The sequence below is a fragment of the Bufo bufo genome, chromosome 2 (genome assembly GCF_905171765.1).
Source record: "Bufo bufo chromosome 2, aBufBuf1.1, whole genome shotgun sequence".
NCBI classification, from domain to species: Eukaryota; Metazoa; Chordata; class Amphibia; order Anura; family Bufonidae; genus Bufo; species Bufo bufo.
This window is the reverse complement of record NC_053390.1, coordinates 99053143-99629858: the sequence shown is the minus strand read 5'-3', so window position 1 is coordinate 99629858 and position 576716 is coordinate 99053143. Positions and strand designations below refer to the sequence as shown.

The 576716-nt window shown below is 45.0% G+C and overlaps 3 protein-coding genes and 1 long non-coding RNA gene across 7 annotated transcripts; 2 read left to right on the top strand and 2 right to left on the bottom strand.

Moving 5' to 3' along the window:
• The first annotated feature begins 124425 nt into the window (after positions 1–124425).
• LOC120990718 (interleukin-6 receptor subunit beta-like) lies at positions 124426–217604 on the top strand. Its single transcript, XM_040419626.1, has 16 exons — positions 124426–124520; positions 133418–133470; positions 135473–135520; positions 135766–135904; positions 139183–139343; positions 157960–158078; positions 160827–160962; positions 162880–162959; positions 163387–163594; positions 165651–165812; positions 167540–167659; positions 176718–176870; positions 208623–208769; positions 211405–211501; positions 214482–214563; positions 217338–217604. Exons 2-16 carry the CDS (start codon positions 133425–133427, stop codon positions 217602–217604), a joined length of 1965 nt encoding a protein of 654 aa, XP_040275560.1. The 5' UTR covers positions 124426–124520; positions 133418–133424.
• A 12695-nt stretch (positions 217605–230299) lies between these two features.
• Positions 230300–316915, bottom strand: SREK1 (splicing regulatory glutamic acid and lysine rich protein 1). Of its 2 annotated transcripts, none has more exons than XM_040421356.1 (13): positions 316719–316915; positions 304566–304699; positions 273444–273571; positions 271633–271665; positions 269438–269644; positions 267265–267443; positions 265181–265311; positions 254569–254665; positions 252690–252809; positions 243082–243225; positions 237740–237832; positions 235480–235609; positions 230300–231115 (listed from the first exon to the last, which is right to left on the bottom strand). In XM_040421356.1, exons 1-13 carry the CDS (start codon positions 316841–316843, stop codon positions 231005–231007), a joined length of 1632 nt encoding a protein of 543 aa, XP_040277290.1. In that variant the 5' UTR covers positions 316844–316915; the 3' UTR covers positions 230300–231004. The 2 variants fall into 2 exon arrangements, with proteins under 2 accessions (XP_040277290.1, XP_040277291.1); XM_040421357.1 differs by having other exon boundaries at positions 252690–252806.
• A 16759-nt stretch (positions 316916–333674) lies between these two features.
• LOC120992392 lies at positions 333675–353544 on the top strand. Its single transcript, XR_005776966.1, has 3 exons — positions 333675–333685; positions 351520–351526; positions 353395–353544. It is a non-coding gene; the product is annotated as an uncharacterized LOC120992392 (long non-coding RNA).
• ERBIN (erbb2 interacting protein) lies at positions 339448–573388 on the bottom strand. Of its 3 annotated transcripts, XM_040421353.1 has the most exons (28): positions 572829–573388; positions 534488–534597; positions 498966–499019; positions 442703–442900; positions 425859–425976; positions 418687–418765; positions 414527–414616; positions 406490–406546; positions 401388–401451; positions 397282–397356; positions 396808–396952; positions 393758–393830; positions 390896–391025; positions 386577–386692; positions 383791–383860; positions 380176–380275; positions 371855–371976; positions 369499–369672; positions 363970–364137; positions 361384–361498; positions 359830–360013; positions 356833–358354; positions 351993–352136; positions 345714–345827; positions 345218–345307; positions 344585–344677; positions 343762–343836; positions 339448–341345 (listed from the first exon to the last, which is right to left on the bottom strand). In XM_040421353.1, the coding sequence occupies exons 4-28, from the start codon at positions 442889–442891 to the stop codon at positions 341238–341240; spliced, it is 4215 nt and encodes a 1404-aa protein (XP_040277287.1). In that variant the 5' UTR covers positions 442892–442900; positions 498966–499019; positions 534488–534597; positions 572829–573388; the 3' UTR covers positions 339448–341237. The 3 variants fall into 3 exon arrangements, with proteins under 3 accessions (XP_040277287.1, XP_040277288.1, XP_040277289.1); XM_040421354.1 differs by lacking the exon at positions 351993–352136; XM_040421355.1 differs by lacking the exon at positions 363970–364137.
• Between the last annotated feature and the right edge of the window lie 3328 nt (positions 573389–576716).

Below are 576716 nucleotides of genomic sequence, written 5' to 3'. Positions count from 1 at the left end.
ATTGGGCAGTAACGAAGGGATGACCCAGATAAAGAAAGTCCAGCTAGGTGAACAGCTGGAGCCGCAAGAGCGGGATCAAGCTGTCCGCTTACTAGAAACAAAACAGGCCACATTCTCTCAGGAGCCTGGATACACACTCCTAGCCATACACAAGGTAGAGACTCCAGGACAGGCACCCCTGAGACAGCCTCCCTACCGTATCCCCGAAGCAGTCCGGGAAGGGATGCGGAAGGAGATAGATGAGATGCTTCGGCTAGGCGTAATCGAACCCTCAGAAAGTCCTTGGGCCTCGCCGGTAGTCTTAGTGCCAAAGAAGGATGGGACAACCCGCTTCTGTGTAGATTACCGGCGCCTCAATGACAAGACAGTTACAGACGCCTATCCGATGCCACGGATGGACGAGCTGCTTGACCGTATCTCTGCAGGGAAGTATCTGACCACAATAGACCTATGCAAGGGATATTGGCAGATTCCCCTAGCAGAAGATGCCATACCCAAGTCGGCCTTCATCACCCCGTTCGGCCTATACCAATTCCGGGTTATGCCGTTCGGGGTGAAGAACGCCCCGGCCACCTTCCAACGGATGGTGGATCAGTTACTTAGGGGTCTCCAGAGCTTTGCATGCGCTTACCTGGATGACATCGCCATCCACAGCGATACCTGGGAAGCGCACCTAGAGCACATAGGGGTAGTATTAGATAGGATCAGGGGGGCCGGGCTGACCCTGAAACCCGACAAATGTCACTTGGGTATGGCGGAGGTACAATATTTGGGCCACCGAGTAGGATGTGGTAAGCAACGGCCGGAGCCGGCTAAGATCGAGGCCGTTGCCAATTGGCCCACTCCCCACACCAAGACACAAGTCATGGCTTTCTTAGGCACAGCCGGCTATTACAGACGCTTTGTACCCGACTATAGTGCCCTGGCCAAACCCCTGACCGACTTGACCAAAAAGAAGCTACCCAGACAAGTCCTGTGGTCCCCGGAATGCGAGGTGGCTTTCCAAGCACTAAAGACTGCTCTGGTTAATGCTCCGGTGTTGGTTACCCCAGATCCTAACAAAAGATTTATTGTCCATACAGACGCTTCAATGTTTGGACTGGGGGCAGTACTAAGCCAGATCGGGGAGGATGGAGGAGAGCACCCGGTGGCATACCTGAGTCGGAAGCTGTTGCCAAGGGAGGTCAGTTATGCCACCATTGAAAAAGAGTGTTTGGCCTTGGTATGGGCACTCAAAAAGCTCACACCTTACCTTTATGGCCGGGCGTTCACTCTCATCACCGATCACAACCCCTTGGTGTGGCTTAACCGGGTTTCAGGGGATAACGCCCGTTTGCTACGCTGGAGCTTGGCCTTACAGCCCTATGACTTTACGATTCATTATCGCCCAGGCAAGCAAAACGGGAATGCCGATGGATTGTCACGCCAAACGGATTTAACCTCGGACTAAAAGCTCTGAACCCGTCAACCCTACTGGACCAGGAAAGGTCCAACCGAGTTGCCGGAGCAGGGAGAAAAAGGGGGGCCATTGTGAAGGACTTTTATGCAATTGCCTATATGCTTCAGTTTGATTCTCTCCCTGCTATTTTGAGGACTATATTGTTCGGTTCCAAGTGTCAAGAATGAATGTATTCGTGTACTGGACAATGATGTTGAGATTATGTTTGTATGTGGGATAGAAAGTACTTGTGTGAAATTGTTAAGAATTGTAAATGTTCTGGCCAGCAGATAATTGAGCTGTGTGTATTGGTAAAACTCAATTGTCTAGCCTGGCCCAGAGGAGGAGTTTTAGGATAATTGAGCTGTGTGTATTCTTAAAACTCAATTATCTAGCCTGGCCCAGAGGAGGAGTTTTTGCTGCATAAATTGTGAGTTCTGTGTACCAGTAAATCAGTCTTGTTCCAGCATTAAGTTGACTCATGTGTGGATTATTCGGCGATTCCAGGGATATTCCTACTCGTGGAATATTGGGTGATTTTCTTTTATGGGAAGAAGGGAATGCTTGACGAGGATATTTTCTACTACCGTCACATGGACCTAATCTTTTGCTTGAATGTATAAGAGGGCTGAGGATTATATGAGCACTATGTGCATTTTGAGTCCCAAAGTGGTGATTTACACTGCTTGTGCTGACAGTTATAGAGACTCTGGGCAGAAAAAAAATCTGTAAAACACTATTTGTAGCTGGTGCCCCCCTTGTACTTTAACCCCTTTCAGCAGTCCCGCCTTCACAGTAGTTATTAACCCTTTCAGCAGTCCCCCTTCAGTGAATGGGGGACTGCTGAAAGGGGTTAATAACTACTGTGGAGGGCATAACCATCTGGGCAACCCCACAGATCATCCCCTCAGTAATCCGCATCCTGCAGTAACTGAACTTTAAATCAGAGCTCATCTTATTACTATCTTACACTCTCAGCTCCAGTAACAGGCAGTGCGGGCGGCGCTCACTCACTGACGTCACGCGCCTGCGCCGCCTAGTGGGAGGAGCTGAGTGTGTAAGATAGTAATGAGATGAGCGCTGATTTAAAGTTCAGTTACTGCAGGATACGGATTAGGATTACAGTTTATAAATGTAAACTCCTGTGAGGGGCGGGGCCAGTGTAGAGTAGCGCAGGAGAGTCAGAGCGGCCGGCCCTGCCAGCATAACATTCGGGGCACTGGTCAAAACATCCGGGGCTCAAGCCCTGAATGTTTTGACCTAACGACGCCACTGGTATAATGGCAATTTGGATCCCCAGTCAGTGCAGCAAGGTGTAATAGGATTGTTCCTATTACCCAGTCAACCTCCCCTACTGAACTCTGTTCTACACAAATGCTGTGGAATGATTCCTCCCTATCCTTTCCCTGCACTTATAAATCGTTTTTCAGCACAATGACGTTTTTTCTAACACTGTCCCTAGCTCCTGCAGACGTCTCCCCCTGCACTAAGTACACTGGTAAATGGCAGAATCTAAGATGGCTGCCGCTATTTATAGGGCTGTGACATCACATATGGCAATACGGGTGATCCTGCCTTCCCCGAGTTCCTTTCTCCATCTCCTCACACGTGCAGCAGCCATTTTAGGAAAAAATACGATTCGTTACCACAAAGCGCGAGGAAATTCGCCTTTGGTACAAATCAAATTTTTCCTGAAATTCGGAAAGAATTCCACTTCGTCAGCTTCCATTCGCTCATCTCTAGAACAAACCAACCTGAATTTTTGTGAAAATCCCATTTGTCTCATAAAGCAGAGTTCTGCACCTGCTATGGGGTGTCCCTGCAGCTGAGGATGCTCTCCTTTCCACTTGAAACACATGAAAGAATATCGCGCCATTCTGTAGTAATGCTGAAACGTTATTGAATCATGAATCCAAAATATATGTCCAGAAGTGGTAGACATAGTAGTGGCTGTCTGGGGCAGCACAGAAAAGAGGGGTGGGCACAGGGGCAGTCTGGGAATTTTAAGCAACCTCATGTTGTAGGCTGGCCCAAATTGACAAGAGGTGGGGTCAACTCAAGTAGGTGGGGCTTACACACGTAGATAGGGCCAGCAATACCATAGAGGGGCAGTATATTGTGCTACACTTTTGCATTTGGTTCTGAAGTTAAACCAAATATCAAAGCGCAGCACATTATACTGCCATAGTGTAGCACCTTATACTGCCCCAGGAGAGCCAAATACCACAGGGCAACGCAATGTACTATCCCAGCATAACCAAATACTATAGTGCAACACAATACACTGCCCCAGGAGAGCCAAATACCACAGTGCAGCACAATACACTGCCCCAGGAGAGCCAAATACCACAGGGCAGCACAATGTACTGCCCTAGCAGACCTTCTTGTTGCACTGTGGTATTTGGTTCTGCTGAGGCAGCGCCTTGTTTTGCACTGTGGTATTTGGCTCTGCTGGGGCAGTGTACTTTGATGCACAGTGGTATTTGGTTCTGCTGCAGAACCGAATACCACAGTGTAGGACAAAATATTTCCCCATATTGGCCCAGACTGCCATGACACATTTTTTCAGCCACATCTTCTCTCCACAGAGTTTGCCACACAGACATCTTAGATTCCTCACTTTTCCTTCATCCTCCCCACCTTCTCCCCACTGCCCCGTAGTAATGTCCCCCCCAGTGCCACCCCCATTATTAGAGATAAAGTAGAAGTGGAATTCGATCCGAATTTCAGGAATTATTTGATTCGCCTAGAAGCTGAATCTCCTCGTGCTTCGTGTCAGCGGATCGATTAATCCTGAAATTCAAACTTACCTCGTCCATTTGCGCGCAAAGGGCCACCAGCCTCCATCTTGCTTGAAGATCTCGGCTGAAATCCCGTGCGACGCGAGATTACATCATCACGCCGGCCTGCAGGATGACGTCATACGTCACCACGCCGGCCGGCGTGATGACGTAATCTCGCACCGCACGTGATTTTGGCCGAGATCTTCAAGCATGATGGCGGCAGCCGGCCCGTCGCACGCAAATGGACGAGGTAAGTTTGATGCAATGTTTCTTTTAATGTTAATTTCACACTGTTTTTACACTCAGATGCTGCGATCATGTATTAACACGGCATCTGAGGGGAACAATGACGGGGGCGGCACTATCGCAGCTCCCTGTCATTGCACCCGCCACTTACAAAAAAATGTGCTTCGTGGCAAAGTAATTCGTCACGAAGCGATTTTTTGGGTGAAATTCTGCGAATTAGCCGAATCACATTTTCAAGAAATTCGCTCATCTCTACCCAATATCAATGCCCCCACAGGGCGCCACTCTCCTCCTACATGCTGACGGTGGCCCACTCAGGCGCTTCAAATCCGTTTTTCGCCGTTGCCTCGTTGCATTAGACATCCCAGTCGCAGACTTTGGTACCCACTCTTTCCGTATTGGAGCCGCCACAGAAGTGGCCAGGGCAGGCTCGCCTGAATCAGATGTGCAACGGATTGGCAGATGGAGGTCTGCGTGTGCTGCCTATGTCCGTCCCCACTTATTGATTTGATTTCTATTTTCAGATTCTATCCAGCCCACCATCTGCTTCATCGGACATTCCTACATTTTCTGGGCAGGCCAGCGAGCAGAATACTGTCCGGGGAGCTGCAGTCTCGGCTTTCGGAATGTTCAGGTCACGTGGCGAGGTGTGGCCCCAGGTCCTTACAGAAGCCATTGACCTCAGCAGATCAGTTCGCTCGCCGGTTATTTTAATCATTCATGCAGGGGGTAATGACCTCTGCATGTTAAAAATCGCAGAGCTGATTACCCTGATTAGAGCGGACTTGGAACGGCTTCCTTCCTTCTTTCACGAAGTTGTGATAGTAGGGCCATAAATCATTCCCAGGGTCACGTGGCAAGGTGCCAGGGATTCCCACGCGATAGAGTGGGCCAGGAGAACGGTCAATGCCTGGATCGCCCGATTCGTCCGTTCACGGGTGGGAGTGGTAGTGCGCCACCGCCAGCTGGAGGGTGATAATATGCGGCCTTTGCAGCCAGATGGGGTTCATCTTAACGACATTGGGTTAGACATCTTCTTGTCAGGATTACAGCAGGCATTGTTTTTGTTGGGTGGGGGTCTGAGTGCCATGTAGGGGTACACGGGTTCCTCAGTGGAGAGATTCTGTGGGGCATACTGCTTCTTGATACTCCGAGTTTTTCCATGTTTTGATATTGCAAAGTTGGTGGTTTGAGTAAATCATTAATAAAGCTGTGACTGACTCTCACCCAACAAAGAAGGTGTCTTGGTGTGGTTTATCATTAGCTGCAAGCGTTTAAAGGCGGGGTTAAGGGTTATAATTCTCGGCAGTCCTACTTGTATACTTCACCATGTAAAGCAGTGAGAATTTGTAAGTATGATAATTGCTGTCATCCAGACATGTAGTAACACAGATTGCAATGCTGTTAATAGCGTCTGATGAATGCTATCACAGGGAGGAGCTGTGACAGATGTAATCCTACATCCTATTACTGCAAGACATTTCATTAATAATATTAGTCAAGTGGAGAAAGTAGGGCGACACTTTCCAAAGTCATTTAGAAATGAAATGAGCTTTATTAATCCACAGTGTAAATCTGATGAAAGCGCGTGACATACGCCTGATATACTGCGTGACAGGATAGTTCTATGCATGAGACAATGCAAAGTGTTGATATCTAAAGAAAACTAGACAATGGGGGTTGGACTGGGCCCCAAAGTTACTGTGGGCCAAGGTTCTGACACAATAATGGGACCTAATGGCACATTAGAAAACACCCACTTGAAGATTATTTTGGCCCCTTCACTTGCTGTTTCAGTTTCTCTAGAGAAGGCATGCTCAACCTGCGGCCCTCCAGCTGTTGCAAAACTACAACTCCCAGCATGCCTGAACAGCCTACAGCTATCAGTCTACAGCAGGGCATGGTGGGAGTTGTAGTTTTACAACAGCTGCAGGGCCGCAGGTTGAGCATCCCTGCTCTAGAGGGTCAATGACATGCCAATCTAACATTAGGTATATGGGTATTGTGTAGTGATCGTTTGCAGTGCTCTGATAAGGAACTTCTGAGCATGTAAATACTCTTGTCCTGCAAATTATTAATATTTAATTGTATTTTTACATGTGCTGTACCTTTAAGATGTTTTGTACTCTATTGTAGCTTAAGACACTCAGGTTGGTTGTGGTCAGAGGTCACATATACAGTACAGACCAAAAGTTTGGACACACCTTCTCATTCAAAGAGTTTTCTTTATTTTCATGACTATGAAAATTGTAGATTCACACTGAAGGCATCAAAACTATGAATTAACACATGTGGAATTATATACATAACAAACAAGTGTCAAACAACTGAAAATATGTCATATTCTAGGTTCTTCAAAGTAGCCACCTTTTGCTTTGATTACTGCTTTGCACACTCTTGGCATTCTCTTGATGAGCTTCAAGAGGTAGTCCCCTGAAATGGTCTTCCAACAGTCTTGAAGTAGTTCCCAGAGATGCTTAGCACTTGTTGGCCCTTTTGCCTTCACTCTGCGGTCCAGCTCACCCCAAACCATCTCGATTGGGTTCAGGTCCGGTGACTGTGGAGGCCAGGTCATCTGGCGCAGCACCCCATCACTCTCCTTCATGGTCAAATAGCCCTTACTTTCAAAGTTTTCCCAATTTTTCGGCTGACTGACTGACCTTCATTTCTTAAAGTAATGATGGCCACTCATTTTTCTTTACTTAGCTGCTTTTTTCTTGCCATAATACAAATTCTAACAGTCTATTCAGTAGGACTATCAGCTGTGTATCCACCTGACTTCTCCTCAACGCCACTGATGGTTCCAACCCCATTTATAAGGCAAGAAATCCCACTTATTAAACCTGACAGGGCACACCTGTGAAGTGAAAACCATTTCAGGGGACTACCTCTTGAAGCTCATCAAGAGAATGCCAAGAGTGTGCAAAGCAGTAATCAAAGCAAAAGGTGGCTACTTTGAAGAACCTAGAATATGACATATTTTCAGTTGTTTCACACTTGTTTGTTATGTATATAATTCCACATGTGTTAATTCATAGTTTTGATGCCTTCATAGTCATGAAAATAAAGAAAACTCTTTGAATGAGAAGGTGTGTCCAAACTTTTGGTCTGTACTGTACGTATGCTGTAGCCTTGCTCTGGCCCCAAGGGTTGCATCCATGGTGGGGCAAGGTCATAAATAAGGATCCTATTACACTTCATAAGAGCGCTTGTTAGAGATAATCTGAAAGACTATCTTCAGGTGTAATGGGGATTTAAGAGTTTGCTGAGAGTACCTGGTGATCAGACAGTTGGAGAGTGCTGCTGAGCTAAGGCACACCTGTTGTGAATTAATGTAATGGAGGGCACACACTTATCCGGTGTTGTATAGAAGTACAAAAGATTTTGGTAAAAGATAATGATTTATTTACAAAAATTAAATATAACATATACCCAGGTTCACCAATATTAATTGACTCAATACACAGTTTTATGGTGTGTGTGACCCCTTGCAGTTCACCCAAACCACTGTGAATTATCATTAAGCATATATTAAACATATATTAAATAAAAATTCACACACATTAAAAATAAACAATGTATAGGATAAAAAATACAGTAAAAACTGTAGATAGGTTGGAATCGGTCCGATGAACCATATAGGGCACTCAATTGTAATGATAATCTAGTTGATGCAGTATCAGCCTTTGCCCCTATATTGCATCAGAGAGCTACTGACCTGTATACAAATCTGTATATAAGGAGTGGACACACTTAAAGGATAACTGTCACACTTAGACCCTAATTTCAATTTTCATATATGTAGTTACTAATAACATGATATTCCAGAATCAGTTACTATTAGACTGACTTACCCCATATTTAATAAGATTCAGCCCTTAGCAACCAGTCTGCATAAAACTGCAATCTCACTATTCAGTTAAGATGGCCGCCACTGCCCTCACCCTGAGGCTAATCCCGCCTGCCCTCACTAGCCAGTAACAATAGCCCCCCAAAAGTGTCAGTAACCAGAGCCCTCCCCCCTAAAGGGTTAATCTCCTGCAGCACAAAGGGGTCCTCTTACCACATGTTGCTTTCATTTATACACTGAGCAGACGGCAGATCTCCCTTCCCTGGTCTGCACTGCTTCGACTCTGCATTCTCCAGCTCTGCTGAGTGAGGGAGCGTCTGCCAAGCGCAGGGACAGGGAGAAGTGCACACAGCCCAGGCACTGTTATCAGCTGCTGGGGAGGACCTGGCTTTAATCATTTATTTACAGTCCCTGGCTGTCAGTAATGTGACCTTGCACGCAGCCTGCTTCTGCGTCCTTCGTCCTTCAACAGATAGACGGACCATGCCTAGCAACCCTATTTTAACCACTTAAGGACCACAGGTTTATACCCCCCTAAAGACCAGGCCCTTTTTTACAAATCGGCACTACACTACTTTCACCGTTTATTGCTCGGTCATGCAACTTACCACCCAAATGAATTTTACCTCCTTTTCTTCTCACTAATAGAGCTTTCATTTGGTGGTATTTCATTGCTGCTGACATTTTTACTTTTTTTGTTATTAATCGAAATTTAACGATTTTTTTGCAAAAAAATGACATTTTTCACTTTCAGTTGTAAAATTTTGCAAAAAAAACGAGATCCATATAGAAATTTTGCTCTAAATTTATAGTTCTACATGTCTTTGATAAAAAAAAAATGTTTGGGTAAAAAAAAAATGGTTTGGGTAAAAGTTATAGCGTTTACAAACTATGGTACAAAAATGTGAATTTCCGCTTTTTGAAGCAGCTCTGACTTTCTGAGCACCTGTCATGTTTCCTGAGGTTCTACAATGGCCAGACAGTACAAACACCCCACAAATGACCCCATTTCGGAAAGTACACACCCTAAGGTATTCGCTGATGGGCATAGTGAGTTCATAGAACTTTTTATTTTTTGTCACAAGTTAGCGGAAAATGATGATTTTTTTTTTTTTTCTTACAAAGTCTCATATTCCACTAACTTGTGACAAAAAATAAAAACTTCTATGAACTCACTATGCCCATCACGAAATACCTTGGGGTCTCTTCTTTCCAAAATGGGGTCACTTGTGGGGTAGTTATACTGCCCTGGCATTCTAGGGGCCCAAATGTGTGGTAAGGAGTTCAAATCAAATTCTGTAAAAAATGACCTGTGAAATCCAAAAGGTGCTCTTTGGAATATGGGCCCCTTTGCCCACCTAGGCTGCAAAAAAGTGTCACACATCTGGTATCTCTGTATTCAGGAGAAGTTGAGGAATGTGTTTTGGGGTGTCTTTTTACATATACCCATGCTGGGTGAGATAAATATCTTGGTCAAATGCCAACTTTGTATAAAAAAAATGGGAAAAGTTGTCTTTTGCCAAGATATTTCTCTCACCCAGCATGGGTATATGTAAAATGACACCCCAAAACACATTCCCCACCTTCTCCTGAGTACGGCAATACCAGATGTGTGACACTTTTTTGCAGCCTAGGTGGGCAAAGGGGCCCATATTCCAAAGAGCACCTTTCAGATTTCACAGGTCATTTTTTACAGAATTTGATTTCAAACTCCTTACCACACATTTGGGCCCCTAGAATTCCAGGGCAGTATAACTACCCCACAAGTGACCCCATTTTGGAAAGAAGACACCCCAAGGTATTCCGTGAGGGGCATGGCAAGTTCCTAGAATTTTTTATTTTTTGTCACAAGTTAGTGGAAAATGATGATTTTTATTTTTTATTTTTTTTTCATACAAAGTCTCATATTCCACTAACTTGTGACAAAAAATAAAAACTTCCATGAACTCACTATGCCCATCAGCGAATACCTTGGGGTCTCTTCTTTCCAAAATGGGGTCACTTGTGGGGTAGTTATACTGCCCTGGCATTCTAGGGGCCCGAATGTGTGGTAAGGAGTTTGAAATCAAATTCTGTAAAAAATGACCTGTGAAATCCGAAAGGTGCTCTTTGGAATATGGGCCCCTTTGCCCACCTAGGCTGCAAAAAAGTGTCACACATCTGGTATCTCTGTATTCAGGAGAAGTTGAGGAATGTGTTTTGGGGTGTCTTTTTACATATACCCATGCTGGGTGAGATAAATATCTTGGTCAAATGCCAACTTTGTATAGAAAAATGGGAAAAGTTGTCTTTTGCCAAGATATTTCTCTCACCCAGCAGGGGTATATGTAAAATGACACCCCAAAACACATTCCCCACCTTCTCCTGAGTACGGGGATACCAGATGTGTGACACTTTTTTGCAGCCTAGGTGGGCAAAGGGGCCCATATTCCAAAGAGCACCTTTCGGATTTCACAGGTCATTTTTTACAGAATTTGATTTCTAACTCCTTACCACACATTTGGGCCCCTAGAATGCCAGGCAGTATAACTACCCCACAAGTGACCCCATTTTGGAAAGAAGAGACCCCAAGGTATTCGCTGATGGGCATAGTGAGTTCATGGAAGTTTTTATTTTTTGTCACAAGTTAGTGGAATATGAGACTTTGTATGAAAAAAAAAAAAAAAAATCAGCATTTTCCACTAACTTGTGACAAAAAATAAAAAATTCTAGGAACTCGCCATGCCCCTCACGGAATACCTTGGGGTGTCTTCTTTCCAAAATGGGGTCACTTGTGGGGTAGTTATACTGCCCTGGCATTTTCCAGGGGCCCTAATGTGTGGTAAGTAGGTAAATGACCTGTGAAATCCTAAAGGTGCTCTTTGGAATATGGGCCCCTTTGCCCACCTAGGCTGCAAAAAAGTGTCACACATGTGGTATCGCCGTATTCAGGAGAAGTTGGGGAATGTGTTTTGGGGTGTCATTTTACATATACCCTTGCTGGGTGAGAGAAATATCTTGGCAAAAGACAACTTTTCCCATTTTTTTATACAAAGTTGGCATTTGACCAAGATATTTCTCTCACCCAGCATGGGTATATGTAAAATGACACCCCAAAACACATTCCCCAACTTCTCCTGAGTACGGCGATACCAGATGTGTGACACTTTTTTGCAGCCTAGATGCGCAAAGGTGCCCAAATTCCTTTTAGGAGGGCATTTTTAGACATTTGGATACCAGACTTCTTCTCACGCTTTGGGGCCCCTAGAATGCCAGGGCAGTATAAATACCCCACATGTGATCCCATTGTGGAAAGAAGACACCCCAAGGTATTCAATGAGGGGCATGGCGAGTTCATAGAAATTTATTTTTTTTGGCACAAGTTAGCGGAAATTGATATTTTTAATTTTTTTCTCACAAAGTCTCCCGTTCCGCTAACTTGGGACAAAAATCTCAATCTTTCATGGACTCAATATGCCCCTCACAGAATACCTGAGGGGGTCTTCTTTCCGAAATGGGGTCACATGTGGGGTATTTATACTGCCCTGGCATTCTAGGGGCCCTAAAGCGTGAGAAGAAGTCTGGAATATAAATGTCTAAAAAATTTTACGCATTTGGTTTCCGTGAGGGGTATGGTGAGTTCATGTGAGATTTTATTTTTTGACACAAGTTAGTGGAATATGAGACTTTGTAAGAAAAAAATAATAATAATTCCGCTAACTTGGGCCAAAAAAATGTCTGAATGGAGCCTTACAGAGGGGTGATCAATGACAGGGGGGTGATCAATGACAGGGGGGTGATCAATGACAGGGGGGTGATCAATGACAGGGGGGTGATCAATGACAGGGGGGGTGATCAATGACAGGGGGGGTGATCAATGACAGGGGGGTGATCAGGGAGTCTATATGGGGTGATAACCACAGTCATTGATCACGCCCGTGTAAGGCTTCATTCAGACGTCCGTATGCGTTTTGCGGATCCGATCCATCTATCAGTGCATCCGTAAAAATCATGCGGACATCTGAATGGAGCTTTACAGGGGGGTAATCAATGACAGGGGGGTGATCAGGGAGTCTATATGGGGTGATCACCACAGTCATTGATCACGCCCCTGTAAGGCTTCATTCAGACGTCCGGATGCGTTTTGCGGATCCGATCCATCTATCAGTGGATCCGTAAAAATCATGCGGACGTCTGACTGGAGCTTTACAGGGGGGTAATCAATGACAGGGGGGTGATCAGGGAGTCTATATGGGGTGATCACCACAGTCATTGATCACGCCCCTGTAAGGCTTCATTCAGACGTCCGGAAGCGTTTTGCGGATCCGATCCATCTATCAGTGGATCCGTAAAAATCATGCGGACGTCTGAATGGAGCTTTACAGGGGGGTAATCAATGACAGGGGGGTGATCAGGGAGTCTATATGGGGTGATCACCACAGTCATTGATCACGCCCCTGTAAGGCTTCATTCAGACGTCCGGATGCGTTTTGCGGATCCGATCCATCTATCAGTGCATCCGTAAAAATCATGCGGACATCTGAATGGAGCTTTACAGGGGGGTAATCAATGACAGGGGGGTGATCACCGCAGTCATTGATCATGCCCCTGTAAGGCTTCATTCAGACGTCCGGATGCGTTTTGCGGATCCGATCCATCTATCAGTGCATCCGTAAAAATCATGCGGACATCTGAATGGAGCTTTACAGGGGGGTGATCAGGGAGTCTATATGGGGTGATCACCACAGTCATTGATCACGCCCCTGTAAGGCTCCATTCAGACATCCGTATGCGTTTTGCGGATCCGATCCATCTATCAGTGCATCCGTAAAAATCATGCGGACATCTGAATGGAGCTTTACAGGGGGGTGATCAGGGAGTCTATATGGGGTGATCACCACAGTCATTGATCATGCCCCTGTAAGGCTTCATTCAGACGTCCGGATGCGTTTTGCGGATCCGATCCATCTATCAGTGCATCCGTAAAAATCATGCGGACATCTGAATGGAGCTTTACAGGGGGGTGATCAGGGAGTCTATATGGGGTGATCACCACAGTCATTGATCATGCCCCTGTAAGGCTTCATTCAGACGTCCGGATGCGTTTTGCGGATCCGATCCATCTATCAGTGGATCCGTAAAAATCATGCGGACGTCTGAATGGAGCTTTACAGGGGGGTAATCAATGACAGGGGGGTAATCAATGACAGGGGGGTGATCAGGGAGTCTATATGGGGTGATCAGGGGTGATCAGGGGTGATCAGGGGCTAATAAGGGGTTAATAAGTGACGGGGGGGGGTGTAGTGTAGTGTAGTGGTGCTTGGTGCTACTTTACTGAGCTACCTGTGTCCTCTGGTGGTCGATCCAAACAAAGGGGACCACCAGAGGACCAGGTAGCAGGTATATTAGACGCTGTTATCAAAACAGCGTCTAATATACCTGTTAGGGGTTAAAAAAAACACATCTCCAGCCTGCCAGCGAACGATCGCCGCTGGCAGGCTGGAGATCAACTCTCTTACCTTCCGTTCCTGTGAGAGCGCGTGCCTGTGTGCGCGCGTTCACAGGAAATCTCGGCTCACGCGAGATGACGCCTATTGGCGTTAGCGTAGCCTGGGGGAGCCGCCGCAATGACGCCTTTCGGCGTTAGCGTGGCGGCAAGCGGTTAAGCACAGGTAAAAGTAGTCAGTACAGGGGACCAAACTGTGGAATTAAGGGGTAATTGAATTCACAGTGAAAAGTTGAAATAGGGCCACCAAGGAGATATTAATCCCCACAATCCAATACTCCAAAAAATATATATATATGACAGTTATACTTTAAATGAGTTTTGCTTTCTCCATAAATCCTAGTGATGGGCTAATTTAATTATAACCCCATATGTGGTTGTACGTAGCCACGGCTTGTATGTCCAATGTTCACAAGTATTCGAAAAATACTATTCATATAATATTCAGTCTTCCTTAGAATAACATTTGTCTGATTGTTCAATATTAGTTATATCCCCTTAGTATAAACGAATTGGGGTATATTAATTATAATCAGCTCCTGCTGTATCGTATGTACGGTTCCGTTTTACTGCCGGTATAATGTTCCCGTTGTATTGCCGGCATTCATGAAGCACATACAGGGTGTTCATAACTAATAATAAAAAGTGTTGGTTACTTTACCACCCTTGAATCAGCGGCGATCTCTCTGTTTCGTATTGTGGCGGAGTAGATAAAATAGCACTTATCCAAGGACAGCTACACATACAGCTGATCTACAAACAGAGCAGGAATGCTGAGAACCGTGAAACACAGCAATATCTCTAATTACTTCCACTTGACTAAATCTTTACATTTTTATTGCCTACATATTTATCTAGGATAAGGTTTATAGGAAAACTCCTTTAAGAAATTAATACAAGATCCTCATCTATTAGCCATAGCGGAGATCAGCTACAAAAAGCATCTCTCATTCAGCAAGTCCATACATTACATGGGCTGCCCATTGATTTCTGCATCAATATCTGCTGCGTGTGAAGGTACCATAAGGGCAATAAAATAATAAAATATGTCATACTTCTTTCTCCCCTACTACTTACAGCATTATGCACCGGTCCTCCTCAACAGTGTTTGTTTTCCTGGCTGCAGCGGGGATGTCCTGTGCACACCCTCTATACTGCTGAGATCAGTGACTGGCTGCATGGTGACCTCTGTGTACAGAACATCACCGCTGCAGATGACATAGGTGCTTGCAAGACCTGAACACAACACTGGAAGTGGTAGGCATACCGCCCTGGATCCAGCCGGACAGTCCCGGATTACAGTGGCTGTCCCGCAATCCCGGAATAGCTGAGCTATGTCCTACTCTCAGCTGATTGTAATGGTGAAACAGCCTGCTTGGTGCAAAAAGTGGAGCAGATTGTTTCACTCCATTGGCACCTACATAGGGCACTAATGGTTAAATGCAGGCTTTGCTGTGGGCTGTGGGTCCTCTAACGCTTTAGGCTTCCAGGACAATTTGAATGTCTGGCAGTCACCCTTAATGGATGAGCATCAGGTGTGTACACAGGACGATGTGGAGGCTTGTATCAGAGCAAATCTGCAAGTACTTGCTGCAGCACTTGGTGTGAAACAAAGGCCTGTGGGCCCCTAACCTTTGGGGCCTGACACACACTTGTTCTCAGAAGACTTTCTTGCTGTGTGTGACCCTGCTGTGTGTCAGCTAGTCAGCAATGATCCCTCCACAGTGCTACCTCTGCACCAGGGTAATATGATCGCTCATGCAGAGGCTGACAGCTACCCGTATTTTTCGCCCTATAAGACGCACCGGCCCATAAGACGCACCTAGGTTTTAGAGTAAGACAATAAGAAAAAAATATTTTTCATTACACCTCAGGTCAGACCACCAATCAGACCCCCAATGTTAATCAGACCTCAGCTGACAGCCCCAATTAGATCCCCAATGTTAATAAGATCTCAGATCAGACCCCCATGCCTCATATCAGTTCTCCATGCCTCATATCAGCTCCCAGCCATATGTATAATCAGCCCCCAGCCATATGTATAATCAGCCCCATGCCATATGTATAATCAGCCCCCAGCCATATATAGCATCAGCCCCCAGCCATTATATATCAGCCCCCAGCCTCAGATCACAAAATAAATAAACCACTTACATCTCCTGCTCTTGGACGCCGCCACTCCTCTCCTCCAGAGCGATCCTCTTCCTCCGGCTGTCGGCTGTGCTGTGAACGGGCAAGCACAGCGTGAGGTCACAGAGCGCCCTCACGCTGTGTGCAGCCACTGCACAGCCGACAGCCGAGGACCAGGAAGCGGTGTGTACAGAGCCTTCACCACTTCCTGGTCTTTCGGTACTAATGAGCGCTTCCATAATGGAAGAGCTCATTACTATTTGCCCCATAAGACGCAGGGGCATTTTCCCCCCAGTTTGGGGGGGGGTGCGTCTTATTGGGCGAAAAATACGGTACCTACCTTGTGTGTAGAAGGGATTATCTATGGAGAAGAGGGACCAGCACTGAAAACAAGATGCTGGGGCGGGGCTTTGAGGGATTCTCACTTCTTAGCTCAGGGGCCCACCAGTGCTCACAGTGTAATTCCCTTCCTTTCACCACTTCCTTACTATTCTCCCTTGCTCCACTTATTCTTCATCCAAGTCCTGCCCTGAGAGGCCTTGCTCGGGAGAGTCCAAGCACAGTACAGAGGGAGTAGTAGGGAGCCAGAAGGCAGGGCCCAAGCCCCAGCATTACCTGTATTAAAGGGGTTGTCCCACGATAAATATTCTACAGTTTTCAAACCAGCACCTGCATCTGAATACTTTTGTAATTGCATGTAATAAAAAAAAATTGTATAGCCATTGAAATATTCAATAAAATGTATCTGTATAGTGCCACCTGCTAAGTGTTTTTTCTTATTTCTTTGACCTGCTCACTAAGAAGGCCACACATGCTCAGTTTCATCCTTCAAATGCCTCCTGAGCAGGCTCGGACTGGCCACAGGGGTACAGGTAAATTCCCCGGAGGTCCACTGAGCAAGGGGGGCCCCTAGTCTCCCACCCCCTGCACAAGTGGCACATAACCCAGTAAACTTACTGTCACGGTCATATTGCTGTTTGACCGTGACGCGGTTGCCGTGCAGACTGGTTGCCAGGGGCAACGTGTAGTTTGTGGTTTGCACGTGCACTTCCCCTTTAAGGTGTGCCTCCCTGCTGTTTGGTGAGCAAGTGGTTAATATTCTGGCTAGTGGGGATTAAGGTGTTTCCTGGGTGTGGCCGCAAGCTTGATATAAACCTGTGGCTTGCTGGCTGGGTGCAGTTGTACTACAGCCTTGCTTGGTGTTGGAGCTTTGCTCCTTGCCTGGGTGTTTCAGCCCAGTCGTTGAAGGCCACCTTATGGAACATAAATTGTCCTCCCTTATGTACCTTTACCCTCACTTGCTTTATGTGTGGTGTGGGTTTATGTTCTGGGTGTGTTTAGCGTTTTGTTGGTTGTTACATGTCTGGGCTTTTGTTGGTGTTGGTCCCTGCATGTATGCTATACGTCACCTGGTATGTTGTTACCTCCGCGAGGGGGCTGGTTTCCCGGAGGGGGAACCATAAGCCTGTATGCAGCACTGCCTGGAGCTTCCGTGCATCTGGTGTTCACATGGAGGTCCGGTTAGATGTTTGGTGCCGTCTTTCCATCTCTGCTGCGGCAGGTAAGTGTTGGTTGTTGCTAGTGTTCTTTTGTTATACTGGATACTTACCTGCCGTTCAGTTGCTGCATATGGTCTTTTCCCTCCACCTGTTACTAGGCAGCTGGAGACTCCGGTTCGTCTGATTCCCTGAGGAACCGGTTGTCTCCTATTCCTGACCCCTATGCCAGGGACCGTCAGGGTCAGCAGGATCCAGGTTCCAGTGCATGAGCCCTCCCACCTTCAGGGTTTGCTCATGCGGTCAGGAGATCAGGGTCAGGATTAGGGCGGCTGTAGGTTGTGGCCTGCTCCCTTTACTGTAGTCTGGCCTAGTAACAGTTCCCATTATATGGTGGAGGGTTTCCCCCACTCCCCACTGTGACACTTACTGCACTACATACATATATTCAATGTACAGCACCTCAACCAGCCTATGTTCATATAAAAAAAACTTGATAGATTATTAAAGAAACTCCCCGGTTTATTATTATGGACACGATCAGAGCCGAGATGACTTCTAGGTATAGAGGAAAGCTACCAGTGTCCTCCTCTCCCCAGGACCTACCTTCTCAAAGTCGCTGCAGGGACCCCCATATTCAATCATCTGGTAGCATCTTGCTGCTGTGTGAACAGGTAATATTTGAATGTATCCGTGCGGCGGGCCCCCAAAACAAATTTTACTGGTGAGCCCTAGGCACCCCAGTCCGACACTGGGTCCTGAGCTGTGATAGGGAGAGCTGAGACACGCCCCTCATCTGCAGCAGAAAAGACCCTCCCCTTGAGCTGTCAGCTTGATATAAATCTAGCAGAGCAATGAGTGGGGAGATCTCTGGATCCATGTGAGGTACAGGGCTGGTTCTAGCTTTGTTAGAAAGAGATTGTCATGTACTATATGATTGAAAAGTCATGGGATAACCTCTTTAAGTGTAATTAGGGAACGGGGCCTTTTGTCAGCCAAGCCCTTTTCCACCACAGGCTCCATAGTAGCTGTGTGGTCTGCCTCTATTGGAGGTACATCATTGCCGTTTGGTCTGAAACATATAAGCGTTCCTCTGCACCAACCTGCTGGATGTTTTATCTGATTGAGTAAAGAATGCTTCCAGCATATTATTATGCAAGATACAACATCATAGAAATATCTGTAGGTTGAATACAATCCATTACGATACACATGTTAATTATAAATAATGGATATAGTCCAGCTCACCACTCCTTAGACAGGTATTCCTCGAGTGCTTATGAAAAGGCAGGAAGAAATGTGGAAAACAATATCCAACACTGCAATGGGAATCCTGAATAGTCTTCTTTACTCAGTCAGATAAACCGTCCAGCATGGTTTCAGACCAAACGCTCCTTGGTCAAAGCAGATCCGTTCAGTGCTGGATATTATTTCCCACAATTGCACATGTTCATACATCGGAACTTGTGTGTATATACAATATACACTATATATATATATCCAACATAAATATTATATATATATATATATATATATATATATATATTTATTTATTTTAACAGTACAGAAGTCAAAAACTGAAAGCTATTGATCTGTCTCCTGAATGCGCCAGCCTTGGACGCTGAGCCCGAGTCTCTGAATAACAGGGCTGCACTTTTAATTGTAGAGAAATATCAAGAGTGATAAAATACCAGTGTTCTCCAATCGATACACCATCCAAACTGAATAAAGCTTCCCCTCTGGGAGACGCAACACATCTGAATTGTCAAATACTCTGTATAAAACAAGTAACGTTACCTCACCCATTTCATTTGGGCTGGTGGCAGATAGTTGATCTATATTACATGTCGACCAAATACCATTTGTCATGATTAAAAGAATCTCACATTGTTTCAGTGGCCTCGCTGTCACACGGGACTTTTTCTTAGATTGCCTACTAAGTGAACACTTGCTGAGAATGAACTAGATGAGTAAATAATATAATGAGCCATCGTATGCAGAATTCACAGGGTGCTGGTAATTGTAACTATAGTTAAGCATTGCTTGTCCGAACAGTAAATCTTCATAGAGCTGCATGTCTGCAGTGTAATACCCCAGGCCCGGTGGGAGCAGGTTTCAGGTGGTTGATTAAAAGCACACGCTACCAGCACTATTTCCCTGGCCAGGTCTCTTTATCACTTTTGGCATGTGCAGTTTTTGAGAAATGAGTAAACAAGATGTGCACATTTTTCTGGTAAATACAATGTGAAAGTGTGTTGACAAACCAATCATGCCCCAAAGCCATAATGTAAATGTATTAAATGACATCACCGCTACAATGGATTACCATTTTGACCCTCGGTGCATTTAATCCAGGTACTGTATCACTTATGTGCATTGGTCACTCAAGACTCTTGGCCTCGTAACCTTGCAAAGATTTCCTGAAAACCAAGTGCAAGTGTAACTTTCGATTTGTAACCTCATTTAGGCATAGGTAGAAAGCCCTGTAGAGTATGTAGTATATACACATGAAATGCTGCCAAACACGTCAAATGTTTAACAATTGTAAAAATTCCTTGACTGTAATGTAGTATGCAATAAAACTTATATATAAAAGGCAAGCCTTGTTGCCAGGGTCTAAATTAACAGGGTGCGGGGCAACAAAAGTAGGGGTGTCTGCAATACCATAGTGCAAAATACCACATACCACAGAGCCGCACAATATATTGCCCCAAAAGCTGTCCCTCTGAGTTGGCCATCAATACAGGCCATTTTCTCTCCTCCTCTTCCAGTTGTCTCTGATTAAGATATGGACCAGGGGGCTTAGGAGGTGAGACACGGGTCATAGTTGAATTCAGGAGGATATGTCGCTGGCCGGGTACATGAGTACCTGATTGTAACAAAGTTAATTACCTCTGAAAGCTATTTATGTACCCAGCCAGCAGCAGAGACGGGGGCATGGGCAATCCGCCCCTGGATACTTAGTTCTATGGCCAATCCGCCCCTGGATACTTAGTAGTGGACACTCCTGGCATTGGTGTACAGTGGGTTGCCTTGTGCCTCCTTGAAAATGTAACTGTCATTTCAGTTTATTCTTAATAGGGCATAGGGACAGGGAAAGTAAACATTTTTGTAATATACTTTATTAGGGGAAAAAGTTTCTTTGTAAAAACAGGGTGTAAATGGTCTTTTCAGTAAAGCTCTAACTGAACATTGCTAAGGCTGGCTCCACACCTGCATTAAAGCCATCCAACAGGTTGTTCTGGTAGAGCAACAGACTGCCGGAGTTCATTGTGTCCTGCCTAGCCGGATACTGCCGTTCAATGCCAGATCCTATTGACTATAATGGGATCCAGCGGAGATTCGGATGATTTCCAGCATCAGTGCCAGGTTTCAGCCAGACAAAATACGATTTGTGCAAAGAAGCATCTTTTCCTAATAAACTATATTATAATAAAGTATATTACAACATTTTAAATATCCCCAATTCCCCATCCCTACACTATATAAAAAATAAATTGAAATGACAGTTACGACAGTCAGCACATACAGTTATGCATTATGCACAATTTTCGCCATCAAAAGGGATAAAGGAGGATAGATGATGTTACAGACAGTGGTTGTGGACTCACTTTCCAACTAATCACTTTGACTTTGGGCTATTTCTAAGGAGATTGACCTGGCAGTCCTCTGGATTTCACCCTTTAATCCCAATACAGGGATCTGGTCTTTGCTGAAGGGAGCCACTAGGCCGCTATTTCTTAGAATAGTGTTGGCAGTTGACCCATAGAAGTCAAAACCCTGGTGCAGAGCACCAAGGGATAAGGTAATACTCTTAGTCAGAAACAGGCCAAGGTCAGGGCAGGCCGAGTTTGTGCAAAACCATAATACACGTCTGAGGTCAGGGCTGGCAGAAGAGGGTCACAACAATAAACAAGCACGGGTCAGTACACGGGCAGACAGCAGGAACAAACACCTTAGAAGGAACCTAGCAAGCTAAGAACCTAATTGATCAGGCAAGGAGAGTGAGGTTAGGCCAGCAATTAGAGTAGGAGCTGATTAACAGCAGCACACAGAGCAAGTAGAGGAGGGGAGTGTTGGTAATGGCAAAAATGCTAGTAGTAGTAGTTAAATTAGTAGTTAAATGATTAATGTTCTTAACAGAAATTCATGCAGTACTTTTAGTCCGGCTGCCTCTTGCCATGCGCTGCCGTGCCGCCGCCGGAACTCCACCCCCGCCCCCGTTACAGTCAATAGGGACGGAGCGGCAGTCCGGGGGCACACGTGAACTAGCGGCAGGACGGATCCGACAGGCTGTTCACCCGCCGGAACAGCCTGCCGGAGTCCCCTGCCACTAGTGTGAAAGTGGGCTAATAACAGCTGATATGTATTTTAAACAACCAGAGACATTAGTGCATGCACAACTTATTTCCAAAAAGAAAATTTCCATCACTGATTTATGGGAAGCATAGAGGGTATACGAGATCAAGCTTTCTTGGGGCTGGATTGGTGATCTTCTGGTTGCATACTGTCATTATATTCTGTAGCCCTCATAGCTTTTATCATTTTCTTCATTTCCCTCGTGCTGAGTGTTCTTGTATAACCAAGGTTCCCTGATAAACCTATGTTTATGGGGAAACCTGTTGAGACTGGTCCTATTCTGATTGTCAGATCTAATGGAAGTGTGCTGCAGTTCTGGGAGCTGTGCATGGGAGAAACTGTGAAGGGGCCACTAGCACTAGATTTCCTTAATTCTGAAGATAGGTAAGGGTCCTGGATGTTGACCCCTCCCTTGATCAGAAAGTGTGCACTACTAGTGATAGACAAACATCAACCGGGATGGTTCGCGAACGTGATCGCGCAAACGTGATCAAATGTTCGCGAAACGCAAGTTCGCGGCGGGCCCCGTTCACTTTAATGGCAGGCAAACCTGAAAAAACTTCAGCTCATATTTACTTAGTAGAAGTACACAAATAGTCCCACAACATGGACAGTGACATACTAGAGGGGAATCAATGACAAAAATTCCCACAAAAAAAGATGTATCTTAATCAGGGGACATTTTTATGCATCTTAAAGGGAAATTCTCTGAAATGTGCCCTGTTGGAGCCTAGAAATTTTTTATTTTAGGCCACGGGAGTACGGGCCTTATAAATTAGGCATTCACCTGACATAAAAGAAATTCTGATTATGTAGCTCGATCAATGGATAAAAATTTTACTGTAGGCCACTGGACTACAAGCCCCAATCATTCGGCATTCACCGGACAGAAAAGATAAAGTGATTATGTGGCCGGAGGTATATTACACGGTCAATGGATATCAATTTTGCTGCAGGCCAGTACAAATACAGGTCAAATACATATGTTTAAAAGAACTAAAAATATAAAATTGGATTAAAACCATGGCTAACGAAATCCCCCCTCTTGAAAAAAACCCTAATGGTCATCACAGGTGTTAAATTCCTCAGAGGCCCAAAACATTAGGCATTCAACGGACAGAAAAGGCCTTTTATGCCTCATTATTTACATAAAACGTAGGAGTTGTAGGATATGTGTGGGCTGGCATGAGGAAATTCAATTAAATGTGGTCGTCACAGGTGTTGAATTCCTCCGAGATGCATGCCTCATTCAATTTTAGAAATGTGAGGTAGTCCACACTGTCGTGAGCTAGGCGAGTGCGCTTATCGGTCACAATCCCCCCTGCTGCGCTGAACGTCCTTTCGGACAGGACACTCGATGAGGGGCAAGCCAAGAGTTCCATGGCAAATTGTGCCAGCTCTGGCCACAGGTCAAGCCTGCACAACAAGTAGTCAAGGGGTTCCTCGCTTCTCAGAGCATCCATATCGACTGTTAATCCGATGTAGTCGGACACCTGTCAGTCTAGGTGTTCCCTGAGGCTGGATCTGGAGGGCAGCTGTCGATGGGTTGGCTGCAAGAATGATCTCATATCCAAAGTGACCAACACATCTTCAAACCGCCCTCTTCTAGCATGCGCTGTAGGATTGCTACCCGCAACTGTTTCTCTGTGGGTGGAAATTTGTCTGCCAGAGCCCGCAACAGCAGAATGCAGCATCTCTCGAAGCAAGGCCTGGAAATGCCTCATTCTGGCAGCCCTCTGTGATGCTGGTAACATGTCCGCCATTTTGTGTTTGTACTGGGGGTCTAAGTACGTTGCCCCCCAGTACTTGTCCTTGTCCTTTATGCTTTTTATACGGGGGTCCCTCTTCAAACACTGGAGCATGAAGGCCCCCATTTGCACTAAATTGGAAGCGGTGCAGCGTCCTGGCTCCTGCTCATCACCCAGGAGAATGTCGTCCTCGGTCTCCTCCCCCCAGCCACGGACAACACCAGGGATCCCAGAAAAGTTTAAAGCCTGTTCTTCTTGCTCCTCCTCCACCTCCCCCCAGGACCCATCCTCCTCTGACTCCTCTTCAGACTCCTGCTGACTTGTCTCAGATGGAGTAGCCCACCTGGGAATTCATCCAGCATTGCGACTTCCTCATTTTCCTGCTCCTGATGCTCGACGGCTTGATCAATGACACGAGGCAATGCACGCTCCAGAAAGAAGGCGTAAGGTACAATGTCACTGATGGCACCCTGGCTGCGACTGACCAGTTTGTTGATCTCATCAAATTTTCACAGAAGTCTGCATGTGTTGCGCATGAGCATCCACTGGCGCTGTGGAAAAAACCCAAGCTCCCCAGAACCTGTCCTGCCGAAGAGTTTGTACAGGTAGTCATTAATGGCACGTTGCTGCTGGAGCAGCCTATCAAACATATACAAGGTGGAGTTCCAGCATGTCGGGCAGTCACAAATCAGATGCCTGACAGGCAGGTGGTGTCGCTGCTGAACGTCAGCCAGGCCAGCCATGGCCATGTAAGATTTTCTAAAATGGCCAGAGATATTCCTGGCCCGCCGCAAGATGTCCTGGACCCCGGGATATTTGGCAACGAATCGCTGCACGATTAAGTTCAGGACGTGTGCCATGCACGGCACATGTGTCATCTTGCCCTGTTTCAGCGCGCTCAGCAGATTGGCACCGTTATCGCACACCACTTTACCAACTGTCAAGTTGAGCGGCCTGTGACTGCAAAGCTGAAAGGAGTGCAGGACCGGTGATGCTCTTGGCTTCCAGGCACAACAGCCGCAGCACAGCATGGCAACGTCTCACCTGGCACATCGAATAGGTTCTGGGGAGCTTGGGGGGCACAGCGGAAGAGGCGGTAGCAGTGGAAAAGGAGGAGTCAGCCTAAGATGAGACGGAGGATGGAGTAGGAGGAGGAGAAGAGGCCGGCCTGCATACAATCCGTGGCGGTAACACCAAATCCACATGGGTGCCACAGGTTACATGCTTGACGGCTGTCAAAATGTTCACCCAGTGGGCAGTAAAAGTTATGAACTTCCCTGCCCGTGTTTGCTAGACCACGTGTCTGTGGTCAGATGTATCTTGGCACAGACACTGTGTGCCAGAGATACATTCACTTTCCGCTGAAAATGGCCATATAGCTCCGGGATGCTCTTCTGGGAGAAATATTTCCTTCCAGGGATCTTCCATTGAGGTGTGCCAATGGCCACAAATTTTCTAAAGGCCTCTGAGTCCACCAGTTTAGATGGCAGTAGTTGGCGGGCTAGTAGTTCGGACAAGCCGGCAGTCAGCCATTGGGCAAGAGGGTTATCCGGCGTCATAATCTTTTTACGCTCAAATATTTGGGCCACGGAAGCCTGCCTTTTGCCAGATGAATGCGACGACTGCACCGGGCTCGGTGATGGGAGGCCAGGTACCTTCTTAAGGCGGTCATCCCTAGGTGAGTGTTGGGCTTACCGCGACTTATGCATTGACAGCACAGGCTGCAGATGGCAACACTATTGTCAGCAGCTGACACGTTAAGAAAAGCCCACACTGCGGAGCCATGTGCCTGGTAGCGCCAGATTTGACCATGCATGGTGGATGGCTCGTTCCATATACATTAGCAGTCTACTTTTGCCTCCTGTGCACTGTAAGTTCTGCCTGCTTCTCCTCCTTATCCTCCCTATCTGCTGCTTTGTCTCAGCCCCTGAACTCCCCTCCTCTTCCTCTCTTGTGGGCACCCACATGACGTCCATCTAAACGTCATCATTGTCACCTTCACCACCACTGACATTAGAGATCTCGGAGTAGGCAGCAACAGCGGGGACCACCCTCCTTGGGCTGATCTGGGTACTGTCGTCAGACTGCTGGGTGGCGACCGTTGATACCTCCTCTTCCTGATCCGATGCCAAGAATGGCTGCGCATCAGTAAGGTCTTGGAATGGATAGGAAAATAATTCTCGAGCGGAGGGGATATGGTGGTGGTGGTGTCTTTGGGTGTGCACACAGGAGAGAGTAAAGAGGGTGCAGATAGAGAGGATGAGGAAGGTGCAGAAGAGGAAGACTGAGTGAGCCACTCAACCAACTCTGGTGCGTCCTTTGACGTAATCGCACGCACCATCTGCAACTTCCCACTTAGGCTCCGGCCTGGTGCACCTGCCACCCCTGCGGAATGGCATGCCTCTTCCTCTGCCTGTCATTTTCAAAATGACCCTGTGACAAGTATTTGTGGAAGAAGGTATATCACACCCCTGTCTCAATCAAACAAATGCTGCACTACCCAAATGCACTTTATAGAAAGTATATTATTGGTATATCACACCCCTGCCTCAATCACTTTTTTGGGGGGACAACTGGCATATCACACCAGTTGAAATTATTTGTTCCAAGAGCGTTTGCCCCTCTGTATAGCTGCAGTATCGCAGCAGAAACGCACACCACTGCTGCACAATGCAAATGCACTATAATATACTTACTATGTAGGAAAGTATATTATAAGTATATCACACCCCTCTGTGTATCACACCTATCGATAGCACACCTATACCAGTCCTCAAAAGGACTTTTGTGGCCCTATTAGCAAATGTTTGGTGTCCCTAACAGCCTGTCCCTGCTCCACACAGCAACCTCTCCCTACACTGGCAAAAGACTGAATGTAAAATGGTGGCCAGATCGGGTTTATTTATAAGGTAGGGGGCATGTCCATGTACTGAAACATCTCAATTGGCTATCCTGTACCACCTGATGGATGTGTCATGGGTCAAAGTTCTTAACAATGTAAAAGAATATGGCGCCGGCGGACATCGCCATATGTTCGCCATTCGGCTAACTGCGAACGAGCAAAGTTCGCCACGAAACGACCACCGGGCGAACCGCAAGGCCATTTCTATTCACTACTTGGGGAAGATTCTAGAGCAAACATTCGCCTTATAGGGCTTATAAATGACCAGTCTGCTCTGTTTACCCTCTTAGGCTAAGGCTCAAGTCTCAGACAAGTCGCACAACTAAAAAATGTTTTGTATGCAATTTGTCTGCAACTTGCTGTCACGTTAGGTTTGACCGACTATTTATTTAAAGAGTTACTGTACTTTCATACAATTTAATTTCATTTAAAAGAGAATGGTGTAAATAGCACATTTATAAATCACTTCATTTAAAAAATCTGCCTGCATCCACCTGAAAAAGCAGTAAAGTCATGGCCACTAGCGGTCTCACTTCCACCTAATTTGCAGTCCACTGCCTATTGTCAGGCAAGATACGTCCCTAATAACAGACACAGAAGACGGCACAGAGGAAGTGGGGTTATGATGTCAAAAACCCACAAGACTTGCAACCATCAGGTTGCAGTGCTGTGTCACCTGTTACCTGACATCATTACCGGTCATTATATTCAAAGCTGTAGTGCAACATTGTAATCTTCAGGTCGCATGACCCAAATCTACATGTAGTTCCAACCTTACAGCTAACAGACTAAAGATATGTGCAAAAATCACTTTACATCACCATCATAAAAGATTTCATTATAATAGATCTCAAAAGGGCTATTGAACTCATAGTCCAGGACATCCTCCTCCTTTCATGTTATAAACAGAGCTGTTTATAATGCAAAGGAAAAACATTTGATGATTTTTTATCATATTTCTCCATAGGAAAATATTCAAAATAGCAGCAATTATCTAGACATTTTTTCTTTATTTTTTTCATTCTGAACAAACTATTTCTGGATAGGAGATCAAATAGTCGAAAACATAGCCATTAAAATGAATGACTTAAACACCAACCCTCATCTGAGGCAGCTGCTCTAAGTGCTGAAAACTTTGTAATCTATAACCTCCCATGTTAAGATGTGATATTTTGCAGTAAAAATCCGCAAAAGAGTAGAATGTAATGCAAGTAATGAGGTTTTGCAAAATTTCAATCACCCAACGCAAAAAAAAAAAAAAAAAAATCATCATAGGGCATATTTTCCCAATCATGGCTCACTTCTGCTGCAGGTGTCGCTGCTCCAGCCTCTATCTAGGTCCTAACGGCAGTACACCAGTTTGGGGGCGTAACTCAGTCCCCCTTGCTAGCTAACTACCATGCTTTGTGGCTGGTTTTCTCAATCCCAGCAGCATTCTCTGCCAACTCTGTGTCTATATTCTGCCAGGAATTCTGTGGACAACTCTGTTTATACACTGCTCAAAAAAATAAAGGGAACACTTAAACAACACAATGTAACTCCAAGTCCATCACACTTCTGTGAAATCAAACTGTCCACTTAGGAAGCAACACTAAGTGACAATCAATTTCACATGCTGTTGTGCAAATGGGATAGACAACAGGTGGAAATTATAGGCAATTAGCAAGACACCCCCAATAAAGGAGTGGTTCTGCAGGTGGTGACCACAGACCACTTCTCAGTTCCTATGCTTCCTGGCTGATGTTTTGGTCACTTTTGAATGCTGGCGGTGCTTTCACTATAGTGGTAGCATGAGACGGAGTCTACAACCCACACAAGTGGCTCAGGTAGTGCAGCTTATCCAGAATGGCACATCAATGCGAGCTGTGGCAAGAAGGTTTGCTGTGTTTGTCAGCGTAGTGTCCAGAGCATGGAGGCGCTACCAGGAGACAGGCCAGTACATCAGGAGACGTGGAGGAGGCCGTAGGAGGGCAACAACCCAGCAGCAGGACCGCTACCTCCGCCTTTGTGCAAGGAGGAACAGGAGGAGCACTGCCAGAGCCCTGCAAAATGACCTCCAGCAGGCCACAAATGTGCATGTGTCTGCTCAAACGGTCAGAAACAGACTCCATGAGGGTGATATGAGGGCCCGACGTCCACAGGTGGGGGTTGTGCTTACAGCCCAACACCGTGCAGGACATTTGGCATTTGCCAGAGAACACTAAGATTGGCAAATTCGCCACTGGCGCCCTGTGCTCTTCACAGATGAAAGCAGGTTCACACTGAGCACATGTGACAGACGTGACAGAGTCTGGAGACGCCGTGGAGAACGTTCTGCTGCCTGCAACATCCTCCAGCATGACCGGTTTGGCATTGGGTCAGTAATAGTGTGGGGTGGCATTTCTTTGGAGGGCCGCACAGCCCTCCATGTGCTCGCCAGAGGTAGCCTGACTGCCATTAGGTACCGAGATGAGATCCTCAGATCCCTTGTGAGATAATATGCTGGTGCGGTTGGCCCTGGGTTCCTCCTAATGCAAGACAATGCTAGACCTCATGTGGCTGGAGTGTGTCAGCAGTTCCTGCAAGACGAAGGCATTGATGCTATGGACTGGCCCGCCCGTTCCCCAGACCTGAATCCAATTGAGCACATCTGGGACATCATGTCTCGCTCTATCCACCAACGTCATGTTGCACCACAGGCTGTCCAGGAGTTGGCAGATGCTTTAGTCCAGGTCTGGGAGGAGATCCCTCAGGAGACCGTCCGCCACCTCATCAGGAGCATGTACAGGCGTTGTAGGGAGGTCATACAGGCACGTGGAGGCCACACACACTACTGAGCCTCATTTTGACTTGTTTTAAGGACATTACATCAAAGTTGGATCAGCCTGTAGTGTGTTTTTCCACTTTAATTTTGAGTGTGACTCCAAATCCAGACCTCCATGGGTTGAAAAATTTGATTTCCATTTTTTAATTTTTGTGTGATTTTGTTGTCAGCATATTCAACTATGTAAAGAACAAAGTATTTCAAAAGAATATTTAATTAACTCAGATCTAGGATGTGTTATTTTTGTGTTCCCTTTATTTTTTTGAGCAGTGTACATTGCAGGAACATGCTACACAGTGTGGGAAGGGGGGGGGGGGGGGCGTACAAGGCATGACCCCTCCACTGATCTCTGACTAGGGTGTTTTATATATCACTTCTAATTATGTTGTAATTTGACACTGTACTGTAGATTTTTACGATTTTTTTCTCTATTTGCTGGTTACTGTGTACAGGGCCGTCTTTAATATTGATTTGACCCTGGGCAAGAATTTACTTGGGCCCCCTGAATCCCGCCTTCCCACACCCTAGCATGTGGCCAATAGAGGTGTTCCTTGGCAGTAATGTGAATACTGCCTTTTTTTTCTGAAAAGGCAGTGTTTACATTAAAAAGCTTGCAGAGACATGCTATAGACACCAGAGCTACTACATTTAGCTGTTGTGGTTCTGGTGACTATAGTGTCCCTTAATATAGAGAGGGGGAAAAATAATCTGCACAAAAGTTTTAAATAAAATGGCTGTATCATTATTCTAAAAATTAAAAAAGCACAACTTCTGACACAAATACATAGTATTTTGCAGATTACTTTTTTATTTTTTTACAATGTGCAGATAGTATTGTACTACTAACCCCTCCATCCACCCCTCCCTCCCCCTTCTCCATTCAGGGCTGGAAGTGAGCACCGCTCTGCAGTTCAGGAAGGAGACCGGGGCTCGGCTCACCCTAGCGTTGCAGTGAAAATATATTTTTCATTATACCTCAGGTCAGACCACAATCCGACCCCCAATGTTAATCAGACCTCAGCTAACAGCCCCAATAAGATCCCCAATGTTAATAAGACCCCAATAAGACCTGAGATCAGACTCCCAATCAGGCCTCAGCCCAGACCCCAATATGAATGACCCCAATGAGACCTCAGATAAGAGCCCCATGCCTCTCATCAACCCCCAGTAGCCTCATATCAGCTCCCAGTAGCCTCATATCAGCCCCCATTAGCCTCATAGCAGCCCCCAGTAGCCTTATAGCAGCCCCCAGTAGCCTTATAGCAGCCCCCAGTAGCCTCATAGCAGTCCCCATTAGCTTCATAGCAGCCCCCAGTAGCCTTATAGCGGCCCCCAGTAGCCTCTCATTAGCCCCCAGTAGCTTCTCATCAGCCCCCAGCAGCCTCTCCATCAGCCCCCAGTGCCTCTCACCAGCCCCCAGAAGTGTCCATCAGCCTCATAAATATAAAATAGAAAAAAACACTTACCTCTCCTGCTCCTGGACGCCGCCGCTCCTCTCCTCCAGCACGATCTGCATCCTCCTGCTGTTGGCTGTGCTGTTAAGGCTGCACACAGAGTGACGTCACAGAAAGCCGCACGCTGTGCGCAGCCCTGCACAGCCGACAGCCGAGGACCAGGAACCGGTGAGTACAAAGTCTTCACCGCCTCCTAGTCCCCTGGACGATGTCATTGAATTTGTGGGCAGTGGCCAGCGGGCTCAAAAGACAGCTGCCTTGGGCCCCCCAGGAGCAACTGGGCCCGGGGCAGCTGCCCCTTCTGCCCTGCATTAAAGACGGCCCTGGGTCCTTACCCTCACATGTTTCACCCTTGGAGGTACCAGTACCATCTTTTGTGTTTAAAAATTTATGTTTCATATTGATGTACTTAATAAACATTCTATTTTTCATATTATGTGCCTTTATATTCAAATACATTGTAGCTATATAATATTTGCTTGGAGTAGCACATATCATATTGATATACCAGTTCTTATGGATTTTGTATATGCAATGAGCAGGAACGGGGTATGCTGACGCCAAATTATGCAGTGGGTCAGGATATCGATATAATAGTCTATAGTTTTGTTAGTGACACCAATTGCAGCGTGCACAGGGTATTGTCACAGGGCCCTCCAAGATGTTATAACTCACGCCCCAGTTTAGGAATGCCAGAGTGGTGAAATGTCTCTGTATGGTGGTGATAATGGTGTCAACGGTGTCTCCTACCTGGGAACGGCTGGACTCCTGGCTCACTAGCAATAAATTGAGTGTAGTGCTAGTAGGAGTAATAGAGGGATTTTGCAGCAGAAATTGTTCAAACTTGTCTTTACTGATTAAATTTCATACAAGCAAGATACAGCTTTAATCTTTGGTCCCAGCAGGTATTGGCAATGTTTGGCAGGAATTTATCTTCAGCTCTATCAACCTGGAGCTTGCAGAAAAGGACGTCTGCTTTGTAGTTCTATACTCTGGCAGGAATTTGGCTTCTGCAGTCTCTATCTTCTGCTGTATGGGGACTGACTAGCTGAAAGGGAATATGGCTTCTCCTGGGTCTCTGGACTTTACTCACAGTTATCTTCATAGGGTATGCTTTCTTCCTGGAACTGGAGTTTTTTGGCTTGCTTCATCCAGCTGAGGCTGCAGGGCTCAGGCTGGGGATGATGATCAATGTCTCAGCCAAGACAAGATCCTGGCTTCCCTCTCTATCTCAGGGAGCTCCTAACATGCACACCCTACCCCTAGCAGGGGGTAGGCTACACTCACTCTAACTTGCTTCTCTCCCCATGCTGCAGGATGTTGGCACAGCCCACTCTGCTGACAGAGGGGGAGCTAAGCTGGAACAAACTATTCCAGCTTAGATGTACTAAACTGAACCTAAGTCCTTACTGCTGCCACCTGCTGGTGAACATGGAAATTACAGCAATTATTAGAATTAACAAGGTTTTATGCACATCTGTGAAGATATAATGTAAAATTACATCAGATGACAAAGTGAAAGCTCTAAACAGATTGTAGCGGGGTAGAAGAGTTTCGTAACACAACTCTGGGGTGTTACATTTATGTGATAATACTTATTTTGCGGTATATTGTCTGTGCTTTCTACATTTGTTAGCTCTGTGTATTATACCTAGCATATTAAAGTACATCACATATTACATGAGGTAATGTAACATAAGCACATTGCTGTCATTTTCTATAGCAAATATGGCAGTCCAACAGTTCAACATAGCTGGTATTGGCTAGTAAAAAATCCTCCTGTGATGAAGACCGAGATCACTTGAACTGCACAGTCTTCCAGAGAGCAAAAGATCACAAACTAGCCCCTCTATTGAAAATGAGGCTTTCTTGAAGAACATGGATTTTTCAAGGATGAAACAAATAGCTGGATTGCACCATTTCCATTCAAAACTCAGACACGTCATTCTCCCAAAAACAGGGAGCAGGCATTAAAACGCTTTTCTTCACTCAGACGCAACTTCATAAAAAGACCAGGTATGAAGAAACTCCCCCAACTCCCCCCCCCCCAAAAAAAAAAAAAAAAGGAAGAACATTGGTACCTACCAATTTTCTGTGTCTATCATCCAAAGAAGCTAAGACCAGGTAGTGTTCCACTACAGCTCAAAGTACGAATGTTTTTTTCTTAGGCCTCATTCAGACAGCCGTATGTAATCCGCAAAAATACTGAATGCTATCCGTTTTTTTGCGGATCCGCCAAAAAACGGATCCGCAAAAAAAAGGATAGCAGTCAGTATTTTTGCGGACCCATAGACTTCAATGGGGCCATGTCCTGATTTTCACGGACAAGTATAGGACATGTTTCATTTGTTTTGCGGAACCGTGGAATAGAAAAGGGCCCCATAGAAGAGAATGGGTCAGCATCTAATCCGCAAAAAAACAGATCCGCATTTTTGCGGATAGCATACGGCCGTCTGAATGAGCCCTTAATGACGTTCTTTTAACAGGACCAGACCTCAACACACTTTTTGGTGTCCTCATTAGATTTCAGAAAGAATCCATTGCCACTGTTGCTGATATATTGAATGTCAAAGCATAGAAACTTCCTGAGGTTCTTCTGGTTCAAAGACAATGACCCTGCAAAGGACACCATAGAATATCACATGAAGGTAGACGTTCTTGGCAACAGCCCATCTCCTGTAGTCACTACTTATGGACTTTTATGTAGATGATGGCCTAAAGTCACTTCCTTCACCAGAGGCTGCAATCAGCATACTCAAAAGGACTCAGAGCATGAACCTTAGACTGCATAAAATTGCTTCAAACTGCAACGTTGTTATGGACATTGGCGGATCCAGGGGGGGCAATGAGGCAATTGCCCCCCTTCCTTCCGGAGAATGTAGTGAGAGCCAGGCGCGGACAGTGGACTGAACACTCCGGGCCCGGCGGTGGTGGCAGCGGCAGGGAGAGATGAGCGCTTCCATTGTGGAAGCGCTCATCTCCATATTCATCTGTATCGCCGTCCTCAGGTCAGCGATACAGATGAATGGTGCGGAGGAGAAGGGGAGAGGTGCCTCCCTTGGCCGTTCCTCTGATAGGCTAAAGGCACTAGGCCTGCAGCCTATCAGAGGCCAGTGCAGGTGGAGCGATGATGTCATCACGCCGCCTGAGCCGTACAGAGCAGGACACAGGCCGGAAGAGGCCTGCATCGCATCGCAGTGTCATTGAGGTAAGTATAAGTGTTTATTGTTTTAATTATTTTTAGTACAGTATGGCAAGAAGGGGGGTGGGGCCCTATATACTGGCACATTATGGGGGGGAGCACTATGGAGAAGGGGGGAAGGAGAACTATGGGGGCCCTATATACTGGCACATTATGGGGGGGCACTATGGAGAAGGGGGAAAAGAGCACTATGGGGGCATTATATAGGGGCATTTAATACTGGCACCCATTTTGGAGCCACTATGGGGAAGGGGGGAGAGAAGCATCTATGTGCGCCAGTCTATAGGGGCTTTTTCTACTGCCACATTATGAAGGCCACTATGGGGACGGGGGAGGAGCACTATGGAGGCATCTTCTGGGGGCACTATATAGGACGGGGAGGAGAACTATGGGGGCATCTTCTGGGAGCACTATATAGGAGTATTTTACACTGGCGCAAATTATAGGGGCACTAAGTGTTTTTTGTAGTGGCACACAGTACAGGTCATTGGATCACATGAGGGCATTCTGGGGACATTGACTCTACTGGGGGCACTAAGAGGAGGTATTTATTTATTTTTTTACTGCCACACAACGGAGCATTTTTTTGTACTGGTGCACATTATAAGGGGGCTTTATTACAAATGGGGGACTATGGGAGCATTATTACTTTTGGGACACAATTACTGTTGGGGGCACTGTAGGGGCACTATTACTACTAAGTGCACTCTGGCACAGAATTATTACTATTGTTGGGATTTTGGGGAGCACTATTACTGTGGGGGCACCCTGGCACATGTTTCCGCTTAGCACAGTTATTTTTGGGGGACATTATGGTTACACTATTAGTGTCAAGGGCACTATTTGCTAGGTGCAGTTATTTTTTAAGGCATTGTGTCCGAATGGGATGTTGAGAAGATGGGAGGGAAAGTATGAAACAAAGATGTCTGTCTGTCAAACTCTGCAGAGATGGGAGATGGCTGAAAGAAATCATCATGGTTGTCTGGTCTGAATGGAGAGGATGAAGAAAGAGAACATCTACATCAAAGGAAACGTCACTGGATGTAAGAGGTATGGGCGCGATATATGGGTGGGGCTGTGTGTGGGTGTGGCTTGAGGGTGGGTGGGGACACAGGGGCCCCATAATCTCCTATTGCCCGGGGAAGTGCCCCTCCCGAGACCAGGCTCTGGTTCCGCCTTTTGGAGGCCTTTCCCAGTCAAGATCATGCCAGTTATGGGAAAAATCTCAACTTGGCAACACTCAATACCCATGCAGTGCAGCTTAGGTCTCACCTGGGACCTCATGAAGGAAACCTTTACCTTTATGTCTATAACAGGATCCAAAGAATTAGATGGCCTACCCAGTGGCACTATGTTCCAGCTGACCACAACCCAGTGGATTATGCTACGAGAACTGTACCAGCATCCCACCTTAAAGAACCCCTTAGTGACCACGCACATTTTTTTAAAATCGCATTCCATGAGCTATAACTTTTTAGTTTTTTCATCAATGTACTTCTATGAGGTCTTTTTTTTCATCAATGTACTTGTATGAGGTCTTATTTTTTTGCAGGATAAGTTATAGTTTTTAATGCACCATTTTGGGAACATGTAATGATTGATTAAAGTTAGCTGTTTAGCTAAAACCCCCGTTGTTTACGTCAGTAAAAAGGCGTATTAGTGGTCACTAAGGGGTTAAAAACAATACAGCTCGCAGGGTTAACTTTTCTAAACAAGTGCTGTATCCTTGGGACTACAAGGCGGGTAGTGTAATGCCTTCGGCAGCTTCTATTATTTGTGTAATGTATTCATGCTGTTTCAGCGTGGTCATTTGTGAAAACAGTTTCTATCTAGCCAGCATTTAATCCTTGGTATGTCCTATGCAAAACACTGTATTTATTACTTATGACCCTGGTGACATCATCAACTCATAGCAGTCTTTTGTGTCTCTATATAATCTGGTGCCATCATTGGATTTTGTCTTTTTCACCTTTTTTTATTTTTTGTTATGTTTCTGCTTAACACGATTTTTTTTTACTTAAACTTTTCATTTTTGCATTTTTATTTTTTCCTACCTGCCTTCCAAGATCCATAACCTTTTGTACTTTTCTTTTTACACAGCGTTATGAGGGCTTATTTTTTGCGGGACAAGTTGTATTTTTGGCACATTGTAAATTTTTTTGTCTGTTTCTATGTTGACGGCACAAGAAAAATGATTCTAATATTTTTGTAGACAGCGATAACCATTTAAAATGTTTACATTTTTATAGTTTTTTTCTTATATGTAAAATTGGGAAAGGGATGTTTTGAAATTTTTATAATTATGCTTTTTTTATTTTTGTTAATGGCAATTTTTAGTCCCCTTAGGGAACCTGTACATGCGATCTTCTGATCTCTTTTATGATAGATTTCCTTAGAATATTATTGCAGTCTACAGGATTCTGTCAGGCTTCTTGTGAAGTGGTGTCTCAAGGTTAAACTCTGCAGGTAGTACACTATGACAAGCCTGGGAGGTCCTCCATACATCAACTCCATTGTAGCTGACTCGCTACTGAATGGAGTTGCTGCAGTAAGGTTCATCATTTCTAGGCAAACGGTAGTTGCTAGACTGAGGTCATCCATACAGCAACTCCATTCTAGCTGGCTTACTACCCATAGCAGCCATCTTTTTCAAGATCAACCGAAAGACATACAGTATGTCTCATCATTATCATCCTCTATATCCAGACTCAATGTGGCATTGCTGGTACGTTTAGATTGTATATTCATGTACATGTACAGGGTGGGCCATTTATATGGATACACCTTAATAAAAAGGGAATGATGATATTAACTTCCTGTTTGTGGCACATTAGTATATGTGAGGGGGGAAACTTTTCAAGATGGGTGGTGACCATGGCGGCCATTTTGAAGTCGGACATTTTGAATCCAACTTTTGTTTTTTCAATAGGAAGAGGGTCATGTAACACATCAAACTTATTGGGAATTTCACAAGAAAAACAATGGTGTGCTTGGTTTTAACGTAACTTTATTCTTTCATGAGTTATTTACAAGTTTCTGACCACTTATAAAATGTGTTCAATGTGCTGCCCATTGTGTTGGATTGTCAATGCAACCCTTTTCTCCCACTCTTCACACACTGATAGCAACACCGCAGGAGAAATGCTAGCACAGGCTTCCAGTATTCGTAGTTTCAGGTGCTGCACATCTCGTATCTTCACAGCATAGACGATTGCCTTCAGATGATACGAGATGTGCAGCACCTGAAACTACGGATACTGGAAGCCTGTGCTAGCATTTCTCCTGCGGTGTTGCTATCAGTGTGTGAAGAGTGGGAGAAAAGGGTTGCATTGACAATCCAACACAATGGGCAGCACATTGAACACATTTTGTAAGTGGTCAGAAACTTGTAAATAACTCATGAAAGAATAAAGTTACGTTAAAACCAAGCACACCATTGTTTTTCTTGTGAAATTCCCAATAAGTTTGATGTGTCAAATGACCCTCTTCCTATAGAAAAAACAAAAGTTGGATTCAAAATGTCCGACTTCAAAATGGCCGCCATGGTCACCACCCATCTTGAAAAGTTTCCCCCCTCACATATACTAATGTGCCACAAACAGGAAGTTAATATCACCAACCATTCCCATTTTATTAAGGTGTATCCATATAAATGGCGCACCCTGTATATGCTATGCTGTATGTAATCTGTATATCATGCACCTGTCTGTTTTTTTGCATAGCATTGTACTGTACTGTGTAATAGCATATAGCCAGATGCTCAGATGCTCATTCACTATAATAAGCATGGTTTCTTTCTGTTCTCAGTTTCACCCTAACTTTGCAATGAAAGTTGTATTGGATGTTACTCCTGGGTCAATGAGTTGCTAGCAGTGTAGCAGCCTGTCAATGTATGCCCCACTCACTTATAAGGAGGACAGAACATCACTCACATGGACTAGGCATGTATAGTGGCATAGCTATCATACTGGCAGACCCAACTGCTGCTATCAGGCCTGATAAGCTTTTCCTACTTCAACACACATAGTCATAAAGGGAATCAAGCCCCCTATTCCAAAATAGTGTCACTACAAAGTCGCTAATATTTGAAGAAGCCCTTTTGTTTGTACAAAATGTTTTGATGTTTTTCACTGGGCTCACTATTTTTCTAAAAAGTGGGCAGGGAATGGACAAGAGGGGGTATGGCCTACATGGCCCGATAATTTAAATTTTACTTATACCAGAAAGCTGTTGTACTATAAATTATAAAAATATATCTATCACAGCTACTAGGTGGCATAGATCTCTGTTTCTGGCACACATACCTTGTGATATGCACCAAAACTACTAAGAGGCCAAAATGATGCCAAGGTATTTTTCTTTTAATTTAATAAATTCCCATTAGTTGTTTTCCTGCAGCTTCCACTAGAGGCATTCACAACACAGAGATTTTTACATCTCCTGTTGAGTTCAATAAGCATATTTAAAAATCTGTATGCACTGAGCTCCCCCTAGTGGTGGGTTCGGGCAGCAGAGTTTTGTTGCTTGGGGTTTGGAGCTGTAGAGGGTAGAGTGTTCAATGTATTGTGCCAGTTTCTACATATGTGATCTGTGTCACGGCGGACAGGATCTCAGATACACAGATAAACCAAGCAACAAGTTTCTAGGCGAGAAGCTGGGGTAAGGTCACCTCCTAGCAAATCCCTAACTGCTCTCCCTATCCTGCTCAGCCCACATTCAGACCCTTAAGGTTGGAATAATGTGTCCTCGTGCCTGGGCTGCAAATACCCTACAATCCCTGAGATGGTGAAATGGGAATAGGGCAGCCTGCTCCCTCAGAACCTGGAGGGGACAGACGTAACACAAACAGCCTAGACAGCAAACCACAAAAACAGAAACCAAACTTATCTTATCTAAGCCGGAACAGACAATCCTTCCTTCCTTGCTTCCAAGGCCAGACTGATTTCTATGACCCGCACGGAACACTGGGATTGAGTGTGATTTAAACCAATGACCCCACCAGTGCACCTGAAGGGAGGCGGCTCTAACACGACTCCAAAACAAAACAAAAAACTAAAAACGTGCTGCTAATCTGGCCGACCTCCGCACATAGTCAGAGCAGGGTATGACAATCTGTTGATAAATCTGTACTATGGTGCATAAAGGAGAACACTGGTGAGACGTTTGCTCTGTGCTACAGTTTTAAAATACCGCAAAAAAGTTGTAACTTTGTTAGATCTTGCATTGGGGGTAGGACCCATTCTAAATTCTACTATGGCACTCTATGATTTCTGTGTATGTCCTATACTGTGTCATCATTTTCAGCAAAAATACAATACATAGAGGAAGCTTTAGCTTTGCCAATGGTAAACTGCACACAGAGGTGTATTGGTGACATCTAGTGACAAGCAGTGGTATCACATTGGTTTAAAACTAATCATTATGAAGAGTCCATGACACATAGATAAGTTTACAATGCAATGACATTTCCATGAGCTCTGTTCTCCTTTGCAGCAGCTTAGATTTCTGCAGTTACCAGATAGCTATATAACTGTATATAGGAATATGTACAAACTTGTAAGTTGACATAGATACCCTCAGGGGCGAACTGGCCATAGAACCTACAGGGAAACTTCCTAGTGAGCCGATGCTCAGGAGACCCCTTAGCCCTCCTCATGGCTGCCAGCTAAATAAGTTTTGGTGTGATGCTCCTATAGATAATTAATGTACTTGGCTGTGGCTGCAGGTTCCCTCCTGACTCCTGAATTGAACTGTATTGGAGTTGGGGGATGAAACATGGCATCTGGCGCTGACCACCACAGAGGGGCAGATTATTGGGAGGCATTTTGTGCTGATAGAGCATTATGTTGCAATTCACTGTGATATTTCATTATGCTGGGGCAGTATTTTGTGCCACCATATTTTGCTGTGTTCATTTTTCGGCATAAATAAAATCATAACTTTACTCTCTGGGTCATTACGATCAGGGGTGGGATTCAAATTTTTAACAACAGGTTTCCTACTCAACGGCGGACACACGGCGTCACGACACATGTTTACATATACATACACCATATACAGTGAGGAACAGAAGTATTTGAACACCCTGCGATTTTGCAAGTTCTCCCACTTAGAAATCATGGAGGGGTCTGAAATTCACATTGTTGGTGCATTCCCACTCTGAGAGACAGAATAAAATAAAAAAAATCAGGAAATCACATTGTATAATTTTTAAAGAATTTATTTGTCTTGACTGCTGAACATAAGTATTTGAACACCTGAGAAACAGCAAGAATTCTGGCTCTCAAAGACCTGTTACTGTGCCTTTAAAAAGTCCACCTCTACTCCACTCATTAATCTAACTTAGTAGCACCTGTCTGAGCTCTTTAAAGACACCTGTCCACCCCACAGTCAGTCAGACGCCAACATGGGCAAGGCCAAAGAGCTGTCAAAAGACACCAGGGACAAAATTGTGGACCTCCACAAGGCTGGAAAGGGCTACAGGACAATTTCCAAGCAGCTTGGTGAAAATAGATCAACTGTTGGAGCAATTGTTAGAAAATGGAAGAGGAAAAAGACGACTATCAGTCTCCCTCGGTCTGGGGCTCCATGCAAGATCTCACCTCGTGGGGTATCACTGATGATAAGAAAGGTGAGGAATCAGCCCAGAACTACAAGGGTGGAGCTGGTCAATGACATGAAAAGAGCTGGGAACACAGTTTCAAAGGTCACTGTCGGTAGAACACTACGCGGACATGGTTTCAAAGCATGTGTAACATCCCAGAGTTATGTTACTAAACTCTTTCTCCCCGCTACAACATGTTAGGTGTATGTGTATTGTCATCTGGTGTAATCTAACATTGCATTCTTAATTATATGTATTTTCTAGGCCTGTTTCATATATTATGCTGTAATTTCCATGTACACCAGCAGGTGGCAGCAGTATGTAGCAGGATCTTAGCCAGTTTAGTATATCTGGACTGGAATAGTTCATTCCAGTCTAGCTCCCCCCTCTTTGAGCAGAAGTGGGCTGGCCCATGTCCTGTCTCATGGGGAGGAAAAAAAGTTCTAGTTAGTGTGTACCAGCCCCCCTGTTAGGGGAAGGCTGTGTTGGTAGGAGCTCCCAGTTACAGGGATCCCAGCCCTGGAGCCAGCCTCGGCTGAGGCCAAAGATCTCCATTCCCAGACTGAGCCATCAGCCTCAGTGCTGGTAGAAAGCAAGCAGCACCTCCAGTCCTCCAGGAAGAGCATTCCCTGTGAGCATAGCTGTGAGTACAGATCCAGAGACCAGGAGAAGCCAAATTCCTCCTCAGCAAGTCAGGCCCATATCAAGCAGAAGACAGACAGAGCAGAAGACAGATACCTGCCAGATTCTCCAGGCATATGATAAGAAGCAGAAGAGATATTGATTCCTGCCACATATTGCCAATACCTGCTGGGACCTAAAGACTAATGCTGTACCTCGTATGGATTTAAAGCTGCAACCAGTAAAGACCAGTTGAACTTTTTTACAAGTCTGGATCTCATTCATTACCACCAAATTCCTCCATTACTCCTACTAACAACACTCAATTTATTGCAAGTGAGCCAGGATCCAGGAGTCCAGCCGTACCAAGGTAGGAGACACCGTTGACATTACATAGAGACATTATCCCCACTCTGGCATTCCTTACCTGGTACGTGAGTTATTACATCTTAAAGGGTCCTGCAACAGTACCTTGCGCAAACTGCAATTGGCGTCACGAACAAACCATAGACTTTTATACACATATCCTGACCCACTGCATAATTGGCCATCATACCACGGTCCTGCTCATTGCACATGCATTGCACGGAAGGTTCCCCTGCTCAAGTCATCACATGTCCAGGCCCGTCTAAAGTTTGCCAATGACCATCTGGATGATCCAGAGGAGGCATGGGAGAAAGTCATGTGGTCAGATAAGACCAAAGTAGAACCTTTTGGTCTAAATTTCACTCGTCATGTTTGGATGGAAGGATGAGTTGCATCTAGAGTTGAGCGAACACCTGGATGTTCGGGTTCGAGAAGTTCGGCCGAACTTCCCGGAAATGTTCGGGTTCGGGATCCGAACCCGACCCGAACTTCGTCCCGAACCCGAACCCCATTGAAGTCAATGGGGACCCGAACTTTTCGGCACTAAAAAGGCTGTAAAACAGCCCAGGAAAGAGCTAGAGGGCTGCAAAAGGCAGCAACATGTAGGTAAATCCCCTGCAAACAAATGTGGATAGGGAAATGAATTAAAATAAAAATAAAATATATAAAAATAAACCAATATCAATTGGAGAGAGGTCCCATAGCAGAGAATCTGGCTTCACGTCAGCAGAGAATCAGTCTTCATGCCATAGCAGAGAATCTGGCTTCACGTCACCCACCACTGTAACAGTCCATTGTCATATATTTAGGCCCCGGCACCCAGGCAGAGGAGAGAGGTCCCGTAACAGAGAATCTGGCTTCATGTCAGCAGAGAATCAGTCTGCATGTCATAGCAGAGAATCAGGCTTTACGTCACCCAACACTGGAACAGTCCATTGTCAGATATTTAGGCCCAGGCACCCAGGCAGAGGAGAGAGGTCCCGTAACAGAGAATCTGGCTTCATGTCAGCAGAGAATCAGTCTGCATGTCATAGCAGAGAATCAGGCTTCACGTCACCCACCACTGGAACAGGCCACTGTCACATATTTAGGCCCAGGCACCCAGGCAGAGGAGAGAGGTCCCATAACAGAGATTCAGGCTTCATGTCAGCAGAGAATCAGTCTTCATGTCATAGCAGAGAATCAGGCTTCACGTCACCCACCACTGGAACAGGCCACTGTCACATATTTAGGCCCCGGCACCCAGACAGAGGAGAGAGGTCCCGTAACAGAGAATCTGGCTTCATGTCAGCACAGAATCAGTCTTCATGTCATAGCAGAGAATCAGGCTTCACATCACCCACCACTGGAACAGGCCACTGTCACATATTTAACTCCACTATGGCCTGCTGCTGCTCGCACAGTCTGTCCAGCATGTGCAAGGTGGAGTTCCACCTGGTGGGCACATCGCATATGAGGCGGTGAGCGGGAAGGCCGAAGTTAAGCTGTAGCGCAGACAGGCGTGCAGCAGCAGGGTGTGAACGCCGGAAGCGCGAACAGACGGCCCGCACTTTATGCAGCAGCTCTGACATGTCAGGGTAGTTGCGAATGAACTTCTGCACCACCAAATTCAGCACATGCGCCAGGCAAGGGATGTGCGTCAAACCGGCTAGTCCCAGAGCTGCAACGATATTTCGCCCATTATCGCACACCACCATGCCGGGCTTGAGGCTCACCGGCAGCAACCACTCGTCGGTCTGTTGTTCTATACCCCGCCACAACTCCTGTGCGGTGTGGGGCCTGTCCCCCAAACATATGAGTTTCAGAACGGCCTGCTGACGTTTACCCCGGGCTGTGCTGAAGTTGGTGGTGAAGGTGTGTGGCTGACTGGATGAGCAGGTGAAAGAAGAGGAGGAGGAAGCTGAGTAGGAGGAGGAGAAGACAGGAGGCAAAGAATGTTGCCCTGCGATCCTTGGCGGCGGAAGGACGTGCGCCAAACAGCTCTCCGCCTGGGGCCCAGCCGCCACTACATTTACCCAGTGTGCAGTTAGGGAGATATAGCGTCCCTGGCCGTGCTTACTGGTCCACGTATCTGTGGTTAGGTGGACCTTGCAACAGATGGCGTTGCGCAGTGCACACTTGATTTTCTCGGACACTTGGTTGTGCAGGGAAGGCACGGCTCTCTTGGAGAAGTAGTGGCGGCTGGGAACAACATACTGTGGGACAGCAAGCGACATGAGCTGTTTGAAGCTGTCTGTGTCCACCAGCCTAAATAACAGCATTTCATAGGCCAGTAGTTTAGAAATGCTGGCATTCAGGGCCAGGGATCGAGGGTGGCTAGGTGGGAATTTACGCTTTCTCTCAAATGTTTGTGAGATGGAGAGCTGAACGCTGCCGTGTGACATGGTTGAGATGCTTGGTGACGCAGGTGGTGGTGTTGGTGGTACATCCCATGTTTGCTGGGCGGCAGGTGCCAACGTTCCTCCAGAGGCGGAGGAAGAGGCTGAGGCGGCGGCAGCAGCAGAAGAGGCCGAGGCGGCAGCAGCAGAAGAGGTAGCAGGGGGAGCCTGAGTGACTTCTTTGTTTTTAAGGTGTTTACTCCACTGCAGTTCATGCTTTGCATGCAGGTGCCTGGTCATGCAGGTTGTGCTAAGGTTCAGAACGTTAATGCCTCGCTTCAGGCTCTGATGGCACAGCGTGCAAACCACTCGGGTCTTGTCGTCAGCACATTGTTTAAAGAAGTGCCATGCCAGGGAACTCCTTGAAGCTGCCTTTGGGGTGCTCGGTCCCAGATGGCGGCGGTCAGTAGCAGGTGGAGTCTCTTGGCGGCGGGTGTTCTGATTTTGCCCACTGCTCCCTCTTTGTCTTTTGCTACGCTGTTGGCTCGGTCTCACCACTGCCTCTTCCTCCGAACTGTGACAGTCAGTGGCACGACCTTCATTCCATGTGGGGTCTAGGACCTCATCGTCCCCTGCATCGTCTTCCACCCAGTCTTGATCCCTGACCTCCTGTTCAGTCTGCACACTGCAGAAAGACGCAGCAGTTGGCACCTGTGTTTCGTCATCATCAGAGACGTGCTGAGGTGGTATTCCCATGTCCTCATCTTCAGGAAACATAAGTGGTTGTGCGTTAGTGCATTCTATCTCTTCCACCCCTGGGGAAGGGCTAGGTGGATGCCCTTGGGAAACCCTGGCAGCAGAGTCTTCAAACAGCATAAGAGACTGTTGCATAACTTGAGGCTCAGACAGTTTCCCTGATATGCATGGGGGTGATGGGACAGACTGATGGGCTTGGTTTTCATGCGCCATCTGTGCGCTTTCTGCAGAAGACTGGGTGGGAGATAATGTGAACGTGCTGGATGCACTGTCGGCCACCCAATTGACTAATGCCTGTACCTGCTCAGGCCTTACCATCCTTAGAACGGCATTGGGCCCCACCAAATATCCCTGTAAATTCTGGCGGCTACTGGGACCTGAGGTAGTTGGTACACTAGGACGTGTGGCTGTGGCAGAACGGCCACGTCCTCTCCCAGCACCAGAGGGTCCACTAACACCACCACGACCATGTCCACGTCTGCGTCCCTTACTAGTTGTTTTCCTCATTGTTACCGTTCACTACAATAAGAAAAATATTATTCGGGCCAATGTATTGAATTAAAATTCAGGCCTTTTTTTACAGACACCTAACACTGTCTGGCTATCTATTTAGGTACCGTATTACACTAATACAGGCACACAAGTAATGACAGATTTGGTTGAATATAAATGTGAGGCCTATTTTTTACGCGCTGTGTGACAGATACCTTTAATCACAGAATTAGACTTGTATCTGCACTGTAGCGTGTGTGTTAAGTTTTTCAGAATGACACTATCAGCACCTTGAATCTAAGATATCCTTTTTGGGATAGATTTAAAGTAGGCCTGATATAGCAGAAACTACTAATTTTGAGAATGGCAAATTTGGGAATAGTTTTTCAACCCAGAACAAAAACTGTGCTTTTACGGTCACTAAATATAACTTGACCAGCTAAAACTGTACAGATTTGGAGGAATAGAAATGTCAGGCCTATTTTTTACGCGCTGTGTGACAGATACCTTTAATCACAGAATTAGACTTGTATCTGCACTGTAGCGTGTGTGTTAAGTTTTTCAGAATGACACTATCAGCACCTTCAATCTAAGATATGCTTTTTGGGATAGATTTAAAGTAGGCCTGATATAGCAGAAACTACTAATTTTGAGAATGGCAAATTTGGGAATAGTTTTTCAACCCAGAACAAAAACTGTGCTTTTACGGTCACTACAAATAACTTGACCAGCTAAAACAGTACTGATTTGGAGGAATATAAATGTCAGGGCTATTTTTTAGGCGCTGTGTGACAGGCTCAACTTGCCCCTGATGTAGTATATGGCCAAAAAATAACCACACTATTGATGGTTAAATGCACTTGGGTGACACAGCCTCAGCCTGCACCTGATGTAGTATATGGCCAAAAAATAACCACACTGTTGATGGTTAAATGCACTTGGGTGACACAGGCTCAGCCTGCACCTGATGTAGTATATGGCCAAAAAATAACCACACTGTTGATGGTTAAATGCACTTGGGTGACACAGGCTCAGCCTGCACCTGGTGTAGTATATGGCCAAAAAATAACCACACTGTTGATGGTTAAATGCACTTGGGTGACACAGGCTCAGCCTGCACCTGATGTAGGATATAGCAAAAAATAACCACACTATTGATGGTTAAATGCACTTGGTGGTAGCTTGTGCTGGCGCACCACAAGCCACAAAATGGCCACCGATCACCCCAGAAAAAAGTGATATAAAAACGCTCTGGGCAGCTTAAAAAAAGTGAGCAATTCAATATCAGCACTTCAATGATCCACAGCTGGAGATCGATCACTGAATTAAGTCTTTTGGAGGAGTTAATCTGCCTAATCTCGCCCTAACGTCGCAGCAGCAACCTCTCCCTATGCTTGAATCAGCAGAGTGACGTGCAGCACTACGTGACCCAAGCTTATATAGAGGCTGGGTCACATGCTGCACTGGCCAATCACAGCCATGCCAATAGTAGGCAAGGCTGTGATGGCCTCTTGGGGCAAGTAGTATGACGCTTGTTGATTGGCTGCTTTGCAGCCTTTCAAAAAGCGCCAAGAAAGCGCCGAACACCGAACCCGAACCCGGACTTTTACGAAAATGTTCGGGTTCGGGTCCGTGTCACGGACACCCCAAAATTCGGTACGAACCCGAACTATACAGTTCGGGTTCGCTCCTCCTAGTTGCATCCCAAGAACACCATCCCTACTGTGAAGCATGGGGGTGGTAACATCATGCTTTGGGGGTGCTTTTCTGCGAAGGGGACAGGACGACTGCACTGTATTAAGGAGAGGATGAATGGGGCCATTTATTGTGAGAGTTTGAGCAACAACCTCCTTCCCTTAGTCAGAGCATTGAAGATGGGTCATGGCTGTGTCTTCAAGCATGACAACGACCCCAAGCACACAGCCAGGATAATCAAGGAGTGGCTCCGTAAGAAGCATATCAAGGTTCTGGAGTGGCCCAGTCTCCGGACCTAAATCCAATAGAACATCTTTAGAGGGAGCTGAAACTCTGTGTTGCTCAGCGACAGCCCCGAAACCTGACAGATCTAGAGGAGATCTGTGTGGAGGAGTGGGCCAAAATCCCTGTTGCAGTGTGTGCAAACCTGGTCAAGAACTACAGGAAACGTTTGACCTCTATAACTGCAAACAAAGGCTTCTGTACCAAATATTAAAACTGATTTTCTCAGGTGTTCAAATACATATGTTCAGCAGTGCAAGACAAATAAATTCTTTAAAAATCATACAATGTGACTTCCTGATTTTTTTATTTTATTCTGTCTTTGAGTGGGAATGCACCTACAATGTTAATTTCAGACCCCTCCATGATTTCTAAGTGGGAGAACTTGCAAAATCGCAGGGTGTTCAAATACTTCTGTTCCTCACTGTATATGTAACACACATACACATAAATACACCTACAGTCAGGTCCATAAATATTGGGACATCGACACAATTCTAATTTTTTTTGGCTCTATATACCACCACAATGGATTTGAAATTAAACGAACAAGATGTGCTTTAACTGCAGACTGTCAGCTTTAATTTGAGGGTATTTTCTTCCAAATCAGGAGAACGGTGTAGGAATTACAACAGTTTGCATATGTGCCTCCCACTTGTTAAGGGACCAAAAGTAATGGGACAATTGGCTTCTCAGCTGTTCCATGGCCAGGTGTGTGTTATTCCCTCATTATCCCAATTACAATGAGCAGATAAAAGGTCCAGAGTTCATTTCAAGTGTGCTATTTGCTTTTGGAATCTGTTGCTGTCAACTCTCAAGATGAGATCCAAAGAGCTGTCACTATCAGTGAAGCAAGCCATCATTAGACTGAAAAAACAAAACAAACCCATCAGAGAGATAGCAAAAACATTAGGCGTGGCCAAAACAACAGTTTGGAACATTCTTAAAAAGAAGGAACGCACCGGTGAACTCAGCAACACCAAAAGACCGATAAGACCACGGAAAACAACTGTGGTGGATGACCAAAGAATTCTTTCCCTGGTGAAGAAAACACCCTTCACAACAGTTGGCCAGATCAAGAACACTCTCCAGGAGGTAGGTGTTTGTGAAACAAAGTCAACAATCAAGAGAAGACTTCACCAGAGTTAATTGGTGAGCCTCAAAAACAGGAAGGCCAGATTAGAGTTTCCCAACGACATCTAAAAAAGCCTTCACAGTTCTGGAACAACATCCTATGGACAGATGAGACCAAGATCAACTTGTACCAGAGTGATGAAAAGAGAAGAGTATGGAGAAGGGAAGAAACTGCTCATGATCCTAAGCATACCACCTCATCAGTGAAGCATGGTGGTGGTAGTGTCATGGCGTAGGCATGTATGGCTGCCAATGGAACTGGTTCTCTTGTATTTATTGATGATGTGACTGCTGACAAAAGCAGCAGGATGAATTCTGAAGTGTTTCGGGCAATATTATCTGCTCATATTCAGCCAAATGCTTCAGAACTCATTGGACGGCACTTCACAGTACAGATGGACAATGACCCAAAGCATACTGCAAAAACAACCAAAGAGTTTTTTAAGGGAAAGAAGTGGAATGTTATGCAATGGCCAAGTCAATCACCTGACCTGAATCCGATTGAGCATGCATTTCACTTGCTGAAGACAAAACTGAAGGGAAAATGCCCCAAGCAGGAACTGAGATAGTTGCAGTAGAGGCCTGGCAGAGCATCACCAGGGATGAAACCCAGCGTCTGGTGATGTCTATGCGTTCCAGACTTCAGGCTGTAATTGACTGCAAAGGATTTGCAACCAAGTATTAAGAAGTGAAAGTTTGATTTATGATTATTATTATATCCCATTACTTTTGGCCCCTTAACAAGTGGGAGGCACATATGTAAACTGTTGTAATTCCTACACGTTCACATCTTGTTAATTTCATTTCAAATCCATTGTGGGGGTGTACAGAGCCAGAAATTTTAGAATTGTGTCGATGTCCCAATATTTATGGACCTGACTGTATATATACTACACACACATACCACCCAACTTTAAAGGGGTTCTCAGGCCTAAAACTTTTTTTTGCTAAAAAAAAACTAATATACTTACCTTCCACAGTGCAGCTGTTCTTGCGATCTGGATCTTGGTCACGTGGTCCCACTGGCCATCTTTTTTCTACTTCCGGACGAAGTCCGTCTCCCTGTCTTTCGGTCCTCTTTTCCTTTCTCTAGCAGGAGACAGTTCGTCACTAATGACGTCACTGCCTCCTGCTGGAGAAAGCTCCGCCCGGCTGTCTATACAGCACAATAGGCTGAATGCTAGTGCGCATGCGCAGTACCGCCGTCTGTATCGTACAGGCTTCTATGTGAAGCCTGTATTGACTCTTGCACAGCGCGATTTAAGCGCTGTGCAGGAGTGACAGCATAGCGATCAGCCACAGAGGCTGATTGCTATGCTGTGCATGTCACAGGGATCACTGGATGGCACACAGGGGGCACTGGATGGCACAAGGGGTTACAGGATTCAACAAGAGGGGCGCAGGATGGCACAAGGGGGGCGCTGGATGGCACAAGGGGGCACAAGAGGGGTGCAGGATGCCACAAGTGGGCACAGGATGGCACAAGAGGAGAACAAGGGGGCACAGGATGGCACAAGAGGGGCACAGGATGGCACAAGGGGCGCTAGATGGCACAAGAGGGCCCTGAATGGCACAAGGGGGCACAGGATGGCACAAGAGGGGCACAGGATGCCACAAGTGGGGCACTGGATGGCACAAGGGGGCACAGGATGGCACAAGAGGGGTGCAGGATGGCACAAGGGGGCACAGGATGGCACAAGAGGGGTGCAGGATGGCACAAGAGGGGAACAAGGGGGTGCTGGATGGCACAAGGGGGCGCTGGATGGCACAAGGGGGCACTGGATGGCACAAGGGGGCACAGGATGGCACAAGGGGGCACAGGATGGCACAAGGGGCGCTTGATGGCACAAGAGGGGCACTGTGGATGTCACTGTTATTGGGCGATGTGGATGTCACTGGTATTGGGGCACTGTGGAGGTCGCTGTTATGTGGCACTGTGGATGGCACTGTTATGGGGGCACTGTGGATGTCACTGTTATGGGGGCACTGTGGAGGTCACTGTTCTGGGGGTGCTGTGGATGTCATTGTTCTAGGGGCGCTGTGGATGACACACTGTTATGGGGATCTGCGGATGGCACACTGTTATGGGGGATCTGTGGATGTCACTGTTATGGGGGATCTGTGTATGACACACTGTTATGGGGGCACTGTGGATGTCACTGTTATGGGGGCACTGTGGAGGTCACTGTTCTGGAGGTGCTGTGGATGTCATTGATCTAGGGGCGCTGTGGATGACACACTGTTATGGGGATCTGCGGATGTCACTGTTAAGGGGGATCTGTGTATGACACACTGTTATGGGGGATCTGTGTATGACGCACTGTTATGGGGGATCTGCGGATGACGCACTGTTATGGGGGATCTGTGGATGACACTGTTATGGATGCACTGTGGACGTCACTGTTATGGATGCACTGTGATTGGATATGATGTGTTTATCACACTCTGGAGATGGTGAGGGCAGAGCCTGTGAATGGTCAGTGATGGGATTAGATACACAGCTCAGCATGCTGTATCACACAGTATAGGATTAGATACACATGTGAGGGCAGAGCCTGTGGACGTGAGTGTAGCAGCTTCATGCTAGTGATGTCCGGATCATGAACGAATCGTTCATTTGAATTGATTCAGTTCACTGAACCGGAAGAGTCGGTTCCTCTGACTGAGCCGATCCGTGTGAAACAGCTCAGTCAGATTAGCATAGAGGCAGCAGCAGGCAGTGTAATAGGAGCCTACAGTGGAAGCTAGCCCCGCCCCTCCCCGCCCTCCAACCAATCAGAGGCAACCAGCACTGACTCACAGCACAGCGGGAGTCGTGCAGGAGAGTTTATTAGTTAAAAGAATCGAATGAGTCACAGACTGTGTCACCGAGTCCCTGCCAGGCCTCCTGCTCTGCGGCTCCCTGTCTCCGGACAAGTCCGTCCGGGGGGGGGGCATTAGTATAGCATGTAGCGGAGCTGTGTGTGTACAGGGTGCATGCAGCAGTGTAGCATGTAACAGAGCAGGAAGCCTGGCAGGGACTCGGTGACACAGTCTCTGACTCATTCGATTCTCTGAGTCCCTGCAATAACTATACATTGTAATTACATCACAGTCTGCTCCACTGCATTCACTGCAGCAGAGCTGTGTTTGCCAGGAGCGAGTCCCTCCTGAACTTCGGTTCACTTGAGAGCCGACTCAGCAAGTGAACCGAAGATTCGATTCATGAATCAGTTCTTTTGAATGAACTGATTCGAATGAACCGATTCATGAAAAAGATCCGAACTTCCCATCTCTACTTCATGCAGAGCAGTGTGGGGGGCGTGTCCAGCCTGTGACTCATCACTGTGCAGTGCAGCCAGGCTTGTGTATCAATAAAGTTATGTATTAAACAAAACAAGAAGGGAAGAAGGTAAACAGATCTGCCAGGATAATGTGATGTCTTCTAGGGGGGAAGGAAAGCTCAGACTTGAAAAACAGGTATTTGGGGTGATGAAGACGCCCTAAATCAGAGCATTTGAGATGCACTCTGGTGCTCCAAATCAATGTACACCCCCCCAGGGGTTAATATCCACGCGTGGCTCAGAGACTAGACGCTGACACATAGATGGTCAATGCAATCTCTAACTTTTTTTACATGGGGTAAGCGTATATACATCTTCAGAAGAGGGCAGTCCTCACTGAGGCTTAAACATTGTTTCATTGGTCAAAAAGGAAGAAGAGATAAGAGAGAGGAGATAACACCCTGGCATCTGTGCACTGGGCCCTACTTTGGAATGTGAACTAATGTAAACATCTGGTTACCATCGCCATTTTGTAATGGCTTCTATTCTAACAATAATACTGCATACGTCATATGTGACACTTCAAAGAGGTGCTTCTCTATAGGCAGTGAATAATATATACATATCATTGAGCCATATAATTGGCTAATGCACTCCTTCACACTCTATATACCTCCCTTGTTGGGACACCTGTACAAGGATGAGAAATCAGACACTTCTCACAGCACAGCTCTTTGCCCCCCCCCCCCCCCCCCTTCTCCAGTCTTGAAACAAAGAGGGGGTGGGTGGGCACTTGGAGAAGAAAAAGTTAACTCATTACAATCCTAGATATACAAAAATATAGAATAAAATTCACACATCTTTAACAGGGGCATATGTATGCATGGTGAGGAGTGTTAGGAGCATATAAAAAGAATTTTGATTTTGGGACCGAACAACCTCTTTAAACTATCAGCGGCGTGCGAAGCAATGGAAGCGAACATCTCCAGCTGCCCTGCCACCTCCAGAGCACCGGATCGAGACTCAGCCAGTAACACGGTTCTCCAGTCCTGATAACTGAGATGGCTTGCTGGTTTAAAAAGAAAAAACGGCTGTAGTCAATTCACAGTTAGGTGTGACAGCCAAGCTAACTTTAATAGCCACTGTCAACCATACATGTTAGTAGGCTAGGAGTCTGGTTACCTATACAAAGGCATCTAACGGTGCATATATGGCAATCGGTCTCATATAAACAATCATACTACGGATACTTTCTTCTGAGGTGGATGGAGATTCTGCCAGATTAGTATCTAATTAATACAAAGCATGCCAATATTGTGCATAAGGGAGTGTAGATATAATACTCCTTTATATACAGTGCTCTTTGCAACATTTGCACTAATATAACATTTTGATTGCCCTATTATTTGACTGAGAGGGCTTGATGATTTTACTTATATGAGGGCAAGTTTTTAAATGATTTAATAAAAGTTAGATTTTAAAAGCTAGGCCAGAAACAGGATCCATATAGCCCCTGGCTATTAATCCTTATTTCCTTGATACACCCTGGGCCATTTTGGGACTTTTGTTTATAGCGAATAAGCAAAAACCAGCAATTCTGGGATTTTTGATTTGTTTTTTTATATTCTACAGCATCCACCGTACAGGATAAATTGCAAGATAATTGTGTAATGTGGGTCATTATGGATGCGACGATACCAAATATATGGAGGAGATTTTATTTTTGCATTTTTTTTCTTTTAAAGAATTTTAAAGATTTTTTTTTTTGAAAAGGTGTATTTTAAGTTAATGGTCGCACAAAGGGACAAATAATAGGCCCTCTTTTGATCACTTCTAAAATACATTGCACATTTGCACTATTTATGTAGTGCAATGTATTTTAATGTCAGTACTATACTGAAATTCACCAGCAGGCTGTGCCAGAGAGGTGCAGGCCTGGGGCCTTCACTAGGCCCCAGCCTGCATGCATACACATCAGCACCCTGTGATCTTATTTGGGGGGTGCCGATGGGAGACAGAGGGAGCTGTTGTCTGCGGCATGTAAGGGGTTAAACGGCCTGGATCTTCTTCCAGTCCAGACTGTTAGAGTGGTAGTGTGGCTGTCGTCAGAGCCAAGCTCTCTGCTGCAATAAGGTGGTGGCCCAGCCTAAGGCCCTTTAGTTATTCAAGTAGTATGGGCTTGTCGCTGTACCATTCACAAAGTGTAGGGCAGTTCTGTATTGACTAGACACACCTGCCCACACTGTACCACCACCACCACCACCAAAGGCTCGTCTGGTGACAACAGTGGCTGACCCATAGCGCTCTCCTTGCCATAATTTCTGCTCAGTGTGAATAAACTTTCATCAGTGAACAGGACTGAGGCCCACTGATCCTTGGTCCAGCGTAGATGCTCCCTGGCCCATGCAAAACGATGATGCCTGTGGTCAGATAACCTTGCAGGTTGTCTAGCACGCACACCACGCTGATGAAAATGGTTTCCAATGGCCTGGCATTACACTTGAGTGCCTTTAACCTCACTTAAATGTGCCTGGAGTTGTGTGGCATTTATCATCCGGTTCCACAGGGCATTGTTCACAATTAAGCGGTCATCAGTGTGGGATATGGCCAAAGGACGTCCACTTCTATAACTTTTTGTGACTCTTCCAGTCTCTCTGTATCTCTGTTGCAACCTGTTGATGACACTTTGTGACGCTCTAAGCTCAGTGGCCACTTTTGTCTGAGAACATCCTGCTGGAAGCCTCGCAATGGCGAGGTATTGTTCATAAATTGTTAGGTGTTGTCTTGGTCTCCTGATCTCAAAATGTGAATAGCATGATGAGGAGGACTATTTAAATACCAATTCTAACTGAACCAGGAAATTAATTGAGCGATTCATGCATTAAACACCTGTTGTTAGAGAACAGGGAGTTGTGCAAAAAGTACTGAAACATTGAATAGTTAGACGTGTGCATTAAATAGTTTAGAGATGGTCACATTCAGTTCACCTGTAAAGGTTAGAGTGCATTTTAGGTTTCTCAATAAATAAATAAATGACCTTGCCTAATCTTTTTGCCTCATTTGTTGGATTTGGTTATCTTTATCTACTTTTATAACTTGTGTGAAAATCTGATGTACTGTAGTTTTAGGTCAAATTTATGTCAGAAAAATAGAAAATTCTGAAGGGATTACAAACTTTCAAGAAGCACTGTACATCTTTACCTGTACAACCCCTTGCCTCAAACTAATTTGAAGCCCTCCTCCACCTATACTGGAAGACATTTTGTAAGACTCATACACTGCCTTGGAGGAATTTTCAGTGTACTGAACACCATACTGTACTGTATCTGCCAGCATGAAAAAGTTGGCTCCCAGGAGGTAATCCAGTACCAGAACTAACCTCAGTATATGAATACAGCACAAAAAACAAGCACAGTACATATATAGCATCACTTCATCAGATTGGCATGTAAGGTTGTACAGTGTATTGCTTGATCAGTTGTAAGCTTCACAAAATAGAACCCATCATCTTCTCTAGACCATATAAGCTGACCACAGCACTGATCAGTTGAAGAGAAATGGAGAACCGCACTCTGAAAGTTCCGGTGCCAACCAAAGGCTAAGATAGCCACATTCATGTAGTAGAGATTGAGGCACTCAGGTTTTTGTTGCGTTTAAGAATTTTTTATTTATGCATTATTTTCATACTCCAGTTGCCCAAATATTGCCAAAATCAGAAAATAAAGAAAGCTGACCGGACGTTTCGGTCCCAAACGGACCTTCCTCAGCGGTCATAAGTGTTAAGCAAAGAAGTTTGCTGAATTTGTGGGAGGGGAGGGTCATTACAAGGCTACTTTCATGCACCTGTGAGCCCAGGCTGGCTGGTTACTAGGCTATTTATAGGCACCTGTAGGCCCAGGCTGACGCCGATTCAGCTGATTTCACTACCTCTGGGTCAGCTCTAGGATACAGCAGCATGGTGTGGAGGCTCCTTACGGCTGGGCGACGGCAGGAGGGCGCTGGTATCCATGGTAGGATCGGAATTGGTTGTACGGGACCCATGCTGCGGCCCGCGATATGTTAGCGCTCTGGGATACAGCAGAGTATGGGCGCTAATGGTCAAACCATGGTTGTTTGTATTGTTTGTCTGGCTATTCAGAGGCCTGATGGGGCCATTGCATACAGCTATTGGGGTAGCATGTGCTTAGAGTGGGCATGGTTGTATGTTTTCTGATACCTGGTTTACATGCGGGGCGCTTGTCTGCAGTTGGTTCAAGCTACGCGTGCTGGGTTTAAGTGATGGTAAATATGGATCAATGGTCGCTGATTTAAAAAAAAAAAAAAAAAAAACACCTGCAGCATCATGTGGAGGTTCGTTTGCGCCTGGGCAATGGCAGAAGGTGCCAGGCAAGTGCTGGCATTCACGGTAGGATTGGACTTGGTTACACGGTCCGTGACTTGTAGCGCTCTGGGGCAAAGGGGGTTGGGCTTCAATGGTCAAATGATCGTGGTTAGGATTGTTACCTTCAAAGCTACGTCCGTGTGTCTGCATTTACATTTTGTCCTATACACCGTTCACTACTAGAGCTGCGTTCATACGTCCGCTGTTGCATTACAATAATACTCTGCTCACTTTCAGATTGCATTCATATGGCTGCTCTATACCATGCTCCTCATATACATACACAGAGCTGTGCCCATACCATGTTTTTAGGCACCACTCACATCCAGAGCTGCATTCACCCACTTGCTCTTACATCATGTGTTATACTCTGCTTCCACTTAAAGCTGCATTTCTTTTCATTGCTACATAATGGTTACTCAGTATTCTTACTAGGGCTATCAGCACACCGCTCTGATACTGCTCTTCCGATAAAGATAGCCGCTTTCTTTTCAGGCTTACGTTTTGATATCTGCTTAAAAAAAAAAAAAAAAGTGGGGGGTTTCTGTTACCTGTTTTACATGTGGGGGCACATCCGCAGTTAACGCCAGACATGCTAGGTGTGGGGGTTTGTATATCAGTGGTCTGTATATGGGTACTCAAGCAGATCGGTCTAGGTGCCTGTATTTGAGTTCTGATGCTCTTGTATGGAAGTGTGTTTAATCTATAAACCGTATGTTATGGGCACGCATGTGTCAGCGGTTTTGTGCTAGGTCATAGGTGCACTATATGTTGATTAATTGGCGTTGCATCAGGGTTTACGTTCAAAACGCATTTATGTTTTCTTGGGTGGTGGTGATGTCCATTTAAAAAAAAAAAAAAAAAAACCTACAGCATTATGTGGAGGTTTCATTCGCACCTGGGTAATGGCAGAAGGTGCCAGGCGAGTACTAGCATTCACGGTAGGATTGGACTTGGATACACCATGGGGGACTTGTAGCGCTCTGGGGTGAGGGGGGTGGGGCGCTAATGGTCGAATGATCATGGTTAGGTTCGTTAGCTTCAAAAGCCACGTCCATGTGTCTGCATTAACAATGTTATACTCCATTTACTACTAGAGCTGCGTTTATGAGTTGCTGTTGCATCACATCAATACCCTGTCACTTCAGGTTGCATTCATACAGCTGCGTTATACCTTGCTCTTCATGCTCAGAGCTGGGCCCATACCATGTTTTTAGGCACTACTCACATCCAGAGCTGCATTCACCCACCTGTTCTTACATCAGTTGCTGCATATTCGGCTTCCACTTAAAGCTGCATTTTCCTTTTCGTTGCTACATCAGGGTTACTGAGTATTTTCTCTAGGGCAGTCAGTGCACCGCTCTGATACCGTTCTCCCGATAAACATAGCTGCTTTCTTTCAGGTTTACGTTTCTTTCCTCACTGGTGGTTATGTTATAGGCCTACTTTTTCTGTTTCACTTCAGCGGGAAAAAAAAGTGTCCTGTTCTTTAGTCCTGGTTCGCATTCACTCAGACTGGTCTCCTTTACTTCTGGTTCGCATTCACTCGGATTGGCCTCCTGCCCCAGTTCACCATGCAGTCCTCAGCGGTTAGTGGGCTAATAGGAGTAAGATTCCTACTATGTTTCACAAGTAGTTCATTTGTTTTCACGATAAGGGTCTTCTCTTAGCGAACTGTAATGCCTCTGGCGCTTTTCTCCCATCTGTTTATTCACAGTTGGTTTAATGTTTTATTTAGGCACGTGGTTCGGTTCACTAACGTCGATGCATATCCCATCAGGTCTAGCTCACATTTTAATTACTTATCGTCACTGCAATGTCATCGAGTGCAGTCTTGGCTTCGGGAGCCTGATGATCTCTTCAGCCTCATGGCTCTGTGGGGCCTATGACCGATCTTCATGTTGTTAGGGGTACGATATGGTTATAAGCTTGTTAGTGTCCTAGGTTTATTGTCGAAGGGGGTCATGGTTATGCAAGTCCCCAAGTCATACTGGTGCTGCATAAGTGGATATAAAAAAAAAAAAATATTAAAAATAAATAATAATAATAATAAATCACCATTTGTTTCGCATTCATGGCTACGCCATTAGAGTCTCTGACGCATTGCTTCTCCGTTTAAGTTTGACACGCATGGCCCCGCCATTAGTGTCTCTTGCGCATGGCCCCGCCATTAGTGTCTCTTGCGCATGGCCCCGCCATTAGTGTCTCTTGCGCATGGCCCCGCCATTAGTGTCTCTTGCGCATGGCCCCGCCATTAGTGTCTCTTGCGCATGGCCCCTTTCGCGCTTGGTTCCACCATTAGTGTCTTTAGTCCCTTTCGCGCTTGGTTCCACCATTAGTGTCTTTAGTCCCTCTAGCGCTTGGTTCCACCATTAGTGTCTTTAGTCCCTCTAGCGCTTGGTTCCACCATTAGTGTCTTTAGTCCCTCTAGCGCTTTAGTCCCTTTCGCGCTTGGTTCCGCCATTAGTCTCTCACGCATGTCTTCAGTTTACATTTTACTCACACAACTCCGCCATTCGAGGTTGGCTGCGTGGTCCCGCCACAGTAGGTTCATGCCTTTTCTGCATTCAGGCCGCTCGCATGCCTCGGTCAGCTGTGGCTCGCGTTACAATTCTTCTCGTGGTGGCTCGTAGGCGCGGCTTTGCCATTAGAACCTCACTCACATTATTGTTGTAGGTCGTTGGGTCTTCATTGTTTCTTTTCAAGCAGTCATCCCAAGCCTTCCTTTCGGACATCACCTTCTCCCGGGTTCGCATTTTCTCACATTTAATCTCTCTAGGTTCTTGAATTATAGACCTATTCTCCCAGGGAGATGACCCTGGGGTCTCACAATTCCGCTTCTCAAGGGGTTGTTAAAAAAAAAAAAAAAAAAGGGAAACAACTATACTGTGGCATCAGGTTCGTCCACAGGGAGTCCGGTCACCACTTCAGGTGATTACGAAGTCTGTCACGACTACAGACTAAGTCCTGTCTCACCACTACAGGCGATTTACGAAGTCTGTCACGACTACAGAATAATAAGTCCTGTCACGACTACAGGCGATTTACGAAGTCTGTCACGACTACAGACTAATAAGTCCTGTCACGACTACAAGCGATTTACGAAGTCTGTCACGTTTACTGACACGATAAGTCCTAGCACGACTACAGGCGCAGCATAGGTAGTCTATCATGACCTTAAGCTCGTCCTGTCATAGCAGTAGGCATTGTGTGTACATTATGTCTTCATTATAGGCACGCTTACTTCATCTTCAAACTCGGGCTGAGGGTGTTGGTGTTGCACCTTGTACCGGTCCATCTTCAAGTGGGAGGTACAACAATAAGGCGCAATATATATAGTCCGTCACGTCTACGGACACAAGTCCTATCACTATCACAGGCGCAGCATACATAGTTATCATGACTTTAAGCTTATTTCCTGTCACAACTGCTAGTATAGTGGGTATGTTTTTCCCCTGTGCAGGCGACATTAGCTTGTTAATTTCAACCAGCCATGTATTCGTGCTTATGGTTCCCCAGGCCTGGTGAGTCTACACATTTCACTTGATCCATTACTAGAGTTAAACGGCATACGCCATCTTCTAACTTTTGGGTCCTTTATAAAATAATAATAATTAAAGCGGTCGCCTGGGGAATAAGTATAGGTGAAGTATTTGCCACCAGTAACAGTTGGTGTCCAAGCAGGACCCTTAGCGAATGGTTGGACTTAATTTAAGCCCTTCCATCAGATTCACCATTGTTTCAGTCTGCAGCTCTCGGGATTCAGACCTCCTCGTAATATGTTCATATGTTTGTCAACATAGGAGTAAATCGTTCCTGATTACCGACCACTCTTTCAAAAGCATCAACTTTAGCTACCTTCAAGAGCAATGTGCCGTCGCACGTGACAAAGAGGTAACATATATAGAAGTCTCTGATATGTACGGTATATTCCGCACCTTCATCATGTAGTGTCTTTTGAGGGCAAAGCGGGTGTCGTAATGGTATGTATATGTTTTACTCTAAACTAAGGTCTACGCTTTTTGGCCACTTTAGGCTGCCCTACCGCAGCAGTTATGGCACAATTCTACTGCTTGTTGTAGATGGGTGTACCCATCCTATCTAACCCTTTCTGATAGCCGATCCGACCACAAGTGTTAAGCAAAGAAGTTTGCTGAATTTGTGGGAGGGGAGGGTCATTACAAGGCTACTTTCATGCACCTGTGAGCCCAGGCTGGCTGGTTACTAGGCTATTTATAGGCACCTGTGGGTCCAGACTGACGCCGATTCAGCTGATTTCACCCACCCACCCACTCCATCTTACAGTCACTTCATACTAGGGTGGCCCACTTTAGGCTGCCCTACCGCAGCAGTTATGGCACAATTCTACTGCTTGTTGTAGATGGGTGTACCCATCCTATCTAACCCTTTCTGATAGCCGATCCGACCACAAATTGTTTTATCAGTAAACAACAGGTACATAGGATATATCGTCATTGACAACCGGTATAAAAAGGAGAAAACGATACATGATTTAAACATTACAAAGAAAAAGAAAAAGGAGAACAGCTATATACAGTGCATAGAAGAACAAATTGATACGTATCAGGTGGTATATCATATATACATGATTGCAGGTGAATATAAACGTGAATAACCATAATTGAAATATAATCCACATGATTAGGGATGATAAAAATTATGGCAATCAAAGTTGTACATGATTAAGGATAATGGCAGGTTTTAATATGAAATAGATTATGTTTCCCATGATTACAGACTTCTCCTCTAATACGAAATACATAGGCAATAACCTTTAAACAACTCAAGCTGTCAGCAGTATATCACTCTCGGTAAAGGAGGGATGTTCCTGACATAGAAGGCAGAAGATTAGGTACCTGTGAGGCATAAGTGGTAATCGGCAGGGCGCTGGATGTGCGGCGTGCTCGCCGTGTTTTTAGAGTGTGCCGGCCGGAAATCATTCCGGTCATGTGATCGGGCCTCACGTGACATCCGGGACGCCAGGATGCGTTCCACGAGGACGTCACGTGTGCGGAAGTAGCCTGGATTTGCATTCCAACAGCGGACCCTGTTTCCCAGGGATAATATTAAAATGTGGACATTATGAATACATATATCGGCTGCATCAGATTAGTCATATTAATAGTCATAGTCAAATATGAGATTGGGTATGGAAAATAGATTGCCTTAGGATAACCTATATATATATATATATATATATATATATATATATATATATATATAAATACAGAATTATAAAGATATAGATATGCTACTGGGGGGGGGGAGGGAAAAGGGGGAGGGGGGGAAAGGGTGGGGGTGGGATGGGCAGGTTATGGGAAAGTAAGGGAGGGGGTCTCTTATCTCACCCTCAATAGTTGTGTCTAGAAAATCAGCGGGTCTGTGGAAGAACAACAATAAGGTAGTGTTAGAACATGTACATATCATGTATAACCATGCAAGATAATTTAAGCATTAATGAAAAAATCACATTCGTGAAAGAGTTCCCAATTTGTGGATCCAGAAAGCCTCTCTCTGTTTTAAAAGGAGTATACGATTTCCTCCTCTTCTGGGTAAATCCACTTGTTCCAGAATCTGATACCGTAATTGGGAGACCTGGTGTTTCATTGAAGAAAAATTATATGGAATGGGCAGTAACGTTTGGCCCAGTCTGATGGTGGACTTGTGCTTGCTTATTCGGTCTCTAATATGTTGCGTTGTTTCGCCAACATATGCGAGGCCGCATAGACACTTTACAAAAAATTTGAGACTTCAAACCATGACAGAGAAATTCCTAGATAGGGGTTACCCACAATCCACCTTACATAATGCTTTACAAGACCTAAATGCAATCCCCTTACCACACCGTACTAAACAGAACAACTGCAACAGAATAGCTTGTGTAACCACATATCATCCCTTGATGCCCAAAATACAAGCCCTAAGGAAACACTGGTCACTATTGGCCAAAGCATATCCTGAGGTAAAATAATTCCACCAGCCACCATTAACCTGCTACAAGAGATCATCCAACATTAGGGATAAATTGGTTAAGGCTGACATTGGTAGCTTCACTAAGGTGTCTAAACAGTCATTCCTACGCAGTCGTCGACAGGGTACATACCCCTGCCTACACTGCGCTCAATGTTCAAGTATAATCAAGGGAGAATATGCTACACACCCACGTACTGGACAGACCCTTCCAATTAAGGGATTTTTTACTTGTGATTCCAGCTTTGTAGTCTACCTATTAAAGTGTCCATGCGCCCTCGCATATGTTAGCTAAACAACGCAACATATTAGAGACCGAATAAGCAAGCTCAAGTCCACTATCAGACTGGGCCAAACGTTACTGCCTATTCCATATCATTTTTTTTCAATGAAACACCAGGTTTCCCAATTACGGTATCAGATTCTGGAACAAGTGGATTTACCCAGAAGAGGAGGAAATCGTATACTCCTTTTAAAACAGAGAGAGGCTTTCTGGATCCACAAATTGGGAACTCTTTCACGAATGTGATTTTTTCATTAATGCTTAAATTATCTTGCATGGTTATACATGATATGTACATGTACACTACCTTATTGTTGTTCTTCCACAGACCTGCTGATTTTCTAGCCACAACTATTGAGTGTGAGATAAGCGCCCCCCCCCTTACTTTCCCATAACCTGCCCTTCCCACCCCCACCCTTTCCTTCCCTTTCCCCCCCTTCCCCCCCTTTTCCCCCCCCCCCCCCCTTTCCCCCCCAATAGCATATCTATATCTTTATAATCCTATATATATATATATATATATATATGTGTGTGTGTTATCCTAAGGCAGCGGTTCTCAACCTAGGGGTCGCGACCCCTTTGGGGGTCGATCGTCCCTTTCCGGGGGGTCAACTGAGGCTTCCTATTGTGGGTAGCCCGCACAACGGCAGCGGCCCCTTATCCTCGTGCACAGGAAGTGATGTCCTATCACTGCCTGTGCTTGAAGGAGCCTGACGTCTGGACGGGTAAGTCGGGCCCGCCTGTCTGCTGAGGTCCGAGTTTTTTCGTTAAAGACACCGCCGCTGAGCACCACTGCCACCAATGATTTAATTGAGCCTGGCTGAGCCTGGCTAATTTTATTTTAATTATTTGGCTGAGCAAGGCTTAATTTATTTGGGGGGACATGAAGCACCGCTGATTTATTTATTTGGGGGACCCTGAGCACTTCTGATTTATTTATTTGGGGGACCCTGAGCACCATTGATTTATTCATTTGGGGGAAACCTGATGCACCACTGATTTATTTATTTGGGGGTACCCTGAGCACCGCTGATTTATTTATTTGGGGGAGACCTGAAGCCCCGCTGATTTATTTATTTGGGGGACCCTGAGCACTTCTGATTTATTTATTTGGGGGGGACTTGAAGCACCACTGATTTATTTATTTGAGGGGTACCCTGAGCACCACTGATTTATTTTATTTTTTTGGGGGGAAGGGGGTACTGTGAGCACCACTGATTTATTTTTTAGGGGGTATTTGTTGTTTATTATTTATTTTAAAGTTATTTATTTGGTTTACAAATATTTTGTATTTATGCTAAAGTTCTGTGGTTATGAATGAATACTTGTGTATTTGAATTAACATTTGGTGTATTGGTGTCTGTGTGTGTTTTTGGTGGGTCATCATAACAGTAGCAAAATTAGTTATGACGTAGCAAGGAAAAAAATTTAATGGTTGGGGGTCACCACAACATGAGGAACTGTATTGAGGGGTCATGGCTTTAGAAAGGTTGAGAACCACTGTCCTAAGGCAATCTATTTTCCATACCCAATCTCATATTTGACAAGTGGACAGCCGATATTATACTAAGACTGACAGTTTTCCTTAATATGACTAATCTGATGCAGCCGATATATGTATTCATAATGTCCACATTTGAATATTATCCCTGGGAAACAGGGTCCGCTGTTGGAACGCAAATCCGGGCTACTTCCGCACACGTGACGTCCCTGTGGAACGCATCCTGGCATCCCGGATGTCACGTGAGGCCCGATCACATGACCGGAATGATTTCCGTCCGGCACACTCTAAAAACACGGCGTGCACGCCGCACATCCAGCGCCCTGCCGATTACCGCTTATGTCTCACAGGTACCTAATCTTTTGCCTTCTTTTTCAGAGACATCCCTCCTTTACCGAGAGTGATATACTGCTGACAGCTTGAGTTGTTTAAAGGTTATTGCCTATGTATTTCGTATTAGAGGAGAAGTCTGTAATCATGTGAAACATAATCTATTTGATATTTGAACCTGCCATTATCCTTAATCATGTACAACTTTGATTGCCATCATGTTTATCATCCCTAATCATGTGGATTATATTTCAATTATGGTTATTCACGTTTATATTCACCTGCAATCATGTATATATGATATACCACCTGATACGTATCAATTTGTTCTTCTATGCACTGTATATAGCTATTCTCCTTTTTCTTTTTATTTGTAATGTTTAAATCATGTATCAATTTTCTCCTTTTCATACCGGTTGTCAATGACGATATATCCTATGTACCTGTTGTTTACTGATAAAACAATTTATGACTAGAGTTGAGCGAACACCTGGATGTTCGGGTTCGAGAAGTTCGGCCGAACTTCCCGGAAATGTTCGGGTGCGGGATCCGAACCCGAACCGAACTTCGTCCTGAACCCCATTGAAGTCAATGGGGACCCGAACTTTTGGGCACTAAAAAGGCTGTAAAACAGCCCAGGAAAGAGATAGAGGGCTGCAAAAGGCAGCAACATGTAGGTAAATCCCCTGCAAACAAATGTGGATAGGGAAATGAATTAAAATAAAAATAAAAAAAATAAAAATGACCCAATATCAATTGGACAGAGGTCCCATAGCAGAGAATCTGGCTTCACGTCAGCAGAGAATCAGTCTCTTCATGCCATAGCAGAGAATCTGGCTTCATGTCACCCACCACTGGAACAGGCCACTGTCACACATTTAGGCCCAGGCACCCAGGCAGAGGAGAGAGGTCCCGTAACAGAGAATCTGGCCTTATGTCAGCACAGAATCTGTCTTCATGTCATAGCAGAGAATCAGGCTTCACGTCACCCACCACTGGAACAGGCCACTGGCACACATTTAGGCCCAGGCAGAGGAGAGAGGTCCCGTAACAGAGAATCTGGCCTTATGTCAGCACAGAATCTGTCTTCATGTCATAGCAGAGAATCAGGCTTCACGTCACCCACCACTGGAACAGGCCACTGGCACACATTTAGGCCCAGGCACCCAGGCAGAGGAGAGAGGTCCCGTAACAGAGAATCTGGCCTTATGTCAGCACAGAATCTGTCTTCATGTCATAGCAGAGAATCAGGCTTCACGTCACCCACCACTGGAACAGGCCACTGTCACATATTTAGACCCAGGCAGAGGAGAGAGGTCCCGTAACAGAGAATCTGGCCTTATGTCAGCACAGAATCTGTCTTCATGTCATAGCAGAGAATCAGGCTTCACGTCACCCACCACTGGAACAGGCCACTGTCACATATTTAGGCCCAGGCACCCAGGCAGAGGAGAGAGGTCGCGTAACAGAGAATCTGGCTTATGTCAGCACAGAATAAGTCTTCATGTCATAGCAGAGAATCAGGCTTCACGTCACCCACCACTGGAACAGGCCACTGTCACACATTTAGGCCCCGGCACCCAGACAGAGGAGAGGTTCATTCAACTTTGGGTTGCCCCGCAATATAATGGTAAAATGAAATTAAAAATAGTATTGAATGAGGAAGTGCCCTGGAGTAGAATAATATATTGTTAAGGGGAGGTAGTTAATATCTAATCTGCACAAGGGATGGACAGGTCCTGTGGGATCCATGCCTGGTTCATTTTTATGAACGTCAGCTTGTCCACATTGGCTGTAGACAGGCGGCTGCGTTTGTCTGTAATGACGCCCCCTGCCGTGCTGAATACACGTTCAGACAAAACGCTGGCCGCCGGGCAGGCCAGCACCTCCAAGGCATAAAAGGCTAGCTCTGGCCACGTGGACAATTTGGAGACCCAGAAGTTGAATGGGGCCGAACCATCAGTCAGTACGTGGAGGGGTGTGCACAGGTACTGTTCCACCATGTTAGTGAAATGTTGCCTCCTGCTAACCCGTTCCGTATCAGGTGGTGGTGCAGTTAGCTGTGGCGTGTTGACAAAACTTTTCCACATCTCTGCCATGCTAACCCTGCCCTCAGAGGAGCTGGCCGTGACACAGCTGCGTTGGCGACCTCTTGCTCCTCCTCTGCCTTCGCCTTGGGCTTCCACTGGTTCCCCTGTGACATTTGGGAATGCTCTCAGTAGCGCGTCTACCAACGTGCGCTTGTACTCGCGCATCTTCCTATCACGCTCTAGTGTAGGAAGTAAGGTGGGCACATTGTCTTTGTACCGGGGATCCAGCAGGGTGGCAACCCAGTAGTCCGCACACGTTAAAATGTGGGCAACTCTGCTGTCGTTGCGCAGGCACTGCAGCATGTAGTCGCTCATGTGTGCCAGGCTGCCCAGAGGTAAGGACAAGCTGTCCTCTGTGGGAGGCGTATCGTCATCGTCCTGTGTTTCCCCCCAGCCACGCACCAGTGATGGGCCCGAGCTGCTTTGGGTGCCACCCCGCTGTGAACATGCTTCATCCTCATCCTCCTCCACCTCCTCCTCATCCTCGTCCTCCTCGTCCTCCAGTAGTGGGCCCTGTCTGGCCACATTTGTACCTGGCCTCTGGTGTTGCAAAAAACCTCCCTCTGAGTCACTTCTAAGAGACTGGCCTGAAAGTGCTAAAAATGACCCCTCTTCCTCCTGGGCCACCTCCTCTTCCATCATCGCCCTAAGTGTTTTCTCAAGGAGACATAGAAGTGGTATTGTAACGCTGATAACGGCGTCATCGCCACTGGCCAATATGTTGGTGGAGTACTTGAAACAACGCAACAGGGCACACAGGTCTCGCATGGAGGCCCAGTCATTGGTGGTGAAGTGTGTCTGATCCGCAGTGCGACTGACCCGTGCGTGCTGCAGCTGAAACTCCACTATGGCCTGCTGCTGCTCGCACAGTCTGTCCAGCATATGCAAGGTGGAGTTCCACCTGGTGGGTACGTCGCATATGAGGCGGTGAGTGGGAAGGCCGAAGTTACGCTGTAGCGCAGACAGGCGAGCAGCGGCAGGGTGTGAACGCCGGAAGCGCGAACAGACGGCCCGCACTTTATGCAGCAGCTCTGACATGTCGGGGTAGTTGCGAATGAACTTCTGCACCACCAAATTCAGCACATGCGCCAGGCAAGGGATGTACGTCAAACCGGCTAGTCCCAGAGCTGCAACGAGATTTCGCCCATTATCGCACACCACCAGGCCGGGCTTGAGGCTCACCGGCAGCAACCACTCGTCGGTCTGTTGTTCTATACCCTGACACAACTCCTGTGCGGTGTGGGGCCTGTCCCCCAAACATATGAGTTTCAGAATGGCCTGCTGACGTTTACCCCGGGCTGTGCTGAAGTTGGTGGTGAAGGTGTGTGGCTGACTGGATGAGCAGGTGAAAGAAGAGGAGGAGGAGGAGACAGGAGGCAAAGAATGTTGCCCTGCGATCCTTGGCGGCGGAAGGACGTGCGCCAAACAGCTCTCCGCCTGGGGCCCAGCCGTCACTACATTTACCCAGTGTGCAGTTAGGGAGATATAGCGTCCCTGGCCGTGCTTAGGGGTCCACGTATCTGTGGTTAGGTGGACCTTGCCACAGATGGTGTTGCGCAGTGCACACTTGATTTTATCGGACACTTGTTTGTGCAGGGAAGGCACGGCTCTCTTGGAGAAGTAGTGGCGGCTGGGAACAACATACTGTGGGACAGCAAGTGACATGAGCTGTTTGAAGCTGTGTGTGTCCACCAGCCTAAATGACAGCATTTCATAGGCCAGTAGTTTAGAAATGCTGGCATTCAGGGCCAGGGATCGAGGGTGGCTAGGTGGGAATTTACGCTTTCTCTCAAATGTTTGTGAGATGGAGAGCTGAACGCTGCCGTGTGACATGGTTGAGATGCTTGGTGACGCAGGTGGTGGTGTTGGTGGTACATCCCATGTTTGCTGGGCGGCAGGTGCCAACGTTCCTCCAAAGGCAGAGGAAGAGGCCGAGGCGGCGGCAGCAGCAGCAGAAGAGGCCGCAGCAGCAGAAGAGGCAGCAGGGGGAGCCTGAGTGACTTCCTTGTTTTTAAGGTGTTTACTCCACTGCAGTTCATGCTTTGCATGCAGGTGCCTGGTCATGCAGGTTGTGCTAAGGTTCAGAACGTTAATGCCTCGCTTCAGGCTCTGATGGCACAGCGTGCAAACCACTCGGGTCTTGTCGTCAGCACATTGTTTGAAGAAGTGCCATGCCAGGGAACTCCTTGAAGCTGCCTTTGGGGTGCTCGGTCCCAGATGGCGGCGGTCAGTAGCAGGTGGAGTCTCTTGGCGGCGGGTGTTCTGATTTTGCCCACTGCTCCCTCTTTTGCTACGCTGTTGGCTCGGTCTCACGCAGCAGTTGGCACCTGTCTTTCGTCATCATCAGAGACGTGCTGAGGTGGTATTCCCATGTCCTCATCATCAGGAAAAATAAGTGGTTGTGCGTTAGTGCATTCTATCTCTTCCACCCCTGGGGAAGGGCTAGGTGGATGCCCTTGGGAAACCCTGGCAGCAGAGTCTTCAAACAGCATAAGAGACTGTTGCATAACTTGAGGCTCAGACAGTTTCCCGGATATGCATGGGGGTGATGTGACAGACCGATGGGCTTGGTTTTCATGCGCCATCTGTGCGCTTTCTGCAGAAGACTGGGTGGGAGATAATGTGAACGTGCTGGATCCACTGTCGGCCACCCAATTGACTAATCCCTGTACCTGCTCAGGCCTTACCATCCTTAGAACGGCATTGGGCCCCACAAAATATCGCTGTAAATTCTGCTGGCTACTGGGACCTGAGGTAGTTGGTTCACTAGGACGTGTGGCTGTGGCAGAACGGCCACGTCCTCTCCCAGCACCAGAGGGTCCACTAACACAACCACGACCATGTCCACGTCCGCGTCCCTTATTAGATGTTTTCCTCATTGTTCCCGTTCACCACAATTTTGAGAATGGCAAATTTGGGAATAGTTTTTCAACCCAGAACAAAAAGTGTGCTTTTACGGTCACTACAAATAACTTGACCAGCTAAAACAGTACAGATTTGGTTGAATAGAAATGTCAGGTCTATTTTTTAGGCGCTGGGTGACAGGCTCAACTTGCCCCTGATGTAGTATATGGCCAAAAAATAACCACACTATTGATGGTTAAATGCACTTGGGTGACACAGGCTCAGCCTGCACCAGATGTAGTATATGGCCAAAAAATAACCAGACTGTTGATGGTTAAATGCACTTCGGTGACACAGGCTCAGCCTGCAGCTGATGTAGTATATGGCCAAAAAATAACCAGACTGTTGATTGTTAAATGCACTTCGGTGACACAGGCTCAGCCTGCAGCTGATGTAGGATATAGCACAAAATAACCACACTATTGATGTTTAAATACACTTGGTGATAGCTTGTGCTGGCGCACCACAAGTCACAAAATGGCCGCCGATCACCCCAGAAAAAAGTGAGCTAAAACGCTCTGGGCAGCCTCAAAAAAGTGAGCAAGTCGATATTAGCACTTCAATGATCCACAGCTGCAGATCGATCACAGAATGAAGTCTTTTGGAGGAGTTAATCTGCCTAATCTCGCCCTAACGTCGCAGCTGCAACCTCTTCCTATGCTTGAATCAGCAGAGTGACGTGCAGCGCTACGTGACCCAAGCTTATATAGAGGCTGGGTCACATGCTGCACTGGCCAATCACAGCCATGCCAATAGTAGGCAAGGCTGTGATGGCCTCTTGGGGCAAGTAGTATGACGCTTGTTGATTGGCTGCTTTGCAGCCTTTCAAAAAGCGCCAAGAAAGCGCCGAACACCGAACCCGAACCCGGACTTTTACGAAAATGTTCGGGTTCGGGTCCGTGTGACGGACACCCCAAAATTCGGTACGAACCCGAACTATACAGTTCGGGTTCGCTCATCCCTATTTATGACCACTGAGGAAGGTCCATTTGGGACCGAAACGTCTGGTCAGCTTTCTTTATTTTCTGATTTTGGCAATATTTGGGCAATGAAAATAATACATAAATAAAAAATTCTTAAACGCAACAAAAATCTGAGTGCCTCAATCTCTACTACAGCACTGATCAGACAGTCAGTGGTAGGATAAACATTTATATTTAGTACAGGTATCCAAGAAAGGGGTTTCTTTCAGGATTGATAGAAGTCCAATATTGTATTATCACACCATTAAAAATATAAAATTTTTAGCCAAAAGAGACACATTTCAAACAGTAAAGTGTATGTTCTTACTCAAACCTTGCCTTGATTTACATCTAGTGATTTACAGGTGCCATCCCCTTTGTGGCTATTCTCAGAGCCACACCGGACCAGCACTCCTGTCCGCCCTGAACGTACGGGTGGATCAGTGGCTGGCCCCGCACCAACTGGAGATCGGCAAAGTGGTGTGTGACAATGGAAGCAATTTGTTGGCGGCATTGAATTTGGGCAAGTTGTCACATGTGCTGTGCATGGCACACGTGTTGAATCTCATCATACAACGCTTTGTGTCTAAGTACCCAGGCTTACAGGACGTCCTCAAGCAGGCCAGGAAGGTGTGTGGCCATTTCAGGCGTTCCTACACGGCCATGGCGCACTTTTCAGACATTCAGCGCCGAAACAACATGCCAGTGAGGCGCTTGATTTGCGACAGCCCGACACGTTGGAATTCAACACTCCTAATGTTCGACCGCCTGCTCCAACAAGAAAAAGCCGTCAACGAGTATTTGTATGACTGGGGTGCTAGGACAGCCTCTGCGGAGCTGGGAATTTTTTTGCCACGTTACTGGACGCTCATGCGCAATGCCTGTAGGCTCATGCGTCCTTTTGAGGAGGTGACAAACCTAGTCAGTCGCACCGAAGGCACCATCAGCGACCTCATCCCATTTGTTTTCTTCCTGGAGCGTGCCCTGCGAAGAGTGCTGGATCAGGCTGTAGATGAGCGTGAAGAGGAAGAGTTGTGGTCACCATCACCACCAGAAACAGCCTTGTCATCATCGCTTGCTGGACCTGCGGCAACGCTGGAAGAGGAGTGTGAGGAAGAGGAGTCAGAGGAGGAATGTGGCTTTAAGGAGGAGGAAGACCAAGCACAGCAGGCATCCCAGGGTGCTCGTTGTTGTCACCTATCTGGGACCCGTGGTGTTGTACGTGGCTGGGGTGAAGAACAGACCGACATCAGTGAGGACGAGGAACGGGAAATGAGTAGCTCGGCATCCAACCTTGTGCAAATGGGGGCTTTCATGCTGTCATGTCTGTTGAGGGACCCTCGTATAAAAAGGATGAAGGAGAACGACCTGTACTGGGTGGCCATGCTACTAGACCCCCGGTATAAGCAGACAGTGGCGGAAATGTTACCAACTTACCGAAAGTCAAAAAGGATGCAGCAGTTCAAAACCAAACTAAAAAATATGCTTTACACAGCTTATAAGGGGGATGTCACAGCACAACGGGAATCTAACAGGGGAAGAGGTGAAAGTAATCCTCCTCCTACCACGACCACGGCGGCAAGGACAGGACGCTTTACAGATGTGTTGTTGATGGAGGACATGCAGAGCTTTTTCAGTCCTACACATCGCCACAGCCCTTCGGGATCCAGCCTTAGAGAACGACTCGACCGACAGGTAGCAGACTACCTTGCCTTAACTCCAGATATCGACACTCTGAGGAGCGATGAACCCCTTGACTACTGCGTGTGCAGGCTTGACCTGTGGCCTCAGCTATCCCAGTTTGCGATAGAACTTCTGGCCTGCCCTGCTTCAAGTGTCCTGTCAGAAAGGACCTTCAGTGCAGCAGGAGGCATTGTCACTGACAAAAGAAGTCGCCTCGATCAAAAAAGTGTTGATTACCTCACCTTCATTAAGATGAATGAGGCATGGATCCCGAAGGGACTGACAGTGGGGGATACGTTTGACTAACAAAGGGCCTGATGACATGCCTTGGCCTCAAAATGGTCCCCACGCTGCTGTATTTAATGTCTGCATACCGGATGACTTTCATGAATTCTCCGCCACCAACTAGGGTTCAAGCCGCAATGTTTTAGTCACCTTTCTGCCTTGAAAACATCAATTTTTCCGGCCGCTGCTACAACAGCGGCTGCAACAATAACATTGTTTTTCAGGCATGTGTACATGCCTAATTTTTCTGGCCTCTGGTGCTGCACTGTGGCTGCAAAAACAAAACAAAGCAAAAAAAAGGCACATACAAGTGTCAATTCCCCTATGTGATCGTTACCTTGTTGTGGTAAAGGGGCTTGCACCTCTATGAGTGTGTTGGCAATGTTGCCACACCCCAGATTATAAGGCCGTTGCTTCATTATGATCAGACCAAAAGCGATCAGCTGGATAATTTTTCATAAAAAAAAACATACATTTTTTTATATTATTTTTTTAAGTTGTATGGGTGGGTTTTTAATACATAAAATAAAAAAATCATAATAAAGTCTCTTAATAGTTTATTAGAAATAATGCAGACAATTTAAAAAATCCCCATCAATTCCAATACAAAGCTCAGAACTAAATTATTCCAGGATGTCGTAATGGTTTGTTAATTCGACAATGGTTAATCAATTCGACACACATCCCCGGATAGGGGACGTAACAGGGATTAAACTGATAGGAATAGTACTAGTTAAGACACCACTCATATAGGGTGTCACAGCACATTGCTCCGTGCATGCGCAGTGCCCCAACTTGGGACTGAGTAAGAGGACCGACCAAGCTGCTTTTTCCATCTCCCGGTTCCTAAAATCAATTCATTTTGGTGTATGAGAGTTTGGTCTGTCACTGTGAAGGCAGTTGAAGGTACCCGGCCTAAAATTTTTTTCACAAAAGGCAATCCCACCCTGATATGGGACGTAACAGGGATTAAACTGATGAGAATAGTACTACAGAAAATACCACTCATATCCGGTGGGGCAGTAAATTGCACGGTGCAGACGCAGTGACCGTGGATTCAAACAAAGGGGAGGGAGCCAACATTTTTTTAACCCTCTCCCCGTTCGAAAAATCTATTTAATAAATTGACCCCAGATTGGGGACGTAACAGGGATTAAACTGATGAGAAGAGAGAACTACTGAAAATACCACTCATATCGGGTGGGGCAGTAAATTGCACAGCGCAGTGACCGTGGATTCAAACAAAGGGGAGGGAGCCAGCGTTTTTTTAACCATCTCCCCGTTCGAAAAATCAATTCAATTCACCTTTCCGGGACCTTTGGTGTTGTACGTGGCTGGGTGGAGGAAGAAACCTTCAATAACATCAACGGGACATGGCTAGCTTGGTATGCAACCTTGAACAAATGGGGAGTTTGCGGTTGGGCAAATGGACTGTTTGCGGTGCATTAAAAGGGGAGTTTGGTCTGTCAATGTCTGTGAAGCGGGCGTAACCCTTACACTACCTGATCGATACAACATCATACCTGATCGTATACACACACTGGATGTTTTAAACCACGTTGTTCAAAAAAAAAATTGGATTGTTAGGTGATTTATGCCCTTTATGGATTAAAATCCAACTCTGCGTCAACTACATAATCTTCCATGGGAGTTTTGCCATGGATCCCCCTCCGGCATACCACAGTCCAGGTGTTAGTCCCCTTGAATCAACTTTTCCATCACTACTGTGGCTAGAAAGAGTCCCTGTGGGTTTTAAAATTCTCCTGCCTATTGAAGTCTATGGCGGTTTGCCCGGTTCGCCCGTTCGCGAACATTTGCAGAAATTCGCCCGTTCGCGAACAGAAAATTTTATGTTCACGACATCACTATTCGTTTGTCACAAACATGAATTTATTCCAGAGCAGATAAGACCTACGGGATTTTCTTGCCCATCTGATGAGCAGGTAGTCTCTTTCACGAGCGAGGATGATGCTCTTTCGCACCTGTGGTCTCTCTCTTTTCTTTTTTCTGCTTCTCTCCACATTTGGCATTCATCTCTGGAACTTCTCTCAGAAGATATTTTTATACGACCGGCAGGCTCTCTTTTCAGATTTTCTGGCTTCTGCACATGCTCCTCATGTTATTTCTTGGACTGCTGCATCTCTTGACCGAACTGTTCCCAGCGGGGCTTCTTCAGCAGAGCAGGCTTATCCCCGCTCGCTTATTTTACATGCCTACGATTCACTTCTTCCTTCTTTCCAGCAGTGGTTTCCCCTGCTTTGGCGGCAATTTCAGAGACCTCTGCTTCTTTAGTAGTTTTTTCCACTTTGGTAGCCGCTCCTTCTGTCCCTGCAGTACCTGAGGACTTCACGTCCTCCAACACCTTAGCCTTAACTTCTTTATCCTTGGTTTTTTTGGACCCGGCATCATATAATTGCCCTCTTAAGTCCTTTTCCTCTTTCTCATCGAGGTAGAAGGTACCGGGAACAGCGGGGTCTTCACCAGACTCGTCAACTTCTGTCATTTTCTCCAGAGGCTCACTTAGGACACTGTTCTCCTTTCGGGAATAATTCAGGAGAGCCAGCTCCTCGTATTCCTTCCCCAGCAGGCTGCTGGCTACTTGGACAGCCTTGCAGGTGGAGGGGACATCTTTTGGGACCAGGTCCTGGCTACCCACTGCCGTGAGTCTCTTGGCCTCTGTAAAGGGGGAATATTAATCACCAATATTTATGCAAATATCGATAATTAATATTCATAAATAGGAGGAACCATCTAGTGATAACTCCGCCTATTTATGCCTTTATATAATAATAATACCTTTGCTATGCTTTACACTAATCACTTATGCTAACTGCATGCGCCTTACTAACTCGCTACCGCTAACAAGTACACGCTACACAAAAGGGTACAAATATAACAGTATTTATTACACCAAGCAATACACTAACAATACACTACGCACGCAGTACACTACAATACACTACGCACGCAGTACACTACAATACAGCACTAAATATACAGTCCTAAACTACACTACACGTTCCCAATTCCACCCATCAACTAACTAGACAATTCACACATACAAGTATATTAACAATCCACCCCACCTGACTATACACTGTCCCTACGGGGTATGACGAAGGGTTATAAGGATTTGTTTGCAGAGCAGAAGCATGCTCTACAGAGGAACCAAGGCAGGGCCACCAGGGTTCAGGGGTCTATGGGGGGTGTACCAGGGGAGAGCAGGCACACAGGGAACCAGGGGTTAATCCGGGCTAACCAGGGGTGTGGGGTTCCAGGGGTCAATAGGGGATCAGGGGATAGATACCAGGGGTATTATCAAGGGAAGTATCAGAGGGTTAACCAGGATGCAGGGGTTGCAGGCATGGGGTTAACCAGGGGTACAACCAGGGGACAGGGTATCGGAGTGGGGGTTATCAGGGGTACAAATAGGGGGACTTAAGGGTTAGTAGTGTCCACAGGATCAGGGGTACAACAGGGGAACAGACTGCCAGGGTTATAGGGTTACCAGGGCAGGGGAGTAACAGGGGGGTATATAGCAGGGACCAAGAGCAGGGGGATATATATCAGGGGGGTTCACTTAGGGTAACAGGGGGGGTATATAGAGGACTTAGGGTAATGCTACTTAGGGTAGCAGGGGGTGGGGTATATAGAGGATCAAGGGTTTGGGGGATCAGGGTGTCCAGTAATAGATACAGTGGGGGTAACCACAAATACAATCAGGGGAACCAGTGGCACAGGATCAGGGGTACAAACAAGGATACAAATATAGGGGTTACAGGACCAGGGGTGATACTTAGGCCTTATCCAGATGGTCATCATGGAGCTCCTCTCTCCTATGCGTCTCTGAATCTAGTCTGGTTGCAAGAGAGGGCACCTCTGTCCGGTTCGGGGTTTTATAGCCCAAAAGCAACCCCCTCCTCCTTCCTCAGGCATGTGACATCATAGTGTGCCTTAGTCCCCCCTCCTAGTCCCAAAAATGCTGGGAGTAATGGGCATGGCCATGGGGCAGAGGTGTGGAAAAACAGGTCTTTGATGTCTCTGATTAGAAGGTCCCCTCACAACGGTGCCACAGAGTCTGATTGCTTTGGGCCTGAACAAAAGGGGACTAGATGCTAATCAGCTGTTATCCTACAGGCTATCAGCACAAGTTTTTCTCTAAACAACTCTGTTGACAACAGTTGGAATTGCATATATGCATATATATATCCACAGATGCTTGGGGCCACATCTATAAACACATACAAAACCGGGGGTATGAATGGGCAGCAATAAGCCCACATACATACTGTCATGCTGACATAAGTGTATATACATAGACACGTGTGCAAATACATACACACATATCTATATATACACACACCCTCGCATATATCTGGGGCCAGGAAATATATGCTAACTATAAGGGGACACATATATATATACTAATATAAGGGGGATTATAAGGGGGCACAGCTTCCAGGGACCACATATTTCCCACAGGGGCCACCATGAGCCCCTGGGGATCACCATGGGCATCACCCCATGATGAGGTGGTCAATGTATGCATATATATACTATACATGCCCGCACGTGTTTGCAGGCATGCATGTATATATATGCACACGTCTCAACCGTTCCTCAACAGCCTCTGTATCCACATCAGCCCCATCAACGGGTTCAGCAGAAAGATCTTCCATCTTCTCTGCCTTGGTCGGCACCTCAGCGCCACCATCTCCATCTCCCTTCTTAACAGGCTCTGGCTTAGGCTTCTTGGCCTCTTGTAGAGGATTCTTCTCTTTGGTTTTCTCATTTTCCTTTGATTGAGCCAACCTGTCATCTCGAGAAGCTCTTGCCTCTAACTCTTCAGGCTTAGTCTTCTCCAACTCATAGACATTCTTCCTTTGAGCTCACGAAATCCTCCATATCTCCTCTGAGTTGCTTGTTCAGCCACTCAACTCATCTCGCTCCTCTTGCGCTTTTTCAAGGGCTCTAGCCAAGGAGAGGGCCTTGGTCTCTTTTTCCCGAGCATCCGCCTTAGCTCGGTCATGTTCTTCGGCATATCGGGCCAAGATGTATTTCTCTTTAGCCCGGGGCCAATCAAACTTCTTCTGTCTCTTCTTGGTTTTTCGCACCAGTTTGTTGGAAGCTACTCACTTTAACCACCTCAGCCCCCAGTGCTTAAACACCCTGAAAGACCAGGCCACTTTTTACACTTCTGACCTACACTACTTTCACCGTTTATTGCTCGGTCATGCAACTTACCACCCAAATGAATTTTACCTCCTTTTCTTCTCACTAATAGAGCTTTCATTTGGTGGTATTTCATTGCTGCTGACATTTTTACTTTTTTTGTTATTAATCGAAATTTAACGATTTTTTTGCAAAAAAAATGACATTTTTCACTTTCAGTTGTAAAATTTTGCAAAAAAAAACGAGATCCATATAGAAATTTTGCTCTAAATTTATAGTTCTACATGTCTTTGATAAAAAAAAAATGTTTGGGTAAAAAAAAAATGGTTTGGGTAAAAGTTATAGCGTTTACAAACTATGGTACAAAAATGTGAATTTCCACTTTTTGAAGCAGCTCTGACTTTCTGAGCACCTGTCATGTTTCCTGAGGTTCTACAATGGCCAGACAGTACAAACACCCCACAAATGACCCCATTTCGGAAAGTACACACCCTAAGGTATTCGCTGATGGGCATAGTGAGTTCATAGAACTTTTTATTTTTTTGTCACAAGTTAGCGGAAAATGATGATTATTTTTTATTTATTTTTTTTTCTTACAAAGTCTCATATTCCACTAACTTGTGACAAAAAATAAAAACTTCTATGAACTCACTATGCCCATCACGAAATACCTTGGGGTATCTTCTTTCCAAAATGGGGTCACTTGTGGGGTAGTTATACTGCCCTGGCATTTTAGGGGCCCAAATGTGTGGTAAGGAGTTTGAAATCAAATTCTGTAAAAAATGACCTGTGAAATCCGAAAGGTGCTCTTTGGAATATGGGCCCCTTTGCCCACCTAGGCTGCAAAAAAGTGTCACACATCTGGTATCTCCGTACTCAGGAGAAGGTGGGGACAGGGCCGTCTTTTCGAATGGGCACGCTGGGCAGTTGCCCGGGGGCCCCACTTGCCTGGGGGCCCGCCTGCCCAGTGAACCCACCAGCCAACTTCCCAACCGTCATTTAGCAGCGTTGCCGCCAGGGCCGTCTTTACCAAGGGGCAAAAGGGGCAGCTGCCCTGGGCCCAGTTGCTCCTGGGGGGGCCCAAGGCAGCTGCCTCTTGAGCCCTGCTAGCTACTGCCCCGGGTGTCAGGCTGTCGGCTACACAGGCATCATGATCGTACTGTGTTAATGATCTTAATTCTAGGACCTTAATGAGTTTTGATCTAGGACCTTAATGACATCATTACCATGTGACCAGTAACCTAGCAATTACTGGTCACATGGCTATGAAGTCATCACAGGTCCTATCAGGAGTGTTGCAGAAGTTAACTGTGGAGCTTTTCTGTGTAAAGATTACATCAGAAAAAGGTGACATGGGGTTGTTATTTTAATATACTGTAAACTACTGTATAGTGGGGTGCTGTGTACTGTGTGGGGGGCTGTATACTGTGTGGGGGCCTGTATACTGTGTGGTGGGCTGTATATTGTGTGGTGGGCTATATATTGTGTAATGGGCTGTATATTGTGTGGTGGGCTGTATACTGTGTGTGGGGGGGGGGGGGGGGGCCTGTATACTGTGTGGTGGGCTGTATAGTGTGGGGGGCCTGTATAGTGTGGGGGGCCTGTATAGTGTGGGGGGGGGGGCTGTATAGTGGGGGGAGTGCTATACTGCTGTACTGTATAGTGTGGGGGGCTGTATACTGTGGGTGCGGTATAGTGTAGAGTGCTGTACTGTATAGTGTGGGGGGCTGTATCGTGTATAGTTTGGGGTGCTGTATACAGTGAGGTGCTGTATAGTGTGGGGGTCTATACTGCTCTACTATATACTGTGGGGTACTGTATAGTGTGGGGTGCTAAACTGCATACTGTGTGGTGCTGTATACTATAGGGTGCTATACTGCATACTGTGTGGTGCTGTATACTATAGGGTGCTATACTGCATACTGTGTGGTGCTGTATACTATAGGGTGCTATACTGCATACTGTGTGGTGCTGTATACTATAGGGTGCTATACTGCATACTGTGTGGTACTGTATAGTGTGGGGTGCTATACTGCATACTGTGTGGTGCTGTATACTATAGGATGCTATACTGCATACTGTGTGGTGCTGTATACTATAGGGTGCTATACTGCATACTGTGTGGTACTGTATAGTGTGGGGTGCTATACTGCATACTGTGTGGTGCTGTATACTATAGGGTGCTATACTGCATACTGTGGGGTGCTGTATACTATAGGGTGCTATACTGCATACTGTGGGGTGCTGTATACTATAGGGTGCTAAACTGCATACTGTGTGGTGCTGTATACTATAGGGTGCTATACTGCATACTGTGTGGTGCTGTATACTATAGGGTGCTATACTGCATACTGTGTGGTGCTGTATACTATAGGGTGCTATACTGCATACTGTGTGGTGCTGTATACTATAGGGTGCTATACTGCATACTGTGTGGTGCTGTATACTATAGGGTGCTATACTGCATACTGTGTGGTGCTGTATACTATAGGGTGCTATACTGCATACTGTGTGGTGCTGTATACTATAGGGTGCTATACTGCATACTGTGTGGTGCTGTATACTATAGGGTGCTATACTGCATACTGTGTGGTGCTGTATACTATAGGGTGCTATACTGCATACTGTGTGGTGCTGTATACTATAGGGTGCTATACTGCATACTGTGTGGTGCTGTATACTATAGGGTGCTATACTGCATACTGTGTGGTGCTGTATACTATAGGGTGCTATACTGCATACTGTGTGGTGCTGTATACTATAGGGTGCTATACTGCATACTGTGTGGTGCTGTATACTATAGGGTGCTATACTGCATACTGTGTGGTGCTGTATACTATAGGGTGCTATACTGCATACTGTGTGGTGCTGTATACTATAGGGTGCTATACTGCATACTGTGTGGTGCTGTATACTATAGGGTGCTATACTGCATACTGTGTGGTGCTGTATACTATAGGGTGCTATACTGCATACTGTGTGGTGCTGTATACTATAGGGTGCTATACTGCATACTGTGTGGTGCTGTATACTATAGGGTGCTATACTGCATACTGTGTGGTGCTGTATACTATAGGGTGCTATACTGCATACTGTGTGGTGCTGTATACTATAGGGTGCTATACTGCATACTGTGTGGTGCTGTATACTATAGGGTGCTATACTGCATACTTGAAGGTTTACATCCACTTTAATCATACAACTAAAAAAACGAAATAAATATAGATATATATATATATATAAATGTACACACACTCTGGTGCTGGTGGGTAATGCTGGTGTGGGTACTGCTGGTGCTGGTGGGTATTAATGTTGGAGTGGCGTGTGTACTGCCTGGGTACTCTACATTGTGACATCACAAAAAAAAAAAATGTTTGGGTTTACATCCACTTTAAGTTATTAGTGCCCCTCAAGTTTTGACTGTAATATCTTATGTGTCCCCCTTATATAGCAATCTTAGAGTTGCCACTCGTTCGAGGAAGTGTAAAAAAGGTGAGGAAAAATAAAGTTTATTACGTGTTGGTGAAAATAACCTTTAGTGCAGAAATGAAACGTAATGTTTTGAGTGGAGCACAGAAGAGGAAAAAGGCTGCAGAGGAGAAAGAGAAAATGTGCAAACTTCCAAAACTAACATCTTGGCTCAATCCAGGTGCAACGTCAGCCAGTAGTTCTGCTCCTCCAGATGTAGCATCCACATCTACATGCACTCCAATTCCAGCAGAAATACCAATGGTATCATTACCTGATCCTACTGCTGGGGAAAATCCACAAGAGGAAATGCCCAATAAATATCGCCTTATTGATAATTTGCATTTTTATTCTAGTGCGTGATTGTGTAGACAGGGCCCCAGTGCACTGTATTGCCCGGGGGCCTATAATGCTCTTAAGATGGCACTGGGTGGGGAATGTGTTTTGGGGTGTCTTTTTACATATACCCATGCTGGGTGAGATAAATATCTTGGTCAAATGCCAACTTTGTATAAAAAAATGGGAAAAGTTGTCTTTTGCCAAGATATTTCTCTCACCCAGCATGGGTATATGTAAAATGACACCCCAAAACACATTCCCCACCTTCTCCTGAGTACGGAGATACCAGATGTGTGACACTTTTTTGCAGCCTAGGTGGGCAAAGGGGCCCATATTCCAAAGAGCACCTTTCGGATTTCACAGGTCATTTTTTACAGAATTTGATTTCAAACTCCTTACCACACATTTGGGCCCCTAGAATGCCAGGGCAGTATAACTACCCCACAAGTGACCCCATTTTGGAAAGAAGAGACCCCAAGGTATTCGCTGATGGGCATAGTGAGTTCATGGAAGTTTTTATTTTTTGTCACAAGTTAGTGGAATATGAGACTTTGTATGAAAAAAAAAAAAAAAAAAATAAGCATTTTCCACTAACCTGTGACATAAAATAAAAAATTCTAGGAACTCGCCATGCCCCTCACGGAATACCTTGGGGTGTCTTCTTTCCAAAATGGGGTCACTTGTGGGGTAGTTATACTGCCCTGGCATTTTCCAGGGGCCCTAATGTGTGGTAAGTAGGTAAATGACCTGTGAAATCCTAAAGGTGCTCTTTGGAATGTGGGCCCCTTTGCCCACCTAGGCTGCAAAAAAGTGTCACACATGTGGTATCGCCGTATTCAGGAGAAGTTGGGGAATGTGTTTTGGGGTGTCATTTTACATATACCCTTGCTGGGTGAGAGAAATATCTTGGCAAAAGACAACTTTTCCCATTTTTTTATACAAAGTTGGCATTTGACCAAGATATTTCTCTCACCCAGCATGGGTATATGTAAAATGACACCCCAAAACACATTCCCCACCTTCTCCTGAGTACGGCGATACCAGATGTGTGACACTTTTTTGCAGCCTAGATGCGCAAAGGGGCCCAAATTCCTTTTAGGAGGGCATTTTTAGACATTTGGATACCAGACTTCTTCTCACGCTTTGGGGCCCCTAGAATGCCAGGGCAGTATAAATACCCCACATGTGACCCCATTTTGGAAAGAAGAGACCCCAAGGTATTCAATGAGGGGCATGGCGAGTTCATAGAAATTTTTTTTTTTTGGCACAAGTTAGCGGAAATTGATATTTTTAATTTTTTTTCTCACAGTCTCCCGTTCCGCTAACTTGGGACAAAAATTTCAATCTTTCATGGACTCAATATGCCCCTCACGGAATACCTGGGGGTGTCTTCTTTCCGAAATGGGGTCACATGTGGGGTATTTATACTGCCCTGGCATTCTAGGGGCCCTAAAGCGTGAGAAGAAGTCTGGAATATAAATGTCTAAAAAATTTTACGCATTTGGTTTCCGTGAGGGGTATGGTGAGTTCATGTGAGATTTTATTTTTTGACACAAGTTAGTGGAATATGAGACTTTGTAAGAAAAAAAAAAAAATTCCGCTAACTTGGGCCAAAAAAATGTCTGAATGGAGCCTGACAGGGGGGTGATCAATGACAGGGGGGTGATCAATGACAGGGGGGTGATCAGGGAGTCTATATGGGGTGATCACCACAGTCATTGATCACGCCCGTGTAAGGCTTCATTCAGACGTCCGTATGCGTTTTGCGGATCCGATCCATCTATCAGTGGATCGGTAAAAATCATGCGGACGTCTGAATGGAGCTTTACAGGGGGGTAATCAATGACAGGGGGGTAATCAATGACAGGGGGGTGATCAGGGAGTCTATATGGGGTGATCACCAGTCATTGATCACGCCCCTGTAAGGCTTCATTCAGACGTCCGGATGCGTTTTGCGGATCCGATCCATCTATCAGTGGATCCGTAAAAATCATGCGGACGTCTGAATGGAGCTTTACAGGGGGGTTATCAATGACAGGGGGGTAATCAATGACAGGGGGGTGATCAGGGAGTCTATATGGGGTGATCACCACAGTCATTGATCACGCCCCTGTAAGGCTTCATTCAGACGTCCGTATGCGTTTTGCGGATCCGATCCATCTATCAGTGCATCCGTAAAAATCATGCGGACATCTGAATGGAGCTTTACAGGGGGGTAATCAATGACAGGGGGGGTGATCACCACAGTCATTGATCATGCCCCTGTAAGGCTTCATTCAGACGTCCGGATGCGTTTTGCGGATCGGATCCATCTATCAGTGCATCCGTAAAAATCATGCGGACATCTGAATGGAGCTTTACAGGGGGGTGATCAGGGAGTCTATATGGGGTGATCACCACAGTCATTGATCATGCCCCTGTAAGGCTTCATTCAGACGTCCGGATGCGTTTTGCGGATCGGATCCATCTATCAGTGCATCCGTAAAAATCATGCGGACATCTGAATGGAGCTTTACAGGGGGGTAATCAATGACAGGGGGGTGATCACCACAGTCATTGATCATGCCCCTGTAAGGCTTTATTCAGACGTCCGGATGCGTTTTGCGGATCGGATCCATCTATCAGTGCATCCGTAAAAATCATGCGGACATCTGAATGGAGCTTTACAGGGGGGTGATCAGGGAGTCTATATGGGGTGATCACCACAGTCATTGATCATGCCCCTGTAAGGCTTCATTCAGACGTCCGGATGCGTTTTGCGGATCCGATCCATCTATCAGTGGATCCGTAAAAATCATGCGGACATCTGAATGGAGCTTTACAGGGGGGTGATCAATGACAGGGGGGTAATCAATGACAGGGGGGTGATCAGGGAGTCTATATGGGGTGATCAGGGGTGATCAGGGGCTAATAAGGGGTTAATAAGTGACGGGGGGGGGGGGTGTAGTGTAGTGTAGTGGTGCTTGGTGCTACTTTACTGAGCTACCTGTGTCCTCTGGTGGTCGATCCAAACAAAGGGGACCACCAGAGGACCAGGTAGCAGGTATATTAGACGCTGTTATCAAAACAGCGTCTAATATACCTGTTAGGGGTTAAAAAAAACACATCTCCAGCCTGCCAGCGAACGATCGCCGCTGGCAGGCTGGAGATCAACTCTCTTACCGTCCGTTCCTGTGAGCGCGCGCGCCTGTGTGCGCGCGTTCACAGGAAATCTCGGCCATCGCGAGATGACGCGTATATGCGTGACTGTGCGCAGCGCTGCCACCTCCGGAACGCGATCCTGCGTTAGGCGGTCCGGAGGTGGTTAAGCACTTTATCGTTGTCTACTGCAGTTTTCAGTATTTCTTTGGAGCCTTTGCTCTTCACCTGGATATCAGGCCGTAGACCCTTTAGCCCACTCATTTCTTTCAGGGGCTCCTCCCTTGACTGCAGCCTTCTTTGGTGACTCTGTGGAGACAGCTAGTCTTTTCTTTATCATATCTAGGGACCGTGTAGGGAGTGAGAAATCGTCTTTCTGATTGCAGCTGTACCGACATGTCAGGTCATCTACCATGGCCTGGGTATGTGTCTCAGACACTAGGCTGAAGTCTCCCTACTTAACTCTCGTCATGTCAGGTATAACCCTTGTCTGGTCGCTACCAGTAACCACCTCAATTTTGCAAGACCTCGACATGGTAGCTTCCCTCTCGGAGTTGCTTTTTTATAACTTTTACTCTAGGGGGCGCTATTCCCCCGACCACATCCTGCACCGGAAAAGGCATGTCATTATCATCACCTATGTCACAAGATGTCACATTTTCATTTTGCACTTTATCTGCACCATTGTTTCTAATGGTCACTTCATTTAAAGGGCTAGAAACTACTTCTGCAAGAGTTTTGTCCCTGACTGCAGAAGTGTTTCCACCTCTCCACAAATCACAGACCAACATTCCCTCATGTATTTATATTACCAGCAAATCCATCAGTCCCAGTTGTCACCATAGTCTCAGATGTAGTATCCCTTTACCAGTCTCCGATTTCAATATCGTGCTACCTCTTACCCGGGCCAGCATAGGATCTCTAATTTTCGCCACCCCAAGCCTAGCCTTGGTCACGGGCATTTTGTGCAACGCAATAGCCTTCATCCCTGCAGATTCCTGCGAGGGAGCAACTGCAACAGGCTTACCCGCCTGTTCAGACACTGCGTTTTCCACATAGTCACATCCCCTTGCAACAGTTCCTGGCCTCTGCGAATTATCACCTACCAGCCCAGCAGGTAGCAACTGTTGCCGGCTCGCTGTCACAGGGTCTGCCAGACGAATAAACACAGGAACATTCTTACCGCCTGACGTCGTGGATTCGATAGTCTCGGGAGACGAAGATATTCCCAGGAAATCTCTACCGAAATCACCAGCCTTCTCTTGGTTCCTGGTATCCCGAACACCGGCAGGCTCCTTACTGCAACCGTTGCCACCGGAATCAGCATGGCCTGGATTCCCAACTTTTCCTGGACGGTCACTCCAGTCGCACCCTTTAGGACTCTGTGTACAGTAGCAGGTAATATAGGAACTCCGGAAAACCGCACTGTTCTCCATCTTCTTGTCTTCCCGACGGTTGCCCTTGGCAACGGCATACATCCGCTTTTCCACCGACCGCAGAATGTGAAGTACTCTCACTGTACCATATCTGCCAAAGGGGAAATACTTGCCAAAGGGAAAATACTTGCCCAGCACGAATTCTGGCCTCAGGGTCTCACACTTTAACAGCTCCCACTGTACGGAGCCATAGTCCGTTACAATTCCCGCACAGTTTGCACCACAGAAAAAAAATAAAGTCTAGATTATCAGCAGCAGCACATGATCCAACGAACAAACAGGCTCCTGAGTTGTTGTTGCCTCTAGCAACCACATTGCCTTTTACTTTTCAGCACGGACGCCTGCCCGCATCCTCCACCAATTGTGAGGGATTAGCTCGCTTTCGGGGGTCACACTCACAGAAATCTTCACCAGACACCAAGTTTAAGGTCCAAACACTGTGCTTTATTGCGGCACATCCACGTAAACATAAACAATTATACAAAATAAACACCTCACCCGTCTGGGCTCTACCTAAACAGAATAATATCCCTGACTGACAGTCTGGGCTGTGCTCATATCCCAGACTGATTGTGGCACCTGGTGCTGCCTCAGACCTGATGACTGACGGGGAAGACATGGAAACTCCTGCCATAAATCTCCCCTGCAGCTATGAGGCCTGTCACTGCCTCACAACCCCTATTGCTACAGCACTGATTAGAAAGCTTCAACCCATCATCCTGATAGCTGATAGTGGGTAATATTTTAGGAATGTGAAGGTCAGGACCCCTTTAGAATAGGAAACCATCAGCTATTTTTTTGACAAAATGTCAGATTGTGAGATTATCATAGTATCTCTGTAAAATGAATCTAGTCATAATTTCCAGACGTTGCATTTTTATTATCTTTAATCTCTGTGTTCATGGCTCAGTACGATGTAGTTAGCAGATATGTGGTTAGCTGAATGTGTATGATTACATGTAGATCTACGTATTCATAGGCTCAGTTCTGCCATGTTCGGTCACTTGTAAGAATTGTAAAGAGTCTAACAACCCATCTCCCATTAACCCTCTTTTCCACATGCCTGCTAAATGATAAATTATTCATAATGATTATCTCATACTGCATACTTTGACTAGAGATAAGCGAACTTTGGGAAAATTTGATTTGGCTGCTTTGCCAAATTTTACAAAAAAATTAGCTTTGTGACGAATTACTTCATCATGAAGCGCATTTTTTTGTAAGTAGCGGGTGCAATGACAGGGAGCTGCGATATCACCGATCCCCATCATTATACCCCTTAGATGCCACGTTTATACATAATCGCGGCATCTGAGAGTAATAATACAGTTTAAAATTAACAGAATTTTTTTTAAAATCATACCACCTCCTCTGGAGAGGTCATCAGTATCTGATTGGTGGGAGTCCAACACCCAGGACCGATGCTGATCAGCTGTTTGTGGAAGCCACTGTGCTCACTGGAGCTCATGTGATCACTGTGGCCTCCCCACTGCATAGCACAGCGCCGTACATTGTATAGTGGCTGTGCTTGGTATTGCAGCTTGGCCCCATTCACTTGAATAGGCCTGAGCTGCACGTAGGCCACGTGATTGATAAACATGACATCAACATTCCCATAACTCTCTTTCTGGGAATATTTTAGGAATGCAGGACGGTGAACCATCCTGCTTGATCATCACATGGTCGGCACCCATACCATCCTGGAAAGTTTGTTTAGGCAAGAAGTTTCCCAACTGCACAAAAAGAAGAGCCTGACTGAGGGCTATAGCCTAGGGCAGTGGTGGGCAAACTTTTTTGTCAACTGAGCCAAATATCGCCAAAACCACGATTGAATTTTTTTTTGAGAGCCACATTTTTAAAACCTAAAATATATAGGAAGGAAGCACATGCTGAAGTGAATGGGTCCATGATGCGGGCTGCACACGGCCGTGTGCAGCCCGCATCATGGACCCATTCACTTGAATTGGTCCAGGATCCGGGATATGAGTGCTACAGAGTGCTTCCGTGGTGCTTCTGGCTGTGCCTCCGCACCGCAAAAAAGTAGTGCATGCACCACAATTGTAATAGACATGTCTGATTTACCTCTACATATCCACAAGTATTTTAGCTTCTGTACCTTTCATACTGCAACCATGGACGCAGTCATACACGCACTCTCCACATACATGGACGCAGTCATACACGCACTCTCCACATACATGGACGCAGTCATACACTCACACTCTTCACATACATGGACGCAGTCATACACTCACACTCTTCACATACATGGACGCAGTCAGACACGCACTCTCCACATACATGGACGCAGTCAGACACGCACTCTCCACATACATGGACGCAGTCATACACGCACCCTCCACATACATGGACGCAGTCATACACGCACCCTCCACATACATGGACGCAGTCATACACGCACTCTCCACATACATGGACGCAGTCATACACGCACTCTCCACATACATGGACGCAGTCATACACGCACTCTCCACATACATGGACGCAGTCATACACGCACTCTCCACATACATGGACGCAGTCATACACGCACTCTCCACATACATGGACGCATTGATACACGCACTCTCCACATACATGGACGCAGTGATACATACACTCTCCACATACATGGATGCACTCTCCACATACATGGACGCAGTCATACACACACTCTCCACATACATGGACACACTCATACTCACACTCAACATATACATGGACACACTCATACACGCACTCAACATATACATGGACACACTCATACACGCACTCAACATATACATAGATGCATTCATACATGCGCTCACCATATACATAAATGCACTCATACACACACTCTCCACATACATGGACGCACACATACACATACTCTTCACATACAGGGGCGCACTCATACACACAGTCACCACATACATGGACGCACACATATACAATACACATATATAGACACCCAGCTTTCCTGCTGTGCCTCTCCCCCATACTCTAATGCCTCTGCACTTGTGCCATGCAGGATAGCAGGGAAGCTGGATGACATTTCATGATATAATTCACCCAGCTTTCCTACTGTACTGCATGTAAGGGAGAGTTCTGGAAAAGGGGGAGACGCCGGTTCGGCTGGGAAAGATGGAGCCGTATCTCGATAGGTATCCCGACAGGAAGGCAGCGGAGATGCTAGGGGAGGGATTTGCGTTGGGTTTTCGGATCCCGTTTATCCCGTCTGGCGCTAGGTTTGTTACAAAAAATTAGCGTTCGGCAATTGAACACCCGGGGGTGGTTTCGGAAAAGTTGGAAAAATAGGTTAGACTAGGGAGGATGGCTGGTCCTTTTGAGGGGCCCCCCTTCTTGGATTTGCGTGTGTCCCCGTTGGGGGTGGTGTAAATTCACAAGTGCTGGGTAGCTTATTTTATTTTATTTAAAACTTAACATTTAATTTATGTCAATGAGTAAAAGATAGGCCCTTATTACTAAACACTCAAAAGAATATATATAAAATTGTTATAACCACTGGTTACACTAATCTCCTGAAAAGATGGACGGAGATGGGAAGGAACCATTAATAGGGATAGCAAATAGTTATAACAGATAGGGTGAGGTAGGTACCAAGGTAGAGAGAGACACAATGCTGGGTCCAAACCCTAGGTGTCCCTGTCTCTATCTATCCTCCCCACTGTCTGGTGCAAAATCCCTAGTTTCACCCTCCCCAAAGGTGGACTGCCCAGCTTTGCCCGATAGACAGAAAATGGTCCTGTAAATGACCTAAATCTCTACCGGGTGTGCAATGGGCACTAGAGTTGGCAAAGAAATCGTGGTGGATAAAGACCAGGTAAGGTCACAGTGCTACTGTAAGAAGCCTGTGACTCTTGGTCCAATCCATGCACGTATAGATGTAAATATCAGAGAGATACAGTGTCCCGACGCGTTTCCTCAGATGTCTGATTCATCAGGGGACAAAATAAAATCTAGGAGGCTCCCTAGTGTAGGGGTACCTCTTTCAGCCAATACACGTGACCCCGAGTGATTCCTAGTTATTAATCTTGAGTCATGTATAGACTCTGATTATATATGAATCACCGTAAATAATAGGAGGTAAATAAGTTACGGCTGATTCACCACTTGTCCTTCCCTAAGGGAACGTCGGTTAACGACGGCATTGACCCGGCCTTATGCTCGGTGGTCTATACGTCGCTTGACGCGGCAGTGGCATGGGTGAGGCGGTTCGGTCAGGGAGCGCTAATGGTGAAGACCGACATTGAGGCGGCGTTTAGGCTTTTGTCGGTACATCCCGATAGTCTGCACCTTTTGGGTTGTTTTTGAAATGCAGGTTTTTTTGTAGATAGGTGTCTACCGATGGGCTGTTCATTGTCATGCGCATATTTTGAGATGTTTAGTTCCTTTTTGGAGTGGGCGGTTAGGGATTCGGCTGGGTGTGATTCGGTTATCCACTACCTGGACGATTTTCTTTGCGTCGGCCCTAAAGAGTCGAGGGTTTGTTCGGTTTTGTTGCATACGTTGGAGGGGTTGTTCGGGTTGTTTGGGGTTCCTTTGGCTAGGGAGAAGACTGTGGGCCCCACGACTAAATTGAGCTTTCTCAGGATAGAGATTGATTCTGAACACATGGAATGTAGGCTTCCTCTTGATAAGTTAGTGGACTTGAAACAGGAAGTGGCACGGGCAGGGTGGTTGCGAAAAATTCGGTTGCGGGAGCTTCAGTCGCTTCTGGGAAAGCTTAATTTCGCATGTCGCATTATGTCCATGGGCAGGATTTTCAGCAGACGATTGGCGGGGCAACGGCAGGGGTTCAGGCGCCCCATCATTTCATTAGGTTGGGGCGGGAGCTAAAGGGGGACCTGTTGGTTTGGGGGGCATTTCTGGAAAAATATAATGGCCGTTCCTTGTTCATGGACGAGATGGTGGATTTGTTCGATTTTGACCTGTTTTCAGATGCGGCGGGGGGTTGTGGTTTTGGGGTTTATTGTGCGGGGGAATGGTGTGCGGGGAAGTGGCCGGACAGTTAGGTTCTGAGGGGTTGGGTTAAAAATTTGGCGTTGTTAGAACTGTTCCCGATAGTAGTGGCGGTGATGTTGTGGGGGCAGGTGTTTGAGAATAAGAAAATTCGGTTCCACTGCGACAACCTGGGGGTAGTGCAAGCGATTAATGGTTTTTCGGCCTCGTTATCATTGGTAGTTCGGTTGTTGCAGAAATCAGTGTTGGAGTGTTTTTCAATTAACGCATGGGTAGTGGCGGTGCATGTGCCTGGGGTTGACAACTGTATTGCTGATGCTCTCGTTCGCAGTGGGACCGTTTCCATCAGCTGGCTCCGGGGGCAGCGGAAGTAGGGCTGGAGTGTCCGACCTGTCTTTGGGAAGTGCTGGAGTGACAGTATCCGGTCTTCATTGGCGCCTGGTACGTGGGAGCTGTATTCGAAAGCTTGGCAGTGGTGGGTGGAGTGGACGGTTAGCTTAGGGGCTGCTGAGAGGGATGGGGAGATGGCTCTGCTGTTTATAGGCCACTGTAAGGATGAGGGTTGGTCTGTCGCAAAAATGAATGGCTGTATTGCGGGGTTAGCTTTTGGTTTTCGGGTCAGAAAGTTAGTGGATTTAACAAAGTCATTCTTGGTGGAAAGGGCTTTGAAGGGTTGGCGCCGGGAGAAAGGGCGAGGTGATGATCGGCGGCCGGTATCTTTCACATTACTGTTGCAGTTAGGTGAGCAGTTGGACGGGGTCTGTGGTTCAATGTGGGAGGCGAGGTTATTTCGCTTGGCTTTCTCGTTGGCGTTTTTTGGGGCGTTGCGGTTGGGGGAGTTAGTTTGTCCATCGGGTCATAGGGTGGGAGGGTTATTGAGAGATGATGTTGACATTTTTTTGGACAGGGTTGAATTTGTGATTAGACGATCAAAAACGCACGTGGAAGGGAGAGGTCGTAGGGTAGTGTTGTTTGAATTGCCGGATTGTTTAATGTGTCCGGTGCGTTGCATGAGGGCGTATTGTCCGGAGGTGGGAATGGGGTGGGCTCCGTTGTTGGTTCATCAGGATGGGTCGTTCCTCTCGCGTTATCAGTTTACAGCTGTGTTTAGACGGTGTTTGGGTCAAATAGGAATCGGGGGAAGGGGTACTCGGGTCATTCGTTTAGAATAGGGGCGGCAACCGAGGCTGCCAGATGGGGTTTGGGCGATGACGTTATTAGGAGGATCGGGCGGTGGGAATCTGTACGGTTCCGGTCATACGTCAGGCCAGAGAGGCTGTGAGGTGGAGGGGGGGGGGGAATAATCTTAAGGTTGGTTAGAGATGTTATTTATCTATGAGGGTGGCGTGTGGGTTTACTCCTAGTGTTTTTTCAGTGTTTTCTCGTTCCAGGTTCAGAGCCGGCCTTGATTTGGGTGCTAGGTCACTTATATGTTTTTTGGGGTGCTCTCAGGGCAGCTGTCAGGCCGGATGGTCAGCAGCTTGGTTTCGCTCGGGAGGTGGCGGTGGTGAGATGGATAGGTCGGCGGGGCATGATATGGAGTGGGGTCTTACCGGAATTTCACAGGTATGGCAAGCAGGATAGGGCCCCGGACGTATTAGTCTTGCATGTAGGAGGGAATGATTTGGCTGCCCGGCCGTTTAGGGAGCTCATACGGGACGTGAAATTTGACTTGCTGCAATTATGGGCGATGTTTCCAAAGATGGTAATGGTCTGGTTGGATATCGTTCCAAGGACGGTGTGGCGAGGGGCGCGTTCAGTGGACGGTATTAACAAGGCCAGGGTGAAAGTTAATAGGGCTATTTTTCGTTTTATGTCTAGGAATGAGGCCTTGTCGATTCGACACAGGGAGCTTGAGAAAGGAGTTGGGGGGTTTTGGCGTAGTGACGGGGTGCATCTTAATGCTCTGGGTTTGGACATGTGGTACTTAGCGTTGCAGGAGGGAATGGAGATTGCTGTGCGTGTGTGGAGGGACGCACAGGCTTAAGGAGTCAAGCCAAGCGTCTGTGGCGGTGGGAGGTCCTTGGAGTTGGTGAGTTTATCAGGTGATGAGGATGGGAGGGCCCCACGGTGGGGGCTGGACTACCATTGGTTGGTGGGCGGCTGTGGCTGAATTGTTGGGGTGAGCCGGCAGGGGTGCCTCCGAGCCAGCGGTCAACGGCTGGAGGTAAGTTGGCTCACCCCAATATGGTTATTCAGTGGTTTTGGGGCTTCAAGGACCTCCCCCTCGGGGACTGAACATTTGTAATGTTGTTATCTGGAAAAAGGTTAATTTTTGTATGTTTGTTAATAAAAGGTTGCTGTGGCCAAATTAATCCAAAATATGGTGTCTGTGTCATTATTGGGTTAAGGTGGGGGATGCTGAGGATATAGTGGGGTGGGTGAGTTAAGATAAAAGGGGGTGAAGGGTCGAGTGAAAATAACCAGTACCCCCGTCAAGAAATGTTGGGGGGTTTAGATTCATTTAGGGCTTTGATGTGGCAGAAAATGCAGCTGTACCAAATGCACACAGTGATAACAGCCCACGTGATCAGCAATATCTGCTTTTATAAAACGAAGCGTAATAGAAAATACTTGTAATAATCAGGTTTCAGATCTATCAACATTTGTTATTTCATTGCTGATAAACCAGTCTATGGGTTAAATTTCTCTTTCTACCCACAGTCGAAACTGAACTTAAAGGATAACTGAGTTTCCAGAAAAAGTTTGATATGTCTTAGAGGCATATAAAAAATTGTGATTGAGGGGGGGATGTATCCGAGTGCCGAGACCCCCACCAATCCCTAGAACAAGGAGAGAGAAGCGTTTGCATATTGCACTCTCTCTTCGCTGCTGAGGAGAGAATCAAGACAGGGCCATAGACTTCTTTTGAGCCTGTCTACTGAAGAGAGGAGACATATGTCTCTATGACAAATCAAAAGTTTTCTGCAAACTCAATGACCCTTTAAAAAAAAAATTCTAGTTCCACAGAATCCACTGAAAGTTTACAGTAAAGTTTCCTTTATAATGACAGCAAGCAGAGATCTTATACACTATCAAAACGACAAAATATCTACAGGAAAATTGTATATTTTTACTAAAACAAATAATTACTTTTATTTGCCAAACTGTAATACCCCTATCATATACTGTAGAGAACATCTAGGCTCCTCAGCTTGAGATGAAGAGCCGCGTTCTCCATTTGTCCAGACACGCTCATTTAGGTGTGAGTGGTTGTGCAGACAGGTATTGATTTTGCTGATGACCAGAATGGATGCTCTTTTAATCTTGTAAGGTTTGAAATTCAATCCTTGGATCTGAAGTCACGATGGTTTATCTTTTTACATACGTAAAGCGCTCCACTGGATCAATTTCTGGAATTCATAGTCATGATCACAGAACCATGACTTCGAGAATGCAGGATGCACTCACAATATGATTCTTTGCTAAATCTTAAGATTTTTCATTTAGCGTGTGCTCATAATGGAGTTCCAAAAATGACCAGTAGTAAATCCCATATAGAGGTGGATTTGAGCCTTTAATCCTTGAAACCATTGGCCGGGCTTTCTATATCATCACAAAATATTACTTCTACAAGTGAACAGGTTTATAGTTTATAGTTTGGCGATTCTACATTGTTGTACAAGGAATGATGGCAGAAAAAGACGACATGGTCCATTTAGTCTGCCCTTTATATTTCCCTTCATTTTTCTCCTAGGGTAGAATTACCATGTTTACATTCAGTCACTGTACATTTTCCAACTATCTGCTGGAAGTTTGTTCCAAGTGCAGTGACCCAGTAGATCACTATTAAGAGTTAATTCATTGCTAAAAGGGTTAATGTAATTTAAGGCAAGCAAGCAGTTAACTCTGGCAGTTCTAGCTAGGTAGGCTGGTCATGCCCCTGTCTGGTTAGGCTAGTTTTACATTTACACTAGCGTTATTAGTTCCGGCAGAGAACAGCCTGCTGGACGTCTCTGGATCCGGCATTGCCAAATGTTACTGCAATGAAGGGTTTATTCCACCAAAAGTATTACTATGCAGTGAATAGGGCATATCCCAGCTATTCAACTAGATGCCACACTCCATGCCGACCATGGTGTCTAATTGGGTAGACAGAGGTAGAGGGTTCTCTCTGTCACCACATGATTACTTGGTTATGGATAGGGAGGAGCAGACTGCTGGATATTCGGGTTCGACTGAACTGAGTTTCAAAGTTCAGTTCAGGTCCCTAACTTGACCCCAAACACCGAACCCCATTGAAGTCAATAAGTATCCGAACTTTGGGACACTAAAATGGCTGTGAAAAGGTCATAGAAAGGGCTAGAGGGCTGCAAAAGGATCCAAAATAGGGGTAAGAGCAGTACAATTGCTCTGCAAATGCAACGGGCCCACTATCAGGGCGTGTGGGGTATCCCTTGCCTCTTAGGAGGTTTCTTCGAAATACGTCCTCCTTATAGAGCAAGTAAATGTGACGACAGTTGCCGTTAAGCAACAAGGACTTGGAGTTCCCTTTGTAGATGGTGTAGGAAAGTGCAAGGGGCCATAATTGACGGAAGATACGTGTCACCGAGGTTCCTGGCCTCGGTGAGGTAAGAGTCAGTAATTTTAAGTGTCAGCAGCAGCTAGTAACTATTAGTTATTTAGTTTGGCTATAAAGCCGATCCGGGTCGGCTCTTACTGGGAGCAGCCAAAGTGCAGGGTGGGTGGCTGTTCCCCACATTCCATACCGGGTTTTGGTTAGGGATATAAAACCCAGCCAGCAGTCTCAGCTGGGTGTGGCTATCCTCCATCTGACAGTGGAGCTTTGCCAGTCTCTGTGTTGGGGCCTGAAAGTTTGGGCCGGGATTAGGGCCTGCTATCTTGTTTGAATGAAAGCACGTGGACTTCTGTTTTACCCAAGGACTTATGTGTTGCTGCCTGGTGTGAACAAACACTAGACTCAAGGTGACTGTTTTTCCTTAAAACTGACTTTTTGTTGTCACTTTCCTTATATGTGAATAAAACACTGAACTGTTTAACTTAAAGACGTTGCCTCTATACTGCGTCCGCAAGCCTGTCTACCAGAGAAAATCCCCACAATGATAATGTTGGTACCCAGGGTAGGATTGCCAGAGTGGTGTAGAGTGGCCTACAATGTCTCTGTAGATGTTGTATACACGTGTCTCGGTGTTATCCTTTGATCCCAGACGTAAAGTGGTCCGAAGCAGTGAAAAAAAGGTAGCTGAACTTGGATGATGAATAAGTAGAATAGACTTGTAGTAACATTGAACACAGCTTTACTTGGCATAAATGCTAATCCAAACAGCTTCCAAACTTTATCTTGGTCATCAGCAGGTATTGGCTTAACTTTTGCAGGCATACACTTCTGCAAAAATCTCAGCTCTGCTATATCTGTAGCTTCCTCATCACTGCTATGCTAGCTGGAATAAATAGGAACTTTTTGGTCTTCTGCTGGAACTTAGTTTAGCTGTAGCCTGTCACTTACTTTAATCCTAGGAACTTCTTCCTGGCATCAAGCTCTCTTAGCTTGGAGTTTAAGGCAATGCGAGCCCAGGAGGGGACAAGCAACCATGTAGACTTCACAGGCAAGGCCTGTCAAGCAGGGACAAGGCCTGCTGCTTCCCCATACAGGGGCTACTCTGAACTGATTCACTCTCTAACTAAACTTCTCCCTCTCTAAAGAGGGCTGGAATGGAACAAACAGGTTCCTTTCCAGGGAAACTAAGTCTGCCAGTACTGCCGCCATCTGGTGGTAGACCAGGCACATTACATGTTAACATAACATTTGCAAGGAAATATATACACATATTGCAGGAAAAGGCAATAAATATAAGAGATGACACACTATGCACCAACCAAGATAGTGGGGGTGCAAAGGAGGTGGTAATGCCCACTCTGGGTCATTACACAAACAAATGTGGATAGGAAAATGACTTCATAATAATAATCTTAAATCAGGAGGCGGAGGTCCAATTGGAGTAGGAAGTTGAGGAGGCTGTGGATGTGGCAGTGTAGGTGGAAGAGGTGGAAGAGGTGGAGGAGGTCGAGGAAGAAGCCAACACTTTTTCTGTTTTTGTTTTTTTGTTTTTTTAATGTGTCTGTTAATTCTGTGTGTGACCTTTAGCCATTTTTGCGGCAGGTATATTTCTCTACTCTGCGAATATAAGACATTATAATCTTGAGCCAGTAGGCGGAGGTCCGAGTGGAGAAGGAGGTGGACGTGGCGGTTCAGGCAGAGGAGGCGGATGTGGCGGTTCAGGTGGAAGAGGCGGAGGAGGTCACCTGCAGCATCCCACATATGTGTGTAAATGGGACACTTCAAACATCTGTATATACATGTGTTTATTTGCATTTTATGTTATTCTCTATTATCTGGCTGGCAATTTCATTTACACCCATTCGCCTCTAGGTGGTGCTGGCACCACATAATATATATAGTGGGGTGTGTCTAGCTTAGAGCAGAGTAGAGGAGAATGTAGAGAAGGAAGTAGTTGGCGAGAAGAGAGAAGTAAGTTCATGAAGGAGAGAGACAGGCTAAAGTCACCATGTAGCTGTGTTCCTTTCCTCTGGGCCCGAATCAAGCCTGGAGAAGATAACTACAGAAACCAAGCACCAGACAGTAAGTCTATACACCAAGATGCAGAGAGACTAGTGAGGGTAACAGCTAACTATAGCTTATGGACCTCATCAGCACAAGTGACCAGGAGTAGCTTTCCAAGTACCTGGACACAAATGGATAATTGATGCGCAGAATTGTCTTTATCACTAACTAAACCTTCCGGGTAGTAGTGAAAACCAAAAACCTTTCTAGAAGAGTTTCCTGCCAAAGAATAAAGCAGATGTGTTTGCCTGCCGTGAGGGGAATGCCCTTAAAGGATAAATCCTAAATAAATAGTTAAAGGGGTTGTCCGGGATCAAACATTTTTTTTTTTAAACTGCTTACTCACTGTTAGTAGCCAAATCTATCTTCCTAAGATGTTTTTAGGTAGCTTTTGCACTGCTGCATGGCTCCTACAGTCCCCAGCAGACTGTTTACATAGCTGTTTATGTGCCATCACTTCCTGCTGCAGTGCATTGTGGCTCCCAGTGCAGCTCCTGGTTTCTACAGTGTAAGATCCCCTCCCTGCATCCGCCCCCTCATACATATTCAGCCTCCTCCACATCAGCCACGCCTCCATAGATCCGCCCCCCTCATACATATTCAGCCTCCTCCATAGATCCACCCCCTCTTACATATTCAGCCTCCTCCCTGCATCCGCCCCCTCATACATATTCAGCCTCCTCCACATCAGCCACGCCTCCATAGATCCGCCCCCCTCATACATATTCAGCCTCCTCCATAGATCCACCCCCTCATACATATTCAGCCTCCTCCATAGATCCACCCCCTCTTACATATTCAGCCTCCTCCATAGATCCACCCCCTCTTACATATTCAGCCTCCTCCATAGATCCGCCCCCTAATACATATTCAGCCTCCTCCACATCAGCCACGCCTCCATAGATCCGCCCCCTCTTACATATTCCTCCCCCATAAACTCCTCCCCCCTCTGTCTCTTGCACATGTCATGTGCTCAGTGTTTGCAGACAGTGAACTAACACACGGGGAGCAGCTCCATCTTTCCACAATGGTATCTCATTTTTAGTTTTATGTGTGCATTCATCATTACAATAACCAATTATTAGTAATATATCTTAGCATTGCTAATGTTTTACAATTTCCCTAGTTTTGCTCTGCTACACAGTAAGGCTATTTTCACACTCACGTTTGGTGTGGATCCATCATGGATGGATCCACACTGATAATACAAATTGCTGCATCCGCTCAGAATGGATCAGTTTGTATTATCTTTACCTTAGCCAATATGGATCCATCTTGAACACCATTAAAAGTCATTGGGAGATGGATCCATTTTCTATTGTGCCAGATTGTGTCATAAAAAACAGATCTGTCCCCATTGACTTGAGCACTTGGCAGCTGTAGACATCTCTGTTGGTCCCATGTTCATATGTGCCCGCATTGCTGAGAAAAGTGATGTGAGGAAGGCCTAACATTGTGTGTCAGGACGGATCCGTCTGGCTCAGTTTGGTTATGCGGACACCAAAACACTGCCAGCAGCGTTTTGTTGTCTGCCTCTAATGTGAAATGGAGGCAGAACGGAGCCAAACTGATGCATTCTGAGCAGATCAATTCAGAATGCATTAGGGCAAAACTGATCTGTTTTGGAGACCTCTTGTGAGATCTAAATCTCCTGTCTGAAAGAAGTCTTAGGCTACTTTCACACTAGCGTTCGGAGCGGGTCCGTCTGATGTCTGCTCAGACGGATCCGCTCCTATAATGCAGACGTTTGCATCCGTTCAGAACGGATCCGTCTGCATTATAACTTAGAAAAATTTCTAAGTGTGAAAGTAGCCTGAGCGGATCCGTCCAGACTTTACATTGAAAGTCAATGGGGGACGGATCCGCTTAAAGATTGAGCCATATTGTGTCATCTTCAAACGGATCCGTCCCCATTGACTTCCATTGTAAGTCTGGACGGATCCGCTCGCCTCCGCACGGAGCGTTCAGGTGTCCACTTGCGGAGCGGAGGCTGAACGCTGGCAGACTGATGCATTCTGAGCGGATCCGCGTCCACTGAGAATGCATTAGGGCAGTACGGATCCGTTCGGGGCCGATTGTGAGACTCTTCAAACGGAGCGCACGAGCGGACACCTGAACGCAGGTGTGAAAGTAGCCTTATTGAGGATCGCATTGGTGGATCCGCAATATATGTGCACTGTTCCATTTGCATTATGATTCACCGATGCAGACCCAATCCGCAAATCATGAGATTTGGAATGGGGCACTACGGAGTGTTTCCTGGGGTTCCATTCGATTCCTCTGCACAGAAAAAGGATAGAACTTGCTCTATCTTTTTGCTGAACGGATGAATCTTGGACCCATTCAAGTGAATGGGTCCATGATCTGTATGTGGCTGGTCCACAGTCGGTGCACGTGAATAAGCCCTTATGCGGCAGTTAAAAAACACGAATGCTGCCTGTGTGCTGTCATAAATTTGTCTAAAAAAACAGTCCATCAGGGCTCATGTACATATAATAAACATTGGTGGCTCAGTGCGCCCCCCCTCAATATAATAAACATTGGTGGCTCAGTGCACCCCCCCTCAATATAATAAACATTGGTGGCGCAGTGCGCCCCCCCTCAATATAATAAACATTGGTGGCGCAGTGCGCCCCCCCCCAACAACCCAGTATGATAAACATTGGTGGCTCAGTGCACCCCCCTCAATATAATAAACATTGGTGGCTCAGTGCGCCCCCCCCTCAATATAATAAACATTGGTGGCTCAGTGCGCCCCCCCCCTCAATAGAATAAACATTGGTGGCTCAGTGCGCCCCCCCCTCAATAGAATAAACATTGGTGGCGCAGTGCACCCCCCCCCTCAATAGAATAAACATTGGTGGCGCAGTGCACCCCCCCTCAATATAATAAACATTGGTGGCGCAGTGCACCCCCCCCTCAATATAATAAACATTGGTGGCGCAGTGCGCCCCCCCTCAATATAATAAACATTGGTGGCGCAGTGCGCCCCCCCTCAATAGAATAAACATTGGTGGCGCAGTGCGCCCCCCCTCAATATAATAAACATTGGTGGCGCAGTGCGCCCCCCCCTCAATATAATAAACATTGGTGGCGCAGTGCACCCCCCCTCAATATAATAAACATTGGTGGCTCAGTGCGTCCCCCCTCAATAGAATAAACATTGGTGGCTCAGTGCGCCCCCCCCTCAATAGAATAAACATTGGTGGCGCAGTGCGCCCCCCCCTCAATAGAATAAACATTGGTGGCGCAGTGCACCCCCCCTCAATATAATAAACATTGGTGGCGCAGTGCGCCCCCCCTCAATAGAATAAACATTGGTGGCGCAGTGGGCAGTGCCAATGAGGGTTAAAAAATAAAAAAATAATTCACTCACCTCCTCCAATTGATCGTCTCCTGGTCTTTCTCTAGAACCTGTCAAAGGACCTGTGGTGACATCACTGTGCTCATCACATGATCCATCACCATGGTAATGGACCATGTGATGAGGTCAATGACGTCACCACAGGTCCTGAAGAAAAAAACAGGAGATCGGCAGCTACGCGATCAACTGGAGGAGGCGAGTTAATTTTTTTTAACCCTCATTGGCACTTCCCACTGTGCCACCAACGTTTATTATACGGGGGGGGCGCACTGTGCCACCAACGTATATTATACGGGGGGGGGGCGCACTGTGCCACCAACGTTTATTATACTGGGGGGGGCGCACTGTGCCACCAACGTTTATTACACTGGGGGGGGGGGCGCACTGTGCCACCAACGTTTATTATACTGGGGGGGGGCGCACTGTGCCACCAACGTTTAATACACTGGGGGGGGGGGGCGCACTGTGCCACCAACGTTTCTTATACTGGGGAAGGGGGGGGGGGCGCACTGTGCCACCAATGTTTCTTATACAAATACAGGAGGCGGGTGCCGGAATCAAATAGCCGGCACCCGACCTTTGTGACAGGGAGCTGCGATCAGCTACAATTAACCCCTCAGGTACCACACCTGAAGGGTTAACTCAACTGCAGCTGATCGCAGCTCCCTGTCACAGAGGTCGGGTGCCGGCTATTTGATTCCGGCACCCGCCTCCTGTATTTGTATTACAGGTCATTTTTCTTCATTGGTGGCGCAATGGTCACAGCCCCCCCCCCTCCCGTCTCTTCTTATTGGCAGCGGCGAGGGCATCAGCACAGGGGGAGAGAGAGAGAGAGACTTAGGTCCATAGCAACCAGGACGCCTTTGTTAGGCGTCCGGTTGCCATGGCAACGATCGCGCCGTTGCAATAGCAGCAGCAGGGGCGCGATGGTAGAGAGAGGGAGCTCCCTCCTTCTCAACCACATAGATCTGGATGCCGCGGGTGTTAGCTGTTACAGTTACAGCTAACGCTCTCTGCTGATGGCAGCGGCTCCGTTCCTGAGCCGCTGCCATCAATATCGGCACCGGACTGGAGGGGTGGAGCTTAGCCAGGAGAGTTACTGCCCCTCCTAGACTTTTGAATAATTAATGAGGCTGTCAGTGACGTCACCGGGCTCCCGGAGCAGCGGAAGAGGAAGCTTTCCTCCTCTGCAAGGGACCCGGTACGTCACTGACTGAAAGAAATCTGTTACTTCCTGCCATAAAGGTTTTTGGTAAAAAGGGTACTTTAGAAACATGCTGAAAAGGTAGGACATGGGTGTATGTAAAGTGTGTGCATGTGCAATTTTATTAAACAATGGTCCCTAATCCCGGACAACCCCTTTAATAGCATCTTTAGTGCCAGAGTGCTGTAAAGAGTGAATTTAGGATTACTACTGGGATCCTTGCCTATAAAGTGTCAGCATTCGAAGAATCCCTCCATTGACATCTGCCACTGTCTGATAATAGGATTACAAGTCAACTTATTATTACTTATGCTATGCAAAACGCTTTCCATTGATGAATTGTACCAACTGTCCAGAGACTATTGATTCTTCAGTAAATGTTCAAAGGGTTTACAACAACCGACTCCTCATTCTTACTACTACTCTCAACCTTTGCACCTAACGGTGCTGGAGTCATGAACCAGGGGCCCAGCTGCAAAAGCAGCACCAATTACCATCAAGGGCACCTCAACTTCCATCTGGCTAGTGTTCCCTGCAACCGAGAGTGTCCCGAAGGATTTTGTGCTGTCTTCCCATCCACTGTACGCCAGTCCAGGGAGGCATCTGCTAACTGTGAGTACATGAACTGTTGCACCCATCGGCCCACCATGAGTCTCACGTATTTTCCCCTGTGGTTTGGTATGCTACAAGCCAACCTTTTTTTAAATTAATTTTTTAATTTATTATTTTTTAGTTTTTTCATTATTTTGTTTGTGGAAGCCCCAAAACATTGGGAAATGGCAAAGAGAATGCATAAAATGCGCTGGTAATAACAATGGATGGGTGGGGTCAGTATACCTCTCTACTCTGCCCTAGGTACGGACAAGTCCTGTGGGATCCATGCCTGGTTCAGTTTAATGAACGTGAGCTTGTCCACGTTCGCTGTGGAAAGGCGGATGCGCCTGTCCGTGATCACACCCCCTGCCGTGCTAAACACACGTTCAGACAACACACTTGCCACAAGGCAGACCAGCACCTCCAAGGTGTAAAAGCAAAGCTCAGGCCCAGAAGTTAAGTGGAGCAGACCCATCAGTCAGCATGTGCAGACGTGTGGACACGTACTGTTCCACCATGTTGCTGAAATGCTGCCTCCTACCAAGACGGTCCATATCAGATGGTGGTGCTGTATATTGTGGTGTGCAGACAAAGCTTTTCCACATTTCAGCCATGCTAACCCTCCCTTTTGAGGTGCTGACAGTGCCCCAGCTGCGTTGGAGACTTCCTCCTCCTCCGCCTTGTGCCTCCACTGAGTCATCAGTAGCAAATATACCAGCGTGCGCTTGTACTCGCGCATCTTCCTATCACGCTCCAGTGATAGTAGTAAGGAAGGCAAGTTGCCCTCGTAGCGGGGATCCAGCAGGGTGGCCACCCAGTAATCAGCACTGGTAAGAATGAGGGCAACTCAGCAGTCGCTGTGCAGGCACTGCAGCATGTAACCGCTCATGTATGCTAGGCTGCCCAGAGGCAATGACAAGCTGTCCTCAGTGGGAGGTGTATCATCTGTGTCCTCTGTATCTCCCTAGTCACGCTCCAGTGATGCCCGTGAGCTGATTTTGGTGCCACCCTTCTGTAAACGTGGATCCTCGTCCTTCTCATCATCCTCCTCCTCAGCCTCCAAAACTGTGCCCTGGCTAGACAGTTGTGTACCTGGCCGCTGTTCATGCAGGAACCCACCCTCTGAGCCACCCACAACAGTGTCAGCCACAGACCCTCATAACAGTGTCAGCCACAGACCCCCATAACAGTGCCATCCACAGACCCCCATAACAGTGCCATCCACAGACCCCCATAACAGTGCCATCCACAGACCCCCATAACAGTGCCATCCACAGACCCCCATAACAGTGCCATCCACAGACCCCCATAACAGTGCCATCCACAGACCCCCATAACAGTGCCATCCACAGACCCCCATAACAGTGCCATCCACAGACCCCCATAACAGTGCCATCCACAGACCCCCATAACAGTGCCATCCACAGACCCCCATAACAGTGCCATCCACAGGCTACCATTAGTTCAAAGCCCACCAAAAGCACACCTTTTGGTTCAAATTCTTTTTCTTATTTTCCTCCTCATGGGCCGGTAGGGACCTGAATAAAAACCGTGCCATAGTTTCAGAAATAATTTTGCCTTTAGGATCAGTACAGGTTGAATCAGTGCGCTACCGGCATAGGCCCAGGCAAATCACATACCATGTACTTACATAACTTCACGGCACCCACGTCGCTTTGTAAGTCCGCTTGTAGGCTACAGTATTACAGTATTGCACAGATGAAAACATCCAACGTCAGGGGGGCAGTCAATTGCAGTACAGAACGAAAGCCTGCCTGCCTAGCATCACCTGCAAGGCTAGGAAGGCTCGTCTCCGTCAACGCGTGCTATTGGCTGCCCCACTCTTCCTTGCAATGTTGGATATTTTCATCCGCATGGTGGGGACATGCAGCGGCGGCTGTTCAGGCATAAGAAGCTACTCAGGAACGGGGGAGCCAAGTAAGTAAAGCCTGTGTGAGGGGCCTGGGCATTTCGGGGATTGGATAACCACTTTTTAACTATGGAGATCCTGTCACAACACATCAAATCATTTTTGCTGTATATTTGCTGCCTTGTGACAAGATATACATCTGACCCCATGAAAGTTAGTTACAGAATGTTTGCATACACTTCTCCACCCTGGCAAGGTACAGTAATTAAACATTATTGATTATTATACAAGAAATGCATATTTAAAATTGGCATCCAATGTACCGAACCAGACATCGTATACCTGTATTAAAATGCATTTCAAGTGGATTAATCTATTGATCATAAAAATTTACATCATGGTGTATCCCTTTCCTTTGAATACTGTATGGAGACGGCTCTTCATACAGTATTCAGATCTAGGATCGTAAAATAGCTTCGCTCCACAGTACTCAACAAATAAAACTGCGTATAAGGCGACTTTTTAAGACATGAAAATCTTCTCAAAAGTCAGGGGTCGTCCTATACGCCGGGTGTCGTCTTATATGCCGGTATACGGCGTGCTGAAACATACTTCCTAGCCGGACTGGAGAAGCTGTCCTTCTCCAGCTTCAGGGACAGTCTCCTTCTAGCTGATCCACCGTGCGCTGCATCCCCGCCAGCCGCTCCTGAAGCAGCCCCCTCTCCCTGCTCTCAGTGGATTTCTCATGCCGGCAGTATCACATTGCGTACTACCACTCGTCTTGAAGACAGGGAGGGCTGGGCAGGCAGGGAGAGCTGACCCACCCAATCCAAGCAGGCTTTGTATGCAGTGTGCACAGAAAATACCGGTACATCGCTTGCCGTGATTGGCTGGTTGTTGTATACTGGGTTGGATTGGCGATTCTGAGGTAAGGCAGGGGGAAGCAGGAGCATCTGCACTTCAGCCAATTCTAATGTTGGAACGGCGGATCTCTAATGAAGTTTGGTGTGTCTGTCTGGGGAGCAGATACATGTGGTGGTGAATACAGTACAGCACCAGCATCTGTACATACAGTACAGAACCAGTATCTGTACCGGTTCATACAGTACAGCACCAGTACATACAATACAGCACCAGTATCTGTACCGGTTCATACAGTACAGCACCAGTACATACAGTACAGCACCAGTATCTGTACCGGTTCATACAGTACAGCACCAGTACATGCAGTACAGCACCAGTATCTGTACCGGTTCATACTGTACAGTATACAAATGGCTAACAGTCAAGACCCCATCATGGCTCTACCAGCAAGAAGAAAGAAATATGAATCCAATTTCAAACTTAAAGTTGCAAACTTTTCCATGGAACATAATAACTGCGCTACTGAAAGACAATATGGAGTAACAGAAAAGATAGTTCGGGACTGGAAAGCAAATAAAAAAGAATTAAAGAGTACGCCAAGGGGTAAGTGTGCATTAAGAAGAGGCACCCCACATTGGCCAGAACTCAAAAAACATGTAGCAGACATGGTGAATGAACATCGCCAAAACGGTTATGTAGTAAGACGAAATAAAATACTTTTGTTTGCACTTCAGTGGGCCAAATCCAACCCAGATCACAGCAACAGATTTAAGGCCACTGTATCCTGGTGTACTAGATTCTTGGAAAGGCATAATATGGTACTGAGGCAAATGAAAATTGTACAACAATTACCTGCAGATCTTGATGCCAAAGTAAATAGCGTTGGAGGGGTAGTCTTATACTGCGAGTATAGCCCAAACCCTATATTTTAACAGGAAAAGTTGGGGGTCGTCTTATACGCCCAGTCATCTTATTCGCCGGAAAATACGGTACTAATAATTATTTAGCAAAATATTACTTACGGTCTCATTTCCATAATCGGTTTTAAAAACTGTAGTTGAGCTGTATAGAGATTTTATTTAGAAATTTTTTTTTTACATACATTTTTTTAATAATTTTTCATGAAATATAATTTTGCTTGTATATGAGGTTAGCTAACTATGCAACAAGTAGTTAGGTACATATACAGTATTTGCTAAAATGGGTTTATTACATATGTGGGTCCTTACCTGTGCGCGAGCCGGTCTGAAATGAAATGCGGTCACCAGGAGCAGGCAGTTCCGAGAACAGCCACCCGGGGCCTTCATCGGGCTGTTCTCGAAACTGCCTGCACCCGGAGACCGCATTTCATTTCAGACCGGATCGCGCACAGGCACAGGTAAGGACTTACCTGTGCATCGCCGGACTTGTCAGTTAAGATGGCAGCTCACATGTGTTCGCGGGCGAAGACGGCGAACTGGCCATCACTGTTCACTTATACCAGAAAGGTGGCCATACATATACACAAAAGAGAATGCGTTTACTCACTGATGGTTTGCCTAGTTTTTGAGTCTGCCTTCTCCCATTCTAAAGCTGCAAGCTCCTTACTGATCTCCTCCCATGACCTGTCCTTGCGTAAACAGTCATGGTAGGACTCAGACCTGGTATCCCATAGGTTCGGACGTTCTTGAATCAGGACGATGAGCTATTCAACATCAAACAATGTCATCTTGATTGGCTGCACTTAACTTCACACAGAAGATTCACAATCCAGCTCTGCCAGGGCCTAGCACATGGATCTCTGAGGGCAGGATTTAATTTCCAGGAACGGAATCCGCAATTGCGGATGACATACCGAATGTCTTCCGCATTTTGCAGATCCATTGACTTTCATTGTACCACGGACCTCAATTTGCGGATAACAATAGGACAAGCTGTATATTTTTTTCGGAGCTGTGGAACAGAAAAAACAAATGCGGACAGCACACTGTGTGCTATCTGCAATTTTTCCGGATCCATTAAAATGAATAGAGCAGCATCCTATCTGCATAATTTACGGATCGGATGCGGAAAAAAAAAACTGACATGTGAATGGACCCTAAAAGGACATACAGAAACGGAATGCACACGGAGTAACTTCAGTTTTTTTTTGCGGACCCATTGAAATAAATGGTTCCGTATACAGTCTGCAAAAAAAAAAAAAACGGAACTGACACAGAAAGAAAATATGTTCGTCTACATAAGGGCCTAACACTGTCCCTCAGTGCAGCAGCGTCCTGTCCCTACATTAGTCAGAGCAGAATGGCGGCGCACTACGTGATCTGGCATTTATGCATGCAAGGTCAAATGGTGCGCTGGCCAATCACAGCCATGCCAATACTAGGCATGACTGTGATGGCTTCCAAGTGCCGACAGCTTAAACCCTGTTGATTGGCTGCTCTGCAGCCTTTCAACAAGCTTTATTTTAACTCCGAACACGAACACAGACTTTGGCGCCAATGTCAGTGTTCAGGTCCGGGTACCGGGACACTGTAATGTTCGGTACGGCTCCAGGTTTGCTCATCCCTATTTATGAAGGGTATGTATTTCCTGTGTATTAGATGATACATTGTATGTATTTATAGATCCTTACCAGTAATGCTAAAGGAAAGAAACTCAGCGGAATGTGCCAGCCAGTAGATGGAGAAGATAAAAACTGACACGGCTCAGTCTTTGATACCTTTTGATGTCTAGTAGAACAAAAGATAACAAATAGCAAGCTTTCAGTCGAATAACACAATATATGAAGACTAAGAGCACACTACTACAAAGACAAGTAATGTCAAACAGAACCTCCCAACTAGAAATGAGCTAATTTCTCAAAAATTCAATTCGGTCGGTTCGCCGAATTTTCCAAAAAGATCCGCATTTATTCGTGGCGAATTGCGTTAAAAAACAGCTATTTCCTGGCTGCAGAGAGCCTGTGCCTTGCAGTAACATGCATAGGGAGTATGCTGTGGTAGTGAAACAATACTGTGAGTCAGTGTGACATGTAGATGACAGGTGTCGCTCTTAGAATCACTGCACACTTCACTTATTTGGGCAGTTACGGGGCCAAAAGTGACCAAGTAACTCAAGTGTGAACTCAGCCTTACAGGTGGATGTTAGCGTCAAGAACAAGCGCACTCCTTTTACACCGTCGTCAGCTGATTCCACATAGATGTCTACATCTACATTTATTAAACGCTTATACAAGTAGAGCGTCCCTGACAGAGTGTAGAGGGTGTCAGCAGTAAGTTTGTGTTGACGTCACTGATTATTTTGCCCTTCCTCTGATCCATCAGTACAATAACCCCCCAAAAAACGGATCCTGTCTGTTCAGCATTCACCTTCACTCAGTCAGCATTTGGTCAGTAATCCATCAGTATTGCTAAAGCCAAAAAATACCAGGAGTGGATCCAAAACAGAGATGACACGTGAATGGAATATTTCCATGTCTTCTGTGTTTTGTACCCATTCCTGCTTTTTTGCTACCAAATCATAAGCCAATTCTGATGGGACCATGTCATACAGGCCTTACAGATGCTACATAGACAGGATCCATTGTGCATCTCATTTTTACTTCCTTCTGACAGATCAGAAGAAGGGTCAAATAAATGATGATGTCAACCATGCAAAAAAGGCAAAATAGTGGCCCAGTCATGAAGTGGGGAGGTTGGGAACAGCATGAGAAGTCCACAGAGTAGCCCAATGACATAGTGGTGAGGTGGCAGCAGCATGAGGATACCACAGAGAGGTTGAGTTGGCAGCAGCATGAGGAGACCACAAAGTAGCCCAGTGACATAGTGGTGAGGTGACAGAAGCATGAGGAGACCACAGAGTGTCCGACTGACATAGTGGTGAGGTGGCAGCAGCATAAGGAGACCACAGAGTGGCCCAGTGACATACTGGTGAGGTGACAGCAGCATGAGGAGACCACATAGTGTCCCACTGACATAGTGGTGAGGTGGCAGCAGCATAAGGAGACCACAGAGTGGCCCAGTGACATAGTGTTAAAGTGGCAGAAGCATGAGGAGACCATAGAGTAGTAATGTGGCAGCAGCAGTAGGAGACCACAGAGTAGTGATGTGGCAGCAGCATGAGGAGTGCACAGAGTGGCCCAGTGACAGTATTGAGGTGGCAGAGGCATGAGGAGACCACAGAATGGTGATGTGGCAGCAGCATGAGGAAACCACAGAGTGGAGGAATGGCAGCAGCATGAGGAGACCATAAAGTGGTGATGTGGCAGCATCATGAGGTGACCACAGAGTAGTGATGTGGCAGCAGCATGCGGACCATAGAGTGGCCCAGTGACATAGTGTTGAGGTGGCAGCAGCATGAGGACACCACAGAGTAGTGATGTAGCACCAGCATGAGGAGACCACAGAGTTGCCCAGTGACATAGTGTTGAGGTGGCAGCAGCATGAGGAGTCCACAGAGTAGTAATGTGGCAGCAGCATGAGGAGACCACAGAGTGGCCCATTGACATAGTGTTGAGGTAGCAGCAGCATGAGGAGGCCACAGAATAGTGATGTGGCAGCAGCATGAGGAGACCACTGAGTGGCCCATTGACATAGTGTTAAGGTAGCAGCAGCATGAGGAGACCACAAAGTGAAGAGGTGGCAGCAGCATAAAGAGAGCACAGAGTGGGGAGGTGGCAGCAGCATGAGGAGACCACAGAAGTTATGTGGAAGCAGCATGAGGAGACCACAGAGTGGTCAATTGACATAGTGTTCAGGTAGCAACAGCATGAGGAGACCACAGAGAAGTGATGTGTCAGCAGCACGAAGAGACCACAGAGTGGCCCAGTGACAGAGTGGGGAGGTGGCAGCAGCATGAGGAGACCACAGAATAGTGATGTGGCAGCAGCATGAGGAGACCACTGAGTGGCCCATTGACATAGTGTTAAGGTAGCAGCAGCATGAGGAGACCACAAAGTGAAGAGGTGGCAGCAGCATAAAGAGAGCACAGAGTGGGGAGGTGGCAGCAGCAGCATAAAGAGAGCACAGAGAAGTTATGTGGAAGCAGCATGAGGAGACCACAGAGTGGTCCATTGACATAGTGTTCAGGTAGCAACAGCATGAGGAGACCACAGAGAAGTGATGTGTCAGCAGCACGAAGAGACCACAGAGTGGCCCAGTGACAGAGTGGGGAGGTGGCAGCAGCATGAGGAGACCACAGAGTAGTGATTTGGCAGCAGCATGAGGAGACCACAGAGTGGCCAAGTGACATAGTGTTGAGGTGGCAGCAGCATGAGGAGACCACAGAGTAGTGATGTGACATGAGTATGAGGAGACCACAGAGTGGCCCATTGACATAGTGTTGAGGTACCAGCAGCATGAGGAGACCACAGAGTAGTGATGTGGAAGCAGCATGAGGAGACCACAGAGTGGCCCAGTGACATAGTGTTGAGGTAGCAGCAGCATGAGGAGACCACAGTGTGGTGAGGTGGCAGCAGCATGAGTAGATCCCAGAGTGGCCCATAGACATAGTGTTGATGAAGCAGCAGCATGAGGAGACCACAGAGTTGCACAGTGACATAGTGTTGAGGAAGCATCTGCATGAGGAGACGACAGAGTTGCCCAGTGACATAGTGTTGAGGTGGCAGCAGCATGAGGAGGCCACATGGTAGTGATGTGGCAACAGCATGAGGAGACCACATAGTGGCCCATTGACATGGTGTTGATGTAGCAGCAGCACGAGGAGACCACAGAGTGACAGAGCGGGTAGGTGGGGGCAATACTAGTACCAGCTGAAGATGGTGGCTGGCAGTAGGAGTACCTGGCATCAGGTGTGGCATCAGGCAGATGGCAGCATCAGAATAGTAGCTGAAGATGTTAGAAGAAACAGGCCTGTTTTGTCAAAGTGTAGTTGTGGCGCTATGAATGACCTAGTCTGATGCAGGGCTCCAGGTGGCGACCAAAATGGTCGCCAATGCGACTTAGAATTGCAAAATGGCGACAAGACTTTGTAGTCTTGTCGCCATTTGCGCCTAGACCCTCTGCTGCTCTGCCGCTTTAAGAAGAAAGGTCTTGCATCCAGCAGACACACAGCAATCCAATAACAGAGCTCCATACAGTACAGAGCTGCTCCTCTCACATCCCCTTCTCCCACGCAGCTTGCTTTTCAGTTATGGAAACAGGGAGTGTGCTCACTGCCGACTGCTCCATAGACAAGAAGCAGCTAAAGTAGACAAGTTTTTCAGTCATGCGACGCACGGAGGTGAGCGTTCTGCGTACACTGCGCCATGTGCTGAGGGTGCCCTGTGCTCCCCATGTAAGGGATAAGTGGTGGAGAAGAGAGGGCAATGATGGTGGACAGCTGCAGTGCGCTCAGCCACACACAGAATGCTGAGTAACGCTGGGCTTTATGTCTCCTCACACTAGCAGATGAAACTGATTCCATAGCTGGTTTATGCAATTCTGTCACAGGGCCTGGTGCACTTTATGTCTATGTGCTAAATAAAAAGAAAGAATACACTGTTGCCAGCACGACCAATCATCGTAATGTAGTGCAGGGTTTCAAATCGTGACAGTGAATGGGGTCGCATTGCAACCCTACAGTTGTGAGAATTATTGGGGCAGGTCCCAAAATGACCCTTCTCACTAGTGGCAATGCTGCATTGCTACACTGTGATCTCTGGCCATGTGATGTTTGTAACAGCAAAAGGCCCCTTGCAGACTAGCGTTCCTCCCGCAGCGAGTCCGCAACGTAGCTCCCGGCCTTACCTCCCAGCGCTGCCAGGGGTCACATAGCATTATATTGATTTATGATGCTATGTAACCCTTAGGCCCCTTTCACACGAGCGAGTATTCCGCGCGGATGCGATGCGGGAGGTGAACGCATTGCACCCGCACTGAATACCGACCCATTCATTTTTATGGGGCTGTGCACACGAGCGGTGATTTTCACGCATCAATTTTGCGTGAAAATCGCAGCATGCTCCTCTTTGTGCGTTTTTCACGTAACGCAGGCCCCATAGAAATGAATGGGGTTGCGTGAAAATCGCAAGCATCCGCCAGCAAGTGCGGATGCGGTGCGATTTTCACGCACGGTTGCTAGGAGACGATCGGGATGGAGACCCGATCATTATTATTTTCCCTTATAACATGGTTATAAGGGAAAATAATAGCATTCTGAATACAGAATGCAAAGTAAAATAGGGCTGGAGGGGTTAAAAAAATAATAATAATAATTTAACTCACCTTAATCCACTTGCTCGCGTAGCCCGGCATCTCCTTCTGTCTCCTTTGTTGAAGGACCTATGGTGAGCATTAAATACAGTTACAGGACCTTTGATGACGTCACTCCGGTCATCACATGGTACATCACATGATCTTTTACCATGGTGATTCACCATGGTAAAAGATCATGTGACGTACCATGTGATGACCGGAGTGACGTCATCAAAGGTCCTTTACCCAGGTCCTAAAGAAAGAATACAGAAGCAGATGCCGGCTGCGCTATCAAGTGGACTAAGGTGAGTTAAACATTTTTTTATTTTTTTTTAACCCCTCCAGCGCTATTTTACTTTGCATTCTGTATTCAGAATGCTATTATTTTCCCTTATAACCATGTTATAAGGGAAAATAATACAATCTACAGAACATTGATCCTAAGCCCGAACTTCTGTGAAGAAGTTTGGGTTTGGGTACCAAACATGCGCGATTTTTCTCACGCGCGTGCAAAACGCATTACAATGTTTTGCACTTGCGCAGAAAAATCGCGGGTGTTCCCACAACGCACCCGCACATTTTCCCGCAACGCCCGTGTGAAAGAGGCCTTACAGTTCTGGAATGTATTGGATAACACTGACATAATGCTGTCCGTGTTATCCAATACATTCCAGAACTGTAAGGGTTACATAGCATCATAAATCAATATAATGCTATGTGATTCCCGTCAGTGCTGGGAGGTCAGGCCGGGTGCTGTGTTGCGGACTCGCTGCGGGAGCAAAGCTCGTCTGCAAGGGGCCAAAGTCACCATGTAGCCCCAGGCTTATTTAACCTGTGGTTATGTAATAAATGGCCATTTGGGACAACCACTAATTTATTATTATTTTTTTTGCACTTAGTCCATCTTTTTTGTATGCACAGTACGGCTGAGGTGCAGGAGAGGTCCAACAGCGCTCCTCATTAAAATATGGCTGTTACCTGCCAGGCTTCAGGTGGAGTTTCGACAGAACAGCAGGGTTAGGGCATGCAGCATCGCAGACATGGTGAGTGGGAGAGGTCGCAATTAGCGGACAAAGTTTTATGCAAATCGACTTCGGATGCTTCATCCGAAGTCGATTCACTCATCCCTAGTCGCAATAACGACTGTACAAGCGTCCTGGACGCCTGTACAGACAGTTTTTCTCCCTAAAAAATGTCTAATGCGTATGAATACGCACGATAATTTAACTGCCATTCATGGAACAGGGGAGCACGCGCCACTGCAGACTGCTCATGAAGTGCCAGGGACAGCATGGCGGGAACGGAGCCTCTGCTGAGTAAAGACCATGTGCCCAGGTGATGTCACACGAGAAGTGCCAGTGTGCCCTGCAGGCTTCTATCTGCTGCTGGTAGCTCAATGTGGAGGTTTATGAATAGAAAAAACTAATAGCCAAGAGGCTAAAGAAAACCCTGTTTCTGACCCTTATGTTACAACAAACATTTAGCGACTAAAAAATTTCATTTGGCTCCTAAATTTTTCAGATTAGGAGCCAATGTCTCCTTGATGTTTTTTTTTTGTCTGGAGCACTGTGATGCATCAGACACTGGTGTTTGAAAATCCTGGCTGATCCATCATCACAAAGGTCAGTTTCTCCACATTTTGGGCGGACAGGAGAGTTCTCCTTGGGGTAACTATGACCCCACCGCACTAAACACCCACTCTGATGCCACACTGCTGGTCAGGCAGGAAAGCTTGTCCAGGACAAACTCGGCCAGTTGCAGCCACAAATCAAGTTTGGCTGCCCATTAGTCCAAGGGATCTTCGATGTGGGGTGGCAGGGTGCACTCCAAGTATGCCACAGACTGCTGGTTCAGGTTCTGCTCTATGTCTACCTGCTGCTGGTGAGTAGTTTCTTCAGTAGGTGGGTGAAGAAGACTCCTTCTGCCACCCCCCCTTATTCTGCTGCCTTCGACAGAAACATTTTGGCCACTGCCTGTTCCCTTTGAAGGGCCTGTCACTTGTCTGTCTGACATACTGCTAGATAAAATAATTAAATTAGAAGGAAATTAATACACTCCAAAAAAGCTGTAGAACAATGTAACTTGACCGCAGAGCGGCAAATAAAAAGTACTTGTTTTTTCCACTAATACACCCCAAAAAAGGCTGTAGTACAATGTAACTTCACAGCAGAACGGCAAATAAGATATACTTTTTTTTACTATTAAAAAACACCCAAAAAAATGTGTAGTACAATGTAACTGCACCGCAGAACGGCAAATAAGATGTGCTTTTTTTTTTTACACTTATACACCCCAAAAAAGGCTGTAGTACAATGTAACTGCAAAGCAGAACAGCAAATAAGACGTACTTTTTGTTACACTTATACACCCCAAAAAAGGCTGTAGAACAATGTAACTGCACCGCAGAATGGCAAATACGATGTCCTTTTTTACAATTATAAACCCCAAAAGAGGCTGTAGCACAAATTAACTGCACGCAGAATAGCAAATAAGATGTACTTTTTTTTTACACCTATATACCCCAAAAAAGTCTGTAGTACAATGTAACTGAACAGCAGAACGGCAAATAAGATGTACTTTTTATAGCGTAGATGATGCCTCCCTATCCTTTCCCTAGAACTTGACTAATCTTTCCCTTGTAAATAGTTTTTTTCAGCACAATGAAGTCTTTCCTAGCACTGTCCCTAGCGCCTGCTGACGTCTCCCCCTGCATTAAGCACACTGGAAAATGGCAGAATCCAAAATGGCTGAGGGTATTTATAGGGCTGTGACATCACAGGGGCTGGCTGGCTGCTGATTGGCTGCATGCATGGCATTATGGGTGATCCCTCGTTCCCAGAGTTCTTTGCTCCATGTCCTAACATGTGCAGCCGCCATTTTAGGAAAAAATGCTATTCGTTACCACGAAGCGTGAGGAAATTCAGATTCGGTGAAATTTCCTGAAATTCGGTTAGAATTCCACTTCGTCAACTTCAATTCGCTCATCTCTGCCAACTTTTGAAAAGCACAAGGAAAGCAAATTTTTTGTATACTAAGCCACACCTCTAAATCTGCCCAATCTTTACATGCCCTATTCCACCCATCCCCTTTGTGCCCTCATACAGTAGTTATTCCCTCTTACTTCCCCCACACAGTAGAACAATCTGTTACTGCCCCTTTAGAGTATAATAACAAACGCCAGCTTCTGCTCGGACCTCCAGGGCACGGATGGTGCAGGACTGCACTCCCACAGCGATAAATATAAGCGATTTCCAGCCACCGGTATTGGTAAAATCCATTCAATTTTATTTTTTCTCCATTAAAAGCAGTTACAAAGGAAAATACAAATCAGGCCTCACATCTCTCGGACGCGTCTCGGGTACACGCTTGTAGCACCCTTAGTCATAGAGTCACTAGATGACTACACCAGTCAGGTTTTATGGTGGAAAGGAGGGAGAGGACACACCCAGTGGGTGTGATTGGCATAGAGGAATACTAGCCACTTCCAAATTAACTCCTTGACCGCCATAGAAAACTATGACTGTGTGTGAACAGGACCTTAAAACGACATTGCCAAATGAACACAAAATACAACAAAGCATTTCCTTACATAAAATTTAAAACTTTGTGCGCTGTCACAACAATACACATGACAATCTTCAAACATAGTTTAGTAATGTAAGATTAGATCTTGTCTTCTATTCAATCCATGGGGGGCACATGATTTAAGCTTGAATATCCAAAAAGCCTCACGATTAAAACGTTTTCTCTGTAAATCTCCACCCCTCTCATATAATCTTACTTTTTCAATACCCTGTACCATAATGTGACTCACATCCCCTCCATGATGGTGTAAGACATGATGGGAGACTGCTGAGATATGGCGGAATGTGTTTCTGTTTTTGTTGTCATCTCTCATTGCATCCGACAAATGCCGCCTAATCCTAATTTTTAAGGGGCCAGATGTACACCCTACATATTGGAGTCGGCAAGTTTTGCAGGTAATCAGGTAAACTACAGTTGATGTATTGTTTGTTCATGTATGTTTGGTTCTCTGTGCAAGAAGTAAAGTCTTTTGATCCGTGAATAACAGAGCAGCAGGTGCAGACATTGTGGCCACGTTTATAGGCACCTTTATGTTGTAACCACGTTTTATTTTTGCCAGTGCTGTTATCTCCAAATAGACTGGGGGATAAAGTATTACCCAGTGTCTTTGCTCGTCTCGCTACACACTGAATTCCCATACTGACTACTTCAGCAAGACCTGGGTCCATTTGAAGAACTGACAGATGTTTTTTCATAATTTGCCAAATTTTGTTATATTGTGGACTATATGGGGTTGAAAACACCACTCTGTTTCTATCCTGTGATTTCCCTTTGGGTGTGTCCACTTCTCTGAGTAGTTCAGTTCTGTCTCTCTGACTAACCAGTGTTAAGGCTCTGTTCACACTCCGTCAGGATAACTGCGTCTCATTAGTCTCTGAACTATGTCAGTGGATTCTTTTTTTTTTGTTTTGTTTTTTGATTTTACCAATACCGGTGGCTGGAAATCACTTCTATTTATGGCTGTGGGAGTGCAGTCCGAGCAGAAGCTGGCGTTTGTTATTATACTTTGCACATTGGATTTGCTGTGCTCCTGGGACCAGGTAATCCAGTATAACAATTAATTCTCCTCAAAATATATTGACTGTCAGTTACATTATGGATTTACCGTGTCTGACTGCCAAAATTATAATACCTGAATGTGAAGGCAGAGCAGCAAAAGCCGCACTTATTTTCAATGATATGGCTTCAGACACTCAGGCCGAAGTAGACCTTAAAGGGAGTCTGTCATCAGCATTTCACTTTTTTAACCCTTCCCATAGCTCCCTAGCATGCTTACATTTAATAAAAACGTTACCTCTGGCATCAATCCTGGACTTATAGAACCATCATAAACGATCTTTATAACTTATGCAAATGAGGGCTCGCAAGTGCCAAGGGGCGGCGTTACACTCGTAGGTGCCCTTCCTGCTCAGCCTTTTCATTGCGTCCCCCCGCCCCTTCCTACCCTCCGCCCGCCCATCCTTTCCCTCTGACCGCCCATCCTTTCCCTCTGACCGCCTTTCTACTAACTTGTTATTCCGCCGAGATCCTGCGCACTCAGTCCGTCGGCCGGCGCATGCGCACTGCGATGCCCATTCCTGGTACGGCATCACAGTAACTATTGCGCATGCGCCGGCTAACGGCGCAAAGCCGGTTCATGCGCATTAATTACTGTGATGCCATACAAGGAATGGGCATCGCAGTGCGCATGCGCCGGCCGACGGACTGAGTGCGCAGGCGCGGGATCTCGGCGGAATAACAAGTTAGTAGATAGGCGGTCAGAGGGAAAGAATGGGCGGGGGACGCAATGAAAAGGCTGAGCAGGCAGGGCACCTACGAGTGTAACGCCGCCCCTGGGCACTTGCGAGCCCTCATTTGCATATGTTATAAAGATCGTTTTTGATGGTTTTTCTAAGTCCAGGATTGATGCCAGAGGTAACGTTTTTATTAACTGTAAGCATGCTAGGGAGCTGTGGGAAGGGTTAAAAAAGTGAAATGCTGATGACAGACTCCCTTTAAAGTGCATATGTCACAGCTTGAAGCTGTTACAATCCATGAACTCAAAACATGGTGGGACTACACAACATTACAGAGTTATGCCATAAAATATTCCACGTGGCTTACGAATAAAAAAGTTTCCAACTACTATATACTCAGACCAATTTGTGAGAGATTGGGAAAATATTTTGTCTGAGTGTTCATTGAAACTAATGAACCTTATAATGGCAGAGGAAGAAAAAAAGCTCTCAGAGCTGAGCCTGAAAATTAAAGAGACGTGAAGTCCTTCACAATATGGTGCATAAAACCTCAGTGGAAATATGTGATGCTAAATTAAAGGCGACCATTGAAAAATTGGAAACTGAGATCAAAAACATAATACGTTTTTGCGGGACTTACAAGATTATAGGACAAACAGTGTCTACAATTGGTGGAAGCTATCCAACACCCAGTCTACTCCTAAATCTATTCTTAAAAAAATCTAACCGCAGGAAGCAAAAGAAAAAATGCTGCGAGACTTTAAGGGTTCATTTTAGCTCCACTGATATGGACTTTTCAGACACTGCCTCCGAGAGCAGTGAAATAATTAGAAAAATGGATCAAGCACCTGCTCTGCGAACACCTCAACATATTCCAAAAGCAAAAAACGACGCAGGGGGAGAAAGCACAAAAGAGGGTTATCGCTATCCACGGAGACACAGAAGGAATTAATTAAAATATTCAAAAAAGAATTGGAAAGACTGGTAGCGGAAGGGCTACAATGTGGTGTTATTACTCTTAAACAATCTGAATATTAGATTCCTGCATATCCAGTCCTTCCAATGATTTCCTGCATATCCAGTCCTTCCAATGATTTCCTGCATATCCAGTCCTTCCAATGATTTCCCTCCACCACTGAGACCTACAGTTTCCGGCATTGACTCATTGAATGAAAGGCTGTCTGAGTGGGCTGACTGCCTACTCCAGCCACTCATTGGATCCATGCCTGGTTTTATACGTGACACAAAGCATGTACTACAAGCAATGCATAACCTCTAGTGGGGAAAAGAGTTTTTATGGGTCACTGCTGATGTTACAGCATTATACACTTCCATACCCCCGGATCAGGCTATATTTGCGTCACATTGGTTTTTAACATACAGCGATTACACTCCCACTTTGCGGGATTACTTATGTACAAGCCATACATTATTTGTTGACGCATAATCATTTCATGTTTTGCAATTCGCACTATTTACAAATATCTGGTGCGTCTATGGGGGCGAAGGTATCGCCATCAATTGCAAAGATTTTGTGGGAACATCAATATTTGTTCTCTGACAACAATCCATTTATTGACCACCTGCAGTGGTACGGTCGCTATATGGGTTTATATGACCTGTTTATATGGGTCGGAGATGTGGCGACCGTACCGGATTTCATAAAATAAATAAACAATAACACAAATAATTTGTGCTTTACATATCACTGTGATCCTTTGGAAATTTTATTTTCTTGATTTGAATCTGACAGCCTTACCAGACACAGGGAGGATTATTACATCCACTTATAGAAAAAGTACGGCAGGTAACACTATACTCCATGGTAAATCATGTCATCCTGCACATACAATTAAAAGTATACCTGTAGGTGAACTAGTCAGAGCAAAGCGGAATTGCACATGTGAACAAGACTACCAAAAAGAATCCACTGACATAGTTCAGAGACTAATGAGACGCAGTTATCCTGACGGAGTGTGAATAGAGCCTTAACACTGGTTAGTCAGAGAGACAGAACTGAACTACTCAGAGAAGTGGACACAACCAAAGGGAAATCACAGGATAGAAACAGAGTGGTGTTTTCAACCCCATATAGTCCACAATATAACAAAATTTGACAAATTATGAAAAAACATCTGTCAGTTCTTCAAATGGACCCAGGTCTTGATGAAGTAGTCAGTATGGGAATTCAGTGTGTAGCGAGACGAGCAAAGACATTGGGTAATACTTTATCCCCCAGTCTATTTGGAGATAACAGCACTGGCAAAAATAAAACGTGGTTACAACATAAAGGTGCCTATAAACGTGGCCACAATGTCTGCACCTGCTGCTCTGTTATTCACGGATCAAAAGACTTTACTTCTTGCACAGAGAACCAAACATACATGAACAAACAATACATCAACTGTAGTTTACCTGATTACCTGCAAAACTTGCCGACTCCAATATGTAGGGTGTACATCTGGCCCCTTAAAAATTTGGATTAGACGGCATTTGTCGGATGCAATGAGAGATGACAACAAAAACAGAAACACATTCCGCCATATCTCAGCAGTCTCCCATCATGTCTTACACCATCATGGAGGGGATGTGAGTCACATTATGGTACAGGGTATTGAAAAAGTAAGATTATATGAGAGGGGTGGAGATTTACAGAGAAAACATTTTAATCGTGAGGCTTTTTGGATATTCAAGCTTAAATCATGTGCCCCCCATGGATTGAATAGAAGACAAGATCTAATCTTACATTACTAATCTATGTTTGAAGATTGTCATGTGTTTTGTTGTGACAGCGTACAAAGTTTGAAATTTTATGTAAGGAAATGCTTTGTTGTATTTTGTGTTCATTTGGCAATGTCGTTTTAGGGTCCTGTTCACACACAGTCATAGTTTTCTATAGCGGTCAAGGAGTTAATTTGGAAGTGGCTAGTATTCCTCTATGCCAATCACACCCACTGGGTGTGTCCTCTCCCTCCTTTCCACCATAAAACCTGACTGGTGTAGTCATCTAGTGACTCTATGACTAAGGGTGCTACAAGCGTGTACCTGAAACGCGTCAGAGAGATGTGAGGCCTGATTTGTATTTTCCTTTGTAACTGCTTTTAATGGAGAAAAAATGTAATTGAATGGATTTTACCAATACCGGTGGCTGGAAATCGCTTATATTTGCCCCTTTAGAGTAGTTATGCTCCCTTAGTATCGCTACACAGTAGTTTTGCCTCCTTAGTGCCCTCACACTGTAGATCCTAGATACCTTCACCTACCAAATGTTGTCTACTTAAATGGCATTTGTCAGCAGATTTGTACCTATGACACTGTCTGACCTGTTACATGTGCACTTGGCAGCTGAAGGCATCAGTGTTGGTCCCATGTTCATATGTGCCCAGATTGCTGAGAAAAAGTAAGTCTTAATATATGCAAATGAGCCTCTAGGAGCAATGGGGGCGTTGTCATTACACCTAGAGGATCTGCTCTCTCTGCAACTGCTGCGCCCTCTGCACTCTGATTGACAGGCAATGAAAACTTGATCAGACTTGGCCCTGTCAATCAAAGTGGAGATCAGCCAGCTTAATAGCAACAAATCTGCTGACAGATGCCCTTTTATAGTATATATAATAACAATTACCTACTAAGGGTCATTATGCAGGTGAAACAGGACAAAGGCCTATGAAAATTATTCCTATGCAATGACTAGGGCATATCAAATGAAGTATAATAGTAATATATATGCAATAAAAAATATTGTACCTTTTTATATGCATTTTCCTCTCTCGTAGCACCCCCTGCTGTTTATTGTCCTGCTCCAGACACCATTCACCCATTCACCCATTCATTCATTTATTCATCTCTGCTTGTAAATTCCTAGAAATATACAGCTATATCTCTCTATAGACAAGGAAGAAAAAAATTGCGCGGGCATTACCTGCTATATGTATCTCTGGGGCTATATGTGAGGGACTACCGTATTTTCCGCCCCATAAGACGCACTTTTAAATGGGGGGGGGGGGAACGCTAGTGTGTCTTATGGGGTGAATACAGGAAAAAAAATGATAAAATGTGCGGCGCATTGCTTGTGCACAGTACATCGCAGGCTGCGCTGCATAGAAATAGGAGCCTGCGATGTACCAGGCATCTGTGTTACCTGAAGAGGGAGCGACCAGCGGCGGCAGCACATGTTTGTTGATAGGGACAGCTGCATCGTGTGCTGGGTGGTAGGGAAAGGTCTGCTGCGGCGGGCGCTGGGTGGTACAGTCAGATGGTGTGGCTGGTGCAGGGTGATAGAGAATGGCCGGCCCCGTCTGGTGCCGGTTGATAGGGACCGTCCGGCTGGCAGATTTGCAGGGAGATGTTGATGGGAGTGTGGGAGCAGGCAGATGAGGGGCGGAGCAGGCTTTCCTGCCACACATGCCTGCTCCGCCTCTAAGTCTTCAAACATGACTGCTCCTGTGTACGTGCCCTAGAAGCTGATGAGTGGCATGGGGGCTGATGAGAGGTATGAGGGTTTTGGGGTCTTATAGGAGGCATGACGTCTGATCGGAGGCATGACGTCTGATCGGAGGCATGGGGGCTGATAGGAAGCATGGGGGCTGATCTGAGGTCTGAATGGGGGTCTTTCACATTGGGGTCTGAGCTTAGGTCTTATTGGGGTCTTATTAACATTAGGTCTGATTGGGGCTGTCAGCTGAGTTCTAATTAACGTTGGTGGTCTGATTGCTGGTCTGACCTGAGGTCTAATAAAAATATTTTTTTCTTATTGTCCTCCTCTAAAACCTATGTGCGTCTTATGGGCTGGTGCGTCTTATAGGGCAAAAAATACGTTATTTTGTATTCAGGGGAGGAAAAGGTTAACAAGAGCTCTATCCATTCTAAGGGATACAGGTGCTGTGGATGAGCTGCTGCACACCCACAAAAAAGAAGGAAAGTCCTGCAGATAAGCAAGCAAAAAATTAGTTTTAAAGAAGTTTTATGGGATTTTCATATTGATTGCCCATATGGCCTATAATATGATAAGCCTTCAATATGACATCAGAAGGGGTCCGACTACCAACACCCCCGCCGAACAGCAGTTTGAGGTAACCACTAGTGTTGAGTGAATCGAGCTTCGGATCCTAGATCCGAAGTTGATTCACTCAAAGCTTCTTTTTAATGCTGTATGAAGACCTGTCTCCGTACAGCATTAAAATGTATGGGCTCCGGCAAGGTGAAATGAGTTATCACCGACGTCTCGCGAGACTTCGGTTGATTAACTTTGGCCATCGATTTTTAAACTTTAAAATCTGTTGAAAACATGGATCCAAAGTCGGCTTCAGTACCAACTGGTACCTTGGTAATGAAGCCGACTTAAGATCCATGCTTTCAAATACTTTTAAGGCTTAAAAATCGATGGCTAAAGTTATTCAACCAAAGTCAAAAGATACCCCACATATAAAAGAAGTATGGCAAGCTGTAAACACCACCTGTTCATTTGAACAGACAATTGCAAGGATACAGGACAAAACTCCCACATTTCATTATAGGTGGGACAGATGGTTAAACAGTAATTATTATCCCTCTCAAACTTGAGAGATATTCCTGCATAGTTTTGATGTGTTAGTTAGGTTATTTGTTTGTTTTTCTGTTTTCATATCCTTAGGTTATATACTATTTTTATAGGAAGAATGTTTACTGATAATCAATACTTCTTGGTTACAATCGTTTCTTCACAATACAAGCTGTTATACAAATCGCCTATAATATGTTTCTCTTTTGACATTGTGAAAAATTCTATGTTTATTTCTTCATATCTTCCACGCGACTTAGAAAGCAATTTCTGCTCTATTTGTTTGTTTATAAAAATTTTAATAAAAAGAATTTCACAAAGTCTCGCAAGTGATAACTCACTTCACCTCGCCGGAGCCTATAGATTTTAATGCTGTACGGAGACTAATCTCCTAACAGCATTCAAACAAAGTTTTGACTGAAGCGACTTCGGATCTATGATCCGTAGCTCGCTTTACTCAGTAGTAGTAACCAAGGTGCTCACCAGAGCACCGTTAGTAAAAAATTGATACAAAAACGCAGCACACCACACTCTTGTATCCTGCACAGTTCAGTAAAAAAAAAAGTATACTTTTTTTTACAATGGAACTCTATTGGGAACGGATGCTACTGTATGTCATCAATCTGAGGCATCCGTTTAACATTACGTTTTTTGGATACGTTAATCGGACAGGAAAAACGTGATGTGAACCCACCCTTACTAAGTAGAGAGCCATTTATTTGATATAGGCTGTGCTTGGTATCACTGCTCAGCCCACTTACTTAAATGAGACTGAGCTACATCTAGACCACATGACCGATGAATGTGAACCTAGGAAGAAGCCTAAGGGCGCACGGAGCGCGGCAGCCTCTTCGAACAGCTGATCACCAAGGGTGAAGGGAATCAACTCATGTTGATCACTTCTTCTGAGGATAGGTATTCAATAGGAAAACCCCTTTAAATTCCGTTTAAGGAATGCGTTCCTCAGACTTGGTGGGAGTATCAGTTCTGTTTCAGATCTCATTTACCACTTTATTCCTATGTCCTTTTGTCTATAAATATGTGACTCTTCAGATATTGGCCCTAATTCTTCATGCCTTCACTACAGAATTTTGGCTTCAAAAAGTCACAAAATGGGGCTCATGCGAGTTTATGTGACTTGAGCAAAAATTTTGAAACTTTTTACATTTTTACTCTACTCACTCCAGTTTTGGAATTTGTATGGGAAGGTGGACGTGGTTATCTATTTATCATTGAGACTTTTTTTAAAAGTCGCAGTATCGCTCCAGGATGAGGGTGGAGTAGGAAAACTGGAGGAGCTTCTCTAGACAAGTGTTAGGTTTAAGGATAAGACAAACTTATCAAACATGTGACATTTGATAAGTGTGGCTGAGAACTCTCAATTTTCATTTTTAGTAATGCTAGAAGTTTTAAAGAAAAAAAAACCTTTGCCTTTAAACCACATTTGTCACTGGAAATGTGATGCAGTGTGTGGGATGTACTCAGTCGCTGTCATATCTGCTCTGGAGAGGTAGATAGAGGAACTTTTTGCTAGATACAGATGAGCATCACAACACATCACAGACCTCTACAAAGCGCTTCAAAACCTGCACAAAAAATAGAGAATCGAACATCCTAATAATTACGCAAAGGTGTGGCCAGTGTGTTGCAAAAGGTAAGAGGGGTGCTGTATAGATTATTGTCTATGTATCTATACAGACATATACTATATTCTACTTATCGTTGTATTACCATTCTAAATAAGAAAGTTAAAACCAAGCTTAAAAAATAAGTAAAACAAAAAGTAATACAACAGAGATGCCAGATTAGAGCCAATGGTAAAACCGATTTTCATACACAATATTGGGGAATTCATAGTCAATAGGGTGATCCTAATCTCTTGGCCAGAACGGGGAGCAGCATCTCTCGCTCAGGGGGTCTTGTCCTGCAATACAAAGACACCCATTGATTTCAATATGGCACTGTGTAATGCTTTATTTTCCCTGTAAAATTCCCAGTGAATTTTTAATTATAAAAACGGTTTTATCGTCATGTGAAAGTGTCCAAAGCCTTTATATGGACACTGTATCAATCATTCATCGCCAGTATCCACTATTTATTTGACTTGTCTATCTATATTTAGTTGACCTCTGTATGCATGATTTATATACATTGGTAGACGTGGAGCTGGTTAGTAGAATCTACAGTCATGGCCAAACATTTTGAGACTGACACAAATTTTGGTTTTCACATATTTTGCTCTCTGTGTTTTTGGATCTTTTTGTCAGCTCTTTCTATGGTATACTGAAGTACAACTATAAGCATTTCTTAAGTTGTTTAACTTTTATTGACAAATCAATCAAGTCTATGCAAAGGCTCAATATATTGACCCTTTGTTTAAGACTTCTTAAATTAGCCCTCGATATCAGCTTCTGGGCCAAATCCTAAATTATGGCAGCCCATTCTTGTGTAATCAGTGCTTAGAGTTTATCGCAATTTCTGTGTTTTTGAGGATAGACAACAGGTTTTCAATAAGATTTCCTTGTCATGAACCCAAAATGTCATTGTTTTGTTCACTGAGCCAATTAGTTATTACTTTTGCCTTGCGACATGGCGCTCCACGATACTGGAAAAAGCATTGTTCATCAGCAAATTGCTCCTGGATGGTTGGGAGAAGTTGCTCTTGAAGAATATTTTATCAGTGCAGCTTCCCACTACTACAATAGTGGTAACACCACAAAAGGGTTAAACATGCTTTTATGCAATGTATGCATTTCAAATATTATTGGTGCACAAGGTGTTAATAGGCTTTCTATGACTAGGTAGGGCTGTGCATCTATCCCCATAGGGGGGAGTTAGATGAGTGAGACAGAATGTGATGCAGGGGATGAGAGCAGATAAAGATGCAGCTGAATGTGGCCCTAGATTAGACCATCCTAAAGAAGCGAAGTAGAGATGAGCGAATTTTAAAAAAATTATATTCGGACTGTTCGCCGAATCTCCCAAAAACATTCAATCTGAATTTATTTGTGGCGAATCGTGTTAAAAAACTATTTCCTGGCTGCAGAGAGCCTTTATAGTGGTGTAGAACACTGTGCCTTGCAGTAACACGCATAGGGAGTCTGCTGTGGTAGTGAAACAATACTGTGAGTCAGTATGACATGCAGATGACAGGCCTCACTCTTAGAATCACTGCCCACTTCACTTATTTGGGCAGTCACGGGGCCAAAACTGACTAAATAACTCAAGTATGAACTCAGCCTTACAGGTCGATGTTAGCACCAGGTATAAAGAACCATGTAGAGGCCCAAGATCCTACTATAGCGTGAAAGGGCGCACTCCTTTTACAGCTGATTCCACTTAGATTTCTACAGTATCGGTTCTGTTACACGCTGAGACAAGTAGTGCCCCCATGACCGAGTGGTGAGGTGGCAACATCATGAGGAGTCAACACAGTGGCCCAGTGACAGAGTTGTGAGGGTAGGAATCGCATGAAGAATCACATGAGGAGTCAACACAGTGGCTGATGCAAGTAGTGCCCCCATGACCGAGCGGAGAGGGTGGTAACAGCATGAGGAGTCAACACAGTGGCCCAGCGTACTTATATATACAGTCAGGTCCGTAAATATTGGGACATTCGACACAATTCTAACATTTTTGGCTCTATACACCACTACAATTGATTTGAAATGAAACTAACAAGATGTGCTTTACCTGCAGACTGTCAGCTTTAATTTGAGGGTATTTACATCCAAATCAGGTGAACGGTATAGGAATTACAACAGTTTGCATATGTGCCTCCCACTTGTTAAGGGACCAAAAGTAATGGAACAATTGGCTTCTCCGCTGTTCCATGGCCAGGTGTGTGTTATTCCCTCATTATCCCAATTACAATAAGCAGATGAAAAGGTCCAAAGTTCATTTCAAGTGTCCTATTTGCATTTGGAATCTGTTTGTCACGGCCATGGCTATGACCGTGACTCCTGAACCGCATGCGGTTGTCAGCGGTTTTCATTGGTGTTCAATCACAGGTGAGGGCTGTGGTATTGGCCTCACCTGTGGTTGCTGCTGGCAACAGTATGTATGTGGCAGCGTAGCAGGCTGAGCTGTGCCATGCAGCTCGCTACGCTGCGCATGCGGTTTTGTGTGTGATGTGTGGATGTGTGCACTGTGTTTTATGTTATTGTGTGCACGTTCCCTTTAAGTGGTGTTTTCCCTTCCCTGGTGTTGGAAGGGTTAATCCCCTTCCTAGTGTGTGTGATCACTGGGTGTGTCCGACTGTGGGGTGTGGCTTCTTGGCCTATAAAGCCTCACTGCTTTTGCAGGCCTTCAGGTTGCTTCAGCCATGCTTAGCTGAGAGCAGCCTCATGTATTTATTACCTGCCAGTAAGAGCCACCCCTGTGGTCATAAACCTTAATGTCATAACCATAATGTCGCTTTAAGTTATTTCTAGTTATGTGTGATGTCCGTGTGATGTTTTATATGTGATTTTGTGCAGCTATGGATCTGGGTCCCTGTGTGGGGATGCGTTTGTGATCTGCACCCTGCTAACACAGGGATCCAGTCAGCAAGGCTGTGGCAGGTAGGTGGAACTCTTTGTTCACCTGCCATATCCATAGAGCTGTTTATGTCTCCCCTTTTCCTGCAGCTTGGCCGTTGAGACTCCTGCTCCTCCGTGTCTAGGAGGAGTGGGCTTGTCTTACTCAGCTCCTAGGTGAGGGTCATCTTGAGGGCTAGCAGGGACTTTTAGGTTCCGGAGCATGGGCCCTCCTACCATCAAGGTTGGCTCATGTAGCTAGGAGCCAGGGTCAGGTTAGGGATGCGTTTAGGAGGTGACCTGCTTCCTAATCCTGTCTTCATGGCCAAGCAGCCGTAACATCACCGGGCTCCACACGGCTGAGGATTTCCCCCATCTTCAGCCGTGACACTGTTGCTGTCAACTCTCAAGATGAGATCCAAAAAGCTGTCACTATCAGTGAAGCAAGGCATCATTAGGCTGACAAAAACAAAACAAACCCATCAGAGAGATAGCAAAAACATTAGGCCTGGCCAAAACAACTGTTTGGAACATTCTTAAAAAGAAGGAACGCACCGGTGAACTCAGCAACACCAAAAGACCCGAAAGACCACTGAAAACAACTGCGGTGGATGACCAAAGAGTTCTTTCCCTGGTGAAGAAAACACACTTCACAACAGTTGGCCAGATCAAGAACACTCTCCAGGAGGTAGGTGTATGTATGTCAAAGACAACAATCAAGAGAAGTCTTCACCAGAGTGAATACAGAGGGTTCACCACAAGATGTAAACCATTGGTGAGCCTCAAAAACAGGAAGGCCAGATTAGAGTTTGCCAAACGACATCTAAAAAAGCCTTCACAGTTCTGGAACAACATCCTATGGACAGATGAGACCAAGATCAACTTGTACCAGAGTGATGGGAAGAGAAGAGTATGGAGAAGGAAAGGAACTGCTCATAATCCTAAGCATACCACCTCATCAGTGAAGCATGGTGGTGGTAGTGTCATGGCGTGGGCATGTATGGCTGCCAATGGAACTGGTTCTCTTGTATTTATTGATGATGTGACTGCTGATAAAAGCAGCAGGATGAATTCTGAAGTGTTTCGGGCAATATTATCTGCTCATATTCAGCCAAATGCTTCAGAACTCATTAGATGGCGCTTCACAGTGCAGATGGACAATGACCCAAAGCATACTGCAAAAGCAACTAAAGAGTTTTTTTAAGGGAAAGAAGTGGATTGTTCTGCAATGGCCAAGTCAATCACCTGAACTGAATCCGATTGAGCATGCATTTCACTTGCTGAAGACAAAACTGAAGGAAAAATGCCCCAAGAACAAGCAGGAACTGAAGACAGTTGCAGTAGAGGCCTGGCAAAGCATCACCAGGAAGGAAACCCAGCGTCTGGTGATGTCTATGCGTTCCAGACTTCAGGCTGTAATTGACTGCAAAGGATTTGCAACCAAGCATTAAAAAGTGAAAGTTTTTTTTATGATTATTATTCTGTCCCATCACTTTTGGTCCCTTAACAAGTGGGAGGCACATATGCAAACTGTTGTAATTCCTACACCGTTCACCTGATTTGGATGTAAATACCCTCAAATTAAAGCTGACAGTCTGCAGTTAAGGCACATCTTGTTTGTTTCATTTCAAATCCATTGTGGTGGTGTATAGAGCCAAAAATGTTAGAATTGTGTCTGTCCCAATATTTATGGACCTGACTGTATACTTATAGGTTACATTTAGGTCACAGACATATCAAGGGGGAGCAACCAGGCGCGAGACGATTCTAAATAGCTCATGCCACAACTTTCCAGCTGCCCCCTTTATTTGCTTCCCCACTTCTTTGCCCAATGCCGCAACACTGCCCCACACCACTCTATGGAGACTTGTGGTCAGAGGCCTAGCTATAGGGGGTGCAGAGGTAGCAGTTACTACCGGGCCCAGGAGCCTGATGGGGCCCAAAGACTCTTGTGCCACATAAGAAGATACCGGTATTATAGAAAGTGCATGCTGGTCAGGTTACACTTCTGGCTGGAGGGAAGGGGTTAAGTCAAGAATATGGCATGGGGAGGGGTGCCATTTAAATTGTTGCCTAAGGCAGCATGAAGGCTATGTGCATCCCTGCCCCTGACCACAAAGCACTGAGGGAAGGGGGCCCAGGCTGAATTCTTGCACCAGGCCGATGAGTCTTTAGCTACGCCCCTGCTTGTGGTTCATTGTGTGAAAGATCCATTTGTCCTGCATATCTATACACTTTAATAGAGCAAAAATTATCTGAATATAGAAATTTCCAAAATTCAAGTTGCATCAAATAATGAAATAGTATACAAGGAGGGCTCTAATATGCACATGGGAATCGGCCAAACACTTTCTGGATCAATATTGAAAATGCAATAATGAAAATCTATACCACAGATTTATTTATTTTTTTATTATTTTACATATTTATATATCGCTACTATATCGCTACTATATTCCAAAGCACTTTACAGACATTAGCATCAAGCTGTCCCCAATGGGGCTCACAATCAGAGGAAAACCCCACGCCAATGGGGAGAACATACAAACTCCATGCAGATGTTTTCTTTGGTCGGAATCAAGCCTAGGACCCCCACCAGTGCTAACCACTGAGCCACCGAGATCATAAAGAGGAACATTAATGGAGAAAAGAGGGACAGGGGTACTTGGGTCAAAAAGGGGGGACTGTCTGTCCAAAAGAGGGACATTTGAGAGGTCTGCCTCTGTGATGAGCGCTTTGGACAATAAAAATTCTGGTGGTCAGATCTGACTCAGAGGTGTGTTATATTTGTCACGCTTCGGTGTGGGAGGGAAACACCACCGAGCATAGAGGGAAGGGGGAAACAGGGAATCGGGGCTGAGAACTAGGGAAGGGAGATGGACACTTCCTAGTAAAACCCTAACCACAATCCTGACTGACTACCAGTATGAACAGACCCCAGAGGTAGGTGTGTTCATACGCAGGAATACCTAGAGTCCTATCTAGCCCTATAGGACCCTGGTACTAATGGCAGGGACGAGACTACCTGTTCCTCCAAAGGGAAGGATGAACAGGAGTTTCCTTCAGGCCTAATACAACAATAGGAAAATGCAACACACAAAACCCGAACAAAATACAAAAAGGGAAAGAAAAGACAACTTCAATGGGACTATGGAAGCACCAGTAACTACACTGAGATCCACACACCAGCTATCCACAACTAAAAACTGAAGCTATAAACCGCACAGCATTGTGGGAGAAGCAACAATAAATAAGGAAGGTTAAATGACCACATTAGCAACACCAGAAACAACACCGACACCTATTGCGGTATGCCAGACCGACAGGGGGATTACATGTGAGGTCACGGTGTGAACAATAGGTAGGCCGAGGTAAATACAGTTCTGGTTACTCACGATTTGTCGTCCCTGGGCAGGCTCGCATAAGTGAAAAGGAGAATGGCACAAGGATTCTCTGGGGCACACTCTGGTGTAAGGGACACTGGCCAGATGGTGGTTCGAGGTGCCCTTGATGGTCTGTATTAATGTGCCTATGGCAAGGTCCCTTGTAGTCGTGACGCCAGTAGCTTTTGTGGTGGTACAACCATTTACTGTAGTGTTAATTGAGGAACTGAAGACTGAGACGAGGATGGTGTAATTCAGCTTATAACTTTTACTGAACGTTGCTCCTGGTAACATTACATCCAAGTATAGTACAGTCTCTTTAAGATGGACAGAGGTAAAGCTGCAACAGGTCCACTGCTGACCGGTGTGATGTCTGTCTCTCTAGCTTTTAAATAATATAGATTTTTATGCTTACTGGTAGAGGACTTCTAAGCTGGTCCTGGTTATCCAAGTACAAGCTAGGGAGGTTGCCTTTGCCGGTGAATCCTTCACTTGCAACTCCAAAGGTCCTAATGCGCTTATAGCGATGGCCGTAACCCTTTGGGTGTCTGCTTCTTCAGTATTTTCAGAGTTAATATACTTCTGAGTATGTGGCCCACTTCAGCTCTGGGCTGAAGACTTGCTGAGAGCTAAAGACTGCTAGACTACACACTCACTCTAGACTCAACTGGACTTCCCTAGCTAGGCCTGAGCTGAGCTATATATATATATGGGAGGTGTTATCTCCCCCTAGTGGTAGGCTCAGTGTAATGCAATCTAATACACCTGTAGGCAGGGATTATGCATAAAGATGCATTGCAGCACAAAACAGGTTATATAAGGCATACAAAGCAATACACCACAACTTTGCAGTACCCACGAGGGTAGTGGGACACTGCACTATTGATCCACAAGGAAAACCTGTCAGATCAAACCACGTGTTATAGTCTCACCGATCTCCTGCCACCTGTCGCGGGAACGTCCGTGACAAGATTGCTCTTCCCACCCTCAGGCCTCATGCACATGACCGTGCAGTTTCTTTGCAGACCGCAAACAGTTTTGCCGAACGGAACGGGCGGCCCATTGTAGACATGCCTATTCTTGTCCGCAAAACGGACAAGAATAGGACATGCTATTTTTTTTTTTTTTAAGGGCCTCGGAACGGAGCAACGGATGCGGACGACACACGGAGGGCTGTCCGCATCTTTTGCGGCCCCGATGAAGTGAATAGGTCCGCACCCGAGCCGCAAAAACTGCGGCTCGGATGCGGACCTGAAAAACGGTCGTGTGCATGAGGCCTTAAGGAAGCAGATGAGACTTCAGTTTTTAAGTGTTTTGGCCTTTTTTGTTATTTCTCCATTTTTATTTTGTAACTGTCTTGCTTGTTTTATGACACCTGATTTATACTAAAACTTAATTTTACAAAGGTTTATCGTTGTATTTTCTAAAGAATCCATAGCCTCTTTGATTGTTTTAACGCTTGAACTGCTGGAGAGCTGTATGTACCTATGTTGGCTACCTAAAAGCCCACAACTTAGGTGTAGGTGGTGTCAGCAAGTTGTGTATCTGGAGTGTTTGGACTGTGTTGAGGTTTGATTTATACTTAAAGGGGTTGTCTGGCCATGTATATTGATGACCTATCGTCAGCGGTGGCATGACAAAGAAAATAGCCGAGCCAAATATCCATCCACAGAAAGCTGTTCTTTTTGGTGTTTGTCCCTTATCAGTACGGAGTTGGATTCTCTCCAGAGGAGTAAGATGCCTTGGATATACTGTACTGTAACTTAGGTGAGGTACTGGCTCTCCTTTAGGGCTCATGCACACGACCGTGTGCTGGCCGGGCCCGTGCTGCGGACCGTAATTTGTGGTCCACAATGCACAGGCACCGACTGTGGGGCAGCCACATGTGGATCGCGGACCCATCCACTTGAGTCCACAATCGGCATCCGACGCACTACTTTTTTGCGGTGCGGAGGCACAGCCAGAAACACCACTGAAGCACTCCGTAGTGCTTCTGTGGGGTTCCGATCCGTGCTTCCGCACCGCATCTCCGGGTTTGCGGACCCATTCAAGTGAATGGGTCCGCATCCGTGATGCGGGGTGCACACGGCCGGTGCTCCGTGTTTTGCGGCCGTGTGCATGAGCCCTAAAGGAGAAGAATGAGCTTGAATAGATAGGACTTGATTAGGAAGGAGCCATCCTATTGAATTGAATGGGAAGGCTTGTAATTACACCTGTTCACTGCTCACCGATGAAGGGAAGGCTGCTCTGGCACGGAGCGCAGCCTTCTCTTCAACCAGTTGATCGGCGGGGTGCCAGGTGTCGGACCCCCCGCCAATCTCATATTGATCACCTATCCTGAGGATTAAAAATCCCAGAAGACCCCTTTAAATACTTCATTAGGCATGCTAGTAGTGCCAATAGGTGTTATCAGGCTTTGTTCCCAACTGCATTGTGGCTTCCCCTCCTACAACACATCCACCCGTTCACTTATAACGTGGTATCCCACGGTTCTGTCTCGGTTTCAGTCATTGTGTTGCATGCTACACTATTCTTGCCATCAAAAGTGATGGAGGCTCCGAACTGAAACCTGGATTGCTATGTGAATAAAGCCACAGCTGCTGAGGCACAATCCAAATAACATTACTTCTAAGTCCTTTTTCTACTTTTAGGAAAATCATGAGATGCATTTTGGGTCTACTATTCACTGTCTGCCTTGGGACAGGTAAGATGATATGTTTTCCGCCTCATGCTAAATAAAAGAAAACCCATCACCACCCAATCTGTTTCATTGTAAAACAAAAAAACTGTTAGGTTATAGGATCAGAGGCTATTTTCTATATATGTTATTTTAAAAAATGTTAGGGCATCTGTCAGCAGATTTGTACCTATGAACCTGGTGCTTGTGCTCTCGGCAGCTGAAGGCATCTGTGTGGGTCCCATGTTCATATGTGTCCACATTGCAGAGAAAACTGATGTTTTAATATATGCAAATGAGCCTCTAGGTGCAACAAGGGTGTTGCCGTTACACCTAAAGGCTCTGCTCTCTCTGCAACTGTGGCGCCCTCTGCATTTTTATTGACTTAATGAGAAGTCAGGGCCAGGCGTGACCACATTTTCACTGCCTGTCCCTGTCATTTAAAGTGCAGAGGATGCAGCAGTTGCAAAGAGACAGTAGGAAGGATACGTTTTGGAACAAGCTTTGTTGGTGCCCAAGATGCTGATTTCAGAATGCAGAACCTTCAGTCCTTATTTGCTGGATAGACACTACATTGTTCCCACCCATTCAAGTCAATGGGTCTGCATCCGTGATACGGAGTGCACAGAGCCGGTGCCCGTATATTGCTGACCCACTGTATGTAGGCAGGGGGCACACGTGGTCCTGTACATCAGCCCTGTGGGGGAGATTTATCAAACTGGTGTAAAGTAAAACTGACTTAGTTGCCCATAGCAACCAATCAGATTCCCCCTTTCATTTATCACAGCTCCTTTGGAAAATGAACGGGGGAATCTGATTGGTTGCTATGGGCAACTAAGCCAGTTCTACTTTACACCAGTTGGATAAATCTCCCCCTTAGTCTTTAAAGTGTGGGAGGAAACCCACCCAAACACAGGAAGAAAATACAAACTCTATACAGCTAGTCTGCTACTTAAGGGAATAACAATTATCTCTGTAGTATGGCATCACTTTAGTCATTAGCTGAGACATCGCTATGATTACTTGTCTTGTTATTATTATCCCTGTTCTGTGACATCACTACGCACACTACTGCCATACTGTGACATCACTGTGCATACTACTGCCATACTGTGACATCACTACGCACACTACTGCCATACTGTGACATCACTGTGTGCACTAGTCCCATACTGTGACATCACTGTGCATACTACTGCCATACTGTGACATCACTGTGCACACTACTGCCATACTGTGACATCACTGTGCATACTACTGCCATACTGTGACATCACTGTGCACACTACTGCCATACTGTGACATCACTGTGCATACTACTGCCATACTGTGACATCACTGTGTGCATTACTGCCATACTGTGACATCACTGTGTGCACTATTCCCACACTGTGACATCACTGTGTGCACTATTCCCACACTGTGACATCACTGTGCACGCTAACACTTTAATAGTATTCTTATATATTACACACAATACTAAACTACAATATGCACTATTAAATATAGCACCGCCGAATACATCTTGCACCTGCCAATTTGGTACTGTTCCTGTGCTGTTACTTCACTTTAGTACCCTTGTGCTGTGATATTATACTATCTTTAAAGGGGTTGGTCCATCTCATACATTGGCGGCAAATCGCTAGAATATTGATGTAACAGTACAGTGATGAAGTGAAATGCCCACAGTGATGTCACAGTACACGGATATTGCACACAGGATGTCACTACAGGATTAATAGACAGTGATATCACAGTAAAGGGATCATGCACACAGTGATGTTGCGGTATAGTGATAATGCACAGAGTGATGTCAGAGTACAGGAGGAGTCAGCTCAGTAATGTTAGGGTACATGAATTATGCAAACAGTGCTGTCATAGTACAGGGATAATGCACACTATATGACACGGGGTCCTCCTGCATTTTCTATATCCCCTTCCATCAACCATAGTCATCACTAACCGCTACTTAATTTTTCAGTGGGGGTGGGCTTCCTCCTGACTAATGAGGGTCCTGTTCTTCTCATAGGACTCACAGACAGCTGTGATGGTATGTTGGACTGTCTCAAGTCTTCAGGTAAGTTATGCTGTAATTATTAAGCCTATATATTCTTCTTGATCACATATCCATTATGCAATAGAGCAGAATGGCTCCTGAACGGGGGGCCCTCGTTTAGAACGTCTTTGTAACCAAACAATATGGACACTTTTTGTCCTGATGAGTCAACCTCTATGTGAAAAAGCACAATTTTACACAAGACATGCATGAAAAATATAACATAACGCTAAGAAATGCTGCTCGTCTCATTTGTCTTCTCTTAGATACCGACTGGAGCAATGGGATCTTTTGTCACTCAGTTTTCAACACCAGGGGGCGTTTGCTATATGTGAATTGTTCATGGCTGCCATATAAATCTTCTCTACCATCGAAAGCCAATGGATACAAGTTACATCTGGTGTGGTAAGTGCCAACGCTCTAGAAGACAAAGAGTGGCCAAACATTTTCAGAATGAGTGCTTTGGGTTTGCTAAGGAACCAGAGACAGTCATATGTGGGGCACTGAGAATTAGGTGGCACATCTCTCTTCTCCAGATGCCCCAGTCCTCCATAACAGTGATAGCAGCCACAGTTACTTACATATTGCACTTGCTCCACAGCCATGCCATCTCCATCGATAACCTCTGATATGAGTGTATGAGGCCCATATCACCTAACAGGGGCGGACTGGGAACTTAAAGTAGCCCTGGAAAAAATACTAAAAGTGGCCCCCTTTTGTAGTTGGATCCAAACTGAAGGAAGGCGGCACATTATACCACCCCAACAGAGCCAAATACCACAGTCCATCATAAAATACTGCCGCCAGCAGCACAAAATACATCCCCAAAAACTTCCACTGGCCGGTTGTGAGGAGGGTTCAGCCGGCTCCCTGAGCATCGGCCCACTGGGAGATTTCCCTGTAAGGTCTATGGCAAATCCGCCCCTGTCACCTAATAATCGTGGTGAGAAATCACCAGCCCTTCTGTGATTCCTCCATTTTTGTCTCATTAGAAAGGGAGGTGACAGGCACGCTGAAACAAACTATGAGAATCCATTTTTCCCTATAATGGAGATCTACTGGTCTCCGCTGTGACGCACATTGCAGTCCACCGTTTGGCCACCTCTGGCCACCACAATTTACACAAACATAGCGAACTTTTATACAGGCTAAATGGGCAACCACAGGAACGCTTGTTCCCACTCATCGCGACATCTAAACGCTCATTAGTCGGCTGATCAGATCTTTAATGTTCGCATAAAAACAACTGTTTGTCGGCAGCACCTGTCCCCATATGCAGTCGCAAGTCCCCCATCCAGTTTGCACTAACCTGTGTAAGGCTACTTTCACACTCGCGTTAGGTGCGGATCCGTCTTGTATCTGCACAGACGGATCCGCACCAATAACGCAAACGCTTGTACCCGTTCATAACGGATCCATTTGCATAATTCATTAAAAAAAAAGTCTAAGTCAAAGTGGATCCGTCTTGACTTACATTGAAAGTCAATAGGGGACGGATCCGTTTTCAATTGCACCATATTGTGTCAGTGAAAAACGGATCCGTCCCCATTTACTTACATTGGTCCTTATCCATTCAGAATGCATTGGGGCTAAACTGATCCGTTTTGGGCCGCTTGTGAGAGCCTTGAAACGGATCTCACAAGCGGATCCAGAAACGCCAGTGTGAAAGTAGCCTAATAAGTGTTAGTGTTATTGTCTGCCATGTACAAGGATGGTTTCATATTTGTGTTGGTTTTTTTTTTTGGGGGGGGGGGGGGGTTTGTAGTCACAGTTTTTGTAAAGTTTTTCATTTAGGCTTATTTCACACGCACGATACGGAATGACTCCGGGTCTGTTCAGGAAAAACTGATGGTTTTGAACTTAAGTTTAATCAGTTTTGTCTGTGATTGTGCCCAGTGTCTCCGTTTTTCCGTGTGGATGCAATCAGTTTTTGATGCGATTTTCACAAGCGTGAAGAAAAACTGAAGAATAACAATCTACATCTCCAGCGACTATCAGTGAAAATCGCATTGCATCCGGATGCCTTCTTATTCATGCAGCCTCATTCATTTCTTTGCAGCCGGTGCTGCATGAAAAACCCACAATATAGAACATGCTGGGATTTTTCCTAAACGCAGACATGAAAAACACACACATGGAATCCAGACGGAAAGAGGCCTTAGACATGCACACGAATGTATTTTTTCCATATCCGTTCCGTTTTTTTTTTTAGGCCCGTAAAACAGCAAAAAACGGAAATGACCCCGTGTGTATTCCGTGTACATATGTCCGCATGGCTGTTCAGCAGAAAAAATAGAACATGTCTTATTATTGTCCGCATACCTCCCAGCTTTTTGGACGGTCAAAGAGGGACACTTATGGTTCATTGTGTGAAAGATCCATTTTTCCTGCATATCTGTACACTACAATAGAGTACAATAGCGCAAAAATAATCTGACTATAGAAACTTCTAAAATCCCAACTGCATTAAATAATGAAATAATATAAAAGACGGGCTCTAATATACAGAGAGGAACCGGCCAAACGCTTTCTGGGACAATATTGTGAATGTAATAATGCAAATCTATCCCTCAGATCAAAAAGAGGGACAGAGGGACTTGGGTCAAAAAGAGGGACACTTGGGAGGCCTGTTGTCCGCATTACGGACAAGGACAGGACTGTTCTATTAGGGGCTAGCCATTCCATTCTGAAAAATGCGCAATGCACGCGGCCAGTATCTGTGTTTTGCGGATCACAGTAGTGTGCATGAGCCCTAATCCAGGAGTGGGTTCTAAAGGACGGACTTATTTTTCCTGCTGGATCCCCTCCTGACTTTGGCTCAAAATACTGCATCAAAAACTCCACTGGATTAAAAAAAAATCTCCCTTAAGACATACAGTAGATTTCTGTTGACAGATTCCGTTTACCAAAGTAAATAGTTATTTCATATTAACGGGACTTTTTTTTTTAATGTAAATAAATCTTTATAATTTCTAACGTATTCACGATAGCTCAGACTGGGAATACTTGTATCTACTTCTCAGCTATGAGTACTGCTAGGTCTGTACTAGTCCTCTGGATGTAAATAAGAAGGTATTCATTACGCCACAGCAAGCAGAGGTGTTGAAGATGATGAGGATTTGAAACACAATGGCGGGCATATATTATTTGATTTATGCCACTTTGTGGCGTAATCAGGTTGCAGATTTTGTTGCAAAGGTGTTTTGGTGGGAAAAGGGCTATAGTGTGGGTGAGGAAGAGAGCGAGCCAGCCGGCCCGTCTCATTCATCATTTTCCACGCCAGATTATGGTGTGAATGGCGTAGTTTAAATCATGTCGCACGGCCAGCAGCCACTAGAGCCAAAGTTATGTAGAGGCCGGCACCTCTACTTTGGTACATCCGCAAGCAGCGCAAAGAGATTAAGACTGGCTTATAAATCGCCGGTCTTAATAAATGTCCCCCAATGTATATAACAAATTTGCACAACTTGTTATTATAGAAAAATGTATTATTTACCTAAAACTAGACCCCTCTTTAATGAGTTTTTCCTAGGATAGATAAATGCTTTTAGGGGGTGTTGGGAGCAGGACAGCGAGTCCCATATATAAGGGGGTAGGTAAGCACAAAACTGATCTGATCTAGATAATATAGGGAGAGAGATCATATATTCATACCATATATATATATATTTTTATCATTTAAGGCCCGAGTATCTTGAATGTGAAGTGATTGACACACATGACACCTCGATGATCCTCGGGAAGGAACATCTTCCAGTTCATCTGGTGACGACTATTTGGGTGTCATATGGGATTTCGGATCAGCTGTGTGTGAAAACAAAGAATTTCTCCATCAAACCTGAAGGTTGGTCTATCAGACTGGGGAGGATTATGATTTCTGAATACATGTACAAATGTACATTTTTACAAGAATGACGGTATTGTTATAGCTGACAGTGACTGTAACAAATCTCAGGTGCATGAGTAAAGGGGTGCAGAGGATGCAATGGCACCTGGGCCCTAGAACCTGATGGTCTCTTATGGCCTATTTGCTCCATAATGGAATACTATTTGCCATTACAGTGTACCTCTGTACTATGACAGCCATTACCTGTGACATCACTAGGTTTACTATACCTGCTTCTTTACCTTGTTCTCTGAAACCACTGCCCACATTATACCAACTTTTATCTGTCACATCTCTGTGTGCATTATTTGTATACTGTAACATCCCTATGTGCATCATCCCTGTACTGTGACATCACCGTGTGTATTATCCTTGTATTGTGACATCACCGTGTGTATTATCCTTGTATTGTGACGTGACTGTGTGCATCAACCCTGTACAGTGACATCTCCACGGACATCATTCCTATACTGTGATATCACTGGGTGTATTATCCTTGTGTTGTGATATCCATATCCTTGTGTGCATTATATCTGTACCGAGACATCACTGTGTGCATTGCTCATAATCCCTGTCGGAGACATCACTGTTTGTATTATCCTGTGTATTATCCTTGTATTGTGACATGACTGTGGACATTATCCGTATTTTTTGCGGGTTCGCATTTTGCAGACCACAAAATACATACGGTTGTGTGCATGAGCCTTTATTCCAGTTTTCTTCATCAATATCACTGCAACACCCCGCACCCTCACTAATCAGCTTTAATAATTGTATTTTTTATTTGGAGGGGGGGGGTCCAATTCTGAGTTTTGCTATGGGGCCCCATGATTTCTACCGTACGGCCCTGCTTCTCACTATGTTTGTTTACAGCTCTAGAGGTCACAGAACAGATGAGGAGGGGGTGATCACACTTACAGACACAGGAGGCTCCTATAATCTTCAGATACAATGTAGAAGCAGTTCTTTTATCAGGCTCAGGATCTCAGCTAGCTCGGACATGCCCCCATTTCCTCTCTGCCATCTTTTGTGTCTCTGTTACTAGGGATGGATCTTGTAGGCACTGGACAACAGGCAATAGACATCCTTTCATCCCTAAATGTACCTGAGGACTGACCCGCTCACTCAACTTTCTTACCTATCTTCAACAACCTCAGTAAAACCCATAACAATCGATCTCACTGATACAAAGTATTACAGGCTAACCCTGCCCAACACTATTTTATATTTGTCATCCGATGCCAGTATGACCTAGGCGCTGTGTTTTCTAGCCACCAATGGGAATGTGTTTTTAACTGGAGCCATAAATTATACAGGTGTGCAGACCAAATTGAGACCACAAGGAAAATCTTGAATGGGTGGTACCTTACCCCACATCAACCCAAACTCCTCCAATGTATGCTGGAGATGTTGTACAAAAGTTGGAATTATTTCCACATTTGGTGGGAATGCAGCATTATTTGACATTCTGTAAAATAAACATTTGGGGTATGAGTTAGAATGGACTCTTCTCTAGCCCAGTCCCTAGGAATCGATCATTTATCGGTTCCAGATGGGCAATTGACATCCCAAGTTCTTATGTTAAGTGGTAGGCAATTAAGAGTGCCGTATTTGTGTGAGGGGAGGCGGGGCGTTCACTATTTAAACCTGGCCCTCCTCCCCCCACTTGTCGGTTCGAACGATTTCGAATCGGCTTGTGGGTTGGTGCCAGAGAAGGGCGTGCGTCACTGGAGGATCGGGGGATCGGCTGCGTCGGGCTCGTCGCTACGGTGATTAGGTAGGCAGGGTGGCTTGCACACCCGTCTCGCTATGTATAACATGTGGGGCTGCCGAGCGTGCCGCCGGTCCCCAGCTGCGCTGGAGACTGCCCGCACTCCCGATCGCTTCCGGCACCCCGAGACAGGCACCCCGATCCGCTCCAGGCCTTGCGCTAAGCACCCCCGCTCCCACATGCAGCGTCCCCCAGGCGGGCACCCCTCACCTGTGGCTCAGCAGCTACGGGTCCCGACGTCCGCTCGCATACCCTGAGCATCGGTCACGCCGGCCGTCGGCTCCACGACGCAGCGTTATATATCACTCACTCCCGTATCAGAACATAAACATTCGTTCCACCGTAGAGGAAAACGCCGTCCGCTCACACAGGGATCTATTCATTAGCTGCAATCAGTAAGTGGAGGTCCAGCTGCAGGATCAGGGGGCGGAAGCCGAAACCTATAGGCGATTAATACGCCGCGGCTTTCCCTGTACAAATAGTCGATAGCGGTGGGCACGGGATGCAATGTTCCACATGGCGGAGCGCAAATCCCTCACAGCCGATCCTGATGTACGTTCTCCTGGTAATTACAATTAGCGAGGCTGTGAAGGTGGACATGCTTATGTGACTTTCAGTCATGTCTAGGAATCCGCTGCAGAATAAACTCGTCTTCTTTACTGCGCCAAACTCAGGCAAGACAAGATAAGCAGATACTCAGACATGTGCACTGTATAACAAGTTAGGATTTCAATGGTTAATTCTAACCTAGAAGGGAATCACTGGCTTGCTGCGCTCCAGCAGGTCCTGGCTGATAGAGGGCGACACCTACAGGCCCATACTGGTACTGCAGTCCTGGTGCAGGGCTCCTCTGCTCAGGCACAGTGGCTAGGTACTAAGGCAGGAGTATAAAAAAAAAAAAAAAAAAAAAAAAATTAAATAAATTTGGAATATGTTCAAGGATCAAATATAAAGAGGGCTTCAAGGAGGGGGGCTGGCCACGTCACTTTGCGCACGCAGCCGGGCCGCCCGTAAGCCCATACGGTCAGTCAGGGGGTTGGTTCGGGCGCAGTCACAATAATCCGGTGGCTAGCTAGGGAGCGGTGGCATGAGTGAAGGGTCGCCCAGCCGGCGTGCGCTCACTCTTACGTCTGTCCTTGGTTACTCAGGTCCACAGGTGGTGGGCTAACTTACGATACTGTGGGGTTCGTGGCTGTCATGGCCGCCAGGTGAGTCAGGGGTGGTGCATGCGGGGGCCAACCCCCTCTTTTCTCCTGCATAGGCTTGGGGGACGGGGGATGGTGGACTATTATGTCCAGGCCTCTGGCGCATCTCTTACAGGGTGGCGCCTACAGTCGTGGCCTTTGGTGGGGGGAAAAAAAAAAAATATATATATATATAATGGTATAGATAGGAATGTTGCTTTGCCAGGTCTGTCACGACTACAGACTCCTTATAAAGCCCTGCCACGACTGCAGGCATCAGTCTGTCACGACTACAGACCCGCTCTAAAGCCCTGCCACGACTGCAGGCAACAGTCTGTCACGACTACAGACCCGTTATAAAGCCCTGCCACGACTGCAGGCATCAGTCTGTCACGACTACAGACTCGTTATAAAGTCCTGCCACGACTGCAGGCATCAGTCTGTCACGACTACAGACCCGTTATAAAGCCCTGCCACGACTGCAGGCATCAGTCTGTCACGACTACAGACTCGTTATAAAGTCCTGCCACGACTGCAGGCATCAGTCTGTCACGACTACAGACCCGCTCTAAAGCCCTGCCACGACTGCAGGCACAAATCCGTTACGACTACAGACTCATTATTAAGACCAGCCACGACTGCAGGCATTAGTCTCATGTCAACAGACTCATGAGGTAATACTACCACGTCTACAGGCGATGGTCCGTTACCGCTACTCTCGATGTAGGGTCCCCTCACAACTACAGGGGCTAGTCGGTCACATCCACAGACTCGGTCGCACTCCCGTTAACTACAGGCACTGGGTGGGCATCTACGGGTAGTTGCGTCACAACTACGCACGTGGGTCAGCCACGGCCTGGGAGGTCAGCCTTAACGGTCACCGGTAGGTCCAGTTAGGCTTCAGTCTCCCAGCGGGTTCCAGTCACAATAACCAGCCCCTAGGTGAGGCACTCCCGCACCGGCACACAATGCCAGGGAGCTGTGAGGCTCCTCACGCGGCACACTGTTCAACCCAGCGGGGGCCGGGGCCCACGGTAAAGGAAGGGCTCCCTCTGATCCGGTGCACATTGCCAGGGAGTGGCGCTGCTCCCCACGTGGTACGAGTGTCCAGCCGGCGGTGGGTCGGCCCTAGCTGAGGAGGGGGGCTCCCCCGCACTGGTGCATTCTGCCAGGGAGCAGCGTGAGCTCCCCACGCGGCTGGGGGGTAAGGCTCCTCATCTTCAATAAAGTCTGGCATGGGCCGCCGTGCCGTTAGGTAGGCAGGGATCAGGGGAAGGAGTACTAGGCTCGGTCAGAGGGAGCAGATCATAGGCGGTGGCTGTCTTCCTGCTGCCGGCCGTAGATAAGGTTCCAAGGGGGTTATTTAGGCACAGGATGTTAGTTAGTCCGTGCAGGTGACCTGCGTTATACCATGCTCTTCATGCTCGTACTCAGAGCGTTGCCCATACGGGAGCTGCTTAAGTGGTTGATAGTGAAAAAAAAAAAATATATATATATACATTTTTGAGTCTCTCACGCATGGCTTCTCCGTTTTAGGTTTACACATATGACTCCGCCATCTGAGTCTCTCACGTATGGCTTCTCCGTGTTAGTTTTACACATACGGATGCGCCATTAGAGTCTCTCACGCATGGCTTCTCCGTTTTAGGTTACACATATGACTCCGCCATTAGTCTCTCACGCATGGCTTCCCCGTTTAGGTTCACACATATGTCTCCGCCATTAGTCTCTCACGCATGGCTTCTCCGTTTAGGTTCACACATCTGTCTCCGCCATTAGAGTCTCATGCATGGCTTCCCCGTTTTAGGTTACACATATGACTCCGCCATCTGAGTCTCTCACGCATGGCTTCTCCGTTTTAGGTTTACACATATGACTCCGCCATTAGAGTCTCTCACGCATGGCTTCCCCGTTTTAGGTTACACATATGACTCCGCCATTAGAGTCTCTCACGCATGGCTTCTCCGTGTGAGTTTTACACATACAACTCCGCCATTAGTCTCTCACGCCTGGCTTCTCCGTTTTAGGTTGGCACATATGACTCCGCCATTAGAATCTCTCACGCATGGCTACTCCGTTTTAGGTTTACACATATGACTCCGCCATTAGAGTCTCTCACGCATGGCTTCTCCGTTTTAGGTTACACATATGACTCCGCCATTAGAGTCTCGCACGCATGGCTTCCCCGTTTTAGGTTACACATATGACTCCGCCATTAGAGTCTCGCACGCATGGCTTCTCCGTTTTAGTTTTACACATATGACTCCGCCATTAGAGTCCCTCACGCAGAGCTTCTCCGTTTTAGTTTTACACATATGACTCCGCCATTAGAGTCCCTCACGCAGAGCTTCTCCGTTTTAGTTTTACACATATGACTCCGCCATTAGTCTCTCACGCATGGCTCCGCCATTAGTCTCTCGCGCATGGCTTCTCCGCTTTAGGTTTACACACAGGACTCCGCCATTAGAGTCTCTCACGCATGGCTTCTCCGCTTTAGGTTTACACACAGGACTCCGCCATTAGAGTCTCTCACGCATGGCTTCCCCGTTTTAGGTTACACATATGACTCCGCCATTAGAGTCTCTCACGCATGGAGGTAAAAAATAAATAAATAAATAAATAAAAATTCCTCACCAGGCCCAGCTGCGCTGGGACTAGTCTCTCATCTCACCATAGCTAAGAGACTGATGGCCAATTCCTTGGCCAGTAATACTCTGAGGGCTTACAAGACAGCTTGGCGCCTGTTTCAGAGATATGACAACACCTACCCGGCCGCTGGCCGGGGGCCTATCACTCACCTATTGGGCTTTGTCGGGGTTTTTGCCACTCTCAATTAAACCTGTCCTATAGCATTGTTAACTATACATGGCAGGTATTCAGCACCATTGGTACAGGCTACATCCGGACCTACCGTCACTCTTCTCCGCCCACCCGATCAAAGCGGCATTGAAGGGTTTGCGCAAGATGTCTGTTGTGAAATGACATGGGCGTCAGCCATTTACCGGTAGCTTGTTCAGGCCGTGACAGGCAAACTGCAGGGGCAAACCGTTCGGGCCGCAGGTTAGCGCTCTGGCAGAAACAGCCTTGTACCTGGCTTTCCATGGATTCCTCAGGTCAGGCGAGCTCATGGGCACAAATACGCTGGCTGGGTGCTTGCGGAAAGGTCAGCTCATCCGGCGCGGGTCCATCTATGTCCTCACCTTGGCCTCGTCCAAGACGTCACGGCCGGGGCAATCAGTGGCGGTCAGATACTTTCCCACGGACAGCAGATGGTGTCCGGTGCAGGCCTTGGAGGCTTGGCTGCGTAGTATTTAGTCCAAGCGGCATGTTCTCCTGTACTCGAACTAGGCAATGCCCGGCTAACCACTGCGGCCTTTCTTAGGTACATTCAGGTTAGTTGACAGGTTCAGGGGTCGGTCCTCGCTGGATCACAGGACATTCCTTCCGCATGGGCACGGCAGCGGCGGCGTCCATGCATAAGGTGTCAGTACATGTCATCAAACGTTTGGGTCGCAGTTCCACGTGTTCCATGCGTAATATCCCGGATCCTTATACGAAATATCATTGGCTTTCGAGTTTTGGTCTGTAGTTTCTGTTATCTAGTTTTCAAACTCCTATGCATGGTTCTTTTGGCCCTTTAGGCTACCCTTCGATAAGCAGTTCCGGCATAACTCTGCTGCTTCTAGGTTGGGGGGGTGGAGTATAGGCTTGGGTAGGGTACCCTCTCAGCATAAGCCGATCCGAGCACAAGTGGTAGGCAATTAAGAGTGCCGTATTTGTGTGAGGGGAGGCGGGGCTTTCACTTTTTAAACCTGGCCCTCCTCCCCCCACTTGTCGGTTCGAACGATTTCAACCCACCCAGGAGCCCTCCCTTCTTTCAGGTCTCATCATTGGGGTAGCCCCCTTTAGGCTACCCTTCGATAAGCAGTTCCGGCATAACTCTGCTGCTTCTAGGTTGGGGGGGGGTGGAGTATAGGCTTGGGTAGGGTACCCTCTCAGCATGAGCCGATCCGAGCACAAGTTATGATTAGATCACACAGAGCTATAAAATGTAGGACTTCAAAGCTTCCCCCCCCCCCCCCCCCTTCTGATATTATTAACTCCAAATGAATCTTTCCATGGAACAAATGGTGGCTGGTAGACAAGGCAAAACAGGTGTGCACACAAATATAGGCCAAAGGGGATGACTTTCAAAACCCCATTATGTGAATGTCTTTTCTTTTTAACCTACCAGTTATGTGTGCGTGTGTGTATATATATAGATATATATATAGTAGGAAAGCGCAGAGATATGTGTCACCGAGGTTCCTGGCCTCAGTGAGGTAAGAGACGGTAATTTTAAGTGTCAGCGGCAGTTAGTGCTGACTGACACTATTGGCTATTTAGTGTGGCTGTAAAGCATCCGGGCCGCTCTCTTACTGGGAGCAGCCAAAGTGCAGGGAGGGTGGTTGTTCCCCACGTTCCAGGCCAGGTTTTGGTTAGGGATATAAAACCCAGCCAGCAGTCTCAGCTGGGTGTGGATTGTCCTCCATCTGACAGGGAAGCTGTGGAGTCTCTGGTTTTTGAGATCTGCATGATGTGTGCCGTACTAAAGGGCTGAGAGCCGCATTGCTGGGAAGCAGGCCCTAAAGCTACTGCCAAAGCCACTGACAAGGTGAATGTTTTTTGTTCTGTGGACCCACCATGGTGTGAATGAACACCAAGACGGCAAACTGTTATTTTTGTTTGTGTGAATAAACACTGCACTGTTTAAGTTAAAGACTTTGTTTTTGCCTCTGTACTGCGTCCGCTAATCTGCCTACCAGAGCGAATCCCCACAATTGATGTCGGATGTGGGCAAATGCAGTAAGGCATCCTGACAAAATGGAGGTGGTCCTGAAAGCCCTCGTGGAGGCCAACTTGCAGCAGCGGGAGGCTAACAAGCAGCAACAAGAAACTAACCAGCTGCTATTACGACATGTAATGGCATTGCAAGCGGCAGGAGCGTCCCAGAACGTCCGCGATGCCCGGAAAGCTGACCCCCTCGGATGACGTCGAGACCTATCTGGCGGTCTTCGAAAAGGTGGCCGTGAGGGAAAAGTTACCCTGAGACCAGTGGGCTGAGGTCGTCGCTCCGTTCCTGGCGTCTGGTCCCCAGCAAGAATTTTTTGACCTCCCCGATGATCAAGCGGCCGACTACCCGACAGTAAAAGGTGAGATCCTGGCGAGACTTGGAGTAAATGTATTGGTCCGGGCCCAGCGGGTGCATCAGTGGGAATTTAACCCGGCTGAACCCGCCAGACCACAATATTATGATCTGCTGCACAGATTGCAAAAATGACTGCAGCCTGACATATTGACTTCCACTGCTATGTTGGATCGGTTGTTGGAGGGCTTTGCCGTACCCTCTCCAGCACTGGATCAGCCAGGTGTCTCCGGATAATGCCTTGAAGATGGTCGACCTGGTGGAGCGCTACAAGGCCACCAGAAATCTGCAGGGGGGTTCTTTTGGGAGGGGGCCAGTCAATCCCTGGAAATCTCCACCCCAGACCCGCCGGCCGGTGCCAGCCAAACCCGCCCGGGATGTATCCCCTGCAGACCCAGCCCCAGTGGTCTGCTGGCGGTGTCACAAGCCTGGACACATAAGAGCCGACTGTCCACGTCGGGGTGAAACCATGAAAACCAACTATGGCTACCACCACTCATTGTATGCCGGGAAGCTGTGTGCAACCGGTACCTCCGAGACTGTAGACAATAGTCACCTGTGCCAGGTGGAAGTGGGGGACACTCTGGCGGTGGCACTGCTGGATTCAGGGAGCCTCGTGTCCCTGGAAAGAGCTGCCCTGGTGCGGCCCGCCGAGTATACTGGCCGAAAAGTCGGCGTTGTCTGCATTCATGGGGACTTAAAGGACTATCCCACCACCCTAGTCTCTCTGTCAACTGTGGTCGGCAGGTGGACACATGAGGTGGCTGTCACCACAAAATTACCGTATGAGTTAATTATTGGGAGAGACTTCCCCAGTTTCCCGGCACTATGGCCGGATACAAAAGTTACCGATACCCGGGAGACAGACGTAACCCTAGCAGAGTGGCCCAACTCAGGGGGGAGACCAGAACCCTGGGAACCTGAGTCAGAAGGGCCAGCAGTAGGGGTGACCGCCACTCTGGTGGGAGAGGGGAAGACAACCCCGCTAAGTGTGATGGTGGGAGACATGGAGGACTTGCCGCCGGGTCCTGAGCTGGCAGACCTCAATGTCTCTAGGGATAATTTTGGTACAGCACAGAACCAGGACCCGACTCTGTTTCGAGCATGGGGAAATGTGGTAATAATTGAGGGTGAGCCGCAACAACCGGGAGCCGAGTCTATATTCCCCCGTTTTGTGGTTCAACAGGAGATGCTGTACTGGATAAATCAATTACGGGATGAACATATTGAACAGCTAGTGGTGCCCAAGGCGTATCGCAAGCTCGTGATGGAGTTAGCCCACCAACATGTTCTTGGGGGACACCTGGGCCAGCAGAAAACGCAGGACCGGATTCTACAGCGGTTCTACTGGCCCAGTGTGTTCAGAGAGGTGGAAGAGTATTGCAAGTTGTGCAGACATTTAAGAAGCACTTACTGTCCACTCTGGACCAGGTTGGACTGTCAGAAGAGAAGCTGCTGGAATTCTTGATCATGTACCGTAACACGAAACACGCTACAACTGGGCTGTCACCGGCTTTTCTTATGTTTGGCAGGCATCTCCGCACCAAACTTGATTTAGTTCGTCCGCAGGAACAGTCACCAACGCCTCCTCCGCCGGGCCGTCTGGGATTCCGTGCCGGTGATCTTGTATGGTCTCGGAATTACAGAGCTTTGCCTCCTTGGCTTCCTGGCGTTATTAATGGAACTCTTGGCAGAAGAATGTACCTTGTCCGCCTGGAGGAAGGCATTTGTGTTCGGCGACACCTTTCACAATTGAGGAAACGCATTTGCCGGCCACTAGTGACAAAACCGACCCCTCTTTCTAACCACCCACCAGAGTCTACTCTGAACTCTGCTGGTGACATATGGCATGGTGTCTGGCATGATCCCACAAGTTTACAACCAAACCCTGAACCGGTTGGCGGCCATATTCCTGAGGAGCCCGGACATGTGCCTGGAGTTACAGAGACTGATTTGTCTGTGGGACGCCCACTGACATCTCCAGAACCTTTGACTGACTCTATCCCTCCCGGTGCTGTGCCTCTGCGTAAGTCTACCCGTCAAAGACGTCAAACGCCGCGCTGGCAAAGTGCTGAAATCTTACGGGACACATTGGAGGTCAGGGAACAGAGACAAAGGGCTCATGAAGTGCTGCGGAAATCACAGAACTGAGTTGGAGATACTACTTGCTGAACTGATCTCGCTTGCCTTGTTATGTTATGTGTTCAACATTTGTTCTCTTGTTATGTTTTAGTTTTTTTTTTGGGAAGGAAAGGAGGTGTGATGTTTGTGATAGATCACTGTGACCTTTACCCTCTTTCTCCTGATGCATGATGGGGGAGGAGGAGCTGTACCAGGAAGTCAGACAGTGTGTGAGGGGAACCGGAAGCAGACACATGAGGCTGAGAAGGGATTGCATCTGATAAGGACAGAAGCTGTTTGGAATAAGACTCCTCCATGTAAGAATGCCATAATGTTCCGAGTAATAAACCTTGCTCTGGTTAAGTAGTACATCGGCCTGTGTGTGTAACTTGCTGAGCAGATACTGGCAGCATTGCCAGCGGCACCTGAGAGACACAGAGTGTCCAGGGGACATAACACAAGTCTTGCCCAACCTGCCAGATAACCAGCCCACAGCCACATTTCCAGAGCCCCCTGGTCCCTCTCCCAAATATTGAGGTTCCATTCTAGCAGATTGCTATGGATCTCATAGTCCCAGTACCGAAGTCCGCTAGAGGGCACCAACACATCTTGGTCATCCTCGACTACGCCACTTGGTACCCAGAAGTGGTGCCACTGTGTCATACATCAGCCAAACTCATAGCTAAGGAGTTAATGGAGATGTTTTCCCGAGTGGGTCTGCCTAAAGAGGTTCTGACTGACCAAGGGATCCCTTTTATGTCCAAGTTCATGAGAGAACTCTGTAAGTTGCTCCACATAAAACAGTTGCGGACGTCCGTCTATCAACCGCAAACGGACGGCCTGGTGGAGAGGTTTAATCAAACATTAAAAATATGTTAAAAAGAGTGGTGTCTAAGGATCGGAGGGACTGGGATCTTCTTCTGCTCTATCTCATGTTCGCAGTGCGATAGGTACCCCAGGCCTCTACTGGGTTCTCGCCATTAAAACTGCTATACGGCAGACACCCTCGCGGTCTGTTGGACGTGGCCAAAGAGGCGTGGGAACAACCCACACTGCACAAAAGTGTTGTTGAATATGTAACCCAGATGCGAGGATGGATGGAAACAGTATTACCTCTGGTTATGGAGGCAGCGCAGCGAGCCCAGAGTAGGGTCTATAATTGGCAGGCTTGGGTCTGGAACTTTAACCCGGGTGATCGGGTATTAGTGCTGGTACCAACCATAGACAGTAAGTTCCTAGCTAGGTGGCAGGGGCCCTACGAGGTACTTGAAAAAATTGGAGAGGTAGATTACAAGGTACATCAGCCCGGGAGGCGAAAGCCAGAGCAGGTGTACCATGTGAATCTGCTCAAACCCTGGAAAGATAGGGAAACCTGTACGGAAGACAGCCCACGTCCAGGGTTTCTAGGGGAAGCGGATTCAGTCCCTCTGAAGCAAGGGAAGCGTCTGCCACAGTGAAAATTGCTGACAGCCTCTCCTCTAAACAGGCTCAGGAAGCCAGGGAGTTCGTTAGTCGGAACACGGATGTGTTCTTGGACATTCCTGGACGCACTTCCATAATCCAACATGACATTATCACTGAACCTCAGGCAAAAGTCTGGTTAAAACCATACCGGGTACCCGTGGTTTGGCGACAAGCCATCACGGAGGAAGTGCAGCTAATGCTACAGCTAGGTGTCATCGAGGAGTCAAAAAGTGAATGGGCCAGTCCAATAGTCTTAATACCCAAGCCGGATGGGACATTGCGCTTCTATTATGACTTTCGTAAACTGAATGAGGTGTCTAAGTTTGATGCATATCCCATGCCCCGAGTGGATGCGCTTATTGAAAAATTAGGCCAAGCCTAGTATTTTTCTGTGTTGGACCTCACCAAAGGGAGGCTGCCAAGGAAAAAACGTCTTTCATCATGCCAGAGGTGCTGTATCAGTACAAGGTATTACCCTTTGGTCTACATGGTGCTCCCGCCACGTTTCAAAAGCTAATGGACATTGTACTCCGTCCACATTGTCGGTACACATCAACGTACCTGGACGATATCGTTATCCACAGGACCAACTGGGAAAGTCAACTACCTAAAGTACAGGCTGTAGTGGACTCCCTTAGGAAGGCTGGCTTAACCGCTAATCCAAAAAAGTGTGCGATAGGGTTAGAAGAGACCAAGTACCTGGGGTATGTAATTGGGCGCTGAATTATTAAACCTCAGGTAAACAAAATTGAGGCAATTCGGAATTGGCCACGACCGGTCACTACTCGGCAAGTAAAGTCGTTCCTGGGAATGGTGGGATACTATATGAGGTTTGTCCCCCACTTTACTACAGTCACTGCACCATTGACAGGCCTTTTGAAGGGACGCAAGTCAGTGACCGTTCAATGGAATGAGCAGGTGGAAAAGGCTTTCTCCGCTCTGAAGTCGGCCCTATGTGGGTCCCCGGTGTTGGTTACGCCCGACTTCAAGAGGGAGTTTGTGGTACAGACCGATGATTCTGAAGTAGACCTCGGCGCTGTACTCTCTCAGGACATCAATGGGGAGGAACATCCCGTTGTGTTCCTGAGCCGCAAACTTACCCCAGCCGAGACTAGGTACAGTGTATAGTGGAGAGAGAGTGCCTGGCCATCAAGTGGGCACTCGAGTCTCTCCACTATTATCTGTTGGGGAGAAAGTTCCATCTGGTAACCGACCACTCTCCTCTCAAGTGGATGAGCCAAGCCAAAGAGAGGAATGCTCGGGTCACCAGGTGGTTTTTGTCTCTACAGAAATTCAAGTTCTCCGTGGAACATAGGGCAGGCAGGTTACAGGGAGATGCAGATGCCCTGTCCCGGGTACACTGTCTGGCGGGTGCTCACCCCCTCAGGGTTGAACAAAGGGGGGAGGTATGTAGGAAAGCGCAAGGGTCTGTCACTGACGAAGATATGTGTCACCGAGGTTCCTGGCCTCAGTGAGGTAAGAGACAGTAATTTTAAGTGTCAGCGGCAGCTAGTGTTGACTGACACTATTGGCTATTTTGTGTGGCTGTAAAGCCGATTCAGGCCGGCTCTTACTGGGAGCAGCCAAAGTGCAGGGTGGGTGGCTGTTCCCCACGTTCCAGGCTGGGTTTTGGTTAGGGATATAAAACCCAGCCAGCAGTCTCAGCTGGGTGTGGATTGTCCTCCATCTGACAGGGAAGCTGTGGAGTCTCTGTTTTTTTTAGATCTGCATGATGTGTGCGGTACTAAAGGGCTGACAGCCGCATTGCTGGGAAGCAGGCACTAAAGCCTGTTGGGGACTGCTACTGCCAAAGCCACTGACAAGGTGAATGTTTTTTGTTCTGTGGACTTACCATGGTGTGAATGAACACCAAGACGACGAACTGTTATTTTTGTTTGTGTTAATAAACACTGCACTGTTTAAGTCAAAGACTTTGTTTTTGCCTCTGTACTGCGTCCGAGTTTTATTTTACAGAATTAGGCAGCTACTACTGTGTATTCTTTATTCTTTTTATACTTTTCGCTAGGATATGCCATTAATGTCAGATAGGTGCGGGTCCAACCTCCGGGACCCTCTCTTATCTCCAGAACAGGGCCCCTTAACCCCTTAGGGACCGGGCTAATTTTCACCTTAAGGACCAGGCCAGTTTTTGCAAATCTGACCAGTGTCACTTTATATGTGAATAACTTTAAAACGCTTTTACTTATCCAGGCCATTCTGAGATAGTTTTTTTCGTCACATATTGTACTTCATGACACTGGTAAAATGGAGTAAAATTATTATTTTTTATTTATAAAAAATACCAAATTTGGAAAAATTTGCAAATTTTATAATAGACAGTAATACCTCCAAAAATAGTTAGTATTTTACATTCCCCATATGTCTACTTCATGTTTGGATCATTTTGGGAATGACATTTTATTTTTTGGGAACCTTACAAGGCTTAGAAGTTTAGAAGCAAATCTTGAAATGTTTCAGAAATTTTCAAAAACCCACTTTTTAAGGACCAGTTCAGGTCTGAAGTCACTTTGTGAGGCTTACATAATAGAAACCACCCACCCCATTCAAGAAACTACACCCCTCAAGGTATTCAAAACTGATTTTTACAAGCGTCGTTAACCCTTTAGGTGTTCCACAGGAGTTAATGGCAAATGGAGATAACATTTCAGAATTAAAATTTTTGGGCAAATTTTCAAATTTGATCCATTTTTTCCAGTACTAAAGCAAGGGTTAACAGCCAAACAAAACTCAATATTTATTGCCCTGATTCTGTAGTTTGAAGAAACACCCCATATGTGGCCGTAAACTACTGTACGGGCACACGGTAGGGCGTAGAGGGAAAGGTGCGCCGTGTGGTTTTTGGAAGGCAGATTTTGCTGGACTGGTTTATTTACACTATGTCCCATTTGAAGCCCCCTAGAGTAGAAACTCCATAAAAGTGACCCCCTCTAAGAAACTACACCCCTCAAGGTATTCTAAACTGATTTTACAAACGTTGTTAACCCTTTAGGTGTTCCACAAGAGTTATTGGCAAATGGAGATGAAATTTAAGAATTTAAATTTTTGGGCAAATTTTCCATTTTTATCCATTTTTTACAGTAACAAAGCAACAGTTGACAGCCAAACAAAAACTCTATATTTATTGCCCCGATTCTGTAGTTTGCAGAAACACCCCATATGTGGCCGTAAACTACTGTACGGGCACACAGTAGGGCGTAGAGGGAAAGGTGCGCCGTGTGGTTTTTGGAAGGCAGATTTTGTTGGACTGGTTTATTTACACCATGTCCCATTTGAAGCCCCCCTGATGCACCCCAAGAGTAGAAACTCCATAAAAGTGACCCCATTTTGGAAACTACGGGATAAGGTGGCAGTTTTGTTGGGACTATTTTTAGGGTACATATGATTTTTGGTTGCTCTATATTACATTTTTGTGAGGCAAGGTTACCAAAAATAGAAATTCAGAAATTTCATCTCCATTTGCCATAAACTGTTGAGGAACACCTAAAGGGTGATTAAAGTTTGTAAAATCAGTTTTGAATACCTTGAGGGGTGTAGTTTCTTAGATGGGGTCACTTTTATGGAGTTTCTACTCTAGGGGTGCATCAGGGGTTCTTCAAATGGGACATGGTGCCAAAAAAAAAGGCCATCAAAATCTGCCTTTCAGAAACCATACGGCGTTCCTTTCCTTCTGCGCCCTGACGTTTGGTCATACAACAGTTTACGACCACATATGGGGTGTTTCTGTAAACTGAAGAATCAGGGTAATAAATATTAAGTTTTGTTTGGCTGTTAACCCTTGCTTTGTTACTGGAAAAAACGGTTTAAAATGGAAAATTTGCCAAAAAATAGCTGTTTTGGCACCGTTTTTATTTTATTTTTTACATTTTTTTTCATCTGAGGGGTTAGGTCATGGGGTATTTTTATAGAGAAGATTCTTACGGATGCAGCGATACATAATATGTCTACTTTTTATTTATTTATTTATTTAGGTTTTATATTTTATATGCTTTTATAAACAAAAAAAAAAAACATTTTAGTATCTCCATAGTCTAAGAGTCCGTTTTTTTAAAGTTTTTAGCCGATTATCTCAGCTAGGGGCTCATTTTTTGCGGGATGAGAGGACTGTTTTATTGGCACTATTTTGGGGGGCATATGACTTTTTGATCGCTTGCTATTACACTATTTGTGATGTAAGGTGACAAAAAAAAATACCTTTTTTTGCACCTTTTTTTTTTTTGACCGTGTTCATCTGAGGGGTTAGGTCATGGGGTATTTTTATAGAGCAGATTCTTACGGACGCGGCGATACCTAATATTTCTACTTTTTTTAATTTATTTTAGTTTTACAAAATAATATAAAAAATATATATATTTCTTTTGTTTTAGTGTCTCAAGTCTGAGAACCATAGTTTTTTTTCTGATTGACTGTGGCTAAATGGAATTTAAATTGGGGAAGGGGATTATAAATTTTGTACTCCATGGAAGTGTGGTACTCCCTGAAGCAACCAATAATGCAGAGGCCCGGATGATCGGGGCACGTGTCACACTGAGTGGTGGTGTCCTTCCGTATCCCCCTCCTGTGACACACTCTGCACATTTTTTGGGTCCGTCCCTTCTTTCCAGTATGGGGGACCACACCTGGAAAATGTTGGCCAGGGACGATCTCCAGTTCCCGAGGTACTCCGGCCTGCTCTTTCCCGGTCAGAAAAGATCAGGGCCTTGAGGAGTGCCTCATAAAACTGGAGGAATTTCCCTGTGTGGCCAGCGCTCCAGGACAGCACAAAAGAGTTGTACAAGGCAACTTGTACCAAGTAGACCGCAACTTTTTTGTACCATGCCCGGGTTTTGCGCATGGCATTACATGGCTTGAGGACTTGATCAGAGAGATCAACGCCTCCCATATACCGATTGTAGTCGACGATACAATCGGGCTTGAGGACCGTTGCCGCGGTACCTCGCACAGGGACAGGGGTGATGCCGTTACCGTGAATTGTGGACAGTACAAGGACATCCCTCTTGTCCTTATATCTGACCAGCAACCAGGCCAAAAGATGTGAAAAAATATATAAAAAATTCAAACTCGCTGATCAGCCGCCCGAAGCATGCGCTAACAGTGTGCAATGCACTAACAGTGGCCAGATGCTAAGAGTGCCGGCCACAGTCAGCGTACGCAGGAAAAAAAAAAACTGCTTGCGCCCAAAAAAAATTGTGTGTGTGGGGGGGGGCAAGCTGCAGCACCCCTGGGGGGTCTAGGGTCACACTGTGGACCCCAGACACCCGATTAGGGTGATGCAACAGTAAAAACTTTTTTTTTTCCCACTAAACTTTCCCTGAATATCCCTGCCTAACCTAACCTGTCCCTAACCTTTCCCTAAATACCTTTTAGTGCCTGTGGAGGGTCAGAAGGGGGTGCTGGGCACAGATGGGGTGCTGGCTCTGGAGATCTGAATGCAGGCTCCTCTCTCCTCGCTCCCAGACACAGAAAGGAGGAGGAGAGGAGCGCTGCAATAATTTTAACCTCCTGTCTGCCCTGCAGTCAATCAGAAGCGATCCTGAGAGGTGATGTCACCATCACCTCTCAGGATCGCAGGATAGTGATTGGTGGTGTATTATCACACCACCGATCACCATCCTGTTCCGGGTTATCGGGTCCCCAGAGACCAGAATAACCCGGAAACGCAGCAAACCGCAGGTCTGAATTGACCTGCGGTTTGCCGCAATCGCCGATACGGGGGGGGTCACGCATTGTCCCAGGGTGCCTGCTGATTGATTTCAGCAGGCACCCAGTTCCGATCACCACCCGCCGCGCGGCGGTGATCGGAACTACACATGACGTACCGGTACATCATGTGTCCTTAAGTACCGGGACATCATGACTTACCGGTACGTCATGTGTCCCCAAGAGGTTAAGTGAAGGAGGGAGTACCACATATGTGTGGCGTGCTCTCTATTCACTTCTATCGGAGTTGTAAAAATCGCCTAGTGGGCATGCTAGGCTGTTTTCCCAAGTCTAATAGAAGTCAAGGGAGAGCACACCATGCATGCACAGCCACCTCTCCATTCACTGCTATGGAACTGCTGGAAATTGCCAAGCCAACTTTCTGCTATTTTTGGAACTCGCATAAAAGTGAATGGAGGGTGGACGCGCTTGCGCTGTGCTATTTTGTTCACTTCAGGGACCCTGTTCTGCAACATATTAACATTTTATGTTGCCATCTGAGATGCAGCCACAGATAGCGCTCATTAGTATCTGCATCCTGAAGATGATTGAAATTCATCCAGTCGCAGATTACGGAAAATATGATCCAAGGAGTTATTACCTGCATTTAGACTGTCAAACTCTGTTGGACTACCACATATAGTCTGTGGGACAGATTTATCATTATTATACATCCAGGAAACTGTACTTTGCGACTTTTTAAAAGAAACTTGTGCAAACTTTTTTGCCCCGGTGGGTTTCTACGCTGGCATTGATGCTTTCCCAAAAAGGAGGTGTGACAGGGGCAGGGCCAGTAACCCCGTCACATTTGTCATATTTTACACCAGTTTTTTGGAGTAAAAGAACACTGAAATTTATGGCGGCCCCAGGATATCAGTATAGGCACATAGACTACCAGATGCGGCCTAATTTATGACGCCTCGTCCTAAATAAGGCACATCATTCGGCAGCGTGCCTGTTTATCATAGACTGACATACACTGGGATATTATAAAATATATATATATACTGTATACGTGTTTAATCACAGGTTATGCAATCATGGGGGTCATGTTTTTCTTGTCCATAATATGTGCGTTACTAGCACAGTCTATAATGACTAGTGATATAATGAATACTTTTTCTTTTCTAGTGAATTGTCAGTCTCCAAAGATCCAACATGCAGTTCACTCAGGAAACACCTTAAGATTTCTGCTGGATAAGATTGGACAAGTGAGATATCGAGAAATCATGTCATCCCAGTGGCACACTGTAAGTCGCAAGAGCAGTGATTTGAGGGAACTTATCAAGCCCTGGCTTCAAAAAGTTGAAAAAGGGCTTTGCCATCTTTTGGAGTTTATTAGTAGGGATGAGCGAACTTCAAGTTTTGAAGTTCAAGTTCGGGTATATGCTGAATTGCGTTATGGATTCCGTTACCACAGACCATAATGCATGTGGTAACGGAATATTCATTCCGTCATAATAGAAGTCTATGGCCTCTATAACGGATCCGTCCGGTTTCCATTATGCAGGAGAGGACTCTATAGACTTCTATTATGACGCAATGCATAATGGAATGTCTCTAAAGGCATTCCGTTTTGCATTCCATCATGGAATTGAGTTATGGTCTATGGTAACGGAATCCATAACGCAATTCAGCATATACCCGAACCTGAACTCAAACTGTAAAACTTGAAGTTTGCTCATCCCTATTTATTAGTAAAAAACCTTGAAAGACTGTTGCTATGGCTTGTCTGTCTTCTTTTTAGTATGAACAGAAGACAGAGGGGCGGTCCTTCAGACTGCATGCCTGCTTTAGGCTTCAGAGTGAGGAGGCGTGTCTCTTAGCAATCAAATCTGATAGGCTGGCAGGAAGCTGCTGGCTACAGCAAGTGTATATGTGAAGTGAGGGAAGGCAGTTTTGGCCTCAGAGAACTGGCAGAGGAGCCATCTTGAGAAGATCCTCATATTGTAGAGGTTAAAGGGAACCTGTCATCTGGATTTTGGGTATAGAGCTGAGGACATGGGCTGCTAGATTGCCGCTAGCACATCCACAATATCCAGTCCCCATAGCTCACTGTGCTTTTATTGTGTCAAAAAAACGATTTTAGATATATGTAAATTAACCTTAGATGAGTCCTGTCTCCTCCATGCTTCAGAGATGAGTCCAGCGTTCTCTGACTCTGAGCCCAGCCACGCCAACTGTGAAGGAGCCCAGCACTGCCCCGCATCCTCTGAATCTCCTCCTTGCTCCCCGACGTCATAAAGCTAGAGCGCCGTAATCTCGCAGTGCGTCAGCTAGTGCATTCGCAGTTCATTGCCTGAGGCTGATGCCAGCACAGGGAAGGAACACTATGCAGACACTGCGCATGCGCTAGCTCGCATATTACGAAATTACAGCGCTCTAGCTTTTTGACGTCGGGGAGCAAGGAGGAGATTCGGAGTATGCGGGGCGGTCCTGGGCTCCTTCACAGTGGGCGTGGCTGGGCTCCGGAAACATTAGTAACAGCTTCTTGGGCTTCCTACTTGCCTCATTTACATATACACTCACCTAAAGAATTATTAGGAACACCTGTTCTATTTCTCTTTAATGCAATTATCTAGTCAACCAATCACATGGCAGTTGCTTCAATGCATTTAGGGGTGTGGTCCTGGTCAAGACAATCTCCTGAACTCCAAACTGAATGTCAGAATGGGAAAGAAAGGTGATTTAAGCAATTTTGAGCGTGGCATGGTTGTTGGTGCCAGACGGGCCGGTCTGAGTATTTCACAATCTGCTCAGTTACTGGGATTTTCACGCACAACCATTTCTAGGGTTTACAAAGAATGGTGTGAAAAGGGAAAAACATCCAGTATGCGGCAGTCCTGTGGGCGAAAATGCCTTGTGGATGAGAGAGGTCAGAGGAGAATGGGCCGACTGATTCAAGCTGATAGAAGAGCAGCGTTGACTGAAATAACCACTCGTTACAACCGAGGTATGCAGCAAAGCATTTGTGAAGCCACAACACGCACAACCTTGAGGCGGATGGGCTACAACAGCAGAAGACCCCACCAGGTACCACTCATCTCCACTACAAATAGGAAAAAGAGGCTACAATTTGCACGAGCTCACCAAAATTGGACTGTTGAAGACTGGAAAAATGTTGCCTGGTCTGATGAGTCTCGATTTCTGTTGAGACATTCAAATGGTAGAGTCCGAATTTGGCGTAAACAGAATGAGAACATGTATCCATCCTCTGATGGCTACTTCCAGCAGGATAATGCACCATGTCACAAAGCTCGAATCATTTCAAATTGGTTTCTTGAACATGACAATGAGTTCACTGTACTAAAATGGCCCCCACAGTCACCAGATCTCAACCCAATAGAGCATCTTTGGGATGTGGTGGAACGGGAGCTTCGTGCCCTGGATGTGCATCCCTCAAATCTCCATCAACTGCAAGATGCTATCCTATCAATATGGGCCAACATTTCTAAAGAATGCTATCAGCACCTTGTTGAATCAATGCCACGTAGAATTAAGGCAGTTCTGAAGGCAAAAGGGGGTCCAACACCGTATTAGTATGGTGTTCCTAATAATTCTTTAGGTGAGTGTATATATAAAAAAATGTAGCTATAGGGAATGGATACTGCGGATGTGCTAGCGGCGATCTAGCAGCCCATGTCCTCAGCTCTATACCCAAAATCCAGGTGATAGGTTCCCTACAGCCGTAACTAAGGGAAAAACTCAAGGAAAACAGTGGTATGTTAAGAAACTAAAGATTGCTCTATGCATAATGCTGCTGCAGCAGTCACATATGCTAAAACAGATTTTTTGATGACATGACCGTTACACTTTAAGTTGTGTAGTTGTTGATCATTTGCACTCATGTGTAGGTAGGGGTACATGAAATGGACAAAACTAATAACTAAATCAAGACATTCTCCGGTGACAGTTTCCAGGACAATAAACATTTACTCATAACTGATATATAATGACCCCGATGAAGAATGATACATGGTTCCTTTTTTCTGTAACAGATGAATGTAACACACATGGTGTTCAATGTGTCACTGCCGGGAGCGCAAGTTCCAGAGTCGTATGTCATGCAGCAAAGATGTTACAATGAATCCTGCTTTCATTGCAAATGGGAAACTGAGACAATAGTTCCACATGGTGAGTACTTTGTTCTTGTTTTACTTCCAAGATTTCTTCAACATCATTAGTATCAGAAGTTCATGTATATTTACTAATGAGCATAGAAAAAAGGGTCAGTTTTTTTCCAGAAACGGTGGCGCCCTTGATCATGGGTTGAAGAGGTTGTGCCACCATTATATGTTATTTTATTGCGTAATTTATTTTCCATTACAAAAATGCTCTAGTTGAGGGATATTCTCTTTACTTCATTATAATGGTGCCCCCCGGTGTTTCATCATATAGTAATGTGTACATCCACCTACTGAGGTAGTCGCATATGCGAGGTTACATCATTGAACTGCAACCACAATATAAACTGTTAGAAGCTGTGCATGTTACAGTGAGATAGCTTCAGAAAAAAGGCCACCCCCCTGAACTGTGATAGGGGGAGAGCAGCAACAGAAAGGGCACACCCCTGCAATGCCTCGGTAAGTTAGTGGAACTGTCCCAGAAAAAGAAGCATACCATCAGTTCAGTAGTCATGTCAGTATCAATATATTTTGCCTTGTAGGAAATATGGAGGAGGCTAGACATGGAGGACTTCCTCTTGCACCACCATAGTGCTAGTTATGACAATACCTTAGTGAGGGTTGCAGAATTCACCATTCAAAGTATTGAGGAAGTTCCTAAAAATTGTTCATTTTCGTATTTCAGTGTGTCCCCTTTACAGGAAGGGGCATTGGGCATGCATTCAGCTACTGTATTTAGTCTGTACATGACAGTTCCCAATTAGATGGTCCAGAGAGCCCTTTTACATAGGCTGATGCCCAGGCATTTATCAGGAATAAACTGTTTCTTCTCAATAATTGCCTGATTGTTGATCCAAAGTTGAGCTGACTTTACATGCAGCAATCATCCCCTTTCTGTAGCAACGAAAGACGCTGCTGCAATCGGGTGATCGGCGGCATATTTCCATGGGGCATATCTAGTTCCAATAATTACCCCAATCCTTGGCTGGATAAAAGCGCCTTAAAGGTTGCCATAAACCCCCGTACACACTCAGATTGGCCAAAGTGCATATGTTCTCAGTGGTCAGAGGAAAATAAGCCACTTCCAGAGACTGATGGCAGCTAAGGCTAACTTCACACTAAGGTCACAAGCTAATCCGAAAGGCTGTTCCGGTAGAGAATGGCCGACTGGAGTTCTCTGGATCTGGCATAGCTGGAAAGTGAGGCGCACCGCCACACGCCATTAACTATAATGGGATCCAATGGGATCCAGTGGGGATACCACCACTCCCCAGCATTCAAATGGTTGTGCAAGTTTGAATCGGGTTTTTGCAACCCTCCCCCTATCTTGGCCAGACCTGTGAAGGGAAGATTACTTACCTGCTCCTTCTCTACCAGGCCTGGCCTTCTCCCGTTGGATTCCCTCGCTGTAAACATCCGGTTTGACATGGCTGCAGCCAATCACTGGCCTTGGCAGTGACCTGCTCCCCTTGAGTCATGAGAAATGGTCAAGCGACGCAAGTGGAGCAAGTCACCACCGCACAATTCCTTTAAATGGCAGGATTTGGCCGAACAAAAACTGTTGCGGCGGGATCTTAATATAAGTAAAGGAGTCCAAGGGGCACATGGGAATATCCAGCTATGCCATATCTAGAGAACCATGGCAGTCTGTTCTCTGCTGGAACTGCCTGCCAGATTAGCTTTGCCGTGAGTGTGAAAGTAGCCTTATCTCCCATGTGAATAAAGGATCAGTCATATTGAAATCCACCATGCTTTTTCCTTCAACATCTGCCGTCGGGGAGAAATGTAACACCCATGTACGCATTACATGGTTGACTGATGTTCATCTGATGCGTATGGGCACCTTAAGAGTTATGTAAAAGTAAAGTCCACTTTACAATTAATGTTATTATTAACCTGTTGTTTTTTTTTTGTTATTTCATTTTAGAATTACTAGGAGCCCCAGATATTATCGTCACCACAGAGAAGCTATTACCGGGCAAACAGAGACTGACTGTTGAGTGGACGGTACTAAGAGCTCATTGGTTTTTATGTTTGCGCACATTAGTATATAGTTACAAGAATATTTGAAGAACCAGAGATGTGGACGTCAGCCACTCAGAAAATATAAATTAAAGAGGTTATCCCACTAAAAGGTTGTCCTCAAGTCTCCTCTGAACAGAGTCTTAGTGCGTTGTTCAGTCCACCACTCCATTCATTTCTAGGGGGCTGACTGTATATAGCAGTATACCAGCATTGACATCTTTTTATAGACAAGTCATTAGCCTATATACAGTAAGTTGAAGGCTGTGGATGTTGGGTTTGGCATGTGCCAAGTGGATCCTTGTATAAGATGACATAGAAGGTGTCTAATTAACCAGGGCGGTGGGGTTACTTATTAGACCTATTCTCCATATCTGTACAGTGGTCACGCTCTTTGTCTTCCCTTCGGCAGTATACCAGTCATGACTATGTGGATGGATACCATGTCATTATACACAGGCTTCCAAACAGCTGTGGTTGCAATATCGCCTTAAACACAGCAAATACTGAGGTCCATATGAACCTTTCTGTGGCTTTCTTCAATGTCTCAGTAACGGCTTACAATAAGGCAGGGAGGTCCAGGTCAGCAAGCGCTGTGGTCCCTACTTTGGCGACACCAGGTAATATTTCACCAGCAGTTTTATTATGTGTATAACGTGCGACCTTATTAAATATCTATGTAGAAATCGAATTTATATATAACAGGAACGGCTACAACAGAGTGTTCTGCTAATTAACGAGAATTCCTGTAGTATAGGAAAGACCTCATTCTTGATTACATACTAATCTCTTATTCTTTACTTAAAGCCTGTATTACACCTCGGCAGATGATCGCTTATGAGCATTCATAGTAACGCTTGTTAGCGATCATCTGCCAGTGTAATACTGCTGCCAACGAGCATTTGCTCGTTCATCGGGCAATCCAAGTCTTTTAAAATTTTTCGTTTGCAGGTGGCAGGTCGTGGTGACTAATAATGATCTGCTATCGGCAAACAATGATTCGGTATAGGGAAGAGCGATGGCATAATGATCGCTCCTCCCTATACTGAGGAGGAGATTACTTCATGTTATAGCAGCGGACTCGTCCAATAGCGAGCAGACGATTTCCGTGAAGGAACGCTTCCTTCCCGGCAATCTCCTGTTAAATCGGGCTGTCTAATACAGCCTTAGGTTGGCCATACACATTAGATAAACGTCAGCCTAACCAGATGATTATGAAGTGACCAGCCACCCATCTGAGGCATGGGAGCCTCCTTACTCTACCCAATAACAGAAGGTCTGGAGGAAAGGGGATAAGCTAAAGATCAGAGCAGTTGAATTTCTACTGCTTATCCTTTTGTCCTCTGGATATGCAAAGAGGTCTCTCCCAAGAAAGATAACCATCTTGCCGGTGCTTCTATTAGAAGTGGCTCCCTATGAGTCAAGATCCATTGACAACTGTTTCAGGGTGCTTCCCCTCATCAGTAGAGATTAAAATTCTGGCTGGCTCAGGGCAATGCCTTGGAAGATGCTTAGGCAGAGTACTGAATGTCTTTAAAGGGGCCAGTCCTATATGGAGACTTATTGGCAAAGCTCCATAGGAAATGAATATGCAAAGAAGTATCTCCCAAGATGAGTCAAATCATTGACTCATAGGGAGCCACTTCCAATAGGTGGCGCGGTGAGATGGTTCTCTTTCTTGGGAGATACCTCTTGGCATATTGTTTTCCCATGGAGCATTGCCAATAAGTCTCCATACCATGGAGCACTTCCAGTAAGTCTCTGGATATAAGGGCCTTTTCTCCTCTCCCTGTTGAGGACACAGGCATGCTTAGATGAGCTGAGTGGCCATGTATATGGGTAGGTTGGGAGAGAGAGCTTGTTCAGCTGACAGCTATCTAATGTGTATGGCTGGCCTTAGGTAACCTGTAGCTTTACAGATGCTGGGGAAGAACATGGCAGAAGCACTGAAACTTACAGGCAGAGGCATAGCTGGAGGCATGATGAAGCATTTGTGCCAGATACATGGGGTAGTAAAGACGGCCATACACATTCAATAGCTGTCAGCTGAAAGATCGTTCAGCCAACAGCTATGTCTCCCGGCTCCGTCCTGGCTCCCCTGTTGGCTGAACTTTTATGTGTAGTCAATGGGGAGAATGGAGGCTTCCAAGCACCTCTGGAGACCTCTTTTCTCCTGGGAGAACAAAAGCATGGGGTAAAAATATTCACTTCACCCTATCCTTCTGATGATTTCAGGGGAGAGTCAGGAGCTCCTTTAAAATTAATTTGTTCCCAGAATTATGATATCTTATCTGAGTGACTCTGATTTAAACACAGGGGCTCCTATTTTTTTTGGTCAGTCATTTTCTTAAAATCCCTGTTGAGCAGCTCCAGAGGGACTGAAGTATTGGAGTCTGCTAAATGCAATGCACATGCACAAAAGTCCTTGTATTTATGAACTCCCAAAACACCAACACCCCCATCCCCCAACCCACACCACACCCTTTTCTGGAGGGAACTGGGATACGGAGGTGCAAAGTGGTGGAGGCCAGTGGGGAATTGCCCCTTTCTGTCCTTCCAGGAATCTGCTCCTGTCCGGGTGAAATGGTCTTGGCTCTTAACATATTATTCATGACAGACAATATAGGATGGTGAAATGACATTACATTAATTTAGATGCATATTTCTCCTTTGCAGAATTACCAGGGGAAATAACTGCGACCTATAAAAACAACACCATATTCCTCACTTGGAGACCATTTTTTAAATGGGATTTTGTTGTAATCAATTGGGGCACAAACTACTCACAAATGGAATCAAAAATCATCATGCACAAGATAGACAATTATTCCATTCCAGGTAATGTTTTTTTATTAAAATTTTCCTGCATAACAGAAACGAATAGACTTCTATTATGACGGAATGCAAAACGGAATGCCTCATTATATTCCGTGATAACGGAATCCAAAAAAGAATTCCCACAGAACCCGAACGCCAACACCGAACCCGAACTTGACTTGAAAACAGCGAGTTTGCTCATCCCTAGGATAAGTCGTCAGTATCTGATCAGTGGGGGTCCGACTCCCGGCACAATTGCTGATCAGATGCTTGAAGAGGTCGCAAATCTTCAGTAAGCCGCGGATTCCTCGCAGCTTACCCTGAACCAGTCACATGGCCAAGGCGCAACTCCATTCCATTCAAGTGAATGGGGCTGAGCTGCAATACCAAGCACAGCCACTATACAATGTACGACGCTGTGTTTTGTGCCAGAAAAGTGACGTGAAGAAGGTTGCAAATTTTTGTGCAAACATCATTTGTGCAAAAACGTTTTGACTTTTTGAGGATTTTTGAACAGTTTGAGCTTTTACACCACTCGTCTCACATTTTTAAGAGTTTAGCAAGAGAGGCGTGGTTCCTTGTAGACTGTCAGATTTACTATAATTTACACCCGAAACAAGTTTTTCTTTATTGGCATGTGGACTGAGTGCTCGGCTATCTTCAGATCTTTCATAGAGGTGAATAGAGGATGGCCACGTATGCATGTTCTGCTCTCCTTCACTTTGGGGACCATGTTCTGGAGATAGGAGCAGGTCCCATAGGTAGGACCTGCACCTTTCTGATATTGATGGCATATCCTAGCAATATGTCAACAACTACCTTTTGTGTCACCCCACTTCCTCATAGATTGTAAGCTCTTGCAAGCAGAACCCTCACTCCTAGTATTTCAGTTGTACATTAGTCAGTAACTTTGTGATGTCTTTTGTTTTGTACATGAACCGTATGAATTTGTAAAGAGCTGCGGAATATGTTGGTGCTATATAAATAAAGATTATTATTATTATTATTATTATTATTATTATTATGCCGACCAAGCAAATTTTGCACTGAATATTGAGAATCATTAACAAAAAGAAAATGTTCTTTGAGTTTACCAAAAAGTAGAAAAAGAAATCTGAAAATGTTGCTTGGTAAAAGATTAAGAAAGCCATAAATACAATGAGGGTAATTTACAAAATTCACTACACCAAAAATTGGCGTAAAAACCCCTGGGTTTAAGACTTTTTAAACACAATTGTGATAAATTATTCGAAATTGCCATTTTTATGGCCCCCTCGACGGTTTCAAATAAGGGACTTGATGAGGACATGGGCAGGCCATCAGCCCCGGCAGATTTATTTTCATTTACGCCAGTTTTCTGGTATAGATTTTATTGTGTTTATTGTAGGTGCATATATGTAGCATGTGCATATATTAACTTAGCATATCCTCCGTCAGCACAGAGGCTTAGTAAATTCCAGTTTTTGATAAATAAGCCTAAATGTCGGTAACTGGCAGGTGTGGAGTAAGTGTGCTGTGGCTCCCTGGGCAAAAATTGAGCAGGATTAATACATTGCATCAGCAGCACTTATCTACTCATGATGCCCAAATGGTCCATTCACCCCTGTACTTAACTTTCTGTACATGAAAAGCACAAGGGTCCTTAATAACAAACCTGCTGACAGCTCCACATTCCCCCTTCCCATAAGTAACTAATAGCCAACCTGTGCACATTATATACCCATCTATTCTGGTGTATTTATTTCCAGGGCCATTTGAAGCAATGAAACGTTACACGATCGGGATTTACTTGTATAGCTTCTGTCAGTGTAGAGACTCTACTGAAGAAACAACCTATGGACTGACCTATATATACACAGAAGAAGGAGGTATGTACGACATACTGTAAGAGGAACGAGCCATACACTGTTCTATATCTATCTATGAATCTATCTCATATCTATGTACAGAGGTGTAGCTAGGATTTCCAGCACCCAGGGCAAAGATTCAGCATCAAGATCCTTGTGGCCCGTTCACAGTAGTTATGTTTTCCCTGTAGCCCCCTCACAGTAGTTATGTCCTCCTTGTGCCCCCTCACAGTAGTTATGTCCTCCTTGTGCCCCCTCAAAGTAGTTATGTCCTCCTTGTAGCCCCTTCACAGTAGTTATATCCCCCCTGTGGCCTCTTCACAGTAGTTATGCCCTCCCTGTGGCCCCTTCACTGTAGTTATGCCCTCCCTGTGGCCCCTTCACTGTAGTTATGCCCTCCCTGTGGCCCTTTCACAGTAGTTATGACCTCCCTGTGGCCCCTTCACAGTAGTTATGTCCTCCCTATGGCCCCTTCACAGCAGTTATGTCCTCCTTGTGGCCCCTTCACAGTAGTTATGTCTTCCCTGTGGTCCCTTCACAGCAGTTATGTACAGAAGTACACCCGATCCTAATATAGGGGAGACTCCAAAAAGAACAGAGATGCCGCATAAAGCAGGCAATATTCGAACAACCCCCAATAAGATGTGAAAAACACTACTCCGGTATACAGAGACTACACTAATATGAGCAAATGTGAGGGCCAGATACAGAGCACCTCAGAAAAAAAGCCCATAAACAGTGTTAGAGACAACAGTAATAGTAATGACTAGAATAGTAAAAACTAAAACATATTACCTGTTGCGATTTACTCTTTAACCCGGCCTCTACAGGTCATGTGACGGCTGACGTCATCTTCGCGTTATCTTGCGAGATGAAGCGACCGTCGCTGATTTGCCCAGGCTCCGCCATGTCCCACCCGGTGTACAACTATTGGTCCCTGCACAGGTGAAGTGCATTTAATTTCCATTACCTCCTAGGGTATATGTAAGATGGTCAGTGGGTACAGCTATATACGCCCCTTGAAAAAGCGGAGCGAAACGCGCGTCGGGGTGCGCTCTTTGCCGGTCCAGTGTCCGATCCTTTTTGTGGTCCTACTAAACTTTAGGTAATATGTTTTAGTTTTTACTATTCTAGTCATTACTATTTCTGTTGTCTCTAACACTGTTTATGGGCTTTTTTTCGGAGGTGCTCTGTATCTGGCCCTCACATTTGCTCATATTAGTGTAGTCTCTGTATACCTGAGTAGGGTTTTTCACATCTTATTGGGGGTTGTTCGAATATTGCCTGCTTTATGCCCCATCTATGTTCTTTTTGGAGTCTCCCCTATATTAGGATCGGGTGTACTTCTTGCCCGGCAAACGAGCTGCTTGTCGCAGCCCTAGCCTGCATTGCTGCTGCTAATACTATTTCTTTATGTTTTTTGTAATGTCTATTACTTAATAAAATTTGCGATTATTTTATATGTGTGTCCCTTTGTTCATTTGGTGTAGTTATAACTTTTTGTCACACATTTGATTCATCTTGTTGATGATTAAGTAGGTTGTATCCACAAAACATGGACACAGTCTGCATTTTATTTGTAGAGATATTGTTTTCGATGGGTCTGTGGTCCGCATCTTGCGAACGTAGTCTGTCTCTTTTGCGGAACGGACATACGGATGTAGAAAGCACAAAGATGATCCATGTGCTGCCCACATCCATATGTCCTTTGCGCAAAAAGATAGAACATGTACTATACTTGTCTGCAAAATGCAGCCCGCGGAACCACTGAAAACAATGGGTCCGCAGAAAAAAAGCAAATGCGCCACCGACCACATCTGTATTTTGCAGACCTTAGGTCCCATGCACATGACCATATTTTTAGTCGTCATCCGATCTGTATTTTTTGCAGATTGAATGCGCACCCATTCATTTTAATGGGGTTCACAAAAAAATGCATAGCACCCATGTGCTGTCTGAATCTGTATGTCCGTTCCACTGCCCCGCAAGAAAGTGGGGCGAGCGGAACGGAAACATTCGAACCAAGCATAGTTAGTGTCCATGTTTTGCGAATCCATGATTGGCGAACCACAAAAGGGAGACAGTCGTGTGCATGGGGCCTTAAATAAATGGCCCGGGGTAGGAAAGAGGCCCTATTATAGGTTTTTGCATATAGGTTTTAAGGGGACTATGACTAAATCGTAGCTTGCAGGAAGATTGTTTCACCACTATTTACCATTCCGGTGATCCTGTCATCTGGGCTGTGCTCACGTGACCGCCTGACTCTGGCTGCAGGAGAACTTTTTTAAGTTATAACAGGTTTTATTTTCATGCAGTATATACACATATACTAGTGATTTATAGAAAAGCTTCTGCCATGATTTAGAACACACAATACAATACCGTGAACAAATAGGCTATTTCTACATTACTAGTAGCTTAAGGCTGACATGTCAGCCTGCATTTGTGGGAGGGGCGTAGGTGCACTTAAAAGGAGGCACGCCCTCTCCCCATTTGCGTGCGTTTTTCGGTGCCTTCCCGCCTTTAACGTCACGCCCTGTACTGCCGTGCTGCTCATCAGGTAAGTTGCCGAGGGTTCCCCACCGATGCTCGCCGCTCGTTCCGGCTGCCAGGGTAAGTTAATTACTGTCTTCCCGAACCCCCTCCCCGGCGTGCTTCTCCTCCTCTGCCCGGTACAATCATTACCCACCTTCTACTCCAGGTGGTGCGGCCGGCGCGATCCACGCTTCAGGCGCCGGCATGTGCAGGTCACGTGGGACGCCGGGCAGCATCTCCGTTGCCTGGCAACGGAGCCTGCGTCCCGGCCGGCGTCTCGTGTCGGGCTCCCTCTCTCGGCTCCGGGCGCCGCAGCAGCCTGCCCTCTTTGCTGGTCCGGCCCTGTCATCCGGGGGTTGGGTTCGTCCGGAACCAGGGCCGCATCAGTGGGGCCGCTTCCATTCCGCCGCAGCTGCTGGCCGGCGGCCGGCGGTTGTTAGTTTTCAATAAAGTTAATAGAAAAAAGCGTGTTCTCACATATAAATGCTCGATGCACATGTGAACAGCATAATTAAAACTCAATTAATAGCAAAATACAAAACATGAGTGATATAGTTGATTACAGAGATGATCACTCCACAAGTTAACCCTTCACACCGCACGGTAGCAATTCACGCTACCCTCCACTTCAGGTCCTACAAACACAGGTCATCCACAGCCCACCAGAGTATTCCGCCAGATCACAGGGACATATAAGGATCCCTGGGTCATGGGTCGGTAAATGGCGCAGTCTATGGACTGCTACGGGCCCCCCCCTCATGATACTGATTATTGTTGCAGAACCTGGGTACTCTGCCGTGCTAGCCACATATCGTCAGCCAAGGGTTCTCAAACAGTTCCGCCCGTGTCGACCGCCGCCTATTCCACTCTGCTACATCTGCGGACGTTTTCGGTAAATACTTATTTTTCAGTCACCGTATCTGTCACCAGTCACACTGCAGGTTCGCTTCAATGTCATCCCACCATGTTCGTTGCCGTTTTTTTTTTTTTTTTTTTCTTTATGTTTCACGTATGTCATATCATGCTCTACCATGTCTATGGCCTGTTCCGTGTCAGGCTTACGTATTATTTATTACCATCTGTTGCCCATGACGCCACGGGCTTACGTTTTTTCCATACCATATCTGTTGCCGGTCACGCTTCAGGCTTACGTATTATTTGCCGTCGGTGCCTGTTACGTTGCAGGGTTACGTTTCTAATATATCATGTCTGTTGCCTGTTACCTTCAGGCTTACGTTTCTAATATATCATGACTGTTGCCTGTTACGTTTCGGGCTTACGTTTTTCTTTTTATGTTGCCAGTTACGTTTCTGGCTTACGTTTCTAATATATCATGTCTGTTGCCTGTTACGTTTCAGGTTTACGTTTCTAATATATCATGTCTGTTGCCTGTTACGTTTCAGGTTTACGTTTCTAATATATCATGACTGTTGCCTGTTACGTTTCGGGCTTACGTTTTTCCTTTTCTGTTGCCAGTTACGTTTCCGGCTTACGTTTCTAATATTTCATGTTGCCTGTTACGTTTCAGGCTTACGTTTTTCTTTATTTTGTCTCCTGTTACGTTTCAGGCTTACGTATCCACTGTACCACGTCTGTTGCCTGTCACCTTGTCAGGCTTACGTTTCTCTTGTGCATTTATTTCCCGTTACGCTTCAGGTTTACGTTTTTCATCCATTACCGGTTACAGGCCAGGTTCACGCTGTTAATTACTATTCTCTGTCGCTGTCACTTTTTATTTCCAGATTCGATCTATATTATTTTTCTACAGTACGACTACAGGTTTGGTGTTTTTTTCCATGTTTAAACCCCCTGTCGGTAGCCACGTCCTCGTAGCTCTTACGCCTTTTTCACGCCTTAGTCTGGTAAGGTCCTCCACAGTAGTACTCCTTTTCACAGCTCTAGGCACTCGCCCGCACTAGTTTTTCTTTTACCACCATTCACGGCTCGGGTGTCGTCCTCCTATCATACGGGGCCTCCAGCTCAGCTATTAATTTTTGTTTATCACCTCGCAGCCACAGTATGTCGCATATTTCCAACATTGAGGAAGCCCTATCCATCCCTGAGACACCCGCATCCGAGCGGCCCAGCTCCTCATCACTAAGGAGTTGGACAATCGCGAAGCTGATCGCGGAGCTTAACAGGAGAGGGATCCAACACCCCGCTTCCGCCCGGAAAGCAGAATTATTTAGACTACTCATGGCTGAACCAGCAGCCCCAGACTTGGAGCAAGTCTCCATGTCCACTTTGCAAGTGTCCCTGACACAATTACATGCCATGATGAACACCATTGCCTCCTCAGTCTCGGACGTGCAGTCCAGACTCCTGGCCGTTGAGTCCCACCAGGGGCTGGCATCCGAGCGTGCCGCCTCACCTTTGCCTGTAGCCTCCACGGCAGGGCTCGTTCCCCCAGGTAGGGTCCTTTGCGCACCCGAGGTAGCTCCAGCCCACTTTATCCCCAGCCATATCAAGAAGGATATTTTAGAGGGCAAGGACGTCAATCTGGCATCCATCCTGATAGCTACCCATGACACGGTAGAGAGCAAGACCATTGCTTGCGGCGACATGTCCATTGTCCTCAAAGCTAGGGATCCCCGCCTCAACAGGAAGCTAACCATCACAGAGTTTGTCCTCGCGTTTAGCTTATTCAGGGACGTCATCTGCTCCGTCCACCCTGAAAGGCGGGAGGAGTTGGACACATACCTTTACAGGGTCACGGACTTGGGCCACAAGTACGGTGGGCAGGCTTTCTATGATTACCATCGCTCCTTTTCAGCAAAAGCCGCCGCCTCACTGGTCCAATTCCAGCACCTCACGAACTGGGCGGCCATGGACATGGAGCTTTTCTGCCGACATTTCGCGGGCCTCAGGGCCCGGCATGTGCGTCATGCCAGTCCATCACTCACTCCGCTGATTGGTGCCCCAACTCAGGTCCCTCCACATCCCAGGGCAGATCCCTTCGTAGTAGCTCCGGGTCCCTCCAACGGCCTGGCTCAACCACGGACAAACTAGGTCGGCCAATAGTTTTCCTGGGCAACAGCCAGGTATGTAATAATTTTAATCAGGAGGCTTGTTACTACAACAAGTGCAGGGCCCTTCACGTCTGCGCAGGCTGTTTCAGGGCTCATCTGCAGACGGCGTGTCCGCAAAGAGCAAGGCCATCCTGACTAGGCGGGATCAACGTGGTTCTGCTAGAATCCCTGTTGCGCGAGCATCACAGCCCTCATTGGGTGCAGTTCCTGATTTCCGGGTTCACCATCGGGTTCCACACGGGTCTGATAGCTCTCCCACAAACTTCTTGGGAAGGGCCCAATCTGCTGTCCGCAATCAGGGATCCCGAGCCGGTGGGGACTCTGATCAGGTCAGAATTGGAGAAGGGGTTTCTCATCGGCCCCTTTCCCTTCATACCATTCGACCTCTGGAGGATTAACCCCATTGGTATTGTGTCCAAGCAGTTCACAAATAAAAAACGTCTAATCTATGACTTGTCGGCACCTCATGGCTCCAGCTCACCCAGTCTCAACTCCTTAGTGCCATCCGAGGAGTTCTCCATGAGTTACGCTACCATAGACGAGGCCATCCAACTGATCCTCCAAGTAGGTCGGGGGGCATGGTTGGCCAAGGCGGATATCGCCGACGCCTTTAAATTGCTGCCCATTCATCCACAGCTTTGGAGGTTCTATGGCATCAAGTGGCAAGACCAGTATTTCTTTGCCAATCGCCTGACGTTCGGGTCCAAGAGCAGTCCCTGGCTGTTCGACCAGTTCGCTCAGGCATTGCATTGGATCCTGGTCAACCACTGCGATTGCCCTATGGTCATCCATTACTTGGATGACTTTCTTATCATCGAAAGCCCAGACCGCCAGCCTGGTAAACTCCAGGCTCTGCTGCAGCTGTTCGGCCGGCTCAACGTTCCGGTGGCAGCTTCAAAAACCGAAGGCCCCGCGACGGTAATTACCTTCCTGGGCATAATCTTAGATACAGGGAAGATGGAGGCCAGGTTGCCAGCCGAAAAGTTTTCAAAAATCAAGGAGGCCATCGCAACAGCAGCAGGCAGCAAGACGTGCACCAAGGTCGAGTTGCAGTCCCTTCTAGGCATGCTCAACTTTGCCACCAAAGTCATGCCCCAGGGCAGGGCCTTCATGTCCAGGCTCCTCCGGTTACTCCCCTCAGCCCCAGAGCAAGACAGCCTCATCACTTTAGACGCCCAGGCTATGGCCGATCTGGCCATGTGGGAGGACTTCCTGGCTTCTTGGAACGGAGTCTCTTTGTTTGTTCCTCAGCTGGGGCCAGCTTCCACCTTGATTTTTTCGGACGCCGCCGTCTCCGGGGGTTTCGCGGCGATCTGTGGGAATCAATGGTTCGCCGGCCCCTGGCCACCCGAGGTTTCAACAGCCAGAGGCGCTTTACAATCATCCCCGTTGCTGGAATTCTATCCAGTCGTAGCGGCAGCCCAGGTGTGGGGCAGCCAGTGGGCTAACTCTTCCGTGGCGTTCGTCACGGACAACCAGACAGTGGTGAACATTATCACCAAGGGCAGGTCTCAGTCACCCCAGATAATGTCATTTGTCCGCAGGCTGGTCTGGCTCTCGCTGGAGTACAACTTCCATGTGGCATGCAGGCACATTCAGGGAGTTCATAATGTGGCCGCAGACGCCTTGTCCCGCTTTAATTTCAAAACTTTCTTTCAGGTCATGCCAGAGGCAGACCGCGTGGGGCTACCTCCTCCGATGTACCAATTTCTATTGATGGATTAAACCTTTTCATTGATTCAGCAAAATCCTTGATGCAGAAGTCTTTATCTCATAACACTGCCAGGAACTACAGGTCCGCCTGGAACACTTTCAACAGGTTCAGGGGCCTGCATCCAAGACAAGACACTGACAAGACCACGTACATCACAGCTTTCATAGCCTATTGTCATATTGATCTCAAGCTATCCTTCAATACCATTAAATTGTATTTGGCCGGAGTCCAACATTTTTCCATGTTGGAAGACCCCGAAAGTAGGTCGGTTTTCCTATCCCAAGCAGTCAGGGCAACCCTTAGGGGTGTTCAGAAAAGTAGTCACGCAGCCATCCCGAGCAGGCAGCCCGTGTCTGGGGAATTATTTAGAAAGCTCACAACCTCCCTAGATGGTCTTCCTTTTGGGCTCCTTCCCAGCACAGTCATTAAGGCCGCCATGTACCTTAGTTTCTATGGGTTCTTAAGACCCGGCGAATTCTCCCGCACTTCAGCTAGGTCCAAGGGGCTCACCAGGGGTCAGCTAGTCTGGCACCACGACGATTTCTCCCTACACCTCTTCACTTCCAAAACCTCGCAGGTGGGTCCACAAGTGGAGGTGAACTTCTTCCCATCTGCTAACGCATGGTGCCCGGTCCAGGTACTCAAGAGTCTGCTGTCGGCTCTGGGGGACTCCGCCCCTGATCACCCATTGCTCCCGTTTCAGGCCTCAGCCCTCACGGCCTCGCAATTCATCTCGCACGTCCGCACTCTGGCAACGGGCTTGGGTTTCGACCCCAAGATCATTTCAGGGCACTCTTTCCGCATTGGAGCTGCATCCGCAGCTTCAAAGCACAACGTCCCCGGTCACATCATCCGGAAAATGGGTTGCTGGCGCTCCTCATGCTTCACGCGCTACATACCTAACCCCCAGGCCGAGATATCCCAGGCATTCCACAGTTTGGTTTTGTAACTTGGTACACTGCCAATAAAGGTTTTTTCTCTCCCTACTTGTGTGTCTTTTTGCCCCCTTTTAAGCTTACCCGCGGCATGGCTAAGGGCACCTCTCCAGCCATATTAGTTAGGCAGGTTGGTTTCCTCTGTCAGGTTCGGCACGTTTCGGGGCACGAGCTCTCTGCCGTAGCCATGACCACAAGTAGCTTAAGGCTGATATGTCAGCCTGCATTTGTGGGAGGGGCGTAGGCGCACTTAAAAGGAGGCACGCCCTCTCCCCATTTGCGTGCGTTTTTCGGTGCCCCTCCCACCCTCCCCTTTTCTTTTCATACTCCTCAGGGTATGCCCCCTTTTAGGCTTACCCGCGGCATGGCTAAGGGCACCTCTCCAGCCATATTAGTTAGTCAGGTTGGTTTCCTCTGTCAGGTTCGGCACGTTTCGGGGCACGAGCTCTCTGCAGTAGCCATGACCACAAGCCCATTTATACACATACATATGGCAGAACTGTAGTCAGTCATCTCTCCCAATCTTCCCATACACGTGCATGCTCAGCTCGGCAGTTGTGAATGGGAGAGGGGAGAAAGCTGCTTTCAGACACCTCTGGAGTAAGGCTGATCTCCAAGAAATGGGAACCAAGGACGTGACCTCTAGACACAGATTTCTTGTGCAGAAGAAGTCAGAAAGTTGATGATGGCTCATCTATATTTTTTGTGGTGCAAACAGGAACTCCACCTAGGACATTCAGCTATTCTTACGGTAATTGCCATATAAATAGAAATCCCTACTTCCTGCTATTCTCAGGTCATGACCATTTTCCACGTTAATTATTTATCCATATGTGACATTGACGGTGACTTTTTTTTTTTTTAAGTTCCAAGAACAGGTCCACGTAATGTCACCGTGAAAAATGTCACCAAGACTTCCGCCGTCATTGAGTGGGAAGAGATTCCGGAAGACGACTGCATGGGATTTTTATTGGGCTACAGAATTTCCTACATTGATACTTCAGGAAACCCCAGAAAAGGTATGTGATGTAAAACCACTTTCTACCCTGCTCATCTTTTCTGTCAAGGTCCTGGACCTTATTGGAAGGCTTATCTTCAGTACAGGTCATCAATATCAGATCATTGGGAGTCCGTTAGCTGGCACACCAGCTAGTTTCGCTACTGTACAAAGCAGACCAGATGGAGTTGGAAGCAGAAGGCTCCATCCACTGTGTAGTGACCATGCCGGCTTACTGTAGCTTCCGGAACACTTGCCGGAATGCCGGATCCGGCATTAATTTCCATTAAAATGTATTAATGCCGGATCCGGTACCAAGTGTTCCGGAAAAATGAATCCGGTTTCCCGGTCTGCGCATGCTCAGACCTTTAAAAATGCGAAAAAAATAAATACCGGATCCGTTTTTCCAGATGACACCGGAGAGACGGATCCGGTATTTCAATGAATTTGTCAGACGCATCCGCATCCGGAAACAAATGCTATCCGTTTGCATACGGATTTCCGGATCCGGCAGGCAGTTCCGGCAATGGAACTGCATGCCAGAATCCTCTAACGCAAGTGTGAAAGTACCCTAAGTAAATTCTGTGTTACGTTTTTCTTGTATTTTTACTCTTTAATTTCTAATTACTCTTATTTTTGCTCCTGTTGTGCACTGAGGGACAATAAAAGGATTTTCTTCTTCATCTTCTTCTTCTTCTTCTTCACACTTTTCCCCCCAAATACAGTCTGCTATGTTTCCCCCACCCACCCACACTGCAGCCTTCCTGTGTGTTTTTGCAGTAGCCTCTCCACTGTGCAGTGTATTATATCAGAGATTGTATTGTCTAGTCCCCTAGTGAAAAATTAGATAAAAAATCTTTAAAAACGTAAAAAAAATTCCATTAGAAAGAGGTTTATTATGTTAAAAAACAACTAATAAAGTACACATAGTTGGTATTGTCGTGTCTGTAATGCAACAATGTAAAAATAAAGCAGAATGAAAGACAGTTTCTTTGGTTCGTCACCTCACCTCCAAAAAAATAAAATGAATAAAAAGTGATCAGAAAGTCATATGTACCCCAATAAAAAACTACAGCCTGCCCTGCTAAAAACAAAACAAAACACCCTTACACATATAAAAGTTATGGTTACACAAAGAATAATTTTTTTATTACGCGATAACAGTATAACACGAAAAACGAAATACCGTACATTTGGTATGAATCCTGACCCACAAAATAAAGGCAACGCTCATGAATAGAATTATACTACATGATTTTATATTTCTCTCTGACTACCTGAGAGATAAGCAGCAGGCCTGTTTGACAACCACTTTTCCACTGCTAAGTTTGGGGAATGATAATATAAGGTTCTGGGGTCTGATCACTTAAAGGGGTTGTCTCACTTCAGCAAATGTCAATTAACATGTAGATAAAATTAATACAAGGCACTTACTAATGTATTGTGATTCTCCATATTGCCTCCTTTGCTGGCTGGATTCATTTTTCCATCACATTATACACTGCTCATTTCCAGGGGTTACGACCACCTCTTCATTGCAGATATGAGATGGCCGGGGGCGGGAGCTGCTGTGCATGTGTGTCTACGCATGCTCCCATGGTCCTCACCACCAGAGAGGCTGCCACTTTTTTCTATAATGTGCAAAAACGACCACCATTCCTGGATTACAGAGTGGTCATAACCATGGAAACGAGGAGTGTATAATGTGGTGGAAAAATGCATCAAGCCAGAAAAGGAGACAATATGGACAATCACAATACTTGCCTTGTATTAACTTTCACTACACTATATATGCTATTTACTGAAGTGGAACAACCCCTTTAAGATTCTGGGGTCTGAATTAATTTAGGACTCTGATATGGGGTAACATAACACATCAATGCTTAACTTTTTGTTCTGCAATTCCTAAACCTGGAGGGGTAAGAGCACACTTCGCAACATATTTTCATTTAAGTTTTTAATGTAACTCAGCAGGAAAGTTTGTCCATTCCTTAAAGGATTTGTTTTTCCTGATTGCGGTGATGAAATGGCCGTATACCCCATTGGACTGCTGCGTCCAATCACCCGACTCAACAGTCATGTCCTGTATGCTGCTGAAACCAGTGACTGGCAGCAGAGGTCTTGTGCTGTACTACAGGCATGTCATCACTGCAGCCAACTTTTGCATCACTGCAGCCAACAATTTTGCAGAATAGGTGCGGACCCATTAATTTTCAATGGGGCTGGAATGTGCTGTCCGCATCTGCATTTGTGGATCCGCACTTCCGTTCCGCAAAAAAAAATGGAACATGTCCTATTCTTGTCCGCAATTGCGGACAAGAAAAGGCATTTTCTATTATAGTACCGGCGATGTGTGGTCCACAAAATGGGGAACGCACATTGCCGGTGTCCGTGTTTTGCGGATCCGCAAAACACATACGGACGTGTGAATGGACACTTAGGTATTTTAATAACATCTCTGCCTTTAAAAGAAAAATAATTTTAGACAACCCCTTTAACTATCACATGTTGAGTTAGTAAATGATAATGTTCAGAGAGAGGGGGACAGTCAATATGCAGCGAGCCCAGGAGAGGGGAGAGAAGGGTATGAGGAGTGATAGTAGCAAGAATGGTGGTTGTAGTACTCACTCTGTCATTCCCTTGGTCTATGCAGTGATGGGAAGGGTGCAACTGTTCTTCCTTTTGGGGTACTCTCTGGTTTTGGGGTACTGTCTGGTGTCAGTTGAGGTACCCTCGATCTTGAAGGTTGCTGTGAGGAGCAAGGCTGGGTCCTTTGGTGCAGCTGTAGATGTCGGTGAAGTCTAGCGGTGCAGGGAATAATCACGCTGCATTAACAGTAGAATGGTTCTTTACTGAAGAATTAAAGGGGTTATCCAGGAAATTATATCCTTAGGATAGGTCATCATTATCACATAGGTGGGGGTCCAAGGAACCCCCGCTGATCAGCTGTTTCAGGGAGCTCTGGTGAGTGCGGTGGCCTCCCAGCAGCTTACCAAGCACAGCGCCGCATATTGTGTCACAGCTGTGCTTGGTATTGCAGCTCAGCCCCATTCATTTCAATGAGGTTGAGCTGCAATTGGGCCATGTGACTGATTAATGGTGATGTCAAATGGCCTAAGAAGAGGCCACGGCGCTCATGTAACGCCCGGCCTCTTCTAACAGCCGATCGGTGAGCACTTCCTGTCAGTCCGGCCGGGTACAGGAAACAAATGCTCCTGTACCGCGGACCGAAGAGAGCTCGGCCACGCTACATTAGAGGTGTGTGTGTGGGGGGACTAATGAGATTGACAAGGGAGGGGGGGGGACGACTAATGAGAGTGACAAGGGAGGGGGGGGACGACTAATGAGAGTGACAAGGGAGGGGGGGGAATAATGACATTGACAAGGGAGGGGGGGGGGAATAATGACATTGACAAGGGAGGGGGGGAATAATGGCATTGACAAGGGAGGGGGGGAATAATGACATTGACAAGGGAGGGGGGGGAATAATGACATTGACAAGGGAGGGGGGGAATAATGGCAATGACAAGGGAGGGGGGGAATAATGACATTGACAAGGGAGGGGGGGGAATAATGACATTGACAAGGGAGGGGGGGGATAATGACATTGACAAGGGAGGGGGGGGGGAAATAATGATATTGACAAGGGAGGGGGGAATAATGACATTGACAAGGGAGGGGGGAATAATGACATTGACAAGGGGGGGGGGAATAATGACATTGACAAGGGAGGGGGGGGGAATAATGAGAGTGACAAGGGAGGGGGGAGGGGGGAATAATGAGAGTGACAAGGGAGGGGGGAGGGTTGGAATAATGAGAGTGACAAGGGAGGGGGGAGGGGGGGAATAATGAGAGTGACAAGGGAGAGGGGGGGGTGGAATAATGAGAGTGACAAGGGAGGGGGGTGGCGGGGTGGAATAATGAGAGTGACAAGGGAGGGGGGTGGCGGGGTGGAATAATGAGAGTGACAAGGGAGGGGGGGTGGCGGGGTGGAATAATGAGAGTGACAAGGGAGGGGGGTGTCGGGGTGGAATAATGACAGTGACAAGGGAGGGGGGTGACTGGGTGGAATAATGAGAGTGACAAGGGAGGGGGGTGTCGGGGTGGAATAATGACAGTGACAAGGGAGGGGGGTGACGGGGTGGAATAATGAGAGTGACAAGGGAGGGGGGTGCCGGGGTGGAATAATGAGAGTGACAAGGGAGGGGGGTGCCGGGATGGAATAATGAGAGTGACAAGGGAGGGGGGTGGAATAATGAGAGTGACAAGGGAGGGGGGGTATAAATGAGAGTGACAAGGGAGGGGAGGGGTATAATGAGATTGACAAGGGAGGGGGGGGAATAATGAGATTGACAAGGGAGGGGGGGGGGGAATAATGAGAGTAAGGGGGGAGGGGGGGAATAATGAAAGTGACAAGGGGGGGGGGGGGGGAATAATGAGAGTGACAAGGGAGGGTGGTGCCGGGGTGGAATAATGAGAGTGACAAGGGAGGGAGTGGGGGAGAAGAGAGTGACAAGGGAGTCCCCAGAGCCAGACCAAGAGCCAGACTGCAGCCAGAGACCAGATCATCTTAGGCTACTTTCACACCTGCGTTTAGGTCGGATCCGTCTGGTATGTGCCCAGACGGATCCGCACCTATAATGCAAACGCTTCGATCCATTCAGAACGGATCCGTTTGCATTACCATGAACAAAAAAAAGAAATTTATTTTTTATTTTTTTTGTTCATGATAATGCAAACGGATCCGTTTTGACTTTACATTGAAAGTCAATGGGAGACGGATCCGTTTGAAAATTGAGCCATACTGTGTCAAATTCAAACGGATCCGTCCCCATTGACTTACATTGTAAGTCTGGAGGGATCCGTTTGCCTCCGCACGGCCAGGCGGACACCCGAACGCTGCAAGCTGCATTCAGGTGTCCGCCTGCTGAGCGGAGCGGAGGACAAACGGAGCCAGACTGATGCATTCTGAGCGGATCCGCATCCATTCAGAATGCATTAGGGCTGGACGGATCCGTTCGGGGCTGCTTGTGAGCCCCTTCAAACGGAACTCACAAGCAGAGCCCCGAACGCTAGTGTGAAAGTAGCCTTATTGTCCTGGTGGTAAGTAGACAATGCAATATCTTTATTATGTAATTGTTTAGTTATTAATACTACATTGGAAACTAATTTACCTCACATTTAGGGTCCATTCACACATCCATGTGTGTTTTGCGGATCCACGGATCCGCAAAACACGGACAGCAGCAATGTGCGTTCCGCATTTTGCGGACCGCACATTGCGGACCGCACATTGCCGGCACTAACAGAATATGCCTATTCTTGTCCGCTATTGCAGACAAGAATAGGACATGTTCTATTTTTTTCCGGATCGGAATTGCGGATCCGCAATTCCGGATCGGGGCCGCACGTCATGCGGCCCCATAGAAATGTATGGGTCCGCAATTCCGTTCCGCAAAAAAAGACAGCTACAAGAAGCTGGATTAACCCTAAGGGAAACCTAGCAGTTCTTTTTATTTAAAAGCTGAGAAAGGGCTGGAACATATGTGATGTCATGATATGGGCAGATTATCTGATAAGGGGGGGCGGCAATTTTTATCTTGCCTAGGGCGGCAAAAATCCTTGCACCGGCCCTGCACGGGATACACACGCTCACCTGCATGATCCCAGGGTTTCTCAACTCCGGCCCTCAGGACCCACCTACAGTTCAGGATTTGAGAATATCCCACAGAATGAATACCTGTGGTGAGTCCTGATGCATGGACACTAGTTATATCACCTGCTCAATACTAACGAAATCCTGAAAACATGACTGGTAGGTGGGTCCCGGGGACCGGAGTTGAGAAACCCTGCCTTATACCCTTTTCTATAATGCTTGTTGTCAGAGGATACAGACACCACTGTATTCTAGCAGTGGTGGCCGCACTTGTGCAGAGCCCATAAGACTTCCTGTATGTGTGGTGGCCAGGATCATGGGCCCTCTCGCATCAGTCAGTGCTGTCTGTGTAGAATAGCCCTAGGGCATGTGCAGTAGCCTTGGCGCTGTTCTACACAGCTTCATCACTGACTGCTCACACCAGCATCCCTTGCCGAAGCTGCTAATAAAATGCTTCGCTAGAAGCCTCAAGAATGCTCAAGCATAGGCAAATGGAATGATGACATCATCAGAGCGCCACTTCTCTGCACTATCAATCAAGATACAAGAGAGATGGGACAACCCCTTTTTTCAGTGTTTTTCAGTTGCAGTTTTACTCAACATTTTACTATTTACTACATAATTGTTCATTCTGTTTCCTTAACCAAAGTGCAACACCAATCCGTTCAGGATGCATCAGGATGTCTTCAGTTGAGTCATTTTGACTGATCAGGCAAAAGATAAAACCGTAGCATGCTACGGTTTTATCTCCGGCGAAAATAAACTGAAGACTTGCCGGAATGCCGGATCCGGCGTTTTTACCCATAGGAATGTATTAGTGCCAGATCCGGCATTTAAAATACCGGAATGCCGGATCCGTCCTACCGGTCTGCGCATGCGCAGACTGGTAAAAATGTGAAAAAATATACAAGACGGATCTGTCTGTCCGCATGAAAAAATATACAAGACGGATCCGTCTGTCCGCATGACAAGCGGAGAGACGGATCCGTTCTTGCAATGCATTTGTGAGACGGATCCGCATCCGGATGCGTCTCACAAATGCTTTCAGTCACATGCAGATCGGCGGATCCGGCGGGCAGTGCAGACGACGGAACTGCCCGCCGGATCACACTGCCGCAAGTGTGAAAGTAGCCTTAGCCACACTGAAATATCATTTCTCCAGCCAAGACTTCAGCTTCCCCAAATCTTTCTATAATTTTACATTAGCCTCCATTAGCCTCCCCCTAGTATCAACTGCAGATATGGAAATTTTATGTAGTAAGCCCTCTACAAGATCTTTTATTAATATATTAACAGTACAGGGCCCAATACTGACCCCTGTGACACCCTCTGCTGACTATAACCTAATCTGAGATTGTGCCATGAAAAGGGTTATCTTGTCTTAGACACTGATGGAATATCACCAAAATATGGGGCGGGTCAGATGGGGCGGGTTCCACCTCTGAGACCCGCTCCTGTCTCCAGAATGGGTCCCTGAAGTGAAGGAGAGCGCACTATGCTATGGGAGTTCCAAAAATAACTGAGCAACAGCAACTACTGAATGCTCAGCTATTTTCAGAAGTCCCATAGTGGTGAATGGAGAATGCACCATGCAAGCACAGCCACTTTTCCATTCACCGCTACCAGGCTGGCTGTTAGAAATAGCAGGGAACAGAGGGTTGCTGTTAGGTCCATAGGACCCTGCTATTCCTAGGGTCTGATCTTGATCAGAAATAGAGAAGTGCCCATGTATCTTTGGTTATTCTCCATCAAAATTAATTTAGATTAATAGAAATTCCATAATTTTGCTAGCATTGCTAGCTACAAAGGGATTAGTGGGGGTCCCTACAGACAGAATCCTTATCAAGAATCAAGTTGAATACTGTAGTTGTTTTTTTTTTCAACCTTTATTGTTAAAATTTTAAACTACATAGTGTCACGACCATGGTTGTGGTCGTGACTCCTTGGTTCGCATGCAGTTGTCAGCGGTTTGTTTTATCTTCTCAACCACAGGTGTGGGCTCTGTATCTTGCCTCACGTGTGGTTGCCGTTGGCAACATAAGGTTGTTGGCAGTGGAGCGGCCTGAGCGGTTGCTAGGCACTCGCTGTCACGGCATGCGGTTGCCTCTGGCAACGTGTGGTTTTAGTGTTCACTTTCTATGTTTGGTATGAGGGAGTTTTGTGGTGTGTACACTTTAAGTGACACTTTCCTTGTTTGGTGATGGAAGGGTTAACCCCTTTCCTAGTGTGTGTGTGTGTGTGTGTGTGTGTGTGGGTGTGGCCGCTTGGGCTATTTGGCTTCCTGCTGGAAGGCAGTTGCTGAGGGGTACTCCAGCCATGGTGTTTGCTGGAGTCAACCTCCTGGTATTATACCATCTTCCAGTGAGGGCCACCCTTGTGGTCATAAAAAGGATGTTTGATGTTTAGTTGATGTTTTTATGCTCTTGATATTTATTGCAGCTATGGATGTCCTGGTTACCTGTGTGTTTTGATGTGTGTGCTGTCTCCCTTGTGTTTGTGTGGACAGCGTATTTGAGCACGGGTTCCAGTCAGCAAGTCTGTGGCAGGTTAGTGTGGAACTGCTTGGTTCACCTGTCATATCCATATGTCTGTTTATGTTCCCCTTCTCTTTGCAGCTTGGCCAGTAAGACTCCTGTTCGTCCGTGCCTAGGAGGAACAGGTCGTCTTACCCTGCTCCTAGTTCAGGGCCACCCTGAGGGCTAGTAGGGACCCCAAGGTTCCGTAGTATGAGCCCTCCTACCATCAGGGTCGGCTCATGCAGCTAGGAGTTAGGGTCAGAATTAGGGACGTGATAGGAGGTGACCTTCTCCCTAAGTTCTGTCGTCCTGGCCAAGCAGCGACTACATCTTCTGGCATCGCACAGCTGAGGGTTTTCCCCATCCCCAGCCGTGACACATAGGACATGTACAGTGAATTCAGTATAAAAACATATACAATAAGCAGTGACTTACCTATAAAAGGGCCAAGGAAGATGAGAGGCCCAGTGCTGAAATGCTTCTCCTGTTTCCAGTATAGATCGACTGCATTTTCCAGCAATCACCACTAGGGGGAGTTCAGTACAATGAAATTTTTTACAGCTTCCATTGATATCAATGGTAACAGAAAAAAATTCCTACGCACTGAGCTCCACTAGTGGTCGCTGCAGATGGCTAGTTTTATAATATACTGTGTGAAGGGAATCAGGAGGTTTATTAATGTATTTATTCCAGTTATCTGATCTAAATACTTTGAGAAATATGGTGTTCGAAATGATTGCCATATTTATGATGCACATGATGGACTTTCCCCAACTTAGAAGTCAGATAAAGTGACTGATCTGTAGTACAATTTTGCTCCTTATCAAGATTATGCTCAGTTTTATTTTTCATAAGAATACAGGAAACCAATTACTGCAGCCTTTAAAGAAATGATAAAAAATATTTCTGCGGTTCCACATTTCTTTACCTGGTTTCTTATCAGCAACCATCTAAAACACTTGCAGTTGCAGATAGTGTTAAGGTTGAAAAAAAAAGTGGAAAGGCAGCAGAATTTGTGATGACTCCATAATCCTAAGTGTAAGATTGTTATTTTACTAATCTCACATATACCGATCAGCCATAACAATAAAATCTGCTTAAGCAGTACCCATCATGCCACCAAAACAGCTCTGGTCTGTTGAGGCATGCACTTCACAAGAACCCTGAAGCTGAAGGTAACCTGTGGTATCTGGCAGACTGGCACCAAGACATTAGCAGCAGATCCCTTAAGTCCTATAAATTGCGAGGTGGAGCTACCATGGTTCAGACTCAGGGGAGCACCTAGCCTTTCTGCTGCCTAAGGTGAAAATTTAAACAGGGCCCCGCCATCCCAAATTCTCAACCGAACCTCTTCCCTCGCTCTACTGTTAAAGAAATACTCGCAAAACATTACAGGGTAATACAGTACTACATACCTCTTACATTCAGTGCTGTCTCCTCTGATTCAGACGTTCTCTTTCTCCTCTGACACGCAGACATTTTAGTTTCTTACGTTTCGATCATCTTCTCACCTTCTGAACAGCTTATCCTGCCACCCCCAATACTGTGCTCCCCAGTACTATACTGAAGAAACAGTCACCCTAAAAATATTAGTAACAAATAGTTAGTGCCCCTTCAATAATTATTTCCACACAGTCCCTTCAAAAATAACTGCGCCCAGCAAATAGTGCCCATGAAACTAATATTGTCGTAAACATAAAGTCCCCCAAAAATAATTGTGTTAAGCTCATAATATGCAAGGGTGCCCCCCACAGTAATAGCGCTCCCAAAAGTCCTACTAATAGAAATGATTCGGAGGGGTGTGGCCTAGCAGCGCATGGAGCAGGATGTGTGAGCGACGAGCCCTGCCCCCAAGCCTCACCATTAGGGGCTTTGAGTCCTCAGCACAGACCCCCACATGAGAAAGAAGCTGCCCAAGAAGCCCCCACAAGGGGTCTGTGGCAGGCGCAGCACTATAAAATGCCTTTTGCGCTGTGGCATTAGAAGAATTTTGGTATCTCTGACTTTTAGTCCAACCAGAGTGTCTATTACTCTGTAATTCCTCAAGCACCGTTCTATGGAAACAGTATGTTTAAAGAGCACACCAAATGCGTGAAATAACTTCTTTATTAACTTCAACTTTTCTTCATATAACACTGCCTCCTCCGCAGCAGATAGTACATGTACAAAACACGTGTTGAAAAGATATCACAAAATGGCGGTATGCATACGATGGTGGTTCAACTGTTCAATAAAAGGGTGGATTTATTTTTTGAGTATCTGTAGTCTCACTTTAAGTTATTTAAGCACTTTATGATCTCTCTGAGAGGTATATCTGAGGTCTAACTAATAGTTCACTTGCAGTATGCAGTTAGCAGTGACTATTTGCAGATTGGTTCAGTATGATCTGGTATGGTTGTATGCAATTTGGATTGCAATATGGAATCTGAATGCTTGCAATTGTAGCTTGCAATTTGAAACTTGCAATTAAATTTGTATGGGTGCAATTATAGTTTGATGGAACTATAAGTAAACACACATATATCTACTTCAGTATACAGTTCTAAACACAATACTAACAATACGAACATTATATAACTGTTTTAAATACCTATTTTGGCCTCTTGTTCCCATTAAACTCAGCTCTCAGTGGAGTGAATGTCTCTTCAGCTCCTGTTTCTGGTGAATAATGATTCTAGCAGCAGGAGCTGGGGGAATTCCCAGACAGGCTGTCTGTGAGGCTGGCTGTGATTGGTGAAAACTCTTGCTGTGTGAGAAGCTGGCTGTGATTGGTCTAGACTTCTGCCCAGCAACAACAGATTAACACTATGCTTTCTGTTGTTTTTGCTGTGTCACCGAGCTTACTTTACACTATAAAATGAATCTTAAAAGCATATTATCTTTTTCTGCTTCTGTGAACACAAAATATACCAGTTATATGACATCCAAAACATGATGTCACAGTAAATAACTCTGCTTTTGTCTTTAACACATAAATATAGGAACTGTATGAAGGCTATTGGCAGGTCTAGCTGTATACACATATAAGCTATACTAGCAACCTAGGACAGGTCTTAGCTGGCCAGCTACAGGGTCATACCTCCTCTGGACCCCTGCACCGAGGCACGCTTAGAGCGCGCCGCCATTTTTTATGCCCGACCTGGCTGCCCCTGCTGAAGCGCATCCTCAGCGCTGCAGGGAAGGACGAGACAGTGAGACACCAGGCACTCCGGCTGCACAGGAACCCCCAGCACCGGCTAAAGTGGCCACAGAGACCTGCCAGCCTCCAGCCTCTCCACCGCCGCCCTGGACGTGGACCCAGCAGGAAGCCCTTGATCCCAAGATGGCGCCTGCATGTGCCGAACTACAGACAGCGAGGGAGCCCTCTCTCAGGTCAGTGCCCGGTGGCGATCCTCTGACCCCCCTCAGCCATCCTCCCCCCCGGCTCTCTCTCCCTGCAGAAGGGAACCCCCAGATGTGCCCAATGTTGTGGCAGTGTCCTCTGCCCCATCTCCTTTCTGGAACCTGAGGATGACATAGGGGCTACCCCCTCCATGCCGCGGTACGCTGCCCCCACCCCTGCACACTCCCCATACTCTGACCACGGCTCCTATACTGGTCCCCCCCCCCCATGGACTGGGCTTCTATGCTCTCCCAGCTGCCTACTAAAGGCGACTTCCAGCCTCTGGTTACAGAGGTCACCGTAACATGCCGCTCTGAAATCTCAGCGGTTCGGCGCGACCTACACTCTATTGCCACCCAAGTGGAGACCCTAGAGAAAGATCACGAAGTTACACGGTCCTGTGTCTCTCAACTCCATACCTCAGTGTCCTCACAAGTCGCAGGGCTCCGCGAGTTGCAGCGTCATATAGAGGTCTTAGACAATCATGGGAGGAGGAATAATATCAGAATCCGTGGTCTCCCAGAGCCCCCAGGGGAGGAGGACATACAGGGAATTCTGGACGTGCTCTTCAACAAAATTATGGGGGACATCCCCGTCTCATACCACTAAGCTGGATAGGGCCCACAGAGCCCTCCGACCCAAAAGATCCAACCCAGGGACATTATTTTCTGCGTTCACGACTTCGCCTTGAAAGAGGCGATCATGATGAAAGCCAGAGACTCCGGTTTTGTGGACTTTCGGGGGGCCAAGGTCCAGCTTTTCCAGGACTTGTCGTGGATCACGCTGCAGAAACGTTGCCATCTTCGCTCTCTGCTAGACACCCTGAGGGACCATCGGATCCCATACCGCTGGGGGTTCCCCTTCTCCTTGAACGCCTGGATAAATGGCTGCACTGTGGCCTTACGCTCCTACGCTGACCTCGGCCCATTCTGTGCCACGCTGGACTTGCCAGTACCTGAACTCTCTGATTGGGAGATTGCCACAACGTCCCTGCCCACCACTCTTTCTTGGCAGACAATAGGGGATCACAAGTGACGTCGACTGCCCTCGCCCAAAGTGAGGTCTGCTGATCCTGGGGGGGAGCATCCCCTTCACCGAGATTGGCGCTCCCTGAACCCAGAGGAACATCTCCCCATCGCTGAAGGGCTCATCGGCGTGCCTGGACGTTCTCTTTTTTTTGTCTCCCTTTAGGGACTCCATTGTTATTTGCCCACTCAAGGCCTCGGAAGCTATGATGGTGGCGTAGTCGCCGCCTGTTGGTCACAATTGTTTTCCTGTTTATGACCTATTGGTTTTGCTCAGGTTCTCTCCCTCCCTCTCGGGACGTGACTGATTCGGTCCCCAGACAGTGGGGCTCAGTAAGTCCTCCTTGCTGGCTATTGGTCTGGCGGGGTCGGTCCCCTCTCAGACTTTTCTGTCTTCTCCCACTCCCTTTCGTCCCGCATCCTTCCCCACCCATACCTCCTCCTCCTTGACTATCCCTTTCTCACGCTCTTCCTACCCCACAGAGAGCAGCCTGGAGGAGGCCTCCTCTCCCTGAAATGGACACCTCCTGCACTTCTGCTACTACCTTCATAGCTGGTAAGACTCTTTGCTACTCACTCCTTCTCAATGGTTAGGTGTGTCACCTTGAACATCAAGGGTCTGGACTCCAGTGCCAAGAGGCGTCTGGTGCTCCGGGAGCTCCGCAACCTACGGGCAGATGTGGCCTTCCTTTAGGAGACCCACTTCGACCAGACAGGATCCTTTGGCTTTGCCAAGCACTACTACCCACACGCCTAATCAGCCCATCATAGTCGTCGAAAGGCAGGTGTTGCCATATTGTTGTCAACCTTCTGTCCCATTTCAGTATCCTCCTCCCATATAGACCCCGCGGGTCGCTATGTCATTCTGGAAGGGATTTACCAGGGTCTCCCCATCGTACTCTGTAATGTGTATGCCCCCAACACCTCCCAACTTCCGTTTGTGCATTGGGTCCTACGCAAACTCCAAGGTCTGCCTCCAGCTGTGTGGATCGTGGGTGGGGATTTTAATATGCTTTTCTCAGAGAATGCGGACCGGTTGTCCCTTCTCTCCACCCCCCACCCCCCGCCCTTGTCCCAGTGCCGCCTGGCAAGGAACTTTCGTAGCCTGATCAGGCGTTTTGCCCTCTACGACCTATGGAGGGTGGATAACCCTTAGGGTAGAATGTTTACCTTCTATCCCCCCCCCCCATAAATTGCACACTCGGATAGATTACTTTTTTGGCAATGCTCTGACTCTGAAGATGATGCGCGATGTTACCATTGGACTTATCTCATGGTCAGGCCACGCCCCGTCACTCTCTCTTCTCAACCTGTACTACAATGCACTTGTCATTGGCGCTTAAACGATTCCCTACTGAAATCACCGCTCACCCGCGCGGACGTTGGGGGATATATCCGCACGTTCTTTAGCGAAAACACTGGCTCGGTTTCGTCCCGGGCTGTGCTCTGGGAAGCCCAAAAGGTAGTAGTTCGGGGCCAATGTATTGCACTGGCCTCACGACTTAAAAAAAAACAGAACACTCCAGGTCCGGGAACTTACGGTACAAATTACTTCACTACAAACCCAACTAAGCTATAGGCGGAGTCTTTCCCTTCTCCGGGAGTTTGTGGAGGCCCGCGCTAAACTAAAAGATGCCTCCATGCATACTGTGGAACGCATGCTGCTTTACTCCAAGCAGCGATATTACGAAAAAGGAAATAAAGCCAACACTATCTTGGCCCGTCAATTAAGGGATGCTGCCTCCAAATGTGCTCCCTAGGCGGTGAAAGACACAGCTGGCTGTCCCCAATACAACCCTGACGCGATTGCTCAATGCTTTCGTGATTATTACTCTAAATTGTATATTGTATAATCTTGCCGACAAACACTCGCACCCACCCCCCCTACCCCGCATACAGAATTACTTAGCCTCTTGTAAATTGCCCAAGCTCTCTCCGAAGGCAGTCGCCTCTCTGAACAGCCCCATATCAGCCGAGGAACTCAGGGATTTGATTAAAACTCTCCCCCTAGGCAAATCTCCGGGAACTGACGGGTTCACAGACCTGTACTACAAAACATTTTTAATCAGAACTCTCCCCCCATCTCCTGGCCTTACTCAACTCATTTCTACTGGGTTCTCCAATCCCGCTGTCATCCCATATTGTAGTCATCCACAAGACAGGTAAAGACCCTCAGGACTGCGCTAACTATAGACCGATCACCCTTCTTAACGCAGACCTGAAAATTTGTACCTGTATTCTCGCCTCTCGTCTGAATGTGTGGCTCCCCAGCCTGGTCCACAAGGACGAGGTGGGGTTAATCCCATATCAACAAGGCGGAGATAACACTCGCCAGGTTGTTGACCTGATTGATGTGGCGACGCGTACCTCGACCCCCACAGTTATTTTGAGCCTTGATGCAGGAAAAGCCTTCGACCGACTGGTCCGTCTTATTGGAAACCCTCCGAACCTTCGGTATCGCAGGACCCTTTTCTGCAAGCCATCCTCAGCCTCTACTCAATGGTTCGGTGTGTCACCTTGAACGTCAAGGGTCTGGGCTCCAGTGCCAAGAGGCGTCTTGTGCTCCGGGAGCTCCGCAAGCTCCTTTAGGAGACCCACTTCGACCAGACAGGATCCTTTGGCTTTGCCAAGCACTACTACCCACACGCCTTCTCAGCCCATCATAGTCGTCGAAAGGCAGGTGTTGCCATATTGTTGTCAGCCTTCTGTCCCATTTCAGTATCCTCCTCCCATATAGACCCCGCGGGTCACTATGTCATTCTGGAAGGGATTTACCTCTCGCCTGAATGTGTGGATCCCCAGCCTGGTCCACAAGGGCGAGGTGGGGTTTATCCCCTATCGACAAGGCGGAGATAACACTCGCCGGGTTGTTGACCTGATTGATGTGGCGATGCGTACCTCGACCCCCACAGTTATTTTGAGCCTTGATGCAGGAAAAGCCTTCGACCGACTCGATTGGTCCTTCTTATTCGAAACCCTCCGAACCTTCGGTATCGCAGGACCCTTTCTGCAAGCCATCATCAGCCTCTACTCTGCCCCTTTTGGTGCTTGTTCAGTTCAATTTTTGAATTGTGTATAGAACCCCTTGCAGCACACATACGACTGAACCCCGACATTCAGGGACTTAATGAATTTGGGGACAGGGAATTTAAGATCTCCATTTATGCAGACGACGTCCTCCTCACCCTGACCAATCCCCATATTACACTACCAAACCTACAAAAAGCCTCAACTCACTACGGCAACCTTTCGGGATACAAGGTTAATGCTTCTGAGTCAGAAGCCCTACCTATCCTTATACCCGCCCGTGATCTAACATTGCTCCAGAGCAATTTCTCTTATCGATGGTCGGACACCACGCTGAAGTACTTAGGGGTTTATATTACTCCTACGTATGCCTCATTGTACTCCATAAACTTCCCTCCACTTAAGCCCCTCCTCACAAAATGGAAACCCCTATACATATCATTGCTAGGCCACATAGCAGAGGTGAAGATGTCGCTCCTCCCAAAATTGCTTTATTACTTTGAGACGCTCCTAGTACAAATCCCTATGTCAGAACTATGCTTCCTCCAACAGGCTATTCTCAACTTTATATGGCAAGGTAAACGTCACCGCATCCCCCGTAAGGTTATGTTCGTGGCCACAGATAGAGGCGGCCTATCGGTCCCTAATATCATACACTATTACTGGGCTTCTCATTTGCATGTCGTTCCTTTTTGGGCGTCCCAACAGGCATACACCAAATGGGTAGAAATCGAAAAACTCTGGATTGCCCAGTTAATCCAAACACCCTGCTATGGCAGCGGGCCCCCGTAGCTCCCTACACTCCCCTCCTGGGGCATATGGCCTTTACCAAACACATATGGGACGCCTGCCACTGACGGTTTGCCTTAGCTTCTCAGCAATCCTCTATGATCTCCTTTCAGTGGCGTCTCTAGCTTTCAAATTTTGGGGGGGCACACTGGGGGCCAGGACAAAAGTAGGGGAGGCAGCTATAACAACGATACATTACACAAGTATGCTTATAAATGCTGCGATACCCAATACCTAAAACCGCAACAGGAAAGAAAAGTCCTGCTGTCTGTGGTTTAAAAAAAAAAAAAACAATCACTCAGATTTCAACATGTCCTAGTTGCCTGTGGATGACACTTTTATAAGGAGGGGGATCTGTGGATGACACTGCTATGGGGGGGATCTGTGGATGACACATACCGTATATAGCATCTTATGCTATATGTGTCATCCACAGATCCGCCCCATGACAGTGTCATCCCCATTTCCCCCTCCATAACAGTGTCATCCACAGATCCCCCTCCCTATAACAGTGTCATCCACAGATCCCCCTCCCTATAACAGTGTCATCCACAGATCCCCCTCCCTATAACAGTGTCATCCACAGATCCCCCTCCCTATAACAGTGTCATCCACAGATCCCCCTCCCTATAACAGTGTCATCCACAGATCCCCCTCCCTATAACAGTGTCATCCACAGATCCCCCTCCCTATAACAGTGTCATCCACAGATCTCCCTCCCCGCCTCTCACAGGAGTGTACACTTGACATTTCTAAACTGTAATCCATATCCTGCAGTAACTTTGACTTTTAATCAGGATTCAGCGGCCGCTCATCTCTGCTAGTACCTTAACCTTACACCACTTGGCTAGCTTCGGTAACAGGGCCAGGCTACAGCCTACAGGCACTGCCTGTTAGTTGTTACCGAGCGAGTGCTGATTTCTGCAGGTCAGAGGATACGGATTACAGTTTAGAAGAAATGTACACTCCTGTGAGCGGTCCAGTGGCGGATCCAGAGCCTGGTCTCGGGAGGGGCAATTCCAGATTATTTTCTGTCTGCCGCCACAGAACAATGGTACTTATAGAACAGACTACACAGTGTAGCGGTATACTGTATATTGTGTGGCACAGTGTATGCTATATGTGTATAACAAACATATTTCACATGAAAACTTACAATTACTTGGCTTGGCCCTTGGGGATCTCGGACACCACTTCAACACTTGGCTGGGGGGCTCGGCTGAGCTGATGTTGTGTTTTATCCTAATGAGAGATTTCATAATAAGGATTTGGAGAAGGAGCAGAGGGATAGCAGAGCAGGGAGAGGCTGGTGCTGCTACTAGGGAGTCATACCATGGGGGAGTAATAAAGCCCACAATAATGCCCCCCCCCCCCCAGTAGAAATAATTCTCCTTATAATGTTACAATGCAAAAAATACCCCCTTGTAATGCCTCCAGTTGAGCTAATGTCCCCATAATGTGCCAGTATAAAATACCCCTTTATAGTGCCCCCAGTAAATGCCCCCATAGTGCTCCTCTCCCCCCTTCCTGCTAGTGCTCCCCATAATGTACCAGTATAAAATGCCCCATATATCGTGCCCCAGTAGATGCCCTCAGTGTCCCCCATAATTTGCAAGTATAAAATTCCCCTTCTTAGTGCCCCCCGTAGATGACTAGTACTCCTCTCCCCCCTTCCCCATAGTACCCACCATAATGTGTCCCAGTATAAAATGCTACTGTACAGAGCCCCCCATATAAAATACCCCTTCTTTGTGGCCTCAATAGATGCCCCTTTAGTGCCCACCAATAATGTGCCAGTAATAAGTGCCCCAATAATGTGCCAGTTGGAAGTGCCCCCAATAATGTGCCAGTAATAAGTGCCCCCAATCACGTGCCAGTAACAAGAGCCCCCCCCAATGTGCCAGTAATAAGAGCCCAGCCCCCCATCACGTGCCAGTAATAAGAACCCCCAATCACGTGCCAGTAACAAGGGCCCCCCAATGTGCCAGTAATAAGAGCCCAGCCCCCCATCACGTGCCAGTAATAAGAGCCCCCCCAATGTTCCAGTAACAAGAGCCCCCCATCATGTGCCAGTAACAAGAGCCCCCCATCATGTACCAGTAATAAGCCCCCCCCCATCATGTGCCAGTAATAAGCCCCCCCCATCATGTGCCAGTAATAAGCCCCCCCATCATGTGCCAGTAATAAGCCCCCCATCATGTGCCAGTAATAAGCCCCCTATCATGTGCCAGTAATAAGCCCCCTATCATGTGCCAGTAATAAGCCCCCCATCATGTGCCAGTAATAAGCCCCCATCATGTGCCAGTAATAAGCCCCCCATCATGTGCCACTAATAAGCCCCCCCATCATGTGCCACTAATAAGCCCCCCCATCATGTGCCACTAATAAGCCCCCCCATCATGTGCCACTAATAAGCCCCCTCATCATGTGCCAGTAATAAGCCCCCCCATCATGTGCCAGTAATAAGCCCCCCATCATGTGCCAGTAATAAGCCCCCCATCATGTGCCAGTAATAAGCCCCCCCAATGTGGCAGTAACAAGAGCCCCCCTAATGTAAAACTATTGTAAAAAAAAACAAAACAAAAAAAACACTTATACTTACCTCCATGTCAGCGATGCGATGCAGGTCTCTTCCGGCCTGTGTCCCGCGCTATATTGCTCAGGCGGCGCGATGACGTCATTGCGCCGCCTGCGCCGGCCTCTGATAGGCTGCAGGCACTAGGCCAGCAGCCTATCAGAGGAAGGGGAAGGGACACGCCTCTACCTCCCCTGCCGCAGCACAGGCAGATGACTATGGAGATGAGCGCAATGGAAGCGCTCCTCTCCCTGTTGTGCCCGGCTGCAGCCGCTCAGTTGGGGGGGGGCATTTTAGTTGGGGGGGCACAGCGTGATGTAGGGGGGGCCGTGGCCCCCTCTGGCCCCCCCTGGCGACGCCACTGTCTCCTTTCTCTACAACCCAGCTATTCCCTCTAGCTTGACCGCACCCATGGTCCGGGTCTGGTCGTTGTTGGGTCTCTTCCATCTGGAGGACATTGTAGACGCCTCTACTCTGACATTGAGGTCCTTTGCGCAACTTCAGGAGCAATCGAAATTACCGGCAACGGAGGAACCCCACTACCTCCAGGCTCGTTACTATGTGATCACCACTTTCGGTTCGCTTAAGGTGTCACTTCCTACCCCATCCCTGTGCAGACTGGGCACAGGGACGAGAGGTCTGATCTCTCTTATCTACCGCCTTCTGGCCACAATTGCAGAGGGCGAGACCCCACATCATGCATACATGGAAAAATTGGCTACCACCCTCGGATCGCCTCTTTCTCGCAGTGCCTGGCAGACTGTATGGAATAGGGAAGCCCAGTGATCTATTTGCACCATGTATAAGGAGAAGCAGTACAAGCTGCTAATGCACTGGTACCATACACCTGCACTCTTACATTCCATAAACTCCACTGTTCCATCTGTCTGCTGGCGGTGCCTGAACGATGTGGGTTCTTTGTATCATATTTTCTGGACGTGCCCCAGTATCATCCCATTTTGGTGGGAGGTAAGGGAAGTGGCTCATTCCCTTTTTGGATCCCCTGTACCGCTAGACCCAAAGGTCTACTTACTTAACCTGCCACCTCCGGGGTTGGACATGTACTCCTACAGGCTGTTTCTCTCTCTAAATCCTGGAAGTAGACTACCCCTCCCACTAAGTCCATGCTTAAATCCAGGGTCCGTGACTTCTGGTCCACGGAATGTCTCACTATGTCCCTTAACAACACCGTGGAACAACTCCAAACAATATGGCTACTCTGGGATACATACCTGGCATCCCCCTAATGGTGTCCCCCCCCCCCTCTACCATCCCCACTCTTACTCCCCCTTACCTGTTCCTTTCCTTTTATGTCTTGTCAGTTGTCTTATCCCTAGTCCTGAGTTTTACGTGGTACATCTTTGGATATACAGTCAGGTCCATAAATATTGGGACATTGACACAATTCTAACATTTTTGGCTCTATACACCACCACAATGGATTTGAAATGAAACAAACAAGATGTGCTTTAACTGCATACTGTCCGCTTTAATTTGAGGTTATTTACATCCAAATCAGGTGAATGGTGTAGTTATTACAACAGTTTGCATATGTGCCTCCCACTTGTTAAGGGACCAAAAGTAATGGGACAATTGGCTTCTCAGCTGTTCCATGGCCAGGTGTGTGATATTCCCTCATTATCCCAATTACAATGAGCAGATAAAAGGTCCAGAGTTCATTTCAAGTGTGCTATTTGCATTTGGAATCTGTTGCTGTCAACTCTCAAGATGAGATCCAAAGAGCTGTCCCTATCAGTGAAGCAAGCCATCATTAGGCTGAAAAAACAAAACAAACCCATCAGAGAGATAGCAAAAACATTAGGCCTGGCCAAAACAACTGTGTGGAACATTCTTAAAAAGAAGGAACGCACCGGTGAGCTCAGCAACACCAAAAGACCCAGAAGACCACGGAAAACAACTGTGGTGGATGACCGAAGAATTCTTTCCCTGGTGAAGAAAACACCCTTTACAACAGTTGGCCAGATCAAGAACACTCTCTAGGAGGTAGGTGTATGTCTGTCAAAGTCAACAATCAAGAGAAGACTTCACCACAGTGAATACAGATGGTTCACCACAAGATGGAAACCATTGGTGAGCCTCAAAAACAGGAAGGCCAGATTAGAGTTTGCCAAACGACATCTAAAAAAGCCTTCACAGTTCTGGAACAACATCCTATGGACAGATGAGACCAAGATCAACTTGTACCAGAGTGATGGGAAGAGAAGAGTATGGAGAAGGAAAGGTACTGCTCATGATCCTAAGCATACCACCTCATCAGTGAAGCATGGTGGTGGTAGTGTCATGGCGTGGGCATGTATGGCTGCCAATGGAACTGGTTCTCTTGTATTTATTGATGATGTGACTGCTGACAAAAGCGGGCAATATTATCTGCTGATATTCAGCAAAATGCTTCAGAACTCATTAGACGGCACTTCACAATGCAGATGGACAATGACCCAAAGCATACTGCAAAAGCAACCAAAGGGAATGAAGTGGAATGTTATGCAATGGCCAAGTCAATCACGTGACCTGAATCCGATTGAGCATGCATTTCACTCACTGAAGACAAAACTGAAGGGAAAATGCCCCAAGAACAAGCAGGAACTGAAGACAGTTGCAGTAGAGGCCTGGCAGAGCATCACCAGGGATGAAACCCAGCGTCTGGTGATGTCTATGCGTTCCAGACTTCAGGCTGTAATTGACTGCAAAGGATTTGCAACCAGGTATTAAAAAGTGAAAGTTTGATGTATAATTATTATTATGTCCCATTACTTTTGGTCCCTTAACAAGTGGGAGGCACATATGCAAACTGTTGTAATTCCTACACCGTTCACCTGATTTGGATGTAAATACCCTCAAATTAAAGCTGACAGTTTGCATTTAAAGCACATCTTGCTCGTTTCATTTCAAATCCATTGTGGTGGTGTATAGAGCCAAACATTTTAGAATTGTGTCAATGTCCCAATATTTATGGACCTGACTGTAATTATGGGACCTGTACTACTACACGCGATGTTCATTGTGTATGTTCCCATTTTGATGGTCTGCCAAATGACTCTGTATGAGATATGTCGTACCATTTCATGTTTTTCCCTTTTCTTCCTTTCTTTATTATTGAAAATTTGCACGCTATGTGCTAATAAAAATCTACAGTATAAAAAAATAAAAATAAATGATTCACTGCACTTAACAGTGCCCCCAATAGTACTAATGTCCCTCATTGCGTCTCAGAAGTAATAATGTCCCCATAGTGCCTATATTAGTAATCTTGTTCCCCAAAGTCTCTCAGTAGTAAAAAAAGCCCAGCATAATACACCCAGCGGTAATAATTCCCCTTATAATGTGCTCTAGTACACAAAATACGCCCTTATAATGTGTGCCAGTGGAAAAAAATGTCTCTTATAATAGGTGCCAATAGAATAAATGATCCTTAGGCCTCCTGTACATGACCGTATTAGTTTTATGGTCTGCAAATTGTGGATCCATGTATCCTTAATTTCCGCAGGACCCACTGTAAAAATACCTATTCTTGTCTGCAAAATGGACAAGAATAGTACAGGTTCTATCATTTGCTGCCCGGCTACATGAATGCAGAATGCAGATGATTTCCGTGTGCTGTCTTTTTTTTTCTGCAGACCCATAGAAATGAATAGGCCCGTGTATGATCCCCAAAAAAAAAACATGGATCAGGCACAGACCAAAAATATGATTGCATGCGTGAGGCCTTATGTGTGTGAGTACTAAATAAATACAGTTTTACTGCCCCCAGTAGAACCAATGTCCCCAAAGTGCCCTCCCTAAAATGTGTGACACTGCAAAAAAGGTTCCCTGTTAGTGCCCCAGCAGAAACAATGTCCCCATAGTGTTCCCCCAGTTATACAGTCAGGTCCATAAATATTGGGACATTGACACAATTCTAAAATGTTTGGCTCTATACACCACCATAATGGATTTGAAATGAAACGAGCAAGATGTGCTTTAACTGCAGACTGTCAGCTTTAATTTGAGGGTATTTACATCCAAATCAGGTGAACGGTGTAGGAATTACAACAGTTTGCATATGTGCCTCCCACTTGTTAAGGGACCAAAAGTAATGGGACATAATAATAATTATACATCAAACTTTCACTTTTTAATACTTGGTTGCAAATCCTTTGCAGTCAATTACAGCCTGAAGTCTGGAACGCATAGACATCACCAGACGCTGGGTTTCATCCCTGGTGATGCTCTGCCAGGCCTCTACTGCAACTGTCTTCAGTTCCTGCTTGTTCTTGGGGCATTTTCCCTTCAGTTTTGTCTTCAGTGAGTGAAATGCATGCTCAATCGGATTCAGGTCACATGATTGACTTGGCCATTGCATAACATTCCACTTCATTCCCTTTGGTTGCTTTTGCAGTATGCTTTGGGTCATTGTCCATCTGCATTGTGAAGCGGCGTCCAATGAGTTCTGAAGCATTTTGCTGAATATCAGCAGATAATATTGCCCGCTTTTGTCAGCAGTCACATCATCAATAAATACAAGAGAACCAGTTCCATTGGCAGCCATACATGCCCACGCCATGACACTACCACCACCATGCTTCACTGATGAGGTGGTATGCTTAGGATCATGAGCAGTTCCTTTCCTTCTCCATACTCTTCTCTTCCCACCACTCTGGTACAAGTTGATCTTGGTCTCATCTGTCCATAGGATGTTGTTCCAGAACTGTGAAGGCTTTTTTAGATGTCGTTTGGCAAACTCTAATCTGGCCTTCCTGTTTTTGAGGCTCACCAATGGTTTCCATCTTGTGGTGAACCATCTGTATTCACTCTGGTGAAGTCTTCTCTTGATTGTTGACTTTGACACACATACACCTACCTCCTGGAGAGTGTTCTTGATCTGGCCAACTGTTGTAAAGTGTGTTTTCTTCACCAGGGAAAGAATTCTTCGGTCATCCACCACAGTTGTTTTCCGTGGTCTTCTGGGTCTTTTGGTGTTGCTGAGCTCACCGGTGCGTTCCTTCTTTTTAAGAATGTTCCACACAGTTGTTTTGGCCAGGCCTAATGTTTTTGCTATCTCTCTGATGGGTTTGTTTTGTTTTTTCAGCCTAATGATGGCTTGCTTCACTGATAGGGACAGCTCTTTGGATCTCATCTTGAGAGTTGACAGCAACAGATTCCAAATGCAAATAGCACACTTGAAATGAACTCTGGACCTTTTATCTGCTCATTGTAATTGGGATAATGAGGGAATATCACACACCTTGCCATGGACCAGCTGAGAAGCCAATTGTCCCATTACTTTTGGTCCTTTAACAAGTGGGAGGCACATATGCAAACTGTTGTAATAACTACACCGTTCACCTGATTTGGATGTAAATAACCTCAAATTAAAGCGGACAGTATGCAGTTAAAGCACATCTTGTTTGTTTCATTTCAAATCCATTGTGGTGGTGTATAGAGCCAAAAATGTGTGACACTGCAAAAAAGGTTCCCTGTTAGTGCCCCAGCAGAAACAATGTCCCCATAGTGTTCCCCCAGTTATACAGTCAGGTCCATAAATATTGGGACATTGACACAATTCTAAAATGTTTGGCTCTATACACCACCATAATGGATTTGAAATGAAACGAGCAAGATGTGCTTTAACTGCAGACTGTCAGCTTTAATTTGAGGGTATTTACATCCCAATCAGGTGAACGGTGTAGGAATTACAACAGTTTGCATATGTGCCTCCCACTTGTTAAGGGACCAAAAGTAATGGGACATAATAATAATTATACATCAAACTTTCACTTTTTAATACTTGGTTGCAAATCCTTTGCAGTCAATTACAGCCTGAAGTCTGGAACGCATAGACATCACCAGACGCTGGGTTTCATCCCTGGTGATGCTCTGCCAGGCCTCTACTGCAACTGTCTTCAGTTCCTGCTTGTTCTTGGGGCATTTTCCCTTCAGTTTTGTCTTCAGTGAGTGAAATGCATGCTCAATCGGATTCAGGTCACATGATTGACTTGGCCATTGCATAACATTCCACTTCATTCCCTTTGGTTGCTTTTGCAGTATGCTTTGGGTCATTGTCCATCTGCATTGTGAAGCGGCGTCCAATGAGTTCTGAAGCATTTTGCTGAATATCAGCAGATAATATTGCCCGCTTTTGTCAGCAGTCACATCATCAATAAATACAAGAGAACCAGTTCCATTGGCAGCCATACATGCCCACGCCATGACACTACCACCACCAGGTTCACTGATGAGGTGGTATGCTTAGGATCATGAGCAGTTCCTTTCCTTCTCCATACTCTTCTCTTCCCACCACTCTGGTACAAGTTGATCTTGGTCTCATCTGTCCATAGGATGTTGTTCCAGAACTGTGAAGGCTTTTTTAGATGTCGTTTGGCAAACTCTAATCTGGCCTTCCTGTTTTTGAGGCTCACCAATGGTTTCCATCTTGTGGTGAACCATCTGTATTCACTCTGGTGAAGTCTTCTCTTGATTGTTGACTTTGACACACATACACCTACCTCCTGGAGAGTGTTCTTGATCTGGCCAACTGTTGTAAAGTGTGTTTTCTTCACCAGGGAAAGAATTCTTCGGTCATCCACCACAGTTGTTTTCCGTGGTCTTCTGGGTCTTTTGGTGTTGCTGAGCTCACCGGTGCGTTCCTTCTTTTTAAGAATGTTCCACACAGTTGTTTTGGCCAGGCCTAATGTTTTTGCTATCTCTCTGATGGGTTTGTTTTGTTTTTTCAGCCTAATGATGGCTTGCTTCACTGATAGGGACAGCTCTTTGGATCTCATCTTGAGAGTTGACAGCAACAGATTCCAAATGCAAATAGCACACTTGAAATGAACTCTGGACCTTTTATCTGCTCATTGTAATTGGGATAATGAGGGAATATCACACACCTTGCCATGGACCAGCTGAGAAGCCAATTGTCCCATTACTTTTGGTCCTTTAACAAGTGGGAGGCACATATGCAAACTGTTGTAATAACTACACCGTTCACCTGATTTGGATGTAAATAACCTCAAATTAAAGCGGACAGTATGCAGTTAAAGCACATCTTGTTTGTTTCATTTCAAATCCATTGTGGTGGTGTATAGAGCCAAAAATGTTAGAATTGTGTCAATGTCCCAATATTTATGGACCTGACTGTAATAATGATGGCCCCCCCATAAAGGCCCAACAGCATGGTGCTAAAGAAAAATAACAAACTCGAATACTTACCCTCATGTGGCTGTCAAGATGCAGCGCAGGACACAGACCTCTTCCAGTCTGTGTTGTGAGCTATATGCTGCCCGACTAAGGCCACGCTGTGATGATGTAATCGCAAGGCTTGTGCCTGCCTCCGATAGACTGCAGGCACAAGGCTAGAAGCCTATCACAATGGAAGCGCTCACTGCCCAGCTGCCGACCCCCACTTTTTATTAGGTATCACCGCCTGAGGCAATTGCCTCATCCCGCCTCATTGGTGGTGTGCCTCTGTCAGATTAGTTTTTCCAGTACATCAGATTGAGATCTGGGGAATTTGGGGGCCAAGCAAACACCCTGAACTCTTTTTCATGTTCCTCAAACTATTCAGAAATAATTTTTGCTGTGTGTCAGGGAGCATCATTCTGGTGGAAGAGACCCCTGTCATTAGGGAGCATCGTTGCTATGCAGGGATGTACTTGTGTCTGTACAACATTTAGGTAGGTGGTACATGTCAAAGTATCAACCACATGAATGTGAAAATACAGGGATTCCCAGGACAACAGTCTCCAGAGCATCACACTGCCTCCACTTGCTTGTTTTCATCCCATAGTGCCACCTCTTCCCCGGGTAGGCAGTGCAAAAGCACTTGGCCATCCACATGATGTAAAATGTAATTCATTAGATGGGACCAACTTCTTCCATTTCTCTGTGGTCCAGTCCTGATGCTCCCATGCATTCAGCAGTGGACAGGATGTGCCCTGTGACCGGTCTGCAGCTATGTAGCCACATATGCTCTGATGCACTGTGTGTGTGCCAACTCCTTCTGCCAGCATATCCTTTTTTCAGCTATCTGTGCTACAGCAGCTGTTCTTATGGAGAGACAAGCTAGCTTTCACGCTTCCATGCTCATCAACGGACCTTTGGTGTTCATTACTCTAATGCTAGTTCACTGGTTGTCTTTCCTTGGACCACTTTTGGGAGGTACTAACCACTACATACCAGAAATACCCCACAATACTAGCCATTTTAGATGCTCTGACCCAGTTATCTAGCTACTGTATCACATCTGTCAAAGTCACTCAGATCCATAGGCTTGACCATTTTTCCTGTTTTTAATAATCAACTTCAAGAACTGACTGTTCACTTGCTGCCTAATATATCCCACCCCTTGACACATGCTATGATGTTATCACCTATATCCGTGGTTTTAGTGTATATTTGTCACTTTATTGTTGTTGTGTGAACATTTAACCTCTAGTTGCACAATGACACCAGATGAAAGTTATTTTGGTTTCAGAATTCAGATGAGTTTGATAAAAACCACATACAGCATCAAGCAGTCACACAATGAACCTCACCATCGGTAATGCCTGAAGCTCTACATTCTACAGTCACTCAGTTGCGCCCTGTCACAGCCTTACCCACAAACGACTAGCATTTATGTATCTTTTCTGTACGTGCCTATTGCAAAACCACTTTCACCAACAACAACTTGACCACAATTTATGGTTGACCAACATTTTCAGCAGCCATCTGTGGTCCACATTTGGTCCTCACCTGCAGACTATAGTGATCACTTCCTTGCCTCTGTACATATCCCAAGGGGCATGGTCTGTTAAACAAATATGAAAAATAAAAAATTGTGAAAAAATAACACATTAGTGGTCAGCACTGCAATCCTCTACTGCTTTCTTGCTAGGAACGTCGACACTGACTGTGGCGGTACTGAACAGAGAAAAATAGTCCATGTATTCAGGAATTAATTTCTGAAAAATTAAAAAGTCTGACAGATGTTAAAAAAAAAGGATACATTATATGTATATTGTTTTTATTTATTTTTTTACTGGATAGTGTAATATTGTATTGAATTAGTATCATGACAAATTGCATAACAAATCAATTAAAGTGGTTTTCCTGCAAAATATATTGATGACCTATCGCGAGTATAGGTCATCAATATCTGATCGGTGGGGATCCAACACCCGGCACCCCCGCCAATCAGCTGTTTGAAGAGAAGGTGGCACTCCATGCAAGCGCTGGGCATAGTGAGTTTATGGAAGTTTTTATTTTTTGTCACAAGTTAGTGGAATATGAGACATTGTAAGAAAAAAATAAAAATAAAAAAATCATCATTTTCCGCTAACTTGTGACAAAATTTTTTAAAAAAAGGAACTCGCCATGCTCCTCACGGAATACCTTGGGGTGTCTTCTTTCCAAAATGGGGTCACTTGTGGGGTAGTAATTTGAAATCAAAATGTGTAAAAAATGCCCTGTGAAATCCTAAAGGTGCTCTTTGGAATGTGGGCCCCTTTGCCCACCTAGGCTGCAAAAAAGTGTCACACATGTGGTATCGCCGTACTCAGGAGAAGTTGGGCAATGTGTTTTGGGGTGTCTTTCTACATATACCCATGCTGGGTGAAAGAAATATCTCTCTAAAAGACAACTTTTCCCATTTTTTTATACAAAGTTGGCATTTGACCGATATATTTATCTCACCCAGCATGGGTATATGTAAAATGACACCCCAAAACACATTGCCCAACTTCTCCTGAGTACGGCGATACCACATGTGTGACACTTTTTTGCAGCCTAGGTGCGCAAAGGGGCCCAAATTCCTTTTATGAGGGCATTTTTAGACATTTGGATTCCAGACTTCTTCTCACGCTTTAGGGCCCCTAAAATGCCAGGGCAGTATAAATACCCCACATGTGACCTCATTTTGGAAAGAAGACACCCCAATGTATTCCGTGAGGGGCATGGCGAGATCATAGAATTTTTTTTTTTTTGCCACAAGTTAGCGGAAATTGATTTTTTTTTTGTTTTTTCTCACAAAGTCTCCCTTTCCGCTAACTTGTGACAAAAAGTTAAATCTTTCATGGACTCAATATGCCCCTCAGCGAATACCTTGGGGTGTCTTCTTTCCTAAATGGAGTCACTTGTGGGGTATTTATACTGCCCTGGCATTTTAGGGGCCCTAAAGCGTGAGAAGAAGTCTGGAATATAAATGTCTAAAAAATTTTACGCATTTGGATTCCGTGAGGGGTATGGTGAGTTCATGTGATATTTTATTTTTTGTCACAAGTTAGTAGAATATGAGACTTTGTAAGAAAAAACAAAAACAAAAAAACTATGAACTCGCCATGCGCCTCAAAAGTGATCTTTTTATAGCGCCGCAGCGATTTTACGGTGTTTTTGCAGTGATCAGAAAAAAAATATTCTGTCACTGCGGTGGGGCGGACTGAACGCAAGTGTGCGCACAAGATCAGGCCTGATCGGGCGAACACTGCGTTTTTTGTAGAGCGTATAGAACATGTCCTATTCTTGTCCGCAATTGCGGACAAGAAAAGGCATTTTCTATATAGTTCTGGCAATGTGCGGATCCGCACATTGCCGGTGTCCGTGTTTTGCAGATCCGCGGTGTCCGTGTTTTGCGGATCCGTGGATCCGCAAAACACATACGGACGTCTGAATGGAGCCTTACAGGGGGGTGATCAATGACAGGGGGGTGATCAGGGAGTCTATATGGGGTGATCACCCCCCTTGTAAGGCTCCATTCAGACGTCCGTACGTGTTTTGCGGATCCGTGGATCCGCGTATCCGTGGGCCCGCAGATCCGCAAAACACATACGGACGTCTCTGAATTGAGCCTGACGGGGGTGATCAGGGAGTCTATATGGGGTGATCACCCCCCTGTAAGGCTCCATTCAGACGTCCGTATGTGTTTTGCGGATCCGCGGATCCACAAAACACATACGGACGTCTGAATGGAGCCTTACAGGGGGGTGATCAATGACAGGGGGGTGATCAGGGAGTCTAATATGGGGTGATCACCCCCCTGTCATTGATCACCCCCCTGTCAGGCTCCATTCTGACGTCCGTATGTGTTTTGTGGATCCGCGGATCCGCAAAACACATACGGACGTCTGAATGGAGCCTTACAGGGGGGTGATCAGTGACAGGGGGGTGATCAGGGAGTCTATATGGGGTGATCAGGGGTTAATAAGGGGTTAATAAGTGGCAGGGGGTGTGTAGTGTAGTGTGGTGCTTTGTGCTACTTATTACAGAGCTGCCTGTGTCCTCTGGTGGTCGATCCAAGCAAAAGGGACCACCAGAGGACCAGGTAGCAGGTATATTAGACGCTGTTATCAAAACAGCGTCTAATATACCTTTAAGGGGTTAAAAAAATCGGATCTACAGCCTGCCAGCGAATGATCGCCGCTGGCAGGCTGCAGATCCACTCGATTACCTGCAGTCTCGCGAGATGATGCGCCGGCGCGTCCACTCTGAATAACAGGGCCGCCGCAAAGACGCAATCCTGCGTACGGCGGTCCTGTAGTGGTTAAGTGCAGGCACATCTGTAACTTACCACTTTACATATACCTTATCCATCTTAGCTCACCCAGAACCAGCGATTTCATAATATACAAAAAAAAAAGGTTTGGTACCGTGTTAGCCAGTAGTGAAAAGTCTTGATGCTTTCCAAAAGAGAAACAATATAAAATATTGTCATTTGATACCTTTCTGTTCTTTCCTGTGTATATCTGTTTCTTTAGAGATTTTTTCATTCCTGGCCTGAGGAAGGGACCTCAGAGTCTCGAAAGCTTGCCTTATAACATCATGTATTTTAGTTAGGCTACTTTCACATTAGTGTTTTTTGCGGGTCCGTTATGGATTTGCAAAAATGCTTCCGTTACAATAATACAACCGCATGCATCCGTCATGAACGGATCCGGTTGCACTATGTCTTCTATAGCCAAAACGGATCCGTCTTGAACACCATTGAAAGTCAATGGGGGGCGGATCCATTTTCTATTGTGTCAGAGAAAACAGATCCGTCCCCATTGACTTACATTGTGTGCCAGGACAGATCCGTCTTGCTCCGCACCACATGGCGGACAGAAAAACACTGCAGGCAGCGTTTTGGTGTCCGCCTCCAGAGCGGAATGGAGACGGAACGGAGGCAAACTGATGCATTCTGAGTGGATCCTTTTCCATTCAGAATGCATTAGGCTGGGTTCAGACCTGAGCGTCTTTGATATGCGCGTTTAACGCGCGTTTTTGACGCGCGTTTTTGACGAGCGTTTTTTGCAATAGTAAACGCGCGTTTGACGCGCGTTTGTGTGATTGACTGCAATGTCCTATGGCCACAAACGCGCGTCAAAACGCCCCAAAGAAGCTCAAGTACTTGTTTGAGCGTAGGGCGTTTTACAGCGCGTTTTTCAGCGCTGTAAAACGCTCAAGTGAGAACCAGGGCCATAGGGAAGCATTGGTTTTCATGTGTTGAGCGTTTTACAGCGCGTTTGAACGCGCTGTAAAACGCTCAAGTGTGAACCCAGCCTTAGGGCAAAACTGATCCGTTTTGGACCGCTTGTGAGAGCCCTGAACGGATCTCACAAACGGAAAGCCAAAACACTAGTGTGAAAGTAGCCTTAGCCATTAAAGGGTATGAAATTACAATAGTTTATATTATTTGCCTCTTTTGGAGAGCATCAAGATAATATACTATATTTTTTATGGTTAAAAGGTTGAGTTTTCACTGGAGTTCTTTTCTCTTGTACTTTTTTGCACTGTTCAACCATATTTTAGTTACCAGTAAATCACGATTATATTTGGATGTTTACTTTTTAGATATTTTTCTAAATGTCTCGAGTCAAAGACGCTACCAGATTAAGGGGCTCACAGGCAGTCACACCTATGAAGTAACGGTGTCAGGAGTGACCGTGACGGGTGCAGGAGCGCCCAGTATTCCTCAGGAGATCCATACTCTCAGCTACGGTACGAGCAGCCTTCATTCACTTCGGATCACAGAAGTTTGTCATTTGTATTTATATTAATTTAATCTTAACATTCAATAAAATTTGTCCTTTTGGGCTGTGAGGTTTATGGGATTCTACTGAGCAGCAAGTTAAGGCCTATTGCACACGACCGTATGGATTTTTCAGTGTTTTTTCACGGATCCATTGTTCCGCTTTTGTTTCTGTTTTTGTTCCGTTTTTCCGTTCCGTTTTTCCGTATGGCATATACAGTATACAGTAATTACATAGATAAAATTGGGCTGGGCATAAAATTTTCAATAGATGGTTCAGCAAAAAACGGAACGGAAACGGAAGACATACGGATGCATTTCCCTATGTGTTCAATTTTTTTTGCGGACCCATTGACTTGAATGGAGCTACGGAACGTGATTTGCGTGCAATAATAGGACATGTTCTATGTTAAAACGGAACAGAAAAACGGAAATACGGAAACGGAATGCATACGGAGTACATTCCGGTTTTTTTGCGGAACCATTGAAATGAATGGTTCCGTATACGGACCGTATCCGGAACGCAAAAAACGGCCAGTAAACGGGGAAAAAAAACGGCCGTGTGCAGGAGGCCTAAGTTACGGTACGACCACGCTGTGCAGTCATGTCGCGGTTGTGATGCGGCGGGCTCTAATTAAACTAATGAAAACCACACTGTTCAGTGGGTCTGTATTGTTAATGGCCACGTGGCACCTTCAATGCCATTAATACAGACCCACTGAACAGTGCAGTCTATATTATTTTAATTAGAGCCAAAGTCGAATGCAGCAAAGTAGTGTCACGACTTCACCGTGTGGTCATACCCTTACACGATGGATACACACATATGAATGCATTGAGCTGCACTTTCACAGGAGTTCAACATTTCAATGCAATATTAGCATGATATATGTATAATTAATTATAGGGCAGAGCAAGACTGTCAGCGGTTGCGTGACTAAAGTCGCACAAATGTCGCATCATGTCATTTTACTTCTCTATACAATATTTCAGCATTTCACTTAGGCCTCCTGCACACGACCGTATGGCTTTTTCAGTGTTTTGTGGTCCGTTTTTCACGGATCCGTTGTTCTGTTTTTTGTTTCTGTTGTGTTTCCGTTTCTGCTCCGTTTTTCCGTTCCGTTTTTCCGTATGGCATATACAGCATACAGTAATTGCATAGAAAAAATTGGGTTGGGCAAAACATTTTCAATAGATGGTTCCGCAAAAAACGGAACGGAAACGGATGCATTTCCGTATGTGTTCCGTTTTTTTGCGGACCCATTGACTTGAATGGAGCCACAGAATGTGATTTGCGGGCAATAATAGGACATGTTCTATCTCAAAACGGAACGGAAAAACGGAAATACGGAAACGGAATGCATACGAAGTACATTCTGGGTTTTTTGCGGAACCATTGAAATGAATGGTTCTGTATACAAAATGCAAAAAACGGCCAGTAAACGGGGGGAAAAAACGGTCGTGGGCAGGAGGCCTTAACCATACCTCCAGTGAGAAATGAAAATGAATGTTCCTTCTGTCTTTGTCATATAAGGCTAGGGGGAATTCACGTTAGTGTTTCACTTTCCGGAGTAGTAATCCGCTCAAATATGATTAAAATGTAAAATAATGGAATTGCTAAAATGGAAAGCAAAATGGAACACTTTAAGGGCATTCCGTTTTAATCCGTCCTCCTAGAGTTAAAAAAAAAAAAAAAAAAAAAGCGTCATTCCGTCAGGTTTCTGTTATTTTGGACATAAAAAAGTCCTGTCTTTTTCCATGCCAAATAACGGAAACCTGACTGAATGCTGCCTTCCTTCCTTTTTTCCCATTAAACTCAATGAGGACGGATCAAAATGAAATGGCTTTAAAGTGTTCCATTTTGCTTTCCGTTTTGGCAATTCTTTTATTTTTTATTTTAATAACATTTGAACGGATTGCTAAAATGGAAAGCCGTATAACAAGTCCTGCATGCACAACTTTTTGTCCATCTGAAACCCGGCATTGTGCCGGAAAGTGGTTGGATCCCAATGTACTCAATAGGAATTTGGTGTTTCCCGGCATTATCTGGCTATGCCGGATATGGAGAACTCCAGCAGGCTGTTCTTCTGCCAGAACAGCCTGTAGGATTTTAGAAACGCTGGTGTGAATGTAGCCTGAGCTCAGCCATTGGACGTCTTGAGTCTAGCCCAGGAAGAAGTCTGTGACCTGCCTCTGTCAGCCATATTAGGGCTCATGGGGCTCTTTTAATTGTCCACAACACTAAAATCACTCTTATACTAATAGAACACATTAAAAACACAATGCTGGGAGATGTAACTCAATACTGACACCAGTGTGCAAGGAGTGGAAGGAAGTAGCTAGCTTCTCTCCTTACATGGGTTTCAATAGACATTAGGTCAATTTATAGGCTAGATATGACTGAATGTAAAGTAGCTTATGTATTAGTATGCTCTGGACAGTTTCCTTTGCAATCTTTTGATTTTTAGAATCAAAATGACTTTAAATCTATCAATATTAACTGAGTAAAAGTGGCCAAAATTGTACCCATTCATACCAATAAATTGGACCACTAGAAAGACCAAGTGGTTTCTATTCACTTCTATTTTCTCCTTCCTTGAACAGATGAAGCTGAATTCCGAATCATTATAATAGTAACATGTGTTGGACTAATCATCAGTGCTGTCATACTAGTCAGAGGCTGTGCCTATACCGTTCACAGGTAAGTATGTCATGGATTCAATATCACCTAAAGCTTAGGACTTAAGCAGCCTTAGCCCCTTTCACACGGGTGAGTATTCCGCGCGGATGCGATGCGTGAGTTGAACGCATTGCACCCGCACTGAATCCTGACCCATTCATTTCTATGGGGCTGTGCACACGAGCGGTGATTTTCACGCATCACTTGTGCGTTGCGTGAAAATCGCAGCATGCTCCTCTTTGTGCGTTTTTCAAGTAATGCAGGCCCCATAGAAATGAATGGGGTTGCGTGAAAATCGCAAGCATCCGCAAGCAAGTGCGGATGCGGTGCGATTTTCACGCACGGTTGCTAGGTGACGATCGGGATGGGGACCCGATCATTATTATTTTCCCTTATAACATGGTTATAAGGGAAAATAATACATTCTTAATACAGAATGCATAGTACAATAGGGCTGGAGGGGTTAAAAAAAATATATATATATTTTAACTCACCTTAATCCACTTGCTCGCGCAGCCCGGCTTCTCTGCTGTCTTCTTTTTTGCTGTGTGCAGGAAAAGGACCTGTGGTGATGTCACTCCGGTCATCACATGATCCGTCACATGATCTTTTACCATGGTGATGGATCATGTGATGGACCATCTGATGACCGGAGTGACTTTCACACTTGCGGCAGAGTGATCCAGCAAGCAGTTCTGTCACCGGAACTGCCTGCCGGATCAGGTAATCTCCATGCAAACGGACAGCATTTGTAGATGGATCCGGATGCGGACCCGTCTCCCAAATGCATTGCAAGAACGGATCCGTCTCTCCGTTTGTCAAACGGACAAACTGATCCGTTTCTATTTTTTTTCACGTTTTTACCGGAAGGACGGATCCGGCATTCCGGTATTTTTAATGCCGGATCCGGCACTAATACATTTCAATGTAAACTAATGCCGGAGTTGGCATTCCGGCAACTGATCCGGAGTTTTGGACGGAGAGAATACCGTAGCATGCTGCGGTATTTCCTCCGTCCAAACCGCCATTCAGTGACTGAACTGAAGACATCCTGATGCATCCTGAACGGATTTCTCTCCATTCAGAATGCATGGGGATGAAACTGATCAGCCCCTAGGACGGAACTCAGTGCCGGAAAAGAAAAACGGTAGTGTGAATGTACCCTTATTATGGTTTCATTGTAGAGGCCTCTACTGTATCTCTACATGCCTCTGATTTCTAATGGAAATTGTTACAGAATCCAATCTATGGGAGCAGCGATCAGACAACCGTATGTTTGTCCCTTAGGCCTCATGCACACGACTGCTGTTTTATTCCGTGTCCGCTGTTCCGTTTTTCGTGATTTTCTGCGGACCCATTGACTTTCAATGGGTCCGTTGAAAACTCGGCTAATGCACCGTTTGTCATCCGCGTCCGTGATCCATGGTTCCAGTCCGTCAAAAAAATATAACCTGTCCTATTTTTTTCACGAAAAATGGTTTGCGGACCCATTCAAGTCAATGGGACCGTGATAAAACACGGAGGCACACAAGATTGTCATCCGCGTCCGTTTTTTTCCTATCATTTGCATGGCAAACTTGACTTAGACTTTTTTTTTACTTTCCTTTATGTCTGGTGGTCCTCCAAAAATCAAGGAAGACACACGGAAACGGAAACGGATCACAGAACAACGGAACCCCATTTTGCGGAACAGAACACAACAGTCGTGTGCATGAGGCCTTAGGGATAATAATAATTTAAAAAAAACTAAAATTCTAATCACCCCTCACCATCCCCACATTAAAAGTCATATTTTTATGTTAAACATTTTTTATTTATTTTTTTACATTTTTTTCATGTCAGCTATCTATATTTTAAAACAATGTATATAACCCTGCAATTTTCACACTGGCCACTAGCTCTAATAATAGGCCATACTTCCTGTTCTAAACAGGTAACTTTTCAGCATCACAGGCAGACTACAATGCATTTAGACGACCCGAGAATGGAGCAGATTTTCGTGACCAACCGACCGTTCCTGCGAACGGGTGTTCCAGACAATCTGCCCATGTAAATGTGATGCCAATCAGATCCTGTCGTTCATGCAGGCACCACCGATCATAGTTTCTGGGCAGCAGATCGTGTGGTCTAAACAGCAATCTGCTGCTCAGAAACCATGAATCTATTTAAGGATAAGGGATGGCAATAGCGATCCTTCATCCTCATACAGTGAAGGAGATCGCTGCATATAAATACAGCGGTCTGTCGGGAAGGAACGCTTCCTTTCTGACAATTGGCTGCAGAATCGTTCCATCTAAATCCACCTTAACACCTCTGTATAGATAGGATAGGACCCACCAGTTACAATAGGTCAGGGATGGCCAACCTGAGGCTCTCCAGATGTTGCAAAACTACAACTCCCAGCATGCCAAGACTGCCAACAGCTATCAGCCTACAGCAGGGGATGGTGGGAATTGTAGCTTTACAACAGCTGGAGAGCCGCAGGTTGGCCATGCCTGCAATAGGTGATATCACAGCTTATCTACTCCCTCCTGATCTCTGCACTGGTCACAGAGCACGCCTAGCAAATTCTCACATAGAAGTAAATGGAATCCCCTCCTTTCAATTGTGTCTATGGCACATAAAGCTGCTCTCAAAAGACAGGAAGTCTTAACATATTTTAGGACTAGTGGCCAGTATGAAAACTGGTTCAATAGTAGATTTCCTGGTGACACACTCCCATCAAGTGGATGAGCAAAACCCAAAGAGTAACTACACAGTGTCATAGTTTGGACACATACAGTACATGCACTCCTACATGTCTACTATGTGTCATACAGGCACTACTATGTGTCCCTGTGGTTCAGGAAGAAACAGTCAGTGTAGCATACAAATACAATGTAGTAACAAAGTCATGTTAAGTTGATAAAAACACTAGAATTGCTGTAAAAAAAAAAAATATATAATCTGCATTTTCCTTCCTAATGATATATTGTCATAATTATGGTTTATCTTTACACAGAGCAAAGAGCTGGTATTTTCCAGAAATTCCTAATCCAAAACATAGCCACATTGTCAAGATCAGGGAGGCGGCTGGCACAAAGGTAATATATATATATATATATATATATATATATATATATATATATATATATATATATATATAATATATATTTCACTTCTCACTTCTATATCATTGAGATACATCTGACACAACAGTGTCACTCTATATAAGAGAGAAGGGGCACATTTATGGCACATGCCATGGTTGTATTACAGCTCCATATAACCTATCTGTAATACAGAGCAGTTAATAGGGCATCCCTAGGCCGCTATGAGACCATAATGTACCTACGTCTGCCGCTGATTTCCTCAGGATAGGTCATCAATATCAGATAGGTGGGGTCCGACACCACCACTGATCAGCTTTGCCATCAGCGGTGGACAGGAAGAGAGAAAAGAGATGGTACTGCGCACGCCGTGTACTCAAACAGCTGATTGGCAGGGGTGCCGGGTGTGGGGCCGGCGCCGATCTTATATTGATGACCTAGCCTGGACAAACCCTTTAATAAATAGTTCTATTCACATGGGCATATATTTCCATAAGCATTTGAAATACACAGCATGTACACTGCTCAAAAAAATAAAGTGAACACTTAAACAACACAATGTAACTCCAAGTCAATCACACTTCTGTGAAATCAAACTGTCCACTTAGGAAGCAACACTGAGTGACAATCAATTTCACATGCTGTTGTGCAAATGGGATAGACAACAGGTGGAAATTATAGGCAATTAGCAAGACACCCCCAATAAAGGAGTGGTTCTGCAGGTGGTAACCACAGACCACTTCTCAGTTCCTATGCTTCCTGGCTGATGTTTTGGTCACTTTTGAATGCTGGCGGTGCTTTCACTCTAGTGGTAGCATGAGACGGAGTCTACAACCCACACAAGTGGCTCAGGTAGTGCAGCTTATCCAGGATGGCACATCAATGCGAGCTGTGGCAAGAAGGTTTGCTGTGTCTGTCAGCGTAGTGTCCAGAGCATGGAGGCGCTACCAGGAGACAGGCCAGTACATCAGGAGACGTGGCGGAGGCCGTAGGAGGGCAACAACCCAGCAGCAGGACCGCTACATCCGCCTTTGTGCAAGGAGGAACAGGAGGAGCACTGCCAGAGCCCTGCAAAATGACCTCCAGCAGGCCACAAATGTGCATGTGTCTGCTCAAACGGTCAGAAACAGACTCCATGAGGGTGATATGAGGGCCCGACGTCCACAGGTGGGGGTTGTGCTTACAGCCCAACACCGTGCAGGACGTTTGGCATTTGCCAGAGAACACCAAGATTGGCAAATTCGCCACTGGCGCCCTGTGCTCTTCACAGATGAAAGCAGGTTCACACTAAGCACATGTGACAGACATGACAGAGTCTGGAGACACCGTGGAGAACGTTCTGCTGCCTGCAACATCCTCCAGCATGACCGGTTTGGCATTGGGTCAGTAATGGTGTGGGGTGGAATTTCTTTGGAGGGCCGCACAGCCCTCCATGTGCTCGCCAGAGGTAGCCTGACTGCCATTAGGTACCAAGATGAGATCCTCAGACCCCTGGTGAGACCATATGCTGGTGCGGTTGGCCCTGGGTTCCTCCTAATGCAAGACAATGCTAGACCTCATGTGGCTGGAGAGTGTCAGCAGTTCCTGCAAGACGAAGGCATTGATGCTATGGACTGGCCCGCCCGTTCCCCAGACCTGAATCCAATTGAGCACATCTGGGACATCATGTCTCGCTCTATCCACCAACGTCACGTTGCACCACAGACTGTCCAGGAGTTGGCAGATGCTTTAGTCCAGGTCTGGGAGGAGATCCCTCAGGAGACCGTCCGCCACCTCATCAGGAGCATGCACAGGCGTTGTAGGGAGGTCATACAGGCACGTGGAGGCCACACACACTACTGAGCCTCATTTTGACTTGTTTTAAGGACATTACATCAAAGTTGGATCAGCCTGTAGTGTGTTTTTCCACTTTAATTTTGAGTGTGACTCCAAATCCAGACCTCCATGGGTTGAAAAATTTGATTCCCATTTTTTTATTTTTGTGTGATTTTGTTGTCAGCACATTCAACTATGTAAAGAACAAAGTATTTCAGAAGAATATTTAATTAACTCAGATCTAGGATGTGTTATTTTTGTGTTCCCTTTATTTTTTTGAGCAGTGTAGTTTTGTGTGTATTTGATTCCAAATATGCCCATTATTGTCCATGGGAGTGCATTAAAAATGCAGAAAAAAAGGATTACGCATGTAAATCCGGATGAATTACTGAAGCAATACTGATCACAATCTTGATAGTGTATTATCCAAAATCAGAGCGTATTTCGGAGCCGGAATACTCACTTGTGTGAAAGTAGCCATAGGCGGGTCTTTGAAAACTTCTGCGCTGCTGGAGGCTGCGACTAATTGATGAGAACACTATTTAAGATTCAGGCCTTGTCATAAATTAGGCGCATCCTTCAGCTGTCCATGTGCCAGAATAAAATGTACAGCAATGTGGAGCTGCCATAGATTTATCTTCATTTGCACCTGAAAACTGGAGCAAATGAAGATAAAAGTGGCAGACCTGCCGGCCCCGTCCTTACCACACTCCTTTTTCAGAAAGTGGCAAGAGAGGTGCAGAAACACCACTTGTTACAAGGTTTATCTCAAGGGGTGTTTAAAAAGTCTCAAAAACTAGGTTTGCAACCTTTTTAGTAAAAAACAAAACAAAACAAAAAAAATAAAGTGCAGGGAGATGATAAATCTTCCCTATAGTACTTGAGTACTAGTACGATCAAGTGATCTGAACTGGTAGAAACTCTTTCGCTTGTCCTTTGCACTTACTTTCCAGAATTTGCTCATCCAGTCATCACCATCTGATGAAGAAGAATCTTGTATTGACCAGCCTGGTGTGGAGGTGACTCCACAGACAGAATCTATTCTGACAGAGGGAACGGACAACGGTATCTCACAGAAGAACTCTAACCTTCAGAGATCTCAAGCCCATGCAGGAGGCGTACAACAGTACACCAACATCATGCCAGTCCTCAAAGTATTCCAAAGGATGCCCGAAACTGCTAACTACGTACGCCAACAGCCTCCCGCAGTACAGAAGTAGCACATCTTGGATCTCGTACCTGGATACAGGGTATTCTGATGGATAAAAATTATGTCCTTCACTGCTTTACAGTCAAAGTGGACTTGTCATTTAAAAAAAAAAAAAGTTGACATGCCCGAAATTTTGATTGGTAGGAGTTTGCAGAGATCCCCACGACTGAAAAAACAAAGGGGCTGAGCACTGTCCTCCCTAGTTTCTGATTAGCTCTGTTCAGCTTCCTGAGGAGAGTTGAGCAAGCAGTGGACAGTTTTATAGACTATGAGCCCAAGCTCACTCTGTTCTGTGAGGAGATTAGTGAGGTTTCACCAACCACCACTGATCAAAATTTTAGTCAAGTTTTATAAAATGATAATTACACTTTAAATGAAAGACAAACTATTTTTCCATAGCAGAACCACATCATTTACTAATCTTAATTGCAGTTCTCAATCTTTCTACTGTGAGGAAACTCATATCTTTCCCCCATCTCGTGGAACCCTTTCTCCTAAATACACTGTTGTAGGCAGGTACAGCATCCTCACAATATGTTCTGGCCGCAGTTCATTGTGTGCCTTGTAAACTTGCCTCAAGTGACCTCAGGGGGAACGTTTCTTCATGTCATCTCTCCCCAAACCCCCTTATCAAAGGGTGGTTTAGCATTTTTCATGGTGCTTTTTTAATCCGCTTTTTTTTTTGTGTAAGTGTGTGTGTCCAGATGTTACTTTAAAGTTTTTTCATGGTATATTTTTTTTGCATTACCACAAAAAAGCCATAAAGACTTCAGCTCATATTTACTATTGTGGTTGCAGCAAATATTGGTGGATATTCTTTTAGACACATTTATAAAACAAGCCAAAAAAAATTACTGGTATAAACTGTGCCTCATAGATTGTGGAGGTGCAGTTTCATGGGGGAATTTGTGCTAGAATAAAAATATAAGCCAACTAATATGTGGTATAAAGTTAAAGGGGTTTTCCGGGTTCAGATCTGAACCCAGACATATCCCCATCTTCAATCCCTCCGCCCCCCCCCCTAACACGATGCCCTGAATTGCGCAGGGCAAAGGCATTTTTTGGAGATCTGGTGACGTACCAGGCTCTCCATGGGGAAAGCTAGGCGGAGGCTTACGCTTGGCAGTGAGCCTGGTGATGTCACTAATGGGCGGGCTTTAGCACTGCCCAGCTTGTAAAACGGGCATATATATATTTTTATAAAGACACCAGTAATATGTGTTAGCTTATAAGCATAGAAAAAATATGCATCTGTTAAAAGAATTTCCTTCACCAAGGAAGGATCATGATGTCATCTGAATTTAAGGTTAAAGGAGGTAATTTCTCTTTGTTCCTATATAAGAAGAGACAACACACTAGCTGGAGGTGCAGCAGATTGTCTGCAGTATATTGTGAAAGTTGAGTTTATATAGACAATCTTAAGGCATAGTGAAACTGGTTTGAACTAGTTTTAACAACATATTCACAGTTTGAAAGACGTATGGAAAAAGTTACAGACATTGGGACAATTTATCAAAAAGTGCCTGAGAACAAGATCTGTTCCAGCTGTCTACTGTTATGCTCGTCTCTAGTTTCAGGGTGGCAAATGATCTTTGTGTCCAGGGCCTCTGACCTCTTTATTGCATAGACCAGGCCCCTGCACATACATCAAGTAATTACAATAAAGTATATTCTAGAAAACAATGAGTAAATTTTAAATTTTCCCAACATTCCCTCCTTTTATAAATTTATCATTCGAGTTTTCTGTAAGACCTCAAGGAGAGGTTCTCTCTTTGAGTTTTCACCAGCCCTTTCATATTTGAGAATCTCAATCATCATCATCATCATGGGATATCTCCAAGTCATCGTATATATCTTCAACTTTAATTTCTTGATACATAGTTTTAGTAATAGAAGTGTCAATTAGTCTTTGAATCAGTCCTCTTAGGGTACTTTCACACTAGCGTTATTCCTTTCCGGTATTGAGTTCCATCACAGGGGCTCAATACCGGAAAAAACTGATCAGTTTTATCCTAATGCATTCTGAATGGAGAGCAATCCGTTCAATATGCATCAGTTCAGTCCCTCTTACTTTTTTGGCCTGCTGCAGTTTTCTCTCCGGCCAAAAATCCTGAACACTTGCCGGAATGCTGGATCTGGCATTAATTTCCATTGAAATGTATTAATGCCGGATCCAGTACTAAGTGTTCCGGAAAACCGGATCCGGTTTCTCGATCTGCGCATACGCAGACCTTTAAAAATGAGAAAAAAATAAATACCGGATCCGTTTTTCCGGATGAAAATATTCTGCCGCAAGTGTGAAAGTACCCTTATACAGGTAATACAACAAAGTCCACAAGTCATCAACACGGCTGCCACTGTTGTCAGAGAGATCAATAAACTGGATATAAGGGTGCTCCACTTCCCGAACCATCCTTCAAGTCAATTCGAAAAAACATCTATCCCTGAGTCTGCCAATTCCTCAGACTGGTAATGCTGCCATCAGGAGCTGTATTATTGGGAATGAAAGTACCAAGCATTTGACAGACACCTCCTCTCTCAGCTAGTAGCATATCTAGGGCCATCCTGTTCTGCCATGCCATCAGAGAAGTAGGACCCAGTTTGTCTACTATGCCCTTTATCGCATCTTTTGTATAATTAACAAACCTTTGTTGATAATAGATATAATTAATCCAGTCGACATTCTTATTTACTGCTACCCACCAAAAAAATACAGATTCAAACCCTGCTACAATCAGATTTCGGGCCTTAAACTTATTTGGCACCCCTTGAGGTACCCATATTTCATCAATATATATCTTAGAGCAGGCATCCTCAAACTGCGGCCCTCCAGCTGTTGTAGTTTTGCCACAGCTGGAGGGCCGCAGTTTGAGGATGCCTGCCTTAGAGTCAAAGTATCCTCTAGGAAGTGATCACTTATAGTGATATATATGCCTTTCAGAACTTTCCCTCACCTTCTTAAACTCTGTGGCTGAAAATAAATGGAAGGGCATAAGGAGCTGAGCCAAAGCACAGCTTCCCTGCCATTCAGCGGGGAGCCTAGGCCTCAGCTTCCTATCTCCACACAGCCACCAAAGATCAGTCCTGGCGCTTGTCTGGTTAATAAACCAGCTGGAGGAATAATTCTTATTGTCGTAATCAATCCTTATGGTTCTTTCACAGTATTCTTTAGTAAGGTTCCCTAATTCCCTACCTGGTCTGTTTCTCATGAAGCAGGTGTAGTTACCTGGGTAGGCAACCACTAAAGGAGGAACTTGGTCTCTCCCCACAGGTGGATACAGTAAAGAGAGTGTCTGACATAAACTATCATCTGGATTATGTAAGGCATTAGGGTACTTTCACACTTGCGGCAGAGGATTCCGGCAGGCAGTTCCGTCGCCGGAACTGCCTGCCGGATCCGTCAAAACGTATGCAAACTGATGCCATTTGTTAGACGTCTGAGCCGTCTGACAAATGCATTGAAATGCCGGATCCGTCTCTCTGGTATCATCCAGAAAAACGGATCCGGTATTTACTTTTTCACATTTTTTATAGTCTGAGCATGCGCAGACCGCAAAAACGGATCCGTTTTGCCGGAACACTCATGGCCGGATCCGGCATTAATGTATTTCAATGGGAAAAAATGCATGTGTTCCGGAATTTTGGACGGAGATAAAACCACAGCATGCTGCGGTATTATCTCCATCCTGAAAAGGCAAAAAGACTGAACTGAAGACATCCTGAACTGAATGCTCTTCATTCAGAATGCATTAGGATAAAACTGATCAGTTCTTTTCCGGTATTGAGCCCCTAGGACGGAACTCTATGCCGAAAAAGAAAAACACTAGTGTGAAAGTACCCTTATATAAAGACAATATACATTGCAGACCTTCTGGGCTTTCCTTATCCGATAGTCTGAATGGTATAGTACCCAGATGTGGTCTAGCCTTAGCACAAGCTATACAGTCAGTTCTATTATTCTGTATTGCAGTGTATCTCATCCACGTTAACCATTCATTTTTAGCACTATATCCTGTTTATAATGTAAGTTTATCCTCATAGGTTGCATTGGACAGGTATCGTATTCCTCGGCTAGGTTCTTTATCGGGATTGCTAATCTCCTTATTTTCAGAGGAGGTGTCGTCATTTTTTAAGGCTTTTAATAGCAATTTTCCCAAGGGATCTATGCTCCCATCACATATGTTCCTATATCTATCTCTCCAGGGTCCTTTATAGTTATTATTATAGGATTACCTTCATCTTTCTTACACCCTGGGGGAACTGAACCTTTTACCATGGTCATTCTATGTAACAAGTAGCGACCAAACCTTATTTTCTTTTGGGCTATATACGGTGCATACCCCCAGCTTAGGGATCCTGTGTTCCATCCTACAAATCCCCATTTCTCACAATTTGATCCAAATCTTGTTGTTGCTTCAGTGACACAGATATATTTATCAGCCTGCTGTAGCTGTTCCTGCCTATCGTCAGGGCAAATGGCAACCCTACAAAAGTCTATTTCTATGACAAGCAGGTTTCTAGTTATGTCTACCCAAATTGTGGTTATTTTTGTGTTTTCTATGATCCCCAGATATAGCGCTACAATTATTAGAACTTGCTTCATCCTGCCCTATCTCCCTCCCAGGCTCTGGATGATTTCTTCACTGAAATTTGAGACCAGTCACTTCTAACAAATGACCACCCTTTGTAATCAGACTTTTGTAGCCTAGGAGGATATTGGGAGTTCCCTAAGGCCTCTTTCACACGGGCGTTGCGGGAAAATGTGCGGGTGCGTTGCGGGAACACCCGCGATTTTTCCGCGCGAGTGCAAAACATTGTAATGCGTTTTGCACTCGCGTGAGAAAAATCACGCATGTTTGGTACCCAAACCCGAACTTCTTCACAGAAGTTCAGGTTTGGGTTCGGTGTTGTGTAGATGTTATTATTTTCCCTTATATCATGGTTATAAGGGAAAATAATAGCATTCTGAATACAGAATGCTTAGTAGGTGATCAATTGAGGGTTAAAAAAAATAAATAAAATTAACTCACCTTCTCCTCTTGTTCGCGTAGTTCCCGGTCTCTTCTTTAATGATGAGCTGTGGGCTAAAGGACCTTTGGTGACGTCAGATCACATGCTCCAATCACATGGTACATCACCGTGGTGATGGACCATGTGATTGGAGCATGTGATCTGACGTCACCACAGGTCCTATCTGATAGTTCCATCTTTTAAGAAGTAAAGAAGAGACCGGGAACTACGAGAACAAGAGGAGAAGGTGAGTTAATTTTTATTTAGTTTTTTAACCCTCAATTGATCACCTACTAAGCATTCTGTATTCAGAATGCTATTATTTTCCCTTATAACCATGTTATAAGGGAAAATAATACAGTGAATAGACTGTCACCTAGCAACCATGTGTGAAAATCGCACCGCATCCGCTTGCAGATGCTTGCGATTTTCACGCAACCCCATTCACTTCTATGGGGCCTGCGTTGCGTGAAAAACGCAGAATATAGAGCATGCTGCGTTTTTCACGCAACGCATAAGTGATGCGTGAAAATCACCGCTCATCTGAACAGCCCCATAGAAATGAATGGGTCGGTATTCAGTGCGGGTGCAATGCGTTCACCTCACGCATCGCATCCGCGCGGAATACTCGCCCGTGTGAAAGGGGCCTAACTATCTTGCAGTGTAAAAAGTGTATCCAAGAGGTACGCTCAGTAGGTGTGGTGAGTAAAACCTGGTATGGTCCCTCCCAACGAGGATGATGCCAGTGTTTCCTCTTTATTAAGCCTCATTCACACATTAGTGTATGATCATGGATTTCCATCAGTGATTGTGAGCCAAAACCAGGATTGGAGCCTCCTCAGACGTAAGGTATAAGGCTGCGTCTACACGAATGGATTTTCTGCGACTGTTGCGTCGCAGTCGCAGCATGTTGCAGTGCGACACCATAGACTGCCATTATAAAAATTATCGTGCGACATTAGTGCAACAAAATGTCGCGCGACAAATGTCGTGTAGGTGTAGCCTTAGGGAAAGATCTTCACCTGTCATGTGTTTACAGCCGCACCTGGTTTTGGCTCTAAATCACTGAGAAAAACACTGATGTGTAAATGAGGCCTTACTCTGATCAGCACCCAACTTCCTGGCTTCACAGTCTTGCTCTCATGTGTAGGGTTATCTGGAATACAATTAGAAGCAGAAACTTCCTTGTTGGTTAATAACATTTTTGCCATATATTTAGCAAGTGTAAAATCAAATTCATCTATTCTAGAAAATGGTTTTAACTGTGGTATTACAAAAGGTCTACTATACATAATTTCAAAGGGTGTCAATCCTGAGGCTATAGGAGTCACATGCATGTTCAGTACTACTAATGGTAAGCAATATAACCAATTCTTACCAGTCTCTTTGTTTGTTTTTCAATATTCCGTTATGTCTTTCTACTAGCCCTGCTGATTGTGGATGATATGAGCAGTGATTTTTTTAACTCTATTTGTAAACATTGTGCTAATAAAGATATAACATTGTTTACAAAATGTGATCCGTTATTACTATATATTCTTTCAGGTATCCCAAACCTAGGTATTATTTCCTTTAGTAGTGCCTTAGCCACTGTGATTGCATCTGGACTTGCTGTAGGAAACACCTCTATCCATTTAGTAAAGGCATCAATGATTACCAAACAATATTTCTTTCCTTCACATTTGTTTAGTTCAATAAAATCCATACAAATGTTTTGGAATTTGATATTTTGGTTGTGGGAACTGTCCTCTTCTTGGTCTAACATTCCATTGTGGATTATGTTTAGCACATGTTAAGCAGGCCAAGCAAATATTCATCGCTACCATCCCCTCTGTTGAGACATGGCTCGTCCCATGGCGCAATGTGGCTTCATACCTAAATAAGTTACTAGGCAGAATATATTTGTTTTCTGTTGATACATATAGGCCATTTTGGATAGTAGCTCCTTTAGTTTTCCATTTTAGTTGTTCCTGCTTAGGTGATGAAGGTGATGACTGTTGCATGTCCTGTAGTATTTGAAGATCTATAATTTGTGGTGTTTGTTGTAACAATAAATTTTGATTTTGACCTGTAGCTGCGTGTTTTGCTGCTAGGTCAGCTTTTTTATTTCCCTTTGAAATAGGGTCATCTTTTTTTGTGTGTGCTGCACATTTACATATAGCTATACTTTCTGGCAATTGAATAGCTTCTAGAAGTTGTAATATAAGTTGTTTGTGATTCATTTCTTTACCAGCCAAGGTAATCATTCCTCTGTTTTTCCATTGCTGTGCAAACACATGTGTAGTTGAAAATGCATACTGACTATCTGTATATACTGTATAGCCACCTTCTTACCTTTTGCCAGTTTACATGCTTCTGTTAAGGCTATTAATTTAGCTGCTCGTGCTGATAAATGGTTTGGTAGAGCTTTTGCTATCAATACCTTTTCCTAGGTGACTACTGCATAGTCAGTGGCATTAGTTCCATCTGGGTTCTTTATAAATGAACCATCTACAAACAGTATTAAGTCACCGTTAGGTATTGGTACATCTTTGAGATCTGGTCTGGGTAGTACCCTTTCTGCAATGGAAGGTAAACAATCATGAGGTTCTCCGTCCTGTGCTGTAGGTATGAGTGTGGCCGGGTTTAATGTAGTACATCTTTCTATAGTCAGATGAGTAATAGTGTCATGCAAGATAAATGCCGAGATGGTGATAGATAGGATATTTTGTTCTGAAGCTAAATAATAGCTACTGCATGAGAAACTTTTAGCGTTAATGAATGAAACAACACTAATGAGGCAATTCGATGTGCGGCCCCATAGAAATGTATGTGTGAATGGACCCTAAGGCATGCATCATATCCCTGCCTAAAAGATTAAATGGACAGATTCTAGGTAAGACAATCTGACAATTGGCCTTTCTTCCTGTCTCTAAGTCTATTATGTCAAAAGGGGCAGAAAGAGGCCGTCATTGTTAATGATAGTACATCATCAGGATGAATCAATATACGGGTTTTACCAGAGTCAACCAAAAAAGTAACCTTATGAGGGCCTACCTGCAAAGTTATTTCAGGTAAATGAACCTTTTGGAGAAAAACATGAAGGTCAGCTAAGTTTATCAGATCAGGAATTTCCTCAAGAGACTGTAGGGTTTGATCTTTACTCATAGGATTGACTGTCTTCTGATATTTTGCATGGTCAAAGAGCTGGGTGTCTAGTCATTGTTGTGGGTCTTTTTCGGTACATTCTCTAGCAAAATGTCCTTCCTTACCACAATTCCAACAACCTTTCTGATAAGTATCTCGGTCACCACTTCTTCCTCTACCTCTGCCCCGGCCTCTTACTCTACCTCTTTGGCCATAACCTTGCCCTGGATAGGAAATATACACTTCACATCCTTCCTCAACCACAAATGTACTGTTATCTGTTTCTTTTTATCTTTAAAATGTTTTTCTGCATGTTGGGAATAATCTAATACTTCAACAATTCTGCCTGTCCTATGAGTCACCATATATTTGGTTACAAATCTACTGATTTGGGACAGACGAATTCTCATCTTCTTTATCACACAAGGGCAACATTTCTTTTCTCCTCTGTCTGCCTTGTTCTCTTTTTTGATACTTTCAACCATTTTCTTGCACAATCAATCCCATACTTCCTTCTCCTTTTCTCATCACACATGTCAATTTCCTTCACTGATTTGTCACATCCAACCACACTCTGCTTCCCTTTCAACTCAAACTTTTTACGCCACTTATCCACATACTTTACATTCTCTGGATCTAATTTGCATATACTTATCACCTTCGAAAGAAACCTTCTTCTGACAAGAATGAATTCCACATCCTAAAGCTTTCCCCATGGTAATTTAAAGATAACTTCCCTGACTTATAACTTGTGATTTAACCATTCTAGTTTTTAAGATATCCTTGATTCTGTTAGTATCTATCTACACTATTTTCAAATAAATAGAATTTGCCTTAAATGATGAAAGTCCCTACAATTGTTGGTACTGTTAGAAACACGTATATTCGATATAGGTATTTAGGTAGTCAAAGGACTGTATCAGGTATATATTTAATAGATTTACAAAATCCTCCATCCTTCTAATGAAATGCCTAGCATTGACACAAATTTACACTCTAGGCAGGATATTTAAATCAATGCAGTGGGTGAGATTTTTCTTTATATTGAATATTGGAAGTCTTATGGTTATTAGAACGGCTCATTCAGTACAGTGGGCATTGACCCACTTAAACAGAGAGAGAGAGACAGGGCTCAGTTATAGTCATTAATAATTGGGATCAAATTTGTCATCAGAAATAATACTACTCTGTCTTTTTATTTCCACCCATCTATTTCCTAATGAAAAGGGAATTACATCGTGACAACACAAGGTAACTAGGGCTACAACGAGTACTCGATTAAATCGAGTAATTCGACACACACAAAAAAAATTGTTTGTGTCACGTGACCACGGAGGAGTGAAGCGCTTGCTATTACTCCTGCTCCGTGGTCTCCCGCTGGCCCGCAATGCACTTGGAATACTCACCTTTTCAGCAGGGGGCCTCCGGACACTCCATAGCACATCCATAGTCCCATGCTGCACTGACCTCCTGATGTACGCAGTGACCTGACGCGCTGTGACATCAGGCCCAGAGCAGAGTGGACCGATGAAGAGTCGGTGGCGCCCCTGTTGGAAACGTAAGTTGGTAACACTGAGGGGGTGGGGGTGCAACTATGGCCGGGGCCCAGAGTGCACAGTGTCATAGCAACCAACAATGGTGTGCACTCCGGGTGTCAGGAGGATGGCACAATGGGGGAGAGGCGATGGCACTGGGGGAACTGATCGCACAGAGGGGAACGAAGGGTGTTGGGGACTGATGGAAGGGGGTCTGATGAGTTTTTATTTAAAAAAAACTGTCTATTAATTCATTTTTTTTCCCTTTTAGAGTACTAGATTAATCGTAAAAATAATCAGTAGAATACTCGATTTCTCTAATAATAGTTTACTGCAGCCCTAAAGGGAACTATAACCTGAAGGTTTCTCAATCAAAGTTATAGAACAAATACTTTTCACAACATTCATTACACGATGGTAGACACTTTGACATGGGATGGGTGTTATTATTTGGGAAATGTGCCTGTATGTGTTTTTACCGTTTTGTCTTCAGTCCAAACAATGACCTCAGACCACACCTAATTGAACTCCTTTATCCATTCAGGGTTTTATTTATTTAACCCTCATACATTCACACAAATCAGTCAAGGAGTTTCATATGTATACACAAAACATATTTTTTATGGACAAGTGGGATGACTCAAACAGTTGTGCGTAACAGTGCTCGCTGCACTATGATTCAGGCAAGAATTAAAGCCACTTTTCAAAACATTACCCTTCCGGGACTGTAATGTTCACCACACTCTGGCCACCCAGAGCCGCTAGTCTCAATACAGTCCTCAGACAGTAATGTCGCTCACCCGAGGTGCCCACAACTGCTATTTGTAAGAGACTGTCTTAACTCTTACTTTTGCAAAACTTAAACATACAAAATAAACAATTTACATAAAGATACTTAGACAATAGTTGGCTACATAAACACAGTTACTTGTTGCATATTCCTAAAGTCCCTACCAGGTACCTATCATATTTTACATGCGCATGGAGTTATTTATTCCTGTAGCCTTCTCACAGGCTATGGCCATTACCCCTAGGTCTTTCCGAGTCAGGGGACTCCCGGCTGTCGACGGTGTTCAGCCACGAATGAACCGAGGTTTAAGGAGATATTGGATTCTGAGTCGAAGGGCCAACTTTGTTAAAAGAATTTCCTTCACCAAGGAAGGATCATGATGTCATCTGAATTTAAGGTTAAAAGGAGGTAATTTCTCTTTGTTCCTATATAAGAAGAGACAACACACTAGCTGGAGGTGCAGCAGATTGTCTGCAGTATATTGTGAAAGTTGAGTTTATATAGACAATCTTAAGGCATAGTGAAACTGGTTTGAACTAGTTTTAACAACATATTCACATTCTGAAAGACATATGGAAAAAGTTACAGACATTGGGACAATTTATCAAAAAGTGCCTAAGAACAAGATCCGTCCCAGCTGTCTACTGTTATGCTCGTCTCTAGTTTCAGGGTGGCAAATGATCTATGTGTCCAGGGCCTCTGACCTCTTTATTGCATAGACCAGGCCCCTGCATATACATCAAGTAATTACATTAAAGTATATTCTAGAAAACACTGTAAATCTATGTGGTGATGCTATAGTGGTTTACCATGCATGTAGAGATCCTAGGTTCAAATCCCAGAAGAGATGCACATTTTCTTTCTGTTATTTTTTTTTTTCTCTCTTATTCAAAACCATATTAAAAGGCTATACTATAATAAATTATATATAAATCAGTCTCTTCCAAGATTCAAACCTGCGATCTCTACATGCAAAACAAATTACTTAACCACCAGGCTATAACATTATCATACTGAGATGCATGTTTTTTCTATGCTCATCAGCCAACACATATTACTGGTGTTTTCATAATCATATATTGTGCTTGTGAATAAAGCCGTAATATGTAGATTACCTTTCTGAGCAGATCTCAGTGTGAAGCTATAGTACATAATGTATATGATAGGTAGATGCTAGGACACAGCTCTACCCCCAGCATATCTAGCCAGGTCAATCAAGAGTGTTCAGAGCACAGGGGGGCATTACATCGCAGTGCTCACACGATTCAGCCCCGCCTCTGAGTGCGCCAATTGCTCATTTGCATATGAATAAAAACAAAAATCTCTCTGCAGCTGTTTAGCATACAGACAAAAGAAAAGGCATTGTTTTAAATCGGCATGATAAGCCCTACCAGGTAGTATGCCTGGTTTAATAGGGTTGATCCTGGTGCCAGAGCCTGCTTAACACTGTTGCTGAAGCGCATGGGACCCAGGTTTGAAACTGTACACGGGGTAACGTCTGCATGGCGTTTGTATCTACTTTGTGTGCTTGCGTGGATTTCCCCTGGAAACTCCGGTTTCTCCCACACTCCAAAATTTTATTTGGAATTTATTGCGAGCCCCAATGTGGACTGGAAGTCATAAGATGACAATTCTTATACAGCAATGCGGAATAAACTGCCGTTTTATCAATAAATGAAATATTTGCTAAAAATTGAAATCCTGAAGGAACACCATAAATATATATTTATATAGAAATCATTTTAATGAAGGACATTTACTAACAATAGGTCATGAGTGTGCAAAGTCCCTTGTAAGAAGCAGTCATGTAAGACAACATGCCGCACCGTTACAAGGAACCCAGGTTTTACTTGTGCTCTAATGTAATGATGAAAAACAGCACCACATTTTTCTCAGTTCTGCAGCCTGGTGCTCGAGACGTGAACTGGACCCTAGAATCTATGGAGGTCCGCTGGAAGGAGAAAAGTAACAGCAGGGTCCATTGTTGCTGCTGTACATAAAACCATCCTGGCTCCAATACAATAAAAACATGGGATCTTCTACTAAAAGAGTGAATGGCATGTATACAAAATATACACGTGACAAGAAAATGGCAATCTTGATTAGTGTCTTATACAAACTTTGCTGTGTGACTGAGAAAAATCTAGAGTAAAAGTACATTATACTTAACCATTCTTTCCGCGGTTTTACTACTAAAAATGTAATTAGTCGTCTGTTAGGGGATAGTTCACACAAAGTTTTTTGGAGCTCAAACCAGCTCCAAAAAAACACATCAAAACAGCCTCCCATTCATTTCAATGAGGAGCACTTGCTTTTTTTTTTTTTTTTCTTGTGAAAAAAAGAAGCAGCATGCCCTATGGTGAGGAAGAATCCGGGCAGCATCAAAAAACGTTCTGTACGTGTCCGCGCGTTTGAGGATCCAAAAGCCAAAAACCACAACCTGAAATTCAGTGTATTGAAGTACATATCCATTGGTTAAAATTTTAAACCTCACAAAAAACTGATTCCGCTCTTTATTTTGTAGACGGATTTTCAAAATCCATTGTGTGAACATACCCTTACAGTTTCCGAGTTTTGAGGGGATATTTGACAAGTTAAAAAAACTTTCACACAGTTTTGAGCGCCGTTCCCTGTAGTGTTAAAAATAAAATATCCATTTGTTTTACTGCCAGTGATTACTGTCAGCTTTTGTAACTTTCTACAGAGGTGACCATTGACATACATAAAAAATAAAAAATAAAAAAGAATTATACAAATGTCAATACTTGGAAATGATTCGGCATTAAAATTACCCTTAGGTAACACTGTAGTTTACCCTCGAAATGAAAAATCCAATAGAGTTCTACTACGGACGCGACATAATGCCCACGTCATGTTCATTGTGGAACCAAATGAACAACTAGTATTTTGGCTGTGTGTTCTCCGCTGATTCAGGAGTCATGGATGGGATTAAGCCACTTCTGTTTTCCTTGACTTACTGTACTCATTCATTGTACAGTTCCCATTGTGCCGAGAGTCCCCTTCATTGATTTCATTCACAGTATCCAAATCATCCTTCTCCTGTAAGAGAAGCAAGGGAATGCTTTAGATTTTAAAATGGACAGGTTATCTAAAAGAGGCTGACCCATGACAAAAACTTATCTCCTATCCACAGGAAAGGGATAGAGTCTGATCAATAAGAGCCCCAGCTGATCATGAGCACAGGGCCTGTGTTCTCCCCACCTCAAGAACACGACCCTTCAGCCCAAGCTCGTCTTTTTTGGAAGTCCCCAGCAGTGAATGGAGAAAGCAGAGCATGTGCGGTGTCCTCTTTATTCACTCTGCGAACAGTTCTGGAGATAGGAATGGGTCACAGAAAAGCAACCGGCACCTAGCAGAGATTTATGGCAGTTCCTATCAATAGGCCATAAATGTCCAGATGGGACAACCCCTTTAACTCATTCATTGCAGCAGCCATAAAGCACAAACATTGTTCTGTACCGTCTATAAAGATAATAGAGGAAGTGTATGTCTCCAATATGGCAGTCTTCTGTTTTAACAAATAATTTTTATTTTCTCATCTACATACATTTAAAGAAACACTTTATTTTTTATTTAATTTTTACATATAATGCTAAATGACCACCAATATTCTAGCAGTGCAATTTTTCCTCACCGTAGCTCAGTTGTATCTATACATTTTGAACCTTTTTGTTATGTGAACCTGGGCATGTGACCTCTAGTCTGACCAGCAGCCCAGAGCTTGCTCTAATGTGTAGACAGGAGGTCAGTCTACCAAAAGTCTTTCTATGTGAACTACAGGATGACATCACCAATCAAATCCCTCCTGGCAGCTTTCGGGCCCCTCCCCCTCCACGTTCCTCTGTATATCCCTGTATTGAGATGAAGATATAATGTCTCCCTATCTAAAGGACTAGGAGTACAGATATATGGTAGGTATATACAGTGATTAGCTGCAGTTATATACACCTCCTGACTGTAATATCTGTGAGTGGTGACTCTCCAGTGTAGTTCTATGAGATGGAGCTTCGCACTGTTCTCTCTGCCTCCTGCAGGTAAAAGGTGACAGGGAAGAGACAGATGACCGGGAATAGAGGGTAGAAAGCTCAAGCTGCATCACACAGGAGGACTCTGCAGCAAGGGCGGATTGGCTATAGACCCTACAGGTAATTTTGCCGGTGGGCCAATGCCCAAAGGGCCACCTGAGACCTCTTCACTGCCGCTGCCAGGGTACATACTATTGGAGGAACTATAGGGGCCATTATTAGAGGAAGTCCAGGCAGCATGCTGAAGCTAGGGCTGGCTTGGTGCTGTGGCCCACATCTCACTTTCTACGGCCCCTGCTCCATATCATGTCACAGAATGTGACAGCTATTGATGGCCAACACAGGACAGCTTCTGATGAGGTATTTTGTGCTGCACTGTGATATTTGGTTCTGCGAGATGGTGTTTTGTGTTGCACTATGGTATTACTGACCCTGCCAACTTATATTGGCCCCATCTAGTTGCGAGACCCACCTACAATATTGGGGCCACTTTTTTTTTTTTTCCAGGGCCACTTTAAGTTCCCAGTGCACCCCTGCTCTGCAGTGTGAGGTGATAGCTGCTGTTGTACTAAATCGGTCATGGCTGCCCTCAGAGGACACAGGGCAAAACAGTGTGGTGAGACTTCTCTGAATCTGTCTCTGCACAGCCAGGCATGATGAGAAATCTAGAATTCATTAGGAAAACCATATCTTAAGGGGAGAAGGTATCAAGATGGCTGATGACCCACAAATTGCACATCAAAGAAAACAGGTATACACAAGGCACACACCACAGCTTCTATCTTATTCTTTAATAATGGCCTACACTGCACTATAAAGGCAAAAAATCCTAGAGTGCTTCTTTATTACTGTTTGTTCCGGTTTATAAGACACACCTGATAAGATGCACCCCGGGTTTTAGAGGAGGAAAATAAGATAAATGTTTTTCTTTTTTTCGATCAAACTCCCCCCATATCAGGAACTCAGATCAAACTCCCCCCATATCAGGAACTCAGATCAGACTCCCTCCATATCAGGAACTCAGATCAGACTCCCTCCATATCAGGAACTCAGATCAGACTCCCCCCATATAAGGAACTCAGATCAGACTCCCTCCTTATCAGGAACTCAGATCAGACTCCCCCCATATAAGGAACTCAGATCAGACTCCCCCCATATAAGGAACTCAGATCAGACTCCCCCCATATAAGGAACTCAGATCAGACTCCCCCCATATAAGGAACTCAGATCAGACTCCCCCCATATAAGGAACTCAGATCAGACTCCCCCCATATAAGGAACTCAGATCAGACTCCCCCCATATCAGGAACTCAGATCAGACTCCTCCCATATCAGGAACTCAGATCAGACTCTCCCCCCCCCCACCAAATCAGGAACTCAGATCAGACTCTTCGCCCCCACCATATCAGGAACTCAGATCAGACTCTTCTTCCCCCCCACCATATCAGGAACTCAGATCAGACTCTTCCCCCCCCACCATATCAGGAACTCAGATCAGACTCTTCCCCCCACCATATCAGGAACTCAGATCAGACTCCCCCCATATCAGGAACTCAGATCAGACTCCCCCCCCCCCCCATATCAGGAACTCCGTTCAGACCCCATATAAGACCTCAGTTCAGACTTCCATGACAGAACCCATTCAGACTTCCCTTCCCTTAAACAATTGAGACATTCCCTTTAAGAGGAGTTAGTGTCTACAATGTATTGCAGTAATACACAGAAAAAGCTAGCAGCATGGAAAATAATCCACGGAATTTAACATGTCCTACAATTTGGCAGGATAAATACCATATTGTTCCCTTTTGTAAAGGCTGTGTTTGCAAGACATGACAGGTATGACTATTTGGCCACTGATTTATCCTTCTCAAAGCCAATGACATCTCTAGTAGTTATTAACTCTGGCAAATATGACCGTTGGAGATAGGATGACAGCAACAGATATGCTGAAATAGTGTACAGTGTTGAGGAAGGGTTGAGACGTATGCATATATATCCATATATGTATGCAAACACGTGCATGCATGTATGATATATATGCATGCATTGACTGCCACATCATAGGATGATGTGCGCAGATGTGCCCAGCATCTGCGCACATCTGCCCTTGGTGGCCCATTGTGGCCCCTGTGGGAAATATGTGGCCCCTAGTAGGTATATAATATATATCCCCAATATCAGTGTATACATGTGTATGGATGTGCCCCAAGCGTGTGTGTGTGTGTGTGTGTGTGTGTGTGTGTGTGTGTGTGTGTGTGTATGTATATATATATATATATATATATATATATATATATATAGGCCTATAACTGCCCATGTATGCCCCAGGTTTATAATGAGTGTATATAGATGCGCCCCAAGTCTCTATATACATATATATATATATATATATATACTTAAATGCCCCCCATAGGGACAGCCAGTTCCTGCAGTGGGGTGGATATGTCTCCAGGTGGCTGGTGACTTCAAAGGCTAAGGGATCAATAAATCTGAGGCCTTTTGTTGAGTTTATCAGCCTAGTTACTATGCTCTGCCCCACCTTGTATTTGTGACATGGCTGGCCGTGTGGTGCTGCTAGCCTCAGGGGGCCAATTGGCTGTCCTGAGTGCAGGCATACATCACAGTCACATTATGATGTCACATCCCTGAGGAGGGGGAGGTGGGCAGTTTCTGAGGCCGATATATGAGCCCGAAGCCAGGAACAGGGTTTTTTGGAACTGGACTACAGAGACACATGGGAACAGGTCCCTGAAGGAAGAGAGGCCCATATGCCCCTGGAGAGTATACCCTGGCATGGCATCCCTTGCATTGCCAACCATGTTTACCCCTTCCCTGCCCAGCAGAGTGCAGGTCCCAGTCTTATTTCCTCTAGGGTAATAGTAAGGGTGGGTTGTTAGTGTGTGTGTGTGTGTGTGTGAGAGTGTGAGAGTGTGTGTGTGTGTGTGTGTGTGTGTGTGTGTGTTTGTGTGTGTAACGGGATTGTGTAGTGTAGTTTAGTACTGTATATTTAGTGCTGTATTGTTAGTACTGTATTATAGTACTGTATTGTGCATTGTAGGTTGATAATAAATATATTGTATTATACCTACTGTGTAACGTGTTGTTATTAGCAGTAGCTAGTTCAGTAAGGCGCATGAAGCTAGTTTAGTGATTAGCGTAAGGCAAAGTATAGTGAAAGTATTGTTATTATTTAATATAAAGGTAAAAATAGGCAGAGTCATCAATAGACAGCTCCTCCTTTTTATGAATATTATCGATATTTGCATAAATATTGGTGATTAATATTCCCCCTTTACATACAGCCTGTTCCTGTAGTATCAAAATTGGAGTTTGGCAGAAGTGGGCAAATTTGCAATCTGAGCTAGAAACTGCACTTACCCTCATCTTGTACTTATCGGATGATTCTCTCATTTCTTTGTCCTTATTGCTATTTTTCTTAGATGTGGAACGATCGCTTTCCTTTTTGTCTCGGCTATAATCCCTTTCTTTACCTCTTTTCTTCTCTTTCCTATTTTTTTTTTTAAAGAAGAAAACAGTAAATTGCAGTTAAGTGGAAATGCCTGCAGCTGAAAAAGTGGAAGTACATGCCAAAAGAGAGCAACACGATCTTCCCGAGAGCTTCCTCACACAGATGTATTGTCTGTCCACATGCTACACTCATTTCATTCACTCAAACTGAAGGTATGTCCTAATCTAGTCGGTGTCTCACGGAACATGTACCTGGGGACCATTGTCTCTGACAGTGGCCAGGTCCACATCCTATGCGGACATGTAGACCTCACTGCCGTATTAAAAATCATGTGCGGCTACTGCAAGATGGACAATTTTAAATACGGATAGGTGAATAGCGTCTTAAAGGAACACTGTAAGAAATACTGAGACATTGTATTATACCTACAGCAGAACCTGAAATGGCAAGTGAGCAGTTCATGAAACCCCTCCAGGCCAAATACACTGCTCAAAAAAAATAAAGGGAACACTTAAACAACACAATGTAACTCCAAGTCAATCACACTTCTGTGAAATCAAACTGTCCACTTAGGAAGCAACACTGAGTGACAATCAATTTCACATGCTGTTGTGCAAATGGGATAGACAACAGGTGGAAATTATAGGCAATTAGCAAGAGTGGTTCTGCAGGTGGTGACCACAGACCACTTCTCAGTTCCTATGCTTCCTGGCTGATGTTTTGGTCACTTTTGAATGCTTGGCGGTGCTTTCACTCTAGTGGTAGCATGAGTCTACAACCCACACAAGTGGCTCAGGTAGCGCAGCTTATCCAGGATGGCACATCAATGCGAGCTGTGGCAAGAAGGTTTGCTGTGTCTGTCAGCGTAGTGTCCAGAGCATGGAGGCGCTACCAGGAGACAGGCCAGTACATCAGGAGACGTGGAGGAGGCCGTAGGAGGGCAACAACCCAGCAGCAGGACCGCTACCTCCGCCTTTGTGCAAGGAGGAACAGGAGGAACACTGCCAGAGCCCTGCAAAATGACCTCCAGCAGGCCACAAATGTGCATGTGTCTGCTCAAACGGTCAGAAACAGACTCCATTCGGGGGATATGAGGGCCCGATGTCCACAGGTGGGGGTTGTGCTTACAGCCCAACACCGTGCAGGACGTTTGGCATTTGCCAGAGAACACCAAGATAGGCAAATTCGCCACTGGCGCCCTGTGCTCTTCACAGATGAAAGCAGGTTCACACTGAGCACATGTGACAGACGTGACAGAGTCTTGAGACGCCGTGGAGAACGTTCTGCTGCCTGTAACATCCTCCAGCATGAACGGTTTGGCAATGGGTCAGTAATGGTGTGGGGTGGCATTTCTTTGGAGGGCCGAACAGCCCTCCATGTGCTCGCCAGAGGTAGCCTGACTGCCATTAGGTACCGAGATGAGATCCTCAGACCTCTTGTGAGACCATATGCTGGTGCGGTTGGCCCTGGGTTCCTCCTAATGCAAGACAATGCTAGACCTCATGTGGCTGGAGTGTGTCAGCAGTTCCTGCAAGACGAAGGCATTGATGCTATGGACTGGCCCGCCCGTTCCCCAGACCTGAATCCAATTGAGCACATCTGGGACATCATGTCTCGCTCTATCCACCAATGTCACGTTGCACCACAGACTGTCCAGGAGTTGGCAGATGCTTTAGTCCAGGTCTGGGAGGAGATCCCTCCGGAGACCGTCCGCCACCTCATCAGGAGCATGCACAGGCGTTGTAGGGAGGTCATACAGGCACGTGGAGGCCACACACACTACTGAGCCACATTTTGACTTGTTTTAAGGACATTACATCAAAGTTGGATCAGCCTGTAGTGTGTTTTTCCACTTTAATTTTGAGTGTGACTCCAAATCCAGACCTCCATGAGTTGAAAAATTTGATTTCCATTTTTTTATTTTTGTGTGATTTTGTTGTCAGCACATTCAACTATGTAAAGAACAAAGTATTTCAGAAGAATATTTAATTAATTCAGATCTAGGATGTGTTATTTTTGTGTTCCCTTTATTTTTTTGAGCAGTGTACTATGCATAGCACAATATATCAGTTTTTCCTGGAGTGGTCCATGGTATGGTATGGCCAGTAGTAAGACATCCCTGAGAGAATCTTAAATCAACCAAATAAGTGCCTGCTGATGGAATATTACCTTCTGGGTGAAGGAGATCTAGAAACCTTCCTCCCAGTTTTAGAACTTCTGGGGGATTTGGAAAGACTTCGACTCCTCCTTTTACGCCCTTCCCTGCAACAAAAAGGGTTTATAACAATAGCTTTAAGTTATATTCTCCTGCCTGTTAAAAAATAGTGTAAGTGGCAATGAAAAGTATTATCTTTAAAGGGGTTATTCCAGAATTCAGCTTTTCATTGTACCTTAAGTAACTTTTAAAACACCCTCTATCAAGCCACATGTGTTCACCCACAGAGGACAAGGGGGGATTCTGCATTGCTGCCCGCATCACTGCTGTTTATATGTAGTGTAATCTGCAGGGAGCAGGTTATAGAGCAGGAGGAGCTGAGCGCACATTAATATATAGTTTTATAAGAAAAGATTCAATAAAATTTATAAATCATTTATAAATCTTTTTCTAATTTAAGACCACCCTGTGATACGCTCTCAGTAAAGAGTAAGAGGTGTTATTAGCGATTCATTGCATTCTCTGTGTAAAGGTGCATTTACATGCACTGAGCAGCAGCAGATTGTCGGAAAGGAAGCGTTCCTTCCCGGTAGTCGGCTGCTCATTCAGTGGAGGTGATCGCTGCATGTCACCTCCACAGTATGAGAAGGATTGCTATTGTGATCCCTCGTCGTACATCTGCATTGTTTCTGGGCAGCAGATTGCTGTTTAGACAGCACTATCTGCTGCCCAGAAGCAATAATTTAAGTGCCTGCATAAATGCATTTCCCTCATTCATCAGGTGATCTACGGCACATTTAGATGGGCAGATTGTGCTTGTTGCAGGAACGTTCGCACCCGATAATTTGCCCGAATATCTGGGCGTCTAAATCCACCTTAAGTGTGTATACAAACAGAGATAGCTATCAGTCAATTATGGTTGCACATCAGTGATTGATAGCATTCTCTGCATCAGCCACTGATAACACCTCCCCCATGTACTGAGAGCTGTTACAGGGGTGGTCTTAAGTTATAAATATAAAAGGTATAAATTACAAGTTTTAATGAATCTTTTTCTACCAAAAATATATAGGAATTCGCACAGCTTCTTCTGCTCTATAACATGCCGCCAGCAGATTGCATTGCATTTTGTGGTGACAGGTTCTCTTCAAGGATATTTTCACACAAGTGTGTTCAGTCTGGGAAACACGCTCTATGTGACTGTACTCAGCATTATACAAGTACAGTATAGTAGACGCAAGAACTCACAGCATCGTACTGTAAGTCACCATGATGCTGCGAGTTCGGGTCAGAGGAGCAGTGTTTGGTCCAGGAAATCCAGGGTCATATGGAGTGCGTTTGCCAGACCAAACACAATCATGTGAAATTACATTTCCCAGAAGGGCCCTGTGTCCTCCAAGTGGCACCTACCCATAGCCTGAAAGCAGTCACCAAGGGCAAGTTTGTGGTTTACACTGTATGCTTGTCCTGCAAAGTGAGGACAGGGAAGCCGCACATGAGCCCCCACAGCACACAGAGAAAAAAAGACCGGCACAGTGCATATCCACTACTGATGCTCGTCTAGGTACAAATACCACAATAGTACAGGGTATTGAGGAATGAGGAAAAATAGCTATATTTGTAACGTCTAATTATTTTACAGAGGACAATAAAGCACACCTTTAATTCTGGGAACTTCCATTTAAACAAGAAGAGTACTCTAGATCAGCGGTCCCCAACCGCCGGGCCGCGGCCCAGGACCGGGCCGTGGAAGATTGTTAGCCGGGCCGCGGCGATCAAGGCAGTCTTTAACTCTGTACTAATGAAGCGCTTCCATTATGGAAGCGCTTCATTAGTACAGAAGGACCAGGGAGCGGTGAAGGATCTGTACTCACCGCTTCCTGGTCCTCGGCTCGGCTATCGGCTGTGTATAGCGGCGCACAGCGTGAGGTCACAGAGCGACCTCACACTGTGCGCCGCTATACACAGCTGACAGCAGAATGAAGAGGATCGCGATGGTGACCAGGAGCAGGAGAGGCAAGTGTTTTTTTATTTTATTTTATTTGCACTGATGTCTGACCTGGGGCTTATGGGCTGGCTGACATAGGGGGCTTATGGGCTGGCTGACATAGGGGGCTTATGGGCTGGCTGACATAGGGGGCTTATGGGCTGGCTGACATAGGGGGCTTATGGGCTGGCTGACATGGGGGGCTTATGGGCTGGCTGACATGGGGGGCTTATGGGCTGGCTGACATGGGGGGCTTATGGGGGGGCTTATGGCTGACATGAAGGGCTAATGGGGGGCTTATGGCTGACATGAAGGGCTAATGGGGGGCTTATGGCTGACATGAAGGGCTAATGGGGGCTTATGGCTGACATGAAGGGCTAATGGGGGGCTTATGGCTGACATGAAGGGCTAATGGGGGGCTTATGACTGACATGAGGGGCTAATGGGGGCTTATGGCTGACATGAGGGGCTAATGGCTGACATGAAGGGCTAATGGGGGCTTATGGCTGACATGAGGGGCTAATGGGGGCTTATGGCTGACATGAGGGGCTAATGGGGGCTTATGGCTGACATGAGGGGCTAATGGGGGCTTATGGCTGACATGAGGGGCTAATGGCTGACATGAGGGGCTAATGGCTGACATGAGGGGCTAATGGGGGGCTTATGGCTGACATTGGGGGGGTTTATGGCTGACATTGGGGGCTGATAGATAGCTAAAGGTTTGGTGGTTGATCTGAGCCATTGGGGGTCTAATCTGAGGTTTGATTAACATTGGGGGTCTGATTGCTGGTCTGACCTGAGGTGTAATGAAAAATATTTTTTTCTTATTGTTCTCCTCTAAAACCTAGGTGCATCTTATAGGGCGAAAAATACAGTGCAGCAGAGACCACAGTCAGTTTATATAGTCATTATATAGTGTTATATATTTTAATATGCACATTTGTGTTTTGTTATGCGCGTGAATCAGTCGGTCCCGCCCACCCACTAAGCCCTGCCCCGGAACGCCGCCGCCCCCCCCCCCCCCCCCCCCCCACCGGTCCCTGGGAAAATTGTCTTGCATGAAACCGGTCCTCTAGATTAGAGAATCCGACAGCACAGGGTGAGAAGTCACGGATATGTTCTTCTGCACCACTGTCTCCATTCTTTCAGATTGATTATAAAGTTGAGAATGGGTTATAGGGGTGGGCGATATAGGCGATATGCAATATAAATTTGTGCCACAATATGGATTTTGCGCATATTGCCGGACCGCGATATAATTGCGCTCTCGGCGCGCACCATGTTTTCCTGAGCCGACACAGTGGAGAAGGAGAGGAGTCCCTCCCTCCCCACTGTGCGTGGTTGCCGCTGGCCACTAAGAACAGAGTAGGAGGAGGAGGGGAGGGCCTGTGGCCACTGCGCCACCAATGAATGCCTGAATACCAATGTGCCGGCCATATCCCGGCCCCTATGACTGCACGCTGTGATCCGCGCGATTAAGCCCTCAGTTGAGGGGTTAATCGCGCGGATCACAGCGTCCTGTCAGAGGTCGGGTGCAGGGAATGTTTGCCTGCATTGGGTAGTTCCGATCGGAGTCCCAGCAGTGTAATGCTGGGGCTCTGATCGGTTACCATGGCAGCCAGGAGTCACGCTACTGAAGTCCTGGCTGCGATGGTATGTTAGTGAGCAGCATTATACTCAATTGCGCCGTGGCCGCCGGTCGCTCCTTCTTCTGTCTGTACGACGCATTGCTAATGCTTATAGCATTAGCAATGCACCGCACAGACCTATGAGAAGAAGGAGCGCCCGGCGGCAACGGCGCACGTGAGTATAATGCTGCTCACTAACATACCATCGCAGCCAGGACTTCAGTAGCGTCCTGGCTGCCATGGTAACCGATCGGAGCCCCAGCATTACACTGCTGGGACTCCGATCGGAACTGCCCACTGCCACCAATGATGGGGGGGGGGGGAGGGGGGGACCCTGTGGCCACTGCCACCAATGATGGGGGGGGACGACCCTGTGGCCACTGCCACCAATGATTAGGGTGGGTGGGTTTGTTACCAGAGGGGGCTGATAAGAGGGAGAGGTGGGGGGCGCTGATCAGGGGCTGGGGGGGCGCTGATCAGGGGCTTGGGGGGGGGCGCTGATCAGGGGCTTGGGGGGGCGCTGATCAGGGGCTGGGGGGGGCGCTGATCAGGGGCTGGGGGGGGGGGGCGCTGATCAGGGGCTGGGGGGGGGGCGCTGATCAGGGGCTGGGGGGGGGGGCGCTGATCAGGGGCTGGGGGGGGGGCGCTGATCAGGGGCTGGGGGGGGGCGCTGATCAGGGGCTGGGGGGGGCGCTGATCAGGGGCTGGGGGGGCGCTGATAAGGGGCTGGGGGGGCGCTGATCAGGGGCTGGGGGGGCGCTGATCAGGGGCTGGGGGGCACATGAGAGGCTGGGGGGCACATGAGAGGCTGGGGGGCACATGAGAGGCTGGGGGGCACATGAGAGGCTGGGGGGCACATGAGAGGCTGGGGGGCACATGAGGCTGGCTGCCATGAGAGGCTGGCTGCTGTTGTGTGCACAAAGCACAGGGCAGCAGGGAGAGTGTAAAGTACTATTCACCCTAATAGAGCATTAGGGTGAATATGACAAGGGTTCTAGCCCTTAAGGAGGCTAATAGTTATTAAATAAAAAGTTAAAAACAAAAAAGTTTAAACACCCCCCCCCCAAATATAGAAAACAATATATCGCGATATATATCGCATATGCTTAAAATTATATTGCAATATAGATTTTAGGCCATATTGCCCACCCCTAATGGGTTAATATATTAGAGACTATATTGTGAGACTCAGTTAAAAGAAAAACAGTGAAGAAAAAAAAAAGATTGAGATTGGATGGAGTTTAAAGGGGGTTATCCTGGAAAAAATATTGATGATCTATCCTCAGGATAGGTCATCAATATCAGATCGGCTGGGGTCTGACACCGGGGACCCCTGCCGATCAGCTGTTAGGAGTGGCTGAGCAATCCGTGAGCACCGTGGCCTCTTCCTATGCCATGTGATGTCACCGTAAATCAGTCACACAGCCTAGTTGCAGATCAGCCTCAATGAAGTGAACAGGACTGAGATGCAATACCAAGCACTGCCACTATACTATGTACAGCATTGTACTTAGTGAGATTTTGGGAGCTGGGTGCGCTCACCAGTACTCCAGTGTGCGTGGCAGCTCGCTGGAACAGATGCTTGACGGGGGTGGTGAGGCTCAGACCCCTGCTGATGTGATAATGATGACCTATCCTAAGGATAGGTCATCATTATCATTTCCTGGATAAGCCCTTTAAGTATAACATTTGAGGAATAGATCTCAAAACACAAGAAGTAGACATGAATAGAAGGTTGAACCTGCTCATGCTGCGAGACTTCCTTGCAGAGGAGTGGCTCTTTGAGGGGCTCCAAGACGGTTTTTCCTTCTTTCTTCTATCAGTTTTCTCTTTCGTTCTCTCTTTTTCCCTAACTTTGCTTCTGTCTTTGTCTCTCTTCTTCTCCCTGCAGGAAACAAGATTAAAATGATGTATAAAAAAAAATTTATATAATATATATATATATATATATATATATATATATATATATATATATATATATATATATATATAACACACACACTGTTAGTGTTAGGACCTGTCTAACAGAGATCGCCTTGACGTTCGGCAGACGGGCTTAGATGGTTTTGTACAAAATGCATTGTCCAAGCATCTCGCTTTTATAAATAAGCGTAGTATTAGCACCATAATTTTCGTAAGCATTGTTGTACTTTGTCTGATTTGCAAAGTGCTGCTGCATTGTCTCTTTTTTTCCCTCTAGGTCTTTGCCATGGCAGCGTGCACCTGCGCACTGGGAGGTGCTGACTAACCCCCTTTTTTTGCATACTTCTGTGTAAAAAGAGTACATATAAGAGTAATTATTAATTTATATTGTAAAAGAATACAAGGACATTATGTTACATATGGAAGGAAATCTCCACATGGAACATAAAACCCTACAGAAAACCTGCATGAATCTGAATCCATCACTGTTAAAGTAAAACTATTCCCATGTAGAACATACACCTCCTTCTCTGAAGTACCTTTCATTCGGCGTTTGTTTTCTATCTTGCAAAAAATCATCTGTGTGTGATATGCAAATTAGGCAGTAAGGTGCCAGAGGGGGGTTATTTTCTTTCAACGGTGCCCAGGAACTCCCCTATCCAGTGCCCAGGCCTGCCCCCCAGCAGAGCCCAAGCACGCCTCTCCTGGGCTGAAGCTATATATTATATATTATAGGACCTCCCAGCACATGTCAACGTTTACTATTTTAGCAAGCTAACAGATGGTCCAATTGGACCTAAATACATCTTTGCATCATGTGCTGTGGAACATATCTAAAACTTTAATGTAATTTCTTTTAAAATGCTACTTTATTTAACATAGACCACACATAGACAGGTTAAAACTACCAGTGGTGCGGGTAGCTCCGTCTTGCAGGACAGTGTTATTGCTGTTGATTCACAGCTCGTATTTCTACACTATTAGTTGCAGCTTGTGTGTTGCTTGCAACTATTTCCTCTTGTCAACTGTATTAGCTGAAAATTACTCCTTTTGCGGAGCTCCCTTGCTACCACTGAATTAAGAACATAAAACACTCATATGCCCTGCATCCCGACATGTTTCGCTGGACACCCAGCGTCTTCAGGGGATCGTGCATGAGGAAATAGTTGCAAGCAACACACAAGCTGCAACTAATAGTGTAGAAATACGAGCTGTGAATCAACAGCAATAACACTGTCCTGCAAGACGGAGCTACCCGCACCACTGGTAGTTTTAACCTGTCTATTTGGGGTCTATGTTAAATAAAGTAGCATTTTAAAATAAAGTTTTAGATATGTTCGACAGCACATGATCCAAAGACGTATTTAGGTCCAACTGGATCTTCTGGGCTGAGACTCCACACACCCATCAGTGCCATTGATGCTAACCCCCCATCCCGCGCACAACGTCAGTGACGAGAAGTAACACCGCCCACACCCGCCTTCAGCTTTGCCAAGAAATATCTGCCTGCGCGTTATGTGTCCTACTGTGGGCATCAGCCTCAAATGTGTCACTGAACATGCGTCTGCGTGAGATTTCTTAACTAAGCTGAAGGCAGGTGTAGGCAGCGTTACCTCGCGTCAATGACGTAGCGGAGGGGGGAAGAGGGCGGCAGCAATAGCACTGATAGGGGTGTGGAGTCTCATCCCAGGAGATTTAAAATAAATAATTTGGGCTGTACTCACTGTCCGGGTAATGAGGTGCTTCGGTGGAGTGGATACAGTCCAGGCATAATCAATAAGAGAAAAACCACCACACACTCTAGGGTTGTATGCCAAATAAAGTTTATTTTATTATATGATAAATCCTCCAAAAGAAGGCGGCAAAAAGTGAAACAATTGCCAATAGTTAAGTTGTGACTATTTTCTTTGACGTTTCGATCACTGATGGACCTTGGTCACAAGAGTCACAGTGGGGGGAGGAGGCAAACAAGGTGGTCCCTGTGGCACAGCGCCTCCCACCTTCCCTGCAGCGCTCACACACAATGCCACGGGGACCACCTTGTTTGCTTCCTCCCCCCACTGTGACTCTTGTGACCAAGGTCCATCAGTGATCGAAACATCAAAGAAAATTGTCACAACTTAACTATTGGCAATTGTTTCACTTTTTGCCGCCTTCTTTTGGAGGACTTATCATATAAATTTTGTTTGGCATACAACCCTTGAGTGGCTGATCAGAGGGAGGCTGGAGGGGCTGATCAGAGGGAGGCTGGAGGGGCTGATCAGAGGGAGGCTGGAGGGGCTGATCAGAGGGAGGCTGGAGGGGCTGATCAGAGGGGGGCTGGAGGGGCTGATCAGAGGGAGGCTGGAGGGGCTGATCAGAGGGAGGCTGGAGGGGCTGATCAGAGGGAGGCTGGAGGGGCTGATCAGAGGGAGGCTGGAGGGGCTGATCAGAGGGAGGCTGGAGGGGCTGATCAGAGGGAGGCTGGAGGGGCTGATCAGAGGGAGGCTGGAGGGGCTGATCAGAGGGAGGCTGGAGGGGCTGATCAGAGGGAGGCTGGAGGGGCTGATCAGAGGGAGGCTGGAGGGGCTGATCAGAGGGAGGCTGGAGGGGCTGATCAGAGGGAGGCTGGAGGGGCTGATCAGAGGGAGGCTGGAGGGGCTGATCAGAGGGAGGCTGGAGGGGCTGATCAGAGGGAGGCTGGAGGGGCTGATGAGAGGGAGGGGGAGGGGCTGATGAGAGGGAGGGGGAGGGGCTGATGAGAGGGAGGGGGGAGGGGCTGATGAGAGGGAGGGGGGAGGGGCTGATGAGAGGGAGGGGGGAGGGGCTGATAAAAGGGAGGGGGAGGGGCTGATAAAAGGGAGGGGGAGGGGCTGATAAAAGGGAGGGGGAGGGGCTGATAAAAGGGAGGGGGAGGGGCTGATAAAAGGGAGGGGCTGATGAGAGGGAGGGGGGAGGGGCTGATGAGAGGGAGGGGGAGGGGCTGATCAGAGGGAGGCTGGAGGGGCTGATGAGAGGGAGGGGGAGGGGCTGATGAGAGGGAGGGGGGAGGGGCTGATGAGAGGGAGGGGGGAGGGGCTGATGAGAGGGAGGGGGGAGGGGCTGATGAGAGGGAGGGGGGAGGGGCTGATGAGAGGGAGGGGGGAGGGGCTGATGAGAGGGAGGGGGGAGGGGCTGATGAGAGGGAGGGGGGAGGGGCTGATAAAAGGGAGGGGGAGGGGCTGATAAAAGGGAGGGGGAGGGGCTGATAAAAGGGAGGGGCTGATGAGAGGGAGGGGGGAGGGGCTGATGAGAGGGAGGGGGAGGGGCTGATCAGAGGGAGGCTGGAGGGGCTGATGAGAGGGAGGGGGAGGGGCTGATGAGAGGGAGGGGGGAGGGGCTGATGAGAGGGAGGGGGGAGGGGCTGATGAGAGGGAGGGGGGAGGGGCTGATGAGAGGGAGGGGGAGGGGCTGATGAGAGGGAGGGGGAGGGGCTGATCAGAGGGAGGCTGGAGGGGCTGATGAGAGGGAGGGGGAGGGGCTGATGAGAGGGAGGGGGGAGGGGCTGATGAGAGGGAGGGGGGAGGGGCTGATGAGAGGGAGGGGGGAGGGGCTGATGAGAGGGAGGGGGAGGGGCTGATGAGAGGGAGGGGGAGGGGCTGATAAAAGGGAGGGGGAGGGGCTGATAAAAGGGAGGGGGAGGGGCTGATAAAAGGGAGGGAGGGGGAGGGGCTGATAAAAGGGAGGGGCTGATGAGAGGGAGGGGGAGGGGCTGATCAGAGGGAGGCTGGAGGGGCTGATGAGAGGGAGGGGGAGGGGCTGATGAGAGGGAGGGGGGAGGGGCTGATGAGAGGGAGGGGGAGGGGCTGATGAGGGGGGAGGGGCTGATGAGAGGGAGGGGGGAGGGGCTGATGAGAGGGAGGGGGGAGGGGCTGATGAGAGGGAGGGGGGAGGGGCTGATCAGAGGCTGGAGGGGCTGATCAGAGGCTGGAGGGGCTGATCAGAGGCTGGAGGGGCTGATCAGAGGCTGGAGGGGCTGATCAGAGGCTGGAGGGGCTGATCAGAGGCTGGCGGGGCTGATCAGAGGCTGGAGGGGCTGATCAGAGGCTGGAGGGGCTGATCAGAGGCTGGAGGGGCTGATCAGAGGCTGGAGGGGCTGATCAGAGGCTGGAGGGGCTGATCAGAGGCTGGAGGGGCTGATCAGAGGCTGGAGGGGCTGATCAGAGGCTGGAGGGGCTGATCAGAGGCTGGAGGGGCTGATCAGAGGCTGGAGGGGCTGATCAGAGGCTGGAGGGGCTGATCAGAGGCTGGAGGGGCTGATCAGAGGCTGGAGGGGCTGATCAGAGGCTGGAGGGGCTGATCAGAGGCTGGAGGGGCTGATCAGAGGCTGGAGGGGCTGATCAGAGGCTGGAGGGGCTGATCAGAGGCTGGAGGGGCTGATCAGAGGCTGGAGGGGCTGATCAGAGGCTGGAGGGGCTGATCAGAGGCTGGAGGGGCTGATCAGAGGCTGGAGGGGCTGATCAGAGGCTGGCTGCCATGGTCAGCTCCCTGCTGTGTGTACTATGCACAGGGCAGCAGGGAGAGTGTAAAGTCCTATTCACCCTAATAGAGCTCTATTAGGGTGAATATGACAAGGGTTCTAGCCCTTAAGAAGGCTAATAGTTATTAAATAAAGTAAAAAAAAAAATAAAAAAAAGTTTAAACACCCCCCCCCCCCCAAATATAGAAAACAATATATTGCGATATACATGCTTAAAATTATATCGCAATATAGATTTTATGACGCGTCTCCGCCTGGCTCCTAACTTTTTTAGCTGGCTCCTAGATTCCAAGGAAATTTGTCAAGCCCTGGTCTGGGGAGCAATCATTAGGAGAAATAAAAATGGCCGCCGTCCTATTAGTACACTCAAAACCTGTCCTAATCACACAGCACGACAAGTTACTTCAATGAGCTAAAGAGCTGCCCCATCCTCTTCTCTGCTTGCTAGGGATTATGATCCTGAATACAGCTGATAAAATGAATCTCTGTAGGAATGGAGTTCATAAGGAGACAAAGTACAGAGAGGAGGAGGGTGGGGGTAATAAGCAGCAGCACTTGTATGCAGTCTCCATTACCACAGTCTGTCCTGTCGATCCTCTCTGTACTTTATGTCTCCTCATGAGCGTCATTCCTACAGAGATTTAGCTAAAGATCAGCTGTATTCAGGATCATAATCCCTGACAAGTAGAGCAGAGAGGAGACACTCCTGTGTGATTAGGACAGGTTTCATGTGGACTATTTTGGTTCTCCTAATGACTACTCCCTAGACAAAACAAGCCTTTATAACTAATGAAAGTTATTTGGGAATATACACTGCTCAAAAAAATAAAGGGAACACTTAAACAACACAATGTAACTCCAAGTCAATCACACTTCTGTGAAATCAAACTGTCCACTTAGGAAGCAACACTAAGTGACAATTAATTTCACATGCTGTTGTGCAAATGGGATAGACAACAGGTGGAAATTATAGGCAATTAGCAAGACACCCCCAATAAAGGAGTGGTTCTGCAGGTGGTGACCACAGACCACTTCTCAGTTCCTATGCTTCCTGGCTGATGTTTTGGTCACTTTTGAATGCTGGCGGTGCTTTCACTCTAGTGGTAGCATGAGACGGAGTCTACAACCCACACAAGTGGCTCAGGTAGTGCAGCTTATCCAGGATGGCACATCAATGCGAGCTGTGGCAAGAAGGTATGCTGTGTCTGTCAGCGTAGTGTCCAGAGCATGGAGGCGCTACCAGGAGACAGGCCACTACATCAGGAGACGTGGAGGAGGCTGTAGGAGGGCAACAACCCAGCAGCAGGACCGCTACCTCCGCATTTGTGCAAGGAGGAACACTGCCAGAGCCCTGCAAAATGACCTCCAGCAGGCCACAAATGTGCATGTGTCTGCTCAAACGGTCAGAAACAGACTCCATGAGGGTGATATGAGGGCCCGACGTCCACAGGTGGGGGTTGTGCTTACAGCCAAACACCGTGCAGGACGTTTGGCATTTGCCAGAGAACACCAAGATTGGCAAATTCGCCACTGGCGCCCTGTGCTCTTCACAGATGAAAGCAAGTTCACACTGAGCACATGTGACAGACGTGACAGAGTCTTGAGACGCCGTGGAGAACGTTCTGCTGCCTGCAACATCCTCCAGCATAACCGGTTTGGCATTGGGTCAGTAATGGTGTGGGGTGGCATTTCTTTGGAGGGCCGCACAGCTCTCCATGTGCTCGCCAGAGGTAGCCTGACTGCCATTAGGTACGGAGATGAGATCCTCAGACCCCTTGTGAGACCATATGCTGGTGCGGTTGGCCCTGGGTTCCTCCTAATGCAAGACAATGCTAGGATTCATGTGGCTGGAGTGTGTCAGCAGTTCCTGCAAGACGAAGGCATTGATTCTATGGACTGGCCCGCCCGTTCCCCAGACCTGAATCCAATTGAGCACATCTGGGACATCATGTCTCGCTCTATCCACCAACGTCACGTTGCACCACAGACTGTCCAGGAGTTGGCAGATGCTTTAGTCCAGGTCTGGGAGGAGATCCCTCAGGAGACCGTCCGCCACCTCATCAGGAGCATGCACAGGCGTTGTAGGGAGGTCATACAGGCACGTGGAGGCCACACACACTACTGAGCCTCATTTTGACTTGTTTTAAGGACATTACATCAAAGTTGGATCAGCCTGTAGTGTGTTTTTCCACTTTAATTTTGAGTGTGACTCCAAATGCAGACCTCCATGGGTTGAAAAATTTGATTTCCATTTTTTTATTTTTGTGTGATTTTGTTGTCAGCACATTCAACTATGTAAAGAACAAAGTATTTCAGAAGAATATTTAATTAATTCAGATCTAGGATGTGTTATTTTTGTGTTCCCTTTATTTTTTTGAGCAGTGTATTTATAATAGTCATATTTAAGTATTTTCATTTTCTTAAATTCTGGAGAACCCCTTTAAGGGAGGGAACACTTCAAGAATCCTGTATTATGAACAGGCGTAAGTCAATACCCTCTGTCTCATCAGTACTAAATTTGCATTAGGCATAACCTACATGTGAAAGAAACAAAGGACAAACCAGAGCAATACCATTCAACCCTATCATTCAGAACTATGGAGGAAATATAAATTTTTTGGCTTTAATTGCAAGAAATAAATGACAAATGGTGCAAAAAACAGACACAATTTTTATGCCATGTTCACATAAGGTTTGAAAAGTAGGCATAGTTTACTGGGATGCAAGTACGTGGACTAAAGATTTTAGAAACATTTATTTATACTGAAATCAGAAAAATGTGCAAAAGGGGAGGGACTGGGAGGAGGAGCTGGGGGCCGGCAATAGCGGTGGGGCGGTGCGGTCACTGTACTATAGCCCCGCCCCACCGCTCCGGTATACTAATATAAAATGTATTATTGAATTAAAAGTTATTAAACATGCCCCCCTCACTCCTAATAGTACCATATATCCTAATTTCTTCTGTATAATGCCGGCAGGCAGGACGGGCGGGCGGCAGCGTAACTCCCTGATGTCACGTGCCTGCGCCGCCTGCTTTATGAATGAAGCAGGCAGCGCAGACAAGTGACGTCACTGAGGGACGCGCCGGCCGCCCGGCCCGCCTGCCGGCATTATACAGAAGAAATTCGGATATACGGTACTATTAGGAGTGAGGGGGGCATGTTTAATAACTGTTAATTCAATAATACATTTTATATTTGTATGCGGCGGCGGCGGCGGGGGGGGGGGGGGGGGGGGGCACACGGAATCTGTGGATGGCACAGTTAAGGGGTGGGGGTCTGTGGATGGCACTGTTATGGGCTGGGGGGGGGGGCACTGTGGATGGCACTGTTATGGGGTGGGGGGGTCTGTGGATGGCACATATATAACAGTGCCAGCCACAGATTCCCCCCCCCCCCCCCCCCCCTGTAACAGTGTCCGTCATCCACAGATCCCCCCATAAGTGTCCGTCATCCACAGATCCCCCCATAAGTGTCCGTCATCCACAGATCCCCCCATAAGTGTCCGTCATCCACAGATCCCCCCATAACAGTGTCCGTCATCCACAGATCCCCCCATAAGTGTCCGTCATCCACAGATCCCCCCATAAGTGTCCGTCATCCACAGATCCCCCCATAAGTGTCCGTCATCCACAGATCCCCCCATAAGTGTCCGTCATCCACAGATCCCCCCATAAGTGTCCGTCATCCACAGATCCCCCCATAAGTGTCCGTCATCCACAGATCCCCCCCATAAGTGTCCGTCATCCACAGATCCCCCCATAACAGTGTCCGTCATCCACAGATCCCCCCATAACAGTGTCCGTCATCCACAGATCCCCCCATAACAGTGTCCGTCATCCACAGATCCCCCCATAACAGTGTCCGTCATCCACAGATCCCCCCATAACAGTGTCCGTCATCCACAGATCCCCCCATAACAGTGTCAGTCATCCACAGATCCCCCCATAACAGTGTCCGTCATCCACAGATCCCCCCATAACAGTGTCCGTCATCCACAGATCCCCCCATAACAGTGTCCGTCATCCACAGACCACCATTAGTTCCAAACCCACCAAAAGCACACCTTTTGGTTAAAATTTTTTTTTTCTTATTTTCCTCCCCAAAAACCTAGGTGCGTCTTATGGGCCAGTGCGTCTTATAGGGCGAAAAATACGGTATATAAAAAAGCAAAAAAAAAAAAACAGACAACTCATTTAACTTTTTGTGACAGAACGACTGAATATTTTTAATAAAGACCAAATGGAAAAAAATAAAAAATAAATAAATTTTTAGCCCAAAATGCAAACATAAAAAACTGCCCCTGAAGGTGTACATAGCCTTTAATTTTCAAGAATTTTTCTGAATGCTAATCATGCATGTAGAGGGACATTTTTTTTTTTTTTTACATCTATTCCATTAGTGTATGCACAGTATGTCACCCCGTTACAGATGAAATTAGCAATAAGGAAAGTTATATTAAAATGCTCCCAAAAGGTATTGTATGACCTTATGGGGGGCACAAAGTATAGAATACAAAAAAAAAAAAACTCAGATCCGCCCCTATCTCCAGAACAGTACTCCTGATGTGAAAGGAGAACAGCTGCACTTGCATGGATGCCCTCCATTTATTTACATGGGAGTTTCGAAAATAGCCGAGTGCTGGCTCGGCTATACGGGCAGTCCCATAGAGGCAGCACTTGTGCAGTGTGCTTTACATTATTTTCTATGAGATTTCAAAAATACTTGACCACGCTCGCTATTTTCAGAACTCCCATAGACATCAATGGAAAACACGCCATTTTTTTTTCTTCAATCAGTACACATACACATAAGGTTTACCACTAAGGGGAAATCCTTGTAATGCTTTACTTGTATTAATCTAGGTGCATTATGCTCCAGGGACTGAGATCTCACAGAGATGCTAATTATTATAAGATTTGATCATACCTTGAACGTGATCTGCTTTTTGACTTGCGCCCGTCTCTAGATCGAGAACTTTTCTTATGAGGACTTTTGGATCTCCTGTGTTCTTTATGCCTAGTCCGGGAACTGTTGCGTGACCTGCTTCTGAAACAATATTTAAACTGTTAAACTAATCATTCATTCAAATGGTTCTCTACTTTGGACATTGCTTAGAAGTGTCCTGTGACAATAAGCTGACCACAAAGTGTCCCCCGGCTAGGACCCACATTGATCAGCTGTAACAGTCATCTGCAGGACAAAGCTAAAGGTACTGCCCTAAAGTCATCCAAGACAGTGAAACTGGGACCAACTAAAATGTAGCCAAACCTAAAGAAGCCTGATTTATGATGAGACTGTGTTGGTCAGGGCTGTCTTTCCATGCATGAAAATCATCACTATTTCCCTACTGGATTAGGGATGACTTGTGCTTCACTCTACTTAGATGATGACTTCCTTCGTTCCTTGTCTTGAACAGACAATTGAAAATGTAATCATCCAAAAAAAACAAAAAACACCTCTCACCCAAAAGATTGTATATAAGGGCACGGATAAAATGTATTGCACCTAGAATTAACTTCCTAAGGCTACTTTCACACTTGCGTTGTTCTTTTCCGGCATATAGTTCCGTCACAGGGGCTCTATACCGGAAAAGAACTGATCAGGTATGTCCCCATGCATTCTGAATGGAGAGTAATCCGTTCAGTTTGCATCAGGATGTCTTCAGTTCAGTCGTTTTGACTGATCAGGCAAAAGAGAAAAACCGTAGCATGCTACGGTTTTATCTCCGGCTAAAAAAACTGAAGACTTGCCTGAATGCCGGATCCGGCATTTTTTCCCATAGGAATGTATTAGTGCCGGATCCGGCATTCAGAATACCGGAATGCCGGATCCGTCCTTCCGGTATGCGCATGCGCAGACTGAAAAAAAGGTGAAAAAATAAATGCCGGATCCGTTTTTGCCGGATGACACCGGAAAGACGGATCCGGCATTTCAATGCATTTTTTCGACTGATCAGGCATTTTTAAGACTGATCAGGATCCTGATCAGTCTTACTAATGCCATCAGTTAGCATACATTTTGCCTGATCCGGCAGGCAGTTCCGGCGACGGAACTGCCTGCCGGATCTCTCTGCCGCAAGTGTGAAAGTAGCCTAAAAGGATCAAATGGAAGTTCTATCAGAACAGATAGCACACGGCCAAAACCCTGCTCACATGCAGAAGCCAATGAACATATGATTTTGAGGCTAGTACTTCACAAGTGTGTAAGCAATGGATGTGCCTGTGATGCCAGCCATGTGCTGCAGCTGGACCATCTGTTCTCACCCTAAACCTTTCACTTCACAGAACTCCTTGCTGATAGAGAGCGTATGAAGCAAGAATGGATGCTTAAAAGGAGTTGTCTCATCACAAACAATGGGGGCATATCGCTAGAATATACCCCCATTGTCGCATAGGTGTGGGTCCAACCACTTGGACCCGCACCTATATGGAGAACAGAGACCTGAAAGTGTTGGAGGGAGGACAGCGCCTCCATTCATTTTCTATGGGGCTGCTGAAAATAGCTGAGCACTGGCTCGGATATTTGCGTCAGGCCCATAGAAGTGAATGGGTTGCCGATCATGCGCGGTGCGCTTCCATTCACTTCTACGGGGAGCCGGCTTGGTGAGGGCCAGACAAGAGTCCTCCAGCCACCACCTTGCGGGGCTCCGTTCCGGATATAGGTGCAGATCCCAGCGGTGGGACCCACACCTATAAGACAATGGGGGCATATCCTAGCGATATGCCCCCATTGTCTGTGATGAGACAATCCCTTTGAGTGTCCTCCAGTGCTCCCCTAAAGTTACAAAAGCAAGATGTCCTTTTACCTATGCTTTGATCGTGACCTTTTCCATCGGGATCTGGACTCGGAACGAGATCGTGTTCTGGACAGCTTCTGGGTCTTTTCAACTGGCTTGCCAGTTTCTGTTGAAAATAAATAAAACGAACAATCTTAATTCAGAAAAGACAAACCCTGACATTATGAACATGGTAAAAATAGGTAAACTGGAGTTATCACTAGCATGCAAGTCCCAAAAAAACCACTGGCTATAATGTACTTCCTGATCAAAGGCATAGGCAAAAGAGGCAAATCTGTGAGTGTCTCTGAAAAATAACAATACTCCTCTTCATCTGCTTTTGGCCTTATGCACACGAACGTATATTCTTTCTGTGTCCGTTCTGTGTTACTCCGTGTGCATTAAATTTCTGTATGTCTGTATTTCCGTTCTGCAAAAAAATAGAACATGTCCTATTATTGTCCGCATTACAGACAAGGATAGGACTGTTCTATTAGGGGCCAGCTGTTGCGTTCCGCAAAATACAGAATGCACACGGACGTCATCCGTATTTTTTGCGGACCGCAACATACATACGGTCATGTGCATGAGGCCTTACTCTGCTGATTTAACTATATCTGAGCTTAAACAGCCTCTTCGGAGGCAAAATGAAGCCCTTCAATCTGCAGCCTGAGAAGGGATCAGCTAATTAAAGGAGCTGCCTGATTTGGACACTTGTCAGATAAGTGGCATATGATAAGCTACTCACAGGGCACACGAGCAATCAGCTGTAATCTACTGGGGGAACCTTCTTGCTGGTTACACATCGACTTAAAAATTCTTAAATTTTACTTTATTATAAATATATTCCCAAATACCTTTCATTAGTTACAATGGCTCATTTTGTCCTGGGAGCAATTAGGAGAAATAAAATGGCCACCGTCCTAGTAGTACACACAAAACCTGTCCTTATCACACAGCAGCAGAAGTTACTTTAGTGCAGTGAGCTAAAGAGCTGTCTCGTCCTCCTCTCTGCTTGTCAGAGATTATGAACAAGAATTCAGTTTAATAGGAGACATGATGTACAAAGAGGAGGGTAGGGATGTGGATAATAAGCAGCAGCACTTGTATGTAGTCTCCATTACCACACCCCATATTACCACAGTCTGTCCTGTCCTGTACTTCATGTCTCCTCATGAAATTTATTTGAAGATTTTATCATCTGTATTCAGGATTCTAAACCCTCACAAGTAGGAGAGCAGGATAAGGCAGATCTTTGGCTCAGAGTTGTGAAGTAATTTGTCCTGTGTGATTAGGACAGGTTTTGTGTGAACTAATAGAATGGCAGCCATTTTATGTCACCTAATAATTGCTCCCTAGACAAAACGATCCAATATAACTAATGAAAGACAATTAGGAATATATTTATAATAAAGCAATATTTAGGTATTTTCATTTTTCTAATTCCTGGAGAACCCCTTTAATTGCCTGTGAGTTTTTACAGGTGAAATACATTGACTTAACAGGTTTCACCTGTAAAAAACTAAAACAAAAGTAACATCTAATCCCGGCCCTAAAGAACGGCTGTGCAGTGGTGCTGTACATATTACACAGAAGTGTCCAGACCTTCAGAGTGTGACACACTCTTTATAGCCAATCTCTCTCTTTAATTACTCCCTAATTGGGCCATTTTCTAAATGATTTAAAGAGGAGCTGTCGCAACTACAGACATGTCTGTTTCAGTAAATTATTGTGCTCTCCATAAAACAACAATTCTGCTGCATCTTCTCTTAGAATTCTGTGCTGTTCTGTTCATATACTATTCCTACTTCAAATTTGTAAATAAATGGCCAATTGGGTGAGTCATTTCACACTCTTGGGCCTCTTTAATATGAGCGAGTTTTCCGTCCGGATGCGATGTGTGTATAGAACCCATAGCATCCGGACTGAACAGTTTTTCAAGCACCATCTTTGTGTACAGGAAACATCGCTGCATATTCTATATTGTGCTTTTTAGGGTACTTTCACACCAGCGTTTTTCCATTGAAATGTATTAATGCTGGATCCGGTACTAAGTGTTCCAGAAAACCGATCTGTGCATGAGCAGACCTTTAAAAATGAGAAAAATAAATAAATAAATACCGGATATGTGTTTCCGGATGACAACCAGAAAGACGGATCCGGTATTGCAATGCATTTGTCAGACGAATCCGTCTCACAAATGCATCCGTTTGCGTTGGGATTGCCGGATTCAGCAGGCAGTTCCAGCGACGGAACTGCCTGCCGGAATACTCTGCCGTAAGCGTGAAAGTAGCCTTACACGGCTCTGGCTCCATAGAAGTAAATGAGGGTTGCGTAAAAAACGGAAGGAATGCGAATGCAACGCATTTTTCACTGATCGTTGCTAGGAAATGCTGAGTGTTAGGCCTCATGCACACGACCGTTGTGTGCACCCGTGGCCGTTGTGCCGTTTTCCGTTTTTTTTCGCGGACCCATTGACTTTCAATGGGTCCGTGGAAAAATCGGAAAATGCACCGTTTTGCAGCCGCATCCGTGATCCGTGTTTCCTGGCCGTGAAAAAAATATGACCTGTCCTATTTTTTTCACGGCCAACGGTTCACGGACCCATTCAAGTCAATGGGTCCGTGAAAGAACACGGATGCACACAAGATTGGCATCCGTGTCCGTGATCCGTGGCCGTAGGTTAGTTTTTATACAGACGGATCCGAAGATCCGTCTGCATAAAAGCTTTTTCAAAGCTGAGTTTTCACTTCGTGAAAACTCAGAACCGACAGTATATTCTAACACAGAAGCGTTCCCATGGTGATGGGGACGCTTCTAGTTAGAATACACTACAAACTGTGTACAAGACTGCCCCCTGCTGCCTGGCAGCACCCGATCTCTTACAGGAGGCCGTGATCAGCACAATTAACCCCTTCAGGTGCGGCACCTGAAGGGGTTAATTGTGCTGATCACGGCCCCCTGTAAGAGATCAGGGCTGCCAGGCAGCAGGGGGCAGACCCTCCCCCCCCTCCCCAGTTTGAATATCATTGGTGGCCAGTGCGGCCCCCCCCCCCTCTATTGTAATAATTCGTTGGTGGCACAGTGTGCGCCCCCCATCGGCCCCCCCTCCCTCTATAGCATTAACAACATTGGTGGCCAGTGTGCGGCCTCCCATCTCCCCCCCCCCCCATCATTGGTGGCAGCGGAGTTCCGATCGGAGTCCCAGTTTAATCGCTGGGGCTCCGATCGGTAACCATGGCAACCAGGACGCTACTACAGTCCTGGTTGCCATGGTTACTTAGCATCCCACCCACCCCCCGATCATTGGTGGCAGCGGGTTACTAGCAATAGTACAATAGTAGAAGATTAATACTTACCGGCTGCTGCGATGTTCGTGTCCGGCCGGGAGCTCCACCTACTGGTCTGTGCGGCGCATTGCCAAATGAACTGTCACTTACCAGTAGGAGGAGCTACCGGCCGGAAGCAGACATCGCAGCTCCCAGGTAAGTATAATTCTTTTACTATTGTACTATTGCTAGTAACCCGCTGCCACCAATGATCGGGGGGGGGGGGGGGTAGATGGGAGGCCGCACACTGGCCACCAATGTTGTTAATGCTATAGAGGGAGGGGGGGGCCGATGGGGGGCGCACACTGTGCCACCAACGATTTATTACAATAGAGGGAGGAAGGGGGGGCGCACACTGTGCCACCAACGATTTATTACAATAGAGGGAGGAAGGGGGGGGGGGGGGGGCGCACACTGTGCCACCAACGATTTATTACAATAGAGGGAGGAAGGGGGGGGGGGGCGCACACTGTGCCACCAACGATTTATTACAATAGAGGGAGGAAGGGGGGGGGGGGGCCGCACTGGCCACCAATGATATTCAAACTGGGGAGGGGGGGGGGGGAGTCTGCCCCCTGCTGCCGGGCAGCCCTGATCTCTTACAGGGGGATATGATAGTACAATTAACCCCTTCAGGTGCGGCACTTGAGGGGTTAATTGTGCTGATCACGGCCCCCTGTAAGAGATCGGATGCTGCTAGGCAGCAGGGGGCAGTCATGTACACAGTTTGTAGTGTATTCTAACTAGAAGCGTCCCCATCACCATGGGAACGCCTCTGTGTTAGAATATACTGTCGGAAATGAGGTTTCACGATCTAACTCATATCCGACAGTATATTCTAACATAGAGGCGTTCCCATGGTGATGGGGACGCTTCAAGTTAAAATATACCATCGGATTGGAGAAAACTCCGATCCGATGGTATAAAAGGGACTCCAGACTTTACATTGAAAGTCAATGGGGACGGATCCGTTTGAAATGGCACCATATTGTGTCAACGTCAAACGGATCCGTCCCCATTGACTTGCATTGTAATTCAGGACGGATCCGTTTGGCTCCGCACGGCCAGGCGGACACCAAAACGACTTTTTTTTCATGTCCGTGGATCCTCCAAAAATCAAGGAAGACCCACGGATGAAAAAACGGTCACGGATCACGGACCTACGGACCCCGTTTTTGCGGACCGTGAAAAAAAACGTTCGTGTGCATGAGGCCTTAGGTCTCATTCACACGGCCATTATGCAGCCGTTCCGTGCATTGGGGACTGCAATTTGCGGTCCCCAAAGCACGGGCAACGTCCATGCGGCGGCTGGGACGGATCGAGACCCATTTAACTCGAATGGGTCCGTGATCCGTATGCACTGGAAAACAAATATAGAACAAGTTCTATTTTTTTTTGCGGTGTGGATGCACAGACAGAAACAACACAGTACTTCTGTGCCTCCGTTCCGCACCGCGGCTCCGGATTGTGGACCCATTGAAGTGAATGGGTCCACATCCGTGATGCGGTGAGCACGCGGCCGATGTTTACGGCCGGGTGCATGAGGCCTTATTCTTCAGGGGTGTGAAAAATGCATCAAAACTGATTGCATCCATGCACACACTGAACGCAATCACAGACCAAACTGATTGAACCTGCATGCATCAGTTTTTTCTTGATCAGATCCTGACACAATCCGTATTGCTCGAATGAAAGAGGCCTTACACTGATCAATAAGTGTTGGAAAGGAATATGGTAACAACCAATTGTCCATTTATTCAGGAGGAATAACAGAGGAACGGCACAACGCAGAGTCATAAGAAAAGGTGCTCCAGACTTGCTATTTTATGGGGAATAGAAGCAGTTACTATACAGACATGTCAGAAAGGGTGACAAGTCCTCTTTAAGCATAATACGCTCCTAGTTTAAAGGTGACCTAATAGTGCACGTCAACTGCTGGGGTATCAGCTTTAGGTGTGCCCTCATAGTTGGAGCCACAGCCAAAAATGTTAAAGAAATTGCAAAGGGAAAGCAAGCTGATGTCTCAGAGCTCTAAGTCACTTCTGCAGTACGTCACCGTCAGTGCAGACTGTGCCCAATACTACAGCTCCAGATAAAACCGACAAACTGCAAAGCTAGTTGCACATTTGCGTTTACCAATCCGGCAGGGTACAGCCTGCCGGATCCAGCATTGCCGGACGCTGAAACAATGCCAGGGTCCGGTGGTGATCTGGCTGCAATACGGCAAAATCAGCCGATTGCTGCCATTTTATGCCGGCACAGCCTGTTGGACAGCTGTGCCAACAGTGTGAAACAGGCCTTACATAATCAAAGAAACATATCATTTTGTCAAAAGAAGAAGAAGAAAAAAAAAAAACACACTAAAATGCAGCAGTCACATACATTCATCTTTTTCAGGGGCATCTAAGAACTCCAGGACAGTTGCTGCGTACATCCGTAACTAGCAAGCTGATGCACATCATATCATTCACATGCACATGCTATTATACTGCCCACTAGCACGGGACATATACCCTTTCCTGGGGCATCCAATATGATTACATAATTGATTATCTGGATCATTATTTTATATTAAGAAACAAAACAACAACTCACATTGCAGTCACGCTAGGAGGGCTGAGACTGTAGTCTGTCCCCAGTCCTGTATACTTATAATGCAATGAACAGTAAGCTACAAATACCAGCCCTAGAAGGTCCACAGTATCCCATCCACCCCTGCAAGTATCAGTGCCAATAGGAACAAGTCCTTTCCATCAGCAGAGTGTAAAGTCTGGTTGATTGACAGTTATTAAAGCCAATCAAGTGTCTGCAGAGGAAACAAGGAGAAAAAAGCAAGAGAAAAAAAAGTAATGTTCGTACTAGACATTGCTGCAATAGATTGACCCTGAGGACATGGAAATCATTGAGTTGTTTGCAACGGAAACAAAGCATATCCAATATAATAGGCGCCATCTTCTGACGTGTAGCCTAATTCTTACTGAATAGACAAAGGAAAGAAAGAGGGCGACTGACTAAATCAGGGGTACACAAGACCCCACCAAGACAGGGAACAGAAGCAGGACTCAAGACAACCAGAGACGGAACACTTTATCCTTCCTGGATGGGTATTTTTCAGCCCTACCCGAGAGTAGAACAAGAACCATTCTCCCTACCAATTTTTGAGCACATCTCTTCCAGAAACCTCCTTTCACCCCTGCCGATCAGCTGTTTGATGAGTATGCAGCACTCCTGCGTGTGGTGCATTATTTTCACTGCTTAACTGCTCGAATGGGAAGGAGCAGTTGTAGTTACACTCCGTCCCATTCAAGTGAAAGGAATGAAGAAGCTGTAGTTACGCTGCTCACCGCTGAAATGCTGCCAGCAAGCAGGTAAACAGAGAAGAGAAGGCAGTGTTCGTACTAGCACTGCCTTCTCTTCGAAGAGCTGATCCGTGGGGGTGCAGGGAGTCAGACCCCCATCGATCTAATATTGATGATCAATACTGAAAAAAGTATCATCCCTTTAATCCCCGGGCGCTCCCTGCCTCGCAGAGCCATAACTTTTTTATTTGTCTGTTCACATAGCCATATGAGGGCTTGTTTTTTGCGGGACAAGTTGTACTTTCCAACGCCACCATTTAATATTGCATATGATGTAGTGAGAAGCCGGGAAAAAAATTCCAAATGGGGTTAAATTGCAAAAAACAAAAGCAATTCCACCACAGGTTCACATTTTTTATTATTATTTTTTTTTTATTTACGATGTTCGATAAAACTAACCAGTTACTTTTATTCTACAAGTACGTACGAATCCGGCGATACCTTATACAGTGAGGAACAGAAGTATTTGAACAGCCTGTGATTTTGAAAGTTCTCCCACTTAGAAATCATGGAGGGGTCTGAAATTCACATTGTAGGTGCATTCCCACTCTAAGAGACAGAATAAAAAAATAATAATTCTGGAAATCACATTGTATGATTTTTTAAGAATTTATTTGTCTTGCACTGCTGAACATAAGTATTTGGTTGTAAATTTTTGTTTTATTGAAAAATATAACAAAAGCATTACAAGCTTTAAACAGTGCAAATTAAGATCTCAATCACCATTATTATTGCATAAGTAAATAAGCGACGTCAATCAATAATATAATAACATGAATATGATGTAATTCCTAGTTCAAAAAAGGAGAAACATATGATTGGTATGTCTATTGTTACTATACTGATATTTAACCTGAGCATAAAACATGTAAAGAAAGGCATTCTTTATTTAGGATTACAATTTAAAGAAACTGATATATAGCATTTGAGATAGGCGCAGTATTTGAACACCTGAGAAACAGCAAGAATTCTCTCTCTGAAAAGACCTGTTACTGTGCCTTTAAAAAGTCCATCTCTACTCCACTCATTAATCTAACTTAGTAGCACCTGTCTGAGCTCTTTAAAGACTCCTGCCCACCCCACAGTCAGTCAGACGCCAACTACTACCATGGGCAAGACCAAAGAGCTGTCAGAAGACACCAGAGACAAAATTGTGCACCTCCACAAGGCTGGGAAGGGCGACGGGGCAATTGCCAAGCTGCTTGGGGAAAAAAGATCAACTGTTGGAGCAATTGCTAGAAAACGGAAGAGGCTAAAGACGACTGTCAGTCTCCTTCGGACTGGGGCTCCATGCAAGATCTCACCTCGTGGGGTATCACTGATGATAAGAAAGGTGAGGAATCAGCCCAGAACTACAAGGGAGGAGCTGGTCAATGACATGAAGAGAGCTGGGACCACCGTTTCAAAGGTCACTGTCAGTAGAACACTACGCCGTCATGGTTTCAAATCATGCATTGCACGGAAGGTTCCCCTGCTCAAGTCATCACATGTCCAGGCCCGTCTGAAGTTTGCCAATGACCATCTGGATGATCCCGAGGAGGCATGGGGGAAAGTCATGTGGTCAGATGAGACCAAAGTAGAACTTTTTGGTCTAAACTTCACTCGTCGTGTTTGGAGGAAAAAGAAGGATGAGTTGCATCCCAAGAACACCATCCTACTACTGTGAAGCATGGGGGTGGTAACATCATGCTTTGGGGGTGCTTTTCTGCGAAGGGGACAGGACGACTGCACTGTATTAAGGAGAGGATGAATGGGGCCATTTATTGTGAGATTTTGAGCAACAACCTCCTTCCCTCAGTCAGAGCATTGAAGATGGGTCGTGGCTGGGTCTTCAAACATGACAACGACCCCAAGCACACAGCCAGGATAACCAAGGAGTGGCTCCGTAAGAAGCATGTCAAGGTTCTGGAGTGGCCTAGCCAGTCTTCAGACCTAAATCCAATAGAACATCTTTGGAGGGAGCTGAAACTCTGTGTTGCTCAGAGACATCCTGTAAACCTGACAGATCTAGAGGAGATGTGTGTGGAGAAGTGGGCCAAAATCCCTGTTGCAGTGTGTGCAAACCTGGTCAAAAACTACAGTAAACGTTTGACCTCTGTAACGGCAAACAAAGGCTTCTGTACCAAATATTAGCACAGATTTTCTCAGGTGTTCAAATACTTATGTTCAGCAGTGCAAGACAAATAAATTCTTTAAAAATCATACAATGTGATTTCCTGATTTTTTATTTTATTTTAATTCTGTCTCAGAGTGGGAATGCACCTACAATGTGAATTTCAGACCCCTCCATGATTAAGTGGGAGAACTTGCAAAATCACAGGGTGTTCAAATACTTCTGTTCCTCACTGTATGTATAGTTTTTCTTGCGTTTTGATAGTGATAAAAAAAAAAAAAAAAAAGTGGGGGGAAAATAATAACCGTTATATTTTTTTTGTCGCCATATTTTGACCCCTATAAACTTTTTTGTAATTATGTGCAGGTAATTTGATCACTTTTTATTAAATTTTTTGTAGAAAATGAAGCTACCAAAAACGGCAAATCGGCCATTTTGATGCTTTTTTTCTGTTTTGCGGTTTGCCGTATGGGGAATATATTTTTATACTATAGGCATTTTCACACATCGCGACACCCATGATGTGTATTTTTTTTTTAGTTATTTTATTATTATTTTGGGAAAAGGGGGGTGATTAGAATTTTTTAACTTTTTTTTTTTTTTTTTTTTACACTTTTTTTTATAGTTACATCATCTGATTGCCATCATCATAGACTCCAATGTACTTGCATTGGAGTCTATGATGATTTTACTACTTTCCTATGGAGCCATATTACAGGCAAGGGCTCCATAGGAAATACTATGCAGCAGCCTCCTGTCATTCACAAAGATAGGGGCTGCTGCACACAAGCTCCGGCTCCTCCGATCGCCACACGGGGGGAGATGGAGCACCACCGAAAGCGCGCGCTTTCGGTTTTCAGCGTACTCAGATGCCATGGTCAGGATTGACCACGGCATCTGAGGGGTTAAATGTCAGTGATCAGCATTACTGCCAGTTGCGGACATGAGCCGCGGGTCTCTGCTCTAAAAAGACGGAGGCCACCTGAAGCTATGGCGACCGCAGCTCTCAGGAGCGGGCTCTATCTTTAAAGACCCGGCCAGCGCCATACTATTATGGCGCTGGCCGGGAAAGGGTTAATCTCTTTCCAGTCATATTGACAGTGACCCCAAAACAAATCTGCGGCAACAAGGAAAGAAAAGGCGGTCATACAGTAGTAACGTCTAGGCAGAGCAGGTAGACAGCATTGAGCAGTATACAAATGCTCACCTTATATGGTTATGAAAAATGTAGGCATGATACTAATTTTGCACTACAATTGTAGTGATCACAGCTTTTGGTAGATGCTGCCAGTGTCCAACCAGATGGCAGGGGAACAGGGATACCATATACTATGTGATGCACTTGGGGACCATTACAGGTGAAGTGACATTGTGTGGGTGCAAAAGCTACCAACTACCCAGATGCAGGGGGAGCTGAAGGCTTTTATTAGACCGCATTATAAAAACAACCAATTTTGTGCGCTGGGACAGAGCCAACAAGGATCCTCTTTGTCCACTTTGGACAAGCCTTTTATAAGACAACTCGCGAAACAAAACGTAGATCACAGGCTGTCGCTGTCCCCCCTCCTAGGACCTTCAGCGGTTTAATTCCCTGACGACAACGCCACAGAAGAATGGCACTGTGACCATTGACATGGAAGTGTTGGGTCTTTATATATGGGGCATTGAATGCGGGACACTTCTCCATTAATTCAAAATTCCTCTAGGGTATTTAATAATGTATTTTGTAAAGCAGACAGCCCATTTAACAGCATGTTACAGAACAGGAGATTACAGAACACATATGTAGCTGGTGCCTATGCCGAGACACCAGCAATAGAAGCCAGCGGCAGGTGAGGTACCTGGTTCTATGGCCTCTGAGATCAGTGACTGGGCTTCTCGTACACGCTTCATCACTTCTTCTAGTTCCTTTGCAGCAGCTTGTGGCGTCAGCTCAGGAGGTTTTACAATGGCATTGTTGGAGTGATTTATTCTGAGGGGCAAAAAAAAACAACAAACAGCATACATAAGACTGCTGTAGCAACTTACAAACTCTTGTGTTAGGTCTTTAAAGGGACACGTCAGTGAAATTAGTTTACATACTGTATTAATGAACTATATTAGATGATTACATGAAAAAAAAATTGGGGGGAAAAAAAAGTTGTGTTGCTTCTTTTTGTGACATCATTTTACAACTCCCTCCAGGTAATCTAGTTTCTGTGTACAATGATTGTGCAGCAGACAGGATTTCCTTACCACTCACCGTCAGGCCTTCCGTCAGACCAGGGAGCAGTTAGAGCACCAGCCCTTCCCCTTAGGATCTATCCACCTTGTAGCACAATGTAATCTGCCATTCTCCCATAAACGCGCTAGATGTTCTGGTCATGGCAGCCCATACCACGCTACTGAGCTGCAGCTGCACTCTCCCCCTACAATGACCTGAGCAGCAGGAAAGTTGGATTACAGCTCAGTGATGAGACATTGAGTAGAGCTTCCCCGCACTCATGTAGACAGGACCTGGCAGCTCCATATACAAGCACTGAGCTGCTTGCTTCTGCTGACATTCTGCACACCATCTTTTACTATGGTTCCATAACACGGACATGTTTAGTCTTCTCCAAGTAGATGGCAGCATGCATTTTAGAACAGTCATCTTCTTGTGGGGACTCGAGAGGACGGAGTATGTCATTGTTAGGCTATGTACAAAAAGTTTTGAGCCCATGTTTGGCATATATGCTTCAAAAAACTTCTGGTTTATAAGGCAAACATATCCACAGCACTCCATTTACCCAATGGAGGCCAAAACAGTGTCCTTTGGTCCCGCTTTGGGCCAATATATGATGACATACCATTTCATATAAGGTATAGAATAGCGTAGCCCTGCAATGAGGTCCGCAAAAATAGCGGATGAAGACAGCATCTCCACATATCTGTTTGATTTAGGACTAGTTCACGCGAACGTATGGCTTTTATAGTTTTTTGCGGTCCTTTTTTCACGGATCCGTTGTTCCGTTTTTGAGTTCAGTTGCGTTTCCATTCTGTTTTTCCGTTCCGTTTTTCAGTATGGTATATACAGTATACAGTAATTACATAGAAAAAATTGGGCTGGGCATAACATTTTCAATAGATGGTTCCGCAAAAACGGAACGAACACGGAAGACATACGGATGCATTTCCGTATGTGTTGCATTTTTTTTGCGGACCCATTGACTTGAATGGAGCCACAGAATGCGATTTGCGGGCAATAATAGGACATGTTCTATCTTTCAACGGAACGGAAAACCGGAAATACGGAAAGCATACGGAGTATATTCCGTTTTTAATGCGGAACCATTGAAATAAATGGTTCTGTATACGTACCGTATACGGAACACAAAAAACGGCCCGTACACTCGCAAAAAAAAACATTGTGTGAACTAGGCCTTACACTTCAGTATCGGATCTTAACAAATCCTGACTTTTAATGAGACCAGTCATGTTTTTGTTAGGATTCTATAATTTGTAATGCCAGGAATAATACTGCAGTCTGCACTATTCTTACCTCCTGACAAAAGGATCAAACAAACATGTGAACAGAAGCTTATAAATCCTTTCTAAGGCCTCATTCACATTTCATTTCCGTGTCTGTTTGACATCTGTGAAACAAATCAGTCTTTTATCCGTGAAGATGTCCATGTTTGGTCTGTGTGTCTGTTTTTTGCCCTCCATGTGTCATCTGAATTCCACAGACACTGCGGAGATGAAAATTAATTTCCAGAGCATTTCGTACCAGTGATCAGTGAAAAGCGGACCAAACACGTATGCCAATGGACAGTAAAAAAAAAAATACTGATATGTGAACAGACATATTAAAATCCATGCGTACGTAAAATGGAAATGTGAACGAGGCTTTATACATCAAACCAACATTAAAACAGGAAGTATTCTATTCAGAGCTTGAACCTACTTTAGAGGTCTGTCTCCGAACATAACTCCATTGAACGTCAGGGCCCTTATCACAGAATTCTGGTCAGAGAATTCTACGAAAGCAAATCGCGTAGGCTGCGTTTCATCCCCGGCCATACGGACAAATCGAACATCTCCTACTTGTTTAAAAAACTCAAGTAGTTGCTCTGCTGTAGTTGTCTGAAAAAGAAGTTAAATGATGAAATGTAAGAAGCTGTGAGCATGTTAGCAGCGAAGGAAATGATACATATATATATATATATATATATATATATATATATATATACATACATACACACACACACACACACACACACACACATACATACACACAGACCAAACATAACATTAAAAGGACTTTCTGAATTTTTATTTTTTTTTACCGATTACCTTTCCTCTGGATAGGTCATCAGTATCTGATCGTAGGGGGTCCGCAACCCAGGACCACTGCCGATCAGCTGCTTGAGAAGGCACTGCCGCTGTCGGACCCCCACCAATCAGATACTGCTGACCTATCCTGAGGAAAGGTCATCAGTAAAAAAATATCTCGGAAAACCCCTTTAAGACCACTGACAGGACAGCGCTGGCGAGTTCTTGACGTTGAGTGATTCTGCCAAGCGGTGATGGTTAGTCTGGGTCAGAACATTTCCAAAACAGCAGATCCTGTGGGGTCTTCCCAGTATGGAGTGGTTAGTACCTACAGAATATAGTCCAAGGGAAAGCCAACAACCAATGAACCAGAGACAGAGTCAAGGGCCACTGATACAGATGGTGTCCGACAGCTAGCCTACCTGGTCCAATTCGACAAAGGCTACTGTACAACCAGCTGCTGAAAAATTTACTGCTATGACAGAAAGGTGTCAGAACACACAATGAACCACAGCGTTCCACACATGGGAATCCCAATGGAAGAAAGCTGCCTGGTCTGATAAATCCCATTTTTATTTTTTACATGTTGATGGCCGGATGCATGTGCATATATATTATTTTTTACTATTTTACTTTTATGAAGCAATTTGCATTTTCTTGTTGTGAGGCATCCAGCAGGTTTATAAAAACTTAAACATGACTTACTGACTGCAAAACAATAAGATGACAAGATGGGCAGTTCAGGTGGCATATTTATCATATTTTATATGCGGATTGCAGCACAAACACAATAAAACTGTTAACTGTTTTGCGCAATGATCCCTGGCCTAAATAACTTGATCTTTTTTGGAGGTTTTATTATGGGTTTTGCATTGTTCTGGAAAAAAGTGACAACTGACCTGCAGAAAGAAAAGCACATGGTCACATGACCTCGGCAAATTGTCAAAAAAAAACAGGAGACAGCAGCAACAAGGCAGAGGAGTGTGCATACAGTACATGTATGGGGTCTATACTAAAATAGGGGTCTGGGTCTAAATGTATTTAGGGGGTCTTCCTGTTTTTAGTGGCTCTGGTCTGTATGTGTTTAGCAGAGTTTTTCTGGGGGACTATGATGGCTTAGGGGATCTGGGGTCTGATTTTATTTAGAAGGTCTACCTTAGGTCTTTATCTAAGGAGTATGTATCTAAGGGTTCTGGGGTAAGAATTTATTTAGTCTGGTTTGGGAGGTTTGTATTTACTTTAGAGGTCTGTTTCGGGGTCTATATTTGTTATGGAGGGTCTGATCTGGGGTAAGTAATAATTCAGGGGGCTTCGGGTATGTACTTGTTTTGGGGGAGGTCTATATATTCTCTGCCTGGGGGTCTGAATGTATTTCTGTCATTATAAAGACTAGAATTGGCTGCAGAAGCAAGGGACCAAAGATGTCTTGGCAGAAAACGTTTGCACCATCAGGAGACGTCGTCATGGTGGTCTGGGCCAGATGGAGAAGAAATAGAAAGACCAGACATCTGTGACTCAACCACATTTGCAGAGGAGCTACCCACTATCCTGAAATATCTGCTAGAGCAAATCATTGTATCGCACAAAACGTATCTGTGTACCCAAGGGCTAATTGAAAACAGGGAGTTACCATTCCCCTTGTCAACAGTCCCTACATTATCTGATAGGGTCAGTGATGACTAGGAAACGCGTGATATTGAGGTGGTTGAAATGGAGAAAGGGCTACGTTTTGGAAGCAGCAAAGAGCCTGTATAGTTTATTTAACCTGCAATCGGTACTGGAATACAAATGCACAAACTCATTACCTGGGAATTTAAGTTTCCAACATAAATCGTTCTTCTGATTTCATCAACCTTCGTGGGGTCAACATTTCCGGTTAGTGGTGGTTGTTGGAGGTCAGCAAGTGAAGTTATAGCAGGCGATAGAGCTGGAAGAATTTGTCCAAGAGCTGGGAGGACTGGTTCCAGTGGTGTTGGTAAGGTTGCTGCCAATGTGGTAAATGGGACACTGAGCTACAAGTAAAAATAAAAAGTCAGATTATTATTTCCTTTACTATTTGATGAAACACACACAATGGGGGAGATTTATAAAAACCGTTGCAAAGGAAACACAGGCACAAAGTGACTAATCAGATTTTAACTTTCATTCTTCAGAGCTGCTCTGGAAAACAAAGGATGGAATCTGATCGGTTCCCATGGGGAGCTGAGCCAGTGTCCCTTTACACCACTACTGAGAAATCTCCTCCAATGGGTAATTCATGTAAACAAGTCCTGCCTGCTACATCCCATCCTCAGGGGATCAGAGGTAGAGGGAAGATGATCACTATAGCAAGTTGTTAACAGATTACCTGTCAGAAAAGGCAAAATATGTCCTAATGCCATGAGTAATGTAAAAAATGAAATTCAGACATTATATAGTACATGATAGATAGAACCAGCCCTGTACCGTCCATGGGTCCAGATCTCCACATTCACTGCTCCCGTTACTCTGCTAGATTCTCTTCAGCCTGGCAGCTCAGGGAGAGGGGGTGTCCTTTCTGCTGCAGCTCTCTCCCTGTAACTGACACAGCTTCTAACAGAACCTGTGGCTGGTGGCAGTTGAAAAGTTAAACTAAGCTCGTTAGACCAGCTCAGTGAGATGGACCAAAAGTAAGGAAAAGAACAAACACCAGGTGGCGCTATACAAATACATTTTATTGAGTAGCTAGCTAACTGGATATAATACATTTTTAATTACATGCTATTACAAAAGTATTGAAATCCTGGTTTAAAAAATGTAGAATGTACTTTGTGACAGAACCCCTTTAAAAGAAAGCAGTAGGTATGTGTTGCCAAAAACAGATCCGTTGAACACCTAATAAAAAAGTCTAAAGAGGACCTGTCACCTCTCCTGACATGAATAATAATTCTGCAGCATCTTTTCATATATTTATGTTGTGCTATTTCTCTATCATTTCTAACAGAAGTTTATGAATAAATTGCCAACTGGGTATTGCAAGTGGGGGTTGTGTCCCTGCACAGTCTAACACAGCCAGCACAGATTAATAGAGGAATAGCACGATAAGAGACTCATAACCGTCAAAGATGCTCAAGATCTGTTATTTCATGTGGAATACAATTATATACTATAACCGACATGTCAGGAGTGGTGCCCGGTCCTCTTTAAAGGCTGTGTACACCTTTGGCAGAAATTTTTGTTTATGATTGCATTTTACTCATTTTTGGCGAAAAATCATATTTTCTATTGGCCTTTATTAAAAATACTGAGCTGTTCTGTCAAAAAGGGTTAACTGTTTTTCTAGCTGTGTGCCGGTCATCTAAAACATTACCTCTAAACTACTGAGAGGTCATAAACACTTATTTAAGCCACATTCTAAGCAGTACGATAAGGATTGAGCTTTAAGGAGTCCTGCTGTTCCTGGTCTCACGGAAAAGACAGAAAATCCACAGGCTGCTAGTGAGCATCTCAGCTCTGTACAAAAAAAAGGATTCCATATTTTTAATAAAGATCAACTGAAAAAAAAATTTTGAGCTCAAAATAAGTATAATGCAATAATTTTAAAAAATGCCCCCAAAGGTGTACATAGCCTTTAATAGCTTCTCAATAAAACCTAGCGATCAAGCTACAAAAATCATCAGTCAACATGTCTTCAGTAAACAGTCACCATCACAGACCACGTGCCAAGCTGCCCCAGCACATTCCCTGCATCTGCAACATGTGAGACATACATTTTCATAGCCCCATAACAGCATTTCTGAAGACTGGCAAAGCTGCAGTTGCAGACAATGAAGATATACGTCAATGTTGTGAAGGATCCTGGGATGATGCCACATGATTTTAAGTAAAAAATAGAAATGTTGTCACCAACAGCTTTCCCCATTAAAATAGTTAATGATCATGGGTTTCCGCAGCTGAACACGTGGCGATCAACAGGGTGGTTTGTTTTGAAGAAGTGGACAACCTCTTTAACACAAGTGCAGTTAGTTGCAGTTTAACTTACCAATGGTACTTCCACTTTCTCTCTTCGCAAAACCTAAAATCAGATAAATTATTAAGCTGGTGATATACAGAAAGCATATACTGAAAACCATGAAAGTAACAAAAATTCATGCCGCAAAATTAACCTGAATGTCCATGAATGCAAGCAGCTTAAAAGGAAAAAGATTTGCCTTGTGCAAATTCCTCACGGCTTTGCAGTTCCGGTCCGGTTTGGGGGAGTAAGGTGTGAGAAGAGATTTCATAGTTGCTGATGAAATCCTCTAGTCCATGGGAATTCATTCATACAGGGGAGACTGATGGCACTGGGGGATGATGAGTTTTTATAAAGAAAAACGTTCTTTTAATTAGTTTTTTGTTATTAGAGTACTCGATTAATCGTTGGATTAAAATCGATAGAATACTCTATTACAAAAATAGTCGATAGCTGCCTCCCTAGCTTCAGCCACACGATCAGGTTTCCTGATGCAGTTTTGGAAGCCAAAATCAGGAGTGGATCATAAATGGAAAGAAAGTAGAAAGGACAGATAGGACTTCTCTTTTTTTTATTCACTCCTGGTTTTGGCTTCCAAAAATGCATCAGGAAACTTGATCCTGTGGCTGTAGACTAGTCATGACATAGAATGATGCTTATACACGTCTGTCTTCAGTGTCACCAAATTTGTGGGATTTCAAACATGCAGTGGATGCAAGATAATTAGAGAATGTTTCCGAACTAGAGGTACTCTGCAAAGGAGAGTGGAAAAACAAAACAAAACAAAAAGGAGTATTACGAACGTGTGAAGCTCGGGCTGTGGACCGCAAATTGTGGTCCGCAATACACAGGAACCGTCCATATATCAAAAAAGCTTTACTGATTGGCCTGACACAAGCCAAAATAACTTGATTTTAGCCTACGTCAGACGACTGGGGCCAATAAATATGTTTGCATACAGCAAACAAACTGCAAAAAGGCTAACCTGCCCCACATCTTGTCAGATCGAAAATAACGTAATAATTTTTTTCACCATACCCACCATCATTTTTGCAGATAAACAGTAACCGTGATACAGTAAAAGTGCATAGATATTTGCAGACATCAGCCATATGTAAAATGCATTCAGCTTTCCAGTATTCTTTGCAAAATCCTTCCAATCAAATTCAATGGGGTCTCTTTAGGTGGTGCCAGCATACGAAAATGGATCTGTCGTGTCATGGCTTGTAAACAGTGGTGCTGGTGTGAACAGAGACTCAAGGGCGCTTTAAAGGCGCCGAGAATGTGCCACACAATCACTAGAGAGCGTTCACAGGAACATTCATTAGCGAATATCTGGCGGTGTAAGTGTTGCCGATTACTAGTAATAGATCATTTGAGTGGACACAAAATTTGTTGTTTGCTTGCAGCAGGTTGTGTCGCTCTGCTGCCGGCAAACAATGCGCCTGTATGGGGACGAATGATGGCATTAGGGATCGCTCGTCCCCATACTGTGGAGGAGATTGCTGCACTGACGAACTGGTGATTGCTGGGAAGGAACACTTCCTTCCCGACAATCGCCCGCTGTAATGTCCTGTCTAAGGGGACGGCTGCTTCACAGTTGCACTGTTATTGGAGCTCACCCTATCCGGCATTGCCGGGCATGACCTTGTACTGCAAGATTCCTACTGGCTATAAAAAGTTCCGTCAGGTTTCTGGCACAAACGCTCCATGCAGTGGATTTTGTCTGGCCGACAGCCAGTGCTTATGCTAGAACAGGCAAATGGAATACCAAATGCAACGGTGAACACAGCCTTAGAAAATCAACAGACCTTTGTGAAAAGTGTCCAAATTATACTTACAGATGCTAGTGGAGACGGAGTCGGTGTAGGAGTAGGTATAGGAAGCAGACCTGCACCAGGAAGCAGGCTGGACAATGTCGGAGCTGGTGCCAAGAGAGAAAGGGCCTTGGCTTCTTCGGGTATTTTACCTGCAGGGGTAACAATCTTAATGTTAGTGTGAAGAAGTATGTGGTTCTCTTAATATTTCTGATTTTAAACCACTACATAAAAGCAAACAAAAAGGACTAGGATATTCTTAGTAAGAAAGAATAAAAATTCAAGGTATTTTCACCCCTCCTGTAATTACCCTGACCTACAGGGAAATAAAAATAAAAGTGAGGAAAACTTCAAAACACTAAATCTCATCAAATGGAATTTTACGTAGAAAACTGAATAGACAAGTATTTAACACTTTGAGCTATGGGTCACCTGTACTGGAAACTTAAGGTTCATGAACCAAACGATATCAAGCATGGAGCCATTTTCCAGGGCGCTGTTTTCACGCTGATCGAAAGTTGTGTTACACATGACAACCGTTCGTGTTGGCTGCATCACTAATAGCACACAGAACATCAGATACAGAAAAGAAGAACATTTTTTAAAGTTTAATCCCCAAAAAAATGCAAGTTACCAAATTTATTTAATATATATATAAAAAAAAAAAATAAAGCAAAAAGAAATAGAGCAAATAGAACAAAAAAAATATATAAACAGGGAGAATGAAATACAAGTCCTCATCAATGATTGCCTCCTCAGTAAGAGTATTATTGGGGGTTACTGGATTGCGAGGTAGTGTGGTAATAAGAGTTCTGTACAAATCAAAGAAGATGAATTTAGTTCTTATCGGTGTGATTATGATCGATTAGGAAACACCATGCAAGCCAACTAAAGAAGGGCACAGTCCTACCACATGAATGTCCTGCAACAGAGACCAGATATCAACAGTGCTGGATTTTAGTTAATGTGTCACAAGTATCTTGTGATCACTGCATTCTCAATACCCCAAGGCTTGGAGATTGCTTCAGAATTATTGTAAGACTACAGCATAGTGTTCTAGCCAGAAAAAAGCATGGAATATGTAATATTAGGCACAAACACCATATGGATAATATACATTTCTAAGCAGTAGACAACAATGGTTGAACAGAAAATCTAATCCCACAAATAGGTCACATCAATTATCATATGATGCATACTCAAAAACCCAAGGAACATAACCTATTCCTGACACAATGTCACCCCTCCCTTCCTCTAGGTGTTCTTTAATTCTCTCTTAAAGGGGTTGTCTCACTTCAGTAAGTGGCATTTATCATGTAGAGAAAGTTAATACAAGCCACTTACTAATGTATTGTTATTATTCATATTGCTTCCTTTGCTGGCTGGATTCATTTTTCCATCACATTATACACTGCTCGGTTACAATCCATCAGTGGTGGCCGTGCTTGCACACTATAGGAAAAGGCACTAGCCTATGTGCGCTCCCACTGTCCTGGCCACCGGAGAGACTGACGCTTTCTCCTATAGTGTGCAACCACAACCACCACTGATGGATTAAAGGGTGGTCTGTAACCATGGAAACGAGCAGTCTATAATGTGATGGAAAAATGAATCCAGCCAGGAAAGGAAGCAATATGGACAATCACAATACATTAGTAGCTTGTATTAACTTTCTCTCCATGATAAATGCCACTTACTGAAGTGAGACAAACCCTTTAAAAAGGATCTGTCACCATAAAACACAGTGCAATCTGCAGGCAGCATGTCTTAGAGCAGGAGGAGCTGAGCAGACTGATATGTAGTTTTTGTGAAAAAAAGATTCAGTAAAGCTTGCCATTTATACATTTAAAGGGGTTTTCCAAGATTTTCATATTGATAGCCTACCCTTAGGATAGGCCATACATGTGTGATCGTGGGGGTTTGATGACAGGCACCCCCACCGATCACCTGTTTGGAGAGGCTGGTGTACTCTGGTGAGTGCTGCAGTTCCTTCATAGGCCTCTTCCATTGGATAGCGGCTGTTCTTGGTACTACAGCTCAGCTCCATTCACTTGAATGAGAATAGCACAGTCCATCAATATGAAAATCTTGGGGGGGGGGGGGACTACTTAACCACCTCAGCCCCCAGTGCTTAAACACCCTGAAAGACCAGGCCACTTTTTACACTTCTGACCTACACTACTTTCACCGTTTATTGCTCGGTCATGCAACTTACCACCCAAATGAATTTTACCTCCTTTTCTTCTCACTAATAGAGCTTTCATTTGGTGGTATTTCATTGCTGCTGACATTTTTACTTTTTTTGTTATTAATCGAAATTTAACGATTTTTTTTGCAAAAAAATGACATTTTTCACTTTCAGTTGTAAAATTTTGCAAAAAAAACGACATCCATATAGAAATTTTGCTCTAAATTTATAGTTCTACATGTCTTTGATAAAAAAAAAATGTTTGGGTAGAAAAAAAATGGTTTGGGTAAAAGTTATAGCGTTTACAAACTATGGTACAAAAATGTGAATTTCCGCTTTTTGAAGCAGCTCTGACTTTCTGAGCACCTGTCATGTTTCCTGAGGTTCTACAATGCCCAGACAGTACAAACACCCCACAAATGACCCCATTTCTGAAAGTACACACCCTAAGGTATTCGCTGATGGGCATAGTGAGTTCATAGAACTTTTTATTTTTTGTCACAAGTTAGCGGAAAATGATGATTTTTTTTTTTTTTTTTTTTTTTCTTACAAAGTCTCATATTCCACTAACTTGTGACAAAAAATAAAAAGTTCTATGAACTCACTATGCCCATCAGCGAATACCTTGGGGTCTCTTCTTTCCAAAATGGGGTCACTTGTGGGGTAGTTATACTGCCCTGGCATTCTAGGGGCCCAAATGTGTGGTAAGGAGTTTGAAATCAAATTCTGTAAAAAATGACCTGTGAAATCCGAAAGGTGCTCTTTGGAATATGGGCCCCTTTGCCCACCTAGGCTGCAAAAAAGTGTCACACATCTGGTATCCCCGTACTCAGGAGAAGTTGAGGAATGTGTTTTGGGGTGTCTTTTTACATATACCCATGCTGGGTGAGATAAATATCTTGGTCAAATGACAACTTTGTATAAAAAAAATGGGAAAAGTTGTCTTTTGCCAAGATATTTCTCTCACCCAGCATGGGTATATATAAAATGACACCCCAAAACACATTCCCCACCTTCTCCTGAGTACGGAGATACCAGATGTGTGACACTTTTTTGCAGCCTAGGTGGGCAAAGGGGCCCATATTCCAAAGAGCACCTTTCGGATTTCACTCGTCATTTTTTACTGAATTTGATTTCAAACTCCTTACCACACATTCGGGCCCCTAGAATGCCAGGGCAGTATAACTACCCCACAAGTGACCCCATTTTGGAAAGAAGAGACCCCAAGGTATTCCGTGAGGGGCATGGCGAGTTCCTAGAATTTTTTATTTTTTGTCACAAGTTAGTGGAAAATGATGATTTTTTTTTTTTTTTTTTTTTTCATACAAAGTCTCATATTCCACAAACTTGTGACAAAAAATAAAAACTTCCATGAACTCACTATGCCCATCAGCGAATACCTTGGGGTCTCTTCTTTCCAAAATGGGGTCACTTGTGGGGTAGTTATACTGCCCTGGTATTCTAGGGGCCCAAATGTGTGGTAAGGAGTTTGAAATCAAATTCAGTAAAAATTGACCTGTGAAATCCGAAAGGTGCTCTTTGGAATATGGGCCCCTTTGCCCACCTAGGCTGCAAAAAAGTGTCACACATCTGGTATCCCCGTACTCAGGAGAAGTTGAGGAATGTGTTTTGGGGTGTCTTTTTACATATACCCATGCTGGGTGAGATAAATATCTTGGTCAAATGACAACTTTGTATAAAAAAATGGGAAAAGTTGTCTTTTGCCAAGATATTTCTCTCACCCAGCATGGGTATATATAAAATGACACCCCAAAACACATTCCCCACCTTCTCCTGAGTACGGAGATACCAGATGTGTGACACTTTTTTGCAGCCTAGGTGGGCAAAGGGGCCCATATTCCAAAGAGCACCTTTCGGATTTCACTCGTCATTTTTTACTGAATTTGATTTCAAACTCCTTACCACACATTCGGGCCCCTAGAATGCCAGGGCAGTATAACTACCCCACAAGTGACCCCATTTTGGAAAGAAGAGACCCCAAGGTATTCCGTGAGGGGCATGGCGAGTTCCTAGAATTTTTTATTTTTTGTCACAAGTTAGTGGAAAATGATGATTTTTTTTTTTTTTTTTTTTTTTCATACAAAGTCTCATATTCCACTAACTTGTGACAAAAAATAAAAACTTCCATGAACTCACTATGCCCATCAGCGAATACCTTGGGGTCTCTTCTTTCCAAAATGGGGTCACTTGTGGGGTAGTTATACTGCCCTGGTATTCTAGGGGCCCAAATGTGTGGTAAGGAGTTTGAAATCAAATTCAGTAAAAATTGACCTGTGAAATCCGAAAGGTGCTCTTTGGAATATGGGCCCCTTTGCCCACCTAGGCTGCAAAAAAGTGTCACACATCTGGTATCCCCGTACTCAGGAGAAGTTGAGGAATGTGTTTTGGGGTGTCTTTTTACATATACCCATGCTGGGTGAGATAAATATCTTGGTCAAATGACAACTTTGTATAAAAAAATGGGAAAAGTTGTCTTTTGCCAAGATATTTCTCTCACCCAGCATGGGTATATATAAAATGACACCCCAAAACACATTCCCCACCTTCTCCTGAGTACGGAGATACCAGATGTGTGACACTTTTTTGCAGCCTAGGTGGGCAAAGGGGCCCATATTCCAAAGAGCACCTTTCGGATTTCACTCGTCATTTTTTACTGAATTTGATTTCAAACTCCTTACCACACATTTGGGCCCCTAGAATGCCAGGGCAGTATAACTACCCCACAAGTGACCCCATTTTGGAAAGAAGAGACCCCAAGGTATTCGCTGATGGGCATAGTGAGTTCATGGAAGTTTTTATTTTTTGTCACAAGTTAGTGGAATATGAGACTTTGTATGAAAAAAAAATAAAAAAAAAAAATCATCATTTTCCACTAACTTGTGACAAAAAATAAAAAATTCTAGGAACTCGCCATGCCCCTCACAGAATACCTTGGGGTGTCTTCTTTCCAAAATGGGGTCACTTGTGGGGTAGTTATACTGCCCTGGCATTTTAGGGGCCCAAATGTGTGGTAAGGAGTTTGAAATCAAATTCAGTAAAAAATGCCGAGTGAAATCCGAAAGGTGCTCTTTGGAATATGGGCCCCTTTGCCCACCTAGGCTGCAAAAAAGTGTCACACATCTGGTATCTCCGTACTCAGGAGAAGGTGGGGAATGTGTTTTGGGGTGTCATTTTATATATACCCATGCTGGGTGAGAGAAATATCTTGGCAAAAGACAACTTTTCCCATTTTTTTATACAAAGTTGTCATTTGACCAAGATATTTATCTCACCCAGCATGGGTATATGTAAAAAGACACCCCAAAACACATTCCTCAACTTCTCCTGAGTACGGGGATACCAGATGTGTGACACTTTTTTGCAGCCTAGGTGGGCAAAGGGGCCCATATTCCAAAGAGCACCTTTCGGATTTCACAGGTCAATTTTTACTGAATTTGATTTCAAACTCCTTACCACACATTTGGGCCCCTAGAATGCCAGAGCAGTATAACTACCCCACAAGTGACCCCATTTTGGAAAGAAGAGACCCCAAGGTATTCGCTGATGGGCATAGTGAGTTCATGGAAGTTTTTATTTTTTGTCACAAGTTAGTGGAATATGAGACTTTGTAAGAAAAAAAAAAAAAAAAAAAAATCATCATTTTCCACTAACTTGTGACAAAAAATAAAAAATTCTAGGAACTTGCCATGCCCCTCACGGAATACCTTGGGGTGTCTTCTTTCCAAAATGGGGTCACTTGTGGGGTAGTTATACTGCCCTGGCATTTTCCAGGGGCCCTAATGTCTGGTAAGTAGGTAAATGACCTGTGAAATCTGAAAGGTGCTCTTTGGAATGTGGGCCCCTTTGCCCACCTAGGCTGCAAAAAAGTGTCACACATCTGGTATCTCCGTACTCAGGAGAAGGTGGGGAATGTGTTTTGCGGTGTCATTTTACATATACCCATGCTGGGTGAGATAAATATCTTGGCAAAAGACAACTTTTCCCATTTTTTTTATACAAAGTTGGCATTTGACCAAGATATTTATCTCACCCAGCATGGGTATATGTAAAATGACACCCCAAAACATATTCCCCAACTTCTGCTGAATACGGAGATACCACATGTGTGACACTTTTTTGCAGCCTAGGTGGGCAAAGGGGCCCAAATTCCTTTTAGGAGGGCATTTTTAGACATTTGGATACCAGACTTCTTCTCACGCTTTGGGGCCCCTAAAATGCCAGGGCAGTATAAATACCCCACATGTGACCCCATTTTGGAAAGAAGACACCCCAAGGTATTCAATGAGGGGCATGGCGAGTTCATAGAAAAAAAATAATTTTGGCACAAGTTAGCGGAAATTGATTTTTTTGATTTTGTTCTCACAAAGTCTCCCTTTCCGCTAACTTGGGACAAAAATTTCAATCTTTCATGGACTCAATATGCCCCTCAGCGAATACCTTGGGGTGTCTTCTTTCCAAAATGGTGTTATTTGTGGGGTGTTTGTACTGCCCTGGCATTTGAGGGTCTCCACAATCATTACATGTATGCCCAGCATTAGGAGTTTCTGCTATTCTCCTTATATTGAGCATACGGGTAATGAGATTTTTTTTTTCCGTTCAGCCTCTGGGCTGAAAGAAAAAAATGAACGGCACAGATTTCTTCATTCGCATCGATCAATGTGGATGAAAAAATCTCTGCCAAAAAAAAAAAAAGGAGGGGAAAGGCGTCTGCCAGGACATAGGAGCTCCGCCCAACATCCATACCCACTTCAGCTCGTATGCCCTGGCAAACCAGATTTCTCCATTCACATCAATCGATGTGGATGAATAAATCATTGCCGGGATTTTTTTTTTTATATATACAAAGTGTTTGCCAAAGTATATGAACACCGCCACCTCCTCAGCTCATATGCCTCGGCAAACATATCTTTTACTGCAGAGGAGAAATCCCGTCTTGCAGCGCCGCATACACCGACTTGCGTGTAATCTGACAGCAGCGCAATGCTTCTGTCAGAATGCACATCAGTGCTGCAGCTAGTCGATCGGTTGGTCCACCTGAAAGGTAAAAAAAACAAAACAAAAAAGAAAAAACCAGGCCGCAACGCAATAAATTTATTAACTGTTGAACAGAACATAGAAACTTTTTTTTAACTTTTTTAACTGAACGTTTAACTTTTTTACTTACCGGTAATTTTTTTTTTGTTTAGTTTTTTTTACCTTTATAGAACAAACCTCTCCTTCCCCATGGGACAATGTGCAAAGCGCAAATTGCCCAAAGATGTGGCGAAGTACATTATGCACTTTATCCCAGGTGAAAGGAGAGGTTTGCAGCAGCTGTGAGTAAAAGGGCCCTAATAGCCCTGTGTGCCTGTCCTGTGAGATGCAATCCCTATGCTAGGTGTACCTGTGTGTGGTACTTCCGGAAACACTCACCAAAGCATAGGGCAGGGTGGTCAGGACAGTCAGGACAGAAATAGCGGGTGTCACGCCTTATTCCACTCCTGCTACAGACACGACATTTTTTTCGGGGTGGCGGTTGGGTTGAGGTACCAGCAACGACACTGGGGAAATGTCGCTCGTGTAGACGGCTAACTACACTGGTGGATGGGGCCACGGAACCTCCTGGGTAAAGGAGGTTCTCGATGATCTCTTCCTGGAATTTGAGGAAAGATCGTGTTCTCCCAGCCTTACTGTAGAGAACAAAACTATTGTACAGCGCCAATTGAATTAAATATACAGACACCTTCTTATACCAGCGTCTGGTTCTGCGGGAAACTAAATAGGGAGCCAACATCTGGTCATTGAAGTCCACCCCTCCCATGAGCGCATTATAGTCGTGGACTGAGAGGGGCTTTTCAATGACACGGGTTGCCCTTTCAATTTGGATTGTCGTGTCTGCGTGAATGGAGGAGAGCATGTAAACGTCACGCTTGTCTCTCCATTTCACCGCGAGCAGTTCTTCGTTACACAAGGCAGCCCTCTCCCCCCTTGCAAGACGGGTGGTTACAAGCCGTTGGGGGAAGCCCACGCGACTAGTTCGCGCGGTGCCACAGGCGCAAATCCGTTCTAGAAACAAATGCCTAAAGAGGGCCACACTTGTGTAGAAATTGTCCACATAAAGATGGTACCCCTTGCCGAATAAGGGTGACACCAAGTCCCAGACTGTCTTCCCACTGCTCCCCAGGTAGTCAGGGCAACCGACCGGCTCCAGGGTCTGATCTTTTCCCTCATAGATCCGAAATTTGTGGGTATAGCCTGTGGCCCTTTCACAGAGCTTATACAATTTGACCCCATACCGGGCACGCTTGCTTGGGATGTATTGTTTGAAGCCAAGGCGCCCGGTAAAATGTATTAGGGACTCGTCTACGCAGATGTTTTGCTCAGGGGTATACAAATCTGCAAATTTCTGGTTGAAATGGTCTATGAGGGGCCGAATTTTGTGGAGCCGGTCAAAAGCTGGGTGGCCTCTGGGACGGGAGGTGGTGTTGTCGCTAAAATGCAGAAAACGTAGGATGGTCTCAAATCGTGTCCTGGACATAGCAGCAGAGAACATGGGCATGTGATGAATTGGGTTCGTGGACCAATATGACCGCAATTCATGCTTTTTAGTTAGACCCATGTTGAGGAGAAGGCCCAAAAAAATTTTAATTTCGGAAACTTGGACTGGTTTCCACCGGAAAGACTGGGCATAAGAGCTTCCCGGGTTGGCGGATATAAATTGTGTGGCATACCGATTTGTTTCTGCCACGACTAAGTCCAAGAGCTCCGCAGTCAAGAACAGCTCAAAAAATCCCAGGGCCGAACCGATTTGAGCCGTCTCAACCCGAACTCCAGACTGGGCGGTGAAAGGGGGAACTACAGGTGCGGCTGAAGTTGGTGACTGCCAATCAGGGTTTGCCAGCACCTCAGGGATTCTAGGGGCTCTACGGGCCTGTCTGCGCGGTGGCTGCGACGGGGTAACTAGTGCACGTGCCACCGTACCAGCTTCAACTGCCCTTCTGGTGCTCGCCACGTCACCATGTTGTACGGCAGTGCTGGTACTAGGTCCAGGAAGGGCTGCGCTGCTGGTGTATGCCTCACCACGTGATCCGGCAGCGACAGCCCCACTCTGCTGCTCTTGAAACGGATCCTGCGTAACCTGTGGTCTAGCGACACGGGGCCGGGTACGCCTGGTGCTGCCAGGGACCTCCACCTCCTCGTCCGAACTTTGGGTCAGAGAGCCACTGCTTTCCACAGGTTCATATTCTGACCCGCTAGATTCATCAGATGAGGGTTCCCACTCCTCATCCGACTGGGTCAGAATCCTGTAGGCCTCTTCAGAAGAATACCCCCTGTTTGACATTTGGACTACTAAATTTAGGGGTATTCCCTGAGACTACCCAAGAAAAAAAGCAAACCTGTCTTACAAAGGGGAGGCTAGCGAAGTACCGGAGGCTGCTGCGGTTGATAAAAAATATCAAAACTGATTTTTTTATCGCCGCAGTGCTTGTAAAGTGAATGTGCAGTGATCAAAAAACAAAATTTTTTTTGTCACTGCGGTGGGGCGGGCGTGGGTGAACGCACGTGTGGGCGACCGATCAGGCCTGATCGGGCAAACACTGCGTTTTGGGTGGAGGGCGAACTAAAGTGACACTAATACTATTATAGATCTGACCGTGATCAGTTTTGATCACTTACAGATACTATAAAAGTACAAATGCTGATTAGCGATACGCTAATCAGCGAATAAAAGTGACTGCGGTGCGGTGGGCTGGGCGCTAACTGACGCTAACTACCTAACCAAGGGGCCTAAACTATCCCTAAAACCTAACAGCCAATACTAGTGAAAAAAAAAAAGTGACAGTTTACACTGATCACTTTTTTTCCTTTCAATAGTGATTGACAGGGGCGATCAAAGGGGTGATCAAAGGGTTAATTGGGGTGCAGGGGGGTGATCTGGGGCTAAAGTGTGGTGTTGGTGCTACTCACTGTGAAGTCTGCTCCTGTGCTGGATCCAACCGACGAAAAGGACCAGCACAGGAGCAGAGAAGCCATATAACAGATCATATTTACTAATATGATCTGTTATCTGGCTTCTGATTCGATTTTTTGAAAATCGCCAGCCTGCCAGCCAATGATCGTTGCTGGCAGGCTGGTGACGAAATACTTCTTTAACTTTTGCCGGCCCGCGATGCGCATGCGCGGGCCGGCAATGCACGAAATCTCGCGTCTCGCGAGAGGACGCACCGGCGCGTCCACCCAGAACAACAGGACCGCCGCAAAGACGCAATCCTGCGTACGGCGGTCCTGAGGTGGTTAAAGCTAAGCTAGTTCTGACTTCAGTTGTACATGGGGGAAGTGATTGATTTCATTCCCTTTGTAAATGTGTATACAGAGATAGCTGTCAGTCACTGATAGCTGTACATGGGACAGTCATAAAAGTTCAGATTTTTTTTTTTTTTTTTTTAAGTTTTACAGAATCAACAAAACTATAAAATCAATCTGCTCAGCTCCTCTTGCTCTATAACATGCTGCGCACAGATTGCACTGCATTTCATGGTGACAGGTCCGCTTTAAAAGGGATTCTCAAGTCTTACATACTATGAAAGGGCATCAAAATCTGACTGGCATGGGTCATATACCTCGCAGATCAGCTTTCTGCAGTACCCAGAACCACACAGTCGATAGAGCTGGTTACTGCAGTGCTGCTCCCATTCACTACAATGGGATCAGTGCAGAGCAGTAAACAGCTCTGCCCAATATAGAATGAATGGAGCTGTGTAGATCCAGCGCTGGAGCTACTGCAGGGTGTAGGACCCCCACCAATCAAAAATTGATGGCCTATCCTGTGTCTAAGCCATCAATATAAAGGCCTACCTTAGAACTGTTCAGTATCTCGGACCCATGCTAAAGTCCTTTATGTGTTATTTTTTAGTTTTTTTTCCCCTAAACAAAGGCGCTCTGGTCCATCTGCTGAGTTCAAGGAAGCAGTTGGCACCTGAACCCGATAAGCGCCGGCACGGGAAGGAGAAAATCCACTGTGTAATAAGTGAAGGCTGGACGGGCCGAAAAGCGTCCATTATGGATGTATTTATGAAATAAATAGCATATGAATTGAAGACAACAAGCGCTTGCTGGGATCTCCTTTATTACACACTGGTCCATCTGCTGAACAGGAAGATCCTGAAAAGGAGCCGCAGCACTTAGGAGCAATTCAAACTGTGTCTGCAGTGTGCTTGGGCTTCTACCTCCCAAGGATGCCACAGTACAGTCAGTACAATGGCATATGCCGCCTATAGACTCCCATGTTCAAAAAGAGCAGCTGACTGAAATGATATCTTTGACGTAGGGAGCCAATGCTTCATTCTGGAGAAAAAGTACTTTTAGCCCCTTAGTGACCAGAAATATGCCTTTTTACTGACATAAACAAGGGCGGTTTAGGCTAGAACCGCTGGCTTTAAACAATGATTATATGTACACAAAATGGTGCATTAAAAACTGTAACTTGTCCTGCAAAAAATAAGCCCTCATACAGGTACATTGGATGAAAAAACAAATAGTTATAGCTCTTGGAAAACAGTTTAGTGCTCTCATTAAGAGAAACAAAATAAGAGTATTGCAGGTTTGATACCTTTTAATGGCTAACAAAACTAGAAGTAATGATGTTACATAGCGAGCTTTCGAGACATCACCAGTCCCTTCATCAGGCGTACTACAAGAATGTATGAAGAAACAGCAGTAAATATACAGAGACAGCTCTTGGAAAGCGATGATGAAAAAAAAAATGGCATGGTCGCCAAGTTAATCCATATGCAAATAAGCAGTGAACTGCTCCGAGTACTGGCCCAAGCCACTCTGTGCAATCTTGTTCCTCCTGCTTCCTCTGCCAGCCCCTCCCTCTGCTTTTTGATTGTTGGAGCCAGTCAAGATGAATATGCAGGAATCTAGCCCTGTCAAATCAAAAAAGGTGAGGAACGGGCTGCCAGAGGAAGCAGGAGGAGAAAGGGTGCACAGAGTGACTTGGGCCCACCCTTGCAGGGCTCCAGATGGCGACCAAAACGGTCGCCAATGTGCCTTAAAATTTGCAGATGGCGACAAGACTTTTTAGTCTTGTCTCCATTTGCGACTGGACCGCCGCGCTGCTGCGCAGCCTAGTATCAGTTAAAGAACATGGCACGTGCCATGTTCTCTTCACTAGCACAGTAGAGAAGGAGGGAGTAACTTCCTCCCCACTGTGACGCGGCCGCCACTGCCACCAATGGGGAGATAGCAGGGAGAAGGGGAGGAGCTGTGGCCACTGCGCCACCAATGAATGTAAAACATATTAATACAAGTATAGGCAGCGGTATCACAGACCCGGCCTCAATAACAGGGCATGCGATACACTGCAATTAACCCCTCAGGTGCCACATCTGAGGGGTTAATTGCCGCTGATCGCATGCCCTGTTATTGAGGCCGGGTGCCGGGTCTGTTATACCGCTGCTGACACTTGTATAAATGAGTTAAAGAGGACCTTTCATGGGTCCAAAGAATATTAACTAAGTAGCAGGTTACATAAGCGGCGCCCAAGGATCTAAGTGCACTTACTATTATTCCTGGGCGCCGCTCCATTCGCTCGCTGTGGCCCCCGGTATTTTCAACATTCAGAGCAAGGAGGAGGAGACGCCAGTGTCTCTCCTTCTCCCTGCGATTGGACAGCGCTGCTGTCAGGGAGAAGGAGACACACTGGCGTCTCCTCCTCCTTGCTCTGAATGTTGAAAATACCGTGGGCCACAGCGAGCGTACGGAGCGGCGCCCAGGAATAATAGTAAGTGCACTTAGATCCCTGGGCGCCGCTCTATGTAGCCTGCTACTTAGTTCATATTCTTTGGACCCATGAAAGGTCCTCTTTAATTACATTCATTGGTGGCGCAGTGCCCCCCCCCCCCCTTTAGTATTAGTATCCTTGGTGGTGCAGTGCGCCCTCCCAAAGCCCTCCCGCCCCCTTCCGATTATTAGTATCATTGGTGGTGCAGTGGCCACAGGCCCCCCCCCCCCTCATTGTTATATGGTGGCCACAGGGTCCCCTCCCCTCCATTGGTGGCAGTGGCAGATTACACTGCTGGGGCTCCGATCGGTTACCATGGCAGCCAGGACGCTACTGAAGCCCTGGCTGCCATGGTAATCTCCCTGTGCTGTGTGTACTATGCACAGGGCAGCAGGGACAGTGTGAAGTCCTAGTCACCCTAATACAGCTCTATCAGGGTGAATAGGACAAGGGATGAAAAGATCCAGGTTATAGACCCTAAGGGGGGGGAAATGGTTATTAAATAAAAAGTTCAAAAAACACCAAAATACTTAGTTTAAATCGCCCCCTTTCCCAATTTTACATATAACATTTACAAACAATAAAAAATAAACATATTACATAATCGCCACATCCGAAAAAGTGTGAGCTATTAAAATATAAAAAAATATTTCCGCGCTGGTGAAGGCCGTGACGTAAAAAAAATCTAAACCGAGCAAGTCGCCATTTTTAGTCACCTTGTCCCCTAAAAGATGTCACTGGATGTGAGAGGTATGTGGTGCTGTATTCTCCTATATGTAGTGCTGGCTCACTACTGTGACCTGCGTCTCATCTTCTCCGTCAAGTCCTTTTTTTTAATTATATGCATTTTAAATTTGGCGACTAAAAAAATTAATTTGGCTCCTACATTTTTTAGTTTAGGAGCCAATGGCTCCTGGTTATATTTTTTTTAGTCTGGAGCACTGCCTTGGCGCTCTTAACTGCTCATTTGCATATATGTTAAAAGTACTTTTTCTCCAGAATGAAGCAACGGATCACTAAGTGAAAGATATACATGGTGTTGTGCCAGGTTTAATAATTCTAACTAGCACTGTGGCGCTTACATTCTGACTTTCCCAAGTGATGGCATATCTTAGGCTACTTTCACACTTGCGTTTTGTGAAGATCAGTCATGTGTCTGCACAGACGGATTCGCACCGATAATGCAACCATCTGCATCCGTTCAGAACAGATCCGTTTGTATTATCTTTAGCATTGCCAAAACGGATCAGTCTTGAACACCATTGAAAGTCAATGGGGGACGGATCCGTTTTGCATTGTGTCAGGGAAAACTGATCCGTCCCCATTGACTTACATTGTGTGCCAGGACGGATCCGTTTGCCTCTGCATCGTCAGGTGGACACCAAAACGCTGTAAGCAGCGTTTTGGTGTCCGCCTCCAGAGCGGAATGGAGACGGAATGGAGGCAAACTGATGCTTTCTGAGCGGATCCTTTTCCATTCCGAATGCATTAGGGCAAAACTGATCAGTTTTGGACCGCTTGTGAGAGCCCTGAACGGATCTCACAAACGGAAACCAAAAAGCCAATGTGAAAGTAGCCTTAGCGATATGCCATCATATCTGGTCAAGGGACAACCCTTTAACTCTTATATGCTCCATAACAGGTATTAGGGCTACGTGGCCAAAATATGTAGATGCTTCAGGTACAACCATTACTAATAGGTCCTATTTAGCAAGCCATGCAGCGTCCATGAACATCTCTAGGATCGGCAGCTCAGCCATGAAGCAGTATGCCACACACTCACAGAACCAGCCAGCTGGGTCCGTACAGAAAGTCAGACCTTGGATCCACACTCACTATAAAGTACCAGACATCCCCTGGCACCAACTGGAAAAGTATTCCATCTGCCAATCTGGGTTTAGCAGAAAGATTACTGGCCAAATGTATAATGCCATCTGTATGGCTTCTAGGGGAAGGAGCCGTAGTCTCTGATAGTCCCAGATGGTATAGCCTGGGATGGACAAATGAGATTATCAAAACTATACAATTATCCGGAAAACTGTCTGCCTCAAACTTTGCGTGATAGGACCCGGACCTAAATCCCACCAAACACCTTTAGCGTAGGGTGCACAACCTCACTAATGCTCTTGTAGCTCTATAAGGGCTGCAACGAGTACTCGATTAAATCGAGTAATTCGACACAAAAAATACACGATGCAAATTTTTTGCATTGAGGATTCGTTTGTCACGTGACCACGAAGCGGAAGTGAAGCTCTTGCTATTACTCCCACTCCGTGGTCTCCCGCTGGCCCGCAATGCGCTCGGAATACTCGCCTTTCCAGCAGGGTGCCTCCGGTCATAGCACATCCATGGTCCCGCGCTGCACTGACCTCCTGTGTGACGTCAGGCCCAGAGCAGCGTGGAACAATGGAGTGTCGGCGGCACCCCTGCTAGAAATGTAAGTTGGTGACACTGAGGGGGTGGGAGCGCGACTAAGGCCGGGCGCGCCCAGAGTGCACAGCGTCATAGCAACCAATGACGCTGTGCACTCCGGGTGTCAGGAGGAGGGCAGGCTGGGCTTTCACGGACCGTGCGTCCGTGGTTTAATTCAAGTGTGGCCTAGCCTTGGGGGAGAGCCGATGGCACTGGGGGGGAACTGATGCACTTGGGCTGATCGCACAAAGGGGAAGGAAGGGTGTTGGAGACTAATGGCAGGGAATCTGATGAGTTTTTATAACTGAAAACAGACTATTAATTCATTTTTCTTATTACAGTACTCGATTAATCGTAAAAATAATCGGTAGAATACTTGATTGCTAAAATAATCGTTAGCTGCAGCCCTAAGCTCTATATACTCAAATCTCTGCCAACTCTTCTGAATATCGCAGGCTGTGGCTGCCTCAAAAAAGGAGATGCAATACCAAGCACAGCCACTATACGGCGCTATGCTTGGTAGGCTGCGAGAAGGCCACGGCACACAAAGGAGCGCCACATCCTCCTCAAAACAGTAGATCGGCGGGGGTTCCAGGTGTCGGACCCCCATCCATCAGATACTGATTGACCTATCCAGAGGACAGGTCATCAGTAAAAAAAAAAAAATTATAATCTTGGAAAACTCTTAAATACTGATGAGACATCACTGGATAGGTCATCAATATCAGATCAGTTGGAGTCTGACTTCCCGGCACCCATGCTGACCATCTGTTAGAAGGGGCAGCAGTGTGGCCTCTTCCTTGCCCTCTGATGTCACATCCGTTGGTGACATGGCCTTTGTGAAGCTCAGTCCCATTTAAGTGAATTGGTCTGAGCTGCAATACCAACTTGGTATGAAAAAGTCACAGCACTCACTTAAGCACCTGGTCCCCTTCCTGGATAAAGCCATATTTTACATATACACACACACACATCTATCTTTGCATTAAAAACAATATGTTGTTTGTATGAGGCAATAGTCGGATCTAACACTTCACTTCCTTCACAATGAGCGACACTAAAAATTAAACTTTATACAATAGACTTACCATAGAGGAAATGTCATACATTATATTTAACTATAAAGCCTTAAAGGGAGTCTTTCACCAAATATGACCATTACAGACCACTCAGATCAGGGTCTCCATTACTTTCCCCAGATTGCTATGGTACCTTTCATATTGCAGTCCGTCGCCGATTTGCTCCAAAAAACACTTTTATACCATATGGTAATTAGGTTTTGAAGGTGCCCAGGGGCGGCGTTCATGCGGCCGGTGCCCAGGCCCCTCTGCGCTTTGCTTACCAAACCCCTCCTCTCACAACTCTGGCCCGTCCTTGTTTAATCCGATTACCTCCTCCTCTCAGTCTGGAATCCCGTGCCTCCGCCGGCTGGATTGGGTTGCACAGGCTGGCGCATTGAAAGTCCCTGTTCCTCTGCCCATAATGGGCAATGCAGTGCGTATGTGCCGGGAATGTGTGGAGCGGCGAGGACGCGGGATTTCAGACAAAGAGGAGGTGGTAATCAGATTAAACAAGGACGGGCCAGAGTTGTGAGAGGAGGGGTTTGGCAATCAAAGCGCAGAGGGGCCTGGGCACTGGCCGCATGAACGCCGCCCCTGGGCACCTTCAGAACCTAATTACCATATGGTATAAAAGTGTTTTTTGGAGCAAATCGCCGATGGACTGCAATATGAAAGGTACCATAGCAATCTGGGGAAAGTAATGGAGACTCTGATCTGAGTGGTCTGTAATGGTCATATTTGGTGAAAGACTCCCTTTAAAGGGGTTGTCCAACCTCAGAAAATATTTTTACAAACTAAGGGCTCGAGCACACGAACGTATTTTCTTTCCGTGTCCGTTCTGTGTTTTTGCAGACCGTATGTCTGTTCTACAAAAAAATTAAAATAAATAGAACATGTCCTATTATCGTCCGCATAACGGACAAGGAGAGGACTGTTCTATTAGGGGCCAGCTGTTCCGTTCTGCAAAATACAGAATGCACACGGACGTCATCCGTATTTTTTGCGGATTCGTGTTTTGCGGGCCACAAAATACATACGGTCATGTGCATGAGCCCTAACCATGTAAAATAGCAAAAGGAGTAATACTCACTTACCATTCTCCTGACGCTCCTTGGTTACCTGCCTGTTTCTGTTCACCTGACTCCAGTGATATCATGTCAACACATATGTGACCGCTGCACACGGAGCTGACCTCAGTAGTGTTCACACGTCACTGCTACAGCTAGTGATTGGCTGCAGTGGTCATGTGATATCAAGCCATGTCATCGCTGAAGTCTGGTAAATGGAGACCAGCAGAGGAGCGGGGATGCTTCAGAGCAGCAGAAGAACTGCATTACAAATATTACCGTTGTGATAAATTCCCCCCCATACTGACTAATTCAATATGATGAAAGCTACATTATAGAGCAGTTACCAGAAATATTCCTATATCCCTGGATATAAGAGAAAGTGGGGATGTAACTAGTTTATCCCAAAATCCATGACAGACATGGCAATCATAATGACTTGTGTATATATATATATATATATATATATATATATATATATATAAATATATACACACACACACACATATACACATATACACACACACACACACATATACATACATAATAATAATAGGAAGACAGAAATTTCAATAAGAAAATCAACATTAACTATAGGAGATAACCACATGCACCAAAACAAACCTACTACAGGAAAGAATTTACTATTCACAGAGTAATCTAGCATTAATACATAATAGTTGTTCTAAGAACGAAAGGGAGGGACAACTTATACAATAAAAAAATAAATTATTAAAATGTAAAAAAAATGTATATATGTAAAATGTAAAACTAAGTAAATCATTTCCACACAAAATCAACAAATGATCGTGCGGTACAATAGCAGCAACTGGTAGAACAAGGCAGAATGAACAAAAAATAAATAAAAAATACCACTATCATGGAGAAGCAGGATTTATCAATACCAACCCTGATAATGATTTATGGCAACAACAAAAAAATTAATCAGACAAGACATCGCCTAGTTTACATAAAGGAGGAGAGGTAAAAGAAGCAAAGAAAATAAAAAGAGGCAGGAAAGGATAAAACAAAGAAAAAAAAAAAACACAAGAAAAAAAAAAAAATGAAAAAAAAAACAAAAACACAAGAGACAGGGCGTCCATCTTCGGTGGTCAGACTTCAAGGTCATCCTCACATGGTTTTCCCTTGACGGCTGGTTTAGTGGCATGGCATACAGTGCCTTACTCAGGCATGTGTAACAGATCTGCCTTGGCCAGGCTAGTCATCTAATAATGCACATATAATCACACAAAAGAGAAAAAAAACAAAAAAAAGAAAAGGAAAAAAAACAAACAAAACAAAAAAAAAAACATACAAAACCAAATAGTTAAAATCCGTCTGCTTTGAAACATGGACACAAAAGAAAATGAATGCTCTGAATGTTGCTCAGGTTATATAGATCCCTAAAACAATGCCCATTTACACTGGTGAAATATGTAGACATGGATGCATAGCTTCACTTACACATTAGATTGAGAAATATGATATAATGGCAAGCAGCGAGAGCTAATCATGACAGATAAATGCTATATGCTGCAATCATAAGTACCTAAAGGGGTATTCGCATCTCGGACAATGGGGGCATATCGCTAGGATATGCCCCATTGTCTGATAGGTGCAGGGCCCACCTCTGGGACCTACACCGAGAATAGAGCGGAGAAAGTGGTGGCTGGAGGACCCCGGGTTTCCCAGTGTCCGGCAACCAGCAAGCACTCCCCCCATAGTAGTGAATAGAAGCACACCGTGCCCATTCATTTCTATGGGGCAGACTATTTTCGGCGGTCCCCGTACAAATTAATGGAGGGGGGCTTGACTATGCGCAGTGTGCACAACTTTCGGGACTCCGTTCTTGGTGTAGGTGCTGGGACCCGCACCTATCAGATAATAGGGGCATATTCTAGTGATATGCCCCCATTGTCTGAGATGGAAAAAGCCCCTTTAAAGGGGTTGCGCCACTAATAACACTTATCAATTATACACAGGATTGGGGACAAGTGTTTGAGGGTCAGATAGCTGGGACCACAGGGATCATGAGAATTGGGGTCTGCAAGTGCCGCCGAACTTCCCCATGAGAATGGAGCAATGTGCACGCACCACTCTATTCATTTCTAGGGGACTGTACTCGACAGACCCATAGAAGTGACTGGAGCAGTGGACATCCTTATGGGGCCATTCGGTGGCACTTGCAGACCGGATCCCAGTGATCAAACACTTACCTCATTTCCGGGTGGACAGGGAAATAGTGTTATTGGTGGCACAACCCCTTTAATATAGTTAACAGCGGATATACTTATAAAAAGGAACACACGGGGAGACTGTAGGGGTATCCTGGGTCTCTGCACAGGCATCAAACATCCTACATTTGTGGCCATTACTGTCTAAGGAAGGAAGGTGTCCTGCACATACGTGGTAACATTGCCAAACTTTCCTTCTTTGTTCCACACTGAAGGGTGCCTCCTTGCTACTTTAGCAATGTAAAGGTAGGAAACTGAAAACAGGGGACTTACAGGACATGTAACGGGACTATGAAGATAAGGCTCTGTTCACACTACTGTTAGGGTCCATTCTGTGGGGTTCTCCTTGCTTATGATACCATTTCTTGTCGTAACTCAAGAAAGAACGAAAGTCATGATGATACGGTGACAAAAGTCTTAAAAAGCACCTGTCAGCAGGATCCGTCCTATTAAACCTGGTAGTGTTGTTCCTGCTAATTAAATTGATAAAAGGTCTTGGGACATTTAACTTGGCGTTTGAGAAAAAATACAATTTATTCTTTATGAAAATGAGGGTCTCAGTGCACCAAGGCACTAGAAAACAGAGGCACACTGACGGGATAGGCCCCGCCCATTGGTGCAATGAAGCCCTCATTTGCATAAAGAATAATTTTCTAGAGGACACCACAACAGACTTTCGCAAGGCATCTTAACCAGCAGGATCAACTCTGCTGACATTTGTCACCCCATAAGACTCATTTCTCCCCCCAAAGTGAGGGGAAAAATGTCACTGTGTCCCATGGGGAGAATACTAATGAGCAATTATGGAAGCGCGCATTAATACCAGAGGACCAGGAAGCGGTGAATGCAGCGCACCCCGGGGTCTGTACTCACTGCTTCCTGGTCCTCTGCCCTCGGCTGTGTTTTGGCTGCGCACAGCGTGAGGGTGCTCTGGTCACAGGCTGTGTGCGTCAGGTCACAGTAATGCCGACCAAATGAGGCTTGGGGCTGATCTGAGACATGGGGGGTCTTCCTCAGGTCTGAGGCTCTTATCCGAGATCTGATTGGTAGTCATTCACATTGGGGTCTGATCTGAGGTCTGATTGAGGGTATTAACATTGGGGGTCTGATTGGCAATCTGATGTCTAATTTTTTTCTTATTGTCCTCCCCTAAAACTTAGCTGCGTCTTACGAGCCAGTGCGTCTTATAGGGCGAAAAATACGGTAATTTGCCCAGTGTCTTTGATCACCAATACCATTAAAGGAAAAATAAAGATTAATTTCAGTAGTACAGAAGAGGATTTACAATCTTCAAAAGCACAATGAAAATGTGGCCCCTTTTGATTCCCCAAGTGTACTGACTTTAGGATTGTCAGTAGGACAGACAGACCTCCGGTGACAGATCCACAGCATGACAGTCGGGCTGCATGCAGACTCTACACTCCCCGTTCAGTACTTGGGCATCAAATGTAGACACAAAGCTCACTCTTCCTCCAATGCAGTTTAGTACATTACAGCAGCAGACATGATCTTCTAAATTTTCCCTACTACAACCTGTAGGACCCCACTTCTGTGTGGAGAAAAGTAACAGAAAAGCCCCGACTATCATTTGGCCTCTAAGCAGTTGAGGATAAGCCACTGACATTAGATACACTAGCAATAACCTTACTGCTCTTTACAGTATATGCCACACCAGAAAGGGAAAGTGACTGCAAAGTGTCTGTCAGCAGTTTCTGACCATGAAAAACTGCTCACAGCACAAGGTAAGGGCTGGGGAGTGCGGCACAAACATGGAGCTTTTCTCATCAAGAGTAATGTGACTTTCATTCTGCCTGATTCTGCTCCTGCAAGTGTCCAGGAGTGTGAGCTTCATTGTAAAGTGCTCGCTGAGCTCCCCTCTGAGTGACAGTTGTGGTGGTCTCCGGCTGGAGGCTGTGAAGCAGGTCAGTGCCGAAAGCAGTTCACAATGAAGCACCACCTCTAGGACATTTGCAGGAGCAGAACCTGGCAGAATGTGATGATGTAGATTAGGCACGTCACGCCCTCCTCCTCTCTTCCTGCTTCGCTCCATCTAGTCTCCGGCTTTGCTTGCTGCTTGGCGATGAGAGCTGTTCCCGAGCTCTAAAGCTTCCTAGTCCCGGACCCGATCCCCTCTCTGATGGGGTGGTGCTTCATCTGACTGCGGGGGCCTGTTATGGATGATACCTACCCGGCTGAGTTCAATACTGCTTGTGGTGTGATTGCGAATTCCTTGGTCCCACTTGCTGCCCACGTGGATTCCTCTGCTTGCTTCTCTCCTCTGCCCTCTGTGCTGCCTCTAGGGTGGCCGGATAGTCCAGTTTTCTGGCTCCCTGTCCTCCGTCCGGCGCAGGGCCTGGACGGACACCGGGATGTCAACCCTTTTCAGTAGCTCACGCTCAGACAGCAGCATTGCGCTTCTCTCACCCCCAGTCAGTCACTAGAGCTGCAGACATGGCTCCCTGTGGCTGACTGAGGGGGAGAGAAATACCCGGGCTGCCCCCAGCTCACCTTCCATTAAGAAAGTTCTTCCCTCTCCTCCCCGCTTTTTTCCTGGCCGGAGATAGGGGCGCAGCTTCACGGAGGCAGGGGCGTGCTTCACAAAGGTGGGCATGGCTGGTGAGGTCGGGCTTTCTGTGGTGAAGCCAGTGGCCACCCCAGTTGCCTCCCTGAAGCTTGTGTGTCCTGCCAAATCCTGTCAATATTCCTTGAGAGGACAGGTGAGATCTTCGTTTAGGATAGTTTTTTTTGTGCTCCTGTTGTTTATGAACTTACAACCAACTAACAGAATAACATATAAGTAGCCTATTTAATACGACTGCTGATTTGTTGTGGTTGTGGCTCCCCTGGCCCTGTTTGTTTTTCCCCGTGGACTTTTGCTCTCTTTCTGTCCTTTCTTTAATGGCTGCCTCTCCATGAGTTTTTGTCTTTTTCAGACCTTTTATAAGGAGATAGGCTTGACCTCTGTTTTTTTTTTTTTTGGACTGCTTCCTCCCATGCTGATTGTTTCCCCTGTTTATATTAGATTAATTGCTTAATATATAAATAGCTTACTTGGGGGGGGGGAAAGAGGGGGGGGGGGAAGGAAAGAAAGAAGAAGGAAAGAAAAAAAGGCCCTAAGCAAAATAGGCGCTCAGCAGTTTTCTGGGGTAAAATCAGCCCCGAGATCTCTGGAAGCGGTAAAAATAGACCAGTTTCTGAAGTCTCCAAAGATTACTATGAGAGGAGGACAAAAAGGGCTGCAGGATACTAGCTCTTAAGGAAATAATAATTCTGCAGATATGGCGGAGGAAGAAACAAAAGAATTCCCTCAACCTCAGGGGATAGAGAGGGTGGAGGAAGGAGAGTTATCCAATGCTGATTCTTCCCCAAAGAAATATTGCTGGTAGTTAAACAAAACGGGGAATTAATACAGGACATCTCAATCCAGCTAGGATCAATTCAGACTGATGCAATTCTGATAAGGGAGGACGTATCCAAGATTCGAGGCAGAGTTAATATTGTGGAGAACTCTACTGGGTGTTTTACAGAATGAATTAAAAATATCAAAAACTGAGATCTCTACCCTAAAGACGGATCTTAACACGCTTAGAAAAAAAGAAGTGGTGGACCTGGAGGACAGGTCAAGGAGATGCAATGTGAGAATATTGGGGCTACCCGAGCGTGCTGAGGATAAAAATCATACTCAATTCTTACAAACATTTTTTCCAGACTTTTCCAAAGAGATCCAAGAAAGGAGACGTTTCTTTACTGCGGTTAAAAAATGTCTACAAGAAAAGGATAGTATTCATTTGTTTATCCAGCTAAAATTCGGATCATCTTTAGGGATGGAACTCATTCTTGCTATGGACTGGCTTGATCGGAATAATATCTGATTAACTTGTATTTTTCCTTCTCTTGTTTGGCAGCAATGGTGGAGCTGGGTAGTAGTGAGAGGGGGAGGTAATGGTCATAGTTGAGAGATCTGTTGCAGAATGTGGCGGATCAAGTGGATTGGGGAGCTAGGGTTGGGTTGTGATGCGTCTTAGGCTACTTTCACACTAGCGCTCGTGAGCTCCGTTTGAAGGCTCTCACAAGCGGCCCCGAACGCAGCCGTCCAGCCCTAATGCATTCTCAGTGGACGCGGATCCGCTCAGAATGCATCAGTCTGGCAGCGTTCAGCCTCCGCTCAGCAAGCGGACACCTGAACGCTGCTTGCAGCGTTCGGGTGTCCGCCTGGCCGTGCGGAGGCAAGCGGATCCGTCCAGACTTACAATGTAAGTCAATGGGGACGGATCCGTTTGAAGATGACACTATATGGCTCAATCTTCAAGCGGATCCGTCCCCCATTGACTTTCAATGTAAAGTCTGGACGGATCCGCTCAGGCTACTTTCACACTTAGAAATTTTTCTAAGTTATAATGCAGACGGATCCGTTCTGAACGGATGCAAACGTCTGCATTATAGGAGCGGATCCGTCTGATGAAACATCAGACGGACCCGCTCCGAACGCTAGTGTGAAAGTAGCCTTATAGGATAGGGGGAAGGAGGAAGGGTTTGTTAAAAATCTCCATAGGTAGGGAGTCTTGACCTTTGACTTAATGTTAGTTAGAGTTCTTACTTGAAATGTTCGGGGTTTCGGTGGTTGTGGAGACATCTACCAGCGATTGTCTGGTGGAAACTCATCCGTCAGAGGAGACTTTCCGACTTCCCTGCGTATCGCCAGGGGATGGGTTGCGCAGACGTATCACTCCACCTTTACCAGTCATTCTAGAGGAGTGACAGTCTTTATTCATAGGGCTATTGATTTCGTCTGCGAGGCGTCCTCTGTTGATGAGCAGGGGAGATTTGTTCTCTTATATTGTAAACTTGAGGGAAAATTATGTACCGTATTTTCCGTCGTATAAGACGACTTTCTAACAATAGAAATTATTTTCAAAAGTCGGGGGTCGTCTTATACGCCGGGTATACTCAGATCGGATGGTATATTCTAACCCCCAGGCGTTCCCATGGTGACGGGGACGCTTGCCTGGGGGTTAGAATATACAGGGCCCTGCCGCTCACAGGAGTACATTTATAAACTGTAATCAGCGCTCATCTGTTTACTAGGGTACTTTACTCTCAGCTCCGGTAACAGTCAGTGCGGGCGGCGCTCACTCACTGGCCTCCCACTAGGCGGCGCAGGCACGTGACATCAGTGAGTGAGCGTCGCCCGCACTGCCTGTTACCGGAGCTGAGAGTAAGGTACCCTAGTAAATAGATGAGCGCTGATTAAAGTTACCGATTACAGTTTATAAATGTACTCCTGTGAGCGTCGGGGAGGGGGATCTGTGGATGGCACGGTTATAGGGGGGGGGGGGGGGGATCTGTGGATGGCACGGTTATGGGGAGGGGGATCTGTGGATGGCACTGTCATGGGGGGGGATCTGTGGATGACACATATAGCATAAGATGCTATATAGTGTCATACATAGATCCCCCCCATAGCAGTGTCAGTTCCCTGGACTGGAGAAGATCGTCTTGAAGACAGGGAGGGCTGGGTAGTCTTATACAGAGAGTATAGCCCAAACCCTATATTTTAAATGGAAAAGTTGGGGGTCGTCTTATACGCCCAGTCATACGACGGAAAATACGGTATTCTAGCTTTTGTTTATATTCCACCTCCGTTCTCCCTTTATGTTGCTTGCTCCTTGCTAACTTTTATGGATCAATGGCCTGAATGTCCTTCATTAGTTATTGGGGATTTTAATTGTGTCATCAATCCCACTATAGATAGGGTTTCCATGGGGGGAAGGGGGGGGAGCGGCTATACCTCTGTCCAAGGGTCTACCTTGGCACACTTTTAGGAAGCTGGTTTTGAGGATGTTTGGGGACGTTTAGGGCATGGGAGAAGAGCATACTCATGCATAAGTAAATCTGGCAAATCTATGGTTAGGATAGATCTTGCCCTAATGAATATAAAATCTATGAGTTATATAAAACGGATGAAATATGAGACAAGATGTGCCTTTGTCCCTTGAGCTTTGTATGGGTTATAATAGGAATATAGGGAGACCCCCATTTAGATGAAATCCCTATTGGATGTCGGTAATGGAGAATCATGAAATAATACAACAGGAGATGGAGTGGTTTTGGGATATTCATTATAACTCAGCTAAAATTCAGCTAGTGTGGGATGCCTTTAAGGCCTTTATGGAGGGGAATATTCATTAGCAATATTGCTAATTTAAGGAAAGGGTATGGCATCAATGAGAAAAAGTTAAAAGAACTAGCGGTATCAGCTACACACTCTTTTTATAGTAATAAGACAGAAGAAAATAGGAAAGCTATGCAAGAGGCTAGTCAAGCCTATTCTGACTTTGTTGGAGAAGGCTCAACAGAGGCTATTCTTTAACGGTCAAAAATAGGGGTTCGGCAAATCTGTTGTGCAGAGTGATTTCCAATCAAGAGCAGAAAAAGCAAATAGACAATATTCGCCTAACTAGTGGTAAAATAGTTAATGGACAGGATCTTATAGAGAGTACCTTCTTGGACCACTTTTCAGATCTATATAAAGCAGTTGGGTCTGCATTCATGATGCGGAATGCACACGGCCAGTGCCCCGTGTATTGCAGAACCGCCGCATGCGGCCCGAAATACGGCCACGGGAGCACAACGGCGGTGTGCAAGAGGCCTTAAGGGTAGATGGACATCATAGAGTGGACTTTGTGCTTATGACCCTTTTGTGGGGCAGAGGCGACAGCCACTTGCAAGCACAGCAGTCACTGGTGTCCATGCATGTATGACAAGTACGGCCATTTATTTAAACTTATGCACCTAATACTACATTTGTCCAACAGTTGACCCTGGAGGGTAAATGAGCATCCAACTTGCCTTGGTAAATATAGCTGTCTGAAAGGGCTCTCTAAATCTAACGATATTGATGAGACAAGGAAAGAGACTCCTAAGAAGTGGCAGCGAGACATGTAAAGGAAAATGTGAAATAACAGGTGCGTCATTTGAGTTAAGGGAATGTATGAGGCAAGCTTACAAGCTGAGCTTGCTCCATACATAGCGGGTGCCAGGTGTATAATATGACACCCAGCCGCAATGACTGGGATCACATCGATCCCGGTCATTTAACCCCTGAGCAGTTAGACAGAGGAAGGGGGCTCCTCTGCCAACCATCTGAGGCCAAATCATGGAGCTCCAATGGCTTTGACAGTCTAGGGCCTTGTGAAGGCTTCCAGGTCTGTCACAGGAAACTGCCTGCAAAGCCGTGCCAGCAGGCAGCTGGTAAAAAACCCACAGACTGCAAAAGTATTCTATTACAGTCTATGGTACAAGAACATCGCATGTTCAAGTCCCCTAAGGGGACTACAAATTACAAAAATGTTTTTAAAAGTTTTTAAAAAAGACCACAAAAATATTAAACATTCAAATCGCCGCTTTTTTCCAGTTTTACATATAAAAAATAAACATAACAGGCATTGCCACTTCTGAAAATGTCCAAACTATTAAAATATATATATTTTTTTTTTTACATTTTCCAGTACAAGAATTGGTAAATTAAAATGGTGCCAGTAAAAATAAAATTTGCTTGCAAAAAATAAGCCCTCATGTGCTATATGAACAGAAAATTTAAGAAGTTGTGGTTCTTGGAAGGTGGGGAGAAAAAAAACAAATGCAAAAACAAAAATTGGCCGCGTCTTTAAGGGGCTAAACGTCTGCACCGCAGGTCAGTTTACGCAGTGTTTGAACGAGATCTGTAAATCCCATCCACATGACTAGTACTGTAATCCGTATGTAAAATAAACAGCATTTCCGGTACGTGTGGACAAACACTTAAAGGGATTGTCTGGGTTAGGCTAGTTTTACACTAGCGGCAAGGGACTCCAGCAGGCTGTTCCAGCGGATGAACAGCCTGTTGGATCGGTCTTGCTGTTAGTGCACGCGTGCCCCCGGACTACCACTACGGCCCCATTGACTATAATGGGGGAGGGGCGGAGTTCCGACAGCGGCACACGCAGAGAGGCTGCCGGAATAAAAGTACTATATGTCCGTGCCGCTAGTGTGAAAGTACCCTTACAGTCATCAATATCAGATGGAGGAGGAAGGGGGTGAGAACCAGCGCCACCACCGATCAGCTGTTTCAGGCAGCCATGGCGCCAGAAACTATACAATGTACACAGCTGGAAGCATACAGCTCCATACACCATGTAGTGGCAATACTGGGGTAGTGCAAGTCAGCTCCCATTCCAGACACCATCAATCTTGAGGATAAGTCATCAATATATGACAACCCCTTTAATATGAATGAGGATATTCCCCATCTGAAGTACAATGACCAGAAGCCAGAAAGCATCTACCTGTAATCCTACCATCACAGGGCTCCAGATGGCGACCAAAATGGTCGCCAATGCGACTTAGAATTTACAAATGATGACAAGACTTTTTAGTCTTGTCGCCATTTGCGACTAGACCCGCCGCCGCAGCTCTGCTCAATACAGCGGCAGGCACAGGAGCTGATAGTTCTCAGCAGCGCAGGAGGAGTCTCTCCCTCCCCCCTGTGCTGCTGCTGCCGCCGCCTCCACCAATAAGAAGAGACGGGAGGAGGGGAGGGGCTGTGGCCACTGCGCCACCAATGAAGATAACTGACCTGTAATACAATACAGGAGGCGGGTGCCGGAATCAAATAGCCGACACCCGACCTCTATGACAGGGAGCTGCGATCAGCTGCAGTTGAGTTAACTCTTCAGGTGTGGTACCTGAGGGGTTAATTGTAGCTGATCGCAGCCCCCTGTCACAAAGGTCGGGTGCCGGCTATTTGATACCGGCACCCGCCTCCTGTATTTGTATAAGAAACGTTGGTGGCACAGTGCGCCCCCCCCCAGTATAAGAAACGTTGGTGGCACAGTGCGCCCCCCCCCCCCAGTATAAGAAACGTTGGTGGCACGGTGCCCCCCCCCCCCCCCCCCCCCAGTATAAGAAACGTTGGTGGCACAGTGCGCCCCCCCCCCCCCCAGTATAAGAAACGTTGGTGGCACAGTGCGCCCCCCCCCCCCAGTATAAGAAACGTTGGTGGCACAGTGCGGCCCCCCCCCCCCCAGTATAAGAAACGTTGGTGGCACAGTGCGCCCCCCCCCCAGTATAAGAAACGTTGGTGGCACAGTGCGCCCCCCCCCCCTTCCCCAGTATAAGAAACGTTGGTGGCACAGTGCGCCCCCCCCCCTTCCCCAGTATAAGAAACGTTGGTGGCACAGTGCGCCCCCCCCCCTTCCCCAGTATAAGAAACGTTGGTGGCACAGTGCGCCCCCCCCCCCTCCCCAGTATAAGAAACGTTGGTGGCACAGTGCGCCCCCCCCCTTCCCCAGTATAAGAAACGTTGGTGGCACAGTGCGCCCCCCCCCCCCCTTCCCCAGTATAAGAAATGTTGGTGGCACAGTGCGCCCCCCCCTTCCCCAGTATAAGAAACGTTGGTGGCACAGTGCGCCCACGCCCCCCCCCCCAGTATAATAAACATTGGTGGCTCAGTGGGCAGTGCCAATGAGGGTTAAAAATAATAAAAGAAAATTTACTCACCTCCTCTAGTTGATCCGTAGCTGCCGGTCACCTGTACTTCTTTCTTCAGGACCTGTGGTGACGTCACTGAGCTCATCACATGGCCCATTACCATGGTGATGGATCATGTGATGAGCACAGTGATGTCACCACAGGTCCTGAAGAAAGAAGTAAGTACAAGAGACCGGCAGCTACGCGATCAACTGGAGGAGGTGAGTAAATTATTTTTTTATTTTTTAACCCTTATTGGCACTTCCCACTGCGCCACCAATGTTTATTATATTGGGGGGGGGGGGGCACACTGCGCCACCAATGTTTATTATATTGGGGTGATGGGGGGGCACACTGCGCCACCAATGTTTATTATATTGGGGTGATGGGGGGGCGCACTGCGCCACCAATGTTTATTATATTGGGGTGATGGGGGGGCGCACTGCGCCACCAATGTTTATTATACTGGCGTGTTGGGGGGCGCACTGCGCCAACAATGTTTATTATACTGGAGTGTTGGGGGGCACACTGCGCCACCAATGTTTATTATATTGACCTTCTACTTAGCAGTCTGTATTCAGAATGCTATTATTTCCCCTTATAACCATGTTATAAGGGAAAATAATAATCATCGGGTCTCCATCCCAATCATCTCCTAGCAACCGTGCGTGAAAATCGCACCGCATCCGCACTTGCTTGCGATTTTCACGCAGCCCCATTAACTTCTATGGGGCCTGCGTTGCGTGAAAAACGCAGAATATAGAGCATGCTGCGATTCTCACGCAACGCACAAGTGATGTGTGAAAATCACCGCTCATGTGCACAGCCCCATAGAAGTGAATGGGTCCGGATTTAGTGCGGGTGCATTCCGGTATTCTGAATGCCGGATCCGGCACTAATACATTCCTATGGGGAAAAATGCTGGATCCGGCATTCAGGCAAGTCTTCAGTTTTTTTCGCCGGAGATAAAAGCGTAGCATGCTGTGGTTTTATCTTTTGCCTGATCAGTCAAAATGACTGAACTGAAGACATCCTGATGCATCCTGAACGGATTACTCTCCATTCAGAATGCATGGGGATATGCCTGATCAGTTCTTTACCGGTATAGAGCCCCTGTGACGGAACTCTATGCCGGAAAAGAAAAACGCTAGTGTGAAAGTACCCTAAAATATTAAGTTCAAATCCCCCCTTTCCCAATTTTACATATAAAATATATAAACACTAAATAAACATATTACATAGCGCTGCGTCCGAAAAGTCCAAACTATTAAATTATTAAAAAGTATCTCCTATGCGGTGAGCATTCGCCATTTTTTAGTCACCTTGTCACCCCAAAAAATAGCATAGGACTGTTCTATTATGGGCCGAACGTTTCATAAAATGCTAAATGCACGCGGCTTTTTTTATTTTATTTTTTTTGCGCGGTATTGAGTATCGCAATATATTTTTATGGTGACGAAAGCGAATCAAAATTTTGGTTTCAAAACAACCCTACGCCGATCTGATCAGCGTAGCGTTGTCACGATAGCAAAATTCAGTTTCGATTTGGCGACTAAAAATTTGATTTGGCGACTAAATTTTTCAGTTCAGGAGCCAATGGCTACTAGGTATTTTTTTTAGTCTGGAGCACTGCATCATATAACAGTTAGACTTTTACAGTATTTCTTAGTTACATGGGGCATACAGAAGACCCCAGCGGGTATGGATATATGACCAGAGTAATCGCAGCATGCAGCGACTGCACAACATATGATGTATTTCAACTCAGCATTTCATTCAAGCACAACATGCCCTGTCCATGTAAATCTAAGGTTCATTCATCATGACATATATGAAATATTATGTAAGGACATTCTGCGTAGTGAGAGATCACATCAGCGTCCATACTCACCCTCTGCACATGGTACGACTATGAGGGCTCGGTCTATAAAGACCGTGTTGGTGAGATGCTGGGCCACACCGACACTGGAAGAGTCACGATACTTAATATAGCACACTTTAGAGGAAAAAGCAAGAGGGGCATTGCTGGAAGACAAAAGGAAGAACAATTAATCCGATCCATACTGCTCATGTAAGAAAAACTAGATATCTGCAGTAATGTCTTTAAGCTTACAAATCACCTTTGGACTCTAAGGCTACTTTCACACTCGCGTTTTGGGCGGATCCGTCATGGATCTGCAAAAACGGATCAGTTACAATAATTGAACTGCAGGCATCCGTCATGAACGGATCAGTTTGTATTATCTGTAACATAGCCATCCGTCATGAACTCCATGGAAAGTCAATGGGAGACGAATCAGTTTTCTATTGTGCCAGATTGTGTCAGAGAAAACGTTTGGCTCAGTTTCGTCAAGTGGACAGCAAAACGCTGCAAGCAGAGTTTTGGCGTCCGCCTCCAAAGCGGAACGGAGTCAAACTGATGCATTTTGAGTGGATCCTTTTCCATTCAGAATGCACTAGGGAAACACAAATCTGTTTTGGACCGCTTGTGAGAGCTCATGATGGAAAGCCAAAACGCGAGTGTGAAAGTCTAACAGTGACATTTCTTTGTCAAATCAAAAATGAACATTATATGTAAAATACAAAAAAACATATGCAGAAGACAGCAGCATTTACCCCAGCCTGTGGTCTGAGTGAAAGCTGCAAAGGAAGGGTGTGCGTGAAGGTGCCAGAGCTGTGCACATCATATCACCTGCCGTGTCTAAGGCCCCTTTCAGCCGAGCAAGTTCCACGCATCGGACTTGCAGCATGAGTATAGTTACAGTTCTGGCATGTATTGTATAACACGGACATAATGCTGCCAGTTTTATCCAATACATTCCAGAACTGTAAGGGTTACATAGCATCATAAATAAATATAATGCTATGTGATCCCGTCAGTGCTGGGAGGTCAGGACGGGAGCTGCTGCATACTCACGCTACGAGTCCGATGCGTGGAACTCGCTCGTCTGAAAGGGGCCTAAGGCCTCTTGCATACGAACGCTGTGCATCCGTTCTGTGCATTGGGGACCGCAACTTGAATGGGTCCGTGATCTGTCCGCACAGCAAAAAAAATAGAACAAGTTCTTTGAACTGGGGGGCATCTGTGGGGGGCACCGTTATGGGGGGCATCTGTGGGTGGCACCGTTATGAGGGGCATCTGTGGGTGGCACCGTTATGAGGGGCATCTGTGGGTGGCACATATATAGCATCTTATCTTATGTGTCATCCACAGATTCCCCCCCCCCATAACAGTGCCCCTGTGTAGTGAATGGGGGCCGGCATCTGTTTCTGTAATGGCAGCGGGGCCCAGTGCCTGCTTCTTTCATAAAGTGGGCAGAGTAGGCGCGTGACGTAGTGAGCTACGCTACGAGCGCCCACCCGGCCTCCTGACTGCCAAGAAGTTAGTAGTAAGTAGTACAGCGCTAGACTTAAGATGATTGGAATACTTTAACAATATCCACAAGTTAGATATGATTACCATATACTACAGTGAGCGGGGCCCGGTGTAGTAGAATACAGTGACTGCGCTGGGCCCCACTGCCATTACAGAAAGATGCCGGCCCCCAGCCGCTCCCCCTCCTCCCCTCAGCCTATTCACCGGACGGTCGCAGCATTCGCCCCATAAGACGCACTGCTTTTTTCCCCCACTTTTGCGAAAAATACGGTACTTCTCTACTGTAAGAATAAAGGCCAATGCATGCAGTGCGTCACGTTACCGCAAAACGAACTCGTTAAGTGACCATGAAGAAGCATGCTTTTCATATGCTTCACTATATGGCACGCAACGCACAGTTAAGGAGCGGCAATACTTATACTTTCCATTGTGTTGTGTTCCGCTGTTACAGGGAACGCAACGCCCATGGTTAACCTAGCCTCTCACTGATAACTGATTAAGTAAATATGTTTTTTGCAGGACTAGAGACACTTGTATAACTGAAGGGAATGGATAGTCAATAGTTCAAGACTGAAGCTGTAAACCATTTGAAAAACTGCTGTCATTCAGCTAAGGGTACATTCACACGACCGTATGTGTTTTGCGGTCCGCAAAACACGGATACCGGCCGTGTGAATGTAGCCGGCCCCATGATAGAAATGCCTATTCTTGTCCGATTGATCAGATTGCTATGTCACCAATTCTAAAGGGGCTCCACAGAACCATCCTGTCCATAGGTTGCATCTAGAACTGCAACTCAATCTATTCACTTCAAACCTAGCTGTAGCAATACAACCTTCCTATTAACTAGAACCCGGAAATGTCATTTAAAGGGGATGTCTAAGTTCAGCAAGTGGCGTTTATTATGTAGAGACAGTTAATACAAGCCACTTACTAATGTATTGCGATTGTCCATATTGCTTTCTTTGCTGGTTGGATTCATTTTTCCATCACATTATACACTGTTCATTTCCATGGTTACAACCACCCTGCAATCCATCAGTGGTGGTCGTGCTTGCACATTATAGGATACAGCGCTGGTCTCTGTGGTGGCCGCGGCCATGGGAGCGCATGTAAGCTAGTGCTTTTTCCTATAGTGTGCAAGTACAACCACCACTGATGGATTGCAGGGTGGTCGTAACCATGGAAACGGGCAGTGTATAATGTGATGGAAAAATAAGTATACAATACATTAGTAAGTGCCTTGTATTAACTTCCGTTACATAAATAATATTTGCTTCAGTGAGACAACCCCTTTATTGATTAAAAAGCGGTGTCTATCTCTCCCTATAACGTGCCCTTCAGTGGATTTTTTTTAAAATCTGGCTACGGCCTCTTTCAGGTGAGCGTATTTGCATTTTGCAATGCGTATATAGTCCGGATTTAATGTAACGGAATCAGCTGCTAATGTTAATGAATCGAGCTATTCATAAAGGCGATTCATTTCCGTCAGTATTTGAAATCCGCAGCATGTCCGAGTTTTTTGTGGATTTGTTTTCAAATACACACATTACAGTCTGTGCAGTGCATAAATAATGAAGAAAGGAAGAAATACGCACGTAAATCCTGATGGTATATCATCAGGATCCTGAGCCAGAATACCGATGGATTTCAATACGCTCGCCTGAAAGCGGCCTAAGGACTCATGCACAGAAACACATTTTATTTTGCTTACGTTCCGTTTTTTTGCGGACCGTATGCGGAACCCATCACTTCAATAGGTCTGCAAAAACGGAAGGTACTCCGTGTGCATTCCGTTTATGTATTTCTGTTCTGCAAAAAAGTATTGCATGTCATATTATTGTTCGCAAATCACGGTCCGAGGCCTCATTCAAGTGATTGGGTCCGCAAAAAATACGGAACACGTCCGTATGTCATCCGTATTTTGCGGATCAATACTGTAGAAATGTTATGCCCAGCACATATTGCTCATGTGTTTGGTGATTAATAAGTTACTGTTTCCGATCCGCAAAAAAATTGACCACATACGGAAACCATACAGATATGTTTTGTGGAATAACGAAACGGAAGAGGACTTAAATCAGAGAAAGAAAAAACCTCCGATACGGGACAACGCATCCGTAAAAAACGGACTGCAAAACAACAACGGTCGTGTGCATGAGCCCTAAGGCTGCGTTCACATCTACAGTGTTACATTATTATTGGTTCCAGGACGACCATTGTAAGCTTAAACAACTGGAACTTGAGTCCAGAACTATCTATGGAAAACCTGTAATTGGTTCCAAAGACCAACAATTTTATCTCAGGATAAGGCTCCATTCACACGACCGTATGTGTTTTGCGGTCCGCAAATTGCGGGTCCGCAACACACCAGCCCGGCACCCCCATTGAAATGCCTATTCTGGTCCGCAAGCTGCGGACAAGAATAGGACATGCTCTATCTTTTGGCGGAGCTGCGGACCCAAAATCGGGGACGCGCACCGCAAAATGCGGATGCGGACAGCACACTCTGTGCTGTCCGCATCCATTCCGTCCCCATAGAGAATGAATGGGTCCGCACCCGTTCCGCAAAATTGCGGAACGGATGCGGACCCATTTTGCGCTCGTGTGAATGGAGCCTAAGAAACAGTGAAGTTTTATGTGAAATTAGCAGATAACCAAATCAGATAAACCAAGTCCTTACATATAACAGTCAGGAATGGAAGCTGGAAATCACTTTCTATGGTGAGGACAGGAGCTTCTTCAGGGTTTTGCATGTACCAGGAAAATAACATGAAGCCGCAGCTCACCTGGTGTCCAAAGGAGCATCTGATCCTGGCACAGACAGGGGGCAGTACTGAACACGTTATACTGCTGAGGAGCTACCAGACAACCAATGAAGGTGTTTTACCAGAGAAATGGTCGATTGGTTGGACCCGAGTCTGAGGCATTGTATGTGGGGTCTAGTTGTATCCTGAGGGGTCACTGTTACATTACAGGAGCAGAACAAATATGACTGAAGTGCGACACAACCAATGGCCAGTGAACCCCCTCCCCAATTGCCATAAATGAATCCACCAGGTTTCCATCATGCAGCCCGTCATTCTACCGAACAAAAACGCACAGCACGCTGCACAATATTATTATTTTTTGAATGGGTGATATGAATATAGCCCAAGAGGAGGCAATGTGATAAAATAATCCAATAACCCATACTTACCTATTCAATTAGCACCAGTCTGCCCTTGTGACCGCTGCAGCCAAGCACTACAGTGTTTGGCTGCTGCGGTCATGTGGGTAGATGGAGGCGTCACTGCTGCAGGTAAGTAAGCAATGACTGGCAGGGAGCATAAGAGGTTAGTTTTGGTTATTTTAACTAATTTCTTGCTCTTCTATTCCCCACATATAACCTTCCTGCACAGATGGGTCATGTGCACTGCCACAGCCAATGACTGGCCTGAGTGGTGAGTGTCCTCAAGTGGCCGTCACATGCCACCGCTAAGGTCAGTCATCAGGAAATGTACATGTGGGGACTGGAAGTCTGGAGAAGGGAGCCCGGGACCCACAGAGCCAGAATCAAGCAGCAGGGATCAGGTAACTAGAGCCCCAGTGGGACAGTGGTAGAATTTGTTTTAAAAAGTACATCATGGCAACCACTTCCCGACCACCCATTGACTATAAACGTCTTGGGCGGTCGGGTTTATTTCAGAGATGGCAGCTGCATGCTAATCGTGCAGCTGCTGTGCCAGGGTCCCGTTGTCAGTGACAGCAGGGCACCCCAGAGGGAAGGCAGAGACAGTTCCCAGGTGTCCCTGCCCTCTAGATCACTGTATACACAGCGCTGAATGAGCGCTGTGTATACAGCAAGGAAGCAATGTGCTGCTTCCTGTCCCGACCCGGTGGTCATGTGACCGCCGGGCGGGAGAGTGCAGGAGCTGTGGGGTCTTCCATAGACCTCGATCAGCCCTGCACTGAGGCTGGAAAACTAGAAACTTCCTGTTGGATGACAGGATCAAGAAGGACTTTTTCATGTTTACCAACCAACCCAGGTCTGCAATTTTTTGCAAAAAATAGTCTGCTTGACTGATTGCTTCTAATTCTGAGTTTCCTATTATAAGGAAATCGTCCAAGTATGGTAAGATTAGTAGTCCTTCTTGTCTTAGAGGAGATATCATCTCTACAACCAGCTTTGTGAAGATCCTTGGTGCTGAGAAAGGAAGGGCGGGCGAATTGGAAATGATGCATTGAGCTCTCGTTGTCTCTTAGTGAAAATCTGAGATATTTTTGTAAGTAGAGATAGAAGCGTCTTTTAGATCGACGGATGTCATATAAGCTCCTTCTTTGACTAGGGGGACGACAGACTAAAACTATTCAATTTTGAACTTCCTGTAAGTAAATCTTTTAAATTTATGATGGTACGGGAAGATCGTCTGGTTTTTGTACTAAGAATAACCTTGAATAGAAGCCCTGCCGCTCTCTAATTCGGGTATATTTTTACTACCCCTTGCCATATTTTTGATAAAACAGTGGGGCTGTGGGAAGTGGACTGAAATCTTCATGGAGGAGTTGAAGAAAATTCTATTTTGTAACCGTTCTTCACGATCTCTAAAGCCCAGGGATTTGATGTTACAGATTTCCACTGGGTCAGAGAATTCCTCAACCTCCTTGATTTTAGTTTCTTTTTACTCCCTACTAAAGAAAAGCAACCAGGTATCAGAAAGCAACATTCAAAAGAAAACATGAGTGACATTTGCAAATTATCCCCACAGGGGAACTCGCAGAAGGAGCCGAAGGTGGGTCTGCGTTGTCCATGCGGGTTCCAGGGGCCTCTGGAGCTGACATGCTGCTGGAGTCAGTGGAGACATCATTGTCAGAATCACCTGCTCGTTTTCACATGGAGCGGCGTCTGACGTCATCAGCCCGCGTCCCAGGCGCGATGACACTTCCTCACACGTGACCTGAAGCTCCGTCCCCTGCGGACCTCGCCGGGCCGCTTTCCCAGGTCCGCTTCCTCACCAGAGGGAAGGGAGACCATGCAGCAAGGGGTGAGAGCAGGCTGAACTGGATGGACAAATGTCTTTTATCGGCCTTACATACTATGTTACCCTAACTTCCTCTGCCCAGCTTTAGCAACAGCTGCGGGAGGGCAGAGGAGAAGATTGGCAAGCCAATCCTACCACTAAAGGCACAAAATCTAAGAAGTAAAAGTAAACTCTTCACCTCCCCTCTGGGAGGCATCTCTGTGTGACGCCCCGGTAGAGACAGGAAACACTGAAGGGAGAGAGTGGGTGGTGGCTGGGTGTTCCTGCCCCTACAGAGGTCAAGGGGACAATCTCATGTGTCAACCGTCATGGTGGATGAAATGGAAAATAGACATATTTGGTATTGCCGCGTCTGTAACAACTGGCTCTACAAAAATATCACATGATCTACCCCATCAAGTGAATGGCATAAAAAAAACAAAAAAAAACGCCAAAACAGCTTTTTTTTCGTCACAAAAAACATGATAACATGATATCAAACAAAAAGTCGTATGTGGCCCAAAATGGTAGCAATAAAAAAAAAGTCACCTCATCCCACAAAAAAACCCTCACACAAGACCATAGCCAGAAAATGTAAAAAAAAATATGGCAACACAAAAACATGATTTTTTTTCCTAAAAATGTTCTTATTCTGTAAAACATAAAAATAAAAAAAATAGACATACTGTATTTGGTATTGTTGCGTCCGTAACGACCGGATCTACAAAAATATCACATGATCTACCCTATCAAGTGAACAGTGTGAAAAAAAATATAGAAAAATTACACCAAACAGCTTTTTTTGAAAGTTCACCTACCAAAAAATTTGATAAAAAGCTACCAGAAAGCCAAAATGGTGCCAATAAAAACGACAGCTTGTCCGGCAAAAAATAAGCCCTCGCGGCTCAGTCAACAGAAAAATTAAAAAGTTATCGCTCTTAAAAACCATGACAGAAAATTCCATGTTAGAAAATCCAGATGATGCTCCCTCCCTTCTGAGCCCTGGCGTATCCCCAAATAACAGTTTATGACAATAATTGGGGTGTTACTGTATTCAGGAGAAAATGGGTAGAAAATTGTGTGGGGATATTCTCCCCACACAAAGCCTAAACTTTTCATTTTCACAGCCAAGGGTTATAAATTCTATGAAACGCCTGTTGGGTCAAAGTGCTCGCTACACCCCTTAAAAATTTCTTGGGTGGTGTAGTTTACAAAACGTGGTCACTTTTTGGGGGTTTTCACTGTGGGGTTACCTCAGGGCCTCTTCAAATGCAACTTAGCACCCTAAGACGTTTCCAGCAAAATCTGCCCTCCAAAAATCATATGGTGCTCCTTGCCTTCTGAGCCCTGCCGTGTGCCCACACAGCGAAATATGACCACATATGGGGTGTTTCTGTAAACTGCAGAATCAGGGTAATAAATATTTAGGCTTGTTTTGTTAACCCTTGATGTGTTACAGGAAAAAAATTATTAAAATGGGAAATCTGCAAAAAAATATGTTACCTCTATTTTGCTTTAATTTGTGTGGAATACTTAAAGGTTTAAGAACATTTCTAAAACTACTTTTGAATAGTTTGAGGGGTGTAGTTTCTAAAATGGGGTATTTATGGGTGGTTTCTATTATGTGAGCTCCTCAAAATAGATCTGAACTGGTCCTTAAAAAATTTATTTGGGAAGTTTTCTTAAAAATTCCAAAAATTGCTTCTAAAATTCTAAGGCCCCTTTCACACAGGCGGGTATTCTGAACGGGTGCAATGCGTGATGTGAACGCATTGCACCTGCACTGAATCCTGACCCATTAATTTCAATGGGGCTGTGTACATGAGCGATGTTTTTCACGCTTCACTGCTGCGTTGCGTGAAAATCGCAGCATATTCTATATTGTGCGTTTTTCACACAATGGAGGCCCCATAGAAATGAATGGGGCTGCGTAAAATTCGCATTGTATCCGCAAGCAAGTGCGGATGCGGTGCGATTTTCACACATGGTTGCTAGGAGATGATGTTAGTAAATAGGGATGAGCAACCCCGGACCCCATTAAAGTCAATTCACTGTGTTATTTTCCCTTCTAACATGGTTATAAGGGAAAATAATAGCATTCTTAATACAGAATGCTTACTAAAATGTCCATTGAGAGGTTAAAAAATAAAAAAAAAATAAACTCACCTTAGGCTACTTTCACACTAGCGTTTGGGGCTCCGCTTGTGAGTTCCGTTTGAAGGCTCTCACAAGCGGCCCCGAACGGATCCGTCCAGCCCTAATGCATTCTGAGTGGATGCGGATCCGCTCAGAATGCATCAGTCTGGCACCGTTTGTCCTCCGCTCCGCTCAGCAGGCGGACACCTGAACGCAGCCTGCAGCGTTCGGGTGTCCGCCTGGCCGTGCGGAGGCAAACGGATCCGTCCAGACTTACAATGTAAGTCAATGGGGACGGATCCGTTTGAAGTTGACACAATATGGCTCAATTTTCAAACGGATCCGTCCCCCATTGACTTTCAATGTAAAGTCAAAACGGATCCGTTTGGATTATCATGAACAAAAAAAAAAAATAAATAATAATTTTTTTTTGTTCATGGTAATGCAAACGGATCCGTTCTGAACGGATCTAAGCGTTTGCATTATAGGTGCGGATCCGTCTGTACAGATACCAGACGGATCCGCACCTAACGCAGGTGTGAAAGTAGCCTTAGCCACTTGATCGCGCAGCCAACATATTCTTCTTTCTTCTTCCTCCAGGACCTGCGCTGACATCAGGGCATGTCCTGCTGAATGAAGACGGAAGGAAGAAGAAAGACTGCGCAATCAAGTGGCTAAGGTTAATTTTTTTATTTATTTTTTAACCCCTCAATGGACATTTTACTTAGCATTCTGTATTAAGAATGCTATTATTTTCCCTTATAACCATGTTAGAAGGGAAAATAATAAAATGAATAGAACACCTAACCCAAACCCGAACTTCAGTGAAGAAGTCCGGGTTCGGGTCTGGGTACCACATTCAGTTTTTAATCACGCGCGTGCAAAACGCATTGCACTCGTGCAGAAAAAAACTGAACAACAGAACGAAATCACAGACAAAACTGAATGAAATTGCATGCCCACCCGCGCGGGTTTGCCGCAACACATCCGGACAAAATCTGTGACGCCCCTGTGCAAGGGGCCTAAACCTTCTAACGTCCTACAAAAATAAAATCACATTACCAAAATGATGCCAACATCAAGTAGACATATGAGGAATGTTAATAAATATTATGAGGTATCACTATCTGTCTTAAAAGCAGAGAGATTAAAATTTAGAAAACAGTGAATTTAAAAAAAATATATATATATTTTATAAATAAAGTTGAAATATATTGACTAAAATTTACCATTAACATGAAGTACAACGTGTCACGAGAAAACACAATCTCAGAATGCCCTGGATAAGTAAAAGCATCCCAAAGTTATTACCACATAAAGTGACATGTCAGATTTGTAAAATTAGGTGGGTAAGGACAAGTTATTGGTCACATACCCTTCACACATGACTGCTGAGGCCACATGAGAAGCATGACTGCTGCAGGACCAGCAGGGACTGGACCTGCGCCTCTGGACCAGCAGGATATTTAAAGGCTGAGTAATGTTTTTCCTTTATTTTACCGTTTTCTGCAAATTAAAAAAAAAAAAAAAAACTCAGACAAACACCTTTAAGGGGCACCTGTCCCCTCTCCTGAAATGTCTGTTTCAGTAGCTACTTGCATTCCTCATGCAATAATAGTTCTGGAGCATCTCTTCTTATTACTGTATGTTGTGCCATTCATCTCTAATTCCTGCTAGAAGTCTATGAATGAATTTCCAGTAGTTTGGTTCAGCTGAGTGTTACCAGATGGGGGGGGGGGGGGCGCTGCACAGTCTGTCTCTAGCAACACAGATTGGATAGCGTCAGACTGTAACACCCAGAAGCTTTAGGACTAAGTCCTGCATCATCATCATATATGTTCCAGAATTGTTACTACATGGACAATGCAAGTAGTCGGAGAGGAGACGGGTCCTAACCAGTCAGGTGCCATAAAATACCCACAGGCTTCATTATAGTTATGTATTAGGCCCATACACACGGTCGTATGCAATTTGCGGTCTGCAAAACCCAGATCCGCAGAATACGGATGACGTCCGTGTTTTATCTTTTGTGGAACAGACAAAGCGCACAGATCATCCATGTGCGTTCTGCATCCATACATCCGTTCCGCACGCTAAAACACGTCTATACTTGGCTGCAAAATGAGGATCATAAACGCACTGAAGTCAACAAGCCCACAAAATAATGGAGGCAACACGGACGTCATCCGTATTCTGCGGATCCGCGTTTTGCAGACTGCAAAATACATGTGCAGCAGCCCTTACTCCGAAACGTCCCCCTGAACCAGAAAAAACTTCTAAAAAGTTTCAAACCCCTAGTTCATGACTTTACTCTACTCCAGCTATGCGACTGCCGGAGGGAGGGTGCACCTAATGTATGACGAGACCTGCGCCAGTCTCTGACCCCCTTTGTGACAAAGCTACAAACCAGATGGAGCCATGCGCCACATTTAATACATGTCTTAGGCAACTTTCACGCTTGCGTTGTGGTTTTCCGGTATTGACGTCCGGCAGAGGATCTCAATACCGGGAAAAAAAACTTTTCCGTTTAATCCTCATGTATTCTGAATGGAAAGAGATCCGTTCAGGATGCATCAGGACGTCTTCTGTTCCGTCAGGATTCTGTTTTATGACCAGACACAAAACTACTGCGAGCTGCGGATTTGTGTCTGGTCATAAAAACAGGGGGGGGGGGGGAAACGGATCCGTCACTGACAACAATGGAAGTAAATGGTGATGGATCCTTTTTCAGGAGCCTAAAAAAACAGATCCGTCACCCATTAACTTTTGGTGTATTTAGTGACAGATCCGATTGGATTTCAAACACCCGCATTGTATCGGTACGGATGCATCCTGATGTTCAAAATCAAAACGGATCCGTTAAATTAGATTCTCTGCTGGATCTCAATACCAGAATTAACAACGCAACTGTGAGAGTAGCCTTCGTTGTTTCTTTGCCCCTAAAAACGGGGCATGGACAAATGGATTCTTTGGGCACAAACTAATGGTGTAAACGGAGGCAATCCTGAGCTGGCATCGGGGATAATGTGCATTTTCTTGCAAAATGTGGCAGATCAATCAAAGTGTGCGTGACAAACTTGGCGCTTCTTCTGAAGCCAGAATTTGTGCATCTTCCCCATTACATACAATATACACACACAACACAAGCCGAGACTCGAGGAACTCACAGACCCTCACCCATCAGCCACTCAGTTACTGACCATTGGCATAACAATGGATATGGTGTGCCAGGAAAGATCCGATGCTGCCCCCTATAGGACATACATGTGCTACACTGGGCCTCCTTTATCAAAACTGTCTGTTACCAGCCTATCAAAGCACGGCTTTCATTTCTTAACCCGTTCTGGTTATATGTAAGCCGTGCTGTGATTGGCTGGTAAGGAAAACAATGCAGAACCGCTGTGCCTGGAGAGCTTATCTGCAGTAATGAATGCACGGGCCCTGAACATGTATACAGCATACTGCACCCATCACAAGGGACTAGTATTATTAATGTTATACAGCATTAGAGCCGCCCGGACAACGCACTCACTCGGGTGGGTAAAGCCGCAGCTCTTCCACGTCTCCCAGGAAGGAAAAAAGCGTCCGCATTTGCTCGCTGGTGACGGCGGCGTTCAGGTTGGTCACCTGAATGACCGTGGTCTGCCCGTTGCTCATGGCGGTGGCGGCGGGGTCTGCACCGGAGGGACCGACGCAGGAAACCAACCGCCCGAGAGCGCGGACCAACAAGTGCAGCTGCACCAGGGGATAGACTGCCACCGGAAGAAGCGCGCCTGTGCTGCACTCACGCAACGCTCCCTAGCGGCCAGACTGAGAAATGCTGTAGATCCAAACCTTCCAATCGGGGAGAAAGGCCCTGATTCATCAAGACCAGCGTCTGGAGAAGCCATTGCTGTCCCCTCTCCTGACATTAGTAATACTCACATTCCTCATGTAATAACAATTCTGTAGTGTCTGTTCCTATGACCATGGTGTGCTGCTCCTTTATTACTCCTGCTCGAAGTTATTATTGAGTTACTAGGAGACTGTGGTAAAGATACAGATGGGGGTGTCACTGCCCAGTCTGGCACTAGCAGTACTGATTAGTCAGGCTCCATTCAGACGTCCGTAGTGCATTGCGGATCCGGCACCCCCATAGAAATGCCTATTCTTGTCCGCAATTGCGGACAAGAATAGGAGATGCTCTATTTTCTTGCGGAGCTGCGGACCGGAAAATCGGGGCCGCGCTCCGGAAATGCAGATGCGGAGAGCACATAGTGTGCTCTCCCTATCTCTTCCGGCCCCATAAAAAATGAATGGGTCCGCACCCGTTCCGGATAATTGCGGAACGGATGCGGACCTATTCTACAGACGTCTTAATGGAGCCTCAGACTGTGCAAGGACAAGCCCCCAACTGATAACAGCAATCTGTACATTTACTACAAACTGCTAGCAATTAATACATTTCTAGTTGAAATAATAAAGGAACGGCACAGCACGGACTCATAAGAATAGAGGCTCCAGAATTATTACATGGGGGATGTGAGTAGTTACTAAAACAGACGTGTCAGGAGAGGGGGAAGGTCCTCTTTAAATGCCAATTGCCTCTGGAAAACTCGCAAGAAACAAGTGTAGAAAAAAGAAACTTCCCCCAAAGAGATTTTCTTTCAAACTACAAAAAATTATAGAATAATTACAGCAGCCATCAAGCAAAATGATATGTTAGTTCTGTTTAGCGCACGGTCCAATGGTGCCCTGGGCACATGCAGCCGCTAGGGATGAGTGAATCAACTTCGGATGAAATATCCGAAGTTGATTCGCATAATAATTCGTTTGAATACTGTAAGGAGCGAGTGCTCCGTACAGTATTAGGGTGCATTCACACGACTGTATAAATGGATCCGCATCCGTTCCGCACCGTGTCTTGCTAGAATTTTACCTGCCATTTATGTCAAGCCTGCCTGATACCATAATCCTGCATATGGAACTTTATCTGAAGCCTGTAAATAGTTGAACTGTTCAGTAAAAAGGAAGTTCTGGTTCACTACAACTGTGTGTACCTCAATTATTCCTACAACAAATCGATGTGCCACCGTTACCGGCACTGGTGACGAACTATAAGGGATCTTGCCACCGACACACTAAACTTCCAACACCCAGGGCACCTCACCTACCACCCGGCCTGGTCCCTATATACAGAGAGTGTCCCAGAGGATCCATGTGCCAGCCTCTCCATCACTGCTGTATGCCTGCCCAGGGTCTTCTAAAAACTGTGAGTACCAAGAGTAACCCTCGGTCTGTTAACTACCCCCGTGACCTCACATTCGCTCCGCCTGAAGGACTGGCGTACTGCATATTTTGGCGTCACGAACAGGATACGAATATCTCTACGCCATAGTGGAATCTGAACTGTGTGCCATAATTGCCTATTAAGTGATAAATGCCCTATCTGTTTATTAGAAAATTGTTCGGCCAAAGAACTGTGGACAATCGCGGTGTGAAAACTGTATATTGTGGACTGTTTGTTGCTTTCTGAGTCACCGCTTGCTGTCAGTGAATTGACAGCCTTATGCTTAAAGATGGCCGCCTAAGCTGACTGGATTATCGTTGCGCCATCGTTGTGTCTGTCTGGCGCGAAAAAGAAGAGAAGATACCGCCTACCTCGAATCTGGAAGCTCTGAGAGGCCGCGCCTATCTCCTGACGCTGCGTGTGGGACCTCCGCACGACGTGATCACGTACCTCGCGAGACTCGGACTGCGCATCACCGGAGTCAGTAAAACTTCGGTATTAACTGGCCCCTTTGTATTCAAGTACCGGGCAGATTCCAATCCTTGCTGGGAGACTGGGGGGAGGTCCCTCGTTAGAAATAAAGGACTTGATCCGGGGAACCACATCCAATTTGTATTTCGGCCTGCTCCGCCGCTCCTTAAAGGGCCATACCCTCTCCGTGGTCACCCTTAGCAACGGCCTGAGAGAGCGAAGTCCAGCGTGAGTCTGCCTACAGAACTTGCCTCCATAGACCACGCCATGTCTGCATCTGAGGAAACGGGGCAGGTGGCCCCCAACAAGCCTTCTGTAATTCACGCAGATGAGAACAGGGCGCCCGCCGCTGCGGCAGCATCCAGTCTAATGCCGCTGACCATGCCATATTACTTTGGGGCCCCCTGGTTCCCGCGATACTCCGGGGAAGCCCACAAACTGAAAGACTTTAAAGACCAGATCATGGCCTTATTCCGGCTCTATCCTATCTCCGCGGAGCAACAGATGGAGATCCTCTTAGCACAGTTAGAAGGGCCGCCCGCAGGGAGGTCATGTCATGGCCCAGCTTTGAAAAAAATAACATGGAACAGATCTTTGATCGCCTCGGCACCACGTTTGAAGCCAGGACGTGGTCGGAAGTTAAGATGCGATTTTTCAGCAGAAAGCAACAGCCCGGTGAGTCACTCCGTGATTTTGCTTTGTCCCTGCAAGAGACCTTGAGGGCCGTGGTCCAGGTGGACCCCCGGGAGGCTGAGGACCAGGACCGGACTCTGAGAGAGCAGTTCATTGCGGGTGTAAACGCTGAACACTTAAAGGGCCAGCTGAGGATGCTGTCGGCCCAACACCCCAATTGTGCGTTTTTGGACTTTAACCAGCTCCCGACCGCCTAACGCAGGGATGCGTCCTGCGGGCAGCCGGGTTATTCCTCGTTGACGCATCGGCGCGTCATCTCGCGAGACGCGAGATTTCCTGTGAACGCGCGCACACAGGAGCGCGCGTTCACAGGATCGGAAGGTAAACGAGCTGATCTACAGCCTGCCAGCGGCGATCATTTGCTGGCAGGCTGTAGATCCGATTTTTTTAACCCCAGAAAGGTATATCAGACGCTGTTTTGTTAAAACACGGACACCGGCAATGTGCTTTCCGCATTTTGCGGATCCGCACATTGCCAGAACTATATAGAAAATGCCTTTTCTTGTCCGCAATTGCGGACAAGAATAGGACATGTTCTATATTTTTGCGGAACGGAAGTGCGGACCCGGAAGTGTAGATCCGCAATTCCGGATCTGAGCGGGACAAAGTCTGTACCCATAGAAATGAATGGGTCCGCAATTCCGTTCCGCAAAATGCAGAACAGAATTGCGGACGTGTGAATGGGGCCTAAGGGTCCCTTATCACCGCCAGTTAGTTAGCCACTTGTTAGGTAGTTAGCGCCCAGCCCACCGCACCGCAGTCGCTGATTAGCGTCATCGCTGTCGCTAATCAGCACTAGTACTATATAGTATCTGTAAGTGATCAAGACTGATCGCAATCAGATCTATATCAGTACATTAGGGTCACCTTAGGCTCTACAAAAAACGCAGTGTTCGCCCGATCAGGCCTGATCTTGTGCGCAGACTTGCGTTCAGTCCGCCCCACCGCAGTGACAGAAATGTTTTTTTTTTCTGATCACTGCAAAAACACCGTAAAATCGCTGCGGCGCTATAAACATCACTTTTGAGCTTTTTGGATCTTTATTACCGATCGCAGCTTTTTTTTTTTTGCACATTTTTTGGCAGAGATTTTTTCATCCACATTGATCGATGCGAATGAAGAAATCTGTGCCGTTGATTTTTTCTTTCAGCCCAGAGACTGAACGAAAAAAAAAAATCTCATTACCCGTATGCTCAATATAAGGCCTCATGCACACGACCGTGCCGTTTTTTGCGGTCCGCAAACCGCGGATGCGCAAAAAACGGAAGGCGCCCGTGTTGACTTCCGCAATTTGCGGAACGGAACGGGCGCCGGCAATATAAATGCCTATTCTTGTCCGCAAAGTGGACTACCCCAAAGAACCCGATGGGCGACCGAGTTACCGGTCTAAGAATCGCAAACAGCCTGTCTGCACCTATTGTAAAAAATATGGCCATACTGAGACAACGTGTTGGCAGTTAAGCGGGCCACCCCCGAGGACGAGGACCGCCCCTCGGGAGATAGAACAGTAGGTCCAAAGCTTCCAAGTTAGATGCCCAGTTACGTGGGATCTCGTCCAAAAATTAACATATGCATTAACGGGATACCTTTTGAAGCCCTGCTGGATACTGGGTCTCAGGTCACCACCATCCAACGACCCACCTTTGACAAATTCTGGGATTCAAGTCTCCTCACCCAGCCACCAGAATCCTGGCTGGATATCATTGCTAGCAACGGCAAGCCGGTGAAAGTCCATGGGTACTGGGAACCTACTCTTCAGGTGGGAGAAGCCACCTTACCACAGCAAGGTGTGATTGTGGTGCAAGCCGGAGATAAAGGGGGACATCCCGTGATCTTAGGGACTAATGTCTTTAAAAATTGTTACTCCGAGGTACTTGAGGCCCTGAACCAGTCCATACCTTCAGCTTCACCTGCTTCTAAAAGAGTCATTCAAAAGACTATCAGTGTGCTGTGTGCTCAGCAAAAATTTGCGAATGGAAAAGGAGAAATCTGTACTGCCCGGATCCGGGATAACCAGCCGGTAATCCTGCCACCGAATTCCCAGATCATTCTGTGGTGCCGTGCTGTACTAGGGATCCAGGGCCAAGACTATCAAGCCCTGGTGGAGCCTATCCAAATTGAAAATCATCCCTTTGTGCGAGCAGCCAAGAGCCTGGTGACCGTATCTCAAGGTAAAGTGCCTGTCCGTTTGATTAATTTCAGTGATCACCCTGTTGCTCTCTCTAAGCACTGCCCCGTTGCTCAGCTTTTACAGGTATCCTTCCAGGATGTTATCCGTCTGCCTGCCACGGAGACGTCTCAAACTGCACAGAGCAGCAGTGCCCCTGACAGCGCCTCTTCAGTATCCTGGTGGGAGGAACTTCATGTGGGGAACGAATCCACCCCGAAGGATCAAATAGAGGGAGTCCTGAATCTGGTGAAGGAGCACCACCAGGCCTTTAGCAAGCACTCCACGGACTATGGAGAGGTCAGTGTAATCAAACACACCATACCTACTGGCTCTCATCCTCCTATTAAAGGAGAGATACAGACCCATACAGCCTACTACCTACCAGTCCGTAAAAGAGATGATACAGGAAATGAAAGACTCTAACATAATCCGGGACAGTCACAGTCCCTGGGCTGCACCCCTAGTTCTTGTTCGTAAAAAAGATGGCAGCATTAGGTTCTGTGTGGACTATAGAAAAATCAATCAAATCACCCACAAAGACGCTTATCCGTTGCCACGCATTGAAAAATCTTTGACTGCCCTGGGGTCATCAGCCTGCTTCTCAACTCTTGACTTAACCAGTGGATATTGGCAGGTGTCTATGGCCCCGGAAGACCGGGAAAAGACCGCTTTCACCACACCTATGGGCCTGTTCGAATTTAACTACATGCCTTTCGGACTGTGTAATGCTCCAGGGACGTTCCAGCGGTTGATGGAGCGTTGTTTAGGCCATAAGAACTTTGAGACTGTATTGCTATACTTGGATGACGTCATTATCTACTCCAAGACATATGAGGATCATGTAAAGCATCTGGCCGAAGTGTTTCAAGTCTTCGCTAAATATGGCCTTAAAGTCAAGCCGTCCAAGTGCCATCTGCTGAAACCAGCTGTGAAGTACCTGGGCCATGTTGTGAGTGCAGGAGTCCAGCCTGATCCTGATAAACTTGCTGCTGTCCGCAATTGGCCTACTCCCACCACCGTGAAAGAGGTGAGAAGTTTCCTCAGTTTTGCAGGGTATTACAGACGCTTCATCCCGCATTTTGCACAGATTGCGGATCCGATCCAGGAACTCCTGAGGGGGCATCCCAAAAAGAGTCCAAAGACTCCTATCCCTGTTGAATGGAGTGAGGAACGGGAGATTTACTTCCAGCTCCTGAAGAAGAAGCTGACCGAGCCCCCTGTCCTGGGTTACCCGGATTATCAGAAGCCATTCCACCTCTATACGGATGCCAGTAAAAGAGGCCTGGGAGCCGTGTTGGCTCAGGTGCAAGACAACAAAGAGAGGGTGATTGCCTACGCCAGTAGATCCCTGAGGGGAGCTGAGAAAAACGATCAGAATTATAGTTCCTTCAAGCTGGAGTTCCTTGCTTTAGTGTGGGCTGTGACTGAAAAATTCAAGGACTACCTTGCTGCCACTCCGTTTGTCGCCTTCACTGACAACAATCCCCTGGCGCATCTGAATACAGCCAAGTTAGGGGCTCTGGAGCAAAGATGGGCCTCCCGCCCTGCCAACTATGACTTCACTGTGAAATACCGGGCAGGTCGCTCAAATGATAATGCTGATGCCCTGTCTCGGCTTCCTACTACAGAAGCACCAGATGAACCAAAAGATGCCTGGGAAGAAGTGGAGATGCCGGCGTTTTACAACAAATTTGCTCAGCAAGATAATGTTCACACTGAAAAACACTCAGCTGCTGATCCCTCTCCACCGACTAATCCTGAGTCCAGGGGCAAACAAGAAAGGTGGATTAAGCTCCAGTCAGAAAGTAGAGTCCTCGGTGAACTGCTCGACTTCCTTACTAGTGGAAGAACTCCTGAAAGAGTCCGCAGGAAGAGTGCAGACCCAGAACTATTGAAATTGTGGAGACATCGCCACCAACTAACTCTTCCTTCAAAAATGCCTGTTGCTAAGAAGGAGCCTGGATCCAGTGTCCTGCGATAGGGTGTACCAGATCCTCATACCACGTCGAGACGCCAGTCTTGTGTTAGAGATGTATCATAACCGGTCCGGACACTTCGGCGTGCAGAAAACCGAGGCCACCATTCGCAGGAGGTTCTATTGGATCGGGATGAGAGAAGATATTGAGAAATGGTGCCGGGAATGTACTGCCTGTGCTGTCGGGAGAAGTGACCAGAGAGCGCCTCTCCACCCTATCGTGAGTAAAACTCCCCTGGAGCTTGTTGCTATTGATCATGTGAAGTTGGAGCCAAGTCGCTCAGGTTATACTTATGCCATGACCATTATTGATCACTTCACTAAGTTTGTTGTAGCAGTGCCTGTGAAGGACCTGACAGCCAAGACTGCGGCGGAAGCATTTCCTCCTGCCCTACGGCTGCCCAGAGAGAATCCTCACCGACCAGGGGTCTGCGTTTGAAACACAGTTGTTCCAGGAGTTGTGCCTGCTACATAATTGCCAGAAGGTCCGGACCACAGCCTATGATCCACAAGGTAACGGACTCTGTGAAAAAATTAATCAAACTCTCATCGAAATGTTGAGAGCAGTGCCCCCTGAGACAAGGGGTAATTGGCCTACTTGTAACGCACCTAGTTGATCAGTTAGGATCTCAACTGCGGAAGCAATGGACATCCACTATTATCCCACCGCCCTTGTGTTTGGCTGTGGGATTCGCGGTTACTCAGTATGTACCCCAGGCGTCTCTCTCAGTCTTGGGCGGAGAGTTTGGGGTAACAAAATCATTTACCGCTATCCATCTAACTAGTTTTACTGATGGGAAGGAAGGTCTCCCAGTATTACAGGAGTCACAAGTTAGTATAAGCTTGTGCACAGTTCAGAGTTAGTTTCTAGTATGCAATAGGTTCAGAGTTAGTATATAGCATGTCCTCAGTTTAGTATATAGTATGCCATAGGTTCAGGGTTAGTATATAGCATGTCCACAGTTTAGTATATAGTATGCAGTAGGTTCAAAGTTAGTATAGCATGTCCACAGTTTAGTATATAGTATGCAGTAGGTTTAGTATAGCATGTCCACAGTTTAGTATATAGTATGCAGTAGGTTTAGTATAGCATGTCCACAGTTTAGTATATAGTATGCAGTAGGTTCAGAGCATGTCCACAGTTTAGTATATAATATGCAGCAGGTTCAGAGCTAGTATAGCATGTCCAGAGTTTAGTATATAGCATGCAGCAGGTTCAGAGCTAGCATAGCATGTCCAGAGTTTAGTATATAGCATACAGCAGGTTCCACCCCACTCTGAGTTCCAGGACATTATTCAGAGCAGGTAACAGGCATATACTTGCGGTTAGTTGGTCCTGGCTAGGAAGCCAGCAGTGGGGAAGCTAGTGGCAAGAAGGTAGACAGTCCTTCACGCTGTTGTTAGGGATCCAGGTCTGGATATGTGGACAGAGTCCTCAGATGCAATGGAGCTAGCAGGGTGCGCACTCCATTAGTGGAACACCCTGCTTAGCAGCTGTCTTCTATTTAAGGGCTGGACGGTAAGTGGGCGGAGTCACAGGACAGCCCAGCGGCCACTGCGTTCCACGCTGGAGCGCAAGCCAGCGTAACAACACAGGCGGTCGCTGCGTTCCACGCTGGAACGCAAGCCAGCGTATCATCGCAGACGGCCGGTGCGTTCCACGCTGGAGCGCAAGTCAGCGTATCGTCACAGGGAGCCGCTGCGATCCAGGCTGTACTGTTACACTACTCTGCTGCCACAACTTATGTATACGTATAACAATACAATTCACTGCTCCACCGGGTACACACCTTTCTATTTGATGTTTGGCCGTCAAGGGGGGCTGCCTGCCGACCACTCCCTGGACGTGCAAATACCTGATGTCATCAACCCACTACCAAAGACTGATTGGGTGGTGGAGTATCAAAGACGTCTTCTTAATGCGAAAGAGATTGTTCAGGAGCGCATGAAAAGTGCCCGAGAGAGGCAGCAGAGAGACTATGACCTGGCTGCTCATGCAGAACCTCTTGCTATAGGGGACGTGGTGTGGTTGAGGAATAACCACCGCACTAGCAAGCTGGACAGCAAGTTGGAAAGGACTCCCTACGTCATAACTGCTATTCCTAATGCTGAGACCCACGTTTACCAAATTTCCAGGGAAGGTAAAGGCTCCCAGATCGTATACAGGAATCGTTCAAAGCCCTGCATAGAAGGAGAAACTGCAGCAGGGGTCATTGAGCCGGAGTCTCCTGAGCCAGAGTCGTCAGTCCAACCTGTTGATCCTATGCAGGCCGTTGAGAATCTGTTACATGACAAAGAGCCACTTCATTGGTTCCTCACACCCTGGTTGAACTTGGTGGTACCGGCTCCAGTTCCTGCTAGTCCTCAACCCCAGGATGACCTGTCCCAGGGTATACCTGAAAGGGCTCCAGAACCTGTGGATTCCTCTGGGCCCCCTGAGCCAAGGCAGGAAAAGTCTCTGCCAGTAAGGAGGTCCACGCGACCTACTAGGGGGCACCCACCTGTGAGATTCGGAGACTACATTGTTGACTAGAGTAACTCTCCCCGGGAAACTCCTGTTTAACGGTCTACAAGACCCGGGTACGGACTCCTGTTTTTCTTTTGAGCCTCCAGGAACTTTTGTTACTATGGCATTCTTATCATTATGGACTATCCTGGTTACTCCTGATACGCTGTACCAGGTCAGCGCCCCCGTTCCATGTACCAATTTATGAAGAGAACGACGCCCCTTTTCACCGCACTTGTCCATTGCCTGATAATTTCCTTGCAAATGTAGTGTTTGTTGTATATGCCTGCTTTGCATTTTTGTCTTTCAGGTCACAGATTCCAGCTGGGCGGGCCCCCTGTGTTGTGCCGAGGACGGGCAACCTCAAAGCAGCAGTTTATGTAGTGTCCCACTATGTAAAGGTGGGCACTACTAAGGGTCATGTTGCCCCCACCTCCTGTGGGAAATTGCTATGGTATTTTATATTACATTATAATGTGTATTTTAATGTTATTTCCTGTGTACCAGGCCTGTTAGGGGTGTAGTTTCTCCTCCTAAGCTGTAGAGGGAGCTAGGGAACCCCCTAGTACAGTGATGGCGAACCTATGGCACGGGTGCCAGAGGCGGCACTCAGAGCCCTCTCTGTGGGCACCCACGCCCTGGAAAAAGCCTATGGTTAGACTCTTCCTGCCATTCATCAGCGCAGGGCGCACTTTGAACAGCATAGGCAGCGCATTAAATGTAGGCAGGCTATTCTATCTAAATGATAAAGTACATGGAAGATATACTGTATTGGACTGTAGTATTCAGGGTAAATTGCTGTGTTGGCACTTTGTGATAAATAAGTGGGTTTTGGGTTACAGTTTGGGCACTCGGTCTCTAAAAGGTTCACCATCACTGCCCTAGTATATATAGTTAGGCCCTAGACAGGAAAGAGTAGTTCAGTCCAGTCCAGGAGGCTACATAGCTCAGTCTAGCCTGCCTGAGGTTCCTGAGTAAGCTAAGAAGTTAGTCCAGGAGAAGAAGTTCCCTCCTGAAGTTATCCTGCATCTTACAAAGTACAGAGCAGTGCTAATTTTAACCAGCAAAGTAGAAAGCTGAAAGGCAGAAGGTTATTTACAGCAAGTGGATTCATACCAGAGGAAGGTTCCCCTCCCAAGGATAAAGCCAGCTATTAGGCATCCGGGCCTTGGAGAAAGTCAGACAGGATTCTGCAGAAAGTACAGCCTGATCTGTGATTTTATTCCCTCTGAGTTATCTTGCTAGGATTTTACCTGCCATTTATGTCAAGCCTGCCTAATACCATTATCCTGCATATGGAACTTTATCTGAAGCCTGTAAATAGTTGAACTGTTCAGTAAAAAGGAGTTCTGGTTCACTACAACTGTGTGTACCTCAATTATTCCTACAACAAATCGGTGTGCCACCGTTACCGGCACTGGCGTCACGAACTATAAGGGATATTGCCACCGGCACACTAAACTTCCAACACCCAGGGCACCTCACCTACCACCCGGCCTGGTCCCTATAATACAGAGAGTGTCCCAGAGGATCCATGTGCCAGCCTCTCCATCACTGCTGTTCGCCTGCCCAGGGTCTTCTACAAATTGTGAGTACCAAGAGTAACCCTCGGTCTGTTAACTACCCCCGTGACCTCACATTCGCTCCCCCTGAAGGACTGGCGTACTGCACATTGTTTACCCTATGATTAAAGCGCCCCTAAACATGCCCTCTACAACCACTCCTGGCAAAACTGATACACTATTGCAGGGCCTGAGCGGGCAGAACATGTCAAAGGAATTTAAAGATGACTACAATGCATGATATGGCATGGCACTAGTTAAATGCTATGTCCATCATTTCAACCATTTTTGCTAGTGTGAAAGTAGCCTAAAAGTCCTTTTCCATGTCAGTGTTTTACCATTTAGTATGTACGGGTGATTTGCATTATTCTTTCCCATGTGCATAACCTTACATTTGTCAGTGTTAAACCTCATCTGCCACTTATCTGCCCAAGCATCTAATCTATCCAGATCCCTCTGTAGTAGTATACTGTCCTCTTCAGTGTTAATTACTTTACACAGTTTAGTGTCATCTGCGAAAATTGACACTTTACTATGCAAGCCTTCTACAAGATCATTAATAAATAAATTGAAGAGAATAGGGCCCAATACTGACCCCTAAGGTACTCCGCTAGTGACAGTGACCCAATCTGAGTGTGTACCACTAATAACCACCCTCTGTTTTCTATAACTGAGCCAGTTACTTACCCACATACAGACAGACATTTTCTCCCAGTCCAAGCACTCTCATTTTACATACCAAGCTTTTATGTGGTACAGTGTCAAATGCTTTGGAGAAGTCCAGATATATGACATCCAACGACTCACTCCGGTCCAGTCTAGGACTTACCTCCTCATAGAAACTGATTAAATTTGTTTGACATGGCGATCGTTAATGAAGCTCTGCTGATACAGCGTTATACACCTTTATTCATTAAGATACTCAAGGATAGCTTCTCTCAAACAGTTTACCCACAACAGATGTTAGATTTACTGGCCTATAGTTTCCAGCTCTGTTTTTGACCCTGTTATTATAGAGTCCTTAAATCAAAAATAAAATAGTCTCTTATGTTACTTAATTTTCGTAGGATATGGGAGTCTTCTTCTGCACCCCTGAGGAGCCAGAGCAGAGGATGGAAGTGGTAGTGGTCCTGATGATGATGGGTCACATCGTAATCCTTCAGGAGGAGGGGTACTGCCTATAGCTGTGGGCTCCCTGACTGCTGGTAGTTTGGAGGTGCCTATTGTCCATGTGGGTGCTAGACAGGGCATGTGATGGAAATACAATGGCCAGTGTGTGGTGTTAAGAGAGTCAGTAACCAGGACAAAAGTCTCTCTTTACTGTGTGCACAAAGGGAGTTGTAGTACATCCAGCAGTTATCTGTACACAAATTATCTGTGCAAATTCCTCTCAGATGTCCAAGCATGAGCTAGGCAGTTTATTGAAGCAATGCCCCTCTAATTACTCATTCTCTTGCTACAATCTGTGTGTCTGGGATATCTGCTAACCATGGCTGTAGTGTCCACTGTCTGGGGTGTGTAGAGTGTCTTAACTTGTTTCCCTTTGCAGCAGCAGGGTCTAGAACACTTTAAGCTGGATTACCTTGCTGTCTCTCTTTTGCTATAACAATGCAAATAGTCTTTATTCCGTCCTTGCTTGCTTTCATCTCCTGGAGCTTATGGAAGTTATAGGACTCTAGGACTTAGAGCTGGAGGAGAGGAATACATGGAGAGTGCTCCCTACCTCCTCCCTCTCTACAGCAAGACTGACTGTCAGCTTCTGGAACTAGGGGGTGGAGCCAGCTCACACCCTAAGCTCCAGAGAAGACTGGGTCAGGATAGTTTATTCTGACCATGCCTGGCTCATGCTCGACCCTACCAGGTCTGGGGTACTGCACTTTGTATGGGGTCATATTATGGACACACGTCACCCCGCGGCCCCCTCTCAGTTTTATGAGATCCGTTCAGGGCTCTCACAAGCGGTCCAAAACGGATCAGTTTTGCCCTTAATGCATTCTGAATGGATAAGGATCCGCTCAGAATGCATCAGTTTAGTATCCGTTCCGTCTCTATTCCGCTATGGAAGGCGGACACCAAAACTGAGCCAAACGGATCCGCCCTGGCACACAATGTAAGTCAACAGGGACGGATCCGTTTTCACTGACACAATCTGGCACAATAGAAAACGGATCCGTCCGCCATTAACTTTCAATGGTGTTCAAGACGGATCCATTTTGGCTATGTTAAAGATAATACAAACGGATCCGTTCTGAACGAATGCATGCGGTTGTATTATCTGAACGGATGTGTTTGTGCAGATCCATGTCGGATCCGCACCAAACGCGAGTGTGAAAGTAGCCTTTTTTGTATGCATCCAGCGTTTGTTAAATTACAATTCCCAGTATTCACAATTGTCGGGCTGTTCTCAAACTCTCATAGAATGAATAGAGCATGCTGGGAGTTGTAGTTTAACAACAGCTGGAGAGGCAGAGGTTGCTGACTCCTGATGTAGACAAAAGCCTTGTGCTACAATATTTAAAAAATTCCATTTCTCCTCATTAATCTGCACTCAATGCCCCATAATGACAAAATGATAACAGAATGTTCAAAATCTTTGCTAATTTATTCAAATGGAAAAACTAAAATCTTGCATTGACATACAGGGAGTGCAGAGTTATTAGGCAAGTTGTATTTTTGAGGATTAATTTTATTATTGAACAACAACCATGTTCTCAATGAACCCAAAAAACTCATTAATATCAAAGCTGAATATTTTTGGAAGTAGTTTTTAGTTTGTTTTTAGTTTTAGCTATTTTAGGGGGATATCTGTGTGTGCAGGTGACTATTACTGTGCATAATTATTAGGCAACTTAACAAAAAACAAATATATACCCATTTCAATTATTTATTTTTACCAGTGAAACCAATATAACATCTCAACATTCACAAATATACATTTCTGACATTCAAAAACAAAACAAAAACAAATCAGTGACCAATATAGCCACCTTTCTTTGCAAGGACACTCAAAAGCCTGCCATCCATGGATTCTGTCAGTGTTTTGATCTGTTCACCATCAACATTGCGTGCAGCAGCAACCACAGCCTCCCAGACACTGTTCAGAGAGGTGTACTGTTTTCCCTCCTTGTACATCTCACATTTGATGATGGACCACAGGTTCTCAATGGGGTTCAGATCAGGTGAACAAGGAGGCCATGTCATTAGATTTTCTTCTTTTATACCCTTTCTTGCCAGCCACGCTGTGGAGTACTTGGACGCGTGTGATGGAGCATTGTCCTGCATGAAAATCATGTTTTTCTTGAAGGATGCAGACTTCTTCCTGTACCACTGCTTGAAGAAGGTGTCTTCCAGAAACTGGCAGTAGGACTGGGAGTTGAGCTTGACTCCATCCTCAACCCGAAAAGGCCCCACAAGCTCATCTTTGATGATACCAGCCCAAACCAGTACTCCACCTCCACCTTGCTGGCGTCTGAGTCGGACTGGAGCTCTCTGCCCTTTACCAATCCAGCCACGGGCCCATCCATCTGGCCCATCAAGACTCACTCTCATTTCATCAGTCCATAAAACCTTAGAAAAATCAGTCTTGAGATATTTCTTGGCCCAGTCTTGACGTTTCAGCTTGTGTGTCTTGTTCAGTGGTGGTCGTCTTTCAGCCTTTCTTACCTTGGCCATGTCTCTGAGTATTGCACACCTTGTGCTTTTGGGCACTCCAGTGATGTTGCAGCTCTGAAATATGGCCAAACTGGTGGCAAGTGGCATCTTGGCAGCTGCACGCTTGACTTTTCTCAGTTCATGGGCAGTTATTTTGCGCCTTGGTTTTTCCACACGCTTCTTGCGACCCTGTTGACTATTTTGAATGAAACGCTTGATTGTTCGATGATCACGCTTCAGAAGCTTTGCAATTTTAAGAGTGCTGCATCCCTCTGCAAGATATCTCACTATTTTTGACTTTTCTGAGCCTGTCAAGTCCTTCTTTTGACCCATTTTGCCAAAGGAAAGGAAGTTGCCTAATAATTATGCACACCTAATATAGGGTGTTGATGTCATTAGACCACACCCCTTCTCATTACAGAGATGCACATCACCTAATATGCTTAATTGGTAGTAGGCTTTCGAGCCTATACAGCTTGGAGTAAGACAACATGCATAAAGAGGATGATGTGGTCAAAATACTCATTTGCCTAATAATTCTGCACGCAGTGTAAGTATTCAGACCCTTACTCAGGACTTAGTTGAAGCCCCTTTGGCAGTGATTACAGCCTCCAGTCTTCTTGAGTATGATGCCATAAGGCTTGTACACCTGGATTTGGGGATCTTCTGCCATTCTTTTCTGCAGATCCTTTCAAGATCTGTCAGTTTGGATGGGGACAGGCGGTGGACAAACATATTCAGGTCTCTCCAGAGATGTTTAATTGGGTTCAAGTCAGGGCTCTGGCTGGGCCTCTCAAGAACATTCACAGATGTGTCACTAAGCCACTCATGTGTTGTCTTGGCTGTGTGCTTAGGGTAATTTGGGGTAATTTATCAAACTGATGTAAAGTAGAACTGGTTTAGTTGCCCATAACAACCAATCGGATTCCACCTTTCCCCTTTGGAAAATGAAAGGTAGATTCTGATTGGTTGCTAGGGGGCAACTAAACCAGTTCTACTTTACACCAGTTTGATAAATGACCCCAATTGTCTTGTTGGACAGTGAACCTTTGCCCAGTCAGACCAGTCTGGATTAGGTTTTTATTTAGAATATCTCTGTACTTTGCTCCATGCAGCTTTCCCTCTACGCTGACCAATCTCCCTGTCCCAGCTGCTGAAAAAAACAAAAACAGAGCATGATGCTGCCACCATGCTTCACTGTAGGGATGGTATTGGGCAGGCGATGAGCATGGTTACCTCGAGACATGACGCTTAGAAAGTGCAATCTTGGTTTCATCGGACCAGAGAATCTTTCTCTCCGTCCAAGAGTACATTAGTTGCTTTTTTGTAGACTTTCATGTGTCTTTAATGAGGAGAGGCTTCTTTCTGGCCACCCTGCCACAAATCCCAGATGGGTAGAGTGCTGCAGTGATGCCTTCAGCTTTCCCTCAACCCTGACCAGATGGGCTTTCATGTGCATTTTACTGAAGAGAGGCTTCTTTCTGGCCAGTCTGCCATAAAGGCCAGATTGGTAGAATGCTGCAGTGATGGCTGACCTTCTGGAAGTTTCTCCCATCTGCACACAGGATCTTTGGAGCTCAGCCAGAGTGACCATTGAGTTCTTGCTCACCTCTCTTAATAAAGCCCTTCTTCCCTGATTACTTAGTTTGGTGGGGTGGCCAGCAGGGATGGGAGAATCGAGGTACCACTTGGAACCGAACCAGAGTTCGGAAAATAGTTTTTTACAGTACAAATTCATTTATGAAGTTATTGCGCAAAGTCTCGCAAAACTTTGTGAAGCAATAACTTCGGCTCATCAGAGCCAATACATTCTAATACTGTATAGAGCTCCTGCTCCGTACAGTATTAGAATAAAGTTCTATGCGAATCGACTTCGGATGTTTCATCCGAAGTTGATTAGCTCATCCCTTGTGGCCAGCTTTAGTAAGAGTCCTGGATGATCCAACATCTTCCATTTTAGAATTATAGAGGCCACTGTGCTCTTAGGAACTTTGAGTGCAGCAGACATTTTTTTGTATCCTTCTCCAGATCTGTGCCGACAGACAATCCTGTCTCTGAGCTCTACGGGCAGTTCTTTCCTCCTCATGGCTTGTTTTTTGCTCTGATATACATTGTCAGTTGTGAGACCTTATATAGACAGGGCTGTTTTATTTCAAATCATGTCCAATCAACTGTATTTACCACAGGTGGACTCCAATCAAGGTGTAGAAACATCTCAAAGAAGATCAAGAGAAATGGGAAAATCCCAAAGCTAAATTTCAGTGTCATAGAAAAAGGTCTGAATATTTATTTCCATGCAAAATTTTAGCTTTTTTTTTTTTTATAAATTGGCAAACATTTCTAAATTTCTGAGTGCAGAATGATGGGGAAAACTATTTTTATTCTTTTTAGCACAAGGACGCAACATAACAAAATATGAAAAAAGTAAAAAGGCCTGAAGACTTTCCGAATGCTGCTGTGCGCCAGATACTCAAGTCTACACCAGCTACAAGGTGGCGTAGACTTCAGCTATAACTTATGCCAGTTTCTGGCGAAGCTATAGTAAATCTCGCAGGCTGCACTTTTCTGAAGTTCTGAGAAGCTTCAGAAATCGCTAATTATGGTGCACATATGGCATATGCCATAATTTGTGACTTTTTAAGCCACACTAGTTTCATAAAGACGTTGAGAAATGTCCCTCCATGTGTTTTTGTAACGTCCCAATAAGTTGATTGAGAACATGGATGGAAATATGACTGTGGACCACATAAGGAAATGTAGACACAAAAGTATATGAAGTTTTTAATTACAAAACACTTTTAATCACAACCTCTTAAAAGGGTTTTCTGGGATTACTATGGTGTTTAACAAATAGGATCATGTAGCTGCTTACCTCATGTTCATCTTCCCTTTTCTTTTTTCCTACAGTTTGGACTCTCATGACCAGTTTTCACCATGTAAACAGAGCACCTCTGTGCACAGGTTCCATGTATATGTAGCAGTTTCTGTTGCTGTATCCAACCAAACCCATGATGCACTTCTCCTTTCTCTGCCACACCTCCAGCACCGCCCCTAATAATTACCGATGCAGCAATACCAACCATTTCAGTCATAATAAATCAATTTGGGAAAAAGTGTGTGGTTTTTATATATTTTTAAGCATCCTATTTAACTTTTTTTTTTATCACACTAGAGGATTTGATCATGTGAATACTTCATCGCTCATATAATATGGCAGCATTACTTTTGTATTGAATGGCCTATTAGATGGACAAAGACAGCAGACTTTGGGGGCTTTCATTAGACCCACAGTTGCCCTGACAACCCATCAGCAACCCATGATCATGTCACTAAAAGAGGACCTTTCACCACTCCTGAGATGCCTGTTTTGATAGCTTTATGCATTCCCCATGTAATAACAATTCTGGAGCCTCTATTCTTATGTCTCTATGTTGTGCTATTCCTTTATTATTTCTACTAGAACTTATGGATGAATTGCCAGCAGCAGTCTGCAGTAAGGGTACAGAGGGGAGGTAACCAGTTGGGGGGGGGGGTGTCCCTGCACAGACTCATTCTATCCCATCAGTGCTGCCATTTTCAGACTGTGCAGAGACCCCCCCCCTAACTTGAATTAACTTGAATTGCAATTACAACCCCCCCTCTGTACTTGAGCGGTTGTAATTGCAATGTGCCACCCCACAAGAGAGGTGGCGTGCGGGTAAATCGTGAAGAGGCTATAAGCGGGGGTGCTGGGAGTCAGACCCCCGCCGATCTGATCTTGATGACCTATAGGATAGATCATCAATATTATGCCACTGCACAAACCCTTTAAAGGAGGTATAATATGTCTTTTAAGACTTTAAGTAATGGCAATACTCATAAGAAAACCTTGTGCTTCTATAGGAAATCAAAATGATGCAGAAGTACAATATGGACCCATAGCTCTATAATACGGACGTATGCACCTGCCCTTAAAGAAACATTTTACTGATGGTTCTTATGGACAGGGGGAAATATAAAAAAAAAAAGAAAAGATAATTTGATATAAGAACTGTGTAATTGATGTATATGAGCTCATTTTCTCCAAGCCTATCTTTATCACGGCTTTTGTTTGTTGCGGGTTGAAAGCCGCCCACGTTATTTACTGGGCAATAGAGCACTGTCTGTCTGCATTCGCAGTTACACGCATTCCAGGACATAGAACAGATTGCTGCGTACAGACTCAAACAAACAGATGCGTTGTCCTCAACGGATGAATCCAAGCCAAAGCATATTTAATTGACAGCACTTCCCACTTCTCTCGCTGAATGCTTTTTGCAGCCCCTGTGAATAATTGACTTCGATGTGAAGAACAACACAGTATAATTTATTTGATGGTCCTCAAAGTGACATTTATCTCTTAGAAGGAACCCGCAGCCTCCTCATCGGCCATTATTTTTATAGCCACCGTCTACAGAAAAGAAATATATCTATGGTGTGAATCCCAGCTAAACTAGAATTTAAAGGGGTTTTCCAGAATCAGTATATTGATGGTCTATCCTTAGGATGCTGTAGGTTATCAATAGTGATGATTCGTCTCATCTAGCAGAGTGCTACACCTGTGGAGGAGGTGTCCGTGAAGCTGAGGATGGTCCCCCGCCACTTGATTGACAGGGTCAGACATCTCTGCCTACGCCACTGCTCCTAGTAGCAGCGCAAGCGCAGAGGCTCTTCTTCTGCTACTGGGGCAGCAACTATTCATGTGCCTCTACACTTCTGGGTAGTAGCAAGTGAAAAGTCGCTGCTCTAGCAGCGGGACTGCCTGTGTTTAGCTTGTCATAGAGGCGGACTGTCAAAACCAAATAATCTTCCCATTTTTATCTGTGCTACCTTTTCTATTTGTACTGAGAGGGAGTTAAGCATTTGGCCAACAGCTATCTTCCCAACCCCTCCACCCCATACATATTTGGCTAGGCCAAACATTGTCCATAGGGAGAGGAAAACAAAGGCCCCTTTACACGTACTAACTAGGCAATTATCAGGAACAAACCGATCAGTTCCAAAAATTGCTTGATTATGAGAGGTGAGAGCTACATTTACGTGCAGCAATCGTCTCTACATGCAATTGCTCGTCCCCATACAAATTCATTGTTTCTGGGAAGCCGAGTGTTGTTTGCACAGAAGTATCTGCTGCCCAGAAACAGTGATTTTGGTGACCACACCAACAATGCTTTTACCCAATGAATGATTGTTTGCTGGTTCATCTAGTGATAGGCGGTACCTTTACAGAGGGCCATTATTGGAAAGGAGCGCTCCTAGGAACGCTCGTTCCCAATAAATTCCTGAATTGTTGGCCTGTGTATATGGGCCTTAAGGGGCTATCAGACACCTCTTGACAACTTTAACATGCCTGACCCTTCTTTCCCTCTTGACTTCTGCCATTGCGGTATAGTTCATTAGATCGTTCTCCATGCTAACAGAAATGAGCAGGTTTGGCGGATTTTCATCTAACGTGTATGACTACCTCCAGGGCAGATCTTGTGAAGCAAACTGAAAAAAAAAAAAAAGCTTTACAAATAGAAGGACAAAAGAAAAAAAGACGTCCACAATTTGTAAGAGCATTAGTTTATTTTCTAATTTTCATGTGTTACTTGAGAAAACAATTTACTTATATACAAAAATTGGAATGTTGAATAAACGCAGATCAATAAAACATTACACGGCGGCTGACAAGAAGATCCCATGAAAATAAAAGAGCACAGCAATACCTCACCATGAAAGCTGGGCTGAATTTCTTTGCTTTATTGCTAAGTTTTGCAAGTCCATAGAAGGCCTTAAATGTATGTACAGTTTCTTTAAAACACGAGTCCGAAATAAAAACTAAAAACACACGGGCACACACAAAAAAAAAAAAAAAAAGAACAGGCTATTTACACAATAAATAGTGGGCGATCTGCAGGTGGCCTGAATCGGTGCGATGCACGTCTCATGTAAATATAGTATATTTCAGTGTGTTCATCTCTGCATAGTTGGGGTTCATATAAACCAGTCAAGTGCCTGAACAGCACAATATATTTTATACAAGGCTGCAGTTCTTCTCGATCTACACAGACAGCCCGAGCTGTGTATTGTAGGACACCTCTTACTCCTTTACAATGGATTGGATATGAAAACACACGTGGGAATCTAAAGGGTTAAAAACGTTAAATCGAAGGTGCGTGAATCCTTCTAGTACCTGGAACAAAATGTATGCTAATTCATATGAAAAAGCCATATACAGCAGTTTTTGAAATGTTATCCTCCAGACGACCAAAAAAAAAAATAATCAAAAAAAAAAAAATCAAGAGGTTAATAAATATCAAAGATGGGCTTTGGGGAGCCCACCCGACCTAAAATGTGTTGCCCACCTCTCCAGTATATCTGAATGGAATATAAAACATCACTAATATAGCAAACACTGCATTCCAGACATAGTAATTCAAATGCTGCTGCAACAGTGAACCGTATGGTTAGTTCAGGAACATGTCGAGAGTTTATTGCCACCAGGCATCTCCTCCATTTGTATGCATAGGTCATTTGGATTCGCAACCACACCCTTAAATTGCTATGAATTGTGCTCTCACACAGAGACGTAAAAGGAGACAAGAAAACGTCCTCAAAATTCATTTTGATGTCAATTCATGTACTATTAATAAAAATAAAACGTAAGAAATCATCGGGAGATTCTCTCCTCCAGGTGAAATATTGTCATGTAAGAGAAATTAAATTAAAACATGTTCCCGTCTTTAGATGAAATCCTGAAGATCCAGGTTCCTGTTTGCTCATATCTATACACTATATCCTATACATTATAACAAAATACAGCAAATGTCTGCAGTTATATTCCAAAATAGTCACTTCCTATGTAAAGATTCCAGAAAGTAAAGAATATAAAGAGCTGTTAAAGGGTTTCTTCCAGAATATTACATTCTCTATTACCACTGCAGAAATAATGCAAATGGCAGAAGAATAAAGTTACGTAGAAAAACGAGAGCAATCAGAAAGTGAAGGTGTCAGGACTCATGTGTGCGGATATATTACAGCTCTCTACAACCTCTGAGTCGCGGGGAGCTGCGATATAGCTACCACAGACTTGGGCATAACTGAAGCCCCAATGCAAAAGATGTATCAGGGTCCCCAACTACGACACATCATTTATTGCACTGGTCTTCTCATGAGGGCAAAAGGGGACTTTCAGGCTCCAGTTGTCACTGCAAGCTTTGCACCTTTTATGGTTACATCTTTACCCATAGAAGTGTATGGGGCCTGTGCATCCATAGAAGTTTTTATTTTTTTCTGCTAGGCACATATAAATCTAACAGGAAAAAGGGTGGCATGCTCTATCAGATGCATGCTTGGCCTCATATGGGCTAGAGGGAAACACTGGATCTACTCAGGTTGCCACTACAACCTTTGCACCCCTTATAGTTTATTACTGCCTATACAAGTGTATGGGGCCTTCCTGTGCATCCATATTTCACGTGCGAATCTAACAGTAAAATGGTGGCATGCTCTATCAGATACAAGCTTGGCCTCCTCCTATGGACCTGAGGGAACTACTGGGTCCACTCAGGTTGCCACTACAACCTTTGCACCCCCTATAGTTCACTCCTGCCCATGGGCGTGTATGGGACCATACTGTACCCCCCAATTAGTTTTTTTTTCCTGTCAGACACGCATGAATCCTATAAAAGAAATGATCAAGCTTTGGATGCTGCTTTTATGGAGATTTTGTACTCTGGAAGTATTGCTGCATGATGGAGACACCACATGGAAGCACATGGAGTCCCAATGGAGCCATAAGGACTATGTGAGCTGACATACAGGCTCTGTGCCCACAGTTCTGCCATCTACAAGGTGATTACAACCAGTGAACCAAATGCTCTCATGTTTCCAGTGGTTAAAAAAACGAAAATAAGTGATCTGAGTGATCTCCATTGACTTTTTGACTTCATGGCTAGTCTTTCTTACATAAGTGGCCCTCAATGTTAAACTCATGTTTCGCATGTATCCAAATGGAGAGCATCGGTCAATGCTGTGGGTCTATCTGCTGGGGAGTAAGAATGAATTCTATGCTTGTGTGCAGAGGTTGATCAGGGCCCTCTGGGGTTGTTACTACCCCATAAATAAGATATATATCACTTAGCCCTGGTCTTTAATATAGCTACATGTTATGAAGCGCTGCAGCCTCTACCCATTTACACCAGACCCATGAAAGAAAAGATATATCTAGACATGAACAATGTTCCTCTGTGAATAAAATCATAAGAAATTGGAAATATTTACAAGGCTAAGGAACAAAGGCAGCTCGTGGTAAATGACTAAACAGTATATCGTTAGAAACCCTTTAATGACTCTACACATGTAATTCACATTTCAGTATTCCCTGCAAAAAGAGCCCTTTAGTCTCTGACTTTACAGACCGACGACAGGTCCACGGGACCCTTCAAGGCTGTAGTTGCTTTCAAGAATGCTTCATGATTCTGCTGCATTTCCATGCACTTGCTTTGGTTACCTAGCACCAAACACTACGACATTTAGCAAGGCAAGAGGCCATTCTGTCCCATGTAGAGTGAGAGGAGATGCAGGGGTAACGTCACCGTCTACTACGGCAGTCGGAGCGGTGTCCTGTCATTCATCTGTGGAAACAGGTTTCTGTCCCCAAAAAAGAACTTACGAATGAACCTGGCGCACCAGGCACACAGCCTATTCGGGACAGTCTGGGATACTCCGGAAAAAAAAAAGTGAAGTTAATTTGAAAAACTTTGGAAATCTATGTGTAAAAACAAGAATTGGGCACTATGATTAGATGCTAATCCAGGCCAACCCACCGCTTTGTCTAGTACGACCCAGGCTAAGCTAAGCCAGGGCAGCATCTTTTATATTGCATATGAACAGATGTCAAATAAATTTAAAAAAAAACGTTTAAAAATTTCTCCATAAATTTATCATTACAGTTTAAAAAAAATTGCACATGAAAATAAAAAAAAATTATTAAAAAAAAATCTAAAAACATCAAAAAGCTACGGATCACTGATATCACGATTATTAAAAAAGTATGCTATTCGTGCCTTTAAAAAAAATTAAATAAAATAAAGTTGCTTTCGGCATTTAGACCCCTATAATAAAAGAAAAGAGCACTTATTTCCTGCATGTTCAATGAAATCGTATAGGACAGGTGGCTCCATTACCTGGCTAACCGTATGCGACACTTTGCTTTACCATTTTTTGCTATACCATGTACACATAGCAAAGCCAACATCAACACATCAACCTGCCCGACTCCACACGAGTGGTTTTTGATTCAGAAAAATATAATAAAAATAAAAAAAACACAAAGGTGTGATACCAGATGTGAAGAGAGAAAGGCGTGCACACAGAAGAGACAGCTCTGCCACTCACCTGCTCATCGCTACAGTTGAGGCTCTTTTTTTTTTTTCTATCGTAAAGTTTTTAGTAATACATGTTATCCAAAAATAAACCTACATTCTGTACAAAAACAGCACAGGTTGGTTCTTGTAAGTGAGACTTAGCAAACATTCAAACACCCAGACGGCAAGGCATTTGAACCCGGCTGTTTTATCTGCAGTGGTTTACAATCCCCGACAATCTCTGTAGAAATCGTTTTATCAAAATCCAAGTGCATGTTTTTTTTTTCTCTCTCTATGTGGCTTTAAGATATATACATAGAAAAATAGTTTTGATACTAATTAGTCTCTTGACTCATTGCTGGCTTTCCATTCATTTTTGAGTTCCTTTACTCGGCTCCGTCCCGCAAAACAATCAGCTCGACTGCGTTCTGAAACTTCTTGAGCAGCAACACCGCTTGTCCATGGTCAATGTTCAGAAAACTGTATCCATTGGCCTACAGAAAGAAAGAAGTTAGTTGTATAGCCTTGCGCACTGAACCAACACAGATTTCCAGTATTCCAGGCTTATAAGGCCAACCACTGGACCCAAAAAAGGACAACCAGGCACATAAGTGAAGAGCGTATAGATGAATCAATGATAAAGGGTCTTTCCTTCGACAGGTCTTTCTTCTCTTTTGAGGAGCGTCTTTAGGGCTTCTTTTTGGATTTTGTGCGTGGAATCCACACTGACATTCATTCCGTGCAATTTCCAAAGTGCATGAAGAAGGGACATGTCCCTCTTGGTACAGTGGAAACCACACAAGGATTAGCCCAACTGAATGGGGCTAAAGCCACTGGTGGATCAGCAGCATGTACAGTGGAGAATGCAGCACAAACCCGAGGGTCAGCCTTGGATTTCTATCTTGGTTTCCGCAGCTGATTTCTAGGGTTGAAAAAATTGCCCTGTGAATATACCTTTTAATGGCGTTGTCCGAGTGCAGTAAAAACTTGGGTAGTCCCTGTAAATGTGATAAAATAGCAAAAAAAAGCCAGATTCGCCCCATTTGCTCCTGTCCTCTCTGCTGCTGATGCTCTTCCTGGCTGCTGCTGTGACATTCCATGCACACAGGTAACCATGCAGCCAACAACTGACCTCAGCATTAAACGGGCCGTCACTGCTGAGGCTGGAGGTTCACTGCAGGCTTGCGTGCATGGAACCTCACTGCTGCAACCAGCACCAAGCAGCAGAGAGGACCGGAGTGCAGCACTGGAAGCGGCAGGGGAAAAAAAGGGTGAATATATCTGCCTTTGTTATTTTATCATATTTACAGGGGGTATCCAGTTCTTACTGAACTTGGACAACGTCTTTAACCAGCCACCCCGTGACATAGGTGTTGAAATACAGGTATGCCTAGGATGTATGGACTCTTAGGAGAATCCAGCCCTAGAACCCATGTCCATCACCCCAACAACTGGACATTACTGAATCAATTCTAAGTGAATTGGATTCAACCAGAATTTAGTAAAAGTTCGATGTGGTGCCGAATCTGAATTTTTGGTCATTCGATTCAGGTGACTTTTGGTGAAAAAGAAAGAGAGAGAGAGAGAGAAAAAAAGAGAAATGAGAGAGGAAAAAAAAAAAAGATTTTTTTTAAAAGTGAGAAACAAGAAGAATGAGTGTCATACACAAATTTTCAAGCTAATTGTAGCACTTTCGATTCCAAATAGAACCCAATTTAAATTATGACCAAATCTCTCAACACTTACCCTAAACCTTAAACACACTAGAGACCACACACAACTCTTAAAAAAAGCCCACAAAAATGCAGCCCTTTCCTAAATGCTACTTTTCTCCACCACTTGTCTAAATCACCTAAAACTTCCAGGAGCCTACATGAAATACACCTTCTTAATATACTGAACAGTCGAGTCTATAAAGAATGTGTAAAGATTTCTCTAGTTTCGAGAAAGGAAATAATGTGGAGATCTGGCTGCAGTATCTACATGAGGAAGGAGATTGAAGAAGGTCTCCTGGATTTTTGTGTAGTCTGTGATCTAGGAATCGGTGTGGTCCCCAGAAATCAGACCCTCAGAGAGCAGATAATGATGGCGTATGAAGCAGCGCCATTGCTTGCTATGGTTGATAAAACACCATTAAATAGCGTATGGCAAAAAAGATAATTGTCCCATTCTAAAGAGAAGTAAGATGCAACCAATGCAACAGCGGGAGAAGTGATGTCACTTCTAGCGGTCGTGTAAATACTTAGTCTAATGGTTCTAGCGCTGTACGTGTACGCTGTAAGAGCAGTTAATGACCACACAATGTGATGTGACTCAGGACATCTCACATATAGCTGTTTGGTGTACAGGCACCTATGGGATTTCTGGAAGGACGTAGAAGGAGACCACGGAGCAGAACACTGGCTAGCTTTTTTCAGAACTTCCATAGTCTACATGCACTTGGATCACAGCAGTTTTCCAACAGGACAAACATGAGCTCCCCCATTCAAGTAAATAGCGCTGAGCTGCAATACCAGGCACAACCCAAAGATGAGTCTGGCTCTGTTTCTGGGAAATAGAGGCAGACACATTCTTCTAATCCTGGACAACCTTTTAAATGCAGCGGAGTGTAAAAGCATGTGGCTGAAAACATGACATACTATTAGAATTTGCTCTGTTGCATGCCTACGGCTCCCTATGCCATGTCACTCTACTCGTAGCTGTATATGTTATATGTATATACAGTATATCGATGGGGTAAATGTGGATGGTTCATACTTGCCTATTGCTTGCCGCTAGCCAGAAGATAAGGTGCAGGAAACAAGGGGAGAGTATGAATGTTGATGGGTTAATGGCAGAGGTGAGATAATGGTCGCGAGGAGGACAGTAGGACAAGTGATGAGCACCACATTAGGGCTAGCTGGTTCTTACCTGTATAATTTTGTCCCCGGGCTGCAATAATTTAGCTGCTGGTCCTTCAGGCTGCACTCTTGTCACAAATATGCCCTGGATAAATAGAGATTGTTATTTCCTTTATCATAATCTATTTTGTAGTGAACTTTGGATAAAAGACAACTGTGCAGTGTACCCCTCTTATCTAGTGCCATATATAAAATGGAAGGCTAAGGGCTCATAGACCTTCATACCATGCATATACATGTAATACCTCAGTGTGCCTCCGATTTCATACCCGATATGCTCAGTCAGGCACCATTATTATTTATCTATTCTACCCTAGATACATTGCTTTTAGGGGGAAATATTTCAGTAAAGTTGTGCCATACATAGACACTATATGACTGCACCACCACAGAAAGTGCCTAAGGGTCACATAGTGATAAAAGGAACCTGTGCCCTGCCACACAGGATTAGTCCAGGCAGCTCTGCCTAAGGCCAGTTTCACATGAGCGTTCGGTCCAGGAAACACGCTCCGTGTAATGGCTGCATTTCCCAGACCGAACTAACAGCATCATAAAAGCTTATGATGCTGTGAGTTCCTGTCGGACTGCGGGTCTACCCTACTGTACTTGAAGCATATTGTGAGTATAGTACAGTAGACACACAGCCAGGCCGAGTTGGTCAGAGGAGCAGTATTCGGTCTGCGAAATACAGCCCTGACATGGAACATGTCTCCTAGACCCAATGAGCTCATGTGAAACTGGCCTAAGGGCTTACCCACTGGTACAGGTGATAATATAATTACTATTATGTGTCAAGCTACAGAATGGTACTGATGGTAAGATCAACTACTTACATCATCACCAGGTCTGAAGGGGTTTCCTCTACCACCAACACCTCCTGATATACTAAAACCGAGCTCAGGATCCTTCATCAGCCGTACCCTGACCTGGAATTAGAACAGAGAGCCACATCAAGCAACGCAGGTCAACAATAGCAACATGATGAATTATATACCCCTTCTATGAATGCACTGTATATACAGAGAACACCAATAAGGTGCCTATTTATACAAAAAATGGTGGTGCCTATAGAAATCACACGTTAAGAGCATACAGGTGCAACCAGCACAAAAGAGGTGTTGTGGTCTTAGATGAGGGAAATCACTCAATCTCAAGTACCATACATAGCGAAAGTAGAAGACATGCCACAGCACCACCCGAAGCCTATGAATTTCTTCTACCATAAAAATCACTTATAATGGTTTTATCTCTGCTTTTTTGCACCATTTAGAAGTCCAATAATATGATGAGATTAATGCTTATTCTCGTGACAAATGTTCACTGATGGCCTACAAGGTGGTACTTAGAAGGACAGAAAAGGTGGTGGTGCACAGGTATTTCTTATACCTCATTAGTAATTTGGCTGTAGGAGAAGAAAAGAAAACGAGAGGTCTTAACTTGATGTTTACATTGGAAAGCAAACTTACCACAGCCGGCTGGGGATGGTGAGGAAGTAGCTGGCTGTAGTTGCTCTGTGACCTCGATGGCTGGCTCATCTGGCCATTGCTCAACAGCATCTGGAAGTTAATTACACAAAATGGATCAGAGAAGCTCGTGAAGGTTTCTCCCGGCCAGGCTTTGTTTACCCAGCTGCAGTGGTGACGTCATATGCCTGCTGCAGCCAATCACTGGTATAGTGGTGCACCAAAGAGACCAGTGACTGGCTGTAGCAGTCATGTTTTGCCAATATGATGTCACCGCTATAGCCGGGGAAAATTGAGCCTGGCTGGGAAAACCGGATAAGTACTGTCCGATAAGTACTTATCAGTTCTCGAGGGTTGTCCATTTCCTCTTTAACCCAGACAAACCCTTTTAATTTGCTCTTGGAGTTTCCTAGTAAAATGTGCCCTGGGCAGTTGCCCAGTTTGCCACCCCCTAAACCAAGTATGCAGGTTATAGAACACGCCAGAAAGTCAGACCTACCTTCTTTCCATTATCAGAAGCGCTATCCTTGTGGACCAGTGTTGCATAGTTTTGCTGCCCAGGTCCAAACACATCATCTTGTGCAGGTTCACCAGTGCTCCCAGCTGTCGGGTGCTATCAATAAGTGGTAGAACAAAGAGTTGAATTCTAATACTGCACCCAAACCACGTGCAATATTGTATTACTGCCCCTGCTTGTGGCATAACAAGGCAAAAGACACAGTCATTGAATATTTAAACCCGATTAGCAGGAAGACGTGAACTGAACATCTAGAAATTAATGTTATTGCATTCAATCCATTAACAAGATTCATTACAGCTCAGAGCGGAAAATCAAGGTATTCTTATTAGAAAAAGCCAAAGTCAGCATTATAACGATCTGATTAGTTCTAGCACGGCGGGTATAATGGACAGGATCAGGATGTGGACTTCTGAGCCAGGTCTACTCTGTGTGTACTGAATGCCATTAATAGGGCAATTAAGAATCTATCCTTTCCTCCCAAAATCCTATGCCGTCATCTTCTGTGGAAATACTATATTCTGTCATTTTTAAAATTTTTGGTCTCAAACTTCGAACAGATGTTACATCATGGCTACTAATGGCAACCATCATGGCACCCATTGCTGGGAATAACATAGAAATCTGGCCATACATTATAGATGAATGCCCCTCTGAGTTCTGTTCTGTAGGACTGGCTGACCATCTAATGTGCATGGGAGCATGCCAACTCTCCCCAATGGCAGATGTTGGGGGGAAAAGGATTGGTCAGTTGGATTTCAACATGCCCGATCTTTTTGTTCCCAGGTAGATAAGCCCCAACCAGAGGTGATAAAAGCTTACTCCCCTCTTCCCAAACCCAGGGTATGTCCAACACCCACCTAATACGTATAGCCAGCATTACACTTCTTACGCGGCAGAAAGGCTTCTCTGCTTTCCTCATACGAGATCATGCTATTGGGTCTTTCGATTCTAATAGACACTGCCCCTCTTTAGTAAAGTGGAAGAGGCTGAAGAACATTAATACCCCTTCAGTCTCAGCAGCCGAACCCCACAGATACTTATCACATGTGCAGGAGGGGTTTTCAGGAATACATGTTGATGGCCTATCTTTGGGATAAGCATTTAAGGCTAGGTCCACGTCACCGTTTTGTTTCCCATTCTTCTGATCCGTCAGAAGAACAGAAAAAAAATAACGTATATCTGACGGAACTGACCAAAAAATGGATGCTCAAAAGGATCGTTTTTTCCCCCGTCTTTCTGACAGATCAGAAGAACGAAAAATAAAACGGTGATATGAACCTGACCTAAAAGGGATTTTTCAGGAGTTCAGTATTGATGGCCTATCCTCAGGATATATCATCAATATTTGATCTGTGGGGATCTGACTGCCTGCATTCCTGACAATTAGCTATTGGAAGAGGCCATGGAGCCCCAAACACAGAGCCTCTTCCTAGACCAGTGACATCACGTTCATCAGTCACATGGCCTATTTGCAGCCCAGTCCCATTCACATGAATGGGCCTGGGCTGCAATTCCATGCTCAGCCACTGTACGGCGCTGTGCTTGGTATGCTTTGAGGAGGCTGCAGCGTTCACCGAAGAACCACAGCCTCTTTAAACAGATGAGCGCCATCAATACTGAACTCCCAAAATACCTTTAAATGTGTGCTTGGTGAGGGTCCGATCCCCACTGTTCAACAGAATTAAGGGGATAAGGCACTCGCTGAAGCGACATGATCCCTTTAATGATTTTTCCAGGCAAAAAGGCACATTCATACACGTGGCTGTGCTTAGTACTGCACTTCAGGCCCATTCACATGCACAGGGCTGAACTCCCGCACCAGGCGCAGCTACTTGTACGGAGGCTCCTCTGTGTTTGGAACCAAAATGAAGAGGCCATCAACTCAAAATGTGTTCCTTGAAAACTCTTCTAAAAAGAAGGGGGAATAATGGCTGTACAATCCAATATATTATCCTGTATTATAATACTGCTTGAATATACATGAAGAACTTGGTTGGTATGGAGTGTTTTCCATCCGCACTGTGGGGTCTTTCTACTTTGTATGGGGGGATATTTTTACATTGCCCAACTGTGAAAGTCATGGTGAAACCTTCACAGTCTACCGCTATAGAGAATCTAATGGTGTGAGGAGGGAAACATAACTTTTAATGTATAAAAGCTAAAAAAAAGGCATATAATAAAGCCCTTAAATCAAAAACCCCATTATAAGACAGAGAAGGCCAAAACATGTATACCATCTTGTGCATATATACAGTACAGACCAAAAGTTTGGACACACCTTCTCATTCAAAGAGTTTTCTTTATTTTCATGACTATGAAAATTGTAGATTCACACTGAAGGCATCAAAACTATAAATTAACACATGTGGAATTATATACATAACAAACAAGTGTGAAACAACTGAAAATATGTCATATTCTAGGTTCTTCAAAGTCGCCACCTTTTGCTTTGATTACTGCTTTGCACACTCTTGGCATTCTCTTGATGAGCTTCAAGAGGTAGTCCCCTGAAATGGTTTTCACTTCACAGGTGTGCCCTGTCAGGTTTAATAAGTGGGATTTCTTGCCTTATAAATGGGGTTGGGACTATCAGTGGCGTTGAGGAGAAGTCAGGTGGATACACAGCTGACAGTCCTACTGAATAGACTGTTAGAATTTGTATTATGGCAAGAAAAAAGCAGCTAAGTAAAGAAAAACGAGTGGCCATCATTACTTTAAGAAATAAAGGTCAGTCAGTCAGCCGAAAAATTGGGAAAACTTTGAAAGTAAGGGCTATTTGACCATGAAGGAGAGTGATGGGGTGCTGCGCCAGATGACCTGGCCTCCACAGTCACCGGACCTGAACCCAATCGAGATGGTTTGAGGTGAGCTGGACCGCAGAGTGAAGGCAAAAGGGCCAACAAGTGCTAAGCATCTCTGGGAACTCCTTCAAGACTGTCGGAAGACCATTTCAGGGGACTACCTCTTGAAGCTCATCAAGAGAATGCCAAGAGTGTGCAAAGCAGTAATCAAAGCAAAAGGTGGCTACTTTGAAGAACCTAGAATATGACATATTTTCAGTTGTTTCACACTTGTTTGTTATCTATATAATTCCACATGTGTTAATTCATAGTTTTGATGCCTTCATAGTCATGAAAATAAAGAAAACTCTTTGAATGAGAAGGTGTGTCCAAACTTTTGGTCTGTACTGTACCCTTTTGCCTGTATGAATATACCCAGTACTTATTGTCCTATTTTCTCCTGTTATATGTTTGTATTTCAGGAGACATTAACCCCGTGCCCCCTGATGATTCTGGGGCTAGCAACAATTAGATGAAACGCGTTGGGACACGTTATCCTTTATGGTTCTATCCTATATACCACCCTCTAAGCATACATATTGTACTACAGCGTGAGGGCTGCCCAGAGCCTTGAGATCAGGGCAAGGATCCGGACGGGGCAGCTCTTTTCAGGGCGATGACTCTGTATTAGGAGGTTATCAGGGTCTAACAGCTTGACTAGGGACTACTAGGAACAGAATAGGTCCCTGCCCCCACCCATCACGTGTTGAAGCCGTATGTGATATCATAAGCAAAGCATCTTGAAAAGGAGCGCCAGGAGAGATTTGTCGCTTGCTGCACTCCATCTTGAGCTGCGCTCAGATCAGGCAGGACTACAGGATTGGTAAGGTCCATCTATTTTCTTACCGGCCTCTTTTCAATTTGTTGGTTAACATATATATGCACAAGATGGTACACATGTTTTGGCCTTCTTTGTCTTATAATGTTTTTTTTTATTTAAGGGCATTATTATATGCCTTTTTGTTAGCTTTTATACATTAAAAGTTATGTTTTAATGAATAGTTTTACAGCCTATACTGTTTCCTATGTTATTACGTAAGGTGTACTGTGACTATGACTTTAGTATACTACAGCTGTGTTATCCAATTGGAAATTTTTATGGTTTTTATCTAGTTTTACCTGTGTTGGCTTTAGATGAATTGAAATAATAAAGGTATTTGCAGTAACTGATGGTCCTTTGATGTGCTATGACTAGGTGCTTGACAGGAGTACTTTGCACGGATACTAGCCTATACCAGAACGCCTACAAGCCTGGTAGAAGTTTTGAAGGATTTGCTTCTCCTGCCATCAATGCCCCGCTACCATCAGAACATTTCCGCATGCAGGCATGTTAGCAGCTGTAAGCGGCGGACTGCTTGCACTCGTGCCGAAGACAAGGACAGATACAGGGAAAAATGGCGACATGAAATTTCTGAGCACAAACTGAGACACAGGATTAGTAGGATTTCCTTGTGACCCCGCTGAGAACTGAAGACAGAGGACTGATAAATACATGCATTCACCCTGCAGCGCTGCCACAGAAGTGATCCCTAGGGGTTGTCCAAACAAAGAGGGTGAGGGGGAAGGGTATCATGAGGGTTATAGGAGACCTATAATGCACCCCAAAATGCCTGGGCCCCTCTTATTGGCAAAGCCGGTGCCGGGGAGCAGGGTAAGTATAACCAGTATGAGGGCCCAGGCATTTTGGGAGGCATTACAGGTCTCAGATAATCCCATATTATAGTGTAGGGAGAAGAAGTAGGGGAAATAGCAAATCATGGTCTGTTGTAGAGTGGAAGCAGGTGCAAGGAAATGACACTTATGCGCCAGTAATGTCTCTTTTGTACATTTGCACAATGTAGTAATCGGGGTCCAACACTTCATGGATAATTCGGGGTAGATTATATATTGTCCAATTGGCTCATTTCAAATGTTCATTACATTACATGAATATTCAGTATATTGCTTTGGCAAATCACTGATTATTTACCCTTTATAATAAAGTTGACATAGACATAAGATTGCTAGTGACAGATCCTGAGATTTCTATTATTTTATGGGGGGGGGGGGGGGGACCAATAGCATTTTTTGTGGGTGCTCTCTGCCACTGATTGGCACGTGTTCTTGAGTGGTTTAATCAAACAGGCTGGTGTCTGTCTGTGTAACTATAACTCCCAGCATTTGAACCCTAATTAAAGGGCATCTGTCAGCAGATTTGTACCTTGCTGAGGTGTTGCTTGTGCACTTGGCAGCTGAAGACATCTGTGATGGTCCCATGTCCATATGTGCCCCCATTGCTGAGAAAAATGAAGTTTTAATATATGCAAATGAGCCTCTAGGAGCAACGGGGGCGTTGCCGTTACACCTAGAGGCTCAGCTCTCTCTGCAACTGCTGCGCCCTCTGCACTCTGACAGGGCCAGGCAGTGAAAATGTCATCATGTCTGTCCCTGTTAAAGTGCAGAGGGCTTGGCAGTTGCAGAGAGGGCAAAGTGCCTAGGTGTGACGGTGACGTCCCCGTTGCTCCTAGAGGCTCATTTGCATATATTAAAACTTCACTGTACATACGGACATGGGACCAACACAGATGCCTTCAGCTGCCAAGCGCACATATAACAGGTCAGCCAGTTTCATAGGCACAAATCTGCTGACAGCCAAAGAATGCCCACACACCAGGGCACAAATACTTTTCATGTAAATTTGCATGAGCCCCTCTTTTTGCAGTCCAGATGGTGGGATAGTTGTGCAAAAACTGGACAGTATTTCTTGGCGGCACCGGAGAAGATCCGGTAAACACAGCTTGATGCAAGCTTAAAGGGGTTGTCCCGGGGGTTGAACCTGGACATACCCCCATTTTCCCCCAGGCAGCCCCTCTTTTATGAGCATCAGAGCATTTCAGGAATCGTGCGGGGCAAAGGCTTTTTTAGGGGATCCAGTGACGTACCTGGCTCTCCATGGGAAAAGCTAGGTGGAGGGTTCCGCCCAGCAGTGAGCCCAGTCACCTTACCAGCACTAATGAGCAGGCCTGTAAAACGGCTAGGGAACACTAAAGCCTGCCCATCAGTGCCGATGATGTGACCGCCTAGTCGTGCCAAAAACATAAACAAACAGCCCTTGCCCTGAACCATCTAGCGCAGGGCAAGGAAGAGCATCGGAGCATGCTCCAATGCTACTATCGGGGGGCCGGAGGGGTGAAAATGGGGGTATGTCCACGTTCAGCTCTGAACCCAGTAAACATTGTTAATGTTAGTTCCTTATTACACTTCAGCAGAAAGTTTTATTGCGTTTCGCATTAACGGGACATATACACAGCCATTTTAGTTTTTAGCGGACGACCCTATTGATTCACGGCAACTTTCAATAATCATATGCAAAACTCCACCCAGCATGCTGGTATTGTATAATGACTATCATCCTAAGACAGCTACTGGAAGTACTCACACGAAGTATGTGAACACCAGAACCTCTTCTGTCAGCTACACTCATGGCAACACTGCCCTGGCTGCCATGCAGATCTCTAGAGCTGCCATACAGAGAACCGCTAGCTGCGGTATAAGTGGAATTAAAGGACCGTGACAGCATGCTCTGAATAGAGAAGGACAGATGTAACATCACAGATTAGTAAAGCATGCATATATACAACTCAATGGGTTATTCAGACACGCACCCGTCACATGTACTCACATTTCATGCACACACTGTACAGACAGAGAGGCGTGCAGCTGTGGGAGGTATACCATGAACCCGAGAGGTGCACATGCAGACAGTTATATACCCATGACCTTTATTACATGGGGACTGTATGAAAATGTGCGTGACCTGGAGCATCCAGGACATACATGTTCATACGACAGGTACAATCCACCATCTTTAGTGTAAAACCGGTACAGTAGGAGCGGCGCTCTGAGGATGCGAAACTTAAAGGAAATGTTCAAATTGTAATCCATACCTTTGAGCAACTTGACTTAAAGGAGTTGTCTCACTTTAGCAAATGGTGCTTATCATGTAGACAAAGTTATTGCAAGGCACTTACTAATGTATTGTGATTGTCTATATTGCTTCCGTTGCAGGCTTTATTCATTTTTCCATTGCATTATACACTGATTGTATCCTGGGGTTATGACCACTGTGCAGGGTGGCGCCGGTCACCAGGGAGGCCAGCGCTTAATCCTATAGTGTGCAGTGCAGATATGAGGTGGCTGGGATGGGAGCGGCTGCCAAGGTATCTGCCTATGCGCGCTCCCACGGTATCGGCTAGCAGAGGGGCCAGAACTTTTTCTTATAGTGTGCAAGCACGACCACCGCTGCTGGATTGCAGCAGTGGTCGTAACTCCTAGAAACAAGCAGTGTATAATGTGATGGAAAAAGGAATCAAGCCAGGAAAGGAGGCAATATGGATAATCACAGTACATTAGTAAGTGCCTTGTCATTAACTTTCTCTACATGATAGATGCCACTTGCTGAAGTGAGATGACTAGAGATGAGTGAATTTTTGAAATGTTCGATTTGGCGGATTCGCAGAATTTTACAAAAAAATGTGCCACGAAGTGCTTTTTTTTTTTTTTTTTTAAAGTAGTGGGTGTAATGACAGAGAGCTGCGATAGCGCTGCCCCCCGTTATTGTACCCCTCAGATGCCGCGTTCATACATGATCGTGGCATCTGAGTGTAAAGACAGTGTAAAATTAACTTTAAAAAAAATATTCTATCAAACTTACCTCCTCCATTTGCCATCCGCCGCCATCTTGCTTGAAGATCTGGCACGAGATTACGTCATCACGCCGGCCGGCGTGGTGACATCATACGTCACCACGCACAGGATTTCGGCAGAGATCTTTAATCAAGCTGGCGGCCCGTAGCGAGCAGATGGAGGAGGCAAGTATGATTTGTTTTTTTACACTATTTCAGGTTAAATCGATTCACTAACACGAAGCACGAGGAAATTCGGCTTGGAGGCAAATCGAATTTATCCTGAAATTCGGATCCAATTCCACTTCATGGGATTCGATTCGCTCATCTCTAGAGATAACCCCTTTAACTTGCTCTGGTCATGTAGTCCAGAGCTGTAATCAGAATTCTGCTGTCTTCTACTGGACTCTGTAAACAGCGTGACAGAACTAAAACCCTGCACTGCTTTCTGGGACCTTTAGGTCATGCTCACATGTGTTGGATCTACCCATGTCAAATCCGAGCTGAATATACAAGAGGATCCATGACAGATTTCTGCCACAGAGCAGCGACGGCTTTGCCGGAAGATACACATGAGGATTAGCCCCATTCAATGGAGCTAATCTGTGTTTGTTTCCTTGCGAAATCCACAAGAGGAATGAATATGCTTATTCTTCTCACAGATTATTTCTTTCCACTGCGTGAGTGGATTTTTTTCCGCTCCATGGTAATGGGGTGCAAAGTGCCTCATTCACGTGCACTGGATACATCATGTTAGCAGATTTAATGAGGATTTTGGTGCAGAATCCATGCCGAAACCCTCATCAAATTCTGAACTTGTGAAGGACCCTAAAGAGAAGTCTGACTTGGAGTTTGGTGCAGATCCCGGATCACATCTGGGGACAACCTACCTCCAGTGCAAATGAATGGGGTTTCCACAACCCTGTTCGCATGCATTGGAAATGTTACTTATTCGCAGCAGAAAACCTGAGGGTCTACCCGTCCAATCCTCATGCTACCCTGCAGCAGTGAAAACAGAAATCCGAGGGTCGGGGTATTTATTATTTAGATTCCTCTATAGCGAGGTTTCTCAAGCTTCTTCTACTGAGGCTTCACTGGGTGAAGCAAAAATTCCGGAATACTTGCCGGAATGCCAGATCGGGCATTCATTTTCATTGAAATGTATTAATGCCAAGTGTTCTGGAAAAAAGGGATCTAGTTTCCTGGTCTGCGCATGCGCAGACCTTTAAAAAATCAAGATTTTTTTTTTTACCGGATCCGTTTTTCCAGATGACACCGGAGAGATGGATCTGGTATTTCAATGTATTTGTCAGACAGATCCGGAAACAAAAGCTATCCGTTTGCATACGGATCCGGCAGGCAGTTCCGGCAACGGAACTGCCTGCCGGAATCCTCTAACGCAAGTGTGGAAGTATCCTAGGGCTATGTTCAGAGCTTCCCTCAAAGACTCTATCAATAAATTAGATCAGCATGCTGCATGTCCAGTAAAATGATGGACACCATGATGGAAACTCAACGGACTTCATATGAGTCAATGGGGACTGTCAGATGCCATCGGTGTCCATCATGTGACCGATCCGTTTTTTGCTTGGAATCACTTTTTCCTGTTACTATGACGGAATAGAAGAATGGACTGCTCAAGGGAGATGTGAATGAAGCCTATGAAAAGTACTCACAAAGTGTAAGAGTTTGGAGGTCATCAGTCTTAAAAGAGGTTTTCTGGGAGTAAAATATTGATGACCTATCCCCAGGATAGGTCATCGGTAGGGGTCCGCCTACCCACACCGCCACCAATATGCTGTTTGAAAGGCATACCAAGCACAGTGCCGTACATTGTATAGTGGCGGTACCTGTTATTTCAGCCCAGACCCATTCACTTCAATGGGACTGAGCTGCATATACGGTCACGTACCCAATGAATGTGACATCACTGGCCCATGAAGAGGCTGCATCACTCACCTGAGCGCCGCGGCTCTTCAAACAGCTGATTGGTGTCGGGCCTCCACTAATCTGATATTGATGATTTATCCTGAGGATAGGACATCAATATTCTAGTCCCAGAAACCCTCTTTAATTTCTCTCCAAAACAAAAAGTTATATGACACCAAATAAAATAGAATAAATCACACTGGCTGCACTCATTTTGGATGCCTTCTATATACTATCAAGTCAGGGTCCCTTTTTTTCCATCAATTTGCAATTACTGGGCTCGGCTTCAACAAATCTGCATTCAGTCTGAAAGCCATTTCCACATTGCATTGCTAAATATGCCCCAGTGTGTTATGGCAGAGTGGTTCTTCTTTCAAATGCAGAGGAATCATACAATCCAATACATTTGTCATTTACGAGTTTCTAGTCCAAGGTCTACTCATTTCTAATGCTGCAATAGTTGAAATGTGCATTTGATTCCTAACAGCTGCCACTAGGGGGCAGTAGCGCCTGATGAACCGTACATATTACCAACCGCCCTGCGGTTAGAGATATGATAATCAGAATTTCAAGCTCTAATGAAAGCCATTTGACTATATAAAAAGTTCTGAATCGCTCATCGCCCATTCATATACAGAACAGATGATGGAGCAGGCAAAAGAATCTACCAAACCACAGCCATTATATATATAGAAAGGCCAGAGGTCAGCATGGAGTACAACCTGCCACAGCTGAACAACAAGAACCAGCATGCCTTGTAAGCTCAGGTGGTGGAAATCTGCCAAAAGACTAGATATGACTAAACGAGAGAGCTTGGGTAATAAAAAATACCCAACGTAATCTGCTGCAATTAATAGTACTCGGAGGAGACATTTTTGCTGCCACTCATCCCAGTGTTGTAGGTTCACACAGCATTAACTGCAGATTATTCTCTAGCGGATGCTTGGCTCTGCCTCTGGCAACAAACAGTTTTTGGCACGAGAACACACGCGAAAAATAATAAACCTGGGAATGAAACAAAGTCGACAATTACTAGTACAGGGCGTTGCAAAGCCAAGAAAGTTCTGCACTGGGAAACTACATGGTACCAGATAACAATGTGCTATGCCAGGATTAGCTAAGTGGAGAGGACTCCTGCCTGTGCCCACTCCACTCAGCTAAAAGTCCTGCATGAAGAGGGCACAGGCAGGAGCTCGCTCCACTAATACTGGCATAGCACATTGGTACATGGTACCCATTCGATATGCCAGCCTTTAGCCAAGCTCGGGAGGCACAAGCAGGAGCTGCTTAATGAAATGAAAAAATGAGTGAAGAGGGCACAGGCAGGAGCTCGCTCCACTAATACTGGCATAGCACATTGGTACATGGTACCCATTCGATATGCCAGCCTTTAGCCAAGCTCGGGGGGCACAAGCAGGAGCCGCTTAATGAAATAAAAAAAAAAAATAATATGTGACTGTGGAGTTACAACGTAAAGATTAAGTCCCACAGTTACCTTCGTTGAAATTGAAATGTGAGCACATATCTTTGTGTACAGTGTTTTTCCATCAAGACAAGAAACCAACTGATTACTTTTTTCTAAATGGATTATGGATCTGGAATTTGATGCATAGCAGTCGGAACAGCATACATGGCACACATACTATAAATCATTAGCTTTCTTACCTTTTCAAGTTTTTTTGTTTCTATGTGCCGTAAGACCTGTTCCCTCCAATCATGAGGGACTTTACTCCTGCCTTGTGAGTCCAGTAAAGAATGTTCAGAGTTGACCCTAGCATTTGGCTTTTTGGAAGGACTAGTCCGAGAATAGTTAAAATCACTGACAGACATTGTTCTCTCAGGGATATCGTTAACAGAAGGACGTGCACTTTGGGGTCTTGGTACATTAGGGCCATCAATGCTGTATGTCCTCGCTGACATGGGTCTCTGTGGACCTGCCATCAGATGTGAAGGTCTTCCTATTGAATGTAATTCTCTGTAGGTCATATAGTCCCCATCTGGTACGACAACCCTCCTGATAGTTCCTGGATCACCCATAACCATAGAGGCATTGGAGGAGACGCTGCCTTGTCTTTGAAGTGTGTTACGACTAGCTCCTTGAAGGACTCGATCATTTGGGGACATGGCCCATGCTTCTACATGCCTTGGTCCCATTCTTTGAGGCACACTGTATGTGTTACTAGACCTCACATTATTATGATTAGAGAAATTCATGTTGGCAGGGTGTTTGGCATAGTTAGGGCTATCTATGCTATCTGACATATGGTAACGTGGAGGAGGAAAACCTCCTTGGTCCATAGAAGTGCCCTGTTTTTGAGGCCACAGATTATCCTTCGTTGAAGCACTACCACTACTACTATATTGAACATTATACTGAGGCACAGCGGGCATCTGAGATGCTGCAGGGGCTCTCATAGTGTAGGCCCCCTCAGGGTTGTGGTTGGAATCGAATTTGAAAACTGTTTTTTTCCCAGAAGATACCAGATCCGAAGAGGAAGACGAACTACTGAAAACCTGCAGTGGCTGATCATACAGAAGAGTGGCCGACTTGCTTCTAACAATATTTTGTCCTTCAGCACCAGCTGCTGCTGCAGATTTACCGATGTATGGCGGCTGCGGAGAGCCACTGTCACTGAGAATGTCATAGATCCTCAGTCCACCGGTCTCAATGTTGGTTATGCTGTGGGACTTCACAACAGAGCTCATTGAATCTCCGAGCTGGGGAGACAAATCGTCGGTACTTTTTGAAACACACATATCAAATGAAGGCACTGAATCCTCTGATGCGCTCCTCACTACGTCACTCATATGTGGGGACATCTGTTCATCTTGGGAATGTCCATTGACTTTGTTCATTGCACATAAATCTGGGTACGTTTTTCTGTTCTCCAACACTTCAGGCTCCCGTTTCTCATTGTTATTTGTATATCCCTTTCTGGATAGGACTTTTTGTGAGATAATTGAGCGCTCCAGGGTATCGGAGTACAGGCCATCATCACTTGTCAGGTTATTGTTTATGTTCATCTGGTTCAGATTTTGTGCCATCTCGCTGGTGCTGTTTATTCTTTTCTCTTGGACTAAATCCTCTTCACTGTTTGGTGATGGAATCTCACTTATCTCTCTCTCATTGACAGTATTTAATTTGCTCCCATTGTGTAAAATATTGTTTAAGTTTTCATCTTCTTGTCTGAAAATACAAAAAACAAAAAAACTATGAGAGGACCAGAAGAAACTGAACAGTTGTGAACATGTGAAATGGAACAGGAAGGACAATGAACATGTCATCCACAACCAAGGTTAAAGCATCTGTCCAACTCAAACCTTACATATTCCTGGAAGGTTATTTTTCCAGCTCGATGTTTCAGACAATAAGCAGGTTGTCATATTAGTTGAAAATAGGTTTGAAGCATGAATGAACTTCAGGCAATGACTGACCCATAAACCAGCTAAGACTATCATGCCAGTGTAAGAGTCAACCTCAGCTGCTCCAACCACTATCCAACATTAAATGTTTCATGCTAGCTATAGTTCTTCTTCACCTACTGACATGAAGACGGCTTTGCTCTCCATTATAGTAAAAGAAATCACTGAGTGAGAAGATCGATTTATTACCGGTCTCTGCTCTAGACTGCACTTCACTGGATACTATGTGCATGGATCAGGATCATGTAGACCATTATTTGAGCAAAGGGTCTCCCCTCTATTAGCCACTCCTTGCATATTTACGATTTTGAACATCTACAGAAGAATCGTAGTTGGAAAACAGAGAAACGTAGAGAAGACTTTAAGCATGCAGTTGCATCTCTCCAAGCCCGATGTCTAATGGGGGGTAGGTAAATGGCTGCACAACACCTAAGGTGTTAGGTTAGGTACTGGTGCATAATGTATATCGATGCAAAGTGGAAATAACATACTGAGAGAGAGATAAATTAAACATGAAATAAAATGGGGAGATCTTTTATTTATTTTTTTATCTTTCCCTCCTTTGCATATCTCCTGTTTTTTATTTAATTGTAACTGGAGATTGATTTTTAGTGGCTTAACGAGGATCAATCAACAGGATCAACCCTATTTAACCAGACAAGCTGCCGGAAGAGGTTGATCCTGCTGATTAAAACGATACCTGCATGACAAAAATGTGTTGTGCTATTTAGAAGATATATATCGTTTTAATGTATATGAAAATTAGTGTTTCAGTGCACTGAGCGGTGGGCCTTAGCCCCCTCGGTGCACCTCGGCACCGGACTATCCTCGGTTTGCCACATCCGCCTCCCCTTGACTAACGGGAACAGGCATCATTACTGTCCGTAGACGGCACATGCGCAGTACATCTCCCCGTTTTCCCCAATCCTGTCATTTTTGTATAGGATTACTTATAGATTTCTAAGAAGACATGCTCTCACATAATTATTTCTTGGAGAATACACGTATTTACTAAAACAAACATGGCTCCTCTTTAAGGTTGTGGTAACTGCCATCTCTGATGTCCTATGGTACGAAAAGGCTTGAAAACACAACTGACAGATACAGACAAGCAGCTTGGTCTTTGCAAGAGGTCAATATTAACCAGCATGATTTCCATTCTTCTGTCAATCATGCATATATGTCCATTTTCATATTGGGAAGAGGAATGTGCTAATAACATGAGCAGAGAATACTAACCTTAATTTTAAGCTCATGGCAATACTGGATTCTTTTTCAGGCGAGCACAGGGAGGTGTCATGGCTGCTCTCTGTGTTTAGCGATACAGAGTCGGACATTCGGGATGGTGAGGAACAGTTGCTGTTGTTCTGATTACTGTTGTGGGTCACTTCATCTGACAAAGAGTCTGCATCTTTAATATCATCTGAAATACAATACATAGAAACAGTTAGTCTTGGGGTCCATTCACACGTCCACAATTTCGTTCAGCATTTTGCGGAACGGAATTGCGGACCCATTCATTCCTATGGGGCAGCATGATGTGCTGCCCGGACACGGAATTACGGATCCGCACTTCCGTTCTGCAAAAAAATAGAACATGTCCTATTCTTGCCAGCAATTGCGGACAAGAACAGGCATATTCTATTAGTGCCGGCAATGTGCGGTCCGCAAAATGCGGAACGCACATTGCCGCTTTCTGTGTTTTGCGGCTCCATGGATCCGCAAAACACGTTGCGGATGTGTGAATGGAGCCTAAAGCACACTTCCAAGAAACCAGTGGTGGAAGATTAGTGCACTTCATCTAAATTGAGTGCGTACAGGCAAAGATTGAGATGTAAGCACTACCTAGTAATTATTTATTAATGATAAAAATAAGTGCTCATATATCCATAGGGATGCGAAGATAAAGATCCATGTACAAAATATACAAAATTGTATCTTTACGATATAAACTGAAACATTTTATTTTACTTATTTTTATTTTCTGTACCTTTTAAAGAGCAAACATTTTCTGCAGTGCTACTAGAAAATTTTAATAATTAAGATGTCATTTGTGTAGTACCCCAGACCTGGGGGTATCTGCAATTGTCATATTATTATGTATTGTGTTATAAATGGCATTGGATGGCAGGAACAGTGCTAACCATCCTGTTCCAACCCACCCCCCCCTTGAGTAGGAGAAAAAGCACACTGCAGAGTTCTTGTTCCTTGGAAAAATTCTCCAGAAAGAACAACTCACTTGGGCCTCAAGAAAGCACTTGAGAGACAAGGCAGCAAAATGAACAGCAAAAAACTGTTTCAGACACTACTGCATGGTGAGGGACTACAGCTCAGACACCCATCACCCAAAACTACTATTGGGTCAGATAAAGTCAAGTCTGAACCTGACAGTGGACACCTATACCCACAAGTGACCATCTGCGGCCATCTGACCTACCGCCATAACTCCTTAACTGGTGCCAGAAACTGCCCTTGGCATTTACTGCTGCTGGATGTACCACAAGTTATATTCTGCACTTAGTAAAAATAGACTGTTATAAGTTCACTTCTGGCCTCATTCTTCAAAGTACATTTCCACTGCACTGATCCCCAGGGAGCAACGGTTGGAGGGAGTACACTGTGACACAACACTTCATCAGGGCCACTACCACTCCCATCCTCTGCATTGGGGGCTTACTGCATATGTGTCCCTGTTGCCCCTGCTTTGTACAGTGGACCAGTCACTGTTGATAAAGTTCAACCTTAACGCTAAGGAAATGATAGGGCATAGCAACTATGAGAGTAAGTTTTCACCTTTCTTGTTGTTGCTCAGTGCTACAACTTTAGGTTGATTCATGGAAGTCTCTATAAGCGGCGGCCGCATTTCAGCCATCTTCATCTCTTCATCGTAAGACAGGTCTTCTGACTCCTGTAGCACATAAACATTACCACATGTCAGAAGGACAATCATCATAAGTGAGCGCATATTACATTTAAAGGGGTTGTCCAAGTTGAACATTGTCTAATTGTTGGAAGGTCCAGTAAGCAATTAACAAAATGTTCCTTTGCTTCTATCTCCAGCAATCAGCCAAAATATGGAGGAACCTTGCAGTAAGTGCTCAATATCCCCAAAAGCGACACCACAGGAGAACTTAAACATTACACTGTTCTCATTTCAAATTATGGTTTATCATGTTAATACATGACAGTGTTATCACTCTAGAATTCGGACAAGAAATGAGGGGGTTGAACACGGAATTCCCCTCCCCTCTATTAACTCTTAATTCTCTAATAGGTAAGGGCATCAGAAATGTCTGCCAGGCACTTATCATTCCAACATGAGTTTTCACTCACACCCCATGTTCATGTTAAAGAGTTGGGTGTTAGTTGTCAGGAGACAGCTGCTTAGAGAGTTTTTTCCTTAATGGAAATAAAAAATGTCCGATTGCTGGGCTGCCCACCACTCCCACTAGGACAAGGGTCAGAAGCTCCATGTTCCTTCTCATTGCATGACCACAGGAAGTAGGAGTTTGAATGAAGCACTGCACTAGGGTGACTCTGTCAGTCCGAATTTTAATGGGTGGCATGGCGCATGCTTGACTACCGCTCCATTCAAACTGCTCCTCACTACAGTCATGGAGTGAGGCAAGATGGGGGCTCAGGTCCCCTGTTCTAGTGATCGGTGGCAGTTCCAGGGGTGGAGATAAGTGTCGACCGAGGGAGAACCCTTTTAATGAGTATGGCCAAGATTTTCCCATGAAATAACAGTTCTGGAAGAAGATACACTAGCTCTGCCCACATTTTGGTTTTCCATGTATCGCTATATCGCCAGTATGTAATGAGGACACTTTTTACAATGTCCATGGTCCATTAACAACTGGAATTTACACTGAAACAGCCAAGAAAACGATTTTACAAAATGAATTAAAACAATTATTTTCTCCTTTGATGAGAATTCGTTATGACACTATGGCCTTCAGGCACGCTGTGTGCTCAGTCAGACGGGATGAAAGGCAAGTTCAAAGAGCATTACAATGGGCTTGTGTTATAAGTAATAAAATGCTTCATTATTCCCTAGTCATACAGGTAAAGTAGGTGACTCAAGGCTGAGCGAGCATCCTGTGAAAAACACGGGGACAGCTTTTGAAAACTAGTTAGGAAATAGTAGAGATTTTTAGATAGAATGTCACCAAATTAACTGCGGAATACGACATAATTCCTGTTGGATGACTCACAACGAACAGGTTTTATCTATATAGAGAATAGTTCACAGTTACAGCCTTGAGCTAGTTATTTTGGATAAAATATACAACATTATACTCTATTCTACGTTCTATATGGTGACCTACACAGCTGAGTCACATTATCTCGTGTGGTTAGCTGGCTGTTGGGTATATATGGTGTGTGATAGGCTGTCTGCACACGTATCCCTCGTTGCTGTCATGGGTAAAAGGGGCGATTTATCAGTGTTACAAAAAGGAATGATTATTGGCTTTTGGACTAAGGGTGGCGGTATTTCTGACATTGTGCAGTAAGTGTGAACTGTTCTCATGCTCCGAAGGCGGACTGACACCCTACAGTGGAGCAGCTCACTGCCAAAATGAACCAGGGAGTTATCAGACGTGTGTCTAAAACAACAGTTCACTAAACCCTATTGCGAATAGGGCTCTTAAGCAGACAGATGGTCACTGCACCTCTGCAAAAAAAGTTGCATTGGCAGAGAAGGCTTCCATTTTTGAGACAGTATTGGAATTGGGACTCCACTGATTGGCAAAGGGTTGCCTTCTTGGATAAGTCGCGAGCATAAACCCCCTGCAACCATTGCTGGAAGAACAAAAGCTGCTGGTGGAAGTGTTATGGTCTGGGGAATGTTTTCATGGCTTTCTCTGGGACCACTTATCCATGTGGAAGGCACTCTCAACCGATTTGAGTATGAATTCATTCTTGCAGATCACCTACACCAATAAATGCTGATTGTCTTCCTTGGGGCGGATGGGATCTTCCAAAAAGACAATATGAAATGTCTCATGGCTAGGAATTTCCAACATTGGTTGGAAGAGTATGACCAAGAGTTCTGAGTACTACCCTGGCCTCCTAATTCTCCAGACTTTAAGCTAATTGAGCTATTGCAGGACCACCTCGATTGTTGTTTTCGCTCTATGGATCCTCCCCCACGCCCCCTCCAGCAGCTTTGGGATGCACTGCAGTCAGCACGGCTCCAGATACCTGTGACAACCTACCAGGACCTTACTGAGCCACTTCCAGCCTGGTGGTCATAATAATGTAACTTGACTGTATATATGGTCCAATAAGAGATATTATTTATATCTCTGATTGTACTGTATTTTGTCAGAGAATCTGCAGATTCATTATACAGTAGGGCCTTCAACATAGACATACCTCAAGTGTCTCGTCATGGTTGACAACAGTTTTTGCATTCCAGAGGTTCTTAGTGAGATTAGTTTGCGGTGAGTTTTCAGTGGTTTTCTCAGGATTCTGAATACAGTTCCCCACAATATTATTTACTTTTTCTTCTATGTCATTTTTATCTGGGACAGGTTCTACAACCTAGGTACACCCAAAAATGAAAAAGATATCATTTCTATTATTAATATAAAAATGATTGGAAGAGACATCAATTATCACTTAGCTGTCATATTGGGCCCACACACACAGCCATATTACATATCTGTCTTGTATGGATGCAGACAAGGTGCCTATAAACTGCAATGGGTCATACCATATCTTGTTGTGTCTTCTATTTTATACCAAAACGCATGTAGGTTTTATCTTATGGGTTTACAACGTAATCTCTCCAGAAGGCCACTCCTTTTTCTAGACCACAGTTCCTAAGTCAAATCCTCCTACCATATACTAGATTGTATGGCCATCTTCTTTGAGAAGATCACCCCTTTAGAAGACCATTTACCAATTTCAATTTAATTTCGTGTAGTCGTCTCAAAACGTTTCACTGTATGCGTATACTATATATGACAAAAAACACGACAAGTTCCAGTACATGGTGTGTTACACAAGTATTTCCATTTAGAAGCATTACTTCTATGGGAGGATATGGTGGCCCATAGATGAGCCATAAGGCGCAGCACACAGAGTGACATAATACAGTCTGCCATCTGCATGGACCCTTACACAGACTTAGACATTGTTCTGAAAAGGCAAGACATCCACAACCATTATTTTCCATGAATATCAAGCATAAAACCAGTTATTTCTGAAGCATAAACATGAACTGGGAACAAGACAGAGTCAACTGTGCCCCTGTGACTAAATGCCTATCTTTTGACATCACTGCATCTTTCAATCTAGATTGCTAATGGACTTTAACCACCTCAGCCCCCTAGCTTAAACACCCTGAAAGACCAGGCCACTTTTTACACTTCTGACCTACACTACTTTCACCGTTTATTGCTCGGTCATGCAACTTACCACCCAAATGAATTTTACCTCCTTTTCTTCTCACTAATAGAGCTTTCATTTGGTGGTATTTCATTGCTGCTGACATTTTTACTTTTTTTGTTATTAATCGAAATTTAACGATTTTTTTGCAAAAAAATGACATTTTTTACTTTCAGTTGTAAAATTTTGCAAAAAAAACAAGATCCATATAGAAATTTTGCTCTAAATTTATTGTTCTACATGTCTTTGATAAAAAAAAAATGTTTGGGTAAAAAAAAAATGTTTGGGTAAAAAAAAAATGGTTTGGGTAAAAGTTATAGCGTTTACAAACTATGGTACAAAAATGTGAATTTCCGCTTTTTGAAGCAGCTCTGACTTTCTGAGCACCTGTCATGTTTCCTGAGGTTCTACAATGCCCAGACAGTACAAACACCCCACAAATGACCCCATTTCGGAAAGTACACACCCTAAGGTATTCGCTGATGGGCATAGTGAGTTCATAGAACTTTTTATTTTTTGTCACAAGTTAGCGGAAAATGATGATTTTTATTTTTTTTTTTCTTTTCTTACAAAGTCTCATATTCCACTAACTTGTGACAAAAAATAAAAACTTCTATGAACTCACTATGCCCATCACGAAATACCTTGGGGTCTCTTCTTTCCAAAATGGGGTCACTTGTGGGGTAGTTATACTGCCCTGGCATTCTAGGGGCCCAAATGTGTGGTAAGGAGTTTGAAATCAAATTCTGTAAAAAATGACCTGTGAAATCCGAAAGGTGCTCTTTTGAATATGGGCCCCTTTGCCCACCTAGGCTGCAAAAAAGTGTCACACATCTGGTATCTCTGTATTCAGGAGAAGTTGAGGAATGTGTTTTGGGGTGTCTTTTTACATATACCCATGCTGGGTGAGATAAATATCTTGGTCAAATGCCAACTTTGTATAAAAAAATGGGAAAAGTTGTCTTTTGCCAAGATATTTCTCTCACCCAGCATGGGTATATGTAAAATGACACCCCAAAACACATTCCCCAACTTCTCCTGAGTACGGAGATACCAGATGTGTGACAATTTTTTGCAGCCTAGGTGGGCAAAGGGGCCCATATTCCAAAGAGCACCTTTCGGATTTCACAGGTCATTTTTTACAGAATTTGATTTCAAACTCCTTACCACACATTTGGGCCCCTAGAATGCCAGGGCAGTATAACTACCCCACAAGTGACCCCATTTTGGAAAGAAGAGACCCCAAGGTATTCGCTGATGGGCATAGTGAGTTCATGGAAGTTTTTATTTTTTGTCACAAGTTAGTGGAATATGAGACTTTGTATGAAAAAAAAAAAAAAAAAAAAAATCAGCATTTTCCACTAACTTGTGACAAAAAATAAAAAATTCTAGGAACTCGCCATGCCCCTCACGGAATACCTTGGGGTGTCTTCTTTCCAAAATGGGGTCACTTGTGGGGTAGTTATACTGCCCTGGCATTTTCCAGGGGCCCTAATGTGTGGTAAGTAGGTAAATGACCTGTGAAATCCTAAAGGTGCTCTTTGGAATATGGGCCCCTTTGCCCACCTAGGCTGCAAAAAAGTGTCACACATGTGGTATCGCCGTATTCAGGAGAAGGTGGGGAATGTGTTTTGGGGTGTCATTTTACATATACCCTTGCTGGGTGAGAGAAATATCTTGGCAAAAGACAACTTTTCCCATTTTTTTATACAAAGTTGGCATTTGACCAAGATATTTCTCTCACCCAGCATGGGTATATGTAAAATGACACCCCAAAACACATTCCCCAACTTCTCCTGAGTACGGCGATACCAGATGTGTGACACTTTTTTGCAGCCTAGATGCGCAAAGGTGCCCAAGTTCCTTTTAGGAGGGCATTTTTAGACATTTGGATACCAGACTTCTTCTCACGCTTTGGGGCCCCTAGAATGCCAGGGCAGTATAAATACCCCACATGTGACCCCATTTTGGAAAGAAGACACCCCAAGGTATTCAATGAGGGGCATGGCGAGTTCATAGAATTTTTTTTTTTTTGGCACAAGTTAGCGGAAATTGATATTTTTTATTTTTTTCTCACAAAGTCTCCCTTTCCGCTAACTTGGGACAAAAATTTCAATCTTTCATGGACTCAATATGCCCCTCACGGAATACCTGGGGGTGTCTTCTTTCCGAAATGGGGTCACATGTGGGGTATTTATACTGCCCTGGCATTCTAGGGGCCCTAAAGCGTGAGAAGAAGTCTGGAATATAAATGTCTACAAAATTTTACGCATTTGGTTTCCGTGAGGGGTATGGTGAGTTCATGTGAGATTTTATTTTTTGACACAAGTTAGTGGAATATGAGACTTTGTAAGAAAAAAAAATAATAATTCCGCTAACTTGGCCAAAAAAAATGTCTGAATGGAGCCTTACAGAGGGTGATCAATGACAGGGGAGTGATCAATGACAGGGGGAGTGATCAATGACAGGGGTGGTGATCAATGACAGGGGTGGTGATCAATGACAGGGGTGGTGATCAATGACAGGGGGGTGATCAGGGAGTCTATATGGGGTGATAACCACAGTCATTGATCACGCCCGTGTAAGGCTTCATTCAGACGTCCGGATGCGTTTTGGGGATCCGATCCATCTATCAGTGGATCCGTAAAAATCATGCGGACGTCTGAATGGAGCTTTACAGGGGGGTAATCAATGACAGGGGGGTGATCAGGGAGTCTATATGGGGTGATAACCACAGTCATTGATCACGCCCGTGTAAGGCTTCATTCAGACGTCCGGATGCGTTTTGGGGATCCGATCCATCTATCAGTGGATCCGTAAAAATCATGCGGACGTCTGAATGGAGCTTTACAGGGGGGTAATCAATGACAGGGGGGTGATCAGGGAGTCTATATGGGGTGATAACCACAGTCATTGATCATGCCCCTGTAAGGCTTCATTCAGACGTCCGGATGCGTTTTGCGGATCCGATCCATCTATCAGTGGATCCGTAAAAATCATGCGGACGTCTGAATGGAGCTTTACAGGGGGTGATCAATGACAGGGGGGTAATCAATGACAGGGGGGTGATCAGGGAGTCTATATGGGGTGATCACCACAGTCATTGATCACGCCCGTGTAAGGCTTCATTCAGACGTCCGGATGCGTTTTGCGGATCCGATCCATCTATCAGTGGATCCGTAAAAATCATGCGGACGTCTGAATGGATCTTTACAGGGGGTTGATCAATGACAGGGGGGTAATCAATGACAGGGGGGTGATCAGGGAGTCTATATGGGGTGATCAGGGGTGATCAGGGGCTAATAAGGGGTTAATAAGTGACGGGGGGGGGGGGGGGTGTAGTGTAGTGTAGTGGTGCTTGGTGCTACTTTACTGAGCTACCTGTGTCCTCTGGTGGTCGATCCAAACAAAGGGGACCACCAGAGGACCAGGTAGCAGGTATATTAGACGCTGTTATCAAAACAGCGTCTAATATACCTGTTAGGGGTTAAAAAAAAACCCACATGTGTGCGCACGTTCACAGGAAGTCTCGCGTCTCGCGAGATGACGCATATATGCGTGACTGTGCGCAGCGCTGCCACCTCCGGAACGCGATCCTGCGTTAGGCGGTCCGGAGGTGGTTAAATGATTGCACTCAATCAGCTATTCCATCATCCCTGGGCTCCTGAAACGGATAATTGAAATAATGATAAACTATGACAGATGTGGGATGGTCACAGCGTTATTATTTATTGCCCAGATGTAATAAAAGAGTGTGTGCCTTGTTTTCTAGTAAGTAAACTGAAGGTATAAATTCAGGTCTGGCTTTTGGAGGGTGAAGGCCTCTGTGTGAAAAATGATGTAGGTGAGGCACCCAACCCCTGACACACTACCGCTATCAGATATACTGTAGGAGAGGTGGCTGTGCTTGATTGTGGACCTCCCTACTAAAGTCTATGGAAGAGATGGCCACACGTCTTAGATATGCAGTTTATACTGTACCAATGTAAGTAGCACCATTGATCGGGTTGTGATTTTAGAAACCAGATGAGAAGAACTGATCTGGGCAAGATGTTGAGGCACTTGTACTGCCTATAACCAAACTCTGGGGAGATCAGTCATTTAAGGGAATATACAAAAATTGGTACACATTAACCATAGCAATCAAACAGACTGCTTGTTTTATTTTTTGAAAGGCCCTCCGAAAATAAGAACTGAAATCTCATTGGTGACCACAGGCAACTGCTGCCATTTCTATTTTACACTGGTTTTGATAAATCTACCCCAGTGTTCCTAATATACTTATTTTCGTAATTTAGCCCCAGGAGATTATCACAAGCTCACTTAATTCGGTAAATGTCGATCAGAATAAGGTTTTGCTCACACTACATTACAAGAAACTTTGTCTTTAGCTGTTTGAGAAGTAAAATTGAAAGATCAATTTGCCATTTTTAATCCATTGCCAACAGATTATTTCTAAATAGATGTTTACATAAAGATCTTCCCTAGGAAAATTTTCAGAATATGATCAACCTTCACTCCTGTGTCCTTTGTCAGCTGTTGTTGGACTTCATTTTGCTTCAATTCTTTATTGGCTTCCTCAGCCTTCTCTTCATCTTTTAACCGATGCACTATGGTCTGCACAGTTTTCACCATGTTCTTCAACTCATCAGGGTATGGCGTTGGATATCTCTTCAAATTACCTTCCTGAATTGAAGACAAAAATACAGTTGATTAGCTATGTCTGCTCTCAGATTTTATGAAACACGTCCAGCCTCCTAATATACAGTGCCAGGTGCGTGCTATACGGTGACTCAAGGTCACCTGTCATTTGCAGTTAATTCTCTGTAAGGGTGGCTTCACACAGTTTTTTCGAGAATGTTTTGAGGCAGATTTCCTCGATGGATTTTCAGCCAAAACCAGAAGTGGATTCAAAAGGAATTGGAAATATAACGGAGGGACTTCTACTTCTTCCTGTTGGATCCACTTCTGGCTTTGGCAGAAAAATCGGCCTCAAATCCTCCTCCAAAACACTTGATGTGAACCTACCCTCAATCTACCACTGTGACTTCATTGTATCCCCGATGGGGAAAAACACCATCTGCAAAAGGAAACACTGAAATTGAAGCATGTTCATGGATTCACTTTGATTTTTGCATGCAAACTGCGAAAAACCTTGTGTGCCATGTAGTTTGATGTTGGTAGTCTGTCACCAAAAAATTCACTGTTAAACCAAAAACAATGTAAGGCTATCTCAGCTCAAGGTAATGATACCTTTCCCTTATTGATCCTTTATTTCATTCTGGAGGGAAAAAAAAAATCTTATCTATATGCAAATGAGCAGTTAAGTGCACCCAAGCCAGGCCCAAGCCACTCTGTGCACCCTTGCACCTCCTGCATCTTCTGACAGACGCCTCCTTTCCTTTTTGATTGACAGGGGCAGGGTTAAAGTATTGTCGCCTCACCTGGCCCTGTCAACCAAGAAGGAGAGGGAAGAGCTACCAGAGGAAGCAAGGGTGCACAGAGTAGTTTGGGTCTGCCCTTGGTGCACTTAACTGCTCATTTGCAAATGGATGAAAAGTACTTTTTCTCCAGAATGAAGTAATGGATCTCTAAGCTCAGCTGAGCTAGCCCTACAAGGCACTGTGCCTGGTCATCAGTGAATTTCTTGCCAATAAAATCCCTTTAAGCCCATTTTAATGGCCGATATTAAGCCCCATTTGTCAGTTGATCGCACCTTTTTACATGGGCTTAAAAAAAAAAAAAAAAATGTAAACCCCAGCAACATGCATAGAGTAATTACAATTTGTGCATGCAGCTGATGAAAACTGTGGCACAAAGTATGAAAAAGTCACAATGGTCCTTTTTTTCTTTGTGCCTTTTATTAAACAGAAATACACCTAAATTAGGCGTATTTCTGGCGCAGATTGCGGCGCAAAGGTTCTTTGCACCACAATCAGCCACTTTTCCCCGCTCATGCCAGGTCTAAAAAAAGTGGGTGTGGCATGGGCGGGGAAGGGGAGGGGCTGGCAGGCCCATCTAATTTACCATTATCTACACCTGTTTTAGGCAAAGAAAATGTTCTAAATGTAAGACAACTCGGAAGCAGTCTTACATTTAGAAGTGGCGGATGATCTGTTGAAGTTATGTAGAGGTCGGCGCCTATTCATAACTCCAGTGGATCCACCGCCAGGTATAGGGCTTGTTAAGACCGCGTCTAAAAGGCTGGTCTTAATAAATGTGCCCCAAAGTGTTGTATAAAGCTATAAGAGAACTCACAGAAGGGCTAGGATCCCTACGCTACCCATTTTCATGCAAAGGCATATGGGAAAACATTGTGGCATGCTGTATAACACTTCTAGTGCAAAATGTTTCCAACATAATGCCCCCCAACAGAGCACCACACGGCAGAACACAAGTCTCTTTACTACAAAAGCTGCGGGACCTTCAAAGATACAAAGGGGAAAACTGGCTTAATTGTCCATAGCAACTAATCCGAGTCCACTTTTCAATTTTTACAGCTCCTTTGGAAAATTAAAGGTGGAATCTAATTGGTTGCTATGAGCAACTAAGCCACTTTTCTGTTACACCAGTTTTGATAAATCTACTCCAGAGAGAGCTGCCTATTTTGTTCTTTGTGGATTTTGGGGGGGGGGGGGGGGGAGTTGGGGGTCCCGAGGCTTGCACCCAATCACTGCTTTTACAGGGCTGCATTCTACTTGGTGTAAATATTAGATGTTATCCCTGGCTTTAGGAGTACACATCATAAAAGACAAGTATGAGGTAGCTGGGCTCAGTAGCATTCAGCAGACATGTTTTACTTTTATGAAATGCCATTAGACAGCCATAGTTTAACTGCTTTCAGAAGTAAAAGTTGGCGCATACTGACCCGGGCTGGAACGTCGCGCTCATCCTTGTCATCATCGCACTCGAAGGCAACCTGCGCTCGCTGCTTCCTCTGCTCCTCCCACAAAGATGGATTAAAGCTTTCACTGTCTGAAGAGATGATAACTGCAACAAACGCAAAGAAAAGTTCCCAATTACAACAGTGCCTAAATCACTGTTAAGGTGGCCATATACATCAGAGAGAAGTAGGTTGATCATTTTGCTCCACATTGGCTGTAAAAGAGGTTTTCTCAGTTCTGCAAATGGCATTTATCCTGTAGACAAAGTTAATACAAGGCACTTATTAATGTATACTGATTGTCCGTATTGTCTCCTTTGCTGGCTTGATTAATTTTACCATTACATAATACACTGCTCGTTTCCAGGGGTTACAGCCACTGCTGCAGAGCAGATATGTGGTCACCGAGACAGGAGCTGCTGTGCATGCGTGCCTATGTACACTCCCATGGTCCCGGCCACTAGAAAGGTTGGCACTTTTTCCTATAGTGTGCAAGCACGGCCACTGCTGCTGGATTGCCGGTTGGTCCCTCTCAGTAAGTTGGTCCCGCTTCTGATCAGCCCCCCAGCCTCTCCCTCTTATCAGCCCCCTCTGGTAACTCAAACCCACCCCCCCTCCCTCCCAGTATTAATCATTGGTGGCAGTGGCCACAGGGTCCCACTCCTCCCCCCCCATCATTGGTGGCAGTGGGCAGTTCCGATCGGAGTCCCAGCAGTGTAATGCCTGGGCTCCGATCGGTTACCATGGCAGCCAGGACGCTACTGAAGTCCTGGCTGCGATGGTATGTTAGTGAGCAGCATTATACTCACGCATAAGCATTAGCAATGCACCGCACAGACAGAAGAAGCAGCGACCGGCGGCCACGGCGCACGTGAGTATAATGCTGCTCACTAACATACCATCGCAGCCAGGACTTCAGTAGCGTCCTGGCTGCCATGGTAACCGATTGGAGCAACTGCCCACTGCCCACCGATCGGAACTGCCCACTGCCCAATTCAGAAACTGAAGAACATTCCCGGCACCCAACCTCTGACAGGACGCTGTGATCCGCGCGATTAACCCCTCAACTGAGGGGTTAATCGTGCGGATCACAGCGTGCAGTCATAGGGGCCGGGATATGGCCGGCACATTGGTATTCAGGCATTCATTGGTGGCGCAGTGGCCACAGTCCCTCCCCTCCTCCTCCTACTCTGTTCTTAGTGGCCAGCTGCAGCCGCGCACAGTGGGGGAGGGACTCCCTCCTTCTCAACTGTGCCGGCTCAGGAAACCATGGTGCGCGCCGAGAGCGCGATCATATCGCAGTCAGGCGATATGCACAAAATCCCTATCGTGGCACAAATTTATATCGCATATCGTCTATATCGCCCACCCCTACTGCTACCTTCACTAGCTCTCATGTATCAGCACAGCATCATTCCTGAACTGATTTTTCCTTCTACACTGATGCTGGTGAATGTATCATTTCCCTTTTGTCTTGCAGATTTTCTACTGGGCTGTGCAATTCATCCTGGTGTGTGCTTTCCTCCCTACCTACAGCCTGTATGATTTTCCTTCTATAATATATCTGGATGCTTTCCCACCTCTCCACACTCTGATCTTCTGTGTACTATCTCCTTTAACATTGAAAGAAAGAAGGGGGGATCAGAGAGAGCAAACAGATCCTGGAGAAGTATGCGTTTGGATCTATGATTCTGCAGGGCATCCAGTTAAGTGGAAAACTCACAGACTATGCAGAAGCAAAATGGTATGACATTTTTAAGAAAATCTATCTATCTAGAAAGTGATTTAATAAAAAAATTTAAAAAAGTGCAAAGATGTCCATAGCCTTTAAACCGCCAATTTCAAACTTATAGTCCACCTTAACTTAGTCCCCACTTGACAATTCCCATAAATAAGCAAACTTTTATTAGGAACGGTGAACATTTATTTCTATAGACAGAGGTAAATAAGCCAATTCCAGACATCTCTGGCAGTGCTTCATCTCCATGTAGTAAAAAAGGGTGCCCAATCAGAACTCTTCATATTAAAGGGGTTGTCCGGGTTCAGAGCTGAACCCGGACATACCCATTTTTTTACACAGGCAGCCCCCCTGATGTTGGCATCGGAGCATCTAATGCTTCGATGCGCTCCCTTGCCCTGCGTTAGATCGTGCAGGGCACGGGCTCTTTTGTTTACAATAACGCACTGCCGGGCGGAAGCGTTCGGTGACGTCACCGGCTCTGATGGGCAGCCCCATGGAGAGCCCGGTACGTCACCGGTACTCTTGAAAATGCCTTTGCCCTGCGCGATTTAGCGCAGAGCAAAGGAGAGCATCGGAGCATAAACTGCTCCGATGCTCAAGTCAGGGGGGCTGCCTGGGTGAAAATGGGGATATGTCCGGGTTCAACACTGAACCTGGACAACCCCTTTAACTCTCAACTAAGATATGGAGGACTTTCTGGTTACCCCATATATATTTGAATTTGGACAATGCCGGACCAGATTTTACTGTAATCTATTTTGACTATTAACTCTCCAAAATAGAAATGTGAAGGTTGAGTTACTGACCATAAGCACAGCCACAAAGGGTCCATTATTTAAATGTAATAATAGTAAATTCCTTAAATTTCTGTTTGATATAAATAATCAGACTCATAAATATAGAGCAGTGTTGGTGGAGACTGTGCACCTGTTCTGTCAAGTCAAAATACAGCTTATAAAAGAGGAGGGCCACTCTCCGCTGCTTTTTGTCCATCTGGTAGAGAATGATTAATCTGCAAGGTAAACATCTACATTCCATTCTGTGGTGGCAGGGAGATCAAATGCAGCAGATTGCTGTCCCAGAACAAAGCACAATTCTAGGACTGTTTGAGCATGAACTACAGCCAGCAGGCTGTGCGAACAACGGCCTGTAGAACAATATCCAAAAAACCAAACCTTGTACGGAAGCTACACATTAATAGTCTGAGGCATCAAAGCAGAATTATTTGCTTCAAAAAGTGGCAATATTTGCCATGGATCCTGCTCGCTACTCTTCCAAAAAGTGGGCAGGAAACTGCTGGCCCACACAATGTGTGCCCTAAAAGCCACTGTTTCAAATAGTAGGCAGGGAGTGGGCATTGTGGGGCTGGTCATAGCTGGCCCGACATGTTTATTATAATCTACAACAGCAAGCTGGCTTAGATTATACCGAAACTTTACACTAGCTCTCTTACTGGCACAGATTTCAGTTCAGCGTACGAACCTGCACAGATGTGCCACAGTTATTAACTCTTAATAATTGTGGTGCATCTGATGCCAGCAGGAGATCGTTTAAGGCTACTTTCACACTAGCGTTTTTTGCGGGTCCATCATGGATCTGCAAAAACGCTTCCGTTACAATAATACAACCGCATGCATTCGTCATGAATTAATCCGGTTGCATTATGTCTTCTATAGCCATGACTGATCCATCATGAACACCATTAAAAGTCAATGGGGGACAGTTGCGTTTTCTATTATGTCAGATGAAACTGATCCGTCCCTTGACTTACATTGTGTGCCAGGACGGACCCATCTTGCTCCGCACAACATAGAAACAGAGACATAGAATGTGTCGGCAGATAAGAACCGTTCGGCCCATCTAGTCTGCCCAATATACTGAATACTATGAATAGCCCCTGGCCCTATCTTATATGAAGGATGGCCTTATGCCTATCCCATGCATGCTTAAACTCCTCCACTGTATTTGCAGCTACCACTTCTGCAGGAAGGCTATTCCATGCATCCACTACTCTCTCAGTAAAGTAATACTTCCTGATATTACTTTTAAACCTAGCTCTTCTCTGAATTCTCTCCAAAGTATCAATATCCTTCTGGAGATATGGTCTCCAGTACTGAGCACAATACTCCAAATGAGGTCTCACTAGTGCTCTGTAGAGCGGCATGAGCACCTCCCTCTTTCTACTAGTAATTCCTCTCCCTATACACCCAAGCATTCTGCTAGCATTTCCTGCTGCTCTATGACATTGTCTGCCTACCTTTAAGTCTTCTGAAATAATGACCCCTAAATCCCTTTCCTCAGATACTGAGGTTAGGACTGTATCACTGATTTTATATTCTGCTCTTGGGTTTTTACGTCCCAGGTGCATTATCTTGCACTTATCAACATTAAATTTTAGTTGCCAGATTTTTGACCATTCCTCTAGTTTTCCTAAATCCTTTTCCATTTGGTGTATCCCTCCAGGAACATCAACCCTGTTACAAATCTTTGTGTCATCAGCAAAAAGACACACCTTACCATCGAGGCCTTCTGTAATTTCACTGATAAAGATATTAAACAATATGGGTCCCAGAACAGATCCCTGAGGCACCCCACTGGTAACAAGACCATGGTCTGAATATACTCCATTGACTACAACCCTCTGTTGTCTATCCCTCAGCTACTGCCTAATCCATTTAACAATATGGGAGTCCACGCACAAAGACTGCAATTTATTGATAAGCCTTCTATGTGGGACAGTATCAAAAGCCTTACTAAAGTCTAGATAAGCTATGTCTACTGGCGGACAGAAAAACGCTGCAGGCAGTGTTTTGGTGTCCGCCTCTAGAGCGGAATGGAGACTGAACGGAGGCAAACTGATGCATTCTGAGCGGATCCTTTTCCATTCAGAATGCATTAGGGCAAAACTGGTCCGTTTTGGACCGCTTGTGAGAGCCTATGACGGATGTCACAAACGGAAAGCCAAAACGCTAGTGTGAATGTAGCCTAAGTCTTTATAAATGTCCCCCAAAGTGTATGGGCCAAACTCCATATTTAAAGGGGTTGTCCGAGTGTTTTATACTGATTACCTATCCTCAGGATAGGTCATCAGTGTCTGATCGGTGGGGGTCCGACTGGAGACTCCCACCAATCAGCAGTTTGAAGAGGCCACAGCTCTCCGTAGAGTGGCACAGCTTTTTCCTAGGTCAGTGACATCACGTTTATTGGTCACATGCCCTGGGTACAGCTCAGTCCCATTCAACCACAGCTGAAATCCAATGGCAGATGCTTTGCATGGTAAGCTTCAGCACTCACCAGAGCGCCATGGCCTCTTCAAACAGTTGATCGTCAGGAGTGGCGGGAGTTGAACTCCCACTGATCAAATACTAAAGACCTATCTTAAGTATAGGTCATCCATATGAAACACTGAGAAAACCCTTCTAAGAAGTTTCTGGGAAAAGTGAGAGGCGTTACTTACTGAATGGGGCTCATTTATCAAAGAGTATCACCACCATGTGTAGGAAACAAAAGTATATACTGACTGGTGTTTGAAATACGCAGTCAGAGCAGAGAACACCCACATAGAGCATTTCTCATAATTGCATAGTTGATACGGTTGAAAGAGACATAAGTCCATCAAGTTCAACCAAGGGATAGGTGGGGACGCGAATCCTAGAAGGAAGTGAGACTCAGATTTCTACACGTTTTCATAAGCATTAATGTGGTTTACTTTTAAGAATTCGTCTAAACCGTTTTTAAAACTGTCCACTGTTCCTGCTGTGACCACGTCCTGAGGAAGTCTATTCCACATATTCACAGTTCTTACAATAAAGAAGCTTTGACGCTTCTGGAGACTAAACTTTTTCTTCTGCACTCGGGGACAGTGCCCCCTTGTCTTTTGAGGGCATTTTACATGGAACAGTTTTTCACCTTATTTTTTTGTATGGGCCATTTATATATTTGTACAGGTTAATCATGTCCCCCCTTAGACGTCTCTTCTCAAGACTAAATACATTCAATTATTTTAATCTTTCTTCATAACTAAGACCCTCCATGCCCCTTATCAGTTTAGTCGCTCTCCTCTGTACTTTTTCCAGCTGCAGTGCGTCCTTTCTATGTACTGGTGCCCAGAACTGGACTGCGTATTCCAGATGAGGCCGCACCAGCGCTTTGTAAAGTGATAGTATTACATCCCTGCCACGCAAGTCCATGCCTCGTTTAATGCATGACAATATCCTGGTGGCCTTAGAAGCAGCTGATTGACATTGTATACTATAATTTAATCTACCATCCACAAGGACACCCAAATCCTTCTCTATAAGTGACTCTCCCAGCGCTACATCACCTAGGACATATGAAGCGCAGAGATTATTACTACCAAGATGCATAACTTTACATTTGTCCACATTGAACCTCATTTGCCAAGTTGATGCCCAATCACTCAGAGTGTTCAAGTCAACTTGTAGTTTATGGATATCTTTCATAGACTGTACAGTACTACACAGTTTAGTGTCATCTGAAAAAATTGAAATGGTGCTATTAATCACAACCTCGATATCATTAATAAATAAATTAAATAATAGAGGGCCCAGCACTGAACCTTGGGGTACACCACTTATAACCCGGGACCATTCTGAATAGGAATCATTGACCACAACTCTCTGGACACGGTCCTTCAGCCAGTTTTCAATCCAATTACAAACTATACTTTCCAAGCCAATAGGTCTACAATTACTTGTGAAGGACCTTGATCCTTTTTTGAATATGGGCACCACATTTCCCTTGCGCCAATCACTTGGCACTGTACCAGTACCTAGAAAATCTTTAAAAAATTATAAACAGGGGCACAGCAATGACTAAACTGAGCTCCTTAAGCACTCTTGGGTTTAATCCATACTAACAACCCCAGCACCACAGAGATCAGCTCCTTTCTCTTCTTTTGTATATACAGAGCTAAAAAAAAAACAATTTAGTGACTCTGCCTTTTCCTTATCTTTAGTGACTACCCCCCCCCCCCCCTTTACCATTATTTAGGGGCCCACCTGCTCGGACCTTGGTTTTTTAGCATTTATATATTAAAATAATTTTTTGGGATTTGTTTTGCTCTCTTTTGCTACCTGCTGTTTGTTTTGTATTTTTGCTAATTTTAACTCCTTTGTACAGATTTTATTAAGCCCTTTGTAATCTTCAAACACTACAGCTGAACCCTCAGATTTGTATTTTTTAAATACCCATTTTTTTTGTCTTTTATTGCCCTTTTTACAGTAGCTATAAGCCATGGGGGGCTTAATGTTAGCCATTTATACTTATTTACTAATTACTCCATTGATTGCTATGGAAACTTTGTATTGCTTAATATCATGTGCAATAGTGCTGTAGGGAGACTGAACTTGCTTCCACACTCCCCCACAACAGATCGCTTGAGGTTCAACAGGCCTGTCATGGCTAGCTGCCTAAAAAGCTGAACAGCCTGACAGAGAGCCTATGAAAATCCCATAGACTTCAATAGTATTCTATTGTAGTCTATGGACAAGTGATAAAAAGATCACATTTTCAAGTACCCTAAGGGATAAAAACTATACATATTTGGTATCGCCATAGTCATACTGAGCTGCAGAAGATGCATGTCATGTCATTCTTAGTGCATAGTCAATGCCATAATATCAAAACCCAAAAATTATCAGCAGAATTTCACCATACAAGATATGGTAAATTAAATGGTGTCATTAAAAATACAACTTGCCACACAAAATATAATATATATATATATATATATATAAAAAAAAAGGAAAATGATGGCGGCACTAGAAAAACAAATAATGATGGGTGCTAGGTCCAGGGATGTAGCTGCTTACCCCGTATGAATAAAGATGAAAAACGGACAGCACTCCAGGTAAAAAGCAATGGTGTTTATTCACCCATGTGGAAGGCAACGTTTCAGCTCATACAAGAGCCTTTTTCAAGCCAAGCTTGAAAAAGGCTCTTGTATGAGCTGAAACGTTGCCTTCCACATGGGTGAATAAACACCATTGCTTTTTACCTGGAGTGCTGTCCGTTTTTCATCTTTATATATATTTTATATATATTTCATCTTTATATATATTTTGGAAAGTAGAAAAGAAAAAAATTAACACACAAAAACAAGAACTGGCCCGGTCCTCTGGATAGGTCATCAATATCAGATTAGTGGCGGTCCGACAACATGGACTCACACAGATCAGCTGTTAGAGGAGGCCGGCACTCTGTGAGCACCGCGACCTACTCGTAGGCCATATGACATCATTGTACATCGGTCACATGGCCGAAGTGAATGGGGCTGAACTGCAATAATATGTACAGCACTGTGTTTGGTGAGCTGCCGAAAGCCCGCCGCGCTCAACAGAGTTCCCTGGAACAGCTGATCGGCGGGGGCACTAGGACTTGGCTCCTCACCGATGTGACATTATCATTATTACAAAATTACAGCTATCTTCATAAATATTATTTAAAACTGGAAAACCCCTTTAAAGGATTACAATTGCTCTTGCCTGTAGTTGAAGCGATAATTACAATATGGAAACAAACAAAAAAAACAAATTCTCCTTACTGTCATCAGTTCTTGGTTGTTGCGGGAACATATAGTTAGTTAGGACTGTTTTCTGCGTGTCCGGGTCCGTCTCCTTCTGCAGAGGGATCAGCGGCTTGGACTAAAAAAAAACAAAAAAACCACACACACACTTAGTCAATGAGCAACCTCACCCACAATAATGGATAATCATTACACCAGTAACTAAGGCAAAGGGCAAGAACTGTTCCCTATTTTTTCTTAGGGGGCTGATATTTGCTGCAATCATTGAATATAGCTTTCTGAGATATTTTAACTGTATCTGATGAGTGGGGGTCCGACAGGCGGGACCCCCACCGATCAGCAATAGTGCAGCAGCCTTCGCGCAGTCTTCTCATGTTCCCTGGTGGCATGGCCTAGGTACAGCTCAGGCCCACTGAAGTGAATGGGGCTGAGCGCGATACCAAGCACAGCCGCTATACAATGTACAGTCCTGATCTTGGCGAGTAGGGAAAAGGCCGCAGCGCTACTGTGAGCGCCAGTGCCTTCTCAAACAACTCATCAGCAGGGGTCCAAGACCCCCACCGATCAGATACTAGTGATCTATCCAGAGAATAGGTCATCAGCTAAAAAATCTCAGAAAACTCTTTTAATTTAAGAATTATGCAGTACACATTTCTGACCTTTATAATATTCAGTAAAATATTATTCAGATATTGAGAATTAGGGTTATATGACTATAATTTATAGAGTTATGGCACTGGCAATGATTGTTCTTGATAAATGTGCATATTATTGGCCCAAAGGGTCAGTAGGTCGCTCACTGGCTAAATGATTTGGGGGTGTATGGTCAGTATGAAGATGTATGAGCTTCAGTGAATGATAACTGCAGTCATATTTCTCCAAACTCCCCTGTGTGAACAAGAATGTTCAGCTTGGCAGATCATCCATGTTTTAGTATTCTGAGGGAAATAAGCAGCTGCCAGGCGCCTCTGGTAGACGTTTATCTCCTACAGTAATAAAGGATCGGGCTTTGGGCATGTTAACATCCCCACCCCAAAGGGAGCCACGTAGTTCACAATAACATTTTTGTGAAGTCCGGCAACGTTAATCTAATGCGTATGGCCAATATGAAGGGAACCTGTCATTTGTTCATGCAGTGCAATATGGGGGACTGCATATTATAGTGCGGGAGGAGCTGAGCAAATTTATATAGGGTTTTGTGGGAAAACATGTAGTATAAATTGCATTTAATTCATCTTAATCCCTGCTTTTTCTATGTTCATCTGACCAGATGGTGGTCCTACTTAGTGACAGACCACCAGAAAAGGCTGTCAATCACTGCATAAGACCGCCCACTGGACTCCTAAACTAAGCCTAGAAGAAGCAGAGATTTTTAATCTATTGAATTATAAAGTTAATCTGAATCTTTTCCCACAAAACTATATATTAATCTGCTCAGCTCCTCCTGCTTTATAACCCACTGCCTGCAGATAAAACACCATCTTTACTGTGGTAGCTTCCCTTTAGACCTAGAGTGTGTGTATATATATATATATATATATATATATATATAGTGTTGCTCAAAGGCTCTTTAAATGACTGGGTGCTGGTGGTGTCCATCAGGTGACAGATCGGTCTCTTTTTTTTAAATGAAAATCCTGAGCGAAACCATAGTAATACTACTTGTAAATACCAAGCTCCGGAGTTCTGTAGGTCTGCACTGGATCCGACATAATATTTCTAACCTACAAGCAAATCCCTTAGATAATATTTAACAATTAAGCAATTTAGCAAGTGCAATTTGGCTCTGCTTAACAAAACATCCTGGTCTCGAGTAGGGCTGAAACGATTACTCGATTGAATCGAGTAATTCGACAAAAAAAAAAATCCTCGATGGAAATTTTTTGCATCGAGGGTTCATTTGTGTCATGTGTCCACGGAGCAGGAGTGAAGCGCTTGCTATTACTCACCGCTCCATGGTCACCCGCCGGCACGTACCGCGTTGCATATAAGCGTGCACTATGACCTGACGCTGTGTGACGTCAGGACGGCAGTGCAGCGCGCTGAGAAAAAGATGGAGGAGCTGTGGAGCGGCGCCCCTACAGGAAAGGTAAGTACTGGCGCTGGGGACATGGCTAGGAGGGGGAGATGGTGGCACTGGGGGGCAGTTGGTGGCACTGGGGGGAAAGATGGTGGCACTGGGGATAAGCTGACGGCACTGAGGGGGGAAAGCTGACGGCACTGAGGGGGGAAAGCTGACGGCACTGAGGGGGGAAAGCTGGCGGCACTGAGGGGGGAAAGCTGGCGGCACTGAGGGGGGAAAGCTGGCGGCACTGAGGGGGGGAAGCTGGCGGCACTGAGGGGGGAAAGCTGGCGGCACTGAGGGGGGAAAGCTGGCGGCACTGAGGGGGGAAAGCTGGCGGCACTGAGGGGGGAAAGCTGGCGGCACTGAGGGGGGAAAGCTGGCGGCACTGAGGGGGGAAAGCTGGCGGCACTGAGGGGGGAAAGCTGGCGGCACTGAGGGGGGAAAGCTGGCGGCACTGAGGGGGGAAAGCTGGCGGCACTGAGGGGGGAAAGCTGGCGGCACTGAGGGGGGAAAGCTGGCGGCACTGAGGGGGGAAAGCTGGCGGCACTGAGGGGGGAAAGCTGGCGGCACTGAGGGGGGAAAGCTGGCGGCACTGAGGGGGGAAAGCTGGCGGCACTGAGGGGGGAAAGCTGGCTGCACTGAGGGGGGAAAGCTGGCTGCACTGAGGGGGGGAAAGCTGGCGGCACTGAGGGGGGGAAAGCTGGCGGCACTGAGGGGGGGAAAGCTGGCGGCACTGAGGGGGGGAAAGCTGGCGGCACTGAGGGGGGGAAAGCTGGCGGCACTGAGGGGGGGAAAGCTGGCGGCACTGAGGGGGGGAAAGCTGGCGGCACTGAGGGGGGAAAGCTGACGGCACTGAGGGGGGAAAGCTGACGGCACTGGGGAGAAAGCTGACGGCACTGAGGGGGGAAAGCTGACGGCACTGAGGGGGGAAAGCTGGCGGCACTGGGGGGGGGAAAGCTGGCGGCACGGGGGGGAAAGCTGGCGGCACTGGGGAGAAAGCTGGCGGCACTGGGGAGAAAGCTGGCGGCACTGGGGGGAAAGCTGGCGGCACTGGGGGGAAAGCTGGCGGCACTGGGGGGAAAGCTGGCGGCACTGGGGGGAGCTAATGAGTTTTTATAAAGAAAAACTTTCTTTTAATTAGTTTTTTGTTATTAGAGTACTCGATTAATCGTTGGATTAATCGATAGATTACTCGATTACAAAAATAGTCGATAGCTGCTGCCCTAGTCTGGAGCCCTATGTAATTATTTGGAAGGCGTGAGGAAATTAATAAATCTTTCATGGCCGCAGTGACGATATAAATGAATGCATTTAGAAAACGGTTTCCGTAGATGACAGAACACAATGTATCGAGAACAGACCTGATTGTACTCCCATGGGCATCACCTCCTACTGTCCCTGCACACAATGCATCCCACATAAACCATCCTACACACATGCACACAGTCCTCCCACTCTCCGAGACCAGTCCCGTCATTCGAGAAGACGCTCTATATTTTATCAGACACTGGGGACACAGAGAAGGCATAGTGGGAAAAGGTCACTTCCAGGGAAAGTGTCACCCCCACCTGATTATCTGACAGCCACATTGCTGTGAGTTGCTGCAGTCTTGTGAAGCTAAAGGGCAAATTCTTCAGTCTGTGGATAAAAAAGATGACAAAGGGAATCATTTCTGTGGTGACTTCTTACAATAAGTTATGTGGTTAACGGATCAGGGTTCAAACAAATGACTAGAATTACTGTGCAGCCAATCCATCTGGATTGGATACAAATATACTGCAATTACAGTCTATAAAGTGAGGGAAATTATACAATGGTTATACTAAAGGCTCTTTCACACAAGCGTGACGGATTGGCTTCAGGGTGCGTTCAGTGAAACTCGCGCCATTTTGCAAGCAAGTTCAGTCAGTTTTTTCTGCAATTGCGTTCAGTTTTTTCCCGCACGGGTGCAATGCATTTTGATGCGTTTTTCACTTGCGTGATAAAAAAAACTGAAGTTTTACAAACATCTCTTAGCAACCATCAGTGAAAAACACATCGCACGCGCACTTGCTTGCGGATGCAATGAGATTTTCACGCAGCCCCATTCACTTCTATGGGGCCAGGGCTGCATGAAAAACACAGAATATAGAACATGCTGCGATTTTCACGCAACGCACAAGTGATGCGTGAAAAACAACACTCATGTACACTGACACATGGAAATTGACGGGTCCGGATTCAGTGCGGGTGCTATGCGTTCATGTGACGCATTGCACCCGCACGGAAAACTCGCTCGTGTGAAAGGGGCCTAAGGGTGCACAACTTTTGTCCACAGTGCCATTCTGTGCGGCCTGTGCCCATCTCAGGGACCCCAGCAGAATGGGGTCTCATGATGCCTGTGTGGCGACCCAGAAAGGATTAGGCTACTTTCATACCTGCCTTTTCCTTTCCGGTTTTGAGATCCGTCATAGGATCTCAAAACTGGATGAAAACGCATCCGTTTTGTCACCATTCATTGTCAACGGGGACAAAACTGAACGGAACAGAGCGGTTTTGTGTCTGGCATGGGAACACAACAAAATGGAACTAAATTCATTCTGGTGCACTCCGATCTGTTCCATTTTGTTGTGTTCCCGCTGCAAGCAGCATTTTTGTGTGTGCGTCATGGGATACTGATCAAGACGGATCCGGCATGAATCACAATGTAAGTCAATGGTGCCAGACACGAAAAAAAAAAAAACAGATCCGGCACCCATTGACATGCAACGTTTTTAGTGCCGGATCAGTCTTGTCAATTTTGGAGATAATACAACTGGATCTGTTCTGAACGGATGCAGACAGATGAGTTTTTGCTGATCCTCTGCCGGATCCAGCAAAAACCCAGCTGTGAAAGTAGCCTTACATAGGTGGCCCTGCCTGCGGCCATCTTCATGGCAGTTTATGGAAGCAGTGAAGTATTCAGCGGATTCAGCAGCTCACATAATCTATAATGAAGAATGCCACATTCATGTCTGTGAATTGGAGAGAGGAAGACCCCCATCCTCCTGATAGGTGGGAGTCCTGGATGTAGAACTGGCACCTTACTAAACATTTATGCCATATTATTTTTAGATCCTATAAATGTCTTAGATGTAAGCTTTATTGCAGCCCTTGGAGTTGGTTCAATCCGACAATGTAGTCCTCAGACCAGAACAGATTGTGCATCCCTGGTCTACAGCCAGCCTAACACAACTTTCTTGTAGTGCTCTGGTAGTGTGATAACTGAGGATTTGTGATTTATTTAGGATGACACTCATACCTGTACAATGTACTTATTATTTCTGCTTTGAGAATTTTTCAGGGCATCATATATTTTTGACATATTATTTAGTGAAATTTCTCCTTAAGACAACCTCATCTCTGAAAACTGCCAACCCAGCAAGTCTATCTCCTGAAACTTGTGATGATCATATCTCTTTCCCCTGCGCAGCCGATGCAGTATTACTGTACATGCGAGGTGGTTTTCTCAGAAAGATGGGGCCCAAGCAGAGGAACCCTGTCTACAATAATCGTAAGCCTTAATGGGGCTCAGGCTAGCTTCACAACTGTTACGGTACAGAACAGCCTGCTGGAGTTCTCCAGATCCAGCACTGCCAGGTACTGTCGCCTGCCCACCAGACCCCATGGACTATAATGGGTCCAGTAGACATCCAGCTGCTACCTGGAAAATATGTTGAGAGTCGCTGAACAGAAAACGCTGCATGCAGTGCTTTTTGTCCTGCCGATTCCAAACAGAAGGTTTTGTGAGGTATTTTGCCCCACTTGGCATTTTTCCAAAATGTGAGTGTAGCGGGATGGGGAGCGGGCGGTGTGGCGCCAGGCATCGTTGGTTCAACCTGCACATTTATTAAAATCTATGGGAGGAAACTTCCATAGGCTATGCGTGATATCTACATCAGCTTCCTTGCTGGGGAAGATTTCAGGCCTGGGGCACAAACCAGCACAGATGTGCCACAATTATTAAGAAGTGTGCGCCTGTTAATAATTGTGGTCCACCTGATGCCAGCGGGGGATAGATTAGATTAGGACCTGCGGTCTTAATAAGTGTCCCTCATAGTCCTGGATTTTTAATCGGCATGAAGCTGGGGAAGACCGTCTAGCATTGAAGGGACAGGGCAACAGACTTTGGTATGACGACTATTGTAAGGCGCTATACACCTGTAGTCCTGGCTCTTTTCACTGCCACACATTCTGTAGAGTGATCAGTGGGCGTAATGTGCAAAGATCATTTGTGTCTATGAGAATCTCATTGTGCTTCCTCTTGAGTAATACACCATCAGGCTGAGAAACACAGGTTCTCCATCTAAAAACGCTAATAAAGTGCATCACTCACTTGTTGTCACTCAGGTTAATGACCTTCAGTCTCTGCATGTCTCCCATTTCCTCTGGGAGAGACTCCAATTTGTTAGAATGCAGGAACAACACCGTGGCTTGCCTCCAGTGTCCGATCTATTAAATTAGTAAAAAAAAAAAAAAATACATATTAAGTGAGAACACTACAAATCGTGAATATTCACGATGACAATGTTACAGTCTCGCGTCACAATTACTCTCTGATCTATGACAATTCTGTCCAGCCGATCATCAGCAGAATGGGCTACTTCTGGTATCATTGCTCCTCCCTATTGAAGCTAAAGGGGCTCAGTGGCAATACCATACACAGCCTATTGAGTGGCACTGTTTTGGGGCAAAAAAAATATAATAAAACCTTTTTCTATTCCTGGCCAACCCCTTTAACTAATATAGTTTTTTAAGAAGTTGTTCGTCTTCTAGATAAAATGTGACAATGCAATGAAAAAAAAAAAGAAGAAGCAGCATTCTTTACCTATTAGATCCAGTAGCTCCTCTCTGGTCCTCCCTACCAGGCTTTGTTTACCTGGCTGCAGCGATGACATCACATCATCAACAACTGCTGCAGCCAATCAGTGTCCTCAGCGGTGAGCATGTTCTCGACCGTGACATCATCGCTGCAGGCAACGAAGCCCAGCTGGGAAAACGTGTCCCTGGATCTAATCAGTAAGTAATATTTCTTTCAATATTTTATTCCATTGCTTTGTTTTAACTTAAAAGCAGACAACCCCTTTACACACCAGAAATAAGGTCATGATTTAGCCTCCTTCTAACCCTCGGAGGTTTAGACAATTTCCATGGGGTGAAGCACAGACTGATAGAAATAGCGACGTTAAACTACACAGCGTGGGCTGGAAAGAAGATCTGGCTCTGCTTAGCGAGGGCAGGAATTTCAGTTTGACAACCAGAACACATTGGAGGCTTTTAAATATACAGCTGCACTGGCACAGGATGTACCATCGCTGAAAGAAAAAACACATCAAGAAAGAAAGAGCACACTCCTGGATTTACATCTTGGGACCATGTCCGCACAGACTGTCTGACCCTTTATTTATTAACTACAGTAGAATTTCCATTTAAATGCACAATTTTCAGTGAATTCATAAGTAAACATTCCCTTCCACAGATCCGCTTCTCTAGGGACTGCCTATAGGCACAGGCCTACATGCCTATAGAGAATTCAAGCCCTGCAAGTAGAATTCCTCTTTATATGGGTGCATTCACACGACCGTATAAATGAATCTGCATCCATTCCTCAATTTATTCCAATGGGGCCGCAAAAGACGAGGACAGCACACCGCGGCCCAGCAAAAAAGATAGAGCATGTCCTATTCTTGTCCGCATTCTCTATATAGCGCCGGCCATGTGCGGTCCACAAAATTCGGAACGCAAGCGGCCGGTTTGTGGACCGCAAAACACTTACGGTCATGTGAATGCACCCTAAAACATATCTTATTTTGAACAGGGGCTCATCTGGAAAAAAAAAACTGTACAGCGCCGCAAAATATGTTTGTGCCATATAAGCCATGAGAAATGAAAAATCATGGGGGTCTGATTCATAAAGTATATGGGAAAATCTTATTACTTTTTTGATATACATTTTCAAAAACCATATTACCCCTTCAAGGTATAAAGAGATGGAGATGTATTTAATAAAATCATAGACTATCCATGCAGTTTCCACCCACAGGGATTTTCAAAAATTCTGGAAAATCAAGCCCATAATGCTTCGACATAGAGAGCAATGAGATCTTATCCGTGGCACATATAGAACCAAAAGGAAATCTGGAGACCCACCAGTCACCATATACCCCCGTACATAAACTATACTTTGCCTACATAAAACAGTTCTTAGGAGAAGTTGTATTGTACCCTATTATACCCATTCCATCCCAGAAGATTATTTTTGATAATTTTTCTTTGATTATGTACTTTATATCAACACACGAGCTTGTCTGCTTCTTTTTTGTAGCAATTGCCCCTAGCAGATGAGAAAGTTGAGAGGGAACATTATGATAATACATAGCCCCTTTATTAATGTCATGAAATCCACCATAGTCCTGATACAGCCCAACATGTTAGGCTACCTCCATATCTGCGACTGTCATCTCCAGCAGGCTGTTTCGGCATAGAATGCCGGAAATCGAGCAGACAAAATGTTGCGTGCAGCGGCTTTACTACAACCGATTTCCGACCGATATTTGCCGGGTAGCGGACGGATCTCTGCCAGGCCCCATTATAGTCAATGGGGTCCGGTAGCAGTATCTGGCAATGCCGGATCTGGAGAACTCTGGCAGGCTGTTCTATGCTGGAATAGCCTGCCGGAGAGGACAACCACAGATGTGAAACTAACATTAGGTAGATTACCACTCTCAGAATGTATGTGTATATATTATACAGTATACAGTGGCGGAAATAATTATTTGACCCCTCACTGATTTTGTAAGTTTGTCCAATGACAAAGAAATGAAAAGTCTCAGAACAGTATCATTTCAATGGTAGGTTTATTGTAACAGTGGCAGATAGCACATCAAAAGGAAAATCGAAAAAATAACTTTAAATAAAAGATAGCAACTGATTTGCATTTCATTGAGTGAAATAAGTATTTGAACCCCTACCAACCATTAAGAGTTCTGGCTCCCACAGAGTGGTTAGACACTTCTACTCAATTAGTCACCCTCATTAAGGACACCTGTCTTAACTAGTCACCTGTATAAAAGACACCTGTCCACAGAATCAATCAATCAAGCAGACTCCAAACTCTCCAACATGGGAAAGACCAAAGAGCTGTCCAAGGATGTCAGAGACAAAATTGTAGACCTGCACAAGGCTGGAATGGGCTACAAAACCATTAGCAAGAAGCTGGGAGAGAAGGTGACAACTGTTGGTGCGATTGTTCGAAAATGGAAGGAGCACAAAATGACCATCAATCGACCTCGCTCTGGGGCTCCACGCAAGATCTCACCTCGTGGGGTGTCAATGGTTCTGAGAAAGGTGAAAAAGCATCCTAGAACTACACGGGAGGAGTTAGTTAATGACCTCAAATTAGCAGGGACCACAGTCACCAAGAAAACCATTGGAAACACATTACACCGCAATGGATTAAAATCCTGCAGGGCTCGCAAGGTCCCCCTGCTCAGGAAGGCACATGTGCAGGCCCGTCTGAAGTTTGCCAATGAACACCTGAATGATTCAGAGAGTGACTGGGAGAAGGTGCTGTGGTCTGATGAGACCAAAATAGAGCTCTTTGGCATTAACTCAACTCGCTGTGTTTGGAGGAAGAAAAATGCTGCCTATGACCCCCAAAACACCGTCCCCACCGTCAAGCATGGGGGTGAAAACATTTTGCTTTGGGGGTGTTTTTCTGCTAAGGGCAGAGGACAACTTATTCGCATAAACGGGAAAATGGACGGAGCCATGTATCGTGAAATCCTGAGCGACAACCTCCTTCCCTCTGCCAGGAAACTGAAAATGGGTCGTGGATGGGTGTTCCAGCACGACAATGACCCAAAACATACAGCAAAGGCAACAAAGGAGTGGCTCAAGAAGAAGCACATTAAGGTCATGGAGTGGCCTAGTCAGTCTCCGGACCTTAATCCAATCGAAAACCTATGGAGGGAGCTCAAGCTCAGAGTTGCACAGAGACAGCCTCGAAACCTTAGGGATTTAGAGATGATCTGCAAAGAGGAGTGGACCAACATTCCTCCTAAAATGTGCGCAAACTTGGTCATCAATTACAAGAAACGTTTGACCTCTGTGCTTGCAAACAAGGGTTTTTCCACCAAGTATTAAGTCTTTTTTTGTTAGAGGGTTCAAATACTTATTTCACTCAATGAAATGCAAATCAGTTGCTATCTTTTATTTAAAGTTATTTTTTCGATTTTCCTTTTGATGTGCTATCTGCCACTGTTACAATAAACCTACCATTGAAATGATACTGTTCTGAGACTTTTCATTTCTTTGTCATTGGACAAACTTACAAAATCAGTGAGGGGTCAAATAATTATTTCCGCCACTGTATGTATATATATATATATATATATATATATATATATATATATATATACATACATACACACAGAATATACACACACACACACAATACCAGTAATATTACTGGTTTGTTAGCCAGTTAACCATTAAAAACTATCGATGGATTAGGAATCTTGCCAGACAAAATTGATGAGGAAGAGCTCCAAGCAAAGGACCTTTAGAAAGTGTCTGCTTACTCGCTCACAGTTCTACTGAAATTGATTCTAAAGCAATTCACACGTTGCATGATGAATAAAACAGTCATTGCACCTCTGGGGGAAGCTGCGTTAAGAAGTTATGATCAGCAGCAAACGTCCGTATCTGAGAAAATTGCCCGATAGAGGAAGGTAAAGCTTCAATCTCATTGAAACTGCAATCCAGCTCTTCAAGGGAAACCAGCCTGGAGGGAGAAAATGTTGCCATTTAAATAGTACAGTAAATATGTTATTAGAAAGTTAATACAGAAACTTCACAGCATTGTAAAATTAAATATTTAATTGTGTCCGAAGAACAGAAGCTGATGAAAATTGTGAAATTCATCACGGGAGGAGCTTCACTTATCAAAGGCATTATGTATGATAAAAGGGACACTAAACCTAGAAATTAAATGGGGTTATCCCATTATTATCGTAAAAAAAAGGAAAAATCAGACATCATATAGGACATGACAACATCTTTCTAACAAAGCTAGAACCAGCCCTGTACCTCACATGGATCCAGAGATCTCCACATTCATTGCTCTGCTAGATTTATATCAAGCTGGCAGCTCAGGGGAGTGTCTATTCTGCTGCAGCTCAGGGGGCGTGTCCATGCTCTCCCTATCACAGCTCAGGAGGCGTGTCCATGCTCTCCCTATCACAGCTCAGGAGGCAGTTGAAGGATGAAACTGAGCATGTGCGACCTTCTCAGTTAGTCGGACAAAGAAATAAGAAACAGAAAAAACAGCAGGTGGCGCTATACAGGTAGATTTTATTGAATAACTCAGTAGTTCTTCAAAATTTTTAATTACACGCAATACTGTAGAATATTTTTCGTGGGACAACCCCTTTAAGCAAGAAAAGAAGCAACCAACAATCTGCCTGCTCCCAAAATAAATCTAGCAGGAATAAGTTGTTGTGAACAAGGGTCTATCTACTCTGGGGTGTTCATTTATATTACAGAGATCTCAGCCAACTACCTAATGTGTACGGGACTGTGCCCCAACAGTAAATATCAAGGAAGAAAAAAATAAGAATTGAGCATATTGAATTTCAACATGTTCAATCTTCCCCCTTCCCCCGGAGATAACTAGCAGCCATAGGCATTTGGCAGTGACTTATTCCACTCTAAACATGCACTGCCAAGTGTCCGTGTTTATTAGGGACAGACAGTTATTTCATGGTCACCTTAAGTTACGGGAACATTGTGACCCATCAGCTCCTCTGACATGTCTGCTTAGAGATAATATGCGGAGGCATCCTTTCCTAGATCTCTGCATTGTTATTCATCACAGAGAATTAAGAGTACAGTGATAATTGGTTGTTACCACTTGTTTTGAAAGGGTAGGAATAGCATAAACATTTTTTTTTGTTATATATGTTATTTATTTATCTTATTGTTTTTGTAGAAAAACAGGCCCCCAAAGTTGGCGTCTTGCCGTAGAGCTTCTCACTGCGGCACATACAGATTCCACACAGTGTAGCCATGTGTGTGGTATATGGATTATGTATTCTAAAATATGCGCAACAGTCTGCTTTGCTACAAAAACCATAAAATATATTGCTAAAAAAATTTTTAGGTCATTTTTAACACTTAAAAAAAAAAGAGTAAACGCTTAGGGACACCTTAAAGGGATTCTGTCACCTGGATTTTAGTGACAGAGATTTTAACATCATCACATCAGTCTGCTCGTTTTGTATTAAAATATACTAGTATTACTACCCTAAGTGTTGTCCTTTGTCTAGAAAATCGCTTTTATTAATATGGTAATTACCTGAGTAAGGAGCCCAAGGGGCGGTCCCTCCGGCCGTTGGAGCCCAGACGCGCCCCTTCTCCTGGAGCCCAGCACCGCCCCACTGCTAATTTATTCACTCCTCATTGCCGGCTGGCGCATGTGCAGTGCGTCCTGTGAGGCCGATTCCAGGCGCTGACATGTGTACGGCGCATGCGCGAGATTATGGATCAGCGAACGCATTCTGTGGATACACATGTCAGCGGCAATGAGGAGTGAATAAATTAGCAGTGGGGCGGTGCTGGGCTCCTGGAGAAGGGGCGCGTCTGGGCTCCAACGGCCGGAGGGACCGCCCCTTGGGCTCCTCACTCAGGTAATTACCATATTAATAAAAGCGATTTTCTAGACAAAGGACAACACTTAGGGTAGTAATACTAGTATATTTTAATACAAAACGAGCAGACTGATGTGATGATGTTAAAATCTCTGTCACTAAAATCGAGGTGACAGAATCCCTTTAAATATATTTTTCTAAGGAAATCTTATTTAGCATGCATCATGTCTTCCATCTAAAAGATTCATGACAGATCTGTTTTGATCCATTTTGTTAAGGTTAGTAAGGGACACAAAGGATTGCCTTATGATGGGACTGTTAGGCTTCTTTTAAAGGGGTATTTCATGATTTTGATACTGAGACCATCTTTTGGTGTCCCACCGACACTGGCTATAGCTCTGGTGCTGGATATCGGCGCGGGGACTAAACAGCTCCCTCCATTGTGCAGTGGACGGAACTGGTAACTGCAGCTCTACTCCCATTCACTTCAATAGGGACAGCACTGCAGTTACCAGCTCTTTCTTCTACATGATGGATGTATAGTCAACAGCTGCTAGGCGGGGGTGCAGGGTGTCGGACCCCCGCCGATCTGATATGGATGACCTAGGTTTGTAATTTTTTTATATTTCATAATGGTTATAGCTATATAACCCACATACAACCCATGTGAAATCATGCTTAGTCATGGAGATGGCGAACATACTATGCTGATAAATCCAAATGCAGATAACAAATGCAGTTCGGGAAAAGAAATTGTGAACGGATGATTCCACTCAATTAAGGTGCCGCCATACATCACATCGTTCGCTCCGTTTGGCCAAAAATTGATTTATGGGAAAATGTTTATTAGGGTACAGTCTACACTTACCCCCCAGTAGTGTCTGGTAAATACATGAGCTGGTTTTCATCTATTTTCATAGTTGTCAATTTCTTCAGTGCACCTGGGAGGAAACAAGCAGACAGATGCATGTAAAGCAAACTCGCACTTAAGGGCTCTTTCACACGAGCAGATGCAGTGCGTGGAATCCGCTGCGTGAAAGACACCCGAGCCCCATTCCGGACAGCAGAGACACGGAGCACTAACTTGATTGATAATGCTCCGTGCCTCTCTGTGATCTTTTTACTACAAAATCACAGTGAGATAAAGTTGTCACCGTGATTTTGTAGTAAAAAGGTCACATAGAGGCACGGAGCATTATCAATCAGGTTAAGGCTCCATTCACACGTCCGCAATTGTGGTCCGCATCCGTTCCGCAATTGTGCGGAATGAGTGCGGACCCATTCATTCTCTATAAGGATGGAATGGATGCGGACAGCACACAGTGTGCTCTCCGCATCCGCATTTCTGGAGCGCGTTGCTGATCTTCCGGTTCGCGGCTCCGGAAAAAAAATAGAACATGTCCTATTTATGTCCGCAATTGAGGACAAGAATAGGCATTTCTATGGGGGTGCCGGCCAGGTGTATTGCGGATCCGCAATACACTACGGACTTGTGAATGGACCCTTATGCTCCATGTCTCTGCTGTCCGGAGCGGAGCTTGGCTCTCTTTCACGCAGCGGATTACCCGCACGGCATCCGCTCGGGTGAAAGAGCCCCAACTCTTTTTAGTGGATTTGGGAACTTTGCACAAATGTCCTAATTTTTCCCTTTCCTTAATAAAATATAATTGAGATAAACAGCGTCTGAAATGACACAGTGGGGGAGATTTACGAAGATAAATTTGCATGAAAACAGGCAGGGCGTGCGTTGTAACACCTTTATGTGTTTTAGGCCCCCCCATGGCCGTATTGCATCACGGATCGCAGACCCATTTACTTGAACGGGTCCGCAATCACGGAGATGCGGAACAGAGGCGCGGATAGGAACCCCATTGTAGCACTAGGGAGTGCTTCCGTGGTGTTTCTTTCCGTTGTTCCGCACCGCAAATAAATATGACATGTCATATTTTTGTTGCGGTGCGGACAGACCACGGACCCATTCAGGTTCAATGGGTCCGGCCTGCTGCACAGATGTTGCCTGTGCATTGGGGACTGCAATTGCGGTCCCCAATGCACGGAACGGCTACACATCGGCCGGGTCCATGCGGCCTTTGACAACTTTTTTATCTTGTCTGACAAAGGGCATGGCTTAGCGGCAAAGGGGGATGGTTAAGGGTGCAACAACTTATGCCAACCAAGAGGTGGTATAAACAAACGTGTTTAAAGATGACCTGTGAGGTCTCCTGTCCTGACATGTCTGTATAGTTACTACTTGCATTCCCCATGTAATAATTCTGGAACATTTATTCTTGTGACTATATGTCGTACCTCTATTCCTATTATTCCTTTTTAATAAGGGGCCAGATGGGATTTACTAGTTGGGGGTGTGTACCTGCACAGTCTGACACTGGCAGCTCTGATTGGATAGTGTCAGACTGTGCAGGGACACACCCCAAACTGGTTACCTCCCCTCTGTACCCTTATTGCAGACTGCTGGTAATTCACTCATAACTTCCAGCAGGAATAATACAGGGATGGCACAACACAGAGTCATAAGAATAGAAGCTCCAGAATTGTAATTACATGGGGAATGCAAGTAGTTGCACCAAATGTATTATCCATCATAAATCACTTTGATAAATCTGGTGCATCTTTCGACTGTCTGGTCTAGGTTTACACTGGTCTAAATATTACACAGGATTAGTAAATGTGATGCAATGTATTTGCTCTGTGACTACAGTACCAATAGAAACATTTTGGTAGGCCATTGCTAGTAAAAACAGAATATTTGGGCTCATGCATGTATCACAGAACCATATTGTACAGACCCGTGATAATGATTATGCGACCATGCTGACACTTTGTGTGGTTCCAGTCTTGCAGGTATTGTTTCAATCTAAGAATACAGCTTCGCATTGCGGTACATGCATATGGGTGCATAACAGACAGCAAGCGCTCTACATACCGCAGCACAGCGCCTGCGAGCAGACCTCTTTATTTTTACTTTGAATAAAGTACGGATGGATTGAAACAGTAGCTTGCAGAAATATCAAAATGGTTTAAAAAAAATGATATAAAAAATACTTGCAAACAGGCCACAGCTCTTCCCAGGAGCCATTTTTGAATCCGTTTCTACTAAACGTTACTTATCATCTATGATGAAGAGATGTGATATTGCCTTCTTGGTGTTTAAGACCTGCACAAGAACCATAAGGACGGTCATAAAAGGAAACAGATGGATGTAAGAGGAGCACGAGCTTCAGTGGTAGGTCTCAGCTGAAGAAGGGGTTCTGAGGAGGCAAAACGTATTACTGTACGTTTAAGAGACTATAAAAGTTCATCTTGACCAACGCATCAAGCCTGGTTTCTTTTTCTCAAACATGAGCCCCTCTGGCACTCATAGTTTTCATTTTCCAGACGTCCCTATGACCCTTGTGCCTTGAATGGGGCTGAGCTACAACCAGCCCAATGTGACCGATGTATAATGACTTCACATGGCCTAGGAAGAGGCTAAGGTGCTCACAGAACGCCCGGCCTCCTCTAATAGCTGACCGCTGGGGGTCCTGGGTGTCAGACCCCCAGTGATCTGATACTGATAACCTGTCCTGAGAATAGGTCATCAATATTAATTCTGACATCACATCCATTGGTCACGTGGCCTCTGTGCGGAGCTCGAGTGAACACCACAAACTCTTCTTAGGCCTGTGACATCACATCCATTGGTTACACGGCCTTTGTGCAGCTCAGTGCCATTCAAGTGAACGGGACTGAGCTGTGATACCAAGCACAGCCGCTTTACAATGCATAGCGCTGTGCTGGGTATAGAGGGCGCAGCAGTTGTCCAAGTGCCACTGCCTCTTAAAACATCTTTAGGTCATCAATATTGAATTCCCAGAAAAAACCTTCAAAGAGCTGCATGGCATCTATCTAGATACCAACCAATAGAGTCTGGTAAATGTTGTATGGCATTGCTCGACAGCAGAAGGTCTTGTAAATTTTCACACCCAGAAATTCCATCTTCCACCACTTCGATGTTGTTTTTTGACAGATCTAAGTATGTTAGTTGCTTCAGACTTCCAAGAAACTATGGCAAAAGAAAGGAAACTTTACGTAAGACATCGTATGACTGGTGCTTAGACATACATCACATGCATGCTTGTCCTGATGTAAGAATCTCCACATTCTTAACAAAGATACGCTGTTCAATGTACTTTGAAACAAAAGTGGATCTTCTAGAGGGTTCACATTTCTGAAATGTTTACCTCCTGCAAGATGGTTCAGAGGAATGCAGAAGACATTTTCTTGTCTGTTTACTAGTTGCAAGCTCTAAAAATGTAGACAAACTTATGTTCTACTGAGGTCACCTGTGTATACATCATATTCATGGTGGGCTACATTAGCACGTATACATACCCCTGGAATATAGGTCAGCCTATTGCCATCCATCCAGAATTCCTTCAACCCACTTAATTGTTCAAGTACTTCAGGCTAAAAAGAAAAGCATATGAAATGGAAATTATACATGGTTCACCCGATTATTGGTAAAATTTACAAACATATATGTTACAGACAATGTGTGAAATGCAGAAATGATATGGAATCGAATCTACGGATTTAATAGATGCCTATGTGGCAAAGTATAAAATCACAGACAAGAGAGGGTCACTCCATTAACAGTCTGAAACCCACACTAAGGGTGCATTCACACGACCGTAAGTGTTTTGCGGTCCGCAAAACACGGATACCGGCCGTGTGCGTTCCACATTTTGCGGACTGCACATGGCCGGCGCTATATAGAGAATGCCTATAGGACATGCTCTATCTTTTTAGCGGGGCCACGGACGGAACAACGGATGCGGACAGCACAAGGAGTGCTGTCCGCATCTTTTGCGGCCCCATTGAAGTGAATGGGTCCGCACCGGTTCCGCAAATTTGCGGAACGGATGCAGATCCATTTATACGTTCGCGTGAATGCACCCTAATTAAAACTATAATAGAGATAACATTTTATTGAAGGGGTTGTCCAAGTGTTTAATACCGACAATTGATCCTCAAGATAGGGCATCAATGTGACCTTTTGGGGGTCCAACACTACTGCCAATCAGCTGTTTGAAGAGGCTGCGGTGCTCCGGTGAGCGTCACAGCCTCCTCGCAGCTTCAAAAGCACAGCCCCGTCCATTGTATGGCTGCTGTGCTTAGTATTGCAGCTCAGTCCTTTCACATGAATGGGACTGAGCTGCGCCTAGGCCACGTGACTGAAGACCATGATTGCACTGGAGGCTGCGGCGCTCATGGAGTGACACGGTCTCTTCAAACAGCTGATCAGCAGGGGTGCTGAGAGTGGAACCCTGACCGATCAGATACCAGTGACCTATTCTGAGGACAGGTCATCAGTATTAAAGGGGTTGGCCTATCTGGGACATTGATGGCATATAACTAGGACAGGGATGACCAACCTGAGGCTCTCCAGCTGTTGAAAAACTACAACTCCCAGCATGCCCACACTGCCTACAGCTATCGGCCTACAGCAAGGCATGGTGGGTGTTGCAGTTTTACAACAGCTGGAGAGCCTCAGGTTGACCATCCCTGAACTAGGATATGCCATCAATATCAGATAGATGCAGGTCCCACCTCTAGGAACCCTACTATCTGGGCCCCCAAAGTGAAGGAGAGCAGGCGTGCTATCTATTCATCATGACAGGAGTTCAGAAAATAGCCGAGTGAGTGCGTTTGGCTATTTCCAGACGTCCCATAGCGGTGAATGGTGTGCACACCGCACAAGCACGGCCACCTCTCAATTCACTACTATGGGTTTGCTGGAAATAGCTTAGGCCACTTTCACACTTGTGGTAGCCTTTTCCGGCAGGGGAACAGCCTGCTGGATCCATGCTACCGCAAGTCCACCGTGCTGCCGGAAGTCCGCTCCAGTCCCATTCACTATAATGCGGGTGGGCCGGAGGTCCGGCCGCAGCACGGCAAACAAGCCAAGAGGAGGCCGGACAAAAACCGCAGCGTGCTGTAGTTTTATTCCGGCCGCCTCTCGGCATGTTTGCTGTACTGCGGCGAACCTCCATTATAGTGAATGGGGCCGGAGCGGACTTCCAGCTGCACAGTGGACTTGCGGAAGCACGGCAGGCTGTTCTCCCCGGAAAAGGCTACCACAAGTGTGAAAGTACCCTTAGCCAGCACTCAGCAATTTTCAGAACTACCATAATGGGGAATAGCGATTCCGCGGGCTTGTGAAGCTGCATTCTGTTCAATTCAATGGTCCCTTTCTGGAGGTAGGATCAGGTCCCAGATACCTATCTGACTTTGATGGCATATGCCATCAATGTGCCAGATGGGAATAGCCCTTTAAACACTCAGACAACCCCTTTAATTATCTGAAAGCTAACATTGCATCATTTTAGTCTTACTTAAAGGGGTTGTCCGGGTCCAGAGCTGAACCCAGACATATTCCCATTTTCATCCAAGCAGCCTCCCTGATATGAGCATCCAAGCATTTTATGCTCCAATGCTCTCCCTTTTGGGATCTGGTGACGTACCGGGCCCTCCGTGGGCAAGCTAGGCAGAGGCTTTCACCTAGCAGTGAACACGGTGACATCAAACGGCACTAATGGGCAGGCTTTAGCGCTACCCTAGCCTGTGAAATGGCTAGGGCAGCGCTAAAGCCCGCCAATTAGTGCTGTTGACGTCACTGGGAACACTGCTGGGCTGAAGCCTCTGCCTAGCAATGTAAAAAATATAAATAAACAGCCCTTGCCCTGCGTGATAGGATTTGGGAATGTGTATAGATTAATTTATTTTCTAGATTGCCTTTAAGGTTTAGGCATGCTATACAATACCTGCATATCACACACTGCCAGTGACAAATACACATAAAGCGGAAGTACAGTCAAATTCATAACAGTAAATGTAACAAGGAAGACTGCAGGGGATAAATTCTTCTTGTGTATACGACATGAAACATATAAGGCATCACCAGCCCTTAAGGGGCTTTAAAGACCACCGATTTGTGCCAGTCTTGTCACTGGCCATATTGCTAGGTGAAAGCCTCTGCCTAGCATACCCATTAGAAGCCGGTATGTCACCGGTAGCGAAGAAAAAGCCCTTGCCCTGCAGCAAGGGGGAGCATAGGAGCGAGAAATGCTCCGATGCTCCACTCATACAGGTTAAATGAGTGAAGGGGAGCTTATATCTGGGTTCAGCTCTGAACCTGGACAACCCCTTTAAGTCTCTGCTCTTTCGGAGTTTGAGTTTCTGAGACAGCTATCTCCATACACTTATACAGAGCGTATTATCAGTCACTGATAGCACCCGAATGGGCCACCTTGAGCTCAGAAAGAGTAAAGACATAAATGTATAAATGACTGACTTATTGAAGCTTTCCCATACAACTATATCTCAATCTGCTCAGCTCCTCCTGCTCTATAACATGCTGCCTGCAGATTGCACTGCACATTCATGGTGACAGGTTCCCTTTAAGGTAGAATGAGCCTGAGATATACAGCTTCAGTTCTTCAATGCACATTAGAGAAGTCACAGCTCACATCTATGAGGAGCTAACAAGATCCTCTCAGTTAAGGCCAAAAAACTACATCATCTTTAGCGGACTCAAAAAGACCAATAATAACAGTGGACACTAACAAAATCCGTAAAATAAAACGGGCATGATGTTAATAAAAAATTGTAGAAAGTAAAAGAGAAAACTAAAAAGTACATTCAGCTTGACTGTAGAAAAGACTTTTTTGACTTGATAAAATGTTGACCATTAACAGGCTGACCGCACTGCTGGCCACAGACACGAGATGCATGGAGATGTTTGGCCACACAAACCAAAGGCCGAAAAGGAGATTAAGCTGTTTACCCCTCACAACATACAGTACACCAAGGTCACGTTGTGTGGTGGAAGAGCAACCAGAAATGAACATCATACTAAACAGATAGACTAGTCTTGACTAGACTATCTACACTTAAGACAGATATAGTAGACTACAGAGAGAGATATGAGAGAGAGAGAGAGATATGAGAGAGAGAGAGCGATATGAGAGAGATAGATATGAGAAAGAGAGAGAGCGATATGAGAGAGAGAGATAGATATGAGAAAGAGAGAGAGCGATATGAGAGAGATAGATATGAGAAAGAGAGAGAGCGATATGAGAGAGAGAGATAGATATGAGAGAGAGAGAGAGATAGATATGAGAGAGAGATAGATAGATATGAGAGAGAGAGAGAGATAGATATGAGAGAGAGAGAGAGAGATAGATATGAGAGAGAGAGAGAGAGAGAGAGAGAGATATGAGAGAGAGAGAGATAGATATGAGAAAGAGAGAGAGATAGATATGAGAGAGAGAGAGAGAGAGATATGAGAGAGATAGATATGAGAGAGAGAGAGAGAGAGAGATAGATATGAGATAGATAGATATGAGATAGATATGAGATAGAGAGAGATAGATATGAGATAGATAGATATTACAAATCTAAAATCATAAGACTAGTGTCAGCAGGGTTTTACTTACCACTTCTGTGAATTCATTACTTCCGAGATCCAGTCTCTCAAGCTGTGTAAGTCTATTCATAGTTCTGAAAGAGGAAGCAGGTTATACTTTTAGACTTAGGTCTCATATTTTCAGTAAGATGGTAATACAAGAGCAATAAAAAGTGGAAGAGGAGGCACAAATGGAATAGTTAAGAAGATCACGAGGACTTTAGCTTCAAGGGGTTTTCCTTTTTTTTTTTTTACTGATGACGATCTAGGCCATGTGACGTCACACTGGGATTGGGATTTTCAGGGCATTAATATTTCTAGTGATGCAGAACCTATAGTGGGTCTTTACATACTGCCCATGCTTGTGTGTGCCTGATGGATGCTGCATTGCCGCTTCTGTAAGGGGATAAGTATTGTCTACCATACCCAGAATATACAGCTAAATAGATGTGGGCAGTGCAGCAAAGCATGCGGGAGAGTTTGTATCCATTCCCTACACTTGACCCTTTTATAATTACCTTGGTGGGCAGATGGCCTTTTATAGGAGTATGTTTTTGTATATCAAAGTTTTTTTGTTTTTGCTTTATGTAACGCTATCTACCTTATAGTTAATCTACTTCTTTTGATAAGCATAAATCCACTACCATTTTTGAAGCTAATTGCCATGTGACGTCACGTTAATCAGTCACATGGCCTAGGCGCACCTCAGCCCCTTTGAAGTGAATGAGTCCGAGCTGCGATACCAAGTACAGCCGCTATACAATGTACGGCGCTGATCTTGGTGAGCTGAGAGAACGCCGTGGCGCTACTGCGAGCTCCGGTGACTGCTCAAACATCGGTGGGGGTCCCGGGTGTCAGACCCCCACCGATAGATACTGATGACCTATCCGGATGATAGGTCATCAGTAAAAAAAAAATACCTGGAAAACCCCTTTAAGCTAAAGTCCTGGTAATCTTGTCCAGGTTTATGTAAATAAAGTTCAATCATTGTGCTGTCAGTACGGGAGAGTTCACATCACCGTTATTTTATTGTTCTTCTGAAGAACAGAAAAATAAAGAAAAAAAAAACGGATCCTGTATTTTAAGCACATTTGGCATCTGTTTGATCCGGGGGTTTTTTAGACAGAAAAAAAAGTACTGCATGAAGTACTTTTTTTCCGTCAAAAAAAACAAAACGGAAATGGCTCAAACGAATGCCAAATGTGCTTAAGTAATGTACAGAATCCATTTTCTTGCAGAATCCTTTTTTTGTTTATTTTTCTGTTCTTCTGATGGATCAGATTGGAAAAATAACGGTGATGTGAACTCTACTCATCTGCGGTCAGTGAATGGGAACAATGAAAACCCTCGTCCTGTTCACACTGTAGACGTACTGTAGCCACAATTCTAACCAGGTTAAATTTCACAGGTTTTTAGCTCCTAATATGAACAATATTTTCATCCACTGACAGAAAACAGAGATCTTAAAAAAAATGAGGCTACATAGTGAAACGAAGTAGAATGCAGTGAATACACTTGTATATCATCAATGTCATCAATATCTGAATGGAGGGGACCTGACTCCCAGGACCCTCGACGATCTGCTTGTCCAAGTGTTGCAGCCTTTTCATACCAAATGGAGCACAGCACCCTGCGCTGTATAGTGGCTGTGCTTGGTACTGCTTGGAGTAGAGCTCCCAACAGTTGATCGGTGCAGGCACCAGGAGTCTGACCCCCACTGATCTGATATTGATGACTTAACCAGATGATAAGCCATCAATATATCACTCCTGGGAAAACCCCTTTAATTGCTCTCAAAAAGGATTATACAGCCATTCTAACATTCCTTTAAAGTGACAACTATTCTGGGATGAACCTACACATATAACCGTCTATCTAATCCGTCCGTCTCCGTCCATCCAATCCCTAATACATAGTTACTGTCTGAATTATTGGGAAACAGGCGGAGATATCTTCACACATTTAAAGGGCATCTGTCAGCAGTTTTGTACCTATAAAACTGTCTGACCTGTCACATGTGCAATGGCAGCTGAAGACATCTGTGTTGGCCCATGTTCATGTGTGTCCACATTGCTGAGAATGAAGTTTTAATATATGCAAATGAGCCGCTAGGAGCAACGGGGGCGTTGCCGTTACACCTAGAGGCTCTGCTCTCTGTACAACTGCCGCGCCCTCTGCACTTTGATTGACAGGGCAAGGCAGTGAAAACAAAGTGGAGCGGGCACAGCAGTAGCAGAGAGAGCTGAGCCTCTAGGTGTAATGGTAACGCCCCCATTGCTCCTAGAGGCTCATTTGCATACATTAAAACCTCATTTTTATCAGCAGTACAGGCACATATGGACATGGGACCAACACAACGAACTAGGTTGGGTGCTCGCATCGCTACATAATCATCATTTGCTGCCAGCACATTACTCCATGTGAACAGGTAAGCGGTGGCGACACATGAAAACTGTATGGGGGCGAGCGATAAACGACACCTAGCGAGCACTGATTGCAATCGTTATTCTGTCCCACAGGGACGTTTAGATGAGTGAAGAGATAGGAGAAGGCGTTACTGCTGACACGTTCTCAGCTCTTATATTACACCAACAGATTATCTTCACCAATTTCTGTCCAATCAGATCAACAGTCAATAATTGGTGTGTATAAAAAAAGATCTGTGTGCGTTATAGGCCATCTGTGAAATAATCTGTTGGTGTAATACAGCCCTAAGTTTGCCTTTCTTTCTGGTCAACCGCTGAATCGTTTCTTCTTTAGAACATCATGAACAGACCTAGGGGTGTTGCTGGGCTGGTCCCATAATAACCATTGACCAGCACAGAATGAAGCGAACAGAAAAACATACAACGATCCAAGAGCGTGATGTGGTGGAATGCAAGTTCAACAAACATCCTTATCCCAGCACTGACAGTATAATAAAGGGTGTGTGCCTAATGAGACGCAGACCACTACTGCAGCCAAGGCACCTCGCTGCAGCTACCTGGCACTGAACCATTCATTATAACTAGCGTGCACCGTACGTCAGGACCATAATATACACAAACTGATGAGATTATGCAGAAAATGTAGCATCTGCTCTGTAACAAGCCCTGCCTATATGCATCTATTTATTAATATGTATGAATAGGAGATATTTTGTCCCCTATTGTTGTCTCAGGCATGCTACAAATCAAACTTTGTTGCCAGGTAACCCTAATTGTTATATGGTGACACAGCTAAAAAAAAAAAATGATAAGCTTCAACCACATCTCAAGATATCGCTCTTGTAGAAACAATACGGCTTCCATGGCTACAGCCACTAAACTCTGGCACGTAGCCCTAGGCTAATGCTGATCATGGTTTGGTTTTAATCTGCCACATACTTTATTACAAACAACACTCTGAAAGCCAGGAACTAATTGCTCTGAAACAGCACAATTAATAGGGAGTTATAACATGTGGAAAGAATAACAATGAGGGGACTTACTATAGGTCTCCTATAGGACTCAATAATATATCTGTCTGCAATCAGCACCCCCTAGAGGCAGCAGCAACAGCTGGAATTTTATAACCTACAAAGCTCTACATCAGAAAAGAGATGCAATTCCTACATAGTTATCTCATGAAATTAAAGGGGTTGTTCTGCCATATACAGTACAGACCAAAAGTTTGGACACACCTTCTCATTCAAAGAGTTTTCTTTATTTTCATGACTATGAAGGCATCAAAACTATGAATTAACACATGTGTAATTATATACATAACAAACAACTGTGAAACAACTGAAAATATGTCATATTCTAGGTTCTTCAAAGTAGCCACCTTTTGCTTTGATTACTGCTTTGCACACTCTTGGCATTCTCTTGATGAGCTTCAAGAGGTAGTCCCCTGAAATGGTCTTCCAACAGTCTTGAAGGAGTTCCCAGAGATGCTTAGCACTTGTTGGCCCTTTTGCCTTCACTCTGCGGTCCAGCTCACTCCAAACCATCTCGATTGGGTTCAGGTCCAGTGACTGTGGAGGCCAGGTCATCTGGTGCAGCACCCCATCACTCTCCTTCATGGTCAAATAGCCCTTACTTTCAAAGTTTTCCCAATTTTTCGGCTGACTGACTGACCTTCATTTCTTAAAGTAAAGATGGCCACTCGTTTTTCTTTACTTAGCTGCTTTTTTCTTGCCATAATACAAATTCTAACAGTCTATTCAGTAGGACTATCAGCTGTGTATCCACCTGACTTCTCCTCAACGCAACTGATGGTCCCAACCCCATTTATAAGGCAAGAAATCCCACTTATTAAACCTGACAGGGCACACCTGTGAAGTGAAAACCATTTCAGGGGACTACCTCTTGAAGCTCATCAAGAGAATGCCAAGAGTGTGCAAAGCAGTAATCAAAGCAAAAGGTGGCTACTTTGAAGAACCTAAGATTATGACATATTTTCAGTTGTTTCACACTTGTTTGTTATGTATATAATTCCACATGTGTTAATTCATAGTTTTGATGCCTTCAGTGTGAATCTACAATTTTCATAGTCATGAAAATAAAGAAAACTCTTTGAATGAGAAGGTGTGTCCAAACTTTTGGTCTGTACTGTATATTGATGACCTATCGTCATAATAGGTCATTAATATCTTATTGGGGAGGGTTCGACACCCGGCACTCCCACCGATCAAACGTTTGAAGAGGAGAACGCGCTCCATGTGAGCACAGCTTCCTGTTCATTACAGTGCACTTCATTTGGACGTGGAGTGTAATACAAGTACATTCGCTTAAATGGAGCGAGTACTTGTAATCACACTGCGGCATGCTCCGCAGGAGATTACACTACGCGTCATGAAGAGGAGGCAGCGCTAGTATAGTGCGCCGCCTCCTCTTCAAACAGCTTATCGGCAGGGGTGCCAGGTGTCGGACCCCTTCCGATCAGATATTGATGACCTACCAAGACGATAGGTCATCAATATATATGGCAGGACTTTAACAGCATTATAAATGTTGAACCTTTTTAGACATAAAATATAACAGGCACATTTTAATTTTACATGTTGAAAATGCACCACTGGAAATAAGACCACCAAAAACTGATCACAGAGCTTTAGCAATTATATATAAGGATAAAGCGTACAATGTTAAAGGGATCTAAAGAAGTACCTACTTTGGTAACAATTTCAACTGGTTCTCCCGAAGTTCCAAAATTTGAAGTTTAATTAACCTACAGGAATAATTGATATAGGTAATTAAAAGATTATACAAGCAGATGAAAAATAATGACAAATCTAGCAAACGTCGTAAAATAAAAAAGAAGCCTCACCTTTTTAATCCCCTTTTGATCCAGCACAAATGCTCTGGTGGCCACCCGGGTGTCTTTGTTTACAGGCTATCAGCAGTAATGTAGTAATGTGCCATACCAGAATGTGACAGCTGCAGCCAAACACTGGTCAGTGATGTCCTGAAGTACAGAACATTACTGATTGCCTGCCGTAGTCACATGTCTTTAAAGCACGTCATCACTGGTGGCCTGTAATCAACTCCAGTACATAGTTGTAATACGGAGTTCTTATTGTAACCTGGGATATTCCACTATGGTCAAGCACGATAAGATTTAAAGTTAAGACTTATGTCCAAGTTAACATAAAAAATTGCTAAAATTCAGGGGAGTGGTTCAAATAATAAAAGAAGTTATAGCTACTAGTTCAAACCCCCTGCACTCCAGCACCACCACTCCGGTAGCTGGTTTTGTTTACATGGCTGCAGAGGTGATGTGGTCTATGGGTCAAAAAGATGACATCATCGTCACAGTGGCAGGAAGAATCAGAGCTTTTATGCTGAAGCGGAGGGGGTGTTTTAAGCGGTATGTATAGCTTTTTTTAAATTTTTTATATAAAGATAAAAAACAACACTGGGTAGCACAGCAGTTTCAATGCGTAGATGTGGAGTGCCAGCGGCTGTGGGGGCCATCCACCTCCAAAAAAATCAATAAACGTAACGTTTTTTTAAAAAGATTTCAATTATTCTAACCTCATCCCTGCCATTTAGCAATCTTTAATTTAACTTGGACAACCCCTTTTATTATGTTTTTATACTGTTCTGTAGCAACACAAAGCAGAACTAGGGACCAAGAGATTAATTGCCAAAGAGAGTAAAACTAACCCTAAAATGTTCTTTAATTATATAAATAGTAAAAAGTATAAATCTGAAGGTGTCGGCCCTCTACAGAGAGCGATGAGGAGAAAGCAAAGCTATTAAATATTTTTTCTCCATTGTATTCACTAAAGAACATAAACTGTCAGATGAAATGCAGAATGTAAAAGTAAATTCCCCATTAAAAGTTCCCTGTCTCACCCAGGAAGAAGTACAGCAGCGTGTTAAAAAGATTAACATAAACAAATCGTCGGGACCAGATGGCATACACCCCCGTATTCTAAGAGAATTAAGTAATGTCATAGCCAGACCCTTACTTCTGATATTTAAGGACTCTATAATGACAGGGAGTTTTTCACAGGATTGGCGCATAGCAAATGTGGTGCCGATATGCCAAAGGAGTCCAAAAACAGAGCCCGGAAACTATAGACCAGTAAGTTTAACATCTATCGTGGGTAAACCGTTTGAAGGTTTTCTAAGAGATGCTATCTTGGAGTACCTCAATGAAAATAAGCAAATAACGCCATATCAGCATGGCTTCATGAGGGATCGGTCATGTCAAACTAATTTAATCAGTTTCTATGAGAAGGTAAGTTCTAGACTTGACCGCGGCAAATCAATTGTAACTCCCCAGAGTGGCATTACCACTTTTTGTGCACCTCTACTATCTGCTATGGTTAATATATTGTCATCATGTGTATTTATTGCCAGGTCCTGCATAATGTGAATCTGTACTTCAGATTTTTTAACTGTTTAAGTGTAATGTACCTGGTTCACCAGCAGATGGCGGCACCTATGGCAGAGCTGTGTTAGCTAGAATGTAACCCTTCTTCCATTCTAGCCCCCTCTCTAGAAAGAGAGGTGTTTAGTCAGTGAAGGTCAGTCTAACCTACCACTCCTAGGAGAGAGGTTGTGTTTACAGTACCCCCTGCAAGGGGAAGGGCGTGTGCAAGCCAGGAAAGCACACCTTCAGCTCTGCTGGGCATAGATGCTCAAGCTGCAAGCCTCACAAGCCAGGAGAAAAGTCCCCTGGATAAAGATAAAGACAGACCCGACTACAGAAAGTAAAGTTCAGCAGAAAGGAAAAGTTTCTATTTAATCTGACAGCACAGCAGAGCTAAAGAGGTTCAGATGTAGCGGGGCCGAATGTGTTTGCCTGCCAAAACCTATGCCAAAGCTTGCTGGTGACAAGATAAAGTTGGACGATTGTTTTCTGATGCAAGTTTATTCAAGTAAAGCTGTTAACACCTATATACAAAGTCTAGACTCAATCATTTCTACAACTACCTCAACTACTCCCCCTGTTTGCACTGCTTCGGACGACAATGCCTGTGGTTCCAGGATATCCAGGTAGGAGCACCGTGACAGTGACACGTGCACAGCCACAACACCTAAAGGGACAATATAGGCTACCCTTGCCCCTACACCTGGGTACTACTAACACCATCTACTTAGGGGACTCTGTCCCTAGTTGCTGAAATGCAACTGCCATCACAACAAAACTCTTTCACTTTAAGGGATCCCTGGTAGTACCCCGTCCGTTGCACAATGGATGTCATATATCTGGACTTCTCCAAAGCATTTGATATTGTACCACATAAAAGGTTAGCAAACACAGGTTACAAAACATTAAGATCCAATGTTAGCCCAGATAAAGTGCTGGGTACTGTAACAGACCCTAATCAAAACCTACTCAGTATACAATTAAAATACCTACAAAAAAACTGCTGAGACTAAACAGGTTACAAATAAAAATAAATACTTTATTAAATACACAATGTGACATAAATAAAAAGAGACATGATACATCAAATGTAAAGTGCGGTCTACTCCTGAGGAGATAATATCAAAATACATACGGTATATGGGGGAAATGACAGGAATCATAAAGATGCTCTATCCCAATAATAAAAGCAAAAAACATGATTAATAAAGTGAATTCATACATCAGAAAAGCATAAATACATAGTCCCAAACATGATACCGTAGTAATGTTTAAGTGCATGTGCAAATATATAATCAAGTCATTCCCTTATATATAATGACCAACAAGTGTTATATACCCATTAAAGGGGAATGTATGCATGAGGCAAATACATAAATGGCAAAATAGCTAGTTAAATAGTATGAATTTATATATGGGAGAGCATGAGTAAAAAATACCTGGCATAATGGTAATGTTGAAGTACATATATAAACATATAGCCAAATTATTCCCCCATATAGCATAACACACAAGTACCACATACCCATTATGGGAAGATTCACCTCGAGAGGTACTCATGCTCTCCCATATATGAATTTATACTATTTAACTAGCTATTTTGCCAATTATGTATTTCCCTCATGCATACATTCCCCTTTAATGGGTATATAACACTTGTTGGTCATTATATATAAGGGAATGACTTGATTATATATTTGAACATGCACTTTAACATTACCATCATGTTTGGGACTATGTATTTATGCTTTTCTGATATATGAATTCATATAAATTTATTACTTTATCAATCATGTTTTTTTGTGTTTTTTTTTTATTATTGGGATAGAGCATCTTTATGATTCCTGTCATTTCCCCCATACATGCATTTTGAGATCATCTCCTCAGGAGTAGACCGCACTTTACATTTGATGTATCAGGTCTCTTTTTATTTATGTCACATTGTGTATGGTACTGCCTTTTTTGCAAAGAAATGATGGCTTCGGACTCTCCACCTCGGCTCGGCACAAGCCATCAGTTCTCTGAAAGGTGCAGAGTCCACCACTTGGAAAGGGAGGGACTGCCGCACCAGCAACTTGGACAGGAGCACATTCAGCTTCTGTGCTGGTGGATGAGTGCACGCATACTGTTGTCTCTTGGCAATCGCTTCGGTGATCGATTGCTGACAGAATGACTGACGAGGAGTAGGAGCAAGAGCATCAGGACCAACAGATGATGGGAAGGACAGACAGCTCCCTTTGGCTGAGGTGGTGGAGCCTTGACTGCCTGAATTTGGGTGCGTGCCACTGGGTGATTCAGAGGTTGCTGCGGCCAGCTGGACCACCACATCGAAGCCATGGTTCTCCCAGGCCACTTTATGGTGACGCTGCATATGTTAACGCAGAGCCGTGGTGCCAACATTGGCACCCTGGCCACGCTTCACCTTCTGCCCACAGATTCTACAAATGGCCATGTTCACCTCTTCCGGCGGCTTAACAAAAAACTGCCACACCGCAGAGTAGGTGATTTTACCCCCAACACTCCGCACTGACTGACTGCTACCGACGCTGCTTCTGTGAACCCCTGCACCACTACTTTCTGGGCAGGTAGGCTCCTGCGAAGCAGGTGGGCTACCCCAGGCACGTTTGGCTCCCAACCTCCCACTGGTGTCACCCTGCTGACTGCCGGCCACGCTAGCGACTTGCTGGCTCTGCCGCTGCCTCACGGGCAAGCTGCCACCCTCTTCTCCCGATGATGGTGAAGCCCTAATTCACCCGGCTTCCAAGTGCGATCAGCTACATTATCATCACTGATGTCCTCCTCATCGGTCTCTGGTTCAGGAGCCTGACCGCTCGCAACACTAGCTCCCACGCCATCTCCTCATCACTACTTGCCCTCCTACCGGAGGAAGCGGCGGATGTCTCCTCCACATCTTGGCTGGCCAGTAGCTGCTGAATATCCTCTAGTAGCTCGTCCTCGCTGTATAGTGGAGCTGAGCCCACAGCATATAATACTTCTCTGGCTGAGGGAGCAGAAAAGGACAGAGGCAGTTTGAGGACAGGTGAGGGCACAGGGCCTGCTCCCGGGCCATGCCAACTAATGGTCGTGTCTGACGAACCCACCGACTCTTGGCTGGGGGTGTCTGATGTCACTTGGGACAAAGTGGATGACAGAGTCAACCATTCAAGAACCGCTGGGTTGCTGGTCAAGACATGAGCGCTAGATGACACCGGGAGCTCAGGCCTCTTGCTTCGACTTCTGTTGTCACGCCCCCTTACTCTGCTGTGACCTGTGCCTGCGCCAAAAACATTTAGGCCTCTGCCACTCCCCTGTGCAGGGCCTGGCACTTCTCTGTCTGACATACTGTTAGATCAAATAAACAAATAAAAAGGAAATAAAAACAACCCAAAAAAGTCTGTAATTTTCTCACTTTACCACACAACGGCTAATAAGCCCCTTTTTCCCACTAATACACGCCAAAAAGGGCTTTACAACTTTTACAAATATATATTTTTGTGCCACTAATATACGCCACAATAGGCTTTAGAACATATAACTGCACCGCTGAACGGCAAATAATATATATTTTTTTGCCACTAATATACGCCAAAAAGGGCTTTAGAACATATAACTGCACCGCTGAACGGCAAATAATATATATTTTTGTGCCACACACACCACAAAGGGCTGTAATTTTCTCACTTCACACAACGGCTAATAAGCCCTTTTTTCGAACTAATACACCCAAAAAAGGGCTTTAGAACATATAACTGCACAAGGGCAAATAAGACGTAGAAATATTTCCTTGTAATAAACCCTGTTAATGCCTGTATCAAACAGCACTTGCACCCTAATAACAAGGACGGTTTGCTGGAATGACAGAGCTGTATAATGGCAATTTGGATCCCCAGTCAGTGCAGCAAGGTGTAATAGGAATGTTCCTAATACCCAGGCTGTAACCTCCCCTACTGAACCCTCTTCTGTTTCAATACTGTGGAACTATTCCTCCCGTCCCTATCCTTTCCCTGAACTTCTATACAGCAAAATAAAAGTTTTAAAGTCTTTTCTAAGGCTATTTTCACACTGGCGTATCTGGGTCCGCTTGTGAGATCAGTTTCAGGGCTCTCACAAGCGGCCCGAAACGGATCAGTTAAGCCCCAATGCATTCTGAATGGATAAGGATCCGTTCAGAATGCATAAATTTGGCTGTGTTTGGTCTCCGTTACGTTTTTTAGACAGCCAGCTTGCAGCGTTTTGGTGACCGTCTGACGATGCGGAGCCAAACGTATCCGTCCTGACTTACAATGTAAGTCAAGGGGAACGGATCAGTTTTTCACTGACACAATATGATGCAATTGAAAACGGATCCATCCCCCATTGACTTTCAATTTAAGTCAAGACGGATCCGTTTTGACTTAGACTTTATTTTTTATGAATAATGCAAACGGATCAGTTATGAACGGATACAAGCGTTTGCATTATCGGTGCGGATCCGTCTGTGCAGATACAAGACGGATCCGCACCAAACGCGAGTGTGAAAGTAGCCTAACACTGTCCCTAGCGCCTGCTGACGTCTCTCCCAGCACTAAGTACACTGGAAAATGGCTGAATCCAAGATGGCTGAGGCTATTTATAGGGCTGTGACATCACAGGGCTGGCTGCTGCTTGGCTGCATGCATGGCACTGTGGGTGATCCCACCTTCCCAGAGTTCCTTGCTCCATGTCATCACACGTGCAGCTGCCATTTTAGGAAAAAATGCGATTCGTTACCACGAAGCGTGAGGAAATTCGGATTCGGTGTGAATCAAATTTTTCCTTAAATTAGGATCGAATTTCACTTCGTCAACTTCGATTCGCTCATCTCTACTGACCACCAATATAAGGATCCTGCACAACAGACCCTGAATTAAAAACATTTGGGTTCCAGGGCTCCAAAGCCTGTTTCATTCTAGGATTACATTCTACATAATAGATTAGATTTATCCCCAAAAGCGGTGTCCCAGTGTGGAGTATCCAATACCTGCATGGGAACAGCTCTTCTCTTATTGCATTACATCACTTTTCAATAAAACATGGCCAGTGAGCATGTAGGTCTGAAAAACAATTGGTCCCTCCCCAGCCACAGAGCTGAACAAGAAGAATAGGTTTTAGGTCATTGATTTAGACTTCTACAGCAATTCTTTTAAAAACCTCATAAGAACCCACCACGCGAAAAAGTCAGTCAAATGGAAATCTTTAAAAGAGTTTAAAATCAATGCGAAGCCAAGAAAATAAAACACAGAGCCTATAGATATCAACTTTTAAAATATAAAGCTGGAGCAACTTCTAAGGAGGCTTCCCATGTGGGTTAACAAGAAGAAAAACCATGGCAGCGAGTTTATTTGCTGACTTTCCTGGAGTTCAGCAGTGCGAAGACCTGGTATTTTTAGTGTGAACTTGGCTGGAGACCTCAACGAATGCTGGCTGCAAACTACAAAGGGCACCAAGCAGAAATGCCGCGCTCATGCCTTGAGGAAATCAAAATAACAGGAGGAAGAAGGGCACAGAGTCATTGTAAGGACAAAACAGAAGGCGACAAGCAGAAGAAAATTCCACTCTCTGCAGCCCCCAGCCATCTCTGGATCACCCATATTTTGAACTCCGCTCTGTTCAGTACTCCACAGAGGAAAAGATGGCTGTCCTTAAATGTGGCTCTAATGCTTGGCTGTTTTTGTAATGCTCGTAAACTACAATGGATGTAAGCTTGCATATGTGCAGAGGCGCACCACCAATGAGGCCAGGTGAGGCGATCGCCTCAGGCAGCACCAGGTAGGGGCAAAGGAAGGGGGGGCAACCGAAGGGCCATGGGCTGAAGGGAAGGAGATAAGTTAAGAAATTGGCATTGGGGAAAGGGTGGCGCTCTTTCAGTTTTCGCCTCAGGCAGCAGAAAGGCTAGGTGCACCCCTGCATATGTGTGACTATAGTATAATGCTGACTATATTCTTTTATTTCAGAGCCCTTCCAAAAATGCCCAAAAAACCCCGGCTTCCTACACATACAAATGGATTAAGTCTCATTACATGTCAAATTCAGCTATTTGTAAATGGCCGCATTTCTCAAAGAGTCCAAACATTTACCCGTTTCTCCGACATTGACATCGCTATGTCCCCCTCGCCATACAGAGATATGTGCATCAGAGGTCCATTATAGTCATTACTCTCCAGGCACAGGTTTAATAGCAGTGTCGTTCCAGAGACATCTGCGGCAGATGACTACTACTGCTTTTGACCAGTTAAATTTCCTAATGAAAAACGGCATCCCTTTAAATCAAGACAGCTCTAAATAAAGTATATGATGGTCTGAACTCACCTGCCAAAATTTGCTGGCAAGAAATCAAGAAAAGCATCATTTAGGTATAACTGAGTCAAGTTTAACAGCTGTGAAAAGCCATCTGGGAGCCTGCGGAGAGGGAAGACATTTTGACAAAAAAAAATTAGAAAGAAATAAAAGATAAATAAAAATCGGTTTGCAAACAGGAAATAGTTTGGTGCAAAATTATTAATAGAGGACATAAAACGGTCACATCGACTCAGGATAATTAACACAGTAAATGACTTCTGAGTCCATCAAGAGCCATTCATTCAAATGCACTTTATAAAAACCTGACTTAACCCCTTAGGCCCCTTTCACACGGGCGAGAAATGCGTGAGGTGCGGGTGCATGGTGATGGACCATGTGATGAGCGCAGTGACGTCACCAAAGGTCCTTTTCCTCCCAGGTCCTCAAAGAAGAAAAAAGACGACGAGCCGGGCTGCGCTAACAAGTGGATGAGGAGAGTTAAATATTACTATTTTTTTTAACCCCTCCATCCATAATTTATTTAGCATTCCGTATTCAGAATGCTATTATTTTCCCTTATAACCATGTTATAAGGGAAAATAATAAAATCTACACAACACTGATCCCAAACCCGAACTTCTGTGAAGAAGTCCGGGTTCGGGTCTGGGTACCAAACATGCAGATTTTTCTCACACGCGTGCAAAACGCAATAAAACGCTTTGCACTCGCGCGGAAAAATCGCACATTTTCCCTGCGACACCCGTGTGAACCCAGCCTTAGTGACCAGCCTGTTTTGGGTCTTACTGACAAAGCGTTTTTTTTTTGTTTTTTTTTCTTTTTTCATCGTCGCGTTCCAAGAGCTATACATTTTCAATTTTTCTGTTTATATAGCTTTATAAAGGGCTTGTCTTTTGCGGGACAAGTTGTAGTTTTTAATGGCATCATTTTGGGGTACACATAACTTTTTGATTAACTCTTTCTGGGAGGGAGATGGGAAAAACAGTAATACTGCCACTGCGTTTTTACGTTATAAGGCAACTTGCACACGAACGTTGTGTGCCCGTGGTCGTATTGCGGCCAGCATACGGCGGGTCCACAATACACGGGCACCGGCCTGTGTGCACTCCGCAACACGGATGCAGACCCATTCACTTGAATGGGTCCGCAATCACGGAGATGCGGAACGGAAGCACGGATCGGAACCCCAAAGAAGCACTACGGAGTGCTTCCGTTGTGTTTCTGTCCGGGCCTCCGCACCGCAAAAAAATAGAACTTGTTCTATTTTTTTGCGGTGCGGACTTATCACGGACCCATTCAAGTTGAATGTGTCTCGATCGATCCCGGCCGCCGCACGGACGGTCCCCAAAGCACGGATGCACAATGTTCGTGTGCAAGAGGCCTAAATTTTATGGCTTTTTATTTTTCGGTATAAATAACATAATATCTTTATTCTCTGGGTCACTACGATTTCAGGGATACCAAAAACATAGTTTTTTTTTGCGTTTTACTACTTTTTTTGCAATAAAACCCCGCTTCCCAAGACCCATAACTTTATTTTTCTTTCTATGGAGTTGTGTGAGGGCTTGATTTTTGCAGGACATTGGTATCATTTTGGAGTAAATGGCGCTTTTTGATCGCTTCTTATTAGGTTTATTTGGTGACAACTAAGAATAAATTAGCAATTCTGTCTTTTTTTTTTTTTTTTTTACAGCGTTCACCATAGGGGATCATTTACATGATATTTATGCAGTCCGGGTCATTACGGATGCGGCAATACCAAACATATGGGGGAGATTTTTTATTTTGCAATTATTTTCATTAAAAAGCTTATTTTTAATAGAAAAAAAGCGTTTTTTAATAGGATTTTTTTTTATTGAATAAATGTGGGGTTTTTTTTAACTTTTTTTTACCACTTAATAGTCCCACATGGAGACTATAACAGACAACATTCTGATTGATTTTAAAATGCAATTGCATTTAAAGTGCATTGCATTTTAATATCAGTGCTATTCGCGAGACGCCAGCCTTTACACACATCGGCACCCCGCTCCCTCTGTCAGCACTTTACATGCGGCGGGGGCCGCGGCATGTAAAGTGTTAAACAGCCCGGATAGGCACTCCTGCAGGTCCAGGCTGTTAGAGCAGGGCCGCGGCTCTCATGTGAGAGCTGGGCCCCCGGTCCCCGCTGCCCAGCCTAAGGCCCCTTAGTGACCACCGTAAAAAGTCACTAAGTGGTTAATAAATCTAACGTAACACAAGGGCTTTAAAACTGCAGACTACACAAGGGAGCAGGCAAGTGACTCGGTAAGTAACAGTAACCAAATTTTTAACAAATGACTACATTTCTGACATGGAGATGATCAGTTCTCTTTAAAGAGCATCTGTCAGCAGATTTGTACCTATGACACTGGCTGACCTGTTACATGTGCACTTGGCAGCTGAAGACATCTGTGTTGGTCCCATGTCCGTATGAGCCCTCATTGCTGAGAATAATGATGTTTTAATATATGCAAATGAGCCTCTAGGAGCAACGGGGGCGTTGTTATTACACCTAGAGGCTCTGCTCTCTCTGCAACTGCAGCTCCCTCTCCACTTTGATTGACAGGGCCAGGCAAAGTAAATGTGATTCCGCCTCTCCCTGTCAATCAAAGTGGAGAGGGAGCTGCAGTTGCAGAGAGAGCAGAGCCTCTAGGTGTAATAACAATGCCCCCGTTGCTCCTAGAGGCTCATTTGCATATATTAAAACATCATTATTCTCAGCAATGAGGGCACATATGAACACGGGATGCCTTCAGCTGCCAAGCGTACATGCAACATGGCAGCTAGTTTTACAGGTACAAATCTGCTGACAGACGCCCTTTAATTAGTTGGATTCAAGTATGACTGAAACGACCAGTGTGGTCCACTCCTTTCTGTCGCCAGCCCCTCACCTGCCCGCTTTGCCTCTGCCTGGACCTGTCAATCAAAGCAGCTAGGGAGAGGCTGGCGACAGAAAGGAGCAGAGCTTGGGTGCACCAAGAGCAATGGTAACGCCCTAACTGCACCAAAGGCCAAATTTGCATATTACGAAAAAGTATCATCACTCGGGAGCGGAGCCTCAGATCAACACATGAGAAACAGCATTTTAAATCAGGCGAACCACAACTATGTCTATGCAAATAGTCAGGAGGTCTCTGGTGACCGATTCCCTTTAAAGGGATTGTGCCAAGTTGTAAAGGCATCCCCTATCCACAGGTGGTACCATTGGTGGAGATTGGGATGCCACTGATCACAAGAACGGAGACCCCGGGACCCCTCAAAATGAATGGAGAGGCTGGTTAAGCATTTGCTGTGCGCTTCATTGTCTATGGGACTTACGGAGATAGCGAATTACGGTGCTTGACTATCTCCGGCAGTCCAACAGAGGAGCGGCAGGAAGCTTAATCTGCCTAATGGGGAAACAGGAACCCCATTCTCGAGATCAGGAAAAAGGGTCATACTACAAATATACCCCCTTTTTCAGCACAACCCTCTAAACTGTAGCATATATTGGTGTATATTGATGTGACGCTAATGTTGATTTACAGCCGATTAGCCAGAAAAGACAACTAGTGCAGCGTATATATATAATAGAGAGCCTGGATATAGTGTGTCATTTCCTGCAGTTTCTCTACTATTAATCAATGAGGCCACGCAATCTACTTCGAGTTCTTGATTGGTTGGCAAAAAAATATATATAACGCACTCCTGCAAACTGTTCAATAATCCATTTGCCGTTAACGAGAGAAAACCCTTTGAAAAATGCACAGAAGCGAAGACACAAAAGGGCACAGGGCGTTTGAGACTTGATTTCCGAGCTCTCGTCGCTTAGCAGTGTTCAGTAATAATAGTCATTTATTCCCCTGGGTTGCGTGTAACATGTCACAAACCTCTTAATTATCCCCTCCTACACTCCCCAATTTGAAGCCTTTTTACAGCCTTCGAAAATTATACATTTTCTGAAATCACCTTCATGGATCAAGAAATCTGCCGGAAGCACTGGAAAATCTTATACGCGGCTAGATTAAGACCACGGCAAATTAAACTAATTATTACATACCGGTTTAACCAATTATTAATAGCTCTCTAGTGAAAGAAGGAATCAATGAAGGCAACTTGACGCAACACTCAATGCAATTCAGGTGGAAGATCGAGGGCTTTGTGATACTTACTTGGAAATTGGATTGACGCTTGCTTCGACGATTGTCAAAACTTTACAATTCTTAATATTTTCTGGAAACTCCTGTATACCTGTCGATAACAAACGTAGCAAAGGAATAATCAGTGACGATGAAGAATATATGACCAAGTGCAAATATTCAAAATCCATATTGCTTCCTTTGCTGGCTGGATTCATTTTTCCATCACATTATACACTGCTTGTTTCCATAACGTACAGTATTATTCCGAAGCTTTGAACATAGCGACTTCGGCTTAAGCATCCGAAGCTCGCTTCTCTCAACTCTAGTTACGACCACTTTGCAATCCGTCAGCGGTGGCCGGGCTTGCACACTATAGAAAAAAGCTCCGGCCTCTCTTGTGGCCGAGACGGTGGATGCTCACATAGGCTGGTGCTTTTTCCTATATTGTGCAGGCACGGCCATCGCTGATGGATGGCAGGATGGTCGTAACCATGGAAACGAGCAATGTATAATGTGATAAAAAAATGAATCCAGCCAGAAAAAGGAAGCTACCGTATATGGATAATAAGAATACATTAGTAAGTGCCTTGTATTAACTTACTTTACATAATAAACGCTTTTCGCTGAAGTGAGACAACCCCTTTAACAGTTGCCGACACTTATAATAACTAGTGTGGCTGCTGCTATGGTATTGGCATAGATTTGCATATGCCAAACCATGTCTGTAAATAACCCTCTGATATTAAAAAAAAAAAAAAAAAAAACACAATGACTCACTGTTTACCCACATTGTAAATAATTAAAATATCTCAACCTTAGGAAAAAAAGGATAAAAACTATATGTGAGTACAGGAGAAATTGTGTTGATTATTAAAATGTCATTACAAGACTATACAGTTCGGCTGCAGAAACACACCAACATGGTGTTTCAGCAAATTCATAACCTTACATCAACGACAATGCGATTTCTATGCTGTCGTCGTATTTTTGGGATGGTCTTACGGTCACTTGTATAGGGGAAATATTAAAGGGTAGTTAAAGAGGTTTTCCAGGAATCTAGTATTGATAGCCTATCCTCAGGATAAGTCATCAATATCTGATTTGTGAGGGTCTGACTCCCAGCATCCGCCGACCAGCTAACCAGAGTGCTGCAGCTTAGCCTGTGACGTCATGTTCATCGGTCACATGACTAGACGGAACTCAGTCCCATTCAAGTGAATGAGCCCTGGGCTGCAATACCAAGCACAGCCGATATCCGATGAACAGAGCTGTGCTTGGTATGCCCTCCAGGGCGCTACAGCCTCAAGAAACAGCTGATCTGTGGCAGTGCTGAAACCCCACTGATCAATTATTGATGACCCATCTTGAGGACAGGTCATCTATATTGTTTTTTATGGCACCTAAAAAAACTAAAAGAACCGATGAAAGCCAAAAGAGCAGAGCCCTCTGAGAAGAGTGTCTTTGTATTTTTTAACAAAGGTTTAGTTACCCTTTAAGGGCTTATTGGATCAGTTGGATAATTTTACCCCCGACTCCTAGGAAACTTCATGCTGCCACAGAGGCCTGCCTTAATACCACACCCAAGTGGAGTACATAGAGAAGAGGAAAATGTGCACCACCACTGTGATGCTTCGTTCTGTCACCCAGGACCAAAAAGCCTGGTGTTTGTATCCTACCCTTCTCCATGACCCATGGACCAATTTCTTCATAGAGAAGAACAAAACACAAACTTTTGGTCTTGGGTGAAAGAACCTAGCACCCCAATGGTGGTAAACATTTTCCTCTTTTCCACCTACTCCACTGGACCATGGTATTAAAGTAAGTGTCTGTGGTAACATGAAGTTTCCAGAGATTCAGGGGTCACATTGTACAATGAATGCAGCTCCCCAGAAGAGATAAATCCTTTGTAGATTCTCCAAATTACCAAGATTATGGGACAATCCACAGTTGGACGCACATTCTCCGAGGACCCCATAAGCTGCCTCTGTAATATATATGCCCTCCCACCCCACCAGTGGTTTTCACTTGGGTATTGGCAGACAAAAGGATTACACCTGTTAAGAGATTTGTTTTTCCCCTGGGGCCTCATTAGCACTGGTCAACATGTGGTGGTCGGCAATCTGAAAAAACACTCCTAATGACAACTCACAAGAAAAGGGGAGCGTGATTTAGCAACTAACCCCTTGGTGTAAAGACAGGATGCAGGAGACCCTAGAAAGCCTTCAGAGGAAAGGAGGATTTCCTTTCCCATTATCATATCACAATGGGTTACCTGAATGTCATCCCTATAATAACTGAGGTTAAATTGTGTGAACACCAGCATGTTCAGGATTTGGAACTTTTTCTCAGAAATGTTTAAACATACACCATAGATACTTTGAGCTGAGCATTCCAAAGAAACTGAAAATACAGCTATTGCCAAGACTGGAGACGCCCACATAAAAGTCTCACTTAAGTGGTGCATGCCAAATCGGAGGCTCAACGAATGACTTCTAGCAGGGTGCTCCTACAGCAAGCCTGTATTTATAGGCCAGAGCAGGGGTTGTCATAACATGCCCAGGAACCTGTATAGTAGATGACATTAGAGTGAGTCATTACAGAAATTAAAATACAGATTCTTGGATGGGTCATGACAACCACCACCAGGACTTGAGGGCACATGCATGCTACAGGAGCACCTGCCACACACCAGATTAGCAGGAACTATGTAGGTGAGATTTTGGGTCTGGGGTGTGCGCCACCGCTCTATCAAGGGCAGTCGAACCATTCTGCATTTGGGCAGAATGTGCCATGGTCAGAAGGGGTCCACAACACTACCAAGTACATGGCCTACAGGAAAAGATGCTAGGGTTAAGTGCTCCTAAAATCCAATCTATTAACCCAAACCAAGTCTATTATGGCTTAGGCATGCGTTCACTTCTCCGTTAGAGATGATCTGGCATATATGTCCGCTGGACAAAAACCGCTGCATGCAGTGGTATTTGTCTCGCCCCAAAACCTGGCATTTATGCAACCGGATCGCCGCCAGATCCAATTATAGTCAACAGGGATCTGACAGTGATCTATTGAATCCTCTGTCAGAACTGCCTGCTGGAAACAGTCACCGGAGATGTGAACGCAGTCTTAGATAGGTTGGTCATGGGCTAATTATCTATGAAGCGTAGATCATTCTCAGTCCACCCTCACTGGAGAATTCCGATCAGTTGGGATATTTTTGGGCTACAGACCGACATGGAGAATGCTTTGGTCGGGACCCTTGACTGCTCTATGGCTAACATCACGTTTGACACCTAATACATAACAATTATGCTTATTGTGAAAAGTAGCAGAGTGGAAACGCTTTCAAGGATCCATAATAGATATAAACTTGTGCAGATCTCTACTACGTGTTGCTGGTAGTTTACGTTCCTCGTTCTGTCCTGTAATACTCATGGTTCCAAGCATCCAAATAAGGAGATCAACACAAAGCCGAGCTCAAGATGCCAAAACAACACTCGTCAGAACTGCAAGATGAGTTTTCTAAGTGGCTACTAACATTTCAGGAGGTAAATATGGTATGTTTTTTTTTTTTTTTTTATCTGACGCACAAATCAGAGCATGACAGAAAGTGTCGCACTATTACAGTCTTCGCAATACTAGATCAATAAAACAGAAAAAAAAAATGTTTTAAACATGCAGAAGACAAGTCTATTCTTTTCTTGTTTCAGGACTAAGCAAGGGTGTGAGAATTACCCAGGGTAGCATGCCTCTCTCTTTGGGGGTGGTTGCTGTTGCAGCAAGTTGCCTCCTAGTCAGGGGCGGATTGGGAACTTAAAGTGGCCCTGGAAAGAACCTAAAAGTGGGCCTGTGTTGTAGGTAGGTTCAAACTGACAGACGAAGGGGCCAAAACAAGTAGGCAGGGAAAACCAAAGTAGGCGGGGCCTGCAATACTGTAGTGCAGCGCAGAATACCGCCCCAGCAGAACCAAATACCACAGGACAGCACAAAATACTGCCGCCCTCACCAAACTGTATTCAACTGTACCACCATCATGAGGACAGTAATAAAGTTGAGTTTATGAGGACACCTGCGGCCGTTGAGCATCAGATCATTATGTACCTGGCCTGCGGCCATCAAGAGTGTTGAGTGCCCCCCTGGGCATCGGCCCACTGGGAAATTTCCCTGTTGGCTCCATGATCAATCCGCCCCTGCACCTAGTGTTAAAGCAACTCTATCTTCACCTGCACTAGAAGTGGAGGCTGTATTATTACATGGGGCAGCACAGGATTAAAAAGGGAGACATCATGGTACTATTAGCAAGTCTACTGGCTCTCTAGAACTGCTAGTCCACCTAACGTACTGGTTAGCGCCATTTTATGAAGGCGGCAGAATGGAGCTGTAATTGCAGATATAGCACATGTACAAGAGTGGCGCTACCTCTGGAAAAATGAAAATCAGTCCCAATAAAGGGGTTTTTCAGTAGGAGAAAGTTTGGGGCCAAGTTCCCGCTGCTGTCCACTTCCTAGTCCCAGCTCAACGCACAGGAAACGGCTGTAAAGGTCCTCTCAGCCAATCACTGCAAAGTGGCCCGCCTCAGCTATGGATTGGAGAGAGAAGGCATTTACAGCCGTTTCCTGTGTGCCGAGCTGGAACCAGGAAGTGGGAAGTAGCGGGGACTGGAGCATCATCAGAACAGCAGCGGGGGACTGGTAAGGGTAGAGTAATGCTTTATTTTCAGCCATTTCTAAAGCAAATCTTTTCCAAAAACTCATGAAATATAAAGCAATTGGTTCTAATTCTGCTATGCAGACTTTGCATGTACATTGCAGGGTATTATCGAGGAAGACTGAGAAAAGATTCAAATCTAATGGTTTGTGAATATTGCCTTCAACTTTCATCAGTCAAGCAAAAGCATGAAGCAAAGTGATTCCAAGGTGTCCAACCTGTAAATGAGTGACAGGTAAAAGTCACGAACCCTCAGCAGTGCAATCATCTCATGCCTATTACATTTTCATTTTCTGTTTCTACATCCCCAGAGCTGAGCAATTTCCAAGGCCTTGTATCTAGCGCATCAACTGGAAAAGTGCAAGGTGTCATTTTTTCATTAAGTCATTAACCACCTGTGACTCAGCCCATGATACATTCAAGATGTCACCTCTGCTGACAACTAAATCCTCTCATTCTGATGCCTTACAGATCAGAAGAAATAACGCATATCTTTAGGGTATAAATTCCTGGAAAGGGAAAGTACTTGAAGGACATTCCAGGCTGCATTGTTTACATTGCCTGCCTTGTAAAGTGGAAAACCGATCTGCAAAAGTAGATAAAAAGTAGGTGAAATCTGGTGCACGTCGTGGAGCAGCTGGAGAACTTCAGGTGTCACCCGGACCTTCAGCCAACACTTCTCTTAAAAAAAGAAGCTTTCACCACGAAACACAATGCAATATGCAGGGAGCATGTTATATAGGTGCCTTTCGATAAATCAGAATATCAATGAAACCACGTTCATTTATTTCCGTAATTCAATTCAAAATGTGAAACTTGCATATTTTATACATTCATTAAACACAGAGTGATCGATTTCAATCGTTGATTCCTTTTAATGTTGATGATTATGACTTACAGCTAATGAAAAGTTAGGACAGGGCGGCCCACGAAAAAGTAGCCCGCCGCCAATACCTCCAAATTAAACTGCCTAATAGTAAATCTGTTTTAGTGGTCATAGCAACCAATCAGAACTCAGATTTCATTTTTTCAGAGCCCTGTAGGAACTGAAAGCTGAGCTCTGATTGGTTGCTATGGACAACTAAGGCCTCATGCACACGGGCGTTGTTGGCCGTGCCCGTATTGTGGTCCGCAATATACGGGCACCATCCGTTTGTGTACCGCATCATGCATCCCACATCTCCAAATCAAACTGCCTAATAACAAATCTTAGGCCTCATGTACACGGCCATTGTTGGCCGATGCCCTTGCTGCGGACCGCAATGCACGAGCACCAACCACGTGCCCGCTGTATGCAATCCGGAAGATGCAGTGTGGAACGGAGGCAGGGAACCCCACGGAGTGCTTCCGTGGGTTTTCTGTCCGTGCCTCCGCACAGCAACAAAGTAGTGCATGCCCTACTTTTTTGCAGTGCGGACTGTCTGATGCGGATCGTGGACCCCATTCAAGTGAATGGGTCCACGTCCGCATAAGGTGGGCACGTGGTCGGTGCTTGTGCATTGCGGTTCGCAATTTGCGGTCCACAGCACGGGCATCAACGGCTGTGTGCATGAGGCCTGAGACTAAGATTTATTATTAGGCAGTTTGATTTGGAGATATTGGAGGCAGGATACTTTTTGGTGGGCCACCCCGCGTCTCAGAAATTTTGAATATTATACAAGACCAATTTAAAAAATTATTTTTAATACAGATATGTTGGCCTACTGAAAACTATGTGGAGTATATACACTGAATACTTGGTCGGGGCTCCTATTGCATGAACTGGGGGCGTAGCTATAGGGGGTGCAGAGGTAGCAGTTACTACCGGGCCCAGGAGCCTGGGGAAGCCCAAAGACCCTTGTGCCACATAAGATGACAGCAGTATTAGAGAAAGCGCATGCAGGTTAGGTTACACCTCTGGCTGGAGGGAAGGGGTTAGGTCAAGAATTTGGCTTTGGGAGGGATGGGGTGCCTTTTCAATTTTTGCCTCAGTCAGCATGAAGGCTATATGTTTCCCTATCCCTAGCCCCAAAGCGCTGAGGGAATCGCGGCCCAAGCTGAACTCTTGCACCAGGGTCCGTGCGCCTTTAGCTACGCCCCTGGCATGAATTACTGCATCAATGCGTCGTGGCATGGAGGCGATCAGCCTGATGTGTTCTGAAAAATGAAAGGAGGAATCTGAGCCCATTTTCCTTTATACCAGTTTTGATCATCTCCCCCATATTTTTTTTTCATGTGACAATTTACCTTGGCATAATACGTCTCAATTTCCAAAAACATTACAAACGGTGTCACGGCAGCATAATAGACTATACCTGCAAGGATCTGGGTGACAACCCTTATACCCGCTGACACGATGGCCACATGATTGTCACCAAGTGTGGACAACCAAAATGGCTACCAAACAGCTGAATAAAAACTGCAAAGGGTAAATGGTCTTTAAATCCAAAGTATCTGATGACAGAGATATTACTCCAGCTCGTCTGTACACAATGCATTTAACTTGTGAAGGTACTTACCATTCTTGCTGACATCTAGTTCCCTGAGATTAATGAGATTTGCTATAGATGCTGGCAATATTGTTAGGTCATTGTCTGGCAAACTCAGCTTGTGCAGAGACTGGCAGTTGAATAGTTGCTATAGAAAAAAAAACAGAGAAAAAAATGGCAGTCAGCTTCCATTTTCTACTTCACAGCTGATGGTGGGAAACAGAGGGCGAAACAATATGCAAGGAAACAATGGGGTTTAGGGCTGCAGAGCTCCCAGTGCTGCGTACGTTACAGACCGCAGGGTCTTGTTTTTACCTAAAATATGTGACGTTCATGGTCCACTTTGATCAGAAAACACTTCATTTAAGGAAGGCCTCATGCACATGACAGTATGGATTTTGCAGACCGCAAATTGCGCATCTGCAAAACACGCATTTTTTGCAGATCCATTGACTTCTATGTGTCGGGGGTTCCCATTTTGCACATATTCTATCTTTATGCGGAATGGAGATATGGATGCGGAAAGCACACAGGTCATCCCTGTGCTGTCTACATATGTATGTCCATGGCACAAAAACATAGAATATGTCTGCAAAAAAGTGGAGCACACACCCACTGAAGTCGGCGAGTCTGCAAAAAAATAAATAAAAAATGCAGACAGCACATGCCGGAGACGGCTGTGTGTACGAGGCCTACCTGCATGTCTGTTACTCTTAGGATTATGTTGTGCCGTTCTGTTATTCCTACTAGAAGTTTATAAATGAATGCAATAAAGGTCCATCTGGGTGTTACCATTTTGGGGGGGGGGGGGTTTCCGCGCACAGTCTGACGCCATCTAATCAGTGCCACCAGACTATACAGCGACATACAATGGACCTTTATTGTAGACTGCTGAAAATTAATTCCTAGACTTCTAGTAGGCACAATAGAGGAATGGCACAAAATAGACTCCAGAATTGTTATTACGTGGGGAATGCAAGTAATTGGTAAAGCAGACATGTCAGGAGAGGGGACGGGTCGATTTTAACTTGCGCTTCAGTTCAAATATAAGCCCCAAAACACATAAGGCTACTTTCCCACTTGCGTTGTTAATTCCGGTATTGAGATCTGGCAGAGGATCTTAATACCGGAATTAGACGGATCTTCTATGATTTTGCACATCAGGATGCGGTTGTGTGAAATCAAAATGAAAAAAAAAAAAAAACAGATCTGTCACTAAATACATAGAGAGTCAATGGGTGATGGATCAGTTTTTTTTAGGCTTCCAAAAAAACTGATCCATCACCATCAACTTCTATTGTTTTCAGTGCTGGATCCGGGTTTTTTCCCTTTTGTATGACCGGACACAAAACTGCAGTTTGCAGCTGTTTTGTGTCAGGTCACAAAACGGAATCCGGACGGAACAGAAGACGTCCTGATGCATCCTGAACGGATCTCTTTCCATTCAGAATGCATGAGGACTAAACCGAAACGTATTTTTCCGGTATTGAGATCCTCTGCCGGATCTCAATACTGGAAAACAACAACGCAAGTGTGAAAGTCGCCTAAGACAGCGATAGCATGTTTAGTTAGAATTGCTGACTTTGTAAACAGATCAGGACATGGCAGCGAAGGGTGACAAAATCTAAGGGTCCATTCCCACATCCGCAAATGGGTCCGCATCTGTTCCGCAATATCGAGAACGGATGCGGACCCATTCAATCTTATGGGGCAGAACGGGATGCAGAGAAAAAAAAATAGAACATGTCCTATTCTTGTCTGCAATTGCGGACAAGAATAGGCAGTTCTATGGGGGGTGCCGGCCGGGTGTATTCGCAATACACCACGGATCCGCAATACACCACGGACGTGTGAATGGACCCTAAGGTTGTACTTTGGTCCTGGAACTTAGGGGACCTAATAACCCCTCTGCCTAATAAAGTTGGCAATATCAGAACACCAAAGAAGTGACTTTTTTTTGGGGGGGGGGGGGGGCTGGTGCTGTATACACAGTATAGATGAGGCAGGTGCTGTATACACAGTATAGATGAGGCAGGTGCTGTATACACAGTATAGATGAGGCTGGTGCTGTATACACAGTATAGATGAGGCTGGTGCTGTATACACAGTATAGATGAGGCAGGTGCTGTATACACAGTATAGATGAGGCTGGTGCTGTATACACGGTATAGAAGAGGCAGGTGCTGTATACACGGTATAGATGAGGCTGGTGCTGTATACGAGTATAGATGAGGCTGGTGCTGTATACACAGTATAGATGAGGCTGGTGCTGTATACACGGTATAGATGAGGCAGGTGCTGTATACACGGTATAGATGAGGCTGGTGCTGTATACACGGTATAGATGAGGCTGGTGCTGTATACACGGTATAGATGAGGCTGGTGCTGTATACACGGTATAGATGAGGCTGGTGCTGTATACACAGTATAGATGAGGCTGGTGCTGTATACACAGTATAGAGGAGGCAGGTGCTGTATACGAGTATAGATGAGGCTGGTGCTGTATACACAGTATAGATGAGGCTGGTGCTGTATACACAGTATAGATGAGGCAGGTGCTGTATACACAGTATAGATGAGGCTGGTGCTGTATACACGGTATAGATGAGGCTGGTGCTGTATACACGGTATAGATGAGGCTGGTGCTGTATACACGGTATAGATGAGGCTGGTGCTGTATACACAGTATAGATGAGGCAGGTGCTGTATACACAGTATAGATGAGGCAGGTGCTGTATACACAGTATAGAGGAGGCAGGAGCTGTATACACAGTATAGATGAGGCAGGTGCTGTATACACGGTATAGATGAGGCAGGTGCTGTATACACGGTATAGATGAGGCTGGTGCTGTATACACAGTATAGATGAGGCTGGTGCTGTATACACAGTATAGATGAGGCAGGTGCTGTATACACAGTATAGATGAGGCAGGTGCTGTATACACAGTATAGATGAGGCTGGTGCTGTATACACAGTATAGATGAGGCTGGTGCTGTATACACAGTATAGATGAGGCAGGTGCTGTATACACAGTATAGATGAGGCAGGTGCTGTATACACAGTATAGATGAGGCTGGTGCTGTATACACAGTATAGATGAGGCTGGTGCTGTATACACAGTATAGATGAGGCTGGTGCTGTATACACAGTATAGATGAGGCAGGTGCTGTATACACAGTATAGATGAGGCTGGTGCTGTATACACAGTATAGATGAGGCAGGTGCTGTATACACGGTATAGATGAGGCTGGTGCTGTATACACAGTATAGATGAGGCTGGTGCTGTATACACAGTATAGATGAGGCAGGTGCTGTATACACGGTATAGATGAGGCAGGTGCTGTATACACAGTATAGATGAGGCAGGTGCTGTATACACAGTATAGATGAGGCAGGTGCTGTATACACAGTATAGAGGAGGCAGGTGCTGTATACACAGTATAGATGAGGCTGGTGCTGTATACACGGTATAGATGAGGCTGGTGCTGTATACACAGTATAGATGAGGCTGGTGCTGTATACACAGTATAGAGGAGGCAGGTGCTGTATACGAGTATAGATGAGGCTGGTGCTGTATACACAGTATAGATGAGGCTGGTGCTGTATACACGGTATAGATGAGGCTGGTGCTGTATACACGGTATAGATGAGGCTGGTGCTGTATACACGGTATAGATGAGGCTGGTGCTGTATACACAGTATAGATGAGGCTGGTGCTGTATACACAGTATAGATGAGGCAGGTGCTGTATACACAGTATAGATGAGGCAGGTGCTGTATACACAGTATAGATGAGGCAGGTGCTGTATACAGAGTATAGATGAGGCAGGTGCTGTATACACAGTATAGATGAGGCAGGTGCTGTATACACAGTATAGATGAGGCAGGTGCTGTATACACAGTATAGATGAGGCAGGTGCTGTATACACAGTATAGATGAGGCAGGTGCTGTATACACAGTATAGATGAGGCTGGTGCTGTATACACAGTATAGATGAGGCTGGTGCTGTATACACAGTATAGATGAGGCTGGTGCTGTATACACAGTATAGATGAGGCTGGTGCTGTATACACAGTATAGATGAGGCAGGTGCTGTATACACGGTATAGATGAGGCAGGTGCTGTATACACAGTATAGATGAGGCAGGTGCTGTATACACAGTATAGATGAGGCAGGTGCTGTATACACAGTATAGAGGAGGCAGGTGCTGTATACACAGTATAGATGAGGCTGGTGCTGTATACACGGTATAGATGAGGCTGGTGCTGTATACACAGTATAGATGAGGCTGGTGCTGTATACACAGTATAGAGGAGGCAGGTGCTGTATACGAGTATAGATGAGGCTGGTGCTGTATACACAGTATAGATGAGGCTGGTGCTGTATACACGGTATAGATGAGGCTGGTGCTGTATACACGGTATAGATGAGGCTGGTGCTGTATACACGGTATAGATGAGGCTGGTGCTGTATACACAGTATAGATGAGGCTGGTGCTGTATACACAGTATAGATGAGGCAGGTGCTGTATACACAGTATAGATGAGGCAGGTGCTGTATACACAGTATAGATGAGGCAGGTGCTGTATACAGAGTATAGATGAGGCAGGTGCTGTATACACAGTATAGATGAGGCAGGTGCTGTATACACAGTATAGATGAGGCAGGTGCTGTATACACAGTATAGATGAGGCAGGTGCTGTATACACAGTATAGATGAGGCAGGTGCTGTATACACAGTATAGATGAGGCTGGTGCTGTATACACAGTATAGATGAGGCTGGTGCTGTATACACAGTATACACTGCGTGCAGAATTATTAGGCAAATGAGTATTTTGACCACATCATCCTCTTTATGCATGTTGTCTTACTCCAAGCTGTATTGGCTCGAAAGCCTACTACCAATTAAGCATATTAGGTGATGTGCATCTCTGTAATGAGAAGGGGTGTGGTCTAATGACATCAACACCCTATATTAGGTGTGCATAATTATTAGGCAATTTCCTTTCCTTTGGCAAAATGGAACAAAAGAAGGACTTGACAGGCTCAGAAAAGTCAAAAATAGTGAGATATCTTGCAGAGGGATGCAGCACTCTTAAAATTGCAAAGCTTCTGAAGCGTGATCATCGAACAATCAAGCGTTTCATTCAAAATAGTCAACAGGGTCGCAAGAAGCGTGTGGAAAAACCAAGGCGCAAAATAACTGCCCATGAACTGAGAAAAGTCAAGCGTGCAGCTGCCAAGATGCCACTTGCCACCAGTTTGGCCATATTTCAGAGCTGCAACGTCACTGGAGTGCCCAAAAGCACAAGGTGTGCAATACTCAGAGACATGGCCAAGGTAAGAAAGGCTGAAAGACGACCACCACTGAACAAGACACACAAGCTGAAACGTCAAGACTGGGCCAAGAAATATCTCAAGACTGATTTTTCTAAGGTTTTATGGACTGATGAAATGAGAGTGAGTCTTGATGGGCCAGATGGATGGGCCCGTGGCTGGATTGGTAAAGGACAGAGAGCTCCAGTCCGACTCAGACGCCAGCAAGGTGGAGGTGGAGTACTGGTTTGGGCTGGTATCATCAAAGATGAGCTTGTGGGGCCTTTTCGGGTTGAGGATGGAGTCAAGCTCAACTCCCAGTCCTACTGCCAGTTTCTGGAAGACACCTTCTTCAAGCAGTGGTACGGGAAGAAGTCTGCATCCTTCAAGAAAAACATGATTTTCATGCAGGACAATGCTCCATCACACGCGTCCAAGTACTCCACAGCGTGGCTGGCAAGAAAGGGTATAAAAGAAGAAAATCTAATGACATGGCCTCCTTGTTCACCTGATCTGAACCCCATTGAGAACCTGTGGTCCATCATCAAATGTGAGATTTACTAGGAGGGAAAACAGTACACCTCTCTGAACAGTGTCTGGGAGGCTGTGGTTGCTGCTGCACGCAATGTTGATGGTGAACAGATCAAAACACTGACAGAATCCATGGATGGCAGGCTTTTGAGTGTCCTTGCAAAGAAAGGTGGCTATATTGGTCACTGATTTGTTTTTGTTTTGTTTTTGAATGTCAGAAATGTATATTTGTGAATGTTGAGATGTTATATTGGTTTCACTGGTAAAAATAAATAATTGAAATGGGTATATATTCGTTTTTTGTTAAGTTGCCTAATAATTATGCACAGTAATATAGTCACCTGCACACACAGATATCCCCCTAAAATAGCTAAAACTAAAAACAAACTAAAAACTACTTCCAAAAATATTCAGCTTTGATATTAATGAGTTTTTTGGGTTCATTGAGAACATGGTTGTTGTTCAATAATAAAATTAATCCTCAAAAATACAACTTGCCTAATAATTCTGCACTCCCTGTAGATGAGGCAGGTGCTGTATACACAGTATAGATGAGGCAGGTGCTGTATACACAGTATAGATGAGGCTGGTGCTGTATACACAGTATAGATGAGGCAGGTGCTGTATACACAGTATAGATGAGGCTGGTGCTGTATACACAGTATAGATGAGGCTGGTGCTGTATACACAGTATAGATGAGGCTGGTGCTGTATACACAGTATAGATGAGGCAGGTGCTGTATACACAGTATAGATGAGGCAGGTGCTGTATACACAGTATAGATGAGGCAGGTGCTGTATACACAGTATAGATGAGGCAGGTGCTGTATACACAGTATAGATGAGGCAGGTGCTGTATACACAGTATAGATGAGGCAGGTGCTGTATACACGGTATAGATGAGGCTGGTGCTGTATACACGGTATAGATGAGGCAGGTGCTGTATACACAGTATAGATGAGGCAGGTGCTGTATACACAGTATAGATGAGGCTGGTGCTGTATACACAGTATAGATGAGGCAGGTGCTGTATACACAGTATAGATGAGGCTGGTGCTGTATACACAGTATAGATGAGGCAGGTGCTGTATACACAGTATAGATGAGGCTGGTGCTGTATACACAGTATAGATGAGGCAGGTGCTGTATACACAGTATAGATGAGGCTGGTGCTGTATACACAGTATAGATGAGGCAGGTGCTGTATACACAGTATAGATGAGGCTGGTGCTGTATACACAGTATAGATGAGGCTGGTGCTGTATACACAGTATAGATGAAGCAGGTGCTCATCAGCGGGAATCTGGGGCAGGTGATCACACATGTATCCTATCCTTATCCTAGGGAAGTGATGGCTAACCTCCGGCACTCCAGCTGTGCTGAAACTACGACTCCCAGCATGCTCCATTCATTTCTATGGAGTTCTGAAAAACAGCCAATCAAGTGTGCATCTTGAGAGTTGTAGTTTTACCACAGCTGGAGTTCCGGAGGTCAGCCATCACAGACCTAGGGCAATAATGTAAATTCCCATGTACATGTGGTAGGATACATCGTATTACCTGCCCTGGGCGCAGAGCTCCAGCTTCTAGTCTAGAGGTCAGAAAATCCAGACCTCTGGACCTTTGTATGCAACTGATGGGTCGTTAAAGGAAATGTGTCACCGACATGTTTTCTGTTAGTTAAAACCCAATAGTAGCACATTTCCTTTTTTTTCCTAATCTGTTTTTATTTTCTGATTACAGATTTTTTTATTCTATTTTCTGAACATGATTATGGGGGCGGCCATCTTGCCTGAGCTTTTCTTAACAACATTTAGAGATTTGCTTTACAGCAGCCACCATGGGCCATAGACACAATGGATAGAAGGGGACCTCTGTGACTTCTATGGGAGAGTTTTCTAGGCATGCTCTGTGACCTATGCAGAGGTCAGGAGGGAGTAGAGAAGCTGTGATATCACCTGTTGTGAATGGTGGATCCTGTGTCATCTATCTATATTATAATCCTGCCTGGAATGATAAGCAGATAACTGCAGTAAAGTGATCTGTACAGACCAATCAGTGGCACCTATTATTAGTGGCCACTACGAAAATTCTAGGATTTTATATATTTATTTTTTAAATATAAATATATATATATATATATATATTTTTTTTTTTTTATTTTTTTTTCACCAAACATCACCAAAAATTCCTCAAAAGAACATGATTTAAATGACGTATTCCCTTTAAAGGGGTCGGTCACTGCATATGCGATTTTACACAAGTCTGCAAATTCCGTTCTGCTACATCTGTAACTACAGCACACATACACTGCCATGTGTCTGGCCCAACGTAAATAGCACTGTATATATGACATGTATGAACTGTACACATGTATGTGATGACATGTCATACTTCATTAATAAATTCAGTCCTGAGCCATCAGATCAGAACGCAGGGCACTTCCTGTATATGTGCCGCCATCAGTACACGGATTGTGCCGTGATCGCATTGTTTCCATAAATCACATTATACTCCACAGCACATGCCCCGCTCTCATCACCTAACCTGACAGCGATGATCTCATATTACGTTATCCTAATCAGTACCGCCAAAAGTTTGGGAAAGAACACTCTGTAACCAAACACTGCGTGTGCACCCTGCGATCGTACAGCTTTCATTAGACTCGTAAATGTTGCACCATAGTGCAGTACTGCAAAAAATACTGTGTACACTATGCAGCTGAAAAATGCTAATTAAAGGGGCTTTGCAGGGCTTACCCACTGACGACCTATCCTTATGTAATTGGTGAGAGTCTGACTCCTAATCAGTTCTCAGTCAAGCAGTACAGCCTCTTCATAGTATAATACCAAGCACAGCGCCATACATTGTATATGTTTGGTATTGCAGCTCTACCCCTTCACTTAAATGGGACTGAGCTGCACAAAGGTCGCCTGTCCAATGGACAAGGCGGCAAAGGCTGAGGAAGAGGATGCAGCGCTCACCTGTGCTCTGCGGCCCCGTTCCAAGAACTGGACCCCCACCGATCAGATACTAATGACCTATCAGGAGGACAGATCATCAATATTTAAAGACTGTCCTGCCAGATCTGGGCCGGTACAAGTACAAATAATGTTATTGATATCACCTGCAGTCCTATGTAATACCACAGAAAACAGTGATGGCTGAGTACAGAAAATGCAGTAGTGTTACCTGCAGTCCTATGTAAAACCACAGATACCACTAGTGTAGATCATGTGGTAGTGTTACCTACGCCCTTAGTGTGTCTCCCTGTGTCTATCCCACGGACTACATGCTGGCGGCGCTGCCTCCTCTTCCTTCTTCTTCTCCTTGCCCCACACAGAACGTCCTGATGCAGCTGCGTCAAGACATAGGGCATGGTGATGGTGACACACAGACAGGGCTGGTCAAATACACACAGGGACAGACACATCTGTGTCCCCCTTCACAGTGGTAATACCCTCTGTGTGCCCCCTCACAGTAGTTATGCCACAGTAATAATGCCCCATAATAGTTATGCTCCGTCACATAAGTTATGCCCTCTTTGTGCCCCCTTCACATTAGTAATGCCCATTGCGCTCCCTTCACAGTAGTAATGCACTCTGTGCCCCTTCACAGTAGTAATGCCCATTGTGCCCTCTTCATTGTAATAATACTTATTGTGCCCCCTTCACAGTAGTAAAGCCCTCTGTGTCCCCTTTATAGTAGTAATGCCCTTTGTAGTAGTAATGCCCTCTGTGCCCCCCTTATGGTAGTAATGCCCACTGTGCCCCCTTTGTAGTAGTAATGCCCACTGTGTCTCCATTATGGTAGTAATGCCCACTGTGCCCCCATTGTAGTATTAATGCCATTTCCTCTGTGCCCCCTTTGTAGTAGTGTTGCCTACAAAAAACAAAAGAAAAACAGTACCTTGTCCCGTTCCTGAAGCTCACAGTCCTCTCTCCCCTGCAGGCACAGATCGCTCTGCAGCACGGTGTGGGCAGAGCTTATGCAGATTCCTGGGCTGCAGGCTCCTCCCACAAAGGCCGGCGGTGCTATCCGTGCCTGCAGTCTGAATGATGGAGCAGGGAGAAGTCTTCCTGCCTCACCATTCACAGCTCGGCTGGCCTGAAGGAGGGGAGGAGCGTGGGGAGCTGAGCGGTGAGTGACAGGACTACAGCTCCCTGCGCTCCAGGAGGGGGAGGGGGGCGCAGCTTAAAGGGAATACTGGTGGCATCCACCAGCAGTTTTTAACTGCTGTGTGGATGCCACCCCCTCAAAGATACTGAAAACTGCCGCCTTAGGCGAGGTTCTCATCTCGCCTCAAGGCAGAAACGGCTCTGCAGGCATCATTGCAGTAACCAGCTCTGTCCTCTACATAATGGAGAAAAAAAACTGTGTTGTTCTGATGCTGATTAGCCAATCGGATATTGATGGCCTATCTGGAGGACTCCTTAAATGTCAGCTGTCCTCAGAGATAACAGACGATTGCTGGGAACCCTGCAGGGACAATTTCTTTCTCTACTTTTTGACAAGGGACTAGTCTAAAAAATATGGATTCTCCAAAGTGGTTTTAAATTGCAGCTTGATAAAAATGAGGGCAACATGACAGGTTCATATGACATCATGGTGACAAAACTGCACCCACTGAGTATGATGGATTTTTATGTCATGTCATTGCCTTGACCTCCTTTCAGCCTAGTTCACACCAGTGATTTGGTCAGTATTTTAAGCCAAAACCAGAGGTAAGGAGCCTAGAAAGATTTGCATCTGTTCTGTGTTTTTGACATGCACCTGGTTTTGGCTCAAAATATGATATTGGGCAACTACGTGATATTATACTGTACAGGGAAACTAGGGGCTGGAAAAAATATGGGATTTACGGTATGCATCTATGGTGGAAGAACCCTGACAACTCTTTAGTAGAGAGAAGGCCTAACCATGAATTTGGACGTTTCTGAGCTCTATACGAGGTAACAGTTCCCGGTCAGCCTCCCAAACTGTGACATTTATTCTACAGTGTGGTCACATTTTAAGAAAAAAATCAGCAACTGATAAATCAGTTCCATTGTTTTGGTGACAACATGTATTTCTGCAAACCAGAAATTTCTGCAATAAATCTGGGATGGTCTGCGGTGATCCCTTTACTCATAGAAAGGGTATTCACTGAGACGGTGTCACACAACTCTCCACCCTGACAGCAGACCCGTCACTTTATGAACTGTGACATGGTGTTAAGTGTGACATGCTTACTCCCAAAGTCAAATGAGCTCATAAATACCAGGTGACTTTGTATCTTCATATCCTTTGTGACATTTATGAGTCTTCCTGCCTATAATTTAATTTCAAAATAAAACTATAAGTCAGCTTTAAGTATGAGTCAATTAATTCTATGTCTGCCTTGCACAAGCTTGACAAGGGTCCAAGGGTGGACTGGGAGCTTAAAGTGGCCCTGGATAAAACCTAAAAAAGGCCTAATGTTTTAGGCAGGGTCCAAATTTACAAAAGACGGGGAAACACAAGTAGGCAGGGACAGCACTACCATAGTGTAGGCCAAAATGCTACCCCAGCAGAACCAAACACCACAGGGCAGCACAAAATACTAACACCCTCACTGCACTGTTCAACTGTATCACCGTCCTTAGGACTGTGATCCAGTTGAATTCAGGAGGGGACCTGTGGCCTCCAGCCAGGTGCAAAAGTACCTGATGCTCCTAGCATTAATTACCACTGAGAGCATCAGATTATTAGGTATCCAGCTGGCAGCCATAAGGTGGGCTTCAGCTTCTTTTTCTTATGGTTAAAAGCAGTGGATCCTACTGGAAGAACATCAAAAAGAACAACAAAATGGCCAGTGTGTAAATCTGTAAACGCTGGACATACACTTCAGATAGTTTTCAGGCGATCAAGTGATTCCTACTGACCCCCCAGATACACATACATGCCCTGTTGAGTATGCATGTGTTCTGAGAGTGGAGAGGGGAACAAGCTGCTGCCAGGGACCTCCGATGGTGGCTCTTATTCCCTGAGAACAAAAGGATCAGGTGTTGAAATTCAACTGCTCAATCCTTCATTTCCCTGATATCTGCAGTCGGGGAAAAGCTGGGACAATCCTATACATAATAACAGCAGACCACTGTTTTTCAGGCATTAGAGATGGAGATTGTCACCATGAAACAGTAACAAAGGACGATAAATGAAGACATTCTGCTGTACTTAGAAATAAACTACTACTAAATCCATTCATGAGGAGGCCTGGGTGGAAGAACGTGTATCTGTCCATAAATGTTAGCTCTAGGTATAGTTGACACAATTTCCATGTTTGCTCTATGATACATCACCCATTTATGTGATGGTCACAAGACAGAATAAGTGAGTCACAGGGACTGGTACCGGAAGGCCAGGGACTTAAATGTGCTTTCATTTACACCAATGACTGACAAGCATCACGTGGAAACAGCAAATGGAGCCATGACCTAATGACAAGCTTAGCATCTTTACACATCCTCACACAGCAAATAAGGAGAGGATTGACAACGCGGAGAAAAGGGAAGAGAGAGCGGGGAGCAGTTACGTGTCACATCTCATTGATTTTCTCCATTTCAGAAGACTCCTTGTCTCGTGGTTACCAGCTGACGTTTAACATTTCATGTGAACTGGGAAATTCTACAACTCATATCCAACGTCAATCTTCTGCACTGGTCTCATTTATCAGGAGGACCTCTGCCACTTGTGGAGGCCATGCTGCTCATTTATTAATGCACAAGCTGCCTGGATGGCAATGGAAGCTCCTAATGGTGGCTGGTAAAGGTTATAACTTTGTAATTAAAGTCGGTTCCAATTAGCACCCAGCTTCAAGAAACTCCACTAATAATCCACTGGAAATGTCTACCAGGGAGCTTGGGCAGTGTAGTTTCTAAGTGGTTCACCCCTGGGATCCTGGGTTTAAAGAGGTTATCCAGGAAAAGATATTGATGACCTATCCTCAGGATGGGTTATCAGTATCAGATTTGGGGGTGGTCTGACACCCCTGCCGATCAACTATTAGAAGAGGATGGGTGCTCCATGAGCGTAGCGGCCTCTTTCTAGGCCATGTGATATCACCGTACATCGGTCATTTGGCCTAACTGCAGCTCAGCCCCATTCAAGCCAATGGGGTTGAGCTGCAATACCAAACACAGTCACTATATGACGTACGGTGCTGTGCTTGGAAAGCGGTTAGGAGCCAGAAGAGCTCACCAGAGCTCCTATGGGCACAGCAGCTCCATGAAACAGCTGATTGGCAGGGATGCCAGTGTTCTGTCAGATTCCCATACCTTGGCAGAATGCTATACCCGGAAGTTATGCGGCCGCACCAGAATCAGCTGGAGGAGGGTGTGTGTGGATCTGCGCAAGCGCGGGAGAAGCACCTACTTCATTTGCATGCGCAAAAGCGTACACCGCGCATGCGCACTCAGGGTGACCCCAATATCCTGCACTCAGCTCTGCTATGTGGTGTCCCCAATATCCTGCACTTAGCTCTGCTATGTGGTGACCCCAATATCCTGCACTCAGCTCTGCTATGTGGTGACCCCAATATCCTGCACTCAGCTCTGCTATGTGGTGTCCCCAATATCCTGCACTCAGCTCTGCTATGTGGTGAGGCTGAACTGCTCCAGATGATGTGTCCGCGCGTGCGCACTCAGGGGTAGGGAGATCTGATGGAACATTTTGCACTGAAAAATCTACCTACCCCTGAGTGCGGTGTAAGGTTTTGCGCATGCAAATGAAGTAGGTGCTTCTCCCACGGCGGTGCAATTATTTTTACGAATCCAGTGGATCTGTGCTTGCGCAGATCCACACACACCCTCCTCCAGCTGATTCCGGTGCGGCCACGTCACTTCCGGGTATAGCATTCTGCCAGGTATAGGAATCTGGCAGAACACCCACGAATGTGATAATGTTGACCTATCCTGAGGATAAGTCATCATTATCTTTTCCGGGATAACCCCTTTAAGTTCTCCAACATTCCTATAAAAAGCTATTAATAGTGCTACTGTAGACATCCTCACACTATAAAAATACCGGAGCACTGGCGCTCAGGGCTGTATTTGCCACTAGGCATCTTGGGGCTTGAGACCACGAGATTAAAGCAACCCTCCAGTCCAAACCTAAGATTTGGCTACATATGACACATGTATAGTCAACATACCAGATGCCATTCAAGATGGCTACCACCATCTCAGACTTCCCCATGCAGACAGCAGTAGCAAAGTCTAAGACACATCCCTCTTCTAGTGACCTTGGATGGACCATTGCCAATGACCTTGGCATGGTGTCTGTCCAAGATCAGTAGAAGGGGGGGGGGGGGGTTTATCTTAGACTTGATTACAGAGCTTTACATAGGAAGGTCTAGGACTGTAGTGGTCATCTTGAAATTAATCCAACAGGAGACCAGAACAGAGTAGTGGATGCAGCATGCGAGGAACAGTGGGCCTCAGGAGTGTGGACTACATACATGTGTCATATATAGTCAAATTTTAGATTTGCACTGAAGGGTCACTTTGAGAATACAGAAGAAGAGCACTAGGCGTTCTTTAGGCTGGCGAAACAAACAGCAGAGGTAACAGTAAGAGGACGACACTGAGAAAGTAGAGCAGACTATACATAAAAGTGTGGGCCAGCACTAATAAAACTTAATAACCTGAAAAATCTAGGTCACAAACTAAGCAAGAAAGAAGAAAAGAATTATGAAGCTTCCATGCCGGCTTCAGCATTCTAGTTTTACTGTGCAATTATAGAAACAGAAGTGTTTTTGCTGATAGACCCGCATCTGCTGAAGGCTGCGCTCATCTGCCTGGAAAGTACAGGGATCATCAGCGATAAGTTCATTCCAAGATGTTACAAAATAGGAATGTTAACTATTCTTAGCATTTTACTGAACATAGTTTTAAAAAGATTTTCCACTTAAAACGGTTGTATCTCACATAGCTATCCCCAATCCAATTTCTAGTAGTAAAAGCAATATTAACTACACAGCTGCTTCTTGCACTCCAGTATATAATGAACGGCTGAATTTAGGAGACCACATATGGTCAAAGGGTAAACTGATCCTGCCCAACAGTCACCGAAGTCAGATCCAAATACTGCCCAACATGACAAAGTCCTGGTTGCACTTGTCACATGTGGCATAGAAACCATCTGTACAAAAGCTTGAAGACCATTGGCTTAGCATGCCACATTCATATCAAGTCCCAGTTTTTCTCCTGTTCTTCTCCTGAAGGAGCCATCTGGTCACATGGCCCCTACAGAAGAGGCTCGTTTCAGTGAAGCACCATCTTTGATAAACCTGGGCTATATATTCAGAAAATCAAGCATCTGCCATCATTGTACTATATCTATTATTATTTTGTTTGCTTATGTACAATACGAGGAAACACAATTTCTGCAGGACCCTAGAAACCATCAACCTTGCAGGATAGATCTGATTATTCTGCACACAAATGCTTTCTTGTATGTGGAAGATGGGTCCTAATACTTGAACTGAGAATGCATGTGTATTAAAGACCTTATCTCAGTACAGACCAGCCCTATAATTCTATCTGATCTGATTTGGTAAATAACTGACCGCTGCAGGTCTTACTTACAAGACTTTTCCTGGCAAATCCAGCGGTTTACTTGGGGTACATAAGGCTGACATTTTTCCTGCAGTGGCGGCTTCAGGGCAAATGTAATAGATGGACGATGAGGTTTGGAGGAGCTTACTAGAGGCTCCCCGCTCTGGCTCATTGAGGTGGGTTGTCAAGATGAAACAAAACTCTAACGCACATAGAGGTTGGATTTCTATTCGCTCACTATGTGAGCTTACAGATAATGTCGTCATAGCTTTATTACATACATATATGGCTTATTGGTCACCAGACATTGTTACATTAAGACAACCTCTTTTTGTTACATTAAGACAAACTCTGGAAATAGTGGCTCACTTTATGGAGGAAGGGGCTCTCTACCATACGTTATACTGGTCTTCCATTCATTTGAATGGACACAATGCAAGAAAACATCCACTGCCACCACTTTTACCACTACCAGATTTCACTGGTGGTAAAAGTGCATTGCTTGCAGGTCTACATTAAGAAAAGAGATCATCCCATTAAAGGGACTCTGCCACTCCGATTCTGGACCATTACCTAAAGTAATACATGAGTAGTACTCCACATATGGAGCCCAGATCACTATTTTTTATTTTCCTACTGTTCCCCTGCTGTCAGCACTCAAACCTGCATTGAAATACATTGTCAGGACTGTTGCGCATGCTCACAGGAGTCCTCTGCATTATGTTACAACAGCACAGCAGTCCTGACAATGTATTTCAACACAGCTCTGAGCGCTGACAGCGGGGGAACAGGGGACAGTAAATAAAAAGTTATGATCTGGACTCCATATCTGCAGTACTGCTCATGTATTACTGCAGATAACAGTCCAAAATCGGGAGAACAGATTCCCTTTAAAGGTTAACCTACAATTATTAGCTTGACCATGAAAAATCATGTGAAAGGCCTGCTAAGCCTTTACATATAGAATATTCTTTTATAATATCTTAGTATCATTCACGATCATCCATGAACATTTTGAATATTACCGATATCTTTGTGACATCAAAATGCATTTCATAGCTAACCCCATTTGGCTAATGGAGAAAGTAAGATGTGCCTGCCTACGTGTGTGCTGCCACTTGTACACTAGAAAGGGGGATCAAGTGAGAAATAACATCAGCTTTTGACAGCTCGGATGGTAGGAAAACGTATGAGCATCTGCTAGAGAACAGATGTAACAAGGTGCCAACTAAATGAGGACTTTGGAAGTGTAAGGAACTCCCTGGCCGAAGCTTGCGCTCATGAGATGGAGTCAGAGTTAAGTGAATGGTTGGCGCAGGATTCTGCCAGGAAAGCTAGAGCAGCGACGTGAGCTAATGCCCATAAAACACAGCTGGAAGAGACCCAGGAGAGAGGGCTGCTTGTCATCAGTGTCATGGAAAATATGAATCCTATACAGAAAAGCGGTACCTTGGGAAGCTCTTCAATCTGGTTGGCATCCAAATAAAGTTCCTCCAAGGTTTTCTCGAATGTGAAAATCTCTTTCGGCACCTGTTCCAGGCTGCAGTGAGAATAGTCAAGTGAGGTCACAGTTTCTTCCTCTCCCCGCAAACACCGGCATGGCACCAACCGCACAAACAGGTTCCTTTTTGCAGTCATTTTCAGGCACTAAAAAGAAAGCCAGATAGAAGATAAATGTCAAGTAAAATCGTCATTCTCGGCAGGCGCGGCGCAGTCCTGAGCAAATGCTGTAGTAGTCCCAGCACTTCTCCCTCCTGCCTACAGATTTCTAATGCACACTGAGACACAGTAAAAAACACAAGACGCTCCTCCATGAAAATCCAGCTAGACAAGTTTGGATGCGGAGGAATCTTCAGGAGGATCGGCGTCCTTTAATAAGAACAACAATGTCGTACTTGTCGGATGACTTTAACCAGTCCGAGGCCGGAGGACTATTGGTGTTATTAATGATACACGGCTGGCCTCCCAGAAACTAGTATTGTACCATTTCTATTGTATAGGAGTGGCAGCCGGAAGCAAGCAGGATTGTCAATTATATTATAATGATGAGCACTCAGGTCAGTCAGGTACAGCAATCAGTAATTACCACTGAATCTGCGAAGCAAGATGTCTCAAGGGGAAAGATTATGGTGAGCACCAGTCAATAGTATGCTGTGCCGGCAGCGACGTGAGATCTGAAGCACTGGGACAGGGCAAGATGTTACTCAAGTATTACTTGGGTCATGTTTCAGGAGAATTAAAGGGGTACTCAAAATCAGCTATGCCTAGCTGATGTTGGAATACCCACCATATATGGCAACAGAGGTGTTCCGGTTTAAAGAAGCACTCCATTTTGTTTGGTTTTTAAATTTTACATATGTTACTAAATCACCAGTATTTTAGTAGTGTAATTTGTTACATCCCTAACTCAGTTGCATCCATACATTTTCATCAGTTTCATGAAAGGGGTATTCCCATCTGAGACAATGGGGGCAAATCGCTAGGATATGCCCCCATTGTCTGATAGGTGCAGGTCCCACTATATAATCGAGAACGGAGCCCGCAAAGTGGTGCCCGGAGGATCCCAGGTTTCCCAAGGTCCAGCCACCACCAAGCGCTCTCCCTATAGAAGTGAATGGGAGCACACCACGATTGACCGGCCACCTCTCCCTTTTATTTCTATGGGGCCAACGTAAATTGCCAAGCCAGCGCTCTGCTATTTTCAGCAGCCCCAAAGAAATGAATGATGGGCAGCTGCACATGCACAGTGCGCCTTCCAACACTTTCAGGGCTCCGTTCTCGGAGTAGGTATCAGTCCCAGAGGTGGGACCTGCACCTATCAGACAATAGGGGCATATCCTAGCGATATGTCCTCATTATCTGAGATGGGAATACCCACGTGACCTCAAGTCTGACACCTTGTTCTAATGTGTAAACAGGAACTCTGTCTGTCCCACGAGGGTGACTTCCTGTGAACTACAGGATGACATCATCACCAATCAAATCCCTTCTGGTAGCTCTCAGGCCCTGCCGCTTCCCACCCTCCGTGTTCTTCTGTATAGCTCTCTAAGATACAATGTCGCTCCTGTCTATAGGACTGGGAGTGCAGATATATGGTAAGTGAGCTATAAAGGGATTTCCTGCAGCTATATAAACCTCCTTACTCCCTGTACTATCTGTGTGTACTGACTCTCCAGTAACATCACACTGGTCTCCCTGCTTCCTGCATGTAAGAGCTGACATGAGAGATGACAGGGCAGATAGGGCAGATAGACTCATGCTGCATAACATAGGAGAACATGGAGACCCTGCAGTGTGAGGGGTTAGAAGCTGTATCGCTAATCTGTCATGGCTGCTATTGCATAGAGCACTGCTGTGTGGTGAGAAACTACAAAGTCAGACATGTTGGGAAATTTAGTATTCATCAGGAAAACCATATCTGAGGGGAGAAGGGATCAAGATGGCCGACAATCCACAAATTGCACATCAAATAAAGAAGGTATACACAAGAGCCTCCATACTAATCTTTAATAATGGCCTATCCTGCAATATATAGACAAAGAAAAAAGCCCTGGAGTGTTTCTTTAAGGACACAATCACATAAAAGTGATTGGGAGATAAGGAAACAGCATGACTCACTGTTTTATAATGTTTTCATAACTCCCAATCACTAATGGCCACTTTCACACAGTCCATTCTTAAAGGGGTTATTTGGCCTTGACCCCGAAAACTCCTGGGATCCTAACCTGTGCCCCTGAACATAAAAAACCTGCTCACTTCTGTGGTCGTGAATGAATTGCCAGCAGTTTACAATAAAGGTCCAGATGGATGTTACCAGTTGAAGGGGGGGGGGGGGGGGCCCTACACAGTCTAACACTATCAAATCAGTGCTAGCAGTTGCAGACTGTGAAGGGACACCCCCCCCAAGGGGTAACACCCAGCCGGACCTTCATTGCAAACAGCTGGCAATTAATTTATAACTTCTAGAAGAAATAATAAAGAAATGGCACAAGTCCTAAATAAGAATAGAAGCTTTAGAATTGCTATTACATGGGGAGTGCAAGTAGTTCCTAAAACGGACACGTCAGGAGAAGGGAATACTCGGTGTGCCGATAATTTGCCACCGGAATCCTTGGGCGGTATATAATCTGCTATAGGAAATGTCCGTCAGTGCATCTACAGGCAGACGGCTGCCGTGCGGGCGAGCTGCTTATCCATTTCCATGCACCGGCAGAACAAGCCGCTCACAGCCATCATAACCGGCTGTCACTCCTGTCAGTGCCGCGCTCAGAGGACTAAATCTGCAACGCTAATAAAGATCATGATACACTACGAGGCAGCCAGCTAAAACGCACAAGGATTTATTGTTCAGCAACAGACCATGTAAAATTACTCCCAAAGAGTCCTGCGTTGGATCAGAAACATTATCATAATAAATTAGTAGTCATGGAGACGTAACAACAGAGCGGAGCTGGAACAGAAACCGGAGCACCTCGGATATATGGTTCTAACCCCCTCCCCCGCTGGAAACGGCGGGTTCTGTTGTCAGAGGTGAAAAACGAGCGCAATACATGGAACGTGCCCTGAAGAAGCTGCAGGTCTCGGCTGTAACTAGAAATGATCAGGCCCCACAGCAAATTTTTTAACAGCCCCTCCTCCATCCCAAAAAACTTCACAACTCCTGCCTCCTGTGCAACCCCCACTCCTGAGGCTGGTCAAAATGGCGTTCTCAGACGAGGCCCGGCAGCCAGTCCATCCGTTTCCTACTCTTATACACTATGTATATGATGTCATTGTATCATACTGTTGAGGGGGCTTGGACAATAAAATCTTTTAGTCCTCCTCCTGGGTGGGCCCCAAAGCAGCTGCTTCCCCTAAAGCTACACCCCCTGGACTGTATGGTAATATTTAGCAGGATAATCATTTTATTGTATTAAAAATGGAGTCCAGGTGACTTCTAAGCCCCCGCACACTGTAGTGTCTGCCAATACCGCCAATATACGTCTACTTTCACCCTCGCATTTTGGCTTTCCGTTTATGAGATCCGTTCAGGGCTCTCACAAGCGGTCCAAAACGGATCAGTTTTGCCCTAATGCATTCTGAATGGAAAAGGATCCGCTCAGAATACATCAGTTCAGTCTCCATTCCGCTTTGGAGGCGGATGAAACGGAGCCAAAAGGATCCATCCTGGCACACAATGTAAGGCCTCATGCACACGGCCGTTGTTTTGGTCCGCATTCGAGCCGCAGTTTTGGCGGCTCGGGTGTGGACCCATTCACTTCGAAAGGGCCGCACACTCCGTGTGCTGTCCGCATCCGTTGCTCCATTCCGTGGTTCGCAAAAAAAAATATAACATGTCCTATTCTTGTCCGCGCATTGCGGACAAGAATAGGCAGTTATATTAAAGGCTGTCCGTGCCGTTCCGCAAACAGACGCCATTCGTGTTTTGCGGATCGCAAAACACACCACAGCCGTGTGCATGAGGCCTAAGTCACTGGGGACGGATCCGTTTTCACTGGCACAATAGAAAACTGATCCGTCCTCCATTGACTTTCAGTGGTGTTCAAGACGGAACCGTTTTGGCTATGCTAAAGATAATACAAACCGATCCGTTCTGAACGGATGCAGACTGCTGCATTATCTAAACGGATCCGTCCATGACGGATCCACACAAAACGCGAGTGTGAAAGGAGCCTAACATGTATGGGGAACTCCCTTCACTTTATTTCTGGCATTCTATTCTTAAAGGGGTTGTCTGAATGTTTAAAACGGATGACCTATGTGCTGTGCCTATAGATATACCCCTACTCGCTCAATGTATGGGGGGGTGCTACCAATTACCATAGCTCAGAACTGCTAGTAGATTGCAACCCGACAAGTACATTTGCACACATGAAGAAAGGGCTCTATTCCAAAGAGCGGCATGCCACGTTTTCCCCAGTTGAAGCATTTTTATGTGAACCGTATATTGTTGATTATTTCATCCAGCAAAATTAAACCAGTTGAATTATAGAAAAAGGGGAAAAAAAAACAGTTGCATTCATCCAGAAACAGCACCACTCTCATCTGCAGGTGGTGTTTGGTACTGCAGCTTCGCCCCATTCTTTTGGCTGCACTCCAGTACCACGCACAACCTTTGTACAACCTGATCATCTTGTGTCACGAGACGACCTGAAACTGAACTGGGTGGAAACTATTTATGAAAGACGAAAGCAAATATTTACACAGGATCATTAATCGGCATTGTGCAGTCTGAAAAAGCGGCTTTTCCACTTAGTGAAGCAAACAACTCAGCCATTCCCAACCAACAACTTTTCCTTACAGACCCATTACCGTCTGTGTTCTGCAAGAACGCCTAGTGGAAGCCGAGTATCAATGAAGTCTAAAAATGAAGGTCACCATCGGGCTGATACTTTATTGCTGCCTCTGTAGTGAGTGGGAACTTTAGGGTAAATGCACACATTCAGGATTTGTGTGTGGACAATCCGCACTGAAATCCACAGGTGTTTGCAGGGAAATCCGTGCGGTCAATCCACATCAATTGGTGCGGATTTTCCACTCCCCATTGAGCTGAATGGAGAAAATCCGGTCAGGAAAAATAAAATTGACATGATGCAGATTTTTTAATCCGCACGGAAAAAAATCTGCATTGTGTGCATGAGAATTTCAAATTCTCATAGAATACAATGTACACGACCCACAGTGCGGATTTTCTGCACGCAAATCCGTGCGCAATGCTGATCGTGTGCATTTAGCCTTAAGGTTAAGTTCACATATTGCGGAAATGCTGAACATTTTCAGCTTGGATTTGTAGTCACAGAGGAATGCACTGCTCCACCAGTACGGTCCACCTATGAGATATGCAGAATATGTCCTGGAAGTGATGATATGGCCCCCACAGGGTCCTGATCTCAACATCATCAAGTCTCTCTGGGATTACATAGAGATAGAACGATCTGGACAAGCCTACATTCACAGCAGATCTGTGGTTTCGAAATAACCGCCCTGCCAAGTTCCTTAAAAAACTGTTACGTGTACGTGTACCTATAAGAACGGATACTGCTTTGAAGGTAAAGGGTGGTCTTTAGATGTCCCATTTGTTGATTCATGCATTTTCTTAAGTGATAAAAAGAAACCATTAACACTTCTACTATTGAAAGCACTCTCACTTTGCAGCATTTTTTCCATGCCTGCCTAAAACATTTGCACAGTACTGCATATTAACACTCAAAGTGGGCTGCACCCACTCTATGTAACCTATAAAGAGGACCCGTCCCCTCTCCGGACATGTCTGCTTTAGTAACTACTTGTATTCTCCATGTAATAACAATTCTAGAGCACCTCTTCTTATGCCTCTATGTTATGCCACTTCTCTCTTATTCCTCCAAGAAATTTATGAATGAATTGCCTGCTGTCTGTACTGAAGGTCCAGATGGGTGTTACCAGCTTGGGGAGTGTCCCTGCACAGTATAAGGCTGCGTTCACACGGGCGAGATTTCCGCGCGGGTGCAATGCGGTAGGTCAACGTATTGCACCCGCACTGAATCCCGACCCATTCATTTCAATGGGGCTGTTCAGATGAGCGGCGATTTTCATGCATCACTTGTGCGTTGCGTAAAAATCGCAGCATGCTCTATATTCTGCGTTTTTCACGCAACGCAGGCCCCATAGAAGTGAATGGGGTTGCGTGAAAATCGCAAGCATCCGCAAGCAAGTGCGGATGCGGTGCGATTTTCACGCATGGTTGCTAAGATGACAGTCTATTCACTGTATTATTTTCCCTTATAACATGGTTATAAAGGGAAAATAATAGCATTCTGAAAACAGAATGCTTAGTAGGTGGTCAATTGAGGGTTAAAAAAAAAAAAAAATTAACTCACCTTCTCCTCTTGATCGCGTAGTTACTGGTCTCTTCTTTACTTCTTTAATGATGAGCTGCACAGTGATGGACCATGTGATAGGAGCATGTGATCTGGGTACCACAGGTCCTTTAGCCCACAGCTCATCATTAAAAAAGTAAAGAAGAGACCGGGAACTACGCGAACAAGAGGAGAAGGTGAGTTAATTATTATTATTTTTTTAACCCTCAATTGATCACCTACTATGCATTCTGTATTCAGAATGCTATTATTTTCCCTTATAACCATGATATAAGGAAAAATAGTAACATCTACACAACACCGAACCCAAACCTTCTGTGAAGAAGTTTGGGTCTGGGTACCACAGTCGGTGTTTTATCACGCGCGTGCAAAACACATTGCACCCGCCCGATAAAAACTGAACATCGGAACGCAATCGCAGTCAAAACTGACTGCAATTGCGTTCCTACTCGCGCAGGTTTGCCGCAATACACCGGGACGCATCCGGACACGCTTGTGTGAACCCAGCCTAACACTGGCAGCCCTGTTTGGATAGTGCCTGTCTGCGCCCCCCCAACTATTAACACACAGACGGACCCTTCATTACAGACGGCTGGCAAATTCATTCAGAATTTCTAGAAGTAATAATAAAGGAATGGCTCAACCGATATTACTAGGGAATACAAGCAGTCACTAAAACAGACATGTCAGGAGAGGTGACAGGTCTTCTTAAAATCTGAAATAAAGGTTTCAACAGATCGGCTCTCCTGATGTCAGGGATTCATGTCTGCGTGCCGTCAGTGTTCTCCACAGATAGCACAGGGATCCATAGATTTTACTGCGTTTATTCACATATCCTTGCTTTTCCACTGATTGCAAGTTAATGAGAAAAAACAGAAGCACGCACTACTTTGGTCCGTTGTGTGGACCAAAAACACCCATTCAAATCTACGGGTCTATGAAAACCAGGGACAGAACAAAGATACCATTATGTGAATAAGGTCTAAGTAAATGCCTGCATTTTTCATGAATTAACAGTTCTTGAGCATCTTTTCTCTTTTTTGTACAGTTTCTTTGTTATTCCTACTGGAAAGGTATGAATAATTTCATCTGTGTGTTACCAAGTCCTTTATTAATAGGGTGTCCCCCTACATACTCCAATCAGTGCTGACCGTATCAGACCGTGTAGGGACACACCCTACAGACGATCTTTCTACACATTTTCAGGATAATACGTAGATCTTTGTAAGGTTTACACACAATACTGGCAGGTCAGCTATGTACTTGCCCCTGGAATAACAATGGCAGATTGAACCTTTGTTTCTTTTACAGATTTATTTACATAGCACAAATTACATTTAAAAAGGTTCAATGTGTACAGCCTAGGAATAGTTGAAACTTGGCCAACAGCAGTTTTCAGACCTTTCCCTTTGTCTATAATACAAGAAGAAAAGCATAAAAAAAAAAAAAAGTTGGGGAAAAATGCATTTTGAGCATTCACTGCTTAAAGGGGTTCTCTGGGAATTAAGAAAATGAAAATACTTAAAGGGAACCTGTCATGTGGATATTTGATTATAATCTAACTAATTATATACAATCATTAACTACTAAAAAGTACCTTAGATGTATTCACTTACTGGTGTGACAGATGGTTATCTCATAATATACACACAAAGATGCTGCATGCTAATGAGCTGATTTGAGTCCAGCGTGAGGTCAGTGAGTCCAGCGTATATTTAATTCAGAGCTATAGCCACTCCCCTGCCCACGAATATTCAGGACTCCTCATTATCAGCTGGAGCTTTTCAATACAAGATGTTGGCAGATTGACTGGGTCAATTAAAGAAAGTGACCCAGCATTTTGCTAAGACAATCAGTCACTTATTTATGTTGCCCTTAGTTAGGACACCATTAAACTGGTGACAGGTTCCCTTTAAATATTACTTTATCATAAATATATTCTGAAATACCTTTCATTAGTTATAATGGCTCGTTTTGTCTGGGGAGCAATCATCAGGGAAAACAAAATGGCCACTTTCCCATTAGTTCACACAAAACCTGTCCTGATCACACATGAGGACAAGTTGCTTTACAACACTGAGGTAAAGAGCTGCCTCATACTCCTCCTCTACTTGTTAGGGATTATGATCCTGATTACAGATAAGAACTTTTCCTGAATCTCTGGGGAATTTAGTTCATGAGGAGACATGAGGTACAGAGAGGACGGACTGTGGTAATGGAGACTGTAAACAAGTGCTGCTGCTCATTATCCACACCTCACCCTCCTCTCTTGTCTCCTCCATTCCCACAGAGATTCACCTGTGTTCAGGATCATGATTCCTGACAAGCAGAGCAGAGAGGAGGATGAGGCAGCACTATGGCTCATTGTGGTGAAGTAACTTGTCCTCCTGTCAGTGATTAGGACAGGTTTTGTGTGTACTGATAGGACGGCGGCCATTTTATTTCTCCTGGTGATTGCTCCCTAGACAAAACAAGCCACTCTAACTAATGAAAGGTATATGGGAATATATTTATTATATATTAATATGCATGTATTTAAATTTTTTTAATTCCTGGAGAGCCCCTTTAAATAAAGTGTAAAAAAAGGACTTCCTGTCTAAATCAAGTTTTTATGTTAACCCCTTCGTGACATCCACTTGACATCCACTTTTTCATTGTTTCACCTCCACCAAAAAAAAATTAAATAAAAAGTGATTAAAAAGTCCTACACACTGGTATCAGTAAAAACTACAGATTGCCCAACAAGGAACGAGCCCTCACCCAGCTCTCTGAACCCCAAAAAGTAATGGGGGTCAGAATATGGTGAAGCACAGAAAAAAATCCCTGTCAGGAAAGGGTTAAACATATTTTAAAATAATTATTGTTGGTCATCAATATCTGATCGGCCGGGGTCTGACACCCGGCACCCCGTCGATCAGCTGTGAGACGAGGAGCACTGCTTCCTGGTCTTCACACTACGCCTGTGGAGCGGTGGCGTAGTGTAATTATAAACAGTCGCTCCATTCACTTTCGAGACAATGTACAGAGTAATGAACAGGAACAGGCGCTTACATGGAGCGCTGCTTCCTCGTCTCACAGGCGATTGATGGGGAAGCCGGGTGTTAGACCGCCACCGATCTGATATTGATGAACTATCCTGACTATAGTTCATCAATTTTAATGGCTGGACCACCCCTTTAATGGCGAACATTTAGTTCAGGGGTACTCAACTGGTGGACCGCGGTCCGAATACGGACCTGGGACGCCAGCTGTCCGGACCCACTAAGAAGAGAGAAGCAGCAGAGAAAGGATCTGCCATACAGCCAGTAAGGGGAAGAAGCAGGGCAGGACCTGTAAAGTGTTCCAGCCAATCGATGTGCTGCACACAGGCAGCTTTACCCAAACTACCAATCACTGGTAGGGAGGGAGGAGTCTATCCTGAGTGATGTGGATGTGCAGAGCAGGTTTCTTCAGCTCCTACACTGGAGACCTGTAAGGAGGAGAGGTCTCCACCAGACCAGGGCTGCAGTGGAGAGGATGGCTGTCCAGCACTGGGAGGAGGAGGAGAGGGCAGTGTCTGCACCAGGTCAGGGCTGCAGGGGAGAGGATGGCTGTCCAGAACTGGGAGGAGAGGTCAGTGTCTGCACCAGGTCAGGACTGCAGGGGAGAGGATGGCTGTCCAGAACTGGGAGGAGAGGTCAGTGTCTGCACCAGGTCAGGACTGCAGGGGAGAGGATGGCTGTCCAGCACTGGGGGGGAGGCGGCTTCCCTCCTTTGTAATACATTTGCATTGTCCCACTCAGGTAACCGTGGGCCTCGCAAACTTGTTTTTACCATGTATTAATGTCATGTGATATGCCTGTATTTTGTAATTTATCTCCTGTCATATTCTCATGTCACAATGTGATTTTACATGCAAATATCCTTTATACAGGCCTAGTCAGGGTGCACTACACTCGATTCTCCACAGGATGGAGCAGTGTCAGTGTGTATAAATAGCTTAGCTCAGACCTAAGTTAGGCTGTGCAGTCATGTGCTGTGTGTGCAGTTGTGTCCTGTGCATTGCAGTCATGTGTGCTGTGCAGTTGTGTGCTGTGCTGTGCAGTGCAGTCCTGTGCAGTCATGTGCCCTGTGCAGTAAGGCTTTTGACACTGTCCCACATAGAAGACTTATCAATAAACTGCAGTCATTGAGCATGGACTCCCATATTGTTGAGTGGATTAGGCAGTGGCTGAGTGACAGACAACAGAGGGTGGTAGTCAATGGAGAACATTCAAAACAAGGTCATGTTACCAGTGGGGTTCCACAGGGATCTGTACTGGGACCGATTTTGTTTAATATCTTCATAAGTGATATTGCAAAAGGCCTCGCTGGTAAGGTTTGTCTTTTTGCTGATGACACAAAGATAGGTAACAGGGTTGATGTTCCTGGAGGGAAACACCAAATAGAAAAGGATTTAGGAAAACTAGAAGAATGGTCAGAACTCTGGAAACTGAAATTTAATGTGGATAAGTGCAAGATAATGCACCTGGGGCGTAAAAACCCAAGGGCAGAATATAGAATATTTGACACAGTCCTGACCTCAGTATCTGAGGAAAGGGATTTAGGAGTAATTATTTCAGAAGACTTAAAGGTGGGAAGACAATGTAATAGAGCAGCACGAAATGCCAGCAGAATGCTTGGATGTATAGGGAGAGGTATAAGCAGTAGAAAGAGTGAAGTGCTTATGCCGCTGTACAGAACACTGGTGAGACCTCACTTGGAGTATTGTGCGCAGTACTGGAGGCCATATCTCCAGAAGGATATAGATACTCTAGAGAGAGTTCAGAGAAGAGCTACTAAACTAGTACATGGATTGCAGGATAAAACTTACCAGGAAAGGTTAAAGGACCTTAATATGTATAGCTTGGAAGAAAGAAGAGACAGAGGGGATATGATAGAAACTTTTAAATACATAAAGGGAATCAACTCGGTAAAGGAAGAGAGCATATTTAAAAGAAGAAAAACTACCACAAGAGGACACAGTTTTAAATTAGAGGGGCAAAGGTTTAAAAGTAATATAAGGAAGTATTACTTTACTGAGAGAGTAGTGGATGCATGGAATAGCCTTCCTGCAGAAGTGGTAGCTGCAAATACAGTGAAGGGGTTTAAGCATGCATGGGATAGGCACAAGGCCATCCTTCATATAAGATAGGGCCGGGGGCTATCCATAGTATTCAGTATATTGGGCAGACTAGATGGGCCAAATGGTTCTTATCTGCCGACACATTCTATGTTTATATGTTTCTATGTGCAGTCGTGTGCTGTGCTGTGCAGAGCAGTTCGGTTCCTGGTTGAGGTGAATCCAAACCAGTGCAGATGAGCTCAGGTAAATCCAAGTGAGAGTTCAGTTGAATGCAGTTCTCTCATGAGCCTTCAAGAAAGCAACAGCCATGTAGCTGAATACCTGGAGGGAGGCCCCTTCCTAGCCTCTCTACTCTGTCCCTGTCGGTTCCATAACCGAGGGTTAAGGCCTGCAAGTATTCTTCCTAGATGTGAGCAATCCACTACTATAGATCGCTCTTCCAGGGTGACCAATGTCTAAACTGTATACAGCCGAGTATATAAGGAATTATCACGTTTATGCAAGACAAAGGATTAGCAGGATAGTCATTACCTGAGGACTTATTAGGCACCTTTGTAGTAGGTGTAGGAGACAGCTTGAAGCATCTACATCTCCAGTTTAAATCCTGAGGACAGTCAGGCCAACTGTCAGAACAACATTGGAATAGAGTTTTCAGGATTCAGAAAAGCACCTTTTTATTCAAGGATTAGGATCAGGCCGGAGTTGTGACCAGTGTAAGACTTTCATTATTACCAGCCTAGTCTGAGCAGTAGTTTCTTATGTATTACAAGAACCTGTACTTCATTGAGGATTTGCATTTCCCTTTCCCCATATGTATGGGAGATTGTGCTTAATGCCGTATTGTATCAAGAGACTGTTTAATGCCTATGGATGTATTGTAATCAAGAGTCATCATCAGTAAAGTGCCATTTGGAGTTTCATCCTGCTTGCCTCAGACTCAATTCCTCTATTAACACTATAGTAAATGGTTGTACCTCCATCCAAAAGGTACTGGCGTCACGATTACAAGGGACATTGCCACTGGGACATTAATACAGACCACCAAGGGCACCTCAAACCAACATCTGGCCAGTGTCCCTTACACCAGAGTGTGCCCCAGAGAATCCTTGTGCTATTCTCCTTTTCACTTATGCGAGCCTGCCCAGGGACGACGTAATGACCCCCAATGAGTGCACGGAACCTGCAACTCTTGGTGTTTGGTCTGGACCTCCACCTCACAGCAGATTTAACATAAGACTTCATTGGACTGAGGTTTGTGTAACAGTCTAGAAGAAATAGAATTTAATAAATGACTTTCTTTCCCTTGAATACACTGAGGACTTTGTCTACGATATATATTTCCACGGTTATGGAGGCCAAAATGAACTTACAGAAGTGGTATAAAGAACCCACCTATCATCATTCATACCTCTTATTACAGTAGTTCTTTTAGGGTTTACAGCATAATGAGAAGATGAAAAGAGAAAACGGACAACAGGGGAACATAGAACTATGTAAGGAAATAGCTCAGGCTCTTGTGAGCTAGGAAGGGAAGTGGAAGAAACATTACAGAATGCGAAGGAGAGAAGCATCTCAGGCACCACAAATTCCTCAGACACTTATGCTGTGAGAAGGGTGGAATTATCAGAGGAGACGGAAGGAGAGGAATACTAAACAAAAGGCTAGAAAGGGAATAACTTCTTCCTGAGCATCGAACTACATAGAAGAAAGACTTCCAAGACGTACGCACTGGTGCAGCTCTGTAACAAGATCAGGAAATGCCAACATATACCAATAAATACAAATGGTCAAGTTAGGGACATACAGTGCATGTGGAAAAGTCTTCAGACTAACTTATTTCATATTTTATTATGTTGTGGTCTTATTCTGAAGCAAAAAAAAAAAAATTATAAAAATAAATAAATCATGTTTTCCCCCCATCATTCTGCACCCAATGCCCCATAATAAAAAAAAGTGGCATGGACATAAATATTCAAGCTTTTTGCTATGACACTTGAAATTTAGTTCTGGGGCCTCCCCTTTCTCTTGATCATATTTGAGAGGTTTTTAAATCTTGATTGGAGTCCATCTGTGGTAAATTCAGTTGATTGGACATTATTCAGAAAGACACCATCCCGTCTATATAATACAACACAGCTGACAATGCATATCAGAGCAAGCTATTAGGAGGAAAGAACTGCCCGTAGAGATCAGAGTCAACATTGTGTAGAGGCACAGATCTGGAGGAAGGTACAAAAAATCCTGCTAAACTGAAAGCTCCCAAGAGCACAGTGGCAACCAGTACTCTTCCTAGAGCTGGCTGCCCCACCAAACGTTATCAGGGGAGAAAGGACTTTGTAAGAGAGGCGACCAAGAACCCAATGGTCACCCTGGCTGAGCTGAAGGTTCCCAAGAGCATATGGCCTCTATAATTATTAAATGGGAGAAGCTTAGAACAACCAGTACTCTTCCTAGGTCAAAAAAGGTCAACCATCAATGCAGCACTCCACAATCTCTGCCTTATGGCAGAATTGGCAGAAATAATCATCTCCTTAGTAAGAGACATGCAGCGTCCCACTTGATGTGTGTAGGGGTCACTGCAAAGTTGTCATGTTCCATGTTATGTCATTTGCATATTCCTATGATGTAGCTGATAAATTCCTGTTAACAGGCTGTTAGGTGCACTACACAGATTCCACCACTAGATGGGGATAGCACCATAGTCTATATATAACTCAGCTCAGGCCTAGTTTGGGGAGAAGTAGTTGGTGAGATCTAGTAGAAGGCAGAGTGAGGAGCAGGGGGAAGGAGAGGACCCCCCCCCCCCCCCCTCCTCTCAGCTCTCTGGAGCTCCAAGGCCCACAGTAGTCCAGACCTATCTCCGTTATCAAAGCCAAGGTGGGACCTTGCTTCTACGGTACACCCTTCCGGGGTGCCCAGTGAAAGATTATTTTCTATATAAAAGACAAAGGAGGACAATAGCCATTTTATTAGGCTTCAGGCACCTTTGTACCAAGGTGAAGGTTTATCAGCTTCCAGCAACCTCACCGTTTATTATTACAAGTACAGAAAGGCCATCTGTAGCAACACTGAAGTAGAAGACCTAGGTCCTAAACCCACCGTCACTGAGACCAGGACCAGATTCAGGACTAAATACCAGTGAGTACACAGCCTTCTGCCCTAGCCTGAGATATAACCATACAGAAAGCCTGTTATAAGGGATTTATAGTATTCAACCTCCATATTGATGAGAGACTGTTTATATCTGGATGTAAATTGATGTCAAGACCCTGTTTACAGTAAAGTTCTTAGTTGGATTTGATCTCTGTCTCATTCTTCCATCTCCATACTACAACCACTGTCATCATTTTGCACCATCAAGGTGCTGGCATCACGACATTACCTAGGTCAGGGGCCCAGCCGCACAAGCACTTAGAAAATCCATTCACCATCAAGGGCACCTCAATCACCACCTGGCCGATGTCCCTTGTAATAGAGCATGCCCTGGAGAATCTAGTGCTGTTCTCCCCTTCACTGCACTGCTGGCCCAGGGAGCGTCAAAACTGTCAGTAAAGAACTGTTATTATTCCTCGGTACACAGTCACCTCACAAGTTATTCCCCTGCGGTCCCGGCTCACTGCAGACACATGAAAGTTGTCCTGGAGTTAGAAAAAAAAAAAAAGCACCTAAAGGATTCTAAGACTGTGAGAGACAATATTCTGTGGTCTGAAGAAACCAAGCTTGAACTTTTTGGTCTCAATTCTAAGCATCATGTCTGGAGGAAACCAGGCATTGATCAACACCTGCCCAATACCATGCCCACAGTGAAGCATGGTTGTGCCAGAATCATGCTGTGGGGGCTTTTTCCCCATGGCTGGGACAGGGAGACTGAATGGAGCAAAGTACAGAGATACTTTGAGATGGACCTCAGACTGTGCAGAAAGTTCATTTTCCAACAATACAATGACCCCGAAGAACACAGCCATGACAACACAGGACTGGCTTAGGGACAACTCTCTGAATGTCCTGGAATGGCCCAGCCAGAGCCCTGACTTGAACCCAATCAAACATTTCTAGAGAGACCTGAAAATGGCTGTCCACCGAAGGTCATTATCCAACCTGACAGAGCAGAGCTTGAAAGGATTGGAAGAGAAGGATGGCAGAAAATCCCCCCCCCCAATCCAGGTGTGCAAACCGTGTGGCATCATAGCCAAGAAGACCAGAGGCTGTAATCACTGCCAAAGGTGCTTCAACAAGTCTTGAATAAAGGGTCTGAACACTTCTAGCAATTCAAGTTTTTAGTTTTTTTGTTTTCAATAAATTAGCAAAAATTTTGAATATTCTGTTAACACTTTGTTTTCATGGGGTATTGCGTCCAGAATGATAGTGGAGAACAAGAATATTTAATCTGAGGATAGGTCAAGAGTAAAATCTCAGAAAAAGTTTAATATATGCGAGTTGCTGAAGTTTCACTACTATAAACTACAACTACAACAAACCGCAAACTGTGGGACACATGCGCACTGGAGTATTTCCTCCATACCAGCGGTACACTCCCCTAGCCGCACGTACTACATATGAAATGTACCGGCCCTGCCTACCCACTATTTTAACACTTTATTAACCTAGCGCTTCACCCTGTATTCTTTTCCCCCTTCTTTCTATATGCGTTCCACAGGCCCCCAACTTCCTGGTCAGGTGGAACGCATACAGGAGAAGGCACTTCCCCTATTTAAAAACTGGCAGGCGTTCTACCACAGATAAACGCTTTCTCTCATTCAAGTGGCTACACATACTACAAATACTGCGTCTTTTCTTCTTTTCCTTCATCATTGTGGCATAGGCAAGTACTCCAAATCCAATTTGACAAAATGTTACTGAAAGCAATTTAGGGCATGTTATCTCTCTATACTGGATATTCCTTCCTTATGTTACATACAGAGCTTAACCCAGACTGGGACTAAACACTTGTGAGAGGAATGGGGACGACAATCGAGCTTTCATCAGATGTTGTCAACAATAATATGAGGATTTTCCTTGCATACCAATTTTTTGTCTTTCAACTTAGTAATGTGATAGTTTGAACACAGCCAATAGCCAGTACAAGTATCAAGTTTACGATATATTTTTATGCTATTGCTAGGAAATGGTATTGTATTACCGTATATAGAAACCGTATTTCCTTATTTTGTTATTATTTATTTTCCGTAATTTTTTCATCATAATTTGCTGTGATTTATTTGACTTATTTTGGTTTAGTCATATATACATGTGTACTCTGGTCAGTTTTATACTTACCTCATAAGGCCTGCGTGCCGAAATGTAACACATGAATATTGCAGCATGTCAAATAAAATAAAAATATCGCTACTATTAAGATCAAAAAGTCTAAATGTTGTAGTTGTATTTATTATAATAAACGGGGTTGGAACCCTACATACAGCAAGTTCTACGGAGTGTGATAAAGATTTATTACAACAAACTACAATAAGATAGCCATACTTATGCATGTGGTCACCTTACCACCATATCTACTGCTTTCTGAAGACTAACTTTGGGATCAGGAGACCCCCATTCTGCTGATCTATGGGAGACCTAAAAAATTCCAGATAACTGGGGGCTGCATAGAACAATGGCATAGGCCTCAGGTTGTGCACCCCTGCTATACAGTAACAGTGAGGCACGGCATGGTATATATTAAAACAGATATAAGGCCTTGATTCACACAACAGTATTTTCCATCTTTGTACTGTCTGGACAGCACACAGACGGAATCAGACCCATTAAAGTTAAAGTTGTTGTCCAGGTTCAAAGCTGAACCCGGACATATCCCCTTCCCTCACTCGGCCCCTCTGTATCGCGCAGGGCAAGGGCTTTTCTGTTTACATTTTTACACTCCTAGGCGGAGGTTTCCACCTAGCAGTGTTCCCAGTGACATCACCAACACTGATAAGCGGGCTTTAGCGCTGCCCTAGCCGTTTTACAGGCTAGGGCAGTGTTAAAGCCTGCCCATTACTGCAGGTGATATCACCGGGCTCACTGCTGGGCGGAAGCCTCCGCCTAGCTTACCCATGGAGAGCCTGGTACATCACCGAAACCCTTGCCCTGTGCGATTCAGCTCAGGGCAAGGGAGAGCATTGGAGCATGAAATGCTCCGATGCTCATGTCAGAGTTGCTGAGTGCGGAAAGAAGGGGATATATGTCTGGGCTCAGCTCTGAACCAGGACAATCCCTTTAATGGTGCGATTCAGACATCTTCAGCATGCACCAATCTTGTCCCATTTCGTCAGGGGCTTATTTATTAAAATGAACAGGGTTGTGTAATAAACAGGCACACCCAGACCCCATCTAGGTGCCCAGATACGTCCAAACTTTGCTGACATAAATCAGAATAGCCTTCTGAATCAGGCCCAATACTGAGGAATGGTACAAGTGCTATAAACCAGGCATAATAAGGGACTGAATGACATACAAGCCTGCTTTGGGGTATGATAACAATATCGGGAGTCTGAATACTGTATATTTATGCCACATTAGTCAGGACCCACTGCTTAAGGGGCTCCCCCAAGATGACACCTCAGAAAAATTGCACCTAGTTCTGGGATAGGTTGTACTGAAGTAAAAGGCTTTGTAAGACTGATAATGGGTAGGATTTGTAGAGGGAAATTAGACATTTAAAAGGTCATCTTTTCAATCCTTTAGGGTCCATTCACACGTCCGTAAGTGTTTCGCGGATCCGCAAAACACTGAGACCTGCAATGTGCGATCCGCAATTTGCGGATCCGCACATCACAGACACTATAATAGAAAATGCCTCTTCTGGTCCGCAATTGCGGACAAGAATAGGACATGTTCTATTTTTTCCAGGAACGAAATTGCGGATCCCGAAAAAACGGATGCGGATCCAGGAAATGTGGATTTGCATCCGTTCCAGCCCCATTGAAAGTGAATGGGTCCGCAAATTGCGGAACGAATGCGGACCCAAATTACGGACGTGTGAATGGACCCTGTGAGAATTTGGAGACCTTCAACAGTAGTCATTATGGCTCCTACGTGATAGAGGTCTCTCCAGTAATGAAGGAGAACCTCTTCACCTCTGGTCCAAATAAAGACAAACATAAACTATCTCATCATGGGGTAAGTTTATTACATTTCTTTTTCTATTATGTTAACTAAAGGTCTTTATAACAAATGCTACACGCAAGGCCTTAAAAATAGGAACAATAGTATTTCTCAGCGCGGCTGGAGGTAGGATGTGGATATTTCCAAGAAAAGAGGAAACCATGTGTAGTAAACAAGGCCAGAAATACAGGCTGAAAAAAGCACGAGCCGCCAACGTGAGTGCACTGAACTAGAAAGCCAAAACCACTGGGTTACTCCACGCACAGCTGCCATACAAACCACCATTGTCTACAACTATAAACAACCACACAGGCAATTTGCAGTCAAAGCCCAACATTTCTTTTACGGCCTTTGATGAAATCCTCCAATTCAATAAGGGCTAATGACCGTACTTAAGATGAGTAAGAACACAGCTACCGAGGGAAGCACAAGACAGTAATAGGGGAATTACAGCGCACAAGACGTCAGGATCATTGAGATGCTCTATTTTTCTGATTCCTAAGACGTGAACATGTCCTAAGTGTTTAAAAAGTGAATTTACAGTACATAGCTGATCACGTTAAACTGGTCAGAAGATGATCATCAATGATCAGAACTATTCTCTGACAGGTAAGCAGTCTTTCCCATGGTCTCCTCGGATAGCACACATACCCACTGACTTGAATGTGTGAATTTACACATCAGTGGTTTTCCATGGACCATGGGTCAGTGGTGACACCATGGAGGCATGCACTATTTTGGTCCGTGATTATGGATCCCTCACACACATTATAGTCTATGGGTCCATGAAAACTCATGGACACAACATGGCATTGGTAGGAGATGCTCAGGAAATTAATTTTCAGCCTAGCCTTGTCCATGACATATGGATGACACACAATGGGCAAAAAACGGACACATGAACCAAGCACAGATTCTTCACAGACATACCGGGGACTATCTTGTCACGGATGTCATTATGGACATGTAAAGAGTCCTAATGATAGTCATTAGGTTTATTGAAAAATGTTTTTTTTCTTCCTGTGGATATAGGCACCTGCCACACAGTTTTGAACAGCATATGTTGGGGCTATGATTGCTAACTTACAGCACTCCAGCTGTGGTAAAACTACAACTCCCAAGATGTACACTTGATTGGCTGTTGCCAGAGGTTAGCCATCACTGTTGGGGAATACAAAAGTAAAAATCAAACCTCTAATCTATCTCCAAAGACAGGACACAGGAACCTTCCAAAATCATCAGAATTCACTGATAAATGTACCGTATATGGCTAGCTCAAGCAGATCTACTAGCCTGGAAAGGGTAGTAAAAGTATTAAAAAATTAAAATAAAAAATGACTTGCAATTTGCAGGCAGTATTTTACAGAGCAGTAGGAGCTGAGCAGATTGATATATAGTTTTGTGGGAAAAGATTCAATACAAGCTGTAATTCATACATTTTACAACTTAAAGAGGACCTTTCACCGATTCTTACCCTATGAACTAAGTATACAGCCATGTAGAGCGGCGCCCGGGGATCTCTCTGCACTTACTATTATCCCCGGGCGCCGCTCCGTTCTCCTGCTATGCCCTCCGGTATCTCCGTTCCCTAAGTTATGGTAGGCGGAGTCTGCCCTAGCGCTGGCCAATCGCATTGCAGAGCTCACAGCCTGGGAGAAAATAACCTCCCAGGCTGTGAGCTCTGCGCTGCGATTGGCCAGCGCTAGGGCAGACTCCGCCTACCATAACTTAGGGACTGGTATCTCCGCCTACTATAACTTAGTGAGCGGAGATACCGGAGGGCATAGCAGGAGAACGGAGCGGCGCCTGGGGATAATAGTAAGTGCAGTGAGATCCCCGGGCGCCGCTCCACATGTCTGTATAGTTAGTTCATAGGGTAAGAATCGGTGAAAGGTCCTCTTTAAGATGACCCATGTGAATAGCTTTCAGTACACGTTATCAATGATCAAGATTTTGACATTAGCGGCCAAAAATGACTAACATTTCAGTTGGTAAAATCGGGGCATATAAGCCCCACCCCTGGAATGCGCCAAACCCACCCAGAAACACCCACTTGTGTGTGAGGTTTACATTAGTACTACCCATTTTCGGCCCAAGACAGAGCAAAGTTGCTGGGACAGTGTAGGCAAATTCAGGACAGTTGGCAACTATGAGTGGCCCATCTTCAGGATAGGCCATCAATATTGTATTGGCAGGAGATTGACACCCTGCACCGGTACCGATCAGGTATCGGCTGTTCTGCCACAGCTTCTGAACTACACAGCTCCGTCCTTTGCGTATTGGATGGAGCAGGTTATTGCATGGTTGCTCCCATACACTTCAAAGCAAGTAGTGCTGCAGTAACCAGCTCTGTCCACTACACGGGGGAGATAGAGATGTGTAGTTCCTGCACCTGCCAGAGCTGCAATGTAACGGTTGATTGGTGGGTGGTAAGGGGTGTCGGATCTCCGCCAATAATATCTGCCATGAGAAAAGAAAATGTAACTCGCTGCACATTGATGGGTCTTTTTCTTTAGATTTTCCCCTACTCTGACTTTCTGCAGAGTATGTTTAAAAGGGAAACAGGTAGTTGTCATTGCCTGGGGGCTGACAATCAATCTGTTCTTTGCTTACCGCTCCGTACAATGCAGAGCACACAGGGGAGCCGTGTCATTTCCAGGTGCAACAAAAACAACCCTGCCTGTGTCTAAAAAACATCCCATAAAGGCACAGAATGGATCTAGAACGTAATAAACCATACAGAAGCTGGAAATGCAGAGGTTGGTGCAATATCATGAGAACTGGAAGACAGAGATACGACTTTAATTACAAAGTAACTTTTATTTCATGGATACACAACTGTATTACTGCTAAAAAACTGCTTCTCTTTAGACTCACTTGAAGGGGTTGTTTTATCTTGAAAACCCGGATGTGAGACACACCCAGCATTCGGCTGAATGCCATAATATTAAAAAGTGGACTTCACAAACCCATGGTGATCAGTTATTGTAAGCTGCATCCAGTCGTACATGTAGTATTACATGGTGGTAATTCAAATAAATGGCCATTAATGCAATACATGGACAGGTCAGGTAGACCTTTGTTGCTACTGGTTCTCCACTTATATATATATATATATATATATACACACACTGCTCAAAAAAATAAAGGGAACACTTAAACAACACAATGTAACTCCAAGTCAATCACACTTCTGTGAAATCCACTTAGGAAGCAACACTGAGTGACAATCAATTTCATGTGCTGTTGTGCAAATGGGATAGACAACAGGTGGAAATTATAGGCAATTAGCAAGACACCCCAATAAAGGAGTGGTTCTGCAGGTGGTGATCACAGACCACTTCTCAGTTCCTATGCTTCCTGGCTGATGTTTTGGTCACTTTTGAATGCTGGCGGTGCTTTCACTCTAGTGGTAGCATGAGACGGAGTCTACAACCCACACAAGTGGCTCAGGTAGTACAGCTTATCCAGGATGGCACATCAATGCGAGCTGTGGCAAGAAGGTTTGCTGTGTCTGTCAGCGTAGTGTCCAGAGCATGGAGGCGCTACCAGGAGACAGGCCAGTACATCAGGAGACGTACAGGAGGCCGTAGGAGGGCAACAACCCAGCAGCAGGACCGCTACCTCCGCCTTTGTGCAAGGAAGAACAGGAGGAGCACTGCCAGAGCCCTGCAAAATGACCTCCAGCAGGCCACAAATGTGCATGTGTCTGCTCAAATGGTCAGAAACAGACTCCATGAGGGTGATATGAGGGCCCGACGTCCACAGCTGGGGGTTGTGCTTACAGCCCAACACCGTGCAGGACGTTTGGCATTTGCCAGAGAACACCAATATTGGCAAATTCGCCACTGGCGCCCTGTGCTCTTCACAGATGAAAGCAGGTTCACACTGAGCACATGTGACAGACGTGACAGAGTCTGGAGACGCCGTGGAGAATGTTCTGCTGCCTGCAACATCCTCCAGCAATGCCAGCATGACCGTTTTGGCATTGGGTCAGTAATGGTGTGGGGTGGCATTTCTTTGGAGGGCCGCACAGCCCTCCATGTGCTCGCCAGAGGTAGCCTGACTGCCATTAGGTACCGAGATGAGATCCTCAGACCCCTTGTGAGACCATATGCTGGTGCGGTTGGCCCTGGGTTCCTCCTAATGCAAGACAATGCTAGACCTCATGTGGCTGGAGTGTGTCAGCAGTTCCTGCAAGATGAAGGCATTGATGCTATGGACTGGCCTGCCCATTCCCCAGACCTGAATCCAATTGAGCACATCAGGGACATCATGTCTCGCTCTATCCACCAACGTCACGTTGCACCACAGACTGTCCAGGAGTTGGCAGATGCTTTAGTCCAGGTCTGGGAGGAGATCCCTCAGGAGACAATCCGCCACCTCATCAGGAGCATGCACAGGCGTTGTAGGGATGTCATACAGGCACGTGGAGGCCACACACACTAATGAGCCTCATTTTGACTTGTTTTAAGGACATTACATCAAAGTTGGATCAGCCTGTAGTGTGTTTTTCCACTTTAATTTTGAGTGTGACTCCAAATCCAGACCTCCATGGGTTAAAAATGTGATTTCCATTTTTTTATTTTTGTGTGATTTTGTTGCCAGCACATTCAACTATGTAAAGAACAAAGTATTTCAGAAGAATATTTAATTAACTCAGATCTAGGATGTGTTATTTTTGTGTTCCCTTTATTTTTTTGAGCAGTGTATATATATATATATATATATATATATATATAATCTTTTCAGACTACAGGACACATCAGACCATAAGACGTACCTAGGATTTAAGGCCCTTGCACACGACCGTATGTCCTCCGAGAAATACGGTCCGCGAGCTGGCCATATGTCCCGGAGCGGCATTGATCGTGCGCGCGGGAGCACACAGCATCATGGATTACAATGATGCTGTGGACATCGGGCCGCCAGCGGGGCTATTGTCCCGCACTCATATGATCTTATGAGTGCGGAACAATAGTTCCATGGACGGCCCTACGTCCACAGCATCATTGTAATCTATGATGCTGTGTGCTCACGAGCAATGCCGCTCTGGGACATATGGCCTACTCACAGACCATATGTCTCAGAGGGCATACGGTCATGTGCAAGGGCCCTTAGGAGGAGGAAAATAAGAAACCAAATATTTTTTTATCAGATCACAGATCAGAACCCCCAGTCTTCATCAGGCCCCCAAATTAGACCCCTAATCTTCATCAGACCTCAAATCAAACTCCCATTCCTGATCAGACCTCAGTTCAGAACCCCAAATTAGATCCCCATACGTCATCAGACCTTAGATTAGACCCCCCGCAGACCTCAGATCAGGCATAAAATAAATAAATGAACTTACCTCTCCTGCTCCAGACGGCACCGCCCCTCTGGTGATCCAGTGCGCTCACCGCTCCCTGGTCTTCTTCCGGCGCCGCACTACACTATGACCTGAGGACACTCAGCGTCAAGTCATAGTGCGCTACATTCTGACGCTGTACGCAGTCAGGACACAGTGACTAGGGAGTGGTGAGTACAGCCAGCACCAGGAGTGCTGTCTGTATTTAATGCACTCCGGTTCTACTGTACTAATGAGTGCTTCTATAATTTGAAATGCTCATTCGCTTCATAAGATGGACTGTCATTTTCCCCCCACTATTGGGGGGAATAAGTGTCTTAAGGAGCAAAAAATGATGATTACACTTACCGGTAATCGGATTTTCCAGACCCCACGACAGCACCATAGAGAGAGAGGGATCCACCCCCAGGGACAGGAAACCTACAGAAATAAAAGGGTGGAGCCTCTCTTCCCATTCAGTGGATTACAGAGCAAGAGAGGGACTCCTACACCATTAATTATTCCGAGCTAAACAGCATATACAATCGCATACATTTTTTTTTTTTTTTTTTTTGCTACTCCATGTGAATACAGAAACCATCACCAAGGGAGGGAATTAGGAAGGGTGCTGTCGTGGGGTCTGGAAAATCCGATTACCGGTAAGTGTAATCATCATTTTTCCCCTCCCCCACGACAGCACCATAGAGAGAATTACAGAGGAAAAAGAACCCTTCCTAGGGAGGGACCACCGCTTGCAAAACCTTTCTCCCGAAGGAAAGATCAGAGGAGGAGTGTAAATCCAAACGATAGTGACGGAAAAAAGTAGAAGGTGAAGACCATGTGGCTGCCTTACAAATCTGCTCAATAGAGGCCCCCGACCTTTCTGCCCAAGAAGTGGAAACTGAACGGGTAGAGTGAGCCTTCACCGAGACTGGAGGAGACAGGCCCTCCTCCAAGTAGGACTGTAAAATGCCCAGTCTAAGGGTACTTTTGGTAGCCTTCTTCCCTTTATTCGATCCTGAGAAGAGAACGAATAAAGCAGAAGACTTTCTCCATTCTTCCGTAATTTTTAGATACTGTAACAAGCATCTCCGTACATCTAGTGCATGAAAAGCCACTTCCCCAGCATTTTTTGGATGATCACAAAAGGATGGAAGAATGATCTCTTGGGACCTATGGAATTTAGATGACACTTTGGGTAAAAAGGCCGGATCAGGTAGGATAATAACTCTATCATCGAGAATCGTAGTGAAAGGGGGATTGATGGAAATGGCCTGTAACTCACTTATCCTTCTAGCAGTAGTGAGGGCCACTAACAAAACCAGCTTGAAAGTGAGAAATTTAATGCATACCGAATCAATGGGTTCAAAGGGTGCTTTGGTTAAAGAATTAAGTACTATGTTAAGATCCCACGGGGGCACCCTAGGGGATAAGACTGGTGTCATCCTATCAACTGCCTTAAAGAATCTAGAAATCCAAGGATCTAAGGCAAAGCTCTGTTCGAACAGAACTGACAGGGCAGAGACCTGTACTTTAAGAGTACTTTTAGCAAGACCTAGGGAAAGGCCTTTCTGTAGAAACTCCAGAACCTGGGAAATCGGAACACACGCTGGTAAATGCCTTGGGTTAAGGTTACCAAATTCAATAAATTTTTTCCAAGTCCTGGCGTAAATGGAAACAGTTACAGGTTTTCTGCTCTTAAGTAAGGTCGTGATGAGCTCCTGCGAGAAACCTTTTTTAATTAATAATCTCCGCTCAAATTCCATGCAGTCAGATGGAGACCACTGACTGCTGGATGAACGACTGGACCCTGGGACAGCAGATTCGGCAGGTCTGGCAGAATCCAGGGGTCTGAAACCGACATGGTCCGGAGCAGAGTGAACCATGCCCTTTTGGGCCAAAAGGGGGCGATGAGAATGACCCTTGCCCTGTCCTTCCTGATCTTTTTCAGGACTGCTGGGATCAGTTGGAAGGGGGGAAAGGCATATGCTAGGGGAAAGTCCCACTTCAGGAGAAATGCATCCACCCCATAGGGGGATTCTCTTGGATTTAGAGAGCAAAAGATTTCCACTTTCTTGTTCAGGCTTGTACTGAAGAGATCTATGGTCGGCAGGCCCCATGACTTGATGATCCTGGAAAATATTGAGGCGTTGAGGGACCATTCTCCCTGTTTTAAGGGGTGTCTGCTGAGAAAATCCGCGTGAACATTCTCCTTCCCCTTTATATGAAGAGCTGATACATGGCTGACCTGTTTCTCCAACATCGTTAATAATCTTCCAGCTTCCCACCGTAGGGATACCGACCTTGTCCCCCCTTGGTGGTTTACATAAGCCACTGTCGCCTGATTGTCTGAGAGAATTCTCACGTGGCCTGTGCCTAGGAGGGCCAGAGAAGCTTTCACTGCTAATTTGACTGCCACCAACTCTTTCCGGTTGGAAGAGAATGATTTTTGAGCTGGGGACCATGGACCCTGAAAATTGTATCCCTGCACGTGAGCCCCCCACCCCCAGGGGCTTGCGTCCGTGGTCAGGACAATAGGATCCGGGTAGGACCATGGAATTCCCCGGACCAGATTGTCCCTGACCAGCCACCAAGATAAACTTTTCTTGGTCGTGTCTGAGATCTTTATCCTGACATCTAATGTTCCCTTTTGTTTTTTGAAGGTTGTCAAAATCTCTGATTGTAACTGACGGGAGTGAAGTTGGACCCATTCTACCGCCGGGATACAGGAATTCAGAGAACCTAGGACCGACATGGCCTTTCGGAGAGTCAGGGAGGTGGAAGAGAGGGATTTGATTTGTTTCCAAATTTTTGTAATCTTTTCTTCTGGGAGATATGTTCTTTGAGTCTCTGAGTTCAAAACTAGGCCAAGGAAACTCTGTACCTTTACCGGTTTCAGTCTGGATTTTTTGTAATTCACTATCCAGCCTAAATCCTGAAAGGTCTGAACCACAGTCTGAACACTCTTCTTGCAGTCCAGCCGAGAATTCGCAATAATTAGAAAATCGTCTAGATATGGGACTATCAAAATATTTTTGGTTCTTATAAATGACACCATCTCTGCCACTACCTTTGTAAATATCCTTGGGGACATGGACAGGCCAAAGGGTAGTGCCTGAAACTGATATTGCCGAATCTGACCCTCTATCGGAATCGCCACTCTCAGGAATTTCTGGAATCTCTGGTGCATTGGAATATGGAAGTAGGCGTCCTTTAAATCCAACACTGCCATGAAACAATGAGGAAAAAGAAGCTGAATCGTATTCCTCATTGTCTCCATCTTGAATTTTTTGACAACCAGAAATTTGTTCAAATCCCTGAGATTGATGATAGTTCTGAGTGTACCATCTGGTTTTGGAACTAGAAATAGGTGGGAGAAAAAACCTTTGGATTGTTCTTGTTGAGGAACGGGAATCAAAACATTTTTCTTGATAAGGCCCAAAACTTCTTTTATTATAGGAAAAGACCCTCTTACACAAATACTTTTTGTAATAACAAATCTTTGCGGAGGCAAAGAATGGAACTCCGGTTTTAGACCTGAATGAATGATATCCATGACCCAAGGTCCTGCAATCTTTTCCCAGGATGTCTGGAAGAACTTTAGTCTTCCTCCCACCTCTGACCTGGCGTCATTGCTGGGGTTGTTTTTTATTAGAAGAGGAAGAGTTTCCGAATAGGAAACCTTTCCCCCCAAAATTTCTGGATCTAAATCTCTGATCCTTTTCCCTGCCTGATCTTCTGCCCATATTACCTCTAAAGGAACGAAAGGACTGCCTATTTCTAGAACCAAAGACCGCAGCAGGATTAGGGACCGGAAACCTTTTCTTCCTATCCGCCGCCTTTTCTAGAAGGTCGTCCAACTCTGGACCAAACAAAAATTCTCCCTGGCAGGGGATATTACATAATCTTTGTTTGGATGCTATATCACCCCCACTCCAACTCTTTAACCAAAGGGCCCTGCGTGCCGAATTAGTGAGGGAGGCTGACTGTGCACTGAGTTTAATAGAATCAACTGATGCATCCGTCAAGAAATCTGCTGCTTTTTGTAATGTTGGCAAAGAGGATAGAATCTGATCCCTAGGGGCTCTATCTTTTAATTGTACCTCCAGCTGCTGTAACCAGAGAGCTAAGGTCCTGGCCGTGACTGTAGCCGCTACGGCTGGACAGAAGGCTAGGGTAGAGGCCTCCCATGCACCCCTAAGGAAGGTTTCAGCTTTTTTGTCTAAGGGCTCCTTAAGCATACCAGTATCTTCAAAAGGAAGAGAAGACTTTTTTGATACTTTGGAAATGGCAACATCAATTTTTGGGGCTTTCCCCCAAGAGGAGGAGGCTACTTCTTCGAACGGATATTTTCGTTTAAACGCCCTAGAGGCAAATACTTTTTTGCCTGGTTTTCTCCATTCTCTTTGAATTAAAGACATAATGCTGGAATGTACAGGAAAACAACGGCCCTTCCTTTCCTGTAACCCCTGAAATAAAGAGTCTGCTACAGATTTATCTTCTTTAACGTCCTCAATGTTCATGGTGGACCTAATGACTTTTAATAGCTTATCCGTGTCTTCAGAGGGAAAAAAGATGTTAGACATGGACTCGTCCTCCGATGAAGAACCAGACGAGGACGACCTGGTGATGTCACTGTTTTCTGACGAAAGTTCCTGGGATAAGCCCGCTTTTGCACCTTTATCTTTAACGGATGTTCTTGCCTTTCTGTCTGACTTGAGGGTATTTTTGACTTCCGTCTTGATGAGTGACCTAATGTTATCTAATAAGGATGGCGACTCATCCGAAATGGTCTTGTCAATGCATCTTTGACACAATTTCTTCCCGTAAGAAGAAGATAGGGCTGTTCCGCATAGCGCACACTCTTTGTTTTTTCTTTTAACCAGCACTTTCTTCATCTTAGGCTGGAAAAAGGAGAGCACAAAGCGTAATAAATAAAGGGCAAAACGGAAAAAGAGCCACTTACCCCCTGAAGATCAATAAACTACCGGGATGGGATTCACATCACCCTCTGCAGATTCCTGTCTTCTTTCTTCCTCCATTAGATAGAATGGAGAAGTTAGGGAGTCTATACGCTTATGCAAGAAAAGAGAAATAATTAACTTTCCGCCACTATCTTGGAGCACATGTAAAAAATGCTTACAAGGTAGGCCTCATACATGTAATTCAGCACAGACCGTCCTGTACAGACTCAGAGGACCGGTCTGGCCTGCACCTTTTTATAATAATGAAAAAAGGAAACCCAGCGTCCACGCTAGGAACGCGTCACATCCGGTACCCGGAAACCGGAAGTCCGCTGCGATCTGCGTTCCACGCCTCTGATGGAGCAGCTGCCGAACACCGGAAGTGCGTCATCCCACTCCGCGTGCACCGGAAGTGACGCTGTCCGGCTTCTCCGTCAGAAATCCAAGTGGCAGAGCCCTGACTCCAAGGATGACCACTTACTTCCGCCCGTTGGCGCTTCATGGGGCAGAGCTCTCCCTGAGAGGTAACCCACATGCCTGCCGCAAGATACGGAGGGCCCCTGGAGCACCTCTGCATCCTAGGGTCCTTTCAGCCTGCCCAGCAGCGCGATGGACCCCGGCAGCAACCGCCAGCCCTCTAGGAACTTCCTAGGCAACCAGACCGACGGTAAGACCTGAAAAGGAAAACACTGTAGGTCTCCCACTCCAGGGACAGGAAACCACTGAATGGGAAGAGAGGCTCCACCCTTTTATTTCTGTAGGTTTCCTGTCCCTGGGGGTGGATCCCTCTCTCTCTATGGTGCTGTCGTGGGGGAGGGGAAAAATACAGTAGATATATAGCTGTATAGTAAAGAAAATGCATTATACTATCCTGCAACTATTTAAAATGCAAACAAATGATTTAATATTAGTATCTACTAATAATAGTAAGAAATAAATAAGACTTTCAAAATCTATGTAGCAGACAGAGCATAATGACGACTTTCCAGTAGTACTGTAGATAATAGCTCCAAACAAACGGCTTACATTAGGAACTCAAAACCGGATAATAAAGTCAACGAACGCCCTGACATTTAAAACCAACAACAGCCAATGAAATCTGAACAAATGCTGGCAATATTAGACTATAATAGAAGTAATCTCTCTAGAAGAGGACATTAAGGCTGGACTGACTGTAATGCCCAAAGGATCATTTCATAAATTGTGACGGAAGCATCATTAGGGAAGAAGCGCTGAAAAAAACCCCATCAAGACTGTAATACAGAAGGCTAAATTTATCACAGAAATTTCCCTATGTTAAATGGGGTTGCATGAATAAATAAGGTTACATGGACATCAAGAAGGGTGGTCCCCTTCTGGAGAACCCCTCTATAAGCCAGAACAGAGAGACCTTTAGACAAGGAATATCCCACCCAAAAGGCGCCAACGGTGACTATTGGTAGATTATTAACGTATAAATCTCTAAAAAAAGAAAAACAACAACAATAGGGGAGGCTGCTAAAAAATAGCATTAGCAGCAGGCTAAATGCTTCAATAGTCAGGAGAAAAAGTGCATAATAAAATTTTGGTCTATAATGTTATCGACCTTCTTAATTAACAGCTACACAAAAAGCGCCTAATCCCCAAAAACATAAATGATAAGAATCAATGGTAAAAAAATATAATAGATATTTCTCTATACAGTACTTTTAAAAACTATTGGCATCATAAATGCGGAGTTGTATTATAAAAAAAACACACTTTGGAAGTTGCTACTCACTTCACTGGGGGGCTGTCAAACAGGTTAAGCTCAAGACACCTGAGACAGTACCCCCCCGGCCAGGTTCGCTTGTAGTATCTTAGAGGTTGAAGTCAGCACACAACAGTCTAGAGCTTCTCTTTACTCAATAAACAGGGCTCAACGCGTTTCGGGGTGTACATAAAAGACCCCTTCCTCAGGAGCAGATGTGCAATGTTTAATAGTCTGCTCCTGAGGAAGGGGTCTTTTATGTACACCCCGAAACGCATTGAGCCCTGTTTATTGATTAAAGAGAGTGAAGAGAAGCCCTAAACCAGGCATGCTCAACCTGCGGCCCTCCAAGCTGTTGCAAAACTACAACTCCCAGCATTCCCACACAGTCTACAGCTATCAGCCTGCAGCAGGGCATGGTGGGAGTTGTAGTTTCACAACAGCTGGAGGGCCACAGGTTGAGCATCCCTGCCCTAGACTGTTGTGTGCTGACTTCAACCTCTAAGATACTATAAGCGAACCTGCCCGGGGGGGTACTGTCTCAGGCGTCTTGAGCTTAACCTGTTTGACAGCCCCCCAGTGAAGTGAGTAGCAACTTCCAAAGTGTGTGTTCTGTAATATAGATTCTTCATTTATGATTTTGCGTGCTGACTTCAACCTCTAAGATACTTTAAGCGATCTTGGCCGGGGGGGTACCGTCTCAGGTGTCTCGAGTATAACCTGTTTGACAGCCCCCCAGTGAAGTGAGTAGCAACTTCCAAAGTGTGTTTTTTTATAATACAACTCCCCATTTATGATGCCAATAGTTTTTAAAAGTACTGTATAGAGAAATATCTATTATATTTTTTTTACCATTGATTCTTATCATTGATGTTTTTGGGGATTAGGCGCTTTTTGTGTAGCTGTTAATTAAGAAGGTCGATAACATTATAGACCAAAATTTTATTATGCACTTTTTCTCCTGAATTTATCTGAAGGGCTGCCATGTAACAGAGTATAGCAGTCCCTCCAGGGGAGATTAGCGGGCAGCGGCTTCCCCTGATGAACCCAGCGCGCTCTCTTCTAACACCATTTGTTACAACTTAAAAATAAGATTCAAACTTTTTTTTTTAAAAAATATTTTTTTTTGCATTGCCATATTCTGATCCCCATAAGTTTTTCATATTTAAGTCTATGGAGAAATGAGAGTACTCATTTTTTGAAGGGTGATTTGCAGTTTTTATTGATATAATTACGGTAATTGATATATTGAATTGATATAATTTTGAGGTGTGTATGACTTTTTGCTCACTTTTTAATTAAATTTTTTCAGTAGGTAAGGAGACAAATAAAACATTGAATTGGCCATTTTGATTTTTTTCCCTGTTACCAGATTTACTATATGGGATAAATACACTTATACTTTATATAAGACGTACCATTTTGGGATGCGGTGATGCCTATGATCTTCATTTTCTTGTTTCATTTGTTTATATTTTTGAAAACTTTTTCTTTTTACACTTTTCTAAAGTCCCCCTAGGGCAGTGTTTCCCAACCAGCGTGCCTCCAGCTGTTGCAAAACTACAACTCTCAGCATGCCTGGACAGCCTTTGGCTGTGCGGGCATGCTGGGAGTTGTAGTTTTGCAATAGCTGGAGGCACACTGGTTGGGAAACACTGCCCTAGGGGACTTGAACGTGCAATCATCTGATTGCTTCTCCCATGGGCTGCAATGAATTGCCACTGCAGTCTAGGAGAGATTCGCTATCTTCCTTCACTACGACAGGGCCCGGATCCTTTACAGGGCTTGAGGCTGCCATTGCAACTGAACGGCTCACTCAACCTCAGCGCAAGGGAGACGTTTGGGCATGTACAGCGGATGTTGGGAAGGGGTTAAATTGCATACTTTTGCGTTATGAAATAAAGGGAAGGTGATAAACAGGACAGAAACCATACAGGATATAAAAACAGTGAAGCAGTGCTGGGGAGTGGATTTATTTTACACATGCAGCTTTCCTATTTTACTATACAATATAAAATACCAGGAAAAATGTTTTTCTACAACTTTATAACGATAGAGAATTCACACTACAGGGTGCCTGAACAGACAAACCACAAAAATGCATAATAAACTATTGGTACACTAGAGAAAAAAAAAAAAAAGCAACAAAAAGTTTTTTTATACACGTCTGTGCCATATAATACACTTACAAAAAAAAACATTTAACACTAACCATCACAGAATCAGAAGCAGTACAGGAAAAATCAATACAGCATCACAACTTTCCAAGAAAAGAACACAAGGTCTTTTGAGGTTTCTGTAAGACATGTACGTAGTCTACAAAGATGAAGAGAACTGCTTTCGAACTACACCACGGAGGCCAATTAAAATGAAAAAACTAAGCTAAAAGCAGCACCAATCTTAATGTTTCTTCATGGAAGATTTTAGAAATTTGTTATACAGAACCAGCAGATAAATTGGGGGGGGGGGCACCAAGAGGGAAGATATGCAAATGAAAGCATTAGAGCAGATACCAGAAAATACACATTACAAGAGGCTCGTTCTTGAGCTCCTCATTGAGTGCGTCGGGTACTGTTAGGGCAGAATGGACTGCAACATAGATTTTATGGAACTTACCAACAACAACTAGGGCTCATGCACACGACCGTTGTTTTTGCGGTCCGCGGATCTGCAAAAAACGGAAGCCGCCCGTGTGCCTTTCCCAATTTGCGGAACGGAACAGGAGGCCCATTATAGAAATGCCTATTCGTGTCCGCAAAACGGACAATAGGACATGCCTCATAATTTTTGCGGGGCAACGGATGCGGACAGCACACGGAGTGCTGTCCGCATCTTATGCGGACCCATTGAAATGAATGGTTCCGTATACAGAATCAAAATACGGCTCGTATACGGAATGCAAAAAACGTTCGTGTGCATTAGCCCTCAGGCCTCATGTACATGGCCGTAGGCCGTCAGTGCCCATGCTGCAGACAACAAATAGTCTGCAATGCACGCGCACCGTCTGCGTGGCCGCCGTCTGCAGACTCATTCCCTTGAATGTGTCCGCGATCCGTTCGCAACACAAAAAAATAGGACATGCACTATAATTTTGTGATGCAGAGGTACGGACAGAAAGCCCACAGAAGCTCTCAGTCGTGCTTCCGTGGGCTTGCGTTACATGCCGCTGCTCCACACCGCACCATATTTGGCGGATTGCTGACCAAGTGAACGGGTCTGCATCAGTAATACGGAGGGCACAGGGGCGGTGTTGTGCATTGTGGACCGACTGTTTACGGCCGTCAGCACAGGCCGTGTGCATGGGGCCACAAACACCGTTCACACAAAATGAATGTCAAAAAAGCACATGCAGTAAGGTCTTTTATGGTCTATTGGTATACTGTTCCCATTTCTTCAAATCTATAGAAACCAACAATTTTTAAATACTGCTGTTGGACAGTAGGATAGTGGTACTAAAAGCTTGTCAGCGGATAGAAGCCAATAGCTGTGTTGTGATTTCGAGGCCTAAAGTGCGGCGAGGAAGCTCATAACAAAACTGAATATCAAGTGAGGAAATATATTTCATTCTAAAGGGAACCTGTCACCAACTTTATGAGGACCTCAGCGAGGGCAGCATAAAATAGTGACAGAAATGCTGATGTCAGCGGTGTGTCACTCGTGAGCTAAAAGTAAGTGGTTGCTGAGAACCGGCATCATAATCATTGCAGCACAGGCCTTGAAAAGAGTCAAATCTACCTGAGAAGAGTCCTGGTTATTCCTAATCTCCTGCTCTCTCCCCCATCTGCTGATGATTGGCAGTTCTCTCCTAGAGAGAAAGGAAGAAAACTAGGTAGAAGCCTGTCAGTCATCAGCAGGTGGGCAGGAGAGCGGGAATCCATGAATAACCAGGACTCTTCTCAGGTGGCCGGGACTCTTTTCCAGGCCCAGTCTGCAATAATTGTGACGTTAGTTCTCGGCAACTCACCGGTCTCTGCTTTATACTGCCGTTAGTATGGACATCATAAAGTTGATGACAGGTTCCCTTTAATCTATACTTGGTCCCAAAAGGTGCTTGAAGGGATTTTCCAAGTTCTAATTGTCAGTTCGGTGGACCCACAAAAAAAAAAAAAAATAGAACATGTCCATAACACAGACAAGAACAGGACAAGTATAGGACAGTTTCATAGAGGGCAGGATGTTCCGTTCCACAAAATGCGGACCGCACACAGCTGGGATTCGCAATTTGCGGACTGCAAATGCGGCTACGGCCGTGCACATGAGCCCTTAGAAGCGGATGGATAAAGGATTTTGTACTGAAGTCAATGAGGAAGCAGAAAAAAAAAATATATAAATCGCTAGCAGTTTTAGAAGCGTTTTCAGAGGCGTTTCCACGACCAAAAACATTACCGTATATACAAAGCGAGGGTTGGATGAGAAAAAATGCTGCCAAAACTAAGCTCTTCTAAAACTTCTTTTAATCCTTTATCTTAGGGCCAGTTCACACAGAGTTTTTTGGCGATGATTTTGGAGTGTTTCTGCCTTAAAATCAGCTCCAATAAAGGTCTCATAAGCCTCCCATTCATTTCAAAGGGAAGCAGCACTTGCCTTTTTTATCCACGTGTAAAAAAGAAGCAGCATGCCTTATCTTGGGGCAGAATCCGCGCCAAATCTCATATTGGAATGAATGGGAAACATAAAAAAACAGTCCATGCTTTTTTTTTTGTGCGTTTTCCACGCCAAAAACCTCAAGTTCAAAACGCAGCTTTGTATTGAACACCCATTGGTTTAATTTAAAAAAAGCGTAAAAAAATGCACACAAAAAAAATCCAAATTTGAAAATCTGTTGTGTGAACATACCCTAAATTCTCTTCTAAATCCTCAACCAAATAAACACTAAAATGCTTCGAAATCTGCCACCAAAAACGAATAATCTGCTACTGATTTTGCCGTGTGAGTTCTGCCTGAAACTGCTAAACATCCAAAAAAATAGTATATAATATAAGTATTTTTGGAAAATATCTTGTGGCTTTCTATGTAAATGTATTATAACAGTTACTGCAGGATAGCATATAGATGAGCAAACAAATGAGAAGAGTCGCAGGGAGATTCCCCCCGTGCCCTCCATCAGATCCTGAAAACTGTCACATTTTCTGGCAAGTGTCTGCAGCGCTGCTGGAAAACCAAAAGTATGTAGGAATCCAGAGGAATATGGCGCGGAGCCAATGAACAAATCATCTGAGTGCAAGCAGGAAAGGCTTCTTCTCCCTCCTGGATCTCAGGCTGAGTGCCGCGTGTATGGCAGTGCCCGCTTGCTGCTTACTCAAGGTGACTGAGGACAAGACCGGGCACAAGCATGTAAAGAGAAGGCTCTGCCCGGCCAGAGGTGCTAAAATGATTGCAGTAAAAAACTACCACCAATTATATCTCCGGTAGAGTCTCTGCTGCACAAAACAAGACAGAAGGTCTCTGATATAGTACAGATTCTTATAATAACGAGAAGCAATGTAATCACCCAGTTACCATGTTGAGATACATTATAGACACTTGTGAATGGGGTCATTTTAAAGTCTCATTCACAATATGCCCTTAAATTTTGTAGGGTATTCGGTCGTTTTGTGAGATCTGTTTAGTAGCATTTTCTCCTTTAATGCACATTCGCAATTCTTTTTTTTATTTCTCTCTGCGGCACAGAGGTGGTAACAAGTAATGGATAGATGGCGTAAAGTATTTCTAATAGTGGAAACCAACATCTTAAAGGGGTTTTCCAAAAGTTGTTTTTTTTACTGATGACTTATGCTTTGGTCATCAGTATAATAAAGATACTTCCGCCGGCTAGATCGGGATGTTGGGGCCAATAAACGCTCGGATGCAGATGCCCATAATGGGTAATGCTGTGCGCAGGCGCGGTGATTCGGATGAACGGCGCAGGCGCGGCATTTCACACTGAAGGGAGGAGGTTATCAGAAGAACCTAGGGCGGTGCCAGGGGGGTGAAAAGGGAGGGGTTTCAGATGAATAGCGACGAGGGGCCTGGGCACCTTCAGACCTAAATTTGCATATTGAATAAAAGTGTTTTTTGAAGAAAATAAGCGACGGACAGCTAAACAGTAGGTAGCATTCTAATATGGGGACTATAATGCTGATAATGGTGTTAGTGTTCTATAATGGTCAGTATAGGTGAAAGATTCCCTTTAACATATGGAAGGGATTGTGTCATCAGAAAACGACCTATTGTTTAAATCCATTTTTTGTGTTAAACATACTTTTATGAATTTTTGCAGATTTTTTTTATTTTTCATGTCACTATACTTAGAGTGTATCTGCATTTTTGAATATATTTTATAAAAAAATAACACGATTCTAAATGCCATAAAATGAAAATCTGTAATATACTTTATTTTGTTTTCATGTTCTCCTTAGAAAATAGGCACCTGGCGTTCAGAAGCCTAAAGCGCGTTGTTATCTGTACACTCATGTGACCCGTCAGCGGTGTACGGGAGTACGGATTCCACTGTGGGGCCGCAGGGACACACATCGCTGCTACCTGCGTCCACTCTGCTGAAGACTGACACAGCATATTGGTGGCTTAGGAAAAGCGGAACGGGCGCAGGCAGCAGCGATATGTGTTCCTGCCTGTACATCGTTCACTGCAGCTCCATGGTGAAATCCGTACTCCCATACACCGCCGACAAGTCACATGTGTGTACAGATAAAGCACAATAGGCACCTGATTACAAATATTTATTTTATGGCATTTATAATAGTTTTTTTTTTTTAAAAAAAAAGGATATTCAAAGTTTAGGTGCACTCCAAAAAATATCCTATGCCACTGGCTGCACTGATTGGATAGTACCAGATTCAGCAGGGGCACACCCCCAACTGGTAGCACCCATCTGGACCTTTACTGCATACTGCTAGTAGGAATAATCAAGGAATGGCACATCATAGAGTCATAAGAAATGATGCTCCAGACTCGTTATTACATGGGGAATGTGAGTAGTCACAGAAACAGATATGTCAGGATTGGTGAAAGGTCCACTTTAAAAGCCATTTAAGGTGCTAACAACAGAGACTATACAGGAGTATATTAGAAAGTAGGGGGTAAGGCTACTTTCACACTAGCGTTTTAGTTTTCCGGTAATGAGATCCGGTATTGAACAGAACGTTCCGTTTAGTTGCGTTTCCATACCGGAGAGCAAACCGCAACATGTTTTAGTTTGCTTTACGTCCTGGGATGCGGAGCAAGACAGGCATGACCCACAATGCAAGTCAATTGGGACGGATCCGTTTTCTCTGCCACAATAGAAAACGGATCCGTCTTGGCCATGTTAAAGATAATACAACCGGATCCGTTCATAACGGATGCAGATTGTTGTATTATCAGTAACGCCAGTGTGAAAGTAGCCTGATACTGTAGATATTCTCCTCCCTCACATGTTCTGTGATACATCAGACCCTGGCAAAGTATCTGAGCACATCTGTGGACATGTTTAAAAGGAAGATTTATCGGCAGCCAGTTCCCCAGTCCAGTAAGCCCCTCAATATTATAAAGTATCAGAGCTTTAGTCCATGGAGGAATTTGTGGTAAATTGCTTAATGCATCATCCTGGCATCACATAAGAGACAGGCGTATTAAAGATTGCAATAAATCTCAATGATAACACTAGAATTTAACAAGATTTTAAAGGGCACCAGCCAAACCAACCTGCAATTAAAATCATGAGCGGGCCTGTGCAGGCTCATCGCACCATAGGAAGTGATCTGCTCATCTCAGCCAGCAATAAGCCCGATGCAGCAGAAATGCGAAATAAAACCACAGGTAGCATGCGCAGCTTGTGCACCCAGATCATGACTTGTATTGCACCGAGATCCTCACACAGGGCTCCATCCGAGTATACCAGGGGTGGCCAACCTTACAGACACAAAGAACGTATGACTACCAGGAGCCACAAGTTATACATTTACACACAGTATGTAATATATATAAGACCGCGGCACTCGAGTTGAAAGTAAATAGTTGTTTATTTATCCATCCAGAAAATTAAAGGCCAACGTTTCGGTCTCATCCTAAGACCTTGTTCACGGCCTGGGTGAAAAGGAACGTCTGGTGTGGAGGATGGCATGTCTTTTTTTTTTTTTGATCATTGAATATTACATCAGGATGTTACTTATAACGTTATATATACTCGAGACTTCGACAGTAATTTCACATCAGTCAAGGTAACATATTCAAGGTTTAAATCTATAGAACATATGAAAACCATTAATCGGGCGGAAAGAATTTTTGTATATGGAACAAAAAATAAAGGCCGAAGTTCTAGAACATTCTAGAACACAAAAATCAAAGTCCCTGTTCAGTCCGTGTGGTGATAGAGTATTCAATTCGAAAATCCAGAAGGATTCACGTTGCTTTAATCGTGAAATTCAATTGCCTCCTCTCCTCGCCAACGGTACATGTTCCAATACTTGATATTGTAGTTGATTTATATGATGTTTCGCGGAATTGAAATGATACGGAATAGGAAGTTCATTTTTTTGGCATCGGATATCAGATTTGTGTTTTGAAATACGGTCCCGAATATTCCGAGTGGTCTCACCTACATAAGCTAGTCCGCATGGACACTTGATGAGGTAAACTACATAGGAGGAGCTGCAGGTGAAAAAATCCCTAGCGTGGTATACCTTTCCTGAGTTGGGGTGTATAAATCTGTTGCCTTTCATTACATTAGTGCATTGGGTACAACTGAGGCAGGGATATGTACCTGTTTTTTTGGGTGCTAAGGTGGTTTGTCTCAGTCTTGGTGTTAGTGGACCTATATCGGCACGTACCAGTTTATCTTTTAAGTTGGCCGGTCTCTTGAAACACATGCGGACGGGTTGCTGAAATTCTGAAACAGTTGGATATGATTGATGTAAAATGGGCCAGTGTTTTTTAACTATTGACTGAATTTTAGGTGCAATCGGATGATAGGTCAATACCAGAGGTACACGTGGCAATGGTGGTGGTTTGGGTGGAGTGGGGGAGCTGGACTGAACCAGGGAGAGTTCATGTTGGAGAAGTGTGGTGGGGTACATTCTCTCATGAAATTTTTGTGTCATCTCAGTCAAACGTTGATTTTTAAGCACTGGATCTTCAACAATTCGTGCTACTCGTTTGAATTGGGAGCGTGGAAGTGAATGTTTTGTATTTTTAGGATGACAGCTGGAGTAATGGAGAAGTGTGTTACGGTCCGTTGGTTTTCTATGTAAATCAGTAGTGAGTTTGCCCTTCTGTGTTTTAATGACTACAGTGTCCAGGAAGCTGATAGACTGTGGATCAATATGGGAAGTGAAAGTCAAATCTGGGTCTTGTTTATTAATATGGTCAAAGAAATCGGAAAATGATGTTGCGTCCCCTTGCCAAATACAAAAAATATAGTCTATATATCGATACCACGTGATGACATGTGTTTGAAAAAGTGGGTGGGGATAGACAAAATCCTCTTCAAATTTAGCCATGAAGGTGTTCGCATAGGGCGGCGCTACATTTGCCCCCATAGCGGTACCCCGTTTCTGGAGGTAGTAGTCGCCCCCCAAACAAAGTAATTGTTTTGTAGTATATATTTTAGTTAAGTCATACAAAGGTCTTGTGATTCTGGGGAATAGTTGGATGTGGCTAGAAGTGATGTAACTGCCTGAACCCCCCTATCGTGAGAGATAGAGGTGTACAGGCTGTTGACATCAAGAGTAACTAAAAAGGACTCAGGGGCAACATCAACTAGATTGGCGATAATTGACAGAAAATGGCTAGTGTCTAGTAGGAAGGATCGTGTTTGTTTTACTAGAGGGGTAAGTATTTTTTCCAAGAAGATTGAGATTGGAGACAAAATTGAATCAGTTGAAGCTACAATTGGTCTGCCTGGAGGGTTGGTGAGATTTTTGTGTATTTTCGGCAATATATAAAAGACAGGAGTAACTGCGTTGTCATTAATAAGAAAAGTGTAAGTGGCCTTATCAATGGTGCCTGTGGACAGATGATAATCAAGTAGGGCACTGACTTCTTTTTTTATACGAAAAATGGGGTTATAGGCTACCTTTTCGTAGGTAGATTTATCAGCTAACTGTCTAGTAATCTCAGATATGTAGGCTGAGGTGTCCATCACGACAATGGCTCCACCTTTGTCGGCTGGTTTGATAGTGATCGTATTGTCTTCTCTCAATGTATTGAGTGCTATATGTTCCTCACTTTTCAAATTGCAGGGGATGTGCATGGTCCCGTTCTTAAGTTGTTTGATATTTTTATTAATATCTCACATGCCATCCTCCACACCAGACGTTCCTTTTCACCCAGGCCGTGAACAAGGTCTCGGGATGAGACCGAAACGTTGGCCTTAATTTTCTGGATGGATAAATAAACAACTATTTACTTTCAACTCCAGTGCCGCGGTCTTATATATATTACATACTGACTGACATTACCGATGAGCACCGGAATTTATTCACGGAGTGCCGTCCAAACCATTTCTGAATACATTTACACACAAGCCGTACTTTTCGCCTTATAAGATGCACCTAGGTTTTAGCGGAGAAAAATAAGAAAGAAAAAAATTTGTTCTCATCTGATCTGAGGTTTTTTTTCTTAGTTTTTCTTAGCAGAGAAGAAAAGATTTTTTTTATTTTTTAATCAGACCCCTAATGCTCATCTGACCTAGATAAGATCCCCAATCCTAATCAGAACTCCAAATCAGACCCCCAAAATAAGACCCCCAATGCTCAGATCAGACAACACAAATCAGACTCTCAGTGTCAAACCCCCCGTGGTCAGATTAGACTCTCCCCTACCCCCCCCCCCCCACTCCTGATCAGGCATCTGCTACTCTGCAGGTCTGACACGGTCTCCACTGTGACCGGATGTGCACAGCGTCAGTTCCACTGAGCGTCTGCACATACTAGGGTTGTCACGATACCAACATTTTTATTCGATTTCGATACCATGTGGAAAAAATAAAAACACCAAAAAAGCTGTGCGCTTTATGGAACATCAGGCCCATAATAGAGCAGTCCTATCCTATTTTTTGGGGGGGACAAGGTGACAAAAAATGTCGAATCGCGCAGTTGTGATTTTTTTTTTCTGTTACGGCGTTCACCGCATAGGAAATATTTTTTAATATTTTATTAGTTCACACTTTTTGAGGCATTACGATATATAATATGTTTATTTTTTATTGTTTGTAAATTTTATATGTAAAATTGGGAAAGGGAGCGATTTAAACTTTTAGTATTTTGGTGTTTTTTTTAAACTTTTTATTTACTATTAGCCCCCTTAGGGGCTAGAACTCTTGTCCTATTCACCCCGATAGAGCTCTGGGGCTCCGATCGAAACTGCCACCAATGAAGAGGGGGGAGGGGACCCTGTTGCCACTGCCACAATGATACTAATACTTGGGGAGGGCGCACTGCGCTACCAATGAATGTAATTAAAACATTAATTCAAGTATAGGAGGCAGCGGGTGCCGGCGGCGATATCACATACCCGGCCTCAATAACAGGGCATGCAATCCTCCGAACCGCGGCAATTAACCCCTCAGGGGCGGATCGCATGCCCTGTTATTGAGGCCAGGTATGTGATACCGCCGCCGGCACCCGCTGCCTCCTATACTTGAATTAATGTGTTAATCACATTCATTGGTGGCGCAGTGGCACAGCCGCTCCCCTTCTCCTCCCTGCTATCTCCCCATTGGTAACAGCGGCAGCCGCATCACAGTGGGGAGGGAGGGTCTCCCTCCTTCTCCACTGTGCTAGTGAAGAGAACATGGTGCGCACTGAGAGCGGCGCGTGCCAAGTTCTCTATGAGACTGCGCAGCCGCTTCCCAGCTCCACCGCTAGAGCCGCACTTGAAGCGGCAAAGAGCCGCATGCGGCTCGAGAGCCGCGGGTTGGCCACCCCTGGAGTATATGATAAATAGGTCGCTACCACTTTCTGAAGCCATTAAAGGCATGCTTATCTAAAACAGTAGAGTTCCCCATTCCGTACACCCTAAATGAGCTAAATCCGTGGCCACGTTACCATTCCATACACTTCTACATGGCCTAATACGGCCTCCACAGACTTCTATGTAGTCCATGGTACCTCTGGGTGCATCCATTTTGATATGGAGTTTTACCATATGAAAACAACGGGAGTTACGTTTCAGGCATGTGTTGATGCAATATTACAGCTCAATTCTCCCCACTAATCATTGCTTCTAGAAGTGGAAAAAAAAAAGAAATAAGGTTCCACGTGTAGCAGGGGTGCACCTAGCCTTTCTGCTGCTGAGGTGAAAACTGAAACAGCACCCCATCCCCCCATGCCAATTTCTTAACCTAACCCCTTTGCCACAATGAAAGCTCTCATTGCTCATGGCTGCCCCCCTCTTGTCCCTACATGGTGCTGCCTGAGGCTATCGCCTTACCCGGCCTCATTGGTGGTGCACCCCTGACGGACAGCGCCATATAGCAGTACATGGAGTGCCTAAGACTCTAGTATGGAGCTGCAGGAGAGCTAGGTGCCTCTGTATCGCCTCCTGGAAAATCTCTACTAAGACCTAAAACTGCTGTCAACTAAGCAAGCTTTGGTTTCTAGCTCGGAGGATACAATTTATTTGTATTTATTTCTTACGATCCCATCATTTCGTGAAATAAAATGTATTTTCAAAATTTGTTATGCCAATTGGTTTCACTGTAGGAATAAGTTCTCTTTGCACAGTAATTCACATAATCCGTTTCCCCTACTGAAAAATGCAGTCAAGTTCGGGCAGTTCAGCCGTCCAGGGAGTGGCTGTTCTCTACTTTCACAAGTATGTTTCCTGTGTTCGGGCACAGGCCTCTATGTCACCGGCACATGCTATGCAACCAGACAGTAAACTTCCACTGCTCTGACGCAGGCAAATTCCTGAATATTAGGATTTCTGGGGTTGTGATCACCTCAATATGTTCCTGCTGGGCATCCAAAGTGATATGAATGAATAAGGACACAATGGAATTATATTCTGGCGTTTGCTAAATTGTTGTACAACAAATAGAAATGCAATAGGACCACAACATGTCCACACAGTCTAAGCTACCATGCTACAAATCCAAAGCCAGGATCATCCATGAATGGGAGCAGCACTCTGGTAACCAGGCACGGCCTTGGTATGACTGGGAACAGCGATGTTGCCTAAATCCAAAAACGTGAGGCACATTTATTAAGTCCGTCGTTTTAGACACCGGTCTTTCTAAAGCCCTGTTCTGATGGTGAATCTGCCGCAGTTATGTAGAGGCATCGGTCTCTACATAACGTTGGCGGATCCACCGCAACTTCTAAATGTAAGACAGGTTGCTGTCTGCGGGGAAAAGTCTCCAATCTGCGCCAGAAATACACCTAATATAGGCATATTTCTGTTTAATAAATGACCCCATAGTGTCCAACGTCTTGGGAATTGTTATCCTGCAATGTGGTAGGTCTCCTTACATCAACTGGTACATCTGTTGATATCCTACACTTGGTTCAACCTTTTATAATTTCAGTTAATCCAGGTTCCTATCAATCAGTGGAACAATGCGCCATTGAAAGGCACCAGGATGACCATGAAAGACCACCTTGACCATGAGTTTACTGTCCAACAGTGAAGCCCAATGGGAATCTGTAGGATTTAGTGAATTGCCATGCATCTTGAGCAGCTGCATGGGGCTATCATATTAGCATGACCATTTCCAAAATTTGCAATATGTACCACAACTAAGTGGGGGTTTTGACCACAGAAGTTTGTCTTAATAAGTTATAGTAAAATACACTAAAAAAAGAAATTGCTCAGTTTATGTGCCACAGACTAGAAGGCCATGTGGTTTTGTTCTGAGCATGGATATATCATATTACACAGGCTCATTCACATTTAAATAGAATAGACATACAAAATTCTAGAAAAATGTCACAGGAAATATCTTCTATATATTATTCAAGACGTAGTCTGATAAACCAGGAGTAGGCTCTTCACGGCAAGGTCATAAGTGCTGGTAAGGATCAGTGAGGAACACAGAACAAGCATCTGTATTCACACTGGTGAAATGATTCACTGCACTGTAATGAGCCAAGGGTGATGGCAGCCACAGAGAGCTAGCAGGCCTCTATCGTTCTGCTACAGATAACGAAATGTGCAGGAGGTATTCGGTAATACATCACATCCCTCCTTGACACACAAAGATTATACAAGCTTACAAATATGTGGGGGTCATCTGAAAGAAAATGTGTTCTTTGCACACAGTGTAAGTAACTTACTGACTCCTATAATCCAATATGGGTTCTGGTCTTTAGATCCTACTAGGCTAACCCCTATAATATGCCAAAAATGGGTAAAAAAAAGTCTTAAAAGACTCATCTCAGTGACTACGTAGAGCTTAGATAAGGGCAGTTTTTCTTGATCTGTGATGATCAGCTTCATTTTATGGCGTCATTTGCTCAACGCAGGTCAAAAGGTGGTATTATCACTACTAACTTCCGAAAATACAAAAGTCTTGTAGAACCAGGTAACTGTAATACCTTCAAGGTCTCAAGACTAAATCTGGAGAGCATTCCTTATTGAGCAGGTTCTTCACCTTAGTCTCATGTACACAGACCATAATAGGGCACCCACAGTATAGGCCCTACGGAAATTGCCGGACTGAAAAGGGGGAAAGGGGGGCCCCTAAGGGTAGGCCCACATGACGGGGGGTTTGGTTAGGGAGCCCCAAAGAATAATAGGATTGGCATAGCAGGGGGGTGGGGTGGAGGCAGGAGGTCCAGATTGGTGGGTTTAAGGAAGAGGGGAGGGGCGAAGGGGTTAAATAGAGCAAGGGGGGGGGGGGGGGGAAGAGGACGGTAGCCATTTTGGTTACCTGAAAAAGCTCCCTCCCACCCTCCCTTTAAGTGTGTCTGGGGGGGGGAGGCGGTATGTGCATGTGAAGAATGGATCGGTCTTGTCACAGCGGCGATGGCGGTGGGGGGTCCTTGGAGTTGGTTACGGTGGAACTGGAGGACATTGGGAGGGCCCCACGGTTGGGGCTGGACTCCCATGGTGGCCGAGCTGTTGTGGAGGATTGAGGGGATGCCATTCTGTGGTGCTTCCGAGCTGGGGGTAACGGCTGGAGGCAAAATGGCTCACCCCGGTTCGGCAGCTGGGGGTTTTGGGGCTTCAAGGACCTCCCCCGTTAGGATGAGTCATTGTTGGGAATTTTTATGGTTTATGTTATGTTGGTATTTATATTAATAAATGGCTGCTGTGGCCAATACATTCCAACAGGTGTCCGAGTCTTTATGGGATGGTTGGGTGTATTGGTATAATGGGTTGGCTGAATAGGAGAGAGCAGGTAATTGTAGTAGGGGCGAGCGAAATATAACCAATACCCCTGTCATGTACCTTTATATACCTCGAATTTCATTATTTATTTTTTTGTCAGAGTCTGTATCAATCAGACCAAAAAAATTATGGCCTGCTCAATCAGGAGCAATGTTTGAAGATTTTCTACTCTATCATTGCTATAGGTTAGAATATCTCCATAATATGGTGCCGTATAGAGCCACAGGGACTCCGTAGAGCAGGGGCGTAACTACCATAGCGGCAGACCATGCGACTGCTATGGGGCCCAGGGCAAGAGGGGACCCAGTTGGGATCATTCCGTCTTCTACTGGGGGTGAAAACTTGGTCAGGACTCTACCTGCCAAAGAAACAACTTTTAGCAAATGAAGCAGTGGAAAACTGGCCCAAGGGTCATAGAAAAGGGTTTAGGCAGAAACCCTTCTGTCTTGTGTGGGGGGCCTGGTTTGATCCTTGCTATGGGGCCCTTACTTCTCTATGTACACCACTGCTGTAGAGGGTCTGTACACCTTGGTCAGCTGTCTGCACAACACCATATTTTGTAAGGCGTCAGACAGTCCGCCTAGATTTTTCATGAGCTGTGCTAAAGCACATGTTTTATAAGTGAGCCACCTCAGGCATTACACATGCCTAGTGTGTATGGATATATAATGGTTGAGTCTGTCTGCTTATGAAACGCGCAACTGTTCACGCATCAATAAAGCCTTCAAAGAAAGCTTCAGTTTTTTCCATTTCGGTCCAACATATTGCCTCCTGGGCATCTGATGACCCAGGGAGGTCTCCATGTTGCATCTGTACAGTTATTATAGGCTATCCAGGATACTGTGCTCCCAGGTTAGCCTAACCTTGATATCTACTGATATGATGCCCTAGATGGGCCTCTGCATCTGTTTTCTGGAGTATGTGAAAGTGACAAGTTGACCCAATAAGGAACGGGGCAAAAAGGCAGTTTCTCATCATTTGCAAAGGAGCAACTGACAAACAATGTGGAGATGTGCAAGATCACTAAGACATACTGAAAAAGCTTATTTTTCTCTTACTTGGCCTTCAGCGTTTTCTTAGCAAAGGATGGGTTTCTAAAGAGCAGTAAATGTTGATCGCTTGTTGGCTTTTGCTAAGGAGAACAAGAAAATAGGAGGAAGCCATCTACAGCGGCGGGGCTGCTCTCTCCATAAACATGCATGGACATCTGCCTTGGATACTGGACGACATTGACTATCTCTTGATGAAGCCTATGGATGCTAGTTACAATGTTCATTTTTGTGCCCCTGTCACCAGATCACCCATATTAATTCAAGCACATAGCCTGGTAAGGGTAATCCTGCAATTTAAAATGATACCTTCCTCCACAATGTCGGCACCATGGTTGTTGATAAATTCGTACTTGTATTCCTTTGCTGGCAGGCAATTTCGAGCACCAGGAGGTGGGCTTTTTCAGATCGAGCACCGCTATGCAACGTCTACCAACATCTAAACACCCCCCCTCCCCTTGATTAACAAAGCTAGCCCAAGTCGAACTCTAGCCCTGTCAATCAAGGGGAGGGGGGTGTTAAGATGTCAGTAGGCGTTGCATAGTGGTTCACGTACTGAAAAAGCCCGCCCCCTGGTGCTCAAGACTGCCTGCCAGCAAAGGAATAAAAGCACGATTTTATCAACAACATGGCGCCGACAGTGAGGAGGACGGTATCATTTTAAACTGCAGGATCACCCTTGCCAGGCTATGTGCTTGGTTTAATAGGGATGATCTGGTGACAGAGCTGCTTTAAGGATGGTGGCTCAGTGGTTAGCACCGGTGCCTTGCAGCACGGGGGTCCTCGGTTTAAATCGGACTAAGGGGTAACATCTGCATGGAGTTTGTATGTTCTTCCTGTATTTGCTCGGGGGTGCAACCTTCTGCACTCCTAGACATCCAGACTGTCAGCCCAAACTGGGAATAGGGAGTGATGATATGTATGTAAAGCACTACAGAATAGGTCAGCGCTATATAAGCAAGAGAAATACACGTAAATAAGGACCATGATGTCCGTTTGCATCTGATGCATGCGAGGTCGGCCTATACCCCATTTCAGTGCATTGAAAAGAAGGATAAAGCAGGATTCATTTTCTATCTGTTTGCAATCAGTTGGTCTTCACATTATCAAGAACGCATTTGCTGAACCCTTACAAAGAATTTAATGATGTCCCGATATTCCGGCTGGAGGGGGTCAATCAATGGCTCATTCATCATCTGTGACGCACATGTCGCAGAAGAGAGAAAATGCTGAAGCTATGATTTCTAAAGCTGTAATCACCATGCTTCCCGGTGCTGAACATTCCTCTCCATCATCGCTTACTCCCATTTTCAGCTTTGTATATGTTCTCATCACCCGTGAGAATACTGTATTTACCACAAGCTATGGCAGTGGGTGGAAGGCTTCGCCCTTCACACTTGTCTCACACTTCCATCTTTATTGCATCGTGGAGGAAGGCGAGGCTAACCTGTCTCTCCATTGACTTAAAGGGCATCTGTCAGCAGATTTGTACCTATGACACTGGCTGACCGGTTACATGTGCACTTGGCAGCTGAAGACATCTGTGTTGGTCCCATGTTCATATGTGACCGCATTGCTGAAAAATATGAAGTTTTAATGTATGCAAATGAGCCTCTAGGAGCAACGGGGGCGTTGTCATTACACCTAAAGGCTCTGCTGTCTCTGCAGTTGCGGTCAGGGGCGGTGCAACCATATAGGTGAACTAGGCGTTCGCCTAGGGCGCCGGCCTGCTGGGGGCGCCCTGGTGGGCTCCCCCTGACTGGGGCTGCAGCCCTGGGCAAGCGGCTCTTGAGTCGCCCCCAGCGCCGTTACAGGGGGGCCAGGAGGTGGAGGTCCTTCTTAAATATGGTAGAGCAGGCATCTGCTTACCCTGATGGCAGGTGCCTGCTCTGCCAGTAAATTACCGGAGGAGAGGAGGCGGGCGGCAAGGGAGGCTGTTCTAGCAGCTCCCCACTCCTCCCTCGTGCGCTATCTGTGATGCCGGAATATGATGTCATTCCGGCATACTAAACGGTGTGCTGGAGGACTGAGGAGCTGCACCACACTGGACCCCAGGGAGGTGAGTGTTTAAGTGTTTGACTGAGTGAGTGTCTGCCTGTGTATTTATGTCAGTGAGTACGTGTGTCTGTCAGTGAGTACGTGTGTCTGTCAGTGAGTACGTGTGTCTGTCAGTGAGTACGTGTGTCTGTCAGTGAGTACGTGTGTCTGTCAGTGAGTACGTGTGTCTGTCAGTGAGTACGTGTGTCTGTCAGTGAGTACGTGTGTCTGTCAGTGAGTACGTGTGTCTGTCAGTGAGTACGTGTGTCTGTCAGTGAGTACGTGTGTCTGTCAGTGAGTACGTGTGTCTGTCAGTGAGTACGTGTGTCTGTCAGTGAGTACGTGTGTCTGTCAGTGAGTACGTGTGTCTGTCAGTGAGTACGTGTGTCTGTCAGTGAGTACGTGTGTCTGTCAGTGAGTACGTGTGTCTGTCAGTGAGTACGTGTGTCTGTCAGTGAGTACGTGTGTCTGTCAGTGAGTACGTGTGTCTGTCAGTGAGTACGTGTGTCTGTCAGTGAGTACGTGTGTCTGTCAGTGAGTACGTGTGTCTGTCAGTGAGTACGTGTGTCTGTCAGTTTCTGTGTACGTCATTCAGTGAGTGTCTGAGTGCGTGCGTGTCTGTCTGTGTGTGTGTGTGTGTGTGTATATATGTCAGTGAGTGAGTGACGTGAGGGGGCGGCAAAATGGATCTTTGCCTAGGGCAGCAAAAATCCTTGCACCGACCCTGGTTGCGGTGATCCTCTGCACTTTGATTGACAGGGTCAGGCAGGTTAAATGTCATCGTACCTGGCCCTGTCAATCTAAGTGCAGAGGACGTGGCAGCTGTAGAGAGAGCAGAGCTTCTAGGTGTAACGGCGACGCCCCCATTGCTCCTAGAGGCTCATTTGCATATATTAAAACATCATTTTTCTCAGCAATGAGGGCTCATACGGACATCGGACCAATACAGATGCCTTCAGCTGCCAAGCGCAAGTGTAACAGGTCAGCTAGTGTCATAGGTACAAATCTGCTGACAGATACCCTTTAAGTCAATGGAGAGACCGGTTAGCCTCACCTTTCTCCACTGCAATGCACAAAGCCTGCTCCGCTCTATACACAGAGATCTACACTGTGCATGAGGAATAAGGCTGCCCATAGACATTAGTTTGGGGGGGGGTTATTTTTGAGGGAACTGTCTATTTTAGAAGGATTCTCTGAGAATCTATTGCTTATGGCAGCAGAAAAACAGTATTGGCTATACTCTATGGTTTAGGCCTCATGCACACGACCGTTGGTATTTTGCGATCCAAAAAACCCGGATCCGCAAAAAATATATGACGTCTGTGTGCAGTCCATATTTTGCAAAACAAAACAGCTGGCCCCTAATAGAACAGTCCTATACTTGTCCGTAATGCGGACAATAATAGGACATGTTCTTTTTTTTGCGGAACGGACAAAGGGAAACGGAATGCACATGAGTAACTTCCGTTTTTTTGAGGACCCATTGAAATGAATGGTTACACATACAGTCCGCAGAAAAAAAACAACGGAACGGACACGGAAACAAAATACGTTCGTGTGCATAAGCCCTTAAAGTAAACCAGTGATCAGTTCTGACTCCCCCAAAAACTGTTCACCCCTATATAAGACCTAGAGAGCCCTTTCAGGACATATCTATGTATTCACAGTAGAGAAAAGAAGCAGCACCCATATTCACAAGTAACATTTCAGCTCACTCATAATTTTACCAACTTCTGAATCCTATGTAAATTTATTTCAATGTGTCACAGGCCATTATTTGAGGAGAAAAAAGTATCCTGTAATCGTGGCAGGATCTGGGCTGGACGGACATCTCTGATGCCTCCAGAGTCATCCACTGTCCTCCTGCAAAGGCAGCAATTTCTATTCATGCTCTACTTTTTCACAGCTAAGGCTCGGTTCACATCTGTGTTAAGATGACTTATTATAGGGTCCGACAGGCTCTATGGTCTAGCAATTTACCATGCAGCATACTACGCTTCTTTCTCTGGCAAAATGGATGGATGAGGCCCCTAACAAGACCTCTAATGCAGATGTGAAATTTTCACTCAGTTAAATCCAGTCAGGAAGATAATCAGCAAGGAAAGCTGCAAGAAAAAACAATAGCATTTTACAAGGAGCAGAAGCAGTTCTTGGAGAATTTCTGCCAATAGCTTGGCACACGGATAAATAGCATCAGCCATACCATACTACTCCCACCTAACCCTCCTCTGCTCCTGGTCCTTCTTACTCCTAGATGGCCAAGACGATAGAACATTACATGGTCTGCAGCTGTTTAAATTGGATGGCGACATATTCATCTAGTCAATAAGTCTCTTTAAACACTGTGTGACAATAGGGTCATGGTTACCCAATGACATGCATCATATACAAAACTTTTGGGTCTCACTACTTTCGTGCTCCAGATGCATCTGCAATCTCTGAACCACTGGTCCCTGTGCCTGCCACCTAAAGTTATACCACTGGTTCCTGTGCCTGCCATCTAAAGTTATACCACTGGTTCCTGTGCCTGCCACCTAAAGTTATACCACTGGTTCCTGTGCCTGCCACCTAAAGTTATACCACTGGTTCCTGTGCCTGCCACCTAAAGTTATACCACTGGTTCCTGTGCCTGCCACCTAAAGTTATACCACTGGTTCCTGTGCCTGCCACCTATAGTTATACCACTGGTCCCTGTGCCTGCCACCTATAATTATACCACTGGTTCCTGTGTCTGCCACCTATATTTATACTACTGGTCCATGTGTCTGCAGCACTGGCTTGGAGGTAATACTGTGGGTCATTGGTTAATTTGAAGTTTAAGGCTGTCACGTTTTCATTTTTTTTAAAAACAACAATTTTAGCATATATTACTGCTGCAGCAGCATTATGCATAAAGCAATCTTTAGTTTCTTCATATACCACTGTTATCCTTGAGTTTTTCCCTTCGTTACGGCTGTTTAAACATTTACAATATGAGGACCTTCTCAAGGTGGCTCCTCTGCCAGTTCTCTGAGGCCAAAACTGCTTTCCCTCACTTTCCATATACACTTGCTGTAGCCAGCAGCTCCATGCCAGCCAATCAGATTGAATTACTGAGAGACACGCCTCCTCACTCTGAAGCCTAATGCAGGTATGCAGTGTGAAGGACCGCCCCTCCGTTTTCCTGTCTTCTTAGCCAGAGACAGACAAGCCATAGCAACTGTCTTTTAAGGGAGCAGTGGAAAGGGACAGAGGACATTAATGATAGCCAGGTGAGGACTGACAACTCATGGGGACCCCAGGCAATAGGAGATTATGGGGCCCCTGTGTCCCTGCCCACCCTCAAGCCACACCCACAGACAGGCCCCACCGACATATCGCGCCGCCCACATCACCTACACTAGGTACAGAATTTCTCTTCACTATGTTCAAAATAAATGTTTACTAATGAAAAAAAAAATTCAAATCACGCCCTCCACCACAACACAAGCGTATCTCAGACTCGCATGTATCGCATAGCTCCACAGCAATACAACTCACAGTAATGTGCGATGTGCAAGTACATCACAGATCACCTCAATACAATGCACAGGAATGTGCAGTGTGTGAGTATATCATAGCCTTCCAATGCTTGGGTTAGCTATTGCGCATGCGTAGCTTCATAGAGATACTTTGAATCAATGCATTTCTATGAGGAGTGTTTAGCGTGAATGCCAGTGTTGCAGGTTGTGCAACACTGGACTAGGAAGCACCTCTAGTGGCCGTCTGATGAGGGGCCACTAGAGGTGTTCCTTGGCAGTAATGTAAACACTGCCTTTTTTTCTAAAAAAGGCAGTGTTTAAATTAAAAAGCTTGCAGAGACATGCTATAGACACCAGAACTACTACGTTTAGCTGTTGTGGTTCTGGTGACTATAGTGTCCCTTAATATAGAGGGGGAAAAAGAATCAGCACAAAAGTATCAAATAAAATGGCTGTATCATTATTCTAAAAATTAAAAAAGCACAACTTCTGACACAAATATATATATATATTTTTATTTTTTTTACAATGTGCAGATAGTACTGTACCCCTCCCTCTGGTACTAATCAGCGCTTCCACACACGGTGAGTCCTTTACTATGCAAGCCATGCCGCTCGCATAGTGAAGGATAGGATTGGGACACACACGGAGCCGGCCGAGTGGAGCCAGTGGGGCCCCCTAGTGGTCGCTGGCCCTCGGTCCATGTACGAATGACCGAATGGTCAGCCCGCCCCTGATGAAAGCTGTTATTATAAGGTAATTACAGATCTTTTGGCAATCATTGACAGACTAACTTAGGTATACATGCCTAGCTCTAATAAACTAGCAAATCAAAAGAAATATGACAGTTACCCTTTAAGAAACACAACACCTGTATATGTGATGACAGGTTCCCTTTATAACCTGACAGCCATCAGATTTTATAATCCAATGGTTTGAAGCTTAAAGGTGTTTTCAGGGAGTGAATTACTGATAACCCATCCTCAGGATAGGTCAGCAATAGCTGGTCGATGGTCCGACTCCCGACACCCCCGGCCATCAGCTGTTTGATTAACTCATGGGGCTTCAGCCTTTTCCTAGTGCAGTGAGTCACATAAGAGGCAGAGACGATGGGAGCAGTTGTACTCACAGTGGCAGTCTTTGCTATGTTTCTCCCTGGGCTGTGCAAAGATAGGAAGGGCGGACCTTTTTTTTCCCTTTGGGGAACACATACATCAGGCAGGAGCCCCAAAACCAGAGTAAGGCAGGGTGCCCTTGGTATAAATGATTTTTGACGTGCAAGGTAGGGTCCCTGAATTATGTGGCAGCAATGCAGGTGTTGGTTCACACAATGATAAGTCCAGGTTTTATGTAACAAGTCCACTGTACTTTGCTGAGAAAGTCCAAAAGATGGTTTACACAGGCTCTGTACACATTAAGCACAGTTTTTACAGTTAGCATATGCAATTTCGAAAGGCTGTATATGGGAGGCTGGTCTCTCTCTCTCTTCTGAATCAGGCTGTACAATCTCTCCTTTCCCTAGCTCAAGAGGTGTAATTTTCTTTATATCAAGATATACAGTATATTTACTCCCCAGTATCGTCAGTAGAATACAGTGTCTGAACAGAGGGCCCTGCTCTCGTTTTAACATGATGGGGAGCTTAAAGCTTATAGCTCCCACCAGTATGCAGAGAAGTCTGTAGTCACAATGTAGGTGTGTTACCTTCCTCCCTGTATGGCCTCTGAACATTCTGCTGCATTAAACTCTTTCCTTCAAGGGTTGGCACATATGCCATATGCTTTTGTCAGGCTACTTTCACAATTGCGGCAGTGGGATCCAGATCCGACGATCCGTCTCACAAATGCATTGCAAGAGCGGATCCGTCTCTCCGCTTGTCATGCGGACAGACGGATCCGTCTTGTATCTTTTAACACATTTTTACCGGTCTGCACATGCGCAGGCCGGAAGGACGGATCCAGCATTCCGGTATTTTGAATGCTGAATCCGGCACTAATACATTCCTATGGGGGAAAATGCTGGATCTGGCATTCAGGCAAGTCTTCAGTTTTTTTCGCCAGAGATAAAACCGTAGCATGCTACAGTTTTATCTTTTGCCTGATCAGTCAAAACGACTGAACTGAAGACATCCTGATGCATCCTGAACGGATTACTCTCTATTTAGAATGCATGGGGATATGCCTGATCAGTTCTTTTACGGTATAGAGCCCCTGTGACGGAACTCTATGCCGGAAAAGAAAAACGCAAGTGTGAAAGTACCCTTAACCAAAGGGGAAGAAAGCTTCCCTATTAAGCTCTGGTCTTTGCTGCACACACATCTGCAGCTCACATTACACTGAACTTCCTTCTAGAGAGGAAGGGGTGGTGCCAGCCCTGCCTAGCAACAGTAGCAAGAAACCTCCTGCTCCCTCCATATATGGCCGGTGGGACACACAGTGCTCAGAATAAAGTGATATCAACACTTGTATGGACATGCTGGATGCAATCAAATATACCTCTGACTACAGTCCTCAAAAGCAGCATTCAGGCACTAATTTTACAGAGAACATACATTACCTCTGAGAATTAGCTGAGCAATTTGCATCGGCAGACGCGGTCAATTTGGCTAGATCTTGTGTCTACTGCTCCACAGAAGGAATACAGATTGCCTTAAACAGCAGTCTGTATTCTGCTGATGGTTCAGCTGGGCAAGTGCAGCAAATCTGAATTCCCAGCAGTCCCTACCAGGGGCATATTGGGAACTTAATGTGGCCCTGGGAAAGAAAAAACTAAAATTGGCCCCATGTTGTTAGGAGGGACTAAACTGATAGAAGACAAGGCAACACAAGTAGGCGGGGACAACAGAATTAGACAGGGCCTGCATACCATACTGCAGCACAAAATACCGCCGCCCTCTCCACAGTATTTAAAATGTATCACCGTCCTGAGGATGGTAATACGGTTTAGTTCAGAAGGGCAACTGCGGCCGCTGAGCTTAAGATCATTATGTACCTGGCCTGCGGCTATCAGGCGGCCTTTGGTGGCCCCTGGGCATCGGCCCACCAGGAAATTTCCCTGTAGAGTCTATAGCCAATCCGCCCCTCGTTCCTACTAGTGAACATCACCTGCTGTGACAACAGGCATTCTGATATTTTGATTATTTTGGGAAACTAAAGCAATGCAGCACGGTGGCTCAGTGGTTAGCACTGGTGCCTAGCAGCACTGGGGTCCTGGGTTCGAATCCAACCAAGGGCAACATCTGCATGGAGTTTATATGTTCTCCCCGTGTTTGCGTGGGTTTCCTCCAGGTTCTCCGGTTTCCTCCCACACTCTAAAGACATACTGATGGGGACCTTAGATTGTGAGCCCCATTGGGGACAGTTGGATGCTAATGTCTGTAAAGCGCTGCGGAATATAGTAGCGCATAAAATAAATATCCTAATAACAATAAATGTGGGATAAAGCTATATATTAACTAGCAAAACACGTGTGTCAGTAAAATAAGTCGGTGGAGGAGACGTTACATTATCTTGACAGATAGCGCTAGAGATTTTGCAGTTCAGTAGGGAGAGCCTGTGGCTGCAGGGTTTGGCTCTCCTCCATGAGCTAACATATTGAACAGCTCAAGCTTCCATGTTATGGAAGTCACTTTTAGTAGAAAACAAACAAAAAAAAAACCACATCTCAGATAATGGTGCAAAATGGAAAAAAAATGCCAACAGGTCCAAGCTGAATCAGTTAACGGTGCACTTACCTCTCTGTTTTTTGCTCCCTGCTGTTTCCTCCCTGAGCTTGCAAAGCCAACATTCTGCAGAGACAAGAAAAGACAGTTGTGACGTTACTGTGAGCATCTGCCATCAGCTTCACAATGCTACGGAAGGAGGCAAACACTGATCTGAGGAGCCTTTCAACTTTCGTCTAAGAGTTAAGAGCGAAGTTCTGTCTGGTCTTCAGATACTAGGAAGGGGGAAAGGAAAACGTAAGATATGCAGCAAACGCCTAAAACACGTCTCCTAAACCAAGCCCTTGTTTTATAATGCAAGATTAGCGTTCACAGCAGAGCGGACGTCTTGGCAGGGTGCAAGAAACCTCAGCGATAACCTGCTTTTAACCATTTGTGCAAAGAACAATAAGCTCTAGATGTATAAAGGATCTGTCATGTTCATTGCAATAAATTCCTCAAAGAAATATCAATTCTGGATTATAATTTTTTTTTTATGAATTCTTCATTCAGTTGTTCCTCTGCCTCCTGTAAAGAATAAACTAGCAATAAGGCGTTACCATTCCTCTTATCAGCAGAGTGTGTCCCTAGAGGTTGCGACACCGTCAGTGCAATCAGAGCTGATCTGTCAGACTGTGAAGGGACACTATTGACAAGGGGAATGGTGACGCCCAGTTGTCGGTCTATTGACACAGTTACAGGAAGGACAATAAAGGAACCGCACAAAGCAGAGTTCTAAGAAATGATGCTCTAGAACAGGGATCATCAACCTTCGGCACTCCAGCTGCTGTGAAACTACGACTCCCAGCATGCAAACTTTCTTGGCTGTTCTTGTAACTCCCATGGAAGTGAAAGAAGGATTCTGGGAGTTGTAGTTTCCGAACAGCTGGAGGGCCGGAGGTTGCTGATCCCTGCTCTAGAACGACCAATGTATGAGGAATCCAAGTATGAATTCAAAAAGACAGCGCCATTGAGACACTTATATTTATATTTGTTTGTTACGGCTATGTTCACATTTTGACCCCGATTTCGGTGTGGATTCTGTGCCAAATCCAATGGCAATCTGTCTTCAGAGCGAATGAATGCGTTTCCACCACTTCAGTAACATGTATTGGAAATGTTCTGCATGAATTTAATCCATGGCAAATATTACATATTTCCCTTATGTGATGCGGATTCCACACCGGAAAACTCTAGACTCGATGACAACGGGGCAAATCCTGATGCAGATCGGTGGCAGTAGAAAGTGCACATCTGCGGCAGAAATCCAAAAGGACAGCCTTGAATGTTTGCTACAGAAATACAGATAAGATCATTATCCCTCGTGTTAACATAGCCTGGCTGCCGTGGAAAATTACCCGTTTGATGGAAGTTTACTGGTTTGGCCAGATGACACAGTATAGGAAGAGGGTTCGGAAAAAGATCGGTGTGAAGCACGCCCTTTTGGCAAAAATTTTCCCTCAGTTAAATTCAATTAAGAAGAAAACGGGAAGTAAAAAAAACTATAGCAGAGGTAGCATTGACCTTTGGAACTTAGATGACCCCTCCCATACCGACCATAGAGTATTGCAGTTTAGGTAGGTTTTTAAGAAGTACTCTGAAGTAGGTATGTTTTCTGTTGTGAACCAGGTGTTAAAGGAGTTGTCCGGGTTAAGAGCTGAACCCAGACCATACCCTTATTTTCACCCAGGCAGCCCCCCTGAGGCTAGCATCGGAGCATCTCATGCTCCGATGCGCTCCCTTGCCCTGCGCTACATCGCGCAGGGCATGGGCTCTTTTGTTAATCATAACACACTGCAGGGTGGAAGCTTCTGCCCGGCAGTGTGTTCGGTGACGACACCGGCTCTGATGGGCGGGCTTTAGCACTGCCCTAGCCGTTTTAATGGGTAGGGCAGCGCTAAAGCCCGCCCATCAGTGCCGGTGACGTCACCAGGCTTCCTGGCAGCCCCATAGAGAGCCCCGGTATGTCACCGGAACTCCTAAAAATGCCTTTGCCCTGCGCGATTTAGCGCAGGGCAAAGGAGAGCATCGGAGCATGAACTGCTCCGATGCTCAAGTCAGGGGGGGCTGCCTGGGTGAAAATGGAGGGATGTCCGGGTTAAGCTCTGAACCCGGACAACCCCTTTAATGGACCGTATTTGGCCAGCTATGTAATATATAAAATAATCCGGTAGGGTCATACCTCCATCTAACTTTGGGCGTTTCAGTGTATCGAGGCTAAGTTTGGCTCTGGATCTGCCCCAAATAAAGACCCTATTCATGGAGTCTAACTCTTTGAACATTGCTTTGGGTATGGGTGTTTCTGAGTGCTCAACGGCATAAAGAACCTTTGGGAGTATGATCATTTTGACTAAATGCGTCCTGCCACCGAGATGGGTAGCGATTTCCAGTTTTTAAATTTGTTCCGAATGTGCTCGATTAATGGACAAATATTAAAGGGAACCTGTCACCTCAAAATCGCATATAAAACCGCCAGCATTACCTTATAGTAGCCCCCAGTCTGTTATTAATGATGTGTTTGATCCGGTAATCTGATGCTCCATACATGACAAAAACGATGTTTTAATCGCTATCAGCGCTATCTCGCCGGTCAGTCTGAAGTCAAAGGGGCAGCGGCCTCCTTGCTTCAAGTCAAGATAAGCACGCCCTCTAACTGTGTGATTTACATCCTGCAGTGCGGCCTGGGATCGCGTTAGTCTCACGCATGCGTAAGACTAAGTATGTAAAGGTGCCGATTATGGTTTCTTGAGTATTAAATTCTTGTCCCATGTGATTCTTAACTGCGAGGATCACCGTAGATGGCGAATCGTGTCGAATCAGCTGAGCCAGTATCTTAGCCGATTGATTTCCCTGTTCAAAAGCAGTCTGTTTAATAAAGAATAATTTCCTAGCAGCTTTGTCCTTGAGTATCGCTAGGTGTGGTCTTCCCGCCTGCAGCCATGCACTTCTGTACCTTCTTTCCTTTTTATTGCCGGTTCGGGGACCCTGCACTCCGGAGGTCTGCCTGCTAGGAATACTGAATGAAGAGAATTGGGATCACTATATGACCATATTCCTGAGGGAATCCCTGTTTATGGCAGTCCAATATCCACCAACAGTTTGGCACAAGGATAAAAACCATGAGCCAAGCAGACAACTGCTATTAGATGAAACAGCCATACCGTACTACTGTCATCTAAGGCTACGTTCACATCTGCGTTTTTGCTGGATCTGGCAACGCTTCCATCATGTTAATACAACCGGCTGCATCCGTTATGAATGGATCCGGTTGTATTATCTTTAAAATAGCAACGATAGATCAGTCTCTAAAACCATTGTAAGTCAATGGGGGACGGATCCGTTTTCTTTTTTTCCGAGAAAACGGATCTGTCATCATTGACTTAGAGGACCTTTCGTGGTTTTACATTAATTGAGATAAATACCTTTCCTTGTGGGGTATGCTGCCACCCTGCCAGATTTTTTTAAATACCACTCGTACGCCCCACTGTGCCCCCCTGTATTTTTCGTGCTCAGTATGCTAATACTGAGCATCGGTACCACTGGGACCCGCACCTATATCATGAACGGAGCCCCGTAAGGGAAGGAGGGCGCACTGCGCATGCACAGCCACCCTACATTCGTTTTCTATGGGGCCGGCGAAAATAGCAGAGCACCTATTCACTTCTATGGGGAGCCGGCATGGTGGTGACCAGACTGGAGTCCTCCAGCCACCACCTTGCGGGGGACCTGTACCTATAAGACAATGGGGGCATATCCTAGCAATATGCCCCAATTGTCCATGATGAGACGATCCCTTTAAGGCCCTCTTACTAATCGCCTATCATTTATGCAGAGCCGCTTATTGCATTTCAGTATAAATACTATTCCAGAGGAAATTATCTTTAAACATATTCAACTGCAGACTAATTCATTACATTTATTCCAAACAAATATTCAATTAAGGTATCATCAAGGGAGCGCTATTACAGTAGTTTCTATTAGCGATCCAACTTGTGTGCAACAGAGAGGACATGCCACCAAGACTGGATTCTATTAGTAATTATAATGAAATCCTGCATCACAGCCATCGTAACGAATGCTCTGTACAAGATGGAGGCAGGTCAATGTTATAGTACATCTGCGGGCATGTGCACATAACGTTGGGTCCTGTAATCATATGTGAAGTGTAACACCCCCGAGTGGTGTTGCCACTCCTACACCCTGCTACTGTCCTTAATGGTCTAACATAATGTCATCTTATGTATTTATTCCAGGTCCTCCACGCTGTGCATTTCTAATGTCTGCAACTTTTTATAACATGTAATATACCTGGTTCACCAGCAGGTAGCAGCAAACACGGCAGAGCTAAAGTTAGATAGAATGGAACTCGCCATTCCATTCTAACCCCCCTCTGGAGAGAAGTGGGCTAGTCCGACTTCCTGCAGGAAGGGTGGGGACCAGTTCCAGTTAGTTCTAGCTTACCCCTGCTAGGGGAAGGGTGTGCTGGACGTTCCCACGCCAGCCAGAGCACCTTAAGCTCTGCTGGCCATGGAGGCCAATGCTTAAAGCCTCAGGAGCCAGGAGGAAAATTCCCTGGCATAACCTACAGTCAGACTACAAAGTGAAGTGCAGCGTACAGAAGAAGCTGAGTTATACAGCCAGCCTGTCAGTACAGCAGAGTCAGAGAGAAACAGAGTGGAGTTTACCTGCCAGTTCATGCTAAAGCCTGCTGGAACCAAGACAAAGCCTGAAACTGTTTTGGAGAAACGTTTATTCAAGTAAAGCTGCCATTGAACTTAATCTCAAGGTGTGGACTCAAGTTCTTTCCAATCGGAGCACCGTGACACACATAAAGAGACATTTTAGGCCGCACTATACCACTCGGCATTCCTACACCTGGGACGCGTTATAGGAGGGCCCTGGGGGGAGGCCGCCAGTTGCAGAAGTACCCCAGAGGAACTGCTGCTAAAAGTTAATGCAATTTTATTTAATTAAATATTGTGATTTATTGTGCCTTATGTACTTAATAGCAATGTATAGGGTCTGCCACCTGGTTAGTGGGGAAGTCTAGTCTGAGCAGAGCAAGGGAGGAGACGTGTGTGTGTGTGTGTGTGTGTGTGTGTGTGTGTGTGTGTGTGTGTGTGTGTGAAAGCTCCTGCAACCCAGGTCCAAACTCTGAAAACCTTCTTCTCTGGGACTTCCTTACCAAAGTCCCCCTGAGAAAATGAGATCAGAAAGTCCAAAACCTAAGAGGCTGTATAAGCTTCAGCACCTACCACACTTTCAGCCTTTTACTGTCATATGTACTACTACTCCCATCTTAAAGCCAATAAACAAAGACTTTATTTGTTGCAACCTGTGGCCTGGTTATTCACTTCATCATAAATCAGCCAGCCCTCTGAATCTGTACTCCTGCCTTGCACCCTGCCAAACGGACCACCATCAAGGGCACCCCAACTAACACTAGGCAGTGGTATGCCACGAGGGGAGAAAATGTGTCTCCCCCCACTACCACCACCCTCAGGGCCACAACCACCACTCCTCTCTTTCAGGTTACTGCATTTGCAACAAGAGGGATGCAAACATTTGTATAGTCCAGTATATACTGTACTTATTTTGACAGATCCTTTTAAAATACATGTTTAACCGATCCAGTCTTTTCTTCACCAGGATGATTGTTAGGTCCATTGACTTACATTGGGAATGTCCAGTGTTTTATAGTTTATTGTTGAACACTTTTGGCAAACCTTGACCCCACTGAAACCAAAAGGAACTATAAACGTATATACTTCTCTTGTAGATAAATGTATACAACAAAGTATAGACTAAATAAGGTGTGAAAAGAATGTAAGTTCTTGAGTTCTATAGCCATTACAACTCCCATTGGGTACGTCATCCAGCATCATTCCTGAACGCAAAATTGTCTAGTAACCCAGGATGATAGGTATCTGCAGTTTCGGGCTGGGGTTCCTAAGGCAAAATTAATTCTGGGGGCCCACTGTACAGCTAAATACAAACATTATCTGACTCCCATTCGCAAATCCTTCAGGCTAGTTCCCACATGCAGCACAGCAATCTTGCAGGCTGGTCCAGCAGAGGACAGCCTGCCAGAGTTTTCTGAAAGTGCTGTTGCCCGCTGGACCTTATTGACTATAATGGGAACTGATGGGGATCCGGCCGTTCCCAGACATAAATGCCAGGATTCAGCTGGTCAAAAATTGCTGCAAGCAACATTATTTCTCTAGCCAAATCCCAGCATTTATGCCAGGAAGTGTCAATGGGGTCCAGCGGGCACATGGCACTATCCAGCTATGCGGGATCCAGAGAACTGCAGCAGGTTGTTCTCTGCCAGAACAGCCTGCCGACTGCTGTGCTGTATGTGTGAAAGTAGCCTAAAACTGCAGTTACCGCTATCCAGCCTGAGCTTCAGACTGTTCTGTCCCGGAGAAGCTGTCAGCACCCTGCTGACTAGCTCTTTCCATGGATCACGGCTCTCTTACCCATGTAACACATGCTCACACAGCAGCAAGAAGATAGATGAAAGGGGGGCCTGCAGTGACATCTAGAAGGTGGGTTCCTGGGGTAAGAAGATACTGGCTGACCTGCCTCTGTGTCTAGAAGTCATCTCAGCCATCCAATGTGTCTATAATGATAAACTGGGTATTTGATAAATATGCTATACAGTTTTTCATATTGATGCACCGGCTGGTTGAGATGCTGTATGCTGCCTAGCTATATGTAGTGTCAGTGTACTATGCCATGTGCGTGGGAGACTAGGTGCCCACCAGGGAATTCACCCACTTCACTGTGGGCCAGTCTGAGCCCTGAGCCTGGGTACCTTAGAAGCTATTGACTGAACACTTGTTTTGCGGACAGCTGTCTCTCCCAACCCCTCCATACATAGGCACTCTTGGCTGTGTCCTGAATGAACAGAACAAACAGATTGAGCAGATGAAATCCAACTGTCCAATCCTCATCTCCCTCACAATCTGCCATCGGGGGGCTTTCTTATGCATTAAACGTCTGCGGGTTTGACGACATCTATATATATTTATCTGATATACATATTGGATCTGGTCATGTCCCAATTTACAGCTCCTGCATGGAGCCACATCAGGAACATGCTTATTGAGCTTGACCGAAGAGGTTGAAAGGGTCTTTAGCTTAATATAAAGATTTGCCATGTAGGAGTTTGGGGAGGCTGGATGATGACCCTTATAAGAAGTTTTATGGCTGCTACATGGGCTGTAACAGTTTTTCCAGAAACGGACAGCGAGTGGAATATTATTATTATATATATATTTTTTCTTTTCATTTTACAGCTTAACAGGCGTGTCCAGGTTTCAGTCCAAAAACAAGGGATTCACGATATACAGATACCTTCCACATATTTTTCACTCCTATCGATAGAGAGGGAGTTTGGATGAAAATAGGACAAGTTCAATAATTTGTGTGTTCATGACTCCACAGAAACAAATGGGTCAATGTGCTTTCCACAAAAAAGTGTGGATGGCACACAGATAAAAAATACTGCCGTGCACAAGACCATACAGAAGAGGACAATAAAAGTTATTTAAGTGGGGGTTTTTGGGTTGAAAGGGATGCAAATGAGCGCCTAGCAAACTCTCCCTCTGATGCCACCAGATGTAAGGCAGCTATATTATAAGTCAATTTTCAAACCTTTAAATAGACCTTGAGACATGACAGATATTAAATAAGTCAGTAACTCATCTGCAGACAGCTGTTTCGGGGTAATTGCCCCTCATCAGTGCAGAGCAGAGAGTACTGGCCTAACTGGGTGAGAGGCCTAAGTCAGGATTTGGGGGGTACTATCTCTCCTTGATGAAAGAGTGCCTTAATTGGTGCAAGGAGACTTATAGGCCATACATGCTCCTCTGGAATTCTGGGAAGTCTCCTCACGCCAATTAAGGGGCTCTCTCCCCAAGGAGAGATAGTAGCCCTTAAATCCTGACTTAGGCCTCTCACCCAGTTAAGACAGTACTCTCTGCTCTGCACTGATGAGGAGCAATCACCCCAAAACAGTTGTCTGCAGATGAGGTGCTGACTTATTTAATATATGAGTCATGTCTTAAGGCCTATTTAAAGGGTCGAACATTGAGGTGTAGGATAGCTGCATCCCTTTCTTCCCAGAATTCCTGTGAAGCATGTATGGCCTATAAGTCTCCTCATGCCAATTAAGGCGCTCTTCTCCACCCAAGGGGAGATATTACCCCCCAAATACTTTTTTCAGTTGGAAATACTACTTGAGAACACTACAAGGACAAAAACCATTGACTACTATGCTTGATGGAGGACTAGAGGACTGTGGTAAGACATGAAGGCGGGTTTACACATCCCAATGTAACAGCCAATTGTCAGGAAGGAAGTGTCCCTTCCAGACAGTTGGCTACTCGTTCAGTGAAGGAGACCGCTGCATTTACATTCAACAATCAACTCCAGTACGAGGACAAGGGATCGCTATTGTGATCGCTCATGCCTATACAGCCGCATTGTTTCTGAGCAGCAGATCACTGTTTAGACCCAGAAACAATAATTAGTGTGCCTGAACGAACGACGGGATCACCCGATGAATGCGCATTTCGCTTATTCGGCGGCACATTCAGATGGGCAGATTGTCACATTCATTCCTGATAATCTGCCCGAATATCAGGTAGTGTAAATCCACCTTAGGCAGCCTACACCTACTAGCAGATCATTACCAATAAGGTATATAAAAAGTCAGTATAAAAGAGAGCATAAAAATGTATAATTACAGATGTGAGTGCGCAAGGAATTACTCATTAAACCCAAAAGGATAATATCCTAGTGTAGAAACATTCAAGGTCATACAATCCCAGTTTATCAGAAATAGGAGGGGGAAGGAGGAAGAGAGGGGTACATGGAGGATCTTCAGATGACAAGTCTGGGACACATTGGAAAACCTATGATGGGATCAGAGGGGATCGGCACTGGAACGGCAGCTACTATTCAACCTAAGACTACTTTCACACTAGCGTTTTTGCTGGATCCGGCAAGGCTCAGCAAAAACACTTCCATTACTGATAATACAACCATCTGCATCCGTTATGAACAGATCTGGTTGTATTATCTTTAACATACCCAAGACAGATCTGTCATGAACGCCATTGAAAGTCAATGGGGGCCGGATCCGTTTTCTATTGTGTCAGAGAAAACTGATCTGTCCCTAATGACTTGCATTGTGGGTCATGTTGCGGTTTGCTCTCCAGTATGAGAACGGAACGGAATGCATTTTGGAGCATTCTGTTCTGTTCAGTTACGTTTTGTCCCCATTGACAATGAATGGGAACAAAATGAAAGCGGATCTCAATACCGGAAAATATTAACGCTAGTTTGAAAGTAGCCTTATATTTAGGGAACTGGGGACATATTCAAATTGCCAAGGCCAAATCTGTAAGCAACATGCAGCATCCAAAGAAGTTCTAATGAGTTCAAAGGTCCAGTGCAATTCACTTTTTCCACCATGTGAGAAAAGTCTTATGACATATGTCAAACATGTACAGTCAATAGCTATAAATTCTACTTAGGCGGGGATAGCAAATAGTTACCAGAACTGCAGCTAAACCAAACCAGTACTCAAAAATTCCCGCAGGAGGATGGATGGTTATTTTTCTATATCCAGACCTGTTTGGAGAGAGGTCATCATTGCCCATGTCTGGTGTCAACTCAAATATTCAAGTGGATGTGAGGCCTCCGATGGGACTCATTAGGTGGGATGAATTCATAGCTGGATTGTAGCCAAGAAATATGAGGTCACTTTGCAGGAGCAGGTGCACCCGACGGAGCAAATGCTGTTTTTCATTCCAAGAAAATAAAGAATAAGCAAATTAAAGGGCCAATTTAACGATCATCACTGAACTTACATGAACAACATAAACTTGGAGACGGACTAACTGCAGTGTATGGGGCCATTTTTGCCTCTATACAGCTGAGGATGGGGATTAAAATGGGGCAGGGCTTAAAGGGGTATTTCCATCACAGACAATGTGGGCATATTGCTTAGATATGCCCCCATTGTCTGATAAGTGCGGGTCCCACCTCTTTAGGACCCGCACCTACAACGAGAGCGGAGCAGGGAGTGCTGTGGCTGGAGGACCCCGGATTTCCCGAGGTCCGTCCACCACCAAGCGCTGCTCCCATAGAAGTAAATGGGAGCGCACCGCACACGCGCAGCCCCTGCTCCCATATATTTCTATGTGGCAGAGGGAAATAGCCCAGCGCTCGGCTATTTTCGATGACCCCAAAGAAATGAATGGAGGGTGGCTGCGCATGCACAGTGCGCCCTTCGTTCATTTCCCTGCTCTGTTCTCATTGTAGGTGTGGGTCCCAGAGGTGGGACCCGCACCTATCAGACAATGGGGGCATATCCTAGCGATATGCCCCTATTGTCTGTGGTGGGAAAACCCTTTTAAAGAGGCACTCAAAGATTATTATTATTTTTTTTATTTGCCTATATAGTGCAGGTTAAGCCATTATTAAAGAATACGATAGGAGCTCTTGTGTATACCTGTTCTATTTAACTTGCTATTTGTGGGTTATCTTGATTCCTTCTTCCCCTAAGATATGGTTTTCCTATTGAATCCTACATTTTCAATCATGCCTGAAATTGCAGAGACAGAGGCGATGGAGTCTCATCACACTGCACTGCTCTGTGTAAGGGCAGCCATGACAGATTAGTGACATATCAGCTATCCCCTCATATTGCAGGGTCTCAATGTTTTCTTATGTGATGCAACTTTAGCCTGTCTGGCCTCTCATCTGTCTCTCCCCTGGTAGCTCTTACAATGCAGGAGGCAGGGAGACCAGTGCAAAGCTCCATCTCAGAGAACTACACTGGAGAGTCAGCACACACAGATAGTACAGATAGGCAGTGTGAGTCAGGAGGTGTATATAACTGCAGTTAATCGCTGTATACACTAACCTACTATATATCTCCACTCCTCATCTTAAAACAGAATACAGAGATATACACAGGAACATGGAGGGTACGAATCTGAGGGGCCTGAGAGCTGCTAGGAGGGAATTGATTGGCGATGAGGTCATCATGTAGTTCACAGGAAGTTAGCCACATGGGAGAGACTGAGTTCCTGTTTACACATGAGAAGCAGCTCTGGGCTGCTGGTCAGACTTGAGGTCACATGACCAGGTTCCCATAATGAAAAGGTTCAAAATGTATGGGAACAACTGAGCTGGGGTGTCACAAATTACACTGCTAGAATATTGGTGGTGAGTTAGCAAGATATGTAAAATAAAAATGAAAAAACCTGAAGCGCTTCTTTAATCATCTTTGAGTTCCACTGCAAACAGGATGGGGGGAGGCTCCTGCTGCAGCCAATTATCTTACAGCCAGACAGGGGAACACTGAGGAGGAGCAGGGGGCACAGGACAGAGATCATTTCTTAATATATTTTTAGTTGCAAACTGCAATATGACACAAAATAACAAGAACAGAAGTGAGGAGATTAAAAGTAGGAGTAGGGGTTTTGTCAGGGTTTTGGTTGTGACTTTTCTATGTTCAGTGTTCATTTAATATATGTCAAGACGACTTCAATATGGATAAGAGTATAGAAAGATATGAGATAACCAATACCAAATTCACTCAAACACAGTTCTGAAGGTTGACCTTTCATGGGTCCAGACACTATGAAATAAGTAGCAGGTTATGTAGGGCATAGTCCATGGATGTAAGATTGCTTACCATTTGTCTGGGCGCCGCTCAGTTTGCCCGCTGTGCCCCCGTTCACTTCTCCCGCCTGGTATGTTAATGTATAGCATCTGTACAGGGAAGAGGAGACTGCCCTGTTTCTCAATGGGCGCCTCCTTCTCCCTGGCTGTGAGCTGTCCAGTCGCGCAGAGCGTCACAGCTAGGGAGAAGGTGAGGTTTTTTTCTCCCTGGCTGTGACGCTCTCCGCTGTGATTGGACCGCGCTACAGCCAGGGAGAAGGAGGCGCCCATTGAGAAACAGGGCAGTCTCCTCCTCCCTGTACCGATGCTATTCATTAGCATACCAGGCGGGAGAAGTGAACAGGGGCACAGCGGGCGAACGGAGCGGCGCTCAGAAAATAAATAAAAATAGTAAGTGATTTTACATCCATGGACTATGCCCTACATAACCTGCAACTTATTTCATAATATATGGACCCATGAAAGGTCCTCTTTAAATTACAGGACATTACATTGGTAATGGAAGTCAGGAACCTCTTCAGCCTTGACAAAGGGGACACTTTCCATGCTTTCATCCTATGCTGCTATGGGTACATACAGGTGCTCACTGCTAAAAACAGGTACATGGTACCCATGGTCCTCCACACCAGTGATGATCCCATCTACCCTTACCACCGTAAATCTTATGACATGTGTGACAGACATGTTATATATATCAATACAAAACACTTTAAAGGGATTTTCCAGGAGTTCAGTATTGATAGCCTATCCTCAGGATAGGTCATCGATTTCTGATTGAGGGGAGTCTGACACCCAACATCCCCACCGATCAGCTGGGAGCTGCACACAGGCCATATGACTGATTAACATGACGTCACTGGCCTAAGAAGAGGCTGCAGTGCACCATGGCCTCTTCATACAGCTGATCGGCGGAGGTGCTGGGAATCAGACCCCCACCAATCTGATACTGATGACCTATGCTGAGGATAGGACATCAATATTGAACTCCCAGAAAATCCTTTTAAAGGCGGCCATACACACAAGAGAGTATCAGCCAGAAAGCATCTGATCTGTGGTCCGTTTGTACAAAGAATCTGACCAACAAACCAAGTAAACTGAACTGGCCAATCAAGGAGCCAGTGTATAGGTGGGGGGGGGGGGGGGGTACACGCTGGGTTTTCACCAAATGGCAAATGATTAGTGGAATTTGGCCAGTCGTGCCATAGACTTATGCTTTTTGCTGACCACTGGTGAAATCTTCAAACGGTATGGATCATTTTTAGGAGATAATAATCTGCCATCTCTAACAATGGTCGGCTGAAATGAAGAAAATGGGCTCTTTCACTGACTTATCTCCTGTGCATCGGTAGTCTCAGCAACAGAGAATTTAAAGACTTGGAGTCATTATCACTATGAAGAGGAAAGCACACGATTCAAAGGAAAAAGGACTAACATAATAGAAAAACGGCGACCTGGCAACAAGCAAGCCCAAAAATGCCATTAGACATTGCCAAGCACTACTCAGTCAAAATCTACTTAAGGAAAGGGGAATATATTTTGGAAAAGGCAGATTGAACACCAAAATACACTTAAAGGGGTTTTCCAAGACTTGCTTTTTACTGATGACCTATCCTCAGGATAGGTAATCACTAACTGATCAGTGGGGATCAAAGATCGAAGACCCCCGCCGATCAGCTGTTTGAGAAGGCACCGGTGCTCGCATTAGCGCCATGGCCTCCTCTCTGCTCACCAAGCACCGAGCACATTGTATATCGGCTGTGCTTGGTGTCACAGCTCAGCCTCATTCATTTTAATGGGGTTGAGCTGCGCTTAGGCCATGTGACCGTTGAACGTGACGTCACATGGCCTAGGCGGGAACCCCCACAGACCAGATACTGCCGATCCTGAGGATGGGTCATCAGCTGAAAAATCTCAGAAAACCCCTATAATAAGCTTAAGGCACCGTCAATGACAAAAAAGAGCTACTTATATGGAATCTGATGCTTTCATTGGATGTGTATACGGCTGGAATCACACATGCAGATTTTGAGCCAAAGCCAAGGGCGACGCCGATAAAAAAAGTATAAAGACTGATGCTTCTCCTTTCTATTGCATCCACTTACAGTATGTGTTTGGCTCAAAATACTGCATCAAAACCTGCAATTCCCACCTTAGGATAACTGCACATGCTGCGGTTTACGTGCAGTTTTTCCACAAGGATTTTGTGCATTAAAACTACAGCACAATTCAGGACCAGCAAAGTGAATGAGATCTGACAATTGTGTGTGCTTCCGCACCTTCTGTAGTGTGGTTTTCCCCATAGACTTTAACAGGATTGTGGAAGAAAATCCACACCATAAGGCTACATGCACACGACCGTATGTGTTTTGCGGTCTGCAAATTGCGGATCCGCAAAAAAACCTGATGACATCCATATGCCATCCTTTTTTTTGCGGATCCATTGTAACAATGCCTAAAACGGACAAGAATAGGACATGTTCTATTTTTTTTTTTGCGGGGCTACGGAACGGACATACTGATGTGGAAAGCACACAGTGTGCCGTCTGCATTTTTTGCGGACCCATTGAAATAAAAGGGTCCGCATCCTATCCGCAAAAAAAACGTAACGGACACTGAAATAAACAAAGAACGTTCATGTGCACGTAGCCTAACCGTGGTAAATAGTCCGGATTTTTGTGCATTTTTTGGGCGGGCTTGGGGCAGATTTCTTGCGGATCTTCTTCACAGAAATCAGCACTGTGTGCCGGTACCCTAAAGGCCTGTACACATGACGATTTTTGGTGATGTTTTTCACGCAGGATCAGCGCCAAAGAACACCTCTTAAAAGCTTCCCATTCATTTTAATGGGAGGCAGAACTTGCCTTTTTTTTCCCACACACAAAAAAACATCATGGAAAAAAAAAGCAGCAGCATGCTCCATCTTGGAGCAGAATCCGCACGATTCTCCTATTGAGATGAATAGGAAGCTGAAAAAAAATGGTGACAAAAACCGTACCAAAACCACACACCAGTGCGTTTTTAAAATCAATTGCGTGAACACACCCTAAGGTTGCATGCACACGGTGCAGATTATGCGTGATTTTGCCATGCAGATTTTTATGCAGAAAAACCAGTATATACAATATAAAAACCACAGCGTAATACAGTACCAGCAAAGTGTATACTTTGGTTACAAAAATCCCTTGTACGCTTTTTTTTCTTTGGGGGGGGGGGGGGGGAAATTGACCTGCTATGCGGATTTTGAAATCTACATCATATGAATTGTTGTGTTTTTCTTGTACGGATTTCCCCCTTTTCAATGGCAGGGTGAGATCTGCGGAAAATCTGCATCAAATCCGCACCAAAAACCACATAAAGGCTGGGTTCTTAGCTAGGAGAAAATCTGCAGCATTTCTGCTTCTAATCTGCAGCAGAAAAATAGGCACCAAACTGTGTGCGCATACGCCGCGGACTGTGTCACAGAAAGGCTGCAGCTCAGACTCAGTGTCATTCTTTGCATTGAAAAGGGTGAAATCCGCAATGAAATCCGCTGGATAAATTGACATGCTGCAGATTTCAAATCCGCAATACTGCAGTTTTCTGCTGCGTTTTTTTACGCAGCATGTGAATGAGAATTCTGAAATTCTCATCCCCTTTGCTGGTACTGTACAACACTGCAGAATTGTCTGCAACAGCAAATCCACAGCTAATCAGTCATGTGTGAACCCAGCCAAAAAACGCAGACTCACGCAGGTGCTCTTACAGTAACCGACAGAACACCAGCTGCATCCATGAACCAGGACCCAAACCTGCAATGCAGTAACAACCGCCAGGAAGCAACTGGTTAAGAGATTCCAGTTATCTCGGTGTCCTTCTGGTATTTCCTGCGCTTTCCATTAGCTCTATCTTATTTGCTCTGTTCTTTCCAACATAATTACCAGTCAGAGAGGTTTCTGCGCGACGGTCCTGACTCTGGGGGGGACTTTACATGACATCAGTTACGCAGCCTCCAACATGCTGGTTTCTATCACTAGTTCTTATTGTGCCGTTGCCCTCCAGGATGAAGAGGCCATCGGCTGTTCTGAGCAGATGTGACAGGGCGGTCGGGATAAAGACTGACAGGGTGGAAATGCGGGTGACACGACGACGCAGTGTGAGCCAAAAGGCATGGCAACCAATCAGATCGATCCTTTCATTTTCCATAGGAGCTGCGGAAATTGAAAGGAGGAATCTGATTGGTTGCTATGGGCAACTAAGCCAGTTCTACTTTACACCAGTTCTGATGAATCTCCCCCATAGCGTCTGAGAATGTTCCATTTACTTTCTTTCACTAGTAAAGAGAATACCATTTTCTGTGTAAACCAGTCCCTCATCTCTTCCCAGTGTTGTGCAATGGTTTACAGATTTCTTCATTTGTATTTGCATGAAAAATTTCATAAAAGGGGTTTCCAGTCCAGCTGTTCTGCATTCACTTCTATGGGTGCAGCCCTGCCGTAACCGGCTACGCCAAAATGGCCGTGTGGTTCAGGTGTCAGAGCTACTGCAGAACGGCTCCTTGGTGAGGTGTAGGGCCCCCGAAGATCAGAAAACCACTTTTATATATCTTTATTGTGGGTCAAAGTTCTTTTTTGGGAATAAAGAACCTCAAATCCCTTGCACAGATATAGGGGGGAAAAAAATCAAAAAAGGAGAGGGGACAGTCCTTCTTTAAGCTTAAAGCATGAATCGTATACAGCAAGCTCCCCCTAGTGGAGGCTAGAAGCAGCCAGAATTTCTGTGGTAATCCTATTCACACTAGTTCAGGGATGGCCAACCTGCGGCTCTCCAGCTGTTGTAAAACTACAACTCCCACCATTCCCTGCTCTAGGCTGATAGCTGTAGGCAGACTGGGCATGCTGGGAGTTGTAGTTTTGCAACAGCTGGAGAGCCGCAGGTTGGCCAGCCCTGCACTAGTTAGTATTCATACTTGACTGAGAAGATGGCAAATCTAATAGTGCCCTGCAACACAGATTAAAGCCTGCGTACTCCACATGTAAACCCGCAACTGTATGTAGATGGCAGGTAATCATCCTTAAGGAAACATGTTTTATAATAAGGTTTCGTGGCAATGCTGCCCCAGTAATACTGTAAACACGCCATCATACAATTGCAGCAAACTAGTATTTAACTACAGAGAGAGCAATCTGCTGTAATCTGTTTATACCGCGCTTAGCACAGCATCCTCTTTTCTAATTTTAGAGACTGGAAATGAAATTAAAACCCAGGACATGAGACAAATCTGGAAAAATTAACTTTTTCCATAAAAAAACAGACCCATTGTGAAGTTAAACAAATCAATGGAAACAGTCAGACCAATCAGCACTCTGATTTCATGGCAGTCAGTGCTTTAATTCTTTCAGATTTAATTCCCCCGGTTTTAAGGTCACTGGGATAATGGCCACATTCTGTAGACTGAATGTAGAGGACACAGGCTGCCATAAACAGCACCTGCGCTATGCTGATGGGGCCTTCAGGGAAGTGCATAGGGATTCATTTCCAATTGCTGCTTTATTACTGGAACTGCTCCCAAATGGAGTGATTCAGATGCCAGCTATGTATTAGGCAAGTGCTTCTGATTGGGCTCTCAAATATAATAGGTAAAACAGATAGATAGATAGATAGATAGATAGATAGATAGATATGTAGGTAGATCGACAGATAGATAGGTAGATCAATAGATAGATAGATAGATAGATATGTAGATCGATAGATACGTAGTTAGGTAGATGTATACGTAGATAGAGAAATAGATCACATTTAGACGAAATATACGCCATTTTTAGTCATATTTAAAGAGGACCTTTCATCAGTTTTTCAAAAAAGTCTAATTAGGGTGTTACCTTATAGGGCAGCTCCCACTGATACCAAGGCGTTTAAATATTTTTTATTTTTTTTAAAAAGACCCCCTGTTCGTCCGCTGTGGCCCCCCGTTGATTTTGGAGCTTTGCATTATATATTGAGGAGTATCGGAACAATGAGGAGGTATTTTCTCCCTGGCTGTGACGCTCTGCGCTGCTATTGGACCGCGCTACAGCCAGGGAGAAGGAGACGCCCATTGAGAAACCCTGCAGTCTCCTCCTCCCTGTTTCAATGCTAGTAATTAGCATACTGAGCGGGGAAAATACCGGAGCGCATAGCGGGCAAACAAAGCGGCGCCCAGGAATAATAGTAAGCCCTATAGGATGCCTGCTTTATGCCCTACCTAACGTGCTACTTCTCTTATAAAGTCTGGACCCATAAAAGGTCCTCTTTCAGGTGCAGATTTTGCGGCCAAATCTGCGACTTTTCCGTGGCGGAAAATGTATAATTTTCTACGGCAGTTAATGGCATGGAAAATGGTCTTAAGCTACTCCAGCAAGGGAGCTGGCACCTCTACATAACTTAGGCGCATCTGCCGCCAGCACATGGGGATTAAGACTAGCGTATCGCCAGTCTTAATAAGTGACCCTCAATGTGACTAGGTGGTTAATTTTCCGATGCACAGGTTTAATATCATCAATCGAGATTACCGTCATCAACATGACAGACCAAGACTTTGGCTCTGTTCACACCACATTATCCCTGCACATCCGACATATGCAGCTTTCCGTTCAGAGCATACGTCGGGATATTTCCCCAGCATGTACACCAGATGCAGAGAAGTGCACAGACCCTTGGTTGTACTCAAGATTTGGGCAGGGGCTACATGGCAACACGTGTTGTACAACATGAAAATCTGGCGATGTTACCTCCGATTGTCAGTGGTGTCAAAGTGTGCCACCCGTCATGCCATAACTGCAACGTGACAATCGCAAAAATTCCAACACTGTTAAGTTGCACAAGCCTTTGTTATCATAGGCCACAATTTCCATGCAACTCCGACTAGACGGCAAATTTTTGGCAACTTGGTGGCGTTTTTACAGACAAAAATGTCACGTGAGAGTCCCACTCTGTCTCCTGATCCTCTTCCTCACCTGTGGGGGACTGTCCACAGAGATGAAGAGGCACCCACCCATCACAAGACTCACTTAGGCAGACATTTAGCCCAGTTTTGACAATTTCCAGGGGTGGTCTAAATGTCCCGCCATGTCAACTTGAGGCAGGTGGGCACCTCTTCACGGTGAGGAAGCCCTGCTGATGACACAAATGGATTCATTGGGATCGATTCACTCATCCCTACCTATGAATGGTATTCTGTGGGATTATGTTCATGAATTTAAGGAATCCTCTGACTTGATTACAGGGTGCAGAATATCACACAGACTTTTCTCTTTCCTAAAGAATGGCTGTGAACTCGAAATGAACCCAAGCTTCAAATACAGCTAGTTATCCCATACTCTTCATGCATGGATACAACTCTTTTCTCTGGCTTTAAAAGGGACTCCGCCATAACCACAAGAAATACTGACAGGCTTTCACATCCCAGGCTCACATGGGAAGGGTTGTCCACTGAGTGTTTCTCCTCTAGCTTCACCCTCCACTTGAATCTGCCTAATTCACAGGTTTCTGCCTATTCATGTAGGGAGACACATGCATGCTCGTGGAATAAGAAGTTCCAGGCTCCTCGGGAAGGGGCTTATCTTCCTTGAGAACAAATGCTCCAGAATGTGCTCATCTGGTGTCGTAGGAGAGTCAGGAAGCCCCCACAGATATTAAATGGTTGGCCATTCCCCCAAACTCAGTGGGTTCAGCCAACGATCATCTAATGTGTACGACAACCTTAAGAAAGTTTCAAAGGTTTCATCATTAAAAAGACTCAATAGACACAGGGTCATGACTGATATACACGGTGAAAGACAGCTGGAGAAGAAATTAGACAAAAAATGTAACTGGGATGCCGGGCTGTAACCTACATATACACGCCTGCAGCTGGTATGATGTCTGGTAAAGTGAAGGCAGCCCTACAGCTACAGCACCACAGGGGGACGAAGACAAGACTGGACAAGGTCAAACCAATGATAAACCAGTGACACTAAAAACATAGGCACAAGTCTCTAAGAGAAAAACTCAATTCAAAGATGGTCAAAACTGATGAGCAGCAAACAGAAAAGAAACATTTAATAGATGTTACATTAGTACATGATACAAAACGTAGATAAGCCAGAGCAAAAAGACAGGGGTTCTGGTAGAGAGGGAAGGCAACAAGGGCGACGTCTGCAGTACATGTGATGGAAATGACACTGGTCTCAGGTAGACATGAGGCAATAATTGAAAAGTTCGATTCGGCTGATTTGCCAAATTTTACAAAAAAAATTGCTTCGTGATGAATTACTTTGTCACGAAGCGCATTTTTTTGTAAGTAGCAGGTGCAATGACAGGGAGCTGCTATAGCGTCGCTCCCCATCATTGTACCCCTCAGATGCCGCGTTCATACATGATCGTGGCATCCGAGTGTAAAAACTGTGTAAAATTAACAACAAAAAAAAGAAATCAAACTTACTGTCTCCATTTGCTCAAGACGGGCCAGCCGCGCCATCTTGCTTGAAGATCTGTAGCGAAATCTCGCACAGCGCAAGATTACGCTATCACGCCGACTGGCGTGGTGACATCATACGTCACCACACACTGGATTTTGGACGAGATCTTCAATCAAGATGGAGGCTGGTGGCCTGTCGCGAGCAAATGGACGAAGTAAGTTAGAATTTTTTCGTTATTTACACTATTTCAGGTTAAATCGATTTGCTGACACGAAGAACGAGGAAATTCGGATTCGATTCGCTCATCTCTAGTCTCAGGAAATCGCCTTGGTCTTCGTTGACGGAAGGTATATGTCACCGAGGTTCCTGGTCTCGGTGAAGTAAGAGCCGGTATGTTCAGGTGTCAGTGGCAGCTAATGCTGATTGACACTTTACTATTTTAGTATGGCTGTATAGCTGATCCGGGACGGCTCTTACTGGGAGTAGTCCAAGTGATGGGTGGGTGACTACTCCCCACATTCCAGGCCTGGTATTGACTGGCCTGTTAAAAACCCAGCCGGCAGTGTCAGCTGAGAGTGATATCCTCTCTCTGACAGAGGAGCTCTGGCAATCGCTGGTGTGGGAACTGAGCCCTGTGCTGGGATGGAAAGCCGAGACCTGTGTGTTGGGAGAGCAGGCCACCTAAAGCCTGCATTTGGACTGCTGGAGGTAGAACCGCTGACAATGTGACGTTTTTTATGAACAAACACCAACCTTGCAAAGAGTGTTTTTGTTTGACCGTATGTGTGAATAAACATGGATATTTGTATTATGAACTTGTACTTTGCCTCTGTACTGTACCCGCTTATCCCAACTACCAGAGCGAATCCCGACAATATATAGTTTTTCAATATGTTTTGAAGGTTATGCATTATATTACGTTATTGAGACCTCAAGCACACGTCCACATTTTTATTCTGCATCCGGTCTACATTTTTTGCGGATTAGACACGGACAGATTAATTTCAATGGGGCAGCAAAAAATGGGGATAGCACACCGTGCGCGAAAAAAATAGAACTTATCCTATTCTTGTTCATTTTGCGGACAAGAATAGGTATTTTTACAATAGGGGCTGCAGAAATTGGGGAATGCACACGGCTGGTATCCGTATTCTGCGGTCGTGTGCAAGAGGCCTGAGTCTGAAGAATACCTCCAGTCTACTAAAAGAAATTTTTGAAATAATGAGAAATAAGATTTTCACTGCTTTTTACAATTCCTGGCAAGCTTCATTTACTTGGGAGTTTCAGACAACAGCTGGGTGAGTGCATGCTGGGAATTGTAGTTTCACAACAGCTAGAGTGCAGAAGGTTGCGGATCCCAGCTTTGTCGCATGCAGCCCTAGTCCACTGTTGCCGAGTCTTGCCATCAGGCTGTAATATTAGGGGTTCTGGGGGGGCCATTAATGTGTGATTGGTGGGGATCCAGCCCTGAAACCAGCACTTATCAGCAGAACGAGACTCTGTGCCTGGATATAAATTGAAGGGGCGCGGTTCCTTCATACTGCGGATCAATGGGAGTCCCAGGGATTGGTCCCAATGATCACCATGGAAGGTGTATTCTACGGTAGGAGGAAAAAAAACTTTACTCAATGAATCATTACTAGTCATTTCATCAACTCAAGACAAACTTTGCATTAAAAAAAAATAATATACCATACTTCTTACAGCACCAGGCTTGAAATAAGATAATAAGAACTGAACATAGATAAAACATGCAAGGGAGCTGATGTCGGAGATGCTAATAGATAATCACAAGCGTTTAGCTCGTATACTGGACCTTTCCTCCACAGACCCAAATATAGTCAAGGCAGAGGGGGGTGATTAATGATGATGCTGATCATGATTTGGCAAAAGAAATGCCTCAGCTGGGAGTCATCCTTGTGACGTGTACACCGCATGACTACACAGAGGATCCAGAGGTGGAGCAGTCATTTTACACACACTCCTCAGGACTTTGACCCTATGCCTCAAATATTTGTACGTCCAGCATGACTATGCAGTAAAGAACACCTGCCCGGACACTGGTCAGCTCGCTCCCTGATATATTGCACGGGGCAATGGTCTGTGAGGATACAGGAGGGCTACAGTACCTGGCACAAACACACATACAGACATGATGGAGATGCACAGCCACACATGGACACGAAAGAGACGCAACACTCACTTTACACTTTACTTTTACATGAGACAACGATCTAGTAGATTGTCCGGAAAGAAGCGTTCCTTCGGGACAATCTGCTGATCGCTAGCGGAGGAGACCAGTGCATTTACTTAAAGGGCTTCTGTCACCCCACTAAAGTGATTTTTTTTTTTTGGGCTAGTTAAATTAGTTATATTGCGATATATGAAAATATAATGGTGTTACTTACTTTGATTCAGCAGTTTCTTCCAAAAACAAAGTTTTATAATATGTAAATTCGGTCTCTACCAGCAAGTAGGGCGGCTACTTGCTTATAGCTGCTGCAGAAAACCGCCCCCTCGTCGTGTTGATTGACAGGGCCAGCCGGGATCTCCTCCTCCGGCCGGCCCTGTTGGCATTTCAAAAATCGCGCGCCTGTGTTTATTCGGCGCAGGCGCTCTGAGATGAGGAGGCTCGTCTCCTCAGCACTCCCTCAGTGCGCCTGCGCCGATGATGTCTTCTATTTCGGTGATGTCATCGGCGCAGGCGCACTGAGGGAGTTCTGAGGAGACGAGCCTCCTCATCTCAGAGCGCCTGCGCCGAATGAACACAGGCGCGCGATTTTTCAAATGCCGACAGGGCTGGCCGGAGGAGGAGATCCCGGCTGGCCCTGTCAATCAACACGACGAGGGGGCGGTTTTCTGCAGCAGCTACCAGCAAGTAGCCGCCCTACTTGCTGGTAGAGACCTAATTTACATATTATAAAACTTCGTTTTTGGAAGAAACTGCTGGATCAAAGTAAGTAGGACCATTATATTTTCATATATCGCAATATAACTAATTTAACTAGCCCAAAAAAAAAAAATCACTTTAGTGGGGTGACAGAAGCCCTTTAAGTAAAAAAGGGGAGGGGATTGTTTAACTAGATCACCAATATTCTGACAAGTGCACTAGGAGGTGATCAAATATTTACTTGGTATAAAACTTAACTTTTTATAATGTTAACGTATAAAATAGATGGCCCAAAATAAAGGATCTGCAAAAACAAAAGAAGCTTCTGTCCAAGTTATATCGTAACCTATAAAGACAAAAAAACGTATCAAATAATGGTAATAGTGCACGGCGGCACTTAAAAAAACCATATGTCCTACCACTCAGTTGATTCCAAGATGTCCTTATTGTCTCAGTAGGCAGGATGTAGATGTCCATACAGAAAAAGAAAGGGCGAGTGGTAACAAAACAGGACTTGGGTTGGGGCTGTAAGTCCCTGGTATTGCCCTGAGGTGGGGGTGCTGCACTGGCCCTAATAGCCTAACCACTGAGCACCCGCCCTGACAAGGGCGACCCCGTCCGGAACCTCTCCCTAAATAACTGGCCCTAGTTCGCACTAGCTAAAAAATTGCAGCCTAGACTTCCTAGTGCCCCAGTGCATTTACATGCAGCGATCTCCCCCAAAGTATGGGGAGGAGGAATCACTAACGCCATCGCTCTTCCCCATACAGACTTGTAGTTTCAGATGGCCCCTGATAGAACAGCCCTACCCTTGTCCGTAATGCGGACAATAATAGGACATGTTCTATTTTTTTGCGGAATGGAAATACCGACATTTGGAAACGTAATGCACACGGAGTAACTTCCGTTTTTTTTGTGGACCCATTGAAATGAATGGTTCTGCATACGGTCCGCAAAAAAAAAAAAACGGAACGGACATGGAAAGAGAATACGTTTGTGTGCATGAGCCCTAATGCTGTGCTAGACCGTCCTATTCAAGCTGTAAGGCTGTAACTGTAGCATTTTGATTGCCAGAAACTGAAGGAAAATGTCAGCTCCCGTGATGACCGCTTTATCCCCCAGATCTCCATTTCTGAACATCCCCACATCGGTGCAACTACAGATCTACGGATATAGTTGGCACCTCTTCTCACAAGCTGCACTTTTACAAGCTTTTTATATGTCTTGATTTGTGCTCCTTTAATTCCATAACGGAAAATAAATAAATGGCAAATCAGCGTATAGCGGGAATTGACCATCAACATATAGACTCGGCTGCTTGAACGGTTGCAGACATCATTCTGCTGGTTTACTGTTGGCACTCAGCAATTTCTCCCAGTCCTACTGAACCTTTGACATGGGCTCCTGATCTTCTGACAGTCACCCCGCTCCTCCTCCACAAATAAATATATAATGGCTTTCAGTCTCATTACGTTACATACAGACATGTACCATCTGCCAAGCAGACATGATCTGTTTCACTGACGTTATCTCATTACACTTCACAAGACTAATGTTGCCGTTTAAATCTCATCGCTTCAGCCAATTTATAAACATTAAAGCTTGGCGCCGTTTCAGTCCCGCCAACTACCTGGAGGAGAAAAACGGCAGAATGGGAAAGCTGGCAACCAAAAAATGACAATGCCGCAGGGATCACAGAGGCCCACTGGAAGGCATGGCTGCCAAAGCCTAAGTAACACAAGGGAGCGGAGAAGAGACTGCGGCAGCTGTCACCAAGGCAAAGAGGGGCTGGAGCGGCTGGATAGGTCTACACAGCAAGTATACAATGTGGTCAGCACAAGTGTTTAGCGGTGATGCCGAGAGGAATTGGGCTTTTAATGTGCACAGACAATTATCCACCACACAAACCTTGCTTGTCAAGAGTTTAAGTGAGCAAAAGTGCAAGTAGTACTCTGATCGTTGAGAGTACGTCCTTATCAAGCAGTTTTAATTCGAATATAGAGTATACAAAGATATTTAGGTGCAATGGACCGCATTGTGGGGCACACAGAGATAGTCAAGCATAATGGCAAGGCAACTGGCCGACGAATGGTTGTAGTTCGCCTTTGCATGTATTACTGTTCTTAAAGGGAACATGCCACATTGGACATGCAGTCCCAATCTGTGGACAGTAGGTTATAGAGCAGGAGGAGCTGAGCAGATTGATATATAATTTGGTGAAAAAAGATTCAGTCCAACTTGTAATGCTTTAAATTTTAATTCCTGCTCATTCTGGGCTTAGGAGTCCAGTAGGTGGTCTTAATCGGCGATTGACAGCTATGCCTGACAGCCTTCTTTGTATAGATTTGCATGCGGTCACTAATAGGACTGCCCACAGGACTATTAAAGGGGTTGGCCACTTTCTGGTTACTGTTGACCAATGCATTTATTAGATGAATATATGGCACTTACTAATATGGCCTTTGTTGAAATTCTGCACCATTTTCTATATTTCATGAGGTATGCCCTCTTGTTTGCCAAGTCTTTTGTGTCCATAAGATGGCCTCTAATGGAGGGCCATGTGACCAGCAAACCACCTCCATGTGAGGTCTCCTGCATTCAAATACACTGCATCCGCCATCTGCACTTGTTCTGTGGGATTTTAGTGCAGTGTGTCTGAATAGAGGAGACATCACATGGAGATGATTTGCCTGGTCACAAGACCCTCCATCAGCGGCCATCTTATGGACAGAACCTTTGTGTGGACAGCACAGAAGACTTTGTAAACCAGGAGGCATACCTTATGAAATATAGAAAATGGTGCAGAATAAAGGCTATATTAGTAAGGGCCACATAATCATCTTACAAACACATTGGTCCACAGAATCCAGAAAGTGCCCAAGTCCTCTAAGCAGGAATCAAGACTAAGAAATGACTACAAGTTACATAGAATCTTGTGACAGGTTCCCTTTTTAGATAGTTAAAATGATTCAGGTCAGCATAACCACCAATTAGGACAAAATTTTATGTCTGGAAAAATTAACGTAATTCCAATCTAGTTTTTAATATTTTTTATAAATATTGCCAATCTAATAGAAAACATAAAATGTTTTGAGTTCAGAATAAATAAATAAACCTTTAATGTGCGAGGATCATCCGTATCCGGTCTACACTCTCCCACAGTCTCATATACAAATAAGACCCAAAAAGACAAAAAACAGTCTTACGTTGAATGTATTTTGTAATGTCTAACTTGGGTCTATACCCTATTCCCGTTCCATTCCTGGCCAATAAGTTCAAAATGGCCACTTACATTTGTAGAGCGTAAACCTGACCCTCTAGAGCAGCAGATCAACTAAGGAAAGGAATTGCGAGTGTTATTGAGTTAGTGACGGGAAGGAAGATGAATGTGCAACATGAACATCGCAGACACAGCAGAGCTCAGAAACCACCGGCTGATGAAATCAATGATTATTTCGTATGTCTCTTTGCTGCACAGCAACAGCAACCAGACACGGTATTCCCAGAGAACGGTCAAACACCTGAAAGACAACCTGAAATCTGATATGTACTCTGACCATAATGATCCGCACAGGCTGCCGGCTGTCTGTTGCCATAAAACGTCCCATGTGATAATAGGGTGACTTCAAATGGTGCTCGTCTGACTTCAGCAAATGGCATTTATCATGTAGAGAAAGTTAATACAAGGCGCTTATTAATGTATTGTGATTGTCTACATTGCTTTCTTTGCGGGCTGTGATATTTTTCCATCACATTATATGCTGCTTGTGTCCAGGGGTTACGACCCCCCTGTAAATCCAACAGCGGTGGACGTGCCTGTACGCTATAGGAAAAAGGGTCAGCGCGTAGGCACGCATGCGCAGCATCGTCTGTCCCGCCAACAGTGGTGGTTGTAATCCCTGGATACAAGCAGTGTATAATACGATGGAAAAATGAATCAAGCCAGCAAAGGAGGCAATATGGACAACTTTGTATAACTTCATCTACATGATAAATGCCTTTTGCTAAAGTGAGACAACCCCAACAAGTCAAACAATGAACCCCGCTAACCAGCACTGCCGAATGGGAGCACCATCTGCAAGGTAAGTCAGTGAATGCAGATTTAGATGTTTCGGCTTCTCTCACTCGTGGAAGATAAAGCATGGAATCTCTGTTGCTCAGTCTGTAAATGTTTGAAGGTTTAAGCTATTACAGATTTGTTTTCTTGGGTGTAGATTCGCCGTCCTCATAAATTATACAGAATTCTGCTCCAATGAAGCTTTTATTATGGTGGCATGTGCCCCAGGAGATAAGCTTGAGGCACTCGGAAATGTCATTTCTACAGAAACCTGCACTATATAAAATGAGTGCAAGTCATGTGTAAAAAAAGAGGGTCCACAAGTATCCCACAGATGTATCCAGCGGTATCGTCACACCCGCTGTGCCAGGACAGTTACTGGAGCTCAATTTGTTGTAACACTGTAATGTGTTTTTGCTGCAGTAATGCATTAAAGGGGGGCATCCCACAAAAAAAAATATTCTACAGTTTTCAAACCAGCACCTGGATCGGAATACTTTTGTAATTCCATGCACTAAAAATGTATTGTAGGTACTGAGCTATTAGGGTACAGTGATCCCTCAGGGTACAATATTTCCATCATACCATGTTCTTTTCTGACCCATCGTAAGTTGAAACCAGACTCAACATACAATGTCTCAGACTCAGATCCAACCAATCAAGGCCACTTCTCTGGTTGGTTGTTAGTCATCAGCTATTCCTGACTGTTAAATGTAAGGTCAAGTTCACACTTCAGTTATTTGATCAGTCATTTCCATCAGTTATTGAGAGCCAAAACCAGTATGAAGCTATTCAGAGATCCGGTATAATGGGAAGATCTGCCCCTGTTCTGTGTTTTTGACCCGCACCTGGTTTTGGCTCACAATAAGGCCTCATGCACACGACCGTATGTATCTTGTGGTCAGCAAAAAACAAATCCAAAAAATACGGATGACGTCTGTGTGCATTCCATATTTTGCGGAACGGAACAGCTGGCCCCTAATAGAACAGTCCTATCCTTGTCCGTAATGCGGACAATAATAGGACATGTTCTACCTTTTTGCGGAACGGACATACGGAAACAGAGTGCACATGAGTAACTTTCGTTTTTGGGCGACCCATTGAAATGAATGGTTCCGCATACGGTCCGCAAAAAACAAAACAAAAAAAAACACTGAATGGACACGGAATGAAAATACATTTGTGTGCATGAACCCTTAGGGCTGTTTCACACGAGCGAGTCCATTGCGGGAATCGCGCCCCGTGTGTGAGTGTGATCCTCCTCTCTGGACTTGCAGGAGCGCACGGCATCATCATGATTTATAATGCTGTGTGACTCTGCTTGACCTTATTTCTACAGAATCATACTGACCGCTTTATGTCACTATGATTCTGTGGAAAAAAGACCATGCAGAGACACATAGCATTATAAATCATGATAATGCCGTGCGCTCCTGCAAGTCCAGAGCGGAGGATCACACTCACACACGGGGCGCGATTCCCGCAATGGACTCGCTCGTGTGAAACAGCCCTAACTGATCTAAATAACTGAGCAAATACCGTAACTAAAGTGTGAACTCAGCCTAAGGCCTCATGCACACGGCCGTTGTTTGGGTCCGCATCCGAGCCGCTGTTTTGGCGGCTCGGATGCGGACCCATTCACTTCAATGGGGCCTCAAAAGATACGGACAGCACTCAGTGTGCTGTCCGCATCCGTTGCTCTGTTCTGTGGCCCCGCAAAAAAAAAAAATAGAACATGTCCTATTCTTGTCCGTTTTGCGGACAAGAATAGGCATTTCTACAATAGGCCTCCCGTTCCATAAATTGCGGAAGGCACACAGACGGCTTCCGTTTTTTGCGGATCCGCGGTTTGCGGACCGCAAAAAACGGAACGGTCGTTTGCAAAAGGCCTAAGGACTTGTTTTATTTGTCTTAGTTATCTGCTTATTTTTCTTAAATCTTCATTTTCTCTCATCTTGGATGACATTTTAGGGCTTGGGAACCGATTACTTAAGTTACTATGGTTTTAACATACAATGGTCGTCCTGGAACCAATAATTATATCTATCTGTATAGCGCCACCTGCTGTTTGCTGTTTTCCCCGATTTCTCTGTCCTGCTCACGAAGATCGAAGTACATGCTCAGTTCCATCCTTCAGCTGCAGCAGAAAGGACACCCCCCCTGAGAAAGGACACATCCCCTGAGCTGACTGCTTGAAATAGATCTAACAGAACAATTGGAGCAATGAATGGGGAGATCTCTGGATCCATCTGAGGTACAGGGCTGGTTCTAGCTTTGTTCCGCTCCGTTCTCCGGTTATAGCCTCCGGTATCTTCATAGTTAGGCTCCACCCAGGGGAACCTGACGGCGTCTCTTTCTCCTATGCTGTAGCGCTGGCCAATCGCAGCGCTCAGCTCATAGCCCGAGAGGTTTTTTTTTCTCTCAGGCTATGAGCTGAGCGCTGCGATTGGCCAGCGCTACAGCATAGGAGAAAGAGACGCCGGCAGGTTCCCCTGGGTGGAGCCTAACTATGAAGATACTGGAGGCTATAACGGGAGAACGGAGCGGCGCCCGGGGATAACAGTAAGTGCAGGGGGATCCCTGGGCGCCGCTCTACATGTCTGTATAGTTAGTTTAGAGGTTTTATTATGGTGAGAGGTCCTCTTTAAGCTAGTAAAGTAATAGTGGCTACATCTGTACATACAGCAATTCACTAATAAGTCAGGACAGAAGACTAGAATATAACAATAGGGCTTGTGAACATCTAAATGAAGTGTAATTTTTCCAATAAGCTTTAAAGGGGTTAACAAGAGGCCTCTTCCCGCTGGCACACCACTACATCTTTATCAGCTATGCTTTACTTAGCATCTGACAGACTTCAAGAACATGTAAACCTGGAGAAGGGAGCCAGGGAAACGTAGGACAAGTGGAGAAGAAACCTAGAACTAATGATTTCCATAATACATAAATGCAAAGTATAAATCTAAACGCAAACAACCAACAAGACAAAAACATATGAACATTTATACAAAACGGCTATGGCCTCCTGCACCACCACACCATAGACGTTTAGTCTGGTGATTGGAGCTGTCCTACTTCATACACCAGTTTTTAGGCTACACCTGAGGCTGGCAGGTCCAGCAGACAATGCCGGGCATCGGTCAGACAGAAACCGCCGAGTGCAGCTTTTTGTTTTTTGTTCGGCCAATTCTTGGCACATTTGCCGGGTAGCGTCCGGATCTCTGCAGGGCCCCATTATAGTCAATGGGGTCCATTGGGAAGGCAGCACCTTAGCACAGAGAAGCCAGGCGCCTTCTACAAGAAAACATATGTTTTCACCCTTGCAGACCTTTATGGTAATAGTTCTGTAGTGCACTACACTTCACAAAGAACAGATTGTGCCGTAGGTATTAACACACTGAATATGTAGAAGCAAAGTCATAAATAAAAAAATAAATACGCCGACTTAATAGAGAGTTTTTCAGAAAAGGGTCAGGCTGAACGTAAAACTTCTCTGCCCAACCTGCTTGTACACGCCTTTGGAAACTACTAAAAACTATTTACAACGTGTCCTTCACCTATTCTTGGCGTTTGCTAGGCTAGACATAGGCTTTCATAAATGAGGTCCTGTCCCCTCTCCTGACATGTCTGATTTAGTGACTACTTGCATTCTCCATGTAATAGCAATCCTGAAGCATCTATTCTTATGACTCTGTGATGTGCCATCCCTTTATTATTCCTGCTAGCAGTTATAAATTAAATAATTAGCAGTTTGCAATGAAGGTCCAGATGGGTGTTGCCAATAGAAGCACAGTCTGACACTACCCAATCAGTGGTGCCAGTGTCAAACAAGTGCAGGGACACCCCCCCCCCCCCCCCCCAAACTGGTAACACCCATCTGGACCTTCATTGCAGACTGCTACTAATTCATTCCTAGCTTTTAGCAGGAATAATAAAAGGAACAGCACAACATAAACTTATATCAATAAATGCTCTAGAATTTTTATTATTATTACATGGGGAATGACATGGCAGGCCCTTTTTTAAAGAGATGCAGTATATATGGCATAGTATATTGAATTCTACAGGACACACAGCATGGCATACAGAAAATACCTCAGAGGAACCTGGTCATAGTTTAGAGACCACTGCTCTAATCATCAAAGCATCAGTGAGGCACTCAAGGGCATAAGGCCAGGGGGGGCAATACCTTGCAGCTCTGGGGTCTCGGGTTCGAATCCGACCAATGACAACATCTGCATGGAGTTTATATGTTCTCCCCATGTTTGCGTGGGTTTCCTCTGGGTTCTCCTGTTTCCTCCCACACTCTTAGATTGTGAGCCCCATTGGGGACAGTAAGTAATGATAATGTCTGTAAAGCGCTGCAGAATATGTCAGCGCTACAGAAGTGGGCAAAATAAATATAAGATAAAAAACTGTTCCTCAGATTAGCAAATTAATAACCCACCCCAACAGTATCATGGTTTTACTAGTTGGAAAGGATCCCTTGAGCTTCAAGGGTCAAGGTCACTAACCCCCCCCCCCCCCTTCCAGTAAAGTTGATCAAAGTCATTGGGGGTGGGGGGAATTTATCAAGCACTTCAGAATTCAGAACTTTGTGACTTTTTGGGCTTATTTGCACAAAATAAGTTGTTACTGCGAATTTGTAAAAAAATTTCACAATCATAACTCCAGTAAAGGGGTGTATTCTTATGCAATGGTCAAAACTCAAGCCCAGAATGTAATAAACTATAATCTATGGTTTTAAAATGACAGTTCAGAGTAATATTGCACCGTTTCCTGGTCGATCAATGTGGTCAGGATGTAAAACAGAAGAGCACCATAAATAGGACAGAACAGCAAAGTGTTAAACACAGGACTATAGCAACACCTAACCCACAATTCAATGGTGAGACCCAGAGTACGAGATGACGAAGAGGTTTTCATCACGACAGCAGTGACAAGAAAGATCCTTAAATGACAAAAGATCCACATATTTTCTATTGCCAACAAGTACAGTTAGGCATCAAAGAGAATACAGATTCTAAAGGAAAAACGGGCAACCCCGATCTGTTATATATAACCTATCTATAGCTAGGACTGAAATCAGTCACAGCAGTGATAAGTCCATATTGAAAATCGAGGCTTCAGCGATGGGAGGTTGGGGGGATATGACCTGGGCAGTGTCCCTACTAAGGGATAGCCAAGGAACCCGGAACTATTACCCTCACTCCCAACACTGAGCAGATGGCGGCGCAACAGTTTCGGCGTTATCTGTGATAACGCCAGGTCTAAAATTGTGGACGGGGAAGGGGAGCAGGCCTGTCTCAGTCATCATTTTCTACGCCTGTTTTAGGCATAGAAAATGGTCTAAAATGTAAGACAGCAAGGAAGCCGTCTTACCTTTAGAAGTGGTGGAGGATCCGCTGAAGAGACCAGCGCCTCTTCATAACTTCGGTGGATCCACCACCAGCTATGGGCCTTTATTAAGACCGGTCTTAATAACTGTACCCCAAAATCCTTAAATATTTGGAGGGCAGACAGACCATTACAGACTGTAAGTTTTAGCTTACATTTGCGAGGGTCATGAAATCTAAAAATAAAATTTATAGAAAGTCTTAGAACAGATAAAATGTCTTTAGTGGACAAAGAAAGCAGAGGTCCATCTTCAATGGTTAGAAATCAAGCACCATATTTATTGATGGCGACACATATTTTAAATGTGTGACTTCATACGTTAAATGGCAGCTGGATGGACTCCAAAAGCAGTGCTTCTGAGGTGTCGAACAGGTGCCGATGAGGTGTAGTTGGACAGGGTCCATTACATATGTTACATAGACCTATCCTGCACTGCGCCAATACTAACAGAATTTATTCTTTTTATCATTTTTTTTAAAGGTTTACTGGGCCAAATAGGCATTCAATTAAAGGGGGTTCCTATCTCAGACATTGATGGCAGGTGGCTAGGATAGGCCATCAATGGTGGGACCTACAGTCATCAGATCTGGGCCCCCGAAGTGAAGTAGAGTACATTGCAAATGCACAGCGTGCTGTCCATTCACTGCTGCTGTGCAAGAGCACTCGCCTATTTTCGGAAGTGCCATAGAGATGAATGAAGAGTGCACTGCACGGCCACCTTTCCATTCACCGCTATGGGACTGAAGGAAATAGCCAAGACAGTTATTTTCTGAGCTCCCATGGCCAAGAATGAAGGGTAGCCCCCTGCTTACGTGGTGCGCTCTCCTTCACTTCAGATGGCACGTTATGGAGATAGGAGTGGGTCCCAGAGGTATACCACATTGATGGCATATCCTAGCAATATGCCAACAATGTCTGAGATGGGAACACAACTTTAAGCAACATTTTTCATTTTGGCATGGGCTTTAACCTCGCTGCTAAGGCCAAAGTATAAAAAACTAAGAAGCCATGCACTGGTCGATACCATTTCTAAACTATAGAAACCTTCCTATGTTAGAAATAATACACCATTACTTGCAGTATTAGGATATCATCATTGTGTAAAAAGTCATCTATAATGCACTGAGACCAGACCTACAGAACATCTTCAATACAGCAAAACATTAGTACCTACGACTAAAGCATTGCCTCGCAACGGTATGGAATTGGACACCGAGTTTTGTAGATATGACTTGTGAGGTTTTGTATTAGTCCACACTCAACACTGGACAACTCTACAAAAGAGATGATCAATGCGTCACTATGACTCTTGGTGGACCTCCTATTTATGGGACAGTCCACCAGTATTCAATGGAGCTGTAGTGATCTTGGTTGTTTATTACAGATGGACTAGTTGAGAACGTCCAAATGAAAGTCATAGTCAAATGAGTCTGCTTCAGTTGAGGTTGGGGGGGGGGGTAAATATTTTTAAACCAGAGAATACCTTGATTAAATTGGAGCTGTATTGCATGAACACCACTGATCATCCTAAAGAGGACCTCTCCAGACATGTCTGTTTTAGTAACTACTCGCATCCCTCTAGCAATGACAATTCTGAAGCAGCTATTCTGATGACTCTTTGGTGTGCCATTCCTTTATTATTCCTGCTAGAAGTTCTGAATCAATTACTGGCAGTTTGAAGTGAAAGTTCAGACGGGTGTTACCAGTAGTGGGTGTGTCCCTGGACAGTTTGACACTATCTAATCAGTGCTGCCAGTGTCAAACTCCTAACTGGTAAGACCCATCTGAACCTTCCTTGCAGACTGCTAGTAGTTCAGTCATAAAGTTCTAGTAAGAATAATAAAGGAATGGCACAACCTAGAGTCTTCATAAGAATAGATGCTCCAGAATTGCTATTAGATAGGGAATGCAAGACATACATGTTAGGAAACAAAACAGACAAAGGTCCTTTTAAAGGGCTTGTCCAACCCTCTACAAGTGATGGTCTATGCTTAGGATACTCCAACGTTATCGGTTCGGTGGGGATCCTGAAAGCACTACAGCTACATAGCTCCATCCGTTGTGCAGTGGATGGAACTGGTAACTGCATTCACTTCAATGGGAGCAGTGCTGCAGTGACAAGCTCCATCCATTGCACAGAGGACGGAGCTGTGTAATTCTGGCGCCCGAGCTACTGCAGAAGAACTGATGGGTGAGGAGTGTCGGACCCCCACTGATCAATAGTGATGGCCTATACTGAGGATAGACCATCAGTTGTAAAGGGTTGTACAACCTCTGTTTCACACTGCCGGCATTAGTTCTGGCAGCCTGTTCTGGCAAAGAGTAGCCTGTCAGAGATATTGATGTTACCGGAATGCCTGTCGGCCGCGTTGACTATAATGGGATCTGGCGGATATCTGGCCGCTACCTGGCAAATATGCCGGGAATCTACCAGACAAAAATGGTGGGTGCTCTGCGTTTTCTTCTGGAGCAGCCTGCCAGAACTACTGCCGGCAGTGTGAATAAGGCCTTAAATAAGTTTGCTATTACTCTTTTGGTTTTATTCAAATTATGCGACTCTCCAGACAATACAATCCATGAAGAATGAGTTATGAGAAAACCATCCTGAAAGTGGTGACGATATCAGAGTACTTTGTTTCCACTTGCTGCATATCTATACTGGTAATGTAGTGATCACATCAAGAGATGTATAACTGTGCACTCAATCCAATCACGTTGCGGACTACATTTCTTCTCTTGTATAAGCTGGCACAGTATTTAGTCATGTAGCCCGGCCATGCCATAGTAGACGGAACATAAACTCAACTGAACAAGCCCTTTAAGCCAATAATTATAAAAACTGAAATAGCTTCTGACTAAGACTGAAATTTCTATTATTATGGGTCTCAGTCATCGTCATGTGTCATTACAGGATGCAGTCACAAAACAAACGTATGATACTGTAGTCTGAAGTCCACATCACCGTATATCTGACATCAGTGGAAAGCTATGGCCATCTTCCCTCTATGTTATGAAGTCGTACAAACCAATTCCTTTGACAGTTCTTACATTAATAAACCATCATTGTCTGACCTGAAATAGAACCGCCACTCACCCGATATCACGGCCCTCCCTGGCTTCTTTTCTTCAGTTTACAGTGTGACAGAAAGGATCTCCTAAAACGTCGTCATCCGTTCTCAAATCAGATACTAATCCAGCAGACACCTAATGGATGCAATAATAGATGAGTATTAACATAGTGCTTAAAGTCAAGTATACCATTTACCAGACAGGAGAACTTTCTATCCAGAGGGGTTTCCCACCATAAGGACCACCTATTTAAAGGAGAAATCATAAAATATAGATCATGGGAGTCTGACCACTGTGATTCTCATGGATCCCAAGGACAGGTTGCTTTCAGTCTCATTTGATCCAAGGAAGGCTCAACAACTTGGACTAAAGATGGCTACTAGAGATGGGCAAATCGATTCGAAAAAAATAAAAAATGAACGCTTTAAAAAAAAAAAAAAGTGAGAGAGACTAGGGAGAAAAAAAATAATAATATGAGTCCTAGGAGAAATTTTCAGGCCAATTGGCTCACTCTGGGTAGAATCATTTCGGACCCAAATAAAATTTTGATCAATTTGCTCATCTCTGGTTGCATCAGACCTATGTCTGTCAAACCATCAATATCTGTAGGCCTGGCAGTTCATCTTCAATAAGCCTGATACTTTGTTCATAGGAGAGAGAAGCCACGGTCAAAAGGTGTCTAGCAGCGGCTTAGGGCTGTATTACACCAACAGATTATCTGACCAATTTCTGTCCAATCAGACCAGTAGTTGGTGTGTATAAGGCCGCTTTCAGACGAGCGAGTTAACACTCCGGGCTCAGAGTGCGAGTATAACACAGCTCCCGTCCTAAATTTCCAGCACTGCCGTGGTCGCATAGCATTATATTGATTTATGATGCTATGTAACCCCTAGAGGTCTGGAATGTATTGGATAAGACTATTTTCACACTTGCGGCAGAGAGATCCGGCAAGCAGTTCCGTTGCCGGACTGCCTGCCGTATCCGGCAAAACGTATGCCAACTGATGGCATTAGTAAGACTGATCAGGATCAGTCAAAAAAATGCATTGAAATGCCGGATCCGTCTTTCCGGTGTCATCCGGCAAAACGGATCCTGCATTTACTTTTTTCACCTTTTATTCGTTCTGCGCATGTGCAGACCGGAAGGACGGATCCAGCATTAATACATTCCTATGGGAAAAAATGCCGGCATTCAGGCAAGTCTTCAGTTTTTTTCGCCGGAGATAAAACCGTAGCATGCTGCAGTTTTCTCTTTTGCCTGATCAGTCAAAATGACTGAACTGAAGACATCCTGATGCATCCTGAACGGATTACTCTCCATTCAGAATGCATGGGGATATGCCTGATCAGTTCTTTTCCGGTATAGAGCCCCTGTGACGGAACTCTATGCCGGAAAAGAAAAACGCTAGTGTGAGGGTACCCCAACACTGACATAATGCTGTCAGTGTTATCCAATACATTCCAGAACTGTACATGACATCATAAATCAATATAATGCTATGCAACCCCGGCAGTGCTGGAAGTTCAGGACGGGGTGTACAACTCGCTCGTCTGTAAGTGGCCTAACAAAAGATCTGTGTGTTAATGGCCATCTGACCAATGATTGGTCAGATAATCTGTTGGTGTAATTACAGACCATCGCTCATTAGCGGCAGTGGTAATTGGAATCTTTCAGCAGGTTGAAAAATTATCGTTTGCCGGAGGCAGATGGTGCTATGTATGTAATCACGATCTGCTGTCGGCAAACAGCGATTCAGTATGGGGACAAGCAATGGCATTAGTGATCGCTCCTCCCCATACTGAGGAGGAGATCGCTTCATGTAATAGCAGCAGTCTCCATGTAATTGCCGGAGAAGAACGCTTCCTTTCCGACAAATCGCCTTGAAGATCTGCGCATCTAATATAAGCCTTATTTCTCCATTCTTATCTTCTACAGACTACATAGGCGCAGTGTATATTATGATTTTAGTAGGAATGGATGCATGTGGTTTGTCCTTAAGCTCCTCGATCTCAGGATTGACGGGGTCTTATTCACACTGTAAAACACAAACCATCTTATGCCATGCGCCGTAAGAAGATGGTACAAAGGTTATTTGCTTCTATTCGACTGTTATTTAAGGAAAGCACTGGCGGCCAGAAACTTCTCATGAGAGGGACCGTCCTACACAAATCCTCGGCTCCTGGAAGCCATTGACTACGATACGGTAACTGTAGGGTACCGCGCTGTCAGCGAGGTGAACAGTCTTCCCTCCATAGACGCATCATGTCAATTTACTATTTTTTTGACTCAGACTAAAAAAAGCCCATTGAGCATCTGCAGTTCATTAGCTACACTTCAATGATAATAACATTACCAAAACCTATTTCTAGATTTGTTTTGCTGAGTTCAATTCTCTGGGAGAAAATTCTACTTAAAGAAACAAAATCATTTTTCATCACAGAGGCTCCGACGAGCACAACAGCTGCGCTGAAGCTTACAAGGCAAGTATGTCAGAATGATCGCTGCGTTCAGCTGCACGCTTACACCAATGAACGGCTAATTATATTCAAACATATTGCTGTTTGTAAAGGGTAGGTCAGACCCCAGCACCAAGACTTCAATCTTTATAGACCATTAGACAGCCCAACAGGATATTTATTAAAGAGGTTATCCTCTTAAAGAGAACCAGTCACGTTCAAAATGTAGTCCTATCAGTAGGCACCAAAATTTTGAGCAAAAAAATAAAAATAAAATCGCTTAAAAAAGGTTCAGGAAATCTAATAATTTATTCATGTAAACCTATGCTCGTTCTGGGGGTAGGAGTCCAGTGGGCGGTCCTGCTCCGTGATTGACAGCTCTGTATCCACACTGGTGACCGCCTACTGGACTCCGTCCTAAGTCCAGAATAAGTAAAGGTTTAAACGATTAAATGACAAGTTATGTTGAATCATTTCTCACAAAACAGATGCCCCCTATCAGGCTCGGACTGGCCCACAGGGGAGCAGGTAAATCCCCCGGTGGGCCCCTGAGAAAGATGGGTCCCTAGTCCCCCACCTTCTGCACAAGTAGCACATGGCACAGTAGAGAGAGTGACTGCGCCACATGTAGATAAGCAGCATACAGCACCTCAATCAGATAAAACTGGAAAGATTATTTCGCAAACTACCAACTGTTTATTACTGTAGATGCATAAGCTGGGACAGAAGCAGGCCAGCCATTATCCTTTTTTCCCTAGGGACCCACCTTCTTGAAGTTAATGCAGGGACCCCCAAAATCATCTTGAAGGTCATGCTGCTGCCGGTGTGTGAGCGGTAGTATTTGCTTGTAGCCTTATAGCGGGTCCCCAGAATGAATTTTACTGGTGGGCCCTGGGCAACCCAGTCCGACACTGCCTCCTATCCTCCGTGCCTGTACCTTGGCTCAGTGTTTTTTGCACTCTACATCTAAGGGTGTTTCTATTCAGAAAGGGCATACTGACATCTGTTTATTTATGCCCATATCGTATTTGCCCCCTGACAAGCCAACCCATTTGTTGGGGAATCGCAAGCGTCGGGACATCTATTGCTTTTGAAATCAGGGAATATACAGGATCAAGTAATGGCTTTTTTTCTGGGCAGCTGCTCTGCTTGTAGGCAGGGATAGTTTGAGGGACATTCTAGACACAGGAGAGCTTGGTCCCGATCATCAAAGACGAAATTACTGCCACCATAATTGTTTTCTCAACAAAACGTGAGCAAGAAGAACCATAAACAGATACTGGTTACCCATAGATGGAACCAGTCTATCACCTGTATTTCTTTACACCAGGCATGCTCAACCTGCGGTCCTCCAGCTGTTGTAAAACCACAACTCCCACCATGCCCTGCCGTAGGCTGATAGCTGTAGACTGTTCAGGCATGCTGGGAGTTGTAGTTTTGCAAAATCTGGAGGGCCGCAGGTTGAGCATGCCTGCTTTACACTATTGTTGTCTTATGTTACAGGGGTTTCGTTTTTAAGGCAAATCATTAAAAGTTATATATTAAATTAAAATAGGGAGGTGTTATCTTTATTCTGATTTTCCACTCCCCGAGGTATATCTTCTCATTACGGTGAATGGTGTTGACATTTCTTACAAAACTAGACATTGTTCTGCTCAGCTCCTCCTGCTCTATAACATGCCATCTGAAGATTGGACTGCATTTTCTGAAAGATGGGCTCCCTTTCAACAACCTCTTTGCATACACTTGGATAGGGCATATACCTGTAGACTAGGACCAGTTTATGCACAGAGCAGATCTTGGGGTACGTTCATTCCAGCGTTTTGAAATTACAAAACAGCCAGGTAATGCCAGGAACCAACCCAGATCCCCATTGACCACAATGAGAACCTACGTGGATCCGGCTACTTCCCTGCATAAATGCCAGCTTTCGGACAGACGAAAAGTCCTGCATGCAGAACGTTTGTCCAGCCATGATACCGGAAAGCAGCCAGATCCCCATTGGAGCCCATTATAGTCAATGGGGATCCGGCTGTCCAAGACACGGTGAACACCAGAACAGGCTGATGTGAATGTAGGGTAGCTCATGAAAACCTTGTGCGTCTGTGCATTACTTGCATGTCAGAACATTTTAATGGAAGTCATGCAATGTTTTATTTCAAATGTGTACTCAGGACCAAGGGTGATGAACTGTCTACCAGTACATCTGTTATGGGTTATGAGGATGGGTGCTGACCTACAAAGTGGTCTTCTGTGGCCATACAGAAAATATATATATATATAATTACAGACTGTAGTGTGGCCTATTTAAGCTATGTTTCTATAGAGGAGCACATCAACTACAAGACAACAGTTTATGTATATTTCAATACCAAGTTATACGTCCAATAGAAACCATTAAAGAGATTTGTCATTACACTTCTAGAGCTGTAACAAGGGATTTAAGGGATAATCTGACTTAATTTATGTCCAAGGAAATAAATTCACATAATTCATTCCGTAGTAGACATGGTGAATATGGTTTCTCTGATCATTCCTATTGGTTTCCATCAAGATGAGAGCATCTGATGTGTTGTACATTATTGATGGGGTCATCGCTGTTAGATGATTTAAGGGGTTGTCTCACTTCAGAAAATAGCATTTATTATGTAGAGAAAGTTAATACAAGGTCCCTACTAATGTATTGTGATTCTCCATATTGCCTCCTTTGCTGGCTTGATTCATTTTTCTATCACATTATACACTGCTTTTATCCAGGAGTTACGACCACCCTGTAATCCAGTAGCGGTGGTCGTGCTTGCACACTATAGGAAAAAGAACCGGCCTACGCGCACTCCCATGGTCCAGGTCACCAGAGAGGCTGGTGCCTTTTCCCATAGTGTGCACGCACGACCACCACTGCTGGACTGCAGGGTGGTCATAATCTCTGGACATGAGCAGCAATTGAAAAACGTATCAAGCCAGCAAAGGAGCCAAATTTCAGATTGTCAGAAGTGGTTCAAGATTATTAACTTCTTGAACAACCCTCAGAAATGTGCCAGGGTAGCTGCTTTAATGACTGCCTCCCACAATATTTTGTCTTGCCTGAATTAAGCAGAAGAAAAAAAAAAAAAAAAAGGAGATGATTTTAAAGAGTCTTCTCTAGGGTATGCAATGTTAAATGATGCATATCGTTTCCAACATGACATTAGTTTCAAACACACAATTTTGAGACTGATGTTTTAAATTCATTATTTATCAGCTAGAAGGCATGAAATTCTCCTGACATTTTACTCAACCTGGGAAACGTAGTCCAGAACACAGTCTTTAATAGAAAAAACACTTAATCTTTCGGGCTGCACAAAAACATGACACTGCGTCTTATGTTCTGCACGTAGCGGTCTACCGAAAAGTACGGACAAATGATGACTATGTTATACAATACAACAGGAGAAGGGGGGGGGGGGATCTCTGATGATTTATTGGACAGACATCAGCCAAAAATAATAAATGAGTTAACGGAAACAAAACATGGCAGTTGTTCAATAGATGTTGGGGTGTCTGCCATTGGGTGAAACAAGAACCAAGCACGTTGGATTTCGACAAACCTGATCCTTAGTTCTCCGTCTGATAAACCACCATAGTCTGTTTTATCCCTCACTCCAAAGGGCCAATCTTGCATGTTTAGAATGAGGTTGAGAGATATAAAAAGTCATGTGTGTGTTCTGTATTAGAGCTCACAAAGAGAAACCTGTTATGGTCCTGTAAGAACCATAATATGTCACCTACATAAGTCTATCGGGCCATACTGTACCTCCACATAAAACAATAATTAAAATATATGTTTACAGTTTATTCTACATTTTTCCCCCAATTTGATTGAATTCGTTCATTGGTCAAACACATCTAAATGGCAATCTTTAAAGAGGACCCGTCACCACTCCTGAGATGCCTGTTTTAATAGCTTTATGCATTTCCCCATGTAACAATAATTCTGGAGCCTCTATTCTTAAATCTGTATGTTGTGCCATTTCTTTGTTATTTCTACTAGAAGTTATGAATTAATTGCTAGCAGTCTGCAGTAAGGGTACAGAGGGGAGGTAACCAGTTGGGGGTGTGTACCTGCACAGTCTGAAAATAGCAGCACCGATTGGATACAGTCAGTCTGTGCAGGTACACACCCCAACTGGTTACCTCCCCGCTGTACCCTTACTGCAGACTGCTAGCTATTCGTCTAGTAGAAATAATAAAGGAATGGCACAACATACAGACATAAGAATAGATGCTTGTAACGATCAGGGGATGCATGTAACTATTAAAACAAGCATGTCAGGAGTGGTGAAAGATCCTCTTTAAGATAAGACATTATACAGAACAGAAATAAAACAATAATTCATATCAGGCTCTGATCCTATGAGGCCTAAAATTCTAATTATTTCCCCCTTTAATCACAGACACAAAGGGCAATGTCATTGAAGCCGTGAATGTTTTTGGACTGTGGAAGACACTAAAATAGTAGAATAGATGGAGTCTAATACCAATACACACACACACACACACACATAAATATATATCTCATAATGGATGATGCCGGTGGCAATGCTGTAGAGACAAACATACATCAACGTCTTGCTCTGACCCCTCAGCATCCCTGTTGCTTTGCTGTAAACATTCATCTTCCAATAAATGCTGCCTCCAGACAGTAATTACTAAGACCCGGTTTTAGCTCCACCACACTCCCTAATAACCGTGTTTCATCAAGTGCCCCAGCTGCCTTCCTATACTCATGTGCCTTAATCTTCCTTGCAAGTCTTAAACCTTACAATAATCAGGACCCCCACCCTTTTGTCACTTGGAAGGGTCTAAGGATTTGTTTGTCTGTATAATCGCCCCAGACAATGAACTGTAATCATGGACTAAGACGTGTGCAATATGAAAAGTTCTCGGTTGCAGACGAGAAGGCCATTATGACAAAATCATATAATTGCCAAAATAAGCATTGGGGGATCTTCTGTGTGATGAGTGGTGCCCGCCTGAATAACCCCTTGTTGAGGAAATAAAATAGATTTGATGGTATCCAGGCAGATAATCAGCAGTTGCCTATTGGTCTACTGGAATGAAATCTACACCAAGGGACATAAAAAAAAGGATCAAAACACAGTAAAAATGTAAAGTTTTATTGTAGGGTGAGGTGTCCTGAGCTGGGAGTGCTGCAATACTTGGCTTTCCTGCAGAGGTTTCCACAGAGATAACTTTCTTCTTAAAGGGAATCTGTCACCAGCTTTATGCTCTGATGTCAGCAGAAACTAGTGACAGACGCTGACTGAAATGCTGGGTCACTTACTTTTGTCCCCAGTCAGTTCTTTAGAATTCCTATTTAGCATCTCCAGCGTGAGAAGTGCAATGGACTCCGCTAAAACGTGGGAGTCCTCGTATTCATGAGCTCTCGTCTTTCCTTTCCCACTAGCATCCGATTGGCCCTTTCTTCCAAGGGATGGCGGGGACAACCACAGCTCATGAATACTGGGTCTGGAGTTTCTTACTGGGCCAAAAACAGTAAGTGATGCAGGGTTTCATTAAGGGTCTCCATCACCAGCTTAAAGTGGCCCAGATACAGCAGCATAATGGTAGGTTCAGGGTATGCATCCCAATTCTGGCATAAGAACAGATGGAGGATCTGGTAATTCCGGTATTATGTCAGACACTGCAAGCACCCAACGGATTCCATTCACTAAAATGGGGTCCATTGGGTTTTAGACATGAATATTGGCATTTTGCCGGACAAAATATAGTATTTTGACTTTTTTATTTTTTATCTGCCAAAGACAAAATCTGTAATGGAGTCTCCTGCCAGAATCTCCACCATGCATGTGACCTTATCCAGTGACGTAACTAGAAATGACTGAGCCCCACAGCAACTTTTTTGCAACCCCCTCCTCCTGTGCAACCTCCACTCTTGTGGGTAGTCAAGATCGCTGTCTCAGACCAGACCTATCAGCCGCTCTGTCCGTTTCGGTTACTGTTGAGGGGGCCCTGACAATAACATCTTTTAGTCCTCCTCCTGGGCGGGCCCCTTCTGAGTTCAGGCCCCAAAGCAGCAGCTTACTCTATAGTAACGCCCCTGAACGCATCATAAACTGGTGACAACTCCTTTAACCGGTTTATCGAGAGATGCCTGGCAAGCTAATAAAAGTTAAATAAATCATATGAAAAAGTTAAGAATTACTACAATAAATAAAATTTTAATGTACATTTCTTTACAATCATCCATGCCAGGCCGATCCTAGTGACATAAGAAAGGGTTACTGGTAGAAAGAGGGAAATGGACTGGTCTTAGACACAATTTGATGGAATATACTTGTCATATCGCTATAAGCCAAGCATGACCAAGTACCGGGCTTCTGGCATCGCTGAAAGACTGTCCTCCGAGAAGAAGCGGAGGGTAACTCATCACTCCTGAGGATGTCAGCGAGCAGCAGTCACAGCTTAAACACTAATGAATGTACAACAATATAGAAGCTGTTCAGTGGAAGATTTTTCATGCCATCTTTTTTCGAAGATCATCACTTTATAACTAAACGCTCTAGTTTGTATTTTATGGTGAAATACCGTTTTATAAGTGCAAAACTTTAAAGGGGTTATCCAAATTCTAAAAAGGTCCCACCCTCAATGCACATGCCCCTCGTATACATTATACTTATCTGCTCCCTGGCATCTGACTCAGGATCCCTGCACGGCCGCCGCTGCATCAACACACCCGGCGACGGAAAAAGGGAGCAGCCAATAGCAGGCCGTGACGGGGATGAGCCACCGGATTGATCCGCGCGACGGGGATCTGCAGCAGCGGCCATGCAGGGATCCGGAGCGACATGGGTGCCAGGGAGCAGGTAAGTATATTGTACACGAGGGGCCTGGGCATTGAGGGGGATGTTTTAGACTTCAGATAACCCCTTTAAGGCTCATGGCCTGGCTCCTTACACCAAATTCATTGTCTGCAGCACATCGCTCTGAATAAACAGGCATGTGCCCCCAACAAAACATCAGTAGTAGGGATCATTCATCCCCATACAAGAGAGTTCATTACTGCATGGTAATGCAGCTGAAGAAGCGGGCAATGATCCGAAATAAAAACATTTCGGTCCTTCCATTTCCAAAAAGAAACTCCAGAGCTTTCCAGATTAGCTATTTGCTAGGCAATGCTCAAATATGTTTGGGTCCCATCCATACTTCCATATCCGGCTCACTCATTTTTTGCCAAACACCTTTGAATGAGTCAGAACGTTGCCAGATGTTTACAATTCATGTTCTGTTTCTACCCAAGTTCCAGCAGTCACCTTGTTTCTTCGGGCTCATTTAAGCCTATTTGGCTCCATTCACACATCCGCAATTTCATTCCGCATTTTGCGGAATGGAATTGCGGACCCATACATTTCTATGGGGGCGCACAATGTGCGGCCCCGATCCGGAATTGCGGACCTGCACTTCCGGTCCGCAATTCCGATCCTGAAAAAAAAATAGAACATGTCCTATTCTTGTCCGCAATAGCGGACAAGAATAGGCATATTCTCTTAGTGCCGGCAATGTGCGGTCCGCAAAATGTGGAACGCATATTGCCGCTGTCCATGTTTTGCGGATCCGTGGATCCGCAAAACACACATGGATGTGTGAATGGACCCTTTGTAAGCCATAAGTAGGAGTGGGCCCAGACACAGAAGAGGTGCAAATCTCCCCGTTATACTGTTTCTCTGCAGGTTCCACTCCTGGTTGAGCTTTACAAATACTGATGCAAAAATACTTTTCTAAACAAGTGTGAATGAGACCTCATAAGAAAGAAATTAATGGCCAGACTCCTAAGGTTTCATAATATAGTAGATATAACAGAAACAAGTAAAAATGATTGATAGTTAGGGCTCATGCACACAAACGTGTGCTGGCCGGGCCCTTGCTGGGACCGCATGCAGACCACACACCTATTTATTTGAATGGGGTTCGCGATCCGCATCAGACTGCATGCACTACTTTTTTGTGGTGCAGAGGCATGGCCAGAAACACCACGGTAGCACTCCGTAGTGCTTCCGATCTGTGCTTCCGCACCGCATCTCCAGGTTTGCGGACCCATTCAAGTAAATGGGTCAGAATCCGTGATGCGGGGTGCACACGGCCGGTGCAAGAGCCCTTAATGTGCAAGGGTACCAAAAGTGTCGTATCCGTTAATAAATTTTAAAATATGTGTTATGCAGTTTCATATACAAAGTCAAGTCACAATATTATTCTGATAACCAGCTAATATCCAGAGTAGCCGCCGTGTGCAGCACGGACAGCACCTAGACAGGCTGGGGTGGCTCAGTAAGGTCCTGGTAGGTTGTCACAGGTATCTGGAGCCGTGCTGACTGCAGTGCATCCCACAGCTGCTGGAGGGTGAACATAACGGTCGAGGTGGTCCCACAATAGCTCAATTGAGCTCAAGTCTGAGAAATTAGGGGGCCAGGGTAGTACTTTAAGTCTTGATCAGGCTCTTCCAACCAGTGTCGGACATTTCTAGCTGTGTGACATGTCGCATTGTCTTGCTGAAAGATCCCATCCGCCCCAGGGATGACAATCAGCAGGTATGGGTGTACATGATCTGCAAGGATGGATTCATACCCAAATCAGAGAATGCGTTCCACATGGATGAGTGGTCCCAGAGAATGGTACAAAAATATTCCCCAGACCATAATGCTGCCACCACCAGCTTGTGTTCTTCCAGTAATGGTTGCAGGGGGTTTGTTCTCTGATGTTTCTCGCCTAACACCAATGTCCATCCGCTCCATGAAGCAGAAAAGGTGACTTGTTAGAAAAGGCAACACTCTGCCAATCAGAGGTCTAATTCCGACACTGCTGTGAAAATTGAAGCCTTTTCTGCCAATGAAACTTCATTAGCAGGAGGTGCAGTGACCACCTGTCTGCTTCAGAGCCCCATACACAGTAGAGTTTCCTGAACTGTTGTTTTAGACATGTCTGGTAGCCCCTGCTTCATTTTATCTGTGAGCTGCTCCACTGTGGCGCGTCGGCCCGACCTCGCGCACCTTCATAGCCAACGTTCACCTCTCACCTCAATAGCACGTGGTGCTCCGCAGTTTCCACATCACTTATTCTCAATGATGCCATTTTCCCCACACACAATACACTTTCACCACAGCAGCACGAGAACAGTTCACATACTGCGCAGTTCCAGAAATACCGCCATCCTTGGCCTGAAAGCCAATAATCATCCCTTTTTGTAACTCTGATAAATTGCCCCTTTTACCCATGACAGCAACGAGGGATACGTGTGCAGACACACCTTATATACCCACCAGCCAGCTCACCACACGGGACTTCCTTCATGAGATACACACTGCCAACGCCGGAAGTAGGAAATGGTCACAATAATGTGACTCGACTGCGTAGAAACACACATACACTGCTAATGTCATGCATAGTTTCATAGTCCTCCTAAAACGCATCCATGTAGTGATATTTTGACAGCTGGAAACCGCTTCTGACTCTCGCTCCTTTATATAATTTTTCAATTAGGCATGTGAAGGATTAGGGGTTTAAATATGTTATAATATGGATGCGGAACCGGTCAGAAATAATGTGCACATGAAATTTCCATTCCAGTCTTTTATGTCATTTTCCATTTTCCCTTCCCTCAATGCTATTCCTTATATTTTATGTGTAACCCCTGCAATATAACATTTAAGTTGCCGTGCATTCTTTTAAGATGACATAATTCTAACCGCCCTTTGAGAGAGACTGGACTTTATCAACGCTCTACAATATACCCAGAAATAGCAAATAAAATTCTCGACATTTTTACATTTCATCTCCCAATGAAAAATAAATCATACTGCACTGTCTTATCGCAAAGAGGAAAAAATATAAAAATCCATACTTCACGTAGCACTGTAGTTGGGCTATGTTCACATCAGCGTCATTGATTTCTGTTGCCAATGCAAAAATTCCAAGGCAACATGCACTTGGTGTAGTTTATGCAGATTTTATTTTTTTGATAGGATTACGTTGTTTTTGGGCACCAAAACCCTTCATACGTTACTTGCGGATTTTGACGCGGATATACCCCAGATCTCACCCTTAAAAGATTATATCTGCCAGTTAAAACCAGATAGTAACACACATACTTCTTTCTTATCCAGTTTCTATTTTCTGATTACAGATTTTTGTATTCTATTTCCTGAACACGATTATGGGAGCAGCCATCTTGCCTGAGCTGTTCTTAACAGCATTTAGAAAATTGCTTTACAGCAGCCCCATGGTCTATAGACACAATGGACAGGAGGGCACCTCACTGACTTCTATGAGTTTTCTAGGCATGCGCTGTGCCCTGTGCAGAGATCATTGTACAAGGAAATAATAGATAAGCTCTGACAATCACCTATTGTGAATGGTGGATCCTGTCTTATCTATACACAGAGGTGATATCATTACAGGCAGGAGTAGAATGACAGATAAACAGGTAACTGCAGTAAAGTGATCTGTACAGACCAAGGAGTGGCACCTATTATTAGGATATGTGGCCAGTGCAGTATTTTAGGATTTATGTTAAAATATAGATATTGATGTGGAAAATTAAAAATAAACTCATCAAAAAGTCTTAAAAAATATGTTAAACATAAAAACGTGATTTAAACAATAGGTCACTTTCTCATGCCATATTCCCTTTATGAAGAACCCGTCGCCTCTCTTGACGTCTGTTTTAGTAACTAATTGCATTCCTCGTGCAATAACAATTCTGGTTAATCTTTTTATATACCTCTATGCTGTATTGTGGACGTATGCTGCAGGGAGGGGGAATATTTACCTCTAAGCGAGATCCATTCTCCACAGTCCTCTATGGAGCGTCTACACTTATCTTGTCCATGGATACCATCTATATGAATGAACAATCCCCCCCCCCCCCCCCCCCCAATAAAACATGCTTCATGTCAGCTCTCCCTAATGAGCTGGTCATAGCTTTATTAATGAGGCGAAACGCGTTGGAGCAGAAGCACACCCACCTCTCATCGACGTTTATTACTCCCTACATTAGATCTTATTTCCCTAATATAAGGGTAACATTAGGATAATGCGGGGGTCTTGTTCCATTAGTCAGTAAAATAAATGCTGTGGTGCAGGGTCAAGCGATGAGAAAAAATTAAGAGGGAGACATCAGCAAGAACATGAGTATTGTACATTAAAGGTTTGGCATGGATGTAGATGAAGACACAATAACTAAGTAATTGATATTTCACTCCCCTACCGGACCTCATCACAATTTTAGAGCAAAATCATAAACGAGCAAACTCTGACGGTGCTGTGGCCGCAATGTAACGACTCGGTGATGTAGGTAAAAATACTAAAGTTTAACAAACAGGAAGTTACATGAAAGCTGAAGAAAAACCACAAAAGCTAAAAAAGTAATCCCACCCAATACCACAAGCACGTCAGGTATATTACACTGAAATGTAAGCACTTTTTGCAATGTTCTAGGCAGAAGTTAAATGGCCACTACAGTAATCCAATAATTTCATATACAACGCCACTGAAGACATTCATGGCACATCTGTCACAGCCCCTCGGGGACCCCCACCTATCCTTTCTGCCTGTAAGGAACACATGGAGGCATGGAGATTTCTCTGATGGCTTCTGCCTTCATGTAGAGAGAGATTAAACGAAGAGAAGTGTTAAACACTTGACACATTTTCTGGATTTATATAATCTTTATACTTTAGTTTCCATAATACAGCTGTTAATTTAGATTTTTTTTTTTTAAATGGCTTTGATTTTGCCATTGCTCATTCTATACAGGACTCTGCTCTTACTGAAAAGAATATTTTACTTTGCGATTCTAGGTAAAATTTGGCCTTTGACTAATCCCAGTTACAGATGCTTTAGGTGTAGTCTTCCCTTTTCCATACCTATTAACATTGTAGTTGGTATAAATCTGGGTTTATATCCCTAACCACCACCCATTTTGGCCCAGACCAGACGTGTATTTACCGGGACTGTCTCTGAAAAATAGGGACAGTCCACCATGCAAATCTAGGACTGTTGACAACTATGCTTTCAGTCTTTTTCCATTGCCTATACTGTATACACTGTGGTCTCCTCACCCCCCCAGCTCAGGAGTCAGAGAGAGGAGCACTTTCTGGTGAATATACAGGACTCCTAATTCTGTGTGTGGTGTAGTCCATCAGTGTTCCTAGTAGCTAAATAGCACTTTTTTGGGGGGCCATTTTGGCTACTAGTATTACGAATCCATTGCTGAAATATGTTTAGCTTTCAAGGGGCAGCATATTAATGGGTTGTCCAATTACATCAACTTATCCCCTACCCACAGAATACGGGATAACTCTCTGACTGACAGGGGTCCAACTGGTGAGGACCTTGCTGGTTACGAGAAAGGGGGCCGTGCTCCCTCGTTTCAATGGAGTGGCCGACATGCATGCTTGTCCGTCGCTCCATTCAGCTATAAGAACATGAGTACAAGCGCTTGTCTATCTCTGGCAGCCCCACAGAGTTGAACATTTCAAACAGGGGAACACAACCTCCAATGTAATGATGAGTTAGGGCCTCAGTGGTTGGAAGCCCATTGATCGGACTTATCCCCTATTCTGTTCTCACTGCGGATTTCACTCTCTGTAATGCCCATGAAGCAAACCTTTTGTTGCGCAAACCTTGAAACAAAAGAAAGTCCCCTGTGATCGCAACCTAAGTGCATATCCTCCATTTGTACCACTCCCAATAGAAATACCAAGAAAATAAAAATATGAAAGCAATAAAGACACAAAGAGAAAATTCATGCACAGTGAATTTCAGTGAGACCAACACCACTGCCCATTTCCCCCGGAGTCAGCAATTTTGCAGCAGGCCAGTAGATTGTGACTGACTTGACAGATGCAAAAAAAGGGGGTTAGTCAGTTAAGTTAGTGACTTGACAGATGGCCATCATTGTGAAACCCTCGTTTGTCAATGTTAATTACTCTTACATGAAAAGATTAACATAAGAAATGTGCCACCACAGACCAAGCCCATATATATTCACTGAAAAGGCAGACATAAAAAGCAAGCAGCTTATAGACAAAGCATTTGCTTCTGTCTTCAGATAATACCACCAACTAAGACCACCACCCAAATTAATAGTTCCTAAATAACAATGCCACATAGTGCCCTAATAACACCGACATACAGTGCCTAAGAAACAGTGCTTACACAGTACCCAGATAAAAGTGCTCAGTTCCTGGGTTTACAAGCCCTAGAAACTTATATCCGACATGACACATTCTGTGGAGGATAAAGGATTAAGATATAAAGACCATTTTGCCCATAGGGGTTTTCACCAAGATTACCAAACTGTTAAGCCTACAGGAATGCAGATACAAGAAGCGAGCGTTGTAAAGCTTCCGTATTTTTTCTTGATTTCACAATCATTTTCACTACCAAGTTTGCAAATTTTCAGTTTCAATATTGTTAATGTTGCACCTAGAGATGAGCAAAGTTTTGGGAATTTCGTTTCGGGTGCTTCACAGAATTTTACAAAGAAATTTGCTTTGGGATTGAATACTTCATCATGAAGCGCATTTTTTTGTAAGTAGTGGGTGCAGCGACAGGGAGCTGCGGTAGCGCCACTCCCCATCATTGTACCCCTCAGATGCCGCGTTCATACATGATTGCGGTATCTGAAAGTAAAAACTGTAAAATTTACAGAAAATATATTTTTTGAAATCATACTTACTGCCTTCATTTGCTCACGACGGGCCGGCCACCGCCATCTTGCTTGAAGATCTTGTGCAAAATCTTACGCGGCCCAAGAGGACGCTGTCATACGTCACCATGCACGGGATTTCGGCCAAGATCTTCAAGGAAGATGGAGGCGGCCGGCCCATCGAGAGTAAATGGAGAAGGTACAGCAAGTATGATTTTTTTTTAACACTATTTCAGGTTAAATCAATTTGTTACCACGAAGCACGAGGAAATTTGGCTTTGCGGTGAATCTAAATTTAGCCAGAAATTTTTATCGAATTCCACTTTGTTGGATTCGATTCATTCACCTCTAGTTGCACCCCAATTAGATATTTTACGGCAACGCCAGAAAATTCTTGTGTTCTTTACAAGTGTTTTTTTGGGGTGCTATTTGTTAATCTCATGGAGAAGTCTATGAGAAAATGTCTGAAAAATCACCACACTCAGAGCATGCTGCGATTCCAGAAAAAAAGTGCCACAGACCCCCAAAAACGCACCTCAGGGTTGGAAAAACACCTTTTATAAAATAAGGCTGTTTGTCCTGTGTTTAATATTTTATAGACTTCCATGCGATATCTGAAGCTGATGTATTTTTGCCTAAAAAGCAAAAAATGCCAGCCTCCAAAAACCATGCCAGGAAAGTCCCGTGTGTGACATCAGCCATAGGAACATATCTAGCTACTATTCCCGCTGGAAAACTACTGACAAATCTAGACTCAGAAGCAGCTATCAAGTCCTATGGAAAACACGTGAGGAATTCTTCTAGGCGGCACCGTCACTGGGCAATTCCAAGAAAGATGCAGGACAGCACAAAGTCGTTCTTGGCATGAAGACCTGCACTCTGGTAAACATCTCCATGGCAGCGAATGAGGAAGCAGAAATTAAAAACAAGTTCAAGAGAAATACTGTGGACAACAATGCAGATTCAATCAGCCATTTCTATGGAGAGACGTTACGATGTTAGCGATTAGTGTCTTCTTGGAATTTAACCAACCTATAAGAAAAGTCTGACAATTTGAACATATAAGGGCTTGGCTACAAAGCTGAAGGATTTTTTTTGCGACTCACGCTCCGATCCCATTCATTTCTATGGGATCACCTCTAAGCTGCCGAGGCCAGGATCGCAGAGATCAGGAGACCAATGTCACTGTGTAGCCCTACCCTAAGAAATATTAATGAGAGGTACTTAAAAAGGGTTTTCTGAGATATTGTTACTGATGGCCTATCATCTGGATAGCTCTTCAGTATCTGATCAGTTGGGGTCCAACACTCAGGACTCCCGCCAATCAGCTGTTTGAAAAGGCAATGGCGCTCCTCTGATTGCCTTCTCGTAGCTCACTAAGCACAGGGACGTACATTGTATAGTGTCTGTGCTTGGTATCGTGCTCAGCTCCATTTACCTCTATGGGGCTGCGCTGCGTCTAGGCCATGTGACCGATGAACTTCTTGTCACTCGGCCTAGGTAAATAAGACAGAAGAGCGCAGCGCTACTGCAAGCTCCGCTGCCTTCTCAAACAGCTGATCAACGGAGGTTCCTGGTGTTGGACCCCCAACAATCAGATACTGATGACCTAACCAGAGGTCAGCAGTGAAAAAATAAAAAAAATAAAAAATAAAATACTCGGAAAACCCCTTTACTATAGCATATAATTACCCCATTAGTCTTTTCCCCACCAAACTGTATATCAATCAACTCAGCTCATCCTACTCTATAACATGTAAAGGGGTTTTCCAAGAGTAAGTTATTGATGGCCTGTCCTCAGGATAGGTCATTGATATCAGATTGGCGAGTACTGACTTCTAGCACCCCCAACAATCAGCTGTTAGAAGAGGTTGCAGTGCTAGTGAGTGCTGCGACAAGGCGTGATCATTTTTTCAATGCCTGGCCCTGTGAATAAACATGCAGAGGGCGCAGCAGTTGCAGAGAGAGCAGAGCCTCTAGGTGTAATGGTAACGCCCCCGTTGCTCTTAGAGGCTTTCGAATTTATTAAAACATCATTTTTCTCAGCAATGCGGGCACATATGAACATGGGACCAACACAGATGCCTTCAGCTGCCAAGCGCACGTGGAACAGGTCATCCAGTTTCATAGGTATAAATCTGCTGACCGATGCCCTTCAAATGGGCACACAATGAAACAATTGGTGCTCATGCGGAGCTGGCGAGGACTCAATGTGGTCAGATGCATAGCCAATGAATAGGGTCAAAGCAGTGGGACACCTGAAATCCAACACACTCAATACTTCTCCCTCAACCCCCCCAAACATCAACAATCGGGAGACAGCCAAGAGGGTCCCATACACAGGATCCTGTGAAAACGAAAGTGAATTCATGCTTCTGGTCAGTTTTACATAAAAAGGTACTTCACAGATATTACAGTTGTGCTGATCTCAAGGGATAAAAGGCAAACCTAGTCTTAAATCCCATGAGTGAAGGTGAGCGATCGCTGCAGAGGGGCGTGCCATAAATGAATGTATGACGTGGCATCCAGGGATGTGATAAGCCTGCTCATTCCTCCAGGACTACTGTCCTGGAGCATTCTCCTAATGCACCGATCATCAATTTGCTAAGCTTTAATTATAACTTAGAACTCACAAATCCTAAAAAGTACCTAAGCACTGCTGCCAAACCCATGCAAAGTCAACAAGCCGTATGACCATCCTTTTTAATCAAACAAAGCTGCATAGAGATATACGGTATATAGTTGGAGTCTTCAAGGTAGATGTCAGAGCGGCTCCACCTGCGGCAAACAACGGCGTGTCCAGCACCCAGAAACACGAAAAGGAATCAACTGGTTCTCAGTTTCTGAGATTAAAATGACAATGTTGTGTTTCAGCCATAGACAGGGGCAGACTGTCCATATACCCTATAGGGAAATTTCCCGATGGGCTGATGCCCAGGGGGCCACCCAAGTCCTCCTTACTAGGCTTAAGCAAATGGAGCGTCAGATCATAGATCCGAAGTCGATTCGTTAAAATTTTTTGTTTGAAATGCTGTTAACGTACAGCATTAAAATGTATGGGCCCCGTGTAGCAAAACTTTGCGTGAGACTTTGTTGAATGACTTCGGTATTCCTTTCTGCGTATTTAAAATAATTTTTGAATAGGAATCCGAAGTTGGTTTTGGTACTGGTGACTTTGGATTCCGATTTTAAAATGTTTTTCAAAAGTGGGCTGGGATTAAGGCCAAGATTGCAGACTAGATCACTTAACTCTCATTTATCTTCTGCGACATCCACAAAATTCACAAAAATGCCGCAGCACCACGCCAAGCAAGCCCCAAGAGCACTTTCAAAGGTAAAGGTGTAAACCACATCGCACTTGTGCCAAATTCATTATTACTGTGCATTATTTCGTTAATTAGGCACAGCGGCATAAAAACACTGCAAATGATAAATTTCAATAGAGTGCACAGGCTCTAGGTGTAACGGCAACGCCCCTGTTGCTCCTAGAGACTCATTTGCATATATTAAAACTTCATATTTCGCAGCAATGTGGACACATAACATGGAATCAACACAGATGTCTTCAGCTGCCAAGAGCACAGCAATACAGGTCAGCCAGTGTCATAGGTACAAAACTGCTGACAGATGCTCTGGCTGGCACCAAAAGGAACTCAAATCTGTCACCTGCAGGACACCACTTGTCTCTATGCCTTTCTAGCCATTTTAACTTGTTTTCACGTGTGTATTAGACCTATTTTGGATTTCTCAGCATCTTTTCTTTTAGACTACAATTTTATCAACTATATTTTATTTGTATCTGTATTTTAAAATTTTATTTACCGCTGGTTTTTATTATTGAATCTTTTTGACACCCTTTTCACCTTGAGTGCCAACCTTGTTATTCTTCCATATCAATATAATTCCCTGGGTCTATAGTACTGGGAGCCTTGGCTGTGAACTCCGTGTCTAGCTGGGTCCAAGTGGAGCGATAGTGTGCCGCCTTTATAGACACAATTTTATCAAGTCTACAGGTACTGTGACAACTATTTCAACCACAAATGCAAAATGCTAAATTAGTCAACGAATGAAGCAAGACATCTTATCATTTAAGTAGAAACCAAGGTCGCACATGAACTTCCTGAAGGCTGTGACCGGGTTCATTCAATAATCATTTACAGTCTCTGGGAGATTGGAGATATATATTCTATATATTCAGTGAGACAGAAGGTACTTCCTGAGGTGAACATCATGCAGACACAGCATCAAATAATCCAGCTGCTAAAATAAACTCATGACCTACTGCGAAAGGGAAGAGACATGTTACCCAGGCAGATCTGTTGCAAGGATTCCTGGCTATCGGCTAGCTAAGTAAGTTGTGTTAGTATCTCAGCACATGGGCATGTTGAAGACCAAGTCTACTGATCACTTCAGCATAGACCACTGGCCGAGTCTGACGTTTCTCTGCCACAAATATATACAATAATGTTCCTATAGGTTTAGCCAAAAATGATGTTTTAATATATGCAAATAAGCCTCTAGGAGCAACAGGGGCGTTGCTGTTACACCTAGAGGCTCTGCTCTCTCTGCACCCTCTGCAATTTGATTGACTTTAGGACAAGTCAGGGCCAGGCATGATGATGTTTCAGAGGGCACAGCATCTGCAGCGAGAACTAAGCCTCTAGGTGTAATGGCAACGCCCCGGTTGCTCCTAGAGGCTCATTTGCATATAATAAAACCTTATTTTTCTCAGCAATGTGGGCACATATGAACATGGGACCAACACAAATGTCTTCAGCTGGGAAGCGCACATGTAACAGGTCAGCCAATGTCATAGGTGCAAATCTGCTGACAGACGCCCTTTAAGCTGATGAATAGAGAAGCATCCTGTGCTTTTTGGCAGCGCGATAAAATGTTACCGTTACATTGCAGACTCTGCATATGCTGACGGGTTCTGCCATAGAAACACATATGTTTCCATCTCTCTGACTTTTATATAATGTCTCATCAGAGCCTTGGATTACTCAAGCTGAGGTCTATTCCTCGTGCTCCTTCCTGCTTTCCGTTAAAAAAGCAAGGAACTGTTCAGCACATGGGGTCAAGGAATTGTAAATTAGGGATAGATTATAATAGGGTGCAAGGAATGTAAATTACAATCCATCAGGTCCAATACCCACGCGCAATCTAAAGAATATCGTGGGAGAGAATACATACAGGGAGCCCATAGTTAAATAAAAATCTTCCTGCCGTTGTAAGACATTTCAAAGACTGCAATTCAGGCGGTGCAGATTCTTCCAATGTGATGGCTATAGAAAGGGTTAACAGTCCATGAAGGAGAGGGAACTGCAAAAAGAGGCTTCAGTTATGAGAACCCTTTTGGGTACTCCCCTTATATACGCGCCTTAGATACACACTCCAAAATGTACTTCATATTGATGAATATGTAATTGGCAGGGGTCTGACTCTTGCGACCACCCACTACCCCCCCCCCCCCCCCCCCCCAATGGGACAAGCCCGTTAATTCTGCCAAAGCTCGAACAGAAAGCCTGCGAGTCCTGCTTCCCTTGCCCAACCTCTGAAGGACAGGTGATGGAGGACTCATAAGATGTTTTTATGGGTTTTAAATCATCACTGGACAAAGCCCAGTTGGTCAAGTATTGCAGTCAACTTCAGCCCATGCGACCTGTGCATGAAACTGTGAGTCTAGAAGAACAGGTTCTTCTTCCCTATTATCAAAGAAAGCAGAAACAAAAAAATGTGTAACTTCCCTGAAAGTGTCCAGAATGAAAACAATTCATTGTGAAACACATTGCCGGAGGTATTGCTTATGCCTGTGCGGCCAGGCTAGATCTTCATCCTTTCTCTCATCCCAGGGTGTTCCCGTAAAGGTAAACATACAGTCGTGGCCAAAAGTTTTGAGAATTACATAAATATTGGAAAAGTTGCTGCTTAAAGGGAACCTGTCACCAGTTTTTTGGTGTCCTAACTAAGGGCAACATAAATAAGTGATTGATTCTCTTAGCACAATGCTGGGTCACTTTCTTTAATTGACCCAGTCAATCTGCCAACATCTTGTATTGAAAAGCTCCAGCTGATAATGATGAGTCATGAATATTCATGAGCTCCTGACTCTCCCCGCCCACCTGCTGCTGAATGACAGTTTGTTTCCAAATGAACCAGCAGCAGGTGGGCAGGGGAGTGGCTATAGCTCTGAATTAAATATACGCTGGACTCAATGACATCACGCTGGACTCAAATCAGCTCATTAGCATGCGGCATCTTTGTGTGTATATTATGAGATAACCATCTGTCACACCAGTAAGTGAATACATCTAAGGTACTTATTAGTAGTTAATGATTGTATATAATTAGTTAGATTATAATCAAATATCCACATGACAGGTTCCCTTTAAGTTTTTATAATAGCAATTTGCATATACTCCAGAATGTTATGAAGAGTGATCAGATGAATTGCATAGTCCTTCTTTGCCATGAAAATTAACTTAATCCCAAAAAAAACCTTTCCACTGCATTTCATTGCTGTCATTAAAGGACCTGCTGAGATCATTTCAGTAATCGTCTTGTTAACTCAGGTGAGAATGTTGACGAGCACAAGGCTGGAGATCATTATGTCAGGCTGATTGGGTTAAAATGGCAGACTTTACATGTTAAAAGGAGGGTGATGCTTGAAATCATTGTTCTTCCATTGTTAACCATGGTGACCTGCAAAGAAACGCGTGCAGCCATCATTGCGTTGCATAAAAATGGCTTCACAGGCAAGGATATTGTGGCTACTAAGATTGCACCTCAATCAACAATTTATAGGATCATCAAGAACTTCAGGGAAAGAGGTTCAATTCTTGTTAAGAAGGCTTCAGGGCGTCCAAGAAAGTCCAGCAAGCGCCAGGATCGTCTCCTAAAGAGGATTCAGCTGCGGGATCGGAGTGCCACCAGTGCAGAGCTTGCTCAGGAATGGCAGCAGGCAGGTGTGAGCGCATCTGCACACACAGTGAGGCGAAGACTTTTGGAAGATGGCCTGGTGTCAAGAAGGGCAGCAAAGAAGCCACTTCTCTCCAAAAAAAAACATCAGGGACAGATTGATCTTCTGCAGAAAGTATGGTGAATGGACTGCTGAGGACTGGGGCAAAGTCATATTCTCAGATGAAGCCTCTTTCCGATTGTTTGGGGCATCTGGAAAAATTCTTGTCCGGAGAAGAAAAGGTGAGCGCTACCATCAGTCCTGTGTCATGCCAACAGTAAAGCGTCCTGAGACCATTCATGTGTGGGGTTGCTTCTCATCCAAGGGAGTGGGCTCACTCACAATTTTGCCCAAAAACACAGCCATGAATAAATGGTACCAAAACACCCTCCAACAGCAACTTCTTCCAACAATCCAACAGTTTGGTGAAGAACAATGCATTTTCCAGCACGATGGAGCACCGTGCCATAAGGCAAAAGTGATAACTAAGTGGCTCGGGGACCAAAACGTTGACATTTTGGGTCCATGGCCTGGAAACTCCCCAGATCTTAATCCCATTGAGAACTTGTGGTCAATCCTCAAGAGGCGGGTGGACAAACAAAAACCCACTAATTCTGACAAACTCCAAGAAGTGATTATGAAAGAATGGGTTGCTATCAGTCAGGAATTGGCCCAGAAGTTGATTGAGAGCATGCCCAGTCGAATTGCAGAGGTCCTGAAAAAGAAGAGCCAACACTGCAAATACTGACTCTTTGCATAAATGTCATGTAATTGTCGATAAAAGCCTTTGAAACGTATGAAGTGCGTGTAATTATATTTCACTACATCACAGAAACAACTGAAACAAAGATCTAAAAGCAGTTTAGCAGCAAACTTTGTGAAAACTAATATTTGTGTCATTCTTAAAACTTTTGGCCACGACTGTACACCGTCTGGAGGTACCTTCCATAAGTCCTAGAAATGATGACAGCTTCTGCCTAAATTCGGGTACACAGAGGTCTAAGACTCTTCCGCCTTACAAAGTTTCTGTTTGTATTCATGGGAATGTTGTGGGGAGAAGGGTTTTAACAGGGAAAATCCTTGCCTGGCTATTCCCATATCACCCATCCTTAAGGTTGGTGGGGATTCTCAATCAAAATACAAATATTTTGAGTGGGAAAACTCCTTTAAAAAAGGGATATTTCACTCACAAGGGGGTTTCTTTTTAACTAAATATCCATAGAAAACGAATTTAAGATTTTATTTTGTTGTTGTTTTTTTATTTTCATTTCTGCAGTACCATATAGTTCAAAATTAAAAGGGTTGTCCAAGATTAAAAAAAAAAAAATATGTCTGCCTTTTCCCAAAACTAGAACTATGAACAGGGAAGTTTTGAAAGAAAGCAGGCATGTTTTTCTAAGCCTGGACAACCCCTTTAAACACAAAATATTGTCCTTCTGTAGCAGAGATATAAAACTACTATATACAATGTATAGGTAACCTATTGTTAGTTTAGATGTTATCTGTTTGTAAAATAGCTTATTAATAGAATTAGGATAACAATGTGACAGCTCTATTGTTTTCTTGATAGGCCTAGACACAGAAGAGCATTGTACTTATCAGTGTAATGTGTGATGTTCTAATTGAGTCACTCATCCCCCCCCCCTCTGGTCAGAGTGAATGGTCTGCCTTAGAAAGTCAAGCAAGGCTGTTTGCAGTGGTAACAGTCCAAATAAAGAAGAAACTATAGAGCTAGGACTGGAAGTAAAATACATGGAGTAACTTAAAAAAAAAATTATACAAAAATAAAAAATAAAAAAACACACAACACAACATCCACCTGTTTTCTTTGAGAAAAAATAAATAAAAGTATATTTACATATAGGCTGTTAATATTTGATTAAAAAGGATTTTTATAGATTGCAAAAAAACTAAACTGACCAAAAGAATCAACATTCTTCTGTTAAAACCCCTGCCGCTCCAGTGGTTCCTATGATCAGTCCGCTTAACCACATAACCACTGCAGCCAATCACTGGCCTCAGCAGCCCTGCACTAAACACTACTGAGGCCAGTGATGCCTGGAGTGCTCACATGTGTAGACTGGCACATCATCGCCTACAGACGCGGGACTGGCAAGGAGCACTAAAGCAGCATAGCAGCAGTTTTTTATTATTTGATATTTTCTCTTTCTGCTCAGATTTTCCAAAATCTCAGGAAACCCGTTTAAAAGGGGTTGTGCCAAGGTTTTCCTGATAGGTCATCAGTAGTGTTGAGCGAAGCCCCTTTAAGTAGTCCTGCCTTGTCAGTGTGCAATGAAGCAAATTGAAACAAATACCGTACATCATCCCTTCGTCAAGGTAAGCAGCAAGATTAGTCATTACTTACCAATTCAGTACATCTAAATTATTGAATGGAAATGTGTAGTAGGGCAAATACTAACTTTATTACCAGTAAGTGCTAGAACCATAGTAAGCGGTATTTCAATACACCCCCCAGTAGATAGAAAATGCAAAAATAAAATCTAACAATACAAAAACTCTAATTAAGGAGAAGTGTGCACTTCACAATGCACTCCGGAAGACACTATGAACTAGTGCCGACTGAGGAAGATAGATTTCTTGCAAAATAAAACCAGTCATCACAAAGGTAATCAAATGTAAGGAGGCTACAAACCACAGCAAGATGTCACAGAAAGGGCATAAGGGTGTTCAGCTAGGGGTGCAGAGACACAAATTAGCAAATCCTGTCCTAGTAACAGCTAACTACTAAATGAAAAACATATTATATATACAGTGAGGAACAGAAGTATTTGAACACCCTGCAATTTTGCAAGTTCTCCCACTTAAAAATCATGGAGGGGTCTGAAATTCACATTGTAGGTGCATTCCCACTCTGAGACAGAATTAAAATAAAATAAAAATTGGAAATCACATTGTATGATTTTTAAAGAATTTATTTGTCTTGCACCTAAGAAACAGCAAGAATTCTGGCTCTCAAAGACCTGTTACTGCGCCTTTTAAAAAGTCCACCTCTACTCCACTCATTAATCTAACTTAGTAGCACCTGTCTGAGCTCTTTAAAGACCCCTGCCCACCCCACAGTCTCCACACTGCTGGCATCTTGTAGTGAGGCAAGGCGAGGGTACTATTGGGGACACTTCCCTATACCCCGGAGGGCGTGTACCACTGACCGTCCATACCGCTTTGTATTTACAAAGAAAGAAACTCTCTGCTGAAGCAAAACCCTCTGACTTCAGTAAGCCCCTGATGAGTTTCGTCGTTATTGGAACGAAACATGGCGTGTAGGGCAACATAGTGAGGGAAATCACAGGGAATAGGCCCCATTTAGGGACAGGTTCCGTATGGGGTCGCCCCTGTCGGGGCGGGTGCTCCGTGTCGTTGAGGCAGGTCTATGAGAATAGCCCCTAATCATCCATATAGGGAGGGCTCTAGACAAGGGCATTATAGGAGTGTCCAGATTGCCATATTATCTGAAGCAATTCGGCCAGATTGTTACATCATCTGAAGCACTTTGGCCACCAATGCCTATACCACACAGGAGTACTACGCCACCCACCATCTAGTGAATCGTATGTCTACTGGACGGGGTAAGATCCACCCATTATCATTATTCTCTTACAGACTATTCTGGATGGTGGCAATATATGTGTTTATATGTGTGTATGTTAGTTATTTTGTCCTTTGTCCCACTGCAACTACCAATGTTTTTAGTGTTATTAGAGTAAAAGTTATATTTTAAATATACCCAGTCCACATGTGGTATAACTAATTATATACAATCATTAACTACTAAAACGTACCTTAGATGTATTCACTTACTGGTGTGACAGATGGTTACCTCATAATATACACACAAAGATGCCACATGCCGCATGCTAATGAGCTGATTTGAGTCCAGCGTGAGGTCAGTGAGTCCAGCGTTTTTTTAATTCAGAGATATAGCCACTCCCCTGCCCACCTGCTGCTGATTCATATGGAAAATAACTGTCAATCAGCAGCAGGTAGGCGGGGAGAGTCAGGAGCTCATGAATATTCAGGACTTATCATTATCAGCTGGAGCTTTTCAATACAAGATGCTGGCAGATTGACTGGGTCAATTAAAGAAACCGACCCAGCATTTTGCTAAGAGAATCAGTCGCTTATGTTGCCCTTAGTTAGGACACCATAAAACTGGTGACAGGTTCCCTTTAAACAGTCCTCCTCATCATGCTGTTCACATTCTGACATCATGAGACCAAGACGACACCCAACTATTGATCAACACTTCGCCATTACAAGGCTTCAAACAGGATGTTCTCAGACGGAAGTGGCCACTGAGCTTCGAGTGTCACAGTGTCATCAGCAGCTTGCAATAAAAAAAAACTGCAAGGGTACCTGACCACACCACCAGGCACAGGCGTCATCATCGGGCATCATGCATGAGCCAGGGAGCATGTACACCGGATGAAGGACCAGTGGGCCTTAGTACTGTTCACTGATGAAAGTCGATTCAGGCTGAGCAGAAATAATGGACGCCAACGATGTTGGAGATGTCAAGGAGTGAGCTATGCATCAGCCACTGTTGTCACCAGACAATCCTTTGGTGGTGGTGTTACAGTGTGGGCAGGTGTATCTAGTCTATACAGAACTGCCCTACACTTTGTGAATGGTACAGTGACAAGCCCATACTACTTGAATAACATAATTAATCCAGTCATTGCGCCTCTGCATGAACAACACAGGTCTAATTTCATCTTCATGGATGACAATGCGCCAGCTCATCGAGGTCGCATTATTGGGGAACGGCTGTTGGGAGACTGGGGTATCTCAAATGGAGTAGCCTGCACTTTCTCCAGACCTGAATCCCATTGAAAACTTATGGGATCAGCTGTGTCACCATATAGAGGCTTGTAACGCTGTACCCCAGAACCCTGTACCCCAGAACCTCAATGACCTGAGGGTCGCCTTTCAAGAAGAGTGGGATGCCATGCCTCAGCAGAACAAGTCGACTTGTGAACAGCATGAGATGTCGTCAAGCTATAATTGATGCTGAAGGCCAGTGTTCCCTCTAAGCTGCATAGGTGCGCGGACGCGCAGCAATTATTGTGCCCCCGCTCATGTCCGCTCAGCACCCGCTCACCCTGCCGCCGGCAAAATGCCCACACTCAAGATGGAGTCTTCAATACGACCTGTGCGGCTTAGCGTGGAGCCGCCTACACATATTGCCGCACTACTGCTGCAGCTCCTCCTTTTTCTGACCGGAAGAGGAGAGGAGGACTGAGCACGCAGCAGCCAGGCGAGGTAACGTGGAGGCGGCGTCATCTTAGAGCCTGAGGCAAGAGTAGTTTTACTGTCAGGGTAACCCATTGGTAAAAGCTCAGCAAAGACATCATTTGAACTCATGGGTTTTCACAAGGCCATAATAGACTGTGCAGGAATGTATCCATCTGAGGCTCGGGGTCCAGGGGCCCCCTGGGAGTCTGGGACCCCACAGGCTGCAGTAATATAATACCCTGGGACACCCCAGATCACACAGGTTTTGTCAGACATTAACCCCTCACACTTCTTAGCTTTTCTTCTCGCGGACTCATTTGGTTTAGCCGATACCCTCGAGCATGTCCACAACATTTACAGCAGGTTACACTTGTTTGTTTCATCCTTTTGGTTCTTGGTGCTTCCCTCCACTATGATGCCCTCACCTAAAGTACCCTCATCTACAGTGCAATCACATATAGGACCCTCATCTACAGTGCCATCACCTATAGCACCCCTCTACAGCGCCATCACCTATAGCACCCCCCTCTACAGCGCCATCACCTATAGCACCCCCTCTACAGCGCCATCACCTATAGCACCCCTCTACAGCGCCATCACCTATAGCACCCCCTCTACAGCGCCATCACCTATAGCACCCCCATTTGCAGTGCCACCATCGCCTATAGCACCCCCATTTACAGTGCCATCGCCTATAGCACCCCCATCCACAGTGCCATCAACTATGGCACCTTCATCCACAGTGCCATCGCCTATAGCATCCCCATATACCGTGTCATTTAATCTTGCCAGGAACAACAGCGTGATGGCGCTATACATTACTGTGCTAAAACTAATACATTATAAGCCCTACACCATGCCGTACAATATACAGTATAAATAATCCATACATCATGCCATACAATATACAGTATAACACCTACACTGTGGGGTTATTGTGTATATTGTACGGCACAGTGTATGGATTAGGCCTCATGCACACGACCAGTTTTTTTGTGGTCCGCAAAATCTGGTTCCGTGATCAGTGTCCGTTTTTTCTTCCGTGGGTCTTCCTTGATTTTTGGAGGATCCACGGACATGAAGGAAAGTAAAAAAAAAAAAAGTCGTTTTGGTGTCCGCCTGGCCGTGCGGAGCCAAACGGATCCGTCCTGACTTACAATGCAAGTCAATGGGGACGGATCCATTTGACATTGACACAATATGGTGCAATTGCAAACGGATCCGTCCCCCATTGACTTTCAATGTACAGTCAGGAGTCCCTATTATACCATCGGATCAGAGTTTTCTCCAATCCGATGGTATATTTTAACTTGATAATTGAAAAAGAGGAGTGAGCACTCCCAACACTTGGACCATAAGAATATAGGGAATATATTTATTATTAGTGCAATAGGACCTTATATGTCCAATAAACAATTTGCATACAGTCACACATAATTCATAAATCACACAATAAAAAGATTAAAAATACAATTGGTACCAATAACAAAGTATCGGGGTGTATCCCTATTCCCACAGCCTTTGAAGACGTAGGTAACAGGGATTGTTTGGTGTTCCAAAAGTCTCTTTGGGCAACTTGTTTGTTGCAATTGATAGTCCCTATTAGTGCTTTCGGTACCGCAAACCGCAGACGAATAGGAGCGTCCTGTGAATTCCTATGGTAAATCACTTATAGCAGTGGCTTATCTCTGGTGCATACAGATAATAATCAGTTCTGAAACTGCAGCACAAAAGTCTCTCCAAAATTGTCTTAACTCTTCCAGCTACTTAATATTACTGCCCAGGCAGATAGATTTAAAATCACTCCGTATTTAGAATGAGGATTCAGGTTCCTACCTGGCTCCTGTTGTAGTGTCCCGCTGCAACGTGTCTTGCTGTCCTTCCACGAGAGGCGAGCGGTGCCGGCTGCCGAATCCCGTGAAACTGTGACGTCATAGGCCCGAGACGTGTGACGCGAGATGCCGAAGCAGCCGACACCGCTCGCCTCTCGTGGAAGGACAGCAAGACACGTTGCAGCGGGACGCTACAACAGGAGCCAGGTAGGAACCTGAATCCTCATTCTAAATACGGAGTGATTTTTAAATCTCTGCCTGGGCGGTAATATTAAGTAGCTGGAAGAGTTAAGACAATTTTGGAGAGACTTTTGTGCTGCAGTTTCAGAACTGATTATTATCTGTATGCACCAGAGATAAGCCACTGCTATAAGTGATTTACCATAGGAATTCACAGGACGCTCCTATTCGTCTGCGGTTTGCGGTACCGAAAGCACTAATAGGGACTATCAATTGCAACAAACAAGTTGCCCAAAGAGACTTTTGGAACACCAAACAATCCCTGTTACCTACGTCTTCAAAGGCTGTGGGAATAGGGATACCACCCCGATACTTTTAGTTATTGGTACCAATTGTATTTTTAATCTTTTTATTGTGTGATTTATGAATTATGTGTGACTGTATGCAAATTGTTTATTGGACATATAAGGTCCTATTGCACTAATAATTAATATATTCCCTATATTCTTATGGTCCAAGTGTTGGGAGTGCTCACTCCTCTTTTTCAATTATTACATTATTTTATCTTGGGGTCGGGCACCCAATTGTGAGTTAGTAGCACCCGGCATAGCCACTAGGTGAGAGCCAACCACCCATTCATCTAATATTTTAAATTGAAGCGTCCCCATCACCATGGGAACGCCTCTATGTTAAAATATACCATCGGATTTGAGTTATATCGTGAAAACTCAGATCCGACAGTATATTCTAACACAGAGGCGTTCCCATAGTGATGGGGACGCTTCAAGTTAGAATATACTAAGAACTGTGTACATGACTGCCCCCTGCTGCCTGGCAGCACCTGATCTCTTATAGGGGGCTGCGATCAGCACAATTAACCCCACAGGTGCCGCACCTGAGGGGTTAATTGTGAGTATCATAGCCCCCTGTAATAGATCAGGTGCTGCCAGGCAGGAGGGGGCAGACCCCCCTCCCTCCCCAGTATTTAATTTATTGGTGGCCAGTGCAGCCCCCCTCCCTCCCCTGTATTTAATTCATTGGTGGCCAGTGCAGCCCCCCCCTCCCTCCCCAGTATTTAATTCATTGGTGGCCAGTACGGCCCCCCCTCCTAATTAAAATCCCCCCCCCCCCATCATTGGTGGCATCGGAGAGTTCCGATCGGAGTCCCAGTTTAATCGCTGGGACTCCGATCGGTAACCATGGCAACCAGGACACTACTGCAGTCCTGGCTGCCATGGTTACTTAGCAATTTCAGAAGCATTATACTTACCTGCGATGTCTGTGACCGGCCGGTCGCTCCTCCTACTGGTAAGTGACAGGTCTGTGCGGCGCATTGCTTATAGCACAGACCTTTCACTTACCAGTAGGAGGAGCGCCCGGCCGGTCACAGACATCGCAGGTAAGTATAATGCTTCTAAAATTGCTAAGTAACCATGGCAGCCAGAACTGCACTAGCGCCCTAGTTGCCATGGTTACCGATCGGAGTCCCAGCGATTAAACTGGGACTCCGATCGGAACTCCGATCTGAAAAAGCTTTTATGCAGACGGATCTGCGGATCCGTCTGTGTGAAAGTAGCCACGGATCACAGACGCGGATGACAATCTTGTGTGCAATCTTGAAAGTCAATGGGTCCGAAGAAAATCACGGAAAACGGAACAACGGACACGGATGCACACAACGGTCATGTGCATGAGGCTTTATACAGTATATTGTACAGCATGGTACATACCAAGGGGAGAAACAGAACTGGATCGCACATCCACAATGCTATGCTTAGATCTAATTAAACTCGCTTCTCAGCGCACTATTAAAGTGTACAGTGATCTATACTATATGCTGTACAAGAGTCATTAGTGTACATTTTGATCAAAAGGCATAAGCCCACTGGTGTATAAACTATACTGTATATTGTACGGCATGGGGCAGGGATTTTATAATGCATTCTGTACTGCATGGTGCAGGGATTATACTGTATACTGTACAGCATGATGTATGGATTATATTGTATATTACACAGCATGGTGTAGGGGTTATACTGTATATTGTACAGCATGGTTTATTAACTATACTATATATTGTACGGCATGGCGCAGGGATTATACTGTATATATTGTACGGGATGGCGCAGGGGTTACACTGTATTGTACGGGATGGCGCAGGGGTTACACTGTATTGTACGGGATGGCGCAGGGGTTACACTGTATTGTACGGGATGGCGCAGGGGTTACACTGTATTGTACGGGATGGCGCAGGGGTTACACTGTATTGTACGGGATGGCGCAGGGGTTACACTGTATTGTACGGGATGGCGCAGGGGTTACACTGTATTGTACGGGATGGCGCAGGGGTTACACTGTATTGTACGGGATGGCGCAGGGGTTACACTGTATTGTACGGGATGGCGCAGGGGTTACACTGTATTGTACGGGATGGCGCAGGGGTTACACTGTATTGTACGGGATGGCGCAGGGGTTACACTGTATTGTACGGGATGGCGCAGGGGTTACACTGTATTGTACGGGATGGCGCAGGGGTTACACTGTATGCTCTTTGATGTGACAATTATCTTAGGTTTTCCTATCGCCCACCTTTGATGGCGCTGTGCCACGCTCTGAGCTGACCCTGCTCAGCAGCTGCCAAGGTTTAGAGAGAACACTGCTCAAGGCCACATGACAAGTTATTGAGACATTGAATTTTTTGTGGGGGTATACCCACCACTTTTGCTTTAATAAATAGTTTGCGATGAGGAAATCACCATTGCTGCTTCTACTTACATGCCCTACTTTCATGATATAATATCACTGTAGCAGGAACCTTTTGTGAGTAGGGAAATTTTAGTCCATACTGGATCCACATAATTTTTGTCAAAAATGAGAGGGAATCCCATCAGAGAAATTTACTTCTCTCCGATAGGACTTTATACAGTAAACATGGACACATGAAGAAACCTCAAGAGCCGTGAGGGTGAGGGGACTGGTAATAATCTAAACTATGATTTACCGGTACTGACGTTATCCTTTAAGACTGCGTAGGACCAGTTCACTGTAAAAACAGATTAAGTGCTAATAATGTATGTTCTAAACAATAAAGGACAAAGACCAGATTTTCAATACCTTTCCTCTGAAAGTTAACCAGAACTGGAAAAGAATGAATAGCAAAGAGTTGAATCATGATCATGGTACGTTGATTGCCTCTCCTGATTTCGTAACATTTTGAGAGTCAGACTGCTTAATGGAAAATTCTTGCCAACCTACTGGTTAGCTCCCAGAGAAAGGGATAATTCAGCATGATGAAGAAACATGACCGATTATTTCAGTTCACCTAAGGCAGGTCTACACGTACAGACAAAAAGTATCGCAGTAAACCCATTATCAATAGATTAGCTGCCCACCTGATAGAGGAACGCATTGCTGAGTGCAGTCCGAATATCTGAAATGGCATCACTAACATACATGAACATGCTACAAATCTGTAGGGTACTGACCCGTAATACAGCACCCATAGACTGCTGTCGGCTTGTACTGTACCCACATGGAATACTCCCTCACATACCGTATTATAGAGGTATTCTGCCCAGAAACATAATATGCACCATATAGACTTAGTAAGCAGTGCTGTCGCTAGAACTGACTGGGCCCCACAGCTAATTTTTGAACGGGGCCCCTCCCACAGCGACTTCTTCACAACCCCCACTCCTGTGGCTAGTCAAGATCACTCTCTGAGGGGGTCTGACAGCAACTCCATCTGTTTCCTACAGTGTTTGTATATAATGTAATTTCATAATACTGTTTAGGGGGCCCTGGAAATAAAGTCTTTTAGTCCTCCTCCTGGGTGGGCCCCTTCTGAGTTTGGGCCCCAAAGCAGCCGCTTCCCCTATAGCTACACCCCTGTTGGTAAGTCACCATACAGTGTCCTGTCACACAGCTCTTCCATGTGTATGAACCCTTAAAGGGGTATTCCTCTGGAGAGGTCATCAATATCAAATTGGTGTGGGTCCAACACCTGGCACTCATCCATTGTGTTGCGGTCGTGCCAGCGTACCAGCATATTGCAGCTCCGCACCCTACTGTATGTGATGCTGTATTGATAAACTCCCTTCATTATTGCTTCCAAGGAAGAAAAATCCTGGAAAACTCCACCATACAGTGGTACATACGAGCGGCAGGGACTGCGCGCCTCTCTACTTCTGCTCAAATCTCTGCCATGTGCACGAGGCCTAAGGGTGGCAGCACACGGTGCGGTTTGCACACGTTTTTTCCCGCACAGATTTACATGCAAATTTTTTTTTAAAAAAAAAATCACAGCAAACAGCCTCATGCACACGGCCACTGCCGCAGACGGGTCCAGACCCATTCAACTTGAACGGGTCCGTGATCCATCCACACCGGAAAAAAAATAAAAAAATAAAATAGAACAAGTTATTCGCGGTGCGGAGGCACGGAGAGAAACCCCACGGAAACACTCCGTAGTGAATGTGCACCGCATCACTGATGCTGACCAAAACGGGCCGGGGCCCATATATTGCGGACCCGCTGTTTGCGGGCCGCAATACGGGCACGGCCAGGTGCATGAGGCCTAATACAGTATCAGCAAAGTGTATGAGATTACACAAATCTTATGTACACTCTGCTTCTTTCTTCCTGACCGGACGTCAATTGTTCGTGCGATTTTTGGCGCAGATTTAACCCTTTTCAATGCACCACAAAAACACAAGTAACACATGAGGTTTTTGGTGCAGATCTGCTCCGGAAACTCACAGAAATCCGAACAACCTCCGGCACTCCAGCTGTTCTGAAACTACAACTCCCAGAATCCTCCTTTAACTTCTATGGGAAACAACCACGGTACTCCAACTTCTCAACAAGCCTCAGTGTTTATTGTTCACCCAGCGTGCAACGTTTTGACTCCACTCAGTGGAGTCGAAACGTTGCACGCTGGGTGAACAATAAACACCAAAGCTTGTTGAGAAGTTGGAGTGCCGTGTTTTTCCCCCCGATTTTCTGCATCGTGGGATCTCTAGAGGCTAGGATCCGACACCACAGGCACCGCCACGATATGGACTCTTTGAGATAACTCGAAAGGTAGTGCTGTCCTATCTCTTACTTTTTAACTTCTATGGGAGTTACAAGAAGAGCCAAGTAAGTGTGCATGCTGGGAGTTGTAGTTTACAGCAGCTGGAGTGTCGAAGGATGCTGATCCTTGGTGTACAGCGTTTCCCAGGAAATCACGATGATGGACATTCCTTGGAAAAGTCGATCGGTCATTAGAAGGCATTATGAAACAGCAAATAACCATCTGCCAGCTATCAATACATTTGATAACAAATGGATTATAAAATCAATGTCTGTGCTACGGTTTATAGATTAGATATGTACAGTACGTGGCTGACAATCAGTGGCATCTATTCACAGTGGTTACAATCTACTGTCCCCATGTCACATAAACGAGAGGACAATTGACCTACTTGTACGTTCTACTAGCGTTAGAAGAAACAAATATGCTGAAAGTTCAAGCGAACAAAGGGAGCGCATACAAAACCAACCCCGGTTGTGCTGTAAGGTGTTAGTATTCAGAATTACTGCACTCCTACGTCCTCCATATTACATGATGTTGGCCTTTTGCTGATAAACGTTTGGCGATCATGACATTTTTGGATCCCATCATCCATGGTGGAAACGCATGACCTGCTGTTTCAGATTCCCTGTAAAAGCTACAGGAATATGTAAGGCCTTGTGCACATGGCCGTTGCCATTTGGGGGCCAAAAACCACGGATCCACAAAATATGGATACCGGCTGTTTGCATCCCACACTTTCCTCAGTCCCCATTATAATAGAAATATCCTATCCACAAATGGCATCTGTGTGCTGTCCGTATTTTTTGCGGCCCCGTAGACATGAATGGTTCCACGTGCTATCTGAAAAAAACACAGATCGGATGTGGACCAAAATAAGAATGCCTTAGGCTTCATGCACAAGACCGTAGTGTTCATTCGTACACTATACGTCGTTTTTGCGGATAGCACACTGACCCATTCATTTCTACGGGGCCATGAACACATCCGTATTTTTTGCAAATCCATGTGGCTGCTCCGCAAATTATAGAACAAGTCCTTCGTATTGATGGGAGTGAGAAAAATGCGGAATACAAATGGAAGGCATCTGTATTTGTGAACCTGTTTGAGGACCGAAATAAGGACGAAGCCATGAGCTTGAAGCTTTCCCTTGTAGGACGTCATCTATATGTTGACTTGCTGGATAGTACAAGATACCTGATAAAACTCACGTATATTATAAACATATTGAGAAATGTACTTCTTGGCGTATATCCATCTGTCACAGATTCGGTCGCAAAGGGAAATTGCTGCAAAATCTACAGTCATCCTATGAACACAACAGCTGTCCTTACAGACACCAAAAATGACCCATCATGGCCAGAGGGCCACACAACAGCTTCCTCAGTCGAATTTCCATGTCAATAGTTTACGGCCTGAATGCACTTGTTTGACCTTGTTACGAGGATCCCTAGAACTGGCAGAATTTCGCTCCTGGTATGTTTTGAACAGCTTGCAAATTTAGAATCAATGACTATACGTAGATTCAGTCATGATCTAACAGCTCGGCCTGCGATCCACTGCCTCCAAAGCGAGGACTGAGCATTTTGGCGCTGTCAGTGGGACATAATGTTGTCTGATTAGGACCAGACTAGATGTGCATGTCTTGGAATGAACAAAGAGCTTCACTGTGTGAAGACAAGGCAGAGGGATTAAAACCCGGGGACTACTACCCCCTACTGCTCCTGCAGATAAAGTTGCTGAAAACTGCCTCTTTGCAACACAAAAAGGTAAAGAAGCGAGAATAAAAAGGAGCATAAATCATGAGAAAGACCCATACAGACATGTCTTCTATGGGGGCACGGCTGACAGGCCTCTGTATGAACAATAACTGAAGACAAGGAGGGAAAAAAAAAGTTTGATCAGATTACCCCTGACAGCACAACATCACATCTTCCTACAGAATCTAAGCATACCCTCAACCAATCAAGCAATGTAATAAAAGTATCTACGTTTTCCGTCCTAAAGCAATTTATTTTTGCACATTTCTGGTTATTTCATGATTGATAATATCTAGCCAGACATTGCAGAGCAGCAAAACTACTGGTGCGTGTACAGACACAGACAACAGGCGCACCAATCTGCAACTGCACATTTTTCCATAGCGACACAAGCCGCCCTAGCACAACCAATAAAATTTTGCAGCATGACAGCAGCGGCAAAAGCAGCTCACTAGAAAGTGCAGCAGCTACTACACCATATGTGATCTCGCCTGCAAAGCAACACTAATGCAACCACGGTGGACTGGGTCCAAGGTATACAGCCGAGGCCTGTGCGAGGTGGCAACCTGCGACAAAGCCATGCACAGGAATCTCTGCTCTCATAGTCACATCTTGTTCTGCAGTGGAAACACAACCAGATCATAAAAACTGGACTACAACTGCATCCCTTCTCCACTCCATTGTGCCCCTAAACTACTGCAACCCAAAAGCCTGGGGGCAACCCAGATTTCTAGCAGAACCATGTGGACAGTAATAACACAAAGAAACAGTAAGGTAATTGTAACAGAGGTAACTTGCACAAGGCACATTACTGCTGGCCAGATTATAAAACTTCAACCTTGTGTTGTGTAAAGGGGAAAAATATCCGCCATTAAAGTGGTGACACTTCATTTCTAAAAATCTGAGGGAGGCATGATTGATGTTAGAAGTGGGGCTCTCAACAGGAAGGGGGAGGGAGGCATGAGGCTTCATCAAAATTATAACTATGGCATTTAAAAACAGAAGCAACATACCTTGTGCCACCCCAAGCCTAGAAGTATCTGCTGCTACAGGGGAAAGATTTCTAGATTATTTACAAATCTACACATTCTGTTTATAAAACAAAGTAACAATGTATCACCTACAAACAAACAAGTGGCAGCACCTACCTCCTCCTGTTCTGACTTGATCTCTTCTTCCTTTTAAAAACGTACGGTATATATATATTTTTTTTTTTCTAAAAACAAATCCAATAAAAGTTTAGACTTTTGCTTTTTAAAATCCTTCTCAGCACCTTTTGTCCCCAGAAATACAATCCAGATGAAATTCCGGCTCAAAAATCATCCACACAAGAAAGAAATGCAGAACTTCCAGACCAAATAGCAGATGAAGTTTCCCCTCTGCTCATGCAGATCCTTTCTTTTCCTGGACGAGGAGGAGCAATTAAATAATTAAAGAAAAAAAAATCTTAAAAGAGGGATTAAAAGTGCTGGGGGGGGGGGGGAGGAGGAAGAGATGAGAAGTGTGGAGTGAGGTGGGGGGCACAAAGCTCCAATGGAGGGTCTGGAGAGGGAGATTATCAGTGCTGGGATCCTTGGACGCCCCCTTAGTCCCTGGAGGTGAGTGGGGGGGGGGTGACTAGGGTGCTATTTGGGGGGTACAGTGTCGCACTCTAGAGCCGCACCCTGCACACAGACACACACAAGGCAGCACTCTCTCAGTGTCTCTCCTCCCCTGTACTGCTTCCAGCAGCACACACACTCCCCTCCCCCTCTGTCTCTGGTTTCCCCTCCTCTCAGGAGGCAGTCTCTCTCTGTCTCTGCTACTCTCACTTCCTCAGGCATCACATTTCTCCTCTATCTGTCTCTTCCCTTTCCTCTATTTCCCCTTTTTGCAACATGCTTTTTTTTTTTTTTGCATATAGTAACATTCTAGTCACCTTCTGTGAGAGGATGCAGCTCACCAGCTTCTTACCTGCATGCTCCAGGCTGCTGCTGCCCAACTGTTAGCTCTGACCATATGCCAGGGTGCATAATGTCTCAATGGGTGGGCACAAAAGAGGAGATGCCTGGGGGGTGGGGGACACTAGAAGGGAGAGGTCACATAGCTGGCCATGACCCTGTCTCACCCTTTCTTTAACCCTGGGATAGTTTGTGTACACATGCAGTAAATACCCCTCTCCTTCTCTGGCTGAGCTGCTGTAAGGTGCAGCGTGAGTGGTGGGTGTCACAGCCCTGTCACTAGCACTACAGAGGGTGGCTAGAAATGCACGGAGAATTTAGACAAGGGGATAGGAGACTGTACCAGCACTGGAGATAGAGATAAGCGGATACCGTAACCATATATTACCGCTTTTCGCAAAAATTTTACTAAATCGGCAATCTCCCGGCAGACTCCCAGTAGGCACACTCGCTTGGCTGTTCTCTGAATGATCATAGAGGTGAATGGAGCACGCTAGGAGTTGTAGTTGGGCACCACTGACCATTATCAGCGACCAGTGGGGTATTGCAGAAATGCTGACACAGTGAATACAGTATAAGGGCTCATGCACACGACCGTATGTATTTTGGGGTCCGCAAAACACGGATCCACAAAAAATACGCATGACGTCCGCGTACATTCTGTATTTCGCGGAACGGAACAGCCGGCCCCTAATAGAACAGTCCTATCCTTGTCTGTAATGCAGACAACTATAGGACATGTTCTATTTTTTTGCGGAACGGACATACGGAAACGGAATGCACTTCCTTTTTTTTTTGCAGGCCCATTGAAATGAATGGTTCCGTATACAGTCCGGACACAGAAAGAAAATGCGTTTGTGTGCATGATGCCTTAGCGTTTCAGTTGTACATTAGCCGGTAACTGTGATGTCTTTTGTTTCGCACATGAACCCTCTGAATTGTACAGCGCTGCGGAATATGGATGCGCTATATAAATAAAGATTATTATTGTTCTCGGAACGATCATAAAAGTGAAGGGAGCATGCTGGGAGTTGTAGTCTGACAGCAGCTGGTGTGCCAGAGGTTGCTGACTCGTGCAGTAGATTATATAAGAGGGCTCCACTGACAATTATCAGCGACCAGTGGGGCATTGCAGAAATGCTGGCACAGTGAATACAGTATTAGGCTAGGGTCACATCCAGTCATCAGGACTGTACGTGTTGCACCTATTGTATTCCTATATAGTTGTATACATCTTCCATGGACTCCTATAAATAATATATACTTCAGCATAGAAAAGCCACTCTCCAGCCATTCTAATACTAAGTGAATGACACAATAAGTAAATGGGATAACTGGGCTATGCTAACGCTGTAATGCGCTACAGCCATTTATTTCAGGACTGTTTTATTGTATGGAGATGTCAGCTCCATTACACATATGGCTGCCTGACAAACTACAACCAACAAGTTCCAATATCACAGCTGTAACAATATACAAGTAGCGAGACCCACAGCAACCATACATAGCCTATAACAGATTAAATATAGCTACACATAAGATAAGCAGCGGACTGTTTGCCACTTATCCCTTTTCCCATTGTTGAAATGACATGCCCCTTTGGCTGACCAACGCACAGCTGTTTGGCCTACTTGTCTAATCTCTATAGAGAAATTTTTCCTTTTGCCCTGTCCTGGGTCCATTCACCTTTTTTGACTAGAGATGACGGTATGGTGAGTGATGTCCCCAATGGCATTGTGAGTGCAGCCTTCTTGTATGGTTTGGGATATATATCTTACTTTGGTTTTTTTAGACTCCCGATATTGATGACTGATCCTCAGGATGGGTCATTATATCTGATTGGTAAAGGTTTAACACCCCAAACCTCCTCCATCAGCTGTTCCCTGCAGCCTCTGGCACTGGAAATCGTACTTTGATTGGAACAGGACGCACCCCTCCGTTCACAGTGTAGTGGCCGTGCTGGGTTACTGAAGCTCATTTCCCACTGAACTCAATTATAGCAGAACTGCAGGACCCAGCATGACCACTACACTGTGAACGGAGGGGTGCATCCTGTTCCAATCAAAGCACAATTTTTATTGCTAGAGGCTGAAGGTTCAGCTTACCCCCTGCTAGGGGTTAGGTGTGCAGCAGGTGCACGTCCCTGTTGGAAGTGCTATGTCTAGGCCAGCTAGAGCACCTTCAGCTCTGCTAGATGACGAGGCTACAGCTTGGAGCCTCTGGAGCCAGGAGCAGAGTTCCCTGGATTAAGCTAGAGTCAGACTACAAAAAGAGAAGTTGCAGCATACAGCTAAAGCAAAGTTATTCAGTCAGCAAAGCCAGAGAGCAACAGATGTAGCAGAGTTGGGTTTGTTTGCCTGCCAGAGGTAATGCTAAAGCCTGCTGGGGACCAAGACAAAGCCTGAAACTGTTGGAAAAACATTTATGCAAAGTAAAGCTGTTATTGAACTTCATCACAAGGTCTGGACTCAATTTACTTCATCATCCCCTTCATCAACAACCCCCCTTTCATTGCTTCGGGGCCAACGCCTGGTGTCCAGCGTATCCAGGTAGGAGCACCGTGACACGTGCACCAACATTAAGGGACATTTAGGCCACCCTTCACCACTCTGGCATTCCTACACCTGGGTACCATCCACAGTATCGCTAAAAGGGGCCCTGTGCCCTTGTTGCTTTATTACAACTGGTGCCATGAAACAAGTACTAGTACTCTTAAAGAGCGCTGGGGGAGGCGCCCGCTGCATATAGTACATGTAATCATGTAGTATAGATGAGATGATAATTACCAGTCATATGGCGGGATCTGATATTCAGGCTATATAGTGTTTGTAATCATGTAGTATAGATGAGCTGTAAATTACCAGTCATATGGTGGTGTCTGATATTCAGGATATATAGTGGATATATAATCAGTATATATAGTAGATATAATCGGCGAGAAAAAAGTGTATATATAATCAGGATGTATCGTGGATATACAGTATAATCAGGATGTATCGTGGATATACAGTATAATCAGGATGTATCGTGGATATACAGTATAATCAGGATGTATCGTGGATATATAATCAGGATGTATAGTGGATATATAATCAG

What these genes read in the sequence shown, in the direction of transcription:
- LOC120990718 (XM_040419626.1), top strand. Translation starts at nt 133,425, where the DNA reads ATGAGATGCATTTTGGGTCTACTATTCACTGTCTGCCTTGGGACAG. An exon ending in TACAAGTTACATCTGGTGTG is followed by an intron (nt 135,905 to 139,182) that starts GTAAGTGCCAAC and finishes TTATCATTTAAG; the next exon opens with GCCCGAGTATCTTGAATGTG. An exon ending in TTTCTCCATCAAACCTGAAG is followed by an intron (nt 139,344 to 157,959) that starts GTTGGTCTATCA and finishes TTTCTTTTCTAG; the next exon opens with TGAATTGTCAGTCTCCAAAG.
- SREK1 (XM_040421356.1), bottom strand. Translation starts at nt 316,843, where the DNA reads ATGAGCAACGGGCAGACCACGGTCATTCAGGTGACCAACCTGAACGCC. An exon ending in CTGCGGCTTTACCCACCCGA is followed by an intron (nt 304,700 to 316,718) that starts GTGAGTGCGTTG and finishes TTTGTCTTCCAG; the next exon opens with CAATGCCCCTCTTGCTTTTT. An exon ending in AGGTCACGATCAAAGCATAG is followed by an intron (nt 252,810 to 254,568) that starts GTAAAAGGACAT and finishes ATATTGTTTCAG; the next exon opens with AAGCAGGTCACGCAACAGTT.
- ERBIN (XM_040421353.1), bottom strand. Translation starts at nt 442,891, where the DNA reads ATGACTGCAAAAAGGAACCTGTTTGTGCGGTTGGTGCCATGCCGGTGT. An exon ending in ATTAACCTGAGTGACAACAA is followed by an intron (nt 383,861 to 386,576) that starts GTGAGTGATGCA and finishes TTTTATCCACAG; the next exon opens with ACTGAAGAATTTGCCCTTTA. An exon ending in ACTGAGCAACAACAAGAAAG is followed by an intron (nt 360,014 to 361,383) that starts GTGAAAACTTAC and finishes ATTGTATTTCAG; the next exon opens with ATGATATTAAAGATGCAGAC.